This window comes from Emys orbicularis, chromosome 1, assembly GCF_028017835.1.
Source record: "Emys orbicularis isolate rEmyOrb1 chromosome 1, rEmyOrb1.hap1, whole genome shotgun sequence".
Lineage (NCBI taxonomy): Eukaryota > Metazoa > Chordata > Testudines > Emydidae > Emys > Emys orbicularis.
In genome coordinates this window covers 18,378,247-18,954,962 of record NC_088683.1, presented here as the reverse complement: position 1 = coordinate 18,954,962, position 576,716 = coordinate 18,378,247, and the positions used below count along the sequence as shown (strand labels likewise).

Sequence of the window (576,716 nt, the reverse complement as noted above, 5' to 3'; positions counted from 1 at the left end):
TTCTGGCCCCCCTCACCCCCAGCCCAGAGCCCATACTGCCCCGCATCCCAACCCCCTGCCCCAGCCCGGAGCCCCCTCCCATACTCTAAACCCCTCATCCCCTGCCCCACCCTGGAGCCCTCACCCCCCTGCTGCAACCCAACCCCCTACCCCAGACTGGTGAAAGTGAGTGAGGGTGGGGGAGAGTGAGCGATGGAGTGGGGGGGGGGCGGAGAGAGTGGGGGCGGGGCCTTGGAGAAGGGGCAGGGTGGGGTGGGGTGGGGCCTAGGGGAAGGAGCGGGGAAGGGGATGGGGCAGGGGTGTTCGGTTTTGTGCTATTAGAAAGTTGTGAACCCTACAGTGGGGTAATGCATCCTGTGGGGGTGTGATTTCTAAAGCACACTAATGTGTTGCACAGTAATTGGTCCATGTAGACCTTGCTGGTGTGCACTAATGTTTCTTTAGTGCTCTTTAATGTAGTGCTGTTTCAAACTGTACTAGGTTAAATCATTCAAGGGAATTTTTAGAGCACACCAACAAGGTCTACAAGGACCAAATAATTTTGCAACATGTTAGTGTGCTTTAGAAATCAGACCCCCATAGGGTGCATTACCGCATCGTGTAGACAAGTCCTTAGTAGAATATCTCTCCACCACACTCCATCACCATCATGTCAGAAGTCCTAGACCCATAAAGTGGTGGTTGTACTACAGGTGGGAGAAGTGGTATTGTGGTAATTTTGTATTGTTCTTTACTTTTCATGCTTTTAAAGATTCGTTACCTCTAATTTCATTTGAACACATTCCTTTTACCTCCATCAATTCTTCTCCTGCTACATTATGTTGGCTGCCTCTCAGTTTTTCTTGTGAAATTCTAGATTTGCCCTTGTGATTTTTATTAAGATCTTGGGTAGGAGTTGGACTTTAAATCAAGACTGGGATGCCTTCCTAAAAGATATGTTATAGCTCAAATAGAAGAGATGGGCTTGATGCAGGAATTACTGGGTGAGCTTCACTAGGCTGTGTTATACAAGAAGTCAGACTAGATGACCATCATGGTCCTTTCTGGCCTTAACATCTATGACTTTCTGGCAGCATGGCTTGTGTCCTGCTGAGAAGGTTTCCTTTGACAAAGTCGGATCTGAAATTTGTGTATGGGGGGAGGGTAATTGATATATTCTCTTTTGTTTTCAGTTCTTGTTAACATCCTAGAGGACTAGAATTCTGACCATTAGGGGTAAGATTTTCCATATATCAAATACCAGTTAGGTACCTAAATAAGGATCAGGTTTTCAGAAGTGCTCAGTATTCAGCAGCAATAACTGCATGGGTACAAATCCCTCTAAACACAGCCTGGGTTGTGCTCAAGTTGAGGGTTAAACTGTTTGCCTAGTTTCCAGCTAGGAAAACATTTTCCCCTCAGCCCCACGACATACCACCAGGGACTTGGGGATGGTGAATATAACTGGATGCGAAACTATTTCCTCATCCCATTAAAATGACTGAGTTTTCCTGTTCTCCCTGGGAAGAAAGCAAGACTTTTTTTAAAAAGTGGGGTGTGGGGAGAGGAAGAGCAAGCCACCCTAGAAAGCCAATAGCCTGGTGGTTAGGGCACTCACCTATGATATGGGAGATGCAGGTTTAAGCCCCTGCTCTGGCTGAGTCTGAAGCTGGGTCTCCCATTTCCCATGTATGTGTTTTATCTAGTGCAGGGGTTCTCAAACAGGAGGTTGTGACCCCTCAGGGGGTTGTGAGGTTATTACATGGGGGGTTGTGAGCTGTCCACCTGCACCCCAAACCCCACTTTGCCTCCAGCATTCATAATGGTGTTAAATGTTTTTAATTTATAAGGAGGTCGCAATCAGAGGCTTGCGGTATGAAAGGGGTCACCAGTACAAAAGTTTGAGAACCACTGCTCTAGTGGGCTATTGGCTATCCTGGGATCTCTCTCTCTTTCTTTATGTAACCAGAAAGTCCATCCTGATCCTAAGAAGTTTCAGTTTCAATGAATAGGCATTATCCAACAACAAAATGTTTCATCAAAAAATGCCAACCAGCTCTAGTGGTAGAGTCTGTATCTGGAGCATTGCTATGTGTATCTGGTTATACTTTCCGGCCATGCCCACAATGGGTCTCACCAGCCCTTCTCTGGCATTTATTTGTGCGGGGGAGACCACAGTCTCTTCCACGTCTATGACTTTATACCCAAGCCATAAGTGCTGACGCTGTGGGTGCTCCGGGGCTCAAGCACCCACAGGAAAAAAAAAAAGTGGGTGCTCAGCACCCACCAGCCACAGCTGTTTGGTGGCTCTGCTGATCAGCTGTTTGGTGGCCGGCAGAAGAGCGGGGGAGGAGGTGGAGCAGGAGCAGGAAGAGGTGGGGCAAGGGTGGGGCCTCAGGGAAGGGGTGGAGTGGGGCGAGGCCTTGGGGCAGAGCAGGGGTGGAGCACCCACGGGGAAAAATAAGTCAGTGCCTATGAGCCAAGCCATTGCTTACTCCAGGATCTGCCTCCCCTGAGACCAGAGCTCAGTTACTGAAGTGCCTGTTAACTGCTCCAGCTATAACAGTTCAGCGACCCAGATCAGGTTGTTACAAACACCATGGTTTATTGGCAACTTCACAGAAATACAGAGAAAATTACCAAGTAAGAGAGAGGCACACACACACACATACACCAAAAAAAAAAAAAAAAAAAAAAATACCCCAGTTGCTTCCTACAGAAAACTTACCTTGTCTGAGGTTCAAACATTGCAAGGATTTTACCTCTTTGTAGAAAAGTCCTTGTTCTCACAGAGACCAGAGATGTCTGTTTCTGCTCACCCACTGTCTCAGTCACATGATCCAGAGTGCACATGTGTGTCTGTCATCAGAGAGACTTCCTTTTCTTATAGACTGGTTTTCAAGAGTTCCTTAGTTAATTTTTGGAGATTAACTTGTCCATTAGTCCAGAGTCAACCAAAATGGTTATTTCTTTTTATCATAGAACTGCTTGTAAATCGTAAGACAAAACATGTTTCTTGTACAACTGATCAAAATCCAGGGCAAAAAATATGTGAAAATTTTATTGAAAATTTCCCCTACTTTTTTTTAAAAAATCAGAATTTTGAATCTTGAAACATAATCAAAATATTGAAATTTAAATTTTTTTAACCAGCTATGTTTGATCAGTTTTATCTGTTTTAATGGTTCTTCTTTTGTCCCTAAACATACATGGATATTATCCAATGTTCTCTTTTATAGATAACTTTCCAAATGAGTCTTTTAAAATTTGCGGCACAAGGAAAAATTCTCATTTCCTCCTCCTCGCATGTACAGTTGTCAGTCAACAGTTTTCCAGATAACAACCTTTGAGATGCAGTGTTGTAGCTGTGTCAATCTCAGCATATTAGAGAGACAAGGTGGGTGAGGTAATATCTTTTATTGGTCCAGTCAAAGATATTACATCACACACCTTGTCTCTCTAATCTTTGAAATGAGCTTTAGTTAGTGTGGTAATTTGCTGATTTCTCCAAGCTAAGGAAGAGTCTATGAGGTGTATTTGTTTCCCTAACCCTAACTGGCAACACATGCAGATAAAATGTACAGAGTGGGAATTGCATGGGTAAGTTTGCAAATTTAACTCAACCCTCTAAATCATATATCCAGACACAGTTGACTTACTCCATGTGGTCAATACCCTGCAACTGATAGATTTCAGACTTCTGGTCTTCTTCTGTATTGATTTCACACAGCAATGTTTTGGTTAGGGCTGCCACAAACCAGACTTTGGTTAGGAGTTCACCCTACAACTGTACTCTTCATAGAAGCTGGAGATTGAAGAGACCTCTGGGATCAATTTATTATCTTGCCATTGCAGGACTGTTGACTTTACGTTGGTCCCACCCATCGCTGGAAAATTATAACGAGCGGCTCCAAAAACCAAACAACCCCCAACCCTGAAAACACTTGCCTGGGAACTGTGAAAGTATCTCACATTTGTGAGGCAGACCCTAGAGTTGCAGAGCTGACTGTTTACGCGGCTGTGTTATCCTTGTAATCACACAAATACAGAGCTGTACAGTTCCACATGTGGGTTAGTACAGGGAAAACTTGAACAGCTGTAGCCTGTGGGTATTTGCTGTTGATGTTTAAAATCTTCTGTTACATATTTTATATTTTGATGCCCTTAGACATTTTTTAAAAGGTTGCTTTCATCTCCCCCCCGCCCCTCCCAATTTCCCTGTCTCGAGTTATTTAAGGAATTTGTCTCTGTCTTCCTTGGAATACAGTCAACCTCCTGCTTCTCCTCAGAGAAGAGTGTTTTGTTTGCTTGTTTTTGATGGGGTCCAGGGAGTGTAACAACTTGTAACATCCCATGCTGGAAGGAGAGGGAGAATAGCCCCGTGGGGAGAGAGATGGTAGCCTGATGGTTAGGGTGAGATCCTTGGGGTGGGGAGATTTTACTTCAATTCCCTGCTCCATCCATAGGCTTTCTGTGTGACCATTCTGTGCCTCAGTTTCCCACCTGCTTAAAAAAAAGTAGGAATGATACCTTGAGGGGGGGTGTGAGGATAAAAACTTTAAAGAGGAGCTCAGGTATGATGGACTTGGGTGCCTTACAAGTGCCTTAGATAGAGTTATCCATAGGGGAAGTTCTGATAATTACCTTGACATGCTGATACTTTAAAAAAAAAAAAACTAAACTGGTGGCCTTCACAATAGGATGCTTTATTTTCTAAAGCTCTGAGAAAACCACTCTCTTTCACTTACAGCCTATATTTAAACAAGTGGCTTCTTCTCAGGCTAATTTGTCTTGTGTCTTAACAGTCTCTCATCCCCACAATTAGCCTTCTACCTCTGCCTGAGCTGTAGACGCTCCACAGGGGATCCTAACATGTAGCCTTATGGAGGGGCGGGCGGGGGGGGGGGGGGGGAAGAAGATTCCTGGCTCTGCTGTTTGCATGTGGTACAGCCAGTGTGATCAGAGCGCTAACAGAGCAGGCTGTGTAATTACATGTCTCTAGTAAGTGTGTTAGCTCCACAGGGAGCTGAGTCCATTTGGAGAGGAGGAGAAATAGATTTTATTTTTTGGGGGTAAGGTGAAAAGGGTCAGTCCATAACCCAGTTCTCATTCGAATATGATAAAGGTAATTGTTGCTCTCAAGTGAATGCCTGGCGCTTCCTGGTTCTGCTCCTCTTGTTCATTGCTCATGCCTGTATTATGCAGACGTCTGCTTTCCAAAGAGAGGAGCAGGTTTTTATGAGAAGGGAGAAGAAAATTGACCATTTTGGAAGCGGTATGTTGTGATATTTATTAGCATTGTTTCTGCATCAGTACTGCAGGGGGGAAGGAGCAAAGAGTCTGGGATATTGCTGCTTTATCCACAATAAAGATAATGACAATTAAATCAATTAATCCTGTTCAGTATGGTGGGTGGGGGGGGGGAGGGGGAGGGTTGTATCCTGTATTCTAACCTCTCACGTAGGTGTTTGATATGAGTCTTGTGTTCCTGCAGCTTACTGTAGCTATGTACATCTAATCTTTAAATATCCTGCAGCTTCCGATATCTCATTCCTCCAGCAGGCTCTCCATTCCATTTCTCTCCTCCCTCTAGTGTAAAATTTGGCCTAGCTACAGCTTTTTTCCTGGATTGAGGAGGGGTTGTTGTTTTTTCCTCCTCCACCTCTAGGAAAATGCTATCTGACCCTGATTCTGGATTTCTATTTTTGTAGTTTGCTGTAGGTGCTGCTGGATGCTTTGCTGTGATACGGGGCCGAAGGCTGACCAAATCCGAGGGAGGATTTGTATGTAGGAAGAGAAGGTTATGGCTGTTCAGCGTGCTCCAGAATCTGCTCTTAGCTTGTTGATGGTAAGTGCTTGCTGAAATGTGGAGCTTATTGAGAGGCTAGTGGGGAGAGTGCATGGATCCTGAGCAGAAAATCATTGAGAGACCATGTTGACTACATGCTTTTCTTTAACAGGTCCTGGAGAACTTTGAAAATGAGTTCATTTGGAGCGTACATAGAAACATTCCTCTGATGGTGGTTTTAAGCATATTCACCACTAATAATGTTCATATTTTGAAATGCCTTTAATATACAGGTATATTTGCATCCTGGTTTATCCCAACCTGTAGAGACTTCCACATAGTTCATCATATGAGAATCTAAAATCTCTGTCTTTTCTTCCTTCTGCTTTCTCTCATTTTTTCCTTGCTAATTGCAAGACAGCTAAATGCCAAGGAGTCTTTTTCCCCATCAATCCACGTACATATGTCGTTAACAATGAATGGATGCTTAGAGATGATACTGTTATCATCATTTGGTAAACCAGTGAATAGTCACTTGACTAGCTAATGAGTATGCTGGACGTGATATTGACTGCGACCTGTAGAGAGAAATGGCTAGTGTTTATATGAGACATTTACTACATGTTGCGCTACTGACCTACTTTTCAAAGTTCTGCAGATTTATAATATTTCAAAGAAGATTATTTAGCATAAAACGTGGAGGCTGAGTCCCGGAAAATAATGATATCTTGCTGCAATTAAAATAAACCTTTGGTGGCATCAGAGATGGACATTAAGCTTTATTTTTGGTTCAATCTCTCTCTCTCTCTCTCTCTCTCTCTCTCTCTCTCTCTCTTTTTAAATAATTTGTGTTGCCATTTTAAATGCTGCAGCATAAGAAGGAATTTTAGTGTAAGATCTTTGCTGGATTTGTTTGTGTCCAAATGTCTCCATAACATTTCCACTGGAGGCTTTTTACAAGCAAAGAGCAAGTGCAATATATATATATATTGATCTTTGCTTTCTGACTGAGAAAGGGAATGGTCTCCTGGAACATAGCATTTGCAGACATGATGAGTTTATCAAGGGGATGCTGTAGGATAATCGGTCTGTGGTGTCTTGAGTTGTTAACAAAGGTCAAGCTGAAAAGGGCAAATTTTATGTCTGTTGCTTGAAACTCTAAATACGCTATTAAATATACTGATGGTTTGTTTTTATATTTGTTGGAGAGTAATGTGCTATACAGGCTGCCCTTTCTTTCTCCCATCCCTCCCAGGCATTTTAAATGGTCTCTTCCTTTTCCCTGCCTCTGACCTTTCACAGGTATACTAAAAGCTCCCCAGTTTCTAAAGCAGTCAGTGCAAATAGGAGGAGGAGGAATTATTTATTTCGTTTTACTTCTGTCTTAATTCGCAGCCTCTATTTTTATGCTTCCAATTTACCCCCCACCTTGTTTATTTCTTTTAACCAGTTCTGTATGTTGGGTGAAATTCTGTCACTGTGCAAAGCTGCCTGAAAAATGTGCACCCAAAAATCTGAGTTTCTATGGCTCTGTGCACAACAAGGCATGCCCACATGTGTATGTATCCTGTATTCTAACTTGCAGTACTGTTTTCTGCAGTTTACTGTGCATCTAATCTCTAAATATCCTGCAGCTTCTGTTATCTCAATTCTCATGCACCCGTATGTAACATATCAGCAAAGTTTGCGTTGTAGATCCCTTTAGTGGCTACTTCACTAGTGCATAACTGCCCAATACTGCTACCAGCTATTGGAGCTACTCCTTTAGCTCAACTGGTAGGGTTTTGTGCCATGGATCTGAAAGTCCTGGTTTCTAACCCTTCTGGCAATCTGTTTAGAGGGTTGATACATTGCTGGGACAGGGAAATATGCATTGAAACTCAGTAACAAATGTCCCAACCTTCTAGGTTCAAATGTCTCTCTGGGGCTTCTGTGCAAAGGGGTGTTATTCTGGCGTCTCCCTGGTTTTGAACGGGATGAAGATTTGTAGCTTTAAAAAAATCCCACTGCCCCTTTGCCTCTGCTGTTTTTGTTTTGTTTTCTGCTGTATGACGAGATGTAGCCACCAATCAGAATCCCCCCCTCTGCCTCTATTTAAAATGCATGCTTGAGCAGCCTGCCCTTGGGTCAGTTACAAATACCTACATCATTCATCCTGCTGTAATGGAACCTTTTCTCCGAATTCCCCTACACTACAGGGATTAAAGGATTAAACCCTTCACCTTCAGGAAATAGCTTTTAATGCTGTGGTGGGCTATCCACATCAAGGGAACCTTCTCTAAACATTTTCAGTACCTCACTTTTCCATCAGTAATGTGTGCCTCAAGGGTTCCATCATCCGTTTTTTCAGGACACAATGCAGTGGTGTTGGGGATGGGTTACTTTTCTGTGCATGCTATAAGACTACTACTACTTAGCCTTTACATGGTTCTTCCACCTGGAGATCTCCAGGCATTTACCTGGGGTGGTGATGTTATCCCTATTTTACAAATAGGGAAATCAAGGCAGTTAATGGGCTTGCCCAAGCTCATATATACAGTAAGTCAGTGGCAGATATGGGAATGTAGATGACCCAAACACTGGACCAAAAGCCACTGGCAATTGTAATGGCAAATTATCATTTGTGGTAGTGCCCAGGGCATGCTAGGCACTTTCCATATGTACCAGCTGAGTATGCCCCAAGGGGCCCACATATTAAGGAAAGGCAGGCAGGCAGGCCTGGTCTGCACAGGGTTTAACTAATGGTGTGATCTAGTTAAATCAGTGCAAACCCCTGTGTGTGGACAGTCTTCTTTCAGTTTATTATTATTTTTATTTATTTATTTGTATTGCACTAGTGCCTGGCAGCCCCAGTGATAGACCCAGGACTCCCATTGCGCTAGGGCCTGTACAAACACAGAACAAAAAGGCAGCTCTTGCCCCATAGGGACTGTCTTTTTGTCTGCTCTTACATCAAAATAATCATGTCCACACGGGCTAGAACTAGCTTAAATAAATTGGTTTAAAAACAGATTCAAGTTCAACTGGTGCAACTTTCCCCTGTAAACAGAAGTCAGGGAATAGGCCCAATGAAAGGGCTTTTTTTACACAAATCCAATTTGGGTTTTTCCTGCTGTAGAGATGTTACATTTAATACAAATGGGAACGGACTGAAAAGTTTAAATGTGAATCCCTATTTCTTGGCAGTGATCCTTCATATTAGAAATGACTTGAGTCGGGGCAGTGCCTTGCCTTGCAGAATTCATGTTACCAAGCTCTAAGTACTGCACAGATTGCAACAGACAAGCAGTGTCACTTCAGCTGGAACTGAGGAAGTAGCCTGCTACAGAGCATAAGCAATTTTATCTGTAGGATCACCTGATCACTAGCATCGAGGTTGCATCAGCCTCTGTGCTTCAGGAGGAGTGAGCATAATAAGAGTGTAATAGCGTGTGTATCTTCATCCCAGACAAGCCATTGCATTTTCTATGTTAGGATCTTTAGCACTGATGCAATAACAGTACACATTTTATGTTCATCTGATCAGTCTGCCGCAATGTTTTAAAGCTGCAGACATGTATTGATCATGGGGGGGTTTAATGGCATAGTAAGTTATGTTACCTGGTTTCTGTTGAGAGGGAATCACAGCATTTCATACAATTAGTTCTCAGGGATGTGACCTTTTAGAGTACCATAGGTTAAAACACCTTTTAATATGCACTAATTGACTGCAGAGTTTCAGAATGGGAAGGCATCAACCACAGCTGTCCTCAGCAGTTAAGCCTAAAGGCTGCTGCACAAAATGATCTCCTCCTGTCATGTCACTCACCAGTTCCAATGAAGCCATTGGCTCTGCTTTCCCTGTACCTCATGATGAAGCTTCTCTTTCTCCTCAGCAAGGGCATGGTGGGCCCTACTTCCGTTCACATCTGAGCTTTCGTCTCCTGCTTCCCCTCGCATTGTCTTCACTGCCTCCTATCTAGCTAATGTAGCATCCCTATCTGCCTGGATACCTCTTTTAGCGCCAATCTCCTTACAGGTTTTGATGGACAGGCCTGGTTCTTCTGGATCCCACCTCCAGCTCAGCACGGTGTAACTTCTTTATTTTCTTCCCATATGAATTTAGTTGGTGGTGCCTCCACCCCCCTCGCGCCTTCCGGGCAGTGTCACCAGGGCAGTTTGGAAGGAAAATTGAAATAACACAACCACGTACAATATATTCAACACAGTAATTATATTAAACAGGAAGTAAATATAAAATAACAGGGTAAAACACTACTCTCACGGTCGCTGGTGGCCATGCTGATAATACCTGTGAATTTCCCGTCACATGACCTGATATTGCAAAAGAAAAAATTAGTGTCTGTTTATACATGTATTTTGTAGGGGCCCTTGATAACTAATAACAACGATATCTTCCGTAGCAGCAATAAGCAACCTTGCTGACTTGGTTCAGTACAGCCCAAAAGATTCTCACGTGGGATAAGATGGTAAGTCCCTCCATGGATTTAGTAGGCTGCAGGTAATAAAACCCCCAAACCCTCAGCCCCTGGCTTGAGGACACGATCAGGGAGCAGGGGGTCTCCTAGACAATCTAAAAGATGGTCCATTCACAACTCCACCAATGATTCTCCAGTTCAGAGATGAATCTGGACTCCTCAGCCACTGCCGAGGAACTGAGGATCACAGCTGGCAGGGCTCCTCTTCATGCAGGAGTCAGGCTGCTTCTGGTCCCCGCAAAGGGATGCAGGGGTCAGGTGCAGATACAATAACTCTACTAAACATCTTCACTCCCAATCTCCTCCCCTAGAGCTCAGATACACTCACAGTAGTAGGGCAGCCCTGAGCTTGCCTCCAGAGCAGTAGTGACTGATTTCACCTAAGGCGCTGAAGCACTAACTCAGCCTGCCTGGGTGCGGAGTTTTCCCAATTAAACTTTTAAAACTGGGAGCCACCTTGAAGAGGGAAAGGACCAAGCTGAGGGCCATTGCTTCCAGATACCCACAGGTCAGTTCTCAGGAGGATCCCTGCATGCACCCTGAGACTCATGAGCTCTCCCACAGTAAGTCCTACCCTTTCTGGGCTTTCCCCTCTCAGTGCTCCTAGCATAGGGGCCAACTCCATGGGTGCTCCGGGGCTGGAGCATCCATGGGGAAAAAAATGGTGGGAGCTTAGCACCCACCGGCAGCTCCCCTATCAGTACCTCCCCCTCCCTACAGTGCTTCCTGCCCGCTGGCGTGCCCCACTGATCAGCGCCTCCCCTTCCCTCCCAGCACCTACCACCTGCTGTGGATTAGCTGTTTCGTGGTGTCTGGAGGCGCTGGGGGGGAGGAGGGAGGAGCAAGTGTGCAGCATGCTCAGGGGATGGGGTGGAACTGGATGGGGAAGGGGCGGGATGGGAAGAGGCGGGGCAGAGGAGGAGCAAGGGTGGGAAGAAGCAGGGTGGAGGTGGGGCATTGAGGGAAGGGGTGGAGTGGGGACGGGGCTTGGGCAGAGACGGGGGGGAGCACCCCCTGGCAGATTAGAAACTCAGCGCCTATGGCTCCCAGAGTGTATATCTTACTTCCTATTGGTCAGGCTAGCTCTTCTCAGGCATTTACTTGTCAATCATTTGACTCTACTCCCCTCTAGGGTGGCCAGATAGCAACTGTGAAAAAACGGGACAGGGGGTGGGGAGTAATAGGCGCCTATATAAGAAAAAGTCCCAAAAAATGGGACAGTCCCTATAAAAATGGGACATCTGGTCACCCTACCCCCCTCCTTTCTCTCAGACACTGCCTCTCCCCTGAGCAGGTGCCCTGGTGGCCATCCAGCCACACCTGCTATCCTCCCCGAAGCTGGCGGGGCTCGAAATAGTATCTCTTGTTCTTGGGTGCCTGGCAGACTCTGAATCTGCCCTTGGCACCCCCTTCCTCTCCAGGACAGTGCGTCTCCCTGAGTTGTTAGTGCACAGAGACCCAGGAACCTGGGTAAGCCCCTTGGTGGTTACACTAAGGTGCTTATTTGGTTCCCATTACCATAGTATCTGAGCCCCTCACAGTCACTGATGGATTTATCCTTCCAATACCTTCTAGGGCTACATAAATGATCAATAATGAATGTCAGCCCTCCATAAATAATGTTCCATTTAGAAATCACGTATATCTTAGTACAATAGTAACGACAATCGCTTGGGTTTATAGAGGCATCTTTGGTCCCAAAGGGCTTTGTAAAGTTTAAAAACATCACTAACAATATGAAATAAAAATAACACTGACAACACCTATCTATAATATCCAGTTACATTATAAGCGGAGGCTCACGGTGGGATTCAGGATACCCGGGTTCCACCCCTGTGTCTTGCTTTGTGAATTTCCTACTTAGGATAGGATATTTCAAAGGAACTGAATGCAGTTAGGGGCCTGAATTGCACTAAATCAATGGGTGCTCAGTTCCAACCCCCTTAGGTTCCATTGAAAATCCCAGAGCCTGTTTCTCTGTGCCTCGACTTCCCCCTTTTTAAAAGGGGAATCATAATACTTCCCTCTCAGAAGTTAGACTTAACGCTTCAGAGTCTCTCAAACACTTCAGAATGTTTGGCCCTGATCTTACTTGTTGGAAGTCAAAGGCACAAAGCTCAAGGCCAGGCCCTTGTGCTGAAAGGCCCTTCTGTAGGTGTAGTAGTGCTTATTATTGCTACCAAACAGTTAAAATGCAATGCCTGCTTTTACTGGCTTTAGGGGTACTGGTCTTGATAACAGCTTTGACTCTCCAGAAACATAGGGTACAGACGGACGGCTACATTTTCATCCACCAACTGGGTAGTTAGCAGCCATGTGCAATGCAAGTTTTGGGCATGCAGATGCTGGAATACACAGAGCCCAAGTTTAGAGCCCTGAACAGAGGGAAATGTGTTCTATACTATTCAGGCTGTGCCCGTTACATCTATGGCAAGACAGCTTGGCTTGGAGGATCATATTAATACCTTTGGGAGAAGCAGTGTTACAAAAGAAGGGTGAGCTCATTCACTAGCTAACTGTAAATGTCACTTCTCAAGTTGAAATTGTCTCACTGTTTACTACCCTCGCTCAGGATATGTAACAAGCACATGACATTTTAACCTTGTGGCCCTGACCTCTACCTACTAATTAAGTGACCTCAGCCCCTGGGATGTAGATCTTAGCTGCCTCATTCCTTTCCAGCAAGTGAAAAGCACGCATCTGTTTCTTAATGTCGAAGCACCTGCAGCCCTCATTTGACTTCAGGGGGTATCCAGCACTTGTTGGAGGACCACACTGTGCCATCAGTTTGTAAGCAGAACACTCCATTGCTCAGAAATGGATAGTGCAAGATTGCCTAGAATCAGGCCAGCAGTTGCCGTTTCACCCTCTCATGCCACTATTTCAAATTCAAATCTGAAAGGATGAAATAAAGTCACCGGACCAGGCGATCACATAGCCCTTATTATAATCCTAGCACCTAAGAGCCCCAATCATGCAACAGGACCCCTTTTCTTGCATGTACTTTTGCTAAATAGACTAATTTGTGGTTTTACCACAAACCTTGAGCATGAGCTGATGTGTAGCTGCACAGTTCCAAGATCACCCAAGGGAAGGGATTGATGCTTCAGAGGAGCACAATCCTTAGTAGGAGAAAAGAACTACCCTCCCTACAGGCCAGCTCTGCTGGTTGTTGTGTTGGAGGATGGGGGTGGAGGAGCCAAATACCTGCTCAGGGAGGTGGGGGGAGTGGCTGACGCATAGCATTTTTATATAACGCTTTGGTCTAATTTTGGTTGTTGGGTTTAGTGTGCGGGTGCTGGGTGGTATTGGTGGCCTGTGATAAACAGGAGGCCCAACTAGATGATGTGGTAGTCCCTTCCGGCCTTAAACTCTGTAACGCTAGCTCCTGCTTACCCCTCCAGGCCTGGACTCTGGCCCTCATTTATTTTTGTGTAATTCTGAAACATCCCCACAATGATATTGAAGCTCCATTCTCAGTGTAAACTGGTGAGAGAAAGAGGCCAGGATGTTAATATTACAAATACAGAAGCCACTTAATTCAACTCAGTCAGGTTGAATCCTTGGACTGCTATTAGCCTCTTTGTGATGGGATCTGTTATGTGATACCTGTGCTATTTTAGCTGGAGAATGATGAAATTATTACCGTTGTAATTCTGTTACAGCACATGTGATTGATTTCCTTTTCTTTCTTTTTTGCACACATGTTTTTTAAAGTGTGAATGAGCAGATGGCAATGTCCCCATGTCTGACTTTTCCCCTTTATTACCATGCTCAAATCCAGGCACAAAACAGAATGCTAATTTGATGTTGTTTACTAAGGATAGGGTGGTGGTTTTTCATTTCAGGAACATTTTTCAACCACTCATTCAGAATGACTGGGAAGATTTTTTTTTTTTTAATTATTATTTATTTTTTGTCCAAGACATAGTCATCGATTTTGTATGAGATTATAGAATTTGGATGTTTCTGGGAGTGAGTTAGTGGGCATTTGAATAGGCTTTCAATATGATTAATGTGAGGTTCTATACAATTACGAGACAAGTGGTCAATTAGCATCATGGATGGATCACTTGGTGTATTGACAATGAGAGTATATTTTTTAAACAAAAATTGATTTGTTCATTTGACAGTGTTGATTTATCCCCAAGCCAAAATTAATAATAGATTATTCTGTAATTATATTGTTTCATCCAAAATATTTCAGTTTTACATGTGTAACTGTCCAGTCTTTACTTACTGTAGTTATTCAATTCCCTGAACTCTGGCTATGCAAGTCTTAGGCCTTGTCTACACTAAAGGGAAAAGTCGATCTAAGCTACACAATTTGAGTTATGGAAATAGCATAACTCAAATCGACGTAGCTTAGATCTACTTACTGCGAGGTCCACACTACGCGACGTCAACGGGAGACACTCTCCCGTCGACTCCCCTTACTCTTTTCGATCAGGTGGAGTACAGGAGTCGACAGGGGAGCGATCAGTGGTCGATTTAGCGGGTCTTCACTAGATCACTAAATCAGCTGCCGATGCATCGATTGCCACAGCGTTGATCCTCCGGTAAGTGTAGACAAACCCTTATTTCCATAGCCCTGGTCTACGCTGTGTGTGTGTGTGGGGGGGGGGGAAATCGATCTAAGTTACGCAACTTCAGCTACGTGAATAACATACATAAATCAATCCCCACTGGATCGATTGCTACCCACCTATCCGGCAGGTAGTGAAGACATATCCATAGTCACTCTACACTTATTTCTCAATACAATGAAAAGCTTTTATTCCACATAGCTAATGATGTCAACCAGTCACAGTATAGGGAGTTGCAAAATTTCTGTATGGTTACTTCTCAATAATTATCGTGAATATGCAAGTCTCTGTAATCTGGCAACTATATTTCAGCCACTTATATTGGCTTTAGGGTGAATAAAATGTATTTTTTTGAAAAAAATAAACAGATTTTTAAAATTTAAATCAGATTATTTTGATTTTATGATGTAAATTACAGTGGTTTTTCTTTTTAAAAATAAAACCAATTAAAATGAAATCTGAATTTAATACAAAATATGTTAAGGCCTAAACTTATTCTAATTTCTTAAAACACTTATATAAAAAATAACAATGCTGAATCCATGAGTCTCCATCAAAATCTTTGAGTTAAAGGCTGCTTTTCTATATAAAGAAAAAATATGGGGGGAAAAATCTAACTTTTGAGGTCAATCTTTATAAATGTGGCACGATAGGTCATGTACTGTATTGAGGACTTGTTTTGTTGAATAAAAATACATTTTATATTCTGTTTTGTGTGTTTAATTAAATTCCAGTTACCATCCTAATGATCCTAAAGCAGCTTGACATAAATTGTGAGCAAAACATTAATTATCTAGTAAATAAGCAATATACCAGTCACCATTTTCTAACTTACTAAAATGTACAATTAATTAATTAGAATCTGAAAATATTAAACTACATAATGGATTAAATAAATGTATATAATTGTAGTTGCATCCTCCAGGGTAGAAAAAAGATGTACTAAATCTGATGTAAAAGGCTCTAGTTGGTTGTAAATCAACAGGTTGTAATAGTTCTATCAACCAATGGGAAAATAGCTGAAGTACAACTGGACAAGTTGATTACAATCGATGAATTAAATTGAGTCTGTTCATGGGGTGATTTAAATCACATTGATTTAAATCAATCCACCTGTGCTGCATTTTAAAGAAGGGAGCCAGCAACAAAAATGGCTGCCTCGGCTTCAAAGAAGCTTCAAAGTATAAGACGATAAAATAATACCAAAAAAGAAATAAATAAAAGTTTAAACTTATTTCTCTTTTTAAAAGATTTTTTTTTTACTATCGCATAGCATGTTAACAGACGGACTAAGCTGTATACTGTATATTTCCCAGAAGAAGAGTTTTACAGGTTGAAACCTCTTGCGCCATCAAGATTGTAGTGACCCTTGAAACAGACAAATGTGAATAAACAGATCTCAGTATATGGCACAAAATATGCTTTAAAGGGTCATTAAGAAGCATAGAATCAAATTTATTTGGGTTCTTTTTTTTAGAAAGAAGAATGAATTTAAAAATCAGTCCATGGTTTGTGCTTTCAGAATAGGTAAAATAAGGTGTTCATACCATTCCCTTGTCACTTGGAACTGAGCAGATGCTTCCTGCACTACTTGTGGTGTCAGCATGCCCTTTTGGGGGCAAACCAACTGTTAAATAATAGCATGCACTTGTCCTGAGCAATATGGATAGGGTGACCAGACAGCAAATGTGAAAAATCGGGATGGGGTGGGGGGTAATAGGAGCCTATATAAGAAAGAGACCCAAAAATCTGGACTGTCCCTATAAAATCGGGACATCTGGTCACCCTAAATATGGATGGGCATCTCATGCTCCAAGAGGCTCAGATATGAATGCACCCAACTAATGTTCCTTAAGCATTACTGAAAGATGATTGAAGTGTAAGGTATTAAGGTAGGGCATTCAGCAATGAAGCCCAAGAAGCTGATGAGGTTATGAGAAATGGCAATTTGGCTACAGTTCAAAGAAATAAAAAGCAGTGGTGAAAGGATTGTAGATCACTTCCAGTTCCAGTCCCTGGTCCTAATCTTTAAGGCCCTAGAAGAGCTGGGGACAAAGCTTCCTTGAATGATGCCAACAACCAACCAGAGAAGATAAGATTGAGCCCAAGCTTAATTCTTTTCAGAGTGTGTTACAAAACCCACCTGTTTGCAAAAGCCTTCCTTTGATAACTGAAGACAAAGAATTGCAATGGCCAAGACAGTACAAAGCGACCAAATGTAGGAAAGGCAAAGAGCAGAAGCCATTAAGGACAACTGTACAATTCCTAATTACCTTATCTAGTTCTCAGCTAGATCTACCGAAACTAAACTACTCTTTCTCTCTGCCAGTGAAGGATTGTTCCCTACAATGAGTTCTCCCTTGCTCCCCTCCCAACGTGTCCAACCAGTTTCAAACCTTTAAATATCTAAAAAGTAACTCCTGTATGGGAGGCTCCAGTAATATAGACATCAAATCCATTTTGAGCATATTTCCCATCTGTGAGCAGCCTGTGATCCTAAGACTTGAAGACTCTCCGGTTTAGTTACCAGTAACTTGGGTAAAGTTAATGGAGAAATGTTGTATAACGTATGTTCAGACTAATATATGTTTGATTTTTGCAACTAATGTATTAAAGTAAAGCCAGAGACACAGCTTTGCAATAAACGTGGTTGAAATATTTTTCATTCTGAATAATATTAACATAATTGAACCTTAATGGTCAAAGGACAATGTATTTCCGGGTAATTAATTACTGGCCATGATAGTTGATAACCTAAAATTATACCTTGGGCCATTAACCCTAGGTCATTAGTAGCCAGGGACATGTCTAGTCAAGGTCATTATTACTACTATACCACAGGCTACTGTAATAGGAAAGCATGAAAATTAGCTGTATTAAAACCTTTTCCCCCACTCTCTTCCCTCTTTAGCGATACAGGGCAAATTGTGCCCTCAATTACTCTGGATTTATAACGACTTTAATGGATTTACTCAGCATTTATACAGGTATCAATCTGAGCAGAACTTGGCCTGTTGTTTTCGGGTTGTGGACACTTATCCACTAAGGATTGGAATGAGATGAGACACACAGAACATTTGCTTCGATCTACAATGGGCAGTGGCATCAGATGAATAACGCAATTATTTAATTTAAATTTTTAAAACAACTACCACAAGGTGTGCTCTTGTTAGCCGTTTCAGCAGTAGGCCGAGGAATGAGTGGCCCCTGGACACTGAACTGTTATCTCATGCCTGTTTCATTAGCAATAAACACGGCATCCGGCAGACAGTTTTGTAGGAAAGAATTCTTTATTAAGCATTCTGAGTGGCCAGTCTTATATGCTGAAAATGTTGTGTGTGTGTGTATGTTAGCAGCCTGGCCACTAAACAGGACCCCTCATGAAACCTGACCTTTTCTCCAGTTCCAACTATCATCCTACAATCACTAAACATTTTCCCTCCAGCTAAGAGCTGAGGTACATTAATGCTTTGGGGGAGCATATCCTACTGTTTCTCATGCTCCACCTGTTGTGAGGATAAAACAGTACCCAGCGTTGTCCCACTGGTTCTCACCAAACCTAAACTCACTGAAAGAAGGATGATGAATAATATCTTGAAAAGAAACCTGAGAGTCACTGAAATAACTAAGAATTCTTTTTTAAAAAATGGAAAATAATTTCAATAAGAACTATCGAGTAAGGATAACTTGTATTACAGTAATGTCTTTCTTTTAAAAATGGTGATAGTCATGTTCACTGGTGGCCAAGGTTTTACATATTTATTGCATTAAACACAGCACAATAATGAGGCTGTATCTTGTTTGGTTGTGTTCGAGTGTCCAAAAGGGTGCTAAGCAACTCCCATAGAATAAGATGGCTTCCTGCTCAAAAAAGCATAGCCCCATGGAAGTTAGGCACCTAAATACCTTTAAGAACCTGACCCTGAGCTCTTCAGGGCAGAGAGTTGTCTTATTCTAAGGCCCTGCTCTTGCAATGGGACTGCACAGGGGCACTAGTGGATTAGAGTGATCCCTAAACAACCAAAATAGGGACCAGGATGGGGAAAGCAACAGAGTACACAAGCAGTGATTGCACTGAAGTCTGATGCACAACTTATTAGTGCTAAGATTTTTTTCCCCTCTGAAGTTATTTTTTTGGAGTCAGGTGCTGATTAAAAAAGGCAGCTTAATCAAACAGCGTAAGCTGATTTCAAGTTGAATGGAGCCAATATCACTTTCTGCATCCATATCAAAGCATACTTTGCAAACACTTGTATGCTCACTGATTCAGTGAAGGTAAAGGTCTCTCATGTTTGTTTCTCATTTTCTTTGTATATCCAGTAGCTGATGCGTTCTGTTTGCTTTCCCATGCCTTGTGATAGGACATGCATGTAATTTCATTAATTGTGTCTCTGTTTCAGAAGGCCTGTGCTGCTTATAGCATGAACACATTTTTAATAGCTCTGTTGTCAGCCTAGATGGATCTACATTCAGCTTTTTCCTGGGAAATAGTTCTCAGTTAGAATAAGAGGCTTCTTGCCTTTGGATGAAGTATTTAAATTCCATTAGGGACCACTCATTATTTAGCACGTTATGAATCAAAGCTGTAGGGAAGATCAGCAAAAGAACATTAATTAGAGTTGGCCCAAAACCAAGTCCCAGATCCTGACCTCTCTGAACATGGGGGAAGTTTGGATTTGGATCCACTTCCAAACGCTCCAGCTTTGGGTTGCCACTCATTACAGCATTGTTAACAGTGGTCCAATGGTTAAGTTTGAAGAAGCCACTTTCAAACAAAAGTTGCAGTTTTGAACTTTCTACACCTGTGCGTGCACACACCTGTGCGCACACATACTTTGCACATGACATTTTTCATGTCTAGCCTCAGATTTGTAAAAAATGTCTGTGTAGTTAAGCACTGCCAAGCTGCACACCCAAAGTGTGCACACTGGACACTTTTGAGACCTAGTTTGGACATGTGCAGAAGTGTGCATGCATATTGGGTCATACTGACTGACTGAAAACAGGGGGGTTGTTATATAATGGAATTGAAGAATACAATCGAGTCCTAGATGTGTTTTAATTATTGACTCATTGATGGGTAATAATAATTTTATTGCCAAAGTCCATATATGTAAAATACATACTTTCTGTCTTATTTAATGACTAACCTCTTACTAAGAGGGCAATCAGGTGGATATTTTCCAAGTAGTGCTCAAATTCTATTTGTGAGTAGAATGTATATGTACAGAATTTTGAGAATTTATTTCTTAGTGACAGTAAGGGAGTCATCTTGCCATCATTGGCCCCATTCCTGCAGCCTTTAATTGAGCCGAGCAGTATTTACTTACACAAGTAGTCCCATATCAATTGACTACTCTTTGATTGATGGTTGCAGTGCTGGGCCTGTTGATTTCAGTGGAATTTTTGCCATATACGTCAATGGGAACATGCTTGGATCCTAATTCACTTGGGGATAAATTCTGGTTTTGGCTACATGAGTGTAGATTCAGAGTAACTTCATTTCCCCCAGTAATGTTCATTCTGATTTAAACTTCTGTTAATCAAGAGCAAATGTCGGCCCTTGTCTTAGTGTCTAATATAGTTTTCAGAAACTACAACACACAAAACTCAGTCCGACCTTTCTTCACACTGTAGTCCTATGGTTTCAATCAGTAAAAGTTTCTCATGTGGATGAGGGTAACAGGGCTGTGGGCATGTGGGTTGTTTGACTTTGGGGTTATTATTGGCTTATTGGTGGAATATTCCTGTTCAAAAAAGGGTGACTTCTCAGTAGTGATGCGTCATCAAATATGTACCTTGCATTGATATTTTTAGGTGCTAAAGCCACCATTTCAATGAAGCTGGGGTGGTGAAAATTGTCCATAACATTTTAGATATATAATTAAAGTACCATCTGCCTCTGAAATGCAGCAGATGTATAATTGATATTCACTGCTGATTTGCCACTTGATTTTTGCAGACATTGAATGCTATAATAGTTTATACAGTGGGATTCTAAATACCCATGTGAGAATTCTCCTCTTCACTTGTTCCCTACCAGAAGTATAACTATCTTTCCTAGCACTCGGAAGGTAGAAGTATTAAAAGATAATTTGCAGTAAACCAAGCGAACATGTTACAGTACTAGGATGTAAATAGATAAGAAGCTGCATGACATTTTATCAATTTCAAAGAGATCTGTTCACTCCTGTAAAATCACAATTTTAGCCAGAAATGCTCGTTAGAAAAATTAAAATGTTACTCCCAGAAATAAACAAATCTTCTGCACTAATTAGGATCCATGCCTTATAACTGGGATTATAAAGAGGGAGAGGTATTTGCTTTTATGTGGAAATGTAGATCTCCCATTTGAAAATATGAACATTCCAGCAGCAGAAATGTTTAGGTTTTGGGAAATCCAAAGACCAACTGTAAAATGAAACACAAGCTTTCTTCACTGGAAGAACTGCACAGATGATAATCAGATTGAAACCCATAGCGGGTCCCTAACAAACAGTGAGTTTTACCCACAGAAAGTCCAAACACTGTAGAAGAACAGTGGTATGTGTCTTTCTTTTGTCACTGTTTAATAATCTTGTTTTCTACAAGGGAATCCTTCCAGGAAAGACAGTGGGCCTGAATTTTCTCCCATCAAAATCAAAGGGAATTTTGTCATTGGCATCAACGGAAGCAGGTTGAGGCTCAATATTTTATATTTGTTGCTACCTCTTCTGATACCAGTATCCTATTCTGGCATCCGGTTTGCATCTTGACTGAGCGGTAGTGAATGTACAGGGCCTTGCAGATTGGCTTGTCAGTGGAGAAGAAATCAGTAATGGAGAATCTGGGTATATTCTAAGTGTCATTTACCTTATTTACACACACATCCCAGTCCTGGAAAAGAGGTGCTCAAAGAGCAAGCAGGCAACCCCTTTTTTCCAGGAATCTCAGCCCAGCACCACTGCCCAGGTCAGAAAGCACAACTCTGCCTCAAGAATTGACTGTAATCAGAGACCAAGGCAGTAAGCAAACTCTCCTGCAGGTCACATAATTCTCTTTCCAAAGACCACTGCATCTACACAGAACCTCGTATAACCCTAAACTAACAACACACGTCTTCCCAAGACTGAACTTGAAAGACTATGCAACAGCAACACCTGGTGATGCCTGCTTTAACAATATCTAAAACACAGCACTGTCTGGTGGCTACAGCAGAGGACAGGGTCTATTACTAGCTCTGCTTCAGCCAAGCATCATGTGTAAGTTTCTCCAAGCATTATTTTTCGCCTCACATTCACAGTCCTCCACCATTCTTCTCTTGTCAACACTTCTGCTTTCATTTCTTCTCACTCCCTTTCTAGCTCCACACAAACTCCTGCCTAATTGCACACATTGCATCCTCCCATGCTGCTGTCCTTTACACTTGTATCAGTCCCCACCCCCCTTCACTTAATTCCCCCCCTTAAAATTCATTTAATTCATGAAGGCTTTCAATGACCACTCAGCATGGAGAACCGAGACTCACCTTTGCATGCCCCTAACTATCTCTTGCACATACTACTATACACGCTGATGCAAATCAGGATGTGTGTCCCAACCCCAGAGTTCTCTTGTCTACTGTTGTCAGTAGCTACCGGTGTGGTGCTCTGCTCTTGTTCGATGATAACAGTCGGCTGCGTACGTGTTCCCTCTGTGTGCTGCCCCAGTTCTGCACAGATAGCTGACACAGCAAACCCCGAGAGAACCCCCAAAGACCACAGACTCTAGTAAGGTACGAAGGAACCCGAGCCAGGTTTATTGTCAAACGAAGCACAGTAATAGTTTCCCGTGGACTCTACAAGACATACTACGAATTTGTGCCCCCTGGCAATGGACCAGCTCAGTCAGTGGCGGGACTTTCCATTGCCCCCTAGACCAGACAAAGATGTGCACTCCGGGACCTACTTTTATACAGTTACAGGACAGATTACTCATCCCTACTGACGTATTGAGGTACAGCCCCTTGACTCATTAGGGTGCTGTCTCCTCCTTTGATCATGTTGTTTCAAACAGATCTGTCCATCATGCTGTCCTTTTGACCCTATCTTGAAGATGCACCTGCCTGTTCCTCGTTATCTCTGTGGAGTGTTCTGATGTCATCTTGGCACAAGTTCCTCTTATTAGCACTTATGTGTGGATGCACATGCTTCTAGCAACCCTCTTCTCGCCAACTTCTGTGAGTGGGGCCTGCCTCTGGGTCACAGCCCAGCTTTTGCTTAGCAATGGCTGGAAGTACTTTGGTTCAGGCTTCAGGCCTCAGACTGGGCCTCTGACACAAGAGTTTGTTTCAGGGCTTCATCTTACTACATCTATTTTTCATTACTTCCTCCTTCTCACCTGCATGGACTACAGCTATGTCTACACTTACAGTGGCATGAATAGTACATATGCTGCATTCTCTCCTAGCATGGATATAAATAGTAGAGTAGAGGGCGTGGCACTATCTAGGCAAGTAGAGTAAAGATACGCCAGAACCTATACAGTTCTCTACAAGCCCAAGTCATGTTTCCCATGTCTACCTTTCTATTTTTAGCCATGTAGTGTCCTGCTGCCTCCCCATTGCTGGAGCCTTTCCCCATCACTGCAAAAGACTGGCAGTGGGGACAGGTTCTGGCAGCTCTCCAGCCGAAAGCTGCCAGAGCCTTTCCCTATTGCCTCCCCAACTAAAGCCTTTCACTGCCACATGTAGCCACACACCACTGAGTGAACGCAGCCTGCGGCATGTAGCTACATAGGCCCTACACACTCCTACCAGAATAGACGAGGCCTCTCTCTCTCTCTCTTTCTTCATTATCGAGATTGGCCTGAACCAAAATCCTTGATCTGAACAGCTCTGAATGTTGTGACGTGACCCTGAGTCACATTCTGGTTTGTCACCCTGGGGTAACTGTACAGTAACTTCACTGACCTCAATAGATTTACTGCAGAATTGCAGTGGTGTAAATGAGATCCCAATTTAGTCCCTTATTAATAATGGGCTAAATCAAAAGCCCAGATCGATCTGAGCATCCTTGAATAGATCTAAGCATCCAGATTTGAACTTGCAGCTCTTGGTATTGCCAGTTCCAAGTGTTCAACGATCATGAGTGAAATGCCAAAAATAATGAGATTGGATTAGAAATCATGAGACTATTTTATAAAGACTAAAATTTGGGTGCTTTTTCTTTTTCTCTTTGCCTTCTGGTTTTCCAGCCTTTACATTCCATTCAAGTCACATTTTCACGCTTGTCTCCAGAGCTATAAAGAAGCATATATTTTTTATTTTGTTGTTTTGGTTTGTTTCATTTATGTATTTATTTCATTGACAGCGGAGATTCTTTGGTAATTTCATAACTGGAACTTGGGCCTTAGTAATCAAATATCATGAGCCTTCAGATAAAACTGCGAGAGGTACTGGAAACATCTCTAATCTATTTTCATTCTTCCTGAAAATAAAACCCACCTATTGTTTTTTTTTTTACCAAATTAATGACTGATCTGTTTTGCTTTAAAAAGACACCTCCCTCAGCTTGAAATGTCAATTTTAAAATAAAGAATTAAAAGTTTCAGGGATAGCCTGTACTCGAGTCCTCCTTCTAATTTTTTAGTTTTAAAATCACATTTCACTATGTTTCTTTTAGATGTTTTTTCTCTTCCCTGTTGCTGCATGAAAAGATCACCTCTATTTTTTGCAACATTTTTTGAAAGGTCTCAGTTTTGTCCCGATAAGGAATAAAAACAAATTCCGAAACTTTGAAATTTTTCATGAAATGGAAATCTTGTTTTCTGGCCAACCCTAATGGCAGTACATGGGAAACTGTGGAACTGACTAGCTACTACTGCTGTCAAATATACAAAGTAAACAGAGAAAATTGTTTTTTTTTAATCTCTCTGTTACAGTCATGCTAGATGTTACATGTAACAACAGTAAGGGTATGTTTACATTGAATGTGGTTGCAGCATGTGTAGACATATCCGAGCTAGTTTTGATCTATCTATCTAGATCAAAGCTAACTTGAGTAACAATAGCAGTGAAGCCATGGCTGGATGGGCGGCAGCTGCTTAAGTATATAGCCAGGGTCTGGGTAGGGCTAGTCAGTGAAGACACCCAAACTGCTGCAGTTGCTATTGTTACTCGAACTAGCTTCGATCAAGTTAGATCAGCTAGCTTGTGTATGTCTAAATATGCTGCAATCAGGGCCGGCACTTCCACTAGGCGACCCTAGGCAGTCGCCTAGGGCAGCAGGATTTGGGGGGGCGACATTTTGCCGCCCTTGGCAGAAATTCGGCAGCAGGGGGGGTCCTTCCGCTCCGGATCTTCGGCGGAAATTCGGTGGCGGGTCCTTCACTCGCTCCGGGACCCGCCGCCGAAGTGCCCCGAAGACGTGGAGCGGAAGGACCACCGCTGCCGAAGACCCCAGGCCCCCTGAATGCTCAGAGGAGGAGCGCTGCCACCTGGGGTGGCAAAAACCCTGGCGCCGCTCCTGGCTGCAATCACACATCCTGTTTTCAGTGTAGACGCACCCTTTGTAATAAATATTTTTCAGACCAATGTGATTTTTTTTTTAAGTTAACACTCTCCATATCATTTCTCTTTGGAGGGTCCTACTTGGTTTTATAACATTTTTACAGTGCTTTGATATCTTTGGATGAAAGGGAATCTATACATGTAAAATATTCTGTATTTTTTATTACTGTAGCCCTAGTCAGGGCCAAGGACCCCATTGTGCTAAGCGCTGTACAAACACAGAACAGAAAAACCAGCATCTTCACAAAAGAGCTTGCAATCAAAGACAAGAAAAGGGACAACAGATGGATACTGACAGATGGGGGAATACAAGGAAACAATGAGACAATATTGGTCATCAGAACAGGCTGTGGTCTCCGCACACCACCTGCCTAGCCTTTGTCAAGTGGTTTGTAGGCTTTGTGGCAAAGGAGAGCTCTAATCTTCTTGGGCCTGTAGCGAGCTTTTGCTTCCCTTTCTAGGGTAAGGAATCATTCTGAAGTCAGTGGACACCAACTCAGAATCTAGCCCGTGAACTAACATGCTGCAAGCTCCAGGTTGTGGTGTTTTAGCAGCAGGGCTGAGCCAGAAGCGTGTTGGGAGTGGAAGGCATGAGTGGATGAGGAGAGTGGGAGACTGCTGGGGTAGGGAGAGAAATGCAGAGGGGATGGAGACTTGAAATGGGTATGGAAAGAGGATATGGGGAGGGAGTAGACACCAGCACAGACACAGGGACGGCATGGAGCTGGGATCCAAGGTCTTGGAAGTGGGGGTGCTGTGGAGGAGGAAGGAGTAGACTGAGTAAAACAGATGCTGTCTGCCTATAGGGAAAACCAGCTAGCTGAATATCACAATTGTCTCTCTGACACTTTCCTTGCTCCCAAATTGGCTGTTAACATAAATTCACTGTGCTCAGATTTTGAATGCTGCCCTGTGGATTGTGTGCAGCATTCACATTTTCCGTCGGTGTCAATGGACGTATTAGAACATGTAGCTCTTCAATAATAAACAAATCTCAGCCTTTGAAAATATTGAGTTTTTTGTTTTTTAAATAAACTGAATAAATAACGCAGCACTTAGGAAGCGAATGACTTCTTGAGATCATTAGCCATCACTGTCCTTCTAATAACATGATAGTCTGTTAGATTGTGAGCTCTTCCGGGCAGGGCCTGTTCCTCTGTTTGTACAGGAGCCAGTACTGTGGGGGCCTGATCATGACTGAGGCCTGTAGGTGCTGCCAAGTTATTGACCAATATTAATTAATTATATTCTCCTGGAGTGTTGTTTTTTCCAAAATTTTAAGAGCAAGACACGCACTTTATAGTCCCAGCAAACGCACACAGAGAGTTAGAAACAAAACAAACATAACACTACTTTATTTCTTGGAACCAAGAAATCTAGCATGCCCCGCTGCTTCTTTCTCGGCCCGCTCCGCCGGCAGCCCCATGGCTGTGGGCCCGCTGGGTGGCGCCGCCGGGAGCCTGCTGCAGTTTCTGAGGCTGGTGGGGCAACTCAAGAGAGTACCATGAACAGGCTGGGTGTACAGGAATGTAGAGAAACCAGAGAGTATATCGGATCATATGTACGGGATGGCAGTCGTGGCTTTGGTAACTGAAGATAAACAACTTAATAAAGACAGATGGGTACGACTAGCTCTGGTTCATGATATGGCTGAATGCATTGTTGGAGATATAGCACCTGCAGATAACATCTCCAAAGAGGAGAAACATCAGCGAGAGGAGGCAGCTATGAAACATTTGACCCAGCTGCTATCAGGGGACCTGAGAAAAGAAATCTATGAACTCTGGGAAGAATATGAACATCAGTCTATAGCAGAAGCCAGATTTGTAAAAGAGCTGGATCAGTGTGAGATGATACTCCAAGCGTCTGAGTATGAAGAGTTGGAAAAAATGCCTGGAAGACTGCAGGACTTTTATGATTCAACTTCAGGAAAATTTAATCACTCAGAAGTAGTCCAACTTGTGTCTTCCATTAATACAGAAAGAAATACAAAAATAGCTGCTACAGCAAGTGAGCCACACTCTTGAGGCATTTTAACACTTCTGTAGCTAAAATAAAATATTTATTTAAAAACAAACAAAAAACAAACAAACAGCCAATTGCAGAGGAAGAGAGAGCAGACTGCCCCCTACAGCAGAGAGGCACATCTCAACTCACCCCGCTCCAGAGTGATGCTCAAGACCTAAGGCTAGTCTACACTACAAAGTTAGGAGAGCTTAACTATATCCGTGTGATGTAATTAAGCCAACCTAAGCTCCGGCATAGACATCACTAGGTTGATGGAAGAATTCTTCCGTGACCTAGGTACCACCTCTCAGAGAGGTGCAGATTTCCTGCTGTGACAGGAAAAACCCCTTCCATTGCTGTAGTGTTTACAATACAGCACTGCAGCAGTAGCTGCAGCTGTGTTGCTGTAGCATTTCTAGTGACGATATGCCCTTAGATTGCACACTTCTCTGCTTCCTCCACTAGCATGCAAACGGGACTAGGAATGCCCTTCTAACTTACAGTGATTTTAACACAGTTTCCAATTTACCATATGCTTCTTAATCCAGGTTATTCTTATTTCAGTTTAAGGAAAACAACAAAGAAAGAAAGAACAAATATAAAGTCTCACTGGAGAGAATGGTTTACTCTGCAATGCTGTGCCTGTGAAATGAAACTGGCATTAGAAAAGGTTCAGAGAAGGGCAACTAAAATGATTAGGGGTTTGGAACGGGTCCCATATGAGGAGAGATTAAAGAGGCTAGGACTTTTCAGCTTGGAAAAGAGGAGACTAAGGGGGGATATGATAGAGGTATATAAAATCATGAGTGGTGTGGAGAAAGTGAATAAGGAAAAGTTATTTACTTGTTCCCATAATATAAGAATTAGGGGCCACCAAATGAAATTAATGGGCAGCAGGTTTAAAACAAATAAAAGGAAATTCTTCTTCACACAGCACAGTGTCAACCTGTGGAACTCCTTGCCTGAGGAGGTTGTGAAGGCTAGGACTATAACAGGGTTTAAAAGAGAACTAGATAAATTCATGGAGGTTAAGTCCATTAATGGCTATTAGCCAGGATGGGTAAGAAATGGTGTCCCTAGCCTCTGTTTGTCAGAGGGTGGAGATGGATGGCAGGAGAGAGATCACTTGATCATTACCTGTTAGGTTCACTCCCTCTGGGGCACCTGGCATTGGCCACTGTCGGTAGACAGGATACTGGGCTGGATGGACCTTTGGTCTGACCCAATATGGCCGTTCTTATGTTCTTATGTTAAACAAGAAATAGCAGCTTCCCTACAGCTGCACGTGCAGCAAGCAGGAAATGCCTCAACATTTTAAAGGTGCGGTACACAGGTGGTTATACATAGAGCTATGCAAATAGCTGGTGGGGTTTTTTTTTGTTTTTTTTTTGGTTCTTTGGCTGTTTTGATAAGCAAAACAAAAAAATTGTCTTGAGTAAGACCAAAAATGAAAGTTTTCACAAATGCTAGCCAAGTGAACTTAAAAAAAATTTCATTTGGGGTTGAATGACCTATTTTGATTTCATCCATTTTTCAAAAAAAAATACAATTAAAGGAAAATTTGCAACCAGAAAGTTGTTTCAAACCAAAAAATTGAAACCTTTAGTTTCAAAAAAATTCTAAATGAAATGTTGATTATTAAATTTCTATTGTTTTCAACTCGAATAATTCAGCCAAGTAGCATGAATCTGTGAAGCAGTTCAGTGTCGGTGAATCTGCATTTTTCACCGAACAACATTTCACCCAGTTCTAGTTATACACTCATCACATTCAGGGAACAGCCATCAAGTAGCTTCTTTTATCTATTTTCAGGCCATGTTAGTCCTCTTTTTCACTTCTCTGTTTGCAGTGCTGCTCGCTTTATGTTGTACATTAATGAATGACAACTTGTGATCCCCATTTGATCTCCAAGAAGATGTGGCTGGAAGAATCCTAATGGCCCAGAACCTTTTTTTCCCCTTTTCCCCTTGACAGCAGATCAGACAGGCCTCTCTGTTGTAAAAGGTGTTTTTTCCTCTCCTCTTCACTTGACTCTGTCTCTCATTCTACTTGAGCTTTGCTAGTTTTAATTCTAGTTCTGCCAGTCTAAATAGGAATAAAATTCCCCGTAGGAAAAGCTTTCAAAGCTTCACATAAAGTGTCTTAATTTTTATTGTGTAGATCCATATGTGGCGGTTATGAGCTGCAGTATTTATGGAGGCACCAGAGTGCAAGAAACCACAGAGTGCACTCCAGAATGGAACACCTGGCATGCAAGGCAACCTTGATTAGAAAATGTGTTATGTTATTGCCAGCATTAAAATATACAAAGGGGTCTTATTGGCACGCAAGCTTGATATGGGTGTGGACTTCAACTTTTCTGTATTCCATATTGCTGTTCTGGGGATTCTGTCATACAAGAGAAGTTAGCAAGATGGCAAAGACATGTTAGATTATGAAGTCCACTCCCGTATCAAGGTGGGCTTGTTCTCTATGGTAACTTTTATAGTCTGGTCTATCATCTAATACTAAATGAATTGAGAGTTGGGGCTTCCGTTACTTTATCTGGGAGATATTCCACTTCCACAGCCTGATGTGGTGTTTCCCAATGTATGGGATGTGCCACCCCCTGGAAAGGATGAAGGACTTACAGAGGGGTGGAAGATAGGGGACATGGATAGATCTCTTCATTGTTCTCCAGGGTCTCAGCTTTCTCTTTGTTTAAGTATGTCTCTAGCTGCTATAGTTATGGCAAAAACCTTCAAAATGTGACCAAAGTTTAGCCAATACACTAATATCTGCCTGAATTTGCAGAGAGCCTGAGACAATAGATCTGTGGTACGAACTGCCTTGTTCATTTCAATGGGTGCTAACTGAGATGCCAGTGATATTTTAAATGTCAGCACTTTGTTAACTATGTCGCTGCTCATCCAAGCATGTAAGAAAGGAGAAGTATCACATGATGAAGTATCACAGGAGGTTGGACTGGATGACCTCCTGAGGTCCCTTCCAACCCTGATATTCTATGATTCTGAGACCCCATATAGGGTTCAGAGTGGTAGCCGTGTTAGTCTGTATTAGCAAAAAGAATGAGGAGTACTTGTGGCACCTTTGTGTATATAGCGCTTCCAGGGGGGAGGGAAAACTCAGTGGTTTGAGCATTGGCCTGCTAAACCCAGGGTTGTGAGTTCAATCCTTGAGGGGGCAATTTGGGGCAAAAATCTGTCTGGGGATTGGTCCTGCTTTGAGCAGGGGGTTGGACTAGATGACTTCCTGAGGTCCCTTCCAAACCTGATATTCTATGATTCCATGAAACTGTATAATCTGAGTAGGCTTTTAACAATACATGATGAGACTGCAGTGGTGGAGGACTGGATTGGTTTCATTTTCTTAAGTGGAAGCTCAACTTTCAAACATTTGGTTAACTTTGGCCTAATAATGCTCACGGTCAGAAAGCTTTCCTTAATATTCAGCCTATATCTTCTCAATTTTATCCTATTACTCCTAGTTAGACCTCTATATAGTACCACACTATTATTATCCTTTATTTGTATTACTCTAGTGCCTAGGAGCCGTACTCATGGACTAGGACCCCATTCTGTTAGGTGCGGTACAAACAGAACAAAAAACTGAAATGCCTCTCTATCCTTGAGTGCAAATCTTGTCCATCATCAACACCTGCATTTGGGGGTACTTAGTTCACTCTTCTTTCCTTGGTTTGTGAAGCATTCCTGATTCCCTTCATCAAAGATTTTCCTCTACAGAAATTTATACTAACGGTTTAGCTGCAATGTGAATGCTCCCCTTTTAAAGCTACAGACATGAAGGGAATGTGACTTACGAATCCAGTTAGCTGTAATGGCTACATGAAAATATCAAACGGTTAGTCAAATCAAGGGTTTGCTGTGATGCATCCTGCATTAAAAGGGTTCCTATACATTTTATACTGTGCCAAAGGTTTTTATGTATCTCTGGTATGTGGCTGTGTTGGGGATTCATAAAAGTTGAGTCAGCTTCTCTTTTGTCGCAGACGGCTGGAGGAATATGTGTGTGGCTGAATTCAGTTAAAATTCATCTGGCTGACAGTAGAAACAGGGGGGAAACTTTAGTGACTGTTGGGGAAAATAGTAACGCCAATTAATAAACTGTCTCTGAGTCATACGCCCTCTGTGATGAAGGCACATGTAATTTTTAGCAGATGGTGCAAGGTTATAGCACATCTTTTGGATAGAATGGACTCAGAGGATATTGGCTTGACCCTGTGGATGTGGGAAGATTTGGTTTGTGGGACTGATGTGGACAGGACTTGACCCGTTGACGGATTGCTGCTTTGCTGCCTGTAGAAATTTCTCACATGGCAACGTGATGTTGGGCATTGTGTGTGTGTCTATTTCTAGCGCAGCGTGGTCAAGGAGAAGTTAGGCCAGGTCTACAGAGTATGTCTACACTACCCGCCGGATCGGCGGCTAGCGATCGATCTATCGGGGATCGATTTATAGCGTGTAGTGTAGACGCGATCAATCAATCCCCGATCGCTCTCCCGTCGACTGCTGAACTCCAGCTCGGCGAGAGGCGGAAGCAAAGTCGACGGGGGAGCGGCGGCCGTCGATCCCGTGCCGCGAGGACACGAAGTAAGGAATTCTAAGTCGATCTAAGATACGTTGACTTCAACTACGCTATTCTTGTAGCTGAAGTTGCGCATCTTAGATCGATCCTCTCCCCCCCCCCCCCCCCCCCCTGTGTAGACCAGGTCACACTGTAGAAACTTTTGCTGGTCTTGCTGGTCTAGTAATGTCGGTTAGGGGTGTGGTTTTTGTTTTACACCATTTCTATCCTGGCAAAAGCCCTAGTGTAGCTGCAGTCATATCAGCATAAAAGTGCTTTTGCTGGTATAGTTTATTTTGCTCAGGCAATCGGTATAAGTTTTACCAGAAAAAAACATTTTTCTGCTGGCATAAGCTATGTTTCCATTAGGAGGGTTTGCCGATATAGCTTATTGGCAAACCCTTTCTAGTGTAGACTAGGCCTTAGGCCTGGTCTACACTGGGGGGGGGGGGGGAAATCGATCTAAGATACGCAACTTCAGCTACGAGAATAGCGTAGCTGAAGTCGACGTATCTTAGATCGACTTAGAATTACTTACTTCGCGACCTCGTGGCGCGGGATCGACGGCCGCCACTCCCCCGTAGACTTTGCTTCCGCCTCTCGACGAGCTGGAGTTCAGCAGTTGACGGGAGAGCAATCGGGGATCGATTTATTGCATCTACGCTACCCGCCGATCCGGCGGGTAGTGTAGACGTACCCTTAGTGTCTAGAAAAACCAGCAAGCAGTCAGCTTTACTTCACATTCTCATTTAGGCCCCAATTCAGCAAGGTACTTAGGCACATGCCTAGTAAGTTTGAAGAACTATTCATGTGCTTAAAGTTAGGCATGTGTTTGTTACCTTGCTGAATCCCTTAAACCCCTCAATCAAATGGTTAAAGCAGAACTAAGCCAAAGTCTTAAAGCAGCCTTCCAATAGATATAGCCAACGCCACTTGAAAGTTGTACCAGTATAACTATGTCACTTAGGGGTGTGATTTTTTTGCCAATATAGGTATCAGTACAAACCCCAATTCAGACATGGTTATACCAGTATAAATGCATGGCCATGTACCTTTGTAGCTTTTTCCCCTTATACTGGGAATAGCTATTCCAGTATAAAGCATCTTTTAAATGATATAACTGCATCCGCACCTGGGGAGCTGTATCACTTAACTATACCGGTATAGTTAAGGAGACAAGGAGGGGGAGGTAATATCTTTGGCCTGGTCTACACTAACCCCCAAATTCGAACTAAGGTACGCAACTTCAGCTACGTGAATAACGTAGCTGAAGTCGACATACCTTAGTTCGAACTTACCGCGGTTCAGACGCGGTCCACACGCGGCAGGCAGGCTCCCCGTCGACTCCGCGGTACTCCTCTCGCCGAGCTGGAGTACCGCAGTCGACGGCGAGCGCTTCCGGGATCGATATATCGCGTCCAGACCAGACGCGATAAATCGAACCCGGAAGTTCGATTGCCAGCTGTCGAACTACCGCGGTAGTGTAGACCTGGCCTTTTATTGGACAAACTTCTCTTGGTGAGAGACACAAGCTTTTGAGGTCCACAGAGCTCTTCCTCAGGTCAGTATAGTTAAAAGCTACTTTTTAGTGTAGACAAGGCCTAAGATATTAACTACATATTCCTGTATAGACATTTCAGAGCCAGTGAATTAGGGAGGTGGCTACTCTGATAGCTAGATATGAACTTGGATTTAAGAATCAGCCTCATGTATATTAAATAACGGGTGCAATTGCTCAATATCCTGGGCATGTGCATTTTTGCACCTAACCAGTAAGGGGTCTGTGACCCAGTAATGCAATATAGCCCCAGTATTTTCAAGATGACTTGCAGAAACAAATCCTGTGAAAGGATTTAGGATACCCTGACCTTCCTATCCCTTAACAAAAGGTGTCAGCAGGTTAATGTGCGGCAGAATGCATTTACTCCTTTAAAAAATAAATAAATAAATAAATAAAAATCACCTCTTTATTAGTTTTTCTGAGCTGGGCTAAAGGGTTCAGTTTCATTGTATTGCCTGTTTGAATCCCACTGAATCAGGGGCAGAAGATTACTATACACAGGAGAGGAGCATGGTAATCATTACAGAGTCAGGGGTCAGCAAGCTATGGATTGCAATATTCGGCAGAGTTATTGCATTTACTTTGAAACCACAATCATGTCCTGATTATTCTATCTGCCTCCAGCCATGTGAGAGGAGAAGGATGACTATTCTGCTTTTGTTTATCTGGTCTTTTTCATTATTCCACCCTAAGCCGTCTATGCTTCCCACCTACTAGGTTCTGTCTGACTGTGTTATTGATTGTTTTTAATCAAATGGTTCCAGATTTTTTCCTCACTTGTCAGTTTCCTTCATGTCACTCTCTTGATTATTGCAATACATTGACATGAAGGGAATAATCATGTGGCTCGTGAAATTTAGAGCTGAAAGAGAAGAGGGGAAACCCGTCTAGGTGAGTAAGCTGGTTTTGTTTGATTTGGTGCCTGAAGTTCTCAAAGATTGTGTTTACATAGCATTATTTTTCTTTAAATTTTCCACTGTTGCTACCACCATTGTAGCCTGCCTGTAGTAGCAACAATGACTCTGCTAATAGAGAAGAGAGGTTTTCTAGTAGTTAAGGGGCTAACCTTAGATTTCGGACACCTGGCTTTAAGTCCTTGTTCTGCCGCAGACTTTCTGTATAATTTTGGGCAAGTCACTTAGCCTCTCTTTGCCAGATTTCCCTCTCTGTAAAATGGAGATCATAGCACTGCCCTATCTCACAGGTTTTTTTTTTTTTTTGAGGATGAGTACATTAAAGATAGTGAGGCACTCAGGACTACAATAATGGGGGGCCTTACAGGTACCATAGGTAGCTACACAGATAGAACAAACCGGTTGCTTGGCTTTTTAACCATGTCATCTAACCCTTGCTCAGAGCAGGCGTTAGGCAACACAGTGGCTAAAATCCCAGTGGCTGCTGGCGCTTAGTGTACACTGAAATTCCCACCATTGCTACAACCAGTGGAGTTGCAACCTGGTAGCTATGGTGCAGTAGTCTAAAAATCAAGGTCTCGCGTAGACAAGGCCAAAATCTGTCAGGCTTCTTATTGATGATGTGCAAATCTTCAAAGTTCAGAGCTTTGGGTAGGATGCTTAAAGCTGCTACTTACTGGAACCTCTTTGTTTGCTAATCAGGCTGGAAAATGAAAGGAAGCTTTCCAGGGCACAGATAATATTTCATGTATCATATTAAATACCATTATGATGATAAAGGCCTGTGTTTCTGGATGGTGCCCCCTATCTAAATGTGTTAGGGCTCAACAACTGGGATACTTTTTTTTCCAGCTATTTGAGGCTGTTTTGGTTTTGAAATGAGTTAAAAGTCTATGTAAACTCTCTTTTTTCCCTCTCTCACACAGGCCTGTAGGCCTGGACTTCTGCCCCAGGCTCCTCTTAAAGATTGCCCCAGACTCCCAATGCAATCAGATTTGGGTTTTTAAGATTATTCATTGCACCTCTAATGGGAATATTCATGTTCGTAGCAAAAGAGTCCTCTGCAAAGGATTCCTGTGGACTCTTTTAGTGTGAAATACATTATTAGATGTATCCAGCCTGCTGTGACTCATCCTTGTAACATACTTTGTTACATTGCCATTGATGGCCAGATTTTTAAAAGAGCTCAGTTTCCGGCTGCTCCTGTTCTTCTCTGTGGGAGTTGTTGGGTGCTCTCAGCTTTTGAAAATCATCCCATTTCATTGAGGTGCCTAACTAGGAGCGGAGGTCTTTTGAAAATCTCGCCATTGGTGCCAAGGTTCATAGGGAAACAGAGAACAAAACTAACTTGCTGACCAAAAATTTGTTGTAAGTATCACCTTGGTTCCTTTTTGGTAGAACATGTGTCCTAGACGCGCCAGGGTACTTCTGGGTATGCTGCCTGGCCTTTAATGGACAGAAGCATTGGAGAGTAATAATCTTGTATTGGCAGGGGGAATAATTTTATGTTAGCAACAAGATTATGTGACTATAAGACCCACCTCCAATATCTATTCCTAGATTTTAAGACCAGAAGACACCATTATGATCATCTGACCTCCTGCATAACCCATGCTAAAGAACTTTACCCAATAATTCCTGCTTCATGCCTATTAACTTCTGCTTGAGCAACAGATATCTTCTAGAAATACATCCAATCTTGATTTGATCTATGGTCTTCTGGAAACCTGGCCTATCAAGGTACACATGCCCCTGGATCCAAAGATGATGGTGACAGTGAGTTGAGGGAAAGGGAAGACATTTGAGTAAGATCAATCATGTGAATGATAAAACATGGAGAAATAAAATAGCTTCCGTACATGTAACACTGAAGTCTTCTCTGAATGTGCTTGGCAGTGGAAATTCTGATAAGAAGGCAGACTTTAGTGGTCCATCTCGGAGCCTCTTCCCCTATTTGTCAAAATTTACACTACCAGACAAAGCAAAAGCTTTGTCCTGTTTAGAGTTTCTACTAACCACTTGCTGCAACTGAAATGAAATGATAGTACTTGAGCCTGTGAAGTGCTGAAGGTATTACATGGGAAATACAACCGTGTCAGTCCTTTGCTATTATAGAGAACATTTGGCTGGTAGTTTAGAGCAGTTTTGCCCTTCATTATGTAGCTTTTGTCTCTCATAACACTTTCAACCTCTCTCTAACACTTTTGTTTCCCAAGCAGAGGCTTGAGAACCACAGCAGTGAATATTAATAAATGCAATCTGGATCAGAGAAGTTGCCGTGGCAAACAGCCAACTAACGGAGGATTGCTTGCTTTGAATCTTAGACAATGCCACTGAGAAATGTGCCTCTTAAAATTTCTTCTGACCAGAATTAAACAGCAATGTAGGTGACTGTTGAAAGAGAATACCAGAAGGCGAGATTTGATTTGATTTTTTTTAAACCTATTCTGCCAGATATAGAGAGAACAAATAAATAATACAGAAAATGTAAACAAGGCATTCATAATTGCATTTCTCAGTTGGCTGAAGCAGAATCCCTATTTTAAAAATGCTAAAAGTCTTGCTTCAAAGGCAGTCGTGTTAAGCTTCCAGATTAGTCTATGAGTCACCAAGATATCTGTTCAGGCCACATGAAAGTTCTTGTTGTTGTCATGGCAATTGCAAATTTCCTGTAGCTGGAGAAACCAGCGGTTTAGCGCAATATCCAAACGCCTGCTCCAAAATACTGCGGTATGCTGTCATTCCCCCACACTGTGCATCTTAATCTTTATTCCATCCGGCTGACTTGTTCAGAGGACCTGCACTGGTTCAGAAGTGTCAAAGGGACCTCTGAGCCAGTGGAGCTCAGGATGGTAGCTGCACCTTAGGGCTATGTTGTGGGGTTAGATAAGGGCCAACAGGAACTGCAAGTGAGAATCTGAAGTCACAGCATGACCCCTGATTTGCACTCTTGAACCCTGGAGCACAAAAAGTTCACAGTTCCCTTGAAAGGCCTTTCCACAAGCATGATTCTCCATCTTGCATGTGTAGCTATTATACTAATAGATGCCTCAGAAGCAAATTACATTAGATTTAGTGGTGTTAGGGGAAGCTGTAAGTAACAATTGAAAATACCATTAGAAAAGTTATTCTCCTTGTATCACCATCATGGTCTAAAAACAAAGGAAGTCTTTTTAAAAAAAAAATTCACAGAAAAGATGCTCTTGTGGAGATATCCAAATGGATTTCTAGACTCCAAAGACATTAAGGTAAATTAAGATAAGCTTTGAATTTTGGAAAAAAAAAAAAAAAGATTTTGTTTCAAAAATGATGAACTGAAATGTTATGAGGGGGGTTAATTTGCTTTTTGGTTTTTTGACAAACAATTCGGTGAAATTGGCACAAATTTGTTAAACGTTTCACTGTCGCCAACTCTGCATTTTTCACTAAAAATGAGCTTTGGTTGAAAAATTTTGTCTAGCTCTACATCTATGGCTTTGTGTTAATCATAATAGAGGGCAAGGTTGCGTCCTGATCCTATGCAGTCACACTGGATCTATCTGCATCCCAGCTCAGGTGTGGAGGGAGGCAGGAGCTGTATGGATGCCTGATCTGCCCTCCTGCCCCTGGGCAGGTAGGGATGGGCAGAACTGGCCAGATCTGGGGAAGTCAAGTGTTGCAACTTACATCCAAGAGGGGGAAGCAGGGTAGATGTGGTGACTCTGAGGGTATGTCTATACTAGGGATCGGCAACCTTTGGCACGCGACCCATCAGGGAAATCCGCTTGGCTGGCCGGGACGGTTTGTTTACCTGCAGCGTCCACAGGTTCGGCCGATCGCAGCTCCCACTGGCTGTGGTTCGCCGTTCCAGGCCAATGGGGGCTGTGGGAAGCGGCGTGGGCCGAGGGATGTGCTGGCCGCCGCTTCCCGCAGCCCCCGTTGGCCTGGAATTGTGAACCGCGGCCAGTGAGAGCTGCGATCGGCCGAACCTGTGGACGCTGCAGGTAAACAAACTGTCCCAGCCCGCCAACGGATTTCCCTGACGGGCCGCGTGCCAAAGGTTGCCGATCCCTGGTCTATACTGAAATTAGGCAACCATGGCTGGCCCATGATAGCTGACTAGGCTTGGGCTAAGGAGCTGTTCAATTGTAGCGTAGATGCTTGGGCACGGGCTGGAGCCTGGGTTTTAGGACCCTGTGTAGCAAGAAGTTCCCAGGGCTCAGGCTGCAGCCCAAGCCTGAACGTCTACACTGCAGTTAAATAGCCCCTTAGCCTGAGCTGCACAAGCCCGAGTCAGCTGGCACAGGCCAGCTGCGGGTTTGTAATTGCAGTGTAGACATACCCTGAGCCACAATTCCCTCTAGGGCTCCTCTTAGAGTGATGCAGCTACATGTCAGTCCATATGCAGAACTGGTCCGAACAGCTCATTCTGTCCCCTGTTAATGAATGCAAGTGATCTCCACTGTCATCTCCTTTGCCTTAATTAACATGATTATTTTTGCCTTTTATTAGCTTTGTAAACAAAAATGATTCGTTATAGGAAAAGCCATTAACATCATCTGTAACAACAGAATTTTATACCCTTAAAAAAACCTGTGTGCTTGGAGTGGGGAAACAGTCATTTTATAGATATTATAACTCTCTCTAGTATATATCTCTATAGCTATAGAGAGATCAAACGGCACTAACTGCAAACAGCCGCCCACAACAGCAGTTCTAGCAGGGCACCACTTCACTACAGCTGCTCCAAGACCCAGAATTTATATTATGTTGGGTGTTAGCGATGGATTAAAGTGCTTTGTATCTGGAATCCTATTAGCAGCTAAGAGTGACAGTGTAGTCATGTCATTGGAGGAAAGGACATGGCTAACATGTTACTTCTGCTCTTCAAAGACTTACCAATTTTATAATCAGCAAATGTCTGTGTTCAGGTTTCTGGAAGTACTTTGTAACTGCCCACACATGCCTTTAAATATTGTCTGCAGTCCTAACAACACATCTCCTGCAAAATTCGGTCTATAATTAGTTATGCTTTCATCCTCTGAATCATCTTATAATGGTATCTTGTGTTAGAACGGTAACTGTTTTCTTTAATATTTCAGAAGGGTAATTGCTAATGCAGTTTTAAGGCAGTAGAGCTGGCACCGACAGGTCATTAATTTTATGATCGCCACTTACTCAGCCAGGCTACTTCTCGCTCGCCTAGATATGGCTGCTAAGCTAATCAACTTGAATTCGACATCTGGTCAAGTATAGAGTATCAACCAGATACTGTGCCTGATTTAGAGAGAAGAGATACCTCCAGCAAACGGGACTCAATTTTAACCTCACAAATACCAGTTTGTGTGCACGGAGGGTGAAGTAATATGTTTTATTGGACCAACTTCTGTTGGTGAGAGAGACAAACTTTCGAGCCCCACGGAGCAGTTCTTCAGGCCAGCATGCATTTACCAGCAAACTCTCTGCTAGGCATGTGAGTGCAAGAGAAATGATGGATTTGCCAAGATCCAAGGTAATGTGCTTTTGCATATGAGGCCTAGAGGCCTAATTTTCCTCTCCCACTGATTTTACACCAACTCCCATTGACTTTGTAACAGGACTGCTGCTTCCTGAGCAGTCCCTTGAGGCCAGATTTCCCTTTGAGTGGCCTCCCTCTGTTCTCCCTCTTCAGGGCCCCTTATGGTCTCACCACAGACCTATCATCCCTCTGTAAACCATTCCAAACAGTCCCACCAATGAAATCCATCACTGCAGTCTAAAGGTTCACACTTACCTCTGGCTCTTCTGCCAGCTCCACAGAGATCTTCCCCTGCCACAGCCTGCTTTTCCCAGTGTCACATCTCATAGCTGTCTCTCCATGGAGTTTAGCCTTTTGGCTCTGGCTTCTTTCTCTGGCAGTGTCTCCCCTGTTCTGAGGGTGAGGACAGTCTATATACTGCCCTCTTCCAGAGAGCTCCTCACAACTGGCTAGGAGAGAAGGGAACTCTGCCCCACCTTACTCTAGGGGCTCTGATCCCTGTCCCTTAAAGGAATGATGCCCTTGGGTTTTCCCCAATCCAACTCCTAATTTCCCAGGACCACTTCCTCTCTTCCACTACCAGGCCATTTCCTGCCCCTTTGTTCATTCCAACTCCCTGGGAGTCGGTCTTCTGCCCACCTCTACTCTCAAAGGGCCAGTATAACCCATTATAGACTTAATTAGACTTATTCCTGATTTACACCAATACATCAGGCTCTAGATCTTTGAGATACTTGGTAAGACTGTAAACCTTGATCCCTTGCCCACCCCATTTAAACATCTTCCATTTATGAAATGCTGTGACAGGGTGTAGGGGTCTTTCAATTGCCCTCCAGCCTTCCTGACAACAGCTAGAACTGTTTCTTTGGGTGGTTCAACTCCCAGAAAGACTTTGGAGTCACCTCAGGGAGGTATTCCCAAGTAGGAACTAATTAGGTGCCGCTGAATCTAATTAAACTCAGCACCTTAAAGAAAACTCAGGTGACTCCAATTAGGGAGAATCAGGGGCTTGCTGAATAGAGACCACGATAGGCAGGGCCGGCTCCAGCATTTCTGCCGCCCCAAGCAAAAAAAAAAAAAAAAAAAAAGCCGCGATTGGCGGCGGCAGTTCAGCGGCAGGTCCTTCGCTCCTAGAGGGAGTGAGGGACCTGCCGCCCCCGAATTGCCGCAGGTGCCGCCCCTCTCCCTTGGCTGCCCCAAGCACCTGCTTGTTAAGCTGGTGCCTGGAGCCGGCCCTGACGATAGGAAAGTATGGGGAAACTGAAAGGCTGCTCTGTTTTTGTTGTGTTGTTTCTTTGACTCTTTACTGTTTTTGGCATTTACAGAGTGTTGTGCTGCATGGAAGGCACGTGATCAGGGACCTACCCATTTGTATTGTTTTGTTTTGGCCAGAATGGAAAACTCAAGGAAGGATTGGGGTGGGGTGTTTAAAACTGAGCTACTTCTGAACTGTCTCTTCAGCTACTTAGACCATGGTCCTACCACAAGCAGAATCGCTTTTGGCATCTTTTCTTCCATATATGGGATGAAGCATGGCAGCTGCTTAGCTGCAGAGCAGAGGTATCCAGCAGGTCAGGATAGGAGGTGAGCAGTAAACTAGCCCACTGAAACTACCAGGGAAACATAGTGACCATAGGTAGAATGAACCTGGGATCTTGCAAAGACACTGAGTTTAGCACCCTTATAACGTGTGTGAGAGAGAACAGGATCATGGTCAGGGCCATGAGTTAATGCTTGCTCTGGAAGGTGACACCTCCAGCAGCACTGGTCTGTATAACGTTATGGGGCTGAGTCACCACAGAGGGAACAGGGCTACCTACTAAATTGCTCACACCATGTTCAGCCAGCCTTACATTCTCATTGGAATTCTCCCACTCAGCTACTGAGCCCGTTTGTCATGAGTATGTGTCTGCATTCTTGCAGAGACCAGCCCCTTACCCATTCTGTACCTGTTGGAATTAGGAGTAATCAGTTGGTGGTTGGGGCTGGATCTGCTGTGATGGACAACCAGTCTCCTAATCCTTATCCTGTTTGCAAAGGCCACTGCTAGGTCACAGAACGCACAGGCATAGGCACACAAATCATGCCCACTGACTGCTCACTCGTGCCCTGTTGTACTCCCTGCCAGATCTTGGAGTAGCCAGAACATGGGCCCCCAGCTTTTTTCCTCATTCTCCCTATCAAAAGAATAACAAAAAAACAAAGGAAAAAATTTTCAGAAGCGCCTAAGTTCCATTTTCAAAAGTGCTTTAGGCACTTAGGAACCTAACTCCCATTGACTTTCAATGAGACATAAGTTTTTAAGGACCTATGTCACTTTTGACAATGAGACTCAAGTGCCTAAGCAACTTTGAAAGGATCCTTTGGAAATTTTACACCATGAAAAGACTTGAGGCCTGATTCTCCTTTTACTTACCCTGGTGCAGGGCTGGCGCAACCCATTAGGTGACCTAGGCGGTCGCATAGGGCACTAACATTTGGGGGGCGGCTACCGCGGCGGCTGGATCTTCGGCCGCCCCGGTCGTCGTTGGCATTTCAGGGGCGGGACCTTCCGCCGCCTAGGGCGGCAAAAAAGCTGGCGGCGCTCCTGCCCTGGTGTTAATCAGGAATAGCTCCACTGAAGTCAATAGAGTCACACTGATGTATAATTGATGTCAGAGGATTGGGTCTATACCATACATTACTTTTCATAGACTCATAGATTCCAAAGCCAGAAGGGACAACAGGGATAGTCTAGTCTGACCTCCCATGCAGCACAGGCCACAGAACTTTCCTAAATAATTCCTAAAGCAAATCTTGTAGAAAAACATCCAGTCTTGATTTTAAGGTTGTCAGTGATGGAGAATCCACCGTGAACCTTGCTAAAATGTTCCAATGGTTAATTACTCACTGTCAAAAATGTACACCTTCTTTCCAGTTGGACTTTGTCTAGCTTCAGCCTGCAGCCATGTTATACCTTTCTGTGCTAGACTGAAGAGCCCATTATTAAATATTTTGCTCCCCGTGTAGAGTTAAGTCACCCACCATCTCTTTGTTAAGCTAAGCTCCTTGAGACTATCATTATAAGGCAGGTTTTCTAACCCTTTAATCATTCTCCTGGCTCTTCTCTGAAACCTCTCCAATTTTTTCCAACATCCTTCTTGAATTATAGTCCCCAGAACTGGACACAGGACTCCAGAAGTGTTCGCACCAGTGTCAAATATAGAAAGAAAATAACCTCTCTATTCTTACTGTTTATGCATCCCAGAACTCCGTTAACCCTTTTGGCCACAGCATCACACTCATGAGAGAAAGATTGTAACCTTACCTCTGAGGACACTTGAAGAGGGTGTCTGGATACTTTTTGATTTTTTTTTCTTCTAGTTGTTTCAAAATAGATTAAAATCAATAACGTTGACAGAAAAATGAGTGCTCTTTGGCTGAGGGATGGAATTAAAAGCACATTTGTAAAAATACTGTGCACCTTTTAAATAAGATCATGATCATTTTTACAAGATGTGCTTTATTCATGGTTTTTTATTATCTTTCTACATCTCTTGTTGTCTTTCACAAAAACTGTATTTGTCAGGAACGCAAACCAAACAAACCCCTCGGCCTGTCATACTGAGAGTGTGAAAGGCTTTGATGAACTGATTTTAAAGAGAGTGTTCAAGTAACACTTCGTGCTGTGCCCTTATCTTTTGTGGGTTTGTATACAGATTTCAGGGTATTTCCACAGACTCTGCGTGTGCATACGAGTTACCAGGTTACATCTCTTTACATTGTATCCATCACTCTGATATGGGGGGCTAATCATGTGATTAAGGGCTGCTAACTTGAGTCATAGCTGCAAGACTAGGTCTATCTAATTTCCAGGAATTTGCGGAAAGCAAGCTGGTGGTTATGGCACTAGCCTTTGGCTTGGGAAACCTGTATTCAATTCCCTTCTCTGCTACAGATTTCTTGTGTGCCATTTGGCAAGTCTCCTAGGCCCAGATTTGTAAAGGAACTTAGCTGTTCCTGAACTCAGCATTGCAATTCCTAACTGACTTAGGAGCTTAGAAGTGGCTTAGGCACTCAAGCACCTAAATCCTGTCAACTGTCAATGGTACTTTGGCTCTTAGATAAGTCACATCTTTAACAATATTTAGGCGCTGCTGCATTGAGTTACAATGCCTAACTGAATTAGGATTCTGTCATTGCAGGGGACTGGACTGGATGATCTCTCGAGGTCCCTTCCAGTCCTACAATTCTATGATTCTATGATTTTCAAAAGGGGTTTAGGTACTTAAGAGTCTAAATCCCATAGACAAGCTACATCCGGCATTGCAATGCTGAATGCAGCAATGCCTAAATACCTTTAAAAATCTGAGCGTCTGGGCTTTAGTTCCCCATCTATAAGAAGAAGATAATAGCATTTCCCTAGGTCACAGGGGTTTTGTGATACATTAAAGAGTATGAGGTGTTCAGATACTATGGTAACAGGGGACATAGACTCAATGCACTGCTGGTAACTTAGCTGGCCTGAAGACATGAGATGATCCTTCTATAGGCTTGCCACATCTATAGAATGGCAAACTGTGTTTTAAAAAGACACTATTAAGTCCTTGATGGCAATGATGTAACCTATAAATGGCTGTCTCCACAGTGGTCAGGAAAGATTTCCCCCCTTCATGTTCAGTATTACACCATTGCCAAGCTGCATTAGGCGAGAAGCGGTTAGGTTCCTCTGAACAGCTGAAGGTTGTATGTGGGCATCTCTGCATTGATGCTTGGACTTACATAGTCTTCACTTATATAGAAGGGAAGAATATTTGCCTTCAGTGCAGGAATCACTGGGTGGAATTCTAAGGCCAGTGTTAGATAGATCAAACTAGATGATCATATTGGTCCCTTCTGGTTTTAAAATCAGAATGATGTGACCCACTAATTCAGATCCATTGTCTAAGCATTTGTCTACATAAGGACACTCAGGAAAATTAATCTGAATTAACTAAAGGTGTGAATTTAAAGTGGATTAGTCCAACAGCATTAAACTCCACAGAACACTTTTATTCAGCATTAAAGTAGCCTTAATCCAGTTTGGTTTATTTATCTTTAATCCAAATTAAGGCCACTTTAGCTCTGAAGAAAAGCGTTCATAACAGGGTTTAATGTGGTTTAACTAAATCACTTTAAAAATTAATTTGGACTAACTTTCCTGAGCATCCCCATGTAGACAAACCCTCAGTTGTAAATGCAGAACATTATCTGGCTCCAGTAATGGTGTGTTATGGTAGCAGATGGTCCATGGGCATGTGCTGGTGTGAGAAACTGCAAAGCAGTGATATCTAGGCCAAGCAGACAAGCAGCAATGTGTGCACAATCTATTTACAAGAAGGCTCAAAGATCATACTCTAGTAAAGATGTGGAGAGCCTACCCCGCGGAGTCTGAACTGGGGTAACAGAGCACATTCCCCTTGTTTTTCTAAATTATTCAACACTGGAAGGATTGTTGTGCCACTTGAAAAATCTGTTCAGTGTCTGGTCTAATGGATTTAGCTAGTGTCCATTGTAAAAAGCCATTAAATACAACTGAATAATGCAATCCTAGTTCCATTGAAGTTAATGGGAGTTTTGCCATTGACTTCAATGGAGACAGGATTTTGCCTTTTATATGAGGATTTGGGCTAAACTCCCTTGTGGGGGAACTGTTCTTCTTCCACCCTTCACCCCAAGTATTATTTGGAGCAAGCTGTTCAATTCTAAAGGCCGGGGGAAAATTGCTCTTCAGAGTATCTGTGAGTTAGGGCTAAAAAAGAGATTCCTGGTTCAGCAGTGGCCTGATGCATCTACCTTCATGCCTCTGCTGCTCTTCTCCCCTAATTGTTAACATTAAATGGTCAGTTCTGTTAGTGATTAATGGAAAAAATCACTGTGACCGACTGTGCTCCTATGTTCACCACTTTTACAAGACCGTGGTACATTTTGTACAAAGTATGCCTTGTGAGGTATCATTTGAAAACTCATCATCTGCTGAACATTATTGTCCTGGTAAAATGTGTGTAGGCAACATTGTATGTAAAGTTATAAGATTCTACTGTATGACATTGCTGGCACATGCTCCAAGCTTAGAAGAGCATCCCAAACCAGTTCCTCAGAGACAAAAGGTTAGCCAGCACCTCAGCTGAGTGTCAACATAATCAAGTGGACGATTATCGGGTTAAGCGGCCATTCTTCGGCAGGAAAGAGCAGTGTAAGTCAGAAATATACATCTTGACAGACTTACTGTTACCTGAACCCCAGCTGGAGATGAGCTTCAAAGGGAAAAGAGAACTATAAGAAATAAGAAGAGACGCCCCAAAACACTTCTCCCTTTCTGCTCACGGTATCAATGACACCTGGAGAAACACTGAAGTGGAGGAGGGGGCCTGACTGAAGAAGTTCAGCCAGTAAAAGCACATGGTGAGAAAAACCTTTGCTTTGAATACATTTAGCTTGTTAAGTTAGGGATTAGTTTGTGTTTTATCTTTTATTTCTTTTCAACCAATTCTGACTTTTATGCCTCATTACTTGTAATCACTTAAAATCTATCTTTCTATATGTAATAAACTTGTTTTATTCTTTTATCTAAACCAGTGTGTGTTTGGATTGAAGTATTTGGGAACCGCCATTTGGGATAACAGCATTTGTGCATATTATTTACTATTAATAAAATGACGGACTTTCCATGAGCTTGTACTGCACAGAAGGAAAGAGCTGGCCAGTACAAGATGCACATTTCTGGGAACAAATCTGGGACTGCGAATTTGCTGGTGTCACTCTGCAATATAATTCAGGAGTGGCTGGCTAGAAGCACTCCTATCATTCAGCTGGGAGTGATTTTGCATGCTAGAGAGGCCAGGGGTAGCTGCTCTCACAGCAAAGCAGTGTAAAAGGCACCCCAGGTTGAGAATTGAGGGGACACAGCTGTTCGAGTCCAGATTGTACCCTGGGGAATGTCACAAGCTTAATTTACCGGAGGTTTGAAAATGGTCTGTAGTAATTTAAAGTGAGGTTACCTTAAAGAATCTGAGCCACATTCTCAGAAGGAGTAAATCAACATCAGCCTATTAATTTGCATGGAGCTATGCTGATTTACATTACCTGATGATCAGGCCCAGTGTGCATAAAATTTAGAGCTGATTAGTAAACTATTTTTTCCACTAAAATGTTTAATGAATTTAAAAAAAAATTCTTTAAAAAACTAATCAAAAGATAATTTGCAGGTTTTGGTTTAGGAGTGTTTAGTTTCTCAACAAAAAGTCAACCTTTTCCAAAGAAAGCATATGTTTGTGAAAAATTTCATTTAGACAAAAACACAATTTTGTATCAAAGGTGTAACAAAAACTGTTCAGCCAGCCCTAATAAAATTGTTTCATTTGGCTGTGATATCTGAACCTACTTATTTGGTTCTCATGTTTAGAGCTCAGTTCTTGTAAAACATACGAATTTGGTTTGGGATAAAATATTCAAATTATAACCAATAAGGATGTGGATATTTAGAGAGAAGTGTCATAGGTTCTTATGCAACTTAGGTAAGGAACAGAATAATATTAATGTTCAATATGCCTTGGACCACTGCGGAAGTTCCAGAAGACTAGAAGAAAGCTAATGTTGTGCCAATTTTTAAAAAGGGTAAACCAAATGACCAAAGTAATTACAGGCCTGTATGCAGTGTTGTAGTTGTGTTGGTCCCAAGATATTAGAGAGACAAGGTGGGTGATGTAATGTCTTTTATTGAACCAGTTATGAGCAAGACAAGCTTTTCAGCATACACAGAAGAAGAGCTCTGTGTAAGCTCAAAAGCTTGTCTCACTCACCAACAGAAGTTGGTCCAATACAAGATATTACCTCACCCACCTTGTCTCTCTAATTATAGACCTGTCTGCCTGACGTTGATCCCAAGCAAGATAATGGAGCATCTGACACAGGACTCAATTAATAAAGAACTAAAGGAGGGTAATGTAATTAATGCAAATCAACATGGGTTTATGGAGAATAGATCCTATCAGACTAACTTAATTTCTTTTTTTATGAGATTACAAGTTTGATTGATAAAGGTTATAGTGTTGACGTAATATTCTTAGACTTCTATAAGGCTTTTGACTTGGGAACGCAAGACAGTTTGATTAAAAAATTAGAATAATAGAAAATCAACCTGGCATACATTAAATGGATTAAAAACTGACTAACTGATAGGCCTCAAAATGTAATTGTAAATGCAGAACTGTCACTGAGGGGGTATGTTTCCAGGGGGGTCATAAGAACATAAGAATGGCCATACTGGGTCAAACCAATAGTTCATCTTGCTCAGTATCCTGTGTTCCAACGGTGGCCAGTGCCAGATGCTTCAGAGGGTATGAACAGAACAGGGCAGTTATCAAGTGATCCATCCCCTGTTGTCCAGTCCCAGCTTCTGGCAGTCAGAGGTTTAGGGAAATCCAGAATACGGGTTTGCATCCTTGACCATCTTGGCTAATAGGCATTGATGGACCTATCCTCCAGGAACTTATCGAATTCTTTTTTGAACCCAGTTATACTTTTGGCTTTCAAAACATCCCCTGCCAATGAGTTCCATAGATTGCCTGTGCATTATGTGACGAAGTACTTCCTTATGTTTGCTTTAAACCTGCTGCCTATTAATTTCATTGTGTGAACCCTGGTTCTTGTGTTATGTCTAGGGGTATATAACACTTCCCTATTCACTTTCTCCATACCATTCATGATTTTATAAACCTCTGTCCTATACCCCCTGAGTCCTCTTTTTTCTAAGCGGAACGGTTACAGTCTTTTTAATCTCTCCTCATATGGAAGCCATTCCATACACCAAATCACTTGTGTTGCCCTTTTCTGTACTTTTTCCAATTCCAATATATCCTTTTTGAGATCGGGCAACCATATCTGCATGCAGTATTCAAGATGTGGGCGTACCATGGATTTATAGAGCAGCAACATGATATTTCCTGTCTAATTATCTATCCCTTTCCTAATAATTCCCAACATTGTTAGCTTTTTTGACTGCTGCTACACATTGAGTGGATGTTTTCAGAGAACTATCCACAATGACTCCAAGATCTTTCTTGAGTGGTAACTGCTAATTTAGACCCCATCATTTTATATGTATAGTTGGGATTATGTTTTCCGATGTGCATTACTTTGCATTTATCAGCATTGAATTTCATCTGCCATTTGTTGCCCAGTCACCCAGTTTTGTGAGATCCCTTTGTAATTCTTCTCAGTTTGCTTTGGACTTAACTATCTTGAGTAGTTTTGTATCATGTACAAACTTTGCCACCTCACTGTTTACCCGATTTTCCAGATCATTTATAAATATGTTGAACAGTCCTGTGCCAGTACAGACCCCTGGGGACACCACTATTTACCTCTCTCCATTCTGAAAATTGGCCATTTATTCCTACCCTTTGTTTCCTATCTTTTAACCAGTTACTGATCAATGGGAGAACCTTCCCTCTTATCCCATGATGGCTTACTTTGCTTAAGAGCCTTTCATAAGGGACCTTGTCCAAGGCTTTCTGAAAGTCCAAGTACACTATTTCAACTGGCTCAGCCTTGTCCACATGCTTGTTGACCCCCTCAAAGAATTCTAGTAGATTGGTGAGGCATGATTTCCCTTTACAAAAACCATGTTGACTCTTCCCCAACAAATTGTGTTCATCTATGTGTCTGATCATTCTGTTCTTTACTATAGTTTCAACCAATTTGCCTCATACTGAAGTTAGGCTTACCCGCCCGTAATTGCCAGGATCGCCTCTGGAGCCTTTTTTAAAAGTTGGCGTCACATTAGCTATCCTCCAGTCATTTGGTACAAAAGCTGATTTAAATGATAGGTTACATACCACAGTTAGTAGTTCTGCAGTTTCATGTTTGAGTTTCTTCAGAACTCTTGGGTGAATACCATCTGGCTTATTACTGTTTAATTTATCAATTTGTTCCAAAACCTCCTCTAATGACCCCTCAATCTGGAACAATTCCTCAGATTTGTCACCTAAAAAGTATGGCTCAAGTTTGGGAATCTCCCTCACATCCTCAGCTGTGAAGACCAATGCAAAGAATTCATTTAGTTTCTCTGCAATGGCCTTATCTTCCTTGAGTGCTCCTTTAGCATCTCGATCGTCCAGTGGCCCCACTGGTTGTTCAGCAGGCTTCCTGCTTCTGATGGACTTAAAAATATTTTGCTGTTACTTTTTGAGTCTTTGTTTAGCGGTTCTTCAAATTCTTTTGTGGCCTTCCTAATTATATTTTTACACTTCACTTTCCAGAGTTTATGCTCATTAGGATTTAACGTCCACTTTTTAAAGGATGCCTTTTTGCCTCTGACTGCCTCTTTTACTTTGTTGTTTAGCCATGGTGGCACTTTTTTGGTCCTCTTATTATGCTTTTTAATTTGGGATATACATTTAAATTGAGCCTCTATTATGATGTCTTTAAAAAGTTTCCATGCAGCTTGCAGGGATTTCACTTTTGGCACTGTACCTTTTAATTTCTGTTTAACTAATGCCCTCATTTTTGTTTAGTTATCCTTTCTGAAATTAAATGCTACTGTGGTGGGCTTCTTTGGTGCTCCCCTGCCCCAAAAGGATGTTAAATTTTATTATGTTATGGTCACTATTACCAAGCGGTTCAGCTATATTCACCTCTTTGACCAGATCCTGTGCTCCACTTAGGAGTATTGCCTCCCCTCTTGTGGGTTCCAGGACTAGCTGGAAACTTTATCTCTGCATCCCATTCTGAGGTGACATGTACCCAGTCAATATGGGGATAGTTGAAATCCCCCATTATTATTGAGTTTTTTATTTTTATAGCCTCTCTAATCTCCCTGAGCATTTCACAGTCACCATCACCATCCTGGTCAGGTGGTTGGTAATATATCCCTATTGCTATATTCTTATTATTCAAGCATGGAATTACTATCCATAGAGATTCTATGGTGCAGTTTGGTTCATTTAAGACTTTTACTTCATTTGACACTACATTTTCTTTCACATATAGTGCCATTTCCCCACCAGTACGACCTGTTCTGTCCTTCTGATATATTTTGTACCCTGGTATTACTGTGTCCCAGGTATCATCCAGGTCCTAACACATTATTTGGCTATTCCTGTTTTGTACTTATTTAGAATCACCCAGACTGGAAAAGCATTTGCAAGTTACCATGTAGGTTTTTTTGTTTGTTTTTTGAAGGGACATATATGGTGAAGATATATGTACTGTTTCTTTAAATCTGGATGAAGATGTCAAACTGGGAGGAGGTTGGAGGAGGTGTGGGAAGCTGAACAATGAAGGGGGAAGAAAAAGAGAGAAAGCAGACTGAAGTTGATGCTGTTTTCTTATTCTCACAAAGTTTGTTGGCCCACTGTCACATGACATGACTAACACTTGATCTGCACCCCTGGCTGTTATGAAAGGCGGTTCCAGGTGTGGAGATCGACAACAGCATATAGCAGCTGGGAAGAATTAAAAAAGCATTTTCATTAACTAAGGGAACTGCTGCAGTGCGAATATAAGTTGAGCGTGGCCACTGTGTAGGCCTGACATTAGAGAATGGGTTGTCAGGCACAATCCAAGCAGGTTTTCACATTCTCAGCCCTATCCCTTCCTCTCACTCCATGGATGGGCATATCCTGCTTGTCTGTGGCTATGTTTACACTGCATCTGGGGGTGTAATTTGCAGCTCATGGAGACAGACCTGCACTAGCTCTAATCTAGCCAGCTCACTAATAATAGCAGTGAAGACGAGGCAACATGGGCTTTAGTGCAGGCTAGCAACATGACCTGTGGGCTTATGCTGGCCAGTTGGGTTTGTGCAGCCTGCACTGAAACTGTGCTGCTCTGTCTTCACTGCTCTTTCTAGCGAGCTGGCTAGATTAACGCCAGCACAGGTCTGTCTACACAAACTGCAAATGACACCCCGTTGGTTGCGGTGTCCACATAGTCTGAGACATTTCAGTAATGAAGCATCAGAGGGCTGTTTCCCAAAGAGGAGCTTGGGCCCCACACCTTTTATTTTAACACCCCTGAGTCTTGAGGGCCAGGGGTATTTATAACCCAAATCTAGACCCAGATCTGAAATTTGCAGTTGGCCTTTATCCCTCAATTGCCCAGTCCTAAATCCAAGATCTGAAAACAGAGGTTGTGGAGGGGAGAGTGTAAAATCTTGAGGTGAATTTTTGCAGTGTAAATCCACCTCTAACTAACCAGCTGATCTGGGATATGGAGCTAATGCAGAATGAGGCAGCGTGGTTATTGGGAAGAGGAAGTTCTACTCCTGCTGCTTCAGTTACTGTCTCCAGGAGTACGGATAAAATTAAAGGTTACCAACAAATGTCAAGGTCACCTTTGAGACAGGCCAATACTTTCAAGTCTGTAGGAAAATGTATCAAACATTATCTAGTTCAAACCCTTAAACAAAAAGGGACTCAGATACTCCTTCCACATGATCTGAAGCTCTGTCTCTTGGGGGTACAGCTCCATGTATTTCATTCTCACTGCTTCTCAGTAACAATTATCTACGTAGCTATTGGATATCAGAGCAGCGCAAACCTACACGGACATGACTAATGGTTTTTGTTTATCAAAGACTTCTTTGCCCAGGCAGCAGATCACAGGGCACTTCGCACAAAGTGAAGTTGTTTTTGAAGAGGAAAAGCGACTGGCTGGAGTACTGTACTTCTGCAAAAACTCTGTAGCATGCTACTCACTATACAACACTGAAGACTCTTTAGGCCTATATTCAACCCACCCAGCCTCTCTCTCTAATCCTGTCTTTGCTGCAATTAAGGCTGTTAAAAGTGTCTGTTTATTGTGCTATGACCTGCAATATTTTTAAATTAGATCAATGCAAATATGTAGGGTCAAATCCTCCGCATGATGGAGAGATCTGGCCAAATAATGTATTCGGACCTGGATAATACTTGGATTTAATCAGATGAGCTGAATCCAAACCTACCCATCCCATGGGCTGCCTAGTGCTTCTGGAAATTTCCTTAACCATCCTGGGAAACGCAGGTGAGTGCATGATGGTGAGGATGTAGAAGCACTGGACTGCCCATGGGCTGTGGCCCTCTTTGGTCTCTTCCTCACGGGGCATAGGCAGAGCTAGATATTCTTTTCCCTCCTCTCAGGGAAGCCTAGGGATAGGGTGGTGTAGGGGAAAAACATGGAGGTTCTCCCCCAAAGAGGTGAAGGGCAGGGGATGCTGAAGGAGTGGCTCTTCCTTTCATTCTTCCTATGTGGGTGAAGATATGGACAGGAATGCCTGGCTAGCTGATGCATTCCAAATGCAGCAACCAGGCAGAACTCTCATACCCCTCGTTGTGGACTCCTTGCTACTGGCAGCAGCACTGCAGGCTAAAGGGACAATCACTCAAATAGTCGGTCATCCAAATGCAGCCAGCGTTACTCAGATGACAAATATTGTTAATATTCATTCTATGGAGAAAATGTGCTTTTCCTCCCTTCCATCTCTAGCACGGAGATGCTGCATGGCAACCACATATGTGTTGTTTCAGTGAGGGGATGCTTATTTATGAACATTTGCTAACTAAATTTATTCAAACAAGCCTTACATCTCCTGAGGAAAGTGCCAAGCAAATGCAGGTTGGAGCTGGGTGGGGGCAAATAAAGTGGAAGATTGGTTGTTCCTGTCATACCAAGCATAGATTAACACGGGAAATTCTGCAGAAGGCTAGTAGGCAAAGCCCATATTTCAGCCTTGATCCTCCAAGACTCTGCACAGTGGGCAGCACTGCTGGGCTCCTGGCTAGGTTATGCATAGGCACAAGTAAGGCTCAACACAATGCATAATCATTCCCAATGAGCAGTAGTGAGTTTCATACTTGTGCACCTGCTGCCTTACTCACAAGTGTGGTGAACGTGAGGATGGAGAATGGGCATGCTGAAGAGAGACAGATTTGAATGTGGTGATCTTCATGCTAATGAGGTGCTTAACTATTCCCACTCTCAGGCTTGATGCTAGCCACAGGAACCTGGGGGCCACACTATAGCACTTGCTTTAATACAGAATCCAATTGCCTGCACCCACTGTCTTTGAACCTTGCATGTGTTGTGTAGGATCAGGCCCAAAATAGGTAACTACATATCTACAGAGAAAATTACTGGGCCTGCTCCTCATCTGGTGTCAACTGGCATAGCTTCATTGAAGCCAATGCAGCTACATTGTATGAGACGAGCTGAGGAGTGGACTCTTTACTCAAGGTGAGGAGTATCTTACTCCACAAATAGTCACATTGTCTTCAATGGGATCATTCATGGGGCAAGATACTACTTAACATGATTTAAGTAGTCAATAGGTGTTGTCAATAGGCACACTGTGGGCCAAATCCAGAACACCAGATTTGAACAGATCCTGAAATCTTTTTATTTACTTATCATTATCATTATTGTTGGGGGTGGGGGGTTATTATTTTCCCCGGGGTCTGGACCTTGACTGTAGCTTGACCAAGAAATTTGGACCTTGACAAAAAATAACTGACTGCCCCTGTAAGGTATCCCACTGCAGAATACATGGACGGCTCACTGTGACATGCTTAGGCCACTAAATGTGGGCACTACCTACTGGGTCTTCAAGTCCTGTCCTTGCAGCTTTCTGTGAATGTTCTGTATGCATTAGTTGTGCTCTGTCTGCATTCATTAGTGATTCCTCCTGGATGTTTTGCCCTGTATTATACATGAGGACACTCTACATGATCTAATGGTTCATTCTGACCTTAAAATCTATGGCTGTAGCTCCTAAAGCATTTAAGTGCCCATTCTGCATGTGCAAATGTGGGTGCACACAGATTTTGCAGGCAGAGTGGCCATTTAAAAATTTTTGCCCTTGCTATTTGAAAAATAATATGTTTGCGTTATTGCATGAACGTGCTTTAAATCATTTTCACCTTCCGAAGTATTTCAGGAAAAGTACTAAATGTGACCATTGCCTAGAAAAAGTAAAATTTGGCCTAAGCTGACTGATCCATACCAGGAAGCACTAAGTTGCCTGCAACTTACTATATTGTTTTAACTCTTGTTAGAACATCAGTTCAGAGTGCCCTAGTGTGTGTGCACAGCATCACAAATTAATCTATACAAAGCTTTACGTTTCCATAGGGAGCGGGAAATGTAAAAAAAATTCCAGACTTACAGCTGTGTCTCCACGTATTACTGTTCATTTATTCACTGGAGCCCACAGAGAAGCAGGTAGTGCAGGGGGAGCTACAGCGTTGCCATATTTCTTTATGAAGATTAATGAAGAAAGAAATGAACAGGAAGGCCCAGCAATCTATTAAATTGGAGTGTTCAGGCCTATTTGTGGAAAATAAATAGATCTAGGGCTCAAGTAGTATAGATGAGGGGCGTTAAGATGTGTTCATTGATTCGACTTCAGAGATCTACAAACAGAAATCGCACCGTGTGATCTGTCATTCATTTTGATTATGGATTACCAGGCAGCGGTGGAAGGAGTCTTTGGAGGGTACTGCAAGGAATGGCCTTTTTTACTGATGATTTGTAGACTGAGCTAAGCTGCTTGTTTCTAAGCACAGAGGAAGTGGATGGGAGGAGTAATTTTCAATTTGAAGCAAACTCTTTGTTTTAAACAGTTTCCGTTTACATTATATCTCTAAACTTTGCTGTTTTATACTTCAAAGCTGACTGAGTTCTATAATACTTGCAATAGATATACCTTGTGTTTCTAACTGAAAATGGAACATACACTTTTAATTACAGCGGTTCTAGAGGCTCTGATTATTATGCTGTGCCATTTGCAATACATTACGCTTTGTGATGCTCTGTCATGGCAACCTATATAACATGTATGGTCATAATTCAGCATTACTCAACATTCCATACTGAAATCTACCGGGGTCACATTGCCAATGAGAACAGACTCATTATTCTTGTGGTGGCATTTAGAGGTTCCAGCTGAGATCTATGCTATGCACTGATGTATGCAGAGTAAGAGACAACCTTTGCCCCAAAGTCCCAGGTCACACAGTGGTTGAACCAGGAAAGTGATTCACACCACCTAAATTTGCCTCATCCCCGGGAGTGTGCTGCCTGTCAGACATGTTACATTTCTGGACCAGCACATGTGACACACAGCCAGGGGTGACAGGTTTGCATATAATTTTTGGTGGTACCCAGGATGGGTCCAAGTCCTGCCCTCCCTCCCACACCTGCCTAAGGCTCTGGGAGGGAGTTTGGGTGCGGGCTCTCGGAGGGAGTTTGGATGCTGGGTGCAGGCTCTGCGCTGGGGCACGGGGTTGGGGTGCAGGAGGGGTGAGGAGTGCAGGCTCTGGGTGGGAGTGTGGGTGCGGGCTCTGGGCTGGGGCAGGGGGTGGGGGTGAGGGGTGCAGCGCTTACCTTGGGCGGCTCCCGAAAGCGACCTGCACACCCCTCTGGCAGCGGCTCCTAGGCGGGGGAACCGGGGGTCTCTGTGCACCGCTGCCCGCAGGCACCGCCCCTGCAGCTCCCATTGGCTGCAGTTCCAATGGCAGAGTTGGTGCTCGGGGCGGGGGCAGTGTGTGGAGGCACACACACACCGTCCCCATGGTCTGCAGGGACATGTTGGCCGCTTCCGGGAATGGTGCGTCGTGCGGCGCAAGGGTGGGCAGGAAGCCGCTTTAGCCCTGCTGCACTGCTGGTGGTGACAATGGGGGCCCCCAGGCCCTTTTAAATCACCTGGGAGCAGCAGGCGGGACAAGGAAATACTCTGGGGGAGGCGTGTGGCAGGCAGAGCCAGGGGTGTGACCCGGCACCGAACATTGCTGGAGCCGGGCACCCGTGCTCTGAATATTCCTGGAGCCCAGGCACCATGGGCTCATTCAACTTGCCACCCCTGCACACGGCATCCATTTTAAGGAAGTGCTGTGGGCATGATCCATCAGAGCAGTTTACTCACACACTTGTCTCATTGAAGCCCTCATGAGATTAGGGTCTACATCTGCAGGAGGGGTTGGGTGAGAAGTTTGGGACACTTTATTCTCTTGCTGACTTATACACAGAGTAGGTATGTTTATGTGTGTAAATCTAAGGGCCTGATTCTGCCACACTGAATCACTTGAGTAGCACCTTAGTCTGCAAGTAGTGCCATTAAAATCAATGACTCAGCGTGAATAAAGGTGGCGGAACTTGACCCAAATGGCCAGAGGCAAACTCACAGATTTACACTGTTTAATATTTTAAAGGTTAGTTGCTTCTAAAAATCACCTCTTCAGAGACCATGGATTTATATGATCACAGGAAGCATTAATTTCATGATGTGAATGATTGAAATGTTTCTTTATTATATTTTAGTTCAGTGATGCAAATATGTGGACTAATGCATTTGTGTGTGCTCGTGTAGATACTTACTTCAAAATGATGCATTTTACTGCCTCCTGTATTAGAGTGATAAGTTAAAGTAGTAAAATATGAAATTATTCCCATGTAATTAAATTTTGCATACATACGCTATTGTCTCTTCCTGTAGGCAGCAGAAGAAACAGTTAAACTGATGTGTATGTCCATATAATTAATGGGATTTTTCAGATATGAAAATGTGGATGCACCCTCACACACTCCCTTTCACAATCCACGCAGGAATTGACTTCTGTGTAAGTGAACATCAACAACTTTTAACCTGATGGCCACTATTTAGCTCAATATTCACTGAAACGTGAAGCTTTGATACTGCTCTTGGCTACCCACATGTAACGTTGCTTCATTAAAATGAGGTGTTATGGTAACTAAAACTGGCCCAACACATGTATTGTTACAGACATTGCATGAAATTCACCCCTGTGCAGACAGCCAGATAGGCTATACGCCCCTTCATTCCCAATTAAACCCTGACGTTTTGGGTTGCTTTAGTCCTGGTTCAGGCTCCTTTGTGATTACTTTTAACAAACCATTTTTATTCTCTTTCCTATGGTAAATAAGAGAGGTTTGGAGGTGTGGGGGAGGAAACTGTGAATGCTATAGTTATTTGTGGAAGAGAATGATGGAGACACGGCTGTACTGCGTGTTCCAGGTGAGCAGTCAAAGTAAGGTTACAACACAGACGGATGAACCTCAGAAAGTTCTCATTATAGAGGACCCAGAGTTTTAGGCTGTGTTGAGACTTGCGCTTAAAGTGGGACTTCAATCTCTCTATTTCAGGCTTTAATTATTTGAATTTAGTCTCCAGTTTGAACACATTCGTCAGGAGATATGTAATTTTTGAATAATAATTTTGTGGTCAGAGCTTTACTAAGGGCTTGTCCTCCCAGAGAGTTAGTGGGCAGCAAGCTAGGGGGTGAATGTACAGCACTATAGCCTGCTGCAACACTAAGTTCCCATGTGGACCTTGCTAACCAGGCGCTAAAAGTTCTATAGAGTGCTTTAACCTGCTACAGATTGAAACCTTCTAGGGGAGAAGTTTGAAACAGCAATAGATCAAAGTGCACTATGGAACTTTTAGTGCACAGTAGCAGGGTCCGCGCAGCCAGTTAGTGCACGGCAAGCTAGTGCGCTGCAGATTTGCACCCTGGCTTGCCATGCACTAATTGTAGCCAAGCCCTAAATTTTATAGAGGAAAGATCTCAGACAGAGGGTACTCTTAAAATATTAGCTTTTAAACACACAACTTGTTCCCCTTATTCATCATAATCTATTTTAGATCTACAACAAGATTTGATGGAATTGTCTTATTCCACAAGCTACTTCAGTTCCTTGACTCACCAGCTCGGCATGTACCATTGAGAACTGGGCAGCAGGGGGTCACAGACATGTTACAAAATTGTCCATACGTGGCACCTTTCTCTAAAGCATCTGTCGCTGACCAAGTTTGAAGACATGATACTGGACTAGTTGGATCATTGGGCTAAGCAGGTAGATCTACAGCATGAATGATCCAGTAGTTTGGGCACTAGCCTGAGACTTGAGAGATCTAGGTTCAGTTCTCTACTCTGCCCCAGACTTTCTCTGTGAGCCTAAATAAATTGCTAAGGTATCTAGACATTGCTGCACTACATCACAATGGTGAACTGATTTAGGAGCCTATCTCATCTTCAAAAGGGATTTAGGCATTTAAGAGTCTAAATCCTGTTGGCTGTCGATGGGACTTAGACTACCAAGTGCCTTGATCCCTTGTGAAAATGAGATTTAGGCTCCTAAATCAAGTTAGGCATTGCAATGCTGAGTGCAGGAACATCTAACTACCTTTAAAAATCTGGGCCTTGGCCTCTCTGTGCCTCAGTTCCCCATCTGTAAAATTGGGGATAACAGCACTTTCCTATGTCACAAGGGTGTTGTGAGGATAAATATATTACAGACTATGTGAAGTCCTTTGCGATCTACTGATGAAAAACATTATATAAGAGTTAGGTAGTCTTATTATTTCTGATGTGCCTATATTATACTCCTACTTTTGCTGTAGAAAGGACAATTGTGATTCATATTACTGTAAAATAACATACATGTTAATTTCAGTAGTAACTCCCTTGAGAAGTGTTATTAGTTACATGGTGTCTTCTGCTATTGCTACTGAGTCTTCTCCTCAGAGTTGTGTGTCATTAACTCAGGAGAAACCTTTGAAATAAAGTTAGTTTTATTTTAACAATTCTCTTCCTGAGGTTTCCAGTGCCTGCCTGAAGACCCCATATGTTGGCGTTGTATGTTCTACAGCTGAACTGGGCTCCTTCCAAATTCTAATCATGTTTGCATTTGCGCTTCTAAGACTCTTCCTCGACCCCTCTCTCTTTAGAAGACAACCCTTTGATACCTCTCTCTGAGTATGCCCAAAGGAGTGTTGGGAATGTTGATTCCACTTCATACCAAAAAAGAAAAAGAGCTTTAGCAGCTGATTGTGTGCACTAAATAGATTACAGACCCTAATTTGCCATTGTCCATGCTGGGAGGACCTTTTCAGGAAAAATAAGAAGGCCAAGCATCTCATGGTAATGATTCTTGAAGGTCTTCTAGCAATTGGGCACAATGACCCAGATCCACAAAGGGACTTAGGTGCCTGAATCCCAGTTTTAGACATCTAAGCCCCCATTCAAGGCAACACTCTGATCCATAAACCTCCCTCCTTCCCCCCTCCCTCCCCCCGCTTGGCTATCACCTAACCTTATAGGTGCCTAAACTCACTCAGCATCCAAATTTTCACTGTAAAAGCTCATTAGGTTCCTAAGTTTCTGCCTCAAAGCATGCACACTACTGTCTCGGGCAAGCGTCTGGATGCCCAACCTATGGCTGAGCCCCAGGGTGATCCTCAAAGCACGTGAGGATAGGCATTCCTTCACCTATTTTCCTTGCGAGGCCTGATCTGGTAGGCGTGCTCAAAGAACATAACTTCACACAAAATGACTGTGGAGGGAAGAGGCGGCAGCAGCTTCCCTTATGACCTTTAGCACAGTAGTTAGAGCAGTGGTTCTCAACCCGTGGCTGCTTGCTGCCCAATCAGCACACAGCTGCAACCCATGCAACATCCTCAGGGTCATGCAGGTTGTATGTATATTGTGTGGATGCGATCCACATAACACATAGAGAGCTGCATATGCGGCCTACAATGGTAAATAGGTTGAGAGCCACTACGTGAGAGCCCTCGCCGGAGTTGTGGGAGACCCTGATTCAATTCCCCCTCCTGCCTGATGAGGAGCAGGGATTTGAAGAGGGACCTCTCTGGCAAATGCCCCAGTCACTGGGCTAGTGGATATTCTAATCTGAGTCTCTCTTGTTGAAGCCATTCCACTTTAATTAAATATAAATTGGACCAGCGACCGAGTGAGAATTTGAGTCTTTGTGGATCCAGGCTTATGCATTGAGCTATTAATTGAAGCACTTTATTGGAATAACCTTTATTTGGTTGGTGACATTTAAATGGTCATCTCATTCTTCCTGCTACAGTGCCACACCAGAAAGGTATCTTAAATCAACAGAGCAAGTACGTTAGAGAAAGGGGGCGGAAATCCAGGCTCCTCCTAATAGGAGTGAAGCCTACCTAGGAAACCAGGGCTGCAGGAGGAAGAGAGCTCCAATTTGATTTGCAAATACGAACCTCCATTGCCATTTGCAGGAATAAAGCCCATATACCTACCAAGCGATTGCTGTGCAAGGTAAAGCTCCACACCACTGAGGATTTGTTGGCAGAAAACAAAAGAGGCGATGCCACTGGCTTACTTTTGCCAGCTCTAATCAATCTGCAGATTAATTTCCTGGCTTCCACAACTGAACGGACTTACAACCATATGGTTCCCCATTTCTCGTGTTTATTCTGGGGAGAGCTAAGCAATGATAAGAAGGAATCATAAATGTGGAAGAATCATGTGACTTTATTTATCCCAGTTGCCTCGTCCGGCTGGCAGTAGGAGATCAGAATTGGGTTTTATTTGCCTTTTTGCAATTTCCTTCTGTTTACAGTCTGCCCCCTGATTCCCCTTCTGAATTGAAGTGTGGCATGACATGTTTATCTGATTTATTTATGTGTAAAGAAGAGTCCCTGGGACTCTTCTGAACCATGCTTGGTATAATCTTATTGAGAGTCTTATGAAATTAGTGGTTCGTGGGCTGCACATGCCATTTTGGTACAGAGATATGTTATTAATTCTGTGTCTTCAAGTCTCAAAGATAATTTGATGCATTAAGCACTAATCTCAATAATAAATGGCCAAAGGCCTGGTTCCGCAGACCTTACTCATGCAAACAGCTTTTACTTATTGGGACGGTTCTTGGGCACCTTGTTACCCCCTGCTTCCAGCAAGAGGGGTCTTTCTTGTAGCTGGGTGTGGGCTCCCTAACCCTCCCAGCCTTTCAGCCACTCATGCACTCTCCTCTAAGTTACGCTGTCCCTGTCTGCATCTTGCCAGTTAACAATAGGTGCACCCCCTCCCCGAATCCTTGTGAAGCATTCCCCTATGATATCCAGCTTCTGATGCTGGCTCATCACAGAAATTCCAGCTCCCCCAAAGGTACAGTGAACCCCAGTTTAACCTTAAACCGCCACGCAGCACCTGAGAGCACTTCTACTAAAACACAAAAGAAGAATTTATTTAAGAAAAAATAAGGATTCAGCTAGAAACAAGAGCCGTGATGGAAACAAATGGTTACAATACAAAACGGAATCATAAAAAGCGAGCCTGGGCCTACTCTGATCAAGAGTTACCTTTCCTATCCCGTAAAGTAGATTTTCCCACCAAAGTTCAGATTCTTGAAGAGCTGGCTGGTTTCTCAAGAACCAGGTTCTATATGTTCATTAAAGCATCCCTGCTTCATAATGGGTTTTCCTCAGTGCTTCTCCCTCCTCTGCGTTACACTGAAAACAGCCTTTTGTTCCTATTCACAGACAGGGCGCACTCCGGCCTTGTTGTCAAGTTTCTCTCTTTTTTTTTTTTTTTTTTTTTTAATCTTTAAATGGTTTTGATTGTTGTTGCATCTGACGGTTTCCCACTGAAAGTCTTGGGATTGAGCAAGGCTGAACAACTGGGCCTGGCATTGCATCACCAGCCAAACAGGGCAGACAATTCCCCCTTGCCCGAATGGCTCATCACAGAGATGCATTGTCTCCTGGTGACTAATTTTTACTGCAAATCCATAAACCATACTTTCAGTATAAATACATTATTCCTTAAATATTACCTATAAATACATCTCACAATGATGATCAATCTTGACAAGTTATGAGCTTTCTGTAGATGCCTTACATGTTACTCTTTATTATCCCATAACACATGTGTATGGTGTAGTGCAGTGGTTCTCAACCAGGGGTGCGTGTATCCCTAGGGGTACGCAGAGGTCTTCCAGGGGGTACATCAACTCATCTAGGTATTTGCCTAGTTTTACAACAGGCTACATAAAAAGCACCAAGGAAATCAGTACAAACTAAAATTTCGTATAGACAATGACTTGTTTATACTGCTTTATATACTATATGGTAATATAATGTGCGCATACACACTGTATTAGACGTGCGATTTATGTCATTTACTGATGCGTGCAAGCACATTCATGAGGTTGAAGTTGGCATGGTCTGCATGCGGATGCGATGCAAAACTGGATAGATTTTTAAAACAAGGAGCTGGAAGCAGTGGTAGTGGTGACAGTAAAAATGGTGAGAAATTGAAAATGACTGAAAAAAACACCCATTGTCAGTTCTGCGAGGAATATACCGCTTTTGGCTTCACATCTGCACATAGCGATCCACCTCGAGCTTTGTGTTTCCTTTGCGGAGAAACTCTATCAAATAACAATATGAAGCTGGCGCATTTGCAACAATGTTTGAAGACCAAACACCCCGCGCACGTGGGTAAGCCAGTAGAATTTTTTCAGAGAAAGTTTTCTGAGTTCCAGACTTGCTAGCTTAAAACGAAAAAAGCTTTTCTAAGCACTATACCATCCACAAGTAGTGCAAGTAGTTTTAAAGTGAGATGAAACTTGGGGTACGCAAGACAAATCAGACTTCTGAAAGGGGTACAGTAGTCTGGAAAGGTTTAGAACCACTGGTGTAGTAAAATATTTTATTTTTTTTAATTTTTATTTGGTGTAGTGAGTTTGTCAGGGGTGAGAGATGTTTGCAAAGCAGGGAGACACTTTGTCCTGGGGTCTCTCTGTCACACTTATGCTAGAAGTCACATTGCAGTTACATGAGAAAGGGTTGCAGGATAGGGCCATATGAATAAGATTTTTTAAAAGTGACTAATGATTTTTGGATGTTCAACTTCACACACCTTAAAGGGACAGAGCATCCACCCTCTTAAAATCAAACTCTTGGAGGAGTCTGAAGCTGGGCATCTAGAAACTGAGCCAGTCAATCATTAGGCACTTTTAAAAATCATTGCCTTAGGCCTAGAACATAAGAACGGCCATACTGGGTCAGACCAAAGGTCCATCTAGCCCAGTATCCTGTCTTCCAACAGTGGCCAGGTGCTTCAGAGGGAATGAACAGAACAGGTAATCTCAAGTGATCCATCCCCTGTCACCCATTTCCAGCTTTTGGCAAATAGAGGCTAGGGACACCATCACTGCCCATCCTGGCTAATAGCCATTGATGGACCTATCCTCCAGGAATTTATCCAGGGCTGTCCTTAGGCATATGCAGCATACGCAGCTGCCTAGGGCACCATGAAATTTGGGGCACCAAATTGCCCCAAATTTCATGGTGCCCTAGGCAGCTGCTTGCTGCATATGCAGCAGCACCAGCCCTGGCAACCAGCCCTATCCCTTGGCCAGCCCCCCCTGCAAGGGGGGGAGCTGGACAACTCCCTCCGCCCTGCCTCTTACCCTTCCCCCCTGCTTCACCCCTGCCCCGCCCCCATTCCACCTCTTCCCCCAGCGACCCCGCACTCACCGGCAGCGGCGGGAAGCGGAGCAACCAGGCCCCAGCCCGCTCGACTCCGCCAGCTCCCAGCCACAGCGCTCCGCTTCCCACCGCCGGTGAGTGCGGGGAAAGGATTGCCCCCCGCACTCACCAGCGGCGGAAAGCAGAGAGACACGGCCCCAGCCCACTCCGCTTCCCTTGCCCCGGCCCCAGCCATGTCGCGTGGGTTGGGGAAAGGACTGCCCCCGGCTTTCACCGGCGGTGGGAAGTGGAGTGCTGCGGCTGGGAGCTGGCAGAGTAGAGCGGGCTGGGGCCAGGTGAGGGAAGCAGAGCGGGCTGCTCCCGGCCCCCTGTTAATCCCCTGGGCCACTCTGGGCCTGTGGGCCCCCAAAAGTGGCCCCCCACAGCTCCTGCCTCCCATAGCCTTGGGAGGGGGGAGGCCTGGGACCCATGCAGCCTCCCCCCCCCCCCCCCACGGGGGGGTTGCGTAGGGCACCCAAATGGCTAGGGACGGCCCTGTATTTATCTAGTTCTTTTTTGAACCCTGTTATAGTCTTGGCCTTCACAACATTCCCTGGCAAAGAGTTCCACAGGTTGACTGTGCGTTGTGGGAAGAAATACTTCCTTTTGTTTGTTTTAAACCTGCCGCCTATTAATTTCATTTGGTGACCCCTAGTTTTTGTGTTATGAGAGGCTTGGTCTATACAGAGCTTTTGTACTAATATCACTATTTCATTTTAGGAGTATGATATTTTCACCTAAATAGACCAGGACAACCTCTAGCATGGACACAACTATACTGGTGTAAAAGGTGCCTTATACCAGTATAGATTATTCCCCTTCCCATAGGAAATAGCTGGTCTGGTACAAAGCACCTGTATACCAATATAACCTCATCCAAACTAGGAGGGTTGCACTGCTTTAATTATACTGGTGTAGTTAACGAGGTACAACTTTTGCGTGTATAGAAAGTGTTCTTTACAGTTCAAGCTGCTATATTTTCATCAGCTCATCCTGTACTGTAGGAGTTGGCACCCTGTAGATTTCCAGCCCTTTTTGTCTCTAGCCCATGGCTTTGTGCTATGTTCAAGGTCTGACATTCCTTTAAATGGGAGCATATTGTATCATAACAGGTCAAGTAAAATAAGACAAGCTGGGTTAGACAGTCGACCAGGCACTTAACTTTACTCTGCTTGGTTTCTACCCACACAAGGTCCTGCGGTCAACCTCTTAGACTTCTCTTTGAAATGCAGTAGCTATGGATTTGATCCACAGTGCCCAGGTTTAATAATAGCTTCCCCAGGAGGAAAGATGTGTCTACTGTCTGAGATCATCAGAGGAGATTTTTGAGAGTGGTGTAAATCTTTTGTTATGAAACCAAAGCCATGCAACTCTTGCTTGGTTTGATCTACTGTTGTTAGATAGCAATTTAGGCCTAGGGTCATTGGAAGATTTTCTCAGAGCCACACACCTGTTCATACTCACTTGGTGTCAGGTCAAAACCCCAGTAATTGACAGGATTTCAGCTGTTAGCTAAAATCCCTTATATGATGTCTGACAATCCTTCCAGGGAGATGAAGGTCTTGTGGCTAAAGCACTAGACTGGGATTTGGGAGAATTCACTTCCCAGCTCTGCCACAGACTACCTGTGACCTTGGCAACTCACATAATCGCGCTGTACCTCAGTTACTTCCTTTCTCTCAGCTCTTGTCTGTCATTGTCTATGCAGATTGTGAGCTCTTTGGAGAATGGTGTGTGTGTGTGTGTACACAGTGGAGCCTCAAACTCCTCTGGGCATTACCACAATACAAATAATAAAGTCAAAATTATTATTATTTCACTGTGAGTGTTTTAGTCATTTGCACCTAAAACTCCAAGCCCTCATGGATTGAAGCTGAAGTCAAAGTTCTCCTGAAACCCTGAGAAGTGAAACTGCTGAGCTTTGCACAGCTCTAGAAATTACCTTCCTGTCTAAAAGGTTTCTGTAGTGGACAAAGACATAGACTCAGTTCCAAAATAGGCAGGTTGGAGCCCTAGTTTGTACAGAGCCAGTAGAGAGGAAGGATGGACCAGTGAGTAGAAGACTAGCCTAGGACATGAGTCCTGGATTCAGGGCTGGCTCCAGCTTTTCTGCCGCCCCAAGCGGCGCAAAAACAAACAAACAAACAAAAAGATGACGAGCGGTGGCACTTCGGCGGCAGCTAAATCGCACTGCTTCTTCGGCGGCAGTGGGTCCTCCCTCTCTTCAGCGGCAGCTCAAATTGGAAGAGAGGGAATGACGGACTGCCACTGAATTGCCGCCGAAGACCCGGACGTGCCGCCCCAATACCGGACGGAGTGCCGCCCCTTTGAATTGGCCGTCCCAAGCACCTGCTTCCTACACTGGTGCCTGGAGCCGGCCCTGCCTGGATTTGATTCTTTGCTCTGCTACAGGCTTCCTTCGCAACCTTGGGCAAATCACTTTGTCTCGCTGTGCATCTGTAAAATGTGGATAATAGTACTTGCCTACCTCACAGGGGTGCTGTGGGGAAAAATACGTTAAAGACTGTGAGGTGCTGAGACACTGCGGAGATGGGGGCCATATAAGAACGTTAGATCGATAGGGTGAGACAAAAAAGGAGAACAGATGAACGGTGACAGAGACATGAACCAGAGAATGTAGCAATGCTCTGTCAGATTTCCCTCCCAATTTCAGGTGAGCCCAACCTCTGCTGCAGCAGTGGCAGCTTTCCTCCCCCTGGCAGGCTTGCCACCTCTGCCAGCCCTGTCTCACAAGGGCCACTTCCTGAATCCCCCACCCCTCCCCTGGGGCCTGCACCTGTCAATCACCTGCTTAGATGTCCAAATTCGATAATATGTGGCCACAACTAATTGCAAGTGCAAAACTGCTCTCACAAAATGAGGGGGATGTTTCTGGCACATACAATGTGTCTCTAGCACTCTGCAGTAATATGGAGATGTTTGCTAGTGGTGTTTGTATTTTTTTGTATTAAATTCAAACAGCAGAGGTACACCCCCCTCCCCCAGAAGAGCACTTGAATTATCATTTATTCCAGAGCAAGCCTATGGCTTTTGGAGAAGATAAAACCTTCAAAGCAAAAGCACTGGAATCAACTACATCCCTGGTGTAATTCCACTGAAGTCAATAGGTGTTTACACCAGAGATGGATGCATCCCACGGAGCTTATTCAAATGGAACATCTTTCTTTTCTTTTTTGCTTTCATTTGTCTCTGTACGAATTTAAAACACGTTGCCCTGCTCATGACTTATTTATGTTGTGCCACATATTTAAACTCTAGGGTTTTGTGGGTGTTTTTTAACATTATGTCCCCAAATACTGTTGTTCCTGGAGAAGATGTCCAAATGATTTGCCAGCAGAGGGAAAATGCTGGGGGGCATTATCATGTGAGAACCCGCAGCTAGGGTTGCCATATTTCAGGTTCCCAAAAAGAGGACACTGCCGGGGGGACGGTAAGGGGGGGAGTACAGTTGAGGGTACTAGAGAGGCTATCGGGGTGTATGAGGGCTGTGTGTGTAGTGGGAGGGGTATTTGGAGGCCCTGGAGGGGTTACCTGCAGTGGGGGTACTCACTGCAGGTGGGGGGCAGTGCTGTTCCCTGTCACTGTAGCAAGGCAGCTGCTGCAAGCCCAGGATACAGCACCAGCCATCAGTTAGCACCTCCCTGTGTGGACCTCCTCCCCAGGGCTGGGAGCCGAGGCCTGGGTGGGCGAGATCCGGCAGCTGTAGCTTCAGGGGAATGGACCAATCAGCTGCGGATGCAGGGAGGGACCAATTGGGAAGCAGACCAATCAAGGCTCTTTCTGAGCTGCAACGACTGCTCTGCAAAAATCCTGGACATGGCCTGTTGTTTGAAAAATCCACCCGGACAGAAGGCAGAGCATCATAAAAGGGGCAATGTCTGGGAAAACCCAGACATATGGTAACCCTAGCCCTGCCTCCAACCCCATGGCATGTGCTGAAGAGGCTATATGGTTTGGGTTTCCTTTTTTCCTTTCACTGTCAAGAAACATTCTTCGATAATGGCCAGGCTCTCGTACAGTAAAGGAAGACAGCATCCTGCAAAGCACTCCTTGGATGCCTCGGAAAATCAGTCCATCCCCACATCATCGAAAAGCTCTGAGCTGATGTTGGAACTTATTCATCGGTGCCAAGGTGGAGTTAGCAGCTAATGCAAAAGAGGCAAATCTGGGTTCAAAAGCAACCCTGAAGATTCCTGTTCCCTCTCAACTGGTAATGGGGAAAACTCTCAGCCTCTGCTTTTCCTCACCCCCTTCCACCACCACTCAGCGTGGGTCGTGATTTTGATATCAGTTTCAGGAAATAACCTGTCTGTACTGAGGCAGGTTGAGCTCAACAGACCCAACTGAGGTTGAAAGGGGAAAAAGAACGGAAGACATGAGAGCGGAAAGAGAGGCTACTCAGTATAATCAGGTGGCTTTACATGTATGTAAGTGATTTGATCCTTAGGCAAAGTCAAAGTATGGTGTGGATCTCCCATAACTTGACTTGAATGCAGTGAGTGGAAACCCATGATGTCTCTCACCTCTGCCTTTCCATCACAGAAACAAACCACGTCTATTCATTTTGTATTGCTTTTTTGTGATGCATTTTATAACAATCAGGTTAGAGCAGTGGCTTCTCTTGAGAAATCCAAGAGATGAAAAATAACTTTGTGCACTAATCAGTGGTGAATACTGCATTTCCCTGACAGCCATCAGAAACATAGCAGTTTTGCTTCTCAGAGTTTCCGGTGAGCATTTGACTTGGTGAACACCCCAGAGCTAAGCCCCCAAACCATTGGGTCTCACATTGGAACTGTGAATTTCAAGTGGATACAACGTTCAACCATACATTGGCCCAGGATCATGAACATTACAATAAACTTAGCCCTAGTTATTATTGGTGTGACACATAGCACACACGGCGTGAAACTTGTCTTCCAGACATCCAAGAAGGAATGGTCATTGCTCCAAGAAACTCACCGTTTAAGGACAGACAAGTAGGCAGAGGTCAAGAAAGAGGAACAAAGAAAAGTGATTTTCTATACAAATCAACAAGAAAGCATGGTAAAAGTTGTGCTTTAAAAGAGGCTTAAGTGGAGAGGGTAAGTGTCTTTCAAATGAATTCAGGGAGGCCATATCATGCATAGGAGACTACATGGGAGAAGTCACAGAGGCAATTGTTTCAAAAACTGACAGGTGAATGGATGAGAGTACAAAATTTGGCAGGGTGGAGGGTGACATGAAGTTTGACAAGGAGGATCAGTAAGGAGAAATGGATTTATAGAGAGAAAATCTTTATATTCATAATAAAACTCAGAGCCGAATGATTTTTCATTTCATTTTTATTTTTTGCTATCGCTTTGCAAATCTTTAATTTGAAGGGTGTGTTCCCTTTGAGACATCCCTGATCTGTCCTACTCTGATATTGCACAGAAGTTTTCCTTAGTCTATGTAATATTATACATGGCAACTAAAGAAGAAAACCACTCTGTGCTGTGTGTATTTACATTTCACTGGGGGTAGAAAAAGTCATAGGCCAAGATGGCAAGTATAAAAGTGCACATTGCAAATCTTAAATACCCATTGTTCTACTTTGGGTTGGGTGTTAAAAATGACCTTAGCTCATCTATTTGATGTCTTTCTGTAAAAGAAGTGGCTTCCTTACTAGCAACAAGATATTTTAACGAGTGTTTAGTATAACTGATTACCTACTGATTCAATCAATTATGTGAACATGGAGCCAAAGAGAACATTATGTGGCTTTACGCTGTTACTGCAGCTGCTCTGCTGCCTGACCTCATGACACGTTCACTGTCTGCTGTAAATATTTGCATCTGTCAGCAAAACCTGGACAGTCTCCTGCTGCCAAATTGCTCTGTTATATAGACTAAAACCCTTCCTTATTAGTTGACTCAGAGCCCCAAATACAACCCTGTTAGAACTCAGGTTGATGTGGCTGTCGGAAGGGAAAGTGGAAGAATCATTGAAATGAAACTCTCTGACCATCCTGGAAATATTGATGAAATTGCAATCTAGTTGTCCACATATGGGCCTTATCCAAAGCCTCCCATTGACTCCATTGGGCTTTCAGTCAGGCCCTTTACATAGTGTTCTTTTAAAGAAAGGTTGTTTTCACTGTTTGACTTCCTGTATGCAACAATAATGGATGATGACGTTGACAGTGATAGGGTATGGAGTAAATTGCATTGGCAGTTTATCGATCAGGAAAATGATTAGCAATTCTGTAATGGCAAGGCTTTGAAAATGAAAATACCTTGCTATGGCCAAGATTCTTTGTTGTAAAGAATAAGCTTAGTAGAGCTGTGTGTGATGGCTCTTTATTCAACCAACTGTTATAATTACCTATATCTCTTTGGCCTCTGAGCTTGTATGTGATAATGTATTTGGCGCACCAATAAAAGTGATCCCTGTATCTCGCTTCTTCCCTAAGGCACGAAGAAAAGAGATATTAAAATCAACTCTTCAGATAGTCCACAATACAAAATACTCACCACGCTGGCATGAGTTGACCCTCTTTTGTGTAGTCTTTCCACACAATTTAAAGAGCGAATGGGCCATGGAGTGAATGGGCCAGAGAAACAGGACTATGCTCTGACAACTGGTGCCCCCTTAGCGTAAGTCTGCACAGCAAAAGAAAAAGAAAAGACATGGCAGTGAGTCTTAGTGCCTCGGTCAACTGATTCGGGCTCACGTTATGGGGCTAAAAATAGCGGTGTAGACATTCCCACTTGGACTGAAGCCTGGGCTCTGAGATCCACCCCCTCATAGGTTTCAGAACCTGGGCTCCAGCCCTAGCCCAATCATCTACACTGCTATTTTTAGCCTTGTAGCACATGCCTCGTGAGCCGGAGTCAGTTTACCCAGGCTCTGAGACTCGCTGCCATCATAGGGGCTTTTTGCAGAGTACACATGCCCTTAGGATATGTCTACACTGCAGTGTAAGCCTAGGGCTTGAACTCAGGCTCAAGCCTAACCCCCGTCTGTCTACACACAAATCGTGTTAACCCAGGGCTTGGTCCCAGGATCACACAGAGGTGGAGGGTCCAAGCCTGAGTCAAGCCAGGACCCAGGGTTCAAGCGCTATTGCTTTGCAATGTAGATGCAGCCCTACTGGACTTGTGCTTTGGGAGTCAGCCAAAAGTATCCCACAATCCAACGGGCTGACTTTCTTTGTCCTCTGAACTGTCAAGTTTGGTGGACGGTCAAGTTTTCCCACACTGCACTGCAGACGAAGGGCTAGAGCAGCCACATTTTGGGAGGGCGCTAGGAAATGGGTGCTTGGATTCATTATAATGCAGTGCAAACACTGGAGCCCCAGGTTGGGACTCAGGGTTCAACAATTCGTAACCTGGAGTTACAAATGAATGTAGACGCTCAAGTTCTAGGTTAACAAATCCTGGGTCTGCAAATTCGAGTTCTACTAACCCTGGGCTCACATTGCAGTGTAAACATACCTTTAGGTGAAGGGTAAAAGGTCCCACAGCTCAGGCTCCAGCCCAAGCCTGAATGTCTATACCACAATTTTACAGCCTGAGGCTATGTCTACACTACAGCCAGGATCGACACTCTGAGATCGATCCACTGGCTGTTGATTTAGCAGGTCTAGTGAAGACCCACCAAATCGACTGCAGATCACTCTCCAGTCGATCCCTGTACTCTACCCCCCGACGAGAAGAGTAAGGTAAGTAGACAGGAGATTTTCTCCCATTGACCCCCCGCGGTGTAGACCCCACAGTAACTCGACCTAAGGTACATCAACTCCAGGTATGTTATTCATGTAGCTGGAGTTGCGTAGCGTAGGTTGACTTACCGCGGTAGTGTAGACACAGCCTGGGTCTTGCAAGCCTGAATCATCTGACACAGATCATCCTCAGGTGTTTAACTGCAGTGTAGACATACTCTGGGAGGTCAGGTTTGAGGCACAATGGCAGGGCAGTGTGGATAATCTTGAATACTACTACTCCCTGTTCTGAACCTCTTGATTGGAGAAACTAAGGTCTTTAGGGCTATCAATCTGGCACCTTTCATATGTTCTAATTTGTTGGGGAAAGTCGTAGGTGTTTGTACATTATTTAGTAGTAAATGAATAATTAGGTCTGGTTGAAAGAGAATTAGTACACCGGCAGTGCAGCTTTTCTATCGGCTTACTTTTTGCCACCTTGAAACACTTACATCCTTAGGTTTCTTGCCCAGAAGTGCTGTCTTAAATGGAGAGTTTGTCTTTCCTGCATGAGAAGGAATGCTGGCCAAATTCTACTTGATAATACACTGTTGTAAATATGGAGTATTTTTGTTTCATTGTTTCCTTGTGCTCCCCCCTCTGTCTGCATCCACCTCTTGTCTCTTGTCCTATACTTAGACTGTAAGCTCTTTGAGGTAGGGACTGTCTTTTTATTCTGTGTTTGTACAGTGCCTAGAACAATGTGGTCATGGTGTCCTGGGCCACACCATAATGCAAATTAATAATAATAATAATAATTAATAAATGGAGTAACTGAAGTCTGGAATCATTGTGGATTTTAATGAGTATAAATGAGAGCAAAAATGGCTTGTCTGTCTTAAGCAGGGGTGGGTGCAGAAATTTAAATTTGACCCCTTTTGGAGGCGTACATTCTGTGCTCCCCCCTGCAGGAGCTTGCTCTGCTCCCTCCCCACTGGGCCCTAGGAAGAGCTTGCTGCCCCCACCGCCCCGGCCCCAACAGGAGCTTGCTCTTCTCTCCCCTCCCCCCACACCCTGGCAGGAGCTCACTCTTCTCTGCCTCTGTGGCCTAGAGAAATTCTGTGCCCCTGACGATTACTGGGCAGGGTGGGGGTAGCTTGTGCCCCCGCTTGCCCCCCACTTGTGCACGCTTCTGGTCTTCAGCCAGTGTCTTGGTTGTTTACCAACACAATTACAAGAAGTAAAAGAAGACAAATAATGGTTTTTTTTACTGTGAGGAGACAATACTGTAGTTCAGGGATCGGCAACCTTTGGCACGCGGCCCGTCAGGGAAATCCGCTGGCGGGCCGGGCCGGTTTGTTTACCTGCAGCGTCTGCAGGTTTGGCCGATTGTAGCTCCCACTGGCGGCGATTTGCCATCTCAGGCCAATGGGGGCTGCAAGAAGCAGCGTGGGCCAAGGGATGTGCTGGCCTCTGCTTCCCGCAGCCCCCATTGGCCTGGAACGGCGAACCGCAGCCAGTGGGAGCTGTGATCAGTCGAACCTGTGGACGCTTCAGGTAAACAAACCGTCCCGGCCCGCCAGCAGATTTCCTTGATGGGCTGCATGCCAAAGGTTGCTGATCCCTGCTGTCGTGTAACAGAGGTCAGTATATTGTAGAATGAGAGACTCTAAGAAGGAAGGACGAATGGTGTGGTGGTGAAGGTTGAATAGGAGTGCCACTGACCCCTTGTGAGTCCTTAGAGAAGTCACTTGGCATTGCATTTCAAAACAGTGATCTCCTCTTGGTGGGTGCAACTTCACCTACAAAACTTACACCAGAATTTTGCACCTGTAATACAGCTATAGCTACAAAATGTGAGCACAAGCTGTTCCCCCCCAGAAGGGAATCCTGGATTCAGCCCTTTGAAAATGTACATGTAAAAATATATGGGGAATAATACTTCTGCCCTTAACAAGGATGTTGTGAGGCTGTTTCTGTTTTAAGGCACGTTGAGCTCCTGGAATGAAAGGAGTTATGAAAGTGGATGGTATACTCGTATCACAGTCACTGATGGGCTGGAGAGACATTTAGGTCCTGATCCTTCAATGGCCCCCAAAGGAAGTGCAAGCTATTATCAGGGAGGTTAGTTAAACATGGGAACAACTAACCTAGAGGTGTGGTCAGGGCCGGCTCCAGCTTTTTTGCCGCCCCAAGCGGCGAAGCAAAGAAAAAAAAATAGATAAAGCCGATCGGCGGCACTTCAGCGGTAGCTCAATTGCACCGCTTCATTCTTCTGCAGCAATTTGGCGGCGGGTCCTTCGCTCCCTCTCTTCCACTTCGGCGGCAGCTCAAAGAGGAAGAGAGGGACTGAGGGACCTGCCGCCGAATTGCCGCCGAAGACCCGGACGTGCCGCCCCTTTCCATTGGCCGCCCCAAGGACCTGTTTCCTTCGCTGATGCCTGGAGCCGGCCCTGGGTGTGGTAGATTCTTTTTTACCTGAAGACTTTAAATCAAGACTGACTGTCTTTCTAAGAGAGAGGCTCTAGCTCAACCAGCAGTCAGGGGCTTGATGCAGATATCACTGGGTGAAATTCACTGACCTGTGGGATGCAGGAGGCCAGCCTAGATGATCATAACCATCCCTTCTGGCCCTAAAGTCCATTAGCGTATGTGGACCCCCAGTGAAATCAAGGGTACTCTGTCCCCACAGAGCTCATTGCAGGGCCAAGGCCTCACTTCCTGGCATTTATTGATCTCCTGAGTAGTGGTTTAAAGTTTTTAAAATAAAACCAATTTTAAGATATTGGTCTCAATTCTGCCATGGCTGTGCATCCCTGTTGATCGTGATGTAATTTCAGGGGCATAATATAGGGCAGAGTTTATCCCAGGATACCGGATCCAAATCTGAAACATTCCTTGTAAGTGTAATTACTAGAACTGATAGGTTTCAGAGTCGCAGCCATGTTAGTCTGTATCCGCAAAAAGAACAGGAGTCCCTGTGGCACCTTAGAGACTAACAAATTTATTTGAGCATAAGCTTCCGTGGGCTACAGCCCACTTCATCAGATGCATAGAATGGAACATATAGTAAGAAGATATATATATATACATACAGAGAACATGAAAAGGTGGAAGTTGCCATACCAACTCTAAGAGGCTAATTAATTAAGATGAGCTATTATCAGCAGGAGAAAAAAACCTTTTGTAGTGATATTTTTTCTGTCGCTTTTTAATTGAGAGCAATATCCTCGAAAAAGATGAACCTGTGTTAATGACAGTCAAGTTAGTCTGTTTTTTTATTTCAGGTTTTGTTTTTCTTGATTTGCCAGTATCTAAAACTCTGAATGTAAAACAACCTTGTATTTGAAACAGAGATTTCTTCCAAAGGTCTTCTCAAAAGGAGCTTTGTTTTTTAATGTCTCTATAATAGCTTTATCATAGCATTGCAGCTATTGTAGGAGGACTTGTGTTATAATAATGAAATAAACAACAAGTTACAACCTTCCCACAAACAAGGGAACCATTGGCATTTATTTGCCTGTAATACACTATCTGCCTAATTACCTCATATACTAGGGGTCCTACATGAGTTACAACAAAGAACAAAGTAATGGAAGTATAAGCCGTGCTCACATAGCTTATGTTTTCCTACTAATACACATCTTCATCTTCTTCTTCAGTCAGTTTACAGAGCTGTGAATATCTTGCATGGTGCCCATTCAACCTATCCCTTTCATTTAAAACATGATAAAAGCAGTTTCATTTGCAAAAACAAGGGGACTGGAATATTGGGTTTTGGAAATCAGACTATAAAAGCTAGGAATTGGAAGAACTTGGGAGAAACACCACCTATGCTGAATAGATTCTTAGAGCAGAAGGGACCATTATGATCTAGTCTGACCTCCCGCATAGCACAAGCCATACATTTCACCCCGTGATTCCTACATCTAGTTCAACAATTTGAAGCTGACCTAGAGAGTAACTTTTAGAAAGACATCCAGTCTTTAAATACTCCAAGTGACAGAATTTACCGCATCCTTTGGTAATCAGTCCCAGCAGTTAGATACACTCACTTATTTGCATCTTATTTCCTATTTGAACTGTGGTGGACTTCAACTTCCAGTTATTAGATCTTGTTGCAACTTGGTCTGCTAGATAAAAAAAAACCTTCCAATAGGGTGACTTGCTTTTTGAAATGAGTTCTTCCAGCTGGTCAAATTGGTGAGCCACACACAACTGGTTTAATTAAAGTCCATAGTACAGAAAACAGCACCTAACATAACTAAAAAATTCTACCCTTCCTTGAAAAGTTGTGAACTAGTTATGGTGGGTCTGTGTGATGTAAGCTGGTGGTCTCTATACAGTTCCTAGTGGACAATCATCCATGACATGCAAGCCACCACTACAGCTGGCACTATAGGGAACCCTGGTTATAAACCTCAACAGAAGGGACCTGTGGAGCCTTGTTGTAATATGTCTGTGATTTAATTAAATAACTTCAGGGCTAATTTCTGCACCTCCCCGTACAAACCTAGTAATCCAATCAGATATGCAAATCACCTTGGATTGCAATAGAGGCTTTTAGTTCTTTTGACAGAAGACCTCAGCTGCTTTGATAAGTACTGGAGACAGAAAAGAGTTTACAATCTAAACAGACAAGACAGACACAGGATAGGGGACCGGGGTGTAACTTACAAGGGTAGCCACTTGGGGGCTGCTCCACAGCTTCACCATCTAAGAAGTCACTCCACTAAAGTACGATACCCAAGCACATCTCTCAGGGCAGGTGTGGAGAGGCTGGATCAGAGGCTGAAAGAAAACAAATCTGATCTCTTTGCTGTTTGTGAATGAAGATTTAAAGTCTGGTTGTTCTGGAGAAACCAACAAACAAAGTGGTTGTCCCAATTTTCAGGCTGTGGTTTCAGTCTCCCAAATAAATTAAACTGAAATATTGCTGCCACTGTGACTGCCTAGAGGTATCTGTGTCTGCATTCTCTCTGCTCAGTTTTTGACTATTATGCCAGGGTTTCTCTTTTTATTCTTCTGTTTTTAGTGTCTCTCCCCCCCCCCCCCCCGCACCTTCTCCCCCCCCCCCCCCCCCCACCTTTCCTTGGTCTTATGTTTAGTTCTGTCTTTACATTTGGCCTGAGACTATGAATCAAAAATCAGGCTATATAATCATTTTGTTTCTAATTTAAGTAAAAACCGTAATATCTGGATAAAACTCATCAGCTTTGAAATCCAGATCAGATCATACAAAATAGCACATGCCTGGTGCTGCCTCTGCTGTTGCTGACTTCTCATACTGTCACTGTGTCTAGGAATTAAAGCTAGGCAAATAACTGATTTTTTTGGTTTGCTGGCAGTTCCAAAAAAAAAATCAAAATAATTCTCAGTTCAGGTCAAATCAAATAAACAAAAAATTCCAAAAAACTTTGGCAAATTAAAAGAATCCATTTTAGGGTCGCGCAAAACACATAATTCAACCCCAAATGTTTTATTCCTGGGCCATGTTTAAAGGACCAGATTCACAAGATGGCTGGAGAAGGAAGTGGTACTCTGCTGGGATGTGGGAGACCTAGGTTTGAACCCCCCCCACTCCTATGTTAGAGCCCCAATTACCAGCCCATAGCGAATTCTGAAGGGAGCCTCTTTCAGTCTTGCCTGTGTATAAACTACCAGACTAGTCATTGGGTCAGAAGGCGAGCATGAAAATCAATATAGCCTGGTGGTTAGGGCACTCATCTATGTTCAAATCCTTGCACGAGAGCATCTCAGATCCCAGGAGAGTGCTCTCCCCACTGGAGTAAAAACCAGCTATGAGACGAGCACTGCCTCCTATAAGCCACCATTTTGTGACTGTAGCTGGGGGGAAAAAAACAATTCTGGGTGAAACTATTCATCGAATGTGTGTCAAATTATGTCACTCAGCCTTTCCTGCCTCCTGCGTTACCCGTGACCATCCTCCCCTTTTGCAACTTTTACTCATTTCTGGCTTCTGTGCAATAAGATTCCCTCCCCCCCCCGCCCCCCCCAGCCTGCTTATGCCACAGCTGTGGGAAGAGCCTTTGAGCCTCTGAACCCTGCTTCGACATAATCAAGCTGGTCTTTATAATGCAAGATCAGAGCAGATGGCGTCCCAGTCTGAAATATATTCTGAAGCAGAAGGAAGCTGTGTGAAGATGTGTCCTTTGTTGTCTGGAAGGCTTGAGGTAATGTGGAAGAAGCGAGATCAAATGCATGGCTATTGACCATTTTTCTGTGTTAGCAGAGCATGGTTCTGTTAGATCGACTGCACTGCGCTCCCAGAAATATGTGTGAATTTCATGTGAACCTTCATTGATTTTCTTACAGATTGCATTAGTTCCAATCACAAAGAAATTGCATCTCCTATATAACTAATGCAAACCTACAGCAAACGTTTCCCTGCAGACTGGTTTTCCTGTAAAATGCAGAAACTCAAATACTTCTGGGAGCACCCCTGAGTACTTCACACGTCCTCCTCTTGTATAGATATCACAGACGCTGCACCAGTCAGCCCTGATGATATTAGTAAATGCCACTGTTACTTCTCTCCCCTCAAACTAACCCAGGAGCCGACAATTTCAAATAGGGAAATGTGGCAAAACTACATCACTGAAGTCTAACAGAGCCTTCATTTCATTAGACAGATTTTTAGTTCCCCAGAAACCTGGAGCTCTGGTGTTTGCTTAAAAAGGCAATGGTCCCCTATTTTGTCTCTAGGTGCAAAGAACTGAGGGACAGATCTTCAGCAGGTGTAAATCAGCATCGCTCCACTGAGGTCAAGGATGCCAGCCGAGGATCTGGTCCTTAATATCTTCACTGTCTGACCATGGTTTTCAGTGCAACTGTTTCTTTGCAATGTATGGTTCTTTCAGGATTTCTAAAGTGAAAGGTGCCAGCAGGGCAGTCCCTAGGGGGGGTGCAGGGCCTGGGACAAATCAGCCCCCACTGGCTTGGGGGCCCCACTCTGCATCGGCGGCTGGGCCGGAGGGACAGATCCGTCCTGGTGCTGGGCCACCTGCTTCTCTATCGCACCGCTTCATTCTTCGGCGGCAATTCGGCGGCGGGTCCTTCGCTCCAAGAGGGACTGAGGGACCCGCTGCCGAATTGCCGCCAAAGACCCGGACGTGCCGCCCCTTTCCATTGGCCGCCCCAAGCACCTGCTTCCTTCGCTGGTGCCTGGAGCCGGCCCTGCCGGTGCCTACCGCGGGGCTATTGTTGACCATAGCACCACAGTGACTCAGGGTTTCGCCCAGGGTGGGGGACTCGCTGCACCAAAACGCAGGCGGCTGAGCCAGGCGCTGTCTCTGCTAACTGCCAACAAGATGGTGGGCCCTGCGGAAGTGATGGATTCGTCTTCCGGGACCGACCGTGCCGGCCAATCACACCAGCCCACAAAAACAACAAGGAGTCTGGTGGCACCTTAAAGACTAACAGATTTATTTGGGCATAAGCTTTCGTGGGTAAAAACCTCACTTCTTCAGATGCATAGAGTGAAAGTTACAGATGCAGGCATTATATACTGACACATGGAGAGCAGGGAGTTACTTCGCAAGTGGAGAACCAGTGTTGACAGGGCCAATTCAATCAGGGTGGATGTAGTCCACTCCCAATAATAGATGAGGAGGTGTCAATTCCAGGAGAGGCAAAGCTGCTTCTGTAATGAGCCAGCCACTCCCAGTCCCTATTCAAGCCCAGATTAATGATGTTAAATTTGCAAATGAATTTTAGTTCTGCTGTTTCTCATTGAAGTCTGTTTCTGAAGTTTTTTTGTTCAATGATAGTGACCAGCCCACGGGGTCCCCCAAAGTGCGGGGCCCGGAGTGGTCGCCCCGATTTGCCCTTCCCAAGGGATGGCTCTGGGTGCCAGGCTATTTCACCTCTGGAGTCCCACCACAGGAATGACAATGGCAATTCTTGATTTAGTCCTAAGTGGAGCACAGGATCTGATCCAAGAGGTGAATATAGCTGAACTGCTCGGTAATAGCAAAGTAAATGTAAACATCCCTGTAGGGATGAAAATACCAAAGAAACCCACCATATTAGCATTTAACTTCAAAAAAGGGAACTACACAAAAAATAAGGAAGCCAGTTAAATGGAAAGTAAAAGTAACAGTGGCAAAAGTGAAATGCCTGCAAGCTGCCTGAAAGCTATTTAAAAACACCATCGTAGATGCTCAAACTAAATGTATACCCCAAAGCAAAAACAAAAACCAACAATAAGAGGGCCAAAAAAATGCCACCACAGCTAAACAGCAATGTAAAAGAGGCGGTTACAAGCAAAAAGGTATCCTTTAAAAATTGGAAGTCAAATCCTACTGAGGAAAATAGAAAGGAACATAAACTCTGGCAGGTCAAGTGTAAAAATATAATTAAGCAGGCCAAAAAAAGAATTTGAAGAGCAACTAGCAAAAGACACAAAAAAACTAATTGCACCTTTTTTAAGTACATCACTGAATGATCAAGATGCTAAAGGAGCACTCAAAGAAGACAAGGCCATTGAGAAAAAGCTAAGTGTATTCTTTGCATTGGTATTCACAGCAAAGGATGTGAGGGAGATTCTCACATGTGAGCCGTTCTTTTTCAGTCACACATCTGAGGAACTGTCCTAGATTGAGGTGTCAACAGAGGTTTTGAAATAAATTGATAAATTAAACAGTAATAAGTCACCAGGACTAGATGTCATTCACTGAAGAGTTCTGAATGAACTCAAAATATGAAATTGCAGAAGTACTAACTGTTGTATGTAACTGTCACTTAAAACAGCCTCTGTATCAAACAATAGGCGGATACTTAATGTAATGCCAATTTTTGAAAAGGGCTCCAGAGGCGATCCTAGCAATTACAGGCCAGTAAGCCTAAATTCAGTACCAGGCAAATTGTTTGTTTGAAACTATAGTAAAGAGCAGAATTATCAGACGCATAGAGGAAAACAATATGTTGGGGAAGAGTCAACATGGCTTTTGTAAAGGGAAATCAGGCCTGACCAATACATTAGAATTCTTTCAGAGAGTCAACAAGCATGTGGACAAGGGAGAGGAAGTTGATATGGTGTACTTGAAGTTTCAGAAAGTCTTTGACAAAGTCCCACACCAAAGGTTCTTAAGCAAGCTAAGCAGTCATGGGATAAGAGGGAAGGTTCTCTCATGGATCAGTAACTGGTTAAAAAGATGGGAAACAAAGGGTGCTCCTTTAGCATCTTGATGTCCCTGGTGGGTTGTGGAGTGAACAGTGTCAGACTGACACCTCTGGAGACTGAAGCTCTCTTTCCCCAGAAAAGGTACAAGAAAGGGTCAGTTTTTACAATGAGAGAGGTAAATAGAACGGTCCCCTAATGATCCGTACTGGGACCTGTGCTGTTCAACATATTCATAAATTATCTGGAAAAGGGGGTAAATACAGAGGTGGCAAAGTTTGGAGACAATACAAAATTACTCAAGATAGTTAAGTCCAAAGCTGACCACAAAGAGTTTCAAAAGGATCTCACTAAACTGGGTGGCTGGGCAACAAAATGGCAGATGAAATTCAATGTTGATAAATGCAAAGTAATGTACATTGGAAAACATAATCCCAACTATACATGTAAAATGATAGGGTCTAAATTAGCATGCAAGAAAGAGATCTTGGAATCATTGTGGATAGTTCTCTGAAAACATCCACTCAATGTACAGCAGCAGTCAAAAAAGCTAACAATTTTGGGAACCATTAAGAAAGGGATAGATAATAAGACAGAAAATATCATAATGCCACTACATAAATTCAAGGTATGCACACACCTTGAATACTGCATGTAGTTCTGGTCATCCCATCTCAAAAAAGATATATTAGAATTGGAAAAGGTACAGAGAAGAGCAACACAAATTATTACAGGTATTGAACGGCTTTCATATGAGGAAAGATGAAAAAGACTGGGACTGTTCAGTTTAGAAAAGAGACGACTGAGGGGGTATATGATAGAGGTCTATAACATCATGAATGGTGTGGAGAAAGTGAATAGGGAAGTGTTATTTACCCCTTCACATAACACAAGAACTGGGGATCACCCAATAAAGTTAATAGGCAGCAAGTTTAAAACAAACATAAGGAAGTATTTCTTCACACAACGCACAGTCAATCTATGGAACTTGTTGCCAGGGGATGTTGTGAAAGCCAAAAGTATAAGTGGGTTCTAAAAAAGAATTAGGATAATTTCCTGGAGGACAGGTCCATTAATGTCTATGAGCCAAGATGGTCAGGGACGCACCCCATTCCTCTGGGTCTCCCTAAACTTCTGACTGTCAGAAACTTAGCCTGGATGACAGAGACTGGATCATTCAATAACTGCTCTGTTCTGTTCATTCCCTCTCAAGAATCTGGCACTGGCCACTGATGGAAGACAGGGATACTGGGCTAGATGGACCATTGGTCTGACCCAGTATGGCCATTCTTATGTTTTTAATGGCCACCCTTCAGGAAAGAGGAGAGGCCAAAAAAGACACAGAGGTCAGCTAAGTACAGGGGACAACCAAAAGAGAATCGAGGATAGGAGTGAAGTGAGAGGAACAGTGCAAAGGAAAATGGAGCAGAGAACCCACTTTTTCAAGAGCATTTTCAGGGAGTCAATGGATGGTGCCCTGAGGAAGCCTGCCCAGAGGCCTGCTCAAATGAGCGGCAGGAAGAAGACCCCACAATCACAGAAGTTCTCCTCACAGTCAACCTTCTTCATCTGGGACTGATTCACAGCCATTTTTGCCAGTGCCAGGATAAGGTTGATGAGGAGGAGGTCTTTGGACTTAGTGGGGTCTTGGATGGGGTGACCATAAATTAAAAGGTGAGGGGGAAAGTGCAGCCAGAGCCTAAAGAGGTTCTGGAGGCGGCAGGAAAGGGGCTGCAGCCTGGTGCACTGTTGACAAACGTGTGCCAGGGTCTCCCTCTCACTGCAGAGGGGGCATGTGTCAGTCACGTTAGTGAACAGGGCCAACACGAAGTCCATGAAGAACCCACCAAGTGATGTCCCTGGCAGGTTGTGGAGTGCATGGTGTCAGACTGACACCTTTGGAGACTGAAGCTGTCTTTCCACAGAAGAGGTATAAGAAAGCTTTCCCCATTCTCTCCTACCAATGTGCCTCAACCGAGTCCCAGAGAGAACTCCTCCAGATGGTGATAGGGAGGTCCATTCAGTCCTTGGCTCCTGTACCTAGATTGCCACTATGGATGCCAGTTGTGGTGGGGTGATAGAGCTAAACTGTTTCATGAACCATACAGTCCATCATCCATTTTCTCCTTTTTTTCTATTTCTCTTCACCTTCCTGTCACTCTTCAATGCCACTCCTTCCACACTTCTTTGCCTGTTTTTAACTGATCTGTAAATTGTTCACACTTGAGGACAATATAAATGAGAGCTCAATCCATCACCATTGAAATCAATAGGATTTTTGCCTTTTTCCTGCTCCAGTGCCTATAACATGCAGCAAAAACTGGTATTCTGTGCAGCTTCATATAGCATCTCTACCACAATGGCATCTGAGCATTCAGTGATTTTTGTGATTGGATTATAAAAATCTGATATGGCAGAAACTCAATGTTAATTGTTTTTGGATAAGTCCTCTTCTCTTGCCCTGTACTAGACTCTATGATGCTATGGCATCACCCAGTGGGGTCCAAATGGGTCACTTTTATGCTATTAAAGATCTTCCCCACTCCACTAATGTCAGGCATAGAAAGTCCACCTATCCAAAAATATATACAGGCCACAGATCCATAGGTATTTTGAGACAGTTGAGGTCATGGAGCAGTCCACAGACGTTACATCAACCAATGTATAAAACTCCACAGTCGGCTGTGATGGGAAGCTGGAGAGTGGTGCCGCACTGGAGAGTAGTGGTGCGGAGCCGGTGATTGTTGACTTGGTGCCGGAGATGCAGTGCCGGGGACTTGTGATCAGGCACCCAATGACCGGTGCTGCAGCGACGGGGAACATTGTTGGAGAGCTGGTGACTGGTAACACAACAGTGATCGTCACTGGGTTGAAGACCAATGAGACAGCCCCATAGAAGGCTTCCCTCTCGAGGGGACCACCTTCGCTGACTCCACAGGAATCAGGCATGGGTCTCTAGCAAGGGTAGCAAAAATTTGGCGTTTTCCCAGGATTTCAGTCCCAATCTTATACTCACTCAGCCATGCAGACTGAGGAACAGGTCTACCAGAGAGGTGACAGAAAAGAGCCACAAAAATGTCCCAGGGGCTGGAGAAAATGCCTGCCAGGGAGATACTTCAAGAGCACAGTCTGATTAGCTTATCAAGGAATAACAAAAACCAATGACGGGAAGCTGAAATCAGACAAATTTAAATTAGACATAAGGTTCACATTTTTAACCATGAAGGTGATTAACCACTGGAACAAACTACCAAGAGAAGTGATGGATTCTCCATCTCTCGATGTCTTCCCATCCAGACGGGATACCTTTCTAGAAGATATGCTTTGGCCAAACACAAGTGGTTGGGCTCAATAGCTTGGTAAAATGTAATGGCCTGTGAGATGCAAGAGGTCAGATTAGATAATATAGTGGTCCTTTATGGCCTTAAACCCTATGAATCTATGAGAATATGGGATTAAACATAGTGATATTATTATAATTTATATTACTATAACACCTAGATGTCCCAACCAAGATTGAGACCCCATTGTGCTAGTCATTGTACAAATATATACAGCAGTAAGAGAATAGTCCCTGCCTTGAAGAGTTTTCAATCTAAATGGACAAGTCAGAGAGAAATGAAGTATTGTCCCCATTTTTGAATGGGGAACATAGGAATATAAAGTCATTTGCTCAAGGTCATGGAAGAAGACTATGGAAAAAATGGATTTGAATGCAGATTCTTTGAGGTCCAATCAAGGGGCCTAACCAGAAGACTATACTTCCTCTCGACTGTAAAGAGCCCAAAGGTTTTGAAGAGGAACTGACGACATTAGGTTCAGTGTTCCATTCTGAAAGTTTGACTTCAGAGAGAGTAGGATGGGATCCTCTCTGGCAAACAGTAGCTGCACTCGGAGTACCCTCTTAGCACTCATGGAAGGACTCAACCGTAGGATAAACAAGGAAATTCAAATCAAAGTCTGACACACAATCCATAAATCAACCAGCAGTACCAAGGTATTATGGCAAATAATACTTCATCTCATGTACTGATCTGACAGCCTGGTAATTGCTTACAATGGACTGTCACCCATAACTTTGACATGTGTTGCTCTCGTTGGTTACAATCTTAATAATAACTCAAACGTAGAGCTTGGGTTTAACTTTCAGTGTTCGCGTCTTTAAAGAGGGAACTCTTTCATAAAGGACAAATAGGATACAGATAATATGCCATGCCAGCTAATGAGGTAATTTAAATGCAAATTATATGAAGGTATGTGAAAATTGCTGCTTAAAAAAAAGGAAGAAAACTTGCAATTTAGCAAAACATATTTTTTAAACGATTCCAGATGAAGCCCAGTGATCCCAAGTTTCAGCTCCCACGATGGTGTTTTTTAAGGATGAGATGTCAACCCGCTCTGAACAGGGATTTTCTAGTGGGCAGGCTGATAGCCTTAAGGACAGCAGTGGGAATAGCAACTGTGTAATTGATTTGAGATAAAATATTCATATTCCCCTGTGATCAGGCAGCGTGATACCTTTCTTAACCCATATCACAGCTGTCATCATTAAAGCCAGCATTGCTTAATGTGCACTTAGTTTTTGACTGGCACGGGATCACCTGTCACTTTTCTGGTTGGCTTTTTTCTCTAGCTCCAAAGGTTCTTCAGATATTTTACAGGATCTGGAGAGCTCTGGATCTTAGCACAAATGTTCTCATTGAAAAAAGAGAGTTCTCATTGAAAAAAATGTCATCCTGAGTTAGCTCTCAGAGGATAAATTTGGAACAGCTCCTCCTATGTGAAACACTAAACAATTAGGAGATGTAATCGTTAGGTGATGGTCAGGACCCAGAAATAAAGGAGCATCAAGAGCATGCCTGTAATATACCGATGTGCACATTGTTTTAAAAGTCTGGAAGTGCATTAAAGCTAGGCATCTCAGCAGGAGGTTAGTAAAGGGGTTTCTTTATACCTCTCTACATAGGTCCCCAACTCATTTTAAAGATGATGTTGTGAATGTTAAGTAGCCTGGGGAGAGGGCAAGCTGTCACATTGTTGCAATATCAGTTAATGGCTCTTCAGTGCAGTAGAAAGAACTATGTGCATCATCTTCAGGATGGCAGTTTTGATCTTACTAAATTGATAATTATTAATAATTGCTGAGCCTTATACATTGTGCAAAGGGAGATTATAACTAATATGGATTTGTGGGGGGAAGGGGCTCTATATTCTCTAAGGTATAAGCCTCAATTGTAAGCCTGTAGAAGCTTGGTTGCCACTGAATTCGGCGAAAGATGCTGGTGTTGCCCATAACAACCGTTGCTAAGCGACATTTGCTGGCATGCAGAAGGATTGAAATTGCTGCAGATTATGGCACTATTTATCATAGTTGTACGAATAGTCTTGTTAAGGAAATGCATGACATATAAATTTAGCGTGCACATGATAGAAATGTCATGCATACACTGCGAGAGGAGATTGTATTATAGGAGGAATATTTGTGAATCATAAATAGTTGTCTCAGTTTGTACTTATCTGTCACTGCTTTTGTGGTTTCTGGTTAAAACTTCCAGGAGAGTCTATGAATTATAAGACAGCGATTAACTGCTTAACAAATCTACTTTTTATGGAAGTGCCTTTTGGGAGTGGGAGAGAAATACTGACGTCAGTGTTACATATTATTATTAGGTAGTAACAAGCTACATATGCTCCCGGCCTAATTCTACTCTCAGTTACAGTGGTATAAAAAAGGAGTGATTCCTATTAATTTCAGTGCATTTACTAAGGCTTTACCCTGGTGTACGGTGAGAGCAGAATCTAGCTTCCTCAAATCTGTCTCTAACTGGCCACAGAATGAATGGCTTCTTTTCATTAGATCACTTTATTAGTAAATTACCACAGCCTTTCTGATATAATTTACTTCCTGGGGTGAAAAGAGTTTATGCCAATACTTGTTTTGTGTTTAATGGCTTCATTATGCTTTTCATCATAAAATTCATCAACGTTAATTGAACGGATTAGCAAAATGTAATTAGAGAGGGAGGGGAAGAGTACATCTCCGCTTTCCCCTATTGCTCCTTCACTTTAGCTACTGCCTGAACATTAAATTCTCTTTCCCTATTACCCTTTCCGATGTGGCTAATCAATATAATCTCAGCATTCATATGGCATCTTGGATCGCAGGTTAATTCAAGTTCAGAAAAACATTATTGACCATTTGTTTAGTTTTTTATATTTTTTTGGTAAGGAGCCTTCTTGGTGAAAAATGCCTGCTCAGTGGAAAAGACAGTGCAACCTAATTCATTCTCTTATGGTTGTTGCTAGTTCATCCATTAAGCACCTCCAACAGTCTTTGGGTTTCAGGGACTGAGTGCGAAGTGGTGCTGCTGCTGCTTCATTTTGTTGTTTGTGTGTGTGTGGGGGGGGGGGATGTTCGTGGCCAGTTGTGAGTAAATAAAGTAGTGACTAAGTATCTCAGGGCAATTTTCCCTGTAGACAAGATCATTAAAGCTACATTAGCTGCTTCAGGGTGAAATGGTATACCTGCCTCGCCATTTTCTTCACGGCAAGGATGCATTGTCACATTTCTGTAAGTCAGCAAGCAGCTATAAAGATGTTTGAGTTGTATGTTAAATAAAATTAAATTAAAAAGAAAAACCTGTAAAGAGCCCCATTTCCCAGCATGGGCTCCTTTAAATGCCAGCTGCGTTCAGATGAGGGCACTGTAGCTGGTGGATCTCTTTCAGGCGCAGAGACAGCACTCCTGGGGCTATGGAACACGCTGATCAGCAGAGAGGAGGCTGAATTGGAGTCTTGCCTTACTGAGCACCAGATCCCTGCTGCGGCTGAACGTGCTTGGTGGAGGACTTGGAGTAGCTGAGCGAGCCAGGGGACAAGTGGATCTAGTAGCTGTAAAGAGCAGGGGCAGGGAAGTTGGTTCTAAACTATTTTTCTGCTCCCCTGATCTGGAAGCCAGCTTAGGCTTGGCGCTATGGGCCAATGGCGTTGTGTGGAACAGATGTCGTTGTGCAAGGATTTGGCGTGTGGTAGCAGAGGTCACTCCACATTGGAAGGTGAGGCCTTGAAGGTTAGGGCAGACCAGGGATCAGCAGCTTCTGACTTCCCTGCTGTTTATAATGTTTGAATAAAAAGAATGCAATTTTTGCTTCGAAGGGGTGAAATCCTTGCCCACTGAAGTAAATGGCAAAACTCTTAAGTCACTAGAACAGGAACTTGAGTCTTCTACATCCCAGGGGAGGATCCTAACCACTATAGAGTCATTCTCACTCTCTAGCCCAAGGACAATTTAGTTACTTATACAAAGCGGGACAGCTTCAACAGGAGACACAAAAAGACCCACCCAAGAACATCCCAAAGCCTAGTGGTTAGGGCTCCCCTCCTGAGAAGGGATGGATGTGGGTCCAAATCAGGCAGAGCAGGGATGGAATCTGGGTCTCCCACATACTGGGTGAGTACTTTAACTTCTGAGCTAAAAGTTATAAGGGAGGGTAGTCATGCCACCACCACTGCTACCATTTTGTGCAGGCCCTGATCCAGTAGGCATGCTCTAAGGCAGCCTCTGAGAATGCTACTGGATTGGGTCCCACAGGTGAGATAGGCAGGGAAATGCCTAATTTGGGAATCCCACCAGGGCTTAGCCTGGAGCTAGGGGCCTGAATGAGGGACTTAGGAGGCTACACTCATGCCACTGGCAATTTTTAGGCACCAAGGGAACTTTATTGGCAGAAACATAGGCACCTAGGGATGGCAGGTGTCCACAGGGTTAGGCAACAGCTAAGCAGGTGTTTGAGGATCTAAATTTTGGAATTAGGCACCTAAACTAGTTGTTAGGTGCCTAAATCCCTTTGTGGATCAAGCCCTTACCATTTAAACAGGCAGAGGGAAGGATATAATGTGCCAGTGGAATGACTGAAGGGAAGTCTGGGATGCATCTCATTGGTTCCATTATTATTTTTCTCGTGACCCCACCCCTCCGCTCTAAGGACCTGGTCCAAAGCCCAGTGAAGTCAGTAGAAATCTTTCCATTCATTACAATGGCTTTTGATTCTGCTCTACAAGAATGCCCTTTTTCTGTTTCTCTGGTCCCCTTTCCCATCTCTTCTCCGGAGTGTGAGAAGATAGCAATAGAAGGGGATTCACTCATACAGGACGTGCCTCTGAGACTACATCTACACTTACAGTGATGTGTAGAGTACAGACACTGCACGCCCAGCTAGCATGGTTATAAAGAGCAGTGTAGATGGTGAGGCACAGCTTTGGTGAGTAGAGCCCGCTACATAAATGAACCACCAGGTTATATACCCCACATGGCTTTCTACACACCCAAGCACTGCCTCCCGCATCTCCACTGCTGCTTTTAGCAGTGTAGTGTCCCGCTGCCTGCCAGAGCCTCTCCCCACTGCGGGAGCCTTTCCCTGCAGCGTGTAGCTATGCATGTAGCCTAAGAGTTCCAAGAGTCTTGGAGCATAGTGTCTGCGGGGGGGCCGGTAGGCTCCTTATTGCTTCTCTCGCCTCCTCCTTGGAGTCTCTTGATACCTCCAGCCTCTTGCTTGGGAGACATAGTGGTGGACAGGCTCTGCAGGGCCCATTCATAGCCACAGTCGTGAGGAACGTTTATGACACGGTGTCTGCATTTGCCAGAAGCGTGCTAACAAAGCAGCAATGTTTTATCCTCTTCCTTGGCCTCAACAGTTTTCCTGGTGTAATAAATGTTCTGTCTGGCTAGAATCCTATAACCATTTACCAAATCATTTCCCAGTATGTTTTTCTTGTACCAGTCATGCTTGGATATTACATGCACAGTAATGTACCAGCACCACCAACGTGTGAATGATAGCTATTGGTTTCGGCAGCAGCACTAAGAAGCACCTCATTCAACGGCATCGTACAGCTGATGATAATGATATGAGAGCATGATCAGTCTCTATCACACGGAGGCTTTTCATGGTTGGAACAACCAGGGCACCAGCCGTTCAGAACAACAGAGCTGCCTTACTTTGTGAGGCTCCAATATCCACCTCAGTGTGTGGCACCAATTAGTACCCAGAAAAGCAAAAGGAAAGCTGCAGCAGAAAGTAGGTGGAAGAAATATGAGAACAATAAGTACATCAGGAAAAATGTAATACAAATCAACAGTGGTGCTTCAGCTGTTTAGCCCTGATCTTAGACTGAAATAGACAAATGGACAGTCCATGCACTTTAAGCCATTGCCAGTAAATTTACTACATCTTCCTTGGGGTTTTTTAGTTACCCCAGCCTCAGATGTTAAAAGTGACTACTGATTTTGGGTGCCCAATCTGTAACATTTTAAAGGAACTGAGTTTCAGAGAGTGCTGAGCACTCAAATTGGACCCCCGAAAGTCACTTATGAAATTTGAGGCCCCTATGTTTTTCTCCACATTAGGTAACTTGTATAGTCCAGGTCTCCATAGTATACACATCCCTGCAAAGCTGGGAAGCATTATTATCTTTGTAGGGATGTGAGGCACAGAGTGACTTGCCCAGGGTCACACAGGGAGCTTGTGGCAAAGCTGGCAATTGAACCCAGATCTCCTGAGTCCCATTCTAGTGCCTTACCTGTACTTGTACAGCACCTAACACAATGGGGTCCTCATCTGTGACTGGACCTCCCAGGTAGGGTGACCATACATCCTGTTTTGAGCAGACAGTCCCCTTTTTAAGCCCTGTCCCAGACATCCTGACTTTTTTTGCAAAACTGGGCATTTGTCCCATTTGATCTTGACAACTGATCATCAGCTGGCATGAGCAGATAGAGACACCACAAGGAGTAAGGGTAAGAGACAATCAGAGAGAAAAGGAGGGAAGAATAAGGTTATAACACTATGTGATTACTAAGCTCTGTGTTCCCTTTTGTTGTGACATGCAGTAATGTCTGACAGATTCCTAAATATTGGCACGGTTCTGTATCTTTTTGATGGGGCTCCTTGCACTGGGATATGAGTTTCATTAGGGCTTCCTGTGAGGGGGGTGCTTATGTGCCCCATGCATGTATAAACCAGAAAGGGGTTAAGCCCATTCACCTAGCAGAAGGGAGGAGCTGACCCTTAGAGACTGCCTGAGCTACCAGGCCTGGTGGAAAATGCTAGCAGCTGCAACCTGCAGCTCATTAAGCTTCTGGGAGGTGGATTTGACTGATGTGCCTCCTCAGTGAAGGGACACCCCCCAAAAAAGGGGGGGCTGGGAGGGAGGGGAAAAGAAAGGGGGCTTGTTGTTCTGTTCCCCCTAACTTCAAAAGCTCCCGATCCAGACTCAGGATAGGGGGAAGGAGTAACTGGAGGAATTAACTGCCTGCTCTGAACTAAGGAGGACTGTACTCTGCCAGAGACTGCACCCACAGTGAGACGCTATGCGTTTAATTATTTGTTTGGGAGCAGTTCACACCTGCCAAGTTCTGTGCTGCTCCACGTGTGGCATTTCATGCAGATTATTTAATGAGTTAATTTCAATATCTGCAATTAATTTGCATATACAGGTTAACTTTGAGAAATAGGGTGTGGATTTAGTGTTGGTGAAAGGCAGCCATTCTGAATAAGGGCCAGAAGGGACCAGTGTGCTCATGTAATCTGACCCTGTGCAGAACACAAGCCAATAACTTCTGAATCATGCCCATCACTTCTGTTTGAGCTACAACATTGCTTTTAAAGACGGAACGATTTTTTTTTACAAGTTTCTTTTAAAAAATAAGATGAACCAGAACATTTATCTGGTTTTAAGCCAGCCAGTCCTCCTCTTCTAAGGTTTGTCCCGTGTCTGGTACTGAGACAAAACCAGGCGTGATTTTGTCTGGCACTGGACGGGGGGACGTCATTTTGAAGAGCGCACTCTTCCGCAGTGTCCCCACCAACGTGACCTCACTTGCTCTGCCGATGGGGGCAAGGCGCAGTGCACTCTTCAAAATGGCATTTTCCATGCGATGTGACTTCGCATGCATGGTTGGGTGAGAGCTCACACCAGTGGAGTTGGGGTCACACAAGTCGGGGGAGGGCCCATGCTATTCCCAGAAGTGCTGGAATGTCTGATGTTCTGTGAATGCCCAAGCGGCCACCCTAAGCCAAAGATGTGCCTCTTCTGAATGCTTTGAGGACAGCTTCTTAAGCACTTTCCACATCAGATACAAAGCATACATGCTGCTGGCCTGCTGCTTTCTATCCTGCTGCTTTTCCCAGTTGTTCTAGATCAGTGGTTCTCGAAATCTCATCTACAAAGCACTTGCTGATGGTCAGAGACAGCTGGCCAGGCACGTGATGATGGCCCCTTCTACACCTCTGCCCATCTCTTGCTACAGGCATCCAAACCAGACTCTTCATTGCAAAGAAAGGGCTGGATGCCTGAAGAAATGGATGGAAATAGTAGCAAAGGGGTCATCATGGGGTTAGCTGAGTTACCCAGAGTATAAGGGGGTGGAGCTATGCTCCACCCCTCCCTACTTCCTGTTTGTCAGTGGTAGTCCCCCCCCTGCCCATCAATTTGTTGTGATGCAATTGAACAAAGCAGCTCTCGGCTGTCGCTAGCTCTCCACCATCCATTTCAGTAATTTTTCTGTATCCATGACTTCTTTTGGGTTGGGTTAACTATTACACCTGCTGTCCTTTTAACTGCCTGTGTTCTCCACCCTGTGTTGGGGGGTTGAAGCCCAAACCAGGTAGTGCTACCTAGTGGCAGTGATCTGGACCATGTCGCCCAGTGGGGAGAGTCAGTGGCAAAGGGATAGGGGAATCCGGGCCCTCCCTGCTCCACTGGGTTCCAACTCAGGGCCCTGTGAATAATAGCTTAAATGTGTGGCCCATGGGTAGGCAGCCTTTCGCGTGCTCCCCGGGCCACTTCCTACCCCGGCTTTGATTCCTCCACTGGTGCCACTGGTCAGTTTCTAGATTCCCTCTGATCGCACTACGGAGAGTCTTCCTCTATCAGCTGCAGCCCGTTGTTACCAGCCTCCGTGAGATGAAGGGTCTGTGGCATCTTGGCAGTGGGGCCTGGACTGAGCTGAGCTGAGCTGCTTCCTTTTGAACCCAGCCACCAATCTGAGCATGCCGAGCAGGTGCAGCTGGGCAGGGCCTTCTGGTCCCAGAGCTGCTATTTAACCCGTAGTCCACCAGCGAGGGGCTCATATGCCCCATCACACAGACTAATAAACCTCCATGTGATTTGTCCAGTGCAGAAGGACAAAGCCGCACTATTAGTGTGGGTTACACAAGGAGATATGGTCCACTTTTTCCAAAAGGCAGTGTGATAAAGTGGCTGAGACTTGGGTTGTCACCTAGAGGCCTGGGTTCTATGCACAGCTCTGCCTGTAGTTGCCTTGTGCAATCTCTGTTAAAACTGATGAATTTCACCCTAAGGTAGGGGTCTGAGGCTTTGGCTAATCAAGGATTGTGAAATACACAGACATATTAAGACATCTGTGGTAGAGTTGGAATTTAGAACTCATAGGTTCTTTGCTGCTAACCCACTGCACCCTTTCCTAGTCTAGGGCACTGTCAGGTAGTCTGTCTTTCTCCCCTCCTCCCAGGAGGTGACACGCACTCTCGTTACACTGCCTTAAAGTGCTGAGCACTGTGGGTTGACTCTATAGAACAATTTTACTGAATGCAGCAAGCTATTTGGGAAGCAGTGTAACCTAATGGAAAGACCACTGGCCTGGGACTCAGGAGGCCTGTGTTCTAGTCCTGGCTCTACTGCTGGGTGACTTTGGGTAAGTCTCAGTGTCTTAGTTTCCACATTTATAAAATGATACTGACCTCCTCTGTAAAGTGCTTTGAGCTCTACTGAGGAAGTGCTATGTGAAAACTGGGAGTTGGAGTTGTTTACCTTGGAGGCTGTTTAGAGGAACTTTTATTTTAATATTTCGTTACTCATGTTCAATAACACACTGCATTTTTGAGGCTGTCCTACAATAATCTATTATTATCTTTAGTAGACCCGATCTGAGATTGAAACCGATGCTTTTTATAGCTTGATCCGTATACAAATTGGTACTTTAGAATACAAAAATGCTCCGTGCTTATTAAGGTGCTCTCCATTATTGGAAATTGTATCAATGCTTGTCATATGTGTATTAGCATGCATTTAGATTAGGTATTAGCATGCATTTAGATTGGTTATTCAGCACAGCAGCGTTACATTTGACCAAGCGTCACTTTGTTTCTAGGTCACAATAGGCGCCAGTAGTTGCCATAATAAAAGGATAAGGGGGGAAGAAGGGGGCGGATTTCTATTTTTAACATAAAAATAATTATAATTTAATTTTTTCAGATATGAACAATGGTGCATGCAAGCTTAGATATCTGCCTGGTCCACTGGGGAACAGCTTTGACTTTGAAGTGCAGAACTGTGTTCATATTCAATAATGAGATCTTTTTAAAGTGCGGCTTAACTGAGTTTTGTTGATGATTATTCTGCCTCATTGATAAAGATCCCAAACACATAAGAGTTTCAAATGATTTCACAGCTGATTTATATGCACAAAGCATAATTAGCATCGTGTAATTTTCTTTGCCAGATTGATTCTCATTTGAATATCGAAAAATGTCATTTTTAAAAAAAACTTTGCTGTTTGACTGAAATACTGAATTTAAATCATATCCCCAAAAATATGTTAAAAGAATCTCTCACTATTTCTGTTCACTATTCAAACCCTATTCTGAATACAGAATTATTTATTTCCTCATAGGCGTTTTTATTATGCCCGTTGCTATGGTAAGCACTAATTTATTTCACAACACCTGTGAGAGGGGAGGGTCAGATTTTCCCCATTTTACAGATGAGCAACTGGAGGCACAAAGAGATTAAGGTCAAAAGTGTCCGCTATTTTTGGGTGCTCTATTTGAGACACCAATGGCCTATTTTTTCAGAGTACTTAGCATTATATAGCACTTACATTTAAAGCACAGATCCTATTGACTTCAGTTGCAGATGTGGGTGCTCGGCACTTCTGCATATCAGATTCCAGGATCTCAAGTTGGGCATCCAGAAAATGAGGAACACTGCAATTAGTGACCTGTGAAAAGGTTGATTCAAATGACTTGTCCAGAATCACATAGGAGCCATGAAGCTAAGGCAGGGATAGAAACCAGTTCTCCAGGGTGGCATTTAACTAGAGCTGGTTGGGAATTTTCTGACTAAACTTTTTTGGGGGGGGGTTTCAGAAAAATTGAAACCATTTTTAGGAAATAGTTGTCTTTGATTAATCTCCCAATTTGAACATTTTTGTGGTCAAATTGTCAAATTATCTCATTTCAACATTTTCAAAACAGTTTTTTGTTTTCTGGTTCAAAATGACTTTTCATTTTTAAATTCTAGTTCATTCTTAAACTACAAAAAATTGAAACAAAACATTTTGAAATAAAGGAAACATTTCAGGTGACCCGAAGAAGAGCTCTCTGCAGCTCGAAAGCTTGTTTCTTTCATCAACAATTTTACCTCACCACCTTGTCTCTTTAACCTTTTTGGATTATTAATTTGTGAAGATTTTTGACTTTTCATCCTGGTTTGGGATGGGAATAATTTCAAAATCTCAACTCTCATGAGATGGAAACACCGTATCCCATGCGGCTGTACATCTAACTGCCCTGATTGTTGTGAAGCTGTGCTTGCTCTTATCTTGTGCACTATAAACCTTCCAACTTGAGCAACAGATGAAGCCTCAGTCTCCTTCATCATGCAACCCTCCTCCATCCTGTGCATTGAATGAGGCAGGGTTCCTGTGGAAAAAATAGCATTTGTTCATGTAATTAAAGACTGTAGTACACTGCAAATGCACCAGGGGACCAATTTATGGCTGCACAGGCAACATTAATTCTGGCCTTTCCTAACATTTGAATGCTTGGCTTTGCAACCTTAACACTCTTTAAATGTATTTTTGTGTATAATTTTCTTTGTTTAAAGCAAACAAAAAACACTAAAGTTCATTATGTGCTAGGCATCTGTTTTTCAAGGTTTATTTTTACCAATGTTTGCGGTCTATGTAGATGTCCAAAAATATGGGGGTTTTAGGGCTTTCTCTTTGTCTATACTGCAATGAGTGATCTCTTTGTAATGTTCCCTAGTGTGCTATAATGTAGTGCTATTTCAGCATGTTAAAGCACACTGGGGAACCTTTAGTGCACACCAGCAGGGTCCGCATGGACCAATTAATAGGCAGCACATTAGTGTGCTTTAGAATTTACATCCCTGTAATCCTCATTACCTGCGTTGTGTAGATAATCCCTTAAATACAAGTAACCATTTATGAGTGAACACTTTGTTTGTTTGTAACAGGGGTGTTTGCCTGTTAAAACCTAAAATCAGAAGCCCTAATTATGTGTTATCATATTGACACCCATATGGGTCATCACAACGGTTGTAACCTTTAGATCCATTGCACAGTCTGTGGCACTGTAGCTAATGGAGTAGCTGATAGCAGTAGCAGGTTGTCATCCTCTTTGGTGAGCAGCACTAGAGGGGAAGGGACACCTGGCCAGTGGTTTTCAGAGATATTTGCTGACAGCAGAGGAATGGCAAGACTCCGGATTTTTGGGTTCCATTCCAGGCTCTGGAAGGGAGTGTACTCTAGTCGGCACTTCTGCCTCTGTTCCCCTTCATCCTCAAGCCCTGATCACTTCTTCCTCTATCCCTTCCAGCCTGACCGTGTCCTGTATCACTCCCCATCTCACTCACCCCCATGGGCTCCCTGTCTGAGTCCCCATCATGCCTCCTCATTCCAGTCTCCTTACCCAGACAGCCCCAGTCTCCTTGTCCAAACTCAGCTCTTCTCTCCCCCATCCCAGCTTCCAGTCTCAATCTCCTCTCTAGACTCTTTGCCCCAATCCACTCCTTTCACTCCCCCTCCACCCAGGTCCGGCTCTTGTCCCCTCTGCATTAGTTTCAGGCAACTTCCTCTTCCATGCTGCCTGGAGACCAATATGTGCACAGGAAAGACAGTCTCCCTGCTCTCCGTTCCTGTGCCCAGTGGCCTCTGCACAGTCCAGACACATGTAGGAGCTGTGAGTGGATGGAGCATGCCCATTGCAGACAGAATCTTTAGAGAATTTAGCTGCCAGACTCCAAGAAGTCTACTGACCATGTTCCAACTGAGACTTTTCACAGACTTGGCCAAATTTTCACAGGAACAGGGCAACCCATGCTCTGTGAACTTTCAAGCCCTTGCTCCAAAGCATGGAGGTGCTAGAGTTCCTCAGCTAAACAGTTGTAAGATTTTTTTTAACATAGGCAAAACAGCCTTTATTTTTCTTAACCTCGTTTTCTGAAATGGCTGAATGGTTTTTGCTGAAGCTTTTTTTAAAAAAAATCAAACTGAGGCAGATGGCTAGCATTGAAAATTTCATCCCAAAGCAAGGGCTTGAAATTTCGCAGAGATGGGATGCCCTGGTGTCAGGGCTGTACCTTTTGCTATTCCTGGAAAATTTGGCCAAGTTATAAGTCTGTGAAAAGTCTCAGTTTGAACGTGGTCAGTAGACTTCTTGGAGTCTGGCAGCTATAACCAACTGAAAAGAGAGGCTTATAATGGGAAGTGTTGATCAACCTTAATGATAGGCCTATAACACATGCAAGGTGCTCTTAAAATTTTTATTCTATTTTTTTCCTTATGCAAAGGGATAAACGGGAAAGGTCTGGGTGCTTCCACATCTGAGCTGCGTCTTGTGCATTGGTCAGGCATTGTGTAAGCAGACCTCAATTCATGACCTCTTTTGTGTTTATGAAATGCGATTCTTAACCTGGTGACATCAGCCCCTTTTTAGAGGTGAAATGGAATTAATTTTCCAATCTGTCTCTGCTGTGGGCTTCCCTCTGGCTAGAGAATTTCTCATGCAATGTAGTGGGTTTTTGTTATGTAGCCTGGTTTATACCTCGGGTCAGATTTCAACCACAGCCTATGAGTGAAATTGAATTTATTCTCTGAACTCCCCCTCTCTTGGCTCTCTTGGACGATCTTTATTGTGCATTAGTCTTGATGTTACTAAATGGAAGCAAGATTTAACAGGATGCACAGTATATACACTTCTGTTTCAATGTGGATGAAATACAATGCAAAAAAGGGCCTGTTTAATGTGTTACAGAATGCCAACCCCGTGCATTCTGATGGGTGTCCTTCCCCCCGCCCCCCGAATCATGAGATTGGCTTAAAAATCATGAGGTATTGCAAATAATAAATGTTTTACTTTTTTATCTTTCCTTCTGGTTTTTCAGCCTTTAGGGTTCACCTTTTCAAACCTTTCTCTGTAACCAAGAAGGCTAGAAACTTTCGGGTTTTTTTCAATGAAAACTGAGCTTCTCCGATAATCCCATGACTCCAGAAGCTGAGGCTCTAAGAAAACAAGATAAGCAAGTGCTACAAAGCTGAAAGTACTGCTTGAAAAGGTGGTGAGCTCCCACTGGGGTGGGGGAAGGGTGTGTAACACAACGGCACATGATACCATATTGCAGTACAGTGTGGCAGTGAAGGCACTTGGACCCATACACAGACTGAAATGCCACATTCTGTCCTTGCTTCTCTGTGGTGTGCCATAGAAGAGCATATGGAGCTGTAATATCCAGGTAGGGTGCTCTGATACAAGCACTGCACTTCTCACCAATGAGTCCCAGGTCAGTCGCTTAATCAGCAAGCCCACCTTCCTCTGTGTAATACTATGTGCTCCCTGATTGCAAAGTTACTGAGGGTGAGGCCAGTGCTTTCAAAAGTGTCCAGTGCTTCAGTTTTTGGATGACCAACCTGAGATGTTTAATTGTCTAAAGTTGGCCACCTAAAGCTTGAGGGCATCCAAAATTAGTGTGGAGTCCTTGAGAACTTTGATCTGAATGTTTAGAGCCAGGGGTATGGTTCCCATATCTCTGCAGGAAACAAACTGCTGAATACACAGTGCAGTCCATTATATTATCTCAAGACAAATTACTGGTTTCATAGTATGCAGTCAAAGGATTTGATGCCTTAATGCAGGGAACATAGTGGTTGGATATTGGCAGAGAAGGGTGGTTATGCATCTGTGCACCAAGCAGGATCTGCCAAAATTTGCTCATTTCATTTGGCAGTCCCTCCACTGTTGTGTCCCCAGGTTGATTTTAGAAGCTGAAATTTTTTGCTGAGCTGGCTGGGGTGTTCATGCATTTGTGTATCCGAGTTGCGGCTCTTCGCATACACCCAGGGAGCCTTGTAAATCTCAGTTAGAATGCAATTGTTGAACTGAAGTTTGCAAGGACTATATTTGGAAGCATGTGTAATGGGGTGAAGTAGGCAGGGAAACAAGAATGGCTGTACAGAGAAATGGGAAGATTGCAGAAGGCACACTTGTTAGCTGTCCCTGCTCTGGGCAAAGACTAGAATCCTCTCTTTCAGCAAAGGAGTATACAGCATGGACTGTGAGAGGGCACAAAGGGGGTATAAAGCTCATCCTGGGCTGGATGTATGAAGGCTGCTTTACATTATGCTGGCTGCCAACAATCCCAAATCATTGGAACTGCAGCAGAGGATTAGCTGGGCATGAGAAAGCCATGGGCTATGCCCCGCTTTGCGCCAGTCATGTCCCCTACTGGATTGATTCCTCTGTGGCTCAGTGTACTGGTTTCTGCACTACTTTGCAGTTTTAGGCAGGAGTGATGGTCACTATGAGTATTTCTTTAGAGAGGGAGACATGTCGTGGGGTGTGAGGTTTTCTTTATTTTTGCACTTGTGTCGTATGCACCTGGTGGGGCTGGAGGAAGTAAGTGTGTTTATGAACTTGCCCACAAAAACAGTGGTCTGTTTCCAATGCTACTTCTCCTGACCACGCTATAACTTAACCATGAAAGTGCTTTGTCTGCATTCTATTTAAAAATACAAATGTCAAAGGCTGTCGTACAATAACCATAGCCTGCAGACTAATTCAGACGTATGGTGCAGGATAGCAGGGAACGCTTTGGGTAATGTGAAATAAACATTGAAAAATTCTGCAGTAATTCTCCCTGAGGAAGGGGACAAGGCCACTCAGAGACAGATCCTCACCTATGAAAGTCATGGCCAAATTCCCATTGTGGAACATGATGTCATTGTATGGGCCCAGTTTTCATGTGTGTAAGGCACTCAAGAGGTGAGAAGACTAATATAATTGATAAGTATTTTATGAGTGAAGTTAGGCAGCTAAACGGGCACTTAATTTTAGGCCCTGAAATTTACAAACTGGGCCTTTAGACTTCAAGGCACGTGCTCAACATATTGAGCTCCTAGGCTGTTTAAACTAAGACAGCCACAAAAGTACAGTTCAGTTACAGTCTTGCCACCGCTGCAGCAAAATTGCTCCAAGCAACATAAATGAGAGCAAGCCAATATACTCCACATAATTAGTCAAAAAAATAAATGAAATATTGTTGGCCACAATATAAACTTCTGCTTTGCATAAGTCCTGCCAGAGTGAAACAAGAGAAAAGCTCCATCTTTAGTTGATTTTCTTAAATTTTATCCAGTAGTTGTTTTGCTGTCTGAGGTTCCTATTGGAGGTATATGTTTAATCACAAATGATGACTTTCACCACCAATCACAAGTGATCCATGCAGCCCCATAGATTCACAGACCTCATAGTCATCACCAGCATGAAGACTACAGATCATGACCTCCTCAGACCATATTTACAAAACAATACCACTTTAGTCTAAATATAATCTAGGGTCAGATTGAACTGGCCTTTGGTAACACTCTGTCAGCATTTCTCTGGTGACCTCATCAGTTTCTGAGGAACTTAACCTATTAAAAAAATTGTTTCTGTCCCTTGTGAAGAAAGCCTTCTGAACATGACTTAATGTTGTATTACTGCATCTGGAGAGAGAAAGAGAAAGGGGGTGGGCTGACCCCTTTCAACACAATGGGGTTTTAACTCTGAAGCCTAGTGACACTTTTAACTATAGGTCTGTCAAGCTTTTAGGGGGAAAGAATCCAGCAGTTTTGAGGCTGTGGGTTTATTTGGGATTCTGAGTGGAACTAGAGACAAGTATTTGGAGATGGGGTGTTCAGCACCTCCTGAAAATCAGGTTGTGGGTGTCTGAAGTTGTGCACCCAAAATTAATGAACTACTCTGATTGCTGTTTGTGGTGTGGTTGGTCCCAAGATATTAGAGCGACAAGGTGAAGCGCTCTGTGTAAGCTCAAAAGCTTGTCTCTCTCACCAACAGAAGCTGGTCCAGTGAAAGACAGATATTACCTCACCCACTGTACGTCTCCAATATTCCGATTGCAGCATTTTCAATAACATTTCAGCCTGAATCCTGAGCATAGTGTTGAGAATCATGAAAATATTTCTGTCTGTGTTTATATGTAATGGTATTTTTTTAATAAAAAATGGTTCTGTTTCTTTGTTTTGGCTGTTTTAGGGCCTGCCTCCTTTATGGCTGAAGAGCTGGACTTCAGTCAATTGGTTTTGCTTGTATTCTTTGGCATCTTAGCCAAGCTAACAAAACATTGTCTCAAACATTGTTCCTTATGTATATTTAAAAGGCTTAAATTCTTTCATTTGACAAAAATCCAAACTCTTTCCACAGAGTCCTAGGCAAACATTCTAACTCACTGGTATATATTTTAACCTGCCAATCCCAAATGTTCAAAATCATGATACTTTTTAAAAAGTAATAATACATTTTGGGGCTTTTTTTGTTTGCCTTCTGGTGTTTAAGCCTTTAGCGTCACATTTCAATGTTTTTTCCCCCATAGCAATGAGGGCTAGAAACTTTTTTGTTTCACATGAGAATTTTGATTCACATTTAATCAGATGACTCCAGGAATTGCTGGATCTTTAAGGAAACACCACATGCTACAAGACTCATGATAAAATCATGAGCGTTGGCAACACTGGAGGAACTGATTCTAGTTTGGTTCCATTCCATCTTCCTTGTAATTCATCCTAGTGCACTCTCCGTTCGAGCAAAGTCTGATCTGTGATGAGGGTCTGAGCCTTTCCAGCGTTGCATTTGACACTTTTTTGTTCTCAGTGTTGCAAATGCAAATTAAAACTTAGCTCTAAGTAGACCCAGTAAATTCAGATATTTTTAAACAGGATTTGTATAAGCAGGGACGTTAAAGCGCGGCAGGGTCCTTTGCGGCCAACGTGGGGGGCGCAGCACATTAAAGAGCTGCCGCGGCAAAGGATCATCCTTAAAGCGATGCCGCGGCAGCGCTTTAATGTCCTTGCCCCTTTTGCCTCCCCTGTTGGCGGCTCTGCCAGTACGGACCCTACTGGCAGGACCGCTGACGCGGGGTGGGGGGTGGGTGGCAACAACGTTAAAGTGCTGCCGCGGCAGCGCTTTAACGTTGCTGCACCTTCCCCCTCCCCCGTTGGCGGCCCTGCCGGTACGGACTCTACCGGCAGGGCCCCCGACAGGGGAGGCAAAGGGGCAGGGGCATTAAAGGGCTGGGTACGGGCCGGTGCGGGTTCTTACCGGTACGAAGTACCGGCTCACTTTCACCCCTGGCTGGAAGGGACCTCAGAGGTCTTAAAAACCTCCAGTGATGAGGATTCCATAAACTCCCCTGGAAATCCATTTCAGATCTCACCTACCCTTATAGTTAAACAGGTTTTCCTAATATCTTATTTAAATCTCCCTTGCTGCAGATTAAGCCAATTACTATTTGTCCTGCCCTTTGTGGGTCTGGAGAACAATTGATCACCATCCTCTCTGGCAGCTCTTTACATATGTGAAGACTGTTATCAGGTCCGTTGCCAGCAATCTTTCTCAAGAAAAAATATACCGAGTTCTTTTTAACCTCCCCTTATAGGTCAGGTTTCCTAAAACTTTTATCATTTTTGTTGCTGTCTTCTGAAGTGTCTCCAATTTGTCCACGTCTTTTCTAAAGTGTGGCTTCCAGAATTGGACACAGTACTCCAGCTGGAGGCCTCACCAGTGCCAAATAGAGTGGGAAAATTGTGCCTTGTGTCTCACATGCAACACTCCTATTAATAGGCCACAGAATGATATTAGTCTTTTTTGCAGCTGCATCACATTGTTGACTCACATTCAATTTGGGATCCACTATAACCCCATTTTGTAGCTGTGTGTTTGAGTTTTCCTTCCTAAGTGAAGTGCTTTGCACTTGTCTTTCTGGAATTTCATCTTGTTGAAATCAGACCATTTCTCAAATTTGTCAAGGTCCTTTTGAAGTCTGATCCTGTCCTCCAAAGTACTTGCAACCCCTCCCACCTTGATGTCATCTGCAGATTTTATACACATACTCTCCACTCCTTTATCCAAGTCATTAATGAAAATATTGAATAGTACCAGACCCAGGACTGACCCCTGTGGAACCCTATTGGATACAGCCTCCCAGTATGACAGAGAACCATTTATAACTACTCTTTGAGGATGGTCTTCCAATCAGTTGTGCACGTACCTTATAGTCAGAGGTGAAAGTAAGCCGGTACGGTCCGGTACGGCGTACCGGCAAGAGCCAGTACGCTGTGCCGGACTGCACCGGCTTCCGCGGCCGGGATTAAAAGGGCTCTGGGCTCCCCGCGGTGGCGGGGAGCTCCGAGCCCTTTAAATCCTGCACGCAGCTCTGGCGGCAGGGCTGGGGCCGGGATTTAAAGGGCTTGGAGTTCCCTGCCACTGCGGAGATCCCAGAGCCCTTTAAATCCCGCCCGCAGCTCCAGCGGCCGGGCTGGGGCCGGGATTTAAAGGGCTCGGAGCTCCCTGCCGCTGCGGGGAGTTCAGAGCCCTTTAAATCCCGCCCGCAGCTTCAGCAGCTGGGCTGGGGCCGGGATTTAAAGGGCTCGGAGCTCCCCGCCGCTGCGGGGAGCCCCAACCCTTGCCGGGCTGGGGCCGGGATTTAAAGGACTTGGGGCTCTCCACAGCCGCGGGAGCTCCGAGCCCTTTAAATCCCAGCTGGCGCTGCGGTGGGGATTTAAAGGGCCCGGAGCTCCGTGGCGGCCGGAGCCCCAGGCCCTTTAATTTGCCCGGGAGCCCCGGGGGCTCCCAGCCATCTCTGCAGCTGGGAGCCCCGGATTGATTTAAAGGCGCTGGGGCTCCCAGCCACAGCCGGTGCCCCAGGGCCTTTAAATCTTGAGAGGCCCCGCCTCTTCCGGTTGAGGCCACGTCTTTTCTGGATGAGGCCATGCCCCCCTCAGGACTCCAGCAGTACCGGTAAGTCCTGTAAGTTACTTTCACCCCTGCTTATAGTAATTTTATCTAGACAACATTTCCCTAGTTTGCTTATGAGAATGTCAAGAATGGGACTGTGACAAAAGCCTTACTAAAATCAATTGTTGTAACTGTGTTGGTCCCAGGATATTAGAGAGACAAGGAGGGGGAGGTAATATCTTTTATTGGACCAACTTCTGTTGGTGAGAGAGACAAGCTTTTGATCTTACACAGAGCTCTTCTTCAGGTCTGGGAAATTTAATCAGAGTGTCACAGCTAAATACAAGATTGTTTAGCATAAATAGTTAACATATATTCTAAGGGACCATTCAAAGTGAAGTGGTCTGTTAATACACTCCCAGTCATAGGGAGGAAAGGAAGAGGGGGAAGCAGCTGGGAGGGATTGTTAATGGGTGATAGATTGTTGTAATAAGCCATAAATCTAGTGTCTCTCTTCAGTCCAGGATTTTTAGTGACTAGCAGAGTTATGAATTTAAGCTCACAGGCTCGTCTTATGTTGTACAGGTTTCCGATGAGGACTGATAGGTCATCTATAGAGTGATTGCTTTGTGAAAAGTGTTCACCCACAGATGATAGGTGTTTTTGTCTTTTATCGTTTTTCTGTGTGAGTTCATTCAAGAGCATAGTGATTGTCTGTGTTCACCCACAGAGTTGTTATCGGGGCATTTAGTGCATGGATGAGGTATACCACATGTTGTGATAGGCATGTGTAGGACCCATGGATCTTGAAAGATGTGTTGTGGGGGGTTGTTGGTCAGTGCAACAGTGGAAATATGTCTGCAGGTTTTGCATCTGTTCTGGCAGGATCTGGTGCTGCTTTCAGTTGGTGTTGAGTTGCTTCTGATGATGAGCTTGAAGGGGTCAAGAGGGGTTGTCTGAAGGTCAGAAGATGGGGTTCAAGAAAGATTTCTTTCAGGGTGAGGTCCTCATCAAGTATGGTGGGGACCCCCCAATTGGACACAATTCTCCAAGTGGGGCCTCACCAGTGCTGAGTAGAGCGGGACAATTACCTTCTGTGTCTTACGTACGACACTCCTGTTAATACACCCTAGTATCATATTAACCTTTTTTGCAGATGCATCACATTGACAACTCATATTCAGTGTGTCATCCACTATCACCCCCAGATCCTTTTCAGTAGTACTACCACGTGGACAGTTATGTCTCCTTGAGAAATTGCCAGCTCTCCTGAATAACTTTTTCCCTTAGATTTTCTTCTGACAATGGGCTTTTGCTGTTCACTTTTTTGGGCATGGTTGAATTTACTGACCATGACAGCTTAATGTCTGCAGTCAGCGAACAGTGTATCCTTTTCCTGTATTCTCCTGTTCTTGAAATAGAAGATTTACCAAGAAAAAGAAATCGTCACCCCCACAACCTACTTGAAAACTCCCTTTGATGTCTGCTTAATCAATGCAAAGCTCGCTGGGCACTGAATCTCAACACATCTGTATTTGCCAGTGCAGACACCAAAGTAGAAGTAACTCCTTTGTGATAAAAGTTTGCACAGGGCTGACTCTTAAGTCCTCTCTAATTATTAATCAAAGCACAATGGATTTCATTTATTACAGTACTCACCTTGTTTTTTATGCTGCCATGAAACGGTACTTTTCTCCCAACACTTGTTTCTTGTTGCCTTTATCCAGAGGGGGATTATTTTATGAAAGAATAATAATAATAATAATTTAAAAAACCCCAAACACGCCCTTCTCTGCCTGCAGTATTTGCATCATCTAAATGAAAATGCTCGTCTGATGTTTCATGCTGAGTGTTGTGTTGCATGCAGTCATTATGATCAAAATCTTTTGAACTCAGGTGTTAAATTGTAATTATAACCATGCACTGTTTAACGCAAATAGCATAAGGCAGATATAACTGAACTGTGCACACTAAGGACCAGATCCTCAGCTCTTCTCTGTCATCATAGCTCCATTGAATTCAGTGTGGCTATGCTGATTTACACCGGTTTAGGATCTGGCCATGTGGTCCTAATTTTGATCTCACATACATGAAATTTACATTGAAGCCAGTGGGGTTGCCCTAGCGGAGAATCAAACCCTGTCTTTTTCCACAAGAGAGAAATAGTCTCTGGTTTTAAAGGGGTGCATATTGATGGTGTTAATCATTTCATCACCCTGTTTCTGTCCTCCAGCACACCTGTGCCAAGTACTATCATATGCATGGTGCCATTGGGATGCACTTACTTTCCTTAGTGACATTAATGCCAAGAAGCACTGATGGTATAAACCGCTATTCTCCACCTTGATTGGCTACCATTATGGGTCAATAAAACAGTCAAATTTAGTGCCCTTTATTTATACATCTACTCGATCTCCAGTCTAACTGGCTTAAGTGACCCAAACCCATCACGTTTGCTATAATCTCGCTGAAATAATTAACTAGAAGCAATTAGGTTAACATGCCTCTTTGGGAACCCAAGGCGCTTTGATTCTAGATTCAGTCCTGTGTGTCGCAACGCTCAGCTGTCACTGCTGCTGCTGCGAGAATTCTTCATGATCTGGTTTAGATCCCTGATAGAAATAAATGATAGGTGACGTCAAGGCGAGGGGGTCTCTTTATAATAAGCTGGAGTTAATTATGTTACTCCGCCTCCGAAAGGGTCTTGGTAAGGCAGCAAACCTGGGTGTCTTCTTAGCAACATTGGAGATAATGCTTTTGGGATAAACAGGAGATGTCAGTGTGCTTCGGGTTATTTGAGATGTTTTGGGAGTGTAGAGAATCCTTGGCGATGTGCTAGAGTGGGGAGAGGGCTCAGGAACTCTGTTCCTTTTTGACCCAGATTGCACCCACAGGAACCACAAGGAGGAGGTTGGCTGCTGCTGTCGCAATGCTAAGCAGTTTAGAGGGAGATGAACAGAGGTGGGCCAATGGCCCACTTCTCACTATAGACCCACAGGGGTCAGGCTGAGTGATGCCCTGCCGGCGCAGCAAGAGCCACCGCTCACTGCACCTCCCCACTTACCCAGAGGCAGTGTGACTTTCATAATAAAGTTCTCTTTCCATTGTAGTTTGGACATCAGAGGTGCATCCCTTCGCTGGTGCCCCACCGCACCCAGAGAAATAATCTAGCCCTTCTTCAGCAGAGGTGGATGGCTTAACGTACTGATGGTTTTAGATTGGAGTAAATGATTCGCCATATCAGGACTGTAGATCAATTTCACTATTAATGAAAATGCAGTTTGCTAGGAGCCCTGGGCCATCATCTGAGGCAGTGTACTTCCTATCTGATAAGGAGAGATGACAATCTAGATTAGGCTGCAGCTGTAGCTGACTGCTGCTTCCAACAGAGTCTAAGGAGATGTGACTGTGGGTGAATAAATCCTAGAGAATGAATACACATTGCACACTATTAGTCATTTTTATATAGTAGACGAGGTAGGCATGGTGTTTCGTGGGCAAGCAGAATGACAAGATCAATGCCCCCCAAGGAGAGTGCAATCCAAAAACCAGATTAGTTATATGAGCACATTAGCGGAGCAGGTGCATTCAGTCTGTGATGCCTCAGGAAGCAGTCAGGTCCCCGGCACTCCATAGGATTTGTGTGTTGGAGAGAACCTCAAGCCCTGTTAGCTAGGTGACGCTAGGTGCCTTGCTGGAGACGGCATGGGTATGAGGGAGGAAGAATCTTTTTGTACCTTGTCCTGCCAACCCCATCCCTTGTGTGGTAGGAGCCACAGTTTTGCCCTGGTGTGAAAATCATTTTCTATGAACTGCAGAAAGTCTGGGTGAACGTACTTGGCCAAGGACTAGTAAGTTGACAGAGCGGGGAGGGGGGAAAACAAGGCCACAAGGTGGGAAATTGTAAGGATTTTGAATGGGTTCTGAATGCTTTGCTTTAAAAGGTTGCAAGCAACCAGGAAAATGGCTAAACACGCAGTTAGTGGCAATCGTGGCATTGTAAATCAAAAGGGAAAGGCAGACTGGGTCAATAAAAATAAATAAGAGGCAAGGTCCCCTGGGGGAAAGAAAAGGCCGAGCTTCTGTTAGTCTGAAAACAGTCTCTCCTGCCCCTTGGTAATCAAGGGCATTTCACTAATAGTAAAATACAGGCAGAAAGAATGGGGAAGTGATTTATCTCAGGGTTACTCATTGTCCAGTGTACCATAATAACCCTGGTGAAGCCAAACTACTGTAATGTGATCCACAAATGGTTCCACAGCAGCTCGCCATGCTGGATGAGATCTCTGCTCATCATATATCTTCCTCTCGGTGTGTCTGAAAGCCAGAGAAGAGTATTTTCCCCACAAAACTCCTGTTAGTGCTAAGTTGGAGGTATGTGCCTTCCCAGGAAGGTTAAAAACTCATCGAACTATTAGCAAAGGCTAGCTCCAGGCACTCTAGTAACAGCAGCTCTATGGTTAGTTTCCTTAATTACTTTCTTTTCAATCCCAAAATAACACCTCAGTCCCATCCCTGGCCTCACCTCCACAAAAATTATGGATCTCTCCTGAGCAGAGATTCCACTGTACGGTACTGGCTTCTGCGCACCAAACTTGTTTCCACTTCTAATTGAAGCAGAATTTGACCTCAAGGTCAAAGGCTATGGCGTTAAACTACTACACCACCTAACCTCCACTTCATTTGAGCTGCTATATAACCATTACGTTCCACACCATTGCTAAGGGGTTGGATGTGGAATTTATCATACCATAAAGTGTATAAATAGCACCTAGTTTTGAGAGCAACAGTGATGTGTAAAGGACAGAAAGGTTTACAAAGTGTTTCATACTGCACTTTACTGCAGTACAGTGCAACTCACTGCAAAGTCCCACACATTTATATATTCCCACAATAATTGCAATCCCAATTTAAAATAATGGGAGCCACTAGCTATACATCAAGGGCCAGATCCTCAGCTGATGTAAATTAATGTAACTCCACTGACATCAGAGTAGCTATATTTTTATATCAGAGGGGTAGCCGTGTTAGTCTGGATCTGTAAAAGCAGCAAAGAGTCCTGTGGCACCTTATAGACTAACAGACGTATTGGAGCATGAGCTTTCGTGGGTGAATACCCACTTTTTCGGACACATGCATCCGAAGAAGTGGGTATTCACCCACGAAAGCTCATGCTCCTATACGTCTGTTAGTCTATAAGGTGCCACAGGACACTGTGCTGCTTTTATATTTTTATACTATATTTTACTTTTCCATCACAGGCAGTTTATACCTACATCTTTTTGTGCTATGCCATATATAATTGCACATCGATAGCACCTTACATTCAAGATTATCAATGCTCTTGTAGAAACCAGAGTCCTATGGCACATTTACCTAACATTTCAGGCAGTAACAGAGATGTACTCATGATTTGGTGTTTCGTCCATTTGGTAAAAATGTAATGACTGTGCACTGTCAAATATCCATGGGCTATGTATTTCACAGCTGATGATCTGGCTGGCTGTTAAGACTCATGCACATAGTTGTAAGCATGGCAATGATGTTAAAGTAGCTGAAATTTTAAGGGGCCACTATATTCTCCACAAGCAATGGCAGCAGTTAAAGAGTACTGTCCTTCTATTTCCCCAGATTTGTATAGGGGAGCCCTGTATTGCAATACACTACAATGAAATAACAAAAACTGGGCTAGGAACAGGAAGGCTGGAATAGTGTCTGAGCTGCAAATAGAACAAAATGGCTGTTGCATGTTGCAGGTACTCAATTGGGTTTTTAATGGCCTCATTATAGTCAGTGCAAGTCTTGTCATCTGCTTCAATAGGGGCAGCATCAAGCCCTAAAATTATTAATATTATTTACTGTTTATATAGTGCTTTACCCAAACACCAGCTGATCCTCATGTTGACCTGGGAACTAGGTAAGTGTTATCACTCCTGTTTGACAGATGGGAAAACAAAAGTAGAGGGAGAAAGGGGCAGATCTGAACGTTTCTGGACACCTGTCTGTCTGGCTCTATGTTCAGAGTGTCGGAGTTAGACTCAGCAATAGAGCTCTGGTGTTCCTGGCAACCAGTCTAACATGAGATCACCAGCAGCCAGTCTCAATTTCTGTCTGACTTCAAGAGCTCTCTTTTTAGGTCTTGAAAGTTGATCATTTCACAGTAAGATTCAGGATCCGTGTCTCTGAAGGGTATGAGCTAACTATGGCAGAAACATCCCTGGGTAAGAGATGATTGCAGAGGTTATGATGTACAGTATTGGATGTCTGGGTGAATGACCAGCAGTAGCTGGCCCACAAGAGGGTAAAAGACCTTCTGCTAATGTCAGTTAAGGGAGAACTCCTAATGTTCAAGGCATAGTGTTGTGATAATTAGGCCTACACATTTACCCTAATTGTAAGCTTAACTATAAGAAGTGAGTGAAAGTTCATGGAATGTTGCAATAACTTTGGGAGAAAAATTGGCTACTGGAGTGAGTTTCACCATCATGGCTGCCACCCCCACCATCTCCTAGGACCCCAGATCTTCTTCACAGTAATTCTGAGAGATGTCCTGACCAGATTGCACCAGAGAGATGGAGCCAGCTGACATCATCACCTCCACCAGCTCCAGCTGAATCCCAAGCACCATGTGGGATGTGAGACTTTGTCACACACCCCTCCTCAGTGTGTCCTTTTCCTTCCCCACCCTATTTCTTCTCTCCCCCATCCCCCTCCTTTTGCCATCTGTCCAATACGAGCCTGGCTTAGCTGGCCAAGACTGCATATTTTGCAACACTGCTATGAGCCTGCCACCAGAGAGGCAATTAAAAGCAGTGCCCTAAAACAGCCCGACGCCAATACAAGTTTGCCAGGTCTCAGAATGGCTGATCAGACCATGTGCCGTGCCTGGGTTTTTGCAGCAATAAGGTTGCATGTAAAAGCCAACACCAGAGACAAAAGTTGCATTTTCTGTCTTTGCTACTCTTACCTCCCTCTTGTGCATGTTTGTCTTGTCTTCAGAGACTGGATCAGACTTAACAACAACAGCAACTGTGACAGCTCCAGCCCCTTTCAACTAACTTCTCTTTTTGCCAACAAGGACAATTATCAAACAAGGTTTTGTCTCCCTAAAAACTCTCTTCAGCTAAAGGGAAAGGGAACAAGGAATGCTGTTCAAATGAAAGCCTTATGTAATACTTTACATTTTAAATGCTTTAACTGTCTGTCCTTCTCTTTCTATATTTGTAATAAAAGGTTTAATGGATTTTTAATGGTGCATTTGCCATGGTTCTAAGCACACTGAGGTCTCTGGCTATGTCTACACTGCAATTAAAAAACTCACGGTAAGCTCGAAAGCTTGTCACTCTCATCAACAGAAGTTGGTCCAATAAAAAATATTACTTCACCCACCTTGTTTCTCTAGCACCAACAACACTGTAGAGGCAGCTGGCAAGGGTTGGTTCAAATAGTGTGATTTGAGGGCAACATAATGCACACATTACTGCCTATCTAAGCAGGAGCAGAGTGCACTTGCTTGACTGCAGTCGTACACACTAGCTTTCTGTGAAGGTAAACTCCCCCTATTGCTCACCATTGGGAACATAGTACATAGACTTGTCAACTAGACAGCCCTCTCTGCTAGAGTATGATGCAATGAGGACAAACCAACATGGTTTCTGTAGAGGAAAAACCATGTCTCTCCAATCTACTAGAATCCTTTCTGCATCGCCAAAAAGAGTGCAGAAGAATGGGTTAACACAGTTTATTTGAACCCTGCAAAATCCTTTGAGAAAATCCCTCATATGAGGCAGTTAATGAGACTCTATAGGCATTTGGTGAGAGGTAAAGTACTGTGTCATGGATTAGAAAACTACAGACATGTTACAAAAAGGTTAACAGTGGGGTGTCAAAAGGAAATGGTACTAGGCCTTTTGCTTAATAGACCTATTCAGAGACTTTGTTAGAAAGAATTGTTATTGTTTCTCTGGCATCCAGCTAATACCCAAAAAGTGTTGCTTTGTTCTAAAATACTCCACTTTAAAAAAAACAAAAAGTCAGGTTACTAGGAACTTATTGGAAGTAGTTCCCTTAAATAGGTATGGGATTTTATAATGGGATTTTTTTACCTATTTTGGGGAGCAAAGTTAAGTTTGTATGAGCAGTGTAAGTTGGAGGGGAAGGAGGGCGGAGTAGTGTTGGGATGGGATGAGGTGCTTGGATCTTGCAAACTTTTACTAGTGTGATTATCATGGCCACAGTGTGTAACAAAGGCAATGATGAATTGGCTAAATCCCTAAATTCTTCACTTCCAGGCAGGGGCAACCACAGCTGTTCACACGTTTACACACAGTGCACCGCATTTGGCAGTGGTGAAAAGGGGCAGCACTGGCTACCCCACTGCCCACTCAGTTTGGCCCTGCTGGCCCTCTGCCATGATGGGGGGGGAAGGGTGCACAGAGGTTGCAACACCACTCACTCAATTTTGGCCCTCCAGAGGGGCTGTGGGGCCAAACCCGAGTGGACAGTGGGGTGGTCAGCCCTGTTCCTCCTCTCCACTGCCATGGGGCTGGCTCCTGCACTTGGGGAGCCTGCCAGGCCTCACCCCACTTCCAGCAGCCCATGTTCCTTCTCAGAGATCGGGAGTGACACTGCACCTGGGCAGGCAGGGCTGGAAGATGGGAGCTGAGTGTGGCACGGACTTGGTGGACAAGGAACTGCATCTGCAGCAGGGCTAGCTCCACAGGGATTGAAAGTGCATACCCGGGGGACGGATTTCTGGAGGCTCCCTTGCTTACAGGCATTTTAGTCTTTGGAACTTCCAAATATTCTTGTAAGGAAAGTCTACTGTACTTGAGTGATAGCTGGATTCCACTGAAACCTTACCTCGTCATAAAGCAGCATACTGTACTCAAGTGGTTGAAGCTTTTTCATGGAAGCTGTTTTTGGATGGAAAACTGGGTATTCAGCTGAACTAATTTTTCCCTGGAAAGCATCTGCTTTCTTCAGAAAATGTTGCATTTTCATTGAAAACCAAAAGCTTTCAGGCTGAAAACTTTGTTTTCAACTGAATCTTTGGGGTTTTCGGATAAAATATCAAAGTTTTCCATTAAACGACCAGCTCTCTGTATGCTATATGGGTCCTGAATGCTGAACTCTGGTAGGTCAGCAGTACAAAGATATTGGTAATAATGCATAGTGCTCGAATGGTGCTTTTTCATCTAGAGATGTCAAAGCACTTCACAAAGGTAGTGATGTCCCTAGAAATGGGGAAACTGAGACACAGCAGTTAAATGGCTTATACAAAGTCAATAGCACAGCTGGGAATGGAACCTGGGTTTGCTAATTCTTAATGCAGTGCCCTGGCTGCTGAACCATGGGGTAAATTATTGGAGATTGAAAATCTTGGAGTTGATTGTTTAGAGATGGGGAAAGAGGCAATGAGTGTGCATAATTTGGAATAGCTCATGTATTTTCTAAAGAGAAAAAAAATATAGAGAGCTGCCCATTTATTTTCCAATATAATTCAAGACTATATTGCCCTGCATGTACATTGTTACTTTCCTTTATCAGCAAGATGGTTTTTGCTGCATGAAGTCTTTATGTTCAATAGATCTGATTTTTTTTTCTCCAAGCAGCTGGGTTTTCTTACCCTGTGAAAGCTCTGTACTAATCTCAATTTCTCTGCTTTTCTCAGTGCCATTCCCAGCTGCTCAGAAATGAGCAGAACACTTTCATCTTTCTTTTTCTTGTTCTTATTAGGTGTGACAGCTTCTACAGTATCTGTGTATTAAAAAATGCAGATTTTAATTTGTTAAAAAAAATCTAGTAGAGGAAAATCATGGGGGTGGGGAAGATACTGCCTCTAAATTACAGGGGGAAATAAAACCCTGCTGTGAACACACTAATGATGTATTTTCTTGGAAAGATGACTTTTCCAAGCCATTATAAAATGTGATTATGGTCAAACCTTATTTATCTAGATGAGATCGAAGAGCAGGGAAGAAGTTCAGATATACAGCAGTTCAGATGAGTGGGGGCACTTCAAAGTATTTGGACCCATGGGGGGGATGACCTCATTTTGAGCTAATGAGTTTTTCTGATAATTGGGTTCAGCTAAATGAGTTTTGACAGATTAGACTTCTGATTATTCACTTAAGAAAAGTTTTTGTCTGTACATATGAACACTAGAAAATGAGAACATTGTATAAGATGTCCAGCACATCAACATCTGAGATGAGGGCAGACTATGAAACTGAAATCACTGGATTTTCTTCCTCTGAATGTTCCTAGAAAGGGAGCTATCTTTCTAGATATCTAGATACATATATTGCCCCCAATACGGAAGCATCTCAGCAGCTATCAATCTTTAATGTATTGCAACATCTCTATGAGGTAGGGACAGGGCCGGCTCTGGCTTTTTTGCCACCCCAAGCGAACAAAAAAAAATCGGGACAGCCAGAACGGCAAAGCAAAAAAAAACACCAAAACCTGTGGGGCGGCCGGAGCCAGGGTGCAGGGGGACTCCCTGCGCTGAGATGTGCGCCAGCTAGCGGGGGGGAGAGGGAGGGAGCGGGGGGGAGAGAGAAGGGGTGCGGCCAGGGCTTCAGCGGGACACTCGCCACGCGGCCCGGACCGCCACGCCGCCTGCCGGGAGGGCTCCGCGCCGCTCCAGTCGGCAGGGAGGGAAGGACGCGGGCTGCCCTGCCGGGCTTGCTACAGACCTGGCACCGGCTGGGGCAGACGGAGTGCGCAGCCCACTCCCAGCAGGGCGCTCCCCTCCTCCGCGCCGCCGCCCCCTACAGGGCATCTGGATCGGCGAACAAAAAAAAAGCGGCCGTGCCGCCCTAGGATTGGGCGGAATGCCGCCCCGTAGAATCTTCCTCCCCAAGCACGAGCTTGCTCGGCTGGTGCCTGGAGCCGGCCCTGGGTAGGGAAGTCCAACCAATAGCTCCATCCACAGATGGATACCCGACGCAAAAAGAGAGGTATTTAGACTTCTAACTTTCATTGAAATCAATGGGAGTTAGGTGCCTAATTGACAAGACCATGGTCGTACAGGAAGCTGCCTATGGTGCAGCTGGGAATACACCCCCATTTTCCTGAGTCCCAGGGACTTAACCACAAATGCGTTCTCTGCACTGCCTATCTAGATTGTAAGCTCTTTAGGACAGGGTCTGACTCTCCCGATGGCAATTTTGGAGTCCAGGAGACTTTGAGACCTGGGAGCCTAAAGTCAGGCTCTTAAATCTATAATTAAGCACCTAAATGAAGCAGCCCTGACTCTCAGAAGTACTGAGCAGCCCCAGCTCCCGTTAAAGTCAACGACACCTCTGAAAATCAAGTCGCTAAAGTCTGGATGTAGGAGTCTAGGCACCCAGGTTTGTAAGCATTGACTGTAAAATCTCGTAGGCCTCTTTCTGTGGCGGCATCCATGTGTGTTTTGCAGGGTGTAGAGCAAGCTAGCGATGCTGTGAAATCTACTTCTACTGTTGCTCCCCAAATCTCTGTGAATCTTGCTACAGGGCTTATGCACCCGTGGCGGTAGCTGCTGCTGCTTATTTGTGGTTCCCCATCACCAAAGGAGAAAAGGCCACAGCTGCGATGGCTCTTTATCTGAGATCTAATCCAGAAAGAGACTGACTCAAGAGAGTTCATGGAGGCTTTTTCATTCTCCATCACAGCACTTGCGGTTTTTGTTTGTTTAGCTCACACAGTGTACTCCATACCATACAGCTCACAGACAGCTCCTTTCCCAAAGAGCTTACAGGCTGAGAACTTACGTCTACCCTTTAAAAAAAGTGTGTTCTTCACTGAGGTTAGCTAACTCCCATTAAAAAAGCAGTGAAGATGCTGCTTTTAACTCTGGTTACCAGCTTCAGCTAAAGCCTGTGTGGGAGAACCTGGGGTTGAACTTGTTCTGCTAACCTGAGTTAAAAACAGAGTTGCCGTGTCTTCACTGCTATTGTAACATGGGTTAGCTAATGTGAGTTAAGAAAAGCCTTTTTCTCTTGCTGCGTAGATGTACCCTAAAAGAAAATTGCATGAAAGATGAAGCACACTGGAAAATCCAGAGGTGAAGAGGATTCTCTTGAACTGTAAATTCACTACTTGTGGGTCTCTCAGACAAAGTGGGGTTTTAAGAGGCAGTGAGCTAGAGCTGGCAGGGGCTTTGTAAGGGAGGGGAAGGGCACTGCGTGCACGGGGGCCCAGCGGAAAAATGCACAGACACTGTGGAAGAAGGAAACGTGGGGTTAACAATACTTGTGTCTTTGGTGGAGGAGTCAAGCAAAGATGTGACGAGAGGAAGGCTGGTCTTCTGGCTAAGGCTACGGACTTCCAATGGGACCTTGGGCAAGTCACTTAACCTTTTTTGTGTCTTGATGCCCCATCTGTTATATGGCGATGATGATGCTTGCTCTCTCTGCCCTGTCCATGTAGATTGCAAGCTCTGCAGGACAGAGACTGCCTCTCGCTATGGCCATGGCCTTATCTTTACCCCAGAAAAGGAAAAAAATGTGTTCACTCGAGTAAGCTAACTCAAGATAAGAATGCACATATTTTTGGAGTGAAGCAAAGGCCTGTGTCTTCACTGCAAAATAGGTGTGTTTTTTATGTTCTTGGTTCACTTGATGCAAATTCCTAGTGGAAATGAGGCGCAGGTAGTTTTTACTAGTCGTGGTGGTATAGCCTTGACCTCGACTAGCTACACTGAGGTAAAATCTATCTGTACCTTGCCTCCACTAGGATTTTGCATTGAGATAGCTAAGCCAATGTAAAATCACACTTTTGGTGGACTCATAGCCTATGTGTATGTACAGTGCCTACTGCCATGGGGCCCTGATCTTGGTGAGGACCTGTAAGTGCTGCTGTATTACAAACAAAAAGAGATGAGGTAGGGGCAGAGACGTAAAGGGCTTAGAAGGTGTAGAATATAAAGGGACTCTGATGGGGGGATAATATCTCATGAAAGATTCTTTGTGCTTTGAAAACTCTAGAGGGGCGAGAACTGAAACTGCATTTTTTTTTTTTTATACTCTGTATCCTGGAGAGATCAAATTGAAGGTACAATGAATTCATACCAAGCAAATACGTCTGTTACCTGTGATGCCCTTGATGCTGGGGCTGTACCTTAAGGCTGTAACTGGGTAGGGGAAGGTCTCAATTATAGGAAACTGCTTGAAAAGGGAAACTAGAAACACTTGAAAATAATACTGGATCCACAACTATTCTACAGGGTTTGGGTCTGGAAAGGAACAGACAGCTCTGTTTGTTAGTCTTCAGTGTGTTCTGAATGCAGCCAGTCTTGTGGTTTTACTTGGACCCATGCTTCCAGTGAAGGAAGCATTTCATCCTGACCTTGCTAAAGAAGCTATGTTGAGTTCATTTTCTGAAGAGGGCCAAGCATTTTAAATTATGATGGGTGAGGTCTATAAAGCTGTAGCTATATATTAACTTTGATCCATGGGTAGCCGGTGATCCAGCCGTTGGGGGAGGCTAGCCCCCAGCTCCTCCCCTGGTGCCCGAGGCCCCTCCCCTCCCTGTCTGCCCCCCAAGACCCTTCCCCTTTTGCCCCCCTCCCCCTCAGGAGCCCAGAGCACCCCCACTGTGGCCCCAGCGGCCATAGAGAATCTTGTGCTGATAAAAAATAGGAAGGTGTGCTCCCAAATGGGGATTGGAGAGAGGGAAGCCTCTGGGCTGTGTTATGCAGAAGGTCAGACTAGACCGTAATTGACCCTTCTGGTGTTAAAATTGATGAATCTGTAGTAGAATATGGCCCCTGTATAGTAACTATGCTTTTAGTTTGTAAAGCTACTGATGTATTTGATGTAACTCAGTGAGAAAAATGACAGGGTGTGCTCTTAGGACCACCATGATTACTGCCTTTTGTTGGGCAGTTATGTAATTTTGACCACCCAGATGTGGTATTTATGCAAACCAGGTGCCCAGTTTACACCAAAATGAATTGAAAATCTGGATCTTATGATTAGCCCACACCTAAAGGGAGTAAATGCTACCACACATGAGCGTGTTGTGCATTAACTGCTCCACATGGACCTTGCTGGCATGCACTAGAAGTTCCTTAGCACACGTTAATGTAGTGTTGTTTGAAACAGGACTACAGTATGCGCATGAGGGAACTACTAGTGCATGCCATCAGGGTTCATGTGGACCAGTTAGTGCATGACACACTAGTGCACGGTAGTATTTACTCCCCTCTGGTGTGGACTAGAGCAATGTGTGGACAAGCCTTTAATTCCAGCCTGAGGAGCACACTTTAATGTCCCACTTTAGAAGTTGTGAACTTCTCCATTTTCTAGAGTTGTTGTTGTTTTAGGGTGTCAGTAAACTCAGGAAGACAAGTCTGCCTCAGTTGTTCATCAGTTACTCTGTTCACTTCAGGGAGACTTTCTCTGAAACTAAAAGGGCTAGAAATTTACTGTGGTATTTCCCTCCCCCCCGCTCAACGAAAGGTGAAATCCTGCAGAATCTTGAAGCTATTTTGGTGGCTGAGCATCCAGCCCCACTGTTTCAGAGGATAAGGTGATACTGAGACTAGCGGTTGTATGTTAAAATGTAGCTTTCAAACACAGTTCCACTTCCTGTGTGACCTTTGGCAAGTCATTTAATCAGTCTGTGCCACAGCTCCTCCCCTGTGGCAAATGGAGAGAATACTTACAGCACCTTCTTCAGCCGGTGGCTGTCACTGGTGGACAATAAATCCATTAATGTTTGTAAACTACCTTGTAAATGACTTGTAAATTAAGTCCACTTAATTATGAATCCACTGATGTAGAACAAATTCATTAATGATAGCAAAGTGTTTTTGAGAATCTCAGATGCAAGCAAAACATGCGAAATGACACCTCCTTCCAACGTTTCTGGGTCTCTTATGAGAGACCTTGCAGGAGATAAAGAAACCTCCAAGATATACCGTAGTAAGTCACAGCCGGTCAAACTCTGATAGGCAAATACATTATAATCAAGAGGATGAATGACAGTATGTGATGCATCCAGGCGATGCCTTTGAGCCAAGCTTACAGTGGTTCCTTGTGACCAGATGTGGTGCTCTCTTGGTGCAAGGCAGAATGATTGCTTTGTAAGAATGTAGCAATAGTGAAGGGCAACTCCAGGGAAGCAGGGAGAGAGATTAATCACGCAGAAGAGTCAGGAAAGGGCAGGAATGCAAGCACAGTTCAGGCTCCAATAATGCAGATCCATTTGAGAATGTGAAAATTGAAGTGATTAGTAATAATGATGGGACCGAGCCAAATAGGGAGAAGACACTTTAATATAGTAGGTGACCTTGGCAGAGATCACCGGTACACAAAGCAAAACAATTCCGAACATAATAAAATAAGTTTAAATTTAGGCATGACACAAACATCATTCAGTGTGGCTAGTATAGATTATGAGGGTTGTTAATAAATTGTTAGCCAACCACAACTCTCTTAAAATTAGAACCAGTGCTATTGCATTGCTAGTTGATCACCATATAGCTTATTTCTGACAGGTTGGTTTTTTTTGTAATTTATCTGCTCCGGTGACTTTAATTCAAGTGCAGCATGTGGTTTCTCGTAAGACCCTGCTTTTATACAGTTTTTACACCCGGGCACAAAATCATACATTGTGAGGGTTTTATATTCACACTACCTCTCAGCATCCTGGCTTTGAACTTCCTGGCTTGCAACTTTCCTTTGTAGTTACTTGACTGTGACCACCCTTGTACTTCCTTACCCATACAGAAGGGAAGGGCTTGTTCTGGTCTCAAACCTGCAATACTTTGTCTGTTGAGATCAACTCCATACTACTTCAATATGACTCTTATTGGATAGGGACTGCCGGATTGCATTTTAAGTGAAGTACTCTGCTGTTGTGCCCAGCTCAGTTTTTGTATAATTGGCTACAGGAGCTGTTGGTATTTGTGCCTAACACTTTTTCTCCACACTAAAATCAGTCAAGCAAACAGTTCATTGCATTTTTTTTAAAGTATCTTTTGGGTCTGGAACGATTGCTTTCTATAAATAATACTTTGTATTTCTGTAACACCTTCCATCTGAGGAGCTCCGTTACTTAATCTAGCCTCACAACTTCCCTGTGAGGTATGTAACATCCCCTTTTCAGAGAGATGGAACTAAGTATAGAAGGATTTGCCATGTGACTTATTCAGGATCACCCAGGAAGTATGTGGTAGATATGGGAAATAGAACCTGCACCTTCTGATTGCTACTTCTCAACTACCAGACTGGCCTTCCTTTCTTCATAATGCACCTAGATGCATTTAGGGATTGTGAGGAAGAGCAAACCTCAGCCAGTCCCTCCCTCAGGAAATCATGCCACTGAGCCAGCAAGATGTCCAAACTATTCTATGCCCGTAAATCAAGAGCTGATCAAACAAAAGATAAAGTTCGCCATGGGCTTGGTGTGTCCTGATTCACTATGACTCAGAGTACTGCTTTGAGTGGTATTTGGGTGAACCAGACTGAGATACCAGTGACAAAATGCTCACAAAGAAATCCCCCAACCACCTGCATCTGGTTACCTCTTAGTTTTACTCACCGTAGCTTTGGTAACTGTACAGCAACACTGTTATATTAGGCCCAGGCTCCTATGAATGCTTTAAAAAAATGGATGTGTGTAACAATCCTCTATCCTGGCTCCTCAGTGGAAACCAAAGCTAGCACTGCCAGTATTGAAGCAGAATCTCTAGTGCTTGTCCTAAAAGAGTAGCCCCTCTATATAGCAGCTATTGCAGGCTCATATTCGCTATGTAACGCACTAAACTGTGGAAAACAGTTGCCTAACTCCTATTAGCACTAGTGGAAGGCAAACCTATAAATCCCCCCTGAATCAATAGGAGAGAAAACCACTTACATGTGTTCTTACTTTGATTCTATTTAATCCCACCTTAGGCTCAGAATCGTGTGTTAGGGGATGATGATCCACTGGTTTGAAATTGTTTTTAATAAGCAAAGTAAGGGAAAGAGGGACGGACAGTCAAGAAGTAACGAAGAACTTGTACATGTAATTGTAGATTAAAAGCAGGTATGGAAATGCTTCGGGAGATTGGATTCCTACCAGTCCCCACATACAGGTGATACATGGATTTAGCACTGTTAAGTGAATTAGCTAATTAACTTATTGACCCACTAGCTATTATCTTTGCAAAATAAAGGACAGCTGAGAAGGTTTCAAAGGACTGGGAGGGGAGGAGAAAAACTGGCTTGGTTCCAACTTTCAAAACAGGAAAAATAAATCTAACAATGATTTTCTTGTTAATTGAACCTTGTCCCAAGTAAAATAGGGAACAGATATTAAGGCCTTGGCTACACTTGCAGATGTACAGCACTGTGAGTTAAACCTGACTTCGTGCAGCTGAGTAGGGAAAGTGCTGCAGTCTGTCCACACTGACAGCTGCCCAGAGCATTGTCGTGGCCACATTTGCGGCAATTGCAGCGCTATTGGGAGCGGTGCATTATGGGCAGCTATCCCACAGAGCACCTTTTCCCATTCTGGTGCCATGGGTTGTGGGAAGGGGGCGTGGGTGCGGGGGATTCTGGGTCCTGTCCCAATGCCCCGTGATGCATCGCTTCGCATCCCAGAAATCCCTTTGTTTCCGTCCACCTTTGGCGCCATCTTTCAACGGTTTCTGTGCAGCGCGATCTGTCTGCAGGGAATGGAGTCCGAACTGCTGAGGCGTATGCTGACGAGTCTCGCCAGCACGTCACGTTTGGCTGTCGAACTATTCCTTAAGATCCAAAGTGACAGTGAGAGTGAGGGTGAGGAGTCCGACGATGCTATCGAGCCGCATAACGCGTATGACATGAAATTGCTTGTGGCATTCACGGACATGCTCAGCACCGTGGAACGCCACTTTTGGGCTCAGGAAACAAGCACCGAGTGGTGGGATCACATCATCATGGAAGTCTGGGATGACGAGCAGTGGCTGCAGAACTTTCGGATGAGAAAAGCCACTTTCATGGGACTGTGTGAGGAGCTCGCCCCCACCCTGCGGCGCAAGGACACGAGATTGAGAGCTGCCCTGCCAGTGGAGAAGCGGGTGGCTATTGCAATCTGGAAGCTGGCAACTCCAGACAGCTACCGGTCGGTCGCAAACCAGTTTGGACTGGGAAAGTCGATCGTTGGAATCGTGTTGATGCAAGTTTGCAAGGCCATTAATCGCATCCTACTGAGAAGAACCGTGACTCTGGGTAACGTGCAGGAAATAGTGGATGGCTTTGCACAAATGGGGTTCGCTAACTGTGGAGGGGCGATAGATGGGACGCACATTCCTATTCTGGCACCACCCCACCTAGGATCCGAGTACGTTAATCGGAAGGGGTATTTCTCTATGGTTCTCCAGGCGCTTGTGGATCACCGTGGGCGTTTCATTGACATTAACACAGGCTGGCCCAGAAAGGTGCATGACGCAGGCATCTTTCGGAACACTTGGCTGTTCAGGAAGATGCAGGCCGGGACTTTTTTCCTAGAGCGGAAGATCACGGTAGGGGAAGTTGAAATGCCCATTGTGATCCTTGGAGATCCCGCTTACCCGTTAATGCCGTGGCTCATGAAACCCTACACAGGGAGCCTTGATAGCAGCAAGGAACGGTTCAACTACAGGCTGAGCCGGTGCTGAATGACTGTGGAGTGTGCCTTTGGCCGTTTAAAGGGCCGCTGGTGATCTCTGTATGGGAAGCTGGACTTGGCCGAAAACAGCATCCCCGCGGTTATATCCACGTGCTGTGCCCTCCATAATATTTGTGAAGGGAAGGGTGAAAGCTTCACTCGGGCATGGACCTCCGAGGTTCAACACCTGGAGGCTGAATTTGCACAGCCAGAGAGCAGGGCTATTACAGGGGCCCAGCACGGGGCTGCAAAGATTAGGGATGCCTTGAGGGAGCAATTTGAGGCAGAAAACCAGCAGTGATATCTGGTGCCCTGCACGGGAGTGAAGTGCAATAGTTCCAATCTTTAGGAATCAGTGTCTGCTTAGCAGACAAGCAGACTTGCAGTGCCTGTTTATTTCCTGGGCTAAGGAGTCTTTTACTTTATGCAATAATAAAGAATGTTTTCAAAGCCAAAGAATCCATTTATTGAAAAGAAACAAGGGGGTGGAGTGGTGATGGGGGTTGAGTGCAGAGGGTAAGGGTCGTGGTTTTCAGGGCTGGGTGGTGAAGATACTGGTGTTGGAGGCAGCGGGTGGCGTGAAGAACACGGAAGTTGGGGAAAGTGGGTTGGAGGTGACAGTGGGGCACAACGGAAAGAGTTTTGGGACAAGGGCTGTGGGGGGGGGGTGGCGTTTGCGGTACTGCTCCTCTTTCTGCATGGCTACCAGCTCCTGGATACCATCTGCTTGGCGCTCCAGGATGCTTATGAGCCTATCAGTGCTTTGCTGCCGGTGCGCGGTGATTTGCCGCCGGTGCGCTGCGTTTTCCTGGCGGATCCTGCTTTCTCTCTCCCTCCAGTCCTGTGCTTTCTCATTCTCTTTAATAGATTGCCGCATCACTTCTTGCAGCATGTCTTCTTTGCTTTTTCGCGGTCTCTTCCTGAGTCTTTGCAGTCTCTGAGCAGGCGATAAGAGGGATGGCTGAGGTCTCAAGGTTGATGCAGCTGTGCAGGCAAAATGCAACATTTAACAGAGGCAGCATTGTTTATACCAGACAGAGTAATGATTCCCCCCGCACTTAAGGAGTAGAAAACACACAGGGTCTACACAATAGCATAATTTTCCCATCCGAAACAGAGCACACATATCCCACGGGAGCCTCAAAATGTTGAGTAAGGGGGACTGATTGTTTCAGGGCTGCACTGTCCTCTGGGTTTCTGTGCCTTGGGGAGAGCCAACAGCTTCAGGGGGTACCTACACTAAACACTGTCCCAACATTTTCCACAGGAGTTCGTCCTGGACGATATCTCGCTGCTGAGGGTGACCTGGGAAGCAAGGGAGGGTCTTCTACTGCAATGCGGCTTCCGCCCTGGCCCATATGCAGCTTGCCTGTGTGCAGCAATGGTCCCCTCGCGGCATAGTGGCACGGACACGTTAGCCTGGCTGGGACAAGGACCACGGTGGCTCTCCCAATAAACCTGCGCAAGCGCATTGCACACATTCTGGATGAGACATTCGAGGAGATTACCAAGGCCGATTACCGCGATGTGATAAACCACATCAATGCACTATTCCGCATCTAGGCATGCATGCCTAACCCTCCTCTCCCAAAGAGCCCGCACCGAAAAAATTCCTTCCCGAAAAAAAAACGCTTACCGGGAACGTGCTCTTCTGTTTGTCCTCCACCAAGTACTGGCCGCTGCGACTGGCTACCTTCCTCCTGGCTCGAATTGCTCCTGGCTGCATGGCTCCAGGGATTCCGGGGTGTCTCCATCTGGCCCACCACCATCACTCCCGTTTTCCTCCTCCTCTTCCTCCTCCCCCCCCCCACCGGCTCTGAAGTGTCCATGGTGGTGCTCGGAGTGGAGGTGGGGTTAACCCCAAGTATCGCATCCAGCTCTTTGTAGAATCGGCGGGTCGCGGGGGGAGCACCCGAGCGGCCGTTTGCATCACGGGCTTTGCGGTAGGCACTCCGCAGTTCCTTCACTTTAATCCTGCACTGCAGGGCGTCCCGGTCATGGCCCCTTTCTATCATGTCCTTTGATACCTTCCTGAAGGTATCGTAATTCCTACGGCTGGAGCGCAGCTGGGACTGTACAGCTTCCTCCCCCCAAACACTGATGAGGTCCAGCAACTCGCCATTGCTCCATGCTGGGGCTCGCTTGGTGCGTGGAGGCATGGTCACCTGGAAAGATTCGCTGATAGCACTCCACACCACGCCGGGCTGAGCAAACAGGAAGGGGATTTTTAAAATTCCCGGGGAATGTAAAGGGTGGGTCACATGGTTGGTTACCTGAGGCCAGGGCAGTAGAGTTTGAACTGATGACCAGAGTGGCTAGAACAGGCATTGTGGGATACTGACGAATAATTCTGGAGGCCATTCACAGCGCATTGGGCGGCCACACTGGCGCCGCAGCGCTGCAGCGGCACCGCAATACTCGCTATTCCTCTTGGAGAGATGGAGTACATGCAGCGCTGCAACCACGGAGATACAGTGCTGCAAATGCCTTGCCAGTGTGGACGGGGAGTGAGTTACAGCGCTGGTGGAGCCTTTACAGCGCTGTAACTCGCAAGTGTAGCCAAGGCCTAAGTGATCAGATACATTTGGAATACACCCCTCTATTCACACCCTGCACACTATTGTAATAATCTTTGCACAAAATGTGCCTTGTAAGGTATCATTTGAAAACTCATTGTTTGCTGGTCAGTATTGTCCTGGTAAAATATATATGGCAACACTGTAATTGAAGTTATAAGATTCCCTTGTATGATGTTGTTAACACATCTTTCAAACCACACAGCCCTGCCCAGGAAGAAGTCAGGTTTGTCCTAAACAAAAGAAGGAACGTGTGCTTGTCTAAATTTGCATTTAAGCAGTAAACAGACTCACAAGCAGGGAGTGAAAACAAAGGAAGTTGAAACAGGTGGGGGGGAAAAGCAGGGAACACCCTTGGACATAGACTCTTTGTCTCCTGGGTCTCAGCTGGCAATGTTTTTCAAGAGGAGGACTGAAACTATAAAACAGAGGGACAAACCCCACCCTGTCACTCCCGGCCCATTGCATCTGAAGAGACAGGAAGCAGTTCTTGATTCTGGGGGAGGGGTCCTGACTAAACACATTGGTCAGTAAAACTGCTGAAAGCACTGGGTTAGAAAACTTTGCTTTACATCTAATATAGTTTGTTAGGCACCAGTAAGTGTTTTACCTCTATTTTTCTTATAACCATTTCTGATTTTTATGCCTTATTACTTATACTCCCTTGAACTATATCTCAATGTAGTTAATAGATGTGTTTTATTGTTTTATCTAATCCAGTTGAAGTGTCTGGGTAACTCCATTTGGGTAACAAGTTGTGTGCATATTATTCCCTTAAAGGAATCACTGCCTTAATATATTTGTAGTATCTGGGGGCAGTACAAGACATAGGTTTCTAGGGGAAAAGCTGGGAGTGTGCTGGGGTCACCCTGTGGTAATCTTTAAGGCTGGTAAGAGCCCAAGTGTGGCTGGCTGGCTGCAGCACATACTCAGATGTATCTGGGAGTGATTTACATGCTGAAGGCTGTATGTGAGCAGTCCATGTTGGAGGCTACACTAGGAAGGCATTGTAAAGGGCACCCAAGATTACAGGGCAGGGGTGATGCAGCTACTTGTTAGTCTGGATTGTACCCTGGTATCACAATGTTCTCATCACCAAGAGGAACAATAACCAGTAATCAGCACACTTTTATGATAACAAATGAAAATCATAGCATACAGCCTTAATCCTTGTGTCCAATAGAATTACAGACTCAAGGACTGCAGTAGATGTAAGATAGGGTCTAATCCTGCTCTGTGAGCTTTGCCATTGACTTCAGTGGAAGGAGATCAGGCACTTAAATTTTAACAAAGCATTCGATAATAGTTCCTCATGAAATCCTACTTAAAATAGTCACTCAAATTCACTTTGAAGAAAGTGGGGATAGTTGCTTAGATTGAAACTGTCTGAGCTACAGCCATGAAGTCTATGAACATAAACATCAATGCGTCTAGTTGGGGTGGTGTCTAGTGGGGTGTTGGAGGGATCAGTATTTTCCATCTTGATTAATATTCTGGAAGGAGTGGGGAGGTTGGTAAACAACCCATTGCACCAATAAAGACAGAGAAGGGATCTAAGAAGGTCAGAAAGATGCGCAGAAATGTCTTTGTATTACAGTAGCACATAGAGGGCTCCTAATGAAATTGGGATGCCACCGGGCTAGGAACTGTACAAGCCCATAGTCCTAGACAGTCTCTGTCCCAAATAACTTCCTGTTTGGCTAGTGAAGGGATGGGACCGGAAACAGAGGCATGGAGAGTTGAAATATCATGCTCGTGTTCACCAAGCAAGTCAGTGGGAGAGCCTGGGATAGAAGCTAGGTCTCTTGCGTCTCAGTCCATTGCCTTAGCTACACTCTCTCTCTAAATACAATGAAATTCAAACTACAAAAGTGAAAAAAATAATCTGGAAAATAATAAACTGGGCTGCAGAGAGTCAGTAAAAGGGAATTCCTTGGAAAGGTTTGGAGCTCTTAGAGCACAGTAAACTAGATATCAATTTGCAGTGCAAGATGCTAATAAAGCAGCAGGAGTGTATAGATAGATGGATCATATCACAGAGTAAGGAATGAAACCATGCTTAGAATGCTGTGTATTGTTCTGGGCTCTTTATCAGAAGGAGATTGCTAAGGTGGTAGAGGAAATTCAGAGAAGAGCTACAAATGACCAAGGGGCTGGAGTAAAAATTGAAAAAAACAAAATATGTTTCGCTTGACTAAGCAATGCCAGGGTGTGATGGTTCTCTGGGTGCCCAGGACCATAAGTCACCTTATTTATCCCACCCCACCCCGCCTCCAGCAAGAGGACGACTTGTTTGTGCTTAACTGGGTGTCATCTCCCTTACACCCCCAGTCTGTTAGCCCCCCAAACAATCTGCTCTGGGCTATGCCAGCCCTTACTTTGCCTTGCAGGTGAACAGTAGGTGCACCCCAGTCCCCAAGCTGCTTTGAGGCATCCCCCTGTAGTATTCCGCCTCTTATCCATTGAACACTCACCATAATACCAGGTTTGCTGTCTCCAAGGGAACAGTATACACACCAGCTTGGCTGATTCAATTCAGAATCATCTTCTTGTATAATACCACAGCACTGAGATATATTTATAGTGAAACCAATCATACGTTTATTGTCAAAGATCAAGATTTAAGAGATTGTGAGTAAGGATAATGGAAACAGAAGAGCTATAAACAAAATCAATAAATTCTTTCTAGAGACTAAACTTAGGCTAACCTGCTGTCTAGAGCAGTCTTATCTCACCCATTGCCTTTTGCAGCATTTCCAACCGAGGCTGGTTGGGATCCTGTTTTCATCAATATAAATGCATTCTCTGTTTACTTTCTAGGTGCAGGGTAAAGGGGTATATTTTTGCCTTCCCCTTATTTCCCAGAGACTGGACAACCTTCTGTGGTTCAGTGTCTGGTGTCTTGTCTATCTGGCGTCTTGTCTCCGTGTTGACTTCCCATCCCCCTGTTGACTTTGTATGTAAATAGGGCTTCCGTTGTGTTGGCTTACAATGCTTAATTTACATGTGAAACCATATAAACAGGTGAATATACATCCTTTGTCTGGCAGAAACCTGTTTATCAACCCTGCCTTGATTCAGACTTTAGGAACACTTTCACTAGACTTCTTTACATAGCACCTGTATGTACATTTCACAACAATAGTAATGAACAGTGTGATCCTGGCTTTCATTTAAGATCTTTCATTAGTCATTGTTGAACCAGAACATATGTACCACGATCAGGATATCCTTGTAACCCGCTTTCCTAGTTGGCATTGAGCGGTTCTTAGGGTCACACAGGGTGATGCCATGATTCTCCAAGTGTTTGAAGGGTGTGGTGGCTGAAAGAGGGGCAGGACTTGTTAAGAGTTGACCAAAGTGGTATGAGAAGGATTAAAATGCTGAAAAGGAACATTTAGGCTCATCAGGAAAAAATGTCTGACAGTGATTATTAGAGGGTAGAATAATCTTCCAAGGAAAAGGGCATAAACCCTAGCCTGGACATAGAGCAACTAAAAATCAGTGGAAATTATGTGCTAATATTAACATCAACCATTTAATATTTCTCAAAGCCAGAGTTGTTGGAGGATTTACAAAACAAACTTCTGTAAAGATCACACAACGGCATTCTAGGGCCTGACCCAAAGAAGTAGTGGGTGGAGACTCCGACATTCCCACCCCACACAGACATACACCCCATCTGGCTGCACAGCAGGGCTCACAGTTGGAGCTGTGACAGGGAATAAATCCTGGGCTCTCTGTGGTATTTTTAGAGTCGCTCTTCCAGGTACAGTCACACTTTAAAAGCTTAGTCTGCTGCTCAGTTCTGATTTGTATTGAGATGCTGATGCTGTCAGGGCAAATGCGTGAGAGGGAAGTTAAAAGGAGGGATCTGCTCATAGGTTTTTATCCATTCTGCATGCAGTGCCTCTCAAGAACTGTTGAAAGCACTGGCAGTGGAGGTGGAGGGAGGGGGGGCTTTCCTAGGAAGCACAAAGTGGAGCGGGTTATGTTGTGTGGGAAGCTCCTTGGTCCTTCTACAGATCAGGGTGAGGCAGCCAGTGAAAGAAGCTGTTTCCACTGACTAACATGGTAGACAGGAGTCTACCTGTACAATTCAGCATTTCAGTGAGAGATGCCTTTCCTGCAAACACATCATATGACACTAATGATTTCCTCTTTAATGCCCTGCCTGCCCTGTATAGAGCTAAGGTTTTCTCTCCTGTTCTGAGCATTGTGCATGGGGCAGTGAGAGTATTTATTGTCACTTACAGGATAGGCGGGATGTCACCTTACATCAGAGACTGTTCTTACAGAGAACATAATGGTCAGAGGTAGTGTTCTCACAGAGAACATAATAGCTGTGGTTTGCCTGAGACGTAGCTTTAAAAACCAGCATTTAATTTGACCTAGATCTAGACAAGGATGTGGAGTCCTTGACATTGCTATCTGCAAAAACAGTTTCTTTTATCCCATTGTGTTGATTCATTCACGCAATGCAAACACACTTAGCGTCTGTTGCTATATACATAGACTGAACACCGTGCCCTGTCTGGATGATTGCAAAGTGCATGAATGAGTCATCCATTTTACTGTTGAAAATATATATTCATACAATTTGTATGCTAATAAAAAGCTTCACACATGTCTTGATAACATCCAGGACCACAACTACGCTAGTACTTAGGGAAACAGAATAGCTCTAACAACGAGGAGTCCTTGTGGCACCTTAGAGACTGACAAATTTATTTGGGCAAAAGCTTTCGTGGGCTAAAACCCACTTCATCAGATGCCTCTGTCTGTATCTGCATGAGTTTCATCATGAAGTTGATGGATTTCTATTTCATACGGCTAAATTCAGTGCCTTGCATGGTGACAGGTTTCAGAGTGGTAGCTGTGTTAGGTTTCAGAGTAGCAGCCGTGTTAGTCTGTATCCGCAAAAAGAACAGGAGTACTTGTGGCACCTTAGAGACTAACAAATTTATTAGAGCATAAGCTTTCGTGGGCTACAACCCACTTCTTCGGATGCATATAGAGTGAAACATATATTGAGGAGATATATATACACACATACAGAGAGCATGAACAGGTGGGAGTTGTCTTACCAACTCTGAGAGGCCAATTAAGTAAGAGAAAAAAAACTTTTGAAGTGATAATCAAGATAGCTCAGTACAGACAGTTTGATAAGAAGCAAGAGTAAGTATTTTCACACTTGCTTCTTATCAAACTGTCTGTACTGAGCTATCTTGATTATCACTTCAAAAGTTTTTTTTCTCTTACTTAATTGGCCTCTCAGAGTTGGTAAGACAACTCCCACCTGTTCATGCTCTCTGTATGTGTGTATATATATCTCCTCAATATATGTTTCACTCTATATGCATCCGAAGAAGTGGGTTGTAGCCCACGAAAGCTTATGCTCTAATAAATTTGTTAGTCTCTAAGGTGCCACAAGTACTCCTGTTCTTCTTGTAGCTGTGTTAGTTTGTATCAGCAAAAACAACAAGGAGTCCTTGTGGCACCTTAGAGACTTACCATGTATGATTTACCTTTACTCATATTTACAATGCAACCTTTTCATCAGGCGACTAGGTAGGAGGGTAGCCTTGTGGTTATAGCACATAGCTGGGAATTAGGAGACCTGGGGCCCATCTCCTCTGCTATACTGAAAACTGACTCTCTTATCTAGCACTTTTCGATTATAGATCTCAAAACATGGTAAGTCTCATTAGCCCCATCTTACAGAAGAAGCAGCTGAGAGAAAGGTAGGAGACTCACCCAGATCGCAAAGCAGGCCAGTAGCAGAGCTGAAATAGAACTGAAGTGTCCTGATTCCCAGTCAGTGCCCTATCCACTGGGCAATCCTGCCTCTCCCTGCTCTAGGATGTGGATGACTCCCACAGTTTATTCTCAGCTCCGGACTGCGTGGCCATGGGACAATCTTTTCTGCTTCAGTTTCCCCATCTATTAAATGGGGATGATCATGCTTGCCTATCTCACTGGTGTGTTGGGAGACCAACTTTATCAAACTGCTCTGAGGGCAATGGATAGAGCCAATATGAGAGCAAATAATTGTTATACTGCCTTTGGGCTAAAAGTTTTAACTACTAAGATGACTTTGGTTTAAGCTACTTTATTTGTTGGCCTGTAGCTTAACATCAAGCCTAAGATTTTTCCAAAGTGCCTAGTGATTTTTAAGTGCCTAACTTATAGAAATTTTAAAATTAAGGTTACCAGCTCTCACTGAAGCTATTCTGGGAGATTTCTCTCTTTTCCTCACCCCCCCAACATCACGTAATGTCATTTTCTTAAAATAGCCTATTAATATCTCCTGGATTGCTAGTCACCAGGAGAGCAATGCCAACTCCAGGCCAATCCTGGAGGGTTGGCAACTCTACTTAAAATGTCCTGATTGTCAGAAAGTGCTTAGCACCTGTCCTCACGGCTCTTTAAAGTATCTCAACATGGGCACCCAAAATTACTTGTCACTTTAAAAAAATCTTAGCAGTAGACTTTAACAGTCATAATATTGCTTTGTGAGTGGAATGGAACAACTCTGAGAAATGGGGCATTTAGATCTTAAGGGGTACGTCTTCACTTACATCCGGGTCCGGATGTAAGCAATCGATTTTCTGAGTTCGATTTATCGCGTCTGGTTAAGACGCGATAAATCGATCCCGGATCGATCCCGGAAGTGCCCCGGATCGATCCCGGAAGTGCTCGTCTTCGACGCTGGTACTCCAGCTCGGCGAGCGGAGTACGCAGCATCGACGGGGGAGCCTTCCTGCCGCGTCTGGACCGCGGTAACGTCGGACTAAGGTACTTCGAATTCAGCTACGTTATTAACGTAGCTGAATTTGCGTACCTTAGTCCGAAGTGGGGGGGTTAGTGTAGACCAGCCCAAGGATGCAATCAAATAAAGAGTTGTTTTTATTTCTTGAGTGCCATAAAATCAGTGCCATATGGGATAGGCTGTCTATGCAACACAAGGCAGAGCAGGTTAAATTAGGTCAATTAACCTGATAGGCATCACCTGGTGGAGACCCAGGGTTTCAAAGGCCAATTGCTGAGGAACCCCAGCTGGCTAGGGAAAGGTTGAGCTTGTGTAAAGCAGCAAGCTGAGAACAGAAGGGCGCTCCAGAGGAAGTAGTCTACAGTCACTCCCTGGGAGAAGGGTGGGGGAGTTCGGGGTGACAGTCTGCCAAGAAGTTACAGGGAAGTAGCCTGTAGTTACTCCCTGAGAGGAAGGAGTTTGGACCAGTAAATCCAGGGGGACAGAACAAGGAAGTAAGGAGTCCTAGGAAATAGCCACATGGTCTGGGAGCAAGCAGACTGGAGTTCCTAGACATAGGGTTCCTGGACTGGAATCCAGAGTAGTGGGCTAGGCCAGGTGGATTTTTCACATCCCTCGGCAATGTAGTTATATCAATATAGGTCTGTAGTATAGACCTGGCCTTAGCTTTAAGGCACCCCAGGTTGCATTTGTAGTGCTGGCAGTCTCAAAATAACAAAACCCACAACTCTGCAAATGACTTGTAAAGGAAACACATGTGACTATATGAAAGTTACAGGCTAGAATAAACACAGACCAAAACACAACATTGTTACAGACTTACCTTTCTGATCAAAATCCTTCTTTATGTGTAATAATAGAGGAGTTCAGAAAAGAATCGACTAGCCACTTGGGAGGCGGAGGGAGGGATTTATAACTTCACTTTAAAATGAATCCTCTGCTGAGACAGGAACTCAAAGCATCATCAGTCTAACCTATCTTCAGTAGTTTTGTGGGTAATGCACAGGACTAGAACTCCCTATCCCACATATTAAAGTTAGGGAAACTGAGGCACAGAGCTTATGGGCTCGATTGTGACTTTAGGCCCAGTCCTCACCAAGACGGTAGTGCATGAGCTGCATCACCCTAGGAGTATCCCCAGTAGCATTGGACCTCAAAGACCCCTCTCTGAGTTGCAGTGCGCCCGCCCCCACTACTTCCTTGTTTGATTGGGGGGAGGGGGTAGTTTACTGGCCTATACCAGTAGCAAATTCTACCACCTCATGCACTAGCTTGGCTACACTGGCCAGTGAGTGCTGGGGTGGAGCCAACATTACCTATGTCCATCTGAAAACATAGGAAATTTTAAGGCTTTTGGTTTTGGGTTCTGTACTCTTTCCCATTTTTCCATTGAAAAAGGAGGGCATGGGAGAAGGGGGTGGGGAGGAAAGAATCTGTACATTTTTCATTTTTGTGTGTTGTCTAAATTTGTTTCAAAATATTTTTTCCATGGCCCTTTTTACAATGAACGGATGTTGGCCAGCTCTAATTAGGAGTAAGCAGGTGCACACAGCTCCCACTTACCCTTTTGCAGGCTACCTGGATGTTGGGCCTGCAGGAGTATCTGGGCTGCTCTTACTCTGTTATGTGGACTTGTATTCCAAATCACAACTTGGCCCTGAGTAACTTGATTAATATCATGCAGCAAGTCAGTAGCGAAGCCTGGAATAGATCCCAGATCCATGTCTCCCATTCTCTTGACGTATTCCCAGGACTACGTTGCTTCCTTCGAATGTGGGATTTGTTTTGCTGATACTATGGGTGTAGTGCTTTGGCCTCCATTTGTTAGCATCTGCTATTTAATAAGAGTCTAACAAAATGCAGGAGAAGCTGTGAAAGAAAAAGCATCATAGCAATGAAATTCATACTCTTTTAAAGGCAAACGTTGCATTTATAGCAAACAAGCCACGAAAAGAAAAGCAAGCAGGAAAGAGGCTTACAGTGTTAAATATTCATTAGTGTTCAACATGCTGCACATTCTAAAAATAAGGTATGTTTCAACATTGCTACAGTAGATGATTGGGGTTCCCCCCCCCCCTTATAATGCCATAGCAATTCAGACTGCTGGGAAGTCACCGTGGCAACACCTTGATGCTACCTTTTGTTCAGCTGATGATCTGACTGGTCACATGATCCCCGAGCAGCGCACATAAAATGTAACACAGCAGCTGATCTTATTGTCCTATTTAGTGACATAGTGAATATACAGGTCACCATAAGGAAACTTCGCAGGGATGTATATCAGGCATGACAAGACAGGACAGGTTTCAGAGTAGCAGCCGTGTTAGTCTGTATCCGCAAAAATAACAGGAGTACTTGTGGCACCTTAGAGACTAACAAATTTATTAGAGCATAAGCTTTCGTGGGCTACAACCCACTTCTTCGGATGCATCTGAAGAAGTGGGTTGTAGCCCACGAAAGCTTATGCTCTAATAAATTTGTTAGTCTCTAAGGTGCCACAAGTACTCCTGTTATTTTTATTAAGACAGGACAGGATCACTGATTGCCACGTCTCTGAAATGTTACCGTATTGTGAATGACTCTCCTTTTGCTCATCTTATCACAGCGTACTGGTGTATAAAGACAGCTGGATCACCATGCACCTCTTGATTAAACGCCCCTAGCAAAGATTGGTGTACCAGAAAGGTATTCTTTGATCATTTTAATTCTATGTAAGGGTATGATGGTGATTTAGGACTTTGTCCTGCGAAGTGCCATGTATACCTGTGTAGAGTGCACTTCTAGCTTCCATTGACCTCAAAGGGGGTTGAGAGCGCTCAGCATATTTCAGGATCAAGCTGTCCTTAAAGATCTGACAGAGCCACAGTGTTTGGACCCAGATCTAAACTTTCCCAGCCTTTGTGTGTGTTTGGAGTTTAAGGATTCGGTTCATCTATTGTTGGGGGTCAACTACAAAGCTTGGACCAGTATCTGGATTCACATCCTTTCCCTAAAGAGGACACGATCCCATAGAGTGAGGACAGGGAAACGCCCAATGCAGTTGGCCTGCTGCTCTCCAACCTTAGAGCACTGGGTTCCTTTCATCCCATCCGCTTTCGTCTGTGTCTTTCATTTACAACTGAGAGCAGCAGTCTTGAGTGAAACAGACAGGGGATGGGTGTATTCAGCATCCTCCTTGACAGCACAAGCACTCCGGAGTTGATACTCAGCTGTTCGAGAACTGCCTGCGGTGGTGAATGGGTATCTGAGAAAATGAGAAAAGCATGTTGCTTAACGTTCTGGATCTGGAATATGATGTTTAAATAATAATAATACTAATAATAACCCAAGAAAATCTACTGCCCAGCCACACCTGTAATTGTGACTTTTTGTCAGTCTTTTTAGCGACTCCAGAGAGTGGTTACTAGTCAGCCACACAAAAGGCGGCTAGAAAATGCAGCCTATTAATAACCCTCCTCGTGCTACCATAGGCAATGCAGAGTCCCGGACCCTCCACACTTGTCCCGTGTGAGCTGATCCCTGCGCTTGGGCTAAAATCACTTGTCCTGTGCTGATCGCATTACGTAAGACAGGGAGCGTTTGTCAGCGACTCTGGTACAAATCTAGCTACAGGCAGCTTAGGCGGAGAGGGGGGTGGCGAGAGGAAAGCTCCACCAGGAACCGCGCGCCACAGTGCTGCTGGTTTCAAGTTCGCCAGGTTGGCTCGGTGGCTCATCTGCTAGGAGGGACGCGTCCCTGGTGGGTCTTGAGGTGACGCTGACTCCGGTCATGGGGGAATGACTGAGGCAGGGAAGAGGGACTAAACTGGAGGACGGATTGGCATGAAGATCCAGCCACAATGGAAGGGCTCCTGTCTCCGATGAGAACCAAGGTAGGCGGGGGGAGCATTGTTAATGCCTTGGGAAGCTGCTGTCACCCGGGGAGGCGCGGGGCTGCCTGGGCGACCAGGAGACTCCTCTCCGCTTTTGTCTCCCGGCTCTTGCACAACTGCACTTGGGAAGGCGACTCTATGGAGACGCGAGCGGAGCCGCTTCAAAGGGGGATCACCCCTCCCCCCATCACTCTTTCTCGCCAGAGAGGACCTTTGTCCATGAGTTTGCTTTTTGGAGGAGACAGACCGCTCTTTATTGGAGTGACCCATCGGAGAGGGGTGTGTGTGTGTGTGTGTGTATATAGACACCCAGGGCGCTGTGCCATGGAATGACAACCCGCGGGGCGGTGGGGCTGCTGTCGGGTGCCGGAGTCACACACTTTCCAGGCGAGGAAAAGCGCCCAGCTAGGCAGAGACCGGCGCGTGCCGACCTGTGGGTGCGAAACAGAGCGGAGCGTTTTCGTGAACGCTCTGAAAGGGAAAGTAAAAGTGTTGCACGTTCCAGGCGGGGGTTGACTGGTCCCCCCCCCGGCTGCTCCGCTCTCCCACTCTCCTTAGCGGGGCAGCCTTCGCCTTCTTCCATTCGGGAACTTTGTGCTCCCAAGTAAATACAGTCAGAGACGGGAAAGCCCGGTGCTGGGGTCGGTTCTGCAAAATCTGGTGTTCCAGAAAGGTGTTCTCTGATCCCTTTAATCCCACAACAGGGTATGAGACGTAGCTATTGACAAGGCCCTGGCTGGGATGATTTAGTTGGTGTTGCTTCTGCTTTGAGCAGGGGATTGGACTAGATGACCTCCTGAGGTCTCTTCCAACCCTATGATTCTATGAGGGTGATTGAGGACTTCATCCTGCCACGTGCTAAGTATTCCTGTGTAGAGAGCACTTCTAGCTTCCACTGACATCAAAGGAGATTGAGGGCTCTCGGCATATTTCAAGAGGGGGGAGGGGATCCCGATCCCACATTACCCAGTCGCCACCGACACATACTGGAGCAGGTGAAGCGCCGTTGGGCGACCCAGCTCCAGTCGGTTGTAGCTTAGCATTGAGAGAACTGGTACAGCATGAGAGTTCTCAGCAGCAGCAAGACCGCCAGTGTGAGACTGTCTAACATGCGAACCATTTAAGGGGGTGTATATGTCTAGAGAGAGAGAACTATTAGATTGGATGTTTTACAGTTCTGATACCTGGAGATCTGCATTGATACTCTGACCTTCATTATTGGGTATTTTTAAACCCCTGTTTCCAAGCTTTTACTGTTAAAAACACTATATTGCCAACAAAGGGCTAGAACTTAACCCTGTATCCAAGTGATAATTTGTATCACTGTCTCGCTCCTTTTTTGCTTTACATGGTAACTTGGGAATGAGGAAACAAATGGGGGCATCCCAATTTCTTGTTCCCGTTAGAGTGTATCCCCTCTGCTGGGCATTATAAAACAATGTTGCTGATGGCATTTATAAAACGAAACATTCACATGGTAATTTAGGGTCATGCATCTGCACCTACTACGATTAAAGGTGAGTATGCACATTACACTTAATTCTTTTAATGTGCTTTTTTAAATAAGATTTTTTTTGCAACAAGATATAAAAGACTGACAACCGGTTCTCATCTTCCTTTGCACAGAGGGAAAGTCTATAATGTTTGGGGTGATGTTTCCATTGTGTGTTCCTGTATCCACCCTTTTGAAATTCTCGCCTTAGGCAAGCTAGCATGGTATTGGTGCGTTATCAGGCTAACGTTGGAATTACAGTTGGATGTGAGTAATATCAGCACCTGCAGTATCCTTTATATTAAATGCACACACAGCTATAAAAATGATCGAGTAAAAGAGGTGGAAATTTAATGCCAGTGAGCTGGCCCCCTGGCCATATATTCTGCTTGTCAATCTAACTTGCATCGTAAATGCAGCTGGAATTTAATAGTAATACTGTTAATAAGACTTCATTGTGACAATTATGTCTTCAAGATTATTTATTGCTCCTTCAGAGGAATCTAGGGAATTTAGACCCAGACCTCTAGATCCTGTTCTATTCTGATAGAATACTAAGGGTCAGACTCTGATCTCCATTATCTTGGTGTAAATCCAGAGTAACCCCTTAAAAGACAGATCACCATTTTGTTTATATTGGTGCCGGAGTAACTCCACTGAAGGTATAAGGCCAGATTCTGAACTTGGTTAAATTGGAGTAAATTTGGAGTAACTCCATGGAAGCTGATGCAGTTACTCCAGAGTTACGCCATGTAACACAGGTCAGCATCTGTATTTAGGTTTGTGTGCAAAAGCAATGTGAAAATTACTTCAAGATACATTTTTAATTCACTTATGTTCTCTCTGAAGTCCTTGCCTAATGGAGAATTGAATATAAATTCAATAACCTCACAAAATAAAATCTTACTGTAAATGCAGATAGCTAGAATTTTTCCATTTCATTATGATGAGGTGCAAATAAACAAATGTTTGCTTTTAAAATGTAACTTTTCATTTCCTGAAGTCACGTGCAGATCTATTTCAAATGCTCAAATCTAGAGAGAGCATTTTAAAACAAACGCACACAGAATACTCATTTGTCTACATGGATAATTAAAAGCAATGGGCCTGCTTCTTACGTACACTAAGTCCCTTTTACAGTACTCTGGCAGGGTGAAGGGGCCAAAAAGTGATGTAAACTGCATTCACACCTTACTCTTTTTTAACAGTGTAAAGAAAAGGGACCTTACTCTGAATGAGGTTCAGTTAGTTTTAAGATTAGAAACACTCTTTGCTATGCTACTACGTGAGACTTCAGTCTGTTATTTTGCATGGAAGTGGTATCTGAATTTCAGATTCCATAAAATGTTGATCCATTTGGTCACTGAAGCATGCTAGGTTTCTGTATAGCATGGTTACTTAATAACTTAGCAACACTAGAAAATGTTTGGGGTAAATTGGACATCAAATGGTAATTGCAGTACACCATGTAACAGACTTCACCAGACTAAATCATGGGTGCTTAATGCATTTATACCTTAAAATTTGCCTAAATGGCACATGAATATGTGTAAGGTTAAGGCAAAGTAGAGTAGTGTGGTGGTAAGATAAAATTAAGGCAGCTAAGTGGAATGCACCTGTGAACCTTGACTGCATTTTTGTGTTGATGGTTACATTTCACTTGGCTTAAAATAAGGGAGTGATGCACTACCACTCTGGGATAATCAGATTTAATTATGACATTAAATATTACCAGCACATATTATCAATTGGATTCTTTATTCTGCCTAGCATGGTTACTATTAATAGAAATCTTAAATGAACACATATGATGGTGATGCAGCATACCACCTTAAAGGTGGAAGTTGATGGAATACAGCTGGTCTTTAAAAGAAGGAAGAAATGTATAAATATAACTAGACACTCCCTTTTGATTTGTTTTATAATCCTCAAGCACTCACAGTTCTCCTTAATCCTCAATGCACTGCCTTCAGTGAATTATGTTGGCATAAGAATTTCAGTAATTTCAATTTCTCTGCAGCTAACACATAACAATGTATGCTACTGAATTTGCAATGAGCACCTGGCTTGAACCATGCAAAATTGGCTAACTGTATTCTTTTTTCTCCTGGGGAACCATGGGTTTGCAAGGGGGCGAGGGGAAATCATCAAAGCAATATGTTTTCTTTGGACTGACAGAACTTTTGAGTGAACTTTTCATCTGTTCACAAATATACACAGAGGGTAAATGGAGATTAATTACCATTGAATTTACTAAGCCTTGCATCTAGAGATAATGAATTTTTAGTGTTTGTATACAGAGAATTCAGCTAGGGAACTCAGTAAATACTGTGTGCAATATTTAGATAGCGCTTTTAAAACACTAATGGGGCTGTTCTCTATTATTAAATCTTATTAACTTTATCTGTTTATTATAGGTTCTTGGGATTAGCAAATTCCCGTGTCGTTACTGTTTTTTGTTGAACCTTTCTTGTGGCTGCATTAAAGACTCTTTATTTTTCAACCACTAGATCACTCTTCTGAGTGGTTGAATTACCCCTTGTATATTCTATAGATAAGTTCACTACTTACGAAGCAATGTTGATAAGCCCTGGAAGATACTGCATCCATGTTCTGCCTTACTTTGACAGCCATTGGATGATGGAGACACTGGGCCATTGAGATTGTTGGAGGGGAATGGGAGGGGGACTTACCCTAAACAAGAGTTCTGGAGTAGAAAATGCCCAACTAGCTCTACTCAGTAGTTAGAGATCTTGGGTGTCTGATTACTTTTATTAATTATTATTATTATTATTGTCTCCTCTGGATGTGAACTGAAAAGTGAAGTTTTCAGAAACAACAGAGAAGCTCTGGTGTGCTTTTTTTTTTTTGTTTGTCCTAACAATTTTCTATTAAGCTCCAATCCATCAAATCACTTGAGCGTGTTCTTAACTTTAACCTCAGTGGGACTGCTCAAGTGTTTTAAAGTTAAGCATGTGCATAAGTGCCCTGGTGTATCAGAATAAAAATGCTTAGCCCTTATCTTTAAGAATTACATGAATGTTATGATACAATATATGGGAATCCTTCATGTAACTTCTGCATGACTTATTATTAACATTGACAGGACACTGTGTGGGCCCAGTTTTCAGACAGAACATGCACATCACTCCATTGGAAACTCAAATCACATAATAAAGGGGCAATTATACATCTACATTTGGGTGTCCTATTTCGATAACTACCTATGAAAATTGGGTACTGCTAGTGTACAGAGGGTGGAAATTTCTCAGTCACCTAAGGGTGAATATCTAGCTTCCACTAAATTCTAATGGGCATTGAGCATCCAAAGCTCTAAACTCCTCCCCCTGCCACCAGGTATGTTATCTATGTATAAGATATAGTAGGTGATCTGCAAAGTGTCAGTAGTGTCTGAGGGTAGTACAGTATTCTGTGTAACAACTTAGCAGGATGGCTTTGCTCTCACTCTGGGGTCAATGATGCTGTGTGTGAGATAGTAAAGTATAATTCAAAAAAATAATGAAGAGCTAGGTCTGTCTTTATTAAACTTAATCTATAGTGTTATACATGCAGGTGTTGCATGGGTGTTACCAAGAGCAGAATTTAGCTTCATATTTGATTAGCTCTTTCCTATAGAAAAGTTGGGGTATGTAAAGTATGGGTAGAATATAAAAAGTGGGGGTGGTGTCTATTTCATAACATTTCTTCAGTCAATATAGTATTTGATTGGTTTTGCTTCACATTTTAAAAAATATATGGAAAAAATCAAATTACATTGTTATTTTTTTTTCTTCCCCAATCCTGCTTTGTATCAGTGCAGCATATAGTATTCTATCTGAATGTTTGAACTGCTACTGCACTTGGGCACAATGTCAGCAAGAATGCATTGTTTAGAATATATGGTAAATCATTGTTGCATACCTTGGGTGGGAACTGGGCTGCTGTACTGCTGGTAGAGATGGTTGTTTATATTGCAAAAGATCCCAGTCGTTGTGTGGGGCTGGACAAACCTATGACAAACCAACCCCTTTCTCAAAGAGCTTTCTAGCTAAAAAACGGGGTGAAATCTTGGCCCCAGAATTTTGCCATTGGTTTCTACGGGAACAGATTTCCCCACAGAATCTGATACCGTACTTGCTTTGACTAGCACCTTACTCCACTAATAGTCCCATTGAAGTCACTAGGACTGGATTAAGGTACTATGAAGCTAAAGCGAGAATAACAGAATCTAGCCCTAAATAAGAACAAGATGTAATAAGAGGGTATGGAACAGTAAAGAGGAAGAGTGACAAGGGTAGGACACATGGTTGCATATCCAATTAGCTTACTGTACAATTTAGAGGCTTCAGGGCTTTTCAATAAGTGGTGAAGGATCTCGCTGAACGGCTACCTACCCTAGTCATTTCAGTAAGCAGTTTACCATGGGTGTCTGTTGGCTAGCATGTTTGCATGTCTGCGAATAAAGAATTAAAATTCTTCCCACTGTGAGACTTGAATCATGAGGTTACATAGGTATTAGTTGTGAATGGTCTTAAAGTCAGTACTGCTGTAAAACAGAAAGTTAAGAGGAAGATTTATGCTGCAGAAATGATGGTCCATTTATGATGATAGTAAAGCACTGATCTATGGAGGAAAACTGACTGCACAGCTCTCTGGGCTGTAAGGTTATGCTGAAGGAAATTCTTGGTGGGTCACAGTGCTGTGTGCTTAAGCTAGTTGTTTATGAATAATTGGCATGCAATAAAGTACTTGCATAATGCAGGTTTCACATACAGTGGGCTCAATCCTTTGCTAGTGCAAATCAGATTTCAAGGGTACTCAACTGATTGATGCTATCGGAGAATGTGCCTCATAATAGTTTCACTGGCTTTTTGAGTGTGCGCACACAGACAAACATTGGTCAAGGAAGGTCGAGGTATACTTAATCCTGCTTCAGCATGCGGGGGGGGAGGGGGGAACTAGATGACCTCTTGAGATGTCTAGCAAACCAACATTTTTATGATTTTGTGTGTGTTCTATAGGATTTCATCCCAAAGCATGTCTGGGTATATAACTAAATTTGAACTTCCATTGTATTTATCACAATCTCTAAGCATGTTACAATTTTAAGCCCCACATTTTAACAAACTGCAATAAAAATATCTTCTTAAAAAACAAACTTCCAAAAGTCTTGCCAGACCCAGCATAATCACCTTCATAGCCCAGGCATAATCACGTAATCCAGCTGCCATGAAAGACTACTTCACTTCATAGCTTCCAGCATAATCACCCCCTATTTCTACTGAATCTCCTTCCCCTCAGTCTTCCTGCCCAGGAAAAGCATAAGAAAACAGATTGCTTTTGCAGCAGGTCATAAGCTAGCAAATCCCAACTCCAATGAACCAAGGCAAGAAGCCAGATCTTTAGCCATGGTTTTCTCACTGAGAGCATCCAGATCTCAGCCCCTCTTCTATACCAGGGGCTGTTAGCTCAAGTGCTTGGGAGGATTGCATCTGCCACAGCATTGCACAAAGGTAGAGGCAGTCTCTCAGGTAGATCTTCCCTAATTACATGCTCAATCAATCCCGGTGATTTAAAGGGGTGAGATAATTAAAGGGAAATCATTAGTGATTCATCTAAGGCTGGATCTCTGAATTGCTGGGTTTGGAGTAAGATTGTGGAGGTGAGTTTTAAAAAAAGCAGACTTCATTAAGAAGAGATTAATTCATGTTGGATAATGGGAATCCTGTATAATGCCATAGAAATTCCCTACCAGTGGTTCCAGTGGGACTACTCAGGTGAGTAAGGGCTCTGTGATCTGATCCACTGGGAGTATTTGAGGTGTAAGGTTATTCAGAGAGAGAGAGAGAGAGAGAGAGAGTGTGTGTGTGTGTGTGTGTGTCGCAGTCTTGCCTGTACTGTTTTGCGGTCCTTGGAAATGGATAGGGTGAGGTGGAAAGGTAAAAAGCACTAGAAGTTCACTGAATTTTATCTATCGCCTTATTACATTGCCCTGTGATGGAACTATACAAACCCCACGCTGGCTGAAAAGGTTAATGAATTGTGCTCACTGCAATCAGCCCTGCCTGCTACACCTGTGGGTGTCAGGCCTGTAGGAAGGGGGCTGAAAAGGAGAGAGCTGGTGCAGTTGTAGCTGGCCAGGAAGGAGAACAGATCAACTACTGTCACTTGAGAAGAGAAGCCTGGCTAGAGCCAGGAACCAGGAAGGATTATAGCCAGTCATAGCCTCCCTGAGGGAAGGGCAGCCTTGATGCCAGACTGTTTGGGTTTATCAGGGACTTGCCCACTGGTTGTTTTAGCCTGCCAGGAAAAGGGTACCGGGCCCTGTGGGGAAGGCTGGGCTCTGAGAGCTGAGGGCAGGCGGATGAATAACCTCATAGGGGCTGAGAACTAAGCCCCCTGGGATAAGAAACTCCTTTATTTCATGTTTGTTTTGGGGATGGCAACTTTGGACTTCATTTTGCTGGGAGGGGGTGGTTGAACTTTTGTAGTGATCTTCCAGAGGGCCAAATCTTAAGCTACCAGACTGGTCTGGAAATCACACTTGAGAAACTAAGGCAGAGTAGTTGTGGCAGGGCTCTGTGCTGCAAGGAGGTGCATGGGGCAGAGATAGACGCTAGCACTGTAGTAATAGTATTAATCCTCACATGACCACTGTCAGGTACGAAAGTGCTATATTATCCCCATGTTACAGATGGGGAACTAAAGTATATGGTTAAGTTTGTGACTGAGCCAGGAATTAAACCCAGGTCTCTCAAGTCCTAGTTCCATGTTCTATCCACTAGACCATACTTTCTACACATGGGCTGCAACTATAAGTATAAAATTAATAAATTGGGGGTGACCCTCCTTTATGAATGTACAGGTGATTTAAGCACAACACTCTTTCCACTGATGTTTTTCCTTCTCAGTGGTTGACATTTGTACATCTATCCGGGGGGAAAGAGTCTTGGACTATGCTTTGAAACAGTTGTACTGTGGGAAACCACAGAGTTGCACACAATTGATTATCTCTTGGGCCCGACCTTGCTCCCATAGAAGTCAGTGGGAGTTTTGCTATTAACCTCAGTGGCATCAGGATCAGAGCTTTAATTAGGACATCTCATCAGTACGAGAATATCTGTTAGTACAATTTTGTCCCCTCATGCCTGGTAGGGGAAATGGACTCAAATGGGAAATCAACCTGGTGTTTAGGGGAGCGATTAGGAGTTCCAGAGGAGGCATGAGCTCCCCAGGAGATGTGATAAAGGGATATTTCTCCCCAATGCCCTAATCTCACTCCTGTTCCTGCCAGCTCTGTCCACTTTTTGCGTCTTCTCCAGCCAGCTCCAGGCCCCTTAGTGAGTAGGAGTTGGTGGAGGATTGTGGTGATTAGAAAACAGGACGTGTTCCTCTTGGAAAACTTCAGCTACATGCTAAAATTGAAAATTTTCAACCCCAAACTGGAAGCTAGTTTGAGATTGTAATGTAATGAAAGACTGCATCATACGGTGTATGCACAAGGGCACCGAATTAAGATTGCATGTGAATGGCCAATATGAATAACCATGAATAATCATTGGGCCAGGACAAGAGAGAGGACCACCAGGCCATAGAGACAAAGGGCACACACCTCAGATGTAGAAGTCCCAAGTTCAAGTTCCTGCTCCACTGGCTATTTAGTTATAAGAACTGGAACAGCTTCAACAGGAGAGGTTGAATGATAGCCCAGGAGGTAGGGCACTCTTCTGCAATGTGGGAGACCCAGCTCTAAACGCCTTCTCCATGTCGGAGAAAGGCAGGAAGTGAACCCCTGCTCTTGCCTGCCAAGAGAGTACCTTAATCTCTGGGCTACAGGCAAGCTACTCCTCTTCCTGCATTTCACGAATCTTGTCCTCCTTTGCTTTTGCCAAAAATGCCCCAAAACAAATGTCAAGTTACAAAACGATTTGAAAAGTTTTTTCAACTTTTTGACTTGCTGGAAATTTTGAAAATCATTCATTTTCTGTTTGACCTGAAATCGAACTTTTTTTATTTTGATTTGGAACTGCCAGTAAACCAAAATAGCCATTATTTGCCCAGCTGTATTTTGTGAGTACCCCTACCTGACAGTGATGTGTGAGCAGATGTTAGTTTTATCCAAGAAAAAAATGTCCTAGTTCTTGGTATAAGTACAAGTATAAGTAAATATGTGGTGGTTTTATGAAACGATTTCTTGCTTTTGTTTTTTTCCTATGTCTGACGTGCTTATGGTGGAGTTTGCATATGTGGCCTTCCATATTCAGAATGGCTCTGCCATGTTTGAAGTAACTTCTTTGTAAACTACAGTATTCCTTACAAAAGCCTATATCTGACTAGTTTGTTTACAGTAACTTGGTGGGACAGTAGATAAAGCTTTCTAAAACAGGCACAGCTTTATATTGTATTAGTTTTTTAAAAAGACAGTTTAATCTTTGTACAATAGTGGTTATTCTGTCTTTATTGAATCACACGCATTTTCTGGTGGTATTCACTACCTTGAGCACTAGTTTTCTAAGTAGCATGCACAATTTTGCTACCAAGGTAAAATGTCAAGGAGATTAAGCAGAAAATGTGACCTTTATTCACTGTTCTGTAATCTATGATGAGCTCTTTTGGCGTTCTAAATATATTTTTTTGCTTAGTCCACAGCTTTATCCCAGAGGAATAGGTTGGATTTTTTTTTAAAGGCATTCTTGATTGGATAGTAACTCTGTTCTGGTGCTTCAGAAACCACCAGCAGAAGCACCACCAATTAACTAAGAATTATTCAAGGTATGGCGGTGTTTCTCATGGATACAAAGGCTAGAGGGAAGGAGGAAGTGGAGGTAAAAACAAAAGAACATTTGAGATTACACCACATGGGCAGATACTCTGCTGGTTTAACTCCATTAAAGTCAGTGGAGTTATGCTAGCAGAGAAGTTGGCCAGAGACTGGCTGAATCCAAAGAAGGATATAATTGATTGATTCTGTTGATCATTTGTGGCCTTAAAACACTGTGGTGGAAGCACAGAAAAGTAGGTAAAATCATAAATGGCCCTTCATTGTCTCTACCTGATGATCAGGTTGCACAAAAAAGCAAATACACATTCATTTGTCTAAGGCAGACTGTGCTTATGTTCTTAAAATGTGTTTGGCAAGCAATGCATAGCTCTAGCCCATATCAATAACTTTGTACACACAGTACATACACCACACAAGAATATTAATGATCACGGAGTTATTAGTTTGCCAGTGATGCATTACGTGCCCCATGTAGGGTATATACCACAACAGAAGTGTTTCAGGTGTAGTGAGTACAACAGGCTCCTGAGTTCCTGACACGTAGTGAACACCCCAAAGTGCCATGTCCCGGGGGGGGGGGGAGGAAGGGGTGTCAGGGTAAAGATTATACATTTCAAAACTATAAATCTTAGACATGTTTGGGAAAAGACTGAGTTACCTGTTAAACCTCCCCAGAAGCAAATCTTAACTCTGGTCATTTACATACGTTTGATGGAATTTGTCTGTTCTCCTGCTCCATAAAAGATAAGTTCAGTACTTTATCCTCCGGCCCTAGAAATGTCTGGCATGTGTGCTTCTTCCCAGAGACCGGCAATACTATTAGAGAGACACATGCAGCCAGGGCCGGCTCTAGGCACCAGCAAAGCAAGCAGTTGCTTGGGGCGGCAAATTTGCAGGGGCGCAAGAATCCAGCATGGGAGCTGAGAACCAACAGAGGGCCCTGGGAGCTGTAGTTCCTTGGTTAGCTCCCTGCCTATAGAGCCAGCCCTGGAGCAGGGAAAGAACTACATTTCCCAGCATTCCCTTGGCCGCAATTAACAGGAAAGGGAGGGGGAAGGAGTGTGGAACTGAAACCTCATGCTGCAGCTTGCTGTGAATGGTAGGGGCAGAGCCAGCTCTAGGTTTTTTGCCCCCCCCCCCACCCCAGCCCTGGGCTCCCCCCGCACCCCCGTGTTGCCCCAGCCCTGGACTCTCCCCCGCCCACACCCCCTGCTGCCCCATCTGCACCCCCCTGCTGCCCCAGCCCTGGGCTCTCCCCCCACCCGCATCTCCTGCCACCCCAGCCCTGGGCTCTTCTCCCCCACACACACCCGCACCCCCTGCCGCCCCAGCTCTGGCCCCACCTGCACCTCCTGCCGCCCCAGCCCTGGGCTCTCCCCCAAAGAAAGAATTGGGTGGACTAAATGGACAGTGCACCTCTCTATCTGAAGCCTAGCAAGGGAGGTACATGGATCCCACTCGAATTTAAAATGAAAAGTAAGGGAGGGGAGGCTCTACTAGGACCTGGGCAGCTTTAGATACAGTACCAGGCATGTAGGAGGATTTACACTTCTGAGCCATGGAAGCAGAAATTGACTTTTCCTTTCCAGATATAGCTAATATTCAGAAAAGGAATCTAGCACCTGCCTTCCAGATTTGAACACCCTCAAAATTCAGGAGTGCTCAAGCTCAATTTGGGCAGCTGTTACTTCATTTCTCCCAAATCAAATATACTGATCCACTGTAACTTGCTGTAGAAAAAGTAGAATAAATTGAACAAGAAATGCTTCCCAGTGGTTATTAGGACGGGAATTGCTATTTTCAACAGCCATTGCTTTTTTTTTTTTAGTTTTAGTTTTATTTGTTTAAAAGGAAGACAGTGATATTGCATTGGCAAATTCCCCATAGAAACAAAGAATGGAACAAAAGAATAATAAAGGCACCTCAACTTTTCTTCATTTATGTAGGACAGTCTTATAATATGCATCCAGATATATCCTTCAATCACACAAGCTGAAAATTGTTCCACTTTACTGCAGTTCTGTAACCATATGGGAACCAATCCTGTCTGTGTTCTGTGCACATCCAAAATTCCTGCTGAATGACCCGCCCTGAGAGCAAGTTACCAGTGACCTGGGGCTGCAGGAGGGTGCAGTTGGGGGGTGGGGGGAGAGAGAGAGAGCCCCGGGGTGGGGGGGCAGCCAAAAATTGTTTTGCTTGGGGCAGCAAAAAACCTAGAGCCGGCCCTGCATGCAGCTGGAAGGCAGAAAGAAGTAGAGTAGGTGTAGTGCTACTGGGAGGGGGAGGGGAGCATTATTCTACAAATATCAGACCTCTCACATCTTGCTACTCACCTGAGGGTTCTCTGCCACCCTCACTTCGCCTTCACATAGGCTGGATTTTTGCCTAATTTGAACAAGATCGTAACTAGTTGTGGGCCTTTCATTTGATTCCTCATTCAACCTGTTATGATGATGGCAACTCTCCTAATGTAATCACTGGTACTGACGCCCCTACAGCGATCACTCTCTCACTTTGGGACAAACCCCTCCACTGCTCTAAATGGATGTAGTTCCATTAGTCAATGGAGTGACCCTGATTTTTACACCAGCTGAGGATCTGGTCCATAGGGGCATATTTTCACCCATTTGGGTGTTCTGTATGGGGGGGTTGGGGAGTGAGAGAGAGCAGGAGGGAGTCCAGCAAGCTTTCCTTCTGACACCCTATAGTAAAGTCATGCAGCAGGTAGAGGCGTAAACTGCCTTCCAGAGTTGGGATGCACAAGGGAGGTGAAAGCCATTAGCATTGCTAGTGGCTTGTGGGGGGAGCATCTGGGCAGGGTGTAGGTGGGACTATGGCTCTGTTTCTTTCTTGCGTGCCACAATAGCGCCTCAGATCTAATAAAAGACACCTTGCCCTGCATCCCCCCAGAAGCACCATGGTGATGTAATGCCTCCTCCCACCAGCATTCCCAACCACCCCATTCCAAATACAGTTCAGCCTCAACAGAGGCATAGCTGAGCCCTCTGTTATGCAGGGAATAAGGATTGACCTCTATGGAGCTACGCTGATTTGCACCAGCTGAGGATCTGCTCCAAAACGTATAGTTACATGGAGGGGAAGAGGAAGAAGAACTTCCGTGACTACTCAGAGCTTCAACCAAGGAACCCCATACTCCTAGTAGTAGCTTCTAATCACTCGGAAGTGCAGAAATGCCTTCAGAATATTAAGTGGTAGATCCACAGCTGTTGAAAATTGCCATACTCCCTTTAAGCCCATGAGCCATGATGACCTGCATCAGCCCCTAAAAGTTGACCTTTTGGTCAGCACTTTGCTTTCATCAGGGTTAAGAAGTTGATGAAGCCCCACCTCTGAATCTTGTCCATATGCATAAGTGAGGAATGATCTTCCTGATTAAAATAATTCCTTGATGAAATGCTAATGGTCTTCTCACCCACACACAGAGAACATAGGATTGCAAGGGAAATACTGTTGAAGTAATACACTCCAAAGGATAATGTACTACACACTTCTGCTGAAGTCTCCCACAGCATTTTATATAAAATGAAAAATTAAAGGTGTTGAGGGCCTTCCCTTAATTATACGGCTCCTGTCCAATATAAGTGCACTGACAAATCAAATGCAATTGCTGGTATATGTGCTGAAAATATTAATCAGGAATTCAGTTGGTATTAGTGTAGATATAACATGTAATTCCATAGGAAAGTCCACTGTGATTTGGAATTAACCCTCTGGCACCAGGATTTTCTGGCTTGACATGCTAATGCAGAATGCGTAGTGCTAATGATGGGCTCTCCAGACCTGCCTGTTCCAAGGGATTAATTAATAACATGATGTGAAAGTGTTACACAATTTTTGCAGAAAGGAAAAAAAGGGGCAAATGATTGTTTTGCTGAATGGGGATATTAGGATTTGTGAGAAAGCTGAGGTGGCGCTGGTATAATAAAAATGCTTCTTGCCAAAGCACAAACAAATGTACAAATGTCTAGGATATCTTAAATAAGAAAATGAATAAAAATCATATAAATGAATAAAAGTGTGTGTGTGTGTTTGGGGGGTGGGGGAGTAAAAGTGTCCTTGTCTTTGTGCTTGCTGCTTTGATACGGGAATGGTCTGCTTTGTAATGGGTTTGTTGAGGCTCTGGGAGAAACTGTCTGGGGGCCAGGGACATGCTTTCCATAGCTGAAAGCTGATCCTCTTCAAAACTCTGCTTACCATTCAGAATGCACCTGTATGAAAAGGGCACTGTGCTTTGAATTGCACTTGGAACAAGTCACACAGAAAACTCTCCCTAAGGGCCAGCCCAGATTTTATCCTAATGCTGGACAAGACTTGACTGAGTTCAGAAGGGATTTTTCTTTTCCTTTTTAAACTGGAATTCTAAACTGGCTAAGAGGGTTTTAATGCAGCTCTCCAAATATTCTTCTAAAAAGAATACATCTCTGGAAGAAGTATGTCTTAGTGGGGCACTGCAAATATCACTACCTCAATCTCTCACCAACATGCTTCTACCCTGGTCTGGAGGGACCCCACCTCTAAGACTGAGAAGGTAGTTCAGTGGCCAATTCAGTTATTGGCTTCTCTGAGCCTGCCAGTCCCTGCTGCTGTTGTGATGGGAATGCTTTATACCAACGTGCCCACTAAGAGAAGGTCATAGGTTCCAAGGCCAGAAGGGACCATTGTGATCATCTAGGCCAGGGGTCAGCAACCTTTCAGAAGTGGTGTGCCGAGTCTTCATTTATTCACTCTAATTTAAGGGTTCGCATGCCAGTAATACATTTTAACGTTTTTAGAAGGTCTCTTTCTATAAGTCTATAATATATAACTAAACTATTGTTTCAGAGTAGCAGCTGTGTTAGTCTGTATCCGCAAAAAGAACAGGAGTACTTGTGGCACCTTAGAGACTAACACATTTGAACTCACATTTTATCCACCACAACCCACAAATCTGTTTCAGTGTCCCTGTTTCCCGGGATAAGAGCCCCCCATCCTGTAAGTATGACCTATGGTCTTTGTTCCCTAGATGTATACGTTTACATGTAGCCATATTGAAACGCATATTGTTCACTTGTGCCCAGTTTACCAAGCGATCTGGATCGCTGTCAGTGACATTTTAATGATGACCACTGGACATATGTACAGCATGGGTGGCCAAAGTACAACCTGCAAGCTTACCCCTGGGTCTGCAGCCTCCAAAATCCTTAATATGGCTCTGTAGCCCTTGGAGACTACAGGTCATAACATGCATTGTTCTGCCTTGAACCAAGCAACCTCCATCTTGCTTCAAGATGAAACATTGTATGCTGGGACCTGTAGTCCCTGCAGGATACACATGGCTAGTAAAGAAGAAGGTGGCTGCAATCTGCTCAGTTACATGTGAATAGGGTGACCAGATGTCCCGATTTTATAGGGACAGTCCCAATTTTTGGGACTTTCTTATATAGGCTCCTATTACCCCCCCACCCCATCCCAATTGTTCACGTTTGCTGTCTGGTCACCCTACATGTGAATTAAGCGCAGCCCTTTGGCTTTTGTCAGATTGTCAATGCAGCAGTTGGGCAATGTTTGACCAACACTAATGCACAATGTGAATTCAGAAACTTTCTTGATTAAGTATTAACTAATTAAGAATCCTAGATGGAAAAGTTCATTCCTACCTTAACCCCACAGACACACGCACGTTCTATTACAGACTACATTGCCACCAATTGTATTTTTAATTGTTGCGTTTAGACCATCTCATCGATCTAATCACAGCTAAATAAGCCCTATGGTGTTTGGCACAGCAAAGTTTACTGAGATGTTTCTTCAATCTGCTGGGCTGCCACCAGTCAAAAGCATAATGCTAGTGAGAGGAGAGAGAACATACCCTACTTTAATACATTGGCTATTACTTTGGCCGTTCTGAATATTATCTCACAGGCAGCAGAGAAGCAGCTGGGTGACATTATCAGTAATTGCTCAATATTGTCATCACATTTGCTTACAAGAAAAGTAAAGCAACAGACTATCAATCAGCTCACAGAATATTCATAGTTTGATCCTAGTAAGCGCTTTTGAATGTCATGGCAACCGTCCCATGAGCGACAATTTTGTACTTGATTACTTCATGCTACATTCCTGACCGTGGCTGTGTTGCTCCATTAATTTTACTTTTAAAATCTCATTTGCTTTTATAAGCTATGCAAAACATGCAGCACATATTTACTCATGCATCCTTTCTGAAATTTGATATAAGCCAACAGAACTGCAATGTGTAAACACTGCTCTGTATGCATAGCTGTTATGTAGCCTGTGAGATCCTATGAAAGCATTTTTCTTCCTATAGTTTTTGGAATGTGAATTTTGGAATTATGTATGGATGTTTACACTGAGACATTTCTGCTATATATATTTTGAAGATCAGACACATCATCAACAACAAAAGAATAATCTGTTGTCATGGCTTTCAGACTAGGAGAAATAATTGATCTTGATGACAATTGTTTAGGCTCCAGTCTAGCAAAATACTAAGTATGTAAATAACTTTAACCACAAAAGTCAATGGGATAGTATTGCCAGTTGCCGTGAGTCAGGCCCCCAAAAATCATGATTACTTTTTAAACCTGTAAATATGGGATTCTACTTTTTTGCCTCCTGCTTTTGGGGTTCACATTTTCAAGCTTTCATCCAGAGCCATGAGGGTTAAAAAAAACTTTTTATGAAACCTCAGATTGACATGTGATTTGTAGGGCTCCAGCAGCCAGGACTTGAAAGGGAAAAAAATAGATATCACAAAGCCTATGATAAAAAATCATAAGAGGTGGCAACACTCCTGGGACCATTCATACGCTTAAAGTTAAGCATGTGCTTTGTTGGATTAGGACCTACATAGCACCTTATTATGAAGATGTATGCTCTTGTGGTGAAGAGACAGGGCTAGGAATTAGGAAACCTGGGTTTTATTGGGGCATTGTCAAATCTCAGACAAGTCACTTATGCCAAAATCTAGGCCTTATAGCTTAGACAAAATTGGTGTATCATCTTTCAGTCATGTTAGCTCAGTCGAGTTCATGGATATTAAGGTCAGAAATCACCATTGTGATCATCCAGTCTGTCCTTCTGCATAACACAAGCCAAAGAATCTCACTCAATAACTTTTGCACCAAGGCCATAACTTTGGTTTGAGCTATAGCATAGCTTTTGGAAAGAGATCTAGCCTTGACTTAGGCTACAAGTGATGGAGAATCTACCACATTCCTAGGTAAAGTGTTTGCTTGGTTTTTGTTTTTGTTTTCTTATGGTTAATTATCTTCCCTGTTTTAAAAAAAGTTCAACTTCTTATTTCTAGTCTGAATTTGTTTAGCTTCAGCTTCCAACCATTAGATCTTATTCTGCCTCTTTCTGCTAGATTACAGAGCTGCCTACTATCAGGAATCCCTTCCTCCATGTATGGGCTTGTGGACCATGATCAAGTCACTACTTCTTCTTCCCTTGGATAAGCTAAATTAGCTTAACACAATTGAAAAGAACCATTAAGATGCAGACAAATATGTTAGATGGCTGTGTTGTAGTGCTGGTTTCCACCAGTCTACAGCACAGTTGTCTGGTTTCTTCGCAGAGTAAGACCCTAATTCTGAAATGATTGCATTTCACTCATCACTGTTTTCAAGACCCAGTTCTAGTGTGAGATGGACCTCAGATCAATCACAACACCCTGAAATTACCAGTAGTGGGGCGGAGGGAGGAGGAAGGAATCCAATCCCAGATCCAAATGTGAATTTTGCCAATGGTACATATCTTTGTAGCTGAATCAAAATCCCGGATCCACCTCCTTTCCCCAAATTTAGTCATTTTCAGATCCAAATTTTTCAGTTCATTTCCCCCCTCAAGAAATTCAAATAATTTCTGTGAAATTACGGGGCAAAATGCTGTATTGAAGCCTTTTGCTTTCTTGTCTTCCATTTTAAAAAAAGGAAAGGCAAGACCGTGCTTGTACTTGTTATGAAAGTGAGAGGAGCACCTGCCACAGATATGCTAAAATGTTTTGTGGAGAAATGTACAGACTAATGCCAGCATGAAGGTGGTGTGGTATACAGAGGCAGGATGGTGTTGTACTCAAGGCATAGGATTGGGAGCTGGGAGATCTAGGGTGAAATCCTGGTTCCATTGAAACCTCTGGAGTTTTGCTATTGACTTCCAATGAAACCCGAATTTCACCCCTCAGTTCTATTCTCAACTCTGTTTAGATCCTTCCTGTATAATCTTATCAAGTCTTTCAATTGTAATTTCTTTGTGCCTCAGTTTCTCCATCTCTATAATGGAACTAATACATCATAGTGCTTAATTCTAGATCTGGGCAAAAAAAGATTTGGACACATATTCTATTTGACAAAAAATGTAGTTTTGGTTGACTTGAAATATTTGCAAATTTGACACAAATAACTTTGGCCATTCCCAAAACAGTTGGAGGAGGGGGTGGTGCTGCTTCAACTCCTTTAGCCCCTTCCCCCATCATCTTTAGCCCAGTGGCACAGGCACTCATGTGGGATATGGGGGACCCAGGTTTGAATCCATGCTCTGGATCAGAACCAAAGTGGACTCTTTCAATTCACCAAAAATTCTGAAAATTTTCAAATTTCCTTTGACCTGAACAGAAATTTTGTTTTCAGTTTTTCAGAACTGCCACCAAAGTGAAAAATCAATGCTTTGCCCAGCTCTAAATTATTTCCTTAACGAATGAAATTCACCCCTGTGCACAAAGCTGGCTGAAGGGCTATTAATCAATTAATCGGTGCATAAATCTTGTGCTGGTCGTCTTCATCGGGGTGAATTTGGTTCTATCATTTGTAAAGTGCTTTGATACCCTCTTTGGAAAGGAACGAGTTAATGACTAGGCTCTTTTGGCTTGGGTGGTTGTCGCCCATCACTGCATTAAGTCCATAAGTGGAAATCAAACTGCTTGGCTTCTAAAGGGGTTTTGGAGGCGTCAACCCATATTTTATAGTTATGGAGCAGATGTCCTATTTCGCCCTGGAGATCTCATTACTGCTCAAATATGTATATGCAGATTTTTTTACATTAGCAAAGCGGCAGGTCCCTCCTCCCCCACATAGTAACATTATCTGCTGGTGTCTGTAGAAATGTTTGTCAAAAAAAATCTTCTGAAAGTCTGTGCAAAGGAAGGTGTGTCAAAAAAAAAAGTATCCGTCTTTATTAATTACAAAATGATTAATTATTTCATCTGCCCAGATATCTGTATGCACAACTTGGCTTCCTCTCTCATTTATCAGGCTTTCGGCACCATTAATCAATGGAAGTTTTAAATGTGAAGGCAGAAAGGTTGATTTAAAGTGTTGCATTGTGGTAACCTCTCCTATATACGCTGACCTGCTCTGGATCCCGGACAATCTATCACTGAGCACATCACTGTCAGAGCGCAAGGTTTGATTTAGAGATGAAACTCCTGGAAGGGAAGCACCAGAAATTGCCCATCTTCAAATGAACTATGTGTATTTTGGCCAACTTAGGACCCAATCTTTTGTTCTTTTGCTATGCAAAACTCCCACGGAGTGTTCCAGAAATGCAGGAATGGGCTACTCCCCTACACACTGTGATAAAGAGAGAAATTCATAAACCGACCATGTCTCAATGTTAAAGTTACTAAGGGCTAGACGGTGACTTGGATTATACCATCCAAGCAAAGGACCAGGAACATCCTTCATATCCCTGTGCAGGCTGCCATAGACCTTGGCTCAGGGGTGCAGGCATAAGCAGGGCTGTCTGCTTGCTCACTCCCTCACTGGAGCTGTAGGGTGCAGAAAGGGTGCAACTTTGTCTCAATCCCTTTTTAAATCAGGCCCAAAATCATTTCCCTGCCTTATACTCTCAACTTCCTGTCTAAACTGAACTTGGAAAATCTCAGTATACCAAGCCATGATTGCCAACTTTCATGATTTTATCATAAGCCTCCTTGTATTTGGTATTTTTACTCAAGCCCCAGCTCCTGGAGTCATGTGACTAATGCTGAATCTTAGGTTTTTTTGTTTGTTTGTTTGTTTGTTTTTTAAAAGGTAAACCTTAGCCCTCGTGATTGCAGAGAGGTGACCCAAGCATAATCTAACGTCTCAAGAGCCAGATGGCAAATGAAAAGAACTCACATTTTATTTTTTAAATCGCATAGGTTTTTAAAGCCAATTTCATGCCTTTGGAAGGCCTGACTCATCCTAAGGGTTGACAGTGTTGTAAAATTTTAGTATCATTCTGCTACAAGCATTCAAAGGTGGGAGGGGAGTGGCACACTTGTTTGGCTCCTGTGCTGGCCTGGAGGCAACCTTGTGCCAGTTTCTTTCATTGCAATTTCTGCTTCGAAAATGTGTAGATGAATGGCTAGTAAGTGTGGAATAGATACTTTTATGTATTTATTTTCTTTTTACTTTTAGAAGGGGAGATTGTGGCTGATAAGGTTTCAACAAGTTTCCTCTGAGTGGCAATGTGCAGAGGCCTGTAAACTAGGAATTTTTCTCTTGCAAAGGGTTTTATGATAGAAAAAGACACAATTCCTCATCTCCTGTGCCAAAGTAACAGCCTCTTACTGTACATATACACATCTGTAGGACAAGCTTGACTCTGGTAGTGAAGAAGAAGCTGCACTCTGATTATCATTAAGAGCAGAAACGACTCTCAGTTCTAACACAGGTTAGAGATCACACCTTTTAATTAGTCCAGCTCCAGATTATTAGGTGTCCTCGGATCAGTAATGATCAAAGAATGGCTGGTTCATGTCAGCAAATGACAATGGTAAACCACAGACTCTCGTAAAATAAATTAGTTCTGTGGCTTTTCTACCCTTATCTTTCTCCTCTCTGGCAGATTTAAAAAAAAAAATCATATTTTGACATTGAATAGATGCTAGTCACAGCCTACCTTATTAAGGTTTGATTTGTTTCTTCATCGCATCCACGGTGCACCGGGCACCATCCAGAACGTACAGTCATGTTTGCTACAATGAAGAACAATCAGGTAAAAGGAAAGGAGGCCTTGTAGCTAAGGTACTAGACAGGGATATGTGAGCTCAGTTCCTGGCTATATCTTTCTGCAAGCTTCTTCATCTCTCTGTGCCTCAGTTCCCTGATGAACATGATACTCTCGCCTCTCTTGTCTGTCTTATCTATTGAAATTTTAAGCTCTTTGGAGCAGGTTCTCTCTCTCTTCTTTCGTGTGTGTGTGTGTGTGTGTGTGTGTGTGTGTGTGTGTGTACGTACAATGTCTAGCACAGAGATGGGCAAACTACGGCCCGCAGGCCACATTCGGCCTGCAGGACCCTTTTGCCCGGCCCCTGAGCTCCTGGCCTGGGAGGCTAGCACCCAGCCCCTCCCCTGCTGTTCCCCCTCCCCCACAGCCTCTGCTCACTGCGCCGCCGGCGCAATGCTCTGGGCAGCAGTGCAGCTGCAGAGCCCGGCCTGTCCCGGTGCTCTGTGCTGCACGGTGATGTGGCTGGCTCCAGCCGGGTGGCACGGCTGCCCATCCTGGTGCTCTGGGCGGTGCAGCTGTAGCACCGCCAGCCACCGGTGCTTCAGGCAGCGCGGTAAGGGGGCAGGGAGCAGGGGGGGTTGGATAAAGGGCAGGGGAGTTCGGGGTGGTGGTCAGGGGGCAGGGGTGTGGATAGGGGTCAGGGCAGTCAGAGGGTGGGCAACAGGGGGGTTGATTGGGGGCAGGGTCTCCAGGGGGCAGTCAGGAAGGAGGGGGGGGTTGGATGGGGCAGCAGGGGGCAGTCAGGGGCAAGGGTTCCGGGGGCGGTCAGGAGACAGGGAGGGGTGGATGGAGCAGGGGCTGGGCCACGCCTGGCTGTTTGGGGAGGCACAGCCTCCCCTAACCGGCCCTCCATACAATTTCACAAAGCCCCGATGTGGCCCTCAGGCCAAAAAGTTTGCCCGCCCCTGGTCTAGCAAAATGGAGCTAGTTCTCAGTTGGTCCCTCAATCTGCTGCTGTAAAATAGATGTGCATCAGTGTATTTTTTGTGGTCACTGGCTATTTGGTGCCATGCATCTTCCTTCTGTGTTTCTGCAACCTACTTCTGGGTTCATGCTGTTTTTTTTTTTAACAAGAAAGATTCTTTTCACAATAAAACTCTAATTACAAGTTAACATTTATTTGATTCCTTGTGACAATACTGGTGGCTCTCTAGACCACATTATGGAAAGAGTATGATATATAAAAATTCATGTTTTTGTTAATTTTCCTCTTAAATATATCATCTTGTGTCTCTACCTACTACTTAAAATGTAGAATGATTTTTTAAAAATCCTCTTTGAATAACACAAGTGTGTAAGATCCTTCCAGATTCTATAATCTCATGTAGTAATAAGAGGCGGGGGGGAATCTGACATCAATGAGAATTTTATCTATATAATAGATGGAGAAAATATAGAGTGATCCGGGTTTTGTTATTTTGCATGCATGTGCAATGCAGTGAGGAAGACTGGATGGTTTCACTTCTAAGGTAGATTCATGTTTATATTTTGGCCTTAACTTTTAACCAAATTCTCTGCAGATGCAGATCATTACCTTACAATTGTATCAATTTGCCTCTTCTAAAAGTGTTTCAACACAGGGAGCCAGATCTCGTAAATACCTTTGCATGCAGAACTCCCACTGGAATCAGTCAGGAGTTTTTGTGAATATAAGTCTGGCAGGATCAGGCCCAGAATATTAAGTATCTGATCCAAAGCCCACTGTAATAAATGGAAAGACTCCCATTGACTTCAATGAGTTCTTGGATGAGGCCTTAACTGAACAGCATTTATCTTGTATTGACATTCTTTGGCTTGAAAGGCCCAATGGAAACTGACAAGCTAATGAATGTGTCAGTTGTAATTGAACGATCTTGATTTGGGGGGAAAAAGCTCTTGCGTGGTGGGGTAATGACATTTGCTCTTTTATTTATTTACATATATACACCCCTCTCTGTAGATTTGAATCAAAACTTTTGATTGAAGGGAAAAAATCAATGAGCGCAATCTTGGTTCCAGCAGAGAGAAGAGAAATGTACCAGCTTGGAGCTATCATTGTAATAAACATTTTTCTGAACCTATAATGGGGTCTAGATCAATAGAACAATTGCTGGGAAGCAAGGGAGAATTATGGAATTGTATCACTTAACATTTATAGAATGCCTCTCTTGAAACGATTTCTAAATGCATTCTTTAAGCATTGCAACAATCCCATGAGCAGTATTATCCCCACTTTACGTATAGGGAGTCTAGAGCACAGAGGTCAAGTCTGAGGCTACATAATGAGTCATTGGCAGAGCCAGTAGTGACAGTCAGAATCTCTAATTCTCACAGATGTGTCCTAGCCATTAGATGAAGCTCCCTTCCCATAAGGTAATGAGTGTTAGTTTCGTGCCCAAACTTGTACGCTATCTGCATTGGAACTCCCAATAAAATTAATGGGTGTTTTTTGCACAAAGCATTCACAGCATAACCTTAATTTGTATTTCATTACATTAAAGAACGGGTGAATTAGGTTGGAAGGCATAAAGATCAGCCACTGCTCCCATGTCAAACACACTGGTTTGTGAGGTTTATTTTTCTCTGTTGCTTGCTATTTTTGCCTGACTTGTCACTTTCAGGTTTTGATGGGGTGTAGAAAATTAAAGCAATGGGATATCAGGGGGAGAAAAGGATTTCCCTTGCTGTGTTTTCAGCCCAGCAGGCAGCCAGAAGTACCACATATCTGCAAGTGAGCCTGTTTTCATGACATTTCCAGCCCAGCGTTGTTTGTAAACCTGATAGTTCAGTCATTCCTTTGATTAAACCCTTAAAACATCTGAATTTAACTCCAATCACTGATTACCCACCACTGGATTCACTATTAAATCAATATTGGAACTACAACAACAAGGCTATTCAGATTAAAGTAACCCTAATACTGACCACGTAACACTTCTGGCTACAAACCATGCCTCTTAACAACTGAAATCCCTTTCTGACAGTTTCTATTCAAAGCCACCATATTTAGTCTGTACATTTAATAGGAAAAGATGGCCTGGTGATTGAAGCTACTGGATTGGCCTTAGAGGTGGATTTAATTCCTGCCCCTGCCACAGACTTCCTTTGTGTCCTTGAGGAGTAAGTTATTTCATCTCTGCCCTTCTGTTCCCTCTCTGTAAAGTGGGGATATTAATAACTTTCCTTCCCCCCCCCCCCATTTGTCTGTCTTATTTGTTTAGATTGTAGGATCTTTGAGGCAGGGACTCTCTTACTTTGTGTTTGTAGAGCGCCTACCACAATGGGGCACTGATCTCAGTAGGATTGCTGTCATACAAATAGTACATAAGAAGAATTTAGCATATATGCGATGTAATATACCAAGCCCATTGAGATTAGTAGATTTAATTATAGCTTCTTTTTTTTTATTTCCTTTGGCTCTTCTCTGGCTGGTTGGATCTAAAACTTCAGCCTGTTGGCGTTAGTGGGCAATGAAAGCTGTGGGGAGAAGCTGCTTTGCGTTGATTTTTGCATGCAAATGTAGTGCTGATTGGAGGATCTTGGAACGAGAGCAGGAAATTCATCAAGCAGGGACAGCATGGACAAAGAGTAGTTTGACATCAATGGCATATTGTATCTCTGGCATCTTTTGTGAGACTACCAAAGTGATTGCCAACTAATTTGGGTTTATTCAGTCATGCACCCACCTGTGTCTTGGGAGCTGGACTGAGATCTCTCTCTGTCATGTGCTCATCACCCTGGCATCTGGAATGAGCATTCCTTATAACAATCGAGCAATCAGGAGCCAAATTCTGCTGTTGAATCCACATTTTGCTCCCTTTCTTTGGGGGAGACACTCGGGCCCGCCAAGGACCGAACTTGGTCTTTACTGCATGCGATCTGAAAAGAGCAATGTCCAGCTTTGCACAGTTCCTACTATCTATAGGAGGACTTGTCCGTTTGGCTCACTTAGTAAAGCTCCTGCCTTTATTGACCATAAGGATTGCTGGCTTGAGTCTTGACTGTGATGACACTCAAAGGCCAGGTCTACACAACCACTTTTGTCGGCAGAACTTATGTCACTCAGGGGTGTGAAAAAACACACCCTTGAGCAACATAAGTTGCACCGACAGACGCGCCAGTGTGGACAGCGCTATGTCGGTGGGAGAACTCCTACCAACATAGCTACCGTCTCTCGCAGAGGTGGTTTTATTATGCCAACGGGAGAGCTCTCTCTCCTGGCGGCATAGAGCGTCTTCACCAGACATGCTATAGAGGTGCAGCTGCACCGATGCAGCTGTGCTGATGTAGTGCTTCTAGTGTAGACTAGCCCTTACGCTTTGCATTTAGCTGTGATGCTAGAAGTATCTTTCCCAGACCTGAAGAAGAGCTCTATGTAAGCTCGGAAGCTTGTTTCTCTCACCAACAGAAAGGTGGTCCAACAAAAGGTTACACTTGTGGGTGCCAGATATTAACCTAGAGAGACAAGTGGCAGACACACAGCTCCTATTTAAAAAGAGAGCAGGAGATGAGGAGGGATTTTTGTCTTGTTTAATACTTTTCATTCAAGCCCTGTTATGATATTTACAAATCTAATTCAAACTGTACAGAATATTCCAACGTGCTTTTTGTAAAATGACTTTTCCCCCCAAAGCATTTATAAACATCTCTTAATACAGAGTGCATCTTTTATCTTCAAAAGCCATTTCTGTGGCAAAATTTTAAGCAGTTCCTGCCCCTCCCCCTCCCCCCCCCCCCACTCCCCGAGTCAATCTTTGGGTTGGAAAATGTTTTGACACAGAGGAAACTGGTAATGGCTAATGGGCTAATCATTTGTTGTGGTTGCTTCACCACTGAAATTTGTATACATTTGAGACTGCTAATAAAAACAGCCATTTACACCTAATTTAGTTGATTTAGTTCTAACTCTTGCAGCAGCCTCTAAAGTGCACAGTTACTTAAGGTTATCATTTTGAGAAGGTTTTTAATTTAGTTAGATGCCAGACATGCAGGCTATTCTTATTAGGAGTCATTCTGCACTGTCCTTGTACTGTGTATTATATAATTAGTGCACACTTAACCAGTGCAACTATTTAATAACCCCTTTGTGAGTTTCACATAATGATTATAATTATAGCCAGTGATTGAACACAGAACCAGAGCATACAACAGGACGTCCTTGTGTCTTAGAATAGGACAGATTTGAATAGTTTCTCACTGTAATCTGGGGCTGAAACCGCAAAGAATTCCAGGTACGGGTAGTCATGGTTCTAATTTCAGTTGTTTTGTGTTTACACCCAGAGAGAAATCTAGTTCTTTATAAAACCTTTCAAATATAATAGGCCTGATTTTTTTTGTCTCACTGACACAGGTGTAAATTGGGAGCTACTCCAATAAAGTGAATGCTGCTATGCCAGTGATAAATCACATTATGTGGGACACAATTAGGGTACGTCTTCACTATCCGCCGTATTGGCGGGTAGCAATCGATTTATCCGGGATCGATATATCGCATCTCGTTAAGATGTGATATATCGATCCCCGAACGCGCTCACCGTCGACTCCGGAACTCCACCAGAGCGAGCGGCGGTAGCGCAGTTGACGGGGGAGCCACGGCCATCGATCCCGCGGCGTCTGGACCCCAGGTAATTCGATCCAAGATACTTCGACTTCAGCTACGCTATTTGCGTAGCTGAAGTTGCATATCTTGGATCGATTCCCCCCCCCCCCCCAGTGTAGACCAGCCCTTAGACCCTAACAACTCAATACTAGAAGGTGCTGAGCAATCTTGTAATCTATTGAGAGCTTTCACCGCCTCTGGAAATCAACAAAAGGGGAAATGGAGTCACAGGAATGCTCAGCACCATGCGACACTGAGCATTGTCTTCAAGATCACACCACAGTTTACATGTAAGGAATTAAACCTAGGCCCTGGTGATGGAAACACCATTTCCATCAATGGACTTTGCATCAGGCCTATAAGAATAGACCGTATACTGAATTTTCTTCTTTGTGCCTGTAGAGGTCAAATTATAATGTCAGTGTTGTCAAAAGAATATTTAGTTTTAATGTGTGGGGATTTTTCTGTTTTTATGAACTTCTCACATATCAGCATATTGTAAATATATTCCAGCACAGAGAACTCCTCAAACAATTATGGATAAGGGTAAAAGTCTAGAGTGCGTGTATCTCGTGCCTAGAGGCATAAAAAATTAGCCTCCAATGCCTCCAATTCATTATGGACTTCTCTGCAAGCCTTGCTACAGGAGATGTTTCACAGGCATCCAAAAAAGAGGACAGCATAAGTATATTATAAAGATGCTTTTCTCTCAAGAATAGTTTTATATGTTTTAAAAAAAATAACTTTTACAAGTCAAGTTCACAACTTCTTAGAGCGAGGCAAAGTCCTCATTCCAGGTATGTGTTGAAAATTTAGTTGCTTTCCTTCCCTATTTACAAGCTGTTTGTGGGCAGATCTGGCTTTCTATTAATGAAGAGTTCTCCAACATGGTGTTGGACAACTTCTTAATAGAACACTTCTGTACCAGTCTTGTGGCAACTACAGTAGTTGGTTACATGGAAAAGTGACATCAAAAAGTATTTAGGATAGATTTTCGAAAGGGTTGTCCTTAGCTGTGCTCTCACTGAAGTCCATTGAAAAACTCCCATTGACTTCAAGTAGAGCAGAACGATGCCAATGCTGAGCACTTTTGAAAATCCCATCCTTGTATTTTCAGTTTATTTTAATGTATCTTATCAGATGGAAATAAGGAGGAGGAGCCTATCCTATGTGACCAATCGTCTCTCTGTGGATCACTAGTAGTCCATGCACCACAGTTTGGGACTCACTATAGCAACACATTACTTAATGCATAAGTATTCACCAAATAGTTGAAGCCAACAAACTTTAGTCAAGGGATTCTTCCCAAGATGCACACCTCAGGCCAACTGGAGTTGGCTGGTGTAAACTGGAGTTAGCTCCATTGTCACCAATGGAACTATATCAATTTACACCATTGGAGGATCTGGTCCATTGACTGTACACAATTCATGCTATGTATGTAACTAGCCACCTTAGCCACATAATACTCTTTACTTCTTCCTTTTAAAAGGAAGAATAAAAAGACCGATTAACAAATGCCGTGGAGTCAGTCATGCTAAAATTCATGAAAATGCTCAGATTTCCTGGACATTCATGAATAGCTGTCAACTATTGAAATGCACTCAGACAATAAGTAATCTGACCCCAGCCAATAACCTGCAGCCTGAATGCTTGCTTTTATCCACAAAAACCTGTGCAATCACTTCTTTGTGTTATCCGCTCAGCTCTACAGCTTACTTTAGGCATAAACGTTTTCTCCCAGCCTCAGTCTCTTTCATGTGCTTCACTGACAACCTTGGGTCACCTAATTTCATTAACTTCCTGATGAAGAGGGAAGAGGCTGGTGTTAATATTTTCTCTGATCTCATTGGAATGATAAATAGGGCTCCAGGTGTTTGGGTTTTGTTTTTTTAATTGAGGCCACTGAGCTGAAATAAAATAATACCTGCAGGCATTTGAGTGAGCTGAGTTAGTGTGAATACACTGACAAAATTCATCATTCTTTTTCATATGAAGTTAGGGCCAATTGCAATCAATGGAAAGACTCCCATTGACTTCCCTGAGCATTAAATCAATGCCCAAGAGCCAGATCTGTAAAGGTACTTAGGTGCCTAAAGATGCAGATAGGCACTGAGTGGGATTTTTTGTTCTGCATCTTTAGGTGCTTAGATGCTTTACCAATCTGGCCTTTAGTTCTTGTGAAAGGCGATAACCACAGGAAATGTACAGTGCTGGCAGCAGCGTTACAAGTTTGCCAGAGTGCCTCAGCCCTTCCTATGTGGAAGGAAGGACAGATGATTCTCCCTGCCTGTTATTATAAAAGTATTTATAGTGCAGTAGAGACCTAAATTAGCCCCCATCCCCTGCCCCGTTAGATTAAATATGACAAGGCCCAGGAAAATAAAGGGGTGTGAAAGGATCTTCTGTGAAGAGAAGAAGGGTGGCTTGCACAGATGAGTTCTAGGATGTTTAACAGATACGCGCAAGAAGACTGTTCCGTGCATGATAGATGGTACAAATCCACTCGGGAGGATGACTGTCAAGGAGTAAAATATTGGCGAATTCCCCCCTCACAGTTGCTAGTAAGTTGAAGAAGGGGTAGGCTCAGAGACACCTTCAGAGTAGGGAGGGGGAGAGATTAGCAGAAACCCACACCCCCTGTACCAGCCAGGATGCCCCGGAGTGGAGGAGAGACACTGAGAGAAACTGTTCCTTCTCCTTCCCAGCAACTGAGTAGGATTGCCAACTTTCTACTTGCATAAAACTGAACACCGTTGCCCTACCCCTGCCCTGCCCCTCCTCTGAGGCCAGGCCCCCTCTCACGCCATCCTCCCCCCCCCCCCATCTGTCGCTCGCTCTCCCCACCATCACTCACTTGCTCATTTTCACCCACTGGCTCAGGGGGCTGGGGTGCGGGAGGGGGTGAGGGCTCTGGCTGGGGGTGCGGGCTCTGGGGTGGGGCCAGATATGAGAAGTTTAGGGTGCAGGAGGGGGATCCAGAATGAGGTAGTGGGTTGGGATGCGAGAGGGGGTGAGAGCTCTGGCTGGGGGTGTGGGCTCTGGGGTGGGGCCAGGGATGAGGGCTTTGGTGTGCAGGAGAGGGCTCCAGGCTGGGGGATGGAGCCGAAGGGTTCAGGGTACGGGAGGGGGCTCTGGGCTGAGGCAGGGGGTTGGGGTGTGGAAGGGGGTATGAGCACTGGGCTGGGGGTGCGGATTCCAGGGTGGGGCCAGAAATGAGGGGTTTAGGATGTGGGAGGGGGCTCTGGGCTGGGGCAAGGGGTTGGAGTGTGTGTCGGGGGGTGAGGGCTCTGGCTGGGGGTGCAGGCTCTGGGGTGGAGCTAGGGATGAGGGGTTTGGGGTGCAGGAGGGTGCTCCCAGCTGGGACTGAGGGGTTCAGAGGGCAGGAGGGGGATCAGGGCTGGGGCAAGGGCACGGTGGGGGGGTCGGGGTGTAGGCTCTGGGCGGCACTTACCTCAAGCAGCTCTCAGAAGCAGCGGCATGACCCCTCTCTAGCTCCTACACAGAGGTGCAGCCATGCGGTTCTGTGCGCCACCCCATCCGCAGGCACCATCCCCACAGCTCCTATTGGCCACAGTTCCTGGCCAATGGGAGCTGCAGAGCCAGCGCTAGGGGCGTAGGCAGCATGCAAAGCCCCCTGGCAGCCCTTATGCATAGGAGCCGGAGGGGGGACATGCTGCTGCTTCTGGGAGCCGCGCGGTGCCACAGCAGGCAGGGAGCCTGCCTTAGCCCCGCTGCACTGCTTACTGGACTTTTCTCTGCGTGCTGCTGGGGTTTGATCTTTTGTATTCTTTGGCAAGTAGGTTTAGTTCTCTGGCTGCTAGGTGTCTGGGATTGAGAGAATGTGGGTGCACACAACTGCAGGGAGTTTGAAGAGAGAAAGGGAAAGATGAATAGGAAAAGTTGGAAAAGTAATGAGGGGGCGGGAGACTCTTCTTAGAAGAAAGGAGACAAAAATAATAGGGAAGACGAGAACAATGGACCACATTCTCAGCTGGTGGAAATCGACATTGCTTCATTGATCTCAGTGTAGAAAAAGGAGAAGAGAGCTGGGACAAATCTTCTTTAGTGGAGCCACAATGACTTGCACCAGCTGAAGATCTGGCCCTACATCTTAAATGTATTCAATAGAAAGTTGACTGTCAATGTTACGATTGGTGGGATACGCAGTCCATGGTGCACAACTGTTTAATTCCATTAAGCCTCAAGGCCCTGGCTTAGAGGGACGTACCAATAGGCAGGAGGGGGGCATTTTTCACCCTCGTCAGCAGGCTTAGTCCTTGTGTCAAGGTAAATAATTTCAAGTCTTGTCCAGTACCAGTCCCCAGACCCATTAAGCTCCACACAGCGTGTCTAGTACTGTACCTAAATATGTTGAGATGATGTGTATTTGGGCAGCTGAACTGCTGGCTGTCTTTTAACAGTGTGAAACATCTAGAGGCTAAGGCAGTGTGTGTCCTGTATAAATAGCTATGGTGAGATTTTTTTTAAAAAGCCTAACTGACTTAAGAGCACACCTTCCGTTGCCTTATGATGGGAATTACGCTCCTAAGTCAGTTAGGTGTTTTTGAGAATTCCACCTTCTGTAAATCATTCCATCAATGTTACAAAACACATACGTTTGATGTATTTTTGCGTCATATGTCTTTATACATGTGCACAATTACATCATAATCACTAAATGGGATATATGCTTATTGTATCTAGTATAAATGATTCCAACTCATCTTAATATTGAGTTGCATTGAGTTAGCATAGCTCACCGTAGCATGATGTGGAGGATAGGGGGCTCTTTTCAAATAGTTTTTGTGACATATTGGATATCCTGGGATGCAGATTTGGTTTGGGCCCTTGCTGTCTTTCAGAGTTTGTGGATCTTTCAATATCTTTAAACTGTGACCTCGCCAAGTATCAGAACTTAATTAGATGGATTTTGCTTTAACAATGAAAATATCATTTAAGCACACAACAGAAGAGATCTGTTAAAATGTGTTTTCTGAGGGAATAAAGCAAATGTGTTTCATGGTTTGGCATGTTGTCCATAACAAGATATGACATCTCTAACCTCCATTGTTCTTTAGTTTCCTTTTTTATTCTGTTTTCATAAGCTGCATGTTCAGAAATCAGAGGGTAAAGCTACAGAGTGCCTAGAAGGCTTTGTTATTGGACTAAGTGCGGATTTTAGATACCCTTAGGTCTGGTACTTCACAGTATAAAACTTCAAGGCCTGAATTCTCAGTTACATTTTTATTTACACCAACATCCATGGCCCTTTGCACTGCCAGAGTCAGGGCCGGCTCCAGGCACCAGCTTACCAAGCAGCTGCTTGGGGAGGCCACTTCGGAGAGGGGCGGCACGTCCAGCTGTTCAGCGGCAATTCGGCGGATGGTCCCTCACTCCTGCTCGGAGCGAAGGACCTCCCACTGAATTGCCGCCGCAGATCGCGATCGCGGATTATTTTTTTTTGTTTGGCTGCTTGGGGCGGCCAAAACCCTGGAGCCAGCCCTGGCCAGAGTGATGTAAACGGGCTCTGGTGTAAGTGAGTATCAGACCCTGCATACTATAGTGCCTTCAATTTTCAGATTTCTTTACAAACATTAAGTAACTTGGTTTCACAACACTGGTATAGGTGAGCCAGTATTGTTATCTCCAGTTCATAGAGAAGGGAACAGAGACCGAGAGATTAAGTGACTTGCCCAAGGTCACACAGGAAGTTAGTGGGAAAGACTGGGACTGAATCCACATCTCTTGGCTCCAACTCCTGTGCCTTAACCAGAAAACACTCCTTCCCTTCATTTTTTTTATACAATTAGGACTGGGTACAAATCAGCATAACCCCACTGAAGTCAAGACAGCTGCCCTGATCTACATCTGTTCTAGAACTTAAAATCGTACTTGCTGGGTTAGTTCCCTGCGAGTCACATCTCACAAGAGGGTCCCCGGGGGAGAGCAGAGATACAGTCTCACTCAGTCATGCTTCAGTAGAATCCAGACAACATAATCCAGGGCACTCACTAGAATTTAGTGGATTATTTGTTTAGATTCCCATTCCATGCCCATCAAATCATCATAGTGTCTGAGCAGTTCACTTTCCACTAACAAGGCTGCTTAAAGAGCAGAATGCAAAAGCCTGTCTATAGAATGATTAATAATTCTTAACATTTATATAAGGCTCTTCATATTAAAAGTTCTTTTAGTTTTACAAACGGCAGTTTGCCCTGTGAAGTAGGTAAGTGTGACTGTCTCCATTCTGCAGGTAGACAAGTTGAATGACTCTGCCACTGACTTTGTGTGACCTTGGGCAAGCCGTGTAGGCCAGAATGTTCAAAACTTGGGTGCCTAAAATTTTCAGAAATTATTTTGAGATAGATTAAAGGAGCTTGATTTTCAGAGTGTGGAGCCTTTTAAGCCGGCCTTCAGAATCGCTAGCTACTTTTGACAATGTTTGACCATGTTAGGCTGAATCGTGGCTACTCAGAACCTCTGAAATCAGGCCCCTTTTTATTTAGGGGTGTAAATATGGATATAAGGATTCTAATTTTGGCCACTTATGTCTTGAAAATGTTGGTCTTACCCTCTTTGTGTCTGTCTCCCCACCTGTAAGATGAGGACAATATTTTTACCTCAGAGACTTAAATAGATTTTTGAGGCCAGAAAAAAACATTATGATCCTCTAGTCTGATTTGCATAACACAGGCACTTGAATTTCATCCCACAATTCCTGCATCAAGCCCTTAACTTCTGGTTGAGCAAGAGCATATTGCTTAGAAAGACATCCTGTCTTGATTTAAGAACAGGAGTACTTGTGGCACCTTAGAGACTAACAAATTTATTTGAGCATAAGCTTTCGTGGGCTATAGCCTACTTCATGCTTATGCTCAAATAAATTTGTTAGTCTTTAAAGTACCACAAGTACTCCTGTTCTTTTTGTGGATCCAGACTAACACGGCTGCTACTCTGAAACCTGTCTTGATTTAAAGACTTCAAGTGACAGAGCATCCATCACATCTCCAGGCAAGCCGTTCCAATGGTTAATTGTTCACTCTTAAAAATTAGTGCCTTATTTCTAATCAGAAATTTGCCGAAGTTCAACGTCCAGCCATTAGATCTTGTTATACCTTTATCTACTAGTTGAAAAGTGCCCTCTACTGTGAAATCTTCTTTCCGTGTAGGTACTTATAGGCCCTCCTGTAGTCAGGGGCGGCTCTATGTATTTTGCCGCCCCAAGCACAGCAGTCAGGCGGCTTTCGGCGGCACGCCTGCGAGAGGTCCGCTGGTAACGCGGATTCGGTGTCCCTGCCGCCGAATTACCGCCGAAAGGCGCGGGTCCGGCGGACCTCCCGCAGGCATGCCACTGAAGGCTCCCTGACTGCCGCCCTCACAGCGACCGGCAGGCCCCCGTGGCTTGCCGCCCCAGGCATGCGCTTGGTGTGCTGGTGCCTGGAGCCGCCCCTGCCTGTAGTCGCCGCTTATCTTAACCTATAGGTGTTGCTTAACTCATTACTGTTTGTGCACAGCTTTGAAATCTTCAGCTGCCAAATGCTGTATGTGTGAAAAGTCTTGTCGCTGTGTGTTAAAGGCTTGAGAAGATTCCAGTTGGGTTTCTGGGGTTTTAAACCGGCTAGCCGTGCTTCATTGCCCAGAGTCACTTAACTTTACAGATTATGAAGGAAGAATTTTAAAGTACTTCTGACTGGGAGTTAATCCATGAGTTCCCCAAAGTAACCAAGTGTGTCAAACTCTGGCTGTAGTTTAGCGTTTTTAATGCGTTCTCTACGGATCTAATTTTTGTTACTTCAAATGTGAAATGACAAAAAAAAAAAAAAAAAAAAACCCAAGCAGCTTGTTGTACCAGATGCAATTTTTAATTGCCATCATGAGCCGGTTCATCTGCCGAGTTTGGGGTGCAAACTAAAGCTTCAGAGGGACAGGGTGTGGGACCCAGGGGAGAGCTGGTCTGCTAGTTTAGGAAAGTCTGAACTCTAGTTTCCCAGCCAGAGAGGGCAGTTAAGATCAGCCAGTCAGCTTTGCAGAAAACGGAGCACGACAAGCCCTCTTGGTATAAGGCACAGATTTGGAATCTGTACTGATTATTTGGCATAGGTTGTCATTCCTATTTTATTAGGCCGTACCGAACGCCATGAAGGCCTGAAGACCATTTATACCACTCTGACAGTGTTAATGTAACTCACATGTTTGTACCACAGCAATTTTTTAATATATAACTATTAGGGCTGTCGATTCATTGCAGTTAACTCAAAAAAATTAAGGGAGTAAAATGTCAGAACGATCCAGCTTTGGGGCAGGTGAGTAAGAGAGAATTCATTCTTCAGCTCCTGCTGTTGAATGATCAGAAGTTAAAAAGGATTGTGGTGGAGATAGTGTAAGAATTTATGTCAAGTAATCTGTGTGAAAACATTATCTACTATTTTCTTGCAGTACACTAGTCAACCACTAGACATCTATATGAGGGATAGGATTCCAGACAGGAGGTGGCTCCTGGTAAACAAAAGACAAAGCTGGAATGCAAGATGTGGAAACTTATTTATTTATATTTGTACTAATAGTTGTCTTTTTAATAAATGCCTCCTGCTTTAAGATGGATTGTGATTCCATATATCATGGCAGCCTTCGTGTCATAGGAAAACATTGCTGTTATTTAAGAATGTGCCTCTTACATATGCAACAGTTAGCATAAAAATAAGTTTTGTGTATAAAGAAACAGAGGAAAAATTTGGTTTCGTGACCATAATGTGCATAGATAAATGTTGAGATAGACTAAAGCTATCCACTGTACAGAACTTGCCGATGATCAATGCAAAGTCTTCCGCACAAAGCAGCGGGGAAGCATATACACTCCTTGCAGAGAGGGATCCAGAGGAATTGTTGGTTGCAAGATTCTCATTTAATGGTGTTTAGCTCCAGTGAAAATGTGAATCAGTCTTCAAGATAGAGGAATTTAAGCATCTTTCCTCTATTTTGTGTTGCAAATTGGGTGCTACTAGGGTTGTGGGATTTAATCCTGCTCCATGACTCCCCATTGACGTCAGGGTGAGTTGGCATCAGCAACTTGCAGCAAGTGTTCAGCACTATGTAGGGTCAGACTTAGGATGCATTAATACTGTTTAACAGAAATATTAGCTGTCAGGGAATATAGAGCTGTTCAGTTGTTTTTATGATTAAGTGGATCGTGTTATAGCAGCGGTTCTCAAACGGTGGGTTGGGACCCCGTTTTAATGGGGTTGACAGGGCTGGTGTTAGACTTGCTGGGACCTGGGGCCCAGGGCCAAAGGCGAAGCCTGAGGGCTCCAGCCCTGGATGGCGTGGCTCAGGTTACAGGCCCTCCGCCTGGGGCTGAAGCCCTTGGGCTTCGGCTTTAGCTCCTCCACCCGGGGTGGTCAGGCTCGGTATTTCTGCCCCCCTGCTTCTCCCTCCCCCTCCCCCCCGGGACGGCAGGGCTCGGGCAGGCTCAGGCTTCAGTCCTCCCTCCTGGGGTCATGCAGTAATTTTTGTAGTCAGAAGGGGCTCGCAGCGCAGTGAAGTTGAAAACCCCTGGGTTATAGCATAAGGAGAGGAATATAGATTTTTAGGGTTGCTCACAAGGCACAAGAACAAGAGCCAATGCAATCTGATTTTTTGTCTTTCTTTTGAATGTTCTTGATTGGAAGGCTGAGGGTTTGCTGACCAAACTTTTTCAACGTTAACATAGATGAGGAACCTCCACACAGAATGTTGAGCGAGTACGATGCTGTGGAGGCATGCGCCACAATGCGTGGTGCCATGATCCACCTCACCTTCAGCCCCCTCACCACCAATGGTATCTTTCCCCAGAGGGGTTTCCGTTGGCTAAGGATAGAAAGGAACAATGGCACTGATGAGACCCTTCCACACCACCCCGTCCTTTCTCATGGCCAATGGCTTTACAAGAATTATATGGGGTTAACCCACTGTATTGAAAATGCTTTGCTTTACTTTTCCAAAGACATGTATGGAATAATGATGGATTTTCTTCAGGGCTAGACTTAATGCAAGAGGCAAGTGATGAATACAGTGACTGCTTCTTAGGCTTGCTTACATGGGGTGTTGTAAGCCCGGGTGTGAATCCACAGCGCAGTACCTTGCCATGTCCTGTGTGGAACCTGCTATAAAGTGTAAACGTTCCATAGTGCACTTCAAGGTACTCCCATTTCAAACAGCAGTATGTCAAAGCACATACAGAACTTTCAGTGTGCCATGGCAGTGTCCATACAGGATGTTACTGCTTGGCAAACTCATATACTGTAGATTCATGCGCTGGCTTGCCATGCATGAACATCCCATGCAGACAAGCCTAAGTTCTTGAAACTTTTGTGTTCTATTCCTAGGTGGTGGTGGATCCATTGGTGTCCTCATCCTTCAATTCATGATAATAAATTAAAAAATTACAAGAGAGTGTTAGGTCATGAAGGCTTTATCTTTCATAGTTCTAGAAGGTAAGGCAGTATGGAAAGCTTCTGGTAGAGAGTGCTTGCAAGAAACTTGCAGATTGCTCTCTGAGAATAGGAAAGGGGAAGTGATGGGCTCTCTCACTTGAAGTATTTAAATACTGGGTGAAATCCTGGCCCCTTTGTAGTCTGTAGGAGTCTTGCCATTGACTTCAGCAGGGCCAAGATCTTACCCTAAAACCGGAAGTCTTTCTAAAAGATATGCTCTAGTTCAAACACAAGTTACTTGGCTTGATACAGGAATTACTGGGTAGAATTCTGTGACCTGTGTTACGCAATAGGACCAACTAGATGATCAGAATGGCCCATTTTGGACTTAAAAATCTATGAAAAACACCCTTAAAAGCTAATAAAAAGGATGCAGTCATTCTCTACAATGCTTTTCCTGCGTTAGTTTTCCCTGGCCCTTTCTCATGATGAAATGCTCCAAATTCCCAATACATCATTTTATTTCCATTGTCTTCAATTTAATCCCCAAGTAATCTTGTTATCCTTCCCCTCTCTATTGATCGGTGGGGGCATAAAGGCTGCTACAGCTCCCTTTGGTGCTCTTAGCGCTTGCCAAAGGGCAATATCTTAAACCACAGATAGACAGCCTGGTGTAATTAAAGGTCTTGAAGCACTGGTTAACATGCTGAAGACTGCATTACATATACTTAATTGTATACCACATTCTGTCTGCACGCACGTTGAATGGTTTATCTTAATGCAGCATTGGATCATAAATGTTCAGATGGCTACCAAAACAAAGCCCCACAACTGGGAACTATTGATTGTATCTGTCTCTGGGTTTCTAGTGAAATAGCACCTCATAAGAACATAAGAACATAAGAAAGGCCATACTGGGTCAGACCAAAGGTCCATCTAGCCCAGTATCTGTCTACCGACAGTGGCCAATGCCAGGTGCCCCAGAGGGAGTGACCTCACAGGATCTGAGCACTTCAGCACCGTGCTAAGCTAGTGCCTGTACTCAGAGCAGGCTGCCATTGCATATATCTTGTCATTCCTGGACCCATATTGCAAGCTCTTCTCTTGTTGTGTCAGCATAAAGACAAATTGCAAAACAATTGGTAACAGCAATAAAAATAATTCAAGGCCGTCTACCCGAGTTCTGTTTTGACACAAGGTTTAGAGATGTATTGACTTTCCTGTTTGCAGAAGCTCAGCAGCGGAATAAACAGTTAGTCTGCAATGTCCATATTTATATATGTATTTACCTACTTTGATTTATAAATAAGGCTCCTTTCTTCTATTCAGAGAGCTTTTGACGTTATTTAAAGTAACAGTACAACCAAAACAAACCCAGCAGCAAATCCCCACCAAGCCAATAGGTAGGACATCCCCCCACCAAAACTCTCTTCCCCACCCTCTTCAGTTCCCCAGGCAAAAAGAGGAGCCTTGATATGTGCCTTGAAGATCAATAATCCTGGACTATTTCAGAGCTGGGAGCTGGTTCTAATCTGAGGGCTTCTCCTGGAGAACCCTCTACCATTTTATCTCACCCCTCGTATCTAGGTATTCCTGGGCTATCAGAATAGTTTGGGCTTGATCCTATGAAGTGCTAAGCACCTCCTGAAAGATGCCAAATGCCTGGAACTCCTTTTGACCTTACAGAGTCAGGCCATAGTGCAGTTGCTGCTATTCAGACAACATGAAGTTTACCTATCCCCGTATTTTCGAATCATATGAGACATGCCAGGTGACCTTATTGAGCTCAGTGGAGTTGCTTTGTGAGTCATGATAAGGGCAGCTTGTATAATATTTATTGAATAATTGGACACATTTCTATATATTTTTTCAGCTAAATTATGGAAAAGGTATATTTTCTCATCTCTAGAGAGGATGGAATTTGTCCCTTTCTGTGTATACTGCATACCCAAACCAGACAAATCCAGAGTGCAACTCAAAGGGATTGAACAGCGGGGAGAACAGGACGCTCTAGGATTGAATTTCAGAGCTGCATTGACTTCAACGAGAGCTGAAGGCATAATCCTCCTCCTGGAAATCGGATCATAAGTGCCTGCAAATCTCTTATAAGGAACTAATTGTTGTAATTTGCTATCATGAATAAAAACCACCCAAATATACTTTTTTAAAAAAAATCTCACTTATAATTAGAACAGCTGCAGATTAATTAATTTAAAGGAAGTCATCAGGTCCTTGATCCTGCAAGTGTAGCTCCCTGGTCAGGGTCAGTGTGTATTGTCCGTCTCTGGGCCATCTCCACAGAGGATAGAGCTCTGTAGCACTCTCAACTTGAGAGCCTGTCTCTTTAGGTCCAGCGGTAGGGACTCTTACTTTCAACTATGGAAATCCCTGGTTCACTCCCTGATACCATGATCTAAAAAATAAAAAGGAGTCATATAAAAAATGGAAACTAGGACAGATTACAAAGGATGAATATAGGCAAACAACACAGGAATGCAGGGGCAAGATTAGAAAGGCAAAGGCACAAAATGAGCTCAAACTAGCTACAGGAATAAAGGGAAACAAGAAGACTTTTTATCAATACATTAGAAGCAAGAGGAAGACCAAAGACAGGGTAGGCCCACTGCTTAGTGAAGAGGGAGAAACAGTAACAGGAAACTTGGAAATGGCAGAGATGCTTAATGACTTCTTTGTTTCGGTCTTCACCAAGAAGTCTGAAGGAATGCCTAACATAGTGAATGCTAATGGGAAGGGGGTAGGTTTAGCAGATAAAATAAAAAAAGAACAAGTTAAAAATCACTTAGAAAAGTTAGATGCCTGCAAGTCACCAGGGCCTGATGAAATGCATCCTAGAATACTCAAGGAGCTAATAGAGGAGGTATCTGAGCCTCTAGCTATTATCTTTGGAAAATCATGGGAGACGGGAGAGATTCCAGAAGACTGGAAAAGGGCAAATATAGTGCCCATCTATAAAAAGGGAAATAAAAACAACCCAGGAAACTACAGACCAGTTAGTTTTAACTTCTGTGCCAGGGAAGATAATGGAGCAAGTAATTAAGGAAATCATCTGCAAACACTTGGAAGGTGGTAAGGTGATAGGGAACAGCCAGCATGGATTTGTAAAGAACAAATCATGTCAAACCAATCTGATAGCTTTCTTTGATAGGATAATGAGCCTTGTGGATAAGGGTGAAGCTGTGGATGTGGTATACCTAGACTTTAGTAAGGCATTTGATACGGTCTCGCATGGTATTCTTATCGATAAATTAGGCAAATACAATTTAGATGGGGCTACTATAAGGTGGGTGAATAACTGGCTGGATAACCATACTCAGAGAGTTGTTATTAATGGTTCCCAATCCTGCTGGGAAGGCATAACGAGTGGGGTACCGCAGGGGTCTGTTTTGGGACCGGCTCTGTTCAATATCTTCATCAATGACTTAGATATTGGCATAGAAAGTACGCTTATTAAGTTTGCGGATGATACCAAACTGGGAGGGATTGCAACTGCTTTGGAGGACAGGGTCATAATTCAAAATGATCTGGACAAATTGGAGAAATGGTCTGAGTTAAACAGGATGAAGTTTAACAAAGACAAATGCAAAGTGCTCCACTTAGGAAGAAAAAATCAGTTTCACACGTACAGAATGGGAAGAGACTGTCTAGGAAGGAGTACGGCAAAAAGGGATCTAGGGGTTATAGTGGACCACAAGCTAAATATGAGTCAACAGTGTGATGCTGTTGCAAAAAAAGCAAACATGATTCTGGGATGTATTAACAGGTGTGTTGTGAGCAAGACACGAGAAGTCATTCTTCCGCTCTACTCTGCTCTGGTTACGCCTCAGCTGGAGTATTGTGTCCAGTTCTGGGCACTGCATTTCAAAAAAGATGTGGAGAAATTGGAAAGGGTCCAGAGAAGAGCAACAAGAATGATTAAAGGTCTTGAGAACATGACCTATGAAGGAAGGCTGAAAGAATTGGGGTTCTCGAGGTCCCTTCCAGTCCTAGAATCTATGAATCTATGAATCTATATTAGCCAAGATAATGGCTGTTGCACAAGCACTTGTGCAGCCCACTGGTGAGTGTGTGTTTCTAGGTCCCCCTCGCTGTTGGTCTGCAGAGAATATGAGTTTGTTACAACTCCAGCTAGAGAGCCCTGGCTGTAGCAGCTGATGCTTTCAGCTCTGGAGGTCCTGGTTTCGATCCCCAGTGTGCTAGCCAAAATGGTGACCAACACATTCATGCACCTGCTTAACTTCAGGGACTGAAGCAAAGAAGTGAGGAGAACCCAACTCCCCCATCCTCCCTCTCTGTTGGGAGAATGGGGCTCCCTTCCTCACTTCTCTCCCTGGCTATTGTAGTGAGAGCTCCCCCTTCTGGTTCAATTGACTTATAACCATAGTTTTACTAATATGTGTAGTTCCATTGACTTCAATAGGACTAACTACAGCAGTAAGTGTGCATAAGTGTTTGCAGGATTGGTGCCTAGGTTTCCTTTTGGTCTGGAATCTTTGTCTGCTGAGTCATTAAACCCTTCAGAAATGAGATCAGCAAGTACGTAGCTGCTCCTTCCATAATATCATTTTCCCTGTGTCTCCATATAACCATGTCCATGAACAGTCATTCCTTTAAAATAAAACTCTCATCCTTTTTATCTTGTTTCTGTGATTGTCCTCCCGGGCACATTCACTAGATGGCAGTGAACAATGGCCAAATGAATTAAAATTTGAATTTTAAGAAGATGCCTTTAATTTTGGTATCGTGAGTCAGGCATCTCAAAACGGAAGAGCCACCCAAAGGAAATGGCTACTTCTGAAAAGGCAGGGCTAAGCAAAGGAAGTTTGGAATTGTATATTCGTATTCAGTCTCAACTGAACTTTTATGAAATCCCTATCTATCATAAAGCGCAGACTCTGTTTTGAAATCTCATCTAAACACTTCTCTTCTGCGTTTCCTATATAGGGATGTAAATGGGAATTGGATGAGGCCATACTTTTTAAGTTCTTCTCTCTTCCCCTTGTTCAAACCCTCAGGCCCTTACTCTGTTTTCATCCAGGGCCAGATTCGGCCACTCTTGCCAAAAACGAGTAGTACCTTACTCCACGGGTAGCCTCACTGGCTTTAGTGGGAGTAAGGTGCTACTCAACATGTATAAGGGGCTCAGCACCCGCCCTTTAGTTCTTAATCCGCAAACTCTTGTTGACTTAATAAAAGTGAGTAAGGATGTGAGGGTTTGGCCCTTTACAATCACTTTTATTTTAGGGTGGTGACTGTGAGCTAAATTCTGGCCTACCCCACATTCACTTGCATTCCTGTTAATGCCAACAGGGTTCCATTCATGTAGTGGAAGTCTCGTCCCTCCATTATTTAGCCCTATACATCATTTTGGACTTGTCTGAATACCATATTAAATTAAGTGCCCGTGTATCTTAGATTAATAAAACCACTACAAATTGCGTAATGCTGAAAGGTGTTATGGCTGCCAGCAGGTGACTCATTGATCTCAAGACAATCAGGGTTTGCCTACACAGGGTTTGCTTTGTAGACAATCAGGGTTTGTCTACAGAGCAATTAGACACCCACTGACTCAAGGTCCCGGGGCTCGGGCTGCGGGGCTGTTTTCATTGCTGTGTAGAATTTCAGGCTCAAGTTGGAGCCTGAGCTCTGGGATCCTCCCACCTCATTGGGTCCTAGAGCCTGGGGTCCAGCCTGAGCCCAGAGGTCTACATAGCAATGAAACAGCCCTGCAGCCAGATCCCCATGACCCCAAGTCAGCTGGCATGGGCCAGCCGTGGGTGTCTAGTTGCTGTGTAGACATACTCTTAGAGACCTTGTTAATGCTCATGGGTGTGCCAAGCACTCTCTGGGTTCCACAGAAGGAGCAATCAACCCGTTCATGTAGTGAAAACAGCCAGGAGCTATGGGGCTCGCTCCCAAGATATTAAGCCACATGGCAGGTCAAGATTAAGCCAAGTAGGCTGCAGGGTTTTCTTGGTTGCAAATGCAGGGGCTAGAGTACAGGTTTCAGGTTGTGTATGTTGGGTGCAACAAAAAAAGCCGGGGGCATTATGCACCTGAGAGAAAGCAGAGACAGAACTTCTTGGGCACTGACCTCACTGAAATGGCAGATTTGAGGGTTTCAGAACAAGGAAACTGCCGGCGGTTATTTGTCTCTACGGTGTTTCTTTCTTTCTTTTCTTTAACTAAACGAATACTCCAAGATTATTCCTGTTTGATATCATCGATCTCTCCTGCTAACAGAAACTGCCCTTCAAGGCCCTGAACTTCAGGCCAAAGAGACAGTAATAGAACTTGTGTGTCTAGGGCGGTAGGAGGATAATGGATGGAGACATCCTGTTAACCAGGAGCAACCTATGAGATGCAGCCAGGTCTGAGATAAAGAGACAGAGATCCTGATTCATCAAGTTATTATCACTGCAGAGCTCTCAGCCAGCATGAAGCACCTTGTACTCCACACCAAGCGGGGCTAGAGGATAGAGCACTAAGCGTTCTACCCGTATTTTAATCCAACCCTGATGGCATCAGGCTGTTGTGATCTGGAAATGCAGGTCTGGTCCCCTGGAGCTGCAAGTTTCACAGCGCTTATACTGGTTCTGCTGGCCAGGGCCTGATCCTATAACCCTCACTCACCCAAATAGACCCATTGGACCAAATTGCATACAGATGAATAGCACAATAAGATCTTCAGTCCTTGTCCAGGCAAACTCAGCCTTACTTCAGTGGGATTTGTCCTGTATACCTCAATGGGACAGATAACGTGAGGAAGCCTTGCAGGGCCAGGCCCTTTTAAGGTAAGGTATAAATCTTGGTCCCATTGAAGTTGGTGGTAAAACTCCTGTTGACTTTCACAGGACAAGCATTGAGAAGTGGAAATGAAAGATGTTTTCCCCCCCTTCACCCACTCGGTGTGAAGTTGCTATAATTCCCAGTAATTCTGTACACACGGCACTTGCTAGACCATGAGACGTTGTCCCAAGAGTCCTCTAGCAATCTTTCAATCTCATTGCTGTTAAACCTCATAACATTACTGCAAACGAGCGATGCAATGCCAGCACTGGGGTTTGTTTAACATAAGAGGTGAAATGAACTTTCAGCGATAACACCGACGCTGATAATATCAGGCTCTCCTGCACTGGGCACGACCAGCCATCTCATGACCACTGCCAGTGAGGCTCCAGAAATCTGTAGTGGTTACTTTGAATGCGAAGCTTTTGAAAGCACCGGCTGTGCAATGTTAATTTGCTACTACAGAGCTTAGCAGGACCAAAGTGTTGAAATGCTCGCAACGCTCACGTTATTGATGTAGCTGATCAGGAGCTTTCAAGGTTGGTTTGGGGTGAGCTAATCTCCACTTCGCTAAGAAGCTTAAATAAATTAAGGTTAGGTTACTGCAAGCGATGACTCTTGCGTTTTCCTGCAAGACATGCTGCTGTTAATTATCTTGAAGCCACTGGTCTTTGCTGTGAGTAATGTTTCAGCTCTTGATTGCAGTGGTTAGGGAAGCAGAGGTACATGCAGTACATTTTAATGCCCCAGTTAACAAACAAACACTAGCTTTGATTGCTGGATTTTCTTCCCTGCTGTACTGTGGGCATGTAAGCCGAAAAGGGAAATATCCATGCAAAATCAAAACACTACACAGACTTGGACTATCTCAGCAGTTCCATTCCATATGGAACTGTTTTCCAAAGGTTCACAGAGGCAAATGTTCAGATTGCTGCGTGGGAGAAGCATGCATCAATCCTGTTATTTGTTAATGAGATTACTGGATCTAATGCTGACCTGAGAGACCAAAAATCCCTGCTCTGTAGAGCGTAAAGAATATACAAGGATGATCATTAAAAATCAGCTTTTACCCAGAGTTAGCACACAGTGGTATGTGAACTAGCACAGGTCTATCCTATTCTATGCATAGCGGAATATTGTTAGCTGACTTTTGAATGGTGAACACTCTAGAGTGTAATATTATTCTGCCCTTGTTCCTTGCATTGACATCATTCTTCAGAATGATTTAGGGTAGCATATGCCCAATGGGCATTCATCTGTTTTTATATAGCGCAAGCATGTTTTTTAGATAAATCAAAACAAGAAACCCCTGCTCCCAAGTGTCTTAAGATAAGTCCCTCTTTAAAAACATCTTCATCAAGGCCTGGGAGAAGTGAGTTTATAATTATGAGAAAAATAACAATCCAGAGCTCTGGATTTCCTTGTGTATCCCAGCTTCTATATGTCCATCTTTTGGGTTGCAGCCTTTTCTGGACAGGGAGGGTCTGTATTTTTTGGTACATCATAGTTTGATCAGATTATTGGCACAGAACAAATAACTATACTAGACTATTAGGGCCAATCAAAATCAGTAGATGTGCTGCCTGGTAGGAGAGGTCCATGGACTTTGGCTTTGATCCTGCAATATGGCTCTCTGCAGGCACAAGGGTCTGTCTGTGTGGATCCAATTGCGAGTTCAGGGCTTCATTTGTTCCTATTATTATAAGATTTAGGAGAAGATTTGGGACCTATTTCTCCAAAGCTTTGCCTCTTGTCATTTAATGCTCTGCAAACTGGATTTAAAATGCTACTCTAACCCACTGAGTCTGATCCACAGAGGATGTGACTCTGTTACGGCCCCCATCCGCAGACCCTGGCTCATCAGCTCAAGCTGTAGATACTCATGCTTTCATTCTGAGGGTCCTGGGTGATATCTCCAGTGGTGACAATGATGGAGACCATCACTCTCTCACATCACAGTGCTTAAATTTTACCCGTACTTTGCTCAGGGGTAAGTGACTAACCAAGATGCAGTGAAAGAGCAAGATCTGTCCGGTACTTAGAATGCTAAAAGGGTGTTATTGATGAATTTACACGAAACGCTATGAGAATTCAGGTGAAAGACACGACAGATGTGTATTATATTATTGGTCTTGTTCTTATTCATATTACTCTTGGAAGCACCCTATGCAATGATAATTGTTTTAACACTGACGTTTGTGAATTCTTGCTGAAAGCCTGCAGATGGGCTGGCATTTCTGCCAGCATGCCAGTGTTCTGTAAGGCATGAAGATTTCCATTTTCTTCAGGAGGGTAGAAGATAGTTTTACCAATTGCATCAGGATTCCTCAGGTCTGACACCAGAATGCTGACTCCTGCAGCTGGAATGAAAGCCCGCATGGGCAGCGCAGTGATGGGGGAAGTTTATAACAGTGAGCAGGAGTGCAATTGGGTGTGCAGCCCACATCAGCTCGGAGCAATTTCCCTTACATGGAAAATCCCAGTGTTTGTTAGAAAAATGGGAAGAAAAGTACTGATTGCTTTTGTGATAAATGAAGGGGGGGAAGCTCCCTTTTATGGACCCAGCCAGCCAGTTAGCTGTAAAATCCCTCTTGGTAGCTGTTCTCTGCTTGCTTTACCTGTAAAGGGTTAAAAAGACTCCCTGCATAGGTACAAAAAGAAAAAAGGGGAGTGGGCACCTGACCAAAAGAGCCAATGGGAAGGCTAGAACTTTTTAAAATTGGGGGGAAAACTTCCCTTTGTTGTCTGTTGTTCTCTCTGGGCTGCAGGGACACAGAGCAGCAATACTCTAAGCAGGAATGCTGTGTAAGGTTTGAACTAGGTATGAAAAATTATCTTCCATACCTAGAAGGAATCATTTGGACAGGGAATGTTTAGGTAGAAGCGATCAGGTTTATTTCTTTATTTTGGCTTGTGGATCTCCTCTGTGCTAACCTCAGATGCTTTTGTTTGCTTGTAACCTTTAAGCTGAACCCCCCAGAAAGCTATTTTGGGTGCTTAATTTTTGGAATTGCTCTTTTAAAATCTAGCAAAAGCCTAAGTTACAGATGTATTTTCTTCCTTTTTGTTTTTAATAAAATTTACCTTTTTTAAGAACAGGATTTGGATTTTTGTGTCCTAAGAAGTTTGTGCCTATGCTGTTTGATTAGCTGGTGGCAACAGCTAATGTCCTTTGTTTTCTTTCTCAGCTCTTCCCCGGGGTGGGGGTGTGTGAAAGGGCTTGAGGGTACCTCACAGGGAGGAATTCCCAAGTGCTCCTTCCTGGGTCCAAGGGGGGTTTTTGCGTTTGGGTGGTGGCAGCATTTACCAAGCCAAGGTCAGAGAAAAGCTGTAACCTTGGAAGTTTAATACAAGCCTGGAGTGACAAGCATTAATTTTTAGAATCCTTGTGGGCCCCCACCTTCTGTACTCGAAGTGCCAGAGTGGGGATTCAGCCTTGACAGCTTTACATTAAAGTTCACTGGTTAAGTATAAGCAAAAAGAAAGGGCACCAATGTCAGGAGGAAGATGGGTTAAGGTGACCAACTGTCCCAATTTTATAGGGACAGTCCCGATGTTCACGGCTTTGTCTTAAATAGGTATTTATTACCCCCCAGCCCCATCCTGATTTTTTACACTTGCCATCTAGTCACCCTAAAGATGGTGTAACTTGAATTTAACACTGTCTTTCGCTAACAGAATCATTTGTTCTAACTGAGGCATCATAATCATGTTCTGAAACCTCCATGTTTGCAGAAATCATGCCATCCCTAAGGCTGTCAGAACACTGTGATTCTTTTGTGGGGGGGGAGAAGGGGCTTCAAAAGTTGTGGCAACTGTTTTTTTTAAAGGTGTGGTTTTGGTGCGGTCAGTCCCCATACCATAAAACACCCAACGAACAGAACAACAGGAACAGGTGGTGCACCCACACATAAGCTCCAGCGTATTCTGAGTGAGTGGCATTGCGACTTGGCACACAGGGTCTCAACGCCACTCAGATTTGGGGCAACTGTCAAAAGTTGTGGTGTGTGTTCCAGGTTGCAGGTTCTGAAACAAAATCACAGTCTGTGATTTTCTTACAGCCTTAGCCACTCCTTTTCCTGGCTCGCAAACCAGGAGCTCTTTTATGGTTCATGGAGCCTAGGATGTATTGGAAGTTGGAGCACAGGATGCATCAGTCAAGTCAGGCTTCTTGAAGTCAGAGGAAATGATCTAATGGTCCTGTCTGGCCTTAAAATCTATGAAAGCTGGAGGCATTGGGCGTCATTTACACTGTTTGTAAAGCCACTGTAACTGCATCAGTTTTATGTCTATCTGGGACATACTGGGGCAAATGTATCACTTGTGTAAGTGTGAGAGGCCATGTGGCCTGATGGGTAGTGGGACTCAGTAGAACAAGGTTCTCTTCCTGGTTCTGCCACTGGCCTGCTGGGTGACCTAGGCCAAGTCACTTCACTGCTCTGTGCCTCAGTTTCCCCATCTGTAAAATGCAGATGATGATACTGGTCTCCTTTTGTAAAGTAGTTTGAGATCACCTGCTGACAAGCAGTGTGTGAGAGCTAAGTATTATCATTGGTCTTTTGGGTCCAGTGAAATTACAACAAGGATGAATTTGTTACAATGCCTCCAAAAAGGAGCTGAGAGTGGTATGCACTGTGCCATTGGGGGTGCCTCCTCCACGGAAATCTTGGGATCATAATTCAGACTCTACCTCTCCAGAAGCCATAAGTCTTGGCTAGCCTAGGAAAATAAGCCACGGCTGATGATGGTGTCTGCCGGTGATGCAGCTGAACTGGGGCTGGCCCAGAGCTTCACTGCAACTAGCCAGGGAGAAAACATGTTCAGTTCTGTTTCCAAAATCATGGTTCAAAACTGCTCTGAGCAGAATTCTGTGCTTGCTCCACTCCCCTATAAAAAGTTTCCCTTTTTCGTTCAGGCAGGGTTGTTTTTAATTTGACATTTATCCCCACTTTTCAGGTTTCATTAATGTTTGCCCTGAATAAATGTTTGTCAGTGTTAATGCTGTGGACATAGATTGTTTGTTGCTGGAACTAGTGCAGCTATTGAAAGGTTCTTTGGCGTAATTGGCTGCCCTGTTAAGACTAGCAATAATTTGAGCAATTAGAGATACCTCGATATGGGCTTTAATTTAGGAGTACCTCGGTGGAGCAGTTGCAGAGCTATTTATACTCCCCCATCAAGTCCCAGACTGAAATAGTGCCTCAGGAGAGTAGTGAATAATGAGTCATTGCAAAGGGACTGGAGTAAAGCTAAATAAGTCTGGTTTCAATTATATTAATGAAGCTGCAAGGGGACGGCACATCCAGAAATCACCCACAACCCTCTTGGGAAAGCAGCCTCGTAGTCTGCATGCAGCAGCTCTTGGACCTTCCCCAGTGATTCCCCCAGGAAATCCTGCGACAGTCCCCTTGCTGCACATGACTGGTTGATTTGGAAACATTCTTCCGTCGCTTTGATCTGAGAAGTGTCTTTTCAATTGATGAAGAATCCTTCCGACAAAGTGAGGTTTGGACCATGGGGGACCTCCGCCAGCAAACAGAAAAGCAATCGCCTCCCATTTAATCTAACGAGGGGTCTCCAATAGCTGTAATTTGTAATAGACACCAATCATCTCTCCTTGCTCTGGTTCTTCGCTAGTGGGTCATGTCATAGAATCATAGAATATCAGGGTTGGAAGGGACCTCAGGAGGTCATCTAGTCCAACCCCCTGCTCAAAGCAGGACCAATTCCCAACTAAATCATCCCAGCCAGGGCTTTGTCAAGCCGGGCCTTAAAAACCTCCAAGGAAGGAGACTCCACCATCTCCCTAGGTAACGCATTCCAGTGCTTCACCACCCTCCTAGTGAAATAGTGTTTCCTAATATCCAACCTAGACCTCCCCCACTGCAACTTGAGACCATTGCTCCTTGTTCTGTCATCTGCCACCATTGAGAACAGCCGAGTTCCATCCTCTTTGGAACCCCCCTTCAGGTAGTTGAAGGCTGCTATCAAATCCCCCCTCATTCTTCTCTTCTGGAGACTAAACAATCCCAGTTCCCTCAGCCTCTCCTCATAAGTCATGCGCTCCAGACCCCTAATCATTTTTGTTGCCCTCCGCTGGACTCTTTCCAATTTTTCCACATCCTTCTTGTAGTGTGGGGCCCAAAACTGGACACAGTACTCCAGATGAGGCCTCACCAATGTCGAATAAAGGGGAACGATCACGTCCCTCGATCTGCTGGCAATGCCACATCTTATACAGCCCAAAATGCCGTTAGCCTTCTTGGCAACAAGAGCACACTGTTGACTCATATCCAGCTTCTCGTCCACTGTGACCCCTAGGTCCTTTTCTGCAGAACTGCTACCTAGCCATTCGGTCCCTAGTCTGTAGCTGTGCATGGGATTCTTCTGTCCTAAGTGCAGGACTCTGCACTTGTCCTTGTTGAACCTCATCAGGTTTCTTTTGGCCCAATCCTCTAATTTGTCTAGGTCCCTCTGTATCCGATCCCTACCCTCTAGTGTATCTACCACGCCTCCTAGTTTAGTGTCATCGGCAAACTTGCTGAGAGTGCAGTCCACACCATCCTCCAGATTATTAATAAAGATATTAAACAAAACCGGCCCCAGGACCGACCCTTGGGGCACTCCGCTTGAAACTGGCTGCCAACTAGACATGGAGCCATTGATCACTACCCGTTGAGCCCAACGATCTAGCCAGCTTTCTATCCACCTTACAGTTCATTCATCCAGCCCATACTTCTTTAACTTGGCAGCAAGAATACTGTGGGAGACCGTATCAAAAGCTTTGCTAAAGTCAAGGAATAACACATCCACTGCTTTCCCCTCATCCACAGAGCCAGTTATCTCATCATAGAAGGCAATTAGGTTAGTCAGGCACGACTTCCCCTTGGTGAATCCATGCTGACTGTTCCTGATCACTTTCCTCTCCTCTAAGTGTTTCATAATTGATTCCTTGAGGACCTGCTTCATGATGTTTCCAGGGACTGAGGTGAGGCTGACTGGCCTGTAGTTCCCCGGATCCTCCTTCTTCCCTTTTTTAAAGATGGGCACTACATTAGCCTTTTTCCAGTCATCCGGGACCTCCCCCGATCGCCATGAGTTTTCAAAAATAATGGCTAATGGCTCTGCAATCTCATCCGCCAACTCCTTTAGCACCCTCGGATGCAGCGCATCCGGCCCCATGGACTTGTGCACGTCCAGTTTTTCTAAATAGTCCCGAACCACTTCTTTCTCCACAGAGGGCTGGTCACCTTCTCCCCATATTGTGCTGCCCAGTGCAGCAGTCTGGGAGCTGACCTTGTTTGTGAAGACAGAGGCAAAAAAATCATTGAGTACATTAGCTTTTTCCACATCCTCGGTCACTAGGTTGCCTCCCTCATTCAGTAAGGGCCCCACACTTTCCTTGACTTTCTTCTTGTTGCTAACATACCTGAAGAAACCCTTCTTGTTACTCTTAACATCTCTTGCTAGCTGCACCTCCAAGTGTGATTTGGCCTTCCTGATTTCACTCCTGCATGCCTGAGCAGTATTTTTATACTCCTCCCTGGTCATTTGTCCAATCTTCCACTTCTTGTAAGCTTCTTTTTTGCGTTTAAGATCAGCAAGGATTTCACTGTTTAGCCAAGCTGGTCGCCTGCCATATTTACTATTCTTTCTACACATCGGGATGGTTTGTTCCTGCAACCGCAATAAGGATTCTTTAAAATACAGCCAGCTCTCCTGGACCCCTTTGCCCTTCATGTTATTCTCCCAGGGGATCCTGCCCATCTGTTCCCTGAGGGAGTCAAAGTCTGCTTTTCTGAAGTCCAGGGTCCGTATTCTGCTGCTCTCCTTTCTTCCTTGTGTCCGGATCCTGAACTCGACCATCTCATGGTCACTGCCTCCCAGGTTCCCATCCACTTTTGCTTCCCCTACTAATTCTTCCCTGTTTGTGAGCAGCAGGTCAAGAAAAGCTCTGCCCCTTAGTTGGTTCCTCCAGCACTTGCACCAGGAAATTGTCCCCTACACTTTCCAAAAACTTCCTGGATTGTCTGTGCACCGCTGTATTTCTCTCCCAGCAGATATCAGGGTGGTTAAAGTCTCCCATGAGAACCAGGGCCTGCGATCTAGCAACTTCTGCTAGTTGCCAGAAGAAAGCCTCGTCCACCTCATCCCCCTGGTCTGGTGGTCTATAGCAGACTCCGACCACGACATCACCCTTGTTGCTCACACTTCTCAACTTTATCCAGAAACACTCAGGTTTTTCTGCAGTTTCATACCGGAGCTCTGAGCAGTCATACTCCTCTCTTACATACAACGCAACTCCCCCACCTTTTCTGCCCTGCCTGTCCTTCCTGAACAGTTTATATCCATCCATGATAGTACTCCAGTCATGTGAGTTATCCCACCAAGTCTCTGTTATTCCAATCGCATCATAGTTCCCTGACTGTGCCAGGACTTCCAGTTCTCCCTGCTTGTTTCCCAGGCTTCTTGCATTTGTGTATAGGCACTTAAGATAACTCACTGATCATCCCTCTTTCTCAGTATGAGACAGGAGTCCTCCCCTCTTGCGCTCTCCTGCTTGTGCTTCCTCCCAGGATCCCATTTCCCCACTTACCTCAGGGCTTTGGTCTCCTTCCCCCGGTGAACCTAGTTTAAAGCCCTCCTCACTAGGTTAGCCAGCCTGCTGGCGAAGATGCTCTTCCCTCTCTTCGTTAGGTGGAGCCCGTCCCTGCCCAGCACTCCTCCTTCTTAGAACACCATCCCATGGTCGAAGAATCCAAAGCCTTCTCTCCGACACCACCTGCGTAGCCATTCGTTGACTTCCACGATTCGACGGTCTCTACCCAGGCCTTTTCCTTGCACAGGGAGGATGGACGAATATAAACACTTTCATGGTCCTACATAAGCAGGACTTTGAATTACGCAGGTAACAGCAGCCCTTCAAGATCTGAGAAATATCTCCTGATCATTATCCTGCTAGTTCCTGCTATCCCCACACTGTGGTACAGGGGCACTCAGATACCATGCTGACAGTCCTAGATTAAGACCCTAGCTATTAATTATTTTTAATACAATCGTGTCTAGACACCCCAGATCAGGGCCCAGTGGTGCCAGGGGCTGTAAGAACACATAGTGAGACAGTCATTGCATCAAAGAATTTACAGTCTAAATAGATGAGACAAAAGCTGGGAGAAAGGCTGTATTGTCATCCCCGTATTACAGTAGAGAACTGAGAACCGAGAAATTACATGACTTGCCCAGGGTCAGAGAGGAAGACTCACAGAAATGAAGGACTGGAAGGGACCTGAATAGATCATATAGTCCAGTCCCCTGCCCTGAGGCAGGACTAAGTATTATCTAGACCAGGGGTCGGCAACGTTCGGCACGCGGCTCGCCAGGGTAAGCACCCTAGCGTGCCGGGCCAGTTTTATTTACCTGCTGACGCGGCAGGTTCGGCCGCTCGCGGCCCCCACTGGCCGCGGTTTGCCGTCCCGGGCCAATGGGGGAGGCGAGAAGCGGCGCGGGCGAGCGATGTGCTGGCCGCGGCTTCCCGCCGCCCCCATTGGCCCGGGACGGCGAACTGCGGCCAGTGGGGGCCGTGATCGGCCGAACCTGCCGCGTCAGCAGGTAAATAAAACTGGCCCGGCCCGCTAGGGTGCTTACCCTGGTGAGCCGCGTGCCGAACGTTGCCGACCCCTGATCTAGACCATCCCTGACAGGTGTTTGTCTAACTCATTCTTAAAAACCTCCAGTGACAGAGATTCCCATGTGGCAGAGCTAGGAATTGATCCTACATATTCTGAGATCCAATCCAGCCCCTTAATCAAGATAACAGTAAGGGCCTGATTCAAATCAGCCTTGCACTTCTGACTTCACTGGAGATACTCCTGATTTACTAGTGCGAGAGAAGAATCAGGTCCCAAATATCTTCCATGCAAGAATACGGTGGTACAAAAATTGGTCCATTAGGCTAAGTAATGAATAGCCACATTAAACTCTCCTGGACATTTCATAGTGAAAAAGATTTTCAGTATAAAATGTCTGTGCAATGTCATTCTGCTGGTTTAACTCTACCATTTCAGTAGCTATTTTTGGATCTCATTAGCATAGATACAATCTACATATAAAATAAATTGCCTGCTGTATTATTTTCAATTCAGTTAAAGCTTTGCCAGTAATAACAGTAATTAACAAACTTGCTTTGTTCTTCAGTACTATGGCCCTAAGGTAGTAAGGCGCTTGGATAGGTGCTCATTCATCGATTTTAAGGCCAGAGGAGACCATTATGATCACCTAGGCTGACCCTGTGTAACACAAACCCCAGAACTTCACCCAGTAATTATTGCATCAACAGACTAAAGAACTCTCTGCTCTCAGAAATCTCTTCCTCATGTAGGCAGCTCTAAACTGATCAAGTCTCCTGTTAATCTTCTCTTAGATTGAAGTCAGTCAGTGAAATTGAAGCATATGCTTAAAGTTAAGCATGTTCTTGTGTGGAATAGGTACATAAGTTAGCATGAAATATTTATTTCACTGGGGCCAGGCCTCTAGATTGCCTATTGAAAAAAACCTGGCCGGAAATAAGGGATGGGCAGGCAAAGAAATACCATCTGCTTTAGTGAGCAATTGGCATTCTAAACTGGGAGTGATTTCATTCTTTTCCAGTGAGTTGCAGTGTAATATGATCAAACAAGAATCAGCATCTGAAATTAGCACACACACAAAAAGGGCCGTATATTAAATTGCTGATTTCTATACATGGTAACCTGAGATAAAATGAAATTTCCCCAGGGAACTGAGAAAGTGTAAGAACATGGCTGGCGGGTTTTCTATTTTGCACATAATCCCCTGAAAATTGGAAGGTCCAAAGTCTGGGGGTGAAATAAGGAGGGGAACTATGCTGGGATCACATGAGCACTTAGTTGGTGCCCAAGCAAAGAAATAAAAAAATGGCACCGGGAGGTCAGTAGCCAGCTAGAGGGCAACAGTGTTGGGCTACGTCAGTTATGGGTTATGCAGACTCTGCACTGAGCATCTCTCTAGTTCAGTGGTTCCCAAACTTTAACAACCTGTGAATCCCTTTCACTAAAATGTCAAGTCTCGTGAACCCCCTCCTAAAAATGAATATTTCCAGGGATTTTTTCCTTTACCTGAGTATAAATTATAAAAGCAGTGATCTTGGAAATATAAAATTTGTTTTTATGACATGCTTATTACACAATTATTAATTATTATTTATAATTACATTATTTTATTACATTATGAAAACAGCAACACTCTTCCAAGATCTCACTTTCATAGCTTGTATCACTTTGAATAAGCTTGTTATGAGACAAGGCTCCTATGTTTCATCAAGGAGTATCAGATTTGAAACAGCATGAAGGTATTTAAGAAGCCAACTCAAAGAGTTCCTCCTACATAAGCATTCAGGTCTTGAGTAGTCCAGGCAAACAACACACGTTACAACAAAGCTTAAACTTGTTCTTCATAATAATTTTAAAAACAATACTACCTGCCTATTTAATTTTAAAAACAGCAAAAAATATCCACCTCCCTTTCCATTTCTTATAAGGAGTCTTGAAGTTTAAATCTCCTCAGTATGATAGATATGCTTGCTTTGATCTGCTTAGCTCTTGGAAGTCCAGGGGCTCCAGGCTGCTGACCCCGTGCTGTCTGGGGTCCCTAGGAACAGCTCTGTCCGCCATTAGGGAATTTTTTTTCCCAAGAACCCCCTGTAATATTTCGTGAACCCCCAGGGGTTCACGAACCCCAGTTTGGGAATCACTGCTCTAGTTCAAACACTAAAAATAATTGAGGTTGAGAGGGCAGGGAGAGAGGTTCCCAGATGATGTGGGCACCTGAGAAAGAATCAGCTTTTCATGGGTTGCCAGGGCATCCATCTATCCAGTTTAATAGAAGACTAAGATCTCTCCTTCAACACATGGTGTGGGGGGCAAGGGGAGGGGTGTGTGTGTGTGTGTGAGAGAGAGAGAGAGAGAGAGAGAGAGAGACTCTATGAAGTGTTTACACTGCCACCACTTTCAGCAAGGGCTAGGCAAGATGTTGCACATTTTCCAGAGCTGGCTCATTGTAATGTTATTTGTGGTTTTTATTTATATGCAGAGTTTGAGAAGAGAGAAGTTTTGCCAGTGGAAATGTTTGGTTGGTTAACTCCCTCTTCAGGAGAAAAAGCAGTTGGCTGGTCTAGGTGGGTTAACTCAGAAATGTCAGACGTGGGTCTCAATCTCAGGCTACATCTACACTACAGCTGGGATCGATGCTCTGAGATTGATCCACCGGCGGTCGATTTAGTGGGTCTAGTGAAGACCCACCAAATTGACAGCAGATCGCTCTCCAGTCAACCCCTGTATTCGACCCCCCACGAGAAGAGTAAGGTAAGTCAATGGGAGAGTTTCTCCTGTCGAACCCTGGCGGTGTAGACCCCGCAGTAACTCGACCTAAGGTATGTTGACTCAAGCGATGTTATTCACATAGCTGGAGTTGTATAGCGTAGGTCGACCTACCGCGGTAGTGTAGACATAGCCTTAAATAAAGGGAAGCATTATCCATGTGCAACATTTGTGACTGTGAAGAATGCTTGCGGGAACCCTGCTCTGTCTTTATTGTACACAGCTGTAACCCCACTTTTTCTCCCCTCCTTTGAATAATGAACATAGGAGCCAGCCCTCTGTGACCTCACAGTAACGTACACTCTCTTCCCCGTGATGAGCACCTTGATTCTCTACCCAGCTCCCAAACCCTTCCCCCAAATGCATTGAGGAAGTCACTGAAGCCCAGATCCTCAAAGATATTTAGGCACCTACCAAGGTTATCTTATGGCACCACCCACATGTCTTATTTTGTGCCAAAGCTGAGTCTGGCTCTGGTATATGGTCCAATAGATGCCAATCTTTGTCTAGGGAGCCTATGGGATGAGGGATTTCTGTTCCTATATTTATATGAATAGCTGTAGTAGTGTCACAGTTCAGGGCAACCACACCTGTATTTCCACTCAGTGGTCCAGCAAGGACACCCACTCTCAGGCTTCCAGCTCCCCAGCTGTTTCCCCTCTGGGAGGAAACCCATGTCTCTCTCTCTTCTGACTAGGGCATTTCCAGGTGTTCCCTGCCTTCACGGTGTTATTCCCAGAATAAACAGGTTGCCCGAGGACACCTGCTTGATTTCTCTTCAGAGACAGATAACAGGTGTAAATACTAAAGATATAAGGTACCAAGCAGCACATCCTATGCAAGCCTTCTTTATTCTTAATGTAAAAAGCATTACAGAGAAAAGATATTAAACAATAAAAGAACCTACACACATGCTAATAACCTCACCAGAGTTCACCCTAACATGGATTCTGGCAGTAGCAGTCCTTCAACTCCCCATCCAAGAAGCTTCCTGGTGGTTACAAGGTCAGTCCCTCCAACCCTGCCCTAAGGTTTGAGGCTGGCCGGAGACCAGGGGTCCTGTCCATTTGCTGGATCAGGAGGAAGACCCTAAGCCTGTGTAAAACCAGGCTATTAAACCAAAACCCCTTTCTTTGTCCGTTGGTCCCTGGAGAGTCCAGTTTGAACTAATATATGTACACCTCTCAAGGGAGTGGCTTCAAAGGGCTGACAACAGAGGAACTACGTTAATCCCCTTCCCTGCTAGAGAGGGTAGATGTGATGCCACAATAACACATACGTAACTACATTTCTCATACATTGTACTTCAAAGGTGTTACACTTAATTCAATAAATGTAAACCTTATTGAATTAAAGTTATCTTAATGCCATAAGGTTTGTTCAGAATATTGTCAGTCACAAGTGACATCCGCGGTTACAATGGCTACAGTAAAATTACCAGGGTTAACCTTATACTTCAGGGCAAAAACTAATCACCAGCTGAGGTCAGGAAGAAACCTTACCCCGCTGTATAGTATAGAATCATAGAAATGTAGGGACTGGAAAGGACCTCAATAGGTCATCAAGTCCAGCCCCTTGCGCTGAGGCAGGATCAAGTAAACCTAGACCACCCCTGACAGATGTTTGCCCAACCTGTTCTTACAAACCTCCAATGTCGGGGATTCCACAACCTCCTTGAATGCCTACTTCAGAGCTTAACTACCATGATAGAAAGTTTTTCCTAATGTATCTAACTTAAATTTACCTTGCTGCAGGTTAAGCCCATTACTTCTTGTCCTACTTTCAGTGGTCACGGAGAACAATTAATCACCATCCTCATTATAACAGCTCTTAACATATTTGAAGACTGTTATCAGGCTCACCTTAGTCTTCTTTTTTCAAGACTAAACATGCCCAGATTTTTAATCTTTCCTCGTAGGTCAGGTTTTCTAAGCCTTCTATTGTTGTTGTTGTCCTCCAGACTCTCTCCAATTTATCCACATCTTTCTTAAAGTGCGGCACCCAGAATTAGATACAGTACTCCAGCTGAGGCCTCACCAGTGCCAAATAGAGTGGGACAATTACCTTCAGTGTCTTACATAGGACACTCCTTTTAATACATCCCAGAATGACATTAGTCATTCTTGTAACTGCATCACATTGTTAGATACTAACTATCGCAGTTACATTCATAATGAGGTTTTTATGCCTTCCTTTAAAGTGCCCAGCATTGGCCTTCATCAGAATCAGGAAACTAGTCTGGATGGACGGTTGTGTTGGTTCGGCATGGCAATATCTCTTTAAGGGGACAGTGCTCCCCTTCGAATGCCAGACTAGATGATTAATAGTCCTGGGCAAATAGCATGTATGTATAATGAACTCCACTACAAAGCTGTCATCCGTGGTTAACATGTGAGCGCATTCAGATGGTCCCTCCCTGGTGACTGGACAGATGAGTGGATGGGAGTCCCAGAAGTTACATCGTTGCAGTACACCAGTACAGTACAGATCCTTAGGGCTGGTGCCTTTCCCTTTGGGGTCTCTTGAACACAGCAGGAAAAGGGGGGGGAACTCATGTGGTCGTGGATGTGTTGGTCACTCAGATAGTACACAAGAAGGGTTTGCAGGTGCTGCTGGCATGCAAGTAGAGGATTCCAAGCTACACTGGCTTTGCCAGCGGGGCATTGTCTGGAATCAGTTTTTATTATTGCCTCGCAATGTATGATGCTATGTTTGTACTGTACGTAGGAGGGGAAATGAATTGGCAGTGTCAAAATGCATGGACATCATGTATCAGACAGAGAGAAGACAGAACCAGGGTCCTTCAATGCTCCCAGCCTCCCTACAATCACAGAAAACTGATTACATGAGACTCCCAGATGACCTCTGCTCGGCTGTGCCGGGTTTACAATGGCGCCAGTGGCACCATGGAGCCGGGCCCATGCTCAGAAGGGACCCCAACCTGCTCCGCTTGCACAGCTCCCCGAGACCCCACCAGCCTGCTGGCTCCCCCCACCGCTTGCTCCTTTTGGCCTGCTGGCCAGCCAGCCAGCCAAGGGCTCCTCTCTGCCCCCTGGCCGGACCCCAGTGCACCTCAGGCTCCAGACAGTCTCTGCTTCCCACCACCTGTGTGGCCCTCCTGTCTCCCCGGAGCTGAGCCGCCTGGGATTGGTGCAGAAGCCTGGCCAGTATTGGCAGTTGGGGGAGGGGACAGTGTGAGGGGCTTGGCTGGGCCCCTCCAGACAAGTGGGTCCTGAGGGAGCCCAGCTAGGGCAGGCCCTGGCCTGGCTGATCTCACCACTCCTGAGGGGCCGGAGTGATTCCCCACCCTGGGACCAGCCCTGGCTGCACTACTGGCTCAGCCCGGCAGACACAGTTGCCTCCCAGCAGAGCTGGTGAGTGCAGCCGGGAGGCAGGATGTGGGGGAGTGGGTCTCTGGGGGATCTAGGGGGTGCTGGGCTGTGAGGGGGCGGGGAAGATCTGTGTGTGTTGGGGCACTAGGGAGTGGGGATTCTGTGTGGGGTGCTGGGCAGTAGTGGTGAGGCTTTGGGTAGGAGGGTGCTGGGCAGCGGTGGTGTTGTGCAGGGTGCTGTGTATTTGTGTGAGGGTCTGAGGGGGGCAATGGGCATAGTGGGTCTGGGGGGCTCTGGCCATAGGGATTCGGGGGGGCGGTGTTGGGCAGGGGCCCTGTGTGGCATAGCATGGGCCCACTTCCAAGGGCAAGGGGCACGCTGGCAGCACAGGGTCTGGCAGGCCACTGTGCGTCTGGCAACTGCCAGTTTGCCCTTGCACTGGGGTGGGTGGAGCGGGGACGCCCCCACCATGCCATGCCCCATTGCCATTGGCCAGTCCCTCGCTCCGGGGACCAACCTCCCCGCACCATGCTCCATTGCCCCCATGGGGGCCCACAAATATATTTGGCGCTGAGCCCACCAAACATTAATCTGGCCCTGCTGCTTGGTGCTCCAGTGGAAAATCTAGTGAAATCCCTTCCAGTGTGCCCTGGAGGGAGATGCTTTCCCAAACTCATATCAGTGACCAGTTTGAAATCAAGCATGGGAGACTGGATCACTGGAATTAAGCATCTAAGTGAGAGACTTTGCCTTCTGCAGAGCCTGTTGAATAAAATATTTCCTTCTGGGCACAAGATCCTACTTGTTGGAATATAAAAGCAAATGAGGTGCAGGAAAGACACTGAAGCAGATCAAAATGCAAACCTGTAGGGAGGTTAAAAATATCAGGAGTTTCAAATGGGGGAGATGGTGCCATAGATACAACCTTTGCCTCCTAATGAGTGCTGTGATCGGAGCGTTTTGAATCAAGTGCCAGTGTTCTGTCTCTCTTCCTTGAGAGCTGGATGGAAGCAAAGGGAACACTAGGTTGTGCTGTTTCCCCTGGTTCTTGTGGATGTTGCAATTCAAGGGCTGCTCACTCGCTTCTCTCAGAAGATCCGGGCTTATTTGCTGCTGCAGTTTGTGATGGAATGGCTCTGGTGTTCAGAGACATGTAGGGAACTGAATTGCATCTGCTAGTTGGAAAGCTTCAAGTATATGAGGCAGCTCCATGTGTTCCTAACAAACCAGCCTTCCGATGATCTGTTGAGAAAGGACACTGTGTATGCATAATTCCATCGCTATAACATTAGGATAAAGGTTTGTTTTTTAATTAGACCCCTTGTTTGCCTATCAAGGGTTCAATAGGGAAAAATATATCAAGGACTTTGGAATCTCCCTATGAGATGAACTCAACTCTCTGCTGATGTTAAATACAACAAGATGCCATCAGAGGGGGGGAAAGCTATTTTCTTGATGTATATTATATGACTTGAACTGGCGAATACCTCAATCCATTTTACCTGGAGGCTAAGCATTTAGCAAACTGGGACAAAGTAATACAGTCTCTCAGTAGGGAAAAAGCTCAGACAAATGGTATATTGACATTGTTTCCTTCACATGGTAAAGAAAACTCCCCACTCCCAGAGAGAATGTTCTTTGTATTGCTGCTGTCAAACAGCCACTTTGTGTGTCTTTCGGCTTTCAGATGAATATATTAAATCAGGTTAGAGATTTTGAGCTCTGCAAAACTCCTGGGTGAGTGTAACATCTCTGCATCCCAGAGTGTTTGCCTTTAATTTAACAGGACGTCATTGCTGCTGCTGGGATGCTTAAAGGACTATTCCCTTCACAAATCATACATCCGTTGAGCAAAAGGCACTGGGCTTCGTTAAACCGTTGGGTATGGAGGGTCAGTGACTTTGGAAGCAGAGGACAGCGCAGACTGCTTTTCAGTATAGTTATATAGTTCACAGGGCCGGCTCCAGGCACCAGCAAAGGAAGCAGGTGCTTGGGGTGGCCAATGGAAAGGGGTGGCACGTCCGGGTCTTCTGTGGCAATTCGGCGGCAGGACCCTCAGTCCCTCTCTTCCTCCCTGAGCTGCTGCCGAAGTGCCGCCGAAGAGGAAGAGAGGGAGCGAAGGACCCACCGCCGAATTGCCGCCGCTGAATGAAGCGGCACGATCAGCTTTATCTTTTTTTTCCCGCTTCGCCGCTTGGGGCGGCAAAAAAGCTTGAACCGGCCCTGGTAGTTCAGTATATCACCTTCCTTGTCGCTGTTACTTTAACACTTCTATGTCGATTCATACACAAGGGACCATTCTGAACATCTACTCTGACCCCCTGCATAACACAGGTCAAAGAACCTCACCTAATATAGGTTCGTTCTTTCTGACCATGGGTTTTCTGTAGCATGCATTGCTGCATTCTCTAAGAGCTTGATCCTGCTTGGGGCTGAGCCCTCTGGCTTTGATGCTGCAAATGACATAATCACATGCTGAGTACATTGACTTAACTTGAATTATCCTGTAGGATTGAGCCCGAAGCCCTCCCCAGATATCCACAAGGTCGTGATATGGTGCCTAGGTTCTCAGGTCCACACATGTTCTTATAGACATCCTGGGGGACACGGTGACTCATGAGATCAGTAATGGAACAAGAGAGGTTTCCACTGTTTAGGTAGCCGATGTGAACCCTATCCCAGATGGTAGTAACCAAATTTGCCTTCACAATTAGTCCATTTTTGCCCCACTCCAGCAACACAAAAGAAGCTGCAGACTCCGGTCAGCTAAATGGCTAGAGTGACATAAAGCAAAAGGAGTGCATCAGTGAATCTGATCCACTAATCCCTGTCTGTTCAGTGGCCTGTGTTAAATGCATTGGTGGACCCAGTCCACCTCCTATGAAACTGTTAGGCCAGTTCCACGCACAAGTGTGTCTGCACCTCTAAAAGCACCAGCACACTTGGGGCCCTTGGGGGTAGCCTCAAAAGAGATAGCAAGGACTGAATGGGCCATGGAGACAGATATCTCATCCTACCCCTACAAGGCAGGGTCGAGATGCATTGGCAAGGCAGCAGATGTGTGATGTGTCACTGTCTGCATTGTACCTATTTTGTAAACAAACAGAGGACTTCACTCCAAATTTGTCAGTTAAGCTCCCTGCAAGAGCCCAAAATGAATTAAAAATGGCAATGTAATTAGTCTTTGTGCATTGGTTTTTTTCTTTTTTAGATGTAAAAAGAAAATTGTAGAAGGGATATAAACCCTCATGCCATCAGCCAACCTCTCGCTAATGATGGTTAGGAAGAAACTGCCCTTGTGTACAAGCTGTCCTATACTTGCTCACTTTAGGGCTTCTTGCACTGTTCTCTCAACCATCTGATAAAGGCCACTGTCAGACAGGATACTAAACTAGCCTGATCTGGCAATTCCGATGTTCCTGACCTGTGCTTCGACTACTCCTATCTCAAGGTCAATGCAAACAGGGGTATGTCTCTGTGCAAAGTGTGTGAGTATCCTCTGAGAGTATAACATATTCCTGAACATGGCTCCACAAATAGTCATGCAAACTCAGAAATAAGAATGGCTGAATTGCCTTGCTTTCCCAAGGAGATTAAAACCCTAGAAATGGAAGCAGGCAGGATTTAAGAATACCTAGATATTGTACAAAGAACACCCTCGCCTACACCTCTCCTCCCACCAGTATGTCACCCTTAAAAAAGACATTCAAAAAAGACCTTTTTAAAAGATGGTCGCGTGGGAAATGTTTGAGGGAAGAGCAATCATTTCAGCAGAGGATTTTTTGGAATGTCTGTTCTTGTATTTCTGCACTGAGACCTTTTTCATGGGAGTTTGGAGTGTGAGCACAATGTAGAGTCGGCGAACTTGTCTTTCCAGCTGATAAAGCAGAATTACACCAGGAACACGTTGAAGTGAACCCTGCCTACAGGTCAAGTACATAAAATACACTTGTCCTCTAGCAGGCTGAGGTTACAGATCTGATTTACGTTTATAAAGGCATATGATTCTTTTCTGAGTCTGGCCTGGTTACACAGGAGGTGCTCGGTCGAGCTTGGCTGTGCCCCTCTTCTTGACTTTTTCATATGTGAGGTTTGAAAGGTGCGGACGGGGCCAGTTTTAAAAATAAGAAATTGATGGAAGTGATGTGTGTGCCATGCAGTGCATTGTGTGTGTTACTGTAGATTCAATTTTCTCTGATCCAGGGAAAGGATATTCACGGCATTCCTTTTGCAAACTGGGACAAATCTACATGTTCCATATCCTGTGATACTTGACTCTAAAATCCTCAGTAGTAATAATGGTTAGAAAGTGCTTAATAAAGATTAGCTTTTGTCCATGGATCTCAAAGCATTTGATAAATGGTAACCAAACCTCACAACCATCAAAAGCGATCACTAGGCACCTAAATACCTTTGAGAGGGGGGGAGGGATAGCTCAGTGGTTTGAGCATTGGCCTGCTAAACCCAGGGTTGTGAGTTCAATCCTTGAAGGGGCCACTTAGGGATCTGGGGCAAAATCAGTACTTGGTCCTGCTAGTGAAGGCAGGGGGCTGGACTCGATGACCTTTCAAGGTCCCTTCCAGTTCTAGGAGATAGGATATCTCCATTAATTTAGAATCAGGCCCCTTGCCCACTATTGCAATGCAGCCACCTCTGAGGTGAAACATAACAGATGTTTTACGGTGCATAGCATCAGGTGTGAGAAGGAAGAGAAGCACCGTATCCAGTTATCACTGCATGGGAAATGTGGGCAGGCAGAATATAATTAGCCCAACTTAGAACTTGGCCAGGATGCCCAGGTTAACTCTCCAGCACTTTCAAAAAAGGGTCATGAGATTTTTAATGACCCAGGTGGGTATAGCCTCAGTTTTATGTCTCATCTGAAAGATGGCACCCCATGCAGCACAAAGCCTCTTGGCATCCTGCGGGTGGACTGGTTCACTGGTGACTCAGAGGGAAGAGTGCCACCTACTGAATCTCCAGCACTACTTACTGCACTAGCCACTTCAGTGTTTCTTAGCAGCCTCGCATCTAATAGCAACTCTACACAGCTAAGGCCTGATTCTGTGCTATGCTGAGCACCTACACCTCCACTGACATCCTTGGGAGATGTTGGTTCCCAGCACCTCTTACGATGAGGCCTGTTATAAGTGTTAAAGCCATAATAGCTAAGGATGGGGAACCAGGTTCACACTTTGTTTGCTTCCGATGCGCATCCAAAAGTTCAGATACTGCTGAACTCCGAAGAACAGGATTCATATGGGATCTGCTGCATATCCTCTTGTCATCTCTGCCGGAAAGTGGGGTGAGAATATATATATTTCAAAACCTCAAAAAAGGGGATTTGTTTCCACCTGTCCTAGTGAAAGGAGCCCTGTGAACATGTGGGAGGGGTCTTCTCATTTCCCTTGAACCAGCACGCCCAGTCGTCATTACTGCTAACCTACTGGGAAAAAAGCTAGAATGTGTAATTCATGTTTCGCTGGTGACAAGTGACTGGGGCATTGATCAGTAACTAATATTTTGTATCTCTATGGGTGCTTTACATCTGAGAATCTCAAAGTACTCTTTAGAAAAAGAGGGGACTAAGCATTGCAGTGTCCCTAGGAATGAGCTGTAGGGTGATTTGCAAAGGCACAGATGGGTGACTTTCTATGGGAGTTGGGAGGTTTAACTGCCCTTTTGCTTTTGAAAGTCTCCGCCATAATCTCTGTGTTGTACAGAGAGATTGAGGCCCAGAGAAGACTGGTCTTAGCTCAAATGGTGAGGCAGTAGCGGAACTGGGGATAGTACATCCTGACTCCCTGTTGCTCTCTCCTCTCGCTCTCTCCCCCTCCCACCAGTAGCACTTCCGCCCTCTGGAACAATCAGCACTTCCACTCTCAGGAAAAGTATTTAAAGGGGCCATGCTCTCTGAACCCCAAGGGGGTTACACTCTCCCTCCCCCAAAAGAAATAATCCTTGACATCCTCAACAAGGTGGGCAACTCTAGGCCATGGATCCCCAGCAAGAGACCCAGGGTCCGCATCGGTCAAGAGCATCCCCATCATCCAACTCACAGTACCCCGAGGGGGGGGGAACAGGTTTCCCATGAGACAACTTGCCCCCTGTGGCACCCCAGAGATCTGTAGGTCACTGGGTTCCCCCAAACGATTATACATGAGCACACACCTGGGCTTCCCTTCCCTGGAGGAACATCTAGGCTGGCTGGCTGGCATCGGCTGGGGTGACACCACTGAACATGGAGGCAAGATGATGGGTCCTTGAGGCACAAAATCGAGGGTGTCTGGGTTTAAAGTGGCTGTTTGCGGTACAGGGTTCTCTGCCTGCACTGTACCTTCCTCATCAGGCTCTTGGGGGGTCACCACAGCTTTGGACAATGGGCCTCGGGAGTGCTCAATGTGGGTTCTTCCCTTTCACCATCTGTCTGTGCAACGACAAGAGGATCCACTGTGGTCGGGGCCTCCCAAACAGAATGTTTGCCAAACCCCACTTCATCCTCACTCTCCGAGGAGCTGGGCGTTCGCAGAGGCTGGGTATATCTCCATTAGAATCTGTGGAAACATCCTCATGGGGAAACAATACTTGTCCCACATGTAACAGATGATTCCGGTGGAGAGTTTTGGTGGGGTCATGACTGCCCGCCGGACGTATGTGATATACTCGTAGATCCCCCAGTTTTTCCTTTATAATGTATGGGTCTGACTCCCAACGATCTGCAATTTTGTGTTTTCCCTGTAATCTGAGATTTCGGGCCAAAACTCGATCACCAATCTGAAGCGCCCGTTGCCTCACTCGCCGATCATATCGGATTTTATTCTTTTGATTTTGGTGACCAGATGCTTGCATCACTATCCAATGTGCCTCCTTCAGTTGATCCCTTAGGCGAGTCACATACCCCAAATACATTTCCAGGAGTGCCCCATCTGAAGACACTCCAAAACAGAGATCAACTGGCAAGCGGGCTTCTTGACCAAACATTAGCATGTATGGTGTGTACCCAGTTGCATCGTGTTGAGTGCAGTTATAGGCATGTACCAAATGCTCCACATACTGGCTCCAGTATTTCTTCTGCTGAGGCTCCAGGGTTCCCAGCATGTTGAGTAGCATGCGGTTGAATCGTTCTGGCAGTGGATCCCCTTGTGGATGATAATGGGTGATGTGTGGGGGGGTTTTGATCCCCATGATCTTGCAATGTTCTTTTATTAACTCACTTTCAAAATCCCGTCCCTAGTCTGAGTGTAGTCTTGCAGGCAACCCATAGTGAATGAAGAACTTTTCCCACAGGATCTTAGCAACCGTGGAAGCTTTTTGGTCTTTGGTGGGATAAGCCTGGGCGTAACGAGTAAAATGGTCAGTGACCACCAAGATATTTGCAATACCCAGGCGGTCAGGTTCTAATGACAGAAAGTCCATAAAGACAAGCTCCATGGGTACCGAACTTGTGATGCTGACAAGAGGAGCTGCCTGCTTAAGCAGAGTCTTTTGTCAGATACATCTGGTGCAGGTGTGAACATGGTGGGCGATGTCACCCCCCCATCCAGGTCCAATAGAATCTTGCTTGAATGAGAGCCTCCAGTCACTCTACTCCCAGATGCCCCATTCAATCGTGGAAGCTATCCTGTTAGCTGGTGTTCACCTAGCTGGAAAGAGTTATGCTGGTTGTGCTTGAAGCCCTGACGTTTCTCGCTTTGGTGACTCAGTCAGAGTTGTGAGTTTGGCTGTATGCAGCAGATGGAGTTTGTTTGTGGAGCAGGTTGGGAAAGATGTCTGATCACCAACTTCTACTGGGCTTTCCCTTATGTAAGAACATGTAGATCTTTCATTGCTGAAGAAATTCAGGTTCTCTTGGCTTGCACCTCCTGCCTCAGCAGCAATATAAATTGCTGTGGGACTTGCATCTGAACATTGACTATAATACAGAATTATAACCCGCCTGATCTATAGAAAAAGATGTCGTAGTGTTAAAGGCCTCTGCTTCCAGCTCTTCCAGTAAGTGCCTAAAACCTCTCCAAAGAGGCTCATTACCTTTTGCTCTTTGTTACTCCCAGCAACTAGATTTTTCAGAACAGCACAAATGTAGTAGTGAGACATGGGTTCGCTTACAGAGGCCTAAGGGTTTTATAACTAAGTGCTTTATGATGGATCTGTCAAGGCTACCTGGGAGCATAAAACGCCCTGTCACGCTGTACAGGGAACATTATTTTTATTTCTAGAATCCCTGCAAGCACCTTCCTTTTTTCCTATTGAATTCATAGAGGAAGAGAGAGAGGAAGAGAGAGAGGAAAGGACACAGACTCTTCTTGCATGACTACTTTGCTCTCAAAGAGAACAAAGATGAGGCAAGAAGCAGGCCATTTGCACACGGCATTGGGACAGAAGGCCTGGGCAAATGGATCCAGGCACATGAATATACAGTACCAGATGGCTGAGTGCTTTCACATGGGATGCGGGGTGGAAGGGGAGGTAGAAAGTAGCTTACAGGCTTGTGACAGCCAACCTGTTAAACTCTGAATGACCGGATGAAATGACAAGCCAGGAGGGAGGAATAAAAACTGGGATTTTGTTGTGGTGGCAATTAAGAGGAAACACATTTATTTAGGGTTATTATTATTATTTTATTATTATTTGCAAAGCCTAAAAATTGAATTTCATTATACTGTATTACTACTAAGCTTTCTAGTACCGATTAGACGTGTGGAGGAATCTTCACATAGCCTGCCCACACAAATGCTCTTTGCAATGGAAACTGACCAATACTACCCACTTGGATTCTCTGCAACTTGCTAAAAAGGTGCTACTAATTCTGGATTCAGTCCTGCAAGGTGCTGATCTCCCTCAGCTGCCATAAATTTCTCATTAGGTGCTCACACGTCACAGGAATGGGCCCTTCTGTTGTATCGATCTACGTGGCCCAGTTTTTGTAGAAGGATGCCTAATAGGAATGATGGGGCCAAATCCTCTTTAGTCTTCTCAAGTGTGCATTCCCACTGTAGTCAAGGGGACTGCTTCCATGTGTTCGGTGAGCAGGACTGGCCCCTCACTTTTTCCACATGTCTTCTAAGGCTTTGCATCTATGTAGGGCTCAGATTGGAAAAGAGCAAAATCAGGAACTCAGCAAAATCTTTGTTCTCCCTTTGACCTGTATGAGCTATTCCTAGGGGAAATACCTTCTCTTGCCTTCCTAGCGCACAGTGACTTTTTGAAAGACCTTACCTTTTTCTGCACAAGCTACTTGCAATTTTCAGAGAAGGGTGGCCATTGATGGTACTTAAAATGCTTTTAAAAAACAAAGTGAAAACCAGCTGTAGGATGGTCTACCAGATGGGTTGTAAAGGGAACATTTCAAGAACATGTTGGGGGTACAATCTGTCAGAGACCAGTCCTGTATATCCACGTCCATGCACCATTTCTTTACCCTTTTGGTGTATCTTATCAGTTTTGGTCAGTGAAAATAGTCACTTTCATTTTTGTTTCTAGTCAATCTCTCAGTCAATTCATTTTCTGGTTCTTGGATACTTCACTGTTGCCAACTATGAGTTTATCATGGGGCTCACACTACACCTCTACCCCGATATAATGCGGTCCTCGGGAGACAAAAAATCTCACCACGTTATAGGTGAGACTGTGTTATATCGAACTTGCTTTGGCCCCCCCGTTCCTTGTTCCCTGACCGCCCCCTCCAGAGACCCCTACCCAACCCCGCTGCTTCCTGTCCCCTGACTGCTCCGACCCCTATCCACACACCCCGCCCGCTGACAGGTACTCACCGGCAGCGGCGGGAAGCGGAGCAATGTGGCCCCAGCCCGCTCCACTCCACCAGCCCTCCACTTCCTGCTGCCGGTGAGAGCGGGGAGATTGGGGAAAGGACCCCCCCATACTCACCTGCGGCAGGAAGTGGAGCGCCGCGGCTGGGAGCTGGTGGAGTCGAGCGAGCTGGGGCCGGGCTGCTCCGCTTCCCACCGCCGGTGAGGGAGGTTGGGGAAAGGACGCCCTCCGCACTCACCGGCGGCGGGAAGCGGAGGGATGCGGCCCCAGCCTGCTCCGCTTTCCTTGCCCCAGCCCCAGCCGTGTCGCTGGGGCGGGGCTGTTGGGGAAAGGTCCCGCACTCACCGGCGGCGGGAAGCGGAAGGATGCAGCCCCAGCCTGCTCCGCTTTCCTTGCCCCAGCCCCAGCCGTGTCGCTGAGGGGGGGTGTTGGGGAAAGGTCCCGCACTCACCGGCGGCGGGAAGCGAAGCGCCGCAGCTGGGAGCTGGCAGAGTGGAGCGGGCTGGGGCCAGGCTTCTCCGCTTCCGCTGCTGCTGGTGAGTGTGGGGGGGGATCCCTTCCCCCAAGCCCCCTCCCCCGAGCGACCTGGCTGGGGCCAGGGTGAGGGAAGCGGAGCGGGCTGCTCCCGGCCCCCCGCTAATCCCCCGGGCCATTCTGGGACTGCGGGGCCCCCAAAATTGCCCCCCACAGCTCCTGCCTCCTAGACCCTGGAGGGGGAGCCGCTGACCGCCCCCGAGACCCTCTGCCCCTTATCCAACCCCTCGGCCCCGGCCCGCCCCGGCCCGGCCCGGCACCCTTAACACGCTGCTCAGAGCACCGTGTCAGAGCTTTACCGCGTTGTATGTGAACCCGTGTTATATCGGGTCGCGTTATATTGGGGTAGAGGTGTATTTGTTGTTTTTCTTAAAACCCCAGCTCCTGGAGCCAGGTGAATATGTGAGACTCTCAGCTCTCATTAGAAGAAGGGTGGGGGGAAGCTTCTAGCTCTCCTGATTAGGGAGAAAAGCTTGAAAACTTGACCCAAGAGTAACCTAAAGGTTCAGAGACCAGAAGGCAAAGAAAAACACCCACATTTATTATTTTTTTAAATCCCATGTTTTTAAGTAAAGTTAATGTTTTCTGAGACCTGATTTGTGATATTTTGAATGCTTAGGGTTAGCAATACTGCAACGTCTATATTCTGGTTTGTGTTCATGCACAGAATGGGAATCTATACATCCAAAAATACTGTGTGTTTCTTTTTGCTCTCCTCTTTCTTGCTATTCTGTGTCCTTTCTAACTGATCAGAAGTCCAGTAAAGAATGAATATAATAGAGGGAAGGAAGTAGAGCACTTTATATTGAACCATCAGCGGGCGTTCTGTTACTCCAGTCATAGCAGGATTGGGGCCAGATATATGTAATGTCATTTCAAATTCAAATGTAAGTAGCTGAGACTAGTTTTTATGAGACTTTTCAAGACTGGCTGGGATGGAATTATACTTATCTAGCCAGGAATTAATAAATGAATATATCTGAATAGCTGCTGTCAACATCTGGTTCCAAATTATAAAAGGAGCTTTATCCTTAGCCAAAATTCTGGGGCATCTAAATAATCTCGGAGACAAAAGACCAGATTCTGCTCTCAGTACTCCAATGTAAACCCTAAGTGACTCCACTGAAATCAATGGAGCAGCTCAGGATTTACACTGGCACAGAATGGAGCAGAATTTGGGCTGTGATTTTCCAAGCATGCGAATAAAATCCTGTGTCAGAGCCAGACTTCTGAAGTACAGTGTGTGAGGAGATTGTCATAAACAAAACCCTTTGAAGAATTTTGGGGGACAGTAAGAGCTCTGTTTTGTTTGGAGAAGCGGAAGTGTTCTGCAGTAGTTTCTCACAGAATTTCAGTGCATACAACCGAGCGAGAGGGTGGGAGAGAGAAGTTTGTCTCTTGAACCTTTATTCTGATCTTTCTTATTCCAGATTAACGCCACTATAGACAATAGAGCTGATCCAGTGTGAAACTAGAATAAGAGAAAGCAAACTTGAGCTTGGTAACTATTTTCCTCAAAAAGTTATTTTATACATAGATTTAAAATTCAACCCATCATGGCAGCCCTTTTTCAAAAGCTGATAAGCCCCATATGCTAAAAATCCATCGTGTCACTGAGAGAACCAGCCAGTACAAGCACACAGGCTTATGAGACCAATCGTTGGGGGGAAATCTTCCTACCCCACAAACTGCCCTCACATTAGGGTGATTAGCTTTCAAAGTAAACTATAACAGAAGGGACAACAGGGGAGGAAGCATGGTCTGGGGAGGATGTGATGTCTACTGGTTAAAGCACAGAAGTTAGTCTGGAGATGAGGCTCTGACATTGATTTGCTATTTGGTCTTGAGCAATTAAACGCCTATGTCGCCTCAGTTTCTCTATCTGTAAATAGGGATGGTAATTGTGACAGATATGGAAATTTCCTGCAAAATCTCTGGGAGATTTTACTGTATTAAGTGTAGGTATCATTGTGGGCCAGGGATTGTACGTCACTCCATGGGGGAGGGTGACCGCAGCTCCTCCAGGACTAAGAACAGTGGGGGTGATGAGGCCCCCAATCTCCCTCGGGTTGTAACACCTCAAGAGAGGTACCACCACCTGGAGAGGCTCGCTTATAGTGGTTCAAACAAACTGGATTCTCCAGACACCAACAGACAGAGAAAGGACTTTTGGATAAACAGCCTGATTCAGGGCCTGCTTTGTGATCCAGAAAATGGACAGGACCTTCCGTCCAAGCAAGGCCTCCTTCCTGGGAAGGATTGGAAGGGCTTTGGCCTACTGAGGCCCCATAAGACTGACAGGTGCCCTCTGGTCAGCTTTTAGCAGGCATACAGGAACTTCTATTGTTTTTTTATATGTTTGTCTCTGTAATGTTTTCATTTAAGAATAAATTTGCTTGCTCGGAAAGGGCTGTGTGGTAACTGAAAGCTCCTAGCAATCACACTGTTCATAGACTTCAGCGAGAAAGCAAAGCACAGATGCTGGGCTAGTCATGCAGTCTGGCTTGGCTGGGAATACCACAGTCTAGGCAGAGAACTGTGCAGCCTGGAAAAACCCCTGGTCAGGAGAGAAAGAGATGCAGGTCTCTACTCAAGAGAGGTGTGGCTGGGGACCTGGGATCCTAGAGTCCGTGTCCTTGGTGGATCATGGAGAGGGAACACAGGTGCAGATACTCTGACATGTGACAGTAATATCTCTGTTGTACTGGTACCCAAATCTCCTCTATAAAGTAGCTAGTTAATTACAAATATTGTATTTTGTTATTCTACAGAAGTAGGGTGACCAGATGTCCCGATTTTATAGGGACAGTCCCAAAATTCAGGGTTTTTGTCTTATATGGGCACCTATTAACCCTGACCCCATCCTGATTTTTCACACTTGCTATCTGGTCACCCTACACAGAGGAGACTTTGTGTACCACTACAACACACAGAAACAAAATTCAGACTGTCCTTACTACAGAGCTCCAAATTTCACCACCAAACACCAGCACACAAACGTACTCTGTGCCTCCTATTGATGTTCTCCTCCTGAACAAACTAACATCCCATTCATTTGCACAATGCCGTGGCTTTGTCTTTGCATCACTTTGCACTGCAGCTTTTCAGTGTTTAACTCGACATTATTACACCTGGGAATTTCACTCGAGCAACACTCCGTTAAAATTATGGACATGATCCACCTGCCACTAACGTCAGTATACTACAGTGGGAGACTGGCATTGGCCACTGTCGGAAGATGGGATGCTGGGCCAGATGGACCTTTGATCTGACCCAGCATGGTCATTCTTATGTTCAAAATTGGCAACTCTATCTACACCAAACCCATGTTTGGTAGAGAGTAAAGCTGTGGTTGGTTTCTTGAAAGGCCCCCCCCCACACACACACACACACTTTCTTTTACTGTTCCTGTGGTGGCTCTTAATTCACAGCGCAACTGTACAGGGCAAAAGACAACAGCCTTGTAGCCCAGAAATCTGCTGCTCCTGCAACACTCAGTTTAGCCATGAAAGCATCAATGGCTCGATAACACGATCACCACTGCAGCCTCTTGCAATCTTCCATCCTGAACAGCATTTAGTCTTTTAGGGAATTAAAGTTTTTAAACCATGATTTGAGGACTTCAGTAACTCAGCCAGAAGTCAGAAGTCTATTACAGGACTGGGTGGGTGAGGTTCTGTGGCCCGCAATGTGCAGGAGGTCAGACTAGATGATCATGATGGTCCTTTCTGGCCTTAAAGTCTATGAGTCTATGAGAATGGGAAGGGGAGCTTCCCCAGGGGCAGGAGCAAGAAAAATAGGAAAAGAAAAGCAGAGGGAGAGGGAGGAAAAATAGGGTAAAGGAAAACAAGAAGAAAAAAGAACAGATACAGAGGAGAAGAGAGACAGTGGCACTTATGCTAGGGCATGAGGTGAGGGGACATAGGAGTCCAGCCAAAATAAAGTAGAAATTATGGCCACTGCTTTCAAACTTGAGATTGGTACCATTAGGCACCTCAGACCTTACTTAAACACCTCAGAGGAAGTGACTTGGTTTTCAAAGATTCTGAGCTCCCACAACTTCCATCAAAGTCAATCAGAGTTGCCTGTTCCCACAGACGGAGCCACTGGTATAGTGTCACTAAATATTGCTAGTTACTGTGGGGCATTTTAGTACCGAAAGGTTGAGCCAACCAAAAGGACCTTGGCAAAGGATGGTGTTGATGATGTGGATGGGCCAAAATGGCAGATGGGGCCGGTGGAGTGGTGTTTTCATTACTGCTTTTAAAACAGGTTAACCTCTGAGGGCAGCCAAGCTCAGTGACGTACTATATGTGAAATGAGCTGGCGGCCTCCCCATCTACACAGACAGACAGGCCTCCGCCCAGACAGATGGATATCCAGATCTCAAAACAATTACCCTCACAATTAGCACACACTTTGGCAGTCTTAGCAAAGACATGGAGATGGAATGTTCCCCTCAGGCCTAAAGATGGCCTCTCCAGGTCAGTGATGACCTGGAGAGATTGGGTGGGATTGGGTGCAGTGTCTATGAGAAAGCGGTTTTCTGGGTGCTCACAGGAGCTCAGATTCTCCAGCTCTAAGCTTATAAGAGAGAGAAGAGAAATATATATTTCAAGGCTGTAAAAAGCTTGAGTGGCTAAACTTGACGGGGTAACTCCGCTTGGGTCATTGCTTTTCTTTGTTGTAATACCTCGGGCCTGCCAGTGCTTCTCATTTGGAAAGAGTCTTATAAAAACATTTATCTTGTCATGTAGAAGCTGCATTTTTCACTGTTCTGGAGTTATGTCAATCCCACTGCAGGCAAGAGGTCAGAAGTGGGACTCCCACGCTCATTCTTCAATTTACTGTACTGTGAATGGCCATCCCAATCGTGGTGAACCCAAGCAGCATGTGAAATAAGAGTTATGCCGTTCTGCAGCAGGAGCAGTGACTGATAACTGTGTGGCTTTTTAACTGGGTTTTCTACTGGTAAAATTCAAATGCATCATAGACTTCAGTTCCTGTCCAGCACAACACATTGTATCTGCAGCCTTTTTTGTGCCATGTGGGAGGGAGGGTTTTGGCTTCTGCCTAGGGGCAGGAAGAGCTCATGTAACTGATTTTATCCCCTCCCAAACCTTATTATCACTGTTTCTGTCCCCCTCTGACCTCCCATGCCTGTGGTGATGCAGCCAATGGGAGCTAAGGTGACATGCTCCAAGGGTCAGAGCAATTTTCCCTCTGTGTGGTCCATCAGGAGGTGTGGAAGACAGATGGGTCTTTCTTTTTCTTCTTCCTTGCATTAATCCCATCAAATGGGGTCCATTCCACAAGTCCTCTCCTTCCAAAGTGCTCTGTTCAGTGCCATATCCTCTATCACGCCACACACTAACATGTCTTCTTTTATAACAGCCCACCATGGCTTGAGCCAGCCCCTCTGGTTATGTCTACACTGCAATGAAATACCTTGGGCTGGCTCGTGCCAGCTGATTTGGCCTTGGGCTGCGGGGCTGTTTCATTGCAGTGAAGATTTCCGGTCTCAGGCTGGAGCCCGGGCTTTAGGCCTCTGCAAGGTGGGAGGGTCCCAGAGCTCAGGCTCTAGCCCAAACGCAGAAGTCTACACAGCAATGAAACAGCCCTGCAGCCCAAGCCCCATGACCCCAAGTCGGCTGGCACGGCCAGCTGCGGGTGCCTAGTTGCTGTGTAGACATACCCTCTGTATTTCTCTTTCAGCCTTGATCCATTGGATTCTCTTATTGGCATAGTTGTTAGGACTGCGCTTTACATGGCCAATCCATCTGACTCTCCACTCCCTCATTTTTCGTGTATGGGTGTTACTTTGAGCACCTCTTGAACGTACACATTTCCTTATGTGATCTTTCTTGTTTACGCCACTCATCCATCTCAACTATTCAGATTTCAGTTAGGCCTATTTCTTCTTTGTTGCCCAGCATTCAGCACCATAAAAAAAAAAAAAAAAAAAAAACCATACACTAAAACTGGACAGACCACTCTTTTATAGACTTTCCCTTTTAATCTTACTGTCACATACTTATCTCTCTCCATTTGAGCCAAGCATTTCTTATCCTCACTCTAATTTCATCCTGAATTTCCCTATTTTCCTGAATTCTGGAACCCAGATACCTGAAACTTTGCCGTTTTGGCTTTGTTGGCCCATCTAGTTTCAAGGATAATTCTTCAGTGTTCACATTACTGAAATTACATACCATATGCTCTGATTTTCCTCTGCTTATTTTGAGCCCATGTGTCTCCAGCACATCTCTCCATTTATCAAGATCCTCTTCTAGGTTATCTTTCTCCTCAACTGCAAACAGCATGCATCAAGGTGCCTCCTACTGTATGTTCCTTGGGAGGGTAAGCAGGACAAGGATAAACAAAGAACTCAGTGCTGATCCCTGTTGTGTCTTTATTTTATACCCTTCCAGAAGGCCATCCTTTCCAACTCATGGTCTCTAGGCAGGAGTTCAGTATTGGGTTCCTGCTCTTGACTGGTTGACAGAAGTCTTGGAAACGCTATCACTATAGTGTCTATAGTGTCTGTGCCTTCTATATAAAACTAATAGCAATAGTGTAGTACCTAGTGGACTTCATGGGGTCTCTGGCACTGATCCCTTTTTGGGGATCAAACTCTGGCATAGGTTTTTGTTGTTTTGGGGGGGAGGGGTTGAGTGTGGGGGGAGTTTGAATTGTGAATGTCCTCTTATGGTGGAAAGGCTTTCTCAGTGAGGAAGATTTTGCAACATAAAGATGGTCAGACGACACTGGGTTGACCAGATCTCCTCTGGAAGACTCTTCTATAGCCAGATCCCCTTGTTAGAGAATGCTTTCCCCCAGCTCTCATACACTTCTCCCTGGACATTCTCACAGGGAATTGCTGGTGTCGTGATGGTTCAAAGATCAAAGTTTGATCTTTTGTATAGCTGGGGCTTAATCCATTAATTGCTTTGAAAATTAGGACCAAGGCCTTAGACAAGCATCAGATGCTGACTTTGAGCCAGTGGAGGGGCTTGAGAACGGCTTGAGGTGTTCACAGCAGCCTGAGCCATGGATAAGGCAGACAGCTGCATTCTGCACAAGCTGGAACCTTTGTATTATCTTCACACTCCATTTCAAATACAATGAGTTTCAATAATCCAGCCTAGAAGTGACACGGGCAAGGATTACTCTGGCCAGGTCCTTGTCCTTGAGGGAGGTATGAGGAAGGCTCTTAGGAAGGTGAAAAGGCAGTTTTGGAAACTGATACTAACCAGTTATCCAAGGTTAGCGAGAAGTCAAACTGGCTTTGCACCTCTTCACAGCACTGTAACACTACATCCCAGATTTGTCATAGTGATATTATTATGATATGATTGTCCTATTTGTGTGCATGTATCATTTTTGTATCTGAAGTTATGAATATTGATTATGGGTCTGTATTTCAAATGAGCTTACTCTGGAAAACACCCACAGCCAGCCTTTCAGATACAACAATGAAGAAGCCAGACAGTGCTGATGGCCTATGTGCAAAGACAATGGGCTGTAGAATAGCTCAGCCTTCCTGTGGACGTTTTGGCCAGCCTGTAAGTAATGGCTGCTATGACATTGCAAGGGCATGAGACCAGATCACATGACTCAGGACTCCATTTTCATGCCTGTATTTTTCCACAAACTGAGCTGGGAACTATTTTTGAAACAAAGGGTTCTTGCCATGTGCTAAAGCTATATAAGGCAGGGAGTGACATCATATGGGGTTCTTCACTTCCCTCACACCTCAACATCTGAGAGAAGCTTCTGAGGAAAAAGGACTTGGAACAGGGTGGGGATCCCAAGCTGCAAAGCAAATGCAGTTTGTCCCTTAAGAATCGGCCAGTCAGGGTGAGAAATTGCTATTCATATCCAATCTTTCTAGTATCTTAGGCTTAGTTTGCAGTTTCATTTATTTACTAGGTAATCTGCTTTGATCTGTTTGCTATCACTTAAGCTCTAGCTTTTTGTAGTTAATAAACTTTGTTTTATGTTTTATCTAAACCAGTGCATTTTGAATGAAGTGTCTGGGGAAAAATCCCAACTTGGTCAACACAATCTCTGCATGTCCTCTTCACATTGAGGGAGATGCGGACTGGGTATTAACCCCATATACTGGCCAAATTTGACCAGGGCAGGATGGTACAGTTCTGGGGTCCTAGGCTGGGGAGCTGGTGGTTATTTTGGCTGTATCCTCTCTATTGTTGGTTCACATGCAGTGGCTGGTCAGAGAGCCTGCATGTAACTGCAGCTGGGTGTGTCCCTACCTGTGTGTATGCTGGTGGAAGCGTAAGACCAGGAGCGGGGCTGAAGCTTGTCACAGCAGCACAGTGTGAGAGGGAGCCCAGGCTGGTGGGTCAGAAGGCTCAGCAGTACCCCAGTTGCAGGCAGCACTCTGGGGGAAACCCGTCACAACCACCACTGTGTTGGAGCACTCCTTTCTCTTTCCGTGGGAGGGCTCCTTCATTTCACCCCACCATCCAAGTAAGCAGACATCTTCACACTGTGCTACAGCCCATTCAGTCAGCCAGGGAAGAACAAGTCACTCACACCATAGTCAAAGACCATAGTAGCCTGCCTAACACGCATAGAAAATGAGGTGGAGAGATGTTGAGACTCTACTCCTGGAAAGAGGTCACTCTTTGAAGGCCAGGGACAGCTCTTCAAATGTGCTAATCACCTAGCACCTTCCACTGAGAGTGACCGAGGACAAGGCTCCTCTCTCATACTCTGTGGAGAACAGTGGGAGCTGATCTGTGTTCTGTCAGGCTCATAACATCTAAACAGGGATTCATAGATTCCAAGGCCATACAGGACCATTGTGATCACCTAGTCTGACCTCCTGTACAAGACAGGTCATAGAACTTCCCTGAAATAATTCCTATTTGAACTTCCAGTGATGGGAATTCCACAACCTCCCTTGGAAATCTATACCAGAACTCACCTTGTAGTTAGAAAGTTTTTTCTCTACTATTTAACCTAAATCTCCCTTACTGCAGATTAAGCCCATTACTTTCCAGAACAATTGATCACAGCCCTCTTTATAACAGCCCTTAATGTAGCTGAAGATTGTTAGCAGGTCCCCTCTTAGTCTTCTTTTCTCAAGAGTAAACATGCCCAGAATTTTAACCTTTCCTCACAGGTCAGGTTTTCTAAACCTTGTATATTTTTTGTTGCTGTCTTCTGAACTGTCTCCAATTTGTTCACTGCTTTTCTAAAGTGTACCTCCCAGAATTGGACCCAATACTCCAGCTGAAACCTCACCAATTCTCTCCTGTGTCTTAGATACAACACTCTTGTTAATACATCCCAGAAGATTAGCCTTTTTCACAACTGCATCACATTGTTGACTCATACTCAATTTGTGTTCCACTATAACCCCCAGATCCTTTTCAGCAGTACTATGATTAGTCCTCATATTGTAGTTGTGCGTTTGATTTTTTTTTCCTTCCTAAGTAAAGTACTTTGCACTTGTCTTTACTGAATTTCATCTTGTTGAATTCAGACCATTTCTCCAATTTGTCAAGGTCCTTTTGAATTCTAATCCTGGCCTCTAAAGTGCTTGGACCCCTTCCCAGCATGGGGTCATCTTCAAATTTCTGTAAGTATACTCCCAACTCCATTATTCAAGTCATTAGTGGAAAATATTGAGTAGTACTAGACCCAGGACAGATTCCTGTGAGACCCCATTAGATGCACCCTCCCAGTTTGATAGGGAACCATTGATAACTACTCTTCAACAAGTTGCGCACACACCTTATAGTAATTTCATCTAGATAGCATTTCCCTAGTTTGTGAGACTGTGTGTTAAAAACCTTACAAAAATCAAGATATATCCCATCGGCTGCTTCTCCCCTAACCCCGAGGCCAGTAATCCTGTCTAAGAAGGAAATTAGGATGGTTTGGCATCATTTGTTCTATTCCTTTATAACCCTATTATCCTCTAGGTGCTTAAAAATTGATTGTTTAATAATTTGTTCCGGTGTCTTTCCAGGTATTGAAGTTAGGCTGACTGGGCTATAATTCCCCAGGTCCTATTTGTTCCCCTTTTTAAATATAGGTACAGTACTATGTTTGCTCTTCTCCAGTCTTCTGGGACCTCACCCGTCCTTCATGAGTTCTCAAAGATAATTGCTAACGGTTCTGAGATTGCTTCAGCTAGTTCCTTAAGTACCCTAGGATGAATTTCATCAGGCCTTGCCAATTTGAATACATGTAATTTATCTAAATATTCTTTAACCTGTTCTTTCCCTATTTTGGCTTGCATTCCTTCCCCCGTAGTGTTAATATTAATTGTGTTGAGTCATCATTAATCTTTTTAGTGAAGACTGAAGCAAAATAAGCTTTTAAACACCTCAGCCTTCTTGAATTCATCAATTATTAGCTCTCCTTCCCCGCTAAGTAGAGGACTGGCATTTTCCTTTATCTTTTTCTTGCTCCTAATGTATTTTAAAAACCTCTTATTCCCTTTTATGTCCCTTGTTAGGTGTAATTCACTTTGTGCCTTAGCCTTTCTGATTTTGTCCCTACATACTTGTATTACGCTTTTGTACTCCTTAGCAATTCATCCATGTTTCCACTTTTAGTAGGACTCTTTTTTGAATTTCAGGTCATTAAAGAGCTCCTGATGGAGCCATATTGGCCTCTTTCTATTCTTTCCATCTTTCCTATGCATCAGGATAATGTGCAGTTGTATCTTTAATATTGCCTCCTTGGGAAACTGCCAGTTCTCCTGAATGCCTATTTCCCTTAGATTTTCTTCCCGTGGGACCTTACCTATCCATTCTCTGAGTTTGTTAAAGTCTGCTTAATTGTCCTTATTCTGCTGTCTCATTCCTTGCTCTTCTCAGAATCATGAAATCTATCATTTCATGATCACTTTGACTCAAATTGCCAAATCAAGTCTAAAATGGCACTCCCCCGTTTACTTCCTTCATTTTCTGAAATAAAAAGTTGTCCCCATCACATCCCAAGAACTTACTAAAAATCATGTGTTTTGCCATATTACATTTCCAACAGATGTCTGGATAGTTAAAGTTCCTCATTATTACCATGGTCAGTCCAAACCTTCCTAAACTATGGGAATGTTCAGAATCTGAACCTGAAATCAGATACAAATTTGTGCAGAGAAGTTGGCATATTTTTATCGTGGGTGAAACCAGAATGCCAGATCCAGTTATAATGAGTATCGATGCATATTGCAGTGTTGTTGTAGCCGTTTTGGTCCCAGGATACGAGAGAGACAGGGAGGGTGAGGAAATATCTTTTATTGGACCAACTTCTGATGGGGAACAGGACTAGCTTTTGAGCTTCTGTATACAACCAGTATATCAGTAATACAACCAGTTATGGGTTAATACATATCTTTAATTACAAAGGTTATAGTATCTCTGAATGTGATAATGGGGCACACAGGCCACGTAAATCAGTCAGCTCACCCTTAAATACCTCTTTGCTGCATAGATGCTGGAACTGCATCACCCCTTGGGTTGAAGTGGTTTCCATCATATACAGGGTTTACAGTTTGGTTCACTGGCTCTCAGCACCCCCACTATAAAAATTGTTCCAGCACCCCTGCCTTGCTCTGACCGGTGGAGCACGTGATCATGTTAGTGACAAGTGGCTACAGAGGGAGAATCAGAGAAGTCATTATGGGTTCCCGTCATCCTTTTTTCTCCTTATTTGTGCCTGACACTGTCTATTAGTTTTGAAATCTTGAAATTTATCTTTGTGAATAGAAAAAGGAGCCTGTGTTTGTCTTAGTGATTCATCAGATAGAAAATTCATTTTGAGCCCTGAAAGACATCTCTGGTTGTTTAATCTCTCTGGCTGATATTATAATACAGCTATATGAAGAGTGAAAAGACACTGTTTACATGTTCTATCTAATTTTGCTCTGAACAAAATGTTGTACCATCGCGTCAAGGCATCCTATAGAAAAGAACCTATAAATTAGTACTTCTGTATTTAACAGATAGCTATTGTGTGCTAAATATAGAAGAAATCATTTGTTTTACTGCAATGAAAGTTCTTTTTAGTCAGTCTAGTCAGATACTCACATTAATTTGAAGGTGAACAAATGTATGATTCATTCGTGGTTTCCAGGGACATTACACCAAGGATGACTTTGACCCCACGTCAGTCTAATTGCCATTAATTGGTCAGTGTTTGCAGAAGAGCTTTGAGGGGGAAAACTAAGTAAGACTATAAGGATTGCCATATTGGACCAAATCAATGTTCGTTTTCTGACTTGGAGCTGACTCAGTTCCTCTCTAGGTCAACTGCTCCACAATTATTAGCTCTTGAGTAGTGATGGGTGAACTGAAAAAGGGTTGGGATTTGCCTTTGATTCAAATGACTATCCAACGAGTTTAGAGCCTGATCTTGCAAGGTGGCAAAGTTGTGAGATGCTGGGCATCTTCAGCTCCCATTGACCTCACCGGGAGTAGAGGGCTCACAGAAGTTCACAAGATTAGGCCCTTAGGACCCAGTCCTACAAATACTTTCTACTGAGCATAGTGCTTCTGACTGTGGTCAGACTAAAGTGAACATGACTCAGGGTGACCAGACAGCAAGTGTGAAAAATCGGGACGGGGTTGGGGGGTTATAGGAGCCTATATAAGAAAAAGACCCAAAAATCGGGACTGTCCCTATAAAATCAGGACATCTGGTCACCCTAACATGACTCCTCATGGTAGCAAGCAGTATGTTCATTCGCATTTGTAAGATTGGGCTCTTTGCTTGCAAAATTCAGCTTTTATGAGATTTCTTGTTCTGGCCTGACACTGGGCTGAGTGAGCAGACTGTACTTTGAATTGTGATTCCTTGAGTTTTTGCAGTCTCCAGTGCATAACCCTCCAGAGTTTGTTCCTTGCAAAAAAAAAATTTAATTGTGCTCCTTAAGAAACCTACTCTGTCCAGGTCAGTGAAGTTACATACTTCGTCAAAGTTTTAACAAAAGAGTGGCAGGATGAACAGGCTGGTGAAGGCAGCTGCTGTGCTAAAGATTCTCCCTCCGACACAGAGTCTATTTCTGGAGTGGCTAATCTATTATCTGATTATCGGAGCTTGTGTGTATCAGAGTTTGTCCATCAGGAAAATATATTACACACCCTTCTTTGCTATTGAAACCATCCATCACAGCATGCCCCAAATGGTCTATCATGCTGTTGTCTAGTAAAAGTCTCCCATCACAGACAGGTCCTGTTCAGATGCCTGTCCCAGATGTCTGCAAATGTGATCTCAGCTATAACTCTGAGAACATTTAGATGGAATTTATGATTTAATGTTCCGCTGAGCTGCATCGACTGACTCCATCTCCAACCTTTATAAATAATATTGAGCTTCTGTTCCTGAATTCTTTGGTCAAGCCCCTTATTTTTTTTTTTTATTCTGAAATACATCACGTGCAAAACCACTCAAAAGATATTAGTGAGTCTGAGTAGATTTAAAACAAAAAAGCGTTTGGTAGCGTAATCCATTGACTGATCGTGCTCCCACTGATGCCAATGGGAAACAAAATAGTTCAGCAAATAGGACACCGGCTGGGAGTTGAGACACTTGAGTTCTGTTCCTGGCTCTACCAGTGACCGTGGGCAGGTCATGTCATCTGTCTGTGCCTCAGTTTCCTCATCTGTAAAATAGGGGTAATGTGTCCAATCCAATGCCCACTGAAATCACTAGAACTATTCTCATTGGCTTGAATGCATATTGGATCAGGCCCACTGATACTTCCCTTCCTTTGAAGAGCAATGTGAGAGCTACAGGTGAAAAGTGCTACGTGAGACCAACTATGATTATTTCACCACTGACTGAAATGGGAGCAGGAGCAAACTCTGAGAAACAGGGAGGTAGCAAGTCATTCGGCTCATGCTCCAGATTTAGGGCACGTCTTCACTACCTGCCGGATCGGCGGGTAGCGATCGATCTATCGGGGATCGATTTATCGCATCTAGTGTAGACGCGATAAAATCGATCCCCGATGGCTCTGCCGTCGACTCCGGAACTCCACTGCAGCAAGAGGTGGAAGTGGAGTCGACGGGGGAGCGGCAGCGGTCGACTCGCCGCCGTCCTCACAGCCAGGTAAGTCGACCTAAAATACGCAACTTCAGCTACGCTATTCGCGTAGCTGAAGTTGCGTATCTTAGATCGGCTAGTGTAGACCTAGCCTTGGTTCTGTTCTTTAAATAAAATAAAAAATGAGACTCTGCTCATGGAAAGGGCTCAGTGCCCTGACTCCTGTCAGGCCCAAGTATTGCAAGACCCTGAGCACTCAGCTCCCCAATGAAGTCCACGGGACTTGAGGGATTTTGCCAGCTACAGAAGACCCTCAAAACCTGTCAGGATCCAAGCTGGCTGCAGAAGATGTTGAGGGTGGTCAGCATGGTTTTAGGTTATTCCCGTTCATCCCGACCTTGGATTTGCCTCTATTTTGATTCTTTTAGGAGTGGGTAAGGGGATCTAATAATATTCCTAGGAAAAAACTAGTATCCAAACAACTTTCGTTTCCTTGTTTTTTACACATCTGTGCTCCCCTCTGTCCCCAGCTACAGTGAAGAGCTTGATATGCTCTGACAAAGAACTATTGATAGTGTGCTTGTGTGAATTGGCCCGGCGCTGGTCACAGCCAACTTCTGTGAGACCTACTGCCCCCACTTTACAATACACTCCAGTGTCCTGAGCCATTTGTGAAAGGTCAGAAATGAACAGAGAAATGGACTGGAGTCAAAACCATGTAGTCCTATAAATATCAATCATAGTCAAAGGCAGTTTATTCCACTCGCTCCCTGTCTCTTGCTCTGTGGGTGTGGATGTGTGCGTCTCGCTCTGTTGTGCTCTCCCAGATGCGACACTGTGCTTCTGACTGTGAAGTTCTAAAAGGAAGACAGCATGTATACTTCGGCTTAGACTTTCGCTTTCCACATATGGAATAATCCTTGGACCCTCTGTCAGCAGCGTGAGAGCAGGTTTTAGGTCTGGCAGCCCTGAGTCTGAAAATTACCCAGGCTCAGATGTTATGTTTTATTTCACTGGTTTTTCTTTACCTGTAAATAACACGTTTGTTACAGTTAAAGAAATAGCTTCAGCGATAGACAATTTGAACTGGGACTCTTGAGGGTTCTTCTGTTTGCTGGACCTGGACTCACATTTGCCTTCACAATGACTTTAGCAGCTAAACTAGAAGACATTGAAGTTACGCTGGAGCACCTGCTAATGGATGTGTTTGTAAGTAAACCACAATTTCCTATTCAAAGCGAGATGCTAATAATCCAGAAAGAGACATCAAATGTAATAGTACATTAAAGTGTTTCATTGACCTAACCCCTTTAAGTTTTCTGATCAACAGTATGTCCAGCAACACCCAGATTGTTGTTGTCTTCTGTTCAAAGTGATAATATAGAAAACAAGAAAAGTCTGACTCGGAGGCACGATATATTTTGCACTTGTTTAGTAAAATATGTACAATTGAGAGATGGCTTTGGACTTAATAGCTCTAGGAATATTTTGTAGAAGGGAGTATTGAAATCTACAGCGACAGAGCATTTAGACTGCATACCCCTCAGCAACAAGTGCCCTTGTCTTTAGCATTTTGATAGCTATTAAATCACAGACCTTGATCTTGGGTTTTTGTTTTACTTTTAAAATAGATGAATGAGCCAACAAAGTATATTATATTTTCAAGAAAATGATACCCGTGTCTGATCTCTGCTACTGTACACTGGTGTAAATCTGGAGTTTCTCCCTTGCAATCCTCAAGGCTCCTCTCCTAAAAGTAATGGAGTTACTTTAGATTTACTCTAGAGCAGTGGTTTTCAACCTGTGGTCCACGGATCCCTGGGGGTCCGCAGGCTATTGCTACGATTTCCAAAGGGGTTCGCGCCTCCATTTGAAATTTTTTAGGGGTCCGCAAATGAAAAAAGGTTGAAAATCACTGCGCTAGAGCAGCTGACAGTAAAATCCTGTAATCTTTTTTTAAAGAGTTTGTTTTTAAAAAATAACAAAACATTTTAAACAAGATTTCGAGCAACTTTTCTTGAATAGCGACATATTTTGAGTAATGTGCAAAGTGTCACATTTCCGGCTGTTGTGTATTAAGACTGTAAAACACTGTGCAAAGGAGAGGAGTCTGCATTCGTCTCTATGCAAACAGCAATCGGTAGGAGTCTCTGTGCACCGGAAGGGGTTGTGGACAAGTCAACGTTTTCCTTGGAGTGTTGCAGTCACTTTAAAACATTTGGGGGCACAATACATTTCAGCCTACTCATAATTCTGAATCATTTAATCAGGTTAGTTCTAGTGCTACGGAAAGGTTCTGGATTGGCTGACCTGGAGACTGAAGTCCCTGAACAGCAGGTTTCATTAAACAATGCAGAGGACTGGACTAGGTGACCTCTCGAGGTCCCTTCAAGTCCTATGATTCTATGGACATTTGCCGTACCGAGGTACTTTACACTGTGGTACTTGCAGTATTTCCTGTCGTGAGAATGGGAAATACTATGGTCAATTTAACAGTTGCCAAGAGTGTCCAGTTTTTAATCCCATGTTTGTCCTGTCACACCTGAGCAACAGTGCAAGCTTCCTACGCTGCCCTGCAACCATGCTTCACCCCGAACTAAACAGATTGCCTCTGGCACCGAGAGCAACCCACTCTCTGTTCCCATTCAGTCCTAATCTTGCGGCTGGGTAGTGACAGCTTTTTCAGTTTGAACTCTGTCCGTTTTTATTTTCTACCCACTTGTCCATCCAGGCTCTCTCTGCAGCATTCTTATTGCAACGTGCAGTAAAATAGTTAAAATAATCCAAATAAAATATGGGTCAGATTCATAGTAAGTGTAAATTGGCATAGCCCCTCACACACACACACACACACACACACACACACTAAAATCCCCAACTACATTTATATAAGTGGGGGTGGAGCTTTTTGGATTGTGCCTAAGTGCCAGTTTTCCAAGTTAGGTGCTAAGTATCCTCAGTCCTCTTGAACTCAATGGGAGTCGAGAGAGCTCAGCACCATTTGGCACCTTGCAGGACTGGGCCCTAAGGGCATGCTGGGTCCAAGCCTTTTTATATTCATTTTCCACTTGTCTTTCAGAGCCACTGTAATAGTGGATGCTGTTATGGGTAAAGACCCCTAGAATGGACAGATGGTCTTAGCGACAAAGTTCAGATCTGGATCTAAATGCCCTTGTGTTCTGATACGGGGGGGGTTGGTTGGGAACCATTTCTAAATTAGAAATCAAAAGGTCCCTCCGCCCCAGTCAGTGCTGGATTATCATCTATCTAGACATCAGTCTATCTACATTCTCATATTGACCTCTGCTGGCACCTGATGATGTCACCTGTCTTTTGCTGGTGACATCATCTGTCTGTCTATCATCTGCCCTGTCAGCAATAGACAGGCTCTGGTTTGTTTGTTTTTCTTTTTATTGACTAGAAAGAGTAGGAATATTGATGCAAGCAAGCAGGGGTGGCGAGTTATATGGACCCGTGGTGCCTGGGCTCTAGCAATATTCAGGGCCAGGGGCCCAGCTCCACCAATGTTTGGGGCCTGCCACCCCCCTCCCGCACCTCCCCCAAGTGTCCCCCAGCCCCCACTTGCTGCCCCCGCGCATCTCCCCTAGGCCCCCGTCCCTGCCTGTCCCCTGCAGCTCCATGCTGACTCCACTCTTCTGGCTCCCGGCATCAACTGCCCCTGCAGGGTCCTAGTGCCCCCCATCTACTAATGCCAGGGCAGGATGCCCTGCCCCTGCCCTTCCACCTCAGGGGTCCCTTCCTTTTTCCGGCAGGACCCTCCACCAGCACAGGCCCTTCCCCCACTGCCTGCAGTCACTGCTCCTGCCCCACACTGGCAAGGGGCAGCCCCATCCCCCACCCCCAGTGAGGCTACAGTGAGGGGCAGCAGCAGGGGAGGAGGCGTACATGTGATGGCAGCCCCCACCCCGGCACCCACCACAGGGGAGGCGAGGGGGCTTCCTGGACCTAAGAGGGGCCCTAGGAGCACCTGCAGTGACAGTGGTGCGGGGTGAGTGTGCTGCCGGGGGGCAGAGGGGGGCCCCTCCCCCAGAGCTCACTGCTGTCAGTGGGGAGAGGGCTGAGGGGAGTCCTCCTCTCTGGCCCCAGCCCCGGGGCAGCCTGCCTGCACCCCAAACTCATCCCCAGCCCTGCCCCACTCCAGAGCCTGCACGCCCGGTCAGAGCCCTCACCCCCCCCACACCCCAACCCTCTGCCCTCGCCCTGAGCCTCTCCAACACCCCAAACCCCTCATTGCGAGCCACACCCCACAGCCCTCACCCCTGCACCCCCTCCCTCTGCACCCACTCCAATCCCCAAACTCTCTCCCAGAGCCTGCACTCCTCATCCTCCTGCACCCCCACCTTCTGACCCAGCCCGGAGCCTGCACACAGCACCCAAACTCCATCCCAGAGCCTGCACCCCAGACCCCCTCCCCCACCCAAACTCCCTCCCAGAGGCCAGCCTCTCACTTCTTCTGCACCCAAACTCCCTCCCAAAGCCTGCACCCCAATCCCCTGCCCAGCCCAGGGCCTGCACCCCAGACCTCCTCCCCAGAGCCTTAGGCAGGTGGGGGTGGAGTTTGGGTGGGCGGGCTCTGGGCACCACCAAAATTTCTACAAACCTGCCACCCCTGCAAGCAAGGGTAGCGTTGGGGGAGAGCTTGGGTGAATAAGTGGTTTTGTATTTAGCTCTGGGTGTGATGAGATTAGTGCTCATTCTTATTCCTTCTGGTGGTAAATTCTATATCCTTAGTCTGGCCCCCCTGAAGGCTCCGCGTTCCATGCTCATGAATCCCCCTCCCACCCCAATTGGTCAACATTTTCATTCTCCCAGTAGACGGTAGCTGTCAGATGGCGAGCCTCGTTGCAGAGAGCTGGTTTGTCAAGTAGATTTAGGACCAATTCTATGTATATGTAACCCACACCAGCTCAGTATGGCACGCTCTCTCCCTCTGGTGGTAAATTGGCCCAATATAGAAAATAATGAGCCTGCTACAGGCCTGGCTAAGAGAGGTGGAGACCCTAACTCAGGCATGAGAGGCTTGTGCTTTATAATCCTGAGGTCACGGAATCATAGAAGATTAGAGTTGGAAGAGACCTCAGGAGGTCATCTAGTGCTGCTCAAAGCAGGACCAACCTCAACTAAATCATCCAGCCAGGGCTTTGTCAAGCCGGGCCCTAAAAACCTCTAAGGCTGGAGATTCCACCATCTCCCTACTTCACCACCCGCCTAGTGAAATAGTGTTTCCTAATATCCAACCTAGATCTCCCCCACTGCAACTTGAGACCATTGCTTCTTGTTCTGTCATCTGCCACCACTGAGAACAGCCTAGCTCCATCCTCTTTGGAACCCCCCTTCAGGTAGTTGAAGGCTGCTATCAAATCCCCCCTCACTCTTCTCTTCTGAAGACTAAATAAGCCCAGTTCCCTCAGTCTCTCCTCATAAGTCATGTGCCCCAGCCCCGTAATCATTGCCCTCCGCTGGACTCTCTCCAATTTGTCCACATCCTTTCTGTAGTGGGGGGGGCCTAGGTTCAATCCTTGTGGCCCATGACCCACCCAGTGTAACACATTGCTTTGAAAGACAGGCTGGTGACCCTGGAGTAGACTCTGTGCTCAGTGGAGGACCACTGCATAGAATGGCAAATCAGGACAATGTAACCCCTTTGAGCAGCAAGGCTGTTGTGTTCTGCACTAGCTGTAAGCTTCATCCGTAGACATAGAGACTTGCCATAATTAAGCCTAGATGTTACAAATGTGGAGTCATTTTGCCTGATAGGGTCAGGCACAATCTTCTAACCAAACTCCAATGATGTACTACGTGCATCTTGTATGTTGGCTTGCCATGCTCTTGGGCTGTGCTTGTCATCGTTTGCTTTATACTATCTTTTCATTAGGGGTGATAAAGAGACTCTGAGACAGAAGACAGAAAAGCTGACGTGACATTCAAAATGAAGCACGGGCAGAACATGAAGCACATGCTGTTGTCATAGATCATTCTAGTGGCCAAGTTGATATAGAGTCATTTGCATATTACCTAGCACTTTACCATTACCAGGAAAATTAATACTCAGCTTAGCACTGCCCATACCAGAGTAACTGAAGTGAGCTGTAGGCAGACAGTTCTGCCATCAAGTAAAAAGAACCACTCGGGAATGATCCTAAAGAACGTTCCAAACCATACATCTTTATCAATGTCAGTTTTATGGCTTCAAGAGCGAGGTGATTTATCACTGCTGCTGTTTCTATCCTCTTGTGTCCTCCATCGCTCCAAACCAAGAGGTTGCTTACAAGACTGGGTAATTGTAGCGTATGACGCTGGAGCGTTAAAATTCTGCCTTTCCTGTGTCAAAGGATCGTCCTTGTTTCTTTTTCTTTTCTTTTCTGGAACTTGGTGTCACTTCAATAAAACATACCTCGTAGGGCAGTAAAACAAGTGGAATTTGAAGGCTCCGGGACTGCATATCTCATCGCACAAATGAGCACTCGCGCCAATTTTATCATAGGGTGGAACGAGGGAACAGCAGACAGAAAATGAGAAGCAGTCTCTGGGGATCTAAACGTGAGTCCAGTCCTTGCTCAGGCAAACTCCCCATTGACTGTGATTGACTTCAGCAAGGACTGCAGGATTTGGCCCTTTGTCACTTACTGGTCCTGGCAGTTCAGCTCAGCTTGAAGCATGTTCTTCTCACGTAAGTACTCTTATTCTGGTGTCCTCAATGCTATTAATACTGACCTATCAGTTAAAAAGTCCTGAATAACCAGAATCGGGGCCTTCTCAGTCACATCAGTGTAAATCTGGAGGAACTCCACTGGAGTGGCTTCAAGGAGTTTTGCAGGGTAGAAGCCAGGGCAGGATTTGGCACAAGTTGTGTTTCATACTTCCCCCGTAAAGCTAATATTCCACTTGAATATGATTTTTGCAGAGGCTAAAAATTTGCATCCGCCTCACATTTGCCACAGCTTCCTCCCAGCACATAATGTACTTGTTACGTTGTCATTCTACTATCTCAAAAGCAGCTGTTCCCATATTGACACTTCCTTTCCCTTCTTACTAAAGGGCACTGGAGAGCTTTGTTGGCTTCTGTGGCTTCTGTGAGAGGAGATGAAAGGGAAGCATCAGACATGACATTTCCTAATTAGCTGTCATCACCAGTGGGCTTCCTAGGAGCTGTTTGTTGAGAGGAGACTCTGCTGTGTTTGCAAGCCAAACCGATGATTCACAGACAGGAACGGGCCAAAACTAAGCACACAAATCTGAGACCAGGTCATTGGCTATTTGCGAAGGCTTGAATAATAGATCCAGGAAGTCTGGGGACCAGGGGAGAAATCCTGGTGGTGTGACACAACATATCCAGGGCACAAATGCATGTTAAGCGGTTCATCGCTAGGTATCTGGGGGGCTGTGCGTGTTTAAACCAGTTGCTCACTAGTACAGGAGCCATTGACCCAAAATGTCAGCTTCTCCAACAAAACCAGAAGCAAAGAAAGTAAAGAGAGAATAACCCAGATGGAAAAGGGAGTTCAAAAGAGTCAGTGATGCAATGGCCTGAGAAATAAGGCTTTGTACCGAGCCTGGAAGGCAGTGTAGCAGAATTCTGATGGGTATATTCCGAGCAAGGATCCTTGAGCCAAGAATGCTGAATTCCCGTCCCAATCCAGATAAAACCTCAGAGTGGATCACAAAATACCTAACTGATCCCTGTTGCCTTGTGGGGAACTCAATCATCAGCCAAGCACAAAGCCGACTACCCAATCTACAGTGTATCTCTCTTCCTAACTGCCACCTCTCCAAAATCACCAGCCCTAACACTCCCTCCCTGTACACCAAGTATACCAGAAAGACCAGGGTTGAGGTGGGGAATAATGATGGGCCCTGTGTCTAGATGCAAGCTAGCCTGTCCCAAGATAAAACGGGGCCTTCTGCTGGAAGTGATGGGGCTGCTGGCACACGGGGAGGCAGTGGGAAGCTGTAGTTCCTTGCCCCAGTACAGATATAGTAATGACAGCAGCAGCAGTCAACGGATAGCGTTAGCAGAGATTGCCTGATTCCAGAGTTCCACATACCCAGGTCCCAACATAGTTAATATCATAATAAGGAAAAGAAATTTAATATAATACCAGCATTTTATGTAGGAGAAAATAAAGGCTTGGCTACCTGTTATGACCAAATGGCTACGTTCCTTATTATTCACTCTTCTTTCAGGTGATGAGCAGCTAGTAGAAAAGGGTCTGAGCCAAACTCTCACACCCAATTAGGTCTCCAGTTGCTGTCTTTATAGTAGGCAGGATGCAACCCCCAAATCGGAGCACAGCCGAACATATGGGGGGTTCCATATATCAACATCTGAATCCCAAATCTTCAGGGGATGCCAATTTGCTGTTTGGAATCAGTCCATTGCAGAGATACAAACCGAGATCTAAAATTTGGGGTCAGGCCCATCTCGGACCAATACCTCTGTGGTCCATCAGCAGCACTGCACCAAGTGAGCCCAAAGGGAGACTGACTCTGGTTGCACTGATAGGAGCTGTCCTGAGCTTTTTGAGTGTGTGGGTGGGGGAAGGGGGGAAATCACACTCTGCTGATTGTTTCTTACAGTCACCATTGCTGATCCAAAATATCCCCCGCAGTCCATGCAAGGGCTGCCCACAATTGCAATCCCCCATGAAGGGCTGGGGCATCTCCCTCCATCTGCCCTTGGGGATGCGTACACCAAAGGGTTGTGGGGAAGGGGATGGGATTCCCTATAGCCTATACAGTCCCTTGGAGTGAGCTGGATAGTACTGGGTGGAGCAGGCTGCACTGCTTGGGAAAGGACTGTGCCACTCTGACACAATTGTAGACAATGCCTACATGGAGGGGTGCTGCAGCATCTCCTGGCTTGAAGTGGTTTCCATCATAGACAGGGTTTACAGTTTGGTTCAATGGCTCCCAGCACCCCGAATATAAAAATTGTTCCAGCACTATTACCTACATGCTTTGGCCTTTGCAGTCTGAAGTACCAAGACATAGACTGTCTCTTTTGTGTCTTGTACAGCAATGAGCAAACTTAACGAATTAATATAATAGGCACTTAATTAATAAAATAGAGATGTCCACGCCAGGCAACTATAACAATGATACCTAGCTCATGCACAGTGCTTTTCATGAGCAGATCTCAGAGCGCTTTACAAAGAAGCTCAGTACCATTTTACAGATAGGGAAACTGAGGCACAAAGCGAGGAAGAGATTTACCCCAGGTCACCCAACAGGCTGTTGGCTGAGCCAGGCATAAAACACAAGTCTCCTGAGTCCCACTCCAGTGCTGTATCCGCTAGGCCACTATGCTTGGCCTGGGCATACCCAAAAGCATCCCCAACATGTCACGTAGAGCCCGTGTTCCAGCGGCAAAGTGTATCTAGTAGATAGTCATTGCAATCAATACTATAAGAGTATTTATTTTCTCATTGTCGGTGCAATTACACAGTTTATATTGTACTCCGTCCACTTCATAAACACAGGCAATCAATACCCGTTATCAAAATCCGTACTCGGCGACAGCACAGGATGGGGAAGGCTGTCAGAAGAAGGTTGTGATGGAAGACAAATCCACAAAGCAAACCCCTTGCATGGTGGGCTCCTTCCCTGCTTTAATCACACAAATCTTCTCTTGCCTGCTATTAAGCCTCTGCTACCTGGAGATTACATCGCTCTTAATAACAAATGCAATAATAAGGCATTATCAAAATGTAAAGTGATCCATTAACCTAGGTAGCGGCAATAAATCGCCTGGTTTAGCTGAGCTGCCAGGACTCGCTAATGGAAGAGTGAGCAGCTAGTTTGTACTTTGAGCAGACACAAATCATGCATAATGTAAGAGAGCAACTGCTAACGTCGGCCCCTATGAAATAGCTGATATTCTCACTTATTTATTTATCAGAGGAATCAGATCTTTGAAGCAGCCCCTAATGAGATTCCCTTTGGCATTAACAGCATCCTCCGGTTTACCCTCTGCATCCACTGCCTGGTTTTTAAGCAACAGAATAAGGACTCATTTAAGGTCTGACCTTCCACCGTTGAAGTCAATGGGAGTTTTATCATTGGACAGAATGGGAGCAGAAACAGGCCCTTAGTTGTTGAATTGCAGTGGGAGTTGAGATTGCTCAGCACTTCCGAGCAGCTGTTCAACAGCTTGCAGGATTGGGTTCTTAGGGATACTATTAAGTAGATTTGGGGGCGGGGGGCAGGGGAGAAAGTATTATTTAAAGGAGCTTTTATAAAACCTGCTATGAATAAAAAAATATATTTTTAAGAGCAAAATAGAAAAGGCCAGTGAAAAGAGGTGAGGAGAGAGGAGTGAAGATTTATTTTATAAATTTCCTACAGTGACGGAAACTCCAAAACAGGGGTCAGTTCTCCCGTGTGTTCTTCTCCGCTTCAGCCAGTTTGGATCTGACCAGCTAAGGAGTCCCATGTTTGACCAAGCTCAAACTGGGTGTCATTGGGAGAGGTTACACTATGGAGATCAGAATTTGACCTACCACTAACCTTGTGCTACTGCAAGAAAACCAGAAAGTGAAACTGTGCAGTCTAGGATGACTTTAAGGTGTTATTAGTAACGCAAGGAACAGTGAGAGTAATTAACCACTGGAACTTATAGGGATGTGGTGGATTCTCCAGCACTTGACATCGACTGGAATGAAGATTGGATATCATTCCAATAGAGATGCTGTAGCTCAAACAGAAGTTATGGGCTTAAAAAAATTACTAGGGAAGGTTCTTTGGCCTGTGATGGGGGAGATCAGACTAGATGAGCATAATGGTCTCTTCTGGCTTTAAAAGCTATGAAGGTTAAAGCATAATTAAATACCCGTCTTCATTTTATTTTGACAGTGTTGACAATGCCCCTTTAAATTTGTACAAATGCAGTTTTTACTTTATTAGGAGAAAGGGACCCCTCATCCTCTACTTACAGGCTCCCAACAGTAAAATGCCACCTCATTTAATAGCCTCATTTTTGTGGGGGTGGTAGGGCCCTTTTAGATTCTCCTAAAAACTCTCAGGACGCATCTACTTCTCTGCTCTCTCAAATGTCCTTCTGTCATGGCTGCCTTCCCTCTGACCACGTGGCTTCTCTTGAGCAACTTCACTCCCCTACTTTCCTGCAGTTTAAGATCTTTTTTTTTTAAACAGGTGTTACTTTAATTGAAGAAAGAAAGAAAGAAACTTACAAAGCATATGAAGGATGAAAGAAAATAAATCTTCAGTGTTGTTTGACATAGTCCATATGTCACTTACCTGTTATACAGTCCTATTTAGAGCCCAAACCTGATACGTTCTGAGTACCTCCTAGGGATGCTCATCATCTCATAGCTCATACTGAAGTCAATGGGAGTTGAGCATGCTCAGCACCATGCAGAATCAACCTCCTAATACCTTTGGACCCAATGCTGAGCATCTGCATCTCCCCTTGGAGTCATGGGTGCTCAGCATCTAGCCACTAACAAAAACGACACTCCGGTGATGGCCCAGATCAATGTATTACCACGCCTGTAAGTGTCGCATCCAGTTTCTGCAGCCTGGCCATGATGTGGGAACAGAGCATTGCTGCCAAATATCTCCTCTCTAATTTATGTAAAGGCCAAAGGCCACTCCCTGTTCCTCCGATGATGTGGCAGTGGCATGTCTCCAGGGTACTTGTGCCAGACAACTTCCCTCCCTAATTCATTACTGGCCCTCCGATTTATGTGGGAAAGTTAGTAAAACTAAATTATTCTTAACTTTTATTATACAAACCAGGGGTTAAGTATGTACAAGAAAGCTCTAGGGGATTGGGGAACCGAGATTGACTTAGAGACACTAAAACAGAAGGAAAACTACTATATATACACAAGAAAAATTCTTCAGATAGAACACAGACAACCACTAATTCCTATGCTATAAAGAAGTTTGGCCAATGGCCTCTCACCAAAACACAGCCTCTGGCTAGCTTGTTAGGCCCTCTGGGGAATTTCCCGGGCTCACTTCTGTAGGGTCTATTCCTGTACCAGTGTGAATGCATCTTGCAGGCACTCGCCTCCACTGAAGTCACACCTCGCAGGATTGGGCCAGCAGGAAGAAGAGGGTCAGTTTAGGGCTCCATTTTGGGATTATGCTTTTATTTACCCTCCCCTTTCTCAGCAAATCAAAGCAACTGAAACCCTGTCAGCCCAGCTGCAAACTCTCAAGCACTCAACTAAAAGATCCTGAAAGTGTCCATCCTTAGTTTGCCTTGCCCATGGCACACAGACATCTCCCGCTCTGTACGGTCGAGCTATCTGACGTACTCATACGGGCCCCATCCCCCTAATATCTGAGCACTTCACAATCTTAAATACATTTATCATCACCACACCCCTGCGCGGGAGGGAGATGCTGTTATCCCCCATGTTACCGGTGGGAAACTGAGGCACAAAGAGGCCAAGTGACCTGGCCAAGGTCATACAGGAAGCCTGTGACAGAGCAGGGACTTGAACCCAGGTCTCCAGTGCCCTAACCACTGGACCATCCTTCCTCTCTTCCTGCATATGGCAGATAACAGCACAGCTCTGTAGTGTACTGTGTAGAGAAGAGCCTGCTTCCCCTTTCTTCTGTGTCCTAACATGGATCTTTCCAGTCCTGTGTCCCATCTGGGCTTCTGCTTAATGCTTTAGTGTACAGATGAGCCTGGCCGTTCGAGTGTGCAGCGCTGGGCTTTGGTTCGACCCAGGGTGCTTCAGGTCTGGCTCTGAACTTCCCCAGATTTCAGAGATCCTTGATTTCAGATTGTTGGAGTAGGCCCATGTCTACCGGCCCTGCCTATGTGCCAATGAACTTCCGCCAGTAAAAGTTAATTCTGTGTTGTGCAACGTGGAGCTGCCATTAGAAATGTAAATCATGAGTAACAGCAATCAATGTGCACAGTGGATACACTACACAAGCCGTATGGTTAACAGAGTAAAAGCCTTCATTCATGTCCTGTACTGGGCTTCATGTTAACACTGACCAGCAGCCACTTAACCAGGCTGTTACAGCCGGTGTGTTTGTACATCCTAACTTGCTGTTTAGTTTAATAGCGAAGGACACGGACTGCCAAGGTTAGCCGAGCGAGGGGTGGGGTAAATGGATGGTGAAGGGAGAATTTTCTCTGCATACTAGTACAGGTCAGCCAGGTCACGTTGTATTGCACTGCTTTTCCTCTCTGCTTTTCAAGTCGGATGGAAAGGTAAATGGAAAGTGAGCCTTCAGAATTCTCTCATGCTGAATTTCTTCCCTTAGCATGCAAATCAATGAAAGCTAATTCCACAGTACTTGTTTGCCTATGGAAAGTTGATATCAGGCTCCTAGAGCTGAGCCACATAGGGCAAGCAGGCTGTGCACAGCCAGTACCGTCGTGTTTACCCAGAGTAGGAGCAGGCATAATTTCACTGAATGTGCTATGGGGAGTTTATACACCTCCGCAAAAACATGCGACATGTGACATGCTCTCCCCAAGATGGGTGGGGCCAGGACACTGACTCCACCTAGCAATGCCTCCTTCTGGTGGTTCAGCACAGCCAGAGGCCCCTCTTCTACACTCATGCAATCCCGACAGTCAAATCATGGCTGCCTCCTGTGCAGGAGATTTAAATGGCAAAGGGGCTCCTTTCCCCCCCATCACACCCACATTAGAGCAGCCATTATATGTTCCTCTTATAAAAGACTGGCAAAGCTAAGTGCATGGGAGTTACCTCCTTTCCCCTGCCAAGCCCAAGTTAGAAGTGTGATTTGCAATAAGACCCTTGCTGATTTTGCTCCTGGGCTAAGAGTCCTTGTGATGGGGTGTACTGGCCCCACACTGGAGCGGAAGGGGTTAAAGCGGCACTCTTAGCAGCGGAAGCCATGCCCCCTTACCCTGCTGGGCATGCTCCAACTGCTGCTGCAGTATAAAAGGGAGCAGCCTAGCTCAGTCAGGAGGAAGGACACACCTCTAGCCGAGGAGCAGCCAGGATCCCAGACCACAGGAGCAGGAGACGCTGAGACTCAAGCAGGGGTCCAGGTACTTGCGGACCCACCAGGGAGATTGCAGTCAACTCCTGAGGAGCCCAGAGACTCCGAAGACACCCCAACTTCAACTGCAGAACTTAAGTCATGATAGGAAGTAGCCCAGGGCGGGACTAGCCAGTGCCCCAGCAGCAGTCGGCATGTTGCAGGCGGATTGCCTGCCGACTTAGTGGTGAACCCATTTGCCACTACCAGGGCCCTTGGCTGGGACCCGGTGGAGCAGGGAGGGCCCGGGTCCCCCTTTGGGGGGTGGCCCACTGAACCACCTCTCACTGACTCTGGCCATTAGGTTGCGCTTCCCCACAGCCAGGGGGACCCCTACTGACCCTGGCCATTGGCCCGCATTTCTCTGCAGTCCAGGGGAGTCCTATTGACTCTGGCCAGTGGGCCACGCTTCCCTGAAACTGTCCTATTGACTTGGCCAGTGGGCCACACTTCCCTGACATCCAGGGGAGTCCTATTGGCTTTAACTGCGGGCCTATCCCACCCTTGCCCCACCCCCAAGAGGACGGGGTGTGCTGGCCTTGTGACAGTCCTCTTTACAATTTCAAGCCTGTATTAACCCTTTCATAACCCACCTGGGGTAAACACTTCTGTTTACACCCCGTCATGTACGTAACACTTCTGAAAATCAGGCTTTTTAATTGTTTTACTCTGGATAGTTTTACCAAATGGAGCTGTTACTGACAGCACACCAACACAGCACATTACGTTTCAGTTTATGCCAGTGCCATTGCTACTTTCCATTTCCTAATCTCCACTGGGCATTTACTGACCTGAAATGTGACTCTCAGGTTCCAGATGTAACAAACACCCATGTGTTTTGCATCAGTAAATTATTTTCTTTCCCCTTTTCATTAAGGATAAAAAGATGTCAAGTCTGATATAATAATAGATTGGAATGTAATTCTCTGTGATACGTCATTACCACAAACCACTGTTCCTGGCAGCCTGTAATTAGCGCTGGAGAGCCTCCATCTGATTAAACAGTTTCCCCTTTCAGCAGTTAGTAAATACCTCGTGTCTCTGTTGTGGGTCTTGTGGTGAGCCAGGTCAAGATGCTCTGCTGGATTTGAGTTTGGATTTGATTTGATTTGATTGTCCCATTCTGTTTTACCAGGGGGTTTCTCTCTAAGCTTTAGGCTGGACATGAAGGAAAAGGTTTTTAACAGTCAGAACAACTTTACCCATGTTCTGGACAAGGTATCAGACTGACCCATGGATCAGAACAAATCATGTCAAACCAATCTGATAGCTTTCTTCGATAGGATAACGAGTCTTGTGGATGTGGTATACCTAGACTTTAGTAAGGCATTTGATACGGTCTCGCATGATATTCTTATCGATAAACTAGGCAAATACAATTTAGATGGGGCTACTATAAGGTGGGTGCATAACTGGCTGGATAACCGTACTCAGAGAGTTGTTATTAATGGTTCCCAATCCTGCTGGAAAGGCATAACGAGTGGGGTTCCGCAGGGGTCTGTTTTGGGACCGGCTCTGTTCAATATCTTCATTAACGACTTAGATATTGGCATAGAAAGTACGCTTATTAAGTTTGCGGATGATACCAAACTGGGAGGGATTGCAACTGCTTTGGAGGACAGGGTCATAATTCAAAATGATCTGGACAAATTGGAGAAATGGTCTGAGTTAAACAGGATGAAGTTTAACAAAGACAAATGCAAAGTGCTCCACTTAGGAAGAAAAAATCAGTTTCACACATACAGAATGGGAAGAGACTGTCTAGGAAGGAGTACGGCAGAAAGGGATCTAGGGGTTATAGTGGACCACAAGCTAAATATGAGTCAACAGTGTGATGCTGTTGCAAAAAAAGCAAACATGATTCTGGGATGTATTAACAGGTGTGTTGTGAGCAAGACACGAGAAGTCATTCTTCCGCTCTACTCTGCTCTGGTTAGGCCTCAGCTGGAGTATTGTGTCCAGTTCTGGGCACCGCATTTCAAGAAAGATGTGGAGAAATTGGAAAGGGTCCAGAGAAGAGCAACAAGAATGATTAAAGGTCTTGAGAACATGACCTATGAAGGAAGGCTGAAAGAATTGGATTTGTTTAGTTTGGAAAAGAGAAGACTGAGAGGGGACATGATAGCAGTTTTCAGGTATCTAAAAGGGTGTCATAAGGAGAAGGGAGAAAACTTGTTCACCTTAGCCTCTGAGGATAGAACAAGAAGCAATGGGCTTAAACTGCAGCAAGGGAGGTCTAGGTTGGACATTAGGAAAAAGTTCCTAACTGTCAGGGTGGTTAAACACTGGAATAAATTGCCTAGGGAGGTTGTGGAATCTCCATCTCTGGAGATATTTAAGAGTAGGTTAGATAAATGTCTATCAGGGATGGTCTAGACAGTATTTGGTCCTGCCATGCGGGCAGGGGACTGGACTCAATGACCTCTCGAGGTCCCTTCCAGTCCTAGAATCTATGAATCTATGAATCTGGGGGTCAGAGGGAGCTTCTGAATGGGGATCTCCCCTTATGGACGTGTCAGCTGCTGCTAGTCAACCATTCGCCAACCAATGGGGAAGAAGGGGGTGGGTTGAGGAGACACACATAGTTCCATCTCACCAACCCTACAGAGAGCGCCTTCGTTTGTCAACAGAGTCTCTTATGCAGCATGTTACCCGCATACGCTCACAAAACCCCACTGCCAGGGAGGTAGATGGGATGGGGCATGCTGAGGGCGCTGAATCTATGGCAAATTCTCCTAAATCCGCAACGTTTTGGCTACAACCCCCCGCCCCCTGTGAGGGGGAGGAGCCCATGGAGTTCTCCTCCCACCTGGCCATCGGCTCTGGGCTGTTCCATGGTGGGGGATCTGACCCTTGGTAGGAAAGAACCCGTTTTTCCCAATTTCAAAGCCACTTTGCTGTTGTGGGTTCGACAGTGCAACGTGAACGTGGACATGGGGAAGGGAGGGGCGGCGGGAAAAGGAGAAGAGAGAAATTAAGAGAATTAAGGCAGCTAGCCAGAGTCTCTCCCATTTAGCATAACTCCATTGACACCAGTGGAACTACTCCTGATTCGCAGCATTGTAAGTGAGAGAAGAATCAGGCCCATTATGGTCATAGGGCATACAGGGTGCCTGCTTGTGCCAGCCCTGCAGTAGCTTACAGGGTAGTGGGTGTCATCTATCCCTGCCACTGCCCCTGGTTCCTGCTACCTCCCTGTCCCCATTGCCCCAAGCTCCCTTCCATGGCCTCAATTCCTGGCCCGCCCCACTCCTTGCCTCCTGACCATGGCGCCCTGGGCGGTTGCCCACCCATAAGGCCGGTCCTGAGTGGGACTCTTTGACCCTAGTGGCTAGACCACATTGAGAGTCTGAGTCTGCTGCTGCTGAGCTAATGGAGCTGGTCCTCCAGCTCAGGTCATAAAGACTCTTGCTTTTAGAGTAGGTCTTGTGTCCAATCATTTTAAATGACTCATCCAGAGATATCATTACACCCTCACTTCAGAAATGTTAGAAGAAATTGGGTAAGGCATAATGGGAATGATGTAGGCAGGAACCCTGAGAACCCAGGTCCTTAAATTAGATTACTGGAGAAATCTCTGCTAGCCCTGCTGGACATTTTATGGTCTAAAGCCTGAGGTTCTCGCTCAGACATGACTCATCCTTAGTCAGACAAAATTTCCAGTGGGCCAGATTGCCAGTCTTATTACACGGGTGTAAATCCGAAGAAATTCTATTGATGTCAATGGAGTGACTCCCCAGTTTTTGGTGCCAACAAGAACAGCATCTGCCTTTAATGTTTGGTTCAAACTGGGAGGTGGTTAGCATTGGAGAGAGATTTTTGATCGTCATGAAAAAAATACTTAAAAAAAAAAAAAAAGTTGAGTCAAACCCTGTAACCCTATCCCTAGTCTCTAGAAAGAATCTATATCAGTCAGCCATGCTTAAGACATTTCCATCTTTTCCTGTCTCTCTCACTCTATTTGGCAACACACATATGGAACTAATTAGGAACAAAGGCCGATTGTTTTTAATATTTGGAATTTCCCACATTAAGCTGCTGCTTTTTCTTTTTTTACTGCCTTTTAATGCATGCACATATGCTGGACAGATACATTCTTTTCTCTTCGTTATAAATGGTGTGCTGAAGGCCACATTCCCAATACCTTCTTTTGGGCTTTTAGACCCCCCAAAAAAGAAGTAAGACATTCAATTGAGCACTATCCATAGGAGAAGAGATTAATCTCTGAAGCTTATCAGAGATCTGGCCAAAACTGGACTGATCTTAAGGAAAGAACAGTGAGCCAAATTCTGCTCTGTTAGACCAAGTGAAATCAGAAAAACAGCATGGAGTTGATGAAGTGACTCTCAATTTGCACAGGTTAACTCAGATGCAGCCCAGTACCTGTAACTGAACATGAAAATACAGAATAGACCTTAAAAACAATTGTTAAATCACATATATTTGCTTTGGGACATTTCATGGTGTTTGCAGAAATTGAAAGAAATTTGCCAAAGCTCAAATTGCCTCTGTACCAGTAAAACAATGGATATTGTTTCAACATAAGAACGGCCATACTGGGTCACATCAAAGGTCCATCTAGCCCAGTATCCTGTCTTCCGACCGTGGCCAATACCAGGTGCCCCAGAGGGAAGAAACAGAACAGGTAATCATCAAACCTCTTTTATCTTCTGTAAAAGAAAATGTGATTGTCTTCTATTGTACAGTTGGATTCCAGGAGAAGGTAGAAGTACACATTAAGACTCTGATTCTGTACAGAATGTGTTACAGTAAAGTCCAGTTAACTTATTGTTTTAGTATTGGTGAAAGTAGCAGACACTTTTAAAAATAGGCATATAACTTTATATGTTTCCACTGGTATATGTGTGCATATATAATTATAGCGTGTGTGTATAGTTGTGTGTGTGCATAAATGTGCACGGTGTGCATACCCATAATATATAGTGTGCTAGATATAATATACAGTCTGGTGGGGGTGGGGGGTATTAACTGAGCAGCCTGGAGAATCCTTTAAAGTCCAATTACTCTGTATGTGCTCCCCTATGTCTAGAAGAGAGTAATATCTGAATGTAGGATTTAACATTAATCTCTGCACCAGATGGTGATACACCAGATATTCTTTTTAAGGTGAACATGTGATCTACTGTACAGCAAACCAGAGGGGTCTGCCATCACGTGACGAAATGTATAATAAGTCTGATAGAGCTTTGATTAGACAACTGACCTGGTTACCATCTGTAGCTACAAGAAGCAAGGTTGACATTTTTGGAACATTCTCCCCAGAAGCTTAATTCTTCCACCTCTGTGGCACAGCGATCCAGCTGAGCAAACTACACCGAGAGAAACAGAAGGAAGCTAAAGATATGCTGCTTAAAACATGTTGTTAGGGTTGCAGGGATTTTTTTTCCTTCCTTCAAAACAAGCCACATCTTGACTCACATGGGTCTAAACTAAAAACCCACTCAGCTATTTGATATTTGGGAAATCTGCAGGAGGCTGTAAGTTATTTCAAAGGAAGCTTCTCTCTGCTCTGAACGAACACACACACACACACACACACACACACACACACACACACACACACACACACACACACACACACACAGCTCTGCACTATGGTAGTGCAGACAGCTGTGACTCCCGGTAGGACCCGAAGACTTTTGTTCAAAATACCATATGGATCACTGAGAAGACGCAGTGTGGAAAGGGTAAGCTATGATTTCTTTGTACTGAGTAAATGCCCCAGAGAATGGAGATGGTCCCATTGTATAATCTTTTAACTATTAGTAATAAGTACCAGTGGGGGCTATGTGATAATGTGTAGAAGTCAGTAGTAGTGAGACCTATTTGATGATGTATAGTAATTAGTATGAGTCAGAGACTATATGTTAATGTATGATGATAATCAGTGCTAGTAGGAACTATAGGATAATGTGTAGTAATCAATACTAGTCAGACTTCATGATAATGCATGGTAGTAATCAATGCTAGTGGCATCTATAGGATAATTCCTAGTAATCAGTACTTGTCAGAGACTGTGAGAATGCAGGATAGTAATCAGTACTAGTGGGGTCTATAGGATGTCTAATAATCCGTATTAGCTGGAGCTGTATGATGATGTATAGCATGAATCAATAGGCTTAGATGCTATATGATAATGCAGCATAGTAACCAGCACTAGCGGTGATGTATAGAAGTTAATTAGCACGCCTGGGGGTTATATGATGCACACTAGTAAACAGCATTAGCATACGCTATCAGATGATGGTATTGCAGTAATCGGTACTAGTGAGGGCTATGTGATAACACACATATAATCCTCTCTGGATAAATCAGATGGTAAAGATGGGAAGTTTGAGAAGGCATTGTTACTTTCCTGTTTCCAATGTGCGGCGGTGGTGGAGGTGGGGAACAGAGGGAGCAGGTCACTGCGAAAGTGTCAGACATGCAAGTGCTTGTTAAGGAAGGCATCCAAAGTTGTTTCTCGGAGCCTCCCTGTGCTCTGAGCTTCAGGAAAGAGAGGCTTCACTCTCTGACCGTGCATGGCAAAGTGACACTTAGAAGATGGAAAAGTGAAGGTGTTTTTGGTGGTTTTAACAACATGCCTCAATGGCTCTGGAGACACTGGCTATCATTTGATTTTTTTTTTTTTCAATACAATAGGGCTAGCATCATAATTGCATTGCTAATTTCCTGAAAGCCCAGCTAGTTGGCCGTGGTGCTTTGAGCCAGGGGAATGAGATCCCCTTAGCTTTGAGGAATGACAGAGATGATAAAATGGCTGTAGTAAAAACAAGCCTCTCGGCTGACTGATAACATCGCACTTGTGGAGACCAAAGAGGACAGATGTGTGTGTGTGTGAGCTAATGAAAACTAAAGGCTGCCTTTAAATCGTGGATTAACCCCACTGTGAACTGTCCAAAACCCAGAAGACTTGGGAGTACAGATGGAAGTGCTGTGTTACCTGAGGGAGATGGAGACTACCCTTGGCGTGTGCACCATAACTACCCAGTCCGGAACATCTTACAGCGCTTAGATGTCGCTCAGTTAACGTGTGCGAGCACACTTTGCATATTTGTGGCTTTTTTGTGCCTTGGCTATTGCGGAGCATGATTAAGACTGTCACTAGAGGAACATAATTCATAACTGATTAATGAATTGTGACACCTTTATCAGTCTGCCTTGTCTATATGATCGGAATGTGCAAAGCTCCCCTGATAAGCTGGTCCTGTTTGCTTATAATGTATTCATAGAGATCATCCTAGTAACATTTTGGCTTTGACAAATTAAAGTCCTGATGCTGGGAATTGCTGAAAGACCCGCGATTCCTAATGGAGTCAATGGGCCTACGTGTATGAGTAAGGACTACTCACTTGAGAATTACTGGGTGGGGTCTTCTCTGTCTTTGGGGCAGGAACTGTCTTTTTGTTCTGTGTTTGTACAGCATCTACCACAGAGGGGTTCTGCACCGTGATTGGGGCTCCTACAAGCCATTGCTATACTACTACTTCTACTAATAATAATAATAAATACACAATAAAAACCAATAACCTCTTTATATACTGTAGTTATACAGGATAAAATGTAGAGTATTCCTGTGTACATATGTACACTCATAGAAATAGGCCCTGATCCTGCAATGTGATCTACACAGACAGTTGCTTGTGCATTCGTCAGCCCCCTTTGGCTTCATTAGGGCTCTGCAAGGTGGTAAGAGTCCACCTACATCAGGGGTGGCCAACCTATGGCTCCGGAGCCACATGCGGCTCTTCAGAAGTTAATATGCAGCTCCTTGTATAGGCACCGACTCTGGGACTGGAGCTACAGGCACCAACTTTCCAATGTGCCGGGGGTGCTCACTGCTCAACCCCTGGCTCTGCCGCAGGCTTTGCCCCCACTCCAACCCTTCCTGCCCCTTCCCCTGAGCCTGCCATGCCCTCGCTCCTCCCCCTCCCCCCCCCAAGAGCCTCCTGCATGCCACAAAACAGCTGATCAGGAGGTGCAGAGAGGGAGGGGGAGGCGCTGATTGGCGGGGGTGCCGGTGGGTGGGAGGCACTGGGAGCGGGAGCTGATGTGGGGGCTGCTGATGTATTACTGTGGCTCTTTGGCAATGTACATTGGTAAATTCTGGCTCCTTCTCAGGCTCAAGTTGGCCACCCCGACCTACATGGATCACCTTGCAGCATCAGAGCCACAGTAAGTGGCTCAGGCAGCAACAGCAGGGAAAGATTCCCAAGGATAAGTACCATCTACAGTGCAAAAAAAACCCAACAACCGCAGCAGCAAGTCATAGAGCCTGGGTCGACAGACTCAGGCTCGTGCTACGGGGCTAAGAGTGGCAGGGTAGACATTCCTGCTTGGGCTCTGAGACCCACCCCCCTCGCCAGCCCCATGGAACGTCTTGGCTGTTATTTTGAGCCACGCACGCCCAAATGTGTAGATCCAAGCTCTGAGATTGCAGGTACAGAGGGTTTTTTTCGCAGACCAGACCTACCCGCCAGCTCCTGAGATTTGTGATAAGTGACTCGCAGGAGCATGAACTTTATTTCCCGAATCCAGTCACATGAAGGGACAGCGTCTAGTGACTTCATGGTCGGGATTACAAGAATGTGTGCATTGCCTGAAGCCAAAACCTCAGGCACTGCCTTAAAATTCTCTTCCACTTGAAATAATTGCTAATTCTCCCAGCACAGGTGAGCTTTCAGGTGACATAGAGCTGACATACTCAGCCCTGCACCAACTGCCACACTCAGTCCTGGTGCAGGGAGGAGGTGTGGCCAGAGTGTGGTATGCTCCAGCTATGGTCAGGTGGCATATGGGCCCAAACCCAGCTGCCAAAAGTTAGAGCAGCCCCTGGGCTGATCTCGTGAGCACTGCAGTTCATAGCAGTGTAGATCTGGGGCTCAGTGCAGGAGAGCATCTGAGCCTGTTTCTTTTATTATCCTTTGGGACTTTTTATTGTGCTGAAGTCTGTATGCTCATAGAGACTTCTGGGCCTAGAGATTTCTCAGCAGAAACCTCTTGCCAGATGGGAGAGTCGCCTGGCTCCTCTCTCCAGCACTAGTCATCAGCCAGGGCTCCTCCCACTCCTTGCCCCTCTCCACCTCCTCCTTACCCACTCACAGTAGGGAGCATTCTGCCCTTACTCTATAGCACAAGTATTGGACAAGTAGCCACTGCTCTTCTCACTACAGCCTGAGTCACAATCTAAGCAGCCCCAGTGTGGCAGAGAAAGGGCTATGACAGACAAGGTCTTAGGCAAGAAGGTGGAGGGATACAGTAGATATGGGCTGTTTATATACAGGCCCAGGCCATTTAAATATATAAACATAGAACCCAGCCTCATTACTTGGCTGATGACTCCTAGGCTTTGTGGCCATGTTGTGTCTCAGGGAAGGATCTGAAGGAGGATATGGCCTTACAGATCAGTGCAGGGACTCTGGGTGGAACGGCATTGTGGAAGAAAGCGCAGAGATGTCTTCATGAGAAGCTGGGAAACAGGTGGATACGGTTGGCATTGTTGGCCGAGTGGAAGAGGCTGGGAGCAACAAGAGCGGACAAGTAGAGCAGGGCAGAGAGGCGAGGAGCCTTGAAAGTAAGTGCAAGGAGCTTAATAATAGCTAATTATGTGGTAACAACTGGAACATACTATTCACTGTATAGGGTACATTACACACATGTATGTGCCCGTAGTAGATCTCGCACATGGGTGTACATACATGACGAGAGACTATACATAATGGTGGGGAGTGAGACAGTCTGTAGTGCATAAATCATAACTGTCCACAAGTGAGGCTGAGGGTCATAACTCATCTGCAGCACAGCTTGACATGACTTATGTAAGCTCCTCTCCTAGCACACTTTTCACTGTTCTCTATAGCGACACTAATATGAATGTATGAGGCAACATCAATGCTAATCCCGTTTCTTAGGTTGTCTGCTGGGTTAGAGGAGCTCTCTGAAACCCACATCATATATTTATATAAAGGAAGAGTGAGCACCAGTGGCAGTGCCGAAACCGGCAGTGTGGAATACGACTTCTGATGGCTCTCTTTATGTGTACAAGTTTAGGATCAGCCTCATTTAAAGTGAATGAAAACGGTTTATTTCACTCATCCCCACTGTGTAATCCGAGATTGGTTTGTTTGTTTGTTTTTCAATCAAAGGATGTAGCCGCACCCATAATACTGCTTAGTGATCAGGTAGAGCATAAATAAAATGAATATTCTGAGAAGGAACATGTTTGCAACAGCTCTTACCTCTTCTTTCATCTACTGTCTGCCTCTCAAGTCAGCACTGGTTGTCTGTGTTACAATAACTCTCAGAGGCCACCGACCAAAATTAAGGCACCATTCTGCTAGGTGTTGCACAGACACATAGGAAGAGATGGATCCTGCCTCAAAGAGTTTACACTCCGAATAGATAAAACAGATTAAGGTTGGGAGAATGGTGCCCTAATTTACTAATGGTGAGCTGAGACAGAGAGACTAAGCACCTTGCCTAGGGTCATGCAGAAGTCTGTGTCAGAGCTGGGAGATAAATCCAGATCTCCTGAATCCAATCCAATGCCTTACTCCTATCTTGGGCACTTTGTTTTTCCCATAAGCCTTATATCTAGTGGTTAACAACATAATATACATAGTTAATGGCAGAGAATACTATTCATGTAAGATTATGTACATGGGCCGGGTGTGAGAGGAAGATCTGTGGAGTGTTGTTAATGTCTAAACAGACAAATGCCTGTTGCGATGAAGTTTCTGTTTCCATCATTGCAAGGAGCTGTTTAAGAGCACATGTTGATTCCTCATTTCAAGGCTTCATCAGCTGTTTTCCAGCTGCGGGAATATTGCTCGACACATCTACAAGGCATTGTTCCTTAAGACCGAAAGCCAGCAAAGAAAGCAATGCACACATCCATAGCAAAGTCTGCCACCTCCTATCCGTTCAGACCTTGAAGGGTGGCACTACAGAAGCTATGAAAAAAAGGAAAGGCAGACTCAAGGTTAAATGAAGGGTTTCATATACGAAATATTTCAAGACTGTGAAAAATGAAGGTCGATCACACAGAGACGTTGCTGGAAACGTAATTTTAAATGAGATGCGACAGTTTGCATCCATGCTTCTTAGCTCCTGGTCCTCAGCGGGTGTAAATCACTGTAGCTCCACAGATTTCAGTAGAAGTCAAGGGTGCTATGCTGAATTATGCCAGTGGAGGATATTGGCATTTTATTCTCGTCTGCCTATTATCAGCCTGATTTCTTGACCCTTTCCATTTTGCAGCTGCTGAGAAGGATAAGCTAAGAATTAAGAATGCAGCAAGGTGCCGCTGAACCACAGGCAAAAACTCTGTTGTCAATAACTCAGATGTAAATCGGCAGCAACTCCACTGATGTCCTTCCAGATTTACATCCCTGTAACCAACTGCAGGATTTGGTGCGATGTCTATGATGCTTCCATTCCAAATGTACATCCATGTGTTGTCATTAAAACATAACCACACAAAGATAAATCCTTAAGTGGATATTTATTACTATTAAAGGCAGACAGCAAAGAAACTCCGGAGACGAGGCAGTATAAGCTCCCACGTTATCACAAACTTCAAATACATTAGAATTCTGGAGGAGGCCTCGTTCCTTCTATAAATAAATTTCTCCTGAGAAGAGAGAGCTCAGGGCAGATGAGATCCAGCCTTCGCTTCACAGGCTAACTCCATGGCAGGTTTTCCCACGCTATTCCGCTGGCTTATTGTGACCTTTGCTTTTGGAGAAAGAATATTGCATTTATTACTCATTTTCCTTTAAGTGATTGCAGCCATACGCTCTTGTCCCCAATATATGCTGCTGTTGTACAGTCTGCTGGCAATATTACTCTCCTGGTCCATTGACTGGTTCTTTCTTTTTTCTGCTAGACAAAACTTAATTCACATTTGTTTTGTTATTTAAATATCTTCCAGCATGGATTCTGGAGCAAAGCAGAAGGTAACCTGTGACGGGGTTTGCTCTACTAACAGCTCAGCGGTGCCTCCTTGTGGCTCATCTGGGGACTTAGCTCTGCCACCTGATCTGACACCCCTTCGTGCAGTACCCAGTCTGTCATTTCCCTCAGTTATTCTGTAGTCTCTCATGTGCCGGGAGCTGCAGCTCTTTCCTCTTCATGGCTTAGCCCTCCAGCTAAATCACATTAAAGTTCTCCCCCCTTCCAGGGTATCATCAAAGTCTGCTTCCAGACTGCTTCCAACCGTCCCCAAATGGGCTATCCCTACTGTGTCACTCCAGCAGTGACTAGTAGGGGAACCCGGGCCCGTCATCTACACCGGGTTCTGGTCCAGGGACCCTCAACCCAGCAACTCTGGGCTTTTACTCTCCCAGCCCTTACTGCTCCTTCCCTGCACTGCTTCCTACTCTTCCCCCTTGTATCTGGAGGCATGACTGCAGGTTTCCTCCCTTGCAGCCTACCAACTTCCTCTCTTTATAGATCCCGCCTAGCTGAACTTCATTAGCGGTTAGTCCTAGCACGCCCTGGGTTTCCTCCAGGTGCAGCGTGAGGTTAATTGGCCTGATTTACCCTTTCAGGCCTTGTGTGCGGTGGATACCCCATCACACAGCCTTTGGTACCAAGAGCTGCAGTAGGAGTCTACCCAAGTGTAAAAGATGGGATGGTTTTTGTGGAATTCCTGCTGAGCCGTGCTGCTCAGTTGTAAAACTCTTTCATACAGTATAGGTGAATAATGGTGTCAGCAACTGAGCAGGCCCCACCACAAAGCAAATTCCCCTAGAGAGAAGCTGATCCTTCCAGATCACAGCTGAAGTCACTAAAACGCAAACTTTAAAAACATCACGCATCAAACCCTTTGCTTATTTAGAGGGCTTTGCCCGAGTGTCTCCTGTGAAGTGTGCTGAAAATGCGCCTTTTGTGATTTTCATCACTCCAATAGACTGCCTGGGTGACAATGGTACCTCTTTGCAATAGAGCTACGCAAATAATTGGGAGAACTAATGATTTTTTGGGTAATTCAATGGAGGAGTTGCCTGGAAGAAGAGAGAGACTCTTGTGGCCATGAACTTCAGTAGTCTTTTCTTGCAAGGTGTTCGGCTCTGAAGGTACGGAGTATGGTATAAACACCTGGATAGACGAAAAAATGCAATATTTTGTGACATGCATTATTTGCAATGAATTATTCACTAGCATTAGACGGCAAATAATTATGCATCAAAGGAAGCTGAGGGGGAGGATTAGTCTATTAAAACTGTCACCAGTATAGTGCACTGATATGAACACCACTTACGATTGCTGAAGCATCAGTTGTATCTGTTTAATCTGACGTTTATTTTTTCTGACTTGTGCACGAGAATTTTAGAGGAACTGGTGTAATTCGACCTATGCCTAGATATCCAAGTGAGTGGATCACCCATGGTTAGTTGAAAGACATTATATTTTGTGACACTTCAAGAGCTGTAACAAATCAAAATAGGCTTCTCTGTGAAAGAGATCAGGAACTGTTCCTGACTTTTTCCCTCCTAAAAGGTAGGCAAGTTAATAACGCAGGAAGTTAGAGAACAGCATCGGCTAATAAATAGTGATGGGTGAACCGCACAGAGATCAGTGTCGGAGTTCTGCTCAGATAGGCCTCCCCACAATGAAGTTTAACTGAATTATCCAAATCTTTCAGGGCTGGAGACCTCATGACAAGAGGCTTTTCTGTGCAATTTCTGGGACTTCAGCATCTCATGTTGACCAGAAAATGAAAAGCCTTTCTCATTGCAATTTGGTACTTCTAGTCCCAATCTTGGCTGGAATCCAGGAGTCCAAGACATGTAGCAAGGTAGAGTTTGGGGTGAAAAATTATCTGAATACTTCATGTCCTGAAAAAAGATTTGGTAAAAATTCAGTTCTAAAAAAGGGCAAAGGAAGGAGCCAGGGGATGGTTCTTTCTTTTTTATGCACTTAATTGTTTATCCCTGCTAATAAGCCTAATTAAAAGGCTTGTAGTGCTAGCTATCAATATGATACTACCATGCATGTTCCTTATACACCTCCAATACCAGCACAAAGCTCTGGCATTACAGTTGGCTAGCACGTTACCTGGCTACCATCAGGTACCACCCTGAGCCCCAGAGACATAAACTAACATGTCAAGGAAGTCACCCAGAGATCCTCTTTCATATGAAGACTGTACTTCCTGTAGGGATAGTGACTGATTGTGAAGAGCAGTACAGAGGTGCTTTGGGTTGTGTATTTAAAAGATCTGACTTACTCACAAGCCTCCAGACTGCTCTATATTTTAGTCTGAATTCAGAACCAGGCCTGGCCCATCTGTAGTGCATGCATTACAGAAACCCACAACGGGTTTTGAATGCCCCCACCTGGATCACTCTAGTTCCCACTGACCTTCGAACATTATAGGAGAGAGATTTTCATGGTTCTTGAATGGATGAGTAGTATTTAGGAACCAAGTGTGATTGTGTGTTTTTCTACTTCTTATTTTCTTGGATAATCCTTCTCCCTTCATGTCGGGATAGTGTATAGCCTGTCTTTTTAAATGGGCATCCAAGGAGAGGCATACAGGTTTGGATAAAATAAGAACTGAAACCAAAACTTCACTCAGCCTTTTTTTTGAGGTATAAAAAGGTCTGGCTAATTATTTCCCCCTCCATTATTTTTCATCTTTATGCCTTGTTGGCCAAGCCCAGAGACCAGAGACCAAGTACAGGACTGGTGTAAATGGAGGCACTTTCATTATATTAGTGATATTTGCACCAATTCCAGTTTTGGCCGCAGAAGCGATGCCATGAGAGAGGCTATGCTGGCTAGATAGCTCATCAGTTTCCATTGGTATCTGAGATTTGGCCTCTTCTTTCATCTGTTTTTTTTTTTTTTTTTTGGTTTTGCTTGTTTGTTGGCTAGTTAGTTTTAAGAATATTGATGTCTGCGACTGAAATTTACCTGGAAATACATTTAAACAAGCCCCCAAGTGATATATTTTGGACATTCAAAAATATAATGCCATGCAATCAATGCACCCATCCTGTCATGTGCTATTCTAAACTTCTGTAATGGGCCCTGGATCTGAACACACAGATAATGAAATGGTGGTGGTCTTTACATTGCATTGGCAGATGGAAACATGCAACTTTTGTACCATATTTTGTCTTGCTTGTACCTCCTCTATGTGTATCAAACTCTCTAATTTACACAAGGCAAAGAATGCAATTAGTCTCTGCATCCCAAAGATATTGGATGAAAAGCTTTTGAAAAGATAATGGGCTACAGATGATGTTATTTAGTCACGCAAACACACTCTGCTACCCAGCTGTACTTTTGGAGTATATTTAGAAGGTGTAATTAGGGTTGTGCGAGATTTGAAATAAGTAAGCAAGTCTCTTAAATGAAGTTTAACCTTGTCTTAGTTTCCAACTGCCATTCTGTAAAAGCAAACTCGGGCTTCATTCGGACTGGGAAAGCTATGCTAATTTTCTCGGCAGATTTTTGCATCATCGTATATTAGGTAAACTCCTTGTGAAGCAATACAAAAGGTCAGGGACCCTGCAATTCATGCAGTTATGATATGGAGGAAGCGTCTGACCTTTTGAGATTTCCATACAACACAAGTACCAGGTATAGAGTATCAGAGGGGTAGCCATGTTAGTCTGGATCTGTAAAAAGCGACAAAGAGTCCTGTGGCACCTTATAGACTAACAGACATATTGGAGCATAAGCTTTCGTGGGTGAATACTCACTTGTGTCTGACGAAGTGGGCATTCACCCACGAAAGCTTATGCTCCAATACGTCTGTTAGTCTGTAAGGTGCCACAGGACTCTTTGTCGCTTTGTACTGGGTATAATCTTCTTTAGAACAGGTGGTTGCTACGTAAGTACGTTCTTGTCTCCTGTCAGCTCGACTGCAGCGTTTGGGAGTGCCCTCCCTGCCTCCTGCCCGCTGATGGGGTGCAGAATGAGCTACACTTTTGCAAAGAGAAACTCTGCTAGGAAGGGTGTTGTCGTTTATATCCTTGCTAGGTCAGCGTTCCCCAAAGCAGTGCCTCATATTAATACCTTAGTAAGGGCCCCCCTTGCAGAACCACTCAATCCACATGGCTGCAAAAGGTGACCTTGTAGTGTAGTTTCTTGATTTAACAGCAACACGGCTTTATTTCCACTCAGGCTACAAATCATTTTAACCAAGGGAGTGAATGCGGCCATTGTTCAGCTCTCTGACGACCCCTGCTGAGTTCTGTGCCCCATGCCATATAGGTTATAGCTTATCGGGCTAGTAAAATGTAGCATGGCCTGGAGAATGTGTCTCTAATGGAGAGAACAGGGTGCAAGGGGCCTAATTCTAGGTTGCCTCGCACCTTGTAGTGGCATTTACATCGATGCAAAGTGAATGTCGAAGGCTGCCAGATCACAGTGCCAAGTGTATTGCCCTCATTTTGCACTGCTGACAAGAACTATGCAAGGAATGGAGCAATAGAGAATCTGAGTAAGGAACTTGCGTTCTCTTTTCCACTATGTGATCTTTGGCCAGCGTTTTTATAAAGTGGCCACTACTTTGGGATGCCTCCAGTTTTGGGTGCCTGATTTTTAGAGGTGCTGAGAGCTTGCAGTTCCCATTGATTCTATTGGAGATCTGGGTGCTCAGCCCCTCTGAAAATCAGGACAAGACCTGTCCTGAATTGGGCCCCCCCAAATTAGTGGCTGTTGGAGCCTCAACCACTCTGTGTATATTATAGCAGCAAAACAGACATAACTATTCCCTACTGACTCCCACCTCAAACGGACGTTGTGGGATCTGATTCACTTGTAAGTGTTTTGAGTGGCTCAGACAAAGAGCACAAGGTCAGAACATTCCCTTTAGAGTGGAGAAGTTGGCAGATTTTCTGCTCATTTCCATGTCACCCTGAGCAAACTCCCCAACATCTTTCATTGGGTGGCCTGCCTTCTGCACATTTCTTAGCCATGTTGTCTCTACTCTAACTGTGTGGCTGTGTGTTGTCCCTGTGAGCGTTGTGGAGGCTCACAGTATTATACACACATGCATTGCGAGGACTTGGGAAGTTAGATGAGAAAAATCACAAGCTGCTTTCTCCCCAGTCTTCCATTAATGGATCTTGATGCATCCCAAGGTGGGGAGGTAAAACAACCTGGATAGATCAGATTGATCAGGAGGGCCCATATCTTTGTGCATTTGCACCACTTGAAAGTGTAATGCATTTTTCCATAAGGGAAATCAAGTTGCAAGCATTTCAAAAGCAGCCTCTTCTTACCAGACCTATTGAGCACCCTGGCTCAGAGCAACTCCTGGTGTTAGCAGGCAGGGACTGGAGTGAACAATTTTTGAAAGAAAATCTCTCTTGGCCTAATGATTGACAAGCCATTGCAGGAGGGAGGCTTTTCAATTCTAGGTCACAATTGAAAATGGTTCCTCCATAATACATCGAGCTTCCTGCGTTTGAGGGGCTCTGCAGACACTAATCTTCACCGCACTCCTGGGAAGGACAGTCAGGAAATATCATCATTCCCATTTGGCAGGCAAGGGATAGTCCCGTGGAGAGCTGCCCATGGCCACACAGCCTATGCATGTCAGAGCCAGGATTAAAATTCAGGGCTCCCCGGGGCTGGGGTTGTTCTCCTACCCCACCGTACCTCCCCTTGAATGCCTCCCTACCTGGCTCCTGATGCAAACGACACTCGGGATTGGGAGGGTCTCTGTTTTTCAGTATTTCCACCAGAATGGTTGGAAACCTCCCCTTTTACCAGGGGCCTCTGCTGTAATCCTGCCATTCCTGTGTCCTCCTGTAAACTTTCCAGCGTGCCAATGACAGCAGCTTCCTGGGGAAATGATTTGCTGCTGTTGCAAGCGGGGGGATCCTTGCCAAGAACAGCAATAAAGACAGAGGACATTGATTTCTTTTCATTTATTTCTTTTATTTTTAAAGACGTTATTTTGGATCCATAGCCCGGTTCCCGTAGATTCAGTCAATTGTCTTCAAGTGCGCTTTTAAACTGTCTTGAGCCAGATCCTAAACTGGTGTCACTCCGTTGAAGTCAGTGGAAGGATAAACTGAATGGCGCGCCAGCGGCAGATCTGACTCTACCTCCTTAAAAGCATCACAATGATATCTGCTGGCCAGGCATTGTGTTGCATCAGGCACTAACCTCTGAATCCTTTTCATTCCCGAGCATCCTGACTTCTCTTTTTGTGATGCTAATAATAACCTAAGACATTTACTGTGGCCTATTTTCTGATGTTTAGTCTGAAGGGAAAGAGCAGAAAAATTAAAAGCAGTGATGTAGACAGGCTGTATCCATTTTACCTGTAAAGAAAGAGAGGGGGAGAGAATCTAATGAAACCTCTGAACTCTCCCTACAGCGCCTATTATTTCTATGCTATCTAAAAAGCATCCGTTGCAGCTGCTTTCCCTCCCCCCAGAATTCTGTGAGCAAAGTCCAAATCCATAGGCATAATTTTGGGCAGCCTACCTGAGATGCCCCAAGGAGACCTTGTTTTGAGAAAGGGGGTGCTCAGCCCTTTCTGAAAAAATCAGGACCTGTTCAGGTGACTCAAGCTGAGCACCCAGAAATAGAGGTACCCCAAATTACTAGTCAGAAGAAGGGCCTTACTGGGTCAGACCAAAGGTCCATCTAGCCCAGTATCCTGTCTCCCGACAGTGGCCGATGCCAGGTACCCCAGAGGGAATGAACAGAACAGGTAATCATCAAGTGATCCATCCCCTGTCGCCCATTCCCAGCTTCTGGCAAACAGAGACTAGGGACACCATCCCTGCCCATCCTGGCTAATAGCCATTGATGGACCTATCCTCCATGAATGTATCTAGTTCTTTTTTGAACCCTGTTATAGTCTTGGCCTTCACAACATCCTCTGGCCAGGAGTTCCACAGGTTGACTGTGCATTGTGTGAAGAAATACTTCCTTTTGTTTATTTTAAATCTGCTGCCTAGTTCATTTGGTGACCCCCTAGTTCTTGTGTTATTAGAAGGAGTAAATAACACTTCCTTATTTACTTTCTCCACACCAGTCATGATTTTATAGACCTTTATCATATCCCCCTTTAGTCATCTCTTTTCCAAGCTGAAAAGTCCCAGTCTTATTAGTCTTTCCTCCAACGGAAGCCATTCCATACCCCTAATAATTTGTGTTGCCCTTTTCTGAATTTTTTCCAATTCTTTTTTGAGATGCGGTGACCACATTAGGCCACAGGTCCTCAGCCTGTAATCTTTACTTTAGGTACAGGGCCGGCTCTAACTTTTTTGCCGCCCCAAGCAAAAAAAAAAAAAAGAGCACTACCCCGCCGTAACAATCCCCCCCGAGCGCTGCCCCACCCCGCCCAAACAAAAACAACCCCCCCGAGCACCGCCCCGCCGAAACAAAAACAACCCCCGAGCACCACCCCGCCCAAATAAAAACAACCCCCCCAAGTGCTGCCCCGCCGATACAAAAACAAACCCCCCGAGCACCGCCCCATCCAAACAAAAACAACCCCCCCCGAGTGCCGACCCGCCGAACCAAAAACAAACAAAAAAATACCCCCGAGCGCCGCCCCGCCGAACCAAAAACAAACAAAAAAATACCCCCGAGCGCCGCCCCGCCGAAACAAAACAAACAAATAAAAAACCTGAGCGCCGCCCCGCCACCCCAAGATTGGCCGCTCCTTACAAGTTGCCGCCCCAAGCACATGCTTGGTCGGCTGGTGCGTGGAGCCGGCCCTGTTTAGGTATGTCTAACACTGGAGCTGGAAGATGTCATTTCCAGCTGGAAAAGACATACGCACTCTAGCTTGCTAAAACAAAAAGTGCTGCTGCGGCATGAGCGGCAGGTCGGGCTAGGCACCCCAAGTGCAATTCTGCCCAAGACCATAAGTATGTACATAGGCAACTAACCTGTCCCACTGCTCACGTCGCTGCAGCAAAATGTGTATTTTTAGCGCGCTAGCTCAATCAAAGCCAGCATGAGCATGTCTGCTTGAGCTGGAAATGACACCGTCCAACTCTCGTGTAGACATACTCTTAAATGCCGACTAAGGTCAATGGGAGTTTTGCCCAATCCAGGACTGCAGGATCGGCCCTGAAGTCATGCTATGTTGGGAAGATCTTTTGTTGCTCTGGTTCCTTACTGACTGTTCATGTAGTGTCTGTTTTTCCTGATCTCTGGCAGGCGAGGCCAAGAAGCCCTAGCATAGAGAGGTCTCTTGTCCTTAACCTCTTGTCCTGGAGTGAACTAATCAAGCCTGGTGAGATGAGGACAAAGAGCAAAATGTAATGTACTTGTGTTTGTTTTTTTCCCATGACACTTTCCCAAGCAGGGCTCGAGTGAACATGAAGTCACTACCAATGTATAATAATTTAAACTAATCTCTTCTCTAATCAGATTTTTTTTGAGAATGCCAATGTTTTTATTCTGTGCGCATTTTAACCACTATTTTGACAAACCCAAGCACAGAGCCAGACGTGCAATCAACTGGGTTCCCGGGGGAACTTACCTGTCAGAACAACGTCTCTTGTCCAACTAGACGCCTGTCCTGGACGACGTCAGGTTTTCTGTACTCTACGTGTAAATCCACTCAGCCAGCATTATGGCTGCCACTGTTCTCTCACGCCATGCAAAAAATGGGCGAGATCCCTTATAGCCACAGTTAGAAACCCTTTGCGTCGGATTTCAGTTGCCCTACAATCCCTTAGGCCACTCTAGCAGTGTGAAGGAGCTGTAAAGTAGCAGATCTCCTCTCCATGGAGTAATCAGCCTAGCCTATGGGCTTTCCCAGATAGCACAGAGCTGGCATGGAGACCAAGCCTGTGAGGTTAGGGGTGGCCAGAGTGCCATTGTGCTTCAGCTATTCTTGGCCGATGCAGTGGCTCTTAGGGGAACTGTTGCTGTTGTAATTTATGCCCAGAGCCAGGCAAGCTCCCACACACCCCAGAATACAAGGAGCCACAAAGACAGTGGAAAGCCACCTTTGCTCCCACCCCTCCATTCCAGCATTAAGCAGAACTGGGGCAGGACAGAGAATCAGGGACAACGTGATAAATTGCAGCTGTGTCAAAATCTGTGTGGTTTTAGTCCCGGGGTTGGTACAAACTGATATTAGATTGTAAGCTATTTGGGGGAGAGGGATTATTATCTTGTTCTGTGATTGTACAGCACCTAGCACAGTTGGGCCCTGTTCTGGGACTGGGGCTCTGGGCCACTGCCACCATACAAATAACAAATGTAGTGATCTTGTTTTGGTTCACACCCCGTTAGGTTTCTGGTTTGTGAACCCCAAAACATTAGGCAAATTTAACCAACATTCCCAAGTTTGCCACCTGAAACCATAAGTCATCCCAGGTTCCCACAAAACAGAGCTCAGGCCAGCAGAGGGTTCACGGTCCCCAGAGAAACTCAGGTTGTGGTGCAGGTTTGTAGTGATTCCTGAAACAAGAGGACCTGCATGTATGTCCTGCTTTTGTTACAGGAGTTTTTTTACCATTGAGCTAGAATGCCAACAATAGCCATTGACAGCCCACGCAGCCTGTGCACCGCACCCGCCCGACCTGCCACATATAGATTATATCCTACCCCGGACACTTGACATTCGGAGTGTTTGGAGTTCTGCAGATCATATTACAGAACAGATCTTATAACAAAGAAGTCTCCGGTAGGAAAGCACTAGATCTTTTTGGTGTAGTCAGATGTAGAGATAGGAGCCACCCTTGTGGTCAAAGCTCTGCACTAACCTGTCAGAGGCATGAGTTTGACCTACAGATGCAAGTTTTTATTTCCCATGCCAGGAACAGCATACAGGCTGCATGCCCTCCCGATGGTAGGAGATGGGAAGGGAGTGCTTTGTGTGGCTCTGCAGTTAGCCATTCTGGACAATCTAACAAGCGTATTGGTGGGTTCCCAGGGAATCCATCTAGCTTTTCTGTGCTTGAAGGAAGGTCACTGTGACACAAGGCATTTTGGGACAGAAGTGTTAACTAATGGGATAATGTTGGTAATTCTCTATAGAGGAAGAGAGTTAATTAGTCTTAGCAAATTGGGAGAGCTTGGTCTAGTGACTGAGCATAGGGCTGGGAACCAGGGGATCCTGAGTTCTAATTCTGGCTTTGCCACTGACTTCAGTGTAACCTTGGTCAAGCCAATTAACCTCTATGTTTCACTTTCCCTAATGGCAGCTTTCCCCAGCTCACAGCGTTGTTGAATAGATTCATTTGCTGATGGCAGTGCATTGTTGAACCAGACCCAAACTCCTGATCTCTTGAAGTTTGCCCATCACTAGTTAAAACCACACTTGTTGGGCTGTTCAGCATGATGCCCTCAACCCATGTGCATGTCCCTTGTTAAGGTCAGTGGACCATGCACTGCCAAGATCTGTATGCTGATGTCCGGGAGAGTTCCCTGTGTGGATTGAAGACAGTTGTATGTGATCAAGAGCAGCCTATGGCCCATTGGGAAATGTATTCATAGTAGAATAGTGACAACATAACACTGTGAGTTACAAGCATGGATCAATGAAGTATGTGGCCCAGTGGGAGTTTCATGCTTAGAACAAGGCTGTGCTGTGACCTTATTGGAGTCAGGCATATGAAGTCAGAAAAATATATGGTCCAATGGGATTTGTGCTCCTGGACTGAAGCAGTATATGAGCTACAGAAGAGGGTAGTGAGGTTAGTGCCGTGTATGGCAGATGGGAATTGCATGGATGGAGGTGCGAGGGCAAAACTCTTCATGGCGCAGTAGGAATTGCATGGATGGAATATATGGCCCCTAAGCAACAAATGAGGAAGGTTTTTTTTATTTCAACTGATTTGTGTTACACAAAGCTGTTCAACTGGCTAACAGTTAGCCAGCGCATGATCACTCTGCTTTTCATATTACCTCTGTGTTCAGGCAGAATTAAAACTCTCCAATTTTCCAACATTTGTTTTTCTTTGACTCTAGACTACTGCAGTACTTTAAAAACACTGCCATATCCTTCAGCTGCAAATGATTTGATCACTCTTGGCTTTGTGTGATCTGAATATTTTCTTGTTCTCTTGTTTCACAGCTGTGACCTACTTAATTACAAGCAGGAAGCGAACCCCAGAATCATTAGACATTCTGCTTGGTTTGAAAAAAGGGAAAGAAAAAAAAAAAAGTCGTGTGCTGCTAAATATGAGGATGTCCTTCTTAATAGCAGGAAGTCAGGTTCCAGATAGCAGAAGCAAACATTTGAATTCTTTGTGCATCAAGATAAAAGGAGAGTGAATGGTATGGATGGGGTTGAGGGAAGGGAAATGGCAGCCGTTTTGAGACAACGACCAAAATGGGAATGAGTCATAAATTTCTAAATCATGGGCATAAATCCTGTCTGTTGGCTATTTGTTTTAACCTTCTGAACAGCTTCCATCTGCTGTCTGTGAAGACAATGAAGCGACTGAATCATGGGTTCAGTCTGGCTGTTTTCAATTTGTTTTCCCCTCTTCTCAGAATTTATTCACAGCCAACCTAGCAAATGACTTTGAGTTTCACTGCAGAATCACATTGCAAATCAGCAGGTCCTAAGGCTGAGCACAAGGGAGTGTAGTAACTTCACTCCACCTCCACAATTGATTCTTTCCTGCTATTTATACTTCTTCTTGAAACTCAATACATTGTGCAAATATTATGTGATGGAGGGGGAGTCAACAGCAGTGCGGAAGTAAGGATGGCAATACCATGACCCCCCGCCCCCTAAAATAGTCTTCCGACCCCCCCAGGACCCGCTTTTGGGAGCCCCATGTTTACAACACTGTGAAATTTCAGATTTAAATATCTGACTCCATGAAATTTTAGATTTTTTAAATCCTATGACTGTGAAATTTATCAAAATGGACCATAAATTCGGTAGGGCCCTACATATACAGTTTGTAAATCAGGCTATGTCTACACTACCACGGTAAGTCGACCTACACTACGCAACTCCAGCTACGTCAATAACGTAGCTGGCGTCGACGTACCTTAGTTACCACGGGGGGTCGACAGGAGAAAATCTCTCATCGACTTACCTTACTCTTCTCATCGGAGGTAGAGTACAGGGGTCAACTGGAGAGCGATCTGCTGTTGATTTGGCGGGTCTTTACTAGACCCGCTAAATCGACCACCGGTGGATCGATTGCAGAGTGTCGATCCAGCTGTAATGTAGACCTGCCCTCAGTTTGGGATCCTTCAGTTTAAAGAATGCTGTGTCAATGTGAGCTATATTTAGTACTGCAGCTGTTTACTGTATGATTCTAAGAGAGCAATTAATGGATTTCAAGGCCAGAAGGGACCATCGTCTAGTCTGACCTCCTGTATAACACGAGCCAGAGAACTTCCCCAACATAATTCCTAGAGCAGATCTTTAGAAAAGCATTCAATCTTTATTTAAAAATTGTCAGTGATGGAGAACCCACCATGACCCTTGGTAAATTGTTCCACTGGTTAATTACTCTCACCATTAAAAATATATGCCTTGTGGACAGTCTGAATTTGTCTAGCTGCAACTTCCAGCCATTGGATTGTGTTATGCCTTTCTCTGCTAGATTGAAGAGCCTGTTATTAAATACTTATTCCACATGTAGGTACTTACAAACTGTAATCAAGTCACCCCTTAACCTTCTCTTTGTTAAGCCAAATAGATTAAGCTCCTTGAGTCTATCACCCTAAGGTATGTTTTCTAATCCTTTCATCATTCTCATGGCTCTTCTCTGACCCATCTCCAATTTATCAGCATCCTTCTTGAATCCAAATGCAGGGGTAAAAAAACCTCTCTTCTCCTACTCGAGATTCCTCTGTTTATGCATCTACGGATCTCGTTAGCCCTTTTGCCCACAGCATTGCACTGGGGGCTCATGTTCAGCTGATTATCCACCACTGCTCCCAAATCTCTTTCAGAGTCACTGCTTCCCACGACAGAGTCCCCCATCCTGGAAGTATGGCCGACATTTTTTTATTCCTAGAGATATGTTTACATTTATCCATGTTAACATGCATATTGTTTGCTTGCACCCAATTTACCAAGCGATCCAGACCGCTCTGTAGCCGGATCCTGTCCTCTTCATTATTTACCACTCCAAATTTTGTCACCTGCAAACTTTGTCGGTGATGACTTTGTTTTCTTCAAAGCCATCAATAACAATGTTAAATAGCATAAGGCCAAAACCGATCCCTATGGGACCCCACTAGAAACACACCCATTTAATGCTAATTACAATTACATTATGGGCTTTTACCATTAGGCTTTTCTAACATGATGAACATTTAAATGTATCCTCCATTTAATATCCCCTAGACTATAAAGTCTTTGCACCAAGGATTTCATAGCACTCCACAAACATTAATGAATTAATCCAGTCAGGTAGGTGAATATCATTATACTTGTTTTCTAGATGGGGAAATTGAGGCACAGAAAGTTTAAGTGACTTGTCCAAGGTCACTCCAGAAACCTGTGGTGCAACTGGGAATAAAAATAAAATAAATATAAATTAATGGAGATATCCTATCTCATAGAGCTGGAAGGGACCCTGAAAGGTCATTGAGTCCAGCCCCCTGCCTTCACTAGCAGGACCAAGTACTGATTTTGCCCCAGATCCCTAAGTGGTCCCCCTCAAGGATTGAACTCACAACCCTGGGTTTAGCAAGCCAATGCTCAAACTACTGAGCTATCCCCCCAAATAGAGCTCTGATCCCATGACTTTCTATCCTGTGTTATTAATAAGTCCCTCCTTCCTTTCTATGATAAAGGGAAAAATTGAGCCACCATATCATTCATTCTTTCCAGTGAAAATGTAAGTCCTGATCAGCACAATGAGGATATTTTTAATGACCGTTTATAGGGAACCTCATAAAAATGAAATGTGTCAACTTTGCATAAGTAAGAATGGACTTTCCAGCAGGGGCTAACACATGAACAAGATCAAACGCATGAGAAATCTGATCAGTTGATTTTCTAAAATATCTTTTAATGTACTGCTCAACCCTCTTCTGGGAACAGAAAGAGCTTTGTATTGGTCCCTGAATGCAGTGACTGTTATGAGTGGGTCACATTCTGTCAGAATACTTAAATAGTTGCAGGATGAGTTACAAGAAATATCTGTACTGAAGCAGGCTCTTCAAGCTGTATGCAAGCTTGTGTTATCTAGACTTCTAGAAAGCGGTTCGCTAAATTATCCATCCTGCCATGGGGCAAAAATGTAGACTGTTTTTTTTATGAGCTAGCAGATTTGTTCTCCATACCATATGGTAGTGTCAACTCAAAGATACCTGCAATATAAATGCAGGATCAATCCTACAACCCTTATTTATGTGAGTAGCTCCATTGATTTTTGATGGTTTATGTAAGACACTGGTATGGGGATGAGCACAGTATAAATACATAAGTGGATAGGTTTCAGTGGGATTACTTGTAAGCATAAGAACTACATGACTGGTGAGGTCCAAACACAGTTTTGTAGCATAGTGATAACAATGCTGAGTGTGGCCAGGGACCATGCTATAGGAAGTGGGTGAATATTATGTAGGGAATAATTTATCGCATTAATTTTGCCTCTCTTTCTGTTCACAGATAACCTGCGAGCAGATCATGAATTTCTCAGTTTCATTTGTCATTCAAGATTATTTGCCAAATAATTTTGCAAATAATTTTTGTGCGTAGAATGTTCATTTGAGATATTTGAAAAAGTGTGCTTTTTTTACTGGGCATCCATGTCACATGACCTTGTTTCCATTCCCGGTCTGGATAGGAGTAACGCAACATCAGGTTTCCAAAGTGAATACTTGCAATTAAGAACTCACCATTCATTTGCCATTAATATTCTCCAATTGACACTTACGATGTGCTGTTTCAAGCTAGATCCCTGACAGTAGCCTCCTTCATTAAAATGTTCACAGACAAGTAGAGTTTACTGGAAAGTCACCATCAAAACTTTTTTTTTATACCAAACCTACATAGTGGAAGCAAATTCACGTGAACAATTAGAATAGTTGAACCAATACAGAAATATCTTTTCAGGATTCACCTCGCTTTGCATTCCACCCAGCTTTAAATCACGCTAACTTACTAACACAGCTTAATTCAGCAAACAAAATACAGTTTAAGGATATGATGTATTGTCCCAAAGAACAAGGCAATTGTCCCTGTAGAAGAGGAAGAGTTATGGGCATTTATAAACCTGCACACAAATAGCTGAGGTTCACATAGCTATGATAATACATAGCACTTCTATAGTACTTTGCATTTTTCAAGGTTGATCAATATAGAGGACACAAATAGTAATACATTTTCATTCAGTATTATTGTAATGTGGTATGTCAGGCCATTATGGAATATATTGGGCCACGTTGTGCCATCAATTTTTAAGAACTCCTCAGTGAAATTGACGAGGAATTCTGAGTTAAGATCTATAGCATAATAGTTAAGCGATTATGGGTAGTTTGGATAATGGCTGGCAGATCTTTGGGGAAATGTTTCTTGGAATGGTTGTTTTGCCTGTTATTCTGGAGAGATTAATCAGAAGGGTCAGTGCCTGCTTTGTACTTTTTCAGAGTCCCAAAATACTTTTATACACAGTAATCCAAGAATATTTCCAAACATTCTGGCTCCACTAAGAGACAAAAGTAAGGGTTATGAGCCAGATCCTATGGCCATTATGGCCAGCTAGATTTTGATCTTGAACCAGTATAAATCTGGAGTAATTCCACTGATGTCAGTAGAGTTACTCTGGATTTACATTGGTGTAATGGAGATCAGACCTTACGTGATCAAAACTCTGAATGGGCCAAATCCTGATGTCTTTACTCGGGCCTTACTCAGTTCTTGTACTCTGGTAAATTCCTATTGACCTCCATATTGTTCTCCCAAGATCTGCATGCACACAGGGACCATCCATGCATGTATTATCCCCCTCCAAAACTGAAGGGGAGGTCAGTCACCTCCATAGCAGTATTTCTCCCTTCCCAAGACCCATTGGAGGGAGTAGGAGAAGAAGGCAGAATGGGTTGCATTTGGGGGATTGGGTTGTCCTACGTTGGGCAGGAATGGGTATATATTCACATAGTCCTCTCCAATGGCCCTGTGCAGAGTCCCCAGGAAAGGTAACACAGCCTTATGGAGCACTGCTATCTTTCCCTGGGCTATCCCTCCATGATTGCCCCCCCCCCTTTATGGTAGTCACTTTGGGCAGCTGGGAGCAAGCAAGTCTCTGGTAACCTGGCTTCATTGGAGTTGCACTTCCAGGAGAGAAGGGGTGCTGGGGCAAAAAGCTCTGGCTTCCTGCTGATCCACTGGGGTACACATCAGCCTTGTGGGGGCTCCACCAGGTTTTGAGACTGGGCCTGCGCACAGAGCAACTCCCTCCCCTGATGACAACTGGGGAGCAACCTATGAGAAGATCCTTCTGGAAATTTCCTCCCACTCTGCCCCATCCAGCAGTTTTTACCACAGGATGAGAGAGGAAGCTCCACTCAGGATTTGACTCAGTGTTTAAGTTCCAATTTATTTCAATGAACTGAGCAACAACTTTTCATGTTCTGGATCAGATCCAGTCTCCAGGGCACCCTCTAAGGTCTGAGACTGTGTGTGTAAAACAGAAAGACAGATGGTCTGGCTCCTTCTCAAAGCATTTGGTCGGGACACACTCTGCTTGTCCAATACTGTTTCTGTACATTATGCCCATGAACACTGAAATGGAAACCGGATGGAGAGATCATTACATTCTGGTACCTGATACTTTCTGGGGGTATTGTGCTGAAAACATGATTCATAATGATATATTTTAGGGCCAGAAGGCTCCATTATGATCATCTCATTTGAATTCCTGCATAACAGTCTGCAGAACCTCCCCTGGTAATTCCTGCATCATGTCTGTAACTTCTGTTTGAGCGATTGCACACCTTTTAGAAGCCCAGCCAGTCATGATTTCAAGAATCCACCACATCCCTGGCAAATGGTTCCAATGGTTAATTACATTCACTGGTCAAAATTTGCATCTTACTTCTAGTCTTACATCTTTTCTATCTATTGGATCCCATTGTGCCTCTTTCTCCTAAATTGAAGAGCCATCTTCATACAGAACCCTCTTCCCCATGTAGGTACTTGTAGACTAAGTAAAGGAACTCAGGGCCAGATTCACAAAGGGACTTAGTCTCCTAAATCTGGGCTTTTAATTGCATATATCCCAGTTTTAGGCACCGCTGTGATCCACAACCCCCCCAATTGGCTGCCACCTCACCCTGTAGGGACCTAACCTCACTTGGTGCCTGAATTTTCTCTGTGCCTACTGGCATTGCACTGCTTCCTCACACAGGCATCTGGGCACCTACCTCCCACCTAAGTCCCAGTGCAATCCTCAAACCAGCTGGAGATCGGTGTTCCTCCACCTACCTTGCCTGTGGAGCCTGCTTACCGCTACACAAGATGGCAGAGGAGGCCTCCCTTATAACCTTTAGTCCAGGTTAGGGTACTTACCCAAGATGTGGGAGACCTCTCTGCTGGATGAGAAGGGATTTGAACAGGGTTTCCCACTTTCCAGGTGAATGCCCTAACCACGGGATGATGGGATATTCAGATGTGGGGGCTCTTTCCATCTTTTTCCTTGAAGCCGTTCCACTTTGTATTAAATATGAATTGGCCCAGAGTGTGAGAATCACTCTATAGTCCAGTGGTGCAGGCATTCACTTGAGAGGTGGTGAACCTCTGTTCAAATCCCTTCTCCTCAGGTAGACGGAGGAACTCCCAGAGTCTCCCACGTCCCAGGTGAGTTCCCTGACCACAAAGCCAAAGGTTTTAAGGGAGGTCCTCCTCCCCTACCACCTAGGCATTTTGTGTGGAGTTAGGCAGTTTCCTAAGCCAGCCTCCCAAGACACAGGAGAGGGGTCCCCAGCTGTGGGTTGCCAGCAGAGATAGGTGCCCAGTTCTGTGAGGAGTGGGACTTACAACATACCTCTCCCATTGGCTAGCTTGGATAGCTTCCCACCTAGCATGCTGGCTTTTGTGGATCTCATTCTCAGATGTCCATCTCTCCGCATGCATTGTTTAGGGAGCCTAGATGCCTAACCCAGGCTTTGTAGAGTCCCGTGATTTTTCAGGTGGCTTAAAAGCTAGGCGTTGCATTGTTGAGTGTTGCAATGCTACATCCCTTTATGAATCGAGGCTTCTGCTTTTTGGTGCCATGGATTCCATATTCCATATGTGCACAAAAAATGCATCACTGGCCCTTATCAAGAGACAGAGAATATACAAAACTGTAGCAACTCCTTGGGAGCAGGTCCTTCAAAATCTATGTCCCCTTTGTAATGCGGTCAGCTTAAAAAAGGAAGAGCTGTTAAAGCAAGGGGCGGGGGGGCGGATAAGAATAGTGAATGATCTCGGGCAGTCCTTTCCAAAAGAGCAACACATGAAGCTACAGCATGAAAGGAACCATTAGACCCAAAGATCTAATAACATTCATTCGCCTGACATTATAGAAAAATGAAGATCAAGCAGAGTGAGAGATTTGCAATAAAGTGTAGATTTTAAACAGATCAGTGACTTTAAATTGAAAGACCATTGGGACCATATGGAGAGCAGACACAGGATGTCTGGTACATCACAGTAAACTCAAAGGAAAGCTGCTAACTTTCACCCAAAATATCTCTCTCTCTCTCTCTCTCTCTCTCTCTCACACACACACACACACACACACACACACACACACACACACACACACACACACACACACACACACACACACACAAACTCTGACCATGACACACACACACAAAACCTCTGTCCATGGAGAATTACTTGAGTGCACTTTGTAGGGTGACCAGATGTTTAGGGACAGTCTTGATTTTGGGGTCTTTTTCTTATATAGGCTCCTATTACCCCCACCCCCTGTCCCAATTTTTCACACTTGCTGTCTGGTCACCCTAGCACTTCGGAGCAGTGCAGACTTTGTTCTTCCGAGGACAAGAAAATGTGAGTGACTTGAAAACATGAAAAGATGCCCCATCACTTCTAGTTCCTGAATGCAGACAATATCTGCTTACATTAGTGCAGTTCAGAGCATTGTCAGTTCAGCTTTCCCAGCATCGTGCTGAACAGGACTGAGTTTTATTGCTGTTTTAGCTCAGGTTGGAAAGCCTGCCCTTCACCTTCCGCGCTCATTGACATTCAAAGGAAGCAACCGGGTGGCACAATGGATGGGTTTGTTTTGTTTTCTTTTGTTGGTTTGATTTTTGTGTGGAAAGTGACTGGCTATTTTTATATCCTAGTAACAACCTTTGGCCTGTCAGTAAAACATGGGAGGCTTTATAGTAAATGTTTTGCCTGACATTTTCTCAGAGGCGGCAGGAAATAATCAGCACAATAATTAGAGAGGCTATTTTGGACAGATCTGTAAATATCGATAGATTTATATACAGTATGAACGGCTTGTTTCTTATAGAATTTAATAGGCTTCTTTCGGTAAGAATGAGTTTATATTTACACACGAAGGGAATCTGTCCTGCTGTGCCACTGCAAAGTATCCTCTCCTCCCCCACCTCCAGTAACGACACACTGGGAGGGGTCATCTGATGGCACTGACCCCGGCACCTCTGGATCTAAAAGCATGAGTGTCTGCTGCTTGAGCTAAAGGACCAGCTCCATTAGCTCAGAGGGAGTATAGACTTCCAGACAAAGTCTATCTACTAAAGTGAGACAAAAAGCAAATACTCTGTTGGTGTGAGTTATGGGGGTGTGACAATTTCGGAGGGGCGGGGTGTCTGTCTCTGTACAACTTATGAATTTCTGGTTGATGTTATGGAGTTATTATGAAATGGTTGTTTCATGGCTGGAATGCCACTATGTGGATGTGGAATCCACCACTGCTGACAGGGTTGTAGTATGTCTCTACCAGACCAGGGATAATAGTCAGTCATTAACATGAACAACTGCGCTCTGACCAAACAACGGTTACGCTAAGGAGATTGCCTGAGCGAGGAGACCAAGTTTCTCTGCAGAGTGCATGTGATGTGGAGAGTAGGAAATCAGCAGCAGCGGAACATAGAAACTCTAGAGACACACAGGACGCTTTGGGCAGGAGAGAGGAGAAGATGGGTAGGCTTTCACAGCAAGGGGGTCCGGTTTAACGGTAGGGGAGACCAGCCAAGGTCAGAGAAAGCTAGCTGATCTAAAGCAGCTCCATGATTCTGAAGCGACACCACATACAGAAAGGGTAAGGATCCTGGGTACCACAGAGGGCTCTGCCCAACCCCAAAGAACTCTCCAGAGTGGTGAGGAAACGGAGGCTGGGAAAGGCGTAGAGGTGTGTTCAATATTTCATCTCAATCTGTATATTTCTCATGCTGCCAAGCAAAGGGTAAATCGTGTTTAGAACCCTGTGCCAAGTCTGTCTGTGTGTCTGTTGACTTTCACTCTCATGTGGCCCTGAAAAGGCAGACTGTAAACCCAGAACACCCACAGGGCTGGAATTCTGGGAGAGGATATGTTTATGCTACAGGGGTGGGCCCCAAGCACAACGGCCTGAGAAGTGGCCAGCCAGAGTGGGTGGGGTGTGACAGGGTAGAGGGCTCTGCAAGGAAGTTAATACAGCCTCAGGCCGCGGTAACGATTGTATGTACCGGTCTCCTGCAGGACCTGTGTGCTCCCTCCCCATGTATGGAGTCCTGTGTGAATCCATGAAAAGGGGGTGTGGTACCACAGAAATGGCTGCCCATGCAGGAAGGGGAAGATCCATGCACGGAAGGACCCCACTCAGAGCTAGGAGAGCATGATCTACCTCAGGGGTTCTCAACCAGGGGCCCAGGGCCTCTTGGGCGGCTGTAAGCAGATTTCAGGGGTCCACCAAGCAGGGTCAGCATTAGACTCGCTGTGGCTCAGGGCAGAAAGCTGAAGCCCCACTGCATGGGGCTGAAGCCTGGGGCCCTGAGCCCTGTTACCCACGGCAGAAGCCGAAGCTTGAGCAATGTAGCTTTGCGGGAGGGGGGGCTGTGGCTTGGGGCCCATGAGCAATTGTCCTGCTTTGTACTCCCTAATGCTGGCCCTGGCTTTTATATGCAGAAAAACAGTTGTTATGACACAGGTAGGCCGTGGAGTTTTTATAGCATGGCGGGGGGCTTCCCAAAGAAAAAAAAAGAACCCCTGATCTACCTTATATTCGCCTGAACAATGCACATGGTTTGAATTTCATTGTAAGCTGGTTTCCTCTGGTAAATCTGTATTCAGGAAACTTCCCATCCCTCCCAAAAATAATATTCTGTGTCTAATTGGCCAGAAAGGGTCCATAGGAGATTGAACAGGTTGTTCTAACTGAGCAGATAAATCTGCACATTAAAATGCTCATTACATAGCCAGTAGATTCAAATGCCCACTGCAGAGTCTGTCCCGGTCTATCCGTTAAATAAATATAGAGCTAAACTGTTTTTGGAAAGTCATATTATGTAATCGATACAGGGAAGGGCTCCTTTAGCACCATTCCCATCTACTGTATAATTATATACTTGGGATGGGAATGTTCATAGCCATATGGACAGGCTCAATGCTCACGTGTAGTAGCTAATTTTAAAAATGGCAGCATATCTGTTTCTCTCCCCCATTTTTCAGAATACCAAAGCAGTTAGATCACGTTATGGAGCAATCGGTTTCTCCAATTCTTTCCTCCTCATTGTTGTTTAATCAAACACATTTCTTTTTCTTTCTCTTTAGTGCTCCCAGACAGAGATCTTATATGCCAACTGTAGCCCGGAGCAAATGCTTTCTACTCAAGTTATAAAAACCTCCTCCAAATGGGGCTTTCTAATGGAAATGCTGCTAATGCTTTGTCTGTATTGCTGAGAACAGGGAGAGTGTTATGGAGAGAGAGAGAGAGAGAGAGAGAGAGAGAGAGACCTAGGATAGGTCTACACTGGAGCGGGGGAGGCGTATCTGAAGTCGGCATATCTTAGGTTGATTTTCCTGGCCATGAGGACAGCGGCGAGTCGACCGCTGCCGCTCCCCCGTCGACTCTGCTTCCGCCTCTCGCCGCAGTGGAGTTCCGGAGTCAACGGCAGAGCGATCGGGGATCGATTTTATCACGTCAACACTAGACGTCTACACTAGACACGATAAATCGATCCCCGATAGATCGATCACTACCCGCCGATCTGGCGGATAGTGTAGACGTACCCCTAGAGACAGGTACATAAATTGACATAAGGAGGGATGGGAAGTTCAGAAACAGGCAGACAGATTCAGAGACAGAGAGGAGAAGAGAAAGACAGACCTACAGAAAGAGAGAGAGAAAATGATGTGCTACCAAATGAATAGCAGCTAATAAGTCAGAAGGAAATATTATGATGTTTATGATGCTGCTATAAAACCTGAAGAAGCAATTAGGCTGAGAACATAAATTTTGCAGCTGTATTGTCCTAGCATTACACCGAACTGGTGAATGAGCTGATACAGTGCTGTACTATTGTCATTATGTGCCAGTTGTATTATTCTTTCCAGTCCTTACAGATCAAAGTAACTGTTCTATAAACTGTGGAAGATCAATGTACAATTAACATCCCCTCCCCACTCTTCTCTCTCTTGATACCATCTGAGGTGTCAAGACTTCTTCTCGAACCTCTGAATGCTCAGTTTTCATCGTCTTGTGGGTCAGTCCTGCGAGATCCCAGTGTCGGATTTTCAGAGGTACTGAGCACCTGCAGCTCCCATTGATGTTAGCTGGAATTATGGGTGGTTAGCATCTCCGAAAATTGTCTCCTACGGGTGCTGAGTGGGCTCAACTACCCCTGGGCCTGATCCTGTGAGGGGCTCACCTATCAACACCCATTAGCTGCAAGATCAGGCCCTGTTAGTTTTCCTTTTACAGTTTTTCCTTACAGGAGGCAGTGTGGAATGGAAGGGTGAAAGCAGCATGGAGAGAGAGGCAGGTGGGCCTGAGTTCTAATCCTAGCTTTGCCACTGGTTTGCTGTGTAGCCTTGGGCAAGACACTTTAACTCTGCCTTAGCATCCCTATCTGTAAAATGTGGAAATTAATACTTACCTATCTACCTCCCACAGGTGTTAGGAGGTTTGGTTAGACTGGTTCTATATTAGGTGCAGCAGTTGAATTAACTGGATTTTAAATTGAGTTAGTTAAACCAGTGCAGACCCCTAATGTAAACGTACTTAAGTCAGTTTCACCCTCGCTTAATTAGGTAATACATGGACGCAGGCTAATCCTCTCTCAAACTGGGTTAAATATGTCTACATTAAGGGTTTACACAAGTTTGACTAGACTGATTTGAAATCAATTTGGTTTAACGCGTGCAACTTTTCTAATGGAGTCACAAGCCCTCAACTAATGATTATGTTATGTGCGTTATATAAGTGCTAAGTACCATTATGTGTCCCAAAACCGTAAAGACTCCAGCACTGTAGTAAAAAGACTCTGGTGTAGATATTCAGTGGTTATTCAGTGTGTTAAATTAAAGGATAAGATTTTGCATGTTGCAAAGCCATCCTCTCAGCTGTTTTTTGTAGCATTTGAAAGAGTTAAGCCTAAAACCGGAATGTCTTGGGAATGTTGGCAGAGAGGAGCGAGAGCTGCTTTTTTTTTTTTTTTTTCCCCTGGATGGAATCCCAGCACTTTGAAAGCTAAGTGATGACTTTGGATCTAAGTATGTTTCTCGGTTCCACTGCCGAGAGCTGGGAAGTGAGATGCAAAGTAACCAAGAAGCCCTTTGCGAGGGATGTCTGATTCCCTGCCTACCCCGGGATGGATATTTTTACCTTGTCTCTAGTGATTCCTGGGGGCAGCTGAATTTGATTTGAGACGATACATATGGATCTTTGAAAGAAATAATTTCCTTAAGGAGGGGACAGAAACATCCCAACCGGCTTATTTTGGCTACAGCTGTTTCTCCTTTGATGGAAATCGTTGTGACACTTGAACCTTGCATTTCATAAGGAGTCTAGGAATTAGCTAACTGCCTTTGATAGGGGGTGCTGTGTCTTTCATGAGACTAGCTGGCATGGCTGCCGTACTCTTTGGCTTTGAGGATCTGCTCTACAGTTGGGACAGCCTGGTGTGGAACTTGACTTCACGGGCTCTGAGGACTTGCCGGTTTGGAAATCTGCGGGTCCTGCAGCTGATGCTGAAGCCATGGTGCATTTCCAGAGCGGTTTACCAGGTAGGGAGCAATGGTTTTAAAACCCTGGGCCAAATCCTGAGGCCTTGACTCAGTCCCTGCTTGGGAAAATTCCCACTCGAGTCAGACGAGACCCAGTCCTGCAAAATGCTGAACACCATGAGCTCCCCATTAAAGTCAATGGGAATTGAGGCTACTCAGCACAAATAGGAAGAGATGTGGGGACAGACAAAAACAGTTTGAGATCCAGGGGAGTTCTGCCTGAGTCAAAACTGAGGGCCAGGTTCTGCAAGCCCTAAGATACCCTATTGTATATGTAAGGGAGGCAAATTCTGGCCTGGAGTAGGGATCACACTCTATTGCATAAATTCTCCTCGTGAAACTTTCTCTATTCACCAGGGCCTGGACTCTGCCACCATTACTCGTGCTGAGTAGCACCTTACTCCTTGAGTATTCCCACTGGCTCCACAAGGAGTAAGGTGCCACTCAGCATGAATAAGGCTGCTGAATCTAGCCCTGAAGAGCTATAATTTGCATGCAGAAAATGATTAAAAGTGGGCTTTAAAATGTATCAAAATTAAACAGTGGAAGTCCTATATACTCATCCAGCCTCGCAAAACTCTGAAACAATATTGGTTTTAATTAGATTGGTGTGTAAAATACCGTTTGAGTTTTTTCTCATCGTTATGGTAAGGGTGGGCAAATAGATTTTGTGCCTGAGCTAGTGAATGTTCCTGACAATGTTGCAAGGTTGTACTCGTTAACAAAGGGAAATGCTAACCAACGGAGTCAGGACATTTAGGATGGTCACAGATTGGACTGAATACCTGAGATAACATCAGACCTTGGACTGATGGATCCACACCTGTGTTTGGAAAAGGCATTTTTTGCTAAACTAGTTTGCTTAGTATGTGCCTTCTCTGCTCGTTGGAAGTCGCCGTGTTCAGCATAGTTGTGTGTAATGGATCTGATTTAAAGCCCATTGAAATCACTGGAATTCTTTCCATGGATTTCAGCAACCTTTGGTTCATTCCCACTATGAACAATCTTGAATGCTTTGGTCCCCCTAACTTTATCAACAGATTCGCAGTATTGTTTGGAATTCAGCAGGCACAGGCAGCTGCTTTTTTAAAATATCAGTTTGCCCTGGAAGGTATCAATGAACAGTCATAACTAAATGAATCCCCAGTCCCTCTCCCCCCCGGTAGTTGCTGATTGTATTTGTGTCAGAGACCGCTTCTGAAAGCTGCATGGACGTTATTGCAATGAACTGATGCATGCTCCATGCGAATTAAGCCAAACACTCTGGCTGCGTTCTAGTCTCCCTTATACCAGTGTAAATCCCCAGTTCTAGAATGGAGTCTGGCACATGCTCTGTGTATGGGGTAGAATGTGGCTGCAGTACCCCAGAAGCAACACAGGGAAGGAATTGTGCAAGTTCCCTTCTTGTTTACCCCTGGCCCTGGAGGTGGGGAGTTACTAGTAATTAGCTGCTGGCCTATACCAGCTGTCCCCCCTCATGCTGACTCAGCTATGCTGGCTCCTTTATGCCCCTGCATGGATCCTTAATCCAAGCCACCAATCTAACCCTGGTGTAACTCCTTTGAAGTCAATGGTTTTACTGCAGGATTTGCCCTGCAGTCAGAGGTGAACCTGGCTCACCATGTTCAACTAAATTGCTTCTTCTACAGTGTGCACAAGCAGTAACTCTACTGTACAGTGACTGCAGGGACCCCATTCATTCATCAGAACAGCCAGAGAAATCACATGGCCAAACATTGGTGCCTGCATTCTAAAAACTGACATCGACTAGGAATGACTGCCTGGGGCTGGATAGATTTAGAACCGACCTGGGCCTTTGCCCTTCTTCAGACTGAACCTTTCCAGAGCTTTGATACAATCCACACCTCCTTATTTTGTTGCTGTCGACCACATCTGACTTTCAAGCTCTTCTGCACCGCCTGGTTGGAGAAAGGAATGGAAGCAGAAGTGCCAAAATGCTGACAGAGAAACTGCAGCTAGGGAGGCTGATTTGGTGAGGCGCTGAGCATCCTCAACTCCACTGACTTCAAGGGGGAGCTTGAGGGAGCTCAGCATTTCACAGAATTGGGCCCTCAAGATTTCTGGAACTGAAAGTACCAGAAATCTCATGAAGTAGTCTGTTCTCGTCGGATTTCTAGCCGAGTTTCACAATCAAGGGTTCAAGTCAGGTACAGATAAACATGTGATTTTAGAAGACAGGCCTCACGGCCAATCCCAATCCTGGCAATCACACTTTCTGTAGCCTTGGGAAAGTCGCTTCACTTTGGGAAAGTCACTGCACATTAGTGCCTCAATTTCCCCATCTGTAAAATGGCCACAAAACCACTTGATCTTCCCTAAACCTGAGTGTGTGTAGATTCCAAGAACTTTGCAGAAAGGGTGGGGGGCAAATCTGGTGTGTTTCAGTTGGGGAAAATATTGGAATCTGGTGGAAAGAGGTGCTGAAAAGCACGCATCCATCCTTGGCCAGAGTTAAGGTTGTGGGGTGTTCTCTGTGGTTGTGCTAGTGGTAGATGAGTTCCCGGGGTGGAGGAGTAGAGGGTATGTAATACTGATTGTCTTGCTTCTTAGGTTTTCTGTTAAGCTATATTACAACAGGCTGACCTTTACTGACACATAACATGGTGCTTTTATGTATTCTATGAATAATTTTCCCCGGTATCCGACCATCTCTAAACATTGACATGATATTTTAATAACATTGTGACTAGCCAGAGAGCCTGCCTGCATAATCATTTCCTACTTTGAGCCTGAGACTTTTTCAGCTGCTTGTTATTGAGCTGATCTAAATAATGCCTCAATTACCCTAGTTTTGTCTGCCTGGAGAATATTAATTCCCTGCTGCTAGTTCATCTTGAAAGCATTGTGCACACCAGCCACGGGATCTCTGCCTCTTCCCAGGACTAAACTGTCCTTAAAAAAGGAGGATTATACAGCTCTGTGCAAATTAGGGACAACTTTCTGCCCAGCACTCAACTCTCCCTTCCTTTTGTTACAAAGTAGAGCTAATAACCCAGAGGCACAACTGCACTTGCTGTGGGGGACTTACCAGTTCACCTATCATGAGATTGGCTGGAGGGTGCCAGAGTTTGAAGCATTTCCTGCTTGAGTCATGTCATGTTTTGGAGAGTGGGTGGGAACGGAAGAGGAGAAGGAAAATATGTGCGTGATTTCTGGGGGCTAGATTTCAATGTCTGGGGCAGTCGCAGATTGAGAGCACCAGGCTAAGCTTAGGTAGGTGTTGCGGGTTGTGAGGGTCCCAGAGCAAGCCTGGAGGTCTACACAACAATGAAACTGCCCCACAGCCCGAGCCTCACAAACTTGAGTTAGCTGAACCGGGCCAGCCGCAAGTGTTATTTTGTAGTGTAGACATACCCTAAATTCCCAGATATGGCTCTGTCAGTGCACCGTGGTCCCACACACTCCTGATCTGCAGCCCAATACATTCAAGTAGCAGCTGTCTCCTAGGTACAGCATGCCAGTGGTGCAGAATTACTGTATGTGGGTGGCTTTGAGATGTACTGGTGGGAAACCACCTAAACTATCTCACTGGTGAGCTGTGCTCTCCGGAGGGCGAAGGGCTAATGCCTGCACTCACTGCACCCATCTAGCTCTTTATACTGATGGTGGCTACAACAGATGTGGCATCTACAGATCATTTATAAAAACCATAAAGGACTATCAGGGTGAAATAAGGTTAGAGTGGGCTTGGTGCCTCCGGAATGTTACCACCCAGCTCCATGAAAGGAATCCGTCTTGTTCCTCCCAGCCACTGCCTGGGCCCAAATGGTTCTTCTCCCTATGTCCTGACCCAGCAGCAAGGAGCGGCCATCTGTGCGACATCCTGCTTGCTGCTCCATGGTTCACTGCTACACTAGGGCCCCTTCAAACTGCAGGCCCCAGTCCTAAGGTCTATCAGTCTTCATGCTGCAGGGCATAAGGTGAATACCAGCTGAGGTCAGGAAGAAATGTATTATTTGAATTATAGTAGCGTGAAGAGTGATTGCACTGTCCAAGCACAGAAAAAGACAGTCCCTGTCCCACAGAGCTTACTATCTATGTCTAAGACGAGACAGTGGACCAGGAAGCACAAGGAAACCATGAGGTGCTTATGATCAACACAATAAGCTGTGGTCAGAGCACAACCAGCTGCTACCCACTGTCCAGGTTTTTAAAGATATTATGAGAAGGGGAGAGTTTTAATGAGGGCTTTGAAAGAAATCACCCCTCCATTATCTAATATGGTGCAGTGAGTGCATTAGGGAGATTCCCAAACCCAAGCCATTCTTTTTAGGTGACAGATCTGAGGAACTGACCCAGATTGAGGTATCATTAGAGGAGGTTTTGGAACAAACTGATAAATTAAACAGTAATAAGTCACCAGGAGCAGATGGGATTCACCCAAGAGTTGTGAAGGAACTCAAATGTGAAATTGCAGAACTACTAACTGTAGTCTGTAACCTATCATTTAAATCAGCTTCTGTACCAGATGACTGGAGGATAGCTAATGTGATGCCAATTTTTAAAAAGGGCTCCAGAGGTGATCCCGGCAATTACAGGCCTGTAAGCCTGACTTCAGTATCGGGCAAACTGGTTGAAACTATACTAAAGAACAATATTGTCAGACATATAGATGAACATAATTTGTTGAGGAAGAGTCAACATGGTTTTAGTAAAGGGAAATCATGCCTCACCAATCTATTAGAATTCTTTGAGGGGGTCAACAAGCATGTGGACCAAGGGGATCCAGTGGATATAGTGTACTTAGATTTTCAGAAAGCTTTTGACAAGTTCCCTCACCAAAGGCTCTCTGCCACGGGATAAGAGGGAAGGTGCTTTCATGGATTGGTAACTGGTAAAAAGATAGGAAACAAAGGGTAGGTATAAATGGTCAGTTTTCAGAATGGAGAGAGGTAAATAGTAGTGTCCCCCAGGAGTCTGTTCTGGGACCAGTCCTATTCAACATATTCATAAATGATCTGGAAAAAGGGGTAAACAGTGAGGTGGCAAAATTTGCAGATGATACAAAATTACTAAAGATAGTTAAGACCCAGGCAGACTGCGAAGCACTACAAAAGGATCTCTCAAAACTGGGTGACTGGGCAACAAAATGGCAGATGAAATTTAATGTTGATAAATGCAAAATAATGCACATTGGATAGCATAATCCCAACTATACATATAAAATGATGGGGTCTAAAGTAGGTGTTACCACTCAATAAAGAGATCTTCGAGTCATTGTGGATAGTTCTCTGAAAACATCCACTCAATGTGCAGCGACAGTCAAAAAAGCAAACAGAATTCTGGGAATAATTAAGAAAGGGATAGATAATAGGATAGAAAATATCATTTTGCCTCTATATAAATCCATGCTATGCCCACATCTTGAATACTGTGTGCAGATGTGGTCGCCCCATCTCAAAAAAGATATATTGGAATTGGAAAAGGTTCAGAAAAGGTCAACAAAAATGATTAGGGGTATGGAACAGCTTCCATATGAGGAGAGATTAATAAAACTGGGACCTTTCAGCTTGGAAAAGAAACGGCTAAAGGGAGATATGATTGAGGTCTATAAAATCATGACCGGTATAGAGAAAGTAGATAAGAAAGTGTGTTTACTACTTCTCATAACACAAGAACTAGGGGTCACCAAATGAAATTAATAGGCAGCAGGTTTAAAACAAATAAAAGGAAGTATTTCTTCACACAATGCACAGTCAACCTGTGGAACTCCTTAACAGAGGAGGTTGGGAAAGCCAAGACCATAACAGGGTTCAAAAAGAACTAGATAAATTCATGGAGGATAGGTCCATCAATGGCTATTAGCCAGGATGGGCAGGAATAGTGTCCCTAGCCTCTGTTTGCCAGAAGCTGGGAATGAGCAACACGGGATGGATCACTTGATCATTACCTGTTCTGTTCATTCCCTCTGGGGCACCTGGCACTGGCCACTGTTGGAAGACAGGATACTGGGCTAGATGGTCCCTTGGTCTGACCCAGTAGGGCTGTTCTTATGTTCTTAGGCTGGAGTTCTTACGTCTTCTTCCAAAGTATCCAGCATTAGCTGCTGCTAGAGTCAGGATATTGGATTCGAAGGACCATTGTTCTTCCCTGGCATGGCACTCTTTGTGTTCATACGGGGTGCTCAGGAGTGAGGGGAGAGTCCTACATGGGGATATGTAAGAATATTTCCAAATTGTTATGCCGGAATGGGGGTAGGCTGAAATGCCCCATCTCTGCAGCACATCCAGGGGAATTTGGAAAAGAGCAGAGTTCTTTTCTCCTTATTGCCCTAGGAAAACTGGTAGTGCACTATGGGGTTTCATGCTGCCCCTGCCTCAGCAGAAGCAATGCAGCTCCACTGTGCAAGGTAAGGGGAGTGTAGGGTCTCCGAGAGCTGTGTGTATGATGCAGACTCTTTGGCTCTGGGCAGCTCTTGCATGGCCGCATGCAGGACTGGGGCAGGCTGTGCACGAAGCTGAAGGATCCATTGCTCTATGGAGCCTCCTATCCAGAGTCAGAGCTACAACTCATCTGATGGGAAGGAAAACATTAGGGCAGGGATTTTCTGTTTGTTCAGAGGATGTAGTTCTATGGGGACTGAATGGCTCAGGGGATTGGCAATAGAGTAGATCTCACCTCTCGATCACAGTTTGAATCTAACAGTGAGTGAACTGTGTTACCATCTGATTCCTAAGGCCAAGGATGAATAAAAATGTGTGTGTGTGTGTGTGTGTGTGTGTGTGTGTGTGTGTGTGTGTGTGTGTGTGTGTGTGTGTGTGTGTGTGTGTGTGTGTGTAGCAATGCAACAATCCAACTGGTATTTCTCTGTCTAACTCTATGCCCTGTGCATGCAATAGCCAAATGTTTGGGCAGTCCTGCCTGCAAACACCGATGTGCATTTGCTCTGGTTTTGTTCTAGACTGATGGGTCAGGGCAAGTTTTTTGTTTGTTTGTTTTTTCTTAGAGGTTACTGTGCCATTTCCACCACACAAACCCTGAAAACAATTTGTGGGTCTTGGCCAAATAATCTTCAGGTTGTTTTTTTTTTTCCTTCTTAAGCCACATCTAAATATTGTCTGCACAGCCACGAAGTTCAACCCCTTGTACTATTTTCTGTTAAGCCCGTGTATGCTGAATTGCAGCTGACACTATGCTGAAGGGCATCGTTCCAAGACTGACATAGGAACGCTAGCGAAGGCCAGCTTTGTGGGTTTGCCCAAAGCAAAGACACTGCCGGCCTCAATATAATTAATGCATCCTCCTTTATTTTCAACAATTGGTGTGAGATCTGAGAAAGCAAATGAAATCCCATCAGCCTTGTGTTTATAATAGCAGCAATGAATTAGCAGAGCCCAGCTGGAATAGCAGCGTTTCTAGAGAGTTATGCTGGGCACTATGGACTGAGCTAGGAATTGCATCCTTTCCGTTAGATATTGCAATCTCTAGCTTTAAAGCTGGAACTAAACTAGCAAGCAAACGTGGCTGGAGTGGTTCAGGCTGTTCGTTACGTGTAATATTTGTTACAAATTTAGGCTGAAATTATTGGAAGTGCCCTCTGATTTTGTGTGTCGAAACTGGACCAGGTTTGCAGGGGACTGGGCTACTAGATGACCTCTCGAGGTCCCTTCCAATCCTACGATTCTATGAAATAACTTTTTTGCCGATGCGTTGTTTGCAAAACTGTTCGCTTCTACTGTTTTCTATGTTGTGTTCATATCCTGTAACTGGTCACCTAAATTACATGGGAAGCTCCCAGACTGGATGGCAGAAACACATTTAAAAAGGAAAACAGCAAATAATATACTTCCAGAACTTTGAGACAAACATTTGCTTGTGCTAGAATTCATGGAACTGTCAGGATCTGGGGCATTTTCACCAGTGCCCAGAAGCTGTCTGAATACCATGAATAGCTAATGTGACCCCCATGAACCATACTGAAATAAACACAGTGCATTTATTTCTGGAAATAGTCACAAATCAAGGATTTGGGGGGGGGGGTTGACCAGCAATTAAACGGGATTTTGTTAAATACAGTTCTAAACCACTCCAGCATATACATTGACCTCTCAAAGTTCCTTCACTATTTATTCAATCTCAGAGTCCATAGGCAATTTTTTTAGTTTCCTCGCCATGTCTGTGCAGTGTCAGAACGTTCAGCAGACAGGGGGATAATGTTAGTAACAGTCTGTTTGGGTTACAGTCTGTTTAAAATCCAACCAACTGTTCTTAGCATGTCTGAAGCTGGAGATTGGACAGAGAACAGTTTTGGGTGGAGCTTTGCTATCAAACCTTGCAGACATTTAATTGCTCACAGACAGTATATAGCAGTAGTATTAGCATTTACACAGCGCTTTTTGTCCCTAGATCGCAAAGCACTTTACAAAGGCGATTACCATCGTCTTTATTTTAATGCTGGGGAAACTGAGGCACAAACAGGTGACGTGACTTGCCCAAAGCCACAGAGTGAGTCAGTAGCAGAGCCAGGAATAAAAACAAGGTCTCGGTATTCTGTCTAATGCCCTATATATTAATCTCATTGTTCTTTAATCCAGCTCTGTCTACATATGGACACATGGGGAAGGACCCAGGCTATAGGCTGTGAGACTCCAAGGGTCAGACATTAACCTTGTGTGAGTGAACTTCAGTGCCCCTTGAAAAGGAAGGAGTAGCACAGGGCTGAATTTGGCCCTTTGACTCTGTCCGGTTGGCAGGCCGGGAAAGAGGAAAGGGAGGATGAAGGAAATCCAGAGGAGGGGAAGGAGAGGAAGACAGGTTGTAAAAACAAAAATAGAGAAAAAGGGGTAAGATGGGGGGGAAGGAGTTCAAGGGAGGGGGATGAGCAGGGAGGAAGAGTCCTCTTGGGATGCTGTGGGAGGAGGATAAAGGCAATGTGAGCTAGGAGGAAGAATTTCTGCAGGCAGGCTCCAGTGATTTCTGTAGGGTTCTGTGGTTTTGGTGACTCCAGACCCTAGATCCTGCTCCCATTGAAGTCAAAGGCAAAACTCCCATTGACACGTGTGGGGCAGGATCGAGCCCTAAGTCTCAGCACACCCTTGTACATGAAAATGCTTGACATAGCTTGTAAGAAGCTACAGTGACTCCTCGATAGCCTGCCCTGATCCAGCCCATAGACTTCTAGATCCATTTGAAAGGCTTCAATAATAAACCCGGACTTTTCCTTTATTCCACAGAGCTCTCCGTTGATTAAACCAAGAGCTCTACTCATCACCTAACAGTGTTTACTAGCAGAGAAAGTTTCACTCTGGAGACAGGGATCCCTTTCTGCATGCAGGCTGAAATCTGTCTTGCTGTATGTAGTCTTAGAACAGACTACAGCTGGGTTGAGAGAAAGTGCAGTCCTATGCTTTGACCACAAGACTGATTCGTGGCTTCTGTCTTTCAAAGCTTCCGTGAGCCAGGACTCCTGAGCAAGTCACTTGGCTTTTCTGTGCCTCCATTGACCATTTGTGAAATGGGCGTAAAACTTACGTACCTCATAGGCATGTCCTAACAACCACGCTGCCTCTGCGGTGCTACCGACACCATCTGAATGTGTTCCGCTTTGACAAGAGAAAATAAAATCTGCAGTTCCCCTAAATGAACGTGCTCAACTGAGTAACCAAATAATATTATCTCTGTAACCCTCGTCCTCCTTTACCCCTTTGTGCATGTTTTATCCTCATTTGTCTGTCAAGTGCAGCACTGAAATTGTAAGCCCCTTAGGGCAGGAATCCACCTTCAGTGTGTTTTCTGCCCGGGGCTTAGCACGTCACGGGCACTGTTGTACAAAGTAGTTGATTTTAGTTCAAATAGGTTAATTCTTACAATGAGTGTCATGTTGCTGGCAAAGAGCTTGGAGGCCCTTTCTTGCCACTCCACCTCTCTGTGACCCAGTTACCCCACCTGCAAAGGGAAGGGATGGTGCCTATGTAGCAGAGTGCTGTGAGAGTCAAGGATTTCTGGGCTTTGGGTGGCATTCATCCAGATGTAGAAGCAGGGGTGCTGGAACAATTTGTATAGTGGGGGAGCTGCTGAGAGCCATTGAACCAAACTGAACCCTGTATATAATAGAAACCACTTCAAGCCAGGGGGCGCGGCAGCACCCCTACTTCCAGCACCTATGTGTAGAAGGCTCACACAGAGCTCTGCGAGCCACTTAAGCCCCGGTGTGAAGGAAAGAGCAAAGCAGCCAGACTCTGTTCACTGAACAATGAGGGGTGACCACTGGGGATGGCCTGTAGGAGATGATGCTGGGCCCACAAGCCCATCGATCGCATCGGCCCTAACACCCTCCACACGTGGCAGTGGGACTGCAGCCATCACTGCAACTTTTGACTTGGAAACCAGCTATGGAGAGGCTGTGTCTCCACCCAACTCCCTGTCCTCAGCCTGAGGGAGACGGGGACTTGGCATTCCTGCACATGACGTCCAGGCATTCAGGCACTATATGTGGGTAACATGGATTTCACCCCCCCAGGAGGCATATGGGAAAGATCCAACCTCATCTTAGTCATTTCTGATTCCAGTCTCTCTGAAAACATTTTATTATGTGTAACCACAACAAGGCGTTCTGCCTTTCATGGGCCTGCCATACGGCTCTACAAAGCCAGATGAGCCAGGGCGCATGCGGCAGGGAGAAAGGAGAGGGCTGAAATGTTAAACCTATCATTTCAAACTGGTAAAACTTCGGGCTCTTGATTTAAAGCTTCGTAGCAGTCTAGATTAATGTGGAATTCAAGCAAGCCAGCTCTTTGCTTTCCTTTCTCGTCTGGCGTATTAGCATTTCACATTAATCTAGTCAGCTCTGGAGCTAGGCGGTCTGAGGAAACAAGGGATTAGGGGTGTGGGAGTGTGGGGTGGGCAAGAAAATAGAGCCAGATAAGTTTATCATTTAACTAGCTGAAGAGAGATCAGGGGCCTAATTTAGATCTCTCAGAGCAGTGTAAATCAGGAGTGACTCCTCTGAAGTCAACAAGCCTAATGCTGCTCTCGTGCTGGGTTTTGTGCCAGTTTAACTCCATTGATACTCCTGATTTGCAATGGTGTGAGAGGGGAATCTGTCCACTAGTGAGTTTCACTTATGCAACATTAACTTACTGTGTTTATTACAGTAGCGCGCAGGGGACAACTGAGAACGGGGTCCCATTGTGCCAGGCACCACACAAACACAGAATGAGGGACAGTCCTGGCCCCAGAAAACTTACAGTCTAAACAGACACACCAGATCCGGGGGGGGGGGGGGGGGGGAGGAGAAGGAGGGAACGAACAACGTGATGGCAGCCAGCATCATGACATTGCTACAATACACCTCTACCCTGATCTAATGCGACCCGATATAACACGAATTCGGATATAACACGGTAAAGCAGTGCTCCGGGGGGGGGGGGGGGGGGGGCTGCGCACTCCGGTGGATCAAAGCAAGTTCGATATAACGCGGTTTCACCTATAACGCAGTAAGATTTTTTGGCTCCCAAGGACAGCATTATATCGGGGTAGAGGTGTATTTGTTCTTTTTGTTTTGTGATTTAAATGTATCTGATTCCAGTGTAAGAGACAGGCCCCTAGAGCTTGTGCAATGGCTCTATGAACAAACCTAACTTCAGCCAGGGCCCAGTCCTCTCAGGTGCTGACATCAGTGGGAATTGAAGGTGCCCAGGATCAGGCCCTGGAGGAGCTGTCTCCTGCGGCATTGTAAATGGGTCAGGCACTTCAGAGGGAGGCAGCTCATATAATTCCCAGCTTTGAGGCGCTCACGGTGCCTTTTCCCCAGCGCTTTCGCCCCACAAGTCAGCAGACTCTCTACCCGCCCCTGAGACTCCTCAGACCTTTATTGCTACATATTTAAGCATTTATGAGACTTGAACTGCTTTCCTTAAAAACACTAGAATCCCAGAAAGGGATAATTATCCCCACATGTTTCATAAAGCACTCAAGACATTTCTGGTTTTTAAGCTTCACTCCCCCTTCTCATTAGAGGTGGGAAGGGGAGGGGAGAAAAAGCAAACATGTTACAAATTCATCCGTGCCAGAAAACTAATCTGAGTGGGCAATAAAACCAGTCTGGGGAAGAGCGGTAACTGCGCCTGGCTGCCTGTTCGCAGCTTGGTTGGAGACAATACAAGAGGTGTTCAATAAGTTCCTGGCCTGAGGTATTTTCACTAGACATTTTAAAAAGAAAGTTCACTCTGTATGATATTTCCTCCTCACGGCCCAGTTTCCCTGATCACTTTCCCTGCCTTTCTAGAGCTGTCAAGGTCGTCAGCAGTCTGGCAAGTCCCCACCACCACCGCAGTCTGCTTCCTCCATAACGCGGCCACAGAGTGGTACCAGCAGGAAAGAAGCCGAAACTTTAATAACGTGAAATATTCAAATAAAGTCAAGTGCTAATCGTCCCGCACAGGATGCCAAATTGGCATGCGCAGACTGGGTCTTGTTGGCCTCCCTTGCCATCCAGCCGAGCCTCTCCATAGGGGAGTAGTGGCTAATTCCAGGGAAAGCTACTACAAGGGAGCTGTGAGGAATGTTACGCTGCACCCCAGACCAGCTGGGACTGAACCTTGGGTTCGAGTTTCAATGTGGCGAAGAGCCCACACTTGCTGAAGTTCGGTGAATATGAGCAGAGGTTGTTTGTACAGCTGAGAGAGAAGGGAATCTCCCTCCCATCAGATGGCTCCCTCACTGGCCCCCAAACCCCCACAACCCCTCTTACCTTCAGGAGGCTTTGGGATGGGACCAGAGGCTTAGGGGCTTGCTAGTAGTAGGGAGGGGGGAAGTGGAGGAGAATGGACTGCCTTGGGGGACTCCATTTGGAGGCTCAAGTTTGTTGAAGTTGATCCTGTAAGCTATACCCCACCAGCTGGTTTACCGCCAGCTTGAGTGAGCCAATAAAGAACCACGTAGGACTGCAGGGCTGTGTTCACTAACTCCTTGCAAACCCAGCCTTGCAGGACTCACACAGTCATGTGACAAATTGTCCAACTCTGATGGGAAGCAAAAACTAAAACAAAAACCACATTGTCCTACCTGTACCTTTTTAAGTTCATTTTTAGTGCTGGTGGAAAGGGATCAGATGGTCAGGTGTGGAGACTGAGTCCCTTTGCAGGGTTTATCTACAAAAGAAACAAAGCAGGGTATACAGCAGTGGAAGCTTCTTCCACACTGCCCTATTACAACCTAGATTTGCAAGGACCTCCTCTGTGGGTAAAAGGATCCTTCCGGTCCATTCTTTCCTTTGGAGTAGAGATGGCCAGTACAGACTTTGGGTTGGGGGGTAGTCTCTTACACTGTCAACTCCGGACCAGTAGGAAGTCAAGTGAGAACATCAGCTTGGGCCACCAACCAGACAGCAGATACTAATAACTTTCAGTTGACACCGGCCTGGAATGAATTTGGAATAATGACAAAATTTAAAAGTTCTGAATTCCATTGCCCAATCCCTGGGCTGTCCAATGCCTGCTCTTTGCTTCTGCCCACATGGGATGATCCCAATGAGAAATAACATCCACCTCAAAAATGACGAACACCCAGGGTTCTGGCCTGTGCATAATAGAAATACAGTCACTCAAACCCCAAGGGGAATACTGTTAAACCCCATGATTGGTGGAAACCAACTCCAAGCTCTCCGATAGGTAGACTACCTGGCACCAGATCCTGCAATCCATACTCAGACAGAACACCCACTCACTTCAACTGTTCAAATTCACATAACTTGGTCTTATAACTTGTAATAAAAAGATCAGTGTGGCTTCACCCAGCAGCCCATTCCTGGTAAAGAAACTGTGCCTGTTCCCAGTGATGGTCTTGCATGGGGCACAGTATTCTGGAAGTTTTTGAACCCAGTGGGGAATTTTGCCTGAGTAAGTATTGCACGATTTGGCCCTTGGTGCGTTTCCTCTTTACAAGAAAAAAATGCACACTAATCTATAAGCTAATGCTATGGTTCGAGATGCCTTAGGGTGACCAGATAGCAAGTGTGAAAAATCGGGACAGGGGGTGGGGGGTAATAGGAGCCTATATAGGAAAAAGCCCCAAATATCAGGACTGTCCCTATAAAATCAGGACATCTGGTCACCCTAAGATGCCTCCAAATTAGGAGTGCTCTCATCAGTTTCTTTTGCCTCGTAAAAGACAACGTCCATAGGAAAATGTGCTTTCCTCTCTGCGAAAGAAGCCATCCGATGCTCTACTGCAGTGAAGAGGCACTCCATGGAGTGGGTGGTGATGTGATGATGCCTAGGAACAAAGGTGGAGCTGATTAGTGTCTTTAGTGAGATCCTTCCCTAATTTTATTTGTGGCTAGATCCGAAATGTTAGGATGAATCATCTGCACTTGTGCAGAAGCGCTCTTCACATTCAAAAGATGGCACCCAACTGTTAGGAGAAAAATAGCTCGCTCTGGGGTACTGGGAGTGTTTGGGGAAAACAAACCCAAATTAGACACTTAAAAATCACTGTCTTCTGATAGAGGGAGTGAAAGGGGAGAGAGGGGACTCAGGTTGGGGTGGCAGTCATGGTAGTTATAACAATAGCCACTACAATTGAGGAATACTGACCCACTGTCATGTGACAAGGGAGTTAACCCTTTGTCACACTGACCCATGCAATGTGACTGTGGCCAGAAATACAGCCCAGCCTTTTACCAGCACTCCTGTGAGTCCTGCCCACATTACATTAGTGATTAAAGTTATAGGATAATTTTGTTTTAGTCTCAACCCTGTTTTTGACCTTCCTCTCATTTTTTAACACATCGACTCTGAAATTTCTCATGATGAGATTCAAGGCAGAAAAGTTTATTTTTTCTGAATTTGAAGGTTATTCGGCAACGCTTGTTTTTGTCATAGGATTTTAACATTTGCTTTTGGGTTTTTCGGTGAGGGGGTTGTTGTTTCTTCTGTTTTGGAGAAGTGTGTTAACTGCATTTTGTCCACTCAGAACTCCAAAACAGCTGGCTCTACATAGGTCTTAGTAACCAGCCCTCAAGGAGAACTCGTGCATCAAGCCAATTTCACAATGCTTCATTTCAAATTTGAAAAGTTCTCCAAGGTCAAATTACATCGTGTTGTAAACGCCCGTCTGGTACCCCAGTGGAGGATTAACTTCTGGCAGACACCTGGCAAAAGTTACAAGATGTCTGTTTGGTTGCTTAACTTGTAAACTCTGTCACAAACAATAAATGTATAACCCCTGCAAAGCTGAGTTTTCAAAGAGTTAGTGAATGCAGCCCTGTGGTGGTTATGCCATCAGAGCTGATGACCACTGTGAGTTTCATAGCCTAGGCTGGCAGATCTTGTAAAAGCCTGAGTTGTGGCAAATATACCATCTATTGCAACTATAAACTAACATTGCTTAACTTGCATGAGGTCTGCTCAGGCCTGTGGAAACGCCTAGTTCAAACCAGCCACACCCAAAGGCTTAATATATTTGTATGGCCAGTCCCATGCTAGTACTCATTTTGTTGGAGTAGGGATTGTTTGCTGGTACTTGGAATTTTTATAAGCGTGTTACTGTACTTGGATTGACTGGTTTTTTTTTAATAGTGATATAAGAATTCTGAGAGGCTTTCAGGCATAGGTGCCTACCCAGTCAAATGGATGATCCTTTAAAAATCCACAGCTGACATAACAACGTAGAGTATGGACAGGACTGGTGGTGAGGTTTGGTTCTGCAAAACCTCAGTCAGTCAAGCTGAGGTGTCACAAAACAAAACCAGGGATGGTTTGGGTCCAAGTGCCACTATATCAGATCACCCATTGCAATTTGGAGGTGATAAGAGATTTGGATAAATAGCGCGGCTTGGGCTGGCCTTGAATTCAAGTCAGAAGAGGGTCATTCTGGGAATCTATTCACGCTGGAAGAGAGAGGTCTAGAGCAGTTCATCATATTGTCAAGCATTCCTCAGTTGAAAAGTTCCTTCATTGCCACCATTATCTCATTCATACATATTCCAGTAATTCCTCAATCATATCCTCTTCAAAAGTGAGGTTTTTTCCATGTAAAACCCTTTTTGGAGAAATATTCTCCCTTTGGATCGTAGCCCTGTAACTTGACTCAGATATGGGAACTGAAGGGGCTTTTAAAAAAAAACACACAACACTCTGGATATTGCTTTTCAGCAAATGTTTCACTAAGTAAGTATGTGACATTTTCAGCATGTTCTGTTCTGTTTGAGATGATCAGTTCTCAGCAACTGCTTTTCCTCTTATGGTAAAAGCTAAACTGTAAATAAGTGGGAGGTCTTAACTGTCAGAAAACAGTTGAGCCCAGCTAACTCAACCGGAGGGTCCCTGACACTACGCCTTAAGCATTTGGCATAACACACACAACGTATTTATACTATAAACTATCCTTGTCGGGTCTTAACTCCTGGTTCCAATTTTAGAACCATTAGAGTTTCTGGGAGTTGTATTTTCCCATCATTTATGTGAGAGCTGAAATTTTCTCCTCAGAGAAATATACTGGTGTGTCAAAGGGCGAATGACCTAAAAATATCTGCAGTTTATCAGGCTAAATATAGTGCCCAGCCAAAATCTTGAATTCCTGCGAGGGAGCTAATGTAAACAATAATCTATGGAATTGAAGAGGGGGATTTTGCAGCTTGAGATCTTTTATTAATTATTTCTGCTACAGAAGCTCCTAGACCCTCAGCTGAGATTGGGGTCCCCTTGTGCTAGGCATTATACAAACACACTGAGAGAGAAATAGTCCCTGACCCAACGAGCTTGCAATCTAAAGGCTACATTTTAAAATCCTCACTCCCACTGCTGAGCCATTATTTGCAGGAGTCCTACTGACTGCTGTGTAACTGCTCCCCAGTGATGGGTTTACCATCTGGCCCTAAATAGGTAAGGGGAAGGGAAAACAGAGATGAGGTGACTTGCCCAAACTCACACAAGTAAGTCAGTGGCAGAGTTGGGCCTAGAGCTTCTGACGCAACGTCTTATTCAGTAGCGCACGCTGCCACCTGGCTGTGGGAAGTGATGTGCTATAGTCAGCTCTATCATAGAATCATAGAATATCAGGGTTGGAAGGGACCTCAGGAGGTCATCTAGTCCAACCCCCTGCTCAAAGCAGGACCAATCCCCAACTAAATCATCCCAGCCAGGGCTTTGTCAAGCCTGACCTTAAAAACCTCTAAGGAAGGAGATTCCACCACCTCCCTAGGTAACCCATTCCAGTGCTTCACCACACTCCTAATGAAAAAGTTTTTCCTAATATCCAACCTAAACCTCCCCCACTGCAACTTGAGACCATTACTCCTTGTTCTGTCATCTGCTACCACTGAGAATAGTCTAGATCAGTGGTTCCCAAACTGGGGTCCGTGAACCCCTGGGGGTTCGCGAAATGTTACAGGGGGTTCTCAGGAAAAAAATCCCTAATGGCGGACAGAGTTGTCCCTAGGGACCCTGGGCAGCACGGAGCCAGCAGCTTGGAGCCCCCGGACTTCCAAGAGCTAAGCAGATCAAAGCAAGCACATCTATCACACTGAGGAGCCTTAAACTTCAAGACTCCTTATAAAAAATGGAAAGGGAGGTGGATATTTTTTGCTGTTTTTAAAATTAAATAGGCAGCTAGTATTGTTTTTAAAATTATTATGAAGAACACGTTTAAGCTTTGTTGTAACGTGCGTTGTTTGCCTGGACTGCTCAAGACCTGAATGCTTGTGTAGGAGGAACTCTGAGTTGGTTTCTTAAATACCTTCATGCTGTTTCACATCTGATACTCCTTGATGAAACATAGGAGCCTTGTCTTATAACAGGCTTATTCAAAGAGATACAAGCTACGAAAATGAGATCTTGGAAGAGTGTTGCCGTTTTCATAATGTAATAAAAATACTGTAATGATAAATAATAATTAATAATAAATAGCGTGTAATAATCATGTCATAAAAACAAATTTTATTTTTCCAAGATCACTGCTTTTATAATTTATACTCCGGTAAAGGAGAAAATCCCTGGAAATATTCCTTTTTAGGAGGGGGCTCGCGAGACTTGACATTTTAGTGAAAGGGGTTCACAGGTTGTTGAAGTTTGGGAACCACTGGTCTGGATCCATCCTCTTTGGAACCCCCTTTCAGGTAGTTGAAAGCAGCTATCAAATCCCCCCTCATTCTTCTCTTCTGCAGACTAAACAATCCCAGTTCCCTCAGCCTCTCCTCATAAGTCATGTGCTCCAGCCCCCTAATCATTTTTGTTGCCCTCTGCTGGACTCTTTCCAATTTTTCCACATCCTTCTTGGAGTGGGGCCCAAAACTGGACACAGTACTCCAGATGAGGCCTCACCAATTCCGAATAGAGGGGAATGGTCATGTCCCTCGATCTGCTGGCAATGCCCCTACTTATACAGCCCAAAATGCCGTTAGCCTTCTTGGCCACAAGGGCACACTGTTGACTCATATCCAGCTTCTCGTCCACTGTAACCCCTAGATCTGAATAGAAAGGGTGCCTCTGTTACCTCACCTCCTTGCTTAGAAAACACCATCACTGAATTCCCCACTGAAATGATTTCCCATATCACAAAGCCAAGGTCTAATGTGGTGGCAACAAGAGAGAGTGGGAGAAGGAAGCGAAGTAAAACTGTCTATTGTAACAATTAAAGGGCCACCTAAGATGTAATGGTACTCAGTACTGTGCATACAATGGCCACTGGGACCATCCTGGTGCTAGCAATTCTCCTCCCACTTCAAAAGCTGCAAGGTCCCTACTACTTTAGCTAAAGGAGACCCTCCTTAGAGGTTACCAGTTCGGGGGCTAGGACACACTGTTGTAGTTCTGATTCTGTCCACTAGAGGGAAATAGTACACAAACACATTAGCCAGTCCACTATGTTTCCCTGTAAAAATACCTTTTTGTTAAAATAATTTTGATCAATAATATCTCTCTCAATCAATTGTTAATAGAGCCTTAAAGTTAAAATACTATAGGTGGTTATATTTTTGTTGTTATTGTTTTATTTAGGTTCTTATACCATGCCTATCACCACTGTATCTGAATGCCTTCCTGGCATCTGTCATGTAGGGGGCTCTAATGAATCTTCTTGTCTTCCCAGTAGGAAAAATAGTATATGGATTTGTTTTAATTGTTATGAAGTGATATGTGTTTCTGTAAGCGATGGCCAGGGTGAAGCAGTGTAACAGAAAGTGGTGAGATGCTCATGCAGCTAATGAAATGTCCTATCCCATTGTAATCCCTTTGGTAAATGTGTTAAGCATTCTCTCTCTGTGGTTGCTCCATAGAGGACCATCACCTGCTCCTGCATTCAGCTAATGGATCTTTGTCCTCATCCAAAACCCAGTAAAGGCACTGAGAGCCTTTCCGCTGACTTCAGTGCACTTCTGGCTCAGTGCCTAGGTCCTTGGGCTCAAGTGGTAGCAGTCTGCACTTCGGTATGGAAGGCCATAGACGCAAACCCTGCTGAGCGCTTTAATTGAACGCTGCACCACCCAATAATGTAGCATAAGTAAATATAACTCACTGAACCTCTAACTAAAAGGAAGTCATAACCCTTGACTTGAAGGATACCACAGATGAACTGTGCTATCCAAGGAGTAGCATTCTCATTATGGGCTCTACAGAGAAGGCCTTGGCTCCCAATTTTATAACAGTGACAGTAAAACTGATAACTTGTTAAACTCAAAGTACTTAACAGAAGCTAACTAATTCATCCCTCCCCTCCCCCCCCAACATCCAGTGAAGGGGTTTATGTGTGGGTAAAATGTGAAAGAGCTGAAGGAGCTACTGAAGTCAACGGCAAAACTCCCATTGACGTCAATGGAGCCAAGATTTCAGCCATTGTTTCTTGATGCCTGATCCTGTTAACCCCTTCAGACACAAGTAGCCTCATTGTCTTCCCTGGGATCTCTCACATCGGTACGGATTGCTTATATGAACTGGGGATTGCAGGATCAGCCCATTGCCTGAGGCCTAGTCTCTCTCTGCTGCCTTCTAAAAATACTATGGTCTGCCTTCATGCAGCACTGTCTCTTGACCCAATCCAAATCCCACATCTGACCAACACCAAACTTTGGAGGTTCAGAATTCACATGTTCCTTTCTACTGCTCTAGGGGACTGGTCCGAAGCCCACTGAAGTGGATTGAAAGACTCCCATTGACTTTAATGGGTTTTGGATTAGGCTCAGTTAAATCACTTAATGGTGCCATGCCTCCTGTGTTAGCACACCTCCCCAAGCAAAGTCTAGTGGGTAACTCCTAAAACTTGCTGTCCCTCTTTAATCAGCCTTGAGAGACTGGGAGGTAGATGAAACTTGATCATCCAAATTCAGTAGGGAATATGTATGACACGCTGTTGGAAATGAATTCAGTATTCCCACAGGGGGATGGAAGGTAATTTTATCCTACCTGTTAATTGCTGGTTTACGTTACTGCTTTTTATTTCTTAAACCATATTCTCAGTAGAACTAATTACATCAGAAGCAGTTCACGAGACTGTAATAGTCGTATGAGTAATGCGAGTTCCTGTAATAACACTACAAACACCTTGTTGTTCCCTAGAAATTAATTGTTATTAATATGCGATACACACAGTATTTCTCAATGGAGCCTTTGCTTCGGTGTGTTCTGAAAGTTTGCTGCATTCTAGGGAATTTTGTGTGTGTTTGTGTGGACGCATTCTAGAGATTTTTCCCCAAAAGGTTTTCAAAGGAAAGGTTGCCTCAAAAGCTTTCTGCTAATGTCAGACCTCTTTTCCCAGGGCACGTTCAACCCGTATTGTTCTTACTGTGCAAATGTTCTCCACCCCAACCTGGGAAGTCTGGGATCTCTGTCTCTCCAGCACTGCCTTTCCAATAGCTCAAGTTCTAGCAACACCACCGAACAACTTAGGACAGGAAGTGAAGAATATGACCATATCCAATGCAAACTGCAGGGGGAAATTGAGGTAGACAGAAAATGATTAATTACACTGGGACTTGGCCAGGATACCAGAACGAACAACTCAACTCCTGTGCTAGGATACTCTTTTATGAATGGTGCTATTTAAAAAGTGAATGATATTGTACGATTAGGGTCTCTCTCTCTTGCAGATTCAGCACAGCATGTGCAGAAACATTCCTCCCCTACATTTGCTCTTTGTTCTCTTGATTTTCCTGCATTTTGCCTGGGATTCTTCTCTCTCCTTCACAGGCTGTGAATTGCGCTCGGCTCCTCGCTGTCTTCCGTTCAAAAGCAAATTTCATTTTTTTAAAGTGCTTGCAGATGATTCCGCTTCTAACTCATCTGAAGCAAAACCCAAATGCTGCTTAGAATTCGGAAGCAGAGTGCAGGTTCATATGCGCACAGGGAGTGAATGACTGCGGACTGATTGAGTATTGTACGTTGGCAGCTGGGTAGTGGGAAGCCATTTATTTGGAGAAGCCTCCTATCTTAGTCACCACCACAGATTTAACTTTGATTGCCCACCAATCTGTGTCTTTCTTTTTGCATTAAACTGCCTGGGAGCTCTGCATTTACAAACCCAGAAATGACTTGATTTGCTGTTTGTAAGTTTGAGCAATCCATGGGCCACTGATGGGTTTGACAGTTTTATAATTGTAAAGAAAACATCGTTTTAAAATACTGAGTTGAATAGCAATAGCATATGTTTTGGACAAAGATAGACCTCTGAACAGATCTATGGATCTACGATGTCAGCGTATTCTATTCTGAAGCTGATGTTCATAGCCTGAACACAGCTTAGCTCAGTGAGGTGCTGGGCAAGCTATTTCATTTGGGGTGCTTGTGGGGGGAAATCAACAACACTGGTTTGTTGCATAAGAGGAGTGGTGTAGGCCAGAGGGTGGCGCACTGGATGGGGGTTCAGGAGATCTGAGGTCTGTTCCCAGCCTTGACACTGACCTGCTATGTGACCTAGGGCAAGTCACTTCACCTTTCTCTGCCTCCGTTTCCCCTGCCATGTTTTGTCTATTTAGACTGAAAGCTCTTTTCGGGGGTATTGTCTCTTGTCTATGCACTAGCCCATCTTAATCAATTAGTCTTGTTAGAGTTGGTATGGCAACACCTATTTTTTCATATTCTCTGTGTGTATATATATATATCTTCCTACTGTATTTTCCACTGCATGCATCTGATGAAGTGGGCTTTAGCCCATGAAAGCTTATGCTCAAATAAATTTGTTAGTCTCTAAGGTGCCACAAGGACTCCTCGTTCTTTTAGCACAATAGGGAGCTGATCTCAGTAAGAGTGTCTAGGTGCTTCTGTCACATACGTATTGAGTAGTTTTCTGAATGGGACATTGTGCAGTCCACTAATTTATGCAGAATAATTGCACTGTCTATGTCATAGGCTTTTTATCTTGTGAATAAAAGTGAAGTTGCTGCAGAGGGGTTAGTTTGTATGTCTTTGTTAAGTGACTGTGATGCCTAGGAATCAGGCTGGATTATCAGGCTTGGAGACTGACATTTTTCATACATAAAACATGTACAACGTGAGCACTGACAGCAAAAGCTTTCCCCCTGTGTTGAGAGGGTAGCTTCGTCTTCCTGCTCATTCAATCCTTTGCCTCTGTGCTAAGATGAGGGGTCCACCTGTAATGGTTTTCAGTGGTGCTGACATCTGCATGGTTAGGGGTCGATCCTGCAACCTTTGAACTCAATGGCAAAAGTGTCATTGAGCAGGATGGGTGCAGGCCAGGCACTGTGACCTGGACTAAGGACCTGATCTTGAACCAGAGAAATGGATGGGCAGTTTGGCACTGACTTCAATGGACACGGGCTCAGGACCTACAATGACCAATATAAGCCCCCAAACAGATCCCATCCAGTAATAAATTTGATGACTAATGAACTGATCGATTTCATACTAGCTGTCTAGAACTGGTCAAAATTACCCAAATGTTGACCTTTTGATCAAATTTTGCATCCAACATTTGATTTTTATAACACACACAAACTCACACCCCAGAAAACCCTGAAAAGCTTGGACTTTTTTGTAAAAATTTCACAACCACCTATAGAACTGGTTGAAACTATTTGACAATCAAAAGCTTTTTTTTTTTTAAAAAAAGGGGGGGGGACTTCCTGTGAAATTTTTAATAATTTTTTTCTTTAACAGTTCTATTGTCTAGAGTGAAAAGACTACAACCAATTCCCTCAGCTACTCACTATTTTATATGTTTTATATTTTAACAGCAGGGATATAAATCAAGCACCAGTGCTCAGCAGCAGCTAGTATAGAAGGATTTTATGGCCTTGGTTCCTCACATGCTTAAAGTTAGGCATGTGCTTAAGTACCTTGTTGAGCTGGGGGCTATATTCTTTATGTAGAAGTAAAATATCCCACAATAAACTAAATACAGAAATCATTGTGATCAACAAACTCACTTAAGAAGTGAGGGATTAGAATGAAGTAGATTTCCAAGACATGAAGATGTAATACACAGTACCACCTAGTGACAGAGTGCAGCTACAGTAGGATGGGCAATTCCACCTTAAGAAGTCATTACTACAATGTGGTAACTGTTTGCCTGTGTGATCGACAATCCTCGTTCCCAGCTGTGTCGTGTGTAGTACTATGTTTGACTAGAGTATTCGGCAACAGTGTAATCTTACAAGTATTGGCTCTTTCTCCGGCTGTATTTTCTCTTCCGTGCTCAAGTCAAGATACATAGTTTTATTGTTGAGTCGTGCCAAAGCACAAGGAACATCTGATGATGGGTGTATTTCTGCAGCAATGTGTTTATTACACTCAGGCTGCAGGTTGCTTCCTGCACAAACCACCCACTGAGTCATATGCCTGGAATTTCTCAGTGCATTGTGCAGAAAGGAAAAGGAAAAACACAAGGTCCAGTGAGTAATATACCCTCAGAGGGCATCTTAAGTGAAACAAAATACCACGGGCATGTTCCATTTGTGTGAATAATGCCAAAGAGCATTCTGACGGGGCTCTGTTCAAGTGAAAGCTTGTAACCTTTACCACTCATTTCTTTCCAAAGAACTGCCTATTGAAGACTAAATTGTGTGTTTATATGCGCTGGAAGCTGAGTGTGTGCCTTTGTCCTTTTTATTATTATTTTCACTATGCCTCTTTTTGACTTTTTAAACAGAGAATGGGTGCCATGCAAAGGACACATTTTTTGGTTTGGCCAAGTAGCACTTCGCACTGATGTGGGGGATTCAGGCTGGATTCTAGTCAAACCTCTGGCTGAAGGTGAGGTTAAGTGAAGTGCCTTTAAGCTAAGGCCTGGTCTACACTAAAAAATCAGGCCAGTTTAATTATGTCGGTCCAGGGTACGAAAAATCCACCCCACCCCCCACCCCTCCGAGTGGCGTCATTAAGCCGACCTAAGTCCCTTTATAGACAGCGGTAGATGGATGGAAGAATTCTTCTGTTGACCTAGCTACCACCTCTCGGGGAGGTGGATTACCTACACCGACAGGAGAACCCCTCCCATTGGCATAGGTAATGTCGACGCTGAAGCGCTAAAACAGCACAGCTGCAGCAGTGCTATGGTAGCTTTCTAAGGGTAGACGAGCCCTAAGAGTTCAAATGGGAGGAATCTATATGTGATTTCCACCGTATTCCAGCACAAACACTAGAACATAAGAACATAAGAAAGGCCGTACTGGGTCAGACCAAAGGTCCATCTAGCCCAGTATCTGTCTACCGACAGTGGCCAATGCCAGGTGCCCCAGAGGGAGTGAACCTAACAGGCAATGATCAAGTGATCTCTCTCCTGCCATCCATCTCCATCCTCTGACGAACAGAGGCTAGGGACACCATTCTTACCCATCCTGGCTAATAGCCATTTATGGACTTAGCCACCATGAATTTATCCAGTCCCCTTTTAAACATTGTTATAGTCCTAGCCTTCACAACCTCCTCAGGTAAGGAGTTCCACAAGCACCCATTCACACCACACTTCCGAATGGGGGCAGTTGACACTATCTGGGTTTTACTGTTCCTTGCAGTAAGGCTGCTTTATACTACTCTGGCAAACTCTTGGGTTGGAGTTCAGATGACTCCCCTTGTCTGGCTATGGGGGAGAGTCTGTAGAAATAATTCTGCTTCTCTCTGCCAGGCCTGGAACCTGACACCCGTCTAAAGAGACAAGCAAAGCTGAATGTAGTATTCTGCATGGAGTCTCACATAGCCTTACTAATGTTGTGGGGGAGGCAATATCCTTTTTTTGGACCAACTTCTGTTGGGGAGAGAGACAGGCTTTCGAGCTACACAGAGCTCTTCGCCTTGTCTCTGTCATAGCCTGGGACTGACATGGCTACAACAGCACTGCATACATTACTAGTATTGTAGCCTTTACAGGCCCCAACAGACCAGGGCCCAGTTGTGCTGTACATTGTACAAATGCAGAGAATGAGACAATTCCTGCCACAGACAGCTTACACCCTAACTAGAGCAGACAGACAAAAGGCGCCAGGGGAAACAGAGGCACAGAAAGGTGAAGTGATTTGAGCAAGGTCGCACTGCAGGTCAATGACAAAACCAGGAGTAGAACCCAGGTCTCCTAAGACTGTGTCTTATCCACATTACCTCCCACAGTTTTCGCTCCCCTCCCACTCTGTGTTATCTCAACAGATGCAGCGGAAATCTGCACTGGCCTTTTTTATTGTATCTTGTTATAAAAGCCTACTTAACCTATATCCTATCCAGTGCCCGGTCTCCTTTGCTACAGGATATCTGTGCAATGCTTCCGGGGGTGCTTTAACATCTCTCAAACTGATGCATTGTCATTTATCCTTACAAGCTCGTATTCGATACTTGTGGCAATATTTGTATCCCAGCAACTTTGGAGCATTTCTCCGCTATTGTAAAATGGCATAGTTCCACAGACTTCAGTGCAGCTACTCCAATTTACGCCAGCTAGGATCAAGCCCAGATATGATCCATTTACTGCTTTCCCTTCATCCACTCAATTTACTAAGTCTTTATTACAAAAAAAATACGTCTTGCTCCTTTCATAATTCCCACAGTCCCTGGTGCTGCATCCTATCTACGCTGCGCACCTGTCCATGAGAAGTTCAGACAGCTGGGTAAACACAGCTTTACTGAATAGGACTCTTGCAATATAGTTACAAGAAAATCTAAACAAGATAAAGGCCAACTATTGAGAATGGACACAATAATATCTTTACCAGGCGTGTCCCTCTCTTGCACTAGAAAAGTACAGCTTGAATGTGGCATAACAAAGGGCCATTTCATAAAAGGGCACTGAAGAATAGTGTTCCAAATGGACAGGCCTTTAGTCTCCTAGATGAAGTTCAGAAGAATCTCCTCTTACTTTTTTTCTGTTATACTGCCACCCCAAAGCTCAAGACTTCACCACAGCAGCTGGTATCTCTCCCGGACTGAAGAGATCTGAAGAGGACTCTCTTTGGGAACTATCCACTCTGTTGTTTAATCATCTTGGGAGAGCCCATAGTCTACTGAGAGATATTCAGCATTCCCTTCTCATGATTGTTCAGAATAGGCTGAATGTTCCAGGCTAGTCACTAGTTTGACGCTGGTGTTACTCCAGTGACCCCTGTGGAATTGCTCCTGATTTACACTGGAGTGAAAGGACAATCAGGCAAGCCGCCTGCACCGATGTTAGGAGCTTGGGGGAGTTAGACATTGACTGGGGGTGATAAATAGGGCTAAGGGAATCTAACTATCCCTGTGCTTGTGTAACGTGTACTCTCCTGACCCCTCAACATGAATGTTTAAAGTTGAGTGTGACTTACTTTAACTTACACTTTTATACACCTTCCTGCTAGTTGCTCTCCCTGCTACATTCCTCTCTTCTGGACATTTGGCATGTGAGTTACACCAGTTTAAACTCCCTTACCCATAGCGGCCCCAACTCATAGTTCCTCCACTTCTGTATTTTGCAGAGGAACAGAATGAACTTTGTGTTCCCTGGATTCTTCCACCCAAAAATTTGAGTGTCAGTCTCTCAGGGTATGTCTACACCCAGCCGCTAGTTCGGCGGCTGGGAATCGAAGTTCTGGGTTCGACTTATCGCGTCTTGTCTGGACGCGATAAGTCGAACCAGGAAGTGATCGCCGTCGACTGCGGTACTCCAGCTAGACGAGAGGAGTACCGCGGCGTCGACGGGGGAACCGCGGCGTCGACGGGGGAGTCTGCCTGCCGCGTGTGGACCGAGGTAAGTTCGAACTAAGGTACTTCGAACTTCAGCTACGTTATTCACGTAGCTGAAGTTGTGTACCTTAGTTCGAATTGGGGGGTAAGTGTAGACCAAGCCTCAGGCAGAGGAAACTAGGATCAGAGACAGAGAGGTCCTGCAGGGAAAAACACTAGGAAGAGCCAACCTCAATAGAGGCCTGAGGTTTATGTTCTGTTTTTGTTGTTAAATTAAAAATGAAGGGAAACCTTGGGAAGGTGCTAAGTGTGGAGCAGACCTAGTATGTGTATACGTAGCAGAGTGGGGTTGCCAACCTTCTTGCAACCACACTAGGAGAAAGATAGAAGCAAAGTGAAGTCAGCTCAGAGGAAAGATGCAGGGACTAACTTGAGGAAAGACCTGAAAACTAAATTCTGCTCTGAGTTACACCAATATGTCTCTAAATCTTTGAAGGAAGTAAACTCTAAGGAAGGAGGGAAATTATTGAGCATGGTACACAGAGGTATGAAGTCAGCAGCTTCAAAGTAAGAGCAATTAGACTATGGAAGCCTCAGTCTTTGAGACATTTAAAGTTAGAGCAGACAAATCCTCGGAAACTAGATTATAAATCAGCAGTTCTCAAACTGTGGGTCGGGACCCCAGAGTGGGGCTGGCATTAGACTAGTCATTTGTGTTGTCAAAAGGTAGTCGTGGTGCAATGAAGTTTGAGAACCCCTGTTATAAATAATAATCCTTCAATGATTAGGGGGCGGGAACCCATGATTTATGAGGAGAGGCTGAGGGAACTGGGATTGTTTAGTCTGCAGAAGAGAAGAATGAGGGGGGATTTGATAGCTGCTTTCAACTACCTGAAAGGGGGTTCCAAAGAGGATGGAGCTCGGCTGTTCTCAGTGGTACCTGATGACAGAACAAGGAATAATGGTCTCAAGTTGCAGTGGGGGAGGTATAGGTTGGATATTAGGAACAACTTTTTCACTAGGAGGGTGGTGAAGCACTGGAATGGGTTACCTAGGGAGGTGGTGGAATCTCCTTCCTTAGAGGTTTTTAAGGTCAGGCTTGACAAAGCCCTGGCTGCGATAATTTAGTTGGGAATTGGTCCTGCTTTGAGCAGGGGGTTGGACTAGATGACCTCCTGAGGTCCCTTCCAACCCTGATATTCTATGATTCTATGATTCAAGGGTTGTAGATAATCTGAAAGGTCTTTTCCATCTCTCAGGTCTATGTTTGTGTGAACATGGTGGCTGGAGTTGATCTAGATAGCACTGTCTGCGAGTGCCTGTCTGTCTACTCAGGCTGGCTCCCAGCTGCAGTGTAGACACACACCCTGACTCAGGCTCCCCATCAGCGCATGTGGGCTGGCAAGGAGCCTTGAACTCTGGGCTCCACAGCAACCCACCGGGCAAGCTGTCAAGGAGCTGAGCTGGCAGGAAACCAACCAGAACACTCACTGGAATCCATCGGAACTTCATCGGGATCGAACTGTCTCTGGGAAATGTTTCTATCCTGAGGAATTGGTCAATTCCAAGGAGAAATGTTTCTTTGGGATTTTTCCAACCAGCTCCACCAGGGCAATTCAACACCAGCGAAACCTTTTTTTCCTTTTTTTTCCCCTCCTCCAAAACAAAATTATCACAAAATCGACCCCATTTCAGGACGTGTTTTTATTTCAAATGAAGGCATTTTCTGATGGAAAACTGTTCAGCCGGTGATTTCGCAGCTCCAATAATGGCTCCTCGCAACAGCTGGCCATATTGACAGCCTTAAATATAAACTGTTGATCGGGGAGGGGAAAACGTGGGGCTGAATCTTTTACCACAATGATGGATGTGTTAAAAATACCCAAATAAAGAGATTAGATTAGATTTACACAAATGAGTTTCTTCATCTCTGTGTGGGAGCTTGCTCTTTGCGTGGCCGGACATCTCATTTTTTAAAGTGAAAGGCCTGTAATTTCAAAGCTGCGAGCTAAGGATGACGTCTCAGTCATAAATCTGAATCCTTCACACTAAGGAGTTTGTGGAAAGAAGGGAAGTAGGTGGGGCCAGGATTCATGAGACGTGGGTTCAATCCTCAGCACTGCCACCCACTTCCTGTGGGACTTTTGTGTCTCTGTGCCTCAGTTCCCCCACTTTAAAACGGGGGCAATAAGGCTTCCCCTACCTCACAGGATAAAAAAGATTGTGAGCACCACACACTGTGCTGATGGGACCCTAGCTAGCTAGACGCCAGAGCCTTATTGTGTGACGTGCATGGGAATGCCTCTGCAAACAAGATTATGTCATGTTAATATGGGTGAAACTATGCTGGCACCTTTGGGTATTAACACCAGTGGGTATTAAATGTTTCCAGGAGCCTGAGCTGAGTGCTGGTGAACTAACCAAACAAAAAGTGCTGAGTGCCTCTCTCCTGGCACACTAGATTCCTGGGTGCCTGCTACCCATTGCCCCTCCCTTCAAAGGAAGGATGCCTTTCCTTGGGGAACAGTCTTAACCCTGCTTCTGCCATTATCGTCTTCCTGCGTCTACACATTGTGCTTAAATGATCCACCTCCTCCAAAATAAGGGGGCTGGGACACACGATCCTCTACAGACTGTCCCTAAGTCATCAGGGTTACCCTTCCCCTTGTGAGGGTCCCACTGAGTGCAGACAGGATGCCTGTAATTGGTGTGCAGGGTAACCTTGAGGGGAGAACGCAGACAAGGCAGCCCAGTAGGAAGTCTTCCAGACTGCCTGCTAATTATTCCATATGGAAAGTGAACTGATGGAGCAAATTGTGAAACATGAGGGCTGTCAGTGCTGGAGGGGGATTTGCATTAGGGTTGTCAAGCACTACCTGGTTTTCCTGTAGTTATTTATTTATTTGGCTACACACTGTCGTTCTGTGAATAATTTGTAGTTTTCCTCTCAGCCGCCTCTCTCCCTAATGAAGTAAAACACAGGGCCTGATGGACTGCTCTGTTAGACCTATCTGACGTTGGTGGGACTCCATTGATTTCAGTAGTTACGTGAACATAAGTGAATGGACAATGAGACCCAAAGAGTCAGGGGCTGGCATGTAGGACCTGATCCAAACCCTGCTGAAGACAGTATGATAAGGATGTGGGAGAGGGAGGTGGGCAAAGAGTTTTGAATCAGGCCCTTAGAGAGAAACCTATGAGCTAGATTCTGGGCCTGATTTACTACTGTGTTACTTCAGTTTTACATCAGTGTGAAGCCACTGAAATCAATGAGGCTCCGCTAGCGGAGAGCTGGAATAATGCAGTCATGAATCAAAGCCTTTGAACTCCACTACACTGGTGTGCATCTAGCATAACTGATTTAAACGGGGGGTTCTCTAAATATACCCCAGCATACCCAAGACCAGAATCCAGTCCAGTGACAAGAATCCACTGGCACTTATTCTGGTGCAAATCAGGAATAACTCGGCTGAATCTAATGGAGTCACACTGGTATAAGAGAGATCAGAATCTGGCCACTTTCTCTTCTCTCACTAGTGTAACTCCATCGAAGCCAGTGGAGTAACTCCAGATTGAAACCAGTGTGAGAGTAGAATCAGGCTCCCTGTGTCTTGCTAAATTCTCTTTTGGAACTAAATTCTGATACTTGGGCTGCTTCATTTCATTTTGATGTAAATGTCCTGAATTACAAATTCCACATGGTACTAGACAGGGACTATTTCTCCCCTATTCCTTCATGCTTTTCATTATTCTCTTACATATAACTCTAAGGGCGAGGCGAGGGTGGGAAAAAACATGACTTCAAACAAAGAGAAAACAATCTGTTACAGCTGAACAACTCCAGTTGTCCCATAAGCCTCAGCTCCAGTTAAACCGGGATGGAGCGTAATACATGGCAGCTTCAAGATTACCTAAAAGAAAGTACTTCAAAACAGCCTCAGTGCACCAGTTCTTGTTGAAATCACATGCACCATTAGAGGAAAATATGTTCCCTAGCCATACGTGCTATGTAAAAAAACCCCACAAAACAAAAAACCTAAAAGGTTTCTATAAAACGAGGAACTAACTGCCAATCTCCTTGCAGTAGACTTTACTTTTATTTGATATGTCGGGGGCGGGGGGGTTGGGGGAGGGTGCAGGGGGGAGGAATGTTGTTATTTAGGACATTTGGTTCTATGCCAAGAAGTAAATTCCCTTTCCTAGTGGAAAAGGTGCCAATTCAAATATTTGAACTAAAGGGGTTGATTTTTCATTGACTGGGATTTATAGTTTGCTGGCACATTGCAACAGAGCCAGGCAAGCAAAGGTCACGCAGCCAGTCATTATTAGATTCGGAATTATTATGGATTTTGATTTCATTCAGAAGGGATAGACACAAAATTCCAGGTTTTAAGAGTGAATCAAACTGTTAGAACCTGTAAACATGGTTGCAGTCAATATACCAGGGTAACTGACTGTAGGATTAGCCCCTGTACATATTCAATATGGCTCTTAAGGTGTGTGAGTTCTCCAAGAAGTGAATCTACAATGAGGGCATATTGGGCTTACTTCCTTATGTCTGATGCAAAGCCCAGCAAAGATAGTGGGAGTCTTACTTTACACTCTCGCTGACTGTTCTGTGGTAATTATAAATCTCTAGTCTCTAGAGTCTGGTGCGGCAGTGCCTTAAAAGAAAAGCATCATAGAAAAAAAGCGTCAATGTGCCATCAACTGTCACTTCTGCAGTATTATTCTGACTGCATCCCTTATGCCAACAGTGTCCAACAGCAAAAGCTCTGAACACTGTAGTAACGAACCCTCCTATAAGCCGTAATGTTTGGACCATTACTGTTGGCTGCCGGCACATTATTTGATAACAGATGCTTTGAAATAGTTTGATTGAAACATGGCTAACAGGGGTAAACAATACGACCGTATTTTCCCCTCCCATGAGGCCGATGCATTACGAAGGGAATTGGATCCGTTCAGTGTATTCTTTGGGTGAGGAAAGATGGAGCGTAGTAAACACACCGCAGATTTCAGAGGAGAGGGCTCTTACACTGACTCTCGCTTTACTCTTCCCAGAGCAGCAGACTGCTGCTATAAAAACTGCTGACAGGGAGGCAGTGAGGTAGGCAGTGTTCTCATTCCCATCTTGCTGTGGCTCTCTTAGCATGCAAACCTCCAACTGCTGGGCTTTTTTCTTATTTGTACATCTAAGTCAGACAATCCTTCAGTGGGAGGTGGCCTCTCAAAGCAGACCTTCGTGTGAAGCAGCTCTTTCAACACCTGGCCTAGCAGGGCTGACATGCCTGATATTGGCCTTTCAGATCCCATCCTGTGAAGAGCTCACAGCAGACCCCACCTCCCTGCTCCACCTCTTGGTCTGTGTTTCATGTACTGCATGCTGGGTAATAGAATGAGAGGACTCCGTGCTTGTAAAACTAAACGGGCTCTTCATCAAGAGAACAACTTACAGAGATCCTACAACTGCAGCTAGCATTCCAGCCATGTGCACACAGACTGCCTTCCCGGTGCCTCCCCAAGCCCTTCCATCCTGAAACCTGTGTTCCTTCCTTCCAAGCTCCGTGCAGGTTGAAACAGTCTATGGGCAGACAGAGCAGTGGGGGGGAGAAGCAAAAAAGGGGGGATGCAAACTGAGGGAACCCTGCAGAAGTATTTCCTGCTCTGAGCTGGTTTTCAGCCCCTGCCTTCCATGCAGTGCCCCAGTAGCCATACTGCCTTTGGATGGATGCCCCATGCTGTGCTCTGTGAGCAGAGAGCTAATGCTGCCTCTGTGGACATTGCCCCCTACAGAGCATTGTGTAGTTTTTGGTAGGGAGCGCTTCTTAGTGTGGTTCCTTTCCTCCTTCTGGCCCCGCCCACTTTTTCTGCATAGTCCAGGGACCACACAGATTTGCAAGGGCAGAAAGGTGGATAAGCAGAGAGGAGAAGGCGCATCTCAGTGAGCCACATCCCGCCTCCGACATCAAGGGTTTGAGCCCTTTTGTTTTAAAGCTCTGAATGCTGTGGCTGGGGATTCCTTACAGTGTGCATGGTTTCGGCCCGGCATTTGAACGGTGCTCGGCTGCTGGCTGCTTGCTGTAGAGATAGAGTGGACTTGCCTTTACTATGTTTGTGTGTTGCCTCAGTATTACTCCCAGAATCAGAGGCCCAGGGGGTTATCCCTGCTACCCTTTGCCAGTGCAGGATTCTCTTCAGCCGTTTGTGCTTTGTTAGATGACTCCAACGCTGGGATATCATTCCACAGTCGAACACACCTCACCGCCAAGCCTTGGTCTGAAATTCTGCTCCAGGGTGAAAGTGTCCAAGGCCCTACTGCCCAGTGCAAGATGCCCACGGGTCTGTATTGTCTCAACACCACTGAAGCATTGTTCTGGCACTGTGCAGGACTCCACCAGCGGAGGCTCTCCACAGGGTCAGCAGTCCACAGCACGCCCCTCAGAGTTAGCCAAACGGAGGCAGAGCCCCATGTGGAGAACAGTCGTGGGGCAGAGCCATGGGATCTACCATTATATATGTCCAGGGGCCCTACTGCCTTGTCCAAGTGGATCAGAGGAGCTGTGGCCACCGTTCCAGCCCACAGGCTGTCCTGAAATGCCACCGCTAGAATCAGGGTGCCTCGCTCAGTGTCTGAGCATCAGGGTAAGAGTAAATGAGCCTCAATTTGCAGCCTGAGCTGCTTGCGAGATGCCTTGTATCTCGGGCAAGAGGTAACTTGGAGAAACAGACCCATCCATGTGAATGGCTGCAGAGTGTTTCACAGGGGATGTTTTATATTTGTGGTATTTCGATGGCTTTGGGCTCTGCTGTCTTCAGGAGAGGAAGGGAGTTTGGGTTCCCTTGCTTCCCAGCACTGATCTGTAATTAAATATAAAGGCCAAACTTCACTTGCAGGCAACCAAAGGCCTTTTCAGACTGTACTGTGGGTTAGCCACGACCTTCAGAAAAAAAGTGTGTGTGGAGAAATAGAGACATTCGCTGCGCTTTGTCATCATGTTAAGTAATAGCCCTGCCAAGTACGGTAAATACTCTGTTTGAGGCCCAAAAGACCACGGAGCATGTGTTTTAATATTTGCTAGCACAAAATTTGCATCTGGTGAGGGTTAGATTCCTTATAGGCGACCTCTAGAGTGACTACTCTCCGTTATCGTTGTACTCTGAGTGCATTTTTCATCAGCCCTGCTCATATCTAGGCATGCCATTACCAGCGGAGGACCTGCTCAGCATTAGCCTTATTATTAAATAGCAAATCAATCCTGCTATGCAGAGTACAATCCATTTATTGCTAGTCGTTACTCTAGACTGATGAAGTCATAAACAAATGAGTGCACTGGAAGTATTTAACATTTCACACCCACTGTACCAAACCAGACCCTTCCCCTCAAACCATGCACTGTTTGTGGATTCATCCTACTCTCAATCATTGGGGCGTGGTGGTTTTTTAGCTCCGATCCTGCAGGTGTCCCTCTGCAGTCTCTGGGGCTCTGTGCAGGTGCAGACAATAGGGGTAAATAGAGCTTACTTGCTTTTGTTTCCAGGGCGATGCGGCATGAGTTAGTGGTCAAAGAATGGCATTCAGGACTCCCCAGTTCTCATCCTGCTTCTGTTGTTGACTCGTTGCAGGGGAAGGAACTTACAGCCTAATTTTCAGAAGGGCCGAACACCCACAAATCCATCTGAAGACAGCCAGAGTTGCAGGCACCCAGCACATTTAGGGCTGCCAACTTCATAATATTTAAAAAATGGACATTCCAGCAGGAGTGCTGGAACCTCCCCTGCCCCACGTCTTCCACTCCCCAAGGCCTCACCGCCGTTCACTCCTCTTCCCTCCTCTCACCGTCACTCACTGCTTTTCCCCTCTCCCACCCCACCCGGGAAGCCAGGGCTGGGAGCTGCCTGATGCAGGTGGAAGGCAGCCCCAGCTGAGTAGGGGCTGCCACGGGTGATGACTCAGCACCTCCCCTTCTCCCCCACCCACGGTAACCGGACTTTTCAGTAGATCTGACCAGACACTGTCAGGTCCCCTTTTCAATCAGAATTTCCAGTTGAAAACCGGACACCTGGCAACCCTAAACTGGAAAGTCAGGCCCTTGCCACACTTTCTCTGTGTCTGTTCCCTTGTGGGCAGAGCGATGCTGACCTCCTAACATAGGGGTGCTGGGAGGTTTAATATAGCGAAGTTTGCAGTGTCTTTCCTGGTGCCCAGCCTTGTTCACCTACCGCTATTTCCACCCCATCTCCTGTTTGTTGATGTTTATTTTTAGAACCTGCTTTTCAATTTGTTTAGATTGCATTGTCAGGAACTAAAGCAGGGCCTGCACCTTATAATATACAGGCACCTAGTTACTCATTACCTCATTAGCACAAGGATGTATGAACAGCCACACAAGTAAAATGATACTCTGCTGTAATATAAACAAAGTCACTAGTAAACCAACTCACTGAAAATGCGTTCTCCTACAGCTGGCTGGCAGGCTCTCTTTCACTTCTACTTTAAAGAACATTTTGAAACATAACTGCTCATTAAGATCATTTTAAAATGTCCAACGGACATTTTAATTGTTCTAGGAGCAAGTGCTGCATACACAAATGTATAACGTCTCCCTTAGCACGCAAACAGCTGTCAGTCTCGGAGTGCACTCCAGCAAGCTGGTTCTCCGGTCCCAACAAAAATAATGTACATAACCATATCTGTGTATGTGGCACTCTGAGCTAATGTGGTGCTCTTGTAGCAGTCAAATGGAGGGTTAAATGAATCTTTTGTTAAAAAGCCCTTCTTATTCACTGCTGCTGCTAGTAAGTGAGTCAAACGGACATTTAAAACATTTCACCACGATTTATAGAACTTTGTGCTGAGTCACTTGGCAGCTCAGAAATGAGTTTTCTTCGGTAGCTTTCTAGAATAACCCATCTTGCCCCCCAGTCTGTGGAACAGTCACATTTCTGCTTTTTACGAAGTTGATCTTCATCCATCATTTTGTTTAGAAGGGAATAAAAAGTGTCTGGAAATTGGGCCCAACACACTGGGGATGTTTCACAGGGTTTGAGGCAGAGGTGGGGAGAGGGAGGTGGTTGGTTGGTTGGTTTTGTTCGTTTTCCTGAAAACCTTAGTAAATTAGCAACAAAAATGCATCAACCTGAATTCCTAGATGTTCAAATGTCACGGCACAGCCCTAACAAATAGTCTCTTGGAAGTCTGACACTGAAATCTGTTTCCTTGGTGCATAGTTTACCCTCCGTCATATGGATATAGCAGTTTATTATTTTAGGGCTGTTCATTGCATGCTGCTCAGCACTGGATGCTCATTTGAGGCTCATCTGGAATATCAAGAGCTTTCAACCTCCATCTCTGCAATCCTCCGTTCCTCTGCTCCCTTCTCAAAAACCTAGCTTCCCACCTTATCTTTTATGGCCTCCTAAGGTGGATCCCAGCAGCCCTCTGTCCCTCTTCTGCATCTCTAGGAGATGAGCGATAGATGTTCTCCCCTTCCAGTGTGGGTTTCTGAGGAGCAGAGGCAGGTGCAGCCAATAGGCCTGGTCCTCTTCCCAAATCACCCTGCTGGCACTGAGTGTGGCCTGGCCTCCAGTGCTTCTGGAGGAGGACCCAGAACGCTGCATTGCTGCATGCTGGCCCACTAACAGGATGCACCACGGCACAGTGAATTCTTCACCGATATCCATTCTACAGTCCTTGCGCTGATCCCCAAATGAAAACCCATTGCTGCTCTGCAGAAACTCTTAGTATCGGTCTTTCGCTTCACCTGCTTCTGCATTACTAGTGGCATATGCCATATGGGTGGCTTAGGGTTAAAGCAGGTGAATGGGTGGCAGGAGAGCTGGATTCTAGTCCAAGCAACCCCATTAACTTCTTGTATGACCTTGGGCAAGTCACTTATCTCTCAGTGCCTCACCTTTCCCCTTTATAAAATAGGAACATTAATACTTTACGGCCCCTCAGGGAGGGGGGTAAGGTTTAATTCATCAGTGTACAAAGTAGTTTGAGATGGATGGAAGGTACCATATACCGGTATGGGCAGTAAGTATGATTCTTTATTGTGCCTTGAGAGTTCAAGTCATAGAGGAAAAGTGTCTTTGCCTGATGAATAAAAACCGAAAGGGTCAGATTCTCAGCTGGTGTAAATCAGCATAACTCCATTGACTTAAATGGAGCTCCACTGATATACACCAGCTGAGAATCTGGCCCCATTTGCTCTTAGTGGATGTTTTGTTTGTGACATAACTTCCATGGGTCATGAACAGGAGTAAGATCTCAGAGGGGGGAAGCAGACAAAGCCTTACAGAACAGCTTGTTGTATCTGGAATCCCGATGGCTGGAAATAAACACGCACAGACACCACATACAGTGCTCACCATTTAAAAAGTAGTCATTAGCCAACAGTTCTCAGACCAGAGCACTGGAGACACCACAGTTATTTCCTGCTTTAAGTCTAGGGCAACTCTGCGTTTCCCCCATAATAACAATGTGGCATCTGTTGGAAGATGACTTTTTAATGGTGACCATTGTATGCCTGCATTAGATTTACAGTCGTGTTAATTAGCTCCACTGAATTGGAAATCAATTACCTAGAGTGACAACATGACCCAAAAGTGTAGTGTAGACAAACACCGAGTGTGCAATAAGCTATGCTGCCATCTGATGATGAAACTGGAACTTATAATTTAATGTTGAAATAGACCGTATTTGCATGCAAATATTTCATAAAATAATTTTTTTAAAAAGACAAAAGGGGAAAAACAGCAGTTGTGACTTACAGGAAGAATTGTATGTAAATAGGATGTTCCAAGTTATCGGGGCCTTTAAATTTTGCCTTGTGTTTAAAACGCTTTTATTTTAATGCACAAAGCGTTTACTCAGTTCAGTTCACCTCAGAGCTATGTCGCTGTACACCAGCTGGGTATCTAGCCAGGTACTCTTAATTCTCTAATCTGAATCACCGCTTTGGGGGCAGAGCTATTGCTGAAGTCCTTCAATCTGGAGCTCCCTGGCTGTGCTACTCTGGGAAATTACCTTTTTTTCTTTAATCTCAGCTTGGGTTGTGTTTGTTTTTACGGGTGCCTTGTTCTCTGGGCTGGGAGCATCGATGCTGGTGGGACACAAAGCATACTTTGCTATCCCGTCCTAATGGCCAGACAGTGCCAGAATATGAACTGCAAACCGCCGCTGCTCTCGTCTTATCCCCAGCTGATCCCATTAATTTATTGGCGTTGTAATTATATTAGTTGGTGAAGTGCTTTGGGACGCTTGGCATGAATAGTGCTTTACAAGTGTAATATGTTGCTGCTGCTGTTCAAAACGCTGCAAAAAGGCACTTACGCTATAAATTTAATCAACAGACAACAGTGCTGTTACTGATCTCAGCCCGTGTGTCGGATTGTTAGCATCGGAGACACATATACCTCTCCGCTGTCCCTCATTAGGATTGCCCATCACTTTAGATCAAAATTTGCCTCCATACCACGCGTACCTGCTGCCTTTCCACTTTTTCTCCTAATTGATATCAGTATTGCTGATTTGTAGGATCAAAGCTGTAGAGAATACACCTCATATTTCTTTCAGAGTAGCAGCCGTGTTAGTCTGTATCCGCAAAAAGAACAGGAGTACTTGTGGCACCTTAGAGACTAACAAATTTATTAGAGCATAAGCTTTCGTGGGCTAAGCCTAAGGCTCTAATAAATTTGTTAGTCTCTAAGGTGCCACAAGTACTCCTGTTCTTTTTGCTCATATTTCTGTCGCTCTGCCTACCCGCCCTTTGTCTCCAACCACTGGTTTTCACAATTCATTCCATGCCATCCCGTATGTCTGGAACAATCCCCATCTCTTCCTCCTTCAAACCCCCTGCAAAAACCACATACCTTTCTTCTACAGCATTGCTGCCCCACTTCGAAACTGGACCACCCAGGTCAGCTTCTCAATCTGGAAATCGTTTTTTCTGTGTTTACAAGGCAAAATCTGGAGAGAGCGCATTACTTAACAACTCTTTTCTCCGGCAGAGAAGCAGCCACTGTCTCTTTCACCTCATTAACTGCTGACTTTGTCAACCTCCCTTTTGTTTGTTTCCCATTTCTTTCAGTCCCCACTTTAAATAAAGTCAGGCAGCTGAACTTTCTGAACTCACTAGTGCATCATGAAACTATGACTTGTGAAGACCACCTGAGCACTGATTGCTATTAGTATAAAATGGTCTTTTGAAAATGCTGAACACTGGCTGGGGCTTTCTCAATTGGATTATTATACACTAGGCAATAAGGTGCTTAAAAAGCAATATAATAAATAACCTTAAAGCATCTGTGACAAAGGAAAACATTCTCCATTTTCATTTCAGTGTAACACTGTTGCAAAAAAACAAACATTCTGGGATGTATTAGCAGGAGTGTTGTCAGCAAGACACAAGAAGTAATTCTTCCGCTCCACTCTGCGCTGATTAGGCCTTAACTGGCGTATTGTGTCCAGTTCTGGGAGCCCCATTTGAGGAAAGATGTGGACAAGTTGGAGAAAGTCCAGAGAAGACCAACAAAAATGATTAAAGGTCTAGAAAGGATATCCAATGAGGGAAGATTGGAAAAATTGTGTTTGTTTAGTCTGGAGAAGAGAAGACTGAGTGGGGACATGATAACAGTTTTCAAGTACATAAAAGGTTGTTACAAGAAGGAGGGAGAAAAATTGTTCTCTGAGGACAGGACAAGAAGCAGTGGGCTTAAATTGCAGCATGGGCAGTTTAGGTTGGACATTAGGAAAAGCTTCCTAACTGTCAGGGTGGTTAAGCACTGGAATAAGTTGCCCAGGGAGGTTGTGGCATCTCCATCATTGGAGATGTTTAAGAGCAGGTTAGACAAACACCTGTCAGGAATGGTCTAGATAATATTTAGTTCTACCACGAGTGCAGGGGACTGGACTAGATGACTTCTCAAGGTCCCTTCCAGTCCTAATATTCTACAGTTCTATGAGTCTGTGATTATTGTCAATCCCAGGTGTTCAAAATCATGCAATTGCTTTTAAAAAATAATAGATTTTAGGTTTCTTCTTATTTGCCAGCTGGTGTTTGAGTCTTTAGGTTTCATGTTTTTCAATTTTTTTATCTGCAACCATGAATGCAAGAAACTTCCTTTTTTAAAATGAAAGGTGAGATTATCACATCCTGGTATGATTCCAGGAGCTGTGACTTTAAGAAAAACCTAAAATATCATAAGACTTGCAATACAATTGTGAGAGTTGGCAACACTGCATTTTCAAAGCACAAGGTCACTGTCGTGGAAGGGAATAAGCGATTGGTATGTTGAGGAAGAGAGAGATGTGACTGGCTGGGAATGAACTGCTGTTTAAAAATTAGGATCCCCATTTTCAAAAACAGAAGCCTAAACTACACTCACAAAATAGTGTAATTTCCATTTTGAATCTTACAATGGAGCCAATCCAAAGCCCTTGAAATCCATGGGAGTGGCTCAAATGTGCATTCTATCTATCTATCTATCTATCTATCTATCTATCTATCTATCTATCTATCTATCTATCTATCTATCTATAAAGGAGAGAGTTGTTGATCCAAATGGCACTGGTTTGTTCAGTTACAATCTGTGTGTGTACAAAAGATACCGTGTGCATGTAATCAGCTGTTTGCACGGGTGCATATGGATTTTGGAGGTGCAGCTGAGGTGCACCCAGGCAGTTTACATGGTAAAAATTAGGGACCAATTTTTTTTCCACACTCACTTACTCCCATGCAGCATTCCATTAAAAGTTCAATGAAAAGATCTGTTTTGCCAGAAAATATTCTTCTGACCAACTATGTGTGCATTTAGGCCCAATTAATTGCTTTAATAACAAACACCCAAATTACACTTACTCTGAAAACATTTTAAATGTGCTCAGAATCTTATAAATAAACATTGCAACAGTCATAATACTGCTCTGCCAAAGGCCGAACATTACTTGATGTGTGTATAGCTTTAGTTTAATTGCTGTGTATCTTACATCTCCATTAGCATGGGCTGTTATTGCTTATCTGAATATGATTTCCATTTTGTAAATTGATCAGCTTGTGGAAAGTGTCAGACTAGCAAGTGGTGATTTGTTTACTTATTATAACTGAAGTATTTGCTCCCTACTCAAACTTTAATGAATGAAGCTTCACAACACACATGGGAGGTAGTGAAGTACTGTTCTGTCTGCCTCAGTTTCCCCACCTGTAGAACAATGTGCAATTGTATAACTTCCCAAAGCCATACACAGCATAGTAGCAGAACTGGGGACAAAACTCAGATCTCCAACATCAACCACAGACCCTCTTTCCTCAGGCATGAAAGCTGAAGTCTTCCTATTAATCTACAGAACGAACAATGCACATTTCCTCTGGAGTGACACGGGGGTGACTCAGGGCATAGTCCCTAATTTTTAAAATCTGGTGATGAATGTTTGCCCTGTTATCAGACTTTATGAATCCAACTGGGTCAACTTTCCAGTCAATCCACTCAATGTCAAGAGTTTTATCATTGGTAGGACTGGATGGCTCAGGGACTGGTTATGGGATAATGGAGCCTTTCACTCAAGGATCACATCTGTGAACCAAGCTCAGGTTGGTAATGGTCAAAAGCTATTGTGATCAGATGGTGGCTTGGTGAACTGAAAAATGTAAAATGTCCTAGTGTCTCAGCCTGTTCTTAGTGAACAACTGTCCGGATCTTGCAGGGACCTACAGCTCAGGATCTAGCCCGAGCGTTTACGCCACAATTAACCCCCCCCCCCCCCCCGAGCCCAAGGCAGCTGGTATGGGCCAGACGGAGGGGTCTAATTGCAGTGCAAAGATACCTTAAGTGGCAGGTTAGGTCTTAGAAAGTAAAATACCCCCTCGTTCCTAAAAGCAGGGCTTACCTTCAGCTGGAGCACTTCAGTAAATATTTTCAAACCTACAGGAGCCCCAGCACCTGCCACGGGCCTGAAGCCCCAAGGCTGGTGCCACACCCTGCAGAGCTAAAACCCCAGCTCATATACACACACCCCCTGGGGCTAAAGCCCTGAGGACACACACACACACACGCCCCGCCATGCAGCTGAATCCCTGAGCCCTGGCACACCCCACAGGACTGAAGCCCTGAGTCCTGGCGCCTCCCCCACCGTGGAGCTAAAGCCCTGCACACCCGCCCACGGGGCTGAAGCCCCAAGCCCCTGCCCCTCCTTGTGGGGCTAAAGCCCTGAGACCCTCCGCCATGCAACTGAAGCCCAGAGCCCTGAATTGGGGAGCTGGGGAGGAGGTCTCCTGGCAATAATCTCTGAGAATTTAAGCCCTGCCTAAATGTGATCTTTGAAGGAAGGATGATCCAGTGATTAAGGCACTAGGCTGGGACACGTGAGTCCTGGTTTTAATTCCCCTGGGTTCAATTCTTGTGTGACCCTGTGCAAGTCACTTAGTCTCTCTGTGCCTCAGCTCCCCATCTGTAAAATGGGGATAATAGCACCGCCTTATTTCACAGGTGTGTAGTGAGGATAAATACTTTAAAGACTGGAAGGTGCTCAGATACTATGGTAAGTTTCATAGATGGCTAGATAGGACTGAGGCACATTGGTGGGAAAGCTTTTATTAGATAAATCAGTAGAGTACTTCAGCCTCCCATAGCTGAGGAGTAATTGTCTTGTGGTTAATGCACTGGACTGGGAATCAGGAGACCTGTATTCTATCCTGGCTTGATTCACAGATTCCAAGGTCAGGAGGGAACATTCTGATGATCTAGTCTGACCTCCTGTATAACACAGCCCATAGAACTTCCCCATAATGATTCCTAGAGCAGATCTTGTAGGAAAACATCCAGTGTTGATTTAAAAGATGACACTGATGGAGAATCCACCACAACCCTTGTTAAATTGTTCCAATGGTTAATTATCCTCACTGTCAAAAATGTACGCCTTATGTCCAGTCTGAATTTGTCTCGCTTTAACTTCCAGCCATTGGGTTATGTTATACCTTTCTCTGCGAGACTGAAGAGCCTGTTATTAAATATTTGTTCCCCAAGTAGGTACTTATGGACTGTAACCAAGCCACCCTTAACTTTCTCTTTGTTAAGCTAAATGGATTGAGCTCTTTGAGACTGTCACTCTAAGGCAGGTTTTCTAACCCTTTAATCATTCTCATGGCTCTTTTCTGAACTCTCTCTCCAATTTCTCAACATCCTTCTTGAACTACGGACACCAGAACTGGACACACTATTCCAACAGTGGTCGCACAAGTGCCAAATACAGAAGTAAAATAACCTCACTGCTGCTGTTGCTTGAGATTCCCCTGTTTATGCATCCCAGGACTGCTTTAGCCCTTTACAGTGTTGCCCTGGGAGCATATGTTCAGCTGATTACCCACCACCATCGCCCAAATCTTTTTCAGTGTCACTGCTTTGCAGGATAGAGTCTCCCATCCTGAAAATATGGCCTACATTCTTTATTCCTAAGTGTCTACATTTACATTTAGCTCTATTAACACACATAGTAATTGCTTGCACCCAATTTTCCAAGAGATCCAGATTGTGCTGTACTAGTGACTGATCCTTTTCATTATTTCCCCCTCCCCCAGTTTTTGTGTCATCTGCAGACTTCGTCAGGGATGGTTTTTATGTTTTCTTCCAGGCCATTGATAAAATGTTAAGTAGCGTAGGGCCAACCACTGATCCCTGCGGGACCCCACTGGAAACAGACCCACTTGATGATGGTTCCCTGCTTACAGTTACATTTTGAGATCCAAGTTAATGAGCGTTTAACCCATTTAATCTGTGCCAGGTTAATTTTATATCATTCTAGATTTTTAACCAAAATGTCATGTACCAAGTCCAAGTATATTACATCAACGCTATTACCTTTATCAACCAAACTTGTAATCTAATCAAAAAAAGATATCAAGTTAGTTTGGCAGGATCTATTTTTCATAAACTCAGGTTGATTTGCCATTAATTATATTACCCTCCTTTAATTCTTTATTAAACAAATCCTGTATTAGCTGTTCCATTATCTTGCCTGTCAGACTGGCAGGCCTATAATTGCCCATGACATCCCATTTACCCTTTTTCAATATTAGCACAACATTAGCTTTTTTTGTCTTCTGGAACTTCCCCAGTGTTCCAAGACTTATTGAAAATCAGCATTAACAGTCGAGCGAGCTCCTCGGACCGCTCTTTTTTTAAACTCTTGGATACAAGTTATCTGGACCTGCTGATTTTAAAAAAGTTCTAACTTTAGTAGCTGCTGTTTAACATCCTACAGAGATATTAGAGGAATGGAAAGAGTGTTATCATCATCATTATCATCTTCTGTTTTTTCCCCCCCAAATACATGCTTTATGAATTAAAAGGAAATTGTATTCAGAGCAGCACTAGCAGCACATGCTCATGGAGATGTAAGACACACAACAATTAAATTCAAGTTATACAACAAATTGAGTAACATTCAGCCCTTGGCTTTGGCAGGGCGGTATTATGACGGTTGCAATGTTTGTTTATAAGATACCAAACCCACTTTAAATGTGTTTGGATTAAGTGTAATTTGGGTGTTTCTTCTTAAAGCGATTGACTGGGCCTAAATGCAAACATGATAGGTCAGAAAAGTATTTTCCAGCAAAAGAGATCTTTCCCTTGAAGGTTTATTTGCTGTTTTCTTGCTTTGTGTGCAAGGAGTGCCTGGTAAGACTCCAAAAAACAAACCAGATGTGAAGTAGAAATTGGAGATGAAACTATCAGAAGTGAAATAGCCTTTGTTAAACACTGATTGATTAGTGTGAGGAGATAGAATGGTTTTGGAATTAAAACAAAGGACTAGCTAAGAGTCATGAGATATAGGTTCTATTCCCCAATCTGCCTTTGATTTGGTACGTGACCTTAGTCAGGTAAATTAATCTCTTTGTGCCTCAGTTTTCCCCATCTGTTCAATCTGGATAATAATCTCACCTCATAGAGATAGTATGAGTCTTAATTAAAGGGACAACATCGATTTAAAAACCATAAATCTATTTGGCCTGTATCATCGCAGCCAGTTTCCCCTATTGTTTGTGTGAGTTTTTCCTACGGCAACAGGGCAAAGAAAAAATATAACAATAGAAAAAACTTGATTGTAAAATAACAGAAATTTGTGAGACGACTCAGAGAGTACCACAATAGTTGAGCCTGAATATAACTCACTTTTTAAACTGACCAGATTTCAAGCTGATTGTGCCCTTTTAGTGTTTGTAACCTGTTTTGAAAAATAACTTACTTTTGCAAAAACATAGGAACTGCTGATGTTGTTTTCATTTCAAAGTGTTTCAAACTCACCTGTTTGTTTGGGGCCATAAAACTTTTTTTAATTTTAAAAGTTGCTTTAAACCTTTGTATTTTGAAACATTGTCTAAAACATTATCAAAATGGCTTTTGAGATTTTTTTATTTACCAGAAAAAAATTTCAATGATTATTTCAATATCATTTTATATTTTCAAGATTTTTTTTAAATATCAAAAGAAAGGCACAGAGCTGTTTGTGAAAAATTTTGGTTTTTAAAATCACCATTTTTGACAGGAAAAGCTTTTTGACCAACACTAATTCTGAGATAGAAGGCACTGCTGAAATAGAAAATACTGTTGTGCTATCTGGTTTCTTATAAAATACATAGGGCACTTTGGAAGAAAGAAGCAAAGTAAACAAAAATGACTATTATAGTATCAGAGGGGTAGCCGTGTTAGTCTGAATCTGTAAAAAGCAACAGAGGGTCCTGTGGCACCTTTAAGACTAACAGAAGTATTGGGAGCATAAGCTTTCGTGGGTAAGAACCTCACTTCTTCAGATGCAAGGGAAGAAGTGAGGTTCTTACCCATGAAAGCTTATGCTCCCAATACTTCTGTTAGTCTTAAAGGTGCCACAGGACCCTCTGTGACTATTATAGTGACACTAGTCACTGCTGACTTAAGTAATAATGTAGCGGCAAGTCCTACAGAGTACTGGTATCAGTTTGGTGCCATATGGGTGTCACTTAGGAGGAAGAATACTCTGTACCCAGGAGCAGTCAACTAGTTAATTTTATTTCATTCACAATTGTCTTTCCTTAACAGAGAAGACTACCTAGTGGTCTGTACTGGGACTGGTTAACTGTAATCCCCGAGGTTCTTCATAAAGAGGTCAACAATCTTAGTTGCCTAAAGCTTGTCCTCAGGCCTTTGCTATCTACACAGTTTTTCTGTAGCAAAGGAGACAAGTGCCCAGCCTACTGATGAACTATCAAGAATAGTTTAAAGCACCCTCCAAAGGCTTTATTCATCCTTAAGGTGCCCTTCTGCCACTGAGGAAGCTGTTTTCTGAAAGGGAAGTTCTTCCTTGCATACAACCTCCTGAGGTCTTCTGCAGCAGCAGCTCACTCCCAGTTCACCATCAGAGGGAGGATGTATCTTGTGGCATCTCACGGGGGTCAGTCCTGGCTCCGGTATTATTGAATATTTTCATTAACGACTCGGATAATGGAGTGGAGAGTAGACTTATAAAATTTGCAGATGATACCAAACTGGAAGGGGTTGCTAGGATTTTGGAGGACAGGATTAGAAATCAAAATAATCTTGACAAATTGTAGAGTTGGCCTGAAATCAACAAGATGAAATTCAACAAAGACAAGTATGAAGTACGACACCTAGAAAGGAAAAATCAAGTGCACGTAATGAGAAATAACTGGCTAGGCGGTAGTACTACTGAAAAGGATCTGGGGGTTATAGTGAATCACAAATTGAATATGAGTAAACAATGGGATGCAGTTGCGAAAAAAGCTAATATCATTGTGGGGTGTATTTACAGGAGTGATATGTAAGACACAGGAGGTAATTGTCCTGCTGTACTCAGCACGGATGAGGTCTTAGCTGGAGTACTGCGTTCTATTCTGGATACCACACTTTTGAGAGATGTGGACAAATTGGAGTGAGCCCAGAGGAAAACAACAAAAACAATAAGAGGTTTAGAAAACCTGAACTATGAGGAAAGGCTTAAAAAACTGGGCATGTTTAGCCTTGAGAAAAGAAGACCCAGGGGGCACCTGATACCAGTCTTCAACTATATTAAGGGCTGTTATAAAGAGGATGGTGATTGATTGTTCTTCATGTCCACTGAAGGTAGAACAAGAAGTAATGGGATTAATCTGCAGCAAGGGAGATTTAGGTTAGATATTAGGAAAAACTATAAGGATAGTTTAGCTCTGGAATAGGCTTCCAAGGGGAGGTTGTGGAATCCCCATCATTGGAGGCTTTTAAGACCACGTTAGACAAACACATGTCAGGGATAGTCTATGGTTTACTTGGTCCTGCCTCAGCGCAGGGGCTGGAGTGGAAGACCTCTCGAGGTCCCTGTGACGGGTTGGGTCACAGAAACCCCCTTGGGAGCTGCCACCTGATGTGCAAAGACTACCCCTGCTTCTGTTTTCCCTGCCAGCTCAGGACTTCAGCACCCTGTCTTGCTGAGCCAGACACTCCCGTCTGCTCCAACACAGACCCAGGGTCTGAATCACTTGTCCCAAAGCTGCAAGTTTACCTGAAAACAGCTCACAGAAGTGTGCTTGTCTTTGGCACTCAGATGCCCAACACCCAATGGGGTCTAAATCCAGATAAATCCGTTTTACCCTGCATAAAGCTTATGCAGAGTAAACTCAAAAATTGTTCGCCCTCTATAACACTGATAGAGAGATATGCACAGTTGTTTGCTCCCCCAGGTATTAATACATACTCTGAGTAAATTACTTAATAAAATCACTTTTTATTTAGTAAAATACAGAAAATAGGATTTAAGTGGTTCCAAGTAGTAACAGACAGAACAAAGTAAGTCACCAAGCAAAATAAAATAAAATGCGCAAATCTATGTCTAATCAAGCTAAATACAGATAATCTCACCCTCAGAGATGCTTCAGTAAGTTTTTTCTCAGACTGGACACCTTCCAGGCCTGGGCACAATTCTTTCCCCTGGTACAGCTCTTGTTCCAGCTCAGGTGATAGCTAGGGGATTCTTCATTATGGCTCCTCTCACCCTCTGTTCTCTTCCAGCCCTTTATATATCTTTTGCATAAGGCGGGAACCCTTTGTCCCTCTGGGTTCCCACCCCCCCACTGGAAAAGCACCAGGTTAAAGATGGATTCCAGTTCAGGTGACATGATCACATGTCACTGCAAGACTTCATTTCCCACTTGCCAGCACACACATACAGAAGACTCACAGGTAAACACAGCCATCTGCGGATAATGGTCCTTGTTAATGGGAGTCATCAAGATTCCAAACCATCATTAATGGCCCACACTTTACATAATTACAATAGGCCCTCAGAGTTACATTTTATATTTCTAGTTTTAGATACAAGAGTGGTACATTTATACAAATCAGATGATCATACTCAGTAGATTATAAGCTTTGTAATGATACCTTACAAGAGACCTTTTGCATGAAGCATATCCCAGTTACGTTATATTCACTTATTACCATATTTTTCTAAAACTATCCCAGTTACATTATATTCACTTATTATCATGTTTTTATAAAACCATATAGGCTGCACAATGTCACAGTCCCGTCCAGCCCTACATTGCTATGATTCTGTGCCCTTCCCATCCCCCGCAGGGTGGAGTCAGAGATATTGCCCCACCCCTGCCATAGAGGCAATCCAATTCTAATGGTGGAGGAACTGCACAGCATGCTCCTTGCTTCTCTCAGCGTCCTGATTGGGGGTGGGGGAGGGGGGCTGGTGCTACCCTGGCTGACTGGCAAAGGTCTTTAATGGGGCTGTGAGGCCTATGAACAATTCTCCCTGAAGGAGCACTCCTGAGCTTTGCTCAGCATGAAGAAGGGCCTTTTAGAGGCCAAAAAACTCCTTCCACTACACAGCAATCATGGAGAGCAGAAGCTAGGGCCAAAGCTCGCCATCCGTCGCTCTCTCCCAGTGACATGGAACAGGCCCAAGCCCTTCACATCAAGTTTCAAAACAAGCAAGCGTCCATCCCTTCCCACAGGACTGCTGTGACTCCCACTGCCCTTGTGTCCCAACAGGAGGGTGGGAAGTTTGTTGGCATGGGCTCCACATCTCCCATGCTGCGCTGTTAGTGCCACTGTGCAGCAGGGCTGTTTGCTTTGATTTCCCCCTGGGTGCCCAGACTGACCTGTAGTAGGTCCTGAGTAGGTCAATCTGGGACACAGCCAGCCACCATGAGGTCTGGGCACCCCACAAGGCCGCAGACCAGGACTAGAGTCTTAAGCCCCAGTGCTGAGCAGCTGGTATTCTGGCTTGTGCCCATATTCCATCTCTCATTACCTCACAGAGAGCCTAAGTTATGGACACTACCCCAGCTCGGCTTTACTTGCCTGTGTACTCGCTCAGCATCCTGCTGGCATACACTTTTGTAGTCCAATGAACCGAGAGTTTATTATACTGACTCTCTGAAAATGTCAAGCTCTGCTTTCTTCCTCCTCTAGTTCCCCGGGATCCGTTCTGTATCGTCTGTGTGAAAACTGATCTGATGCCCTGCAGGCATATTTTGTCCAAAGCCAAACTCTCCCTCTTCCCCCCACTTTCCTTCTTTGCACTCCCAGGACTTAAGGAAACTAGGGGAAGAATGGGATGGAAGTAAAGAGGCATAGTTTTCTCAGAAGTTTAACATTTCTGGGTAAGAGTTAACTGGAAACATCTTGTGGGCAATGCAGCCAATTTGGAGATAGTCCCAGCCTGAAATACGCTGCTCTGTGGCACTCAGTATTTTATAGCTTCTATCTCCTGAATCGTTTACAGGCCATCCAGTCCATATCCAGCTACATGAATGAGGTGCTGTTTATGACGGATTCCATTCCACGTTTCTGAATGAGTCATCTGCAGTTTCTGTGTGGTTGGTTCGGGCTCTCGGTATTTAACCATGTCAGAAAGACAATTCATTCCAGGCTATTACTGAACACAAATGAGATAGAAGGGGACTGGCTTGGTAACAGGGTATGGAACTTTTCACCTCTTGGTTGCTGGCTCAAATCCAGGCCCACAAGAGTGACAGATGACGGAAGTTCAGACCTGAGAACTCCTTGGTGGGATGTGTGTAATGAGTGGGTCATCTCAGTCCAGTTCCTAATTTCCTAGTGTAGAGGACCGTTTGCCACATAGCGACAATGACACTTGTTGGCAGTCTCAACGGACAGGCCAAGGCATATGGGCATGAAACGGAACTGTCTCTACCCGTACTGCCTCTACCCGTACTACCCCTCTTCTGTCATTATTGAACCGAGAGCTGAGGAGCACATTAAGCCCTGCTGTAAACATGTGCAATGTCCATTGACTTCAATGGGAGCTGCTTCCACTTACACCAGGGCTGAACGTGGTCCTTGCTCTCCAGGGCTGTTTGTCTGATTCCGTTCATTAACGGTAAGCAGCGGCATTGTCCAGTGGACATCTGGAAGTGCAGAAACCAGTTCCATTCCTACCTCTGCCACTGACTCACTCTGTGGCCTTTTCAAAAAGTGTCTAAGTCCCATTTTCAAAAGTAACTTGGTGACTTAGATCCCCAAAGGTATTTAGGTGCCTAACTCATTGATTTCAATGGGAGTTAGGCACTGAAATATCTGAGAGGATGTGGGCCATGGGAGCATCGACTTCCAATGAGATTTAGGCTCCTAAATGCCTACATCACTTTTTAAAATGTGACAGGCTCCTAAATCACTTAGTAACACTTCATCTCCTTGTGCCTCAGTGTCACCATCTGTCACATGGGGATAATGACATTCTCTTTAGCAAAGTCCTTTAAAGTCTATGGATGCAAAGCACTCTAAGTATTATTTCATTATGTGACATTTCGTCTAACCCCCTTTGTACTAATTAATGCAGTTCTGGCACATGCAATATTCATAAGGCTGGAAATACACTTCTGAAAACACTAGAAATGCTCATGGAACGGCCTCACATTTGGATAGCACCCACAGGCCTAGCATCAGGTTCCATGTAAAGCATGTCGATGCTTTAATCTTTGCTAACGAGAATGGAAATGATTGTCAACATTTTTTTTCTTTCTCATGAGGCCATTGTGTGTTTTTGTAACTTTATTATCAGAAAGCAATAACAAGCAACTGGTGTGTTGTTGTTTTTGAGTCTGGGAATCTACTTGCTAGATGCTTCCCTCTGCATATTTTAAAGTTAAATATTTGGGTTGCTGTTCCCTTTTCAGGTCCTGCCATGATACAAACTGGCTGGAGCAAGAACGAGCTACGGCCTGCTTCTAATCATCCTGGTGACTGTAGCTTAGATGAGTCCAGACTAAACGGTTGTTACGTAGTTTCATTGTTTGGGTATTGACAGCCCCCAGAGACCTTGTGAAGCTATGGAAACTTCTTGAAGAAAAATATTGTTGCTATTGCTTTTGAATTATACTAGGCCGTTTAAAGAGGTTTGAGCATAAGGTGAATAGTCACACTTGGAAAAATTATCGTTAGGTAACTCTGCATTTCAATACATATGTCCATGAGAAGAGGCGGGGACAAGTAGTTTCAGCATTGGGATTAAGGGTCATGAATCCTGGCTTTATTGTTGGCTCTGCTGCTAGCTCAGGGGGTAATGTTGGCAAGTTTCTAGGCCTCTCTGTGTTTGCCCATGGGGATAACACTTCCCTACCTCTCAGGGGTATTGCAAAGCGTAGTTAATCGATATTGTGCAGTGCTCTGCAATGTTTGGATTAAAGGGACTACATAAATGACAACTCTTGTTTCTGTTTATGTGAGGGACTCTATATACCATTCTCTACTATCCCTGCTGATTGATTTGTCTGAGACTGGGAAACGGGAAAGAACACTGACCCTCAAAACAAATTATTTCCCACTGCTTTACTGTTTTCTGTGTGCCCCGCCTTTCCCACTTACCGCTGTCCCCGCAACATTGTTCTTCTAGAGATCTGAATCCACGGCTTCTGGTTCCTATAACACCCCAATATTAAGGCACCCAAAATCAGTGGCCAACAGAATGAGTGAAAACGTTGGTCCTGGTTCTTCCTTGGGAACCTGTCTTCTGACCTGCAGGCTCTGAGGTTACATGTACTGTTTCTTTAAATCTGAAGCAAGAAGCCAGTCGGGACCAGACTGGGGAAGGTTCTAGGCAGCAGCTCTGCAGTGAAGGTTTGGGGATAATGCTGCTCTCCTTAATCTAAGAGAGTTCCGTGTCCATTGTTAGCGGAAAAAGCAACTGGGTCTGCACCCCTTCCTTGTTGCCACATGGCAGAGGCAATGCATGTTCCTTCCTTTGCAGCAGTGCAAGAAGCAGCCTCCATTTCTAGGCCCAAAGTTCGTTCCTTTGTGCACAAACCTGATGTTATCTCTGCTCTGACTAGACAGTTATTTAAGGGCACAAATGCTGAATCATGACAGTGAGGATGCAGAAAATGGCTCAGAAGTGAGTCCCACATTCTTCGACCATGGGATGGTGTTCCAAAAAGGAGGACTGCTAGGCAGAGATGGGCTCCACCTAACGAAGAGAGGGAAGAGCATCTTCGCAAGCAGGCTGGCTAACCTAGTGAGGAGGGCTTTAAAGTAGGTTCACCGGGGGAAGGAGACCAAAGCCCTGAGGTAAGTGGGGAAATGGGATCCCAGGAGGAAGCACGAGCAGGAGAGTGCAAGAGGGGAGGACTCCTGTCTCAGACTGAGAAAGCGGGACGATCAGCGAGTTATCTTAAGTGCCTATACACAAATGCAAGAAGCCTGGGAAATAAGCAGGGAGAACTGGAAGTCCTGGCACAGTCAAGGAACTATGATGTGATTGGAATAACAGAGACTTGGTGTGATAACTCGCATGACTGGAGTACTGTCATGGATGGTTATAAACTGTTCAGGAAGGACAGGCAGGGCAGAAAAGGTGGGGGAGTTGCATTGTATGTAAGAGAGGAGTATGACTGCTCAGAGCTCCGGTATGAAACTGCAGAAAAACCGGAGAGTCTCTGGATTAAGTTTAGAAGTGTGAGCAACAAGGGTGATGTCGTGGTGGGAGTCTGCTATAGACCACCAGACCAGGGGGATGAGGGGGACGAGGCTTTCTTCTGGCAACTAGCAGAAGTTACTAGATCGCAGGCCCTGGTTCTCATGGGAGACTTTAATCACTCTGGTATCTGCTGGGAGAGCAATACAGCGGTGCACAGACAATCCAGGAAGTTTTTGGAAAGTGTAGGGGACAATTTCCTGGTGCAAGTGCTGGAGGAACCAACTAGGGGCAGAGCTCTTCTAGACCTGCTGCTCACAAACCAGGAAGAATTAGTAGGGGAAGCTAAAGTGGATGGGAACCTGGGAGGCAGTGACCATGAGATGGTCGAGTTCAGGATCCTGACACAAGGAAGAAAGGAGAGCAGCAGAATACGGACCCTGGACTTCAGAAAAGCAGACTTTGACTCCCTCAGGGAACTGATGGGCAGGATCCCCTGGGAGAATAACATGAGGGGGAAAGGAGTCCAGGAGAGCTGGCTGTATTTTAAAGAATCCTTATTGAGGTTGCAGGAACAAACCATCCCACAGTGTAGAAAGAATAGCAAATATGGCAGGTGACCAGCTTGGCTTAACAGTGAAATCCTTGCTGATCTTAAACACAAAAAAGAAGCTTACAAGAAGTGGAAGATTGGACAAATGACCAGGGAGGAGTATAAAAATATTGCTCAGGCATGCAGGAGTGAAATCAGGAAGGCCAAATAACACTTGGAGTTGGAGCTAGCAAGGGATGTTAAGAGTAACAAGAAGAGTTTCTTCAGGTATGTTAGCAACAAGAAGAAAGTCAAGGAAAGTGTGGGCCCCTTACTGAATGAGGGAGGCAACCTAGTGACAGAGGATGTGGAAAAAGCTAATGTACTCAATGCTTTTTTTGCCTCTGTCTTCACAAACAAGGTCAGCTCCCAGACTGCTGCACTGGGCAGCACAGTATGGGGAGAAGGTGACCAGCCCTCTGTGCAGAAAGAAGTGGTTCGGGACTATTTAGAAAAACTGGACGAGCACAAGTCCATGGGGCCGGATGCTCTGCATCCGAGGGTGCTAATGGAGTTGGCGGATGTGATTGCAGAGCCATTGGCCATTATCTTTGAAAACTCATGGCGATCGGGGGAGGTCCCGGATGACTGGGAAAAGGCTAATGTAGTGCCCATCTTTAAAAAAGGGGAAGAAGGAAGATCCAGGGAACTACAGGCCAGTCAGCCTCACCTCAGTCCCTGGAAAAATCATGGAGCAGGTCCTTAAGGAATCAATTCTGAAGCACTTAGAGGAGAAGAAAGTGATCAGGAACAGTCACCATGGATTCACCAAGGGCAAGTCATGCCTGACTAACCTAATTGCCTTCTATAACGAGATAACTGGCACTGTGGATGAGGGGATGGTCGTGTTATTCCTTGACTTTAGCAAAGCTTTTGATACGGTCTCCCACAGTATTCTTGCCAGCAAGTTAAAGAAGTATGGGCTGGATGAATGGACTATAAAGTGGATAGAAAGCTGGCTAGATTGTCGGGCTCAACGGGTAGTGATCAATGGCTCCATGTCAAGTTGGCAGCCGGTATCAAGCGGAGTGCCCCAAGGGTCGGTCCTGGGGCCGGTTTTGTTCAATATCTTCATTAATGATCTGGAGGATGGCGTGGACTGCACTCTCAGCAAGTTTGCAGATGACACTAAACTAGGAGGAGTGGTAAATACGCTGGAAGGTAGGCATAGGATACAGAGGGACCTAGACAAATTAGAGGATTGGGCCAAAAGAAATCTGATGAGGTTCAACAAGGACAAGTGCAGAATCCTGCACTTAGGATTGTAGAATCCCATGCACTGTTACAGACTAGGGACCGAATGGCTAGGCAGCAGGTCTGCAGAAAAGGATCTAGGGGTTACAGTGGACGAGAAGCTGGATATGAATCAACAGTGTGCCCTTGTTACCAAGAAGGCTAACGGCATTTTGGGCTGTATAAGATGTGGCATTGCCAGCAGATCGAGGGACGTGATCATTCCCCTCTATTCGACATTGGTGAGGCCTCATCTAGAGTACCATGTCCAGTTTTGGGCCCCACACTACAAGAAGGATGTGGAAAAATTGGAAAGAGTCCAGCGGAGGGCAACAAAAATGATTAGGGGGCTGGAGCACATGACTTATGAGGAGAGGCTAAGGGAACTGGAATTGTTTAGTCTGCAGAAGAGAAGAATGGGGGGGGGGGGTTGATAGCTGCTTTCAACTACCTGAAAGGGGGTTCCAAAGAGGATGGATCTAGACTGTTCTCAGTGGTAGCAGATGACAGAACAAGGAGTAATGGTCTCAAGTTGCAGTGGGGGAGGTTTAGGTTGGATATTAGGAAAAACTTTTTCACTAGGAGGGTGGTGAAGCACTGGAATGGGTTACCTAGGGAGGTGGTGGAATCTCCTTCCTTAGAGGTTTTTAAGGTCAGGCTTGACAAAGCCCTGGCTGGGATGATTTAGTTGGGAATTGGTCCTGCTTTGGGCAGGGGGTTGGACTAGATGACCTCCTGAGGTCCCTTCCAACCCTGATATTCTATGATTCTAAAGCTTCCTGCATTCGTGTTTGCTGTGGCCCTCTTTTAGGCGACCTTCCTCCGCGTTTGGGCTTTAGCAGATTGTGGGAGGGTATTATGTCTGCAAGGAGAGGGTGGGCTGAGGTTGTAGCAGTGACATGGCCAGTAGATTCACATCTACGTGGATGCACTAGCTAGCCGTTACACCTGCAGAGAAGAAGGGTGCTCCAGTGGTTATTCTGTTAGCCTAGGTTTCAGGAGACCTGGGTTCAATTTCTTGCTCTGCCTCACACTTCCTTGGACAAGTCACTTGGTCTCTCCCTACCTTAGTTCCCCACCTGTAGAATGGCAGTAATAGCACTGTCCTACCACAGAGAGGCGGTGTGGGGATCGAGATATTAATGTCTGGGAGGTGCTCAGATACTGTGGAGATGGGGGCCATGTAAGTACCTAAGCTAGATAAATGGCCTTGCATTAGCGATAAGCGCTTCTGGTGTGGGCCAGGGGGAAAGATCCTTTCCCATCTTGATGCCTGGCCAGTGCCCAGCCCGTTTACTTGGGGCCCTGTGCAGAGGGGAGAGGATTTGGGCCATTGTCAGTTGGCATTTGCAGCCCAGGATAATGAAAATCCCTCACGCTGCACTGAAATGTACGAATTGCACTTCCGGGCTGACTGAACCTCACCTTCCAGTGAAGCTTTGTTACTGTACATGAAATGAATCATTTTTCAATTAGAGGCTTCCACTGTCTCTTGCCGTTTCTTTAACACAAAAGCCGTGCCTTCCCACTGTGAACAGAATAATGCACCGCCAGGGTGTGGTTCCATATGTACGTGGAGGGTGGCTGTGTCAGGAGAGGATGGCTTTCAGTCAAAGGCTGGTTTGAGATGCAGGGAGATGGGTGAGGGATATTACTTTGGGGCTTTTCTAATTGAAGTAGCTGCCTAATTGAGGGCGAAGTTCATTGGCCTGGCACGTTCCTGTGCTGGAACAAGCCTGAGCAGACATTTGCATGGTGAGTGATGTCGTGAGACGGATTTACCTTTCCTTACCACTGATTTTTGAGGAGAGAGGGGCTGGGGATGCTGTGTTACCATTCTGCGCTCGACTAGATTTAGCATGGCATTCAGATTCAAGGCCAGTGAGGGCTGAGGTTCAGGTCCTGAGCTATTCTGGCAAGATTTCCGGTCGGGGCGGTGGAACAGTTTGTATAGTGGGGGTGCGGAGAGCCATTGAACCAAACTGTAAACCCTGCATATGATTGAAACAACTTCAAGCCAGGGGGTGCAGCAGCACCCCTACTTCCAGCACCTGTGTTTCTGTTCCCCTCTACCACAAATACCAAAAATCTCTTGAGATCAGCTTTCTAGTGAGATTTCGGCTATTTTGGGCTGCAGCCAATGAAAATCCAGAAAATAGGACCTGAATCTGACCCGTCCCTGAAAGGATGAGTTGAAAGTTCTGGTCCAGCTTCATCTAAATTTGGAGACAATACTATAAAATGGGGAAGATCCATTTCCAAAGCAATTGCACACGGGACCAAATCAGCTGGCGTTTGTGCTGTTGCCCCCTAAACAAAAAGCAGGGCTATACGCTGTATCAGTGGTTCTCAAACTCTGGGTCGAGACCCCAAAGTGGGTCGCGACCCCATTTTAATGGGGTCGCCAGATCCAGTATTAGACTCACTGGGATCCATGGCTGAAGCCGAAGCTTGAGTGCTTTAGCCCGGGGCAGCGGGGATCGGGCTCTGCCCCTCCTTCCCCCACCCAGGGTCATGTAGTAATTTTTGTTGTTAGAAGTGCAGTGAAGTTTGAGAACCACTGCGCTGTATTAATCGGCATCACCATTTACGTCCATCTCGTCTAGCAAGAAAGCAGGTTGGCACCAGCAGGTCAGGTGCTGCACTGCTTATAAAACAGGAGGTGACCACTCCTGAAAATGCCGCTCCTGTTGCCCACGCGTGGCCAGTGCTCCTGCGGATGCTCCGCCTCGGACTCTGCCTGCGCTGGCTCTTCACACGCCAGCGTGCCTGGTTCCACAAGCACTGCAGCTGCTCCTCTCAGTCTGCTCAACAGCGTGATCGGAGCAGCCTCCTTCGGGACTGTTCCATCTCCCTGGGGAGTTCAGCAACAGCTTCTATTCCCCTGGGTGGGCAGGTCCAACGCACGCTGGAGCACCTGGCTGAGAAGTTTTCAGATGGGACATGCTGAACTGGGAAAGAACTGGCCCCTGAGAGCCTGTCTTCTCCTGCCTCTCGTTGGGGGTGGCTTTCCGCCTTCTTGCAGTGTCCTCCTCCTCCTGTCTCCTGGCTAGGAAGTTTATGGGGGAGGAAGCAGAAAGGCTCTCTCACACACTGCAGTGTTAAGGGGCCAGGCTGTGCATGCCTGCCTGCCCTCTCTCTGCTGCTCTGGGCTCTGCCCTCTGGAGCCATGTCCAAAGCAGGGAGGTCAGTCCCACGCTCAGCTTTCGGCTCCTCTCCCCCACCTCCTCCCCACATTGGCCCTTAGTGCTCGGAGGGCATAATCACTTTTCTACTTATTTAAACAGTGGCAGCAGCAGCCTGAGGTGGAGAGATTGGGGCAGGGTTTGAAGACCCCAGGGCGAGCATGGCTGCATCTAGATGTTCTACGCCATTTCACAAAGCCCAGACCACTAAGCCCTGGAAACAGGGACCAGTCTGGCCACGCTGAGCTGCATCTTCTGAGCGTGAAAATGGGCCATCTCTGATAATACTCTTACGTAGCACTTTTCATCCGTTGATCTGTCGGTGCTTTACAAAGGAGGCCAGCACTCTTCTTGCCATTGGTCAGATGGTGAAACTGAGGCACAGAGCAGTGAAATGACTTGACCACGGTCACCCAGCAGAGGTGGGAATAAAACCAAGTTCTCCTGGCTAGTCCCACTTTAGGAATCCGAATGATTCTATAGGAATCAATCTTTGTTCAAACCCAGTCACTATTCAAAGGACCAGGGCTGTCATGCTGGGGAGGAGACACTGTTTTCTCCTACAGAACAAAAATTGAATCCCTGTGCTAAGTGCAAAACTGAACTCAGCCTGAGCTGCAAGGAGCACCTCTGTAATATAAAATAAATAGACAATTTCTGTAAAAGCCTGATTCTCATATTTTCCTCACATCAAAACAGTGCTATTTCTGGAAAGCATTTCCCACTAGAGTTGCTGTGAAACGCTCGACAACAGCTACTGCTCAGCAGTTACCTTGCAGGAGAAACTCCAGTCCTCAAAGGGAAATGGTGAGAAGCAAATGTGGAAACTCCCTTAATAAGAAAAGGAAAAACAGCCTCCAGTATTTTACAGCCATCACTCCAAACGCTACAGGTAAACTGTAGTGGTTTGGACCAAATTTCACATGGGCTTAGATCAGGGGTGGGCAAACTTTTTGGCCTGAGGGCCGCAACAGGTTTCCAAAATTGTATGGAGAGCCGGTTAGCAGAGGCTGTGCCTCCCCAAACAGCCAGGCGTGGCCCAGCCCCGCCCCCTATCTGACCCCCCCGCCCCGCTTCTCACCCCCTGACACCCTCCAGGACTCTTGCCCCATCCAACCCTCCCTGTCCACCCCCAGAACCCCTGCCCCTGACTGCCCCCCGCTGCCCCATCCAACCCCCCCTCTCCTTCCTGACTGCCCCCTGGAAACCCCTGCTCCCAATCAACCCTCCCATTCCCCACCCTCTGACTGCCCCGACCCCTGTCCACACCTCCACCCCCTGACCACCACCCCGAACTCCCCTGCCCTCTCTCCAACCCCCCCGCTACGTGCCCCCTTACCGCGCTGCCTGACGCACTGGTGGCTGGCGGCGCTACAGTCACGCCCCCCAGAGCACCAGGACAGGCAGCCGTGCCGCCCAGCTGGAGCCTGCCACGCCCCCGCGCAGCACAGAGCACCGGGTCAGGCCCCGGCTCTGCAGCTGCGCTGCCCCAGGAGCTCGCAGCCCCGCCGCCCAGAGCATAGCACCGGCGGCGGAGCGAGCTGAGGCTGTGGGGGAGGGGGAACAACAGGGGAGGGGCTGGGTGCTAGCCTCCTGGGGCAGGAGCTCAGGGGCCGGGCAGGAGGGTCCCGTGGGCCGGATGTGGCCCGTGGGCTGTAGTTTGCCCACCTCTGGCTTAGATTAAGGTGACCAGACGTCCCAATACTGGGGTTTTGTCTTATATAGGACCCTATTATCCCCTTCATCTCCCCCTCTCCATCCTGACTTTTCTCACTGGTTGCCTGGTCACCCTATCTTAGCTCTGGTCTGTACAGTGTCTGCACTGATTTAACTGTTTCACTTAGGGGTGTGATTTTATACTGGTGTGGTTATACCGGTACAACCCCTAGTACGGGCACAGTTATACTGGCATAAAGGTGCCTTTTCCCGTTATCGTTTATTCCTCTTCCCATACAGGAATAGCTAGACTGGTCTAAGCACTGCAGACACACTAGGGAGCTTGTACCTTTTTATACCGGGATAGTTAAAGTGGTACAAAAACTATGTGTAGTCAGTCCCTTAGACAGGATACAGCCCCACACTGCTGCCTCTTTGAATCAGGCTGCTGCTGCTTTTCCAAGGCTCGGGGCTTCCTGAGCGAAGGATTTCTTTGGGCTTGTGCTCCTTGATTTGTTCGCTCCTCTTCCTTTTCCTTAGGAATATTTTCACCGACTCAGCATAGCTCCTTCCTGCTGCTAGCATAATTCAAGACATAACTTTGCCGTGACTGCATATGCCGGAAAGGAAATTGAAAGATTAACAAGTCCAGGCTGCTTCTCTCCCCCTCCCACCCCCCACCCGTCTTCTCATGATTATTATTATTTAAAGGTGTGAGTGTGTTAGGCATTGTAGGGAAATCCACATACACCCCCGCCATACTGCCTATCTTTCATCTCCCTTCCCAGGTTTGGCATTAGTCATAAACCCAGATGTTAGAAGGCAGAGCTCAGCAGATCACCAGATGAATATACTCGCACGCTGCTTGGAAGGGTTCATATGTTTCACATGACCCAGCGTCAGTTGCTGATGCTTCCCCCCACCTCTCTTCCCCCCTCTCTCCCTCTCACACACCCAGAGCCAGCCTCCTTTCATTTAAAGTGTGTTTTTGCCTGCACGTGAGCCATTCATCCGAAAAGCTCTAGAAGCAAAGCCTGCAGAAGGGCTATTGGTTTGCAGCTGCTCCCATGCTTTTCTGGTGGCATGTTCTGCATGTGTGAAATCTTGCAGTGTTGCAAGCAGGTTTGGGGGTTGTTTTTTTTTCTTCTCCCCCACTCTCTCTTGCTAAGCTGCTGAGGATGGAGATTGCTGTGGTTCGCTCTGGATCGCCGCCAGTGTCTATCTAAGAGACCGTTAGCCGGGAGATGGGATGTGGTAGCATTGTGGAACTCCTTGCAGACACACACACAGAGGGAGGGGAGAGAAGAGGAGAAAAGGGCTGTGCCTGCCTCCTAGCGAACCACACAGAGGAGGAGGGACAGGGAAATGGATGCTGCTTGTTAGGCCATAGGCCTGCTTAATCTGGATTTAATGGGATGCTTTTTTCTGTGGACAATCTGGTTGAAATCTGAAGTGCTGCTGCTGCCGCTGAGGTGAAAAAAAGAAAGGTAACGTGTGCCTTTGTTTTCAGATAGGGACTTCGGTGGGGCCATGGCTTGTGCTGCATATTTAAAATGCTGTTGGAAGAACAGCTCAAAATAGATCTTTTATCTCTTATCATGTGTAATTAAAAACAAATCTCTCTATAAGCTACAAGGGCTTCCCCTCCCCCACTGATTTTAAATGGAGAGACAGAAATGTGTGTGTTTGCGGGGGGTTAAAAATGAATAAATGTTGTGTTCAAGAAGCAGAGGTGCTGGCAGTATGAATTCATTGGGGGTGGGGAGCAGGGCTTTGGGAGGTGGAGATGTTTGAATTCAGACAAATCTGGATGCATGCTCCCATTGACTGCTAAGATGGACTGTTCTTTCTACATTCCAAATGGCTGCAGCGAGTTACATGCAGAGCTGGGGGTTGCAAAAGCAAAGCCCCAGAAATATTTTCACTTCAAGCATGCTCCTCTTCCTAGATTACAGCAGAAAAGTTGCTACATATGAAGTCTAGAAATGGCAAATAAATGGCCCTGTTTCTAATCTCCTGTGCATATAACTATATGCACTGCAAATGGGTACAAGTAAGATTGTTTTCTCGACTGCATTGTTAACCTGTTTGCTGCTGGGGGAGAATTAGAAAAGTAGCTTTGAGCATCTAATGCAAAATTTCCAGGAGAGACAATTGTTTCTAATAATAGCTCTGGCACTGGTTTAGGAATACACATCCAGGCGCGTGAGTGATCCAGCAATACTTGCTCGGAGACAACCCAGGTTGTGGAGAAATGTGAACCGCAGCCTTTAAAACATTGTCCTGAGCAAAGTAAAAATAGCTGCACTTAGACATCTTTTAAATGGAAAGGGGAGTATTGTGTATGTTTGTATGTTCTGTGTGGCACTTAATGGCTCACCACGGAGCTTATAGTTAAAGTGCACATGCCTTTTTCTAAAGCTACGGAGCCTTATTCCGCTTTCCCTTGTCCCAGTTTTATACCAGTGTAACTCCACTGACTTCAACTCACTTCTTCTGGATTCACACTACTCGGATTTTGTGAACAGCCCTGAGGATGTGTGTAGTGCAAGGAATTGGGAGCTCTGGTTTGTGTGACCGTGCTGTTTTCCCTGCCGAAAACTGAATCCCTGGCACCAGAGAGATCTTGATGGTGCTAAACTAGAAGATTGATTCTCTTTCGCGTTCTGGGGATGGCAGAGGGCCCACAAGGAAGGCTGCTGTGTGAATAGCTGACTGCACACTGTTTGAACCCGTTGCTTGCTGCTGACCCTGGCAATGTTATTGTGCTTTGGCTCAGGATGGCTGCTCAGAGCTACTTGTTCTAACCTTTCTGGCATAAGTTACCAGAAGCTTATCCTCTGCTGAAAACGTGCAGCAAGGAATATTTTAGAAAAGAGACACAATAGAGCCATGCTGATTCATACTAGCTGAGGATCTGGCCCCAACATGTCAGAACTATTTGGGGTTTGTCCTTTCTCAATAATCTGGGGTCCATTTGTAATTTTTTTTAATACCACGAAGGTTCGGTAGCAAAGCAATTCTTTCAAGCAGCCTTTAATGGTACTTTGGTTTGGGATGTAACCTTTAGGAACAGTATAATCAACCCATGCACAGCAGCGTATGGGGGCCTGCTGCTGCTCCCATTCCAATCTTCCATTGATTTCACTGGCGCAGGAATAAACCCAAACTGGTGAGTGCTTGTAAATTGCCCTATGCTGTAACAGGAAAAGCCGCTGGTGGGGTACAGTTTCAGCAGCAGACAAGTCTGATCATTTTCTGCCATTGAACATGGAGTTTATTTAAGCACAAAGCATGCAGAGGGCACTGTGGCAGAAGCCGTTGGTGGCTAAATAGCTGTTGCTTCCTTTAATTAGAGACAGTATTTGAAATGCATGGGAATCAACCTCAACCTGAGCTGCTAACGGGAACTGTATTTTCTGCAAAGTGAGGGATCAATCAGGAGGGGAGGAAAATGGTAGAAATTGCTATTAGTAGTTCCCAGGGGCTTGTCTTCATGTACAGTGCTGCAGCAGCACCGCTGTCACACCTTAGTGAAGACACTACTACATTGACGGGAGAATTTCTCCATCAGCGTAGTTTATCCATCTCCCCGAGACGCGGTAGCTATGTTGACGGTAGAAGCTCTCCTGTCGACCTAGCACTATTGACACCGGGATTTTGTTCACACCTTGGAGTGACGTAGTTATACCAATATAAGTTTGTATCATAGAATCATAGAATATCAGGGTTGGAAGGGACCTCAGGAGGTCATCTAGTCCAACCCCCTGCTCAAAGCAGGACCAATCCCCAACTAAATCATCCCAGCCAGGGCTTTGTCAAGCCTGACCTTAAAAACCTCTAAGGAAGGAGATTCCACCACCTCCCTAGGTAACCCATTCCAGTGCTTCACCACCCTCCTAGTGAAAAAGTTTTCCTAATATCCAACCTAAACCTCCCCCACTGCAACTTGAGACCATTACTGCTTGTTCTGATACATCCCTCGATCTGCTGGCAATGCTCCTACTTATATAGCCCAAAATGCCGTTAGCCTTCTTGGCAACAAGGGCACACTGTTGACTCATACCCAGCTTCTCGTCCACTGTACCGCCTAGGAACTGCTGCCTAGCTGCTCAGTCCCTAGTCTGTAGCAGTGCATGGGATTCTTCCGTCCTAAGTGCAGGACTCTGCACTTGTCCTTGTTGAACCTCATCAGATTTCTTTTGGCCCAATCCTCTAATTTGTCTAGGTCCCTCTGTATCCTATCCCTACCTTCCAGCGTATCTACCACTCCTCCCAGTTTAGTGTCATCTGCAAACTTAATGAGAATGCGGGAGGGCAATCCACACCATCCTCCAGATCATTAATGAAGATATTGAACAAAACCGGCCCCAGGACCGACCCTTGGGGCACTCCGCTTGATACCGGCTGCCAACTAGACATGGAGCCATTGATCACTACCCGTTGAGCCCGATAATCTAGCCAGCTTTCTAGCCACCGTATAGTCCATTCATCCAGCCCATACTTCTTTAACTTGCTAGCAAGAATACTGTGGGAGACCGTATCAAAAGCTTTGCTAAAGTCAAGGAATAACACGTCCACTGCTTTCCCCTCATCCACAGACCCAGTTATCTCATCATAAAAGGCAGTTAGGTTAGTCAGGCATGACTTGCCCTTGGTGAATCCATGCTGACTGTTCCTGATCATTTTCTTCTCCTCTAAGTGCTTCAGAATTGATTCCTTGGGGACCTGCTCCATGATTTTTCCAGGGACTGAGGTGAGGCTGACTGGCCTGTAGTTCCCCGGATCCTCTTCTTCCCTTTTTTAAATATGGGCACTACATTAGCCTTTTTCCAGACATCTGGGACCTCCCCCGATCCTTAGTCTGCAAGTGAGGAGTCAGCTACTCAGCAGGAGTAAGGCTGGCTGGATTTAGCCCTGTGAAAATGTAAAATAAACCGTTGTGCTCTAGGTAAAGTTGTTTTTTAAGACACATGCTAGGATTGTGGTACCCGTGCTATTATGAAAACGTAGCTAGGTACAAGAGTGATCACTGGTTTAATGAGGAATTATTACCCACTCTTGATCTGATAGGCATCTTCTAGTGCTCTCCTCCCCAGGCACTCTGAATTTATTAATGGAGAGTGAAAATTTTCAGCTACTACATCCTGTGAGCTGACTGTCAAATCATATAGGGCCTCATCCAACATCCATAGAAATTAGTGAGAGCCTTGCCATTGATTTCAATGGCCATTGGATCAAGCCTTTATGGGTGATATGACACGTGACAGCACAACTTTATATGTACAGCATCTTCCATACGAACAGTACCCCAAAATATTTTACAGACTTAAAGACCGCAGCGAGGAGGAAAAATAGGATGATGATTATTGCTGTTGGTTAGTATTTGTATAATACCAGGAGAGTCTTGGGGGCTTAAATAACCGCAGAGGGAGAGTAAAACCACAGGGTATAGACAGGAGAGGAAAGATCCATTGAAATGAGATGGAGAGTCATTGCAGTGGAAATGACGGCTGTGGCAGGAGCTGCAGTGGAGGAGGCTATCGCACCGAGCAAGGTGTGATGTGAAAAGAGGCCAGTGATAGACAGCCGTGGAGAGGACAGAGAACAGGTCGATGAGGAATGGGGTGATGATGGAAGTGTCTGGTTTATATGAAAGGAATGTAAGCGTTAGATGGGTTCAGTATTCAGCAGCATCTCCTGAAGATGTTGCCTGTGACACGGTGATCTTTCACCGGGGCTAAGAAGGGCTGGACTGATCAAATGTGGATTGCATCCACCAGGCAATGCCTTGGTGCTGCAGGAAGGGTGTTGGGACTGAGTACATAACAATCTCTTGGCACGTGCACTTTGCAAAGTATGAGCACTAGTTGCTTAGTCCTCCCAAGCCCCCTTCCAAGCTAGGTCCGTGAATATCAGTATTACCCGCTTTACAGATGGGGAAAATGGAAGAAGAAAAATGATTCTCTGTGGCCTTATAGTGGTATTGAGATATATCCACTAGAGACCACAACTGATTGCCAAAGCGCTCTTCTCTCTGATTCAGTACTGATAGAGGCTCCCGTGTGGTGAGTGGGGGGACGCTGTCATGTTGATGAACTACAAACACAAGGGGTTTGATTCTCTCTTCCTCTGTTCCAAGCCACCTTTGCACTCTGGCTCCTTATGGGTCAGCTGGGGGGCCTGATGACCTACTTCTTTGCTACAACAGCTCCCTAAGGGCTGTTCACTAGATGAGTCACTGAGCATGGTGTGCTCTGGTCATGATCACTTCCCTATTACACCCCCTATTCCAGGGCTGTCATAGAGATGTTCCAGCAGCTCCATGAAGTATCCCTGTACAATGGGTGTATTCCCAGGGGGCTCCTGTTTAAATCCCTGGAGGAACTTAAACACAAGAGAGAACCGAACCCAGGGTCTTGGCCTCTTTTGGTGCTTAAAGAGCCCGTTGCGCTTTTCATAAGAGTAGGAATGTTCCAAATTCCATTTCAGCTAACTAGACACTTTCTGCATTAAATTCCCACTGCAATTTTCGATTGGATATGGCTTTCTTCTTTGCTTCTTTGCTGTTGTGGAATGTTGCCTCATGCTGGTTGTTGCGTTCCACCCCAGAGGTGGCTACCTTTTACGTGCTGGTGATGAAGTGACCCTTTTGTCCTTTACCTGCTTTACTGGGGTGTTGTATGACTTAATTAAGCAAAGTTTGTAAAGTTCATTGAAATCACCAAACAAAGAACTTTATATAAAAGCGAAGTATTACTATTACATGCTTCACACCTAGTCTAGAAGGCGAGCCGCAGTATTTGTAAAAATAAAACACGCTGGAAATGATTCAAAACAATTGCTAACCCATTTCGTCCCATATAAGTCCTTACGTGATGTGATTATTGCAGGAGTGTGTGAGTGCTTTTAGACAATGAATGCTGTGCTGGCAAATGTGCAAGGCTTTGATTCTGTGTTTAGATTTTTCCTTCTTAGAAGTTCAAAATCTCTCAATCAAAATAAATCCACTCTTGTTTTAGTTTCCTAGCCACATGGGTTCCAGCGTGGCTAGAGCCATACCACACACACTGAACTATCATCGGTATCCTGTCCGTCTGTGCTGAAAGCACCAGTACAGTCAGGACAGCTCGGCCAATTGCAGAGCAGCAAAACATCTGACCCTAATGCTGTTAGACAGCATTTGCATAGGACAAGTCTACTGTGAAAACTGCCGTATCAAGCAAATGGTTTTCAGAATCAGCACAAAATCCTGTAGTCAAAAATCTTCACAACAGCACTTTCAATTAAGCTTCCTAAATCCCCAAACAAACAACCACTCCATCCCCTTTATTATCAGCATGCGCCTGCCCTATGTAATGTCAACAGAGAATCTCTCCAGTTTTTACCATATTCATTTGTTACTGAAACTTTACTCCCGTCAGCGAGAGACTGTAGATCACACTGTTTTTTAAAGGTCTGTTTTGCCCTTGATATATACATGAATGGTAACTCTTATTAGCATCGCTGAAACTCTATGTTGGGTTTCTCTAGGGTGCCCGTCACCATGGTACCCAACTGCCACGTATGCTTTTGTATCAAGGGGGAGATTGGACCCTTCATTTTCAAATGAAATATTTGCTGTAGAGGACGAGGGTGTCTTAGGGGATTTGTAATAAGATATGGTGCCTGGTTTATATACGCGCACGCACAACGCAATGATGAAGCAAGCTGGAGAAAAGCAAATTGCTAAGGCTCCTCCTATAGCTTCTTGTGATGTTAAAGTTGTTGGGATTTAAAAAAAAAACTCTGGAGAGGTTTAGACGCCATGGGAAATTCTATAGCCATTTAGGAAACGGTGACATGGCAACAGAAGCTTCCACTTGGACTCATGCAGCAAGATGAAATTGGATGGGGGAGGGAGATGTATACCTGAGCGAGACCGTGGAGATTGGAGGCCATCAGAAGCATCTGGGATGCATTAGAAAGTTCGGCCTGCATCAAACATGCTGCATGAGAACAGGAGGAAACTCCTTGAAATGGTCTTTCTTTAATCATTAGAGATTCTGGGGGCCTCTCCCCACTTAGGCACGAATGGATTCGTGTGGCAGAAGTTAGGCACTAGTCAGTTTCAAACAGTGTATAGTATTCTTCACCCTGTCCCAAACTCTTGTGTAGTGTTGCTGTGCATGGTTATATAGCCGCTGTGGTTCGCTCCAGAAGTGGGTGCATGTCACTGGTGGGTAAAGTGATTGCTATCCCGAGTACAAGATCCTGTCATGCTGGGGGCAGGAAGCAGGGACTGTAGAGGTACGGCTGTGTGTCCAGCAAACTGTCTTCCCCTCCGCATCTCTGCTATTGGGCTGGCCACACTTGCAGCTCTTATCAGGACATAGCCAGGCCACCAAATCTGAGCAGGGGTCTAGTGCTGCCACAGCGGCCCGGCGCGTCACTCGGGCACCTGAACTCCAGGACCTGGGCCTGCCCTTCAGCTCTGCAGCTCTGCCTTGCCATTTCTGAGCCAGCCCATGCGCATGCCCACCTCAGCAGGTGAAGCCCCGTGTCTGGGAGCACCAGGGCTAGGAAGAGCGTGTGGCGTCGGGCGAGAAGCTGAGCGAGCAGGTGTTTGGGGCTGCCCGTTGGCCCGTGGCGGCTCTCCGCACAGCTCATCCCCTGCACAGCGGAAGGCAGCAGGGAGGCCGGTCTCTCTGCAGAGCTCCCAGGAGAGGATGCACTTTGCTGGGCAACTCAGTACAGAGTCCGGGCCAACTTGCGCCCACAGGCAAGCCCCTGTTCATGCCCCCACAGCGCAGCTGGAGCTGACCTGGCACAGGGGCCGTACAGCCCTCAGGAGACGCAAGCCCCCAGCTGACGGCCAGCAGCCCAGACCCCGCAATGAGGCAACGGCTCCCTCTCTTCCCCTGCTGCAGAGTCAGGGCACAGCCGAGGGGACCAGCAGTCCCTGCCCCAGCCAGGCTGCACAGCCAACTGGCATGGCCAGTGGGCAGCACAGTCTGTCATTGCCCGTCCACCCTAAAGTCGGGGCCCACCCAAATGTCCACTTCTAGCTACGCCACTGGCTTCTACGCAAAGGCTGCTCAGGACTAGCGCATCTGTGGGAGCTGGCCCTCACAAAGGGAGAGTGGGGAGAAGGCAGGACCACACCTCACAGCCTGCACTCCCCAGCCAGTAGCGGTGTGTGTATGCAGAGGAGCAGCACGTCCTGCATCCTCCCCTCAGGGAAGTATTGTGCCCATAGAAAAGTGATAATGCGTCCCAGGAGCTCCCACTGGGGCGGGGCAGCTCTGTCCCAATCCCAGCTCAGAGCTGAGCCTGAGTGGCACAGTCCAGCCCACAGTACGGAGACAGGCCCAGACCAAAACTGCATTGAATCGTGTAATACAGAGCTGGAAGGGACCTCAGGAGGTCACCTAGTCCAGCCCCCTGTGCTGAGGCAGGATCAACTGAACCTAGACCAACCCTGACAGGTGTTTGTCCAACCTGTTCTTAAAAACCTCCAGTGATTGGGATTCCACAACCTCCTTTGGAAGCCTATTCCAGAGCTTAACTACCTTTATTGTTTGAAAGCTTTCCCTAATATCTAACCTAAATCTCTCTTGCTGAAGATTAAGCCCATTACTTCTTGTTCTACCTTCAGTGGACCTGGAGAACAATTGATCACAGTAAGACCTCTGTATAACAGCCCCTAATATATTTGAAGACTGTTATCAGGTCCCCCCTCAGTCTCTTTTCACAAGACTAAACATGTCCAGTTTTTTAAACCTTTCCTTGTAGGTCAGGTTTTCTAACCTTTTCTCATTTTTGTTGCTCTCCCCTGGACTCTCTCCAATTTGTTCACATCTTTCTTACATAAGAACATTAGAATGGCCATACTGGGTCAGATCAAAGGTCAATCTAGCCCAGAATCCTGTCTTTCAAAAGTGACCAATGCCAGGTTCTTCAGAGGGAATGAACAGAACAGGTATTCAAGTTCTTAAAGAGTGGTGACCAGAATTGGTCTCAGTACTCCAGCTGAGGCCTCAGCAGTGCCGAGTAGAGCGGGAAAATTACCTCCCTGGTCTTCCATAAAACATTCCTGTTAAAACACACCACAATAATAGTTGCCTTTTTTTGCGACTACATCACATTGTTCACTCATATTCAATTTGTGATCTACTATAATCTCCAGATCCTTTTCTGCAGTGCCACCACCTAGCCAGTTATTCTCCATTTTGTAGATGTGCATTTGATTTTTCCTTCCTAAGTGTAGTACCTTGCACTTGTCTTTATTGAATTTCAACTTGTTGAATGCAGACTAATTCTCTAGTTTGTCATGGTCATTTTGATTCTAATCCTGTCCTCCAAAATGCTTGCAACCCCTCCCAGTTTGGTGTCATCTGCAAATTGTATAAGCATACTCTTCACTCCATTATCCAAGTCATTAATGAAAATATGGAATAGTACTGGACCCAGGATTGATCCCTGCACGACCCTACTAGATATACCCTCCCAGTTTGATAGTGAACCACTGCTAACTACTCTTTGAGGATGGTCTTTCAACAAGTTGTGCACCTACCTTATAGTAATTTCATCTAGACCACAGCTCCCTAGTTTGCTTATGAGAATGTCAAGTGGGCCTGTGACAAAAACCTTACTAAAATCAAGATAGATCACGTCTCCTGCTTCCCCACTATCCACTAGGCCAGTAACCCTGTGTAAGAAGGAAATTACTGGTAGTTTGGTTTGGCATGATTTATTCTTGACAAACCTATGCCGGCTATTCCTTATAAACCTATTATCCTCCAGGTGCTTACAAATTGATTGTTTAATCATTTGTTCCAGTATCTTTCCAGGTAGAAATTCCAATCTGTAGCCAAAGTTTGCAGCTTGGCCCTGTCTCTAATAAAGCATGTAGGACTTTGACAGTAAGTCCCGCATCCTTAAGTCCAATACACTCTGCATGCTTCCCTGTCCTTCTTGTAATACAGTTTGATACAAGTTTCAGGGCTATGGTGCATAGCATCATCTGGTGTAGATACATTGACTTCTATGAAGCAGCATCCACTTATGCTAGCTGAAGATCTGGCCCTGTGAATTAAATATATGGTACAGTTACTGAAAGCCTGTGTTGTGAATAACCCCAAACAGCCTACTCAGCTAATAAAAGCAACTACACCACCTAAATGAGTGAATGTGTAGCAGTACAATAGACACAACAGACAGTACTGAAATGGGTATTTTAAGAATTAAGTCCCGATTTGCCCTTCAAGAATAATTCACACATTCTGTTGCTTCCAGCATCTGGGTCAGTTTAGTCAATCTCCTAGGAACCCACATTGATTTTTTTTTTTCCTGCAGATCACATTAGTTTCAACCACAAAGAAATTGTCCTGTTCTCCTGTATAATTAAGCCAAACTTCCTGCAAACATTTTCTCATTAGGCTGGTTTGTTCTCTTGTAAAAATTACCGCCTGGTCCGCATCCACAAAGGAATTATACTAGGAGACATTTGTGGAAAACATGATGAGGTAAAAGGCTGGTGATATCAAAAAGATTTGATTTTTTTGATGATTTGTTAAAAAGAATTAAGTCAGCCGTAGAAGACGTCAAGAGCTACTCAGACACCTTCGGAGAAAAGAATTTATTATGAATTATATTACATTAGTGTCTAGATTTCCTAAGCAAGATCCAGGCCCACTGTCCTGGGCACTGTACAAACATGTAGTGAGGCACAGTCCTGACCCAGAGAGCTTACAGTCTAAGTAGACAAGCCAGAAAAAGGGTGCGAAGGGCCATAAAGAAGTGAAGTGACTTGACAACTGGTGATGTGAGACCACTGCCTAGTGTGCTGACTCCTTGTGCTTCCCCATCTGTCTGTATCCAGCTGTTGTCTCTTGTCTTATACTTAAACTGTAGCTCTTTGGGGCAGGCACTGCGTGTTCTGTTTGTACAGCCCCCAGCACAGTGAGGTCCCGGTCAATAACTAGGGCTTCGATGGTGATACAGATAACAAACTAATAATAACGTCTGAGATCATGCGGCAGATCAGTGGTGGAACAGAGGTTAGAACTCTGACTCCCAGTCCTGTTCCCTAGACCACATTGTCTCTTGGTCACTGTGGATTTTCACACTAAAAATTGGGACTAATATGGGAGTGGCGGGCAGGGAGTGATGTCTGGTCCAAGGTATCAAAACACAGAGAGATATGCTCGAAACTCCATCAGCCAACCACCCCAATGTTGGATGCTCTGCAAATGTATGCAAAAACATACTCCTTTCTCAGACTCCTCATCCTCCATGCCTACCAACCCCTCACCTCTTTCTTCTTCTACTTCTTCTTCCTATTTACTTGTTCTGCTGAGGTGTCTAGGAACCCCATTGCTAGGCACTATACAAACACAGAACACAAAGACAGTCCCTGTCCCAAGAAGCTTACAATATAAGTAAGTGTGTGTTTCTTTCATCCACCTGTTATGTCTTGTCATTAACATAAATTGTAAGTTCTTCAGGTCTCTTTTACTACATGTTTGTCCAGTGCCTAGCACAATGGCACCTCACTCCCTCATTACAATCTCTGGGTGCTACTGTCATACAAATAATAATTCATCATGAAGCCCATACATATGCAGTAAGAACAGTATACCACTGTCAAGTCCATTCATGTCATTTCCATTGGCATGGCTAGTAGATTCCCCCCCCCCTCCCATTTGCAATGCATGCAGAAAGTAGAGCATTGGTAGCATTTGCTCTTTACATTTCTGTGTTAAGCTGGCACATTGATTAAGGGTCTTCCAAGACACCTAAAGCCACTTCCCGGCGTTCGGTACGCACAACATGTCAACTTCGCAGTCAGGAGTCACAAGCGGCTGAGCAGAACATTTTTGAGTGACTTCAGGGTTCCCTCTATTAGCAGCAGTTGCAGTCAGCTCTAGGCAGAAACTGATCTATTAGATCTATTAGCCTGTGCAATAGTCTCCCAAGGGAAGTGATGGAAGCCCCATCACTTGACTCATTTTAACCTAGTCTGGACAAAGCACTAGGAAAATGTACTGCAGGGAACAATCCTGAGCTGGCAGAGGGTGGAGCAGGTGTCCTGACAGGATAGATCATTCATTTATTTATTATTTATTCCATTTCTATAGCTCTTATCATCTTGAGGTGTTTGTAACAATTACATTAAAAGTACAGACGTCGGACAGGAGCAACAAACACTTCCCAGATCCAACCATAAGGAAAGGTTGGATGGGCAGCAAGGCCCTGATCCAGATAAGCACTTAAGCACATGCTTAACTTTGCAAGATGGACTTGAGCAGGGGCTTAAAGTTAAGCATGTGCTTAACTGCCTTGCTGAATGGAAGCCTATATGGTAAGGAGCCATGCAGGTGGGAAGGAAGAAGCATTTTCAGGGTCCCCACCCAAATGCAGAGTATTTTGCAAACTGAGCAGCATTTGAGACGTCTGACCTTGTGACCAATGACTCTTTGGCCATGTCTCAGACTAAGAAAATAGGTCATGATGAAAAACATGCTAGCTGTTCGTGGTCCACCCTAGCCCTGGAACCTAGGCTCACTAACTTGCTTTAAAGGGGTTAAACTCTCGCTATACTTGTGTTTGGAAATGGGTGTTATTAAAATGCGTTAGCCCACACAACCTGTTTTCCTAGGCAGGGTCTGTTTGAAGGGTGGGTGGGTGAAATAATTGAAATGGCAAAACATAAATATCGAAAATACCCCGATGCTTTGAAACAATGTCGGATTCGTGAAAGGAAGAAAGGGGAGTGGAATGTCCAGGTTTCCTTTGTTTTTCAAAAGAATATAGACACGTATTATTTTCAGAGAGGAAAACCATCGGTGACATAAAACAACATTCTGGTGAGGAAACCGGCATGTCCAGGAAAGAAATTCCTTATCTCAGGATACTGTTGAAAGTAGGCCCTTGAGGCGTTTCTCAAACATATACCACTGGTGAGCCGATCCAGAAGTCTGTTGGGTAGTACGCTGATTGGCTTAAAGTACAGTGTCAGACTAAGAATCCATTCTAACTACACCTCTATCCCGATATAACACGACCCGATATAACACGAATTCGGATATAATGTGGTAAAGCAGTGCTCTGGGGGGGCGGGGCTGCGTGCTCCGGCGGATCAAAGCAAGTTCGATATAACGCGGTTTCACCTATAACGCGGTAAGATTTTTTGGCTCCCGAGGACAGCGTTATATCGGGGTAGAGGTGTACATGGTCAAATACTAAGTAGTTTGAGTTTTAGACGTGGCATGCTAGGTCTTCCCATTTGAGAATCTCGGCTTTGTACTGTAAACGGACAGACGGAGAAAGTTCACTTGGGCCTGATTCAGCAAGGCCTATCAAAAACAAAAGGGTGTAAGCACATGCTTTGTTGAATCTGGGCCTTTACTTTCCTTGGTGTTTGTGGAAGAAACAACCTGTGCAGAAAATCACTTGGGGGAGATTTTCAAAAGTGTGTAGGTGCCTTGGGAGCCGCCGGGTGTGTCTACACTGCAATGGGGACAGCATTGCCAAGCTAGCTTTGATCCAACTAGTTACTAAAATCACAGCAACGTAGCCGAGGCAGCATGGAGTAACCCATGGTGCCAGGCCGTATTGTAACTTGGCAGCTAGCTCATCCTGCCACTCTGTTGCCACGGCTATGGTGCTATTGCTAATGAGCTAGCTCAGTCAAAGCTAGCGTGGGGGTGCCCATGTGTGCTGCAGTCGCGCCTCGCAATTGCTGTGGAGACATGCCCTGAGTCACATAGGCACAAATGGTAACCTTCCCGCGTTGGGAAGAAAAGGATCCAGCTGTAGGCCAAGAGTTCTTTTGGCAGCTGTCAAGGTAAAACAGTGAACTCAGCAGCTCCTGGGGCAGTATTGCTCAAAACGTAAGGAGAGGTGTAGAGAGGAAGTGCTGGGGACAGAGGACACTCGCACGCTCAGGCGAGGGAACGTCACTCCTGGTATTCGATCTAAATTTGCTCGTTGTTTAATTTCATCCTGTTATTCCTATTTAACTCCACTTATAGCCCATAATAATTTCTCCCCTTGTTGCTGTTCCCATCCTGCAGATAGTGAAGTTATTCCCCTGAGGCTATACATATTTTGTGTTTGAATCTTTCCTCCCAAGAAGTCAATCCTCCTAACTAATCACTTACTCATTTTTGTTATAGGCCTCTCTTCCCTCTTATTTGTTGCTATCTTCTTGGCATTGATAGTCACAGAAATGTCTGCAATATTCTGCATTCCCGGCCCTTTAAAATACTTCCTGTTGTGCAGAGGATGCCCCGCCCTGCCAGGTGAAGTCCACTGAATAACACTGAAGGCCTGTTTATAGCCACACCACCACCATGCCCTTCCTGCAGGCGAGGAGGAATTTTAAAGGGCTAGGACTGTAATTGGAGCTTCACCAATATGAGGTCACACCCCTGGTCTGGGATGTAATGGTCTCAGTGTATGAAACACACAATCTCACTATGAGTTTTTTTTCTTACCATTAAGAACTGATGTAAAAAGCTGCACAAAGGAAGCCATCTGCATTACACATAAGTTGCATATAGCTTACAAAACCAGGAACAATACTACATATTTTTCAGTGCCACCTACTGGCACCTTCCCTACTAACTATTTACCTATATTCAGCTTTAGAGGACACTAGGAACATTCAACACTGTCCTGTTTTATGAGCTCATATCTAATTTTATGTCTAAATTTGGGATATCTGTCATGGATCTATGGCCAGGGCTCCAAAGTTAAGGTTGTTGTTAACTTTAAAGGGGATGCTGCCCATTGCTGCCACTGCTTTAAAGGGGTACCATAGATCCTAGTCAGTTCTACTACAGAAAGACTTTTAGTAGATGGCAAATGCTTGAGGACAGGGCTTAGAGAACTAAGATCATCATCCTTCCTAGGGAAGAACCACAAGGCTTAAAATTAACCTCTTCTAGCACAGACTGCTGAATAGCATTCTTGGTAAAGAAGAACAGCATGAATAGCTGTGAATGAAAGAAGATTAACCCACAGAGTGCCCCTGGGTTTAGTGTGTTCTTACTCCAAAATGGCACCGGGACTCCATAGGACTTGCTGCTAAAATATTATTTAGGTCACTGGTTCCTAATCATCATTAGCCTCTTCTACCAAAGATCCTAGGTATTTTATAATAATAGAACAAATATGAAAACAATACTTTGCATTTCTGTATTGCTTTCTATCGGGGGATCTCAGAGCAGTTTACAAACATCAGAGACACCATCAACTTGAACCCTAGTGCGTTAAACCCCAAGTGATAGAAGTATTTCCCATTGTGCCAATTTTTGTAGTTCTACAATCATTTTTTCCTAGGGTTACCATATCTAACAAATAAAAAAAGAGGACCCTCCACGGGGCCCTGGCCCCGCCCATTTCCCACCCCAGCCCCGCCCCAACTCCGCCCCTTCCCCGCCCCAACCCCGCCCTAACTCCGCCCCCTCCTCCCTCCCACTCCCAGCCACGCGAAAAGGGCTGCCCGAGCGCTACCGGCTTCACGGTTTGCCGGGCAGCCCCCAGACCCTGCGCCCCTGGCCGGCGCTTCCCCAGCGCAGCGGAGCCCGGGAGGGGAAGCGCCCAGCCGGGGGCGCAGGGTCTGGAGGCTGCCCGGCAAACCGTGAAGCCGGTAGCGCTCGGGCTTCAGGCAGCCCCCATGCCTCCGGACCCTGCGGCCCGGCCGGGCACTTCCCCTCCCGGGCTCCGGCGGCGCAGGGTCCGGAGGCATGGGGGCTGCCCGTAGCGCTCGGCTCTTAAACAGAGCCGAAGAGTCAGGGGAGGAGCAGAGCTGCCGCGGCCGGAGGCTCTGCTCCTCCCGACTCTTCGGCTCTGTTTAAGAGCCGAGCTGCCCGAGCGCTACCGGCTTCGGGCAGCCCGCATGCCTCCGGACCCTGCGCCGCCGGAGCCTGGGAGGGGAAGTGCCCGGCCGGTGGCTGGGGTCTGGAGGCAAGGGGGCTGCCTGAAGCCCATAGCGCTTGGGCGGCTCAGCTCTTAAACAGAGCCGAAGAGTCAGGGGAGGAGCTGAGCAGCCGCGGGAGGGGAAGTGCCCGGCCGGCATTTTTCCCGGACATGTGAGGCTTTTTGGCAATTCCCCCCGGACGGGGGTTTGATTGCCGAAAAGCCGGACATGTCCGGGAAAAACCGGACGTATGGTAACCCTATTTTTTCCTCTCTTTTGAAAATGTTTCTTCTCTCCCCTGGTGCTACATGAAAGATCCATACAAACAACAGGGGCAAATGGCTGACTAATAGACTGTACAAAGCAGTGAAAATGACTATGCACAAAGGCCCTGATTCTGAAAAGCATGTAAACACGTGCCTCACTTTAAACACATGTGTGTTTTCCCTAATAGGAATTGTAGGCCAGTGGGCCGACCCACCGGCTGGGGAAGATGAATAACTCTCAGTCCTTTTTCTCAGGGCTTCCTTTTAATAAGTCAAAAAACAAAGGATTCCAGAAGTAAACAAGTCACTCAGAACAATAGACCTCAAAGGCCTGGGACTTTTCTGGCTTCTTAGCCAGCTGGGAGGGGAAGGTTGCACTGTTCCCCAAGGTAGTCGCTTCCCTTCTACTTTTGTATCCTTACGCCAGTCCGCCATGTGACAAGCAGGGGTCTGGGTTAACCCCTTGCAGGGCCGCCCAGAGGGGGGGGCAAGTGGGGCAATTTGCCCCGGGCCCCACAGGGGCCCCACGTGAGTTTTTTGGGGCCCCTGGAAATGGGTCCTTCACTCACTCTGGGGGGCCCGGAAAACTCTCGCGGGGCCCGGGCCCCCGGAGCTTTTTCCGCTCCAGGTCTTTGGCGGCAATTCGGCGGCGGGGGGGTCCTTCCGCTCCGGGACCCGCTGCCGAAGTGCCGGGTCTTTGGCGGCAATTTGGCGGCGGGGACCCCCGCCGCCAAAGACCCCAGGCCTCCTGAATCCTCTGGGGCGTGTGGAGCACCTGTCCATCTTGTCACAGAGGTGTTTTCTTGAATCAGGGCCAAAGTGCTGGTAAAAGCACAAAGTAAACCAAAATATTTTTTCTCTCTCATCTCTTCGAGATCTAGCAATTTAGGAGTCCCAGTACTACCAGTCAGTTAAAAGTTTTCAGACAGGAGCATGATATTAAGCCAATAGTAACCCTTTAATCAAGGAATCAATCTCTCCTTCCTCTTTCCTTCAGTGGATCTGTCCAAACACCAGGCTCCGGTGACAGGTTTTTGTGTATTCAGTACAGTAATTACCTCCTGTACATGCAGCAAGCATTTAGGAAATATTCTGCTTCCAATTATAATTTTTTATTTGAGTCACGGAAGAATACACTGTATCCTCTTTATTTCTGCAGTCAACTGCTAATGAAATGTGCCAGGGATATTTATAGAAATGCCACTGTAGATAGTATTTGCATTTTGTGCCTTTGAGTTATTTAGTGTGGCAGTTTTCACCTACAGGATTTTTTTTTTATTTTTTTTTTGAAGAGCAGCTGAAAAGGAATCACTTTGCAACTGTTTCTTTTTTTAAAGAACATTATTTGTGTTGGCTCCAACAGTTCTGTGAGCAGTGCACACTCTTGGTAGTTTACTGGCAGGCTGACCTGTGACCAGAATTTAACTGAGTGTTCAGGTGTGTTTCCAGGGTATGTTGGGGACAGTCTGTAAGACTCTCGGAGCCAGTGTTTGGCGTTAGAGTCCAGATGAATGGAAAAGAGGTGAGCTGCTAAAATGGTTCACATAACAGTACAAAACAACTGCCAGCCTCTCTACGTAATACTTTCCTCAGAAACGCACTATGTAAATATTTGGGCAGCCGTCGCCAAATGAGATTTAAAGCTTTATGTTGATGTCAAACAAAGGTAGCTAGAAAATCTTTCCTTAATGCAAAAGGCAAAGATCTAAGAGAGTCAGCAAGTAACTTTTAAGAGGAATTTACTTTCTGCTGTGATGAAATACTCTGGGATGAACAAATGTGTACGTAGTTCTCACATAGCACTTTTCATCCCTAGATCTCAAAGCACTTGGCAAAGGAGGTCAGTATATAGTTATCCCCATTTTACAAATGGCAAAACTGAGGCAGAGAGGTGAGGTAACTTGTCTGTGGTCACCTAGCATACCAGCAGTAGAGCCAGGAATTGAACCTAGGTGTCAGTCTAGGGCTTTACCCGCTAGACCACACTGCCTCAGAGATTATATACCACTGGTCTAGACCATCCCTGACAGGTGTTTGTCAAACCTGTTCTTAAAAACCTCCAATGATGGAAATTCCACAACCTCCCTAGGTAATTTGTTCCAGTGCTTAACTACCCTGACAGGAAGATTTTCCTAGTGTCCAACCTAAATCTCGCTGCAATTTAAGCCCATTACTTCTCATCCTGTCCTCAGTGACTAATCAGAATGATTTATCGCCCTCCTCTTTCTAACAACCTTTTATGTACTTGAAGAGTGTTATCATGTCCCCCCCCTCAGTCTTCTCTTCTCCAGACTAAACAAACCCATTTTTTTCAATTTTCCCTCATAGGTCATGTTTTCTAGACCTTTAATAATTTTTGTTGCTCTCCTCTGCTCCAATTTGTCCGCATCTTTCCTGAAATGTGGTGCCCAGAACTTGACACCGTATTCCAGCTGAGGTCTTATCAGTGCTGAGTAGAGTGGAAGAATTACTTCTCAGGCCTTGCTTACAACATTCTTGCTAATACATAGGCACTAAAAACCCAGATCTTCGAAGTATTTAGGCTCCATTGTAAGTTAGAAGCCTAAATATCTTGAAGGATCTGAGCCTAAAGCCCTGCCACAAATTAATGAAATCCAAACAGATGCTCTCCCTAGCAAGCAGCAGGTACAACTCTTGAGCTGAGTGTGAAAGTAATAAATCCTACAGTATTACAATGATCCTCCGGTGCATAATTTCCTGCCCAGCTCAGAACAAAGTCCAGCTTTGAAGTTTCATGAACAAGGATCCTAGTTTTCCCATGATAAAAAACCCCAAAATTCTCTGATAGAAAAACATAAGAATCTGTGTTTTTCCGTGATTAAAATGAAATGCTGAACTTTAGTTTCCCTAGCCACAATATATATAGGTATCAGTTGAACATAATGTTTTAAGCACATTCAAAGCCTGTCGGTGCCATCAATCATTATAATAAAATAAAATTAATAGAATTGCAATTCGGCTGAAGCCCAAGCCCTGCTGCCCAGGGCTTGGGCTGTCAGCCCCGGTTTGGTTAATCCAGAGAGCCCGGATTACGGAAGCTCGGATAAATGGGGTTCTACTGTATATGTTTTTATTTTTTCACAAAATGTAAAAACTAAAGATTCTCTCTAAAAATGCAAATTCTGTGTTTTTCCGTGGCAAATGGATTTCTAGGATCCCTGTTCATGAACGATCTCTTATGCTCTTCACCGTCAGGCATACTTGTCTTATACCCATAATCCTCCCTTTCTTAATCTTCTTCCCCTTCCCCCCTTGGAATACTCCAAATGCTTTTAGTAGCTAAGGGAAAGTAAGTCCCCACCCTCCCTTTCTGCTTTGAGCTCCCCTGTGCCCCTCTCGTAGTAGCAAGATCTTATTGATGGAGTTTAAAGACCTTGTGCCACTCTTTGCAGGCTCCCCCATCAAACGCCTCTGCTGCTGAGCAATTGTTAATGGTTAGTGACCTCCTGCTCCCTGGTTCCATCTGTTGAACATTGCCATTGATTTCTCTTCTCTTGTTATGTGACAATCCAAAGCTGCTCCTTGGTTCATCTCCTGAGAGGCCATGGAGGCACCGGCCCAATGGAGCAGACACTGTGGAATTGCAACTTTGCAGAGAGTCAGACGCAGCAGCCTCAGTGCAGCCAGAATGTGCTGGATCAGTTCTCTCTTGCGGTGCCATGAAACGCTCCTGCTTCTCACTCCAACACACTAATAGAGCTTGTTTTACTTTGTTGCTGGAAAATAGCTTTCACTGTGAGCAGGTGCCCTCGTGGAATTGGAAACAAGCAGGAATATGGGCATTGCCATAATGTCTTAGCTCATAACTAGTCTGGTAGTCCTGCCTTTTTCACTGGTCCGTACCTGTTGCTTCAGAGGAAAGAAAAACCACATAATACACTTAGCCTGGGATCCCGATCTTAGGGAAAAGTCTGTAAGAAATCTCTGGGCATGTAGCAACTTCACAGTACTGCACATCTCAGCCACACTGAATTTCAAGACAACAGCAGGACTAGAACTCAGCTCCTTCTGCTCCAAATCCTCCTTTCCTTATGAGCTCAAGGAAAATCTCCATTTGCGATCACAGTAAAAGGCCTATGGCAGTCCGCTAAAAAGTTCTGGTTCTGCCCAGTAGAGGGCAGCAGTACCCATATTAGCCAGTTCATTACATTGTGATTCCAATCTCAGAAACAATATGAAGCATAGGAATCTACTGACACTATAAAATTTGTGCCTGAGCTGTGAAGGAACCTGCAGTGCTCTTCACATGTATGTCAGGGTGGATAAAAATTGAGAATTTTTTTGACTAAATCAAAATAAATCAGATTTTTTTATTTAAATCGGATTTTTTTTGGTTTTATTTAAATTATATATATTTTCTTTTAATTTTAAACAGGTTTATATTTAAAATCTAAAGATGCTGAATTCAGGAGCCTCTATCAAACACTTGGAGTTAAAATCTGCCTTTTCTATATAAAGAAAGAATCAAGGGAGAAATCATCTAACTTTTGAGGTCAAGCTTTATAAATACTGCGCAGTAGGTCAGCCTAAGTAACTTAGGAGACGGTCTCATTTTCAAGAGACTTAGGCAAATAGGAAGTTACGCTCCAGCCACTTTCACTTAGGCATATTTGAAAATTTTCCCAGGCTGACCTGAAATAATCAGTGTAATTCACTGACTACAGTTAATCCCTCTTTTTAATAAATCATTTAGTTGTAATGTGAAACATGTTTTCATAAGAAAAGTTTATATATCCAAAACACTTTAGGTTGTTTTCTTTAATAAAAATAAATTTTATATGCTGTTTTGTGTGTTCAGTTAAATTCCAGGTGCCACCCTAATGCAGTAGTTTGACACAAAGCAGGAGCAAAAAGTTGATTATCTAGTAAATAAGCAATATGTCATTCATCATTTTCTAACATACTAAAAATGGACACTTAATAAGCATCTGAGAATATTAAGCTACATAGTTGCTTATATAAATGAATATAGTTATAGTATACTTCCTAGGTAGCAAAATGGTGTGCCAAATCTAGTGTAAATGCTCTATTTTGTTGTAAATTAACAAGTTTTAATGATTATATCAACCAATGAGAATGCACCTTTCTTTAGAAAAGAACTGAAGTGCAAAAGGAAAACTTGATTAAAATCAATTAGTTAAATGGTGGCTTTTCATGGGGTAATTTAAATCATGATTAAAGTTGTGATTTGTATTGCCTTCATTTAAAATCAATCCACCCTGATATATATACTATGTGATCCTACTATATATAAACTATTACATATCCCTTGAAGTCTGCTAGGTACTTTGCAATTGCCTGTCTAACATGACAGCTACTCAGATGCTCTGGTGATAAGCAATATTGCAAAACCCAAAGATACATTAACTTTTCCTACATTTTTCCCATCTCTGCAAGTGATCAAAATATGCACAACACTTTGCACCTAATTGAGATTCTGTGTCATGCACAATATCTTTAACTTATTTTTGAATTCCAGGATACCATCTGTTTGCGTTAGGAAAAACCTAAACCTAAACCAAAACCTACTAGGAGGTTACAAAATTAAGGAGCAGGAAGCTATAAAGTTCCAGTTGAAAACTGAGCCTTTTTTGATCTATGATAGTGCAAAACCAAAAATATCTGCACATTTAAAAAACAAAAAACCCCTCTCATTTTAAAAAGCGCTGCTGTGATCTAGTAGGTTCTACACAGCACTGAGAGTCAGGGGAATCGGATTGTGTTTCCATCTCTGCCACTGCTTCAAGATGTGGCCCTGAGCAAGTCCCTTACCTGTTTTCTGCCTCAATTAATTGAACAGGTAAAACTGGGATAAAGATGCTTCTCCACCTTTTTTAGATGTGGCATAGCCCCAACTTGTGGACCCTGCAGGTATCAGACGGGAAATAGGCTAGAGAGAGACATGGAGACAGACTATTTTGGAGTTCTCCAAGTAAGACATTGAATCCAATCTCCTCCATTAAGTTGCTGATGGAACAGTTAAATGAAAGCCTTTTGCTAAAACCTGAGAGTCCCTGCTTGCTCAGGAATACTACATAAGGCACTCTGAGATCTATGGGGAAGAAGTGCTATGGACACACAAATTTCCTTCTTGTCTGCGGCCTTAAATGGCAAGCCTAGAGCACATCTTTACAGCTGAGTTGAAAACCATTTAAATACAAACAGGGTTTATAGAGCACATATCACTCATCAAGCAACATAACCAATGTAGAACAATATTTTGCATGCCATTAGTTACCAGAGAGATATCTTGTAGCAAGACAGTTTGTAGCCATGGCGGTAACCAATTGACATTTATGAGAAGTCTTGTTTTACAAAGGATTTTCTTTGAGTTGAATGCCAGAGCTCCAATTGTGCCTAAGAAACAGGAATTAGGTAGCATTGTTAGTATTCAAAAGACATTCTGGTATAACTAGCAACACAGACAAAGCCTGCAGGGTTTTCAGTGATGTTTGTACATGCCTGGGGTGGTAAATCTTATGGGTTGGTGGTAACTGAAAAGAAAAGGTGCCTTTGACTAATATTGCCGATTATAAAGCTCACCTTTAGGAGTTTAATGTTGCAGAGTGCTCTGTGAAAGTGGAGTAGGGTGTGGTTTTAAGCCCATGGAATCCTGATAACACAGGTCTAAAGGCAAAGCTGTCCTTGGTTAACCCATTGGGTTCAAGTATCCTGGTTGCTGTGGTTCTCTAAAAGAAGACCTCTGAACTTCGAGTCAGCTCTGCTATCTCCCATACAGAGAGCTGAGCTAGTCCTGGAGGAAGTGTCTGCTTTACAGGTATAAGACCTCAGATGCATTGTGAAGATTGCATCCTGGGGAGATTGTAGCTCACTCTGGGAGATACTTGAGGATTCTGTTTCGGCAACACCGACAGCGCTTGTCAGGGCATGAAATATTATTGAATTGGATATAGAATCCTCTCAACACAGAGAAATCTGCCTTGGCCTTAAGATAAGAATATTCTTAATACTGCGTTACCCTTAAAAAGTCAACTTTGAAAGTGCTGCTATGAGGCTTTCCCTGCATGACTTTCGTTGACTTTAAGGGAGCAGCCAAGCCACTGCCTTACTCCCTGAGAGTGTCTGTATAATACAGGACTGGAAGTTTCAAAAGCCCCCTACATGACTTAGGCACAAGTCCCACCGACAGCCAATAGGACTATTCACGTGTTTAAAGTTATGCATGTGTTTCAGTGCTTTGCTGAATCGGATTCTGAATGCCTAACAGTGCATAGAGATCTCACACTTTTGGTCATAGTGGCTTGGCCATAGGGGCACTCTGTAAAACTCCCGGCTGGCCATGGAGAAGCTTCCCTGAATCCATGGAAGTACTCTCATGCATTTCAGTGCAGCCACAGTCTACATGAGTTTGGAAGAGGCCCGGTCTACGCTTAAATTTTAGTGGTATAATTATGTCTGTGAATAGCTGTACTTGTATAAAGCACCTTTATATCAATATAGCTGTGTCCACATTGGGGGTGTAGTACCATTTTAATTATACCGGCGTAGGTAAACTGGTGCAACTTTCTAGTGTAAATGAGCGCAGGTGGGAAAGATCCAGGGCAAATTTATCCCTGGTGTAACGCCAGTGAATTCAGTAGAGTTACACCATGGAAGAACTTGACCTGCCAGGCTTTAAACTATTTCAGCTATGGTTGAATCTTTGCTTTGATGTGTCAACCACTTCTTTGTAACTTGTAGAGAAGTTTTCCCTGGCACTGCTTGGTGGCCAAGCAAAGCACCGAAGACGGGGGCAGACGTATGAAACGTCTGGGCTGTCTCCCATAGTCTGTGCGGGACTAGCGGTCTCTCTTGTTCACTCTGCACCTTGGCCTCATTTTTCAGGCTGGAGCAATCCACTCTCTGTAGCTGAGTCAAAGCCGCGCTGTTCAGTGAAAGTTCGTAGGGTGTTATTTCTTCGTCTCATGCAAATTTTTCTTTTCCTGGTGCCAAGGAAGGGAAACCAGGGAATGAAACCCTTTGCTGGGACAGAGCTTCGAGGGAGCATGCCTTTAGCGGCAGCTCTCGATGTTTGCCAAGCCTGTAAATGAAGGACCCTGAAACATACTTTGTTTCTCTCTTGCAGATGACGGAGGGCCGCCGATGTCAAGTGCACCTCCTCGATGACAGGAAGCTGGAACTTCTCGTGCAGGTAATAAATTATCTCCACTGATGGCAGCGTTTGCCACAGCTCTGAATTCTGGGCCATATGAAGTAAATTGGGCTTGTAGCAAGCTCCCTGCTATTCGGCTACTTTGTGCTGGGATCCTCTTGGATCTTGCAAGCTAAGCAGCATCAACCTGGGCCCGGACTTTAGAGAATGGGAGACATCCAGGGTGCTGCAGGAAGTGCTGGTAGTGATTCATTAGCTGGCACTCTTCACTCTGTGTCAGAGCATGACCAATGCTCCAAAATGGTGCTGGGACCACTGTCTTTTGGGTGGGATGGAAAACCAAAGTCAGGGCCGCTTGTGGTCCTTAATAATCCCATGACACCTTCTGAGGCATTAACCATCATGTCCTGGCCAAATTTCAGCTCCAGGAACAACATTCTGCCTACCTAAAATTCCCTCTGCAGTGTCAATTGCACGCACACTGTTCTTCACTTCCTAAATCATCGTTGGGTGATGTTAAACTGCTGTCGGAGATGGCAGCGCTTCAGTCGTGGGTGAAGTGACCCGCACATACGTAGTTTGCATGTCAGTTTAGGTTTATAGTACATGCTTCAAGATAAAAGGCAACCTATGGAAATGTAAGAGGTGATTTATCTTTGGAGATATTTCAGAATATACCTATTGGGATTCATGAATATGCCTTAAACATGTGTGCAGTCCAACTAGAGCTAGTTCATTCTTCTGATTGCTGGGATTTGAACTTACATCTCCCAGATATCTGTTTTAAATCTGTGGCTACTTTTTCTCCTTCCTCTGTACTATTGTAGAGTAACCACCCTGAGGTCCCAGTCAGGATCAGAGCTTTATTGTACACAACACCATACGAAGACATCACCCCTACCCCCCAAAATGTATAATCTGACCCCCAAACTAACCCCTGCAGCTTGATGAGAGATCACTCAGCAGTAGGTTGGAAATCTCTGGGCTAGCCTGCCTTAACTGTGTAAGACCTGTGAGGGCCCGCGGGAGGTAGGTTCTTAGTACAGATACTTCACTCTGTATGCTTGGGGATTCTGAAGGTACATCATCAGTCAGAATTGAGCTCCTCCTAGAAAAGGAGGAGCTGACAGTCCAGGCCACATGTCATAGGAAAGGGAGCATTTCCTGACAGTCACAGTAAGGTCCCAGGTTTGACCTGTAACAGGGTGGCTGGCCTTTCAGGTCAAGGGGAGACTGCTACTGAAGCAAGCTGGCTCCTGCAGGAGGCCCTGGAGCACGGCATGACTCTCGGACAAATGGCCTGTGGAGTGGAATAGACAGACGGACGCCCCTGTAGAAGACCCCGGGCTCAGGGAAGGGATGATTGATGCGCTGTGCTAGTTTGATGTGGAAGAAGTACAGCTGAAATCCTGGGAAAGGGGCCTGACCCAGATCCTGGGCATGGTGTCACTCCTTGCTGGGCTGAGGGGACAGGCCAGCAGCCTATAGGGTCTAGATCCTAATGCTAATGAAGTGATGTGATGTTACTAACAGAGCATGTGTGCACCTACCTGCTGCAGTGACTCCTCCACCTGCCAGGAACCCTCTGGGTCCTTCTGCTTACTGCCTACTGACTAAGGTCCTGGTCCTGCAAGTCCTTGAGCAGGTCATGGGAGGCTGGGTGAGGTGATTGGCCTATAACAGTCGTGTGAGTGGAGGAAGCGACACGTGGGCACATGGCCTCCACACTGAATGGGAATAAGCTTCCGTCCCCACCCCCTCATACACCTGTCCTCTTGCCCAGAGTAATGAAATTGGCCGGGGGTGGGCTGAGAGTGGCAGGAATGTCTGAGGAAATCTGTGCTTACCTTTGATCCTCCTCATGCAAATGAATGGCTGAGATACATGCCCCCTGCTTAGCCATGAACCCGCTACTCAGCAGGAATAATTCGGTAGCCATTCAGCACAGCTCTCATTAATACAGGGCTGGGTTCCCCTGCTCTTCCTTTCCTGTTTAGCACTATTTTACCTTTCACTTACATGTGTAATGCTCCCCACCTACACTGGGCAGGATCAGTACCTAAATGCATCATCTCTTAAAGGTACAGTAGCACACATAACAAATCGATACCTGACAAGATATTCTTCATCTGCACACTCTTAATATCCAGGCATACAGGTGTATGGTGCTAGGATGTCCCTAATGTACATAGATCCACTAGCTCAGTTTGTAGAATTCATTCATTGACTAGAATGAATTCATTTCTAAAATGTAACGTATTTCCACTCATATGACCATTTCTTGGACAGGAAGCTATACCACTGTATAGCTACAGAGAGACAGAAACTGAACCAGACTTTCAAAAGTGTTCAGCACCCACAATTAGGAGTAGATCTTTCAAAAGAATCAAGCTGGTAGGAAAATGCCAATTATTTTCCACAGGAAATTTAAAAACCATTATTGCTTTCATCAAAATTTCCCATGAAAATGTTAGTTTCCCATCGAAAAATCAGAAACCAAAAAAGAAGTTCGTTTTTTTCAAAACCATTTTGGTGGTGGTGTTTTTTATAAATGTTTTCTGTTTTTTAATCCCCAAACTGGAAAAGTCTGACAAAAATGTTCCCAATGCAATCTGCTGGGTGCTAAGTTCTTATGAAAAATCTGGCTATTTATTTAGGTGCCTAAATGGGGACCTGAGCTTTCTTGAAAATCAGAACCTGATTGCAGCTGCTGATCCCTCTGGAAATTCTGGCATGTCTCTCAGAGGTCTCCAAAGGGTTAATAATAAGAATTAGAAAAATGACGTTCCTCTTACAAATGCTACTAGCCTCGTTACAAGCAGCACTAGAAACAGGAAATGAAACTTCCCATAGCACTCAAATTAATGTCCGGCAGCTGATAAGCTTGGGGTGGGCAGGATGAGTGTTTGCTTTGCTATAGCAAACCGGGAGAAGATGAATGGGGTCTTTTGGAACCAGTTTGAATCACAGGAAATGCATTTCAGCACTGATTTGTAGGTGACTCTGGATGGTTGTTCAAAAATCGTAGGCAACAAAAAATAAAGAGTAAAATTTTCAAATGCACCTAAGTCCCATTTTCAAAAGGGATGTAGGTGTTCAGGAGCCTATATCCCACTGTCTTTCAATGAGAGTTGGGCTCCTAAGCACCGAAGTCACTTGTGAAATTGGGACTTGGGTTCCTAAATCACTTGGGAGTACATTTACACAGCCTGCGGCGGCCCATGACAGCAAGCCTCCCAGCCGGGGTTGACAGGTGTGGATTTGCGGGCTTGTGCTAGCGCTCTAAAAAGAGCTCTGTAGACAGCACTTTGACATTGCGATTCAGGCTTGAGCTCGGGCTCTGAAGCCTAGGGAGGGAGTGGGCTTCAGAGCCCGAGCTCTAGCCCAATCCACACCTTTGAAGTGCTGTCTACACAGCTAGTTTTAGAGCACTAGCACAAGCCCCACAAACCCAAGTCTTTCAACCTGAGCAAGTTGTGTAGACGAACCCTCAGGAGCCTCTGGAAATTTTACCCAGAGTCTCTAGATTAACAAACGTATATGAATATTGCAAACCGCTCTAACGAGGCACTGGTCACAATTTTAATAATTACAGCTAGAGGTATATTGCAGGAAAGTACACAGGAGTGTGCCGGGGAAGAACATTGATGGGTTTGCTGTGGCAGTATTGGCGACTCTGTTTATTTGCTTGCTTACCAGCAACATTTTGTTTACAAGAAAGTTTACGGAAGGAGAAACATGTGAATGTTCAGGAGGCCATCTTAAAACTTTTGGTGAATTGTGGAGTCATTGAATCAAAAAGCAGAAACACCACCATGTGACTGAAGTGATTGCTCACAGAGTTTGAATGGCAATGACCAATCATAACTTGATGCAAATAACACAGTAAATCATAGTAAATAGTTTGCTGGTGACCCATTGGCTGGGTTTGGGCCATGCAAAACAATCCATTGGATATTTTCAAATAACGTGCCAGCTTGTAAAGTGAGAAGTCTTATGGAAAATTAATGACTGAAAAAAGGGATTACATTTGCTTTATAACTGATCTTTGCAAGTAGTTCACCCACCTCTGTGAATTACACTTTGGGGCTTATATAGCCCCTTTCATCTGAGGATCTCAAAGAGTCTTCCACTTTAGTTCCAATTCTCTAGCATTTTACTGATTATTTGGCTCATCATATTCATAAAGGGATGTAGAGAACAGGTTGCTTTTAGTTAGAGCAAGGAGCTGGGAAGCAGGGATCAATTATTGCCTCTGCCACTGACTTTCTTTGTAGACTTGGACAAGACTTCCCTTTACATTTATCTGTCTATAAAACGGGGGTAATACCACCTGTCTCACAGGGGTCTTGAGGCTTAATTATTTGGGGCTAGATTGTGAGACCCTTACTCTGATTGAGTAGCACCTGACTCCTTCCTTAGTCCCGTTGTTTCCAGTGAGATTACTAAGGTACTCAGGTACTCAGTGTAAGTAAGGGAATCACAATCTGGCCCTTAAAAAGAACAGGAGTACTTGTGGCACCTTAGAGACTAACAAATTTATTTGAGCATAAGCTTTCGTGGGCTAAAACCCACTTCATCGGATGCATAGAACTGAACACACAGAAAGAAGATATTTATACATACAGAGAACATGAAAAGGTGGGAGTAGCCATGCCAACTGTAAGAGGCCAATCAATTGAGATGAGCTATCATCAGCAGGAGAGAGAAAAAAACCTTTGAAGTGATAATCGAGATGACCCATAGAAGGTGTGAGGATATTTTAACATGGGGGGGGCTCGTGATATTGCCACCCGTACTTCTGTGCTGCCTTCGGAGCTGAGCAGCTGGAGAGTGGCGGCTGTTTGCCAGGCGCCCAGTTCTGAAGGCAGCACCCTGCCGGCAGCAGTGCAGAATGTAAGGGTGGCAATACCATACCCTGCCATCCTTACTTCTGCGCTGCTGCTGGCGGTGGCTCTACCTTCAGAGCTGGGATCCCAGCCATCAGCCGCCGCTCTCCAGCTCCCGGCTCTGAAGGCATCGCCACCACCAGCAGCAGCGCAGAAGTAAGGGTAGCAGTACCGCAACCCCCCCCCCTTACAATAACCTTGCGACCCCCCGCACACACACAACTCCTTTATAGATCAGGACCCCTATAATTACAACACCAGGAAATTTCAGATTTAAATAGCTGAAATCATCTAATTTATTATTTTTAAAATCCTATGACGGTGAAATTGACCAAAATGGACTGTGAATTTGGTAGGGCCCAAACCATGGTGAATCCTGTATGGAAATGTGAGCCTTCCACAGCAACACCAGCTCTGATGGAAGCTTTGTCTCTACCTAGCAACTGTTGTTGCTACATAGGACAAGCAGTCACTGTCGTGTGACGGTCTAACAGTGGTCACTGGAATCAGTGGAGAGAGAGACTTCTGCCACATCAATGGAGGTTTTAGTCTTTTTGTCATATAATAGGGGCTAGGAAATAAAGAACAGTCTCTTAGCAGCACGGCTGTGTCACTCGCCCTTGTTACAGAAGGCTTTTGGGAACTTGCAGCTTGAAGGGAGGGAGACTGTATGTATCTGGGGAGGGAAATGGGGTAGATATGACTAGGAGGATGTGTACTACTTCCCAGCTGGATGCAATAGATGTCAGGGCTGTCCAAGTGCCTACAGCCAAACTAGGGAAACTGGATAGCTGGGTACCATTTTGGAGCCAAAGCGAGATCTGTTCCTGAAGCCATGCCCATGGGGTTGGCTGAAAGCAGTGGTGGCCTCTAGAGCAGGGTGAATTATTTGTTTAAAAGAATTTATTGGACAAATTTATCCTCTTTTTATGTCTGTGAATTAGCTGTGATCCGACTTGAAGTCTTATGAATTAGTTGTCCAGAGTCTGTCAACACATGGTTTACGGGCCTATACCTCAGCCCAAGGAGGGAGGGGAGAAATTTGCCACAACTATTGCTTTGAGTATTTGACCTTGGCTCTGTGTGATAGCTCACCAAAGTCACGTGGTGATGTTTCAGAACCCTGATTGGACTGCCAAAGCCTCAAATAATTCTCAAGCTGGCCCCACGATCATTTCTAGTGTGAGAATGTTTGCAGATACAGATTATTATTATTTGTGTTACCCAGACCACAAAGATAGTGCCTTCCCCAAAGAGAATGTTCACAATATATTCTGCAAACATTCCTGTGAACTAAAATTGAATCGTGTCAGTGTTGGCAGAAAATGAATACAAGAGGTTAAGAACATAAGAATATAGGAATAGCCAAAATGGGTCAGACCAGTGGTCCATCTAGCCCAGTATTCTGACTTTCGACAGTGGCCGGTACCAGATGCTTCAGAGGGAGTGAACAGAACAGGACAATTTATCGAGTGATTGATCCCCTGTCGTCCAGTTCCAGGTTCTAGAAGTCAGAGGTTTAGGGACACCCAGTGCATGCGTTTGTGTCCTGACCATCTTGGCTAGTAGCCATTGATGGACCTATCCTCCATGAACTTATCCAATTCTTTTTTGAACCCAGTTATGCTTTTGGCCTTCACAACATCCCCTGGCAATGAGTTCCACAGGTGGACTGTGCGTTGTGTGAAGAAGGCTCTTAAGCAAAGTATGGTTGCAAATACCACCATGTCAAATGTGCTGTTTTTATTCAAACTAGTGACTCTGAGGTACTTTTGTGTTGTTTTTGCAGTTTTCTCCCAACTTTAGTGGCCACAGAGCTTTATTTGCAGCAGCACAAAGAAAAAGCAGCAAAATGGGCTTTGGGGATAAAGAAACCAAAAAAAGTGTTTTGACAGATAAGTAGCAAAAATGAGAAGCTCTAATCATGAACCAGGCAGAGTATCATCGCATGAAAATCTCTTCCTGGGGCTCTGAAATCCAAAGCCTGCTGGATTTGGGATTATGGAAAGGAGTTGCATTTGGTATGTGTTTCATTTGATAAACGCCTGTTGATGTTCTGTTGCATGCGGTGAGTTTACATAAGATTTTTTTGACGGCGTTTTCTTTCTGAGAAGCAGCAGAGCCTGGCTCCTTGGATCTTCTTTATATTTGAATTCATTCACCGTTCCATTTCTGTTTGTTGTGTGTGTGGTTTATAATGCAAGTTTTTTAGGGAAATGTTTGGCTTTATCCAGTTAATCCTTTCCAGTGAGTGAATCTTCTTTCTTACTTGTGGATAATGGGTTTATACAAATCATTCCCCTTTCTCGGCCTTGTTTTGCATTAGTTATTTACTATTTCCATGCTGCTGTGTACCCTTTGTCCATTGCACTTGAAAGGTTTGCCTCACAAATTTTATTTGCCTCCCTTTATTTAAGGTTTTACGTAATTGGCATTTTGCTTCTTTTCATGGTGGGTTCATAAATACAGCTTTTTGTGTGAGAGTTGAATCACAAGTACTGACTGCTGTTGTCTTCACTTCTGCCATGGATGTCTGTTCCCGTTATCTGACTTCAGCTCAAAGAATTGTCATCTTGAAGTGTTAAGCCGCTAATTCTTTCTCTTTGGAAGAATAGTTTCCAAACCTCCAGATGCAGAGCTCAGCCAATGTTTATGGCAGACATAAATTGCAGGGACTGGAAGGCTCATAGATTTGATAATGGGATATGTGGTGCATTTCATTTCTAACCTCCCTCCACAGAAGTGTTAAGGACACAGACACGCATGGACACGCACTCTCAAAGTGAACAACGTGTGTGCAAAAACTTCCCGCTCAACCCCTTTGCTCTTGCACCCTATCCTGTCCATCTGTGCACTGACTTTAGATTTGGAATCCGCTGGGCTGGTGGGCTTGTCTATAAAGTGCCTAGCGCTTTTTGGTGCTAGATAAACAACAGCTACCTTCTAAGTACCCATTCAAAGCCAGCCCAAGTTGGAAAAGACTAAAAGTTGTGAGCCAATGGATGGGTGTTGGAGCCCTCTGATGTGAGAGGTGGTTAGAGCTTATTTCCATGGGATGAATGTCCACATCACCAAGCTACCTCCACAGTCGGTAGTTCTAGCAGAGAGGGGCCCACGGTAGAGAGGGCGAAACTGAGCTAACTTTTCAATCACCAGACAGTTCCTCCAGAACTAGACTCAGCCAGGCTCTGTGGATAAACAGAGGGCTTAAATCTCCAGGGCTGTGGATCTGGCATCTTCTGTGAGCATTAACTTCACTCACAGTGATAAGAGAGAGGGAAAAAATGTCCAGCAAATGAAACTTCTCCCAAAGGATGTTTGTGTGCTCTGTAATCCTTTCAGCATTGCCTCCTGGCCATGGAGTTCCAATTAAATGGGATTTGCCAGGGTGAGCTCATGATAGACTGTAGCATTGTGTTAATTTCTCAACAGGCAACAGTTTTGTCTCGGTCTGTAGGGGGGAAATTGGCAAAGGCTTTAACCAGACTGGTACCAGTTTGGACTGCACAAACCCACGAAGTCCCTGAAAAAACAACAAGGAGTCTGGTGGCACCTTAAAGACTAACAGATTTATTTGGGCATAAGCTTTCGTGGGTAAAAACCTCACTTCTTCGGATGCATAGAGTGAAAGTTACAGATGCAGGCATTATATACTCTGCCTGCATCTGTAACTTTCACTCTATGCATCCGAAGAAGTGAGGTTTTTACCCATGAAAGCTTATGCCCAAATAAATCTGTTAGTCTTTAAGGTGCCACCAGACTCCTTGTTGTTTTTGTACATACAGACTAACACGGCTACCCCCTGATACTTGAAGTCCCTGAGAATGTGACACCGGCCTTACTCAGGGCAGAATGTGTCTGACTGTGTATAGAGGCTTTCATGTGAGCACTAAGAGCCTTGCAAACATCAGTTTCACCTCACAGAGGGGTAAACTGAGTCACGGAATGGGTTAAGTGACTTGTCCAAAGTTTCACAGATAAAACAGAAGTGGTTCCTAGTCTCCTGGGCTACAGTTCCTCTCTTTACATTGAGTTTCACGCGTTTGCCCATGCACACCCGCTTATTTCCCCCTTTTATGGTGTTATTCTACGTTCTAAGTCGAAGTGTCAGTGGCCCTTTAAAGGAACCGGCTTCGAGCCTGCTGCAACTTCAGCACCCTACTGCCTTGACCGTAAATGGGAAAGATGAGTCACAATAACTATCCTCACGCAGCAAAGCAATCACTACGAGTTCCTACAGCGTTCCCAGGCCAGTGATTTACACACCCCAGAAGTCGGCCACCAGGGCCCACGCACGGGCGTGTGAGCTGAAAAATCTGAAAGCGAGAATGTGAGTATGGAATCCCCCTCCCGAGCGCATGGCGGCCACTGTCACCTCCCCTCGCTCCGATGTCAGCACAGTGCTCTCCTGGGGCAATAATATATAGGGCTAAATTCTGACTCTGTGTTACAGCCAGGTCAGCCCTGGTGGGGGCTGAGATGCAAGGCCTGAGTGTCCTCTCTGTCACGCAGGTGTAAATCGGGAGCGGCTCCGCTGAAGTCATGAGGGGGTCTGGGGAAGGAGAACAAGGCATATAGTCCCCAAGACGTGGTGCTGTGACTGGCCTCGCTGCCAAGGGCAGTGGCAGGTGAATTGCCTCAGGGATGTGTGAGGGGGAGAGCACTGACAAACACCCCGTACCAGTAGGGAATCAAGGGTAAACCCGGTAAACAGCGCTTACCCATTTCTCGTTTGGGGACTAGGGTGTTTAGGTTAGGTTAGTTTAGCCACCTCTTTTTTTTTACCACTACATCACTGCTCCTTACTACTGCCATAGTGTGTGCTTCTTCTGGGGCTGCTTCTAGGTGGTAGCAGTTGCACAGGGGGATGCAACTCTGATTACACCCCAAACCATCTGGCCACATCATCAGGTCGAGGGAGCTCTGCTAGATGTGCCGCTCCCTCTCGCACACATGGCCCAATAGCATCAACGTCCTCCTGCACAGCTGAGTTGTGGTAGAAAGAGGCTCCCTGCAATCTGTCTTCCAACCCCGCCCCAGGACACCTGCACAACGGTGACCACAATGTGTCCCTAGCTGTTAACGCAGGCACCGTGTGTGCGGAAGCTCTAGCTACTCTTTAGCAGTGGTTTATAGGTTATTTGTTTCTATCCCACCCATCTCACAACAGCAGTTGGGTTCCTGTGCAGAATAAACCACAGTGAAAACAAATTGAGCTCAGTGTCCAGTATGCAAACAAACTGGACCAAAAAAATCTCCCACGAGCGTGGGCTGACCTGTTTGGAAATCCTGGCACTCAGCAGAAATTACTCAAACTGCCAAAGTTGAATTCGGTTCAGGATCTAGACCACCTGAACTTCTGGCCAGGCCCTGCATTGGTATAGTACTCAGCTCTGGAGAAGCAGCAAGAACATGAGTGCCAGTTCCCTATGTTGGTTTAATGTGTAAAATCTTTGCGGAAAACCCAAAGGACAGAAGGACAATCTGGGGTTTTGCTGTGGCCCGTTTTAGAGCTAGAAGGAGCCTGATTCTCTGCTCACCTACACCATTTGGATGTGGTGTAGCTCTGTTGATATCCGTAAGGAGTCCAGATTCACACCACAAGAACGGCAGTACTGGATGAGACAAGTTGTCCATCTAGCCCAGTATCCTGTCTGCCAACAGTGGCCAGTGCCAGATGCTTCAGAGGGAATGAACAGAACATGGCAATTATTGAGTGATCCATCCCCTGTCCTCCAGTCCCAGCTTCTGGCCATCACATCAGTGAGACCAGAATCAGGCCCAGTGGACATTTGGAAAATTTGAGCTAGATTGCTGAACACGCACCACATTAAGGGTTGTTGGGGTCCATCGCTTTGGTTCATTCCAGTCCACTATGAAACCATACACCAGTGTGGAGTCACAGACCTGTGCAGTCACCCTAGACTGTAATGAAATGCAAACTGGACGAGTTTCATGTGATTTTGAGTTTCGTTGTGGAATATTTTGCATGACTCTGTTTTGAAACCAAAGTCTGGGGACAAGATTCTGTTCTGCGTCCTTCAAGCTATCTGAAGAGGTGTTCAAAGGGGCTTCTCAGCCACTGGAGCCTGCTCCCCACCAACTGAGTTAGACACAATTCTTCCTGGGAGCTCCCAGGGTCCTTGCATCAGAGCAGTCTCTACTACCTTTGACGAGCTTGCAGCATACTCCTGGCTTTGCACCTAGCCACCTCTATGCCACTCCCTTGCCCCTTCTTTCCTTTCAGACACCTTCACAATGAGGGGGTACTAGCAGGGGTTGATCTCTTTAATGGCATCAGTAGCACCAGGGAAGGGTGAGGAATCTTTGCACCCTCTTGCTCCCTTTTGTACCAGTGCAGGGCCAGTATTCAGTTCAGGAGAAGCAGCAAGAACATCAGTGCGAGTTTCCTAAGCTGGTTTAGTGTGTAAAATCTTTGGAGAAAACCCAAAAGGCAGAAGGACAGCCATGAAATGGCTGAACTTTAGGATCTTGCTGGTATTTTGAAGTCGAGCTTTGAAAATCTAAAGAGAAAATCTGGAGGATTTTGAAATGTAGCAGTATGAACAGAAAGAAGGTCAGAGTCATCTTAAAGGGAGAGAAATTAAGCCACGTGACAGAATGTTAGAATACAAAAGCTATGCAAAGACCGAGACTGCTGAGTGCTGAACTAGTGGCGCAGACAGCAGGGGACCCTGTACTGGGTGGCTCGGCGGGGCTGAGAGAGAGGGGAGAAGAATGACTGAAGGGCAAATGAAGTGGAATAACTTGAGGGCAGAATGAAGCTGCAGCTGGAATGGAACGATTCAAAGGGAAACCAAAGCAATGAGGAAGGCGAATAGGGAGCCAAGGACCGACGCAAGGGCAGAAGTGAAAAATGGGATCGAGCAATTCAGATGATAAGTGTGTGGGAGGGTACAAAGGCAGCCTGAAGTGCGTGTGGCAAGGAGACAGGCAAGCGCAGCCATTCAGAGAGAAATGAAGCGGTTGCGAAGATAAAGCTGACAGGGTACTTGGGGCGGGGAGGGAATAGAAAAGAGAACCTCTTGGGGGAAATCTCTGACAGGGCTCAGGGACTCTGGGCCACATCCTCAGCTGGTGTGAACTGGCCTCACTCCAGTGAAGCCAGTGGAACTAGGACCCTCCCTGCCCCAGAGGGCGCACACTCTGAGGCCAGAAACAGACAAACCAAGGTTAGGGAAAGGTGAACAAGATGGGCCTTTTTCTGCCAGCTGTGCGGGTTTGCTGTGTAAGCATCACGGCAGAAATGGGTAAGAGGGACATAAGTGTGGACAGGTAGATTAGAAAAGGGTGTAAAATGTGAGGCACAGAGCCATGGTAGTAGATGAGCTGGGGACACAAATGAGTGGAGAGCTACCAGAAGAGCCATACAAACTATCTGTGTGCTTACAAAGGTCATGCCAGGCAGGCAGCTGTAGAAAAATGAAACCCACTAAGACTAAGAAATGTTAGGCTAGTAATTAATGAAACCCGGCAGGGATAACTTGATTGCTCCAGACTTGTTGCTGAACTGCCAGAGGGAGGACATGGGGATGGGAGGAGAATTAGCAGAAGGAGGAATTACTGGTGGCAGGGGGCAATAACCCTTGGGGGACCAAGTGACCCTGATAAATGAGTCCGCTAGTTTATGGCTGACCTTGCAGCAGAGAGAAATGGACAACAAAGACCCATTTGTGTCTTAGGACGTTAACTGGAGGGGGTCAGACGCACAGGGACCAGACTTTCCTTGCATTTCAATATTACACATTCCCAATTTTCCAAGCTGTAGGCTTTTTTTAATGCAGCAGCTACTTAAACCGAGATGGAAAATCAGTCCCTGTGTGTGTTAGCCTTGTCCTGTTTTGACATATAGCTGCTATAAGTGAGCACTGCATGCATTTTGGATGACACGATCATAATTCTATAAGGTTTAGGAGCTATGGAGAGTGGTCCCATATAGATAACTGCTGAGTCTCATAACAGTAAATATGTCAGGGGACAACAATCATTCTGTTCCTTGGGAATGAAATGAAGATGTGGTTTCAAAGGTCCCTCATAATCAATATCCCCATTATTAGTTGTCCACAATGAATTGCATTCTAAATAATATAGCCTTGGAGCTATCTGTGAGCTCTTGTAGGGCGGATAAGCTGGAGGAATATTTTTTTATTCATACTATATATGTAAGGGATGGTATATTATTTAGAGCTGGTCAAATAATGGAGAAAAATATTCTGTGGATTTTGTTGTTGTTTATTGTTGAAATTTTCCAACCGGCCTTACTATTGGGCAAAAATGGAAGTCTCTGGGATTTCCCTAACCTGGTTGTGTTTCTGATTTGCAAAACTAAAAGCATGGGGTGCTTTGGCAATAGAGACCATTTTATCCCAAACTCATAGCGTTAGGGAGAGGGGAAAGCAGAGGATTTGCTATTCATCTAGCTCCCAAAATCATGTTGTGTTTCAGCTAATTAACATGCCATGGTTGAGGCACACCCATTTGCACACACAACGTTGACTTTAATAATTACCTGCCCACCACCTAATGGATACTGTTACATAGGAGAGAAAACAGCTTGGCTCATGATTGGTTGGAAACACTCATATGATGAGTCAGGAATTTTCTATTGTTGCTCCCCGGCTCAGCTGCAGATGAGCTCATTGAAACTGTTGTTCATGCCTGAGCTAACTTGATAGTATATGACAATGGCTCTTAAATATTTTATTGTTATGGGCTGAATGCTTTTCAAGATACAGGGCATCTGAGGGCCATCTCCACTCCCAACTGCAATTCTGACCCTTTTCTGGGGCAACTACAGTGACTAACAGGACAGTACAAAGGGGACAAGATGAAAACAAACTCAGTAAAGTGTGAGGCTGTCGTTGGTTTGGTTATAGCCCCTCATTTTGCTCTCTGTCTATTTCTACTTCCTGGATATAGGGCTTTACAGGTCTTAGTACGAACTCTGCCTGTTTTGCCTGCAGCCCCCAGTACTTGTCTAACTCAGTCACTTTGCAGATCAGCCCTCTGGAGTGTTTGCTGCCCCTCCAAATGAAAATGGTTTGTAGGTGGGATCACAGTTGTATTTACACCAAAGAAGCGCCTGACACAGAAGACACCGCCTGCAGGGAGCAGAGAGGTGGAGGATTGTTTCTACTTTAGTTATTCAAAAAGCCCCTGAAACCCTAAAAGGCTCAACAACGATGGTACAATTAGCAGGACTTGTCACTGCCTGAAGACCCAAATGCTTCACGGCTGTGATAGCAGCAGCTTCACAGACTACAGTGTCTGAACTACTGACATGCCAATCCCTGTTTGATTGACTTACTAGAGCTGAATATTAGGTTTTCCTATTATTATCATTATTTATTATTTGTACAGCCATAGTTCTTAGAGTGGGGGTTTTCAACCGGGGGTCCGTGGTCCACTGGGGGTCTGCAGACTATGTCTAAGATTTCCAAAGGTGTCCGCACCTCCATTCAAAATGTTTTAGGGGTCCACAAATGAAAAAAAGTTGGAAACCACTGGCTTAGAGGCGCTACTTGCTAGGTGCTGATAATTCTGCAAGGTGCTGTATAGACGTTTAGTAAAAAGAAAAGCCAACATTTTCCAAAATTAGTGTATAAATTAGGCTCCAAAGTTTGTATCTAGGCCCCTAAATGACTGAAGTTCTAAGCACCCAGCATCTCCCATTGAAGTCAAAACATAGCCTTAGGGTCAAATTCTCAAAAGTGACTTAGGAATCTAAAAGTCCCATTTAAACTCTTAAGTGCCTAAAGTCCAAATTTGAAAAGATATTTCGGTGGCAGAAGATGCAGGGAGGTGGCCAGTGAGATTTTCAAAAGTTTCTATATACCTAACTTCCACAAATTTAACTTTAGAAAATCCCAGAAGTGCCTGTCTGCACCTTTAGACACCTAAATACCTTTCAAAATCTGGCCCTTATAGTCACTTTTGAAAATGAGACTTGCACTCCTAAGTCACTTAAGTGGTTTTGAAAAGTTTAGCCTTATTGTCTAAGTATGGCCTTAGGAGCCTTAACATTAGGCACTTATTTTTAAAAAACGTTGCCCCCAAATAGCTCCCAATCAAAGTAGGACCCTAACTTCATCTCCCTTTAGAATGTTGGTTATTACCCTTTAGAAATTTCTGGCTGTAATGGAGAGATTCCCAAGTATTTTGGATGGAGCCATTCAGAAGGTATGTACGATTAAAACCACACAGAGCATATTGACTGCATGTTTTCAGTGAACTTCAGGATTTATCATCGCTCAAGGTAAATACTGAGTGGTGCAATATTCAATTGTCTGTTCAATAACTCTTCATATTCCCCTCAATAGAAGTCAGGATCTGCTTATTTTTTTGAATAACAATAATACTTTGCACTTACTCAGTGCTTTTCATCTGAAGATTTTGCTGTATTTTACAAAGGAGGGCAAGTCATATCCCTTTTTAAGAAATGGAGAAGCTGAAGCACACAGAGATTAAGTGACTTATCCACAGCCACACAGTCCGTGGCAGACACAGGACTAGACACCAGGTTTCCTGACTCTCAGTTTCCGGTTCCAACCACTAGGCAATGGTTCCCTGAAGGAAAATCAGATAAAAAATACATTTAAAAATAGTGAGGAAATGTAGCACAGGACAACAACTTGGGAGCCTGCCTGCTGGGAGTCAATGAAAGTGGAAATAGCAAATTTTCTGTGGCACGTTCTGTAGGACTGAGTTAAAAATATTAGCTAGTGTTTTCAATAGATACAGGATAATATAGAAAAGGGCAGCTCTGTAGAAAGACAGATGAAATTGACATCAACTAGCATGGTAGATTAGGTTTCAATCTAAAATATAGAACTTGTGCTTCCAATCTGAGTCAGTCTTTCATGTTGGAGAATTTCCTATTACTACGTCCTTCATTTTCCACAGGTGGAAATAGTAGGTTGACTGACAGGTGCCAGACTGACTACATTACCCAGTGTAAAGAAAAATGTTTTCTGCGCGCTCGCTCTCTCTCTCTCTTTTTAATTCTAGGGAATGTAGTTTAGACAAAAGGTGCCAGTTTGACAGCTCTGAGGACTGAAGCCTTCTGTTTGTCCACAGTGCAGAAACAGCATGGGCAGCAGCACAGCAAAATTCCCCGAGTAGTCCAACCTTGTCAGCGACGTGGGCAGCCTGCGTAGTTATGCGGCACCTCCGCGGGCAGCATACAGAAACAAAGTGGCATCCCCCCATGAGGTGCAACCTTGCACATGTGCTACAAAAAGGCATTCTCCATGCAGCATAGTGCCTGCATATACCGAGAACGCGGCTGGTTCTGGATCGCTCTGCATCTGGAATAGTCATTTACGCCAGTGCAATGTGAGAGCCAGATTGTAAACTCTGTGGGGCAGAGACTATCTCTTTGTTCTGCATTTGTACAGTGCCTAGTACAATGGGGACTTGGTCCATGACTAGGGCTCCTACATGCTACCACAATAAAAAAGTGGCTGTCAAATACTGTCAAATAACTTTGTGCCCTCATTTTATGCTGGTGGAAAAGACTGCAAAGTTCAGGGCAGTGGAGAATTGGGGCTTATCTACATGGGGTGTTGACTGATTTACCTAGATGTGCATTTAAACCAGTTTAGTTAAACCAATGCACACCCCTCCCTGTGTGCATATTTATTTCAGTTTAAGAGTGGCTTATCACTGCCTACGTATGGCAATTGGGAACAGGTTCAAGTTCAACAGAAATAAGTAACCTCAGAGGGGTTTGCTTCAGTTTAGCTAAACCAGTGCAAACAAGGCCCAGAATGTTTTAACCATGAAGTGGAGAGACTTAGCTCTAGGAGGGAAAGGTTATTTCAGTCTCTGGGTCTGCTTCTCCATTGCTTTTCACCTTGTGTCATAGCTACACCTATGCAGACTGGATGGAAAACACTTCCATTCTGAGTTGTTTCATTTGCTCAGGGGTAAATGATGAGACGAGTGCAAGACAATGGAGAAATTAGGCCCTTTGTATCTATTTCCTGCTAGAACCATTCCTGACATTGAAAAACAAGGATGCCAGTTGTGTTGGATGGTGGGGGTTTTTGGAGATGTGAGCACTAGTACACTATCAACTTACTCATTTTGCATAGACTTAAGCAGAGTAATCCAACAGATCATCACTGAATGTAACGGCATTAGAACCAATAAAGGAAAGGTTCCGTATCTGATCAACAACCCCTCTGTTCCTTCATATTTCCTGCCTCTGAATGATCCCTGTTTTCTATTGGTGGAAGATTACCCCTTAGGGTGACCAGATGTCCTGATTTTATAGGGACAGTCCCGATTTTTGGGTCTTTTTCTTATATAGGCTCCTATTACCCCCCACCTCCATCCTGATTTTTCACCCTTGCTGTCTGGTCACCCTATTACCCCTTGAGTTTACCCAAGAGAGTGTATCAAAGGCTTCTCTCAAGGTGTGGTGTATTTTATTAGGAAGCGAAGCAAAACACAGTCTCTCTAACAACATAAATCTCTGTTCCCTGGACCCATGCAATATTTCTAGCGTGCTGCCTGTCCGTTCTTTTGTCTTCATTTTGGGGAAGTGCCTGTTCATGACAGTTGACTAGAAGGAGGACTTGGGAAGTTCTGGTGCCTGAATGCATTTGTCTTTCTCTTTTGTGATGTATTTTTCCAAATCTCCCCTTTCCGCCAAGGACATGTTAGCTTGCTGACTGCAGCGGTCTCACTGCCTAGAGAACGAGCAGGGCAGACACAGTTTCCAGCCTCATGCTTTTCTGCTAGAAGTACAGAAAAAACCCCTGTGGCATTTTTTTCTGTCTGCTGTGATGTGGGATGTCATGATGCTTTTATGCCCAAAGATAGCTCTCCTAATTTTCAGGACAGAGGAGCTGACTGTTGGCGCAGAATTGGGTCATCTTTAAAAAAAAAAAAATCTTGCATGACCTCATTGTGAGAAACAGGACATGTGTTCATCCTGCTCTCAAATTCCTTTCCTGACCTCTCCTGTATAAGAGAGTTGTTCAGTTGAAAGGCATGCTGGAACCCATTTTACCACGGATGGATCTAATCTCTTTCTCTAATATCTGTATTTGGACTCTGCTTGTCACTCTAATGTCTGTGTACCTATCAATATCCCTCATGCAATTACCTCTGCCATTAAAGTGGCCATATTTAACCAGAGAGAGGCTCATGGCTAAACCCTGAGATGTGCAAGAATTAGGGGGAAGTTTGGATCTTGAGCACAACTTTGCAGCTGGCCACTGTCTCTGTAACAGATCAACCCAAGCGCTTGTAGGTAGATGCAACAAAACCATCATCTCCAAGAGTCCTTCAACTTTGGGAAAGTTAGAGCCTCGCCCTCATCTAGATCTGAAATTTGCAGTTCAGCCCCATTCCCCCCTCCACTGCAGTCCTCATATACTGCTGTAACATACTCTTAGCCAGTAGGAGAGAGTTCCCCCATCATAGGCACTGTATAGAACAGACATAGGTAGCGTGGCCTAGGAAACTGGGACTCAAGAGACCTGTGATTTAGTCCCAGCTCTGCTGCTGGCTGAGTTTGGGCAAGTTGCTTCTTCTTTGTGCCTTAGTTTTTCCACCTGTAAAATGGGGTGACCACCTTTAAAGTGCTTTAGGTCTATGGCTGGAACATGCTAAATAAGAGCTAGGTATTATTATTATAGCCATTCTAGCATATTCTCTGCCTGACTTATGATGCAGTCTAGGAGTGGTGTTGCAAATTCTTCTCATGCCTATTTTACTCCTAGGGGAATTCTGTGCCACTGTGGCGTAGCAGAAACATGCCCTCCCCAACCCCCGCAGATTCTCTTTACTTTCTGGAGAAAATGGTTTCTGTGGGGAAGCAAAGAGAAGCTGCACCAGTGCTCACTCACCCCTCCCTGGCAGCTCAGTTGGGTCTGTTTGGGCAGCGGGGGGAGAGGTAAATCACTGGTGGGAGGGGGGCCTGGGGATGCCCTGGCCACCCAGGAATGTTAGTTCTGGCTGGGCGGGGGGAGGGGTAGGAGGAGGAGGAGGACAGAGACCGAGTTCCCTCTCACCCTTCCATGCACAAAGAAGCTGGGTCTGGGTCAGATCAACCTCCAGAAACTTCTTCAGGCTGCAGGAAGCTCAGCACCATGGTGGAGGAGGCTCAGTGGCGGGAGGGTTCCAGGTGCAGGGGAGTGAGGCTTAGTGGGGGAGTTTGGGTGCAGAGGGGTCCAGATAAGCACAGGGGTTGGGCAGACAGGGGATCAGCTCCCTGTACAGAGACCCCTCCCCCTACCCATGCACCTGGAACCCCCCCACACACTGAGCCCCTCCCCACATCAGAGCACCCACACACCCAGAACCCCCCCACGAGGCCCCCGAACCCAAGTCCCCATCCCCTGCATCAGCCCCAGCACCCAGACCTCCCCGTACCCAGAAACCCCCACTGAGCCCCCCTGCACCCAAACCCCCACCTTCCGGAGCTTCACCCCCTGCATCGGGAGCCCCCCGCACTCAGAATCCCCCACGAGCCCCCCGAACGCCCACCCCGCTGAGCCCCAACCAGTTGCACTCTGACACCCCCACCAAGCCCCACTCCCCTAGGCCCCCCTTCCCCGAGCCCTAACCACCTTCACCTGAACGCCCCTGCAGAGTCCCATTCCCCCTGCACCCAGAACCCTGCACCGAGCCCCTGTGCATCCAGATCCCCCCCCACACACACACATGCACCCAGATTGCTCCCACAGAACCCTGGTACTCTTGAGGGAATTCTGTGCCAAAAAATTACAAATTTTAAAATTCTGCAAAGTCCTTCATATTTTAGTTGTCAAAATAACACAGTAACACAATATCAATATAAGCACGCCATTTTCAATTATTTTGGTAATTTATTTCAAAATACATGCCAGCAAATAGTTGAAAATGATGTAATTATACTGTGTTATTTTGACAAATAAAATATGAAGAATTTTAAAATATTGTGCACAGAATTTTTCTTTGGTGCAGAATTCCCTCAGGAGTACGATTTGATCTTTGTTAAGGAAAACTATTATTGCAGCTTCTCTACTCGCTCTTCAGCCATGTGTAAAAGCCAGGCTGTTGCACGGGAATAGATTTTAAAAGTTAGGGCTGTGGAACAGCTGAAGGGACAAAAAATGGAAAGCTCTGAAAGTGAGAATGGGGATCCTCATGGTAACTAGGAAGAATGTTTTCCTCTGTGCTTCGCAAAACCATCTAGCTGCTCCTTAGGCTAATTTATGATGCTTACTTTCAGTGGCTGTTTTGCTACTATGCCTCATGTTAATACCTTTTTGCCTAAACTCTCCCCTTACTTTCTAAGCTGTGGATCCATCCCCATAATTGTTGCTGTCCACAGAGCCTAGGGAGCTTATACAATTGGTTCAAATGTGTTCATTCCCTTTAAAAATGTTATAAGTGTAATTTAGGTCACCATGACACCTTCCATCTCTCAGTGAGGCTGGGGCCTATATGCCTAGAACCTGGTGTCCTTTTCAGAATAAAAATGTGCAAAGCAAAGGCCCTGACTTTCTAATGTGCCGGGGGGTGCTCCCCTCAGGCCGCACCCCTGCCCTGCCTCTTCCCACCCCCCTTTCCACCCTGTTCCGCCCCCTCCCCTGAGCGTGCTCTGCCCTCACTCCCTCCCCCTCCCCCCAGCGCCTCCTGCATGCCGCAGAACAGCTGATCTGCGGTGGTTGGGAGGCACTGGGGCGGGGGAGGTGCTGATCGGTGAGGCCACTGGCAGGCGAGAGGCACTGGGGGGAGGGGAAGGCACTGATAGGGGAGCTGCCGGTGGGTACTCAGCACCTGGAGCACCCATGGAGTCAGCATTTATGGTGCAAAGATGAAGAAGGGGTGCACTTGTGGGGCAAAGGCCTGCAGAGAACCTGCCACTAGAAGGCAAGTGACTTAATCTGTCTGTGCCCCATTACTCCTTTGGCACAATGTGAGAATAATACCCGCCTACTTCATGGGAATGTTGTGAATAGAATTATGGGTAACTCAGCAGTTTTGGTTCTCAGGGGGTCATGAATTTGCACTCCCTGAGTTCTGGATGCCCAAAGTACAAGCGACCAAAGTTCTATCAGAACCAGTGTGTTTCACCGGGTTTTTATGTAAACCACAGGAGTTTTTCCTGGTTTCAGCAGGAAACCATCTATCAGCCCAGGTAGTTAATCCAGACCCAGGCTTTTCCAAAGTTCCAGGGTTTTCAACTCCATCACTTGTAAGTTTCATGCATCTTTTTCACATTGTTCAGCAGACCCTCTTCTAAGTTTCAAGTTTGTAATGAAACTCAAAATCAGGGGAGTTTTCCATGATTCAGATTTTGTTGCAAAGATTTTGCACAGCTCTAGCTCTGCGGCTTAATTAATGTTTGTAAAGCAGGGTCAAAGCATGAATTATTTATTTTCAGTGTGTGGAGAATTGAGTAGTGACAGATGCTTCAAATAGTATTAAGCGAATGGAAATAATGAAAATTAGGTAATAGATTCTCCAGGCATTTACATTTGGGTTGAGTTACAGTTTGCTACTAAACAGTATATTGAAAAGACACATTGTGTCTTCAGCAGAAATGGAAGCTGATGTATCAGTTTTAGTTTTTCATTTGATTATTTAAAAAATGAAATAGCATCTTGTCCTTAAAATGTTTGACTCAAGAGAATGATTTAATAAGTGTTTTTATGTGTCTTGAAAGACAATATGTAACAGTGAAGTTGGTAATCAACAAACATTTCCCAAACCAAAAAAGAAAAAAAAAAGTCAAAGAAAAAAACTTGACTCAGAATGCAGATACTGGCCCAATCTTGCAGTCATTGCTTAGGCAAAATTCCCATTGATGTCCATCAGAGTTTGATTGTGGACTGCAGGGTTGGGTCCAGTCTAAGTGTCTAAGGCCAATGAGGAATACAAGTAAGTTGCATTCATAGAAGAGAACATGGGTACCCCTCTAAGGGCTATATCGCACAGAGCTCTGTGAGAATTTCAGGTTGATTATCACAATGGCCGTACGTGTCATGTAACTGATGTGATTTATTTAAGGACGGCTGAGGGAAAGTAAATGTAGGTACATGCCGCCTGCGCTGTCTGTCAGCTGGAAAAATAGTTGAAACAGGACTTGAGTATACATGGAGGAACAGCATATGCTGCCTACAAATGACACATACATGACACTTATCTCCTGATTCATGCCAAGAGGAAATGAGCTGTGTTTCAAACCACTGGAGGTTTTCCTTTTGGGACTCCTCTTAAGGCATTTTTTTTAATCTCCTAGTTTTCAAGTTCAACTTCAGCAACTCAGAAATGTGTGAATGCCTTGTCAGCAGAGAGAGGTTTAGGTTCAGCTGAGATTATCGTATCTCTCAGTTTACTGTAGAATCCAAACCATTTCACTTTTTTTAACTCTAACCAGCCGGCTCATTTTTATATTGTCTTAATAAGCCCACTGAAGTCAATGGAAGTCTCTCCGTTGGCTTCAATAAGTTTTAAATCAAGCCCTAAGTCACCTGTCCATTATAATGTACACTACTGGGGCTCCTTGTTCAAAGAATGGGTACGTTCAGTGTAAATAAATTAGGCTCCGATATTAAAGTATCCATGTCTATTCTTCTATGTTTAATAAAATTCTGGCAAATCTGCAAAAGTATTGTGGGCCAAAGCCTCAGCTAGTGTAAATGGGTGCACTCCCATTGATGTCAATGGACGCACAGCCATTTATATTAGTGAGGATCTGACCCTAGTATACATTACTTTGTTTGTATAGTACCTGCCTGTACGTTACCTGCCTGGAGATCATCAGTCCTAATACCTCTCAGGCCAGATCTACACTAGAAAGCTTTGCTGTGATAGTAATGTCAGTTACGGGTGTGATGTTTGATAACGTTTCTACACCAGCAAAAGCCCTAGTGTAGATGCAGCTATGCCAGCATAAATGTGCTTTTGCTGGCATAGTTTATTTTGCTTGGGGAACGTGTGTAAACTATACCTGCAAAACTCCCCCCCCCCCCTTTTTTTTGCCAGTATAAGCAGTGTCAACAGTGGGAGGGTTTGCCGGTATATCGCAGTATAACCATACTGGCACACACCTTCGAGTGTAGACCAGGCCACAGTCACTGCTACAAGTCCTTGCTGCAAGTCTAGCAGAAAATGTCTTTTCAAGACACTTCCATCAGCCCCTGGTAATCTAGATCAAGTTCAAGTCTGACCATCCATACTTTCACAGTGACCTAAATCTATATCACATCGTAAACTGTTTTCAATTTGAGATATTGTTTTGTAGAGCAGAACGTTGAATTTGAGGTTTTCCATTTCAGTTGGTGGCAAAAATCCCATTGACTTCAGTGGGTGCAGGATTGGGCCTTCCATCATGAGAGGAGACCCGCTGTGGCATGGTGTACATTGGATCGGTTATACTTGCTTTGTTTGCATTGGGAGGCACAAAACCCAAGGCTCAATAACGCCAATAGCCCAAATGCTTCTTGCCTGAGCAGCAAGCAACGATTTCCTGGGCTCCTCTGAGCCCATCTTTCGGCTCCATTGTGCTATCTAGATCTGTCTTTTTTTTTTTTTTTTTTTTCCTGGCCTTAAATCAGAGCAGTAGATCCTTGCCCCCTTTACGCTGACTTCCAGAGAGACTGCAGGCACATGCTATAGACAACCGTTTACCTGATTTTTAAAGCTTTCACTTAATCTGCAACTATTTAAGTTATTTGGAAAGAAAAGAATCAATAGAAATGCAGTTCCATCCGCTTAAATAATGAACATTTGTCAGGGGCAGATGTCCATTCAATCCAGGCTGTGCTTTAAATGTGAGGGAGGAAAGAAAGACACAGTCAAATTGTGTAGGCGATAAGGAGGCATGAGAGAATTTGAACTACGGGGGGTCACTAATCCTTCAATGGTTAGAATTAACTCCCTATTATAAACCAATCATCTATCCCCTGCTCCCTAACTTCGCCAAAGGAAAAGGAAATCCCCCCAAATCAATGCACTTCAAATGTCACATGCCACATTAATATCATTGTTTTGTTCACCCTGATGTATAAAGTGCAGCCATTTTCAAAATCATAATATTTCTTCATCTGAAAAGTTCTCAGGCAGGCAATTTTCATTGCTTAGTGGTGAACTTTTCTTGGTTTTCCAGTGTTATGTAATGAAGCACCAGTTGGTAGAATGCCAGGGGGTGAGTCCATCTCTTGTACAATGTGATCATCAGCTGGTCATTGGGGGGCATGAACAATTCCCTGAGGATCCTTGTCAAGATCTCTTTGGGTCCCTTGATGCTCCCAGCCACTCAGAGGGTTTCATCATCTGTAGGCAGCTCCACAGGGATTCTGATCTCCTCCCTGGCCCGGCTTTTCAAATATTTGCTCTATCAGCCTAGGAAGTGGAACAAGGAAGTTCCTCTCTGTAATTGTATTGCCTGCCATTGCTACTTTAGGGCTCAGTCATTAAAACCAGTGAGAGTTTTCCCATTGACTTGATTTGCCATGTAGGAGGCAATACAGCCCCTAGCCTGGTTTTTTTTTTTAAAGTGCACAACTGAGGCTACCTGGGAGTCAGCAAGGAGAGAGTTAACTCTGTCCCTGAGTAGAGGAAAGACCACAACTTCCCTTGAGGGCAGGCAGCTGGGCCGCTTGGTCAGGAAACCTGTCCATGAAGGAAGCATGGCAAGACCCATCTGTGGGGAAGGAGCTCATTCCCCCAGCACGGTGTAAGATGGGCTAGAGGCTCGAAGGGCAGGCAGTCTCCTTATGCGAAGAGGCGCAGGCTGAAACAGCCCGCTTTTGCTGGGCTCAGCTTTACGTTGCACAAAGCCATCTTTCCCCATCGGTTCCATTTTCTCTCAATGCTGAAGGAAGCCTTTTGAGCAGTTGGAGCCAAACTTGAGGGCCAGTCCCTACACCAGATTGCAGTGCCCATTGATTTAACCTGTATCCGTGGCATGGTCAGCAGAACATATCTGTGTATTAGGACTTGGAATGAACACCAAAAAGGGCACCTGTCCATATGCTCTGGGCACCCTTGACATTTTATAACCAAAAGTTACAGCAGCATCAGACAACTTAACCCAGGGCCAGCAAACTGTGAATTCAAAAATGTCCTTCCCCCATCCTACCTTTACAACCCCCACCCCCCAATGTATTTCTCAACCACCTGGGGTGGAAGATGAGCTTTGCAGGGTGTCCCCAAGGTCCCCTTAGCTTAAAACTGGTGGTGGTGGTACGTTGTCTCTTTTGGCCAGTTCCCAAATGCCCAGTTAGATCAGCCATTTGCCTTCAGACCCTTCTCCCGTTCTATCACTGGGCTCACTTGACCTATTTCACAGCTCCTCTGTCAGTATCCATAATTCCAGGTACCCTTAATCTTATGGCGGGCACATAATACCTCTTAAAAGAAGTGGCTGACCTTTAGCTGAGAAGCTTGATCAGCTTTGCCAGTCTGTTCCAGACTCAGTGGTTAGAAACACTCAGAGCCAGATACATGATCCCCAGCTCCACCCGACAAAGGGGACAGAAACTGCCCTAATGGGGCAGCCAGAGATTCCCCGGACCTAGAGCGAATGCTGGGTGATGGAAAGCTGGCAGAACCAGGTAGGTCATCCGCCCCTGCTCCTGAGCCTAGGGGACATTCCTGGGTGGGTGATGGGAGGGGGTGGAGCTAAACTGAACATAGCTACTGTGCTCTTTTCATCAGCTACTATTGTAATTTTGTTCCCCAACCCCAGTCAGGCTTCTCTGGTAGGACAAACCAAGCTGTTCCTGGGGATGTTTTTGTCTTTGTCTTTGAATATTTCTTCTCATATTTGGCTCTGGGCTGAAGTGCTACTTACAGGATGGTGCTTGCCAGGGTCATTCCTCCTCTCTTCTGCAGAAATTGCTCCCCACCCCCCCATCCTCAATAAAGTCTTCAAATCTCTCTCTCCACGGCTCATTAAATTCATTGGCTGATTCCTCGATCGCCCTAGCATACAGACCATCATCCAGATTGGTATGCGTTTACGTTTTCCAATTATTCCCTGACTGGCTGTTTATCACTAACAGTTTTGACGCTGCCTGGATTCCCTCCTAATCGTCTAGACTTATTTTCTTCATTTTTCATATGGGAGATAGATTTTTTTTAAAAGTCAACATCTCAGCTGTTTTACAGACGTCATTCATTTCCTCCTCCTTCTCCTTTATTAACAGGCCTACTTTTTCACAGATACTACGTTCACAAATACCAGGGGATACAGGTCTTTCTTATTCCTCTTAATCCATTTGGTAAGGATAGGTTGGAAGTATTTCTGCTGTTTTTTCTCTGTTTCCCTACCAGCCTTGGCTGATTTTCAGTATATTGTTAGTCTCCATCATGATTTATTGTAACTGTGGGTAACATGTGGGCTAGTAACCAGGGCCGCCCAGAGGGGGGAGCAAGTGGGGCAATTTGCCCCAGGCCCCGGGCCCCGCAGGGGCCCTGGCCGAGAATCCCTTTCCTGGCTAGAGGCGCCTTTTTACTTACCCAGCGGCGGTCCGGGTTTTCGGCGGCATTTCGGCAGCGGGGGGCCCTTCAGTCACTCCGGGTCTTCAGCGGCATTTCAGCGGCGGGTCCTCCGAAGATGCGGAGCAACTGAAGGACCCACCGCAGACTCGGAGTGCCGCCTGCTCAGTATGTCTGCTCCCCCGCTTTGCCCCAGGCCCCCTGAATCCTCTGGGCAGCCCTGCTAGCAACAGCTAAAGTCTCCCCTCGGGGAGTAAAGCCCAATTGTGCCGGGCACTGTACGGACATGCAGTAAAAAGACAGTGTCTGCCCCAAAGAGTTTACAGGTTTGGTTTGGACAAAACAGGTGAAGGCAATAAACGGGGGAAGATGAAGCAGTAACAGTGAAACAAACAAGTTTTGCACAGTAAGCTGCACTCGCAGCTTGCCACACCATTGTAGTGGACTGTGTCTTGCAGAGAGTTGGTAACAGGGCACACTTGGGAGCGGAACTGGCTGGATCCATTTGGGCTGCAGACAGTGGGATCTCTGAGAGGCAGCAGTAAAGGAGGTCTGTTTGGTTTGAACATTGCCTACCACCATGACTGGTACCAAACTGGCAACATTGCAGCACTGATCAGCATGTAAATGGTAGCAGGCATCACTGCAGAGGTGAGGATTAAGGATTTGAAGGATAAGGAGGCAGTTTTGCAGATTCCCCCCCAGGAAGTTTTCCCATGCACAAAGGGCAGTTTGGGTGAAAGCCCAAAGGTGCTTGGTGGAGAATCTAAGTGGTGCGGTGGTAAAGGCTGGGAATGTTGCTGCCTGTAGTGAGTCTTGTTGCTATGTACGTTCAGTAAAAAAGAAATAATATGTATATATCTCATTTTTCCCAACTTCCATCCATTCATCTGTCTGTCTCTAATTTGTGCAAGAAATCCTTAGAGTAGTGACTGTTCCTTAGTGAATTTCTTGAAATTGTCTAGCACATAGTTGGCCCTACCATAAATTAATAATAATTAATAACGTTTGTATTAGTGAAAGCAGTGGTCAACACCACGATGAGTTAACAGAGCATCTGGCTGCGACAGTGCTAAGTCATAAAAGGCCTTAGAGATACAGACAAGTTACTTGTGTTTATCCATTTTCAGTATGGAGGGGTTTTTGCTCTCAGATCTTCGAGCAGTTGCTCATAAAGTAACATTGGCCAGATCTGGGGCTTGATCCTGTCTAGGGCGGAGCACCTTCTGTGCGCTGGTGCATGTCCTCCTGTTGAAGTCACTGAGAGTCGAAGGAGTCAGCATGTTGCAGGATCCCAATCCAGAGCCTGCTGAAGTCAAGAGAAGTCCTTCCATTGACTTCAGTGGGCTCTGGGGCAAGGCCATGCAGAGGAAATTTGGGGCCAGATCCTCTGCTAGTCTTAGTGGAGCTGCACTGTGACACCCGCTGAGGATCTGGCTCTAAGTAGCTTGTTGGGTCATTATGGGGTTGAGGTTAAAAATCGGTTACTATTCTGTTCCCTATTTGTTGTTATTCCACCCTCATTACCATAGTATCTGAGCACGTTCCAATAGTGCATGAAGCGCTATGACTAACGTCTGTCACCTGTGGTTTGTATTTTCTCTCATCCCCTCCCCAGAGGGAGAATTGCGTGTACAGCACGTAATGGTTTGTTTTGGTTGGTTTGGGGTGGGGTTTTTTTTCCCCAGTACCTGTTTGGGGCCAGTAGCTCGAGAACACTGTAGTATATTTTAGCAAATAATTCAACTAATAATTAGTGTACATATGAAGCAGTGCATGTTTAGACTGCTTAGACAATTTGGCCCAGGGACTCGCTTTTTATCCTGTGTTTGTACAGCGCCTAGTACAATGGGGTCCTGGTCCATGACTGGGGCTCCTGGGCACTATCACTATACAAATAATTAATAATAATAATAATAATAATAATAATAATACATATGAGGTTTTGTGTCTGTTAAGCTTCAGTGGGGTTTCCGCTGTAGCTGCTGAGTCTCATCACATCACATCAGTCTGTAACACTAATTATTCAATTTAATTAGTCTCGCTGCACTCACAAATCGTATCCAAATGGTGAGATATAATGGGAGGATGTAATTCTACACATTAGACCTGATGCTGCTATTGATTTTATTAACTTTTATATTTATTGCCATTAAATGTACTAAAATTTGAACTGGTTTATCTTTGCACATAAACTGGTCATGTAGATACATGTTTTTGTAAATGGTTTTAATGGGTTTAGGAAACCTACCTGTACATGCTACCAAAATGAATCTACCGTTCCTATTTGAGCGTATCCAGCAATGAAGAGGTGGCTTTGATTTGAGACAGAAATCAGCATCTGTATGCAGGCTACATTGTTAAAAGTAAATATAATAATATAAAAATGGAGCCAGAGTAATATCTCCTGAAAAAATGATTTTTTTGTTTTCCCATCAGCGATAAGCGATCAAGAGCATTTCCAAGTAGTAATTTCTTTAGCCTGGGATGAAGGGAGATGGACATTTCTACAATTGATTTGAAACTGAATGAACTGGAGAGCTTCGGAGGTTCACAGTCGAAGAGATAAATGGGTTGTGTGAGCTGTCCAATTCAATTATTTGCCTTAAGCAACCCTTTCTTTAATGGCTGATAGAATTATGATGGAATAATTCAAAATAAAAATGCTGACCTCTTACTGTTGGTGACCTTGTCGGCATAGATTTAATTAAAAAACAAAACAAAACAAAAATCTACCTGTGCTGCAAAACTCCAACAGATGCAAGAGAAAGCAACATTTTTTATGTGTGGCAGTTGGTTACTTGCATCTACCGTGCCCTGTTCGGAGAATGTGTGTCAGAATGTATTCCTGCCAAGTGAAGTTGGTGCCGAAACTAACTTGATGCTCAAAGTTTGATTTGCCATGCATGATTCAGTTGGATGGTTTTAAAAGACAATTGATTTTCCTGCAGCAATTGACTAACCTCTTGGTAATTATATGTATCTTCAGAAACCCTAAAGCAAGTAAATGTGAAGACTGTTCTACCAAGAATACTTTAGGTCATCCGTCTGGAATACCAATGACTTTTATACATTTGTCATGTTTTAAAAGTGTTTTTTAACCTGGGTTATTTTAACTACAGACCACAGTATGTTCCAAAGAACTATTGTGTGCTACTATGTTGTTTTTATTGGATTTAGATAAGAGCCTGCACCAAAAAATTGTATCCAAAAATTCTGAAATTTGGGACATTTGAAATCCAGATCTGAACTTTACTCCTTGAGCCATTTTTACTTATCTTACTTTAGCACTAGGTCCTAGCCGAACAGGAACATAAGCTTTGCTGCTCTGTGTAAGTCTATTGGTCCATCTAACCCAGTACCCTGTATCCATCACTAGCTATGCCAAATGTTCAGAGGAAGGTGAAAAGTCCCATGTGACTCACACCAGTAATCAGTTCCATGACCTGAAGAAATAGATTTGGTTATTCTCATCATAATCTTAGTTCGCTTAAATTGATTACAAAATGTTATTAACTGTGATAAAATTATGTTCCTTTAAAATAAATCCAGGCACTGTGTTTTTTCTCAGTCTGTTGCAGCAGTGAATTCCACAGGTTGCATGTCTTTGAGCATCAGCTCAGCCATAATTAGAGAATTTTACCTGGTTGGCTTTTTAAAGGCGTGGTTTAAAAAAATGGCTGGGGTACGCACCTGGCACCTAAAAATGTTAATGCATGGGAGCGTGCAATCTAAGGGTCTGATTTTTCTTTCACTATGCTGGTGTAAATCAGGTGTAGCTCCATTAAAGTCAGTAGAGTTATACCAGTGTGAGAAGTGAATCAAGGGCCTATTCCCCAGTGGACTAAGCCAGGGCTGTATTCATTACTTCTGATACTAGATACACTAGAACCTCAGGGTTACAACACCACACACGCCATTTGGAACCGGAACTACACAACCAGGCAGCAGCAGAAACAAAAAAAAAAAGGGCAAATACAGTACAGTACCATGTTAAACGTAAACTACTAACAAAATAAAGGGAAAGCAGCATTTTTCTTCTGCATAGTAAAGTTTCAAAGGTGTATTAAGTTAATGTTCGATTGTAAATTTTTGAAAGAACAACCATAATGTTTTGTTCAGAGTTACAAACAACCTCCATTCCTGAGGTGTTCGTAACTCTGAGGTTCTACTGTAGTGCTACTGCTGTAGTAAAGGAATGAAGAATAGAAACAAACTAGGTGAAAGAGACAACGAGTTGTAAATAGTCTGTATTTGTAATGACACCCCTGGAAGAGTCATGTGTAGGGACTGAACCTCTGATTCTAGCAGTGCCAGGCTCTACTGCTTGACCGAAGGGACCCAAGCCATTAGCCTTGAGGCAGTAGTAGACTTGTATTCCTCTTTGGGTACGTCTACACTTACCGGAGGGTCCGGCGGCAGGCAATCGATGTTCTGGGATCGATTTATCGCGTCTGGTTTAGACGCGATAAATCGATCCCGGATCGATCCCGGAAGTGCTCGCCGTCGACGCCGGTACTCCAGCTCGGCGAGAGGAGTACGCGGCATCGACGGGGGAGCCTGCCTGCCGCATCTGGACCCGCGGTAAGTTCGGACTAAGGTACTTCGAATTCAGCTACGTTATTAACGTAGCTGAATTTGCGTACCTTAGTCCGAAGTGGGGGGGTAGTGTGGACCAGGCCTTTATGTGGTCTATCCACTAGAGGAGAACAGGGATCCACACTCTGCCTGCCAATGTTACCGTCAAGAATGTGTTGTACTGAGGTCTCTGCCTTTGGGTTACACTGTATTTTTAGGGCACAGCCAGAAAGGGCGTTAGGTCCTCAGTGAGACTGAACTGTATCATGTACCTGGAGCTGTGGAAAACTTTTGTTACGAAATATGAAACCATCCATGATAGATCACCTGGTTGGGTTTTGTTTCCAGACTGAAATTCAAGCTAGGTTTGTTGAAAACAGACACTGCAAGCTAATTTGGGCCCAGATTCTTGAGAATATCCTTTCTCTCTTTCTCTCTCTCTCTATAGATTCTGGTCACATAACGTATTATTTCCAAGCAGTCTCCTATCCAAGTACTAACCATGGCCAACTTTGTGTGGCTTAGAAGATCAAATGAGATGGGTAGCTTAAAGGGTGGAATGACTTTGGCTGTATATTATTGCTTTGTAACAAAGCTCCTCTCTCTAACTTACATGAAGCTGTTATTCTCCAAACTAGGGCAATGTCTGTCTGCTCTCCTGTGGATCTCTTCTCAGAACTGCCAGCATGCAGTGTATTCTGCTCTCATTTGCATGTGGAAATTCCTTAGACGTCCTGGAGAGCTCTCTGTGCAGAATGAGGTGCAGGGTATGCAATAGATCTTTAATGTGGCTAGGAGCTCAAGAGTGCAGATCTGAAGGGACAATGTAGCCCTGGGCTTTGGAGTTGGTTTTTCTGTTTTGATGGGACTGCGTTTATATGACACTTGATTGTTTCAGTTCACAAGGTGAGTGTATCAGTCTTTCTGGGTTCATACCTCCAAGTTCCTTGGAAATTCAAAGCAAAACTCAGCCAAAACTATCATGTGTGGGCTGGTTTTTTTAATCAAAGTCATCTGAATCTGCATTACGTGGTGTCTGTCAAAACCACTCATCCCGCCATGGAGGGGAGAGGAGATTTGCTGAAAACATGGTGTGGGTTCACTTAGAAGCTTAGCAAAACCAATCAGCAAACCAGGGCTGGGTTTCAAGACTGCAGTGAAAAGAACGGGGTGAGTTTGAGGTGATGCTGGATTTCACAATGAACGTTTCTTGCTGTTGTAGACAAGACCTGCTTTTCAAAGAGGAGAGGCTGTGCAAAGAGAAACAATGGGAAGGTGCAAGTTCCCACGCTCCCACATGCCAAACCTAGCAAGTCTAAATAAAGACCAATAATAAAGTTGTATGCTCAGGTTGACTTGGGGCAACTTTTTAACTTGCTTCACTGGCATTTACACAGCTGATTAGCTGAGCTGACAATGACTTTTGGGCAGCACTGCAAAAGCAATTTTTACATCAGTTGGCATTAGGACTTCCACGCTTTCTTCATCACGTCACCCAAAAAAGAACGGGGCCATCCCTGTGCTCCTACTTGTAATCTGTGATAGAGTCTATAGCCAGCCAGATCCCTTCAGAATCTGTGCAGCTGTGCAGTACAACCCACTATTTTGGAGGCTTTTGAGGATGTGCAGCTGATGCTGCTTGGCTCTGCTGAAGATCCAGATCCAGTGGAAAAAAGGCTGCAGAAAAGGAGGAAAGATCTGCATGAGAACAGAGGATCAGAGCAGGGAGATGTTAGCGTGGGGTTCTTTAGAAATATTAGCAATCCAGTGAGTGGTATGAATTCGGGGAGCAGAGGTTGAAATGAGACGTTTGTGCGTGTGTGAATTAGAACTTCACTGTCTAAGCCATTTACACAAAAAATACCCTGCCCTGAAGCAATTTAAGGGAAAAGGCAGCCCAATGAATTATCCCAATCCACATAGAGCCTTCTCAGAAGTAGCATCACGCCTATGACTTGTGGGGCCCCAAGCACGAGCAGTAGCCCAGGCTCCTGCGAGATAGGAAATCAGTCTGTGTGTGCCTGGCAAAATGTCCTTTCCTTTTCAGATCTCACTGCCAAAGAGGTGGCCCAGTGTTTGCAGAGTCCCACATGGGATGTGGTGCTCTCTAAGTAGCCACTTAATTTGCTTCGTGCTTAAGGCCTGTGAATAAACACACTGTGAAAATGCACCCGTCACAAGAAGCAGCTTCTCCTTCTATCCCAAGCCCTCAGCAACGCTGGGAAAGCTGAGCTACTCCAAGAGGTATTTGCAGTGGAGTTGCTCCAGCAGCAAGATCCAAGAAGAGAGGTGGGGAGTAGGTGGGCCGGAGAGGAAAAGAGAGGAATTTGAAGGGGAAGAAAAGAGGGAAGGGGGGAAAGTTGTGGAGCTGTGTCTTGTATTGCGGATCTGTGTCTTGCATGGAGGAAAGGATTTTGCACTTCGGGACGGTTATCCCATCTCTGACTGCTGGGGATTGATGCGCTACCTGAACCCCTTGCTGGAAACACAGAACTAAGGTGACCTAGGAAAGCGAGCTCTGGCGTGGGAGTCACGCAGTGCTGAGTCTTAATCTTGGCTCCGACACTCATTCAAGGCACAGACTTGAGGCTCGGTTTCTCTAGCTAAAATAATACTTACCTCCTTGTCAGTGTTACTGCAAAGAAGAATTAGTTAATGCCCGTAAAGATTTTTGAAGATGTTAAATATTCAGTATTAGCATAACTCCATAACTCAGTTACCTGGGGTTTATTTTAAGATGCCTTGTCAGTGTGGTATATCCAATCCTTTCTCCAAAGTTTGCTTTTCTAAATATTGGGCATTCTGTCTCTTTTTTTCTGGCCTTAATAAATCTTAATGGTTACACACATCCTGCAGTTGCTGACTTTTCAAGAAAGAAGTCAATTACATACACTCTCTCTCTCTCTCTCTCTCTCTCTCTCTCTCTCTCTCTCTATTTTTGAGGCGGTTGCTGGAGGCAAATTGTTTCATTTTCCTATGTAAATTGGGGCCAGAGGTTTCAGAGTCAAACACTGACTCGCTGAAAGAGGTGCTGCTGGTACCAGTGTGAATAATACCCCCTCATTTGTCCACAACGGTGACATAGTTCGACTGTTCCGCGATAAAAAAAATAAGACCTTCCCTCTGCAGACATCTTGCATTTTGATGAATAATTTTTCACACAAATACATCTCAGCCTGTTTTGATTATGCACACTCCGTATGTTAACACATTAATATGGAATTAACGAGTGGCAAATCTAGCCCATAAGAGGAATTTCAAAGCTCCAAACCCTAAGGCCTCAAATCTTCAGTATGAGCGGATTTGTACCATGTTATTACACTGCATTGAGATGCAAAGATAGCTGAAAGGACTGTGATTTAGTGTTTACAAAACATTTGTCCTGATCGACTTAATTTTTTTTTCTTCTAAGTGCACAGAGTGGGTTAAACAATTGGGTGCCTCTGCCGTTGGTAGAACCAATATGACAAGGAAAGAATGGTGAATGACTGACAGCTAAATGGCCCCTCGATGAAGGATTTCTGTATTTCATGCACAAGGGCTATGGAAGCAAGAAAAATTATAGTACATAAGCAATCGGAGTGTAATGTACTGACTAATGCATGTGGGTATATGTGTGCACTGCTGACTTTTAGTAGATAAAAGCCCTTTCTCTGAATAATGTGTTCCTTTAGCCTATATGCTGGGAGCACAAAGGTCCTGCGTTCTATTTCTATTTCTATCTATCTAGGCGTTTTTAATGCACTCATCACCACGCTACATGGGCAAAGCGTTTATGGTTTTGATGATCATTATGCCTATAATGCCGTATAAACAGTCACACCGTTTTTACAGTAAACAGGCGCAGCTCCAGTTCATTAGAGAAATGGGGAGCGGGGGGATTGGAACTCCCATTTTTCTCATTTCCTTCTGTTCTGTAACACTCTCCAAGATCTAACAGAGCAGGGAGCCTTCCTCCAGCCAAGGAGCCCTGGAAGTTGTTAGCTCATGAGCCTGTCAGTGTTGCTTTGGATACATTATGTATTTTGTATTAATGCAAATTGCTTCCTCTCTTCTGCCTCAGCTCCCTAGTATATGAAGGATCAATTGCACAGCACTCCCAGACTGTAAATTTCTTGCATCTCAGGTGAACAACTGGAGAGGTGTTTTACAAGCAGTGACCCACCTAATACTTGGGAAGTTGAACCCACTCATAGAATAAGACGAGTTCAAACAGGCTGATGGGTTAACTTTGAAGTCCTTCCAGTAGCGGCTAAACCTGTTTAGGGAGTCAAAGGGTGATAGAGGGTCCATGCAGTGGTCGCTAAGTCCATAATGGATGGGTGAGTCCGACTCTGTGATATCTGAGCCCTTGCTTTTGAGGAAATATACACTCATGATGGGGGCTTTCATTTAGGACAATCTAAAATCTGTCTCCGCTAGGATGGTTAGCAGGATTTTGGAGTCTGCTGTTTTTTGGTCCATTTGATCCATCCATTTGGTGTTTTGTGTCTCTTTTGATCATTCTATCAGCATTTGAAATTTGTTTAGAGACAGGCACAGCCATCGTCACATGGATCTGCTCAGACCTGAACTTTTGGGAAATTTTAGTCCAGACTCAGATGTAAACTTTGGGCCTGATTCTCCACCCACATACCACTGGAATAACACCAGCATAAAACTGATGTAACAAAGTGGAGTATCCAGTCGTTTCTCTGTCATGGGACAAAACACAAACCAGATCCAAACCCCTTTTGTGAAGTCCAGGGAAAGTTCAGATCCTGATCTGAACTATTTGACTTAGGCCCATCTCTGATTTTTCCATACGTACTTTTTACTTACAGAGTGGGGCACTGTATCCTGGAAAGCAGTGATTCTGCAAAGGATCTAGGGGTCTCATAGTGGACAAACAACACAACATGAGCGTCTAGTGTGATGCTGTGGTAAAAAGGGCTAATATGATCTTGGGTGTATAAACAGGAGTAGGAGAAGGGAGGTGATTTTACCTCTGTATATGGCATTGATGAGACCACTATTGGAATGCTATATACACTTCTGGTGTCCACGTTATATAAAGACTGTTGAAAAACTAGAGAGCCACAAACATTATTCAGGGACTGGAGAAATTACACTGAGAAATGTAAAGAGCTTAATCTGTTTCATTTATCAGAAAGAAGATTGAGAAATGACTTGATTACAGAGTGTAATTGCCAATGGAAAAGTGGTGGGTTCTCCATATCTTGATGTCTTCAAGTCAAGCGTGGATGCCTTTCTAGAAGATATGCTTTAGTCAAACACAAGTTATTGGGCTCAATCCAGGGATAACTGGGTGAAACTGAATGGCTTGTGATATACGGGAGGCCAGGGTAGAAGATCTGGTAGTTCCTTCTGGCCTTAATCTCTATGAATCTGGTTTACTGAGTCAGATTCTGAGCTCTCCCTCGTGTAAATCTGGAGTGACCCCATTGAAGTCAATGGGCCAGATCCCTGGCCCTAGCTAAGGTCCCTTTGCAATGCTCCCATGGCACAAAGGAACCTTTAAACCAGCCTTGGCATGGCTGACTATTCACCACCTTCACACACCCTGAGGCAGGGAGAGGCAGCGAGGAGATGTGTCAGGAGTGGAAGTGGTCAGAGCCAAAGCGTGATGTATTCTAGCTAAATGGCCCCTAACGGACACTGTAGCTACAGTAAGTTAGAACAGCCCTTTGGCTGCTCTAAATTGCAATGAAATCCTGTTTGCCAGGTGGCTTAGAGGATTCATCCCCATGGCTTTACTCTGAAGTTACACCAGTATAAGTGAGATCAGATCTAAGTACACTGAACACAGCATAGCTCTAATATTAGGATGCCCACCTAACAACCAAATTTTTCTGAGCACCTTGCAAAACCAGACCAGTGGTGCCAGGAGTAAATCATTTGTCTTAGCTGTCAAGCTGCTTGCAGTGGCTGAAGAGTGTGAGTACCAACCTCAGGGCAGATGGTTAAGAACCAGGGCACAAACCCCAAATGGGTTGTGAGTTCTATACTTGGATTTCACCAATCAAGTGTAAAGTCCTCAGGTACTTAAACAGCCTAAACATGACAGACAGTCCCTGTGGGTACTCCAATCTATTTCACAATCCAGGTGAGCATGCCTTTGTAATAGATGGTCCCTTAGACCAGTGTTTCTCAATGACTGGTCTGTGGACCAGGGCAGGTCCCTGAGATCTCCCTGACACAATTTAGGAAGGCAGCAAGACAGTCCCTGGTATCAAAAAGGTTGAGAAACATTGCCTTGGTCCACCAACCACAGCAATATTCATGTTACTCCTACTCCAGGACCAGTCACCTCCCTTTCCACCCACTCACCCAGCTCCCATGTGCTCTGAGCTGTGAATTCAGCTAATGGGAGTAATTCACTGGCATGTCTCCTCCTCATGGGGTGGGAGGCCAGGTAGAGCAGAACAACAACATGTATTGTTCTCTTTAATGTTCCACAATAGTCTGTCTGATGTCCATGGGCCTTTCTTGTTGGCCAGGACATTACACTAGTTAATGTCTCTCTCCTGTCTGGTGATTTACACAGTCAGAGAGTCTTACAATACAAATGCTTAAATATTACCTGAGACTATGGGATACGGATGCTATAAGAGAGATTAATGCAGGCAGCAACTCCCAAGCATTCAATAAAGTCTAAACACTAAACACATTCTTTTAATCCTAATGTTTGCTTTAACAAGACTAACAAAGAGATGAGCCAGACCGATACCAGCGATGTATTTGTCAATGTCCAGCTGAGACGTGGGGACCTGGGCATGAACATGCACCTGGTCTGCCAGCGTCACGCCTATGGGTTGCCAACTGTCTAATCACACAAACCCAAACACCCTTGCCCTGCCCCTGCCCTGAGGCCCCGCCCCTGCTCCACCTCTTCTCCAAGGCCCCACCCACTCCATCCCCCCTCTCTCCATTGCTCACTCTCCCCCACCCTCACTCAGTTTCACGGGGCAGGGGGTTGGGTTGCAGGAGGGGTGCGGGCTCTGGGCTGGGGCCGAGGGGTTCGGCATGTGTGAGGGGGCTCCGGGCTGAGCCTGGGGCAGGGGGTGTGGGGTTCAGGAGGGGGTGGGGTGCAAGCTCTGGGAGGGAGTTTGGGTGCAGGAGGGGTGGGCAGAGAGCTCCACGTGTTGCCTGCGCCCTCAAGCGCTACCCCTGCAGCTCCCATTGGCCGCAGTTCACTGCTCAGGGCACAGGCAGCACACAGAGATCCCTGCCCCCCGCAGGGGCCACAGGGACATGCCGGCCGCTTCCAGGAGTGGCGTGGGGCCAGGGCAGGCAGGGAGCCTGTCTTAGCCCCGCTGCGCTACCGGAGTTTTAGCACCTAAAATCTCCCAGTTTGGCTTCAGTAGCCTCCAAGACATAGGGCCTGATTCTGGGAGACTCCCGGAGAAACTGGGGAGGGTTGGCAACCCTAGTCACACCACTCTTTCCCCAATTTCCCAAGCTAAGATAAAACCTCAAGGCCTTGATTTTAACGTAGGTCTCCTTCTGGCCTGTAGAAATGCAGACTCAATTAACTGAGCCTCGAGTTGTACCCATTGAGATGCTAAACTATCGGATTTGCGGGTATAAAGTGAATGAGACTGAGCAGGTAATGATATTGCTCCCTCGCTGTTGGATGAGATTTCTCCAGGTCAGGAGTGAGGCATGTTGTTGGGGTAGGGGAAGTTTGCACTGCTCCATTCCGAACAATATCTGTTCTGAGGACAGAACACTTTGGTCTCTAGGCCTGTTGAGCTGCTGCTACCTCTTATCAGTACCACATTCACTCTTACACATGTGTTACCACTAGAACTGGATGAAGTTTTATCAGGCAAAGCTCTTTTTTCCCATCCAAAAGTGGCCTTTTAACAAACTCGGAAACTTTCATGAAGGAATGTTCCCCCCCCCCCCGCCCAACAATATCCACATTTCCCACGAAATTGGAAGATGTAGCTTCTTGTTTTGTTTTTCCCATTTATCAAATATTTATCCTCTCCCCCCCACACACACACTTTTCAGTGGCAAAATGTAAACATTTAAACATGTAAAATGGTTCCCCTTTGAAACATGTAGAGCAAAAATGACTTCAGCCTTTGCAGTCCCCCTCCCCCTCTTTTAATTGACCTTGAGTTCCCAAGGGTTGAAGTTAGGGCGAGCAGAGAGGAGCACAGATTCCCTTCATCTAGAAGGCATATCCCTCCTCTTCCTGTCCTGGGGAAGGAGTGTGATCCCACACCCCCCTCCTCAGTGTGTGCGGGGAGAGCTGCACCTCCTCTTTCAATCTGCTTTTACTATTTGTCATGTTCCTCCGCAGCCATTGTTACATCAGTGAGTTGCCTGCAAGTCCAATTAAAAAGAGACACCTGTATAATATTATCAGTCCACAGATAAGGGCAGCGCACAGAGGAATGAACCACACGCTGATGTTAATTTGTCACTTTTGAATGCTCCTTAAAATGGACCTAAGAAAATGTAGATAGCATTTGCCATGCACTAAAGATCTATTCATGCAATTCTCCAGGACTGTCACTAGCATGTGTCAGCTTCAGCCAGGGCATCGGGATATTATGATGGGTTCTCTCTCAGCCAAATTTGCATTCTTTTCATGTGCTGCAAAGGAAAGTGGTGTAGCCAAGCCAGCTCTGTGAATAGAGCCAAGACTGCGCTGGCAGTTTTGTGACCAAATATACGTTGTGTTCACTAGCCCTTCAAAGCAAACGGAGGCCTTTCAGAGGTTGGTGCAGGACATCTCAAATTATGGAGCAATCTGCTCCTGTTTTTAATTTAAAACGGCCTCCTGTGTAATCATGGGGCCAAATCCTTAGGTCCCTGCTCAGTTTTTACGCAGCCCTCAGGGTCTGGCCCAATGGGAATGTTGTCTGAGCAAAGACTTTAGGCTTTGGCACATAGACATCGGGAGACTTGCTTTTCAGAAATGCTGAGCACCCATAACTCCAGTTGAGCATATGAGCTCTCCAGTTGCTCAGCACTGCTACCAATCAGTGCAAGGAGCTGACAAAGGCCAGTTGGATCATCCAGTCCCCCCCCCCCGCCAATCTACTGCTTAGTACTGTCTTCTGATTCACAATGGCCCATTCACCCTTGTAAGCCATCCGCTCTCTGCCTTCATTCAGTAGTTGGCTCCCAGCAGCCGTTCCACAGGACCCACGCTGTGTAGGGAGCTGATTGCTTCTAGGCTGCAGAAACCCAGCCCCAGCCCTGTGTTGATTTTGTGCCTCGCTATTGAGGCAGAAACGCCGAGCTGCTGCTGTGCATTGAATGCCGTGTCAGATAACACCCCTCTGACATTGCCCAGAGCGTGCTGCAGGGTGTTTGGGTTGCTGGGTTTGTAAGGAGGCAGCCTCTAACGAATACCCATCTGCTCGCCTTCCTTCCCAAGGGGGCAGGAGGAAAGCCTCAGTTGTTCAGAGCTGCCAGATCTGGTTTCAATATCCAGGCTATTAGCCCGTCAAAAGTCACCTGAATGGCCCACTCAGACAGTCATGTCAATCCATTCCTAATGAGCCCATCACCACTGTATCTATGCACCAAAGCTTTGCTTCTTGTATCATTCAGAGGTGACGCTGCCCTGACTCTCACAGGCACTGCATATGACAACCCTGGCAGTTCTGCTATGCAATGTGACCACGCAGGAATTGAGGAGGCCAGGCGGGACTCCAGCTCTTGAAGGGCTCTCCTCCACACGCTGCCATGCCATGTGGGGACAGGGCACGTGCCAGCCGAGGAAGGGGCTCCACAGCGCCAGCACGTGGGTCCCCCAACCTTTCCTCCCAGATAGTTGGAGCCCAGTTGCCATTGTGGGCTCCAACAATCTGGGAGTTCCATCCCTAAGGCTGCAGCTTGGAGAAAGGATTCCTTCTCCCCTCTCTTTTCCTGCAGCTCGTGCTGTGCAGTATCTGGGCCGCGGTGATTTCTGTGCTAGAAAACAAAGAAGTTCCATTGCATTATTGTTTCTTAGTGTGTGGTTTTGTAGAGGCGGCCTTTGACGTAGGCTAAATAAGCAGCCAACTAGGGCGCCCTGTGGAAGGAAATACTGGAAGAATAGCACTGGTACCACATCCCTCGCCAACACACCGGCCTTCAGCCCTCGCTGCTCCAGCTGCCGAGTTTCTGATCACCTGCCCTGTCCCAGTTTTGGCCCAGCCGCCTGCTGCTGCTGTGTGTTGGATATTTCCCATAATCCTTTCCTGCCCTTAGAAATGTTGCTGCAGCCAGCACAAAGGATTCTGGGAGCTGCTGCTATCAACTGAACAGAAATGGAGACAACTGAGGACAGGGCAGAGAGTGGGTTGCAGAGTAGGCTGGATGGGAAGGAAACAAAGACCGGCTGAGGCAGAGGGGTGCCAGATACTGGCCTCGTAGGGCACTAATGCACTTCGGTCTGACCCTGCAATTTTGCAGACTTGAGGACACATTTTGATCACGTTTACATGGGTGTAAATCAGGAGTAACTCCAATATTCCCCATTTACACCTATGGGACTGATATCAGGATCCAGCCTGCAGACCTCGTCTGGATAATATATTTTAATGCAGAGAAGTCCTAATGTCCCAATAATACCCACTCACACCGCAGACCCCTCTGCTCCATTGGGCTAGCCTGCTTTTCTTCAGTGTGTCTACGGCAGAGGTTTTATTAATGCAAAACAAGCATGCTCTGGAAGGTTAAGTCCAGAAATTAATAATGAATTAAAATGTGCCACGGACATGGCTAATGAGCTCTTTGTCTATGTAGCTCACACGAAAGGAGGTCATGGCTCATCCGTTCTCATCCTGAACTGCAATCGGCTTAACTGTTAACTTTCAGCGCTCAGGTCTTGTCTTGAGATGGGGATCCAGGCGGCGACGTCACTTGTCTCTGCCAGAATTTTCCTGCCCTGGGTCCCAGCCAGGTGGGCCGTCCCCTTAGTATCAGTGAGTTCCCGCCACCGAGAATCTGCGTCACTGACACTCATCCCTTCCAGGGCTCTCTGTGCAGGGAAGGAAGGGGCTCATTCCACAGCACTAAAAAGGCCAATAACCTTGCGCAGCTGTGACAAGGCTTAGGATGACTGAGGAAAGTAATCTTGGAGAGGACTAGCAGGGCTTAACTTCAGTCTTAAGCCTCTGCGGGGATGCTGAGCCAGTAACTAACCTGGCTCGGAGCCACGGCCATCTCTGCATCTATTGTTCTTTTCCCTTATCTGCCAAGACAAGGGTTATCCCATCTTATCTGATACAGCAGATTTTTAAAGAGGCCCACCCAATAGCAGGAGTGCTGGAAGCTGAGTGTCTCCTCTACTTCCCCTCTCTCCACCCCTCTACTTCCCCTCCCCCTCCCCGCCTTGCCCCTCCTGCCCCACTGCAGAAAGGGGCCAGGAAGGACCTGTTCGTTTTGTCAAGGGTGTTGTGTCAGAAGAATGCAGAGCGTGCAACCTGGGAGCAAGCGAGGGAGGCACGCCTCACTGGACGACATCATGCTTCCACTCTGTGGAAATAATGAGCAAACACTTTGCATTTACTCAGATTAGCGGAGCTCCCCGAGGATGAGGGGTGAATGGTAGTAGCGCTAGCGACTGTGGCCTGCTGCCACGCAAAGGAGGAGGCGCTTGGTGCCCCGCAGGATCAAGACCAGGTGTGCCTATATTAGGTCATTTATTTTGCACTCCTTTTATTTTCTCTGCCCAGTGAAACACCAAAGCTGACCTCCCCCCTGCTCCCCACCTTAGGGTGTAGGGAGGTGTCATGTCACCACATCTCAAGCTAGCTTCCACCCTGGCAGGTAGCATGGCCGCTGTGGCTGACGTATAGCTTCTCTGCTCAGCAGCATAATTGTTCCTTTATCAAATATCTCCGTGGTAGCAGAGCGGCAACTGCCAGGCAGTGCCAGGGACCGAGCTCAGGGCCGCAATCTATGCCCTTGTGGGGAGCCTGCTTCACCTGGCCTCCATCAATGGCCCTGGCTGCACAGACAGTGCTGTCACCATGCACGTGCTTTGTCAAGTCATCATTGAATCGTAGGAAAACAGAAACGTCTTTCTCCTCCTCCGCCGCCACCGGCTGGCTGCATATGACTCTGAGGACTGCTGCGTGTGCCCCTGTGCAGGGAGGGGGATGGAAAAGGACCCAAGGGAGGTTCCATTTAGTTGAGGCAGGCATGGGGAGAGGGGCTGTCAGCATTCAGACTTCAATGAAATGACCACTTTTACTCCTCTGTCCTGCCTCTGATCTTCCTGATCTCAGGTGGGTGTGATGAGGTATGAAGCAGTCTGTCTGCGTATCTGGTGCTGGGGGCTATACGAGCACCTAGATATAGTGTCCGAGCATCAGACAATAATTAATGGATTTTAGCCTCACAACACCCCTCTGAAGTAGGAAATTGTCACTCACCTTTTACAGAGGGGGAGCAGAGAGACGAAGCGACTTGACCAAGATCAGGCATAAGAAGTTCTGAGTCAGGAACCGAAGTCAGGTCCCTGGAGACCCATTCCACTTCCTTATCAACTAGGCCATCCATCCTGTCCAGTAACTCAGGCCCTGTCCATATGTAGGGAACAAACTGTTTTAGATACAACCACGTCTAAACATGGCTGTTGCTATTTCATTATTTCTGTTGTGGTGTGGCCTAAAAACCACAGGCAAAGACCAGGGCCCCACTGTGCTAGTCGCTGTACAGACAAGTAATCCCTACTCTAAGTGCCAGGATGTAACGTGTGGACAAAACAGATGAACTGTTGTAGGATGAGGTAACAATTAAATAAACACACCAGCAGACGTCTTAGGCTGTCACTTGCCTCACCAATGCCAGTGAGCTATGGGCTTCATGGCAGAGGTAAGTGTTTCAGAGGATAAGATAACGGCTCTATGAGTGCAGCAATAACTGGACTCTGTTTAGTGTGGGCTGCAGGAGGGTATGGGAGAGGTTCTTGTGGGTAAGGCATAGGGCTAGGCATTGGGACACCAAGGTTCTCCCAGCTCTGCCACATATTTCCTATACAACCATGATCAAATGATTCAATCTCTGCAGGCTAGATTCATCCCTGGTGTAACTCTGTTGACTCAAACATTTAGCTGACGTGAAGTGTGTTAACCAAGCCTGCCAGTTGCTGTACTGTAACTGGGTCCCCCAAAACAGTAGGATTTGCAGTGTAGACAGGGCCACAATCCGTATCAACAGTGGTCAGGGAAACTGCTAGTAGCCACTGACCATAACCATGTTTTAATGCTGCTGTCACTAACACAACTTTGGTCCCGCAGGCCTTATCTACAATAGTCTTTTTCACCCAAATTTCCCACCATTCCTAACATTGGCATAGCTCCACCAGTGCTATCAACAGTAGGAGCTCTAGTCTAGGTAAGACCACAGTGACATGGTGGTAAACACTAGTGGCTTCCAGTGCCTTGTCTACACTAGAGCTCCTGCCACCACTGGTAGGAAATTTTAGGCGGAAAGGACTAATGTTAGACATAGCCAAGGCGAATAAGGCATACAATGCAAAAGGGTCTCCTCACATTGCTTTGGGAGTGCTATGTTCATCTCCTGTGGTGAACCTCAGTGGTAAATTTGGGTTTGATGGTCCCGTGAAGGATAGTTTGCAAACATGCCTTTGTTTCCGCTCTTTTCTCCCAAGATCCTAAACCCGATGACACAATCTCACCCATAAACGATGAGAGGACCTAACAGGCAACTGTGTCCCCACAGCTGATGTACTTCTTATTTGATTCCTCACATCCGATCTCCTGATGCTACATTTTTTTTATTAATGTCATAAGCCTAGATAATGTGACAGTGTCAGAAATGTGCTTTTAAAGGTTACTCAATAAAAAAGCTCTGGAAACTATGATTATCAGAGCAGGATAAGAAAGCTGGGCATGGTGAGTCTGAAGTAAGGACAACCGATTGAAGACATGTTCTCTGTCTACAAATAAAAGAAGAGAAGGTGTAAAGAGGACAGGGACCAACTATTTTCATTAGTCCACAAGGAGAAAATCTTGTGTAAAAGAGCTGCTGCAATTAGAAGACTTTACTTAAATACTGGGGTGGAACAATCCCATAGGAACTGATTTTCTGGTTTGACTTCACACCTATAGAACAGGATAGTTTGGCAGCAGTGATAGATACATCATCCCTACAATGCAGCTGGATATAGTCAGAGACCCAGCAAGAGATCCTATCCACCCTTACTGATTCTGTAAATGTCCACTATGGGTACGTCTACACTACTGGATTAATCCGAATTTATATAATTCGAATTTGGGAAACAGATTGTATAAATTCGATTGTATGCGGCCACACTAAGTACATTAATTCGGCGGTGTGCGTCCATGTACCGGGGCTAGCGTCAATTTCTGGAGCGTTGCACTGTGGGTAGCTATCCCATAGCTATCCCATAGTTCCCGCAGTCTCCTCCGCCCATTGGAATTCTGGGTTGGGATCCCAATGCATGATGGGGCCAAAAACATTGTCGCGGGTGGTTCTGGGTATATCCTCCCCCCTCTCCAGGAAGCAACGGCAGACAACCGTTTCGCGCCTTTTTCCTGGGTGAACAGTGCAGACGCCATACCACGGCAAGCATGGAGCCCGCTCAGCTCAAGACAGCAGTCCTGAACATTGTAAATACCTCGCGCCTTATCGTGCAGTTTATGCTGAACAAGAACCTGGAAAACCAGGCGGCGAGGAGCAGGCTACTGCAGCGCGGCGACGAGAGTGATGAGGATATAGACATGGAATTCTATCGAACCGCGGGACCCGGTGCTTTGGAGATCATGCTGTTAATGGGGCAGGTTATAGGCATGGAACGCCGATTCTGGGCCCGGGAAACAAGCACAGACTGGTGGGACCGCATAGTGTTGCAGGTGTGGGACGATTCCCAGTGGCTGCGGAACTTTCGCATGCGTAAGGGCACTTTCATGGAACTTTGTGACTTGCTTTCCCCTGCCCTGAAGCGCCAGAATACCAGGATGAGAGCAGCCCTCACAGTTGAGAAGCGAGTGGCAATAGCCCTGTGGAAGCTTGCAACGCCAGACAGCTACCGGTCAGTCGGGAAGCAATTTGGAGTGGGCAAATCTACTGTGGGGGCTGCTGTGATGCAAGTAGCCAAAGCAATCACTGAGGTGCTGCTACACAAGCTAGTGACTCTGGGAGATGTGCAGGTCATAGTGGATGGCTTTGCTGCAATGGGATTCCCTAACTGTGGTGGGGCGATAGATGGAACCCACATCCCTATCTTGGCACCGGAGCACCAGGGTACCCAGTACATAAACCGCAAGGGGTACTTTTCAATGGTGCTGCAAGCACTTGTGGATCACAAGGGATGTTTCACCAACATCAACGCGGGCTGGCCGGGAAGGGTTCATGATGCTCGCGTCTTCAGGAACACTACTCTGTTTAAAGGGCTGCAGCAAGGGACTTACTTCCCGGACCAGAAACTGACCGTTGGGGATGTTGAAATGCCAATAGTTATTCTTGGAGACCCAGCCTACCCCTTAATGCCATGGCTCATGAAGCCATACACAGGCAGCCTGGACAGGAGTCAGGAGCTGTTTAACTACAGGCTGAGCAAGTGCAGAATGGTGGTAGAATGTGCATTTGGCCGTTTAAAAGGTCGCTGGCGATCGCTACTGACTCGCTCTGACCTCAGCCAAAGAAATCTCCCCATTGTTATTTCTGCTTGCTGTGTGCTCCACAATCTCTGTGAAAGTAAGGGGGAGACCTTTATGGCAGGGTGGGAGGCTGAGGCAAATCGCCTGGCTGCTGATTACGCGCAGCCAGACACCAGGGTGATTAGAAGAACACACCAGGAAGCGCTGTGCATCAGAGAAGCTTTGAAAACCAGTTTCATGACTGGCCAGGCTACAGTGTGAAATTTCTGTTTGTTTCTCCCTTCATGAAAACCAGCCCCCTTTATTGACTCATTCATTCTCTGTAAGCAACCCACCCTCTCCCTTCCCCCAGCTTTCTTTCAAAGGAAATAAAGTCACTATCGTTTAAAAATCATGTATTCTTTATTAAGTGATTATAAACATAGGGAGAGAACCAAGAAGGTAATCTGGGTGAGGTTTGGGAGGAGGATAGGAGGGAAGTAAAAGGCCACTGAACAAATTCAATATAATGACAGCCTTTTGGTTGGGCTGTCCACTGGGGTGGAGTGGGAGGGTGCACGGAGCCTCCCCCCCCGCGTTCTTACACGTCTGGGTGAGGGGGATATGGAACATGGTGAGGGGGGAGGGAGGTTATACAGCGGCTGCAGTGGCACTCTGTCATCCTGCTGCCGTTCCTGAGCTCCACCAGACGCCGGAGCATGTCCGTTTGCTCACGCAGCAGCCCCAGCGTTGCAGCCTGCCACCTCTCATCTCGAGCGTCCCTCAAGACCTCACGTTCACTGGCATCTTTCCTAAATTTAGATACAGTGTCCTTCCACTCATTCAAATGAGCTCTTTCATTGCGGGTGGATTCCATTATTTCTGTGAACATGTCGTCTCGCGTCCTCTTTCTACGCCGCCTTATCTGAGATAGCCTTCGGGACAGAGGAGGGAGGCTTGAAAAATTTGCAGCTGCTGGAGGGAGGGTTGAAAGAAAGGAGAGAAGTTTTTAAACTGATACATTTTACAGAACAATGCTTATACTCTTTCATGGTGAAAAACACTATTCACATTACATAGCACATGTGATTTCAGTACAAGGTCGCATTTTCCATCTTAATATTGAGTGCCTGTGGCTTTGGTGTTAGAGATCACAGACGCAGGTCCGGGCAACAGAATTCAGCTTGCAGGCAGCCATGGTAAGCCATTGTCTTTTGGCTTCTGCGCCCTCCTTTCCCACATACCAAGCAAAGCCTGTTGACTGCTGCGGTTTTCCTGTTAACCTTCAGCAGCAGAAAACAAACTAACCCCCCCACCATCCAATTCTCTGGGATGATCGCTTTATCCCTCCCCCCACCGCGTGGCAGGTATCAGGGAAGATCCCTGCAGAAACCAAACTAACCCCCCCGCCCCCCCCCCCCCGCCATGAATTCCTGGGATGATCAATGTACCCCTCCCCCCACCACGTGGCAGGTATCAGGGAAGATCCCTGCAGAAACCAAACTAACCCCCCGCCCCCCCCCCTCCCGCCATGAATTCCCTGGGATGATCAATGTACCCCTCCCCCGACCGCGTGACTGGTAACAGGGAAGATCCCTGCTAGCCAAACGCGAAAAGCTCAGGGCCAATTCCCCCCCCCCGTGCTTGGCTAACTGCAGGGAAGGATTTCTTTTCAGCCACAGGCAAACAGCCCAGTAGGAACGGCCACCTCTGTCCCCTTAATTAAGTTCCCGTATTTCAACCAGGTTACCATGAGCGATATCACTCTCCTGAGGATTACACAGCAAGATAAAGAACGGATGTTGCTTGAATGCCAGCAAACACCGGGACCATACGCTGCCAGGCTTTGTCAGGCAATGATACCAGATTACTTGCTGCAAACATGGCGTGGTCAAGTGTCCTACCATGGAGGACGGAATAAGGCTGCACTGCCCAGAAAACTTGTGGCAAGGCTTTTGGAGTACCTCCAGGAGAGCTTCATGGAGATGTCCCTGGAGGATTTCCGCTCCATCCCCAGACACGTTAACAGACTTTTCCAGTAGCTGTACTGGCCGCGAATGCATCCCAAGTCCTCAGGGCAAATTAATCATTAAAAAACGCTTGCTTTTAAACCATGTTTTATATTTTTAAAGGTAAACTCACCTGAGGTCCCTTCCATGGGGTCATGGTCTTGGCTACTGGCTTGGGAGGCTTGGGAGGGTACTTCAGTCAGGCTGAGAAAAAGATCCTGGCTGTTGGGGAGAACGGAGCGCTGGGTGCTCTCTGCAAGCTCGTCCTCCTCCTCCTCCTCCTCTTCCCCATCCGCAGAATCCTCAGGTGTAGCTGATGAGACTATCCCTGACCCGGAATCCACGGTCACAGGTGGGGTAGTGGTGGCGGCCCCCCCTAGAATTGCATGCAGCTCGGCGTAGAAGCGGCATGTCCGCGGCTCTGACCCGGAGCGACCGTTTGCCTCCTTTGTTTTTTGATAGGCTTGTCTGAGCTCCTTGACTTTCACGCGGCACTGATCTGAGTCCCTATTGTGGCCTCTCTCCATCATGCCCTTGGAGATTTTTTCAAAAGTTTTGGCATTTCGTCTTTTCGAACGAAGTTCTGCTAGCACTGAATCCTCTCCCCATATAGCGATCAGATCCAGTACCTCCCGTGCGGTCCATGCTGGTGCTCTTTTTCGATTATCAGCCTGCATGGTTACCTGTGCTGATGAGCTGAGGTATCTGTGGTATCTGTGGTCACCTGTGCTCTCCACGCTGGGCAAACAGGAAATGAAATTCAAATTTTCCTGGGGCTTTTCCTGTCTACCTGGCCAGTGCATGCGAGTTCAGATTGCTGTCCAGAGCGGTCACAATGGTGCACTCTGGGACAGCTCCCGGAGGCCAATACCATCGAATTGCGGCCACACTAACCCTAATTCGAATTGACAAAATCGATTTTGGCGCTACTCCGCTCGTCGGAGTGGAGTACAGAAATCGATTTTAAGAGCCCTTTATTTCGAAATAAATGGCTCCGCTGTGTGGACGGGTGCAGGGTTAATTCGATTTAACGCTGCTAAATCCGAATTAAAGTCATAGTGTAGACCAGGCCTAAGAGTTCCTAAGCTCTGCTAGCCCCAGCTATCATGAGCAGAGGTTGGTAGCAGAGCAGTGCCCACTGAAAACTGGACGTGAGTCACCTGATTTCAGGTTTTGCTACTGACGCTCAACCAGAGTCACTCAAAGGTTTGCAAAAGGGGCCCACTTTTATGTAAACAGAGAACGTTAGTCTTCAGACCTGCCATTGCAGCACTGCATTTGTTCATTGTGTCCCCTTCTCATATACTTAACTTGTCATCTCTTTGGGAGATGTTTTTGTTGTGCGTGTGTACATTGCTTAGTACAATGGGACTCTGATCCCTGCTTGGGGCCTCTAGTCGCTACTGCAACACAAATAATAATAAATTTGTTTTTCTTTAAATGACTACTTGATTTTGACTTCCAGTGCTACAGAGGTGTGGTCCGGTGAGTGCTGACCACACTCAACTCCCACTGACTCTCAGTCACTTCATGAGGTCAGCAGAAGTTGAGGCTGCTTAGAATCTTTCGGGAGGTGAATTACCTCATAGAACCAGGCCCTTTGAAGAAGGATTTTCATTACTGGCTCCAGATATGAGGCTCTTGTGTCATGGCCGCCACCTTGGTTGACACACTGGGGATTGAACCAGGAGCTTCTAGAGCTAAAAGCATGAACTGCTACAGCTAAAGAGCCAGTGCTCCCTAACTATCCCTAGAACAGACTCCTATTCAGACACACAGGGAGACCCGTGACACACACTCACCAATGGGTGACACTTGCATTCTATTCCAGCCCCCCTCGACAGGACTGTCCCTTAGCGAGTCCCTGTGTGAGGGCGTAAGAGATTTCACTGCTCGTGCTAGGGAGCATCAAGGGAGTATATCAAACCTAACCTCACGGATCACTTTCTTTCCTTCCTTCCAGCCAAAGCTTTTGGCCAAGGAGCTGCTCGACCTGGTGGCATCTCATTTCAACCTGAAGGAGAAAGAATACTTTGGAATTGCCTTCACAGATGAAACGTAAGTGCCACGATGGAAATACCGGGAAGCAACTCTTAGATCATGAGAAAGTTAAATGTCGTCTCCCCACACCATACACAAGGGGCAGCACGAAGGTCTATTTACCACTTAAGCCCTTAGCACAAGGCCTACAGGGCTAGGGACTTACATGGGACTTAAGAGGTGCATAAGCCTCATACTGCACCGGGCAGGGGGGAGAATGTCATTTATTGTGAATCAATCATTTTCTGCGACTCATGGAGACATTAATGATCCCGTCCTAGTCAAATGTTAAATGAGCTCTTGTCATTCGGCATTGGCAAAAGGTCAGCTTAAGCAGTCTTAGATTTAAAATCCAGTTGCTTCTTCACAATCGTTATCAGTACAACGGAACTGTATAATTAACACGTTAACAGGATTATGCAGTCAGGCAGGTTCAACAGTAATGATAAATGATTTGAGGGACAGAGAAAAAATCCTTTGAAATCACACTGTCCCAGTCATTTTAGGGCCCACATCAATGTTTCTTAAAGAAGAAAAGGGGAGTGGGTGGAGGGGTAAATGAAGGGGTTGCAAACTCTAGTATTAAATAGAGATGTTTTCATGAGTGTTTAAAATAAAGAATTACAGTGAAAACAGGTCTCTGGGGATTTGAACTCCCCAAGCTATGATGAAACCCAAATACAACAGCCTTGTGAATGTGCCAGAGAATCAGAAAACAAAGTTGAGGATCACAGGGTTGTCCTCTCTTGGTACTTTTTGTGAAGCCCAAGCTCCTGGAGTAATGTGATGATATCAGAATCTCAGCTTTCATTTTAAAAAAGGACATTTCTGGCCCTTACGGTTTTAGAGAAAAGCTTGAAAACATGAGCTCTAGCAGCTCAAAAGCAAGAAGGCAAATAAATATTCAACAGTGGGTAGACAGCTAGTGTGCTGTGGCCACTCTTTAGCATGCTGACTAGTACTGTCTTAGCCTTGGTCTACACTGGGGGGGTGGGGGGGGGAATCAATCTAAGTTACGCAACTTCAGCTACGTGAATAATGTTCCTCCAGCTGCAAAATGGGGATCATTTTTCTAAGTTCCCTTCCCCCACCCTCTGTCTGTTTAGATTGTCTCTCACTACACGTTTGTGCAACACCTAGCACAGTGGGGCCCTGGTATTGGTCGGGGCTCCTCGGCAGCTACTGTAATACAAACAGGAATCATTTAATTCTGAACATTTCTGCGACACCGATTCCAGGGGTTGTCCGTAGTTTTCCTCCCTGACATATAATTTCTCTGACTCCAGGAGTTCACTTCCTTGCATGGAGCTTATGCTGACACTGGCTGAGGCAGAATAGGTTCTGGTTCATAAATATCCTCTGAGGTTGGCTTAGCTGCGGTTTTAGAAAGGGAAAAAAGCAATGAAGTATTACAGCAATTCTTTAATTTAAAAGTATAAAGCTCTACGAGAGTAAGTTATTTAGAAAGGATTTGGCCTGGGAATATCATGACAACTTGAGAAGAAAATCAATAGGAACAATCTTTACGTTGGTGACTTAATAGTTTCTTCTGATAATATGGGGTCATTACCGCATTCAGCATGACTGAAATTAGATTGTCAGACTATTATGGGAGAAAGACGTTCACTTCATATTTTAATGATCATAGAAATGCTTTACAACATTAACCGAAGATCAGCAAGGTCAAAACGATGGCATCTTTATGGCAGGTCAGACACCTGGGGCCAAAACCAACCCTGATATAAAGCCAGTGGAGTTACAGATTTGGCTGATTGGCTAGGAAGGATGGTCTTGTGCTGAAGGCACTGGACGTGGGGGGAAATGGCTTTTTTTTTTTTTTAACTCTTGAGATTGTGATTCTCCACTAACCCTCCTTCCTTTGACATCAACATTTCCAAAATTCATTCAAGTAAAATCATCTTTGCAATGACCAAAATTCAGCTTCTCTCAAGGAACATTCGAGCCTTAGAGCTGGGTGCTGGTCTGCCAAGCTGCCTGTTCCGCAGCGGCATCAGGGGTTGTTCAGCCCCTGCAAAACCCCAGGTTATTCCCCACCAAATGCTGTTCCCCATTTCCTATTGCAGGCCCTGATCCCAAGCCCACTGAAGTCATTGGGTTTTGAAGCCGGCCCCTAACCTCTTACCAGAGTGGGTACAGCTGAGCAAGGAGAGCCTCATCAGACACATGACACAGGATAAAAATGTGTAATGGAACCCTCAAGTCAGGACATAAACTAACCACTAGTTGCCTGGATCCGTGGTTCTCAACCTGCGGTCAATTAGCCCAGCTGTGTGCTAAAAAAAAAATCCGGGTCCTGGCTGCCCGACCCCATGCACAGCAAGGTCCAGGGTCCGGATCCCAACTGCCCAGTCCCGCATTTGACAGGATCTGGGGTCCTGTCTGGCAGGGTCTGGGGTCCCGGCTGCCCGGCCCCGCGCTCGGTGGGGTTCGGGTCCCAGCTGCCCAGCCCCGTGCTCGGCGGGATCTGGGTCCCAGCTTCCTGGCCCCGCTCTGTGGGAGGGGTCTCCGGGTGGGGGGGCGCTGGGCAAGGGGTTAGCAGGAGGCACTGTGGTTCTCAACCTGCAGCCCACATAACACATTGTGGGCTACATATACGGCCCACAATGATAAATAGGTTGAGAACAACTGGCCTGGGTGAAGAAGAAATTTCCTCTGAAGTATCTGGTATCGACCACTGTCAGGCCTAGGATTATTATTTGTATTTCAGTAGTGCTAGGGCTGTGCCAGGCACTGTACAAACACATAGTACAAACTGTCCCTGCCTCAAAGAGCTTGAAGTCTAATTAGCCAAGACAGATCAAAGATGGGAGGGGAAACACAGGCACAGAGAGATAAAGTGACTTGATGAAGGTCACACAGTGAATCAGCAGCCAAGCCTGGAAGAGGCCTTGGATCTCTTGATACCTAGTTCAGCGGCCCAGCCAATGAACCATGCAGCCTTTCTGAAATGGGCTACTAGTCTGAGCCATGATGGCAGTTTCAATGTTACGGACTCTACTGTTGTGCTGAATCTGCACCATGAATCCCGAGCAGTTTCCTGGACCCCCCGCCCCCCTCTCGTGAGTTTTCCATCAAAGACAAGGCTATAGCCCTAACTCTGGGAAATCGGGGGCTTAATTTTAATAGGGTTCTGCTGTAGTAGTTGATGGCAATTGTAATAATAATAATCTGTAGGATTTTTATAGTGCAGTCAGGACTTAATCCTGCCCCACTGAACGAATGGAAGTTTGACTTGGAAGGGAGGTAGGTCAGGCTATTAATCCACAGATCTCAAAGTGCTTTATGCACACTAATAAATGTAGATCCACTTGCTATAAAACTGGACACTAGCCAGTACATCTTTATAACTGAATCCACCTTGAGGCAAAGTGTTCATTGACATGCTGCTTTCCATGGAAAACCCTGATGGGAGAAAATGGAAACTACTCCATGCAATTGCAAGTGCCCAGCCCACATGCCAAAATCTATACTCAGTCCATAAAATAAATGTGCTCCGTTTCTGTTTGCTAAATGCAATTACATATTTGTTATTGACCCAGCAATTTAACTCCAGCACTGCACCTCTATTTGTTGTTGGATCAACAATTTAACTCCAGTGCCTCCATAGACAACAACAAAAAATGATCTAGATTTCACTGAAAGGACCAACTAAGTAATAATATACAAGCCCCTCTGTGGCAGGGGAGAGCCTGTGCAGTTAGGACTATTACTGGTGATTCCACTGATGTAAATTCTGAAGTGCAAAAACCAATGCGGATAATAAAGACAAAAGCTGTCGTGCCTCTTATTAAATTGTATTGGAGAAGTGTCTCCATGCTGGAGCATATCAAGGGGCATGTTAAAAATTGCTCGATGCACTAGCTTTGTGGCTGGCTCTCCTGCCTTCGGGGGAACTTTACCTCTTCTTCTTGCCACCTCTTTGCTACTCATGCAATATCGGCAGCAATACACAGGCAGTATTAAATATATATATTCTTTTGCACTGATTAACCCAGTTCCTTAGGCTAAAATGCAGATAGAATGATTCTTTCCAAAAGAAGCAACCACCTAAAGTGAATGACTGCTCTCTGCCCTCAGTACTTTCCACTGTGGTTGGGGATCGTTGCACATGTAAGACAAACTTGGATCTTCCCCTTGAATAAACCCATAGGACTTACACAGCAAGTCCTTCATCAACACGTTGAATTCAATGGGAGATTGGCTCCTGGTGTGTAATGCCAACCCTACGACCAACTTAGTAACACAGAGGCAACAGGAGAGGCTGCGGGCAGAATGGTGGCCTTAGGGTCACTCTTCCTTGCTTTTGACAGTGTTTTGTACATGGGCCCTAGTTGGTTGAATGCTTGCTTTTTAACAGTTGTTTAAGTAGTAATAGACACGCTTGTCTAATTTCAACCTCCTCATATAATGTGGCATCTAAAGTCCAGTCTAAGTTTTAGCATCACTGGGTTCATGTTCCACTTAAGGGATACCGTAGATAAAAGGAACAGAGAATGGGGGGAAAATATGCATAAAAAATATATATATTAGTCCAAGATGTTCAGAAGTGACTCATGATTTTGGGTGCCTCGGGCTTTGGGTGCCTAACTTGACACACCTTAAAGGGGCCTGATTTTTCAGAAGGTGCTGACTCCCGTCCTCTGAAAATCAGGCCTCTTTAAAGCTCTTGAGCTGGGCACACAAAATTACTAGTCACTTTTGAAAATCTTGGCCATAGTGTTTACACTGTATATAGGGCACTTGTGCTAGTCGGGGGCTGGGTAGGTGTTTCAATTCCTAACACCCCGCACAAGCTTCCATTAGCTGGGGGGGAAAAACATTGTTTAAAAATTGAACAAACTTTGAAAGAACACACAGGCTGAAATCACAGGCAGAGAAAGCTTTGGGAACTTGAACTGGGTTTGCAGGTCAAAATAAAATATTTTGAGAGGGAAAGTTCAGAAAAGTGAACCTCACAGAATTCAGAGACTGTCCCTAGTTGAGACAGGCAGAGAGAGCAATGGTAGAACTCTAGGGAAATTGGCACAAAAAGACTGTAATTGCTTTAGTTCCTCATGGATTGTAACTACCCATTTCTGGACTTTGAAGAGGTGAAATCATTGACCCAAATGACCTCCATGGCTCCTCTTTCATTGCTATAGTCTACAGCAGTGATTTTCTATATTTCATACCAAGGAAGGTTAGTGCAGTGGACTTCACTAGGAGTTAAGTGCCTAACCTCCTTAGAGCAACAGAGGGTCCTGTGGCACCTTTAAGACTAACAGATGTATTGGAGCATAAGCTTTCGTGGGTGAATGCCCACTTCGTCTTAGTCTTAAAGGTGCCACAGGACCCTCTGTTGCTTTTTGCAGATCCAGACTAACACGGCTACCCCTCTGATACCTAACCTCCTTAGGTGCTTTGTAAATCCAACTGGGTGCTGATCTGTATCTTTGGGTGCCTAAACACTTTTATAAATCTGGCCCTCTGTGTCTGCTGCTCCGAGCTGTAAAATGCAACTGGTATTGTGAAGAATAATTAGTACTGAGAGACCCCGTGGTTCAGTGGCCTGAGCAGTCGCCTGGGATTCAGGAGACCTGGGCTCTATTCCTAGTTCTATTGATGACTTGGTGTGTGATCTTGGACAAGTCACTGCATCTCTCTTTCTTCTTGTCTGTAAGTTCTTCAGGGCAGGGACGCTTTCTCACCAGAAGTGAAATCCTAGCCCCACTGAAATCAATAGCAAAATTCCTACAGTTGAAATCAGGGCTCATTGACGTCATTGGGGCCAGCATTTCGTCTTATGTGTTTGTGCAGTGTCCAACTCGGTGAGGCCTTGCTCTCATTTGGGTGGCACTGTCATATAAATAACACTGTACGTGTACACGGCACTTCACAATGTGTAGAACGGGACAAAGAACAGTACTCCAGCCCAGGAAAGCTCGTTACATAAAGGCACAAATGGATAAATTAGAGGAGAAAACAATAGAGGCAGGTACCATCCAGACAAAAGCGAGCAGCATGTGGTTGGAGCTAGGATGCTCCATGGAACAGCTGTGTTTTTCAGGAGCTCTTTGAAGGAGGAAAAAGAAGAGCTTGGCAGGCATTATTGAGAGGCTATTCCAAGCGAACGGGGTGACAAATAAAATGTCTGAGACTTTGTATGGCTGGGTTTAGCCGTGAGTGAAATATTACTGGCATTGTACAAACTCCTAGCAATAAGGATTTTTAATGGAAATCCTGACAGACTTTTAATTATGGCGCCACACCAGGGGCACTGTAATAAAAGGTGAAGTTCTTATCTTCTGGGTCATTTGTGCTCTTGTTCCGTGCTACCAGCTTTCACCCTGACAGATTGAACTTTATGTGTTAAATATTTAGACTGAAATGTTGCCAAGATGATATCACCTCTTTTCTCTGAACATTTCATGTGGGTTTCTCAAATATTGTACAATATAGCCTAAGGCAAATAGCATGCATTACAGTGTGTGTGTGTGTGTGTGTGTGTGTGTGTGTGTGTGTGTGTGTGTGTGTGTTTTAACACCTCAGCCCTCATTACAATGAGTAGCAAGCAGTCTCTTGTTGCTAATGTAACTAAGTACCTCTTTTCTTCTCTTGTCAGGGGACATTTAAACTGGCTTCAGCTGGACCGTAGAGTGCTAGAACATGACTTCCCCAAAAAGTCAGGACCAGTTGTTTTGTACTTCTGTGTCAGGTAAGTGTGTGATTGCCAGCAGGCCCCATGACACACAATTAAAATGACACATTTCCTAGAGGTCAACAAAGTGGGCCTTTCTGTTCTTGTTTTGCTTTTCATAAGGCTCCACAAAGATGCATGTAAAAATAACCGTAATAGTTTACTGAGGCGCTTTTTGATCTGGGTGTCATTCTTCTTTTGTTCACACCAGTGTCAATTAGGAGTAACACCATTGTAGTCAGTGGAGTTACACAGAGGGAAATCCAGTGTGAGGGGAAATCAGGCCCTATATCTTTTGTATGTTAAGGGCAAGTCAGTCTACACTACAAAATTAAGTCAACCTAAGTTACGCCACCATACAGCCACTGCAGTAATTAAATCGGTTTTATACGTCCACACTACACTCCTTGAATCGGAGGTGCGCGTCCTCACCAGGAGCACTTGCACCAATTTACCTGGCAGTGTGGGGAATCGTGGGGAAACTTAACCCTTAAGTTGTCTTTTCAATGCACTCACTACCATTCATGAAACTTTGATTACAGGGAAAGAGGAGAGAAGGCAGAGTTTGTTCTGTATCTTTGATTTCTGAAGTTGCAGGTTCAATGTTAGAACTGTGCTAGGTCCGATTAAGGCTACGAATGCCAGTGGTTCAAGAGAAGTTCTGATGGCTTTTATGTTTGTAGGTTACTTTACATGTGGCAGCTTTGGCTGTTTAGAACTAGAGATGGGCCCAGATCCATAAACCCCAGCTATATGCAGACCCACCTCTGTTTAGAACTAAATCAGTCAGTTGGGCCGTTTCTATAAAAGTGCTCACCGTAAATGCACAAATGAATTCCTGTAGAAAATCTAATAAAGATACATAGCGATAGTTGGTAATAATGGTCCAATACTACAACTTTCAAGAGTATTACTATAGGCCCAAATTCAGAAGTTCTTACTTGGCAAAAATCCCACTGAAGAAATTGGGAATTTTGCCTCAGCAAACGCTGAATAAGAACTTCAGGATTTTGTGCTCTGATGTGCCTCCCTGTGGAAATCAGTGGGGCAGCACAGGGGTTAGTCATGGTAGTATTTGTTCCCAAGGGCCCAATTTTGTCCTCAGACGCACTTAGGCGACTCCCACTGAAGTCAGTGTCTCTCTCTATCTTAGGTTTTTATACAGTACTTCTCGGTAAGGTTTCGAATGGGAGGTGCACTGAGAGGGCGAACTGGTTGGTCAGATGCGAACTGCCCTATGCTATCACTGTGCAATATTATGTTATGGTGCTGTGTGTTAATATGCATGTATAGAGCATCATAAGTCCACATGGTGTTTTACAAACAGGTAAAACCCTTTCCCGGCCCCAAAGTGCCTCACAATGCAAATAAGGCAGAAAAAACGAGATGTAGGATAAAGATCCAGGATAGGGAGTGTATGGAGAGGATTGATAAGGAGAAAGAGGCAGGAGGAATTGGTTGCAGAGGTAGATTTTAGGGAGGTATTTGAGAGCCGGAGGTTGGCAGATGAGGACAGAGAAACTGTACCACACGCAGAGAGCAGCATGTCAGAAGCCGTGAAGCTAAGTTTAGGAGAGACCGCAACATCAGACAGGTGAGGGCATTAAGAGGCAAGACACAGTGAGGGATTCAAAGAGTGTAGGGGGTGATGTGATCTATGCAGAGGGAAAGGAAGATGTAGCAGCACTGTGGTCTCACTTGGAGATGCAGGAGGACGAATTCAGAGATGGGGTCCCTGGAGATGAGTAGGTCACCGGATTCTGGGTTAGAGAGGACCCAGATAAGTGGACCATTAGAAAGTGAATTTTGCCGTGATTTGCAATCCCCAGCCTGAAAGAATGGTTTGGATGTCATGGGAGGTTAGTAATTCCTAGTCAGGGAATATGTGAGCAGGGAATAGATAGTGTGTGAATGGTTTATCTTTTGGAGATTCATTTCAGTTTCATTAATTGACATGAAGAAACAGTCAGTAGAACTCATTCCTTTCTCCAGTGCAACGTCCCTTTGGTGAGGATACCCATCCCAGGGGTATCTCTGCTCGTTGCGCTGCAGCCATTAATCATTCTCTGCACAAGTAGCTAGGCTAAATCAGAATATTCATCCTGTGGCATGTGCTGCTGCTGCGGAAGGACCTGGGGAGTTGCGAAGGAATCAGTAACACTCCAGCCCCATGGAAGCCAATAGCTCGTATCTATGGCAGAGTTGTGGTCCCCCAAAGGAATGTCCGTTTCAGATGAAGCCTGCAATGTAGGTTGATTGTTACCAGCTGGGTTAACTCAGCATGGGAAGGGAGGTCAGAAACCCTAGACATAGCAAGTGAGGGTTGCACCCCTGGGTAACTAGGGCTACTGTAGAACAAAATGGCTTTGGGTGTATGGTAAGATGCCTCAATGAAATCCATAGCACAAGGTTTAGATGTGTTGCTGTCTGTAATTTAGCTTTACCTTGTACTCTGTCCACACTGGAGATTTGCCCTGACTCCAGCCATTGGTGGCTCAGTGTAGCTGCCCCGGGGTGACCCCTAGTGTACACAGTACAGACCACTATAAGATGCTGTTTATACTTGTGCTGCTTATGCTGGTTTCAAGCACAGGTTAGCTCCACCAGTACTAATAGTGGCTTTGCCAGTCAACACTGAGGGCTTGCATGGATGGCTGGCCATGAATGTCTGGCATCAGGGTAAATATCCAGAGCTGACAAGGCCTTAGGCTGCTTTAGTTTTTCAGTCTTTGCCAAATCCAGTGTTTAAAACAATATTCCACCATTAGAAAAGGGCTGATATTAAAAAAATCAAAACCATCAGGGCGTGGCTGTCACTGCAGAAGGGTGAGAATGAACTGCTAATGAATGCAATGTCCATGGGGCTAGATAGACCTTTCCTCTTGTTGCCGAAATGCCCCATCGCTTCTAGTGCCGGCTAGAGGATAAATATGGGACATTGTTCCCTGGGGCTCTGAGTCCTCAACCTTGCTTGAGTCACTTACGCAGCGATCACAACGCATCATTGTTATGTGTGTCGTTCACTTCTGCTGGCTTTCTCTTGTCTTTGAGAAATTAGATTGGGGGTGGTGCTGACGGCAGCCTGCTGTGTTGTGAATATAGAGATGTGAATATAACCGCACTAAATTAACCAGAGCAATTTATTCATCTCCCATGTAATGGGTTCCGTTTGTCCATCTAAGGTGTTTGCCACGGGAAAGAATTGAATGTAACATTCAGAGGTTTTCCCTTTTTTGGGTGAGGGGAGGGGGATTAGCGATGATAGCCACCGAATACATTTCTGGATCAGGCTGTAAGGCTGGAGAAAGGGAGGCAGGAAACCGATGTTTAGGTGAGAGCGGACGGTTTATAGTGCAATGCCTCATTCCATTGCATTGCCAGAAGTTCCTTCTCCCCTCAGGAGAAGGAACTTCTGTCTCTCTCTCTTATGCCCACTGAGGTGGGATAGAAGCAGCATTCACAGAGATCGGGGCCAAAGGGCTAATATGAGATATTGGTTAAAATGGGGCAATCAAAATAAGTCCGTTTCACAATCCAGGGAGCAGTGCTTTCCCATTGTATTTTAATGGAAACTCAGCAGATACTCTTCACCTGCCGTTGTACGTATTGCAGTGCAACCAAGAGGCCCCCTTGTGCTAGGCTCTGGCCATACACAAAGGAAGAGCCAGTCCCTGCCCCAGATTGCTTACAGTCTAAATAGACAGGACAAAGGGAATGTTTGACACCAGCAGGCAAGGTCCCTAAGGGACCAGCCACCAGACTAGGTACAGGAGGCATTCCCCCTCCCTGTGCCGGGAGCTGTGGGGTCACCCCCTCTCTGCCCCAATACACCCCAACATCCCATCTGCACCTGGAGCTGTGGGCAGTAAGGCATTGGAGCCAGCTTAATCAGCTCTGTGCCTATGGGGAATCCACAGCACCAGACCTGTAGCCAGTTTCTGCTCAGGTCGGTGGGGCATGGCGGGGGGGGGGGGGAGGGAATAGACTTTACCCCCATGTCTCGTTATGTCTGTACAATACCATGCACAGCTATGATGCTATATAAATAACAGTAACAATAAAACTTTGTTAAACCTGTATTCATGACCAGGTCCAACCTAGCTGCCAACCCAGGTTCCCCATGATTGGACCTGCCTCTTCCACAAAGGCTGGCTAAGCTGTGCCATAAACCAGATTTTCCACAGCTGCATGTAACCAGGGTTCTTTGTACAGTGTGCACCAGGCCTGTCTGTGCTAAGGGAAAAAGCTTGGCGCTCACACGAGTGAATACATAGCTTGTCTAGCCACAGTGTATAAATACAGTAACTCAGACTTTGTTTGCATCTTGCTGAAAGCAAAAAGACCCTGCAATTTATCACTGCCTTCCCAGGATGGCCCCACGTTTTAGTCACCATGGGGAAGGTGTAATAAATGGCCTGTGGGAAAGCGCCACTCCTCTGAGTCTGTTTTAAGGCTTGAGAAACTTCCGTCCAGAAGATTTACTTGTGTGAGGACTGACCTTTGCTTGAGCAAAGGAACTAATGGAGACTGCTACTTAACACACATTTCTGTGTTCTGGGCATAGCCATCCATTAAACACATATCTTAAAAGCAGTTTCACTCTAGAGTCCCATAATGTAATTTCTGCTTTTTGCTAAACTGGGAATACATTTGTATAAGTGGGCCGTGTTTAGAAAAAGGGATAGGTAGTTTTCACTTTTTCCTTTACAGTGAATCTTTCAGCAAAAAAAAGTAATGTAAAAACCCAATCCTGTAAGCCACATTTTGAAGTTTCAAGTGTTGGCAAGATTGTGTGGCGTTTATGAAGCTCTTAGTTAATGTAAAAAGCAACAGAGAGTCCTGTGGCACCTTTAAGACTAACAGATGTATTGGAGCATAAGCTTTCGTGGGTGAATGCCCACTTGTAGTGAGAGGCACTATACAAAAACAAGAGATGGGCAAGCTGTCAGTATGAGATTTGTACCTATTGTTTTATCTAAATTAATACGCAAGCTAATGCATTAATACAGAGACTTTGAGTTGGTCAAAATCACACAGTCACCACCTCCACTGCCCTACCCCGTGTTCAGTTATATCTGTACAGAGTGGGTATGTAGTGCTACCACCCGTATAAGCAAGTGGGTAGATCTTATTTGAGAGTGTTTCATTCAAGGCATGTTACACAAGGTGCAAGGCACTGGAAACACTGATCCCATGAGTCAGTAACAGCTAGGAATAGAAACCAGACATTCTGAGCTCTAAACCAGATCAGCTTCAAAGGGTGAAACCGTAACCGCATTGAGATAAATGGCAAAGCTGACATTGCTTCAGTGGGACCAGGATTTCACCCGAAAGATCTCTGGTCAGTGTGCCCATCTGTAAAATGGATACATGAATTACATCAAAGGGATGTTCTGAAGTTTAAGTGATTAAACTTCTAAAATGCTTTGAGATCTTCAGATGAAAAGTTCTCCATAGGTGCAAAGCAGTGGTGTTATGAAGTACAAGGCACCCTCTCAGGTACCTCTGTGGTTGGGAAGTCACTGTTGGTGGAAGAACTAAGACTACCTGACTTGGAAGTCAAACAATGAGCCATGGAGTTTAAGACACAGCATGGGAAATTCCCATTCAGACCCTCCTTTTCCACTTGGATTCTGTTGTAAATTGGCCGTTGGAGAGGAGATGGGGGAGGTGATCATTTGCACTAGCCCTGCCTTCTAGTCCTCAGTACCTGCTCAGCCAATCGCTCCCTCCACCAACGTGTCTGTGCCTGTGGGGACTCCCCAGCACCAGAGTCAGTTGCAGAGTCAGGGCTCCAGGATGCCTTTCAGGGACAACCCCCTCTGGCCAGAACACACCTCGCTACTTTGTGCTGCTTAGTCATTTTTCATCAGGTGATTCTGGCAGGTCTACGCCCTGCACAGCGAGGGGACTCACTAGAGTCAGCGCCTATGCACAGGCTTCTTGATGTCACACCTGAATATTGTAGTGGAATGAGCACCTGCCTGAAACACCTCCTAATTCCTCCCTTCTTGCCTGCCCGTGGAACTGTAGCTTTTACAACATCTCATCATCTCTATCAGAGCAGCCCTGCTCCTTTAAGGGGGGTCCCCCAACTGGGAGGAGGCTCCATTGGGAAATATGCAGCCTGAGGCTATATCTAGCTTTCCACTCCTCTCACCAGTGGGTGCTGGAAGGAACAATGCACATGCCCCCATACAGGTACTTGGCCCACCTGTTCCTTCCTCCCAGACCATCCCCTCCCATTGTGGTTTCTGGGCCCAAAGAACCCCTTCCCCTGGCCCCATGGAAGGCTATGGGGCGAATGCTGCCCCTGAGGTGGCTGACCACCCCACCCTCCCCACACACACACTTCCATAGGGTGAGGGGAAGATGTGGATATGGCTCACTGAAGCCAATGGGGGTCGTTCCATTGGCTTCAGTGGCTTTTGGATCAGGACTATGTAGATCCCCCTCAACATGCAGTTCCGAAGGGTGTCTGGCCCTAAGTAATCAGATCTCACGCTGCCCCTGTGAAGTAGGCCCCTGCCAGTCAGGTCGTATTAATCTCCCCATTTTACAGACGGTTAAACTGTGGCACAGAGAGATTAAGAGATCTTCCCAAGCCACCCCGCACATCAGTAACAAAGCTGAGGCCCAAGGCTCCCAGTTCCCAGCACGGTCTGCCCCAGCCGCTAGATGCATTTTTGTCAGTGCTCCAAAAATGGTGTAAGTATGGAAAATGTGCAGTGGCTTGATAGCATGTGATACAGGAAGAGGATAGGGAGGGAAAAAACATGTTAGCTCTGGTCAAATAATAGCCCCGGCTTTCTAGGCTCAAATTTCTCTCTTAGTAGGATTGCATTCACCTTCAGAGAAAAACTAAATGTTGCAGCCACCATGTGACGAAATGAAAGCAGACAAGGCTCCCTCTTCCCGAGCCCCATCTCCCACGTACTAAATTGCCCATCATTAGCTTTGATCCCTGGTATCTGGGATGGAATGAGAACAGCACCAAGTGAGGGGGTGGAGCCCCACTTTCCCAGCCTTCAAAGGAGGGAGGCGTTCAGTGTTAAAATTGACGCGAGGGTTCCGCCGGAGAGGGGAGATGGAAGGGGCTCTCACTGCTTTGGATTTTCATATTTGTTTCTGTCTGATTACTTAGCAGATCTGCAGCAGGGTCATTTTTCCCTCCCAAGGAACATGGCGTGCTTTAAATGTCAGTGCTTAAAGTGTGCGTCCATGAACATTAACACATGGGGTTTGAACATAAAAGCAGCCCAGCAGCCCGAGCTATCTAAGATAATCATTTACCACAAGATGCTAGGTGTAACAGCATCTCCATCTGATGTGCACATACATATCATTTATTTTTGCAGAGAGCAAATCGTCCCGTTCTCTATATATTATCCACTGAGGTTTTAAATGACATGGCAGGGAAACTACAGGCCAGATCCAAAGCTCTGCAAATGGGTAGCTCTCCCCATTCAGGGAAGTGGACACTGTATCCAATTTTATCCATTACTTTGTTGATAAACCTGAGCATCTCTTCTTCTTTGAGAGCTTTGCACTGCATCCCACTGAGAATAGAAATGTTTATAGATTTTTCAGGCCAGCAGGGTGTGTTTTGCCCTTGTCCAGTGCCTTCCATCCTAGGAGCAGAATGTACTGCACAATAGAGCTGATGGAAAGAAGGGAAGTATATAGGTTAGAAAGAAACTAAAAAATATGTTCTTTTGTTTGGAACTTTTCACAAGATTTTTTTTTTTCAGTTTTCTTAATTTTTTGTTTGTTTGCTTCAGTGGGGAATGGAATGCACTCTTTCTCCAACTGTATTTCTCTTCCCCCCCGCCTCCCCCAATTAAAGAATATAAAAAGGGAGGAAAGAAGTAAAAAAGTAAGTGGGTTATTTTCCCCCACCGAAGCGGACAGAGTACTTTTGAAAGTGTTTGAAAACTATTCAATCGTTTTCCAAAAAAATTCTTTTCAAATTTTCTTGCAAATGAAAAACGTTGACTAAAAAAGGAAAAATCCGTCCCACTTTTGTCCAAAAAGCCAAGTTTCATTCCATAAACCTTTTTTGACCACCTCTGTGCATAAGCATGAGTTAAGCTTCACAACAATCAGGAGAAGTAGGGAAGTGTTATTATTAAACACACGCTACCTTTGGGCAAATTGAGTCACACACATATTAAATAATGTGTGTGCTCATGCCCAGTTAAGTTCCTGCATATTTGAATTTAGATCCTGGACACATACCATGGCAACGCATTATTACTGTCCAGCAATTCTACCTAAACTGCTAGTAAAGAAATACAGATCGTGTTAGAGACACCGATCTCAAACACTAGGAATAATGCATTCAGATGAACAGTAGGTGACTAGACAGCTACTAGTTTGAGCTGATAGAACCTTTTGCTGATTGTTCGTCAAACCCAACATGGATTCTGTGATGTCAAGTATCTATTTTGGCAAAGAGGCCCCGAATTAGGTGGGCCACGAGGGCAGAATTGCCCTCTCAATCCTAGAGATTTTCCCTGCAGGTGCTGAGGCTCCTTGGATGGGAAGCTTGCTGCCTGCGCAGTACTTGCTTCATGGACATAGAGCTCTAGCCACCGGGGCTGTCAAGCAAGCACCATGAGCCGTACGAAACTCACACACCCAGGATTGGGTTTTTATATAAGGTTGAAAAAAGGATCAGCTAAATAATCAGAGGCAGTGGAGTCTGGGGACGTGGGGCTGTCTCAGGAGGCACTCAACCCCTTGCAAAATCAGGCACTTTAATGATGAGATAATGGAACAGGGGGCAGATTTAAGGCACAAATGGCAGTTAGGCACCTAATTCCTCTTGAAAGTCAATGGGAGTTAGGTGCCTAATTGCCATTCGTGCTTTTGACTGTCTTCTCTCCCTCCCAGTCCCATCTTCCCATCCTCAGCTCTTATAACTCTGCATAACTCCAGGGAAGTCCATGCAGCTATGCCAATTTCCATCAGCCGAAGATCTGGGATTTCTACAGTTGCTTGTAATAAACACTATAGCAGAAATGTGTTTTGGCTGGTTGAGATACGAATTGCCATTGATCACTGCGTGGCGGGTCTGAGGCTTTGCTGTTTAAGAGCGAGTTGCTAATATTTAACATGAGCATGGTCTGATCCGAGCCAGACGTGCACTCCCAACTAATAGATTTTAGTGCTGTTGAAATTTTAAACAGTTCAGATGTGGTGGATTCAGAAATCCTCCAATATCTATTACATCACTCACTATAATCTTCCTGCCATTGAAAGGTAGCAGTCAAGACAAGCTCTTTGTGTTCATTACACAGTGCAATATTCACTGGTCCATTTAATTAATGCTTAGAAAATGTATTTGGTGCAGTATGTGACAAGGGAACGGGGACAGGGAGAAACAGGATTGTAATTAATGTGATCTTTTTCATGTAGATTGTGAAGTCAAACCCCTCCCCAGAAGCCCTTTGGAGATTTCATGCCACCTGCTCTAAGAGTGGGGAACTACACTGTCCTTGAAACACTTACTGGCTAGTGGAAACACTGGAATTAGCTGTCTAATGTAGTATTATTTATTGATTGTATTACAGTAGCATGTAGATCCCCAACTGAGACGGGGGCCGGATTGTGCTAGGCACTGTCCAAAAAGAGATGCGTTTCTAAAAGCTATGTTCAAGGTCAGCTAGAAGTTATGGGCTTGATACTGGGGTCATACTGGGTGATATTCTTGGCCTGTGTGATGCAGGAAGTCCGACTAGATGATCTGCATGGTCCCTTCTGATTTAAAATGGATGAATATGTGAAGATATAGTAAAAGTCCCTGCCCAGACGAGATTACAATCTAAATAGACAAGGGGTGGGGGAAAGAAGTAATATAATCCCTGTTCTACAGACTGGGACCGACAGCACAGAGAGAAAGAGAGTTGCTCAGGGTCAGACAGAGAGCCTGTGGCAGAGTCAGGAATTGAACCAGATCACCTGAGTTTTAGTTCAGTGCTTTAACCACAGGGCCAGTCTTCCTCCCTGCTTCATCAGAGCGATTTGGTCATTGCGAAGTGTATTCTCCTTCCGTGTATTTGGAAATATGGATGGTGGAAGAAGGGTTCATAACCAGTGTGCACAAAAAAATAAAAGTGCCTTCCCCCACCCTCCTACTTGTTCCAGTGCTGGCTGTGAATTCAAGGGAATGAGCTGCAGTTCTGGTATTCTGAGCACATGAGTTCTCTGCACGGACCTATTTTCTTTTCAATAAAAACAGCAGTTTCCCTGTGCACATGTATTGTATTATCGAGGGGTACGTCTGCTCCGGCGCCTTCCCAGAATACATTACACCAGGCAGGTCACTTGAGAACTGGGTTTTCTTTGTGCATCTAAAGTATCCTGTGCGAGCTCTCAGTTAGGCAGGGACTCCCTTTTACACAGCAAAGGGGGTTGTATGTGCCCACCGAGAAAGCATCGTTGCAGCTTCAAGAAATGCAACACTGACCCCTAGCGTTGAGCAGGAGGTTCTTGTTTTTTGAGCTAACACGTTAACAAGGATCTCTGGCAGTGCTACAAACTCCACTTGGGATCTGAAAATCAAGTCCTTCCCTCATCTTACCTCAGCACCAGTAAGAAAGATCATGCAGTCAGCATTTAGCCGTGATGTGTGGGGTAGAATTTAGGTCTCCATTCCATTGCGGTATTGGCTGTCCGGCGCCAGCAACAGCCATCATTTTGTCAGTGATTTCAGCAGCTGGGACTTCAGATGCATGCAGAGAGCAGACATAATGAGAAGGTGCCTGTTTTGCACAGTTCCTTTTCAGGACATAGCTGAATGTGTAAAACAGTTTGTATAATATGGCAAGAGAGAAGCAGTTTTGAAGGGTCTTCGGAGGAGACTCGGGATTGTGGATTACTGTTTCCGAATGTGCATATTGCAGTGGTGCCCATCACCCTAGTCAAGGTCAGAGCCCCACTCTGGATTAGAGTGGCACTGTATAAGCACATGCAAAGAGCTTACAAATTAAGGCCCCAATCCTGCTAACTATTTACCATGGGCAGATCCTTGTGTGTAGCCCCCCTGGACTTCAGTGGGGCTCCTCGTAGGCATAGATCAGCTGGGAGGGTCGGGGTTTAAGACTTCACTGAAGTTGGACCAACTTAAACCAGCATGGAATTTTAACCTGCATTTTTAAAGGGTCTTTCTTTTTCTGCTAGATCCTGATTATACAGACAGTACTTCCCTGGCACTTTCCCACTTGTAATTGCCTCTGGTGCAGTTTGTAGTGTAGTTTAGATGGGCGCTGTTTCTGCCATTGTACTGCAACTTAAAAATCAGCATGAATCAGAGTGGACAGAAGTATGATTTGATTTTTTTCCCTGTCAGTGAAAATACAGAATACATACAGAATGTGCTTTAATCACTATTTGAATCCAGAGTATATATTTTTTTTCTCTCCCTATAGTAATGTTAGAAGCACATATGGTACAAGTATAGTTATACAAAAATAGCTTTGGGTTTTAATTGCATCTTGCATTTATTTCACACAGTTTATTAAGGGCCAGATCCTGTGCCCATTGAAACCAATGGAAAAGCTTCTGTGGACTTCAGTAGTAAGAATTCAGGCCCCAAAACAATAGAGAGAAGAATTCCATTTATGGCAAGTAAATAGAGCCCTGCGCGGATACAAAATTTGTATCCGTATCCAATCTGCGATCTGCAAACATGGTCCATGGATATAAAGCGAATACCTGTGGATTTGCAGGTTTCTACAAATAAAATCTGTTTGTGTGTGTTTTGGGGGGGGGGTTAGCAGTAAGGATTTGGCTAAACAAGTTTTCTCTGTATATTCAGGAATCATTTCACCCATTACTAAACTGCAACCGCTTCTGGGTTAGAATACAGCCATTTCTTAACAGCGCCCAGCAATGCTTCCCAGTGTCTTAGGGCAGGGAGTAAAAAAGATGAACCAACCAAGACTGCAGAGAAAGTTTAGATAGGTATAAATATAGATAGATATAAATCCAACACAGAAATAAAATAATGCACTTGGCAATCCTTTTCCTTTCAGCACGGTCAGGATTTATACATACAGTTCTGCTGAATGATCAGGTCTTAAAGGACACACAAATCTCTCACCAAACCACAGAATCCTCATTATAAACAAAGGAACTTCCTTGGTCCTCATGTTTTTATTGATCACATTTTTTATGTAATCAAAGTCTAATGGTAAGTTTTCTGTGTGGCTCATCTCTCTGTCCCTTTCCTTTTCAGGTTCTACATTGAGAGCATATCTTATTTAAAGGATAATGCCACCATCGAGTTGTTTTTCTTGAATGCAAAGTCCTGTATTTACAAGGTAAGGACTCCTTTGAATTAAGGAAGGGACTGGGGGATTCAGAAAAACTGGGGTACTCATCTGGACATGGGGTTTTCCATTTGCCCATAAGCAGGGATGCTGCTATAGATAATCCGCTTCTACTACTGGTGATTCCGGTTGTAATGAAATAAATGCCCACAGCACTTCTAAAGAAATAAGAGAGTTCATGTGAATAAGAGAGGCTGGATGGGGGTGACCTTGCATTACTAGCCTTCCAACAGTCTCCTGGTCTATTTACTCTGCCTTCTGTGGATTGTCTCACCATGCTTATACCGTATCCCAGCCCTTCCCAGAGCACCCTCATATGTGATCTTTCATCTATGATCTGCCATTTGTTTTATCTGTTTTGTGTACTGAATGCTGGGTAATAACAAGAGAGGACTCCATGCTTGTAAAACTAAACTGGCACTTTATTCAGGGAACTATTACAGAGGCGCTGCAATTGCCGCTAGCATTCCAGCCCTTTGCACACAGACTGACTTCTGTTCTTGGTGCCTCCTCCAAACTCTTCCCTCTTGCAACCTGTGCTCCTCGCTCCATGTTCCATTCAGGTTGCTACAGTATCTGTCGTAAACTGAAGGCTTGATTGTCCTCTCCCTTACAGGGTGGAAAATAATAAGTAACTTCCTTGAATGGAGTTACGCCAGTGTGAAAGGTGAATCAAGCACCGTGTCCCTAGGGAACAAAAGAGCCTCTTAAAAGAGTAACCCTAGCACAAATTGAGTGGTGCAGGTATATCATGTACACAGCTGTGCAGGTACATCATGAACAGAGCTCACATTTCTGTTGTGAGTGCTGTACGGCCAGTTGTGTGATGGTGCATATAGATCTACCTGGCCTGCACACTCCTGTCCTGGCCCCCCATCTCCCCTCCTGCAATGTCTAGCCTTTGGAGTTCTCTGTGGGTTCCTGAGGCAGGGACGGCTGACTAGCCTGCCCCATGTAGAGGACACCCTCAATACTGAACATAGCGCACACCATCAGGCTCTGTGTACTTCACACTTGTGGCACCCACCAGTCAGTACGTGCTACACATCCCCCTTTGTGCCCCATCCACAGAGATGAGTGTGTTACAGCTCATGGCTTGGAGAGCCTGGATCTTTAGTTCAAGCTTTGGAGACTGATGCTTTTAGCACTCCAAGGTCCCTAGCGTTGGAACAAATAGTGACCGCCCCATTTGTACAGCAGCTTTCGTGTGAGGTTGTCAAGGTGCTTTATAGATATTAATTATCTCAGGGGTAGATTGTTATCATCTTCAATTTACAAGTGGGGAACTGAGGCACAGAGAGATTGAGTAACTTGCCCAGGTCACATAGGAAGTGTGCGGCAGACTAGATCCACCCAGATTCCCTGAGCACAGGCCGTAGGAGACAGATGAGGGCTTGAACCGATGATTGGATACCAAGAATTCCTCTTGAGTTGTAATCACCACTCTGACAATGCCTATCTCTGTAGCCATGGACAAGTCACCTTGCCCCTCTGCCTTCTCCTCGGCAGCCGTAAAATAGGGGTAATACTTGATCAGACATACCTACCTCTAATCTGGATAGTGCTGTCCGAGTGCCTCTCACAAGAGTGCTGTGTTGCTAAATAATTCTGTTTGTAAAGTGCTTTGAAGATGTTGCTGTTTCAGTTTCCCAGACAATGTGGGAGTGTTCACATCCAAACAAAAACATCTTGGACTGAAAAAGAAAAATTGTAAAATATTTCCACTGTGACATTTAATTTCCACCTCAATCCCCAACCTCCCACTTCAGTCTTCCATCCCCTCCATGCCCCCTGCCTTTCTTTTTCTCACCAGACCTACATTTTTATGGCCTAGCCTACTTGAGAGTCCCTTCCTCAGAATCTGTTAGAGGTCAAGAAAAAAAAACCACCTGAAAATAAATTGAATCAAATTGTGCCAGAGGCAGATGTGAGCTTGAAACTGAAAGTATAACCCAGCGAGTGTTTAAAAAAAAAAGTTCTGCTTTTGCATAAAGAATAGAAATGAGTGGATGTTGCAGGTTACCCCAGCAATGGTAGTGAGAGGAATCCACCAGAAGAGGGTGCCCTTGTAACTGAAGTCAATGTTAGGATCGGGAACGGCTTCCCCTGCGCATTTGGGGGGAGGGAGGAGAGGAGTGAAACCAGTACGCGGTGAAATGTTTTTGTGCCAAAAATAATCTGGCCTTAAGGACTATTGAAAAAACACCAGTCTGTTGTCACTAGTTACTGAAAATAAAACTAGCCCTTGCGCAGAATTGAGTGTGAGATAGATAAGCGGCTTCCTCGCTCAGAACTCAAATGTGTTGAGATGAGTTAAGCGCTGCCCAGAGGCAGTGAGTTGCTTTCTCCTATGTGGCCAAGAAAATTGTCTTGTAAAAGAGAAAAGGGAGCAGCTGTGAGTCATCTGATTACCCTGAGAGTCCTGGTGTAATATGTGCTTGGAGTGGCAGGGGGCTGGACCTGCAGATTCCCAGGGATCTACGCAGCTCTTGGGGGATCAGGGCCATCTGTGCAAAGACCTTGTTCCTCCACACAGCTCCTGGAGCTCCATCACACATCCTTCACCCCCCTGGCATCTCGAGCTGAACCTGGAGAGCCCTGCTTGGACGCTGGTTGCTCTAAGAGGCTGTGAGGGGGGCCCTGGTGGGTGTCTCTAGTCTGGGAATCGCTGGGAGGCTGGGCCCTTGTCTGGAACTATTCCCTGTCCACCCCACCTCTTCGCTGGCTGAAACCATCCCTAGTGACTCACCTCCCATCTGCCAGAGAGGGAACAGCAGCTGGAGAAAGTTGAGAGGGATTAGGATCTGAGAACAAGGGTATTATGCTTGTCCCAGTGCTCCAAGCAGGAAAGGGACTTGTTCAGTAAGAAACATTACACAGGTTTTTGGCTCCAGTTCACAACAGCATACCCCACAGTGCCATGTCCTAATCCTCACTAGCAGTAGTCCCTTTGACTTCAATAGGCTCACAATTGGTCGCTCAGACTTCGTGTGTGCAGAGCAGGTGCTTAGCTGCCAACTCCCTGACTCTAGACATACCTGTACATTTACGTGCTCAACTGTGCAAAGGTTAAGTAATATGGTTGAGAGAGGGTTGTTTTGTGGTGAAGGCACCAACCTGGGATTCTGGAGATCTGGGTTCGAATCCTGCCTCTGCCACAGCTTCCGGTGTGACCATGTCTGTGCCTCAGTCCTTTCCCCTGTGAAATGGGGAGAGTAACTGTCCTTCCTCCCACCCTTTGTCTGCCTTGTCAGTTAGGGTGTAAGCTCTTTCCGGCCAGAGCTGCTTGCAGCACCTGGCACGATGCGATCCCGAGCTTGGCTGGGGCCTCTAGGTGGGACCGCAATACAAGTAATGCAACCTTCCATCTAAGTTGGATGTTCTGGTGTCACAAAGCACAGCCCAGCTGTCATTCCCCAAAGGCAGATGGAATCCAGGGGGCGGATGGAGAATGCCAACCAAAATGCCCTTCGTTTGTATCATTGCTTTCACTTAGGTGTGGGAAATCCTGGCTCCTGACTCCAAATCCTGACTGCTTTTGAAACACCCCAACAACTAACGCTCTCAAAGCCCGTTAGAGACAAGGCCCAGGGGGTTTTGGACAGCCCTTGGTTGTGATTTGAATCCATCTAACACTGTCTCAAAAGCTTCCTGCTATGTTATTTTTTTAATTACAAAACCGAAACAACCTGCCACATGCTAACATGTGTCTTCAGGATTTCCTAGATCCCAGGCAGGAACGAGGATGAGGGTTCCTGGTGGGAAGGTCCGGGTTTCTGCCACTCCCACCCCACAGGGACCTTCGCACACAAAGAATACAGTGTCTGGCAGGGTTGCTAACTAATGGCCCCATCCTGCTGCCACTGGCAAAGGTCTCACTGACATCAGTGGGAGCAGGATTGGGCCCTGGGCCAACAGACCATTATCTGCATCTGTGATGCTGTGGCGGGGATGGCGGAGGGGCAGGGCCCCATGAACCTAGCCCAGCAGTAACTTTGCAGAGCTCTGCTCTCCACAGAGGCCGCTGTTCAAAATGCTTACTCAGCCCACTGGCTGCTCCAGCCGCCACAGGCTCTGTACGCAATGCACTTTGGTGCCTAGGGACCGTCCTTTGGGAATATTGCCAGGAAAAGCTTATGCTGCTGTTCTCATTTTGGAGGATGCTTAATAACAGAAAGCGGAGTGGGGCGGAGGAGCCTAGAAATCTGGGTCGATCTATTTCCATCTGACCTCTCCTGAAACCATTACTTTGCACATTCAAATCTACTGTCATCCAAATACAAAAATAGCCCTCTCTGACTGTGAGACTCCCTCCCGGGGCCTTCCCAGTCTGACTTCCTGCCTCGCTCGGGTCTTGGTTTGTTTTAAAGCATGTGTTGAATTTTAGTGCATTTGAAAGATGCTGGGGAAAAGCGAGTGGCTCTTCCCAGGCCGGGGCGATGCTGTGGAGGGATCCGCCGGAAGGGAGTTCAGTCTCCAGGTGTAGACAGTGCTTGGCCACACTGCAGTGCGATGGTGGATGGGAACCGGGCAGAGGCCACCAAACAGCCATTGAACTGCGCTAAGGAGGGCCACTCTGCCACTCTGTCCATGCATGGAATTCCCAGGGGCCTTCTAGGTACTGAGGAACGGGGCTGAGGGCTTTCTATAGAGCCAACGTAGCGGGTTTAGATAGTAAGTGCCTGCTTAGAAGGTGAGCTCTCTGGGGATTTGGTACAGTATGTGTGTCTGGGCGTGTCTGTCCTATACCAATAGCCCATAATAATAGGCAATAATCATTCCCAGTGGCCTGAGGTCCTTTCTTACACAGCAGGGCTTCTACTGCTCACCTAGCCATCACCACGGATGGCTCCTGGAAAACTGGAGTGAGGCAACATGTTCATTTGGGGCCAGGTCATGCCTGGCCCCGGCCGTGGCTATGCAGAGAGGGAGCAAGCAGGAGGTGCCGTCCCTCATCTGCATGGTCCTTACGGCTGGGTCAGGCAGAATCAGAATCTTTGCACAGTGGAGTGCCAGGACAGTGCCATTCCTGCTTTCCCTGGGGCCGCGCAGTGCCCCAAAGGGAGGGGGAGACATGGGTGCTCTGCCCCCTCCGACGCTGGCCAGCAGAGCTGGCTGGCTGCAGCGTAAGCTGCACCCTGGAAGGGGTGTAGGAGAGAATGTACAGCCTCTAGGAGGCCTTTTGGCTCCTGATGCTGTGTGTCTCCCTCTGCTTCTCTTGGGGTATGTCTGCGCTGCAGCTGGGAACGTGCCTCCCGGCCTAGATAGTCACCCGCTCACTGGGGCAGACTAGCAGGTGCCTGTCTGCCCGGGCCAGGAGACATGCTGTCAGATGCGGTGCAGACACACTCTTAGGATTCTGCAGCTCCACACCACCCCTTACCATGGGCTGAGCCCAAATGTCATAGGGTTACCATACGTCCGGATTTTCCCGGACATGTCCGGCTTTTTGGGCCTCAAATCCCCGTCCGGGGTGAAATCCCAAAAAAACCGGACATGTCCGGGAAAATAGGGAGGTAGGGCCCGGCGGTGCGGAGCCGGGGGCCGGCGCGGTGCTCGGCAGGGGCTGGGGCCGGGGGCGCGGGGCCGGCGCGGTGCTGGGCCAGGGGGCGCGGGCGCTCGGCCGGGGGCACTTGGCCGGGGGCCGGGGCCAGGACCGGGGTCGGCGCGGTGCTCGGCCGGGGCCGGGGGCGCGGGGCCGGCGCGGTGCTGGGCCGGGGGCCGGGGTCAGCGTGGTGCTGGGCTGGGGGCCGGGACTGGGGCCGGGACCAGGGTCGGCGCGATGCTCGGCCGGGGCCGGGGGCGCGGAGCGCAGGGCCGGCACAGTGCTGGGCTGGGGGCGCGGGCACTTGGCCGGGGGCTGGCGCGGTGCTCGGCCGGGGGCCGGGGCCCCAGCCGGGCGGGAGACGCCGGGGCCAGAGCCTCTTGGCCTGGGCCGGCCGGCCGCCGAAGGGAGCCGCTCGGCCAGGGGGGCCGGACTGAGCCGCGCCGCACCCCGCCCCAGCTTACCTGCTGCCTCCCTGTTTCAGGCTTCCCGCGAACATTTGATTCGCAGGAAGCAGGGGAGGGGGAGGAGCAGGGGGCGGAGCGTTCAGGGGAGGGGGCAGAGTTGGGGCGGGGCTGGGGCCCCATGGAGTGTCCTCCTTTTTAAAAATTAAAGTATGGTAACCCTAAAATGTCATAATTGGGCCCTGCCTTTGTGCTGATGTAACTAGCTCCCCTACCGCGTTCCCTTGGCGCATACTCGTCCTTCGCGAAATCACCCCGAGTACATCAAACACTGACGCAGCAGCTGAATCTGGGAGAAGCAAGAGAAACCTCTTCACTGCTCCCACCTCAATGCAACCAACCCCCAGTGGATCATTAGAGAGGAGGCGAGGTCAGCTGCTTTTCTAGAAAGCTGGCACTGCTAAACCACAATGCTTACACAAGAGTACCTGGGTCTTATCCTCTGTTTGCCGGGGGCAGAGCCAGCACAGCTCTTACGGCAGTGGTCCCCAAACTTTTTACCTTGTGCCCCCCCTTACCTCTCTCTACGTCCCCCTATCCTGGAGCTGCGGCCCTGGGTCCGGGGGGGGGGGGGGCTGAGGGAGTGCGGATAGGAGTAAGGGGGCCGAGGCTGGGGCCACAGCTGGGGGCGGGCATGGAGCCCCGGGTGCGGGGCCGGCATCCAGGAACCCTGGAGTGGGGCCAGGGGCGGAGCCCCAGACGCGGGGCCAGCAGCCAGGATGCCGGGCGTGGGGCCAGGAATGGAGCCCTGAGCACAGGGCCAGCTTGGGTGGAGCTCCTTCCCCGACCCCCATGGGGGCTGGCCCAAGCCCCAGCCGCGCCCCCCTGAACATTCCTCAGCGCCCCTGTAGGGGGGGTGCACCCCACAGATTGGGGACCTTTGTTTTACAGCTTGTGAAATGAGGTGGGTCCATTACCTGCATGAAGTGTATCATCTAAATTTAGATCTCAGGTACCGGATCCACCTTTCTTTCCAGATAGAGTAAAGCAATTCAAACATGAACTTAAATTCCGAGAGCCCTACAGGAACCTCCAGAGTTGGAATCCACCATAAGGTGATTTGGACAAAGTAAGGCTCCAACCAAGGTGCCCCAGCAGAGCCCTACTGAGCGCAGCGGAGTTGTGCATGAGGGCAGGGCGCTGCCCATGCAGATGCAATTGCTAGATCAGGGCCTATATCATGTGGTGGTAGAAAGAAGCACAGTTTATACGACTTCCCCAAGATCTGAGGGAGACAAGGTGGGTGAGGCGATATCTTTTATTGGACAACTTCTGTTGGTGAGAGAGACAGGCTTTCAAGTTTTATGGAGCTCTTCTTCAGGTCTGGGAAAGGTAATCAGAGTGCCACAGCTAAATAGAAGGTGGAACAGATTCTTAGAGACACTGGTTTTATGCCTCATTACAACCTGTAACCTACTAACTCTCTCCTTTGGCCTATGATTTCAGAGAGTGTTAATTGCCCACTTCATTTTGAATATTTCTTGCAACGTGTTAACTCCTTCTTCTGTTTCCTGAGACCTGTTGCTTGGGGAGTCCAGATATGTATATTGTGGGGAGGGGGAGTTGAACTTGTGTCTGAAACCAAAATCACTGTTTCCCTTAGCTGCTTTTCTTGATGCCTGGCTCCTACAGTGATGAGCATTGTAAGGAAGTGCTTAGAACAGATCACATTTGACTACCATGCAATGTCAGGAATACGATTTCAGTGCAAAACTTTAAATCAGTCCAGGCTGTTATGTGAGACAAATGGTTGTAACCAACCCACTGGGTCTAAAACCCTCCTCCAGGAGCTCGGATTGGAATCCAGCTTTAACATGGGCTCAGCATAGCACTGGCTGTGAAACCTGAGGTCCGGTCATTTTCATGGGGCTCTGGGTTTTATTGCAAACACAGCACACTGCTCCAGAGGATACAGCCCTTCAGTTTTCCCTGCTGAGGGGAAGGGGGAAAAGCCACGTTCCCATGAAGCCTGGGTGGTATTTTGGGAATAGAAAAATATTACATATTACCTTCTCCTAAAAGCACATGGGAAAGAATGAATTCTCCTCCTCCCACGCCCCATCCCCTGCAACTCCTCCATTCCACCCCGGTTGAGTTCTGATGTCGCGCTTCATTTACCAGGACAGAGTTCTGTGTATTTTGCTTTCTCCACATCGCTGTGAGCAGGTCCATTTGGTCTCCAGGAGTAATGGGAACCCTTTGAAGTCGAGCCAGAGGAGAAGGCACGTTTCACTGTGTCATTACGAGCAGGTTCGTCTTGGGGGAGCTGAAATTTAGTGAACTCTCCTTTTTTTTTTTCCCCCTTCTCTTTTCTTCCTAGGAACTCATTGAGGTTGACAGCGAGGTGGTGTTTGAATTGGCCGCGTACATCTTGCAGGTAGGGGCAGCAGCTGTCTCTTGTTCCTTCTGTATCTGCGATGCTTAAATCTGTTGTTGGGGGTTCAGAAATCACAGACCCTCCTAGGGAGTTACACCAAGCGTACAGGAACAGAGAAGATAGGGTGTATTTTGCCAAGCTAGGGGGGAAAAGCTGGAACCCTTTAGTGCTGGATTGTAACCCTGCTGTCCCAGCCGAGCGAGGGGCATTGATTTGCCGCGTTGCCCCAGGAGCAGGACGGGAACCAGCTGGAAGTGGATGTGGAAGTGAGCTACCCGGCACAGATTACTTCCCCATCTGCTTCAGCTCCAGTGTGCTGGCTGGCATGCTAGGGCTGGAGCCATGGCTCTACTCACTCCCACCCCTGCCTATCCACTCCTTGTGCACCTGTGTGAGGAGGGGAATAGCCGCCCAGCAGCATATGCTGTCCTCCTCCTTGGAGGTTCCAGCTATGCATGCTGCCCACGCAGGAATGTAAGGGGGTTCTTTGCGCCCCATCATTCCCCTGTGCTGAAGTGTATGGTGAACCTAATTTGCATCCATATCTAGTGATACTTTGCACGTCTATAGCACCGTTCATCTGAGGATCTCAAAGGGCTTTACACACATTCATCATGAATTAACCCTTATCACATCAGCAGGTAAGAACCCAGAATACAAGCCAGATCTCCTGACGCCCCAGACAGGGCTGTGCTCAACCGTTAGACCATGATTCTTTCCTTTCATATGAGACATAAGTTTCCTGATTCGCTGACCACCCTGTGTCAGATCCAGCCCAGTATCTAAAGGAAACCTAAGGTGAAAATATTAAATACAGTTTTGAAAAGCAAGGCAAGGTTCTGCTCTGTCACCAATTCTACGCTGGTGTAACTGCACTAACTTAGTGGAGTTGCTCCTGATGGACACTGGTGTGGGAGGAGAATCAGGCCCACAGTTGTGCCTGATTTTCAGATATGTTGAGAACCCACAACTCCACTTGAAGTCAGTAGGAGCTGCAAGCATCAGCGCCCGTGAAAATCAAGCCTTAAATTTCCACCTTAGGATTTGGCTTCAGAAAAGATTTGTCAGGTCTTATTTTATCCAAATTAAAAGACTGGCCCAAACCAAAACCCTGGAAAATTTGGATCTGGAACCAGATCTGAACTTTGTAGCTCAAGTCAATCTCCAGTTCAAAATGGATCACCTATTCCTGGGCATTTCAACAAGCTAGAGAGGGGATGGGAAGTTATATGGCATGGCGGGATTCCCTTGTCCACACAATAAGAGAAGCAGTTGAGAGGCAGCTTTATACTGCCCAGCAGGAAACACAAAATTCTCCAAGGCTTCCAGTTCAATTGGGGATGAAGATTTAATATGTCTACAGGTATGTCTTCACTGCAATTAGCTCGAGTTAGCTACGCTCAAATTACTCCTCTCTAGTTAGCAGCGTTCTAATGAAAGCAGCCAAGCTGCGAAAGAACACTCAAGTTGCTGCGTCCACACTGGTGGTATACTTGCTCATGTGTGGCACACCCCATGGTTCTTAGCACTCTATTTTAACTCAGGTTAACTCTGCAATTAAGACAAGCCCTAATCCTTCAGCAGGTGAGCAACAAAGTTGTCTCAAACAGGACTGAGTCCCTATCTGCCCTGTACCATTTACACCCATGCAGAATGTTACCAAATCAGAATCCTCCATTCCCCCACACAGATGTAAATGGCCAGCATTTTGCACTCACTCTGCCCAGATTCAGATGACTGACAGGGTGCAAGACGCTGGACTGTAACCTAAAACCTAGAGATCAGGGTAAACTGAAGTGGGCCAAATCCAGACCTGTTGAGTGCAACTCCACTGGCTTCAGTGAAGTTACACCTGCTTACACCAAGATTGAAGTTGGGCCCATGATTTTACTGAGACCACCTCTTTATTCATGAAGAAGGAGGGGACGATGCATCAGTTATCAAGTTGACAGGTTTCAGAGTGGTAGCCATGTTAATCTGTATCAGCAAAAACAATGAGGAGTCCTTGTGGCACCTTAGAGACTAACAAATTTATTTGGGCATAAGCTTTCGTGGGCTAAAACCCACTTCATCAGATGCATCGTCTCTAAGGTGCCACAAGGACTCCTCGTTGTTTTTGCAATTGTCAAAAGTGTTTAGTAATGTTTGCAGTTCAGTACAAGTGACCTGACAGGAATGATTCATAAAGGCGGGGGGGGGGGGCGGGTTTGAGGGCACGTCATTCTTTATGGGCGGTAATTGTCATGGGAGAAGATCAGAGATAATGGCCAGCCGGTTTCTTCTTTTTCTCCTCTTCTTAGTGCAGTTTTTAGTCTCTTTCCAGTCAGCCATGAGACTCTGATCCTAAAAGATCCATGTGGAACAGCCAAGCCATCTCATCAGCATATGTTAATCAATAGTAACCATTGCACTTCTATAGCACTTTTCATGTTAGGGAAGCAATTAGTGCTGGGGAGTCTCATTCTTCATTAAGATCAATTTTAGAGTAATACAGCAAAAATTAGAGAGAGAGGGAAACAATTAAAAGCACATTACAGCAATTGCGTATTGGCCTGCTGGGTGAATACACATCTCGGACAGCAGGCTCATTGTGAGAGTTAGTGCTAGGGATAGGAATCTATTGTTTGTCCCTGCATCCTAATGAAAAACTTGAGCAATTAGCAGCTATAGATGTAAGCCCCGGCCAGTATGCCACTGTAGCCCCTGGCTGCTGTGATCTGAAGTATTTACCATCACAAACAAACACAGGATATTACGCACATTGCGGGAGTAGTTTGAAGTGTGACTTAATGAAATTAAGCAACACAAACCATACTTTTATATGTGACCAAGTTACAATTATTACAACCTGTGTGTGTGATGCACTCCAGCAGAGAACAAGGGGGATCGTTCAGCTATTGGTTTTGATTCAGTGCCTGCACTGCAGAGTCAGCTCAGGTTAGCCAGACTGCAAAATCAAACCCAAGTGACTGTGTCCTCACTGATTCTGCACTCACCCTTGTGTGTCGCCAGGACTTCTGGGGGCATATCTCATGCTCCTTTGTACTGCAGTAGCCTGAGCAACTCTATGATTCATTCTTAGTGAATTTTGAGAGAATTTGTGTGTCCTGCACACACAAGGGGATGTGTGAGAAGGCATTGGAGGACTGTCAGCACTCAAGTGGTTCAGCTTGTGTCCTCACTGCAAAGTAAGAGGGATACCCAAATGAAAGCAGCAGCTGAGCTCTAGCCTCCACGCCCAGCCAGGCTAGCCCGGGTTTAAAGCACCGCTAAACTTGGGTGAGAGGATTTGTGCGTGGATGGGAGGGGAATTACGGGCAACACCCAAGTAAGAGTCCAGGTTAGGTCTGCAGTGAAGACATGCCCATTGTGGAGGCTCCACTACTGACCAGTTGCAAACTAAATTATTACAATGCTCTGTCTACACTATACATTTTACCATGTTAAAGCAAAGTGTGTAACTCTTGGTAAATGTTGACTTTCTAATGGCAACCACTGTGTATTTTGGGAATGTGACACAACCAATTTTGGGGATGCTTCAGATATCAAAATATGGCTACAAGACTCCAGCCGAGACCAAATTCTTGTACTGATGCCATCACTGGAGTGGAGCGCCACACACCAGTGTAGGATTGGACTCTGATGTTGATAGATAGATCACAATGCTTTCATGGACGAAACATCTAAAATATATAGTCAGTGTTTCCGTAAGTACTTTCTTAGGTAGGAAGGACAGAAGTTTAAGAAAAACACTGTATCCAACAAAAAGCAGAATGGGAAATTTAGATATGCAGAATGTAATTACTCAGACTGGAAACTGATCCAAGCAGTGGGGCTAATACTTGCAGAAGGTGTCAGGGGGTTTTCAGTGACCACAAGTCACTTGTACTTTGGAGATCTTCTAGCAATGCACTGCCCCCTAACCATACAGGAGTACTGGTTTAATACTAAGAACACACTTAGTAATTCGCCAGCACTGCTTCCTGCAGCACTTACCATAGGTATCCACTAGCAGCATAGAGAGTCGTCGGCCTGACTACTTGCTGTGCCTAACCCGATTTGATTTGTAAGATCTGTCCAGATTGCAGCCCAAAGTGGTACAGCAAGTCCGACTTAGTTTAAAGGCTTGATACTGACAATACCATTGGAATTTGTTAAGTAAGGAAACTATTGTTGACTGATATTTGTAAGTGACAAATCTAGAAATGTACCTTTTCTGAATTAAATGTTGCTATTTTAGTGACAAATGTTGGGTTTTTTTCCATCTTTTTACAGGAGGCGAAAGGAGATTTTGCAAGGTAAGTTTGTTGGAAGTTCTCTCAATGCCATTATTTGTTCTGACTGTGAAATTGATTACATCTGCTGGAGGACTGATGTGACAGTATATAACTATATTGCAATGGGGAACTCTTCACACTGTTGTTAGCCTAGACATCATGTTTCCTGTAATAACTTAGGTCCAAAATGCAGCCCTGGCCCAGCCCACATATTGAAAACAGTATTGTTTGTGACTACACTGTTTGTGAATTTCTTGATGTGTTTGTGAAGTTCAGGAAACAGCGTAGCCTGCAGAAGGAAATTGCTGAGGAAATGACTCCCCCACAATCATTGTTGTAATATCACATGTCCAGCAGGACTTGATGTTAAAATTCTCTCATTAACTGGCATTAGGTGGCCTCTGAATGGGGGGACCTCCGAGTTTGAGCCTGATTTTCAGAAGTGCTAAAAAATTCACCGGTGGCTGGGGTTAGATGGCTCACGGGATTGTTAATGAAATATACAGCATCTGAGTTACCAGCACAGATCAGGTCCAGGTCAGTAGTGACCAAAAGTCATTATCATCTGATGGCTGTTCCGTGCCCTGTGTAAAATCCATGGATGCTCTCAGTCTGATACTTAGCAGACCTAGGTCCATGTTACAAAAACAAACCCCGCCATAGATTACACTGTACTGCTCTCAAACTGACTGCAGCTGGAGAACCACCATCAATCATCCTTGCAGCTGATCTCAGAAGGAAAGCCAGCAAATGGATGGGCAGGGATGCGGCCCTGAGAGAAGGTCCCTCCAGTCAAGGCAGAGGTGTATTGGTAGAATGCTCACAGGGCTACTGGGGATGAACAGAAGATTGTGACTAAACAGAGGACCAGATAAAACAAGACTTCATTCTCCAACTGTGGCAGGCTAGGACTTTTAAGCAGCACTAACATAAACTTAATTTTTTTTAAAACTGGAAAGATGGAACGTGCATTGCAAACATTGTAACCTCGCCCTGCAACAACCAGGAATGTGAGATGACATTCAACAAAAAGAAACTCTGGTTCTGCCCTATCATTTTTCAGAGTCCCAGTCGGCTTGTGAAATCCTGACATGTCTGTGACAAGGAGACACAAGCCTGATCTTGCTTTATTTCTCAATTCCAACCATTTCAGAGCGGCGTGGTTATCAGCAGTGCCATTTAGTTAGGTAGCTAGGAGAGACATTCAGCTATTTTATCATGCAGGCTGATTTAAAACACATTGTCAAGTGAGGGACGCTTTCCCAGTTCAATCAAACCCCATGATAACCACGTCCTCCAGCACACACAGGGTTATGAACAGCAGAGTATCCTGTACATAAAAAACATGCACAAGCTGGACTTGAATAAGGTTAAGGACAGAGCAGATTGGGTGAGGTGGTTCAGGGGATTGGATGTAGAACCTTTCACTTTTAGGTGTCCGATTCCAATCCACTGCAGAGCTGGAAGTAGCAGTGGAAAGTTTTCACCAGCTGAAGGCTGTTCATTGCTCTGTGTCAAATGAGTTGGTCAGGTTTCAACATCACACAAAACCCTACCAGAGATGGGGCTAAATGGCCCTCCATGTCAGGGTGAAGGTAGTACACCTCTACCTCGATATAACGTGACCCGATATAACACGAATTCAGATATAACGCAGTTTCACCTATAACGCGGTAAGATTTTTTGGCTCCCGAGGACAGCGTTATATCGAGGTAGAGGTGTACCTAGAATTTATAAGGGGCTTTTCATCTGTAGATCTCAAAGCACTTTAAAAAGGGTCTCAGGATCCCCATTTTTCAGATGGGGAAACTGAGGCATAGAGTGTGGCAATGATTTGCCCAAGGTCACCCAGTAGCCCACAGCTAGGAGTAGAACCCAGGTCTCCTGAGTCCACTTCTAGTGCACAATCCAGTAGGCCACACTGCTGCGAAGTATGCTCCCTGCATAGCCAGCTAATTTTGATAAGTGAATGAAAGTCTTCATTGCATGGTGGTCTCTGTGAGTTTGATGGTCTCAGTGTAGTATCTGCTTTCCAAACCCCACCATTATAACTGGCACCCTGTTGGCAGTCTCATGATACAGAGGCCAAGATATGAATGGGCTTTGAAGACTGACCTGCATGCCTGTAGGCTGGGTTTGAGGCATGTTGTAGGAGCAGGGTAGGAGAAGCTTGCACTGCTTTATGCCCTTTCTCCAGGGACATCCATCCCGCACCTTTCATGAGCACTTCACATTCACTAGAGAGGGTTTACTTATTGGGTGAAATCCTGACGCTACTGAAGTCAATGAGAGTTTTGCCTTTGACTTCCCTAGAGCCAGGATTTCACCCACTGAGATTTGTGCTTACGGGTTTCACCAACACAGCAATGTATGAACTTGAAGTCTTAGGGATAAATGCATCCAGATGCAAGCAGGAGTAACTTTGGTTTGTAGACAATAGGAGTTGTACCTATGTATGCCAGGGCTGAAGGTGGCTCCTGTTGTTACCTATCTGCGTTTGAGGTTAATCATTGTTGAAATGTTGTTACTAATAGAATTTGCTATTGTCTGATATGGAGAAGCTTTGCAGTTACAGAGCGTCTTTGTTACTGAGATTTAAAGATTATATCTTGTAAATGACAGCATAAATTTCATGAAGGCTGCACTATTGAACTCTGCTTTCTGCAGAAACAAAGCTATCTAAGAGATGCATGTTTAGAAGGAAAATGGAAAATTTCAGCAAACTTATTGCCTGAAAGCAGTGTCAGATTTACCGCTAAGGAGACTAATGGTGTCTCTTTGGCCCCAATCCAGCAAAGCACTTAAGCGGGTGCTTAACTTTAAGGAAGGGAGAATTCCCACGAAAGCACTTGTTGCAGAATTCCTGCCTGTGGGGACTACCGGGGTGTGATATCTAGCCCTATGATGCTTTGATCTTTACATCACAGCTTGGCATCAGCACAGTGCGATGTAGGCATGATGACATCAAAACCTCATCATCCTGAGAGGTGACATCACATGGCGATAAGGTTTTGTGCATTCTGAAAGTGATTTGGGAATGTGCAAACCCTCATGGAAATCAGAGGTGACCTGACAAAATCCAGGTGGCAACTTTCTGCCATTCTTACCTGATCAGTTGTCACCTCTCCCAGGATGGCTGCTCCTGCTGCAGGTCTTGGGGAAGATGAGTTGTCCAGGGCTGGGGGATTGTAGTGAGGTGGATGGGCCCTCCCTAGACACAGAGGAAGAGGGTGGCTCCAACCCTCATGGGCGGAGCCCTACCCCTAGCTCCGCCCCCTGGACACCAACGGCGGGGCCGGAAGTATAAAGGCGGGACCCAGAAGCTCAGTCGTGGCCTAGCCACTGGAGGGGACAGACGTTTCCTCTGAGCTCTCGTGCTGGGAGGTGGCAGCAGGCCTGCAGAGTGCAGACGATTGGTCCAGACCGCCTGGACCCTGGACTGACCTGACCCCAGGGGTGGCAGATGACTGACCTGGACAACCTGGACCTCTGGACGACCCGGCCGCGCAGGAGACAGACGACTGTCCCAGACCACCGGCTGGCCCAACCCCGGCAGAGCTACTGCTGGCAACTGAGGCCCCCACTGATCATCTTACCTCACCGGATCAGCAGGTACCCTTGGAGGGGGAGTGTGGAAGTGGCCCAGGGGCAGTAGACCCCTGTTTGGCTGCAACGCTGGCAGAGAGTGAGTCAGCATGTTGCGGCTTGGATCCCCACTGATGCAGTGGCAGACCCCTGCGCCACCCTTAGGGCCCTGAGCCGGGACGCAGTGGAGTGGGAAGGCCTGCATCCCCCCTGCCACCCAAGCGGTGGGTGACAGTCTCCCACTCCCTCAGGCTAGCTGAATGAAAGCCTGAGTTAACTGACTTTGGTTGCAGGCCCAGGCTGAGTGTCTTTGTTTCCCGCCCAGCTCTGAACCAGAGCCTGGGCTCATTAACTGCTTGCAGCCCCACCTGAGTGCAGGTTGGAGCTGAGTGACTTTGTTTACCACCCAGCTCTGAACCAGAGCCTGGGCTACATGCCTATTTGCTGCTCCGCCTGAGTGCAGGCTCGAGCCATACTTTGACAGGCCTCGCTGATTCCCCCCACAGCAAGCAAAGTGGGGCCTCGGGGCAGAGCGGGAGTGGAGCACCCACCTGGAAAAAGGAAAGTCAGCACCTGTGCCCGGAGTGACATGAGTTATACCGACATAAGTGGTAGTGTAGACACAGCCTTTGATTCGAGTGAAGGCAGCTGTGTGTGGCTGAGATGCATTCTGAATGAGTTACAGGTGATGTGCGACCATCATCATTCAAAGCAAAGCAGATGGCTACGTAAGCCTGGAACTGATTGAAACCTTGGGTGGAAATTGGTTCCTGGGGCAGAGATGCACTCTCGTTTGCCCTTTGACGGGCTGGCCAGACAGCCAATGTCTGCAGTGGGTAAGAGTGGCTTCACTGAAGGAAATGTTGGTACTATAGTGAGTTTGCTGACAGACAGTCTTTGTGACCTAACTGTTAAAAATTTCAGGGGACAGGAAGCTCCGCCCCTCTGCCAACCTACACTTCTGTGTGGCTTGGGGGCAGGGGCCTGCTCTATGGCTATTCAGTAGCAAAATATCATACACCAGAAGCTGCCATTCAGCGGAGGTCTGTCTGCTAGCACCGTGTTTATACAAAAGACAGCAGCCACGCTGCAGCGCCACCCCTCAGCGCGCTCCCTCAGATTCTGACTTCCCCGACTCTCCTGCTGAACTTTTCCCCAACTATAAATGTAGAAAAGATTATCACCCAATGGAAAATTAAATATGTAAATGTAAATGGTCACAGATGGTGCCTATTTTCCCACATTAGAAACACATAAAGACGCTTGTGTGCCGTGCTATAAGCTCTCTAGTGTAGCCATAGCCAAAACACAGTGCATCAGCAACCCTGGGATGGAAACCCATGTTGCGGGAGAGAGAAAAAAATAAGCCTTATAAGGCCCAGTGTTTGCTATCATCAGTCTGCTCCAATTCTTTAGATTCCAAGCAGAGTTCGACAGTAATTATCAAGAGCTGTGGAGTCAATAGCAGCATTATTGTGTCATTTTCCTGAATATCCCTTTAGATGGAGTTTTTCCTGCTACTGCCGACTGGGTTTCAAGAATTTTCCAACAAGTTCACATGGCTTTAGAGGCAGAATTGCAGAGGATGTACTACTGAGCTGGGTTTTAAAAAAGAAGTTAAAGCCCTTTGTATGTTAAGGGAAATTGATTATTCACCTTTGTTTTGGAGGGGTAACCAAAAGATATGGTTGTTTGGACTGAAAAATTATACATTTAGGCTCGGATTTCTAAAGGAGCCTGTGGGAATGAGGTGCCCAAATCCTATTGACTTTCAATAGGAGAGGGACACTTAGCTCTTGATTCTGTACTTTTTGAAGTTAGTGGCAAAATGTCTATTGACTTCAGGCCTTGAATTCTCTGAGACTCATAGCCCTGGTCTACACTGTGGGGGGGTCGACCTAAGATACGCCAACTTCAGCTACGCGAATAACGTAGCTAAAGTTGGCGTATCTTAGGTCGACTTACCTGGCCGTGAAGACAGCGGTGAGTCGACCGCTGCCACTCCCCCATTGACTCTGCTTTCGCCTCTCATGAGCTGGAGTTCCGGAGTCGATGGGGAGTGTAATCGGGGATCGATTTTATTGCGTCTACACTAGACGCGATAAATCGATCCCCGATAGATCGATCACTACCCGCCAATCTTGCGGGTAGTGAAGACCTGCCTATAGGCACCTATTCCAAGGCTGGAGCACCCATGGGGAAAAAAATGCTGAGCACCCACCGGCAGCCCCCATATCAGAACCTCCCCTTCCAGCACCTCCCGCCCACCAGCAGGCCCCACTGATCAGTGCCTTCCCCTCCCTCCCAGTACCTACTGCCTGCCCTGGATCAGCTGTTTTGTGGCATCAGGAGGCGCTGGGGGAGAGGGGAAGGAACGAGGGCGCAGTGTGCTCGGGGGAGGCGGTGGAACTGGGCAGGGAAGGGGCAGAGCGGGGGTGGGAAGGAGCGGGGTGGGGCTTTGGGGAAGGGATGGAGTGGGGGCAGGGCCTGGGCAGAGCAAGAGGGAGCACCCCCCGGCAGATTAGAAACTCGGCGCCTGTGCTTAGACTCTTTGATAAACCCAGTCCTAAATCTCACAGACTGCCTCCCTCCTGGCGCCTCTGGGTAGGACACTGGGAAATGCTGGGGTAGTTCCAGAAGACCAGAAGAAAGCTAATGCTGTGCCAATATTTTAAAAGGGTAAATGGTGTGACCTGGGTAATTATAGGCCTGGGTAATTATAGGCCTGTTAGCCTGACATTGATTCCAGGCAAAATACTGGTGCAGATGGTATGGGACTCAATAAAAAATGAAAGGAGGGTAATATAATTAATGCCAATCAACATGAGTTTATGAAAAATAGATCTTGTCAAGCTAATCTGATATCTTTTTTTTCCCATGAGATTACAAATTTGGTTGATAAAGGTAAAAGTGTTGATGTAATAGACTTCTGAAGGGTGTTTGACTTGGTATGCATGACATTTTGATTAAAAAACTAGAATGTTATGAAATTAACTTGACACATATTAAATGGATTAAAATGTGGCTAAGAGATGAGATAGGTCTCAAAATATAACTGTAAACGAGGAATCATCATCAGGCAGGTGTGTTTCCAGTTCTCGGCCCTACGCTATTTTAATGACCTGGAAGAAAACATGAAATCATCACTGGTAATATTTGCAGATGACACAAAACTTGGGGGAGTGGTAAATAATGAAGATAGGTCAGTGATACAAGAGCGATCTGGCTCGGTTGGTAAACTGGGTGCAAGCAAACAATATGCATTTTAATACGGCTAAATGTAAATGTATTCATCTGGGAACAAAGAACATGGGCCATATTTATGGGATGGGAGACTCTATCCTGGGGAAAAGTGACTCTGAAAAAGGTATGAGGATCGTGGTGGATAAACTCCAAGACTGACATTGGGGCTAAAGGGCTAATGCAATCCTGGAACGTATAAATGGGGGAATCTCAACTAGGAGTAGAGAGGTTATTTTACCTCTATATTTGGCACTGATGCAAAGTCTGCTGGAATAGCGTATCCAGTTCTGGTGGCCACAATTCAAGAAGGATGTTGATAAACGGGAGAAGATTCAGAGAAGAGCCGCGGGAGTGATTAAAGGATTAGAAAACGTGTCTTATAGGGATAGACTCAAGAAACTCTATTTAATTTAACAAAGAGAAGATTAAGGGATGACTTGGTCACAGTCTATAAATACCAACATGGGGAACAAATATTTGATAATGGGCTCTTCAATCTAGCAGAGAAAGGTGTAACACGATCCAATGGCTGGAAGTTCAAACTAGAGAAATTCAGGCTGGATTTAAGGGGTACACTTTTAACTGTCAGGGTAATTAACCACTGGAACAATTTACCAAGGGTCGTCATGGATTTTTCCATCATTGGACATTTAAAAATCAAATGTGGATGTTTTTCTAAAAGATCTGCTCTCAGAATTATTCTGGGGAAGTTCTATGGCCTGTGGTATCTATGAAAGTATTGAATACTTCATCTGAAACATACTGCACTGCTGTGGATCACTTTCCCTGGCAGAGCTGAGCATATTGGTAGTGTTTGAACTTTTCCCCCAATTTAATCCTACCTGATTCAGGGCCTGAGCCAGTGCCTATTGAATTCAATGGGAAACTCATGTTGCCTTTGGTTTAATGGAGGGTTAGGATTTTAGATCTTAAACAACAATGCCAAGAAAGCTAGCCACCCCTCACATAGAGTACTTGTCCCCCAGCTTGGTAAAAAAAAAAAAAGTAAAAAACCCAGTCTTTTTAAATAGCTCCAAAAACAGTCCATCTTTGTTAGCTCTTTTGAGTCAGGAATCATGATGCATGGGGAGAAAAGTACAAGAGTATCCCCTCGCAAAACATTGAATAGTGACAACATCCAGGGAAGCAAGGTAGAGGGCTAATTTGCTACTAAATGACATTTTAAAATAATATACGTTTGTGCATATTGTAATCTCAAAAACAATTATATGCTTAATTTTCATCCTGTGTCATAAAACAGCATTTATGCAATTCGGGTTTAAGAGTTACAGGAGCCAACATGCAGCTGTTCATATTGCACCATAACAATAGTGATCATAAAACCTTGCTCCTGTAATGGCACCTTTTCTGCCCCGGTATCAGAGCACATTCCTCCCCTTTTATTCAATGGAGATAATTATTAGACTGATAAGAATAGGGAGATTTAGCCTGCAGTTTCTTTTGTAATTGATGGTTGATATTACATGTAGCAGAAAGTTTCTGAATTTGCTGAGAGCAGATGGCACAAGTAACCTAGCTTAAAATTAATTGCAGGACTAGCAGTATTTAACGTTTCATTTGCTGAGCAACTTAGGGTGACCAGACATCCCGATTTTATCGGGACTGTCCCGATATTTACTTGAATTGTCCCGATATTTTGCCCTCCGGCGCAAAGGCGGAGGGGCTCGCACCCCCCCGCCCCAACTCCGCCCCGTCCCTCCCCCATTGAATTCCCACCCTTGCCCCACCCCCGGGCCCGCCCCCTCACTGCCCCATTGGATCCTTCCCCAAATCCCCGCCCTGGCCCCGCCTTTTCCCCAAGCACGCCACATTCCTCCTCCTCCCCCCTCCCTCCCAGGCTTGCACTAATCAGCTGTATGGCGGCGCAAGTGCTGGAGGGAGGGGGGAGAAGCAGGACGCGGCAGCCCGCTCAGGGGAAGCGAAGGCGAGCTGCCGGTGGGGGCTCAGCCCCCACCAATTTTTCCTATGCTCCGGCGGCTCTTGGTTTTTTGGGTTTTTTTGCTTTTGTTTTTGTTTTTTCCTCCGCCGCCGGCTCTTGGTTTTTTTGTTTTTGTTGCTCTGCCAGCACACACCCCCTCCCCCCCGCGTCCCGATATTTCACGTCTCTCGTCTGGTCACCCTAGAGCAACTTGTAAACGTTTAATTTTTGCAAAGCCACCCTGAGGTAGGTAGATACTGTTATTTTTAATGTACTGTACCAATGGGGAGGTTGAGGCTGAGGGGTTAATTGACTTGCCTAAGGAGGCAGTCAGTATCAGAACCAAGATTAGAGCTGTGGAGTTCCTGGCTCCAAGCCTGTGCTTAGACCAGTCAGCCATACCATATTCGCTTTCCCTCACCCCCCCCCCCTTTTAAAATGGCTTAGCTGACCTGTAGATGGACTTTTTATAATCTATGTTCATATTGTTATTCAATCTTTTCCTTAATATAGTATAATTATAATTAATCATCATAACTAGGTGACCAAATTGCTCGGGGGACTTGCTAATTATATATTAGGCAGCCTTTCACCTGTAGATCACAAGTTCAAATCCACCCTCAGTCAGGTATTAGTCGTGATGGCTGTTTGGGATTCTCAGTTTATTTCTCGTGAGACCAGTGGCCTCACAATAAAAAGCAGTAGTACGGCAGTCTCAGCAGAACCCTGAGGATCGAATGGGCCATGGAATCTGAACTACTGTCTCAGCCCAGGAGGTGATCCTTTGAGCTACACTTGGCAGGGTGGTGTGAGGGAGCTTGAACTATCTCTGATGGTGATAGACCCATTCTGTGGAACAGGAACACTCTGCCACCCAAGGTAACATTTACATTTAAACCACGCTATGTTGATACTGTCCGTGAAGGCCACCCCATCCAATCTGACTATGAATGACTTCTGCTTTTCCTCTGATCCTTAGAAGACTTTTTGCCATGGTGCAGTTATATCCCTTACCAAGGGAAGCACCAGAGTTCACAGGATTAGTTCATCCTTTCACAGGCTGGCATTACCAGTTCTGGGATTTCTCCAACAGCTCAAGGGCAGTTCATCACTATTAGACTTGTCACCTGTTTGACAACTTTCTGGTTTGGGTCTCGGAAAGGCCCATTTTGGAAATCACTTCCCTTTGTTTCCCAGATATGTTTTGGAAACTTCTCAGACTTCTCTTTATTGATGGCAGATGTGACGGGTTGAGTCACAGAAACCCCCTTGGGACTGCCACCTGATGTGCTGAGACTACCTCTAAGCCCGTTTTCCCTGGCAGCTTGGGACTTAAGTGCCCTGCCCAGTTGTCCCAGACACGCTACCCTGCTACAAACACAGACCCAGAACTGAACCACGTCCCCCAAAAGCAGCAGGCTTAACTGAAAACAGCTTAAGAAGTGCTTCTGTCTCCAACACCCAGACACCCAGTTCCTAATGGGAGCCAAACCCCAAATAAATCCGTTTTACTCTGTATAAAGCTTATACAGGGTAAACTCATAAATTGTTCGCCCTCTATAACACTGATAGAGCGATATGAACAGTTGTTTGATCCACCAGGTATTAATACTTGCTCTGGGTGAATTAATAAGTAAAAAGTGATTTTATTAAATATAAAAAGTAGGATTTAAGTGGTTCCAAGTAGTAACAGACAGAACAAAGTAAATTACCAAGCAAAATAAAATAAAACACGCAAGTCTAAGCCTAATACAGTAAGAAACTGAATGCGGGTAAATCATCCTCAGAGATGTTCCAATAAGCTTCTTTTACAGACTAGACTTCCTCCTAGTCTGGGTCCAGCAATCACTCACACCCCTGTAGTTACTGTCCTTTGTTCCAGTTTCTTTCAGGCATCTCTTTGGGGTGGAGAGGCTATCTCTTGAGCCAGCTGAAGACAAAATGGAGGGGTTTCCAGGAGCTTATATAGTCTCTCTCGTGGGTGGAAACCCCTCTCTCCCCCGTGTAGAATCACAGCTACAAGATGGAGTTTTGGAATCACATGGGCAAGTCACATGTCCATGCATGACTCAGTTCTCTACAGGCAGACGCTATTGCCCACATGTTAGCCCGAACGTTCCCAGGAAAGCTCAGATGAGGATTGGCGTCTGTCAAGGTCCATTGTTAGCCAAGTACTCCCAATTACTTGAATAACCCCTTGACACTATGATGACCAAATCTGCCTTAGGTGCTTCCTACAGCAAACACTTTAAATACAAGCATAGAGCCAACACTCATAACTTCAGATATAAAAATGATACATGCATACGAATAGGATGCATACATTCAGTAGAACATAACCTTTGCAAAGATATGTTACATGGCATATCTAGCATAAAACATATTCCAGTTACACCTCTTCCCCGATAGAACGCGACCCAATGTAACACGAATTTGGATATAACGCGGTAAAGCAGCGCTCCGGGGGGCGGGGCTGCGTGCTCCAGCAGATCAAAGCAAGTTTGATATAACGCGGTTTCACCTATAACGTGGTAAGATTTTTTGGCTACCGGGGACAGCATTATATCGGGGTAGAGGTGTATGTCATATTTACACTCATAAGCATATATCTATAAAGCATTATGGGGTGCAATGTCACAGCAGGATTCAGACAAATTTCTTGTATGGAACCTACCTGAGCAGAGGTACAATGTGGGTGCTGGCTGCTTCTTGGAGAATTGACTTTTTCAAGTCTTTCACAATGTTAACAAAGTTGGCAAGGGTTGAGTGCGCAGTTGCTGTAGAGGAGACTGACCTGTCTGAGCAAATACAATGAATTATGTAAGTGGCAAGGTGGTGTTATCTGGGTTGTCTCTTCTGTCAGCCACAGAGCATAGAGGTCAGATCAGCGGATAATGCTGAATAGAGCAACATCTCAAACTTGTGCAGATATGTGTTTCCTGCAGAAGTAAAAAACCAGAATGATTTTTGAACATTTGCTCTTAAGAAGGATTGACAACTGAATGATGGGGTACAAGACAATGGTAGCCCGTAAAAGGTCAGCATTTGCCAAAAGTCATCTGACATTGGTATCTGAGATACTATAGTTTTTCTTTACACTTAGAAGAGGAAACAGTTTAGTATATATATAGGCAAATATTGATATTTTAGCCACTGTACATTTGCATTCTCGCATTTACTAGTTTGCACTGGTTTTGTGCCCTCGCAATTTCTTGTGGGTACTTTCCAGCATATCTTTGTCCAGACGAGAAACTAGAACCCATTTTGCAAGAAACTCTGTGCTATCCATAGGGATTTCTCAAGTAGAGTTTGTGGTCCTGTTTTAACTCAAGTTAATTGATTGCTAGTTAACTAACTCGATTGTAAATGCTAGTCTAGACACTCCACAAATGTTTGTTCCAGGACACACACATATGTGGTTCACCCTCTGGCTCAGCCTGGCAATTAACATGAGTTAAAACATGACCACAAACTCTAGTCTAGACATACCCATCTAGGTTCTTAAGCAGTGTCTATCACTGTTGTATGTGAGTGGAGAAATGCTGTGGGAAAATGCTTGCTAACCAGGTCTAAAGCAGTGTCAGTTGCATCACAATCTCGTCTTTCACCGGAGATAGTTCATTATCAAATCACTTCACCTGTGATGGTCACCAGGCTCCAGAATGAAGTTTCTTGCCTGTTCTGAATGGCTTCTAAATATCACCATAGTTTTTCCTTACTAACTAATCACAGATTTCAGAGTGGTAGCCCTGTTAGTCTGTATCAGCAAAAAGAACGAGGAGTACTTGTGGCACCTTAGAGACTAACAAATTTATTTGGGCATAAGCTTTCATGGGCTAAAACCCACTTCATCAGATGCATGGAGTGGAAAATACAGTAGGAAGATATATATATACAGAGAACATGAAAAGATGGGGGTTGCCATACCAACTGTAACGATACAAATCAATTAAGATGGGCTATTATCAGCAGGAGAAAAAAAACTTTTGTAGTGATAATCAGGATGGCCCATTTCAAACAGTTGACAAGAAGGTGTGAGTAACAGTAGGGGGGAAATTAACATGGGGAAATAGTTTTTAGTTTGTGTAATGACCCAACCAGTCCTAGTCTTTATTCAAGCCTAATTTAATAGTGTCCAGTTTGCAAATTAATTCCAGTTCTGCAGTTTCTCATTGGAGTCTGTTTTTGAAGTTTTTTTGTTGAAGAATTGCGACTTTTAGGTCTGTAATTGGGTGTCCAGGGAGGTTGAAGTGTTCTCTGACTGGTTTTTGAATGTTATAATTCTTGATGTCTGATTTGTGTCCATTTATTCTTTTGCATAGAGACTGTCCGGTTTGGCCAATGTACATGGCAGAGGGGCATTGCTGGCACATGATGGCATATATCACATTGGTAGATGTGCAGGTGAACGAGCCCCTTATGGTGTGGCTGATGTGATTAGGTCCTATGATGGTGTCCCTTGAATAGATGTGTGGACAGAGTTGGCAATGGGCTTTGTTGCAAGGATAGGTTCCTGGGTTAGTGTTTTTGTTGTGTGGTGTGTGATTGCTGGTGAGTATTTGCTTCAGGTTGGGGGGCTGTCTGTAAGCGAGGACTGGCCTGTCTCCCAAGGTCCGTGAGAGTGAGGGACCGTCCTTCAGGATAGGTTGTAGATCCTTGATGATGCGCTGGAGAGGTTTTAGTTGGGAGCTGAAGGTGATGGCTAGTGGCGTTCTGTTACTTACTTTGTTGGGCCTGTCCTGTAGTAGGTGACTTCTGGGTACTCTTCTGGCTCTGTCAATCTGTTTCTTCACTTCAGCAGGTGGGTATTGTAGTTTTAAGAACGCTTGATAGAGATCTTGTAGGTGTTTGTCTCTGTCTGAGGGATTGGAGCAAATGTGGTTGTCTCTTAGAGCTTGGCTGTAGACAATGGATCGTGTGATGTGGTCTGGATGAAAGCTGGAGGCATGTAGGTAAGTATAGCGGTCAGTAGGTTTCCGGTATAGGGTGGTGTTTGTGACCATCGCTTATTAGCACTGTGGTGTCCAGGAAGTGGATCTCTTGTGTGGACTGGTCCAGGCTGAGGTTGATGGTGGGATGGAAATTGTTGAAATCATGGTGGAATTCCTCAAGGACTTCTTTTCCATGGGTCCAGATGATGAAGATGTCATCAATGTAGCGCAAGTAGAGTGGGGCCCGTTAGGGGACGAGAGCTGAGGAAGCATTGTTCTAAGTCAGCCATAAAATGTTGGCATACTGTGGGGCCATGCAGGTACCCATAGCAGTGCCGCTGACTTGAAGGTATACATTGTCCCCAAATGTGAAATAGTTGTGGGTGATGACAAAGTCACAAAGTTCAGCCACCAGGTTTGCCGTGACATTATTGGGGATACTGTTCCTGACGGCTTGTAGTCCATCTTTGTGTGGAATGTTGGTGTAGACTGTAGAGGGCTTCTACATCCATAGTGGCCAGGATGGTGTTTTCTGGAAGATCACCGATGGATTGTAGTTTCCTCAGGAAGTCAGTGGTGTCTCGAAGATAGCTGGGAGTGCTGGTAGCGTAGGGCATAGAGGAGAGGGTCTACATAGCCAGACAATCTGCTGTCAGGATGCCAATGCCTGAGATGATGGGGCATCCAGGATTTCCAGTTTTATGGATCTTGGGTAGCAGATAGAATACCCCTGGTCGGGGTTCTAGGGGTGTGTCTGTGCAGATTTGTTCCTGTGCTTTTTCAGGGAGTTTCTTGAGCAGATGGTGTAGTTTCTTTTGGTAACCCTCAGTGGGATCAGAGGGTAATGGCCTGTAGAATGTGGTGTTAGAGAGCTGCCTAGCAGCCTCTCGTTCATATTCCGACTTATTCGTGATGACGACAGCACCTCCTTTGTCAGTCTGTTTGATTATGATGTCAGAGCTGTTCCTGAGGCTGTGGATGGCATTGTGTTCTGCATGGCTGAGGTTATGGGGCAAGTGATGCTGCTTTTCTACAGTTTCAGCCCATGCACGTCGGCGGAAGCACTTTATGTAGAAGTCCAGTCTGTTGTTTCGACCTTCAGGAGGAGTCCACGCAGAATCCTTCTTTTTGTAGTGTTGGTAGGAAGGTTTCTGTGGGTTACTATGCTGTTCAGAGGTGTGTTGGAAATATTCCTTGAGTCGGAGACATCGAAAGTAGGATTCTAGGTCACCACAGAATGGTATCTTGTTCATGGGGGGTAGAGGGGCAGAAGGAGAGGCCCCGAGATAGGACAGATTCTTCTTCTGGGCTAAGGGTATAGCTGGATAGATTAGCAATATTGTTGGGTGAGTTAAGGGAACCACTGTTGTGGCATGTAGTCGTTTAGATAGTTTAGTGTCCTTTTTCCTTTGTAGAGAAGCAAAGTGTGTGTTGTAAATGGCTTGTCTAGTTTTTGTAAAGTCCAGCCATGAGGAAGTTTGTGTGGAAGGTTGGTTTTGTATGAGAGTATCCAGTTTTGAGAGCTCATTCTTAATCTTTCCCTGTTTGCTGTATAGGATGTTAATCAGGTGGTTCTGCAGTTTCTTTGAGAGTGTGTGGCACAATCTCTCAGCATAGTATGTGTGGTATGTAGATTGTAATGGATTTTTTACCTTCAGTCCTTTTGGTATGATGTCCATCTGTTTGCATTTGGAAAGGAAGATGATGTCTCTCTGTATCTTTCTTCTAGCCAATTCTGATCTCATTTACACAGTGTGACTCTATTGACTTAAATAGACTCCAGATTTACACCAGTGTGAAGGAGAATAAGATCCCTAGTTATTACTCAAGGGGAGGTTTCTTGCTATCTCACCATCAATTAGTGTCCTAGTGATTGTTCTTTCCCCCCCCCCCCCCCCCGTGTCATGGATGTGCGCCTAGCCCATCTTCATAGGGACTGAAAGTCATCCACAAAATGGCTATGATTTAGCCTATCTGAAATGAGCTTCAGTGAAATGTGGTTTCAGTCCATATCTCAATGGAGGAGCATCCACATAACAACTCAACAATGAGGCCGAAGACTGAATGGGCCATGGGGAGTGAATGACATTGCCTGTGCTGCTGTTGCCTGCTCTGTACCTGTTTTGTAGGGGTGTAGAGAGTTTCGGTCTCCAAGGCTGTCGGCTGGACGCCTTTCAACAGCATGCCAATTAACTTCAAAGAAAAGCCCAGGCTAGGAAGAAATTGCTATGTGCAAGTGTCTGTGTATCAGATGTTTCCATGAGTGTCAAGAACCCACAACAGGAGGAGGAGCAACTTCAGATAATTATGCTGAAAATGATATTTGGGGGGAGAGGGTATGGCAAACTCGCATTTTATTCAGGAAGGAAAAATTGCTGTTAAGAGGGTAGTCGGTGAGCGTATTAACTCTGGCGTTTCACATCACGCAGACTGTCTTATATTGCCCCTGTTACCATTGTATCTGAGAGGCTTTTACATATAAAAATAAAAATAACAAGTGTTCACGCTCTCGCTCTGTTTTTCCTTCCCAACCTGTAGGAGAAGCGGAAGCAGCCTGATTGGTTTATAGAATATTTTTAACGTTCTTATTTATTTGGGGGGAGGGATTGCTGTGATTCTATAAAAGTAAGTTCCACAGTTGAGCTCCAGTTCTTGCGATCACTTCATCGCCCATGCTCACCCACCTTCCCCTATTGGTCTGCAGTTTCATTGTCCCAGTGGGACATAGCAACCAGAGGAGGTCGTGGAGGGGGGAGCCAATCTCTCAGGTGGCTGGGTCCAATCCTAGTGAGGGTTTTGAATAATAGGACATAGGCCTCAAATTGGCCCCTGCTCAGTGAGGAACCAGTGCAAAGAGTGGATCACCGTGGTGATGTGCTAACAAGCAACCTGTGTTGCTATGACAACAAAATGCTACATTTTGCACCAGACGGGAATTGTTTGAACAAGGGTGCCTTGTGCAGCCATTTCTCCCCCCTGCTCCTCTCTCCATATGCATTTACCCACAGGGCTGCTCAGTGAAACTGTACCATTGTGGGGTATTTATATTTTAAGGCAATTATATGAGATGAATAAACGTAGCCAGCTGGGACAACTCTGCTCCGAGTGTGGTATTGGAGGAAAACATTACTATGCTGCCTTTAAAAGAAAGAAAGGGAAGAAAGGAGAGCCCAGTGCATGTCGTTAAGGAGGAACAGATGCAGACCCATAGCAGCCAGCCAGCTGGGTCGGGTATATCAGATATTGTGGTGGTTTTCTTGTAGTCTGATCCCCCTTTTCAACTCTCTCTCTTTCAGCAATGAAATTGTAAAGACTGACTTGAAGAAGCTTCCAGCCCTTCCAACGCAAGCCCTGAAGGAGCACCCTTCCCTTGCTTACTGGTAACCTGTCTATCCATGTAATTGTCTCATCCACTGTGAGGCAGCCCTGGCTAGCTACCAGCGAACAGATCTGAAATCCAGGACCTCTTGAGTTCTAGTCCTGGCTCTGCCATTGACTTACAGTGTGATCTTGGGCAAGTCACTTTAACCACTCTGTGCCTCAGTTTCCCCATCTGTCAGATAGGTACAATACTACTCCCCAGCCTGAAGGAGAGGTTTGAGACCCAAATGCTGCTTGCCTTACTCATGCAAGTCGGCCCCACTGAAGTCAGTAGGCCTGATTCTCCACGTGTACCTTATGCAGCTACTTGCACCTGTGCAACGTGGATGTAGAGTGCTTCCAGTTTGGTACGGTAGCATCTTATACCCACCTTACACTCTTTTTGCACAGGTGTAAATGGCTACCCAGGGTGTAAAGCAGTGGAGAGCGGGGCCCTGTGGGACTGCTGGTGTGGAGAAGGTGAGCAGGATTGAGCCCATAAGCAAGAAGGAATCGTTGGGCCTGATTCTGCAAATCCTGTCTGCATGGAATACCCAACGCCAAAGGGTCTGAGTCTCGTCCTGTATAGGCAGGGGCTGTCCATTTGTGGAAGGCTGCATTCAGACCCAGCGCCTGGACAGCGCTCAGAACATATTAAGCACTATGTAGGTGCTAAGTGCTGCATTACGTTTTCCTCCTCCTATGTTATTGCATTGAAAACAAAATCTGTTGGTGTGTCAGAGTAGACACAGCACCCCATTTACCGCTCGCCCCACCACCACCATAGCTTCTTTGTCTGCCTCTCCCAGCCTTTTCAGCACTGCAGATAGGAATTAGTTGGAGGAAAGGCCGTTTGAGCATGGGGCGAGGGATTGATTTGCTTTTCTGTTTGTGAGTCTTTCATGTTTGTCTTTAAAGAATGGGCTCCACAAACCTGGCGGTGGGAGGATAGTTCTCTTATCTGCTACTCCTTTAGTTTCTGCAGCCTGGTAATTTGATGATGGCAGGGAATATGGATTTCGTTTTCTGATTTGTGATCCCCCCTGGAGATCCTATCCATTTCTCTTAGCGGGGCTACATCACCGGAACTAGCTGTAACTGATGCACAGCTGAACAAGAGCTAATCTGCAAAGCTGCTAAACATTTTCTGAGCTCATCGGAAGAGGTTTGAAGAGTCCCAGACTGTAATTCAGAATCCTAGGCTGGGGCACAGGCAGATCACCAGTATTTCTGTCTCTGACCCAGCACACTGAACCTTCTTGAAAACCTGAAAAATGTAGCCGAAGATGCCCACCACCCACTGCTTCTTTCATGGGCTGGCTGGGCTCATGTGCGAAGTGTGGGGGAGGGAACAGCTGAGGAGCCTACTGTTTCCTTTGGCCAAGAGTTTGGTCTCCTCTCCAGGGTGAGACCTGACCTACCCTCCAATACACCCACACATTCCGCCTCTTGGTAGGGTCTCTTTCCTTTTCCAGAGTAAACTGGACAGCTCATTCACCACTCAGAGTCCATTGCCCGTCCTCGCCAAGCCTGATCATCATTGTCCCTCAGTCCACCAGCACAGAGCCCTGAGTCCCAGCTTTCCCCAGTCCATTGGATTTTGGTCCAGCCATGTATTTTGCTTTTTCCCATGTACACAGTGTGTGTGCAGCCAGCCGCTGAGCTCTCACACACACCCTTAGATCTGGCCAAACTCCTGGCTCAGTGCAAGAGACTTTAACAACAAAGGCCTGGTAACCTATTTCCTCCTAGGCACATGCCCTTGGTCTGGAACTTGGATTGAGTCACGTTGTTCAAGCCAGAGAATCTGTTTAAAATACTATGATTTACAGCAATTAGCAAAAGACAAATCATTCCTCATAGTATGTAAGTTAATGGGAGTCCTCGCACAAGTAAGGTAAAGTCATAGGAATAAGGGATGCAGGAACAGGCTCCAGGTTAAAAAGTTCATTTTTTTCCATAGGGTAATAAACCAAGTGACTTTAGCCATTAGAATCCCTTGTGATCCTGGTTTCACTTCACTGACCACGTTCTTACACAACTTTATCCCATGTACAGTTCATTATTTTTTAATGACAGTTTTTCTTCCTCCAAATGTTCACCCACATACTGTAACCTCTGACGGGAATCAGGCATACAGTCACTTCTCTGAAATATTGGTCAAACGGCAGATGATCTAAACAGAAAGAATTTTTAACTCCAATTTACATTTCGACATTTCTGCTGTGCCCTAGCTTTTGGTGTCTCACTGAGATTTTACGGTGAGAGCAGATTTCACACTTCCCTTTGCCATTTGCAATCAGTTTCACGCTCGCGTTCTCCTGCATTAGCACAGAGCTATGCTGTGTGTATTACCAGCACTACAAGGGAATGTTTAAAATACTCTTTCAATTGCTTTTGTTGACTTATTTTTAATGTCCTAAAAACGAACTAAAATTATTATAAAGTTGTAACCGCATTGGTAAGACTCAAAAGAGATATGTTGGTTGTATGCGTATATTCACCATTTTTATATGACCACTTCTAGCTTCACCCGTATATAATAATGCAGCTACTTGTGAACTCAGTATGACTAGAAACTAAAAGTTTGGCGCCTTTACATAGCGGCCACTGCTTTAGTAATTGTGTGCATGTACATTCTTCTTATGGGCCAAACCCTGAGAAGTGCCGATCACCTTGGGTACGTTTGCACTGTATTTGGGAGGTGTGATTCCCAGCGCAGGTAGACGGACTTGCACTAAGTCAGCTTGAGCTAGCGCACTGAAAATAGCAGTGTAGATGTTGTGGCATTGGCTGAGGCTGGGGCTAACCCCCCGAGCTCAGACCCAGGGAGGCAGGTGGGCTTGGGTGGGTAGCCCGAGCCATCACCTGTGCCCCAGCATCCATATTGCGATTTTTAGCATGCTAGCTCAAGCTGAGCTAGCGCCAGTTTGTTTGCCCGCACTGGGTGTCACACCTCCCAGCTGTAGTGCTAGCAAACCCCCTAGAGCTCTCATTGAATTTAAGTTGGAATAGATATAGAGACACAAGTGTGACAAGTGCTGGACATTTAAGTGTAGGCAGGGCTGAATTAAGTCAGTCTGGGATCTTAGGCACAACCTACACAGACTTTCGTGGCACTGTCCCCATGCTGTTGCCCTGCCCCCACACCAGAGCCTCACCCCTCTTTGGGGTGGTAGCAGACTTCACAGGTAAAGATGAATGGGGCAATTCACATCTCTTGGAGATTCAGGCTCTTTGCAGACTCAGGCAGGCATCAGTTATGGGTCACATTTGCAAGCTTTTCTTTGCATCCATGAGGGCTAGAGAGATGATTTTTTAAAATGAATGTGGAGATTCTGGTCTCACCATGCAACCACAAAAGCTGGAGCCCTAAACATGGGTTTATAGTTCCTCCACCTGAATCCAGCCCAGAATGCAGGTATTCAGCAGGATATAGAGTTGAAATCTATAAAGCACTGATGGCAATGGAAGAACTAGGGGCCAGATTTTCAGTAAGGCACCAGAAAGAAGTGATCAGCTCTTAAGAACAGCTCAGCATGTTGGGAGCTGAATACTTTTGAAAGTCTGGCCCTGACTTTGGGAGCTTAGCACTTGGAAATGTGGCCCCGAGCTCTTTTGGAATTCTGGCTCTATGCTTGCTTACAAGTTGCCTACTTTCTATTTCTATAAGCTGCGAGGGCCGAGGGAATTCTTGATCTTCATGCTTATAAGATCTTTACAAGGGTTCTTTCCTGCAGGATATCATTCACATCAATGGTTCTTCTGTAGCATTCACAGGGGATGTTTACTAGCTGACAAGCAGACTTCAGTTTCATGTTATTTCATCAATACCAAAGCATTAGTCACTTTGTTAAGTGGCCTTTGTCATTGTCATGTGCTATGTATGAGTTTATATGTCACTGACGTGGCGACAATCTGGAGTCAGTGCTGTAACCGTGATACCAGCAGGTGGTCCCAGCCAATGCCCCAGCACTTGCATAGCTGTCAGTAACAGTTAGCTAAAAGATGAGCAGCTGAAAGGATAGATGAGAATTTGTGTTAACTCTGCTAAGGCTTGTCCTGTTGAGTGAATTACTTTGTTTGTTTTCACTGGCACGTGTTGAGGTGACCCCCTTGTAGCAAAACTGGGGACAGAAATTAGCCTCTGTGTCTGATGATATCTTGCATGTGGCAGTGGCAATGAAAAAGAAGACGCAAAAAATATGTTACATGAAAGAGAGGTCTGTAAGGCAGTATGCTTTCATGGCGTCTGTGTAATCCAGGTTTTATTATCTGGTGCAAAAGAGAGAGAACGGAAGGAAGGAGGAATAATGCTCTTATATACCACATTTCATCTGTAGAGCGCCAAGCGTTTTACAATGGGCTCATTTTACAGATGGGGAAACTGAGGCACGGGGCGATGCCGTAGCTTGGCAGAGTTCACCCAGCAGGCTGAGTCAGAGCCAGGAATAGAATGCAGGTCTTCTGGTTCCTACTCTAGTGCCCCAGCCAGGGACCAGACTGCCTTTTGAGGAGGCTCTCTAAAGACAGGGCTTTGCTTTTCAGGAAAATGTGCCATTGATTAGCTTCCACGCCCAAGGGGAAATGATGTAAGAAACATTCCGTTATTTTATGTATTTTAATAATTTGTAACAAAAGCAAACAAAACTCAGAGGCATTGCACAGGGCAATACCCAGATAGGAGGAGATGTCCAGCCGTGGGAGTGAAGTGAATGAAGTTAACATCAGGGATGGATTTGAACGACAAAGAACAAAAACCAAAGCCAAGCAGCACACAGCAGGCTGGTTCTGCTCTCACGCGACACACTGGGGTAACTCCATTGATTTCTGGGTAGTTACTCCTGATCTATCTGAAGCTGAGGCAAATCAGGCCTGTAAGCAATACTGGGCTTACAAGGACATTTCAAAGGACTCTAAGTCCTCTTTGTTCTTCTTTATCAGCGGGAATGATGTAGCCTGGAGACCGTCCAGCATTTGTGTAGTCATGTAACTCAGTGATTGTTCCAGACATTAATCTTGTCTGTGACTGTTACACGGTAAGGGCCAGACTCTGCCTTCAGATGACACACATGATTTCAGTGGGAGACACCTGCACGAATGCAAGGCCAGAATTTGGCTCTAAGGCTATTGAATCTATTGAGGCTATCACTTTCTGTATGTGACATTTACTCTGCGACATTTGTCAGGAGAGCGAAAACACGCCTTTCCCTGCCCGAACAGCAGCACCCTTTGCAGTAAGTAGTATGCCAGGCGACCTCACTGCCTTGCACATTGCGTATGTCAACACTGCAATAAAAAAACCCACAGCACGAAGTCTCAGGGCCCAGCTCTGCTGACTTGGGCTAGCAGGGGCTGGGGCTGTGGGGCTAAAAGTAGCAGTGTAGAGGTTTGGGATGGGGCTGGAGCCCAGGCTCTGAGACCCACCCCCCTCGTGCCCATTGGCTGACTGACGTTTACAGGCTTTTTTTCTTTACCTGTTATTTTGGCAGGATTAGTGGGGGCATCACTCCTAAGGCTATGTCTACACAGCCTGCCTTACAACGGCGCACCACACCATTGTAAGGTGCGCTATGTGGCCGCTCTTTATCGCCGGGAGAGAGCTTTCCCAGTGACAAAATAAGACCGCCCCCAACGAGGGATGGTAGCTTCATCAACGGGAGCATTGCATGAAAACAGGATCTTCACCTCCTTCGTTCAAGCTTCTGATTCCCCACCTGTTTAAGATGTCACAGTGATCTATCCTCTGCATGACAGCTAATTGTGATGTCACAGTGGGGGGGTTATGATTTCAGCTGAGCGCTACACAGCAGGGGTAGGTGAGCGCCTTTGCAACAAAGATCCCGTCTCCGTGCGCATGGTTCTGGCACAATAATAAACACAAGGGGAAAGAAATACAGAGGAGAAGACACTATTATGTAAGCAGAACTGTTGCTAAGTGAAATATTTTGCAAAGATTTCCACAAAGCCTCCAGGGCTGGGGTCTCTAAGCACTTGGGGTGAGATCATCACCCACCCCAACCTGGCCAGTTACACCATATAAAAGGACAGGAGAAGCATAAAGGGGCCTCCAAAGATTCAGTTCCTGCTCGGGGGACGATTCCCTCAGGGCAGGCACTGTGGGGTGGCCACCCGTCCAAGTTTTACCCAGACAGTCCGGTTTTTGGCTTCTGTGTCCGGGTGCTATTTAGGGTTGCCACGTGCCAGGTTTTCGACCGGAAAGTCCAGTCAAAAAGGGGACCTAGCAACTCTAAATGGCAACCGAACCAAAAGTCCCGTTACCGCAGGGAAAGGGGAGGCACTGGGTCATTAACCTAAGTGGGGGAGTGAGGGAGAGGCGCGAGCAGTGGGGGCGAGGTTTGAGGGGGGAAGGCAGAGCAGGGGTGGGGCCGTGGGGGGAGAGGCAGAGCAGGAGATGGGCCTTGGGGGAAGAGGCGGGGTGGGGGTGGGGCCTCTGGGAAGAGGTGGGGCCTTGGGGGCAGGGCCTTGGGGGTCTGGTTACCAGCCATTAGAAAGGTGGCAACCCTACTCACGGGTGCACAGCCATAAGGCTGCATCCTGGTGACTTTATTGCAAGCTCCGGATAGTGGGTGTGCTGGGGACAGGGCCGCAGCATGCAGCTCTGCAGAATTTCCAGACAGTGCTGTGGCCTGTAGGGAGGCTGCCATAACTTAGACAGGCCCCCAGGGCTGGCTGAGTTATGCCAGGGGCTTATGTAGCCCCCAGAGCAGCCCAAGACTGGGAGGGCACAAAGTTGGCTGAAAGACACGTTAGCCTCCTTCTGGGCTGTGAGTTCTGGGCTGTGCCTCTGAGGGTATGTCTACATTGCAATTAAAACCCCACATCTGGTCCGTGCCAGCTGACTCTGGCTTGCAGGGCTGTTTCACTGTGGTATAGACCAGGGGTAGGCAACCTATGGTACGCGTGCCAATTTTCAGTGGCACTCACATTGCCCGGGTCCTGGCCACCAGTACGGGGGGGCTCTGCATTTTAAATGAAGCTTCTTAAAGATTTTAAAAACCTTATTTACTTTACATACAACAATAGTTTAGTTATATATTATAGACTTATAGAAAGAGACCTTCTAAAAACGTTAAAATGTATTACTGGCACGCGAAATCTTAAATTAGAGTGAATAAACGAAGACTTGGCACACCACTTCTGAAAGGATGCTGACCCCTGGTATAGACATTCAGGCTCGGGCTGGAGCCCAGGCTCTAGGACCCTGCGAGGTGCATCTTCAGCCCTGCCAGCTGAAGTCAGGCAGGGGCCAGCTGTGTGTGTCCAACTGCAGTGTAGACATACCAGAAGCACAGCAGAGAATCTTCATCCTCAGTGAAAAGGCACAAAAGCCGGGAGATTCTAATTTACACCTGAGGACCTGATTCTCCTCCCAGACCAGTTTACACTGGTGAAACTGGTGTGACTTCTTTGACATTACTCCTGATTTACCGTGATGCAGGTGAGAGAATCAGGCTGGCCCACTGAAGCTAGACCAATATAAAACTAGTTTGAGAGGCTAATCGGGCTGTTCTGTTACATGGGTGTAAATCAGGAGTGACTTCATTGAAATCAAAGGAGACCCATGTCACTGAGATCCAAATGTGGTCTATAATTTGCCCTTTTGTGCCCTTGAGAGTACCGCTCATACTCCTAGTATAGCTCACATCACTCTGGTTCCATGACCTTCTGCGATCCATATCCGCTTCCCTAGTGGGGGACAATGCGGGCAGTTAAGGATGGAGTTACAAGTCTGGCTTACTCTGTATGCCATGTGGATGCTAAGAAATTGGCCCTGGGTAATAACAAGCCGCAAGCCTGCTCTCTGTAGTGAAGCCAACTCCCATACATGGTTTTGTCCTCTGTGAGGTAGCAGTGAGGACTGAGGAGTGCTCCTGAAGGCTTGGGACCCAGCCTGCTGTAAGTGTCAGCTGGCCAAGAGGCTTCTTCAGGCCTGCAAGGGGGGACACAGGGCCGCAGTTTGTCTCGAGACAAAACTTGCATTGTAAACAAAACAAAACTCAAAGAGGAGGAGACTGAGGCACAGAGAAGAAAGTCTGAGGGAGTAGATCCCATTTCCCTTAACAAAACTAGCACCATCCAGAAACCTTTCTCTTTGCAATCCCATCTTGTATTCTGCATTGGCTTCCTTTTCTCTGGGGCTGAGTACAGTCCCATTCTGAGTAGTCTCTGTTACACACCCTCTTCGTTTCCCAGGCTGGTAGCCGTAGGGAACAGAAATGCCTGGTCACCTGTTGAAATCTTCTTCGATTATTGAGCGAAGATAAAAATAACAAGATTCTATGTCTCCCTTCGCAGCGAGGACAGAGTCATCGAGCATTACAAGAAACTGAGTGGTCAGACAAGAGGCCAAGCGATTGTAAAGTAAGTTGGGAAGGACAATGCTGGGGAGCGACCTTTGTTTGCTAGGATATATTCTACACTGGGCTGTAAATTCTGCGCATAACTGTGTCTCCCGTCTCCTGTCTAGTAACTTCTTTTTGTTAAGCAGATGCTTTTTCAGGAGAACCCCACTCCTCAGCCATGTTATTCTTCTTCTGTTTCATTCTGCAGTTACATGAGCATTGTAGAATCCCTCCCAACATATGGAGTCCATTATTATGCAGTAAAGGTACGTGCCACCGACAAAGGGCATTTACTGAATTAAACTGATGATGGTGACAAAAATTCTGGCCTCTGTTTACACTGCACTTTCCTGAAAGTACTGTTTCACTTCCTTTGTTAAGATAAACTTTGTTTCAACTATTCAGTGACTGTTTGGTAAATACAATTCAGTAGAGGAAAATCCTGTTCTTCAAGATAAAATTCCAGCATCCCCTCCACTAGGGCTGGAGCAATTGACTCCAGCTTGCAGTCTTCTGATTGGATTTCATGCTGGGATTCTCCCTCATTAAATCCCTCCTCCAGGCTCGCTCCGTTTGTTTAGCAATCCGCCACCATGATCTCGCCTCTACCACTTCCAGGCCTGCCCAGCAGTGGAGGTTTTTACAAGTGATAGCAATAACATAAAAAAGGAAGCTAGGTTTGCTCTCCCTGGAGCATTTCCCCCTGTTCATCACCCACGGAGTTTTGATGGCTTCCATCATTATCTGTACTGACCTGCATGGTTTTAGGTACAAGAACATTACTTTCTTGTACATCTGCAAAGTGTCTTGCACACTTAAGATACAACAGAAACAATTTGACAATAAATACCCTAAATATGATCTCCCTGGCCCACCCCACCTGAATTCAATTCAATGCCCTGAATTCAGAGAAAGGCAGCCACAAGTCAGATAGTAGGATTCTGTTGGCTACATCTTGCTGACCTGAAATGGTTTGCCCATCCCTTGTCATAGGGCAGGGTCCCCCAGCCTTCCTGCGCGCCCAGCTAACATTGACTTCAGTGGGTGGAAGTTGCAGGGAATTATTTGGGTTTTGGTGCCCAAACCCTCAAACACTTGCTGCTGTGCATGGTGCTTACTACTGAGGGTTGTTCCAGTGAACTCCTCTCAATTGGTGAGTGTGTGTCAGTTGTCGGCTAGGGAAGTATTACACCGGGTGGCCTTTGGATCGGACCCTAAGGGTATGGCTACACTGCAGCTAGGAGGCATGATTCCCAGCAAGGGTAGACAGATTAGACGCTGCGGCAGTGGTGGCGGCTCCAGCTAGCCACCCGAGCCCAAGCCCGCCTGACCCTCTGAGTCCAAGCTCACGGCTACCCTGTGCCGCAACATCCACGTTGCCATTTTTAGCGTGTCGCATGCGCTGAGCTAATGGGAGTCTGTCTCCCCGTGCTGGGAATCGTACCTCCCAGCTGCAGCGCAGACATACCCAATTCAACAAACACTTACTAGCCCAGAGAAATTCAGTGGGACAGCTCACAGCCAATGGGCTTTGGATCACGCCCTTCATGAGCAACATAGATGTTGCTGCTTCGTATAGTCATTTTCCACCTTGCCGCATCGTTTTTTGATGTTGCTATTTTCCCCCCCTGCCCTTCTCCAGCATCTTGGCAAATTGGAATCGTTTCACTGAGGGTTGCAGTTCACTAAATCTAAACAGAGCTTGTATCAAATATCACTCATTACTCCATAAAATAGTTTTCTGGCACACTCAGATGGAAAGCATTTGAGTCCAAGTCTGTCAGACCTTATCGCTTGGTAGCCATCGGATCCCATTAGCGCTGCATTTTATCGACTGATGTCAGGGTTCCCACGCATAATCCAAGTCAGCTGGGCTATTGGGTTTCACCCCCTCCAATCTCCAAGGCCAGACAGAGCAGTGTTCAGACTGAGACATTTGCAGGAAGGGGGGCAGCGGAGAGGATGAACCATTGCAAGGGGGACCCAAGGAGATCCTTCCATGGGGATGTTTTTAGTAATTTGATGCAATTTGGTGCATTCCATAAGCTATTACATGCCTGAGATAAGAGTGCCAGGGATCTTCTCCGTGTTCATGGGATCTTTGTGATCCAGGGATCCTCTAGCATGGTGCGGGATGATCCCTCTCACACACAGAGAAATCCTTCCCTTGAATATTGGGCCAGGGAGCAGGGGCGCCTGAACAGAGGGGACCAAGGGGCCATAGCCCCACCACTTTTTACCGGCTGTATGGGCGAACAACGAGAGAGAGGAGGCAGAGAGGAGCGAGCAGGGGTGAGGTCTTGGGGGGGAAGAGGCAAGTTGGGGAGGGGTCTTGGGGGGAAGGGCTGGCATGTGGGTGGGGCCTTGGGGAAAGAGGCAGCATTGGGGTGGGGCCTTAGGGGAAGGGGCAGTGCAAGGGTGGGGGCCTGGGGAGAAGGGACAACATGGAGGCGGGGCCTCTGAGGAAGGGGCGATGCGGGGGTGGGGCCAGGGTTTGGGCGCCAGTGGCCCCCGCACTTTGAGGTAGCTTCCGCCACTCCTGCCAGGGAGTGTCTGGAATGTCCCCCTCCCATACAATGCCATTCCCTCTATTTTATCTCCTAGGACAAGCAGGGAATTCCCTGGTGGTTAGGACTTAGCTACAAGGGCATTTTTCAGTACGACTACCACGACAAAGTGAAACCAAGAAAGGTAAGTGTATTCTCTCCCGGGTTGCTCAGAGATGTGCTCACCTCTCGTGTTATGGATTGAGTGGCAGCATAAAAGGCGCTGAACCTTGGCACTGAGTCGTATTACTGATGTATAAGGATAGTGGGGGCGGATATAAGGAGTTTCTCCCAACACTGCCTGAGGGTCTACAGAAAGTTGACATGCAGAACTCGCCCCTACTTTATTGAAGTGCTGTAATGTTGGGAAAATTGAGCACTGTTAAATACTGCAGCTTAAGCTATTGTATTCACCTTGGTTTGGCCCAGTTCCTCCAAAGGCGTAATACGTGGGAACATATGGCCTGATCCTGCAAGCTACTGAGCACCTTCAGCCCTATTGGCTTCACGTGGAGTTGAGGATGCTCAGTAGTTCAGAGGAGTCATCCCTAAGGACCTGATCCGGTGGCGCTTTGGCTCAGGCCATAAACGATCAGAGAAGTAAAGAGAGCTGGAGACATATAAATAAGGGTGAGAGTGGAAGGGGTTGGTGGAGTTTTGGGTTTTGTTTCTCCCCCTCAGGACAAAAAGTATCATGTTTCAGGGCGCAAAATGGCAAATTTAAGGGGGCCGGATTAACTTTGATGAGTGGATATTTTAATGGTTATGGGCCCATATCAATCAGACAATGGTAAAAATGCTTCATCACACACCTGAAGAAAGGGAAGGAAAGCATTCCCACTTGCGCTTTAACTTGTCTGAGAACTCTGCTGTGAAAACCCCCGCAAGTTACGGCATTACCTGCAAGCAGCTTTATTCTAAAGCACAAGCTTGGCCTACATTTTCAAAAGTGACGAGCCAAGCTGGGCACCTCCTCTTTGGGTGCCCGACTTGAGACACCTGAGAGGGGACTGGTTTGGAGTGAAGAGGTGCTCAGCGCTTTCTGAAAATCAGGCCCGAGTGAGGTGTCTCAAATTGGACACCCAAAGCTGGGGGCACCCAAAATGACTAGTCACGTTGATAATTTAGGCAAAGAAATTTTAATAAAATCAGCTTAAACATCCTGGAACTTCTTCGGAAGGAATGTCCTGAGCTCATTCTCCGATATAGACTCCCATTTTCTGGTGTTATGCCCCAGCCTTTATTCCTTAGCAGTGCAACTTGCTCCGCAGACTGGCCCGCAACATCAGCTAACAATATTCGTCCTACCTGGGAAACCAGTGAGATATCAGAAAGCAGCAGATTCTAGCCTGGCTTCCAGGGGGCAATGCACAGCTGAGCTCCCAGAACACTGAATAGCACATTAGCAGATGTAAATGCTTCCTCTAAATTAAGAGCTCTGCGTTTCTTATTGTGTTGTTTCTGTGCCAAATGGCTCTTTCTCGGTCACTCATTTGTCCATGCAGCCTGCTTCAGCAGAATCAACCTTCCTCCTCTTCATGCAAATTAGTTTGTAGGTGGTGATCACATGTAGTTCTTTAGCTATGATAAACTGAAATGTCCACGGTGGAAAACAGAACTCATGCTGCGGAGATCAGAATATACATTGGTTAACCACGGCCTTGTCTCTGTTGGGGGCTTTCACACAGGGAGTGACAACACCACCAAAGATGCACCTATGAACTCCTAGGGCAGATACATTGCACTGGGGTAAATCGTTACTTGCAGGGTAAGCCACATTCATGCAAGTGATGGTTTACAGTGTGTCTACACTAGGGGGTTTGCACTCACACGGCTACATCGATGCCAAAGCCCCAATAGAGACATGTCCTTAGAATCTGCTTCCAAAAGTCAGGGTCAGCCACAGAAACTGCTCCTCCCTGCCGCAGCCTCCTTCCTATGATAGGATTGAAGCAGAAGCAAGGATGATAGGGAGAATCAACCTGAGGAACCCAAGAGAAAGGAGACTAGACCCTGTGCCTCCATTAGAGGCAACAGCGCTGTTCTCTTTGGGAGAGTCAGGCCTTCTTTCTCCCGTGTTTCATCTTCCCTTCTCTCCCTGCTGCTGCTCTGAGCGGTCTTGTCTGCCTGCTCAGCCCCAAAGTAGGTTAGCGCTGGCTACAGCCATGGCCCTCACCCTACTTGCCTCCTGCCCTCTCGTCCCTACTGCAGCAAGCTGGGTCGCACGTACCTCCCAGCCTTTCCTCGGAGCAGTGGCAGTAAGCAAGGAAAACTGGCCGAGAGTTTGGCGTTTGCATTGCTTTTGCTAAGATTGTTGTTTTTACTTTGGCAAATGGGCAGTTTTGTGTGTTGTGTGAAATCCATGATGACCATGACAGTAATACCACCTGACTTAGAAACATGAGGGGGAAGTTCTGTGGCTTGGGGCTGGTCTACACTGAGGGGGGGATCGATCTAAGATACGCAACTTCAGCTATGTGAATAGCGTAGTCGAAGTATCTTAGATCGATTTACCTTGGGTCCTCACGGCGCAGGATCGACGGCCGCGGCTCCCCCGTCGACTCCGCTACCGCCGCTCGCTCCGGTGGAGTTCCAGAGTCGACGGGGAGCGCGTTCGGGGATCGATATATCGCGTCTTAACGAGACGCGATATATCGATCCCCGATAAATCGATCGCTACCCGTCGATACGGCGGGTAGTCTGGACATACCCTTAGTGGGAGTGATCACAAATCTTGGGGGTCTGGAATGGGCAGGCTAGATGATTCCTCAGTGGAGTCTGTCAGACGTAACCCAGGGTTAGGGTGACCAGAGAGCAAGTGTGAAAAATCGGGGGGTAATAGGCACCTATATAAGACAAAGCCCCAAATCGGGACATCTGGTCACCCTACCCAGAGTGTAACCGGCGTAAAGCCTGTCTGAACCAGTGCTGCTGAGTTGCAAAGTGCTTGCAAACCCCATCCACTGGGGGGAATGCAGACAGCTAGTGTTGGCCCTAATATGAGCAGCATGGCAGGAGGAAGGCATGGTGGGCCGAGGATGCATTGTGGATCCCCAAATGCTATTTAAAGCTCTCTTTCCCTGGCACAGTAAAAAGCCCAAGCCAGAAAACTTCTCTGGTTAGAGCAACCCCTGTTGATTCAATGTGGCACAATTTTTGTTCTGCCTAGTTAGGTTTTTACATTGCACCCATCACCATGGCATCTGGGAGTCTCTTGTGGTATCTGTTTCACTTCTCTATGCCAGCAGAAGTTGACTCAAGCTTTCCAAGTGCAGGAGGAGTGGGGGAATCACTTTGTAGAACTTTTTGCAGAGAAGCTGTAAATGTTAAGCAAAGTACGTAGGGAGGGAAGGCTGCAGCTTATGGCTTTTTTGATCTTTCTCATTCAGTTTCTCTGCGATGCCAAGACCAAGAACAAATTGAAAAATTACAATGGAAAAAAAAAAATCTCTCTGGAGAATGCACAGGCAGAAAATTGTGGCGAGGAAGCAGCTGAAACCAAGAAATGTATATTAAATGCATATAAAAACCTCGCTTGTCTTATAAGAGAGATTGTAATGTTTTCCTATTATGTCATCTGAGATAGTTTTCCATGCTTATTGTGTGCGCACGTAGAACCGTAATCCACACTGGCTAGCTGAGCCTATCTCACGAGAGTCCATTAGCATTCAGTCAAACCCAACTTTTTAGTGACTGGCCGAGTAAGTCGGTGATATGTCTATGGAATCCTAACTAGGTTTGTCAGCAGGTCTGATGAGGTCAGAGAGGCGAATTCATGCAGAGGATGATCTCATTTGCACCATTTTAAATCTGGAGTGACTCCATTGACATAATTGGGGTTGCAACAGAGCTCAGTCTCTGGCCCAGAGTATCAGATGGATTGTGGGGGTGCGGGGATATTAAATAGGAACGCAGCTCTTAGTGCATTGTGGAGCTGTATATGACTGTGTGGCTGTGCTTTTAAACCCCTCCTGCTTATGCTTTGAATCACTAGAAACGCCAAGGTGCAGTTAAACTAGCATTCACTCTGAATCGTCTTCCTCCCACCCCGCTCTGTTTTTCTGACTTACATTTGGAGTAAGTAGTTGGCCTGGAGGGTTGGCAATGGGCTGTGCTTCATTTGTAATGAAAGAAGTGCTGGGGCTCAAGCCATGTTTTTATTTTCATAACTGATGTGGCAAGCCCAGAGGTGCCGGGGCTATGAGCTACCAAGCCCAGAAGTGCCGGGGCTATGAGCTACCAAGCCCAGAAGTGCCGGGGCTATGAGCTATCAAGCCCAGAGGTGCTGGGGCTATGAACTGCCAAACCCAGAGGTGCCGGGGCTATAGAATCATAGACTTTAAGGTCAGAAGGGACCATTATGATCATCTAGTCTGACCTCCTGCACAACGCAGGCTACAGAAACTCACCCACCCACTCCTGTATCAAACCTGTGTCTGAGCCATTGAAGTTCTCAAATCATAGCTTAAAGACTTCAAGATGCAGAGAATCTTCCAGCAAGTGACCCGTGCCCCATGCTGCAGAGAAAGGCAAAAACCCCCCAGGGCCTCTGCCAGTCTGCCCTGGAGGAAAATTCCTTCCCGACCCCAAATATGGCGATCAGCTAAACCCTGAGCATGTGGGCAAGACTCACCAGCCAGACACCCAGGAAAGAATTCTCTGTAGTAACTCAGATCCCACCCCATCTAACATCCCATCACAAGCCATAGGGCATATTTACCACTAATAGTCAAAGACCAATCTCATTATACCATCCCCTCCATAAGCTTATCAAGCTTAGTCTTGGGCCTGGTCTACACTAACCCCCCCACTTCGGACTAAGGTACGCAAATTCAGCTACGTTAATAACGTAGCTGAATTCGAAGTACCTTAGTCCGAAGTTACCGCGGTCCAGACGCGGCAGGAAGGCTCCCCCGTCGATGCTGCGTACTCCGCTCGCCGAGCTGGAGTACCAGCGTCGAAGGCGAGCACTTCCGGGATCGATCCGGGGCACTTCCGGGATCGATCCGGGATCGATTTATCGCGTCTTAACCAGACGCGATAAATCGAACTCAGAAAACCGATTGCTTACATCCGGACCCGGATGTAAGTGAAGACGTACCCTTGAAGCCAGATATGTCTTTTGCCCCCACTACTCCCCTTGGAAGGCTGTTCCAGAACTTCACTCCTCTGATGGTTAGAAACCTTCGTCTACCAAGCCCAGAGGTGCCGGGGCTATGAGCTGCCAAGCCCAGAGGTGCCGGGGCTCAGCCCTGCCAAGCCCTGGCACAAATTAAGCACCGGCAGTGCCCAGGAGCTCCAGAACAAGTATGGGTGAGTGATGGGGGGAGGGGACCTAGAGGAGCGAGCCGCGGGTGGGACCTCAGGGGAAGAGGTGGTGCGTGGGCAGGGTCTTTGGAGAAGGGGTTGTGCGAGGGAGGAGCCTTGAGGAGAAGGGGCAGTGCGAGGGCAGGGCTTCGGGGGGGAATGTGCGGCATGGGGGTGGGGGTTCAGGGAGAAGGGGTGGGGCGGGGACTTCGGGGTGGCATGGCATGGGGGCAGGGCCACAATTCGGGTGCCTGTGGTCCCCCCACTTTTAGGGCACTTCCACCACTCCTGGCAATGTCCCAGTTCCCGTGCTCTTCCAATGACATGCTCAAACGCAGATCTGGTCTGCGAGGACTGAAAATCCTTACCTGCTGACTGTTGAGTGATCTGCATGAAATGAATGTGGTGATCTCAGACAGTTCCTGATTGACACGTGTTTACGTCACAAACGCCCCCACTGCTGTTACCCCTAATTGGTACCCTTGTTTGCATTTCCAGCAGAGAGGGCCAGGGCACAACAGATGTGGAAAGTTCATGCCCTTGTCACACCTTAAGGCTGTTCTTCCAGCTCTGGGCTAAGGCAGAGTGCTCTGGGGAAGCTTGCACTTCCAAAACCAATGCTGTACCTGTTCTGTGTGTAAACAGAAGACTTCAGTCTCCAGCGTTGCATGCACCCCTGTCCCTGCTGGTTCATTTCTTGTCACCCATCTTAGGTCCTTTGGCCCCTCCCTCTTCTGAGAGGGCGAGTCTTTCATTGCTTTGATGGGCCCCGCCCAGCATCCCAGGATTTAAATAGGCTGGCACTTTTCCCTGGCATTGAATTCATGATAAAACTAGCAACATATTTTGAGCCAGTTCTTCAGCTGGTATAAATTAGCCTAGCTGTGTTGGAGGCCATGGAGCTACGGTGACTTATACCAGTTATTAGGAAGGGGTTCTTCCTTTTGTGCATTTTTCTGAAGTTGAATAGCAGTTGGAATATGAAGAGCCTGGTAACCGCAGCGCCACTTGGAAACTGTCGTGTGGGTGAGTGGCATTTGTTCAGTTTAGTCAGCTGTATCTCCAGTGTGTTCTAAGAGCTCCGAGCAGCATTTGATCAAGCAAAAGTGGTGTAGCCTGTGGCTGTATGATAATGAATAGTGCGTGCTTGAGTGACTGTAGTAACAACAGGCATGTCTCTGTTGTTCTGGTGAGATGCCTCCACTGTTTTAAGAGTCCAAAGGCATCCTTCAATACAGACATTTTAATAGTTTTAGCAAACAATTAACTCAAAAAAGGCTGGGGAGTGAATGATTAACAAAGTCAGTTGTGTTTCCATACGGCCCAATAACAGACACTGCTAGCTGGAAACAGAATGGCCTTGAAGGAATGACATGTACTTTGTGTTGCTTTGCTCCAGCCAAACAGGAGACAGCACTATTCTGGATTAGCTCGATAGTCTACAGGCAACAAAACATTGGATGTGTCCACTTCTCCTTGCTCCAAAACCTTTCTTCAACCAGAGGGAGTGTAGTTGCGATACAGGCTTTGAAGGATGTTGAGGACATAATAAAAGGTAGAGATGTGGAATATCGCAAAGAAAACTCCCCAAGCCCCAGCTGAGTTTGTAGTGGTACAAAGGTTCTCCTTGTGACAGCCAGAAAAGCGTTTCCAGTTGTGTCTGTTCTCTGAAGTCGAGCAATAAGACATTTTGCTAAAATATTGCCATTTCCTGGCATATGGTATCCACAAAGCTCTATGTATTTTACTGGATTTTCCCCACTGAGGGTCAAATTCTGAGAGTGGTACCAGTGCAAATCCAGAGTAACTGCAACAGACTTATTCTACATTTACACGAGTGTAACTGAGAACAGAATTTGGTCCCTAGTGCCTAGCAGCATATAGCAAATGTGAAATCAGTAGTTCTGAGTGTCACAAAATAGTCAAGTCTGGCCAGTGTCCTAAGAGAGAAATAGCCTGTGTACTGAGAGTATGATCTTAGTAATTAATAAATAGACTTTGTTTAGAAGGAGCAACCTTGCTGTGTGATCTCACTTGGCCTTATCTGAACAGCAAGGGGCAGAGTGAACTTCCCTAGATCCAGAGGGAAAATGGGGTATTAACAGACGTGGAACAACAGCCTAATTAAGAGCTCTTTTACTGCAGAACAAATAAAGATCCTCTTTGCTTTAGGGCATAAAGAAGCATTGTCAAGTTGGTAGGTTCATTGACTAAGTGGTAAAACTTGAGTTTCCTGTGGTGAAGGAATGACAGACCCTCAAAATAAACAAACACAAAGTGTAAAATACTGCTAACAGTATACAAAATACTGAATGGTATGCGGAAGGCAGGTCAGGCGCTTCTGTTCACCCTGTGTCAAAATACAAGAATTAGGGGACAGTCAATGGAACTGAAAGGTGGCAAATATTAAATAGATACAATAAAACACTGTTTCACTCAATGTCTGATTAGACTGTAAAAACAAAAACAATGAGGAGTACTAGTGGCATGCCCAAATAAATTTGTTAGTCTCTAAGGTGCCACTAGTACTCCTGGTTGTTTTTGTTTTTGCTGATACAGACTAACACGGCTATCACTCTGAAACCTGATTAAACTGTGGAACTTATTGCCACATGATACAGAATCACAGAAATATAGGGCTGGAAGGGACCCGAAGAGGTCATCTCATCCATGTCACTGAGGCCAAGAACTAAGCAAGATTGAATAGAGAATTAGATATTTATATGGATTAAAGAACATCCATATTTACCATAATGAATATAGAAAGAATAAACAAGAATTTGGGAAGGGATGTAAACTCTCATGCTTCAACCTCTAGCTCTTGAAGGTCAGGAGGAAATTTCTCTGGAGACAGGCTATCTTATACCTTCAAGGGTATGGGATTTGCAAAATGCTCCACTCTGTATAGGGACAGGTCTACTCTACGGGGCTAAATCGACCTAAGTTACACAACTCTCCCATTGACTTACCTTTTACTTCTCATTTCAGTGGAGTACCAGCGTTGACAGGAAAGTGATTGGTAGTTGATTTAGCGGGTCTTCACTAGACCCGCTAAATCAACCCTGGTGGATCGATCGCTGCGCGTCGATCCCCCAGTAAGTGGAGACAAGCCCTAATATTGCAGTTAGGTACTTTTCCTCCAAAGCATCCAACACTGCCTGCTTCTCAGAGAGACAGGATACTGGCCGCAGTGGGTAATTGGTCTGTTCTTGGAATAGCAGTGTTTTTTCTGATCATTGCAAACATCTTTGTATTACAAGAAGGAATTAAAATTTTCCAGTGTACCAGTGATGGAGGGTGGGAGGGACATGTTCATTAAATATGGCTTTGAAAGGCTAGCAAAGTCTCAGTGGCATTACTCTAGTAAATTATTCATTGCGCTTAACTCTCTATTAAGGGCTACCTGCTGACTTCTGGTGCTTAGATGTGCTTATTTCTTTTCCCATTGCTGAACCTTTATGCTTTTTGGTGGTAGCATGGTCTGACTTTCAAGCTATGGCAGGTTTTGCCTAGTAAAATGCACCAGATTTTTCGTTGCTTGTTTTAATTTTGAAAACATTCAGTGTTGGAGAGAGGAGACAGACCAGGTGTAAAGCCAGGTTTTCCTGGCAATGTTGTTCTTTTTATCCTTTTGGTGTATCCCAGACCCACCCTCTTCAACAAATTAAACTTCCACCTACATTTTGGGGTGTGTGAGAAGATCCCTCTGGGTTAGTGTCATTTGAATGGCAGCCAGAGAGTCATTGGCTGCCCTTGTTTAGTTCAGTTATGAGCAGCCAGGTCAGAATAATTCCTGGCATGACCTCTTCAATTTAGGCTGGAAATCTCCTGAGAATGGGTTTTTGTCTGGAGAGACCCAGGACTTTCTTCTTCTGGTCTGGCCAGAAATTCCATGAGAACAGCTGTTCAAAAAGCAAAGCCAACCTTTCAGCCTTGTGACAAGGTTCCGCTCATGTTTAGTTTGAGTGGTAGGTAGAGCTTGGCCCCTCTTTTAGGGTTTGTCTGGATTAGGAAAAGAAGTTGAGCGTAGGTCAGGATTAGTTAATGTGTTAATGGATTGGTCACCCGAGTCTTTCACGTTGATTAGCTAAAAAAATTAACCCTAGGCTCCTCCCACCAGCTAAATCAAGGTTAAGTGTGTTAATCTCTGTCTAGCCTAGGGAAAAGGTCTCTAAAATGTGTCTGCTAACCCCAGCCTAACCAGAGCCACTTGGCCTAGCCTAGACAAATGCACAGCCAGATCATCCAGAACATGAATAGATCCTAAAGCTGCTCAGAGTCTGGGGCGTATTGCTAGAGCACTGGGGAAGCTGGCGTTGGCAGCTGTATTGTGCCCCTGATCTGTGCATAAATGGTCTCCAGGGATTCAGTCTCCAGAGATGTTAATATAACATCTTCCAGGAGTTCAGCATTCACGCAGAGCAGAGCATTGCTGTCCTATGATGCTCTGAACCAGTGAAGCACTTAACTACATGGTTAACTTTAGCACATGAGCAATCCCATTGAAGTAAACGGGAATACTCACATGCTTACATGCTTTGCTGGATCCAGGTCTTAAAGGGTAGCCATATATACAAATGCAGTAGCCACGTCATAAAGGATTCTGTGGTGCATAGTATCAACCTCAGTAAGATACAGATGAAAAGCACTTTGACAACAAATTGGGCATCAGAGCCTTGGAGTTAGAGTGGAGACATGGGGTAGGATTTCCTCCATAGGCATTCGTGGTTTGGCACTAAAGCCGAGTGGATTCCCTGTGAGCCCCTCCTCTACCCGAAACACAGGCCTACAACTCCCCATGGCCTGATTTTCAGAGCTACAGCCTCTAGTATTCCCAAGAGAGGTCTCCCCGCCAACTACTCACCAGGCCTGACCCTACTAACCAGGCCTGACCCTGCTTAGCCTTTGAAATCAGAGGTGATCAGGCATGTTCAGGGTGGGATGGCCATAGAGCAGGGGTGGGCAAACTACAGCCCGCGGGCCGGCCACCAAGCTTCTGGCCCGGGAGGCTAGCCCCCGGCCCCTCCTCTGCTGTCCCCCCTCCCCCACAGCCTCAGCTCGCTCGCTCTGCCGCCGGCGCAATGCTCTGGGCGGTGAGGCTGTGAGCTCCTGGGGCAGCGCAGCTGCAGAGCCTGGCCTGACCCGGTGCTTTGTGCTGCATGGTGGCGGTGGCAGTGTGGCCCAGCTCCAGCCGGGTGGCGCAGCTGTAGCGCTGCCAGCCAACGGTGCTCCAGGCAGCGCGGTAAGGGGGCAGGGAGCGGGGGGGTTGGATAGAGGGCAGGGGAGTTCGGGGTGGTGGTCAGGGGACGGGGGTGTGGATGGTGGTCGGGGGGAAACGGGGTTGAATGGGGGTAGGGGTCCCGGGGGGCAGTCAGGAAGGAGGGGGGGGTTGAATGGGGCTGGCAGGGACTCCGGGGGCAGTCAGGGGACAGGGAAAAGGGGTGGTTGGATGGGGCAGGGGTCCCAGGGGGGGCCGTCAGGAATGAGAGGAGGGGTTGGATGGGGCGGCGTGGGTCCGGGGGCAGTCAGGGAACAGGGAGAGGGGATATGTGGATGGGGCAGGGGTCCCAGAGGGGCCGTCAGGGAACAGGGGGGGTTGGATGGGGCAGGAGTCCCGTGGGGGGGCATATATGAGGTGGAGGCTGGGCCACAACCCCCTCCCCTAACCGGCCCTCCATACAATTTACAAAACCCGATGCGGCCCTCAGGCCAAAAAGTTTGCCCACCCCTGCCATAGAGCATGCTCTGAAGCCAGTGGGAGTTGTGGGTGCTTAGCAGCTCTGAAAAGGAGACCCCTAATGCATAGTCATGTCAGGGTTTGGGGAGGGGAGTTCAAGTGGCAAGGAGAGAGTTTCAGTGCAGGAATAAGCTGTTTTTTGGTTTAAGAGGTTTAAAAGAAGAGGAGAAATATAGATATAAGGCTCAGGGAAAAGAGTGATCTCTCTAATCATTCCTGTCTAACCAGGACCATCACTGTCACATCAAGAGACTTATTATTTATTGGTGTCTTGGTAGCACGTAGAGCCTTCATTGGGGAGCAGAGCCCCATTGTGCTAGACACTGTGGCCCAGATCCTCGCAAGTATTTAGGTGCCAAACTCTCATTGACTTCACTGGAGCCAGGATTTCACCCATTAATTTTTAAGGCCAGAAGTGACCCTATTGATAACCTCTGCTCTGACCTCCTGCACAAGGTAGGCCATAAAATTTCACCCAGGGATTCCTGCAGTGGGAGGAATTACACTTCTGCATCACGGTTTTTAAAAGCTCTTTAGAAGACATTGAAGCTTTCAGCTAGACTCGAGTGAGTGGTGCAGAAGTAGCTGGAGTGGATCCCTGGCATTAGGCAGTTGGTTTTGGCAGTCAGTGCATTTGGGGGCATTATCGCTCCCCGCAAGTGCTGTGATTTCAGACAGTGATTTTAACTCCCTGAGAATGAAGTGGCGTTTCCCAGCCGGTGGGAAGTTCTATCCATGTGTTTACTGGGTATGACAGCATTGCCATCCACACTCCACCGCAGTTAATAGATGCTACAGCAAAACAATTAATACTGTGAGAGCACAGTGTCTTCCATCAAAGCATCACAACACACTTTACAAATGTGAAGTCCAGATTCTCTGCTGTGCTCAGGGTTAAGGCGCTGTCAGGGAACTCCTGATTCATCGTCTAGTCTTGGGCTCATGGGGAAGCAATCGGGGGACTGCTCTAAACTGCGTCAGCTGACTGCTTCCTTCGGAACCATAATCCGTCTGGGGATTGCCAGAGTGTGTGGTGCTCCACATAAGAGTCCTGCCACGCCAACACACACCCTCTACTGGGGCCTGCAGGGAGGGAGGCATAGGAGCCAGATGATGTCTCTACACCTGCTGGGACCTCCCCCTGCAGGGACATGGGGGAGTCCCGGGCTGGGGGCTTTCAGGAGGTTTCCTCTCCCATTGTGGCACAAAGGAAGCCGAGCAGGGCAAGCATTCAGCCCTAACTAATCCAGCCTCATGACAGTCCTGGGAAGGAGGCATTCTCCACAGTATGCAGATGAGGAATCAGAAGCACAAAGGGCCAGATTTTCAGAACACCGGATGCACAATTGCATGCACAGCAACTATAACTGTGTGTGTGTGTGTGTGCAATTATGCTGCATGCACTGTCATGATGAATTGTGTGGACATGTTCAGCAGACTCACACGCTGTCTGTCATACCATGTGGGCCCAAACTCCTGAAAGCTTGGCTCTTAGTGTTTCACTCAAGGCCACACAGGAAGTGTGTGGAAGAGCCAAGAATTGAACCCCTGTTTTTTCGCCCCATCCTGTGCTTTAGCCACAAAACCCATCCTTCCTTCTGTATCGTGAGCGCCCAGCATTCTCTTCATGCGGTAAAGCCAGCCTGCCACTCCTGAGTCATTCAAAACGCCCTTGGATTCGCCCCGGATTGGGCCCATAGTCAAGTGATTCGCTCAGACTCAGAATGCTGAAATGGATGCAGATGGCTGGGCCTCTTCTCCACCAGGCTCAACTTAATTAGGGAGTAGCCCAAGCCACAAATGTTCTCACAAAAGGGGCTGGAGACTGAAAGGCTCTGACTGCAGCTCTTTGTTGCGAGTCACAAACATCTGGTGCCTGGCCAGTTAGACTGCTCCTCGGAACAATTTCCGATGAGAAAAATCTCCTAGTTTGCACCTGAACGCTCCACGGCGTGCTGCGCAACATTGAAATCCCTCTCCCGGCTCCTTTTCCAAGCTGCCAACTTTTGCAGAAAAGCATTGTACCATTTCCGACACCAGCTTCTTACCAGAACCACCCCCCGCACCTCTGAGCGTGGACCGGTTCATAAGGCACTAGCCAGTTTCAAAGTGCACATGCTGCCTGATGTGAATGTATTATTGCCATGCAAATACTTCTTAAAGGTTAACATCATTTACAGGCAGTCTTGCACATTCAGGCTGATTGCTTTGTTTCAGCTTGTCTTGGAGCAGTGGGCCAGAGGTCACAATGTGTGTCAGAGGTTACTAGGATAAATAATGGTGGGAGAGGGTTGTTTTGGTTTGGATTTTGGGGGGGGAGGTTATTGTTTTCTTTTGTTTTCGGGGGGTGTTTTTTAGTAGCCGCTTTTCTTTCTGTCTCTTTTAACCACGTAATTGCAGCTGTGCTGAAAAGCCAGACTTGGTGAACCTCCTTCAGGATCCATTGGAAGACTAGATGATCTCATTACATTCAGTGCTCACCAAAAATTGTTCCCATCTGAAAGCAGCTGAGTGCTGTGCGAGGTGAAACGGGCTGGTGACCTCAGCATAGTTCCCAGTGGACATGTGTCTATATCAGAGAAACCACTGCCACAATTACCACTAATTGGCACCCTTGCAGGCAGTCTCAAGAGTGATGCCTGTGGTTCAATGGGCATTGAAATTGATCTGTCCTCTCACATTTCAGAATGACCCTCTTCCCGAGCTATATTGGTGGGGTGTCACTGCCTCAATCCCAGCAGTACCTCGTTTATGGATAGATGCAGGTTTTCAGTCTCCGGGGCTGTCAGTTTCACAAGCCTGCTAAATATACTATGGGCCCAATCCAACTTCCACAGATGTCAATGGGAGTCTTTTCAATGCCTTCAATGAATATTGGATCTGAGCCTATAAATAACTGAGTTAAAGGCTGAACCAAATTCTGTCATAGTGTAAAACCAGGCAAACACATAACTGAAGTCAGTGCACCCACTTATGCTTGGCCCAAAAATCATATTGAGGAAAAGAAATAGTCCTGCCTGTTATCATTGGATTTCTGCATGATTATGTTAAGCACATGGTCAGTTTCTTACTGTGTCGCCTTCCCCTGTGAAGATTTAAACAGCAGCATGATAAATGGCTCTTGATGGGTTAAAGCTATGCTCTCCATTAAAAGGTCAGGCTAATGACACCCTGTGCATATGTCACTGAATAACCAATATCGATTTGAAACAATAATAAACTGAGGAACAAGTGAAGGAAACATCTTGGTTACATTACATTGGGTCCAGTTGAAGAAAGAAATTAGACATAGTTTCTCCTGTTGGGTATGTGATCAGCCAACAGGAAAGTTCTGAGGATTAAGATTTTTGTATATTGCATTCCCTATCGGAAGGGTGAAACCTCTCAGATCAACGCTGAGTGGGAGGTGGCTGAATAGCATCTAGGAATTTAAAGGAGTCATAGCAATGGAAAAATATGTACAAGTTCAGGAAATGAGCATCTTACACAAAGAAAAAGACTCTAAAAATCAGATTGTAGCATCACTTTCATCCTCTTCCTCCTAAGGACCTGGCCTCGTCTCTTTCTGTGCACAGCCAAAAGGAAGCAGAGAAAATAGAAACACAGTGCCATGATTCGGCGTGGTACAGGTTAGACTTAATCACAGGAGAGGTATAGTGCAATATCGCTGTAGCAAATGGACTCGTGCCCCATTGCTTGAGCTGTTCAATAATGCACTGGAAAAAGCATCAAGGGAATAGGTGGTAGGGAACAGTTCTGCACTGGTCAAGGGGAATGGACTGGATGATTTAATCGGATGCACATTTCTATCTCTAGCCAGGTTGGCTCTGTGACTGTATATGAACAGACTTAGAGAGCAGTTGCTGACAGACACTCAGATGAGGCTTTAAAGTCCCATTTGCACTGAGGGAAGGATCTGTTGTTTATCCACATAAGTCAACAGTGGGAGAAACACTGGAAAGCTGTGAGCTTCTGCTTATCCAGGTATTGATGTGTCCCTCTGTGAGTGCCTCCCAAACATTTACTAATGTATCCTCTCCCCTGCCCTGTGAGAATGGGTACTTGGGTAGGGTTACTATATCCCCATTTTACAGATAGACAACTGGAAGCACAGAGAGACTGAGGGAAATTTTCCAAGGCACAAATGGCTGACTACCATTGGTGACTTTGGAAATCTGCCTCTTACGTGACTTGACTGAGGTCACATAAGAAGCCCTTGGCAGAGTGGGGCATTGAACTCGGATCATCTGACTCCCAGTGCTTTCACCACAAGGCTATCTTTCCCCTCTGCCTAAGGTCATGGATGCTTCCATGCACCCATGTTATTTCTGGGTTATTTTAACGAGAGGAAAATGTCTCAGAAGTGGCAAGTTCATTTCTGTGTAGAGATTAATTTTTCCACCTGGGAAACAAATTAGCTCCATAATGATAATGTTGCACTGCTGGGGTTTGTTTTTGGGGTTGTTTTTTTATTATTTTGCCAGCCTCAGCTGGATCACGGGGACAACTGCAGAATGCAGTGTAGCTAAGCAGCGTTTGCTGCACTGAAAGCGAGACAAGTCCCCAGCAGCTATTCCAGGCATCTGGAGTTTTATCTGGAGAGGGTGATTGTCTGCCAAGGGGTCAGGAGGTGCTGGCGTGTGTTCTCCACCCTCCACCTCCTTCTCTACACCCACCGCATTAAAAAAAAATCTCTTGGTTGGAAACTTTCACAACACAAACATCTGGTGGGTTTTGAATTCCAGCACCACCGCAGTAGCGACAGGGGAGAATACTTGTATCTATGCTGTAGATAGCTTTAGTTTTTAGATCTCCACTCCCCTCCTCCTCCATGGCTGATCAATCAATGAAGATCAAAGCACATCTTCCGTTTAACTGAAACCTGAGTTATCTTTGTAACTTCGATATTGAGGGGTGGGTGGTTTTGCTTTATCTCAAAGTAACAAGCTACTGCTTCTTCCTTAAGATAGGAATTCAGCTGAAGCTGCTTTTATTACGAGCATTTGCTTAGACAGGGTGGGATCTGGTGCTTCTGTTCAGCGGCAGATACATAACCATTGCAGGGCTTGCAGCCTTGCAATTTGTCCATGATGAATTGGCGACAGAGAGGAAGGAATCCAAGATACCCATTCATGTTGCGGGTGATTGCTGCCTTTTCTCAATCAAACGGGAGAAAGAGTGTTGTTTAGTGGCTGGAACAGGTAGCCCGAGTGTCCAGAACTCGGTTTTATTCTTGGTGCTGTCACTGACTCAGTATGTGACCTCGGGCAAGTCAATGAACCTCTCTGTAAGATGGTTGTAATAATCTTGATCAGAGGATGCCTTGGAAACATCATGACATTTGCAGCCATTGTATTGTTCTTTCTGCTGTATGTTCTGTCCTTCTCTTCTGTCTTTTGTCTGTCTTGTCCATGTAGATTGTAAGCTCTTTAGGGGTAGGGCCTCTGTCATTCTGTGTTTGTACAGTGCCTAGCACAATGGGGACTACCATATAGGGTGACCAGCTGTCTTGATTTTATAGGGAAACTTCCTGATATTTGGGGCTCTGTCTTATATAGGCATCAATTATCCCCCACCCCCTGTCCTGCTATCTGGTCACCCTACTACCATAATAAACATAAACAATAAATTGTGAGGCTTAGTTCATGTTTGTAAAAGCTGGGAGTTAATCCCAGATGAAAGCTCATCATTAAATACAAGCTCATCTCTAAATCTTCAGCTGGTGACTTCAGTCGAGGCAATTTACATTAGCTGGGGATCTGGCCCACAAAATATCACCTGGGCTCCTTTAAATCTCTTCCCTGTGAGAGCATGTCAAGCTGAAGTGCTGCATGCTATGCTACAAGGCATGCCAAATGCACATTCTTTGCAGATGAAAGGAAAGGCCTCCTGCTTTTCTTTTGGTGGCTTTTGTGGGTTTATATCTTATTTAGCCGTGTTAAAAAGAGAGAGAGAGAGAGAGAGAGGAATTCTGCAGAGCCAGTTGGGATGGGTTGATGCTGAAGGAATTTAGCTCCTCGACACAGATTCCTTCTTTGCTCTCCGTGTTGTGCTTTCCCCTCCAGAGCCGAGAGCCCCTCCCTGGCCATGCCCTAGGATTGTAACTGCTTTCGCTCCAGTGGGGAGGGGGGGAAGGAAGCGGGGTGGTAGGAGCCATGCGGCTGCCCCGGCCTTTCCCTCCCGCCGAGCATGTGGCTAAAACTTTGCTGGCACGTAGCCGCTCCAAGAGCGAGGGCCCTTGGCTTCTTTGTCTGCAGCCCCGCAGCGAGCCCAGCCTACGCTGCCAGCTCGAGTTGCCTGCCCTGCCTTAGGGTCACAGCCGCCTCCGCCCTGCGCAGAGAGGCTGGTTAAGCGGCTCCAAGCCCCGAGCCGGGGGCGAGCGCGCAGTAGCGGGCAGGAAGGGCTCTCCCGGGGGGCTGAGCGCCGGCCCGTTTCAGCACTGGGAGCGGGAGGACGCGCAGTTCAGCACTACTCGCCGCTGGCTGCTGCTTACTCCCGAGACAGCGCGGGGTGAGGGTTGTGCAAAGCGAACAAAGGGGGGGGGGCTGGTTTGTTTCTTGGGGGGGGGGGCAGGGAAACCCGCACCCACGCAGCGCCCTGCCTGGCTACAGATTTCTGCTTGGCGCCTGTCGGAGCGAGCCGAGAAAGCAGCGGAGGGGCTGCCGGCTGGCTACCGCGCCGCTGCAATGTGCTCTGCGTTTCACCCGAGTCCTTTTCCCGGCAGATCTTCCAATGGAGGCAGCTAGAGAACCTGTACTTCCGCGAGAAGAAGTTTTCCGTGGAAGTTCACGACCCACGCAGGTAAGCCATCCAGCCTTCCCGAGGCGGGTTTCCACGCGTGCTGGGTGTAATCCGGAGTCGTGCCCGTTCGCACGGGAGGGTGCGAGGGGAGCGGCTCGTTCTATTTGTGTAATGGCCAGCAACGGTTCTAGGGGGGATTGAGTGAAATCCAGTCTGGGCCGCAGAGCTCTGTGCGGGGTCGGTTGTGGCGGTGAATGTCAGTGGATGTGATTTTTACGGCTGGTGATTGCTGTCAGTTTCCAGCATGTGCTTCGCGTGTAGGGCGATCGTTTACCCGTACGGGCTGTTTTTTTCTTTTCTTCTAACCTGCTGCTGAGCTAACACCCTCTTGCAAATTGCTCGCGAAAGTTAGCTATCTGCAGATCTCATTCCTGAATGAGTGATGTACCCTCACTGCTTGCTGACTGTACCTTGATTCATCCCCCTTATACCCCCGCATTGGGGATATTGCAGACTGTATGTGTTATGTACTATCCAATATCAAAATACTAACATCCCCCTATAGGCTGTATGTTACCCCGATGACTAATAACTGAAGTTTCAACACTCTGTATCATCTATTTTTAAACATTTTCTAATAAAATTTTAAATCTTCCTTTGAGAATCTTCCTGGCAGTACATGTGCTAATGTGAGGTTCTTAGCTAGAGGATCTCGGTGTACTTACACTTCAGAGACTGAGGGGCATATTCAGGACTGGAGTACCCCAGTGTGACTCCGGAGTAATTCACTGAAGGGAATGCAGGTAGAAGTGAGAGCTGGATTTAAGGGCACGTCTTCACTACCCGCCGGATCGGCGGGTAGCAATCGGTCTATCGGGGATCGACTTACCGCGTCTAGTGAAGACGCGATAAAATCGATCCCTGATGGCTCTACCGTCGACTCCGGAAATCCACCGCGGCAAGAGGCGGTAGCGGAGTCGACGGCGGCGCGGCAGCGGTCGACTTGCCGCCGTCCTCACAGCCAGGTAAGTCGACCTAAAATACGCCACTTCAGCTACGCTATTCACGTAGCTGAAGTTGCGTATCTTAGGTCGACCCCCCGCTGTAGTGTAGACCTAGCCTAAGCCTGTTTTCCTTAATGAGATACGTTTCTTCGTTGCTTACTCTAATTTGGGAGACGGCTTGCAAGTTAAGATGACTGTAACACTTTTCATCACTCTGGGTCAGAGTCTGCCCCACGTTAAACCTGATCCAAAACCCATTGAAATTAGCGGAAAGGTTCCCGTTGTGTGTAGCACATGACTCCACAAGTAGCCCCCATTCAAATCAGCTTGCAAAGCAACCTATTACTCAGCAAGAGGCAGGGTAGAAGAATCTGGTCCTGTCTTTCCAGCTCAGATTTATTTTAGGTGCTGTCCTGTAACATGTTTTGCAACTCCTTAGCCTGCAGTCCTAGTTCATGTTACAACAAAGATCACTGTCTGTTGTGCCACCTTCGTGGTTTGGGGGCGGTCACAGTTAAGGGCAACTGCACCTGTATTCCACCTCCATGGTCCACCAAGGGCACCCACTTTCAGGCTCCCAGCTATTAACTCTCTTGGGCAGAGACCCATGTCTCTCCCTCCTGACCAGGGGTTTTTCCAGGCTGCATAGTTCCTACACTGTGGTATTCCCAGCAAGCCAGACTGCCTAACCAGGCCAGTGTCTGTGCTTCACTTTCTCTTTGAATGCTATGAACAGCATGATTGTTACCACCAGGGCAGGCTCTAACTTTTTTGCCGCCCCAGGCAAAAAAGAAGAGCGCCGCCCCGCCGTAACACAACACTCCCCAGCGCCGGGCCGGGCCGCCAACCCCCCCACCCCCAGCGCTGCGCCGAGCCACCGAAACCCCCGCCCTCCCCCCCCCAAGCGCCGGGTCGCCCAAAACCCCTGGAGCGCCGGGCTGCTCAAACCCCCAAGCGCTGCGCCGGGCCACCGAACCCCCCCGAGCGCCTCGCCGGGCCGCCCAAACCCTCGGAGCGCCGCGCCGGGTGGGCCAACCCCCCCCCCCCCCGAGCGCCACGCCGGGCCGCCCAAACCCCCGCCCCCCCGAGAGCCTCACCGGGCCGCCCAAACCCCGGAGCGCCGCGCCGGCCAAACCCCCCCCCCCAGTGCCGGGCGGGGCCGGGCCGCCCAAACCCCTGAGCGCCGCTCCGGGCCGGGCCGCGCCGCCCAAACACCCCCCCCCCCCCCCAGCGACACGCCACCGAAACAAACAAAAAAAACCCTCGAGCACCGCCCCGCAAACAAAAACAAAAACACCGCGAGCGCCCCCCGCCACCCCAACCTTATAAGGTTCCGCCCCAAGCACGTGCTTGGTCGGCTGGTGCCTGGAGCCGGCCCTGGTTACCACCCAGCCCTTTCTAAGCAAACACATTGATTCTTAAGATGAAAGTACACCTCTTCGCGACCCAATATAACATGAATTCGGATATAATGCGGTAAAGCAGTGGTTGGGATGGGGCGGGGCTGCGCACTCCAGCAGATCAAAGCAAGTTCGATATAACGCGGTTTCACCTATAACGCGGTAAGATTTTTTGGCTCCCGAGGACAGCGTTATATCGGGGTAGAGGTGTATTACAGAGAAAACACAAAAACCAATAGAAGTTCCTGTATGCATGCCTGCTAAATGCTGACCAGAGGTCACCTGGCAGTCTTATGGGGACTCAGTAGGCCAAAGCCTCCCGACCCTTCCCAGGATTGGGGCTCCCCCCTTGGACAGAAGGTCCTGTCCGTTTGCTGGATCACAACACAGGCCCTGAGTCAGTTTCAACTCAGGTTGTTTATCCAAAATTCCTTTCTTTGGCTGTTGTTCACAACCTCTGTGAAATTGCTTAATCACCCCCCAGACTGTTCTCAATTCCTGGAGGAGCTGTTGTCACCCTCCCCCATTGAGTGATGTACAATCCCTGGCTCACAATGCTACATAAGCAATACAGTGAGATCTCCCAAAGATTTTGCAGGAAAGTGCCGTATCTGTCACCTGGGATAATAATGGTTCCAGATCAGAGGCAACCGGCTCTTAGCTAGAGGTGTGGGCAGCTCTGGTGTATTTCTCTTAGGGCTACTCTACATACAGTTTTTGTGCCAAAGTGTATCTGTACAGCCACCCACCCTTATAAAGGGGCTTAGAGCAATGTGGCTTATTTCTGTACATTCGTTAAAGCAGTACAAAAACTGTGTGTAAACCAGACTGTCCTGTCCCATTGGTCCTGTTCCTGGCCCCAGTTCAGCTAGGTACTTAAGCACATACCTAACTTTAGGTGCATGGGTAGTGCCATTGAAGCCAACAGAGCTATGAATGTGTTTAAAGTTAGGCACATGCTTAGGTACCCTGCTGAATCAGGAGCACTACATTCCCTTACCCAGTCAGACACTTGGTCAGCAGTGAGTCCTGCGGAAGCCCGGCCATACCACAAACCAATCAAAGACCCACAGACACTCTAGACCCTAATGCAGAATGTGTCATTTAAGTTGGGACTAATCAGAGTTACTAAAAGAACAATCCAGAAAGGAAGGCAAGTAGTTATGAGACGTGAAGACAATATTAAATTTGCAACTCAATAGCATGCAGGAAAATATGGTCACCCATTATATTTGTGCACAGTCGAACCGCTCCTATCCCAAACTGCTGGCAATCTGAATTTATGTGGTTTGGATCCCTGACATGGAAAACCTCCCCATTCTTTTCCCTGTAACCTTTATTGAATTGCATAAATGCCATGTACTATATTCCATGTGAACTAGGCACTATATTGTGCAAATGATTTTTACTCTGTTAATTTTTCACTGTGTAGAATAGAAGCATGTTGAATATAAAAGCCAGACAGCACATATTTAATTCTAATGCCTTGTATCAAACTGCTGCTTCTAGTGTAAAACAGTAGCTCACATTGCACTGTCAGCTGGGAGTCCTGGATCCCGAAGGAACATATTTCAGATTCTAGTCTCCTGGCCGAGGGAGTGGGGTGGGGTGGACTTTTTCATGCTAAATTTCGTAGTCTGTGGGGGTGGGGACATGGCCAGAACAGTGCACTCTCAGCATTCCTTTTGAGTCAATCCAAACCAGAGTCTGAGTCAGTTTACCCACGCTCACAAGCAGCATAGTAAGGAAGGAGGGGTGTGTGTGGGTGGGTGAGTGGTTAATGCACAAGGCTGGAAGTCAGAAGGCATGAGTAGTCCTTGCTCTGCAAATGACCTCCTCCTTTGGGCAAGTCATTTAACTGGGTCTCAGGCTATGTCTACACTACCACAGTAAGTCAACCTCAGTTACTCCACTCCAGCTATGTGAATAACGTAGCTGAAGTCGATGTAGCTTAGGTCGATTTACTGCAGTGTCTACACTGCGCTGGGTCAACGGGAGACACTCCCTCATCAACTTAACTTATTCTTCTCATTCAGGATGGAGAACCAGAGTCGACGGGAGAGCGATCTATGGTCGATTTGGCAGGTCTTCACCAGACCCGCTAAATCGACCCCTTGTGCGAAGATCCGGCTGTAGTGTAGACATAGCCTCAGTTTCCTCATCTGTTGATTGGGGCTAATAAGACTTATTGGGGAAGAAGAGAAGCATTGAAAGGGTTCATTCATTCATAATTGTAGAGTGCTTTGAGATCCTTGGATGAAAGTCACTACAGAAATGTAAACTGTTATTCTCTACAGTAAGAGGAGGAAGAGATTAGGGGACTCATCTGAGGAAGACATTTCCAAGAGGTCAAAGCAAATAATTAAATCTGACCTCAATAGAACTACTCAGTGCTTAGAGTTAGGCACATGCTTAAGTACCTTGCTGACCTGGGCCCTGGATATATAAGGGGCTCAATTCACCAGTACGCTGTGACTGCTTTGCATTACTAGACCAGCACAAAGCCTCCGGCATGTGCCAGTGTGTCTGGGCCAAGGTGCTTAAATATAAAGCTACTAACAATAGAGGAGGGGCTCTCAACTCTGGATGTTTCAACTCCCAGGGAATCATGAACTGGTGGGAGAAGTTTGTGACCACCCTGCTAAGTGGGAGGGCATTTCCAGCTAGCTCCTGGTTCTGTGCAGGGGGGAGGGGGGAAGCGGTGGCAGTATGGAAAAGGCAGAGAACACTGGAATATAGGATAACACCGAAACATGATACCAACAGTCACAGCCTTTCACCTGGCTCCTGGATCATGCTGTTTCTCAGCCCTCTGAGTCTTCCACCCCTCGCCCCCCCCATTACCTCTCACTGGATTCTTAACAGTGACCATGTGCCTTTTCGTCGGCACATTTAGTTGGAAAACTTTTAATCCCACATTGTTTAATGCTTCTGATTTGTTTCTGTAATAAATATGTGCAGTTGAAATGGCCCCAGACACAACGGGTGCCGTGCTCTCCAAAGCCAAGCCTGGGCTGGCAGTTTCAGTTCTGGATCCGCAGGGTTTGGGATTTGGGGGTTTTTCCCCCTGTAATTGTTCTTAGCTTAGTTTCAATTTTCCTTTGCAATTTGACTTTTTTTTTTTTCTGTGCCAATTTCTCAAGCTGTGAGAAGTGAAAGTTAGGATGCTGAAGAGCCAATTAAAGCTGTAGCCAAGAGACGATGGAAGAGAGGGGGTCAGAGTGTGTGTGTGTGGGGGGGGGAACCTGTGCTTCAGCAGGGAATCTTATCACCTCTGGGCATCAGAGAAAAATCCCCTTGCTCACTCTTGTCCATTGCACAGTTGCACACCCCCCCCACCCCTGCATATCACAAAATCCCCCCCTCACCACCCCATGTGTAGCACGGCTATACCACTCACCACCCCCTGCACTGTGCATTGACACCCCCCACTACTGCACCACCTCGCTACCACCCTGCATTGCCCGGCCGCACACCATAGGCAAAAGTCCATGACAATTAGTATCAGGTTTCTGTGTTATCCTAAAACAACGAGGAGTCCTTGCGGCACCTTAGAGACTAACAAATTTATTTGGGCATAAGCTTTCGTGGGCTAGAACCCACTGCATCAGCTGCATGAAGTGAAAAATACAGGAGCAGGTATAAATACATGAAAGGATGGGGGTTGCTTTACCAAGTGTGAGGTCCGTCTAACGAGATAAATCAATTAACAGCAGGATACCAAGGGAGGAAATACTGGCCTCCCCCACTACACCCAGCCAGTGTCAGGTAAAGGGACCCCTTTACCTGACCAAGTAGGGTTTTTTGTCAGGGAGGGTGCTGGACTTCATAGACTAATGGCTTGATCCAAATCTTATGTCCAAGGAAGATGGAGATGCATACTTTTAAAAGCTTTGGACTTAGTGACTTCCAAAGGATGCGCAGTGCGTCAAAAGCAGAGCTTGGAAGAGAAGCCAGGAGTTCTGACTCCAATCCAAACTCTGTCCACTAGACCATATTACCCCTGAGATGTTGTAATCACTATTAGTGCTTTTCAGCTCTTGCAGCTTGCAAGTCGATGTGTAACATAAAATGAAGGCTCAGTGACTGTAGGTGGCCATCATTTCCCTTCTGTGATTTTCCCTTAGCCCAGAATAATAAGGGGAGCAGCTTTTTCGGCATGGTCCTTGGTTTTATTCTGCAGCCCAGCCTGCTGTTTGATCATTTTTTTCCTTCTCCGTTTAGAGTCAGAGGAGACCCTGGCATAAACACAGCTCATTCTATCCTCTTGTCTAGGGCGTCTGTGACCAGGAGAACGTTTGGGCACAGTGGCATTGCCGTGCATACATGGTACGCCTGTCCTGCATTGATCAAGTCCATTTGGGCTATGGCCATTAGCCAGCACCAGTTCTACCTGGACAGAAAGCAGAGTAAGGTAAGATGCTCACTGGAAGGGGAGCGTGCTGTAGATGACTTCCGCTCACTCACCACATTTTCGACCTGCAGGTGGACTGCCTCATTCTGTGCTTCTAACAAAATGAGGGTGGAATGGCTTAAAATATTGTCGGTTTGTGCTAGAACAAGGGAGTTTGATTTCCCCAAAGGCCTGTCAGGTTGGGTCTGGGGGCTTAGTTGGAACAAACCAGAATAGCCAAATGTGACTGAGTTCCTCTCCGTATTGTTTCAGTGTATTCGCCAGTTCTCAAAGGGATACCACCGTGAAGTCAGATCCATTTCAAATAAATCAGTTAAAAGTACTTTCAGGTTCTACATCTGCCTCTGAGTCCCGCCCTCCCCCCCTCCCGCCAGTTCTGTGGTGTTAGAATCACACTTTCCTAGGGGAATAGTTTTTCTCCCCCCTTTTGCGGTGTGAAGGACAAACTGACTAACTGACCATATAAGTGAAACATTTAGGTCTTGTCTACACTACACGGTTTTTGTTGACAAAACAGTGGAGGTGTACACACTGAAATGCTCTTCCTGCCAATAAAAACAACGAGGAGTCCGGTGGCACCGTAAAGTCTAACAGATTTATTTGGGCATAAGCTTTTGTTTTTTACCCACAAAAGCTTATGCCCAAATACATCTGTTAGTCTTTACGGTGCCACCGGACTCCTCGTTGTTTTTGTGGATACAGACTAACATGGCTACCCCTCTGATGCTTGACACTCCTGCCGACGTAACTCCCCTGCTAGGCCGACATAATAAAACCACCTCCATAAGAGGCGTAGGGCTTATGTTTGTGCAGTTAGGACGACCCAGTGTCTGTGTAGACATTGTGTTCCTTACGTCGGCTGTTGGCTGTCATTCTTGTCAATTCCATGGCTCCAAAGCCAGGCCCCGGGCTGCTGCCTGGTCTCCGTTCCAAGCCAGCTGCCACCCAGGCTCCCGGCTTGGGCTGCTGCAAGGGCTCCCCGCTGCGAGCCCTGCTGCCCTCTGGGGTCCCTGCTCCCCGCTGGGAGCATGGCAGCGACTGGACTCCCAGTGCGGATCTCCTCGCCTCCGGGCAGCTTCCCCCGCCTCCTCCCCACTCCTGGCTGAAAGCCAGGTGTGAGACGCTCCGGAGGGCAGCTGGGCTCCCAGTGGGGAGCTGCTTGGCGCGGACAGCCCTTGCTCTTAGCCCCCCCACACTGCCTCTCTTCAGTTGGTGGAAGCACTCTGGTGAGGACATCAGCCACTGCAGTAATTAATGTGGTGGCTGTAAGTCAACCTAACACAGGTCGACTTACCTTTATAGTGTAGACATAGCCTACAAAGTGCTGTCCAATGTACAATGGAAACAACCTCAAAAGATAAAGAAGAGTGTATTTTCCCCCTCTAATCCCGTTCAGTTATAATTTTAGGTGTACCCCCATCCTGGAAGAGCAGCAGGGAGATCATTTTCAGACAGACGTATGATTTTTAAACAGGTGATGTCCCTTTAAATATGAACATTGCTGGTGTAACAAAGCTTGGAGGCACTGTAGGAATTGTCTAGTTGGGGGCACCAGATTCTTGAACCCTCATCTGCTCTCCCCTCGTTCCCCAGGAAGTTCCAAATATTCATATCCTTTGCGCCCCACTTCCAGGGAGATGTGCTCAATCCTTTCATCTTCTGGCTTTATTTCCCCCACTTCCAGCACTAGAGCTTTGCCTTCCAGGTGGACATCATGGGCAGCTGCACTTTCCTCACCTCCCTACGCAGCTGTGAATAGGAGAAACCTGTATATAGCCTGGGACATTAGAGCGTGTGGGAACTTTCAAAGTGCCTAGCTCTTTTTAAAAATCAGAAGCAACCGACAAACAAAAGCAGATTCCCCTCCCCTTGGTGGGAGGGTGGGTTTTGAGTGTCAGGAACTTCTCATGGCTAGCTTCTTTTGTTGCCAGCAGATTGTGTTTCAGCTTGTGAGTGTGCATCTGATCTCTCTCTCTCACGCCCACGGGAACACCGCCCACCAGCCATCATCAGTCAATCAGTCATGTTTGTGACCCTGTCAAAGTGCTTTGTCACAATAATCCCAGCTGTCATGCTATTGCTTTGATGTTAATACACACAAATATTTTTGTCCCTTTTCTCTTTTAGCCTGTTGTCCCCATCTTTAAGGGACATTGCCAAGATTGATGTATAAACTTCTCATCTGGGCCCATTTAAGTTTCATTGATCTGCTTGATTAGTCCTGCTGATCCAAGTGTTGTTCCTGGGTGTGTTTGTTTTGTGAAACCAGCAATGGACACCCCAAAGTGGAGCTGTGAGATACTTGATGGCTTCTGTTCTTAGGGTTTTTTGTTCACATGGGTTTGCACCCCTTTAAATTTCACTCTGAGGGCTTGTCTACACCACGCAGCTTTAAAAGTCAGCGTGTGTAAACGCTTTTTTTCAGTACTTTGTCGGCACTTTTGCCGACAAAATACTTCCAGCCCCGCGAGCGGCGTTAGCATTGTCGGCAGGACAAAGCCACGTTCACACTGCGACTTGCGTCGGCAAAACTTTTGCCGATAACTTTGCAGTGTAGACAAGCCCTCAGTTGCAGCTTTAGATTAATCCCAACTTGAAAGCAAAACGTACAGGACTCCCTGGTTTTGCATCAAAACTTGTCATTTCACATGGTTTTGACAAAAGACAATAAACCTGCTGAAACTTGCTCAAAACTGGGCCCAGATTGGTCCTAGCAATTGAGATGAGATTAGATGCAGCACTGTATGACACAATACATTCTGACAAACCAGGCTTGAATTCTGAGTTCATAACAAAACCTGAAACCAAGCAAGTCCTGCATCTTTTCCGATGTTGCTCTGATGTTTGGCACAGCTCTGCTTGCAAAGTCAATCTGCTGGATTTAAAAAACAAAATAAATAATATGCATTGGTTTTGAGCACTTACAGCAAAACCGATCCACATCTTTTGTTCACAATCCTATGCACAATTGAGCATTTTGCCAGTCCATGGAGACCCTGAACTCTTACTGCTGCTGTTTCTATCTGCTCTGTTCTGGAATTCAAGCAGAATGTGGAAATTTACAAGACTTCCAGCGCTCTGAATGAACTCTTCAGGGTGCAAAATTCTTGTCCGTTCCCCTTTTTTCTGCACAGAGCAGACAAACTTAGCAAGGCAAAGAGCCATGTCTATGCACTGGTGACTACACTAAGTCAGTCAAACGTTTGCCCTATTGGCCTCAAGAGACTTGTTTTTGTAGGACTTTCTGATAACACAGATGCTCTTGAATGCAATAGGGCTCTCCAGTTGCATGGAGCTTAAATGAGTTAAATTGTCAGAAAAGATGAGGGAGATTCTAAATGTCCCGTTGAAACACACGCAGCACAAAATCCTTCGGCACAAGTGAGAAGGCCAAACTGATCCATGGTGTCAATCCATCCCTCGTGCCACTGCAGGTTCCGTAGACCATCTGACCTCATTGGAAGGGCACCACTGATCTTAAAAACTGCTTTGAAATTAATCCCAAATGAGCAAGTCTCCCTCCAAAGAAATGAGACTTGCCAGGTCTGTGCAATGATTCATTAAACATTTTCAGAATTGGGGGACTGAATGGCCCAGGGAAGTGGTAATGGGATATAGTCTAGCCTTTAACTGCTGGGCTGCCTGTACAAATCCAGCCCAGGCCTCATAGCTAGCTGTTCAGTGGCCTCTGTGAAATGAGTTAATTGATTTGAGTCCTGTTCCCTCCAAAGAACAAAAAACCCATAAGTTAATCGTCATCATTGTAAGGCAGCTGAGAGGCCAAGGATAGAAGCAGTGTAGAAACTAACCCCTTCTCCTTTATAGAAGTTTTCCCTCTAGGTACGTTAGTGAGTCCTATCCAAACCTGTTAAAGTTAACAGGAGTCTTTCCTCTGACTTCAGTGGGCTTTGGATCAGGCCTTTCACTGGGGAAGCTTACACTGCCTGTTCTCAGTTGTACTTGCTGTTGTCTGAATGAGTAGCGGACTTCAGGCTCCAGGAACTTCTGGCCAGGGTCTTTATCAGCACTAACTTTACACACGCACATACAAAGGAGGGCATGTTCCCAGCAACTAGCTGGATCTGCATGCCAGTAAGGGACTGTACCATCCAGTATTACTGCCTCTGCTCAGCATTGTTCTATAAGTACATTAGCCAGTGCGCAGTCTGATAGATGGGCCCAGTTTCTATCCTGATTTACACCCTGGAGATCAGTGGGGTTGGCCCACAGTGCTTCTCATTGAAGTTATAATACAAATGCTGTACGAGGATAAGAAGCCACTAATGTGTGAATAGATCAAAGACTTGTCACTCCTGAAAATCAGACTAGTAGACAGCCAAATATCAAGCAGGTCCTGTCCAGGCGCATGGTCAGTAACTGGACAGGCAGTTCAGACAAAATAAGAAGTGACCTGACCCACCAGCTAGAACTGGAATTCAACCTTCAAAAGTTGTTAAAAATATTGTTCAGTTTCACGTGCCTCAGCACTTCTTGGTTTTGACCAGAAACAGCAAGGCCAAGATGCTGAACGACTGTCCCCCCGCCCCCCCAATGTTTCTTACCTGAGGTGATGCAGGTACTGTTGGAGAGGAAGGCTGAATGGCTAGGAGGCTCGGCTAGGCATTGAGAGATCTAGGTTCAATTCCACTCCAGAGGTTTTGTGTGACCTTGACAAGTCACTTAGGGCTGAATGCTCAAAAGCAGCCTAACTCCTTTTGAGCGTTCAGTCCGTAATCTCTCTGTGCCTCAGGTCCCCATCTGTAAAATGGGGTTAAGAGCAGTTCCCTATCTCACAGGGGTGTTATGGGGTTAAATATGTTAAAAATGGTGAGGTGCTCAGATATTACAGTAATGAATGTCACATAAATACCTAAGATAGATAGAGGATGTGTGACTAGTAATACTTCTCTAGCACCTTCCATCTGAGGATCTCAAAGCACTATGTTTACATATAGTCATGAATTAAGCCTAAAACCCGCCATGAAGTAGGGATCCATTTTATCCCCTTTATTATTCCACAGATGTGGAAACTGAGGCAGAGAGGTTAAGTGACTTGCCCAAGGTCACATGGCAAATTAGTAAGAGCCAAAAATGGAGCACAGAACTCTCCTTTCCCTGTGCTAGACCATGCTTCCTTCCTTCACCTATCTAAACTATCTGAACTTTTTCAGAGTGCAAAGCAGGCTGGATATCTCCTAGGAACAGATTTTCTTGCAAGATTTCTAGGATTCCCTGTTTTCATTCCAGTGGGTACAAGCAGCCTAGCTTTTGGGTGCCTGTCCAAAGCAGACTTCTAAACATTGTGAACAGTTGCCACTTGAAAACATTAAGGCCAAACTATAGTACCCCTCCTAACCTGGGGGAGGAATTACTCCCCCAAGTAGTCCTACTGCATCAAATGGGTCTGCTAATGTACATGCCCACCAATGGAAGTACAGGTTCCACAACTGGGCCCAAAAATGAAACATGAAATGAAGGTTTTCAGGCCAGTGGCAAATCCCGGATTGTTCGGCACAGTGTGACACCAGTTCTCTGAGTTAATAGAAACTCCAGGTTAACCAAAGGTCAGCATGTCCTTGGGGTTGCATTACTTGAAGCTCCACACAGCAGTGGAGGTTCAGGTTCTTATGAGCTGGGCCCGGGCACCCAGCTATCTGAAACCAGGATTTTACAAAGTGTTCAGATGGGAAGCCTTCCCCGAGATCTTTATAAAACTGGGGGTTAGCTGTTAAAAGAACATTAGGTTCAAAACTACAGTAACTCCTCGCTTAACGTTGTAGTTATGTTCCTGAAAAATGTGACTTTAAGCGAAACGATGTTAAACGAGTCCAATTTCTCCATAAGAATTAATGTAAATGGGGTGGGGGTTGGGTTTCAGGGAATTTTTTTTCATCAGACAAAAACTATATTATATATAATACATCCCCCCCCCCTTCGCCCCCCTACACACACACAGAGGGAGTTTAAGTTTTAAACAAACAATTTAATACTGTACACAGCAATGATGATTGTGAAGCTTGGTTGAGGTGGTGAAGTCAGAGGGTGGGATATTTCCCAGGGAATGCCTTACTGCTAAATGATGAACTAGCATTCGGCTGAGCCTTCAAGGGTTAACACGTTGTTAATATAGCCTCACACTCTACAAGGCAGCAGGAATGGAGGGAGGGGAGACAGCATGGCAGACAGAGACACACACCCTGTGTGTGGGAGAGAAAGAGAGATGCGCATTGCCCCTTTAAGTACGCTGATACCACATTCCAAGTACATTGCCTTTAAAAAGATCAGGAAGTTGAGACAGCAGCTGCCGCCAGCTCTCTCTGTCCTGAGCCCTGTTGTGTCTCCCCCCTGCTCTATATGGAGAAGGGGCAAGTGGGGGGCAGGAGTAGGGGGATGGGGACACCCTGACATTAGTCCCCCTCTTACCCCTCCCCTCACAGCAAGGGCAGGAGCAGCACTTGTCAGTGGGGGGAGGGACTGCTGAACTGCCGGCAATTGGTAGCCTGCTGGGCAGCTGCTGCACAGGGAACTTCGGGGAGTAGGGAGCTGATAGGGGGGCTGCTGGTCCACCCTGGTTCCAAGCCCCCACCAGCTAGCTCCAACGCGCTGCTCTTCCTGCAAGCAGTGGACAAAGCAAGCGGCTGCCAAGCAACTTTATAAGGGAGCATTGCGCAATTTTAAATGAGCATGTTGCCTAATTGATCAGCAACAAAACAACGTTAACCGGGACGACTTTAAGTGAGGAGTTAATGTAGTCTGAAAGAAAAACCAGTTTCCATAGCGGAGGCTGAATAGCAGCTCTCAGGTCCATGTCCAGCATGCTCAAATCACATCCAATTGGGTTCTTTTTGGTGTAGGAATTTCTGTTTGCTTAGCCTGGCTTTTTAGTTTATTTAGTGGATTTAATAACCAACATACAGAATAGGGTTCAAGACATAAGCCCAATACTGGGTTTACAATGGCGCTGTTGTGGTGGGCCCACAGTCACAAGGGGCCCCGGCGCCCAGACCATGGCCCTGCACCCCGCACTCCGCCCACAAGACCCCGCCCCTGCTCAGCCTCTTCCCCCCGAGACCCCACTCACTCCTCTCCACCCCCTTCTCCCCCAGTCCCCTGCTCACTCCTCTCCGCCCCTCCTCCCTGTGTGAGTGGCGGGTGGGACCTTTGGGGGGAAGAGGCTAAGCAGGGACAGGGCCTCAGAGGGAACAGGCCAAGTGGGGGCGGGACCTCGGGGTGCGGGGGGGAAAGGCCAAGCAGGGGCAGGGCCTCGGGACGGAGCACGGGGTGGGGCCACTCTCTGGGCGCCAGGGCCCACAAAAGATTAATCTGGCCCTGCATAAGCCAGTCCTTAATTGAAGGGGGGGGAAAGAAACTTTCCACACGGGCTGATTCTTCCATAACTGCCTGCTATGGGGTTTCTTGCACATTTCTCTAAAGCAGTGGTTCTCAAACAGGTCCTCGGACCCCTGGGGGTCTGCAAGGGTACTCCAGGGAGCCCGCGAGCCCCTGCTGATCAACTCCTCCCCCTCCCTCCCAGTGCTTCCTGCACGCCGCGGAACAGCTGTTCCGCGGCGTGCAGGAGGCGCTGGGAGGGAGGGGGAGAAGCAGGACGGGGTGCGCTCGGGAGGGGGCGGAAAGAGGCAGGGCAGTGGGGGGGGGGGACGGAAAGAGGTAGGGCGGGGATGGAGCCTTGGGGGAAAGGGTGGAGTGGGAGCGAGTTCTGGGACTGAGCACCCCTGGGAAAAACTAGAAGCCGGCTTGGGGGGGGGGGGGGGGGAGGGTGTCCATGAAAAATTTTAAATCAAAATGGGGGTCCTCGGATTACTAAAGTTTGAGAACCACTGCTCTAAAGCATCTGGAGCTGGGCCCTATCAGAGACAGGATACGTAGCTAGACTGACCATTGGCAATCTGGCAATTCCTATTGTAAGGTAGATGAGGTGGGTATTCTAGACACAAGAATTGACTAAAATTGTCATGTACTTACAAAACACTGCTAGGATCTAGGGCTTGTCTTCACTGCAGCATCACTCATGATATACTTCGAGTGTTGGCCCTAACCCACCTCCTGTCCACATGCAGATATCTCCAGCTTGAGCTAAGTGGTGCTTTCAGCTCCAGCTAGCTGGCCCATCTGGGGTGTGGGCAGGTTGAAAGCTCTAATGCTGCTGACCCTAGAGCTAGTAATGCAGTGGGGATGCAGCTACCGGCTGCAACTCAAGTTAGCACAACTCATCGGCTGCTAATCCAGTGGCTCCGCTGATCCAGTCCCGCTGTGCTGCTAGTCAAAGCCCTCCATGTGGCCACTCTCCGCCGAAGTGGGCTAGTGGAGTAACTCCAGCTAACCATTACAGTGAAGACAAGCCTGTAGTCTGCACAACCATTGTAAAGGACTGAGGCCTTGCATTGCTTTCTGTTGTAGAGCTTTATACAGCCCTGCAGGGTGAAGTCCTCTGTTCTTAACAAATACATCATGGGCGCCACATTTTCCTACCAATGTTCACAACCCTTATTATGTAGGGACCGTGTGGGGGCATAAGGAAATCTTTGTGCTCATTCAGGCCCAGCTACAAAGCTGACTGCCGCCAATGGAAAGAGTCCTGTTGCCTTTAGTGGGCACTGGATGGCTTCTGCACTGAGGCTACCCAGCAAGAAGGATGCTAATTATGTTGGCATTTTTGGTGGTTTTCTTACTGTAGCTCTTAACATTCAGATTCTCTGGATGTGGTTCTTTGATTTAAGGGACAGGAACGGGGGAAGGGAGTCCCTGGCAATGCAGAGATATTAACAAACAAAGAAGCAATGGCAGAATTGCCCCCAGATTCTAAACACAACAAGGGCAGTAGACAACGTGGGCATTCGAGTGCCAGTTTCCTTCCGTTCTTGGAAAATAATCTGAGTTGGCTTTTGAGGGCCTGTTTCCTGTTGTGGTGAAATGATTCTTTGCTTCGGTGACACTTAAAGAAACGCCAGACTGTAAAACACAGCTCTGTGTCTATTCCCAGTCCAAGATTCATGCTGCGAGAAGCTTAAGTGAAATCGCTATTGACCTGACTGAAACGGGAACGCTGAAGACTTCAAAACTAGCCAACATGGGAAGCAAAGGCAAAATTATCAGCGGCAGCAGTGGCAGTCTTTTGTCATCCGGTAAGTCCTTTCCCTTGTCACTGCATGCGAAATACGGGTTCCTGCCCCTCTGCTGGAGAAAAGAGGAAGATGTAGCTTTGTATTAGGTAAGAGCTGCCAGGTGGGGTGAGGGGCCCTTCAGAAATGAATCTGACATTAACAAGATTCTTTCTTTCAGCTTCTGTCTCTCTGGGTATGTGATACCTGTCTCTCATCCCCCACCCCACCACCACCCAACGAGATCCAGGCTCCAATGTGACCCCATTCCCATCCTCACTGCTAGTTTCCTCTTTCTCCCCAAGTTGCCATCTCCAGTCTTCTCAGCTCCCTGCTGCTACCTGACCTATCCCCACACCCTGCTCCCCCAAATCCCTCACGCATCCACCTCCCTACTGCTACCCAGCCTGTCTCTCACGACCTCCATCAGCCGTTGCGGCTCATTTGGGAAGCGCATGCTGGGGGATTAAAGAGGGCTCCTAGTAGGAGAAAGGCAGAATCTCCTCTAGAGATTCTGCACTGATTCTGCCTTGCCTCTTAGCCGCTGAAATGCATTCTCCATCTTCCAGCTAGTGTCCCCTGCTCATCTGGCCTCTCAGCTCCCCAAAGAGCCAGTTTCCAGGCTCCGTTCGCCTAGAAACTGCCTAGTGCCCCAAGTTTTATAAGGTTTCTTTGTGTGGAAAATGCTTAGATGCTTCTGTCAAGATGTTCAGTGTGTAACAGGCTGCAGGGCAAAGGGGAGCTGGAAGCTGTTGTTTCCAGCTCAAGTAGACATACCTGTGCTGGCTCTGATTGAGCTAGTGGGTTCAAAATAGGAATGTAGAGGCATGAGGGATTAGACACCCCTTAGTTTGGCTTCTTTATAAAGTGGAATCATCAGTAGTTATGGCAGAAGCCAAACAGGGATGCCTGTCAAAGGGATTCCACCACTGGGGACTGGGAGTCAGGAGCCTGAGGTCTATTCATAGGCAACTGGTGAAAATATTCTTTGCAGGCAGCAGAGCCCACCCTGCACTCTCCCCGCAGCTCTGGCCCATTGGCCCTCGCTGCTTGGCAATTCGGAGGAGCTCACCACAGTGTCATCTGAGGCATGTATCCACGCTCAGGCAAAATCCTCCATCCGCAATGCCCCACTCTGCCCCCTTCCTGGCCCTGGCACTGCCAGACAGACACAGGGCCTCAAGATCTCTACCATCCCCGGGACTCCCCTTCTACCCTCCATCACCTCAGAGTCCGCCCCCTATCCTTGGACTCCCCTTCTCCTCCCCATAACCACAGATCTCCCCCCCCCCTTCTCTGGGACTCCCCTTCTCACCCCCCCCCATCACCTCAGGGTCTCCCCTCCTCCTCTGGGACTCTCCTTCTCCCATACCAGCACCAGGATCTCCCCCCTCCTCCAGAATTCTCCTTTTCCCATATCCCCGTAGGATCTCCCCCTTCCTCCTGGGACACTCCTTTCCACCCATTTCCCTCAGGGTCTCCCCCTTCCCCTGGGACCGTAGGTGCTGAAACTAGGGGTGCTGGGGGTGCTGCTGCACCCCCTGGCTAGAAGTAGCAATAACAACCAAATACATGGTTTCCGCCTTCAGCACCCCCACTATAAAAATTGCTCCAGCACCACTGCCTGGGATGCCCCTTTCCCCCCATCCCTTCAGGACCTCCCCCCATCTCCTGGAATTCCCCTTCCCCCTCCTCATCCCCTCAGGATCTCCCCCATCCCCTCAGGACCTCTCCCCATCCCCTCAGTATCCCCCTCCTTTGGTCTGGGACTCTCCCCTCCAGTCACCTCAGGATCCCTTCCCCATGCCTGGGACTCCTGCCCTGTCTCATCAAACCTTCCCTGGAGGCACCAGTCAAGAGCCAGCACCCCCTGGGGACTGAGGAATCTAGCTCCACCTTCCAGGAATCCAGCGAGCGGGCAGGACCCACACCCCATGACACCCCATCCTGCTCCTGGACCCACTAGACATGGGGCTTCCCCTGCTGATCTGGGCATGCACACGGGCAGCAGGGTGGCTCAAAAATAGATTTGGGAGGGTTGAGTCCGCTCTAGACCCTAACCACCTGCTGCCTATGGGTCTATTCCTGGTTCCACCACTTCCTGCCTGCGTGAGCTGGGCAAATCTCTTAACCCCTCTGTGCCTCAACTTTACCATCTGTACAGCAGTGATCACGTACCTCCTAGGAGTGGTGTGAGGGCTAATGGTTTGTAAAGGGATGCAAACTCCTCGGAAGAAAAGCTCGCCGGGAGTGTAAAGCATTATTATCACAATGATGGGTCATTTAAGTGAAGTGTAGAAGACGTCACTTAGACTCATTAAAATCCATAAGAATGGAAACATGTGACATGGGAGAAGGATCTTTTCATAATTACAGAGGGAAATGTACCCTCTGAAGACCACAGCCTACAGAACCAAATCCATACTGACTCTATACATCAACTATGCAGCAGTATGTCCTCTGTGGCTAGCTTGAAATTCCTCAAAAACAGGCAATAAGAGTTACGTTTTAAGCTGGCTGCGGTCGAGAACAACTTGTTTTGGAATTCTCTTCCTAGCCTGTGAACAGAAAGGCCTTTCTGTTTCTCCTGTCCCTCCGGACGCAGCGCACAATCCACTGTTTGTGCCAAGTGTCCGTTCAGGGCATTGCAGTGGCTGGGCAGTTTCTGGTGTGGTGTTGGGTTGTTGGAGTTCTTTGTTTGTTTGGCTCTCCCACTGCTGAAAGCAAATAACGTCAAGTAGCCCAGGAAATGTGCTAAGAGCCCCTTCAGAGATCCCAGCCCTGCTGGCAGCATTCCCAATGCGGTGTTTGTGTTAGTATGCTGACTTTCAACCTCACCCCCATACCGAGGAATTCAGAATGCCGGATTCTGTGCTCACACCAGTCTTGACTCCATTGACTTCACTGGGTTAGCCCTGATTTTCACAGGTGGAAGTCAGGAGAAAATCCGGCCCCAAAACATCTTTAGGCCAAATCCTGATCTCGATTACACCAGTGTAAACCCAGAACAACCCCACTGACAGCAGATCTTTGCCCGTTATTTTGTACACCCTGCTTAAAACCCAGTCAGCCTGGATAAGTTTGGAGTGTTGGGTTTACATGTTCAGTAGGCTTGCCATGGTGACGGAGAGCATGCGGAGTTAAATGACCTGGGGCTGGGCAGGTGGTTCAGATGGATCCAGCTGCAGTTGAGTGTACGCCTAAAACCCAGGCGTATGTGAATTGGCTTTGGTGAAGGTTTATGCTGTGCTCCCAGTGTGACAAGATGGAACATCAGCTTCCAGCTGCCCTGTTAGAGACCCGTACTCAGAGCCAGCTTTTGGGATCCACCATACCTATGATCAAAGGCCCCTCATATTCAGGACAGTCTCAGATTTAACAGAGGGCTCTGGAGCTCGCTACTGTCTGGTGGCTGCAGCTGTGAGGCCTTAGCTAATGAAGGAGGGGAGAGACAAAGGGGATCTGTAGGAAGGAGGAGCGCTTTAGAGGACTTTGGGTCCCCAAGAATGATCTAGCCCAGGGTTCTTAAGAACCCAACACTGATCCCACGTGCACGTTGGGAAGCCATAACTGCTGCCAAGGGGGGAGGAGCAGGTTGGCTGCTTATGGCTGACCCATGAGAATTATTTGTATTACTGTAGCACCTACTCATGGCCCTGACCCCATTGTGCTAGATCCTGTACAAACACAAAACACCCCGTGCTGCAGGAGCTCGTTCTTCTCTGCAGGGAAGAGTAGGCAGCTTGGGGCTGGATCCAGAACCCAATGTAGTGAGTGGGAAGACACCACTCACCTCAGCAGGCTCTGGATCAGACCCCTGGTTGCTTCCTTCTGTGCCCGTAGAGCCCATTCCATTAACGAGGGCTGAAGTTTGGGTTTACTCAACTTTCTGATAAGCACAGAATCTTTGCTGGGTTCATCTCTCCTTAGAGTCAGACTGATCAAGCCCCTAACCATTGCTTAATGTGAGCAGACTAGAACTGGGAGTGTAACGGTCATGGATGCTCAGCGCATTCCCCGGGCTGCCCCCAAACGTTTTGCATTTCCTCCCTTTGTGCTGACGATTATTAATATATAATCCTAACAATGATGTGTTATTGTTGTAGCTGAGGGCTACCATTTATGGATCTCAAGAGAATGAGAGTTGAGTGAGGCCGCTGTAAATTTCCAGACTATAAATACATGGAGTTATCATGAATCACAGGGAAAATAGAAAATGTTTCTCTTTTTCACTGCTGGGCCCTCTTTCCTGCTCTTTGTTTTTCTCTCCTCTTTTCCTTGGAGTTTCTTCATGTCTTCCCCTAAGTTCCCTCTCTTCAGCTGGCTCCTCCTAAAGGAACAAGCCAAAAACCATGGTGAGAAGCTCAGATTGACACTGCCAAGTGTCCCCTGGTTTTATGTAGATGACACATGAAACCACAAATTATTATTATTTATTATAGCAACACATAAAAGTCCCAACTGAGATGGGGCACCCATTGTGCTAGGTACCATCTAAAGACATTGTGAGAGACGCTCCCTCCCTGAAGCGCTTACAGTCACAATAAACAGGACAGACAAAGGGTGAGTGGAGAAACAGAGGGCAAGTCAGCCGCAGAGTCAGGAATAGAACCCAGGTCTCCTGACTCCCCAGCCAGTGCCCCATCCACTAGATCATGCTGCCTCTCTCCTTATGAGTCTTTGATGCAAACCTGTAAGTTAAATGTCTGACTCCCATCTGCACTTTTAGAACATCTCCCATGAACCTTGGCCCGTCTTTTGAGCAGAGAAAGGCCTCAACCAAAATCCTGGACCAACCAGTGAACAGAGCCGAGTTCAGGGCTCAAACCTCTCTCTGCAGAGCATCGTGCTGAATCAGAATACCCTGAATTTTGGGCCAGGCTCTGACCTGGATTTGGAACCTAACATTTAGGGCTGTTTGGATATGAAGTGTTAGTTCTGTCAATGGTAGAGATGTGAGGTCTGGTTCTGATCTCACTCTGGTTTAAAGCAGGAGTAAATGCAGTGAAGTCAACAGAGATACAGCCATGTAAATGAGATCAGACAAGGCCCATGACCTTCAAATCAAGGGTTTTGATTTGGGTCTATCACTGGTTTAACTCAACAGTTTGCAATTTAACATGAATCCAGCTGAGCATGGCATGATTCTTGGGTTTGTAGTGAAGGTTTGCACTGCTCTGACCATGTCTCCCTGTCAGTGGGCTACCATGCATCTGTGTGGGCCTGATCCTGCAGTCCCCTCTACCTGTAGAAGTCCCATTCATTTCAATGGGAGGTTGGTGAGCAGAGGAGAGCTTGTAGGAGTAGAGAAGAGGTATACTTTTGCTTTATCTTTGCACATGTAAGTGTTAAAATAACCCATCCCCTTCCCTCATGGCATGGCATAGACACGGTCACTTCTGCAACGGTAGGTTTCCGGTAAATATGCCTGCTTATATTTGAAAATGCCTTAGTCCTGCAGATGGATATTTCCTTCCCAGTATGGCAGTTCACCCCTCACGTCCGCTATATCCGTAGAGGTGAACTTCCTACTACTCTGCACTGAGTGTTTTAGTTGTAAACAGCAACTAGTCCCGTCTATGGAAAGGCAGATGAGCGAAGTGACTAATGAAGAGCAGTCGCTCTGCAGGATCTGTGTGCATCCTGTTCTGAATAATTCCAGATGGACACTGGAAAGCCAGGAGCAGGTCTCTGGCCGTCGCTAAGGAGGATATCCTATTTGTTAGTCAGAGCTGGGTGATAGTGCCTTTTATTCAATCATTCCCCAACATCCTGCAGCCATGAATCATGCCGTGTTGTGGCGTGGGGAGCGTACTGTGCACTGTCAGTCCCAGCTCCACGTGGACTTGGATGAAATGCCTGCTTTGGGCCAGGAGACTAGAGCTGACAGCCAGGCCACAGGATACAGCATGAATCATTGCCGTGCTTCGATTGTGTTTTGCTTGTGACATTAAGCTTGTGAAAAGCAAGAAATAAATGCATCAAAGAGCCATCCACAATCCCACATCTGGATCACAGGTGATGTCACTGGCCTATGAAAACTCTGGATATTCTTCCCCCCTCTGCTGCTGGCTCCAGCCCCATCCCTGACAGTCACTAAACCAGTCTCATTCCTCCTGCTCTCCATGATCCTCTACTTCCTTCTCTCTTTCCCCTCCACGTCCCCTCTCCCTTCCTTGGTCTTTCCTTTTAGTTGATCCCTTCCTGCCTTCCCTCCTGTCCCCACTACTAGCCTAGAAGATATTTAATGCAGAGAATGAATAAATAAAATTAAACTCACCCCGTACCTCCCTCAGAAAAATCATAGAACTAACATGACATTGCTAAACCATCGCTTTGTTTTTTATTAAACCCCTTTCCTCCCGCACCTTTGACCGTGACGTCTATCTGACTAAGGCCTGGTCTACACTACCCGCCTGAATCGGCGGGTAGAAATCGATCTCTTGGGGATCGACTTATCGCGTCTCGTCAGGACGCGACAATCGATCCCCGAATCGACGCGCTTACTCCACCAGCAGAGGTGGGAGTAAGCGCCGTCGACTGGGAGCCGCGGCAGTCGATTTTGCCGCTGTCCTCACAACAGGGTAAGTCGGATCTGATACGTCGAATTCAGCTAAGCTATTCGCGTAGCTGAATTTGCGTATCTTAAATCGACCCCCCCCTGTAGTGTAGATGTAGCCTAAGTTCCTCAGGCCAGGGATTGTCTCTTGCTCTGTCTGTGTGTACAGTGCCTGGCTCAGTGGGGCCCTCTAGAAGCTACTGGAATACAAACAATAATAATAATAATTAATTATAATATATTGAAAGCAATAAACATACCTATTCAAACTACCAAAGCACACCCTGGCTTAGTGGCAGCAGGGTCTACTCTCGAGGCACATGCACAGGGCTGGGAACTAGGAGCTCCTGAATTCCGATTGCAAATCTTCCTCTGACGCATTGTGTTGTGTTGATCAGATTCCTAGGCCAGAAGGGACCATTGTGATCATCTAGTCTGACCTCCTGTATAACACAGGTCATAGAACTTCCCCAAAGTAATTCCCAGAGCAGATCTTTTAGAACAAATTCCGCTTGATTTAAAACTTGCCAGTAATGGAGACTCCACCACGGCCCTTGGTAAATTCACTTGGGGTCTGACACTCCCAGCTCTCACATTGGGTTTATACTAGTGTAACACCATTGGAGTTACTCCTGATTTGCCTAAGCAAGAACTGAATCAGGCCATTAATCGCTACAGGAAACGTTCAGCAGTGATGTAAGCGGTTGTGTAAGTTACGCATTGGGTGTAAATTGTTCAGAAAGGACCAGACTCTCCTCCCAGCTTCACAGCTGTAATTCCCATTGATGTCCGTGAGACAAGAAGTAATCAGGTAACTGAGAGCAGAAATTTGACCCGAAGTTGGATGTAAGGGCACGTCTTCACTACCCGCCGGATTGGCGGGTAGCAATCGATCTAGTGGGGATCGACTTATCGCGTCTAGTGAAGACGCGATAAAATCGATCCCTGATTGCTCTGCCGTCGACTCCGGAAATCCACCGCGGCAAGAGGCGGAAGCGGAGTCGACGGGGGCGCGGCAGCAGTCGACTCGCCGCCGTCCTCACAGCCAGGTAAGTCGACCTAAAATACGCAACTTCAGCTACGCCATTCACGTAGCTGAAGTTGCGTATCTTAGGTCGACCCCCTCCCCGTAGTGTAGACCTAGCAACATAACATGAACCAATCTGGCATTCCTTGTGTGTCTAAATGCCGTGACTTATACCGGTCACCATATAATTGGGAGAAGAGGCATGTAGGATTCAATAGGAATTAAACCATAGGTCTGTATATAACTGTAGGTCCCATTCTGCAAAGTATTTAAGCATATCAATGGACCTATTCCCATGCTGAATTCTCAATGATTACATCTCTTGCTGAATCAGGGCCTTAACAGGATTCTAAAGGAATGACTGTAGAAACCTTATAGAATTTGGTGAGTCCTAACCTTCAAAAGGTCTTTTGAACCATTCTGTATAATTTTCTGATAAATTCCATAGGATGGTCCAAAAACCATACAGGAAATTTATGGATTTCTATTGAATTTCAATATGACTGTTCCATAAAGGTGTAGCTCCTCGTGGCAGGTAAGATCAATAGAAAGCACCTTCTCTTGGTTTGTATGGTGGGAATCAGTTTGCAAGTGAACTTTTCTCAGCTAATAGTCCTCTTTGGAAGGCCTTGGTGGGCCTGAATTCAATGGCATTAAGTAAGGCTGATCTATTTATTTTGTGTAGCATCTAGTTGGTTGGTTTGGTTTAGTGTTTGTTTGTTTGTTTTATGGTCTCTTGCTTTGTTCTGATTATTGGTTCTTCATTTGCATTTGGTCTGACATTTGGGGCTGTGGTCACAGGTTTGCTAGCGTCAGTAATTTTCTCAGTATATACAGAGCTTCTCATGGACACTCTAAGCACACAAAAATACAGAGCTGAGTTCTCTCCCTGGCAGCCATCTTATGCTAGTGTGACTCAATTGGCTTTGATGGAGTTTGCTCTTGGTTTACACCAGTGCAAGTGAGGTGAGAATCAGGCCCACAAAATCCTAGGAAATGCAAAAATAATCCAAACGTTCATTAAGAAAAAAGGGGGGATTATGAAAGAGAACTCAAACAGAAAGCCCAGCTCATCCCATCTCCTCAGAAAAGGGCTGTGGTAATAGATAGATCTTGCAAAATGCCTGAGAGGTTAACAGACATGGACTCTGTCAGACCAAGCAAAGTCTAGCATTGAGGGCCCTGAACTAAGAACTCCCTGTCCTCAGTCGTACAAGGCTTGTCTACGCTACACAACTGTATCATTTGAAGACCCGGTTGGAGTAGATTAGTCTAATAACCCATTTCATTCTGAACTGCTTTAGTGCCAATGTGAATGTGGACAAGCTGAAATAGTTCCGCTAGTCCTCCCCCTACTTATCCCACAGTGTATCGGTGGCCTTTTGAAATCTCCCAGAATCCATTGCTTCTAGGAGCTATACCAGGAACTGTGAGATGGGTACCCAGAAAGCATTGCAACTGAAAGGGTTTTGAACAAGGCTAGTACGGCTTTTAAACTGATACAGCACAGCTAGTGTGGATGCAATGAACTGTGCTTAAATCAGTTCAGTACAACCAGTTCAATTACACAAGCAGTTTAATTCTCTAGCGTAGACACGCCCATAATTAGAGGTGTCAGGTCAAGCATCCAACTGCTGGGTGCGGTGCATATAATTTATGTGTTTTTAAATGTTGCAGCGGAAGCATCTATCTAGCTGCTGCGGTGATAGGTGGTTTTATATATATATAAAATTTAAAAATAAATTAAATTTGGGTGGGGAGAAGAGCGGAAGGAGAAAGGAAAACAGAGAAAGGAAAAAGGGCTCCAGCCAGTTACTCTAAAAGAAAAAGAAAGGAGCGAAACATCTGCCGAAATCATGAGCAGCTTGTTGTTGGAGGTCAGCAGTTCATCAGCCGTGGAGTAGAAGAGTTCAGCAGTTCGCCCGCTGCCAGTAAGTGCTCGCTGCAATTATTATTAGGGAGGTGCTAGAGAGGATTTACTCTGCCAGCTCGAATGCAAAATGGAAATTCCTTTAGGAGCATTCCCTGGCTTGAACTTGTGTTACCCTGGGCCTTACTTGTGGTTAAGGCTATAAAAAGACCCGAGCGAAATCCACTTGATGCTCTTAATTTCATGTCTGGATAAATGCGCTCCACGTTCCCATTGAGTTGTCTTGATTTTTGCTGGTGACGCATTGTAAAAGGGCTCCCATCCTGTCCTAGCGTCCAGCTGATCTCTAGAGACCTCCGTTCTGGTTTTGCACTTCCAACACATCCCAGTAAACACTGTAAATACACGCACGTCGCATAGGAGAGGCTCATTGTGCAGAACAAGCGCGTGTTGTTTTGCGGTGTGCAAGTCGCAGAAAGTAGCGATGGAGAAGCTCCATTAGCTCTAGTCCATCCCCCTTTGGGCTAGTGTGGGATGTTTCCCTCCAGTGTATTTTGTAGTCCCTTTTCCCACTTCAAGTATCTGAAAGAAAAGTAGGAGCAAAGAAACTCAAAGCAAAATGTAGCTGAAAGCACAAGTTTCATCAGGTTTTGATGCAAAGCTATAAATTTGCCCCTAGAGTCACTCCAAAGGTTGTCAGAACCTCAGCAAAGCTTTCGAGAAACCCAGACTGAGAATACTGACTGCATGCTTAGGTGTCAGTGCTGAAAGTGCACCTGTAGGTCCTTATACTCGCAGGCGTGCTAAGCTTCATCCTTACACTCACAGGCATGCTAGCTGAGGTTTGGTTAAAGCCTTTTGGAAAATCTGACTAAGGTAGATAATAAGAGCCTGATTCTGCACTCCATTGCTTTGCAGAGGCAGCATCAGAAAACTGGTGTAGGAGAATGGCAGTTAAGTCCTGTAATGTAGACAGGACTAGATTTGAAAGTGGAGCTCAACTTGAGACACCTTAAAGGGCCAGGATTTTCAGAGGCTGGATGCTCAACACTTTCTGAAAAGCAAGCCCCTTTAAAGATGCCTCAAGTTGGGCCCCCGAAAATGGATGCAACCAAAATCACAACTCCCTTGAACAGGGAGGCCCTGAACAAAGATGTGTGTGCCATTCAGCGGTGAAATTAAATAAGGAGATCAGTCAATACCTCTTTTGAAAAGAATCAAAGTACAGATGAACACAAAATCTGAAGGCCAGATTCTGATGTCAGTTAATTCTGGATTTACAGCAATGTAATATCATTGACTTCAGTGGGAGCTGCTGGGTGCTTGTCACTTGGAAATCAGACCCCTTATTTAGGCATCTAAATATGGTTTTATGCATCCAGTTTTGAACATCGTGGCATGTATATTCGTGGGAAACAACAGCTGCCATGAAAAGACCTTCTGTTAGCTATTGGGGGTTTTTAACTTAGTTTCTATTTTGCAAAAATCTAGCTTCGGTTACTACATTTCTTCTGCGTGGTTAGAATTAACCACAAGTAATTGGGCTAGATGCAGCAATCATTGGGTGAAATTCTATACAGGAGGTTAGAATAGATGATTGTGATGGTCTCTTCTGGCCTTTAAACTATGAACATGTGTTTTCTATGCTTTGTAAATTCTGTTTGCTGTTGGGAGCTTTCGTAAGAACTGTACGTAGTATTTTCAAGAGGAGCTTAAAAAAATTACCTGATTGTTTTTATTTACAGAGAAGAGAATCACAAATCTCTTTATGCTCAGAGGTTTGACCTCATTCTGTTAGTTTAAGTATTAAGAACTTGTCATAAACAAACATGACTGTGTAACACCTGCTTCATTTCATAGTCTGATTCTTTTTTGGAACGCTCCCATCCAAAGTGTAGGCTTTGGTGAAATTCATTAATGCTCCAGATGTGTGTTCTGCTGTCAGCTGGCCTAGTGAAATCATTGTTTATTGACAGGTTCCCAAGAGTCAGATAGCTCTCAGTCTGCCAAGAAAGACATGCTGGCTGCATTGAAATCCAGGCAGGAAGCTCTGGAAGAGACACTGCGCCAGCGACTGGAGGAGCTAAAGAAACTGTGTCTCCGAGAAGCGGTAGGCAACAGAAATTGTATAACCCTGGAAAATGTTGTGGCTTGTATTTTTATATGCTCACAGCCTCATTTGAAAATGGATGGAGGCTGGAAGGAGAGGTAAAGCCTTCCTAAATCATATCTCACAAAGTGTGTGGGGCCCAAGGACTGAGTGATCCCCAGGCATTTCATAGCTAGTGCTGCACAAGGCCTTTTTTACACTAGAGAAGCTGGACGCACGCCAAGCCAGTTGTGCACCCATAAGGCCTGATCCAGCAAGGTGCTGAGCATCTGCAGCTCCTATTGAAGTCGTCATGAGTGGTGGATGCTTAGTAGATACTCACCGTCCTTCAACAGGGCTCCCAATGGGCAGTCTGCCATTGACTTCAATGGGAATAGGCTCAGGCCTATGGATGGCACATCCGGTCTAGCCATAGTGTGGTCACCTGGCCCGGTATATGCCACTTGGTCCTCATCTTCGGTAGGAGAAAGGTGTGTTTGTAACACGTGAGCTAACTCACCTCTTTTCTTAGTGTAGACATGGCCTCAGGTGCACTCTTTACATGTTCATTTCCCAGCATGCTCTGCCAAAGCCCAGCTATTTCACAGTGCAGTCCCATTGCCTGGCATGGGGTTAAATCACCACAGTTTGGGCTCCCCCCCAAATACAAAGAGCACAGTTTGGGGTGAGCTTGTGTGCGGCATGCTGGGGTCTTCCCTTCACTGAGCTGTATGTAACATGACAAATGCTGAGGAGGTCCCTTGGCTACATCATCAGTATCACTAGTAGAAGAGAATGTTAGGTAACGTTGTCAAGAGAAAATCACCTTTCTGCCCTAAATATCACCATGGGGCAAACGGGGTGCCATAGGATGAGGTCATATTGTACGTGGCATATGTCTGTTTAATTATTGTTGGGGTTGATTTAAACTGACTTGTTTCAAAGCAGGTCAGCGTGAACGTAAAACCATTTCAAATGCTGGAGAAGTTAGGATCCTTGCTGCGTTTGTGCCTGGAAACATAATAAATATTAGCAGCAGCTTATATGAAGTTTACACTTCGATCACACGTGCATACATAACACCCGTTTCTCAGGCCTGGAAAAATCCAGATTTAACAAAAATCACTGCCAGGAATAGAGAATGGGAGAGTTGGCTCTGGGCAGTGGTACTGGGATCTTTAAGTTGCTGGGATATTTAAAGTGCGTTTAACTTCAAAAAACAAACAAACAGAAAAAAGACCATTGCCCATTTTTTAAAAATCTCATTGCGCTTTGTTTAGACTTGGCTCTGGCTTGATCACCAGCTGGGATAAGCAGGAGGAAAACAGCTTTTCAACAAAGGATGTCAGAGGAAATATGTGCGGGCCTCATCCCACAACCCTTCCTCGCATGAGCAGTCCTGATGTATGAAGTCTCAATTGGCTTCGACGGGCCTGCTCTTTTGCGTAAGGTTTGCAGGATCAGGTCAGACCCCAAGTGTCCATAAACCATTGAGCCTGGATCAGCTGCAGAAAGTGGTCAAAAGTTTCACTGGCTCTTTTATTTTAAACATTTCATCTCGGGAGGTCCTGAATCGGTTTGTTTGCTGTGGGAATTGCTGAGTTAAAATGGCAGAGACAGGCAAGGAGAAGAAAAAAGGGTTAATGCATGGGCTTAATCAAACTAGCATGGCCCAAACCATTCACAACAGTGGCATCATGTTGCTTCACTTACTTATTAATTCAGATTAAATTTCAGGCCCCTGCCTGTAAATCCGTTTCAGTTTAGGAAAACCTTACAAAACCTTGGGCAAAGTCTTGGCAAAGGAGCCATTAAAGTTGTAACTCGTTCTCCGCCCCTGCACTTCATGTTAAGATTGGGGTTATAAAGGATCCCTCTGCTGCTCAGTAGAAAGACCCAGAATCTGTATCTTGATGCACTATTTGTAGCCAGCCATTTTGTGCAACAGGATAAACATGTTACAGAAAAAGCTCTAAAACAGCCACTCTGGAGAGGGAAGCATTTAAACAACCTTGAAAAAGGGTATTGTGCACTTCATTGCAATGCTGGGTTAGGAATTCATTGTGTTGGGAACTGATTAAGCTTAAGCTAGGGACTGAAATGGCCAGGGCCTCATTTCCCAGTGACCTGAAAACAGTAGAAAGAAAGCCCCCATTAGGGAATGGGTCGTGGGGGCATGAGGGAGGCAGAGAGCCGAGCTACACGCTGCACATTAAGGTCAGCCACTGTTATATGGGATTCAGATGATTTAGAGTTTTCTGCCAGCTGGATCCTCTCAAGGCTGGTGATGCAGAACACAAAAGCCTTTTGTCCTCACTGCAGAGACTGTTCGGCTCAAGAAGCTGGGTTGTTCCTTGTAGCAACGCTCTTGCCTTTCTCTGCAGGCATTTGAATGTCTTTAATTCAGATCGGGGAAGATGTATTGTACGTATCAGAAAAAACACAGAGTTAGCATCAATCCTGGCACTTGCTCCTTTGCCTGCTTCAAATCTATTCCAGTGTACATCCCTTGGCTGTGAAAGTTTGCAGGGTCTGCTGCTTCACACTAATCTTTGCAAATGACCCTTTCAGACTGATATTGCTCCAATAGCTTGGAGTCTGGCAAGGATTTCAATTCATAAAATGTTATCATACAGGTACTTAGGTATCAGGCCCTGCTTTAAATTGCCATTTTTCACTGCAGCTGTCTCAGACAGCTCATGAATTAGATGGTAGTATTTTAACATGCAGTTACGATCAGAAAAATGATTATAAAAGTGGCACTCGACAGCCCTGCTCCTTGTGTGAATTCAGAGTAAGATCTGCTGGCTTCTCCATCAAAAATAACTGTTTTCTCTATAGAGACAACACTGCTGAAGGAATGTGAGCTGGCATCTGTTCTGGCTCATGCATCGTGCTCTGACATCCTGCTGGTGGGCAGCACCTAAGACCCTAGGCAGACAGATCACGTTAATTTTTCTTCTAGTTGCAGAATATATATTCCTGTTGATGATGCACAAGCCCAAAAAAAAGAACCCAGCTTGACTTTCAGCGCACAGGCTGAGCTCACAGGCCTGGAAGTTAGAAAAACCTTCTGTATATTTATCAACTGAGCATATTTGATATGGAGTCACTGAAAGATGATAAACAATGGAACCCTGGCCGTGCCATTTTTACAATAATTTTTCAGCGTGTTACTGCACTTTAAAAATATACGTGGGATGGGTTTGCTTTTGCGTATTCCCCTCCTCACTAATAGCATCTTATGTTTTCAGGAGCTCACAGGAAAGCTGCCCAGGGAATACCCCCTAGATCCAGGGGAGGAGCCACCTATTGTAAGGAGAAGAATAGGGACTGCCTTTAAACTGGATGAACAGAAAATACTGCCTAAAGGAGAGGTGAGGACTTGCCTTCCAGTCCAGTCCTATCTATCTATCTATCTTATGTCTAGGACATCTCTCAGCCTATTACTCGGGAACCACAATTTTTAATTTAACTTTTTTTTTTTTAATTCATTTACTCATCTTTGCTTGTATTTGGGGGAAGGAAGAGGTGAGAGAACATGCTGGTCTGAGCATAGAACTGGGAGCCAGGAACTCCTGAATTCCAGTTCCGGCTCTGACACAGGCAAATGGAAGTAGCTTTGGGTGAGTCACTTATGGCTCTGATCCTGTTAACTATGCAAGCTGCCCTTAATCACACCGGTAGCTGAATGACATTGCTGGTGCAGGTCCAGATGACTCACGTGACCAAGGGGAGCAGGATTGGGTTCTGAGTTGCTCTGGTCTTTCAAACCACTTCTGGTATGATTTTGAGTGTTCCAAGCTGTTCTCCCTCCCTTCCTGCAATAGTCCTTACTCAGTACTAAAATTGATACCGTTTCCGCCAAAGTCCTTTAATAAAGTGTCAGTTCAATTCTTCGGACTGGTCCTGTGATTGCAAGACAAACGCACTTTACCTCCTCCTCCTAAACAAAGGAGCCATCCTCCCTGCCTCTGGGCAGCTTGACTTGTGTTTGTGTAAGTTTGCCTGGGAGTGTTTGTTCTGTGCTCTCTCTCCCACAATTGGCTGGGTCAGTGCCTTGAATCATGGCTGTGAAAACAGCCCTGGAGCAGCTGTAAGGCGGGACCGGAATTCACAGAAAAGCCATTGTCTGTGGAGACTGGTCTCAAGACACTTGTGGATATTCTAGTTTTGAGTTTCCTTTTATTTTTATAATAGAAGAGAATGAATCTGTGGTTTAAGGTCGGAGTCAGCTGGAGAATTAACCCTTTATTGTATTGTTAGCATTTTCTTTCTGCTTAAACCATGAACAACCAAAGCTCTTAGGGTTTGTGTTTGATGGAGCCTGTGAGAGGAATTCCACTGAAGTAAAATACTCATGAGCCAGCACTTTTTCTTTAGCTTTTACAAGGAAAGCCCTGACTCCTAAAAGCTTTACACTCTGTTTGCTGCAGTGTTATAAATGGATCTTCAAATTCCCATGTCTCGTCTTGGGGGTACGTCTACAACGCGCACGTTTTTCGGCGGCGTGTAGTGTACATATGCATTCAGCCCCCCTCCCAGCACAGGTATATGGCAGTGTAGAGTCTGAGCGAAAGGCTCTGACAGCAGGGAGTTGATGAAGCCTTTCCCACTGCCTCTCCTTGCCAAAGCTTTTCCCTAACACGTGTAGCTACACACTGCAGTGTGGACACAGCCTGCCTCTCAGTGCAGCATGTAACTACACGTATGCTACATGCCGCTGCCAGTGTAGACCTAGCCTTAGTGTTAAGAGATGGCTTCCAGGCCAGGGACGCTGGATGGAGTCTGTTTTCCTCTTGATCCTTCCATTAATAGTGATGCACGGTCCATGCGTGCAAGAGAATGATTCTCCTCTGTAGGGAAAGCGGATAAAGCCACTCTCCACCTTTGCAGGTAATGTACATTTCAGTAAAACAGGATTGCCAACCTCAAGCGTTAAAAAATGCTGACTCTGCCTCTCCCCCCCCTCAAAAAATCATGAGACTGTCTTAAAAATCATGAACTTTTTAAAAAGGATAAAAGTTGGGATCTGATTTGTCTTCTGATTTTTGAGCCTTTAGGGTTCATGTTTTCAAGCTTTGATCTGCAACCATGAGGGCTACAAACTTTTTTTTTTTTTAATGAAAGTGGAGATTCTCTCAGGATCACATGATTCCAGAAGCTGGGGCTTTGAGTAAAACATCAAATGTCACGAGAGCTGGCAACAAGGCAGGGTTCCCTCTGAAGGCAAATGACTTCCCTGGTGCCCCAAGGCAGCACGCATAAAGGCATCCATCGAAAAAGAGATTAATGGGGGAGAGGCAAATGAAGACAGCTGTTTATGAGGTTAAGGGTGATTTAAAAAAAAACCATTAAGGCCAGAAGCTGCAATTGAAGCCAAGCTCTCAGTATCTTCACTGGGAGTGTTGTCTGAGTAAGGACTGCAGGGCTGAGCCCTAGCTGGATTTATTTTTAATCACCCTTAGCACTATCCTTAATCCACCCTTGCTTACTTTCAGTGGGCGTTTTGCCAGAATAAGTCAGATCGGGCTCTCCGTCTTAAACCTCCATTGTGTCGAATGCACCATTAATAAGTTTAGTGTTGACAGAGTTTATAAAATCTTCAAAGCAAAACTCATTTTACAAAACAAAACCAGGCCTTCAGCTGGCAGGAATGTGAGAGGAGCTATAATTATAGATTTAAAGCAATGCTGACTCACCACTGACAGCAGAGGGATTTTGAAGCCAAGATACCCAAAATGAAAACTTCAGGGAGCCATTCCGGTCTGAGGAGGGGTTATTCCTATAGCATCCACCACTCTGTGTATGCCTGTTGGTAAATTGAGAGGTTTTGAATATGGCTAACAACAGGGTTTCGCTGAATATGTGACTAAAAGTGCTTGCAATCTGAGCACTGAGCATTTAGCAAAGCTAACGTTTTAATTTGCAGCTCAAATCCCGTTGAAAGTTAATAGGACTTGGGTGTGTAAGAGAGCCAGACCCCTATGAAAATTCCAACCCATGTTCTCATCTTCACGGGCTACAAGCAAAGAGTCAGATTCTCTGCTGGTGTAAACTGGCATCGCTCCACTGACTTAATGTCAACGTATCACTGCCAATTACACCAGCTGAGAACCTGGCCCTGCTTAAGCACAGTTTAACTCTGCTATGGCCAAACAGGGTGTAACTTTTTGGCTCTCTGGCATGGCCAAAGCCTTCTATTAAAACCATTACACATCCGTACCTTGCGCATGGCCTCATTATATCACACCTCTGTGATGTCTCATGCTGACATTGTGTCCTGTGCATTTATGTATCGCCTCACGTTAATGACGTTTGGTAGAATTGGATTGGAACTGGGATGAATTTGAATTTGGGTTGAATTAGTTCAACGGGTGATCAGCACTATACAAGTGTTATACAAGTGCTAACCAGTAACATTATGTTGAAATGTCATGACTTTGCATTGGGATTTATCAGTGCGACATCCTGATGTTTCATTTTCATACAGCACTCGGTCAGCATGGTGACAGACACCTTAGAAATATGCATGGAAGAGAGGTTGGGATTCAGACACCACCACATAAGGATACATGAGTTTGTTCTGCAAGACAAATAGCAGACACAGCCATATTGGGCCAGCAGCCAGAATGAATTGGGTTTAGTGTTGACGATCCTCACACAATAAGGGCTAGATCAGTGGTTCTCAACCTATTTACCATTGTGGGCTGCGTATGCCCTGAGGATGTCACATGGGCCGCAGCTCTGTGCTGATTGGGCAGCCCGCAGGCGGCAGGGTGAGAACCACTGGGCTAGATTGTGCAACCTTGTGCAGCCCATTGAAGTCATGAGTTCTCTCATGTGAGCAAGTGCTCACGAGCTTGAGGAGCAGTTGCACAGGCTGGCCCTAACAATGCACTTGTGGTCGAGATAGGGGCAGGTTGGTAGATGGATTCGTCTCTTGTTAAGTGCCATTTAGGGCCAGATCCTCGGCCGGTGTAAAGCGACATAGACCTGTTGAAGTCAGGGGAGCTTTGCCAGGCAGCTACATCAGCTGAGGATCTGGCCACGACAGCTTGCAGCCAGGACAGCCAGAATCTCTTCCCAATTTGACAGGAAGCGGAGCTGGAGCGCCTGGAGAGGGAATTTGCAATTCAGTCCCAGATCACTGAGGCTGCTCGGCGCCTGGCCAGTGACCCCAACGTCAGCAAAAAGCTGAAGAAACAAAGGAAAACCTCCTACCTTAATGCCCTAAAGAAACTGCAGGAGATCGAAAATGCCATCAATGAGTACCGCATCAAATCTGGAAAGAAGCCAACGCAGAGAGCCTCCCTGATCATAGACGGTAAGTACGGTTCAGGGCATATCTTTAAGGGCTGAAGTGGGCCTTAAGTGGTGTATAAGCCTCGAACAGAGGCCTTGGCACAGGGAGTGAATTTCACCCACACTGAGCCAGAGCTAGGAACTGAGCCTTGGTGCCCAAAGCCCTGCTCTAACTTGTAGCCCAGTAGTGCCCCTCTCCCTCTAATGGACTCCAAGGCTTTGTTTCGCCCTGTGTATTGTTCTGTCTCTTCCTTGTCCTGGTTGGAGAGCTGACATGGGACTCGAGTGGTGCCTAGATGATGTGCTGGCTCAGAACACATGGGTAAATTTCAGGCTATGTGAGCTTAAGCAAGGCCCTTAACCTGTCTGTGAGTCAGTGTATCCACCTGTAAAATGGGTATAATAATACTTCCTTCAGAGGGATGTTGCTTAATTACTATTAGTAAACCTTGGGCGACAGGAATCATATAAAATCCAAGTATTATCATCATCATCCCATTTGTTTACAAAAGCATAATCCTTAGGACACTTTTTACGGTTTACACCGTTTTTTAAAGTAATTTCTATTAACCTCCTTCAAAGCTTGAAAATAACAGAGCTTTTTCTTGCTGATTTTGTCGCTTTCCACATGACAAGCAGAGATTTTGCTCTTCCTGTTTATAAACAGGGCTGAAATTATCACCGCTTCTCTTGCTTCCTTATTTGTAGCCCAGCTGTGTTCTGCTGCCCTTAAAGCATTTTGAGTTCCTCTCCGCTCAATGACAGTGCGTATGTCAGAGCAACAAACACAAACACCAGGGAGATATGTACGTCAGAACACTTCTGGCAAAAGGACTGGGTGCTATTTCTTTTTAAATAAATTAAAGGAGATATCCTATCTTCTAGAACTGGAAGGGACCTTGAAACGTCATTGAGTCCAGCCCCCTGCCTTCACTAGCAGGACCAAGTACTGATTTTGCCCCAGATCCCTAAGTGGCCCTCTCAAGGATTGAACTCACAACGCTGCATTTAGTAAGCCAATGCTCAAACCACTGAGCTATCCCTCCCCCAACTTTTATTGGTTCACAGGGCACTTGGAAGTATTGTTGAATGTCCTACAATCATAGCACCTTGTGTTTGTTTTTAATTGGCAACTGAATGGTAACTTCATAAGTGTAAGGGGGGGTCAAATCCTGAGCTCTGTAGGGCCTGATCCTCAGCTGGTGTAAATTGGTGTAGCTCCATTACACCCTCTGGGGATCTGGGCTCTCAGTTTTGACTCAGTCCTAGCGCCCATTTGAAATCAGTGGGAATTGAAGGCACTCAGCAACTCCCGGGAGGGAGCTCAGCATGTCAAGGGAGCTGGCCTGGAGTTTTTCCTCAGGCTTTGCCCTGAGTTCTGCCTCAGTAAGGACTGAGTATAATACAATATGATGGGGGCTAATTTAGCTACAACTAATCAGGAAAGAGATCTTGGAGTCATCATGGATAAGTTCTCTAAAGACATCCATGCAGTGTGCAGCGGCAGTCAAAAAAGCAAACAGGATGTTAGGAATCATTCAAAAAGGGATAGAGAATAAGACGGAGCATATCTTATTGCCCTTATATAAATCCATGGTACGCCCACATCTTGAATATTGCGTACAAATGTGGTCTCCTCATCTCAAAAAAGATATACTGGCATTAGAAAAAGTTCAGAAAAGGGCAACTAAAATGATTAGGGGTTTGGAACGGGTCCCATATGAGGAGAGATTAAAGAGGCTAGGACTTTTCAAGTTGGAAAAGAGGAGACTAAGGGGGGATATGATAGAGATATATAAACTCATGAGTGGTGTGGAGAAAGTGAATAAGGAAAAGTTATTTACTTGTTCCCATAATATAAGAACTAAGGGCCACCAAATGAAATTAATGGGCAGCAGGTTTAAAACAAATAAAAGGAAGTTCTTCACACAGCGCACAGTCAACCTGTGGAACTCCTTGCCTGAGGAGGTTGTGAAGGCTAGGACTATAACAGGGTTTAAAAGAGAACTAGATAAATTCATGGAGGTTAAGTCCATTAATGGCTATTAGCCAGGATGGGTAAGGAATGGTGTCCCTAGCCTCTGTTTGTCAGAGGGTGGAGATGGATGGCAGGAGAGAGATCACTTGATCATTACCTGTTAGGTTCACTCCCTCTGGGGCACCTGGCATTGGCCACTGTCGGTAGATAGGATACTGGGCTGGATGGATCTTTGGTCTGACCCAGTATGGCCATTCTTACGTTCTTATGAGTAAACTGGCCTATATTAATAGAAATCGTACTGCTTCTTGGTAGTGTGGAGAACAAGGGACGACTGTGTTTTATGAACTGGGGAAGATTCTGTTGCGATTCAATGTTAAACCACAGTGATATTAATGGCCCTTTGATTGTTTTTTTTCTTCTCCTCAGAAGGAAACATCGCCAGTGAAGATAGCTCCCTCTCAGATGCCCTTGTTCTTGAGGATGGTACGTTGTCCATCTCAGACCCTAGAAACCTTGCATAGTAAAGGGAAGGATGACTGCATCCCCCTGAAAATGGAGGAAATCCCCTGTATGCCTGTGCCCCTGTATGCCAGTGCCATTTCACAGAGATGAGGTGGGTGATATCTTTTATTGGACCAACTTCTGTTGGTGAGAGAGACAAGCTTTCGAGCTTACCCAGAGCTCTTCTGTGTATGCTCGGAGGCTTGTCTCTCTCACAGACGGATGTTGGTCCAATAAAAGATACTGCCTCACCCACCATGTCTGTCTAATATCCTGGGACCAACATGGCTACAACAACACTGTCCTTGCCATTTGAGAACAGATAATTTCAAACACCTTCCATCAAACCCCCCTTGAAGGTTTTATTAATTATATATAAAGTACAGAAATAGAAATAAGTACGTATTCTGTAGGAAAAGGCTCATACATATTGTAACAAATCTGCAACCCCTTAAGACCTCCTAGTTGGCGGAATAGGGCATATGACTCACACTAAGGGCCTGATTTTCAGAGGCGTTGAGCATCCATAGCTCCCCCAGAAGGGAGACCATTAGGATGCTCTAGTTTGACCTCCTACATAAAACGGGCTGGAGAAGATCACCCTGTGATTCCTATATCAAGTCCAATAACTTGTGTTTGAACTAGAGGAATGTAGCTCAACCTTTCCAGGTTGGTGATCCCTGAGTCAAAGTCCAAAGCTATTTGCATCCCCTCTTACATTTTTTACTCTTTTACAGTAAATGTGTCCATGAGAACAGTGCTAAGCCTATTTAATTGGGGTATGTTTTTCAAGAGGTTGACAGCGAATACTTGACCTTGAAGGGGAAAGATGTGTGCAGAGTGGGGGGAAGGGAGAATTGGAGCGGGTTGCTGGCACAAACATGAAAGCGGCCAAACTATGGTGCACACGGGTCTAGAAGAGTTTTATTTTCTTTGCTTTGTATTGAAAAGTTTATTATCCTCCCAATTGCCTTTCATGACCGCCACCCTTCCACCATCAGTTGAGAAACATTGAACTAGAGGATCTACTGGAACACTTCTTAAAATCAGGCCATAAGTTCATTACCATGTAATTCATGCTCAGAAAAAGCATCTCTGTCTGCTGCACTGTAGCCAAGTGGTAATCTTGGGCATGCTGGGGGAAAGCCACACTGCAGCCTAGTGTCCTTCAAAAGCATCAGCTGCTCTCCTTGTTTCTCTTCGCAGAGGATTCTCAGGTTACCAGCACAATATCCCCCTTACAGTCACCTCACAAAGGACTCCCTCCCCGGCCGCCCCTACATAACAGACCACCTCCTCCACAGTCATTGGAAGGACTCAGACAAATGCACTACCACCGGAATGATTATGACAAGTCCCCTATCAAGCCCAAGATGTGGAGCGAATCATCCCTGGATGAACCCTACGAGAAGGTCAAGAAACGCTCCTCACACAGTCATTCCAGGTGAGTCAGACAGTTGGAGATTGCCAACTACATAAACATCCTCCTTTTTGTAGATGCCCATTTGGTATGGTAATGACGGGCGTTTTCTGGTTATGCCATCTGTGTGAGAGAGAGAGAGAGTGGTTGTCTTTAACCTGAACCTATATAATGAAAACTCTTCCCAAATCTCATGGCAGAAACATCATTCACTTGAATGATATTTAGCTGTTTTGGTAAATAATCATGCCCTAGAAGATCGTAATAGCTATAATCACACAAAGTGCTGGTCAGTATCTGATTGTTATTTTAAAAGGCAGTTGGAGAGGGCAGACAACAGCCTCTCACTGAAACTTCTGCCGAATCTTTGTAAGAGCTTGTGCTTGAACTTTTGTTACTGTAAAAAACAATTCAGATCAGTTATGTGAGTGGAACTCCATTCGCTTCAGCGGGATGTGTGTAACTGAGAACTGAATTTGGCCCATAGACTCAAGGTCCTAGGTGTAGAGCGTTTCTGTCTGAAGTTTGAAATGCAGCGTTTGCTTTGCAGCAGTCATAAGCGGTTCCCCAGCACAGGAAGCTGTGCAGAGGCTGGAGGGAGCAGCTCTCTGCAAAATAGCCCCATCAGGAGCCTCCCGCATTGGAATTCCCAGTCCAGCATGCCATCTACACCAGATCTACGGGTACGCAGTCCGCATTATGTCCATTCCACTAGGTAAGTCCTGCTGCTCCCAAAACAACTTGCCTCCCTTCGGTTACGCAAAAGTATTTTTTGTTTTCACGCTTTAAAGACAAGAGGCCTCAATTCAGGAAGGAAGCACTCTCCTCGGTGGGGATTCGTTCCTGAATCAGGGCTTGAATCCTCAACTTACTTCAAATGAAAAAAAAACTAAAATGGACCAAGTCCTTTGGGTGAGATCTTAACCAAAGGTTCTGACTGTTCGTGGGCATTACAACCTCCAAGCCACTCTTTGGAAGTGACAAGGTGTTAATATCAGTGCTCAAGTTAAGGGTAGGGAATGACCCTTTCCTTTTGGACACGAAAGATTGGGTAGTGTTAAACCACTGCTCCAGTGAACTGGGCATGCCGAAAAGCCCGTCTAAAGGGAAACATCTGAGGGACCAAGTAGAGGTTGAGTTTCTGATTGGTCTGATTGGTCACATGGTATCATTTCTGTTCCTTGAGTGGCTGACTGAAACTTTATGAACAGGGGATGAGCCCATCCAGCATGAATAAAGGCCACCCAGATTTGGATGTGAATCAACACCCTTCTACACATGCAAATCTGGGCGTTCGCATGAAGGACAGTCACACTGTGACCGTCTTGAGCTCTAAAGCCACTCAAGAGACCAGCAAAGCATAGCTGCTTAATAGAGGTGGTTCTTCTGAGCTGGGAGCAGAAAAACATTCATTCCCTGTGGGATGGTGCTGCATGAGCTGGCCTTGACTACCCAGTGTCACTGTGAACATGAGGAAAGGCCTGCAATGCTTTCGTAAGCTACCTGACCGCAAAGGAAGCGCACCTCAGTTTGGGGCTGCGCTTTGTGGGTCGGTGGACCCCCCACATTGCAAAGCAGTGGGGGGGGCATGGAATCCCAAGAACAGAAACCAAAGGAAAGGTTTGCACCGATCCACAGCACTCCGTGTTCCCTGCCGCTGTGCTGATGAAACTCAACCGGGGGCAGTGCCCTCTGCACCACTTATACGCGATGGTGGGGATTGCCCAGGGAGGTGGCTAGTGGGGCAACCATGCTGGGAGGCTTCTGTCCTCTTTCTCCCCCCTGTGTGCTGCAGAAAGGGGGTGCCAGGCTGACTCCAAATAGGCTGGGGAGGAGCCAGAGGATCTCAGTATTTGGAACCTCGTGGCCCCAAATCCGCACACAGGGAATGTGGAGGGGGAGTTGGCCGCTTTTTCAACCCACAGCCATCAGAGGGACTGCAGCCCCACAAGCTGCCTGTGGAGTCCAACCCCATAACTCTGCTTAGTTCCCCTCCATAAAGCCCACTTGCTCTGGCTTTGGGCAGGGAGGTGGGAAGTTCACCTCAGAGGGGTACATCTACTGCAAGTCCTGCACTAACATGCCCGCATGGTATGCCCCGTATCCTGCCTGGGGTTGTTGGAGTTGGGGGAGTTGTGAGCACTCAGCACCTCTCAGGCTTAGCTCCGTGTATTTGCACTGATGGGCGCGTGCTGTTTTGGCCTTAAATGCTAGAAAAAGACCCTGCGTGTTTTGTTAACCAAGCAGACTCAAAACCTGTCTTCCTGACACCTGCAGGTCAGTAGACATCAGCCCGACCAGACTGCACAGCTTAGCTCAGCACTTTAGACACAGAAGCTCCAGCTTAGAGTCACAAGGCAAGCTCCTTGGGTCAGAGAACGAGACGGGGAGCCCCGATTTCTACACCCCAAGGACTCGTAGCAGTAATGGCTCTGACCCCATGGACGACTGCTCTTCCTGCACCAGCCATTCCAGCTCTGAGCACTACTACCCTGCTCAGATGAACGCCAACTACTCCACCCTGGCCGAGGATTCCCCCTCAAAAGCCAGAGAGCGGCAGAGGCAAAGGCACAAATCTGCGGGAAACCTGGTCTCTTCTAATTCAGGGAGCATGCCCAACCTGGCGGCAAGGAATGGAACCGGGCACCCCGGGGTCTACCTGCACAGCCAGAGCCAGCCTTCCTCTCAGTACAGGATCAAAGAGTACCCCCTGTACATCGAAGGCAGCTCCACGCCCGTGGTGGTGCGCAGCCTGGAGAACGACCAGGAGGGACACTACAGCGTGAAAGCACAATTTAAAACCTCCAACTCCTACACGGCAGGGGGGATGTTTAAAGAGACCTGGCACGGGGACGAAGTGGACTCGGTAAGACTGACCCCCTCCCGTTCTCAGATCATAAGGACGCCATCTCTGGGCAGAGAAGGCCACGAGAAGGGCTCGGGCAGGACTGCAGTATCAGATGAACTCCGGCTGTGGTACCAGCGGTCCACAGCCTCCCACAAGGAGCACAGCCGCCTGTCGCACACCAGCTCCACCTCCTCGGACAGCAGCTCCCAATACAGCACATCTTCTCAAAGCACCTTTGTGGCACACAGCAGGGTAACGAGGATGCCTCAAATGTGTAAAGCAACATCAGGTGAGTGCCAGCCCCAGGGGAAGCAGATCCAAGTTTGCTCTTAGCTGTCTAATGCCTGCATTGCGCTTTGGTAATTTATGAATGAAACCAGACCAGCCTGCGTCCTCTGTCCTTTTGTGAACATAGCACAATGCAAAGCACAGGCATGTAGGATGGTGGGATTAGCACTGAGTGAACTTTAACAGAGAGTGTCATCGGCTGAGGGTTTGTCCCCTGGAGCTCATCCATCGTGAATGACTTCTTCAGAGAGCTAGGAGAAAGATCCCCAGAGCCTGAGCCAAAGCCTCCAGAAATCTATGGGAATGTTTCCATTGACTTCAATAGGCTTTGGCTTAGGCCTTTAGAGTGGTAGCAGAGAAAAAGCCCATTTGTGGGGGCTGATCCTAAGTATCACGTTAGGTTTATCGCTTTGGGCAGGGTCCGTTAAAGTGAGCAATGAGGAAAAACGTAGGAAAACTCAAGAGAAGTTGATTTTTCCCAATAAATACATAGAAGAGTAAGGCATTTAATCAGTGTTCCATTAGGAACATAAGACTATCTGGTATGGCAAAAAAATAAAATAAAGAGCAAGTGGCCCCACTAAAAAAGACTTGGGTGAGTGGTTGAAGGCTGAGATCCTCGATTCATACAATACCTTCAGTACAACTACTAGAGGTGCTTGCTTGTAATCTTGTAAGCTCTATAAAGTAGGGCCATATCTTTGTACAGCACCTAACACAGTGGAGCCCCATCCTGTTTGGGCCTCTGGCCTTTCCTCTAATATTCATATTAAATGATAGCTGGATTTGTCTGAGCCGAAGATTTAATGGTGAAAGGCTTTACAGTCCATTACCACTCACCTGAACCACCCCAGCTCTCTTTGCTCTGCAAACTTTCTTTTATTCCTTTTTTGACGGGAAGTTCAGGGACCTTTTGGCATTTCTGCCCCAAACAGAAGCAGGAAGTACCTAAAATTTAATTCACGTGCTTATCCTCCTGAGCTGTAGAGACCCATTTTGGAAATCCTGTCATTTCAGATAGTTGGGGCATCTAAGAAAGAAAATGCTAGTACAGACGCTCCCCAACTTACGCAAGCATTCCGTTTCGGAATGCCTTGCATAACTCGAATTTTGCGAAAGTCGGAAACGTATACCTGACCATTACGCAAAAAACAAAAAAACTATTTCTAGCTTACGGAACTTTTTCCATAAGTGCAGATTTGTGTAAATCAGGTTTGCGTAACCCGGGGGGGGGCGTCTGTAGTGAAACCAAAAATCGTTGCCTCATTTGTTAGTTTCCCCAGCTGTAAATCGCTTTCACCGACCATGCCAGTATGGACCTAGTCCTGTTCTAAAAGCCAGTCCCCATTGTGGTGATGGGATAATAGTGGCCCATGGGGCTTTCACTTGTAAGGAACAGATTAGACTTTGCTTCTGTCTTCTTTTTAAGTGTTATTTAACCGTAGGTAAGGAATTTAACAACTTGTGGGAGAGTGTTAGTTAGAAGCATCAATCATTTGACGGATCAGCCATGGCTCTAAAATGTCTATCGGACCCCACAGTGTCCTTCAAAGACGACTATGCTCCTGAGCATGTCAGATTTGGAGAGGTTATTGTTCCAGGGATCTGCGCATTGGGATAGAATGACCAAAAGAGGGGTTTCTCAAATAGATCCTTAAAGCAGAAATGCCTTGTAAAACCACTCCTACATTACAGTGTTTTTCTCGATTTTGTAGATTCTGTCATTAACATAAAATGAGGGGGAGGGATAGCTCAGTGGTTTGAGCATTGGCCTGCTAAACCCAGGGTTGTGAGTTCAATCCTTGAAGGGCCGTTTAGGGATCTGGGGCAAAAATCTGTCTGGGGCTTGGTCTTGCTTTGAGCAGGGGGTTGGACTAGATGACCTCCTGAGGTCCCTTCCAACCCTGATATTCTATGAAAATTAACAAAGATCAGCCCACTTTTGGCTCATGCTAATAAGTTCACGGTAGCCACATTTAAATGAATCTTACTACTAGTGCATGGCCAAAAACATCTTTGGGCTTTGAAATCTATGGAGCTGTTCTTTGTACAGCAAGTAGTATATATGCCTGGAAGCTCCCAGCTAGCAGCCTGACGGCTACTAGCACAGAACTCCTCCCATGGTCCCTGAGCTGCCTGTGAAGCCTCTGAAATGAGACAACAAAGATGCAAGGCTGGCTTTGCTCCTTCATTTCAGCTCATGTGGAGGGACAGGTGCCCAGCCACTGCTATGGCACGAGGGTCCTGTGGGTTCAAATGGCAATAAAACATTGATTTATTTTCATGTTTTGAGGGACTGGGTATTTCCCACTCTTGGTTGCAGGGAGTTTGGTAGCTGGGGAAGGATCTTCAGCCCATAGAATCACACACAGTCGGAGGCTGGGTTGGGATAAAATGTTCCCCATGCATCTGAACGCAGAGCCAGGCACATGTGCGTGCAGCAGACGCAGTCAGGAGTTTGCTGGCTGGCCATTTGGACAGCAGCTGTGCTGCTCGGGGAGTGCCGGTACGTGCCGAGATCCATTTGTACATGGGATGTTCCAACTCCTGGGCTGTTGCCATGTTTCTTCTGCGCTGATGAGCTGACAGTGCTGGAAGTCCTTAACCCTGTTCTCCTTGTCTAACTGGTTATTTTTTCCCTTGCTTTTAGCTGCCTTACCTCACAGCCAGAGGAGTTCAACACCTTCTAGTGAACTAGCAGCTACACCACCAAGCAGTCCCCACCACATCGTAGCATGGCAGACTGGGTGAGTCTCGGGAGGCAGAGTTAGAGGATTACCATTCCTTGGTCTTCCACAGTTTTCTCTAGCCACTCCAAAACCACCCTCCTGGATGCTGAAGCAGGTTCTAGGCTTCGGCATGCCAGAGTTGCCTTAAAGTATGAAATGTAGATTTGATTTAATCTTTAGGTAGATGATCGCAATCGTTTAGGCACTTGAGGCAGAAAACAAGTTCTAGTACTGTGCCTTGCTATACAGTGCAAGGAGAAGACACTGGTGAAAGAGGATAGGTCTGGGCACAGGAACACTCTCAGGTATTCAATGGCCTAATCTACGCAGAACATTTTCAGATATTTGCTCACCATTGGTCTAGCATTAGTGCAGTTCTAGCAATGGGGAAACCCCTAATTTAGACTGGTTCAGCATTTGCATCAGTCTGTCATTCGCATACAATCTGCTACCAGTGCTAGCACCAGCGTCCGAGCAGTGGTGGGAGAATGTCTGCAAAAGCTGTGTAGACACCACCTATGTTCCCCATGTTGTATGGAGCACTAACGTTGAATTTTCTTTACGAATGCCATTGTGGTTGTCCAAGTTCTCTCAGGCATCAATGGAATCTTGCAGTATAAACATGAGACGCTAGTCTGTGGTAACTCTTGCACACATCTGGAAGGTTGCTCAGAGGCGCATGGTTCAAGGATCAGAAAGGAAGCTTCCCCAAGGGCACTGGTTCTCCAGAGTTTCCGTTCTGCTGCCTACGTTGTAAGCTGGGTAAAACAGGGGCCCTTTCCTGGCTCTACACAGCGCCCCATATCCCAGTGCTTGATTCTCACAATGTTGTGTTCTGTGAAGCCACCAGGAGAGTCTTCAGGGAACACGGTTTGAGACCTGCTGCCCTAGGGTTGCAGAGACCTTGAGCCATTGGTAATGGTCCTCTAGGAGCAGTGAACTAAGAATGGTGGGCTTATCCCACAGTCATGGCAGAGGAAAAACACTGGTGGGTCTTGAATTTCTTACTCTAGTCTACCTCTGTGTCACTCTCCTGTACCCAAATATTTGATTTTACAAGAGTAAAAAAAAAATTTTTTTTAATCAACAGTCACTACAGTAGATGCTCCAGTATAAACAAAGACGTCCACACGTGCCATTTGGTTTTATGGCAACAATAACCCAGAAGACATTGGGTAAGAGAAAATGGAGCTTTAAAACAAAGCTGGGGGATAAAAACAGAACCTCAGATCCTTAAACAAGTTTGTCTGCCTTTCAGCATGCTCAAATTCAAATTCTTGGCCCCCAAACCCATACTAACAGTTGTGGGTTTGGGTCCGGTCCAAAACTGGAGTGGGTATTTTTATTGGTTCCAGTTCAGAGGCAGCCAAAGTATTGCAAGACTCCAAAATGGCAGAAATGAACTGCTGAGATTTGCCCCATTCAAGGTATGGATCTGAGCCCAAGCTGTAGCCTTGATTCTGCCTCAGCCCTCATTGTAATCATCTTCCTCAGCACATCCCTACCCTGAATACAAGTAATATGATCTGAAACCAGTTGAGAAGTCTCCTAGTTTTTCTCTCCATCTTCCATGCACCAGCACTTCTCCTCCCAGCCTCACGCAACAAAAAAAATATCAGGCCAGATCCTCAGCTGGTGGAAATGGAGCTATGGAGATTTACATCATTTGAGGACCTGGACCAACATCTTGTGCAAAAAGGAATCAAACAGATGAATCCATTATTGGTTTCATGCCTGAGTAAAATGACAAAACCATTAGGGAAACAAAATTTAAAAAGAGGCAAGTACAATTTGTTACCAGGTGCAGAATACAGACTTGGCCATCACAGCAACGCATTTTGATATTTCCCAGCATGAATCAAAGGCTTGAAATTCTGCCTGACATGTCTTCTTATGTCACTAACTCTTTTGTCTTAAGGCGACTCATCAACTTGTTTTCCCACTGTATTAATAAGCTCTTAACAATGTGTGTCACTTCTTTTCTTTAACATTTCCTCTTTACTGTTTCCTCCCTTGGCGCTCTCCTTTGTTCAGAGAAGCAACAGACAACTCACCCACTATGGATGAGTCTCAGTCTCCAACTCACCAAAGTACTGATGAATAGAGGTATAGTAAGGGAATGTTTTGTTCTTTCATCCTTCTTCCTTTTAACGTGTGCTCTGCAAATGATTTTTGACACCCCAGTATCCATAAGGAGCGGACGTTTGGGTTGTGTGGACGTTTGGATAGTGACAGCAAGGCTTTGCTCAGCTCCTGGAAGAGCAAGTTGGAAGCATTTGCAAGCTTCGGCATATGTGGGTGGCCCTTTCAGCAAGTCTATAGCTCTTAGTTTTCCCTATGAAGGCAGGCTTCACGCCAGTTGGGATGGGAATGCAAGTGGATAAGCACGGCTAGCCAAGGGTAGCAAGGGAAGCGCCTTTGCTCGAGTCATTTCAAAGCAGTCTGGACAAAGTGCTGGGGGATGTTTCTGTGGAGATGAAGGGTGGCTTAAGTCTCAGGAGACCTAGGTTCAATTCCCGACTCAGCCACAGGCTTCCTATGCAGTCTTAGGCCAGTCATTGTAATCTGCCCTGTGCTTCCATTCCTCATATGTAAAATGGGGATAATTCTGCCCTAGCTCACAGGAGTGCTGTGAAGATAAAATCTAAAAGGTTTTGTAACAAACTGATAAATTAAACAGTAATAAGTCATGAGGACCAGATGGTATTCAGCCCAGAGTTCTGAAGGAACTCAAATGTGAAATTGCAGAACTACTAACTGTGGTATGTAACCTATCATTTAAATCAGCCTCTGTACCAGATGATTGGAGGATAGCTAATGTGACACCAATTTTTTAAAAAGGCTCCAGAGGAGATCCCGGCAATTACAGGCCAGTAAGCCTAACTTCAGTACCAGGCAAACTGGTTGAAACTATAGTAAAGAACCGAATTATCGGACACATAGGCTAACGTGATTTGTTGGGGAAGAGTCACCATGTTTTTTGTAAAGAGAAATCATGCCTCACCAATCTACTAGAATTCTTTGAGGGGGTCCACAGGCATGTGGACAAGGGGGATCCAGTGGATACAGTGTACTTAGATTTTCAGAAAGCCTCTGACAAGGTCCCTCACCACAGGCTCTTAAGCAAAGTAAGTTGTCATGGGGTAAGCTCTCATGGACTGGTTAACCATTAAAAGATAGGAAACAGAGGGTAGGCATAAATGGTCAGTTTTCAGAATGGAGAGAAATAAATAGTGGTGTCCCCCAGGGGTCTGTAGTGGGACCAGTACTGTTCAACATAGTCATAAATTATCTTGAAAAGGGGGTAAACAGTGAGGTGGCAAAATTTGCAGATGATACAAAACTACTCAAGATAGTTAAGTCCAAAGCAGACTGCGAAGAGTTACAAAGGGATCTCACAAAACTGGGTGACTAGGCAACAAAATGACACATGAAATTCAATGTTGATAAATGCAAACTAATGCATATTGGAAAACATAATCCCAACTATAAATATAAAATCATGTGGTCTAAATTAGCTGCTATCACTCAAGAAAGAAATCTTGGAGCCATTGTGGATAGTTCTCAGAAAATATCCACTCAATGTGCAGCGACAATCAAAAAAGCTAACAGAATGTTGGGAATCATTAAGAAAGGGATAGATAATAAGACAGAAAATATCATATTGCCTCTATATAAATCCATGGTACGCCCACATCTTGAATACTGCGTGTAGATGTGGTTATCCGATCTCAAAAAAAATATATTGGACTTGGAAAAGGTTCAGAAAAGGGCAACAAAAATGTTTAGGGGTTCGGAACAACTTTCATATGAGGAGAGATTAATAAAACTGGGACTTTTCGGCTTGGAAAAGAGACGACTAAGGGGGGATATGATAGAGATCTATAAAATCATGACTGGTTTGGAGAAAGTAAATAAGGAAGGGTTATTTACTCCTTTTCATAACACAAGAACTAAGAGTTACCAAATGAAATTAATAGGCAGCAGGTTTAAAACAAACAAAAGGAAATATTTCTTCACACAATGCACAGTCAAACTGTGGAACTCTTTGCCAGAGGATGTCGTGAAGGCCAAAACTAACAGGGTTCAAAAAAGAACTGGGTAAGTTCATGGAGGATAGGTCCATCAATGGCTATTAGCCAGGATGGGCAGCGATGATGTCCCTAGCCTCTGTTTGTCAGAAGCTGGGAATGGGCAACAGGGGACTTAGCAAGGCAATGAACTATTTATGCCGTCAGTATGCCAGCAACAGTTTCCTTGTCTGCTGTAGACGTGCCCCAAATATAAGGTATTCGCTAACTGAACAGGAACACACTATGAAGCTTTTGAAAGTCAGTGTGACAGGGCAATCCCTGTGTGTCACCATGAGACCTTTACATTGTGAGGTGGTGGTGGCATTATGTCAGCATGTTGTGATGCATCATCCATCAACTGTGTAACATCACAACACCGAGATGCCACAGCATCATGCTCCATCAGACCTTCCTCCGGTCACCAAAAAGCCATTGTCATCACACAACAACGTTAATGTCTCTGATCCTATATGCTAGCGTGAGCCTCTTCTTCATGAAGTTGCTGATGGAAAAAAGCCATCAGGAGGTCTGGCCACAAGTTTCCTGGCCTATCTTCAAATTATTTCCAAGGTCCACTTGTCCTAGTCAGAGATTCAGCCCTGACAAAGGTTTTCACATTTCGGTAGCTATGCTTGAGAGGTGCTGCAGGGAAGCACTGAGATGACAGCACAGGTCCTTCCACTTCCCTTCAAGTCAGTCACTTAAAAGAAGCAAGGTTTTATTCCCCCAGCTCAATGGCCAAGCGCACAATCCTCCAACTCTGGCCCCTAGGCAGAGGGGAGAAAAGCACCCTACAGAGAATCACTCCAAGGGAAAAACCTCCTACTTATGAGGGATGAGATGTCAGTGGCTGCTGCTAGAATGTGAGAGAGAACCAGTGCACATATAAAGTTGCATGTGTATATACAGATGAGCAAATATACCCACACTTTATGCTCTGGTAGAGCGGGTTCTCCCTCTAGCCCAGGAGTTCTCAGACTTCTATACTGGTGACCCCTTTCACACAGCAAGCCTCTGAGTGCAACCCCCCTTATAAATTAAAAACATTTTTTATATATTTAACACCATTATAAATGCTGGAGGCAAGCGGGGTGGAGGCTGACATCTCGCGACCCCCCATGTAATAACCTCACGACCTCCTGAGGGGTCCCAACCCCCAGTTTGAGAACCCCTGCTCTAGCCACTCATCCACCATCTCATTTAGGGACGAATGCATGTAGAAACAAGTATTGGTGCATGTACTTTTGCACTAGACATGACTCTTGTCCTTTCAGCCATCAGTCATATGAAAAGCGCCCATGAGAACAGGTGCTACTGACAAGAGGCTTCACTTTACCTCTAAATGGGGACAATGAGACAGATATACAATTCTATGCATTCCTTTGTGAGGAGGGGCCAGGAAATGCCATTTGAACTCAGTTTTGTCCAGAGAAATTAGCTTAACCCAAACTGGCATGGAGAGATCTGAGCGAGAACTGTTCACCCAGTACTGCTTCCGCAGAGGTGAGCTGTTCTGGAGAGGACTACTGGGTGGCTCCTTCTTGCTGAATCGGCCCCAGTTGCCAGCTCCATGATTGTCTGCAGAACCAACACCAACCCAAAGTGCCAATGAACATGCTGCATTTTCTTTCCTTTCCCATTCTTGTCACATGGTGGTGTGTCTGTGGTTGAATTTTTGCATGAACTCTTGTGGCAGCATTCATTCTAATGCAGTCTCCTTTCTTCTGTAGGAGCTACAACGATAGCTGTTTCCTGGATTCTCCCCTCTATCCAGAACTAGCAGATGTCCAGTGGTATGGACAGGAAAAAGCCAAGCCTGGGACTCTAGTGTGAACCCCTGACCTCAATCTGATCACATCAATGCCATTCGGAGATCACCTCACTGCCTCTCATTTGCCTTACCCAGATGCACTGTCGCCCGGCACCAGCTTCAATGCTAAGCACTTTTCTCGAAATGCGATTCAAGACGCCATTACAGATACTAGCCCCAGAATGCATCCGCAACCACCAACGGATAGCAGTGTTTCAAACCAGATTGCCACGGACTGACATACAACTCCTATAGCCCAAAGGGCCGGGGGTGGGGACAACATATATGAATAACTATGTTAGCAGCCAGATGGCAGGGTTTTTTTCTTTGAAAGCCTTTCAAGGTATAAATACAATCTTATAGGTCTATGGCATGGGAAAATAGTAAGCTTTCTACAACTTGCAGTCTGAAGCCAACAGAACATTAGTTAAGGGGGCGAGAAACAGTGGTTGTGAAATATATTCCTTACTCCTGAAGTATTTATTTGGAGTAAAGAAAAGCTCCTCTTGCTTCAGAGATGTGTCAGAATATAGCAATCAGTTCAGTGCTGCCAAGATCACAGCATTACTACGAGACGAGAGCATGGGCAGCGTCTCTGTAGATGTGCCCATTTCCAGAGATGACAGCCTACAGTTTGGAAACTGTTTTTACTTCCTTCCTCACTTTAAGCCCTTCCAAAAAATAAAACAACCACCCATTGGGATGAAGACACACCAGAGCTCTGGGCTGGGATCGTAAAATCAATCTCGAAAAGCTGCTGTTTAAACTGGACAGACACAAAGGTTTACAAGGGTATTATCTAAAGCAGAGGCAAGTACTGCTACTCTTAGCATCTGTGGCCGGCACAGGCTAACCACCAATACATACAGTTTTTGTTTGGGGTTTTTTGTAACGCTTATGATAAATTAAGGTGAAAATTGCCAAAAGCCGTTCTATGAATAGAAATAATAAAGGATATCCTATTTATGCACAAAGTGTTTAACATGAAATCAAAGGGAAGCACATTACAAGCTAATCGATGTGGTAAAGCCACATTAGCATAACGGTTCCGATTATTACGCTTTTGGTAAGTGCCAGTGTAGCAAAGGGCTCATCACCAAAGTATTGGTATCCAAGGGACCCCACTATGTTATAAAGTGGAAGGGTTCAGTAGTGTTCTCTACTAACCAGCAGACTAGGCAAATTTTCAGATTGCAAGAAGGGACCATAATAAATAAAAGCTAATTAATTAGTAACCTTGATGCACTCGACACAGACTCTCGTTGTCTACGGATACCAAAAGGAAACCTAGGAGAGAGTCATGACAGGAGCTGCAAGTTTACATGTACTTTGGAGCTATGCTTTACACATGTCAAGCCATCAAACGGCAAAAGGCCTCAAAGACACTTTTGTACTGAACTAGTGCACAAGCTAGGTGGGGGTTGAAGCTGGCACATCTTGTCTTCGCTACGGTGCTTCGCTGTTTTTATTGCCACTAGATGGGGTGGGGTTCTCGCCCCATTTGTGCATGCGGATGACGATTTCCTATGGGAAAGGCAATTAAAGAAATGGCTGGAGGGGGTTACTTTGTGAAAAGCAGAAACTGAGGTTAGCTTTAGTTTAAAGAAATCAAGTGTGCTTGCGTGCGTGTGTGTGTGTGTGTGTTCGAAGAATAATGCTAGTCTACCAGACGCGGAGGGCAGGAAATTTAAAACTAAACTTGAGGGCTGCCACACCTTTTTCTTGTAATAGTATCACTGGGAAACTGTTTTACCAGAAGCTTTCAAGAGCACAGATTGCCCATAACGAGGCTTGGAAAGATTAGGAGTAGGGGGAGTGTTTAAAAATGAATGTTAGCAGTTACTGTGAGTGCTTTTTCCTACATTGTTTATATGTGTATTGACTTGTTTTAATATTCTGCACTTATCTGCTACCTTGCAGTCTCCCTATACTCCTGTGAGGCACTGTAGGAGCTGTGGCTGGGGGCAAGTGAGGCCCAGGGTGGTTATCTGACTTGCCCGAGAGCATGTAGGAAGAAATAGAATGCAGATCTAACTTCTGTGCCGTTAGCTATAAAAATTACCTCTCCATAGAGCTGGCAAATTTTTGCACTTGCAGGAAATTTAAATTTAAAACACTAAAGCCTCTGTTTGCCAAAAGCTGAGAATGGGCGACGGGATGGATCATTTGATGATTACATGTTCTGTTCATTCCCTCTGGAGCACCTGACATTGGCTACCATCGGAAGACAGGATACTGAGCTAGTTGGACCTTTGGTCTGACCCAGCATGGCCGTTCTTATGTACATTCCAAACCTAATGTCTATGGAAGTCAAGAATCATTAGATATTTAGAAATAAAAAACATAGTTGACAATAATCATCTATCTTGCTAACCAAGCACTAGGCGGATCTGACAACCAGGAGAGTGCACCTGTTCATCTAAAAGTGCAATATACCGTGTGTGTTTAATTTTCCCTCGCTCTAAATATGAATGACTAATGAGGGGATTGTTCTTATTGCCCCACTTCTGTTTTTGGATGGAGAGAAGACATCATTGATTAATAGCCGTTGCTGATTAAACGCTAATCCTTCCAAGTCTAACTACGCCTCTACCTCGATATAACGCTGTCCTCGGGAGCCAAAAAATCTTACCGCGTTATAGGTGAAACCGCGTTATATTGACCTTGGTTTGATCCACCGGAGTGCGCAGCCCCGCCCCTCCGGAGCGCTGCTTTACCATGTTATATCCAAATTCGTGTTATATCGGGTCGCGTTATATTGAGGTGGAGGTGTATAAACAGAGGGCCCAGGTTAATCACCAGGCAGGAATTAGCCCAAGAAGTTCAGGGGCTTTGAGCAACTGTCTATATTTTAATTTCCCTAGTAAATAATTTTTCTGTGTAGCCTTTTTTATTTAAAAGGATTCAAGCCCAGCAGCACAACAGGGACTCTGGACCTCTGGACACTACTGTAATACAAATTGCTAATCAAAATTAATTGCTCCAGAATCAGAGCAGGCCTGCAGTTTTGCAGAGGGCAAGGGGGTGGCAGCCCTGAAGTTCATGATGTTGTAAGTCACATTGCAAACAATTTGGTCAGCCTGCCTTGCCAACAGGCTTGAGGCGAGAAAAATCTTTTGAGAAATGGATTGGGTTTTGCGTTGTGGTCTGCTTTTCTGGTTTGCAATCAAGGCACACGTGAGCCAGTCTGGTAGTAAAGACATTAAGTAAAACAGGTTTTACTGTTTAGCTCAATTCAATTATACACAAATGTACATACAATGTTAATCAAATTAGATTAACATGGTTAAGTATAACATGGAGGGGTAAAACAGAACTGTTATATACGAGCACTTGACTACCAACTTACCAGCCTCTCTTTTTCTTTTTCTTTTTTAATAAAGGCCCTTTTCGGATATAAAGCCACTGTTGCATTCTTAGTCTCTATGTATGAAACTCCCTTGGTTTAGCCAGAAGCATGGTGTATGCATACACCAGGCCATATTGCGAGGCAGGGTTTATTTTTAAATGATACTATATGCAGTCGAGTGTTGAAAATGTTGAAAAGGTCAAATTTGTTTTCCCTCTGTATTAGTTTTAGTTTTGGACATAGCAAACCCCATTCAGGTGCTATCAGATGACCAGTTACTGCTTAGTTAACTAGATGTAAAGTTTTACATATATATTAATGTCAATAGTTTTATTACAAGTTGTGTAAAATGGACTCTCTAGTTTAAAAAAGAAAAAAATTAGGTCTCTCTGAAACTGACTTTAGAGCATGTAAAATGATTTTACTGGATTCTGTTCACCTGTAATCAGGGGGAAAATATGTATGTTGTAGAAAAAGTTGCAGAATTTTAAAAAAAAATCTGCTTTTAATTTATTCTTTTTGTATTAAGAATTTGTATAGTTACCTTTACATTTTGCAAAACAGTGTTGTCAACACTTCCTTATTAAAGCATTTTCAAAATGAAATGTTGCAGCAGCTCTTTGAGATATTAAACAAGGTTGAACAACACTCTCCTCTCTGGGTACGTTCATTGTCTGGCTACAGCCATAGCAGAAGCCTGTAGACCCCGTGGCTGAGATTTTTGAAAGTAACCTGTGATTTTATGTGCCCACCTTGAGCCCTTTAATGGGAAAGTGTTTGGAAAACTCAGCTTGTAGTTTTGCCCAACATCTGCAACCTCTTGTCGTAAAAGGAAGGACAATGTAAGTGTCACTATGGGGCTATCTTGGGTAGTGGGAAATTACATTGCTCATTTTAATGAACTCACCTAGAACCCGGTGGCAACAATATTCCATTCTTAATACATAAAAATAATCGAACCAATGGGGCCTCTACGATGGTGCAAGGGCATTATCTGGTTCCCAGTGAAGAAGGGGTTGTTAACTTCAGCTGTTTCCCTCCCTTCAGGTACTCTTGGGGAGGACTATGAATTGGGTGCTTGGGATTCAGAGGAGACGGCCTGTGGGAGGCTCCTCGCCCAAGGGCAGAGGGGCTGGACTGCATGCCAGCTTGGTAGAGTTTTCTGTTACCCTTTTATGCCCAGGTTAACGTACTCTGATTTGGGGTTAAACCCATTGTCCCTGGAAGAAACACCCCCACTGCCTATGCCTGGGGGTGGACAGGAGTTCTGCTGAGTCACTGCAACTTAGAACCTTTCAGTGGCAGAGTCCCCCTTGATGGGGGGATGGGGCACTCGTTGCAGAGGGGTGTAGGCCCAGTTTAGGGGTTGTCTGGCTCTGCACTGTGTTGGAAATTGCCAAGCAAGCACTACAAGTACCAGCAATTTTCACCAGCTCCCAGACAAGATCTAACATGATTGCAAGATCCTCTAGGCAGAGACCTCCTCTCTGTGCATTTCTGTGAAGGGCCACACATACCCCTGGCCCTGTATAAATATTAAATAAAACACCCGGAAGTAGCAGTACCTGTCTCAGCTTTATGGATGTCCTCTGGGCCATGACCTTGCAGCTGCTCTCCTTATGGAAATCGTATGGCCACCCCTCCCCCGCAAACACCTGCTGCACCAGGAACGACATCACATGCGCCTTTAAACATTTTAAGGCGCCAATAAAGAAGCCTTACTACTGGCAGCTAGTGACGCCCACCGCAATGTGGGAAAGACCCAGCAGGAACTCCGTGGAAGAGTCTGTCACATTTACAATCGTTAGGTGTTTCTGTGATGGGGAAAACACAGCTCTGCTCACAGCCCGTAAGTCCAGACCAGCACTTGGGATAGGGCTGGTATAAAGTAAGCTGCCCACTAACACCCTGCAGGCCAAATCCAAGTACGAATGAGTAACCATTGCAATGCCCGCTCTGCCTGCCTCTTGTACCTAGACTCCCCCTCTCTGAGCAATGATAAGGGCGTCTTCCCTGATGGTTCCTTTTGTCTCTTTCACCCACTCCAAGCGTTTTTTTCACCTCTCCATCCACCAGGAATAGCCTCCCAGGGAATAGAGGCCGTGTCCCTTACCTTTCAACAGACACCCTATGGTGTGTGGGCTGTGTACACAGCACATGGGCTTGCTAGGAGTGTTAGTCCGAAGTGACCCTGTGTCTTGTAGCCACTCTGACTACAGAGTGCAAGCTATTTGGGGCAGGGACCAGTTTCTTGTTTGCCACAGCTCAGCCTCTGACCAGCAGAAACTGTAGCCAGTGCCTGCTACGTGTAACAGCACTATGCTGGCCGTACTGAGTAGTAAGCTGTATGACTTTACCCTTCACCCAGGGGGCTGGGTCAGAAGGCTTTTTATAGCCAGATTTGAAATAAGCATCTTTGTAGCCATAAGACTTAGCACCAATAGCAGCATTCAGCCATGGTAGGAAAGTTTTATTAGCCCATTTTGCAGATAGGAAAACTGAGCCAGCAGTCAAATCATTTGCATTAAACTAGCACAGCACATAAGCTGGCGCCGAATGCAGCTACTGGTGAGCTGCTCTGTACAGGGCTTGTTGCCACAGCCTCTGCCCACAGTTAGGGGCTGGCCAAACGTCATGTGGTAAAGTCTTCTGCTATCCCCCGGCCAGTGGGTTTTCTGGGGTGCAGCTCTAGCCCTATGAGAGCCTGAATATGGTGCGCTCTTTGGCATATTAATTTACCCTCTTAAACATCCGTCTAGCAGCGTAGGTCTAAAATTGGAATAACTTTAAATAGGTTTTTCAATAGCATTAAAAACAAAGTGCCTCAGCTCCCAATCTGTACAACACTACCCTGCTCCACAGGGTGGGAACGTGAGCATGGTGTGAGGCTAAATGCACTAAACCCAGAGTCACTCAGGGTATGTCTACACTGCATTTTAAAAACCCACAACAGCAGCTTGGAGCCCAGGTCTACACAGTCTCTGGAGCTGGGGGTTGCACGACGGTGCTAAAAAATAGTTGCATAGCTTTTCGGGCTCAGGCACTGAAGCCTGGTGAGTGGGAGTGGGTTCAGAGCCTGAGCGTCTACACAGCTGGTTTTAGCACCATTAGCGTGAGCCTCGCAAGCCCAAGGCTGCAGACCTGGGCTCTGAGCCTCACTGCTGTAGGTTTTAAACCACAGTGGAGCGTGTGACGTTGCCCTCTATATGATTTTATGAAAATATGCTAATGAGTGTGAATATAATGTAACTGAAATATGCTTCGGGCAAACGGTCTCTTGCAAGGTATCATTACAACGCTTATCTACTGAGTGTGATCATCCTATTTGTATACATGTACCACTCTTGTAGCTGAAACTAGAAATATGAAATATAACTCTGAGGTCCTACTTTAGTTATGCAAAGTGTGGGCCATTAATGGTGGTTTGGAATTTTGATGGGTCCCATCAACCAGGACAATTGACTGTGGCTGGCTCTGTTTGCTTGCAGGCCTTCCTGTGAGTCAGGCTGGGGAGGAATGAAGGTTTGAAGTCTTACAGTGACATGTGATCATATCACCTGAACTGGAAGCCATCTTTAACCTGGTGCTTCTCCATTTAGAAGGAGGGGTGGGAACCCAGAGAGGGACAAAAGATTCCCGCCTTGTGCCAAAGCTATATAAGGGAGTGGAACAGAACAAAGGAGGCTGCAATCATGAGACATCCCCTAGCTACGACCTAAGCTGGAACAAGGGCTGTACCAGGGGAAAGGATTGTGCCTAGACTAGGAAGTTGTCCAGTCTGTGATAGAAGCTTATTGACACATCTGAGGGTGAGATTTTAGCTGTATTCAGTTTTCTTACTGTACTAGACTTAGACTTGCGTGTTTTATTTTATTTTGCTTGGTAATTCACTTTGTTCTGCCTGTTATTACTTGGAACCACTTAAATCCTACTTTTTGTATTTAATAAAATCACTTTTTACTTATTAACTCAGAGTATGTATTAATACCTGGGGGGGGGCAAACAACTGTGCATCTCTCTCTATCAGTGATATAGAGGGCGAACAATTTATGAGTTTACCCTGTATACTCTTTATAAGAGTAAAATGGATTTATTTGGGGTTTGGACCCCATTGGGAGTTGGCATCTGAGTGTTGGAGACAGGAACACTGCTGAAGCTGTTTTCAGTGAAGCCTGAAGTTTTTAGGGGACGTGGTTCAGACCTGGGTCTGCGTTTGCAGCAGGCTAGCGTGTCTGGCTCAAACCAGGCAGGGTACTGAAGTCCAAGCTGGCAGGGGAAACAGGCTCAGGGGTAGTCTCAGCACATCAGTTGGCAGTTCAAAGGGTTTTCTGTGATCCAACCCGTCACAGAAAGGTACCCTCAGATACCGTGGCAATGGGCACCATATAAAGTACCTTGGTGTTGTCAATGGCAATCATCTCACTACAGTCAAAAACCGCTAGTGACCCATGCACTCTGAAAATAAACCTGCCTAGCTTGTCCTTCAACTTCCAGTCCCCGACTGTAGCTAGAGGAACAGTAACTTGAGAGAGGGAAGGGAACAGCCCACCATGATCACCCTCAATAAAGGCAGCCGATTAGTCTCAGGAAGCCACGCCTTAGCTATGTAAACAAACTAGGGGTTGTTCTGGTGGTGGCATAAAATGCTCCATTTACCCTCCATCAGTTCATTGCCAGTTTACAGTCTGCTTGCTTTGTGGGCTGCGGCTAAATGACATTTTGGTTTATTTTTCCTACATAATTGATGCACATGCCCTTGTTATATAATACATTTATATCAGTAAATGTCACTCCTTGTTGATAGAGTTTGAGGTGAAAAGGGTATGATCGTTCTAGCCTGATCTCTTGCATAACATATGTCATAGATATGAAGGAGCACAATTACTGTGCATTACTAAATAGGAGAGAGTCTAAGCCAGGGGTGGGCAAACTTTTTGGCCCGAGGGCTACATCTGGGTGGGGAAATTGTATGCAGGGCCATGAATGCAGGCCTGGGGCAGGGGGTTGGGGAGCGGAAGGGATGGGGAATAGGACAGGGTGCAGTGTGCAGGAAGGGGCTCAGGGCAAGGGGTTGGGGTGCAGGGGGATGCGGGGTGCAGCAGAGGGCTCAGGGCAGAGGGTTGGGGTGCAGCAGGGGGCTCAAGGCAGGGGGTTAGGGGGCTCAGGGCAGAGGATTGGGTTGCAGGGTGCAGGAGCGGTCCGGGATGCAGGCTCTGGCCTGGTGCCGCTTACCTTGAGCCGCTCCGGGGTGGCAGCGGCACACAGCGGGGCTAAGGCAGGCTCCCTGCCTGCCCCGGCCCCGCGCCGCTCCTGGAAATGGCCAGCATGTCCGGCAGTGGCTCCTGGGGACAGTGGGGGGCAGGCGGCTCCGCTGTGCACTGCCCTTGCCTGCGGGTACCACCCCCAAAGCTCCCATTGGCCGTGGCTCCTCGTTCGCGGCCAATGGGAGCTGTGGGGGGGGAGTGCCTGCAGGCAAGGGCAGTGCATGGAGCCCTCTCTCCTCCTCACACCCAGGGGCCACAGGGACGTGGTGCCAGCCACTTCTGGGAGCGGCGTGGGGCCAGGGCAGGCAGGGAGCCTGCCTTAGCCCCGCTGCGCCATGGGGCTCGCAATCCTGCGGGCCAGATTGAAAACCCTGACGGGCTGTAGTTTGCCCTTCTCTGGTCTATGCACACAAGCTTGAATTATATTAGGTCATGTTTTTGGAGCAGAAAGAATGATTCCAAAGATGATGTTTAGTCTTAACAGGAAGTAGGAAGAGTTAAACAGAGCAACCTTTTCCCAACTTACTTTAGATCAGGGATCTCAAACTCAAATCACCACTAGTACATTGGCCCGAGGGCCACCTCACTGAAACCTTTTCAGACAACAATACAAAAGTATAGTCAAAAATGAAAAAAAATGAAGAGTAATATAGTATGCTATTAAAAGTCAATGTATTAACTTTTTAAAAACTATAATGCGAAAAGTCAGTGCTAATTTTGACAGTCATTTCATTTTTGGCCACTTAGCTGGCAGCGTTTTGCATCAACCACAGCATCAATATTAGGTTTGATATCCTGAGACGAAACTAATCTCAGTGTTGCTTGCAAATGTTCATCAGTGAGCCTTGACCTTAACACAAATTTGTTCATCTTCATGGAAGAGAAAAACTGTTCACATATACTTGTGCTTCCAAACATTGCCATTACCCTTGCGGAAGCAGAGAATAACATGGAAAATCTTTCTTGTGAAAGAAACCGGTAGAATTCTGGAATTCCAACATCTGTATACTTCTGCTTCAAAATGGTACCACACTGAAGCTCCACTAACTCCATCTGCATTTCCTCTGCAACATTGTCAATTTCCACAGCAAATGGTGTGGAAAAAAAGTTGAAAATGTGGTTCAAGTGCCCCACCTATTCCCACCCCTTCCCCGCCCCCATTCCAACCCATTCCCCAAAGTCCCCGCTCCAACTCCGCCCCCTCCCTGCCCCTATTCCAACCCCTTCCCCAAATCCCCGCCCCGGCCCTGCCTCCTCCCCTGAGCATGCCACATTCCTGCTCCTCCCCCCCACTCCTGGAGCGAGCAAGCAGCTGTTTGGCAGGGGTTGGGCGGGAAACGCTGAGGGGGGCAAGGAGCGGGGAACACGGCACGCTCACGGGAGAAGGTGGAGGTAGGGCAGGTGGAGAAGGGGAGCTTGGCTGCCGGTGGGTGCAGAGCACCCACTAATTTTTCCCCATGGGTGCTCCAGCACCAGAGCACCCACGGAGTCGGCGCCTATGGTGGGCCAAGGAAATAACTCCGCGGGCCGCATGTGTTTGAGACCCCTGCTTTAGATAGTAGCCAAAGTATGAAAAAGTGAAGTGTTGCCGGCTCTCACCATTTTTATCACACTATTTGGTGTTTTTTCTTGAGCCCCAGCTCCTGGTGGTAAGTGATTATATGAGCTGCTCAGCTCTCATTTAAAAAAGAAGTTTCCAGCCCTCATGGCTGCAGAGAAAAGCTTGATAATCTGACGGCAAAAGACACACTTTATTATTTTTGAAAATCTCATGATTTTCTGAAGCCTAGCTCACAATATCTGAACACTTGGGGTTGCGGTACTGCATTACTTTGGTTATGCAGTAGTTTTAGTAAACGACCCTTCGATTTGGACTGATTAGATTTTAATCTTGGAATATCAATTACCCATTCATTTATCCTTTGTATTCTGGTAGCAGGAAGAGGCCCCATTCAGAACTGGGGGCTGTAACAGGATGTGCTCTGGTCCTTTAAGGGACGCTTGGCTCCAGTCCAGGTTCAGGCATTCTCTGGGATGTGGCCCTCTGATCTGATGGAAGGTATAATCTGATCCATGTGACTGGGGGCTGGGACTATATAAGGCTAGAATCTCACTCAGCCTAGCGAGACTAAGGAGAAGGCAAGAGTTAGAGAGGGGTTCTGCCCTAGAGAGCAGGGGAAGCAAGCCAAGAGGGGCTCTGGAAAAGAGGCTGTAAAGAGGCAGGAAAGCTTTAGGGAAGGGAAAGGTGCTCAAGGCCGTGGAGAATAAGGGGTTGGGGAGGAGACTTAGAGACAGCCAAGACAGAGGACCTGGGAAGGAAGCCACTCAGAGGTGACAGCTGTAGCCAGGGTGGGATGAAGGATTAATAAGCAATTCTAGGTCAGAAAGACTACTGAGGCCAGGAAGGGCTGAAGGACAGTTCTGCTCTTGGACTCGGAGAGCCAGGGCCGGCTCTAGATTTTTTGCCGCCCCAAGCAAAAAAATTTTTGGCTGTCCCCCACGCCAGCCCTGGGCTCTCCCCCCCACTCCCCACAGCTGCCCCAGCCCTGGGCTCTCTTCCCCCCCCCCCCGTGACGACCTCGTTCACCACAGCAACCCCCGTTTACACTTGCAGTGGGGATCAAACCGTTTCTCCTATTTTTATTTCACTTTAGTAAAAATCTCACGCCCCCCCCCATCCCCCGCAACCCCATCTTTAGTGCTCCAAATGCACATGGAAGGCATAGGGACTAACCCTCAAACCTTGTACCCAGAAAGGGATGGGGATCTAGTAAAGAGGGTTCAGGCAGAGGAGCGGGTGTGGGGGTGCTTGGGGACTCTACACTGGCAGAGAAGCGGGGTGTGATGTACTCACAGAGGAGGGTGGAGGAGGAGAAGGGGTATCAGGAGGGTTGCAGGAGAAGAGGTGCAGGGGAAGGGGGAGGTGCGGGAGGAGAGGGCTGGGGAAGGGTACAAGGGGAGAGGTGCGGATGAAGGGAGAGTACAAGGTGAAGGGGTGCGGCGAAGGAGTGATGGGGGGAGGTACAAGTGAAGAGGCTGCGAGGGGGATGGGGGGTGCAAGGGCTGAGAGGGGCAGGCGCTGACAGCTGCTTCCCCCGCCCCATGCAGGCAGAGCTGAGAGGACGGACACTGACCCCCAGGTGCCCAAGCCGCAGGGGTCCCCCGGCGGGGCAGTATCCCCCACTGCCCCGCTCGGAGCCGGGCTCTGCCTCTCCCCGCCCCTGGCGCTGTGGGGGCCTGGGGCAAGCAGCGCGGGGCTGAGGCGGGGGAGGTGCGCGGCGGGCTGGGTCTGGGGGCAGGAGGGGGCAGCTCCCTGGCAGCTCGGGCTGCCCAGCCACTTGCCCCATCAGCGCGTGAGCCGGGATCCGCGCCCCCTGCCCAGCCCAGCGGCGCCCTGCACAACCCACTCGGGCGGGGAAACGCCGCGCTGCCCTGGGGAGACTCAGAGCAGCAGCGGTGGCGGCAGCAGGATCCCTCCTCCCTCCCTGCATCCCGGGCCCCGCTTCCCTCCCTCCCCGGCTCCTCACACACTCCGGGAGCCCCTCTCGCCGCCGCAGCCTGGGCTCGGCTCCAGGGGACGATGCTCTGGCTCTCCAGCGGCAGGGCTTTGGCCAGGGCCGCCTCCCGGCTTTTTGCTGCCCCAAGCAAAAAAAAAAAAAAAAAAAAAGGTGTGTGTGTGGGGGGGGGGGGGGGCAGAGTGCCGCCCCTTGGAAAGTGCCGCCCCAAGCACATGCTTGGAGCACTGATGCCTAGAGCCGGCCCTGCGGAGAGCCAAGCTACCCGACCAGTAGGAAAACCAATAGGAAAACAGAGGTATGAATTACCCAACTGGCAGGGGGCATCTTCAGAGCAGAGTGAAAACTGAGGCAGAGATGCGTGACCTGCTCCTGGAAACTGCTCCTGTGCTGGTGGCTGTCCATACCCAGAAACAGATGCCCCTGCCCCTAAGCCCTTAGTTGTTTCTCTTACCACCCAAAAGCATTGCATACATCTCTGTCCCTAGAGAGGGAAAGTCACCTATGGCCCTGGTGGAGGTTTGCGGTTGGTGTTATGAATCTCATCTCGTCATTAGCCCTGCTGCTCCTCAAGACCACAGTCATTGGTATGAAAATACCCTGGCTACATTAAAGGCCCCATCCTGCAACCCTTACTCCCACAATTAACAGGTTGTCTTAAGTGGGAGCATTCATACCCAGAGAGAGAGAGAGAGGTAGGTGTGTGTGTGTGTGTGTGTGTGTGTGTGTGTGTGTGTGTGTGTGTGTGTGTGTGTGTGTGTGTGTGTGTGTTACACTTTATATACATAAGGCTCAAACCGAATGAGAACCCCCGTGTGCTAGGCACTGGACAAACACAGTGAGAGTGTCACTGCCGTGAAGAGTTCATAAAATCAAGAGGCAGGACTGACCGACAGTAGACGAGGAACTGAGGCACAGAGATTAAGTGATCTGCCTAAAGTACAAGACGCCTGGTAGCAGAGTCAGGATTTGAACCCAGATCTGAGCTCCAGTCTAGAGCTTTCGCTACAAGACCATCTTTCTTCTCTAAGGCTACAGGATCAAGGCCTCCTCTGAGTAAGACAGTTTCCTGCTAATGCAAAAACAGTCAAAAAGATCTTAGAAATATACAGGCATCTGGCGAAATCCAGAGGAAAACCCCAGACCTCTAACTCCGAACATAGTGTGTCCTTCCAACCTGTAGAATAGCTTAACAGCTGCTGATTCTTGTTGGCTACATCCACCCTCTCAAACTATTTAACCTGGATTTTTTTTTTTTCAGAGATACACCGTTAACTATTTCAGCACAGTCTGGAAGCTGTGATTTGGGCCAGTCCGGCTGCGAGGAGCCGCAAAACTGTGATAAAAGCAGTTGCCATAACAGCGTTCCCATAGTGACATTCCAGGGACTGAAGCTGGCTCGCACACTCGGGACAGCTGGAAGCTCTTACATAAAAATGCCGTGAGAAAGTATTTTTCAGTTTCTAGGCTCTCAATACGGTGCCATTCCATAAACTGCAAGGGACTCAAGTTATTCTGTCACGGGATCCGTTTGACTGGGAGGGCCGTATTTTTGGGGCTGTCAGCAAGGAGACATTGCTTAAATTACATTCCTGCTGAAATCAGATTAGACTAAAGCAACATTCACATACAAAACCCAGGTCCCTCCAGGAGGAACATCCCCATTTAAACTATTAGCCGCTGCAACATTAAAACAATCCTGGTAATTCCTGAATGGGACGGGAGAGCTAGCTAATGGTGTTCTAAATCCCTAAGGGAATCTGGTTCCCACTAATGCAAATATCATCATTCTGCCTTAAATCATTCCAGGGCTATTTACTTACTGTACCTTTCCAGGCAAAGTACAGTTCTTTTCAATCAGGGACTGTAATGTTCCTACATTATTTAGAGAGTTCAAAACTAAGGTCAAGCTAAAGAGGTAGGAACAGATCAACAAACCATTTGGGAGGATAAAGTTGTGGTGTTATAAATATTTCCTGTTGCACTAAACCCTCTCCAGGGGCGCTGTGTGTGTGTGTGTGTACACACAAAACCCACCGGGCTCGGTTATTAACCAGGCTTCCTAGTGTGCTCTCTTGACAACTGCCCAACTCCTCCCCACAAAACCCAGTCCGTTCTCTAAAGCCCTTTCCCTAAGCTCTTTTCACTGGCTCTTGCTTTTATTGCTTCTAAACCCTCCAAGCTCTCTGTGTTTTCTCTTGGGTTCCCATACTTCAACTGAAGAATTACTCCGACCAAAGATGCACTTAAAACTCCAGAGACTACAGAAGGGCCAGGAGATTCCTCCAGAGGCTCTGCTAAGTTTTCCGAAAGCAGAACTAGATACAAAGGACCAGTGCCTCACAGCACAATGAATTTGGAGGAAAAAACCTGTTTTCTTACACCACATTTCCCTTGCCCCCTTCACAGTGAGGATCAGGACTCAAATAAGCACCAACCTGCTAAATGAAACTCAGTCGTACTTCAAGAGTTTGTAAGGGATGGATTCTGAATGATTCAGATTCTTAGCACCATGGAGTCTGAGCACATACAAGTCCACATCATAAAAATGTCACTGTTCAGAAGATCTGATGGCTGATGGGACTGGTAATGGGGAAAAAAGCCTCTCTCATTGCTAAAATCAGTTTGAACCCAGCCCAGGTCAGCAGCGACTAAAAGCTGTCACCATGTCAAGGCTTTCTGGTGGCCTGTGTTGTGTGGGAGTGATCTAACTCCAGTTCCTACTGGGACAATTGTCCTTTACCACAAAAACCGCTCCCATCACTGGCAGTAATCAGCATCCTCTGCAGAGAGGTCAAGGATTTAAATAAGCAAGAAAAGCGAGCGACCCTCCAAACCCTGGAAATGTCTCTCCAGGACAGGGCTAAGGCACATTGGAAGGACAGCCTGGCTGCTGAGCACGGAGGAATCACTATTGCTTCGACTTCAACAAGCATTCAATATTCCACTGTCTCTGTAGTACAGGTAAATGAGGGAGCATCATTCCCACTCCTCCCTACTCAGGGTGCATGATAGCAAAGCTCGGCGCCTGCTTGAAATACTGTACCTGGCCATGGGAGGTCTTGTTTCCACCACTAATTATTCTAACGGCAATGTCCAGCAGGCTGCAATCTTCTCCAGATGTGTAAAACAGAACTTGAAAACCTAAAGAGCCCAAAGATTCCTTACTCCAAGCTCACAAGGCTCATATTAAAAGCTCCATGACAAAAAAAACAAAACAAAACAAACAGATCCATTCAAGATCAAAAACTTTTACCAGTTTGGCTGTACTTTTCAGCTGAGAAATATATGTGTCTTTTTTCTGATAAATACCACATGAAAGATTAGACACTGAAATGTTCATATTTACAGAAATAATTAGAATTCGGTTTCAACTGTTTCCTTCTAATCATCTGCCCATGCCAACCTCAATTGGAAAGGGTCCAATAAAAGCAACAGATGACCGTGAGCTTCTGAGCTGTGGGAAAAGAAATAATGTTCGGCCCCTATGATTTCCAGAATAATTAAAATAAAGACCACCCCACCCCACCCCTTCCCCCGAAAAAAAAAAACCAAATGGGTTCAGGATCTGTTGAGTGTAATGTACACAGTGCTTAAAAGAAATGTAAATAGATGTGGTTTGTAGAAAGCTCTAGACAAAGCCCTTGGCTTTATGCTATTGCTCCAGGCCCAACCCAAGTTTCTGGTTGATTTCAAGCAAAGTCTGGGCTGTTCTCTCCTCTTTCTCTGGGTCTTGGAGAGCAGAAAATGATTTACGCCGTGGGCAGCCAAGGGACTCACAAGGCATTGTACTCCACACATTTGGATGGGTCTGTTGGGAAGTGTTTCTGGCAAATGGTCATGAGCCTCTTCAACCCCTAGAAAGTCAAGAAAACAAGAAGAGGTCTGTAATAAACCAGCAGCAATCAAACCAACTTAACCATTTCCTGGTCAATTCTGAGTTTAGGGCACAGAAGCGACCCACACCAGTGTGACCAGGTTTTTCAAAAAGTTAGGCATCTTCCAGGAGAGACACGTCTCTTGGACAGGGTAATTGCAGGGAAAGGATTTGCTGAATGCTCCAAACAGCAAAGGGAATAGTGGGGCATAATTTATTAATTTAGTCCATCGTTCAAACAGATTCATGGGACAACAAATATCACTAGCTTTCACTAGCTCTTTAGACCTTAGGAAAGTGGTTACCTCCTCCAGGAGAGGAAACTGGCACTATCCGGTTAACTGTGATGATTACTTTCACCATTTATACTTTTTGCTTCTTATATTAAACTCAGGTTTAAAATTAAAAGACTGAAGAAGAGCTCTGTGTAAGCTCGAAAGCATATCTCTCTCACACCAACAGAAGTTGGTCCAATAAAAGATATTGCCTCACCCACCTTGTCTCTCTCTTATCCTGGGTACACTACTACTGCCTAAGCTATCGGACAGTATCCTAAAAAAATCCCACGTGAACAGCACACGGAGTGAAGAGTAAAGTGACCCCAGCGTCGGTTGTGGCATGCTAGGCTGCAATCTAGCAATGGCAAGGTACCACTAGCTGGCAGGTGTGACACATGCCTGCCATAAATTCTGCAACCTCTGCTGCTTTAGATTGGAACGTGACCTCTAGCTGACAGGAGACATGACTTGGCAGAAGGTCTAGCCCCAGCACTGTAGGAGCTTTGGCCTTTCTGTGGTAAGTGACATTTCTGGAAATGGCCTGGCGCTGTCCATTATCACAAGGGTTTCTGGCTTTCGGGGTTCATTAATTTCATTGGGGAGGGGGGGATTTTTAGTAATTTTTGAGTTTTATGTAGATGTCCAAAAATGTTTCTGGGCTCTCTTTTTAGATACTGTAATGTATATTACATACATTACTCATTACAGTAGTAAATACTATAATGAGGAAACTCTTTGTAACGTTCCCTAGTACAGGGGTTCTCAACCTTTTTCTTTCCGAGCCCCCTCCCCCCCCAACATGCTATAAAAATTCCATGGCCCACCTGTGTCACAGTAACTGATTTTCTGCATATAAAAGCCAGGGCCGGCATTAGGGGGTAGCAAGCAGGGCAACTAAAAATAATAATTAATGGAGATATCCCATCTCCTAGAACTGGAAGGGACCTTGAAAGGTCATCAAGTCCAGCCCCCTGCCTTCACTAGCAGGACCAAGTACTGATTTTGCCCCAGATCCCCAAGTGGCCCCCTCAAGGATTGAGCTCACAACCCTGGGTTTAGCAGGCCAATGCTCAAACCACTGAGCTATCCCTCCCCCGCCCACTGCCTGGGGCCCCATGCCACAAGCCCCCACACAAAGCTACATTGCTCAGGCTTCAGGGTGGCAGGGCTCAGGGCCCTGGGCTTCAGCCCCATGCGCGGGGGCTTCGGTTTTCTACCCTGGGCCCCAGTGAGGCCCTGTTTGGTGGCCCCCTGAAACCTGATCACAGGCCCCCAAGGGGCCCTGGACTGCTGGTTGAGAACCACTGCACTTTAATGTAGTACAGCTTCGAACAGCACTAGGTTAAAGTGCACTAGGGAACCTATACTGCACACCAGCAGGGTCTGCGTGGTCCAATTAACGCGCAATATGTTAAAGCGCTTTAAAAACCATGCCCCGTAGGGCACGTTACTGCTCCACGTAGACAAGGGCTTAGAGACAAGTAACCATTTCTGGTGTTTTCCCAGGGCTTATTGGATAAACACCATTTATTTTATTTTATTTTAAAACTGGGGTGTTTTACTGGTGTTTATCAATTAAAACCAAAAATCAGAAGCCCTAAATGATCACCCTTTGGTTTGGATGCTGTAACCCTGGACTTCTAGCAAACAAATCAAAGTGCACCTGATATTGTTGGGCTGAGCAGCAAAGTTATTGCATAACCCACATTCAAACAGTATCTACTAAAGAATATCCTGTGTGTTGGCAGCTAAGACAAAGCGCACACACAATTAAAGCTGACCCTGCATATGGCTGTACAGTTAGCCATGTGGTGGAGCAGCATAGTCCTGAAAATTCTTCCCACAGTGAAGGAGGATTGGGACGGATTTATACAGAAATCTGCACAGTTGGGATATGTACACAAGGATCCCCTCGGCAGACGAATTTACCCTGTATTAGAGATAATGGGAAGAGAAACTTCTGCAGGATAGTCAAATACGCTGCAACTTGAGAAGGCTACTCGAAGAGGATATCACATTGCCCTCTGGGGTAAGGATTATCCCCACGTTAGAGAAGGAGGGACATAAATGGAGGGACTTCCCAAGGCTACAGAGGAAATTTATATTAAAGCCACCATCAGAGCTCAGTTTTTAGCCCCCAGGGCGGAGACCCTCCTCTGACTTGAGTGCCTGAAGGCCTCTAAGTACAGTATTTTCAGAGAGAATGGCATGAAGACACTGAAGCTTAACTTGAGGTATTTCAGAAAACCCCCTTTACAGAGCTTCAAACACTCCCTCCAATCAGGGCCCCCAAAAGCAATCTGAATGACACTTCCTTTTCCTTTAAGCGACATCCCCTAGTTACAGGGCCACCGCTGGCTTCTGTGAATGTCCAAAACAGGGGGAGTGTGCGGAAGACATTTCCTCAGATGATCAGCAAGATAAAAGATACTCTTCTTTTCCCCCCAGAGTAATGTGACAGCAGAGATGGCATCATGGTTCATAGCAGGAGCTGGAAGCCATGGGAGTCTTGGTATTGCGTCAGGAAGGACTGCTCAAAAGGGCCCAGAGGGTAGAGGTCACTGTCTAGTAGGGAAGTTCCTTGCCCCATGGAACTATTTCTGCAGGTCCCATAGAGAAGGTGGGAGGGCTTTACTTCAGGGCTGCTGCCGCAGCAGCCGAACATGTATATATATGGGACCAGGAGAGGGGTAATTCTCTCAGAAACCACCTGCTGAGGGACCCTACCATACATCAACAGGGGTGAGAAAAGCTTGTACACCAATTCTTAAAGGAATCAGTCTTTAAGTTCAGGACATAATTTATCAGGGGGCTCTCTATGAACCTGGAATGTTGTACCCATTTCAAGTTGATGTCCCTTTAAGGAGAGTTACACTAAGAGAACCACCGCGTTTGTCTGGCTGCAGAAATACAAGACCAAGGTGGAAACTTGTTTCACTGTTTAGTCAATTCAACAACAGTATCATAAACTCCACACAATATGTGATGTTAATGCTACAGGTTAGAAAATGATGGAGCCCAGGAGACTGAGGCATGTGTTTGTAGTTATTTCAGCTGTAATGTAGAATCATGATAGGTGATGGAAAAAGACTTATTAGACTCCATTTCTAAGCCACAGCAGGAGAGCCCCAACGGGTCCAGGATGCCTTGGTTATTAAACTGATCATGCATTTGATCAGAGCCAAAAGGCAACAGCCCGTACCTACCACCTTTTATTTTTGCCATATCATTTGTGCTTATAAAATTTGCACTGTTCAAAGGTCTTCCTAACTTTTAACGTGAAGCCTCTGGAATCCAGTCTAACACTCCTCAAGCCCTTACCTGAATATATTTCCTCTGAGTCTCGTCATTCAAAACATGGGCCACATGCTTAGAGAAAATCTTTTCCCGGCCAGTTCGGGCATGGATGCCAACCATAGTGACGCCAATAGGCCAAGGAGCATTTCCAATGGCCATCTGAAGGTAGGCGTCATTAGCCTGAAGAAAAAAAGGTTATAAATACTTAGAAAAGCAGAGAGAGAGACAGACAGGCTAAAAGCATAGGGTCTAGAGTCAATACACCACTGGCCTGCAGAACCTGGAAATCTACATTCCTCTGCTGCCAGCAACTAGCTGTGAAACCCCCTGGCAAAGTTTGAGTCTTATCCCCCGCTCTAGTGACTGGTCCAGAGGATAACAGCCTACTATTGCTACCAGTTACTCAATTAGGTCAAGTAACAGAGGTCTGCGCTGTAGATCAAAAGATCTATATCCAGCTCATGCTGGGGGGGTCAGTATGATTTCACACAATGAAATTTTTTTTTGAGGGCTTTTTTTGAATTAGGAAATTGTATACAAAATGTTCAAAGAATGCTTATTTTTGCAATTGTAACAATCAAAAGTTGGGAAATGCCAGAATTACATGATCACATACTATATTTTCCACAGGACTCCTGCCTCATTTAGTGCACAGGCTAGCATGAGTCAGGGCTGTGTAGTGAAGGATGCTGTTTGTAGGAGGAAGTTGGAAGATGTGCAACGAATGAGGCAGGGGATTGTAGGAAGAGAAAGGATGGCCTCCTGGTTAAGGAAGTTGAACTCCACTCTGGAGAACTGGAATCTGTTCCTGCTTTGATACAGCGTGGTATGTGATGCAGAGGTTAATTGTTTGCCTTAATTCCGGCATTTCCCCATTTTCAAGTGCTTGATTTTGCTACCTTAACATTCTTTTAACATATTTGGATGTAATTAAATACATAGCATGCATAATGTACACCATTCTGTACAAACCAAAGAGTATCCAAGACAGCAGAACGTGACAAAGGACAACTCTTGCTACGAACTGAGATGGGGGACAGTGTGAAAATCAAGAAGGAGACAATGTGTTTTTAAAAGTTCCAAGCCTCACAAAAGCTTCCAAGTGTGTATTTAAAATGCCCAGTTCAGTCAACTTAGTGAGTATAAAATCATGCACCTGTGAAACAGACAGGCACAGCTGATTCACCAACATAATATACCATAGGCCTATTGCTTTCCTTAGCAATGAGTTGGAAGGGGATCTTTTAGAATACACAAAGCATAACTGAAAAATACACTTTAGCCTTAAAGTGACTTGAATTAAACTTCCCCTAGGCCAGCAAATTTTAAGAAAGTCAGAGAGACAAAATCAGGCTTGTTTATTAGGCAGATTACCCCAAATCCTCACAAGTCTTCTCATAATGCTGGGAAAGTGAGGGGAATTACAAGGCTCCATTTCCCCTGCCACCCACACAAGTTAGTATAGAAATACCATTGGCATTCCAGTTTCATTTCTGGAGGTGGCTACAGAACACTCAAACACTTTGATTGTTCTTGTTTGCCAAACTCCTCCTTTAAGCACACTTTGTCCACAAAACTTTTCAATAATTTACCCTCAATATCACCCCCTCTTTAAGCTTGTACAGGACTACTGATGTGGGTATGTCCAATACAGGATGTAGGGAGGGACAAGGTCTTACGTGTGTTCAATATTTTACATACAGCACTCATACACATAATGTGGTATTAATTGAGAGAGAATGTTGAAATTCCCATTCAAGTTTCCTCTGCAAGTTAATATAATCATTTACAGCAAGATTTTGCCTGGACTTGCAACTGCACTGACTTCAACACAGTCTCTCAGACTGTAAATCAAGCAGGGTTTGACCATAAAGCAGGAGATGTATCCAAGACTCTTTCCAAGCTGCTCTCTTTTCCTGAGAATTAAATACCATACCAGAACCTGGAAACTTGCCATTCAGTTCCAGGAACTATACAATGAGTGAATTCCCCACATCCCTTTACCTGGTGCCTAACCAGCAGAGGCTGATGTCAGTTTTGTTTGAACATGTGTTCTCTCTAACGACATGCCTTTGAGAAGCTAAATGTGAAACATTCACAGTATATCAGCTAATTAATACTACATGGTTTGAACACTTGAAAAGCTTATAAGTAAGCATACCTTCACGTATTCCCTTTGCAACATGAATTTAATAATATCTGTTATTGATTCTTTGATGTCTGCAGGGAGAGTCTGAAAGAGGAAAAAACATTAGTTTTACTTCTGAGCAATACATAGCTTTTGAAAGCGATCGTATTTTGCACTTACACGAAGCTTTGCGGCCACAAATCTCAAGCCCTTTAAAGAGGATAAATATCTCCATTGTATAAATCAGAGGTTTTCAAACTGGGGTATGCGAGCTCTCGTCAGGGGGCACGCAAGAAAAATCCTGTATTGGCAGACAACGCACTTTATTTAGTAACACTTGGCTATCTAATCATAGGTATATTGTGACCCTATCTCAGATGGGGATATGTGGTAGACTACATTATCTGGAAAGGGGTATGTAGCCTAAAATGTTTGAAAACCACTGGTACAAATGAGGTAACTGAGGCACACAGAGGTTATGTGACTTGTGCCAGAGTTGTGAATAAAACCCGGGTTCTCGACTACATAAGGAACCCATTGGATCATAGATACACATTATGACATTTGGGAAGACAATGGGCATTTATTTTAGGCAGGCACTAGGATTCAGTGGTTAAACAGGAGTGGGAGTCAGAGACCGGGGTTCTGTTCCCAACTGTCACTGAATGACCTTGAGCAAGTCACTTAGCGTCTTTGTCTCCATTGTACAGATGGGGAAGTGGAGTCAATCTTACTATCAACGAGGAGCACTACGCAGTTAGGAAGCAGAGGTTAAGAGAAGTCCTGCTGGGCCCTGTCGTTTTGAAGATCCCTCACCCTTTTCCGCAGTTTTCTGAAGAGAGGTCTCAGATAGGATTCTGTCTGCTTTTGTGTGGCGCTGTTTAGTTTCCCCTGCACACCACGTTTCACGTAATCCTCTCTGGCGTTCAACTCCTTTGCCCAGACGCCCAGAAGAAACTGTAAAAGGAAGGAGTAAATTTATGCCACAGTGCCACCTAGTGGCTACACCAGTAAAACGTCTGCATAAAAGTGCAGCACAAATGTCAGAACTGAAAAAAGCAGGGTTTCAGGAGGGACTTGAATGAAAAGAGGCAAGGAACCAGACATGCCATAAGAGGTGGCAGGTACCAAGGTACGAAGAGGAGAGGCAGAAGGAAACTAGGGAGATGCTGAGGTGGACATCAGTGATGGAAGCAAGATGGGCTATAAATTGAAAGCAGAGATGTAGGTGGGAGATGCCAACAGCCTCAGGCTCACTTGGAATGGACACGCGCCCAGCACTCCCTTCAGACCAAGGCCCACAGAATGTTAAACACATTATATGTGAAGTCGAATACATGACTAGGGGCACCACGCTTCATAGTTTGTGCAGGTCAAACTCATTGACACACCAGGAGCTCCCTGCATCTGTCTATTCTCGCCCGGTGCGCCACCCTCTCATCTGCCTCTATTTCTGGGACTCCCTGAAATCTCTTCCCATGCCAGAAGCAGTGTGCCACCCTTCCCCTCTCCCTACCACCAGGGGTTCTGTGTGCCCCCCGCCCTGTTCCACCCTTTCCCCCCATGGCAGGAGTTCTGTGTGCCCTCAGTTCCCCCTACACCTGCATACAGCATTCCCTGAAATTTTGCAGCATTAACGCATTCCAGACGAACATAGAAACACCACTGAATTGAACGTAGGGCCTCAAAAGCTCAGCCAACACGTCCAACTTGCCCTCACTTTAATACCTGAACTGTCAGAGAGAGAGAACAATCCTGAGCCAGTGTTATCTTAAAATTCTTATGCCTGGTTACCGTCAAAAAACACTCAATATACCAACTCACATGACTAGTTACAGCTCAAAGGTCAAGAGACTTTCGATAATCTAATTAGTTACCTGAGGACCAAGATATATGATTGAAACGCCATGTGGGTTTCTTGCCAGGAAAGCAGTTTACTTTACACTAGTTGCCTAAACATGAGTTTCCTTAGTGAAGCCATAGGCGGAGGCAAGTGGAATTCTCTTTAATTCCCTTATTAAATCTGGTGAAAACAGATGGAATTTCATTTTCTCCAATATGCACTGCTTTTCTTTTTAAAAAATGGTAATTTTTGTATGCACCATATTTGTACATAGTGACCATAATCCTGCTTAATCTTTCTGAATTTAAGAACAATTGCTACTGAATTCATTGTCACAGGACAAGGCATAACCAAAACCATGTTAATGAAGACTGGAAAATAAGGACCTATTCTTCAGAAGTGCTAAGCACCCACCAGCTCCTGCTGAAAATAATAAGAACTCCTGGGCGCTGAGCACTTTTGAGAATCTCACCCTAAGTGTGGAAATAAAAACTAACATGCAGAATAACCACAACCGGCATTTCTATCCTGAGTATCTTCTGCCACATCTGTCTCTTTGCTACTGCTCAAATATAACTAATTAACTAAGTTAAAGTTCTTTACCTTCAAGAATTTGGTTATGATGTCCATGTCTTTGTGATCATCACCTTGTCCTAAGGATTCTCCCAAAGCCTGAAAGAGGGGGGGGAAAAGCCAAAGCAATTCCTCATCCTTCTGTGATATATATTTGTCAAAAAAGGAAAGTTGTCAGATGAATCACCAGGGTTTTGAAATGCAATTTTTACAGCCAGCAGTCTAAAACATTTTGGGAACAGAGTGACAATAACCCAGCACATGTCATCAACATCCATGAAACTATGAATGACATCGAGTGATGAAGAACCAGTTTTACATTTCAGAAACCTAAAGAATGATTTTGAATCTAAAAGCATCCCTTGACTATTAATAATTGGCCTGATTTGCAAAGGTGCTCGGCACCCATCGCTCAAATGGATTTCAATGGGAATTGTGGGTGCTCAACGTTGCCAAAAACTCAACAATCACCTTGAAGTTATTCCACTGTTTATACTATTCAGCTTCTGTTTACTTTTTTACATTTCTCTTAACAGGGTCAGTTTTTCATTTTAACTTCACTTTCAGGCTCTCAGACACTACTACCCTCCTAAAATGTCACGGTGGTTAACACTATCATGGAAATTCTTAAGAAGACCCTTTCCCGGGTATATATATATATATATTTAATTTCATGAATTTAATTTTTAATTCTTTCCTAAAATTGTGGTTTTGTTTTTAAAATAAAACCCAAATTTAGAACCTAGCCTGTCATGTCCCTTTAAACAGCATCTTATTGTTCAACCTCAACTCAGTTTAAAGGCATAAAATTGTGGATTTATGTTCAGATACCGCTAAAATGGCCAAACAAATATAAAAACTTTCCAAAAATATTCACTTCTTAGCCCAGACCGAGCTGGTACAAATACAGACCCAAAAGGTCATATTTGACAAAATTAAACAATGGAAAATAAGGTTTTAAAACATTAGCCCCCTCTCCATCATAATTAGTGATTATTAGTACTCCTATAGAAAAGAGAAAAAAACTAGTTACACGAGTGTATAGGCCAGAAACTGTACGCCTTGCAAAATTAAATTAATATAACTCTTGGAAAACATGCCTCAAGAAGCTCAATCTATTTCGCTTAACAAAAGGGAAGGTTAAGGGGTGACTTGCTCACAGTCTATAAGTATCTACATGGGGAACAAATATTTAATAATGGACTCTTCAATCTAGCAGAGAAAGGTGTAATGTGATCTAATGGCTGTAAATTGAAGTTAACCAAATTCAGACTGGAAATAAGGCGTACATTTTTAACAGTGAGAGTAATTAACCACTGGAACAACTTATTATGGGTTGTGGTGGATTCACCCCATCACTGACCATTTTTAAATCAAGATTGGATGCTTTTCTAAAGATTTGCTCTCGGAATTATTTTGGGGAAGTTCTCTGACCTGTGTTATACAGGAGGTCAGACTAGATGATCACAATGGCCTCTTCTGGCCTCGCAATCGATGAATGAGCTCCAAGTTATAAATCAGGGTGTTGCCCTTTAAAATACCTTTCAAGGGATGTTAAAAGGATTAACTTCTGCAAAGAGTTTGACAATTAAGGGTATAAGTCTTAGGGCTTGTCTACACTACCGGCCGGATCGACGGGCAGCAATCGATCCATCGGGGTCGATTTATCGTGTCTAGTATAGATGCGATAAATTGAGTGCCGATCGCTCTAGTGTCATCTCCGGTACTCCACCTCAACGAGAAGTGCAAGGGGAATCGACGGGAGACTCCCGTCGACACACTGCAGTGAAGACACCACAGTGAGTAGATCTAAGGACGTCGACTTCAGTTACGTTATTCACGTAGCTGAAGTTGCATAACTTAGCTCGATTCCCCCTCCCCGTACTATAGACTAGCCCTTAGGCTATGGCTACACTCAACTGAAAGACAAATACATAGCTGGAGTCTGGCTCACCCGTGTGCTAGTTTTGTTAAAATAGGTATTAGGATTATAAGTATGCGTACAGACTTTATTGAATATTTGTGAGTTGCTGCCTGCACTAATCTCACTTATAACATCTATATCCCATATTGTAAGGTAATATTTGAGCATTTGTATTGTAAGCCTCTGACTGTGTAAGGGACAGGAGAGAGTCATTCACCTGCGTGAAGTTCTGGTCTCCGATAAAATTAGTTATGTCCTGTCCCAGAGGGAAGGTCCATCGACACCAGAGTATCGTGGAACATTAAAGAGAACAAAAAATGTTTGTTGTTTTGCCCTTCCCGGGCTGTGAAGAAGAGGAGGAAGTGAATTCCTCCTGTCAGCTGAGTTTCCAGTGAAGAAACTAACTGGAACTAGCTAACTAACCCCTAACAAGAAGGAACTGTATCTCTATGCTGTTTGGACTCAAAGGCAAGGTTTTCTAAGCATAAGCAAGGGATCCTCAGCTTGCTTATTACAGAAGCTTCTATTATCTTTTGAAATTTAAGATTGTAACTCATTTGTGTATATATGTTTATCTCCTTTAAGCTTGTAGATAACTCTCATTTCTTTTTCCTATTTAATAAACCTTTAGATAGTTTATTATAGGATTGGCTACAAGCATTGTCTTTTTTGTGAGATCCAAGGTGCACCTGACTGGGGTAAGTGACTGGTCCTTTGGGACAGGGAGTAACCTGAGTATTAATGTGACTCTTGGTGGAAGAGACCATCTATCACAAAGGTACTCTTTGATGTTGGTGCTCTAGGGAAGCACCTGTGTTTAAAACCAGCCCTTAAATTTCTCTATAACAGTACAATGACACAGAACTGTATTGAAAAACAGAGTTAAAACCCCCTCACTGCATACCTCCAATTCTTCAATAGTAGTATTTTCTTCATGGACTTTCAGATCATTCTGGGTGTCTTCTTCTCCTGGTTCCTGACCACCTACAATTTCATTCAGATACTGCTGGTCAATCTTATCCAAAGCTGCCTTCAAATCATTTCTCAAGCCCTAGGAAAGGGAGAAGAAATAGTTACTAGATAATCACAATCTTATTTTATTTTTGATAATCAAAGGAAGCTTACCACATTTGTTCATTAAGGGCCAAATCCTGAGGAGACAAATATAGCCTGCTCCGGCGGGCGGGGCCGGGTGATACGGCTGCAGCCTGCCAGCCCCGGAGCTGCAGCTGCTTCGAAGGCTGGGGGGAGAGCAGCGTGGCCAGAAGTGCAGAGACTCTGGCCCCGCCTCTTCCCTTCTGGCTCTGCTGGCTGTGCTGCCTCTCCTTGCCCCCCTCTGTTGGGGGGGAGGGGCTGTGTCCCACCTCTCCCTCTCTATACCCGTTCATAAGCCGACTCCCTTCTCTGATGTTTCCCTTTTTTACTAAAAAAAATTCGGCTTATGAACGAGTATATACGGTAGTTAATAATAGAAAAAAGATCTTAAAATAAAAAAAGATAAAAATAACCAAAATTAGAAAAACATTGAATTCTGCCAAACCTACAGTATTTTTACTTTTACAGTTTTGGGGGGTAGGACTGGGATTGAGGTTAGGGCAGTGCTGAGAGCAGGGCTGCAGGGGGGTTCCCTGTGCGGCCGAGCAGTCCAAGACACCACAGTGCAAGGGAAGCAGAGGTTGTCCTGGGCCAGTGGAGCAGAGATCCCTGGCCAGAACTGTAAGGAGAATGATGAGCCCCCAGCTGCAGGAGAAGTCACACTGCTGTTGAACAGCTTCTGCCTGGGGATGGCTCCCGCACTCCTGGCTGGTGAGTGAGCGAACAGGGTCGTGTCAGCAGAGCTGCAGAGGGTTCCCTTCATGGCCAAACGGCTGATGACACCAGATCCCCACAGACATGCCAGCTGTTACTGGATGCACTCAACGGGATCACTTGCATGCTTAAAATTAACCACCTAGATAAGTCTCTGCAGGATCACAGACTAAGAAAAAAACCAACCAGCGCACACTGATATTTTCAGCAGAAAAGCAAGAAGGCTTGACTCAGCTTTCAGGGCTATCAGTATGGTACCTTTCATGAGCAATAAACTCACAAACACAAGAAATACATCAGTGGGGCCTCATCCAGCCGTCTACTCTGCCCTGAACAAACACTGACATTTATTTACAATGACTCCAAACCTCTGTGCACTGTCCCCTTTAGTATATATAAAGATTGTTGCCTTTTTTAAAACACAACAGTGATTGAAAGAAGACATTCAGTGAAAAGTTTAAATTCACTTATTCAAAAAAATACGTGCAATTAAAACATGAAGTAAGGTGACACATTATGATTACAGTCTGGTGCTAAGTTTTTAGTAACAGAAAGAAGTGAAACTTGTGCTTACTCATATGCTAAGAAATGCTTGTCCTCTAAATAGCACAGGCCTGTAAATAAGACAATAGGCTATGCCTTACCCTGAGACAAGTTCCCTTACTCCTATAGTTTGGAGTACAGCTATCTAGTTACGCCTCTACCCCGATATAACGTGACCCGATATAACACGAATTCGGATATAACGCAGTAAAGCAGCGCTCCGGGAGGGCGGGGCTGCGCACTCCGGCAGATCAAAGCAAGTTCGATATAACGCGGTTTCACCTATAACACGGTAAGATTTTTTGGCTCCCGAGGACAGCGTTATATCGAGGTAGAGGTGTATTTCCATCTTTTCAGTAATTGCTCTTGACTATTAGTAGTGCTTCAATCAGCCATTTTTGTTAGTTTCAGATACTTGAACCAAAATAGCTTTTTACTAGGGCTGTCAAGCGATTAAAAAAATTAATCGCAATTAATAGCGCGATTAAAAAATTAATCACAATTAATCGCGCTGTTAAACAATGATAGAATACCATTTATTTAAATATTTTTGGATGTTTTCTACATTTTCAAATATATTGATTTCAATTACAACACAGAAAACAAAGCTCACTTTATATTTATTTTTATTACAAATATTTGCACTGTAAAAAACAAAAGAAATAATATTTTTCAATTCACCTACTACAAGTACTGTAGTGCAATCTGTTTATCATGGAAGCTGAACTTACAAATGTAGAATTATGTACAAAAAAAAACCTGCATTCAAAAATAAATAATGTAAAACTTTAGAGCCTACAAGTCCAATCAGTCCTACTTCTTGTTCAGCCAGTCGCTCAAACAAGTTTGTTTACACTTACGGGAGATAATGCTGCCCGCTTCTTGTTTACATCACCTGAAAGTGAGAACAGCCGTTTGTGTGGCACTGTTGTAGCCGGCATCGCAAGATATTTACATGCCAGATGCGCTAAAGATTCATATGTCCCTAGATGCTTCAACCACCATTCCAGAGGACATGCGTCCATGCTTATGATTGGTTCTGCTTGATAACGATCCAAATCAGTCCAGACCAATGCATGTTCATTTTCACCATCTGAGTCAGATGCCACCAACAGAAGGTTGATTTTCTTTTGTGGTGGTTTAGGTTCTGTAGTTTCTGCATCTTTGTTGCACTTTTAAGACTTCTGAAAGTATGCTCCACACTTCATCCCTCTCAGATTTTGGAAGGCACTTCAGATTCTTAAATCTTGGGTCGAGTGCTGTAGCTATCTTGAGAAATTTCACATTGGTATCTTCTTTGCATTTTGTCAAATTTGCAGTGAAAGTGTTCTTAAAACAAACATCATGTACTGGGTCATCATCCGAGACTGCTATAACATGAAACATATGGCAGAATGCGGGTAAAACAGAGCAGGGAAAATACAATTCTCCCCCAGGGAATTCAGTCACAAATTTAATTAATGCATTCTTTTTTTAACAAGCATCATCAGAACGGAAGCATGTCCTCTGGAATGATGGCCAAAGCATGAAGAGGCATATGAATCTTTAGCGCATCTGGCATGTAAATAACTTGCAACACTAGCTACAATAGTGCCATGCGAATGCCTGTTCTCACTTTCAGGTGACACTGCAATTAAGAAGCGGGCAGCATTATCTCCCGTAAGTGTAAACAAACTTGTTTGTCTTAGCGATTTGCTGAACAAGAAGTAGGACTGAGTGGACTTGTAGATTCTAAAGTTTTACATTGTTTTACTTATGAATGCAGTTATGTAACAAAAAAACCCTACATTTGTAAGTTGCACTTTCATGATAGAGATTGCACTACAGAACTTGTATGAGGTGAACTGAAAAATACTATTTTTTTTATCATTTTTACAGTGCAAATATTTGCAATCAAAATATATAAAGTGAACACTGTACACTTGGTATTCTGTGTTGTAATTAAAATCAATACATATGAAAATGTAAAAAACCATCCAAAAATATTTAAATTTCAATTGGTATTCCATTGTTTAACAGTGCGATTAATCGCGATTCATTTTTTTGAGTTAATCGCATGAGTTAACTGCGATTAAACGTCAGCCCTACTGAAATGGGGCTAAATGACTACACAGGCTTGAAACGGGTTAAAAAATTCCTGAATGAATTTTATTTACTGCCTTACAGCCCAGTCCTGCTTCCATTAATGGAAAGACTTATTTCAAACGTTTGTCTTGTTTATCCTGCTTCAAGTCTTCAGAGAGGAAAAGAAAGGCACAGGTACTGCACAAAACCACTGGGTTCCAGATTGACTGTGGCGGGCCCCTGTTTAGCAGCCTGATGGAGATCTTAGACAGGTTTGAGAGGGTTTTCAAACCAGTGATACCTAAGTACCGTAGCCCATCAGATTACTTTGCTAGCTATTATTTCCTTCTAATCCAGCCAGCTGTATCAAATAATATGTTTCTCCTTCTGAATTAATCCATTTCATTCTTATATTATATCAGTATTAATTCCTATGAATTTAGGATGTGTTGAGGCATATATGTTATGTTTTTCCTAATAATTATACATAGAATAAATTTTGCTGAAATGCAAGAAGCCTACTGCTGTGTACCCAGTAAGATCTGCTAAATAGCTAAAAATATAATCAGTTAAGAGTAAGTCAGCATAAAAAATGGTAATCTTTAGCACAGATAGGAATGGTCCCCGAACTTTGGGAACCAAAGGGAGGAACTATACACAACACTGAACAGGTTTATCTGGCATCTACAACCGGTTGGTAACCGCAGGGTACACCACAACTTGGAAATCGCCAGGAGAGTCTAGGTTGGCAGTTTTGGAAGTGAGATAATCCTTATTAATATAGAGAGAGTAAGTGTCATAATCCACTAACCTATCGGATAAGGGCACCCATTAATTTCTTAGGGTACGGAAATAAGATTTGGGTATAGTAGGTTGGGCCTTAAGTACATAGCGTCAGGATCCTATAAAATACCTTATAAGGATATCATAGGGAGCTTTTCTTTTAGCACTCCTTGTGCTCTCATTTAGCACTTTGAGCGCTTCTTTTAGTCTTTAGTTCCCTCTTTAGTCTTTGTTCTCCTATATTCTATAGACTATCTTTTTATCTACCTATTATTCTATCACACTATCAGCTCAGCTTGTGCAGTATAGTATAACTACTCAACATTCCTAACTACTTTGAAAGCCAGCACCATCGTGTTATCAGGCATGCCAGGAGTAAGGCTGGTCCTTCACCTCCTATTACCGGGTCCTCACGGAAGTGTGTGAGTATGTTAAGTTAAGGTACTTATAATAGGAATGTTACCACCAGGAGTTTTGGAATTCTTTTACTGTTTTGCAGTCATAAGTTTTATAGCATTTATTATTCTTTTGTTAATCTCAAAGTTTTTATCAATTTGGTATTGTCCTCAGTGTAAGTGTTTTTGACAAGCACCCCGAGAGTCCTCTCCCGATATAGAACTCTCTGAGTTCTTGAACCCTATAGTTTGAATTGGACAAGAACCTATAAATCTTCTGGTTGGATGCAGTCAGTGGCGAGCCATAACAACTAACCCATAAAATTCAGGTCAACAGTACCTAAGTAAACAATGCTGATGATGAATGAGAGAGAACAGAATGAAGCTCACTCTTTCTAGTTGTGTTGCAGATACCAACAGGGTACGCTGGGAAATATTCAGGGCTTGTCTACATGGTGAGTCAGTGTGCTGCAAGCTGGGATGTGAATTACAGTGCACAAGCCTGCCACACACTAACTCAATGTGTGCATCTTGCTATCATGCACTAAAAGTTCTGCAGTGTACTCTGACACACTCCCAGGTAGACAGACTCTAAAACACATCTCCTTCCTTGAGAGATCATGTCTGATTAAGGCTATGTCTGCCCTTACAGCGACATACAGAGTACAGGCACTACACATGTAGCTACACGCCAGAGAAAAAGGCGGGCTGCATCTACACTTGTCACTGTGATGTGTAGCTAGACACGGCAGTGAAAGGCACTGGCAGGGGGAGAGAACGGGGAAAGCTCCGGCAGCTGGGTGCTGCTGGATTTTCCTGCTGCCTCCCCCCTCCCAGAGCCTTTCCCCGCTGCTGGAGCCTTTCACTGCAGTAGGGAAAGACTGTGGCAGGGAACATTACACTGCTATTTTTAGCAGTGTAGAGGTGGGAAGCACTGCTTGGACGTGTAGAGAGTCCATGTAGGGAATATACCCTGGAGGTTTGGGCATATAGGGCACTCTACTCTGCTCTACCTGCCTAAGACATGCCTCACCATCTACACGGACATTTATACAAGGGCTAGCTAGGTGTGCATTATCTGTGCTTTGCATGCCGCTGTATGTGTAGACCAACCCTAACACACAAGGAACATATCTGTTAACTAAGATGCTATCTTAAGTCACTTTTCAGAGCTGAACTGTACTTTACATTGGAAAAAAGGTTTAATTTTTTATATCTAGAAGTAAGGAATTTGGAAAAATGTAACTGCAAACCAGAAACAGTGCACTCCTCCTGTTAATAATCTGTCTCTGCTCAGAGGCAAGCTATTCAAAATACTCTTCTCCAAACAGGGATGCCTATATTATAGCAGGTTAAAGTTTCAGAACAAAAGACTATAATGTACTCTCCCCCCTCCCCCCCCCCCCCCAGTTGGAAAGCAAGCAACAGCACAGCTTTTGATGTCACTACCTTCCAGAGATCTCTTTTCCAACTCAAAGCCCTGAAAACTTTCTTCAAATTAAAATGTCCAGTTTGAGCATTTTAATAGGGCAAGAGAAAGTAAATCATATTTAAAATATCCTCCCAGAGACTTTATAGGTGGGAACTGAAGGTAATTTTCATTGCTCTATGATTTTTCATCCTTATGAAAATCCTCAGGTGCAGTAAGTGCTCAGAGAAAACTAGTTACACATACAACTGTTACTTATCTGGTCTTACCTTGTTAACTTCAGGTGCAAGAATTTCTATCTTCCTCAAACGCTGAAATGCATCATAATCTGTTTCTCCAAACAATCTGATTGGTTCACCTCTCTCTCTCAATCTCCGAATCACCTGCAAAGAGTCAACAAAGTGTTCCCTTACGCAAAATTGGAGAGAGAGGGGGGAAAAAAAATCCAAATCTCTTCATTTACTTACCATAAAATAGCAACCTAAGCCAGGAGGGAAGGGAAATGCTACACTCTTCATTTACTTACCATAAAATAGCAACCTAAGCCAGGAGGGAAGGGAAATGCTACATTCTGAACAGCAGCAGCAAAATGTTCCACTTTGTGGTTTAAATATAAAATTCCCACAGCATTTCAGTTAAAGGTCATTTCAATTCAAATATTACTGATCTAAATTTTGTTTAGAATCTCAAGCAGACTCCTGGAGTTTCTTACTGACTTATTTTGAACTAATATGCAAGAATATAAACCTTTGATTGGAGGGTGGGATTTTTAAAAGCACCCAAGTGACTTAAGAGCCCAAATCTCATTGGCTGTCCATGGTACCTGTGCATCTATATCATTTTGGTGCTTGAGAAAATTCCATCCAGTATCTTTAAACTTTGCAAAATTCTTCTCAACCATTAGACTGGGTCAAGAAAAACCTTTTTCATCAACATGAGTGTGGGTGAGTAGATTTGGTGCTTGGGCTGTTAAGATGTCATGATGTGTTTGCAAGGCTGACTTACATGAAGCCTTTCATCCATGGATCTCAGAGCACTTGAAAAACATTAATACACTAAGTTTCAATATTCTGCTGTGGTACTTACATATCCTCATTTTAAAGAAGGGTATACCGAGGCAGAGAAATTAATTTACCCAACGTCACATACCAAATGACAGGTAGTGTCAAGACTACAATCCGAGTTCCATGCACTACCTGCTAAATCACACAGCCTCCCTCATCACCTTCACTGCAAATTTGCTAACTTGGTCTAGGTTTCCTTTTGGGCAAACAAACAACAGGGCCCATTGGTCGCTTACATTTAATACAGGCAAAGCAGCACTCTCACTGATTGATAGGACATGCTATTGGCACTGCCACCACTTTAGGATAGCAACGGACTGTCTGGAAAAGCAGCAGCTGGAAGAGTTTGAGATGTTCATTCTGTAACACGGTTCTTTGCACAGACTCCTGTATTTGGACAGGCACTGACCTTTCAGTACACATTGCAAAATCGGGCCCTGTGGTTCCATGGGGCAGCCAGCTAGTCAAACATCAGTGGATACGGAGCTAGCATGTTGACACGCAAACTCCTCTCAGATGAAGTTACAGTTCTTATGAGTGGAGCTATGATGCATGGTGATGGGACATCACATTTTATACTAGACTGTATGTATGAAACCAAACATGAAACCAACAGCCTAGGGTGCACATTTTCGATACTTCACTCCAGAAAGAGAAGGCAGGTGTCTGGCAATGCTAAGGGGGCACAGCTAAGATGCTCTGGGTATCTTAACTTTGAATTTCCACGTTTCCACATGTTTAAGTTTATTGTAAATTTAACTTACCTCTGAATTTCCCAGCTCTCTACTGTTTTTTTGGGAGGGGTTTTGTTTTACTAACAATGATCTGGTAAGACTTTTACTCTTAAAAAGGTGAAAGAGCATATCAGTAACTTTAGCGTAATTTTTTGGGGGGATGTATAACGATTTTTTAAAACCTAGTTTGTGTCTTGATTTGGACTAACAAGTTACAGACACACAAGCTGGAAAAACAGAACTTGAAAAAATTCAGCCTGCAGCCTTCAATCCTCTAATCCCATATTCATGAGATAGTTCAAAAGATCATCTGGAAGGGTAGTAGAAGCAAGAACTCATGCAGCGATTTGGGGTGGGGGTGGGGAAGTGCATTTAACTGCTACTGCTCTCTCTCATCAGTGTTTTCCACAATCACAAAAGAAGGCCCTTGTATGAGAACTAGATAGAACCACGGCAGTAAGCACTGAGATTACAATTATTTAACTAAAAACTATTATTCTGTAGCAGGACAGATACAACCTGGAATAGACGGCTACAGAGCATTAGGAAACGTTACCCTCATGGGGAAATTTAGATCCATTTGCTGTAATCTCAGGTTAGTTTGTGATATTTTATTTTACCTCTTGTCTGGAAAGAGTCATGGGTAACTTCTCTTCTGCCAGCTCTAGCTCCAACCCTGGATTTGATGAAGTCACTGGTTTCTCCTCCTCCTCCTCCTGCTGTACCTATATAATAACAATATCTATTATAACAAATCCAGGGAAGTAAACCTATAGTTTCAAAGGTATACATAGTTAGACTGTAAACTCTCTAGAACAGGGGCTGCTTCTTACTATGCAATTGTATAGCACAATGGGTCCTGATCGTGATCAGGCTTCTAGGCATACTCACAATACTAGTAAAACGATACAGATAGAATCGTATGTCAGTATACCCTTCTATGGAAGTATGCCTAAGCTTATTACTCAGTGTTAAATATTAAATATCAGTGTTTCCCTAAGTGCACTTTTAAGGGATGGGGAAGGAGACCGCTTTAAGGCAATGCAAAGAGACAGTGGATTTTGAATACAAACAGCAAAATGACTTGTTTTTTGGAAATGCTTCTTTCAGAAGAATTTGTCAAATGAACATAGTTCATTGCAAAAACATAAAAACATGCCAACCCTTCATCATAGCTGTAGCATCATATCAGCGGTTCCCCTCCATCAGAAAAGGAGGTTCTTGAATTAAGCGGAACCACTTCTTACTTGTATGACTTGGTGTTTTCATAGTGCTGTAAACTTTTATGATTAAAGGTACTTAAAGACAGACAGCACTCATGTCAATGCAGCGTCCTTTAAAACTCTGCTATAAGTTACACATGTCAAGTTGTTGAAAATAAATGAAAATCAGATGGGCAGATTGATGCTGGTAATTTTCTGGAACAAAGGAAAAAATGAGAGGATGCGGGTGAGCAGTGTAGAAACTTTCTAGATGCTTTCTTAGGTTTTAAAAGGGTACTTTTATTTTCCATTTTATTCTACAGCATATTACATTTTGTTGGCATCTCTGCATGTTGACTGTATGTTAAGCCGGTTCCAGTTTCTAGTTTTCTCTAAAACAATGACTTGATGGATGTCCTAGACAGACTAGAAATGAAGCTTTTATATTGTTGTTGGCCAAGACCCCAATCCTGCAATGAGAAATTAGAAGGACTCTGCATGACCATAAGGGTCTACCTATTTGGACCTACACGACCAGGGCACAAATCTGTATTTAGTGCTACACTAGCAAATACGGGGACCAATCTTGCATTGCTGACTCACCCAAAATGCCCACTGATATCAATGGGAGTTTTGGGCCAGCAAGCAATGGAGGATCAAGCCAATGGCTAGCATCTAAAAGGCAGGTGGGGGACAGTATACTTACTGAAAATAAAACTCATCACTGCAAGGGGGGGAATAGAAACCTCCATAAGTAAAGATAAGAAAGGAACTAGTTGAAGCACATAAAGAGAAATACACCTCAATGTCAGAAGAATTTCTACAATTTCTAGGCTACAATCATTTATTTTTTGTTTATAACAAACAGTTAGCAGCATATGAGGGAAGATTTAAGCCATTCTGTCAGCTGGACTCAAAGTTACAAGCAATAAATTTGCTGCAATTATTTTTGCTTTAGTGCTTTCTCTTTACAAGTGAGTCAAATGCTTACATTACTAACGCAGTATAAGCAAAGCAAAGCACCCGCTTAAAAAAAAAATCAGTCGGCTTTCTACCCCTTAGTCATAAATTTAAAAAATTCAAATGCAGAAATCTGGGAGGCTCTAGAAAAGCACTAAGTTAACTAGAAAGCTCATTTAAAACCTCTCTAAAGATCATGTTTTAATTCAAGAAGATTCTTGTAGCAAAATAGATATTCCAACTCCAGTCCTGGGTAACTTAACTTTTGTTTGTATCTCTTATCAGCCACATCCTGCATTTAAATAACAAATCTGAAACATGCAGGACTGGATTCAAATGACACATGAGTGCTGGAAACACCTGCAGTTTAAGTAACTAATAAAACCTTTACAGGTTACCTAAAAACCTACAAGCATCCCCCCTTTCACATATATGGGCCTTCTTATCCCAAGTGACTGAAATTATGCTAGAACCACTAGCCCTAGTACAGTTTTTACGTATGGTTCTTCAAACAACTAGTACAAAGCATTACTCTCTTCCAAGCTGAAATGACTGTACAGTAACTAGATTCTCAGAACAGTTTCTGATGCATGTATAGTGATCACAATGATTCTTTCTTACCAGTAAACTGTATGTTTATGTCTATAAAGACCAAACATTATACAGTATCTGAGCAGGGTGTTGGATTGACTGACCAACTCGGTAAAGCTCTACTAAAAACAAGGCTTTTTATTTCTGACTAGCAAACATTAAACAAGAGTCTATTAAAGCATCCAAATTTAGAGTGAAGTGAGTACCTCCCTACCTATTCATACACACACACCTGAAATAAACCACCACACTGTCAATTCCAGCAAACTACTTAACTGATGCTGTTAAAGAGGAAATAAACAAAGCCTTCCAGATCACTCATTTGTTTCAAAATGCATCCTGAGTTTAAGATTGCTATTATTTTTGCCTGAAAGAAAGTAAGTGCTGTGTTGGACTCTTTCAAGCACTGGATCTTTTGGGCCAAGAACAACAATAACCGATCTGCATACTAAACAAGTTGCCTGGGTTTTTCCAAAGCACCCACTCAATATTGTCTCTGCTGATCTCTCTGGGATATTTCAACAGGAAGACCTTAAACTAGTTCTTAGTTTACAGGCTAGCCTTTTTTTTTTTTTTTAAATAAGGGAAGGTGGCTATACCAGATTCAGCATTCATGCCTAAAACACAATTTAAAAAGAAAAAGGCAAGCTTTGATCCCAAGCCACTTCATGCTTTCCACAAGAAAAAAAGCCAAACCATAACACAAACTTAAATAGCTATGTATCATGCATTTTTTCCTGCATTAAAAATGTTTTAGGAAACTCATACCTCTCCAGGTGGCTTCTCATTTACAGGCTAATGTATCACATTGACAAATTGAACAAAGAACAACAATTATCATCAACAATATTTAGAATGTTGATATTAAATATAGACAAAGTGAGCACACAAACCACTGAAGGAGTAATTACAGTACCTTGTAGCCACATCTTTCAAAGTACGCTGCCTCTTCTTTCTTGGCCAGCTCACTGCGCTTGAAATATTTTCTGTTTCCCTAGAGAGGAGGAAAACAACGTTTTGCAGTTTTATACAACTTGATTCCAATCTCCGTTCAGTAATGTCTCAAAGATTTGACCAGTCCAACTAGATTTCCTTACGCAGAGGAAAATATTCTCAAAGGCACCCCCAATTTACTTTCCTTTCACGCCAGTCACTACATCAGAGTAATATTAATAAGAATTGTACAATCTGGTTGGCTGGTAAGTACACTGCATACTACAATCACTACAAAACTCCCAGATGGTTTGGAAAAGCTGCTCTATCTATTATTGCTTTCATATTATCAGGACTTGAAACTGGTTTATACAACTTCCCCCCCACATACACACACTTTACTGTGCATGATGAGGTCCTAGCTATGCTACAAAATTGAATGTGTAAGAAACCATTTTAATCAGTCTCAACTAGTAGTGTAGCTGCGTCACTACTGAGGAGAAGGCCTAACTTTTTAAAAGATTCTGAAACCATTTGCGACAGGGAGCGTATCTACGCTAAACAGGGACATTGTTCAGGGATATCATTTGTCTGTAATAGCTAGCTGTTGTGTTTCTTCCTAAAAACAGTTTAGTGCATCCACATAGAAACAACTGTTTTTTGACAGGACTATGTGGACATGTCCAAATACAGCTCAGCTTGCAACCATGATTGTACAAGTGCTTTCTAGGACCCCTAAACACCCAGTGCATAGAACCCAGCACAAAAGTCTCTCTCTCTGCCTACAAAAAGGCAACAAATCCTCTGAAATAAACTATGTCCTGTCCATGATGGCAATTGATATTATGGTGTACTCAACTCAATACTTAATATAAAGTATCCTCAGCTACTATATAATCTCAGCTCTTCTAACAACAACAACATGAAAGTCTGGATTTTTCAGCATAAAATCTTATCATCTAAAGAACTAAATAAATCAGATGGCCAGCAAAGTGGGGTGTTGTGATGCGTGCAACAGCTAAACAAAATTCCCAGATTGGGGTGGAGGTGATGTAACCGTGGGTTTGTATGGCTGTGTGTGACAGAACAAGTTTGATTAAAAGTTCCTGATCTTGCTGTCCTCACTCTGGCCAGACTCCACACTGACTTTAAGGAGGATTTCTGCCAGTCTCAGGACTGCGTGATCACACCTCAGAGACTTTATTTTATAGCTTCATGCAGAGTTCACCAAAACAACTTCCCCCTGAGACCATTTGCAATAAACTGAGCAGCAAACTTTAGCTTCTTCTCCAGGTTTGTTACCTCAGCTAGCATAGTAAACAACAAAACTCTATATACTGATGACCAAGGAAATGGGCTTAACTCTGTGATGTAAATGCAAAAGCCTGGGGAGGCAAAGAGAAAAGAACCTGGAACAATTCCCTTTGTCTCCATTTCATGGGAAGCAACCCCAAACTTTACAAGGCTGCCAATCCCCCAGGTAACAGTTGTCAGGCCCACTTCACACAGTGTGCTGGGAAATCATTTTGGGTCAACTAAAAGAACAGGAGTACTTGTGGCACCTTAGAGACTAACAAATTTATTAGAGCATAAGCTTTCGTGGGCTACAACCCACTTCTTCGGATGCATATAGAGTGAAACATATATTGAGGAGATATATATACACACACAACTTGGGTCAACTGCAAGTGTTGCCACCTCACTGCGCCCCCTGCCCCTAACAGTGCAGAACATAACACACAGCTTGAGGATGGAGGGGGGGGGAGAGAGGTTTTGTGCCCCTCACTGAAGGGGACTCAGATTTTCCTTCAGTCCAAGGTGCATTGGGGGGGGGTGATAAATATGATGGGAACAAGGGATCTCGTGTGTGTCTCTATCATAGGAGGGGCTGTCAGGGTATCGCTAGAGGAAGAGATATGGGGCGGGTCAATGGCAGGAACTAAATCCACCCCCACTGTCCCACAAGAACCAGGGTCCATCGCACACTCCCGGCGCCACACCCGGGGCCTCCCCGCGACCCGCCCCGACCCCTCCCCGCCACCGGTCAACGATCCCGGGCCCCCGCCGCGATCCAGCCCGATCCCCACCGCGCCGCCGGCCCCGCACCCCCACTAGCTCCTTCTCCTCCAGCAGCTGCCGCTTCCTGCTGATCTCCGCCTTGAGAATGTCCATGTCCCGCGCCGAGCTCCGCAGCCGGGCTCCCACTCCAACACCGCCGCCGGAAGCGCCGCAGCAACACAACTGACGTCAGTTCCGGGCAGGCTGGGCGCTAGGCGGAAGTGGGGCCGCGGGAGAGAGCCTGGAGCCGAGCGCCTGCAGCGCCCCCTGCCGACCCCCACCAACCGGGAGCGAGAGCGAGCGTTGGACGTCGTGCGGGGTTGGCTGGACTGGCGGGGGGAAGGGGAGCGTGTGCACTGTGCTTAGTGTGACCGATGATTGTGTGAGCTAGTGGGTGTGTGAGTGTGCCTGGGTGTGAGTGCGTGTGCCAGGAGCGCCTCAGTGTGTGAGTGCGTGTGCCAGGAGCGCCTCAGTGTGTGAGTGCATGTACCAGGAGTGTGTCAGGGTGTGAGTGTGTGTGCCAGGAGCGCCTCAGTGTGTGAGCGTGTGTGCCAGGAGTGCGTCAGGGTGTGAGTGCATGAGCCAGGAGTGCCTCAGTGTGTGAGCACGTGTGCCAGGAGCGCATCAGGGTGTGAGTGCGTGTGCCAGGAGTGTGTCAGGGTGTGAGTGTGTGTGCCAGGAGCGCCTCAGTGTGTGAGCGTGTGTGCCAGGAGTGCGTCAGGGTGTGAGTGCATGAGCCAGGAGTGCCTCAGTGTGTGAGCACGTGTGCCAGGAGCGCATCAGGGTGTGAGTGCGTGTGCCAGGAGTGCGTCAGGTTGTGAGTGCGTGTGCCATTCAACAGCAGACTTACAAGAGCTAAAATTCAGAGACGTAGCCGTGTTAGTCTGTATCAGCAAAAAGAACAAGGAGTACTTGTGGCACCATAGTAGCAAAAGTAGTTCACCCACCTCACTACTTAGATCCACCCCATCATGGTAGATACTTTTCAAAACCAGTAATAATGGTTGCAGTAATTGTAAGACAACATTCAAGGATCGCTCATAGGAAAACCAGTGGGTTTTCCCAGGTTGGACTAATTTGGATTTCAGTCCCAAAACATCTATTTTTTCCATTTTTTTAGACTCTTCTTGAAAAAAAGAGTATAATGAAGACATTCAATTGATGGCTTTTTAAAAAGTCTTTTGAAGATTCTGCGGCTCGTACTAATGCTAGTTGGGCAGATCATAGAACCATAGAATCATAGAACTGGAAGGAACCTTTAGAGGTCTTCTAGTCCAGTCTCCTGCACTCATAGCAGGACTAAGTATTATCTAGACCAGCGTTTCTCAAACTGGGGTCTGCGGACCCCTGGGGGTCTGTGAGGATACTCTAGGGGGTCCACAGGCCCCACTGATTAACCCCTCCCTCCCTCAACTCCTCCCCCTCCCTCCTGGTTCCCTGGCGTGCAGGAGGCGCTGGGAGGGAGGGGGAGGAGCGAGGACAGGGTGCACTTGGGGGCGGTGGTGGAAAAAGGCGAGGAAGAGGAGGGGCAGCAGTGGAGCGGGGGTGGGAAGAGGTGGGGTGGGGCTGGGCCATTGGGGGAAGGATTGGGAGTGAGGCCTGGGGTTGAGCACTTGGGGCTTGAGTGGAACTTGGGGGTCCGTGAAGATTTTTTATATCAAAATGAGGGTCCCCGGGTTCCTAAAATTTGAGAATCGCTGATCTAGACCATTCCTGGTAGGTATTTGTCTAACCTGCTCCTAAAAACCTTCAATGACAGAGATTCCACAACCTTCCTAGGCAATTTATTCCAGTGTTTAACTACCCTGACAGGAAGTTTTTTCTGATGTCCAACCTAAACCTCCCTTGCTGCAATTTAAGCTCATTGCTTCTTCTTCTATCCTAAGAGGATAAGGAGAATAATTTTTCTGCCTCCTCCTTGTAACAACTTTTTATGTACTTGAAAACTGTTATCATGTCCCTCTTTAGTCATCTTTTCTCTAAACTAAACAAACCCAATTATTTCAATCTTTCCTCATAGCTCATGTTTTTTTAGACCTTCAATAATTTTTGTTGCTCTCCTCTGGACTTTCTCCAATATGTCCACATCTTTCCTGAAATGTGGTGCCCAGAACTGGACACAATATTCCAGTTGAGGCCTAAACAGCACAGAGTAGAGTGGAAGAATTACTTCTCGTGCTTACACTCTTGCTAATACATCCCAGAATTATGTTTGCTTTTTTTACAACAGTGTTACACTGTTGACTCATATTTAGCTTGTGATCCACTGTGATCCCTATATCCCTTTCCGCAGTACTCCTTCCTAGGCAATCATTTCCCATAGTGTATGCATGCAAATGATTATTCCTTTCTAAATGCAGTACTTTGAATTATCTTTATTGAATTTCACCCCATTTACTTCAGACCATTTCTCCAGTTTGTCCAGATCATTTTGAATTTTAATCCTATCCTCCAAAGCACCTGCAACCCTTCCCAGTTTGG

At 45.5% G+C, this 576,716-nt stretch overlaps 2 protein-coding genes and 1 pseudogene across 3 annotated transcripts; 2 read left to right on the top strand and 1 right to left on the bottom strand.

Annotated features, from left to right (window-relative positions):
• Window positions 1-26,783: 26,783 nt before the first annotated feature.
• LOC135895431 (5'-deoxynucleotidase HDDC2-like) lies at window positions 26,784-27,386 on the top strand (annotated as a pseudogene).
• Window positions 27,387-239,712: 212,326 nt separating this feature from the next.
• Window positions 239,713-529,843, top strand: FRMD4A (FERM domain containing 4A). Its single transcript, XM_065413790.1, has 23 exons — window positions 239,713-239,805; window positions 355,144-355,209; window positions 405,659-405,753; window positions 412,358-412,450; window positions 424,674-424,758; window positions 433,097-433,153; window positions 437,429-437,451; window positions 454,425-454,508; window positions 462,808-462,873; window positions 463,063-463,120; window positions 465,459-465,545; window positions 483,169-483,245; window positions 489,865-490,003; window positions 499,005-499,146; window positions 510,555-510,688; window positions 513,922-514,044; window positions 517,766-517,994; window positions 520,380-520,436; window positions 521,661-521,898; window positions 522,425-522,589; window positions 524,152-525,011; window positions 527,661-527,757; window positions 529,774-529,843. Exons 1-23 carry the CDS (start codon window positions 239,713-239,715, stop codon window positions 529,841-529,843), a joined length of 3,138 nt encoding a protein of 1,045 aa, XP_065269862.1.
• Window positions 529,844-548,989: 19,146 nt separating this feature from the next.
• Window positions 548,990-574,414, bottom strand: PRPF18 (pre-mRNA processing factor 18). 2 transcript variants are annotated; one of them, XM_065402189.1, is made up of 10 exons: window positions 574,284-574,414; window positions 572,161-572,238; window positions 569,112-569,216; window positions 566,963-567,076; window positions 560,575-560,721; window positions 557,777-557,887; window positions 556,147-556,287; window positions 555,364-555,435; window positions 553,227-553,382; window positions 548,990-549,607 (listed from the first exon to the last, which is right to left on the bottom strand). In XM_065402189.1, exons 1-10 carry the CDS (start codon window positions 574,347-574,349, stop codon window positions 549,527-549,529), a joined length of 1,071 nt encoding a protein of 356 aa, XP_065258261.1. In that variant the 5' UTR covers window positions 574,350-574,414; the 3' UTR covers window positions 548,990-549,526. The 2 variants fall into 2 exon arrangements, with proteins under 2 accessions (XP_065258261.1, XP_065258269.1); XM_065402197.1 differs by having other exon boundaries at window positions 557,777-557,845.
• Between the last annotated feature and the right edge of the window lie 2,302 nt (window positions 574,415-576,716).

Coding starts and splice junctions, on each gene's coding strand:
- FRMD4A (XM_065413790.1), top strand. CDS start 239,713: ATGGTAGTGCAGACAGCTGTGACTCCCGGTAGGACCCGAAGACTTTTG. Junction 483,246..489,864: donor GAAGTTCACGACCCACGCAG/GTAAGCCATCCA, acceptor CCTCTTGTCTAG/GGCGTCTGTGACCAGGAGAA. Junction 517,995..520,379: donor AGCCTCCCTGATCATAGACG/GTAAGTACGGTT, acceptor TCTTCTCCTCAG/AAGGAAACATCGCCAGTGAA.
- PRPF18 (XM_065402189.1), bottom strand. CDS start 574,349: ATGGACATTCTCAAGGCGGAGATCAGCAGGAAGCGGCAGCTGCTGGAG. Junction 567,077..569,111: donor TGACTCTTTCCAGACAAGAG/GTAAAATAAAAT, acceptor GACTCTTTGCAG/GTGATTCGGAGATTGAGAGA. Junction 556,288..557,776: donor TCATAACCAAATTCTTGAAG/GTAAAGAACTTT, acceptor TTCCTTTTACAG/TTTCTTCTGGGCGTCTGGGC.